This window comes from Carettochelys insculpta, chromosome 14, assembly GCF_033958435.1.
Source record: "Carettochelys insculpta isolate YL-2023 chromosome 14, ASM3395843v1, whole genome shotgun sequence".
Classification (NCBI taxonomy): Eukaryota; Metazoa; Chordata; order Testudines; family Carettochelyidae; genus Carettochelys; species Carettochelys insculpta.
Genome location: NC_134150.1, coordinates 23,470,417 through 24,047,132, shown reverse-complemented (window position 1 = coordinate 24,047,132; position 576,716 = coordinate 23,470,417). Strand labels below are relative to the sequence as shown.

General features: G+C 42.3%; 9 protein-coding genes and 1 long non-coding RNA gene across 24 annotated transcripts; 4 read left to right on the top strand and 6 right to left on the bottom strand.

The window, feature by feature from the left end:
* The first annotated feature begins 19,547 nt into the window (after window positions 1–19,547).
* SLC7A9 (solute carrier family 7 member 9) lies at window positions 19,548–41,519 on the top strand. Its single transcript, XM_075008304.1, has 12 exons — window positions 19,548–19,652; window positions 26,915–27,062; window positions 28,462–28,704; window positions 29,385–29,519; window positions 29,942–30,032; window positions 31,730–31,774; window positions 35,647–35,770; window positions 36,443–36,546; window positions 38,001–38,097; window positions 38,952–39,101; window positions 39,824–39,998; window positions 41,422–41,519. Exons 1-12 carry the CDS (start codon window positions 19,548–19,550, stop codon window positions 41,484–41,486), a joined length of 1,482 nt encoding a protein of 493 aa, XP_074864405.1. The 3' UTR covers window positions 41,487–41,519.
* Window positions 41,520–41,524: 5 nt separating this feature from the next.
* Window positions 41,525–180,814, bottom strand: TDRD12 (tudor domain containing 12). Of its 5 annotated transcripts, XR_012647420.1 has the most exons (33): window positions 180,755–180,773; window positions 179,661–179,704; window positions 175,752–175,904; window positions 174,325–174,461; window positions 169,579–169,698; window positions 166,569–166,624; window positions 164,255–164,340; window positions 163,649–163,844; window positions 160,940–161,019; window positions 151,776–151,852; window positions 150,010–150,070; window positions 148,750–148,854; window positions 140,049–140,234; window positions 125,589–125,745; window positions 117,946–118,073; window positions 102,070–102,261; window positions 100,425–100,553; window positions 95,198–95,315; window positions 92,088–92,227; window positions 91,763–91,986; window positions 84,421–84,520; window positions 83,266–83,453; window positions 80,440–80,644; window positions 79,615–79,707; window positions 78,632–78,804; window positions 70,678–70,901; window positions 69,597–69,758; window positions 61,813–61,867; window positions 53,850–53,963; window positions 53,602–53,755; window positions 53,438–53,504; window positions 42,563–45,126; window positions 41,525–42,288 (listed from the first exon to the last, which is right to left on the bottom strand). XR_012647420.1 is itself a non-coding variant. In XM_075008300.1 (32 exons), exons 2-32 carry the CDS (start codon window positions 179,682–179,684, stop codon window positions 45,038–45,040), a joined length of 3,993 nt encoding a protein of 1,330 aa, XP_074864401.1. In that variant the 5' UTR covers window positions 179,685–179,704; window positions 180,777–180,814; the 3' UTR covers window positions 44,767–45,037. The 5 variants fall into 5 exon arrangements, 4 of the variants coding, with proteins under 4 accessions (XP_074864404.1, XP_074864401.1, XP_074864400.1 ...); XM_075008300.1 differs by lacking the exons at window positions 41,525–42,288; window positions 180,755–180,773 and adding an exon at window positions 180,777–180,814 and having other exon boundaries at window positions 44,767–45,126; XM_075008299.1 differs by lacking the exon at window positions 41,525–42,288 and having other exon boundaries at window positions 44,769–45,126; window positions 70,687–70,901.
* A 9,291-nt stretch (window positions 180,815–190,105) lies between these two features.
* Window positions 190,106–194,291, bottom strand: NUDT19 (nudix hydrolase 19). Its single transcript, XM_075008615.1, has 3 exons — window positions 193,213–194,291; window positions 192,499–192,706; window positions 190,106–190,986 (listed from the first exon to the last, which is right to left on the bottom strand). The coding sequence occupies exons 1-3, from the start codon at window positions 193,927–193,929 to the stop codon at window positions 190,748–190,750; spliced, it is 1,164 nt and encodes a 387-aa protein (XP_074864716.1). The 5' UTR covers window positions 193,930–194,291; the 3' UTR covers window positions 190,106–190,747.
* Window positions 194,292–213,314: 19,023 nt separating this feature from the next.
* Window positions 213,315–216,892, bottom strand: RGS9BP (regulator of G protein signaling 9 binding protein). The gene has a single exon (XM_075008778.1). It carries the CDS (start codon window positions 216,360–216,362, stop codon window positions 215,652–215,654), a length of 711 nt encoding a protein of 236 aa, XP_074864879.1. The 5' UTR covers window positions 216,363–216,892; the 3' UTR covers window positions 213,315–215,651.
* Window positions 216,893–217,144: 252 nt separating this feature from the next.
* On the top strand, window positions 217,145–293,461 carry ANKRD27 (ankyrin repeat domain 27). 4 transcript variants are annotated; one of them, XM_075008490.1, is made up of 29 exons: window positions 217,145–217,229; window positions 223,645–223,775; window positions 229,042–229,152; window positions 232,837–232,993; window positions 234,280–234,434; window positions 234,803–234,862; window positions 234,955–235,008; window positions 235,098–235,163; window positions 235,253–235,329; window positions 236,336–236,457; window positions 237,450–237,528; window positions 239,749–239,881; window positions 247,191–247,280; window positions 248,209–248,336; window positions 248,819–248,901; window positions 249,697–249,812; window positions 251,270–251,362; window positions 251,774–251,971; window positions 252,316–252,375; window positions 252,483–252,602; window positions 257,692–257,736; window positions 273,661–273,780; window positions 275,469–275,666; window positions 282,235–282,354; window positions 282,969–283,130; window positions 285,875–285,983; window positions 287,496–287,577; window positions 288,020–288,092; window positions 292,191–293,461. In XM_075008490.1, exons 2-29 carry the CDS (start codon window positions 223,674–223,676, stop codon window positions 292,470–292,472), a joined length of 3,195 nt encoding a protein of 1,064 aa, XP_074864591.1. In that variant the 5' UTR covers window positions 217,145–217,229; window positions 223,645–223,673; the 3' UTR covers window positions 292,473–293,461. The 4 variants fall into 4 exon arrangements, with proteins under 4 accessions (XP_074864591.1, XP_074864593.1, XP_074864594.1 ...); XM_075008491.1 differs by having other exon boundaries at window positions 217,160–217,225; XM_075008492.1 differs by lacking the exon at window positions 234,803–234,862.
* Window positions 293,462–293,611: 150 nt separating this feature from the next.
* PDCD5 (programmed cell death 5) lies at window positions 293,612–307,251 on the bottom strand. 2 transcript variants are annotated; one of them, XR_012647438.1, is made up of 7 exons: window positions 307,120–307,251; window positions 305,067–305,107; window positions 304,135–304,196; window positions 302,559–302,650; window positions 301,217–301,288; window positions 299,353–299,458; window positions 293,612–298,528 (listed from the first exon to the last, which is right to left on the bottom strand). XR_012647438.1 is itself a non-coding variant. In XM_075008494.1 (6 exons), the coding sequence occupies exons 1-6, from the start codon at window positions 307,183–307,185 to the stop codon at window positions 299,408–299,410; spliced, it is 384 nt and encodes a 127-aa protein (XP_074864595.1). In that variant the 5' UTR covers window positions 307,186–307,251; the 3' UTR covers window positions 293,612–299,407. The 2 variants fall into 2 exon arrangements, 1 of the variants encoding a protein (XP_074864595.1); XM_075008494.1 differs by having other exon boundaries at window positions 293,612–299,458.
* A 192-nt stretch (window positions 307,252–307,443) lies between these two features.
* On the top strand, window positions 307,444–325,190 carry LOC142020836 (uncharacterized). 3 transcript variants are annotated; one of them, XR_012647517.1, is made up of 4 exons: window positions 307,444–307,592; window positions 314,016–314,227; window positions 315,207–315,284; window positions 325,115–325,190. It is a non-coding gene; the product is annotated as an uncharacterized LOC142020836 (long non-coding RNA). The 3 variants fall into 3 exon arrangements; XR_012647518.1 differs by lacking the exon at window positions 307,444–307,592 and adding an exon at window positions 313,512–313,622 and having other exon boundaries at window positions 314,055–314,227; XR_012647519.1 differs by lacking the exon at window positions 315,207–315,284 and having other exon boundaries at window positions 325,115–325,179.
* Window positions 325,191–326,177: 987 nt separating this feature from the next.
* LOC142020714 (neural-cadherin-like) lies at window positions 326,178–449,333 on the top strand. The gene is made up of 33 exons (XM_075008822.1): window positions 326,178–327,204; window positions 355,908–356,105; window positions 356,480–356,705; window positions 361,514–361,718; window positions 367,012–367,123; window positions 368,513–368,762; window positions 373,577–373,719; window positions 385,615–385,787; window positions 386,732–386,900; window positions 387,681–387,851; window positions 390,174–390,346; window positions 392,855–393,022; window positions 393,741–393,990; window positions 394,099–394,226; window positions 395,326–395,512; window positions 396,242–396,385; window positions 398,812–399,101; window positions 399,483–401,097; window positions 403,626–403,719; window positions 404,961–405,145; window positions 405,326–405,555; window positions 411,820–412,097; window positions 414,652–414,866; window positions 423,859–423,986; window positions 427,260–427,387; window positions 429,075–429,198; window positions 430,388–430,568; window positions 437,782–437,948; window positions 438,991–439,255; window positions 440,850–441,030; window positions 442,752–442,996; window positions 444,736–444,890; window positions 448,867–449,333. Exons 1-33 carry the CDS (start codon window positions 326,178–326,180, stop codon window positions 449,290–449,292), a joined length of 8,631 nt encoding a protein of 2,876 aa, XP_074864923.1. The 3' UTR covers window positions 449,293–449,333.
* A 6,689-nt stretch (window positions 449,334–456,022) lies between these two features.
* On the bottom strand, window positions 456,023–518,608 carry DPY19L3 (dpy-19 like C-mannosyltransferase 3). Of its 3 annotated transcripts, XM_075008838.1 has the most exons (20): window positions 518,231–518,608; window positions 516,810–516,838; window positions 515,646–515,784; window positions 512,747–512,871; window positions 498,434–498,524; window positions 496,476–496,597; window positions 495,488–495,633; window positions 494,445–494,568; window positions 493,491–493,625; window positions 488,063–488,194; window positions 484,559–484,660; window positions 483,478–483,551; window positions 483,091–483,249; window positions 481,966–482,085; window positions 478,443–478,554; window positions 477,737–477,793; window positions 470,279–470,361; window positions 462,728–462,860; window positions 460,627–460,785; window positions 456,023–459,539 (listed from the first exon to the last, which is right to left on the bottom strand). In XM_075008838.1, the coding sequence occupies exons 3-20, from the start codon at window positions 515,746–515,748 to the stop codon at window positions 459,378–459,380; spliced, it is 2,139 nt and encodes a 712-aa protein (XP_074864939.1). In that variant the 5' UTR covers window positions 515,749–515,784; window positions 516,810–516,838; window positions 518,231–518,608; the 3' UTR covers window positions 456,023–459,377. The 3 variants fall into 3 exon arrangements, with proteins under 3 accessions (XP_074864939.1, XP_074864938.1, XP_074864940.1); XM_075008837.1 differs by lacking the exon at window positions 516,810–516,838; XM_075008839.1 differs by lacking the exons at window positions 512,747–512,871; window positions 515,646–515,784; window positions 516,810–516,838; window positions 518,231–518,608 and adding an exon at window positions 502,686–502,713.
* Window positions 518,609–522,911: 4,303 nt separating this feature from the next.
* Window positions 522,912–561,475, bottom strand: ZNF507 (zinc finger protein 507). Of its 3 annotated transcripts, none has more exons than XM_075008972.1 (7): window positions 561,364–561,394; window positions 548,917–551,045; window positions 546,365–546,470; window positions 539,666–539,780; window positions 533,987–534,091; window positions 527,922–528,056; window positions 522,912–527,771 (listed from the first exon to the last, which is right to left on the bottom strand). In XM_075008972.1, the coding sequence occupies exons 2-7, from the start codon at window positions 551,038–551,040 to the stop codon at window positions 527,405–527,407; spliced, it is 2,952 nt and encodes a 983-aa protein (XP_074865073.1). In that variant the 5' UTR covers window positions 551,041–551,045; window positions 561,364–561,394; the 3' UTR covers window positions 522,912–527,404. The 3 variants fall into 3 exon arrangements, with proteins under 3 accessions (XP_074865073.1, XP_074865071.1, XP_074865072.1); XM_075008970.1 differs by lacking the exon at window positions 561,364–561,394 and adding an exon at window positions 557,499–557,577; XM_075008971.1 differs by lacking the exons at window positions 522,912–527,771; window positions 527,922–528,056; window positions 533,987–534,091 and adding an exon at window positions 535,784–536,498 and having other exon boundaries at window positions 561,364–561,475.
* Window positions 561,476–576,716: the final 15,241 nt, after the last annotated feature.

The window sequence follows — 576,716 nt, the reverse complement described above, 5'->3', positions numbered from 1 at the left end:
GGCCATGAGGGTGGCAAGCTCCTCAACTCTCCTGACTGATGTGATGGCTACTAAAAGCCAGACCTTCATCAACAGATGGAGCCTGGACCAAATCACCCAGGGTTCAAATGGTAGTTTCAGCAGGCAATTGAATACATGGATAAGGTCCCAAATAGGAACCAGAGGACATACTAATGGGAAGGTGTTTTGATGAAAAGGTGAGAAAATATTTGGTGATGGGATGGCTGAGGAAAGAGATCCCATCATCCACATGGTGGAACGCTGCCAGTGCTGTGGCATGCAGCTGGACAGTGGTGAGGGCCAGGTCGGACTCACACAGATATAACAGACAGTCAGTGAGTACAGGAAGGGGTGCAATATGAGGAGCCATAGGATGGTTAATGCCCAGCCAGTAAGATAACAGCTTCCACTTGTAGAGGTGGGATTTGCGCGTTGACTCCTCTCTGCTGTTAATGAGAACCCTCTTCACCCACTCAGAGCTTGTAATTTTGGAACCATGAAAGAGCCATGTGTGGAGATGCAGCCTGAATGGGTTGGGTGGAAAGTGTGGCAAAGTCCTGAAACAGAAGGTTGCAGCGAGGAGGAAAAGGATAAGGAGCTGCTACTGACATCTGAAACAGGTAAGGATGCCAACTTTATCTTAGCCAGACAGGGGCTATTAGGTTGAAGCAGGCTCAATTCAGTCTGACCATGACAAGAAGCTTATGAAGCAGGGGAAGGGAAGGAAACGCATAAAGGAGGGGCACATCCTACTTGATGGAGAAGGCATCTCTTGAGCAGTACTGATAATGCTGTTGATCTGGGTTGTAAACAGATCTATGCATGGCTGGTGCCTAAACTGGAACACATGGTTTAGGGGTGCCATATCAATCTGCCACTTGTGGTGGTTGATGAACGAGCAACTGAGGGCATCCGCTGTGATGTTCAGCACCCTGAAGAGATACGTGGCAATAGTGGTGATGTGATGCGGGAGACACCAAATACATAGTTTTATGGCCTCTGTGCTTAGGGACGGGAACTGAATCCTGCTCTGGTGGTTGATATAGTACATCCAGGTGGTATTGTCTGTAATAATGTTGACCAATCTGTTGGCAAGGTACCTCTGGAAATGCCTGCAAGCATAGTGGACAGCTCAAAGCTACAGGAGGTTGATGTGGAGCACCTGCTCGGTGAAGGACCATTTGCCCTGCACTGTGCCAGAACTAAGATGGGCCTCCCAGCCCACCGGGGAGGCACCCATAGTAAAGGTGACTGATGCGGGCGGCTACTGAAACTGCACCTTGGTGAGAATGCTGCCCGAACGTATCCACCACTGGAGAGAGGCAAGAACATGCAGTGGGATGGCCACAGTTTTGGACAGCAGATCCCCAGTGGAAGTATAACACATGGCTAGCCACAACTGAACTCAGTGCATATGAAATCTGGCCAGTTTGCGGGAATGGTCATGTACCCCAGCATCTTGACGCAGATATGCACTGTGATGGTGGGGACAGATGTACCACGAGGATGATATTGCACAGGGCCAGGAACCTCTGGAGGGGCAGTGTGGCCCTGACGGTGGTAGTGTTTATGTGAGGTCCAATGAACTCTAGGGATTGGTGGGGTGAAGCATGGGCTTCTAGTTCATGTGGAAGCCAAGGCTCAACAGGAGGTCCCTGGTGACTCAAACCATGCAAAAGGAACAGTCATTTATGGAGGCTCTTATCAGGCAATCATCCAGATAGGGGAAGATGATGACACTGTGTCAGCACAGGTGAGTGGCTATGACTTCCAGTGTCTTGGAAAACACCCTGGGCATGGTGGAGAGCCCAAATGGGAGAACAGGGTACTGGTAATGGTGGGACCCCACTGTGAATTGGAGGAAGTGCCTGTGCACTGGATGGATGGTGAGGTGAAAGTAGGCATCTTGCAGGTCAAGACCGGAGAGCCAATTGTTTGTGTCCAAAGCCAGGGTAATGGTCGCAAGAGTCACCATCTTGAATCATCGATAGAGAATGTATTTGTTGAGCCTCCTAAGATTGAGGATGGGCCTCCACCCCCCATTTTTCTTCCAAGTTAGGAAGTATATGGAGTAGAACCCCCTGCCCCAGAACTCTATGGGAACTGGCTCAATAGCTCCCAGGTGGAGGAGGTGCTCATGAGAAGGCTCCCTGAAGAGGAGTGGGGTGAGGGACAGGTAGGAGAAGTAAAGGTAAATGGGATAGAATATCCCCAGGCCACTAGCTCCAGTACCCACTTGTCCAAGATAATGGCAGCCCAGTGGTGGAAAAAGGGGTGGAGTCAGTGGTGGAATGGATGGTGCCCATGCTGTACAACAGCCAGAACAGAAAGATTTCCCAAACTCTCAAAACTGTTGTTTGGGTTGTTGAGGGTGGGATGCCATGAACTGTTGTTGCTGTTGCCTGTTAGGTCCCAGCAGTGACAGCCCATGTCGTTGGCATGGTTCAAGGAGTTGCTGCTCCTGGAAATGTTCCTATGGCCTTTGATAGGGAGAGTAGCAAGCTTGCTCGACTGGAGGGGTGTACATGGCCAGTGTGCACAACATGGTGTGGGAGTCCTTCATGGAATGAAGGACCTCATCAGTCTTTTCGGCGAATAAGAATTGTCTGTCAAAGGGGAGGTCATCCACCTTTTGCTGTAGGTCCTTGGGGACGCCCATGGGCTGGTGCCAGGATATGCACCTCATGACCACGGTGAATGCCATGACCATGACATCCTTCACAGACTGACAGATGATGTTGATGAGGGCTGGGCACTGTTGTTGAGGCAAGAGAGGGACCAATTCCTGCAACTTTGAATAGTTTAGGTGGTTGTAATTGGCCAACATAGCCACATAGTTCGACACCTGCAGAAGCAGCGTGCCAGACAAGTAGACTCTGTCTCATAATGTCCCACTTTTTACTGGACTTGTGCTGAGGGGTAGAATGAAAGGATTTAGTTTTGTTGCAGATGGCATCCACCACCAGTGAGTTTGGTTGCAGGTGGGTGAATAAAAACTCCGCGTCCTTGGAGGCCACAAAATACCACTTGTCAGCTCTCTTGTTAATAGGAAGGATGGATGCTTGTGTTTTCTAGGTAACATTGGTAGGGTCCATAATGGCTTTGTCCATAGGCATGGCGATCTTAGAGGAAGAAGGGGGCCTGTATGGTTTGACTGGCATTTTCTGCAGGTCTTTTTCCTGAGCCCGGGCCACCAGTCAGAAAAGCTCCTGGAATGCCTTGGCATTGTCCACAGCAGGAGGCAACACCGAGAGTACCGCATCATCTGGCAAAGATGAGGTGGCACACAGAGGGGATCTGTGCTCGCCCTCTGATAAAGAGTCCTCTGTCTCCGAGCGCGGAGATGGCATGTATGGCACCAATGTAGTTGGCTGTGTTGATGGGGATGATACCTATACACCATGGAGAGGGCATGGGAGCGGGTGACCATGCCTGTCATGATGACCACTGCGGCACCAGCTTGCAACGATGAGAGCAGTGGTGTGCAAACCATGGTGGGGATGGCTGCGGGTACGCCATGGTGGATGGCATGTCTCACCTGGTGGGATGCAAAGGACTGGAGCACTGAGATGAAAACACACTCCTGTGGTCAGAACTGCCTTTCCCTGGTGTGAGTGGGCTAGCTCTCGAGCCATGCAAGAGCCCCAGATGTTGGGATACGCAGGGGAATGTCAGTGACAGCAGGGATACCTGGTGCAGAGAGCTGAACAGTGCCAGACCCAGTGCTGTGTATGCTCTCGGTGGTGAGTTTTCGCAGTACCACTTTGATGCTGCGCCACGCTCCAGTGCCGAAGGCTTCAGCAAAGTGGCATCCTGGTTCCATTTTGTTGCTGACTCTGGCACCACACAAGAGCGGGGCGGTGCTTCAGCCCTGGGTGTGCACAGTGCCAGGTCCTGTGTCTGGTGTGAGCAGCACGGAGACTTTGAATGGTGCCACTTGTGCTCCAGGTTCAATACAGAGGACAGGGTCTTTGATGACCTCTTATGCCCTGGGATGAAGCAGCCAAAACTGGCGGTGCTGATGGCATTGGAGGCACTGAGTGTGGCTCAGTTCCGAGAGTGCTCTTTTCAGCAATGCCACCATGGACAGTGCTGGAGAAACCATGGCAGATTTTCCCACTCACGCGGCCTATGGAGATGGCACCGGAGGCCAGGAGTGTGCCACAGGAGGTCCAATGCTGCAGGAGGAGTACGGACCAATGCAAAGGGGCATGCTGAGTCTGTACCTTTGGTCTCCCTTGCCAAATCCTTCCTGGGTAGTTGCTCCAGGGCTGGAGGGACTTTTCATAAAGGTAAGTTTTGAGCCTTTTGGCTCAGTCCTTCCTAGTCCTCGCCATGAGGCTGAAGCAATGGGTGCAGGACTGGGTTAAGGAGGTAAGTGGTTGAGGATTTAAACAGAGAGAACTAAAGATGAGATGACCAAGGAGAAGTTTGATAGAGAAAGTGGTATCCCTTACCCAGCAGAAAGAAGGAACTAGATCATTGCATACTCAGAGGAGATGTTTCTGTGCTATAGGCAGAGTGAAACTCAGGAATGAAAATAATCAGATATTGTTTATGACGAGAGCCATTTTGTCAAGAACTTTGATACCCAGACTAATAAAATGTCTTACGAGTTTTAGCTTGTGCTTTAAATTTTCAGCTGTGTATACCAAGATGGTCCAAGGTAGCAGTTTCATTTCTGATACTCTGAGACTTAGATTTAGTGAAAAGACAAAGCATAATTCTTTGTTCCAGTACAGGGTCCCTCATTTTTTATTTTTTTTTGCCAACCGCAGCCAGAGAAGCAAGTCATTACTTACATCAACTATGCACGTTAATATAATTATTTAGTATTGTTTGTATTAGCATGCTTTTTTCTGAGCCCTAGTTAGGGATCTGGATCACACTGGACTATGTGAACAGTAGGTATTTTCAGATTATTGAAAAATAGAATGAAAAAGAGCATCAAATCTAATATCAGTACTATACTGGCAAAACTACCTAGGTGGAAATGGTTATTAGCATTGAAAAAGATAACTCAGTTGTTTATAGACATAGTATTTAAAAAAATCTGGGAATTTTTGACCTAATTTTCATGAATTAAAAAGCAGGAGTGATGATCAGCAATCTATTATACGTGTAGTTAAGCTACTATCTAAAAGTATGGATAATTCTGCAGGATGAAGAAGTAGACTTCTTTTCATAATCCATTATTGCAGCATCTCCAGTTTCCAGTGGTTTATAATGCATCCATAAACCTCTAACTTGAAATTTAAGCAGAAATTTGCTAAGAATGCATTTAAAATGCAGCAGACAAACATAGGTGTTCCAACATTTCCTTTAGGAGTCTTTTTTTCCACAATTCAAGAGCTTTTGCATCAAGAAGTTTTCCTGTGTATTCATTTTAAACTTTCATTTACTTTCAGCATACTGAATTCAAGGGTTATCTGAAGTAATTCCTTTCCATGCTTGAGATTTACATATTTGTAGGTGGTTATCCTGGTCTTCTAGATTTTAAACTATTTCATGGTGATAATAGTGTATATACATTTTAAACACCTTTTATGATTCCTTCCCCTCCATGATCTACTTAGTACTGTTGAAGCTTCCTTCACAGAAAAGGTTAAAAATAAACACAAGTATGAAGATTTTTTCTCTTCCTCAAGAAACGAATGAACAGTTAAAGAGAAACAGTATATCTTTCTGCTAAAAGGATAATCTTGTCCTGAGAAATAGGGAATTATGAACATAAATTTGCAACAACAATAATTTTGGCATGTGACAACAAGGCTTTTCAGAATAAAAGTTACTTATGGTAATTATACAAAGGCAGTTAAGAGTCACTTAAAAGCTTAATATTCCCATTTAGAGAGTGTCCTTCATGTAAAAACTCAGTACAATTCTCCCACCACACAATGGCTGTGTCTGCACTGCCTCTCCCTTTTCAGAAGGGGCATGTAAACGCAGCAGATCAAAAATGCTAATGAGACACTCAATGAATATTCAGCACCTCGTTTGCATAATAGCAGCCACTTGCTGTGTCAAAAGTGCTACTTTGGAAATGCAAAATAGTTAGGTAAATGGGGTTCCTTCAAAAGGAAGCCCCACTTTCAAAAGCACCCTTCTTCCTAATATTTTTCACGAAGGAACCCCATCTACATGACTATTTTGAATTTTGAAAACAGGACATTTGACACAGTGAGTGGCTGCCACTACGCAAATGAGGCGCTGAATATTCATAGCCCCTCATAAGCATTTTTGATCCGCTGCATTTACGTGTCTGTTTCAAAAGGGAGGGACAGTGTAGTAGCTGCTCATGTGTTTGGATAATCAGCACCGTATGATCCAAACCAAGATTGAAGGGGGAATAAACTGAACAGTGAAGCAATTAATAAGGGAAATAGTAGGTTCATCATTTGGCATGTTACCAACAACACTGAGTGTCCAGGGAGATTGAAGCACTTGGAAGAGGGGAAAGTGATCAAAAGTAGCCAACATGGATTCACCAGGGGCAAGTCCTGCCTGACCAATCTGATTAGCTTCTATGACAAGGTAACAAGCTCTGTGGACATGGGGAAGTCAGTGGATGTGATATTCCTTGACTTCAGCAAGGCTTTTGATATGGTCTCCCACAACATTCTTGTCCATAAGTTAAGGAAATATGGATTGGATATATGGACTATAAGATGGATAGAAAGCTGGCTTGATGGTCGGGCCCAATGGGTAGTGGTCAATGGCTCAATAGCTGGCTGGCGGTCTGTTTCAAGTGGAGTGCTGCAAGGCTCGGTTCTGGGGCTGGTGTTGTTCAACATCTTTATTAATGACCTGGATGAGGGACTGGGTTGCACCCTCAGCAAGTTTGCGGATGACACAAAACTAGGGGGAGCGGTAGATATGTTGGAAGGTAGAGAGCGAATCCAGAAGGAGCTGGATAAATTGGAGGACTGGGCCAAAAGAAATCTGATGCGGTTCAATAAGGAGAAGTGCAGAGTCCTGCACCTCGGGTGGAAGAATCCCAAACATTGTTACAGGCTGGGGACGACTGGCTCAGCAGCAGTACGATGGACAGGGACCTAGGGGTTATGGTGGATGAAAGGCTGGATATGAGTAAACAGTGTGCCCTTGTAGCCAAGAAAGCTAACGGCATACTGGGGTGCATTAGGAGGAGCATTTCAAGCAGATCTACAGAAGTAGTTATTCCTCTTTATTTGGCACTGGTGAGGCCACATCTGGAATACTGTGTCCAGTTTTGGGCCCCCCAGTATAAAAAGGATGTGAATTTGCCGGAGCAGGTTCAGCGAAGGGCAACAAAAATGATTAGGGGTCTGGAGCACAAGACCTATGAGGATAGGCTGAGGGATTTGGGCTTGTTTAGTTTACAGAAGAGAGGACTTAGTGGTGATTTAATAGCAGCCTTCAACTTCCTGAAGGGGAGCGCTAAAAAGGAGCATGAGAAACTGTTCTCAGTGGTGTCAGATGGCAGAACAAGGAGTAATGGTCAGAAGTTGAAGAGGGAAAGGTCTAGGTTAGATATTAGGAAAAACTACTTCACCAGGAGGGTGGTGAAGCATTGGAATGCGTTGCCTAGAGAGGTGGTGGATTCTCCATCCCTTGATGTTTTTAACTCCCGGCTAGACAAGGTCCTGGCTGGGATGACTTAGTGGGGGGTTGATCCTGCTTGAAGTAGGGGGCTGGACTAGATGACCTCCTGAGGTCCCTTCCAGCCCTATGATTCTGTGATTCTGAAGTGTTCCCCCACAGGCTTCTGTACTGGCCAAACTGGACAGTCTCTACGTAAAAGAATAAATGGACATAAATCAGACATCACGAATGGTAATGTACAGAAGCCTGTGGTGGAACACTTCAATCTCCCTGGACACTCAGTAGCAGATTTAAGGGTGGCAGTCCTGAAACAAAGAAATTTCAAAAATCAGATGAGGGAGAAATCTCTGAACTGCAATTTATTTGCAAATTTGACTCCATTAACCAAAGATTAAACAGAGACTGGGAGTGGATCGCACCATACAAAAGCAGCTTCTGTGCCCTGGCTGTTAATATCTCCCCATTAGACTCTCCCCTGTCTGATCTGACTTGTTTTTTTTCCTCTTTTGATACACGTACTATTGATAATGGGCCAGTTCCACCTTGCTGAATAGACCTTGTCAGTTCTGGCCCTCCCTCTTACTGGGACCCCACTTTTTAAATACCACTCTGAACCCACCCCCCACTCATGCATCTGATGAAGCAGGTCTTTGCCCACAAAAGCTTATGCTCCAAAATATCTGTTAGTCTATAAGGTGCCACAGGACTTCTTGTTCTTATAGAAAGCTTATGATTTGCTGGTTCTGTTAATTTCATTCTTACGCATCTATCTTTTTTGTATTTGAAGTTACGAGTATTGGCTTTGTATTTGTATTTCAGTGTTTGCTTCTGGGAGACCTCAACAAGTGGCTTGGCCTACCTACTGTGAAAGGACTGCTAGTTGCCTACAATGAGCCTTGGGTGGTGCCAGCCCACATTAGATGAGCTTTACTATGAGTTTTCAGACCAGTGTGGGAGCAATGGCAACCACCTGAGAAGACCTGAGTCACGCACAGACAGATAACTTGTTTATGTGACACGCTCCATCTTGGGACATGCTTTTACATGGTAGGAGTCCCTCCACATGGCTGAGTGTAGGGTGCGAGAAGACACTGTAACGGTAAAGGAGTGCAGTCCGACCCCTCTGTGAACCCTCAGGAGAATTCCAAACAGGCCAGTCTGTGCAAGGTGAAAAGCTGCAAAACAAGTAATTGCGTGCAAGACAAACAGCTGCAAAACAAAGTGCGCTTCCCAATACTTCAAGGCTATGCTGGCAGTAGGCCACAAGAAATAGTGAGAGAATGCATAGGCAATTTTAAGCAATCTTATGTACATAAGTTTAAGCTTTATTAGCTAGTGTTAGGAGGCCTGTTACAGAGCCTCTCCCCGAGCGAAGCTCCGACGCATCGGGTTTTCCCCCACTGGTGACTGCAGCGTCTCTGGACCTCCCGTCGTGGCTGTCACATGCTTTCAATAAACCAAATATAGCACTCGCCTTCTGGGTGCAGCCTCGTTTCTGGGGAACCCGAGCCTGGTTGGTTACACTGAGGATACTAAAAGGGCCCTGGGATGTTCCTCCACATCTTCCATCTGGCTTCTCACCTCAGGAAGATCTTTGTTATGAATTGAAGCTTGAAAATAAAGGACTGATGACCCATCCTACAAGTGGATATATTCCAGAGACTGAAGACAGGAGATTATTCCACCTCTGCTACAAGCCTGCACCAAGAATTTCACAATTGGTATACGTAATTTGATTTCTTCAGCAAATTTAACTCTCACCCTTTCTTCTTTCTATGAATAAACCTTTAAATTCTAAAGGATTGGATTACAGCATGTTTTTTGGGTAAGTTTTAAGTGATAATGGCAACTGGGAATGTGGCTGGTCCTTTGGGATGAAAAAACTTTTCATTTGTTGAGAGTGGTTTTCATAACCTCTCATCTATAGAGAGTGGTAGTGGTGGTGACACAGGAGAACTGGGGGTGTCTTAGAGAATTGCTTTTATGGTATCTTATTACCTACTGTGGCAAACAAAAGCACTCTCTGTGACTGGTTATAATGGAAGAACCCGAGTCTTAGGCTGTGAGTAATCCTGTCTGTAAGTAATTTGCCCTGAAGTGACATTCACAGGAGTGGTCCCAGAACATGCTGTACTAACCATGTGACAAACCAATAAAACATCTTTTTGAGGTTCAAAGGTTTTGTGTATAGCTGCTGTCTATGGTTGCATATATATTGTAAGGTATAGACTTTAAAGTTAAGCATGAAATGAAGGGCCAACTTTTATTCCAAACTATTTTAACACCTTGTTGAAAAGGTAAGATTAGGCAGCTAAGTTAAAGCGTCTTAGAAAGTTTGTTCTTATCATTGAGGAAGGCAAAACTTTATACACATTCTAAAATGTAAGAAGTTAGTATAGTTTTCAAGTTACCAGCAAGTAGGTTCTAAATTGCATGCATTATGCATTATAAAAGATTCATGCATAACAACCTCTGTGGACTCGGCTGTTAAACTCTTTACTCCACGCAATAGCATGGAGGAGGAGACGATGACACACGACTTCTGAGCCCTGGACTATACTAAGAAAGGAGGTCTATTTGGATACGTTAATTCTAGCTATGCTAATGGCATAGCTAGAATTGTGTATCTAAAATTGACTTTGTTCCTTTGTCTAGATTTTCCCTAAGGGGCAGAAAAAGAATTGAGGAGGGACTGATGCACTACACTAAACAGGTGCCAACAAGAGTGCAAGTCAAAGAGAGAGTGCAGGCACAACCCAGACAAACACTGACGCTGAAATTCTCTGATCAAAGGGCACAGGGATGCACCAACGTGTGAGGTGGAGTTCGCATAGGGACACTTCAAAGAAGAATGGGTGTTTCCAGGCTGCCTTATGAACTGAAGTGAAAGGATTGTCTCCTTGATAATCATAGCTTGTGCAATTGTACTATTTCCTCTACTATTTCTTCTTCATATATTTGTAGTGTGAGACAGAGAGGTTTTAAAGTTGTTCAAAAAGCCATTTGCTGCTTCCTTTCCACGATTTTGGACCAAGCCGCATATTGTAAGTTTCAACCACTGATCGCTATTCTTGTATTACCCAGAAAGAGAAACTCAGAAGAATTTTCCTATAAAAATTAATGCTAATAAAGCTGTAAAGCTCCATCAAAAAGGCCACTGCTCTTCCATTGGGTCAGTAATTACCCATTTATACAGGCACAACTATTCCATCTAGAAAATATACAAATGCTCATGATGCTACCGTATACCTCTGACAGCATTAATTTAAAGTGGTATAAATTTTGTAGTGACAGTCTAAGTCTAACCTAACAGGAATATGTTTGAAAGTCACTTCACTTTTTAAAAGACGGATGTGAAGAAGTGAAGAATGCTCCTTGTAAGCTGTGTGCTTGGGCAGCCACCCAGCAGAGATTCAGGTGCTGCCCAGTTGACCACCCCAGCAGAAAGCATGTGTTTTTATGGTGGCACACATGCTGACATGCCTTGGTGCACATAAAATTTATTCTAAATATAGATAGAAAAAATTAGAGGGAACTCTGAAAGTGAGCACATCAAATTTTCTCTACTTTAAAAATTTAATTTTCTTTCTACATCAAACTAATTTCAGCAGAGCCTATCTGCTGGTGTGCATTTTCAGCCTATTCACCAGCCTTCCCATGATAATTTCTTGGTGCATTCATTAAACCACCTGACATTAAATGTGGCAATTTCTGGTGCTGGTAAACTTGAGATTAATTTACCCCAAAAGTAAATATTAAATGTGTCAGGCAATATCTGAGAGAAGAAAGTTGGTTCATTAAAAGAAGTTGTTCTCATACTTTATTTTGGTGTCTGTTTGGTGTTTGTTTTGGAATTTCATACAAAGTATTTAGAACATCCTCCATTACAGTCATGAATTTCACAAGTATGAAATCCTATGGTCTGAAGAAGTGGGTCTGTCCCACGAAAGCTCACCTAATAAACTCTTTTGCTAGTCTTTAAAAGTGCTACTTGACTGCTTTTTGTTTTGAATTGCACAAGGTTTTAGTTTGAAACAAACAAGGACACATAATTTGAATTGCCAAGAAAGAGGGATTTTTTTTCTAACTTCCTGTGAGATAATCACCACAGAACTCCTTGCAGCCACTTAGAACATACACATGCAAATGGAATGTACACATGCAATTGGTTGAGCTGATTAGTTGACTTTGTTCCAGGGCTCTGAGTTGTTGACCTTGAAGATGATAAAACTTTGATTCATGACTGTTATTAGTCAATCATTAGACTCTTTATATCTCTACTGCTACTAATTTACAGGTTATATTGTGCGGCAGGTTGAGTACTCTGTTTCCTTCACAGGATGTTCTAGGGGCATACCACCTCTCAAAGCCGGACCCTTTGTGTGTGTTTCATAACATAGCAGGTAGTCTCACAGGTTGTTAATTTCAGAGCTCTTTAGGTCATGATTTATATACCGAAAACCTACTGATTGCTATACTTATCTACACCCTTCTAGTTTCCATCCTGCACACGTGACTAGATCCATTGTTTACAGTCAAGCTCTTAGGTACAATCGCATTTGCTCTGATCCAACTGACAGAGACCAAAAACTACAAGAACTTTACCAAATATTCATAAACCTGAATTACCCACCAGGAGAAGTAAAAAAACAAATTGACAGGGCCAGACGAATACCCAGAGACCAGCTACTCCAAGATCGGCCCAAAAAAGCCAAGAACAAAACACCACTGGTCATCACCTACAGCACCCAACTCAGACCACTGCAACGAATTATTAAAGACCTACAACCTATCCTTAATCAGGATGCCACACTCCAGAAGGCCCTGGGTGACATACCTGTTCTCTCCTACAGGCAACCTCCCAACCTCATGAGGATCCTCACTAACAGCCACAGTCTATACCCCAGGAATACCAGTCCTGGAACCTTTCCCTGCAACAAAGCCCGCTGCCAGCTTTGTCCACATATCTTCTCTGGAAATACCATCACTGGACCTAACCAGGTTACTCACAGAATTACGGGCACTTTCTCATGCTCCTCTACTAACATCATATATGCCATCACATGCCAACAACGCCCAGATGCTTTGTATATTGGACAGACTTCTAACTCCCTTAGACAAAGGGTCAACGTGCACAAAACAGACATCAAAACACTCCAGATCCACAAACCAGTTAGTCAACATTTTAATGGAATGGGACATTCTATTAATGACCTCAAGGTATGTGTGTTACTGAAGAAGAATTATCGCACCGTTCTGGAAAGGGAAACAGCCGAGCTGGCTTTTATATTCAAATTCAGCACATTAACACATGGTTTAAATTGTGATGGGAACTTTCTGAGTCACTATAGGGGCTCGTCTGCATACTTGGCTCAATCTAATTCTTGACCTTCCCCCCCGCAACCCCTCCACTCTGATTTGCTCACCTTGATTATCTTTTTCTGATTTGTCCTCCTTGCTTACTGTTTTTGGTTCTCTGTGCCTTAAATACTGAGTCTGTTCTGGTCTGGCTATGGTCTGAAGAAGTGGGTCTGTCCCACGAAAGCTCACCTAATAAATTATTTTGCTAGTCTTTAAAGTGCCACTTGACTGCTTTTTGTTTTGATATTGGTTTTGAGTGCCATAATTTCCTTTAATAGGTTGCCTGGTTATAAGTAAATATTGCGGGTTCAATCCACAGGTATAATTCACAGATCTGAACTTTGCTAAAAACACAGCATAACATCCTAAGGCTCTGCAATCACCTCTCTGCAGTCATGGGGAGAAAGATGTGACTGAGCAAGCTGAAACCATCAAGGAGGCAATTTTTTTTAAAGCTTCAGTTTCTAAAGCAGGCTTGAAAATGACACATTAATGTGCAGTGTGCCCTCTAATTTTTTCCATCCATTTGTGGAATAAATTTTGGTATGTGCACATGTGCACCACTAATATAGAATCACAAGGTCCCTTCCCATCAGGAGCAACCTTCAAGATAGCATCCATGTGGATGCTCCACTACCCACCGTCCTCCTGACAGAGGCTGAATTGGCCTCCAGAGGCCTGGCACAGTTGCAGATCTGACCGCTCTAGGCACACCTTTCTCATGCTCCTCTACTTACTCCTCCTCTCATGCTCAGCTCACGTGCCCTGCGGGTTACAGAACAGCTTGGTCACCTGCCTGTACATGACCCACCAGTCAGAAGCAATCAGCTCCAGGACACTCCCACATAGGACCAGTCCCTGATGATCCAGTTGTCCAGTGCCACAATATGCCAGTGATGTAGATGTACTTCTAACACTGAGAGGACAACTTCTCTAAAGGCCCTCCAGGCTGGGCAGATCCCTCAGAGGAAGACACAGTTTTGATAACAATCTAAACCTATTACAAAATGGAGGGAATGGGTGGGTGCATGTCTCCATGGAAGCATGCAGCCTATCAGTTGACAGAGATGAACCAGTTTCCTGGCTATAGAGATGGAACCATGGTGGCTTGTAGAGATGGTAAATATTTAACTAGTAAACATGATACTTACCAGTTAACTGCTCCTTGCCAGTAAACACTGTTTGTGATCAGCTGTGCCAGGCTGAAACAGTCCCAGCCACAAAGGGGCTGGTGGACCAGGCAGTGGGACCCCACAGTCAAGACAGGAGCCAGGTGGTGGGTTGTGTAGTAGGCCCTAAGTTGGAATGGTTAAAAGTGCTATTTGTTAACTGGTTAGGTGTTTTAACATTCCTAGTGGCTTATGTGATTGGAAATGCTTTAAAAGGAGACGGGTGTGCAAGTTTCTGAGATCAAGGATTGCTCTCCATCCTCTATCTCTTTTGCAAACTAGGAAATAGTTGGAATTACAACCCTCTTCTGACAAACTTGGGTGGCACCAGTTCAATGTCCACAAAGGGTAGGAGAGATTATACTTCCTGCTTTCAGAGGTCCTTGTGACAAAGGTCTGAATACACTGCCCCAGCCACACAGCCAAACACCCTGAAAGTATACATCAGTGTTGAAGGCCACATCCTCTTCACAGGAGTCAGAATGGCACAGGCGTCTCCCTGACAGATTCATCATTGATGTATACAATTAATTTACACCATTCTTGCCACATTAAAACAATTTTTAAAAGTTTTTCTCTATGAGACAGCTTGTGCTTTTAGTGTTTCAGAAGGCACAGGGTGGCAGAACCCACATTAGGAGGAAATATAACTTTTTTGGGGGGGGGCTGGGAACTTTCTACCACTATTATTATTTTAAGAATGAATTTAATCCTTGTTAAAGAGGGGATAATAGCACTGGTGATGTGTAAGCTTCCTCATACAGTTTTCCAAATAAATCTCAAGTCCTGACCTCCAACCTGTCCTGCTACTCCTCCTTTCCAGAGGCTCAAAACCTGTTGAATTTTCTAATGATTCTCTACAATTGGGTTTATCAATCTGATTTTCAGTAAGGTGGGATGTGAAATAGGGTCTCTTCAGCTGAAACCTGTGAATGGCCCATTGACCCAGACTTTCTCAGTCATATGAGTTTGATTCACTTTATCTCCATAACCTAGGTAATAATGGTGTTCAGAAAGAAGAAAAGATTTTTCTCTCACAGAGCTAAGTAAGGAAAGAGGATTTTCTAACTAACGTTCTCCAGATGAGCAACTGAAACATTCATGAGACGTAAAACCTACTAGATGGTTAGGGCTTAACAATTGAGTCCTCGGAGAAGTGGAATATTTTAAACACATCTAGAATCTGCTCAAAGGCACTTTGTGAATGCAAGTTTCAAAACGCTCAGACTAAGCATATGCATACTATGAAATTTTCTTTTGTTTTCTGGAGAACCACCAGTGGGAATCAGATAGATATACTTCAGAATATGTCTAATACACTAGACTGCAATGCTTAACTCTACATGGAAAGAAAATAAATAGAATAATACAAGATTTGGGGAGCCTCAAAGTACAATGTTCAGATGAAAAAAAGGAAGAGATTTAGCTTTCAGTCAAGATTGCAAAACCAAACAGTAAAACACTCAGACTTACAGCATTGATTAATGACCATTGCAGTTATCTACACAGGGAAATGCAACTGAATTTCAGTAACTGAAGTTCTAGTCAAAACTTGGTGGAAATGCTAGATACAACAAGTTAATCCTTATATTGCTGGAGTATTTGTTTAATTTATTAACTACTAGAAGGAAACTTTAATGAAGATCATATTCAGTCTTTCCAGAAAGTATAAACATTTCAAATGGAATTAGATGAGCATATAGTATATCTAACATGACTTCTTTGTGGTTTTCAAAAAGCTATTCGTTAGACCCACATCTAGGCCATAGAGTGGGGATCAGCAACCTTTCCAAGGCAGAGAGACGAAATTTGACATCTACGTAGTCTGAGTGCCAGTCATACTTTCTGAAGTCGTTAATAGTTGCACTTACAACAGCTTCATTAATAAATAAAGATGCAGAGCTTTACTGTTTAGGTGGTGGTTGGAAACATTAGCTGGTCTTTTGTTAATCCACAGGCAGCATGGCTGTGAGCAAGCTCTTGACTGCATGGGGCAGAAGCAGTGGGGCTGAGCTCCAGCCTTGCATGCCGATGAAACTCAGCTTGCATGTCATACATGCTGCATGTTCTAGGGGAGGGTTGCTGACCCCTGCCATATAGTGTAGATCCCAGATTGTATTTAACAGGGATTGTGAAGGGAGCTGATACAGAGTTTTGATCTTTTCTATTTTAAATCATGAGTGCAACTAAATTTTTCAGATTTATATCTTCACTCAATGTCTGTGTCTGGATCACAGTTTTATTCAGGCTGGTCTCTAGTACAATGGTTGTCCCTGGAATTTTTCCACAAATTTTATAAGCAAACAAAATTACTTTGCTGCAGGTATTTCCAGTGCTAAATAATGAGCAGAACAGTCAATGTGGTCATTCTTTATAGCTGCAAAAACAAACAATGGAAAGTTTTTAAAGGTAAGGTCAGTACTTAAAGCAATGACTGTCTAAAGACATTAAAGTCAGGACTCATAGGGAAGATTAAGTACAGGTAGCACATTGTTCCCACTGTTAAAAGAGAGTAACATGCCTGAGAGTGAGGGTAAGGTTGAAAATTTCCATTCTGAAATTCTTACAATACAAGGCCCACCTAAAGTTTCCTCCAAGTTTCAACAATTATCATATATTAAAATAGTCATTAATCCAAAGCAGAATAAACACTGTAACAAGCAGTAATAATTATAAAAATAGCATTGTCCCTACTAGAGATTGAAGCTGAAAAATTACTATTTTATGATTACACTGAGAAACAATTAAGTGTATCTTAAAAGTTTCAACATTAGCAACCTACACTGTTTAGATATGATCACATTCACCTCAAAGGAGCCTCTGCTTCTCCAGGTCCTTAGAGTCTCTGAGTTCCTTGATCTCTGCGGCCACTCATGCACTTGACAAGGAAGTAACTCTTCAATAACTGTGGAATATCATAGTAAGCATTACTGTATCCCATGCCCACAGGTGGTATTTCAGTCGTTCTCCTGATCTCCTAGCGTTAGAGTAGGAAAAAAGGGGAGCTTTACTGTAAGAAGTGCTTGTAATAAGTTGCAATTCTATAAGCAGTTGTAATTTAAGAAGGAGATCTTAACAAGATTAATCTGAAAAATATTCCAGGTGCACAGGTTAATATATTTACCGATTTTATGTATGAAGGAACAAAACTATACATGATAAACAGCTAGAGAACGGTACAGACCTAAGTCCTCTAGCCACTAGATCACATTCTCTGAACGTATACCTATGATGACCCTCACGATACTGATATTTTGGTCCAAAGTCGAAAAAAGATACAGGATGGCAACTGACATGAAACAAAAAGAAAGATGGGTATGGTTCTTGGGATACAACAGAAAGAAAATGTTTCCATTTACTCCGCAAGAGCAACCACGATAATGCTATGTGGAAAAGTTAATGTAACTATGCATTTGCATCCTTTCAAATTTGTGGTGCAAAGTGGCACATAGACTCGGAGTTTGTAAAGTAATAAATATTGTGTGTATTTAAAGGATTATTGCCAGCTGTGAGTGAAAGATTCCTTCAACCTTTAGAAAAAGCATGCTTTCTGCTTGTTACATACATATAGAAAAAAGCAGGCTTAAATATTTAGAAAAAAGAATTTAATTGGAAATACAAATGAAAGGAATTCAACCCTGCCCACTCAGCTTTCTCTGATTTAATGAAAAAAAGAAAAAAACCCTGAAAGCTTCTGCTAACACTTTGCAACCTCAAGAACACAAAATAAGGAACCGCAGAACACATTCAGCATAAAAAACAAGAAGTCACCACAGTAGTAAAAAATCACTTTCAAAATTATCTTTTTCTAAAGTGAATTAGAAACAATTTGTCACTTTCAACCATAATTAAAAAACAAAACAAAAACACAACCAACCTTATTTTACCAGAATCTCTGGTTACTCTCATTATGTAACAAAATACTTAGATGCTAGATAAAACATTAATAGAAACAAGTGTTCACAAAAATGGATGAAACCAATGACATTCTTACAAACAAATTAATTGGCCTGTTGGTTGATGTGGGATTCATATCTCAAAGCTTCTTCGCTACAAATCTGTTTAATAATTTACCTCCTATAACCTCTGTACTTAAGATTCTTCCTTCTCTGAAGAAACATCCTACACAAAGAGCTCTGCAGACGGATTTATGAGAAACATATAAAGAAATAAGGTAAGTACATATTAATCAAATATTTTTTAGAAATTATGTCAATAAAGGTCTCTCTCAGGTAGGGAATCAGGCATGGAATTGTAATAAAATCTGATGCTCCAAGTCCTGCAATCCTTATGCAGACAACATTTTCACTGAAGCCTGATTATTTCATTGGGCCAAAGACATTTGGAGCTCTTTAAACTAAAGCATCAGGCTAGCAGACAGTTTCTTAACAGACATCACTGCTATTGCTAATCACATTCAAAGGCATTGTTTTGATTTCTAACACCTTCCAATTAAAAACTTTTTTGAATCACTGAGTTGTCACTACCGGCACAGTGCTTTGAATATCTAAACTACTATAAAACTGTTAGGGGCTGTGTCTACACTACCACCTTCCTTCGAAGGAAGGATGGTAATTAGGGTGTTGGGAGTTTACTAATGAAGTGCTGCCGTGCATAGGCAGCACTTCCCTGTGGCAACTCTGAAGTTTTAAATTTCGCAGTACCAGCACACGTCTAGCCACAGTGCACCTGCCAGTACTTCGAAGTGCCGGGGCAACTTCAAAGTCCCCCTTACTCCTTGGGGGTGCACTGTAGCTAGACGCGTGCCAGGACTTTGAAGTTTAAAACTTCAGAGTTGTCATGGGCGGGGCGGGGGGGGTGTGTGTGGAATTTGCTTAATTAAGTGCGGCCTATGCACGGCAGCACTTCATTAGTAAACTCCCAACACCCTGATTACCATCCTTCCTTCGAAAGGAGGTGGTAGTGTAAACAAGCCCATGTAGTATTCTTCAACATATACAAAACATTGATGAAGAAAAGTAGGTAGTTAAACCATCATGCACTAAATGTATTAAATTACAGTATGCATAACTGCAAAATTATCATCGACATTTTGGTTTTCAGAAATATAGATTTAGTATCAGATGGGAATTTTTACTCCTCTTCTCAATTGGAACTTGCTTCACCAATTGACAATATATTATTGAACCTTCTGGGAAACAACATAATCCCATTTGTTTGCCTAATCTGAGTGTCCAATTACCATAATTCTTGAATGAATGATTGAAGATGCAAGGGAAATATACCAATGTGCACACATTTGTGCATCTACTCTTTTGAAAAATGAGTTTTTACTGTTACGAGGAAAAACAGATTAAACCTTTCTGTAAAATGTTCAGATTCATGTGTATATTCATCTGATTGTATTTAACAATAAAACAAATTTTTAGTTCTGTTTAATATCTATAGATACCTCAATATCAAATAAGCCAAATGGGTGAAGAAAACTTGAGAAAAAGAAAAGGAGAGACGAACAGGGAAAGAGATGAGCAATCCATCCAAAATAAAGAATCCAAAACTATAAATCTACAGAAAGAGGCAAGACTACTTCCTAAAATATTTACATTAAAAAGAGGGCTGTGCTTCTCTGTTTACATTTAGCATTGCTATTGGTGAGATTATGGCTGATTTCTACGTTAGTAATATTACTAATTAGTCATTAAGTAGAGCTGGTTGAGAATTTTCTAACATTTCTTGGTAGAAAATGTTGATTCATCTGAACCATAGGAATGTATAAATTTGTGATACACTTTTGCTCGTAAACTCTCTCAAACCCAGAGATCGGAGAGCTACGGTAACTGGTCTTTAGGGCACTCACCTAGGATGTGGGTGTTAAGGAAAGATTTAATACTCTCTCACCCTCGCAGGTGTGGTGTTGGGTTCGACTCTAGGATCCCACAGAATTTCAAGTTTAGAGTCCAATCCACAAGTATCCTTTATTGAGGTACAGAATTACAGCTTGAGCTGGGTGCCTCCAGAGAGGGACCCGCCTCCCAGAAATCGCTGGCAATTATACCCTTTACAGTTTTTAACACCTCCCATACCCCTGTCCAAAGTTCAATCACCTAATTTGAGTAGGGGTCTTTACTCTACCCCATTGGATGGTTCCGTTGCTAAGAGGACAGTCTGTTGCTGGGTGTTTGATCTTCTTCAGGAGGCAGTTATCTCAGCTCCTTACATTCTTCTTTTATCTCCCATTTTGCAAACTTCCAAGTAGCACGATATCGGGCAATTTTCACCAGTTCTGCAGCTGTTTTTTTCAGCATTTCTCTCAGGTCAGCTTCACCTGGGCCTAAGGCTTCAGCTACTTTAGCTACTAGTGCTAAGCTAAGAGAATAAACTCTTTAAAACATGCATATAAAATGACATACAAATGATTTTCCCATAACAGTGGGACCACATTCAAATGTCCTCTTTTTCTGATTTTGGAGTGTGGATTTGAACCTGTCTTTGATACCTCAGGTGAAAGCTATAACAATTTGACTGTATAGTAGTCCTCTATCTGACACAATGAATATTTATTGATAAGTGGAACAACTCCAGTGCAAAAGATTGGAAGGGATACACCTCAGAACAGAATGTTTAGGGCACATATCTAGGTAAAAGAGACCTTGCTCCAGATCAAATAGAGAAGGGATTTGAAACTAGATCTCCCACATCCCAGACGATAGTCCATCTTTCTTCCTCCTCATATCTAAAAACGTGTCAGTTCGTAGCTTCAGCCTGATGTGTAACAGGAAAATTTCTGAAGTCTCAAAACTTGTCGTCTCCCAAGTCTAGTCATAAATCAAGTTCAGATTGATTATAAAAATGGTGCCCATATCTAACTCCAAGGCTGTGTCTACACTAGCCAGCTATTTCGCAGTCGCAGGCACAACTTCAAGTAGCATGTCACACCTACACACGCCATGCACTACTTCGAAGTTGAAATCGCCTTTGGGCATGGAGACGTTGAAACTGCTATTCCTATGAGAAGATGGGAATAGCGCCCTACTTTGACATCTAAGCCGTGTCTACACGTGCACGCTACTTCGAAGTAGCGGCACTAACTTCGAAATAGCGCCCGTCACGGCTACACGCGTCGGGCGCTGTTTCAAAGTTAACTTCGACATTAGGCGGCGAGACGTCGAAGCCGCTAACCCCATGAGGGGATAGGAATAGCGCCCTACTTCGACGTTCAACGTCGAAGTAGGGACCGTGTAGTCGATCCGCGTCCCGCAACTTCGAAATAGCGGGGTCCGCCATGGTGGCCATCAGCTGAGGGGTTGAGAGACGCTCTATGGTCACTGTGGGCAGCAGCCCTTAGCCCAGGGCTTCTGGCTGCTGCTGCGGCAGCTGGGGATCCATGCTGCAGGCACAGGGTCTGCAACCAGTTGTCGGCTCTGTGGATCTTGTGTTGTTTAGTGCAACTGTGTCTGGGAGGGGCCCTTTAAGGGAGCGGCTTGCTGTTGAGTCTGCCCTGTGACCCTGTCTGCAGCTGTGCCTGGCACCCTTATTTCGATGTGTGCTACTTTGGTGTGTAGACGTTCCCTCGCAGCGCCTATTTCGATGTTGTGCTGCCCAACGTCGAAGTTGAACATCGACGTTGCCAGCCCTGGAGGACGTGTAGACGTTATTCATCGAAATAGCCTGTTGCTACATCGAAATAAGCTATTTCGATGTAGGCTTCACGTGTAGACGTAGCCCTAATGTCAAAGTAGGATGTGTGTAGACAATTCATGTCCCACTACTTTGAAATGGCGGCAATCAGCTGTTAGACAGAGACCTGCTGTCCAGCCCCTGTGGGGCTCTGATCTCCGAGCTCAGCAGCTGTTAAAGCCACACAAACCAGGAAAGCCCATGACAGGAAGCTGACAGTGTGCAAGCAGCAGCCATTACACATGCTCGCTCTGCACACCTCAGTGACACCCCCTGCAGCCTCCAAGCGCCATGACTAGCCAGCAGCCAGGCGAGCGGTCCCCAGGCACCCCTCTGACAACCCTCATGGCTCACAGGCCTCCAGGCAGGGGGCAGGAAGTGGGGTCCGTCATGGACCGAAGCCAAGCTCTGGGACCTGCTGGGCCTCTGGGCTGAGGAGATGATCCACGTAAGGGGGAGCAAGCGGTGCAACGCAGCTGCCTTCACCCAGCTGGCCAAGTGCCTCACCACCCAGGGTCACCCTGCCTGCACTCGATTACATCAGGAGTAAGGTCAAGGAGCTGAGGCAGGTTTACACCTGAGCACGGGACTTGACTAGCTGGTTGAGCCCACTGCTTGCCCCTATTACTGGGAGCTCAGGTCTATCCTGGGCCCCCAGGACACCACCTCCCCCCCCAGTGGTCCTTGGCACCATGGCGGAAGAGCCCCAGCAGGTCTTGGAGCAGGAACCTAGTCCTGAGGCCGGGCCCGCAGCCAGATCCAGCCCAAGGCAGAGGAGTTGAACTTGTAATTGACCTCCCCTCTTGCAGCTCCAGCTGGGCATCCGCCCCGCAGGCATCCCCCAACCACAGCGATGGACAATCAGGTACATAGCCCACAGGGCGCACACACCCTTGGGGCATGGGCACCATACATGACAGGTCCCCCCAACAATCCCAGCCAGACCATGACCTCAGGAGGGCAGCTTGGCCACCAGTGTCCATCAGCACCTGCTCCCCCGGACAGCGCTGCGCCCAGCCCCCAAGGGGAGGGGTGGAAACCACAAAGGGTCCCCCCACAGGGACACTGCACCCACAGATGGGGGATGGGAAGGGGGACCTGGTGCCCATGGAGGGAATAGCGGGTGTGGGCCACAGGACTGTGCTCTGTCCTCATGGCCTTCCTCCCATTTCCGCAGCCGCACCACAGACAGCCTCTCCACGTCTGTGTTGCTGGACAGCCCCCCCCCCCGGAGGCTTCAGACCACACCAGCCCACCAGGTCAACCACCAGTGCTGGGACTGGACCGCTCCCGCCAGAGACAGGCGTGAGTGGATGTCAACCCCCCCATCCTTACCACCCTCCGGTGCCAGGTGGAGATTGCAGAGCGATGCCTCTATTTGGAGGAGAGGGAGACTGCCTGGTGCCAGGAGGCCTGGGGGGCCTTCATGGTGACATTTAATAACATGACTGCTCCTTCCAGGAGCTGGTGGCCCAGCTGCTGCCCCCCCGCTGTCCCACCTGCCAGCTCCCCAGGACAGGAGCCCACTGGGGCCAAATGCTGGGCTGGGGATCTGCCCCGGCCATTCATTCCGGTCCTCCCAGCTCCCACCCAGCCTCACCATGGACCCCAGACAAGGCAGAGGCTGGCAACCCGGATCCGGACCCAGTGGAGGTCGCGCTGCTCCAACCTGGACATGGAATAAAGGGCCAAGAAGTGGGCCACCCAGTCCCACCCCTCCCTCCGTCCCTCTGTACATACCTAACCCCTACTGCCTCTGTACGTAGTTACTTCCCCCTCACCCCCGTACCTAGTTATCCCCCACCACATTAATAGTTTTATGCATGGTTGTTTGAAAAAATGTACTTTGATACAGTTTTCCTTGTTAAGAATATACTTACAGTTTTATTTTTCACAAACCCGCGTGTAGTGTGTGCAGATGGTAGGGGCAGTATTCAGGAGGCGTGCCAGGGATGGCGAGGGTGGCACTCACTGGGCCCGCTGATCAAAATATTCCCACAAGGCCTCCTGAACCCAGATCCCTTTCTGGTGGGCCTGGCAGCTTGGGGTGGCAGCTGGCTGGGGTAGCCTGTGCCGGCCTCGACTGCCCACCCCTGCATGAAGGCCTCGCCCTTGCTTTCCACCAGGTTGTGGAGCATGCAGCAGGTACCCACAATGTGAGAGATGTTCAGAAGGCCCATGTCCAGGTGGGTGAGGAGGCAGTGCCACCTGCCATGTGTGGTTGAGGTGGGCATTGAACAGCTCCTGGCTGGCATTGAGGTGGCTGCGGGAACTTCAAATTTTTTGGGAGTAAGGGGACTTTGAAGTTGAGCAGGTACTTCGAACTGCTCGCGGCTACAAGGCTTGCCGGCGCTTTGAAGTTTGCAACTTTGAAGTTCCCGCAGTGAGAATTAGGCTAAGGAGGTGCTGCATATGCAGTATAGCACCTCATTGCTATTCTCCACTCAGGCTTGTCCACATGTCTCCTTCGAAGGAGGGGGCTAGCGTAGACAAGCCCACTGAAGAGTAGTTTGAAGACTCTTTACAGGAATTGGATTTTCAGCACAGAATACGCTACAGTGAACTCTCTCATATCTGACAGCCCCGGGACCAGGAGTTTACTGGATACTCAAATATTCTGGACAATTGAGAGATAAACCTAGCAATGCATAATGCTAAAGAAAAACAAGATTAGATATTAAGCAACAAAAATATACAGAGTGTACTTCATTTACTAAACAGTAGTGCTGTACACTGTAAACTTATACTGTATTTGCTGTATTTATTTGAATTTACTTTCACTATACTGTACTTATAGAGAATGTAACTAAAATTTACTTATGGTTAAAATGTTATTTGAGAGTTCTGGATGACAGAATGCTGGATACGAAAGTGTTTACAGTACCAAGATATGTAACGAACCCCACAGTGGAACTGAATTTTTCACGTTCTGAATCTGTGTTCATCTGAAGGCTCTGACTTGCCAGATGCTAAGTAATTGCAACTTCCATTGTTCAGGTCACAGGAGTGAAGAGCACTCAGTTACTTTGCAAAATCAGACCTTTAAAACTGTAACAACCCTGGTACCATGCAATCCACATTCCTCAAGAAAGACTGGTGTTTGCCAAAGGTATGGCTATTAGTTTCAAATACGAGGAAAAGCAATTTGTTCTACTCTCCACTGAAGACATAACTGCAGTTAGTGAGAGTAAAGGTGAATGCGTGACACGCTGTAAGCTGGAAATTATGCAGTTAATAGGTTCAGTTTTAATGCTGCAGACAAATAAGCAATGTGTACTGTAATCATTATCCTTAAGCTAATTATACATTGTCAGAATAAGAGAGAGTGCAGAAATACTAGAATGTGAGAAAAATTCAATACTTGCTGCCAACACATCTGGTTAATGTTTGGAACACATTACAGAATCTCACAAAAGGCTTTTTACTGCAGACAAAAGTAACAACAAAATCTGTAATAGGATTTTGTTCTCACTTACTTCCATTCCCTTTGTCTTCTGCTAATGGATTGCAGAGCTTTTTTGGCCCTGAACATCATGAAACAGGAATGCTGGAACAGTGCATTCAGATTGCATGTTCCTTTATTGTCTATCAAAACTGATTACTCTGGCCAAAATCCTAATAAGTAAAAATCTTCCACGTCAATAGCATGATCAAGCTACAGAAACCAAATGGAATCCTACTCAATTATGACGGAATATATTTGAGGTCTGAAAGTAACAACTAGGGAACAAAGGGACAGGACTACCATGCACTGTGTTCTATGGACAGATCAGATTGGTAAAGAAATGTAGCGTCATTTACTGTAAATTCTGCTCATGGTCCCACATTTCCACCATAATTATCAGATGTGAAATAGTTAGAATGGTGATATAAATTATCAAATTTCCATTGGAAGGGGAACCTAGACAAGTAAAGGAAAACTATATTAGTTAATCTGTGCCTCACACCAAACAAAGCATGTTTGTCTCCGTCACTAAAACAAGCAGTAGTCATGGGGTAAGCATATTACCATATAATAGCTAATATTTCAAATATGTACCTCTAAGTTTACTTGTGCTTGTTATTCTTTTTCTGATATCAGAGGACAGTAAAGCTAGTAAATTCCACTGTTCTAAACTAGTATTTTTGTCTTCACTGGTCAGGATCCGAGCAACCTCCTTAGAATTTTAACTGTGTATGTTTCTTATTCCACAAACTAGTAAGTAATTACTCATCAACTGTGCATGATTCTGAATCTTTATGTCCCCTCAGTATGGTCCTGTTTTAGCTGTAGTGAATGTTGGCAACTATGAATGGGATTTGTGCTTTGTACAAAAAAGAGAGTATAATCTGTCTTATTAAAAACAAAAAGAATGTCAAAATATGGAAGCAGTTTCAGACCTACTCTACAAACACAAGCCTGATGAATAAATTCAAAATTATTTTACATAATAGTAATCCAGGGCCCAATAATATTTGCCAATAATTATTGAGAGCTAGTGTTGTCATTTCAATTTATTATAGCTGTTTAGAAGCGCACAACTGCTCATTGGTGTGCAGGCACACAAGGACACAATGGCTATGTCTACTCTAGCAATTTTTTCCAAAGGAACCCGTGGACCAGCTACACACGAAATGCACTATTTTGATCTGAAATTGAAAGAATACAACCCTTTTCCCGGTGTTTCTCTTGCTCTCCTGGATGAGGCAGAGTGCCTTTTTCAGAAAGAGTCTTTCAGAAATAAAATGTGTGTAGATGCCCTGGGGTCTCTTTTTTGAAAGAGCAGTCCTCATGGCAGCAGATTTTTTGATCCCTGGCTCATTCAAAAGAGTGGGGGCTGTGTGGCCACTCTCTATTGGAAGAGCAAATAAATTTTTCAATACACTTTTTTGTGTGTGGACACACTCTTTTGAAAGTTTTTTTCAGAAGAGATCTTCCAAAAGAACTTATTTTGAGGGATCTCTGTAGTGAAGATGTAGGCATTGTGTTTTTAAAAAATGTGACCACAATGCTATATTGTGGTAAATGAACCCATCTCAAAAACAGCAGATATGCAGTTATGTGCATTTCTATCATGCATGATGGCAGAAAATGTACTAATGGCTGTTCATGTTCATTTCACCGCATAACAACACAAGAAGTTAATATTGTTACCTTAATGGAATATCTCATTCATTTCAAGGTGGGCCTGCTCAGCGGGAGCTGTATGATTGTTGGAACAATTATTGGCTCGGGCATCTTTATTTCTCCAAAGTCAGTACTTGCCAATGTTGGAGCTGTGGGACCTTGTTTAATCATTTGGGCAGCCTGTGGAGTTCTTTCTACATTGGGTAAGCAAAATAAAGGAAAACTCTGGTGTTTCTTAATAGAATTCTGAGTTTCTAAATAGAAAACTAAAATAAAAATATTTGTCAAAAATATCAAACTACCCAAAAGTCCAGCGTAATGCAGGATTTAAAAAGAAGGCATTTACCCAAGGGAGTAGCTTAGAAGTAAGTTTCATGTTATAGATTCAAATTCTGAACAGGCAACAATTTAAAATGAGTTTGATATAATGTAAAGCAAGTTAGCTATGAGTCTAATGTGACAAATAAGCAAAAATTAATTAATTATACAGCTATAATGAACCAGGGTGGCAAAACCTCTCTCTTCTATACAGTCTAGAGCAAGGGTGGGGGCCACTCACTGACTCATGTGGTCCCAGGCTGAAAAAAGACACTACCTTCATTCCCCTTGCAAACTAGCCTCAGAGTCTGGGGGGACTGGGGTTAGTAGACATGGTCCCCCAAGGCTTTGGGGTGCAGCCAACACTTTAGTGTGGGAGGAGGCTGCCAGGAAACAGGGTTGGGGTCTGGGCAGGAAGGAGGGTGCAGGAGCAGGCTGGAGGTTGGGGAGTCTGGAAGGGTGGTAGGATCAGGATGAGGGCAGGAATGGGGTGCAGAAACAATCTGAGCTGGAGGGGATGCAGGAGAAGACTGGGGGTATGGGCGGGAGAGTGGTGCAGCAGCACAGTAGGGGTTTGGGTGGTAGGGGATGAGCAATGCGGGGTGTTACCTGGCACAGCTCCCCAGGCACACATGGCTACATGTCCCCTGCAGCTCCCAGGCACCTCCCCATTGCTCTGATTGGCTGCAATTCTGGCCAATCAGAGCAGTGGGGGAAAAGCCTCGAGGCAGCACTGCACTCCCATTCTCCCAGCTGGGGGAAGGGAAAGTGGTAGCAGCAGCACTTGGAGCTACTTCCCTCTGCGAGGCAGAACATGTGATCTGGATCAGGCCTGAACTTGCCAGACTCCTGTCCACAAGGCTCAGGGCTCCACATCCCTCACTGGGCCAGATGCTGAGTGGGCAGGGGGAGCCTAGAAGCAACTATGTCTGGACTACTGCATTCAGTTCTAAGCAACTTCAGAAAAACAGCAAGAGCTGTTTTCAAATTGAGTCTCCAAAAATAATCTCAAATTAGGCCCTTCTAAATGTAAGATCTAACCTGTAACTTGTTAGTTTTCAATAATTTTTCAATCTTACGGAACTGCTTTTGGCAAATTATGATTTTTTTAATGTTTTGGTCACTATTTATTAATATTAAACAAATATAATGAAGTATGGCATGTTTTATAGCCATTTCCTTAAATTTAATTATAAACATTAAGAGCTAATGAAATCAAATGTATCTTAAAGAAGTATATAAACTCAAAGCACTTTACTATAATCTGCACTTCTTTTTGTTCAGGTGCACTATGTTTTGCTGAGCTTGGCACAATGATCACAAAATCAGGGGGAGAATACTCTTACCTTATGGAAGCATTTGGTCCTATTCCAGCATATATGTTTTCCTGGACTAGTTTACTGGTCATGAAACCCAGTTCATATGCTATCATTTGTCTCAGCTTTGCAGAATATGCTTCAGCTCCTTTTTATCCAGGCTGTGATCCACCCATTGTAGTCATTAAATGTCTTGCAACAGCTGCCATTGGTAAGATTCCTATTTTTTAAACTGGACTGAGATATGAAACCCTGTAGCAGTTCATGGATTATTTTTCCAGCAAAGATATTAAGAGCCTCATCTCTTGAAACATTAAGACCTACTAAAACTGATAAAGCAAACTATTCATTGGAACAATTATTGCATTGGAAGAAAGATAACTAGATAAAATACTATAGAGTTCTTTTTGATATTTAATGTTTCTGAAAACACCAGTAGAAAGGCTGGGTTTAACTTAGAGGAGGTTTCACTTATAGGGTTAGAAGGCCTAAACAGTAAGGTTTCCTTCTTATGCAGTTAGATCATACTCAGCTATAAGGTATAGATTAGAAGTGTGTGTATTTTTTAGGAAAGAATGAAAATAAATGTTTTAAGCTCATTTTATTTGATAGAGAGGTCAAAAGTTCTCAAGTTTTTAAAGTGTTTTTAAAGACAGACTGCTGAGAAATTCCTGTTTCAGAAAATTGCTCTCATTCTTTATAACAATCCATCAAATACGGGAAACTGCAATAATTACATGAAATTTACAAACCAGTATAAGAAAAGAAAACAAGATTAATGGAGTTGGGTAACTGAATCTAAGAAAAATTATACTGTTAATGTTTCTTTAAATTGTTATATTTCTCATTTGTGGCATTTAAACTGAGAAATGCATTTTTTATTTCCCCTAGTGATTATTACCACAGTAAATGCAGTGAGTGTGAAGTTGGGGAGCTATGTTCAGAATTTTTTCACTGCTGCTAAAATGATCATTGTCATAATCATTATTGTAAGTGGAATTGTTCTCCTTGTACAAGGTAATTTAAGTTTTATAGGTTTTACATTTATGAAGATTTTAATTTACAGAGTACTTTTGAGTCTGCTACGACTTGCTACTGGACCAGCGACTGAAAAATATTGCTTGTTTGGCATGACCAGAATATTCTAATTTTAACATGTTTTTGATACCAGATCTTGTTGACTACCCATTGACTTTAATGAGAGTTGAGAGCATTCAGCCACTCAGGATCTGACTGAGTGACTGAAGAGAATGAACTGGAAAATGTTCTGGGGGGAAAAATATGTTTACAGACCAATTCAGAAAAAAATTATCTGTATTCTCTCTAATTATCAAAGTGTTATGCAAAATACAATTTGATAATGAAGTGTTGCTTTCATTCACTGGTGATTGTTTCATTTTTCCTCAGCATAGTTCAGTATCAAATTGTTTCGTTTGCAGGAAAAACAGAAAATTTTAAAAATTCTTTCAATAATGCTCAGATATCTGCTGGTTCTATCAGTCTGGCATTTTACAATGGACTCTGGGCTTATGATGGATGGTAAGTTTATTATATTATTATTATTATTATTATTATCATCATTATCATCATCATCAGTTACTCTTTGAGAGTCTAACTGATTTCCTCTCTCCTTGTAAAACTCACCTACATGTTTTATTTGGGAAAGCTGAAGTTTGACTTCTTTTAATGGAGAATAACTGTAGTGAGCATTGGAAAAAGAGTAGTACCACCTTAAAATAAAGACAAACAAAGCACTAAGTCTGCTGGGGGAGGGGAAGAACACAAGCGGGTCAATGATACTCTGCTTCCTGTGCTTAGAGGGTGAAGCTGTGTAAGACCATCAAGTTAAATCATTTCCATCCTCAAATGTAAGCAATTTGGTCTAATTCCATTTGGAAGTTTTTTTTTTTTAACCTCCTTGCTCTAGCATCACATACAAAATACTTTTCTGAAGTTGTGTGAATTTTAGTATTCAAGAAATGTCAAACTCATATGTTAGTACTTGAGACTCAATCTTCTCTTAATGCAATAAACAGTACATCCTGAGTAGCATACAGTGCAGGTTTCTATTCAATGCTTCAATCCTCTTCTGGTAGGATCATCTCTACATATTTTCATAACATTCATGGCCCTAGCCACTCTCTCTGAAGCAATTTCCAATACAAGCAGTCTATTAGTGTCAAACTGTGTGTGCGCATGTGCTCACGTGTGTCGGGGGGAATACATTTATAAACTGTGTGTGCCTGAGTCCTTGAAATGAACCAGAGAAAACACATTGGATTTTAATACACCATCTGATTCATCTTTCTTTACCATTTACTTTATATTCTGTTTCTAATACATTAAACAAAAAATGAAAACCCTCCAGTGTCCAAAATATTTCCCTATTCCCACACGTTTAGCCACTAAACTCCAAAGCCCTAGCTAAAAGTGTCTACTTTATGTTTAAAATATAGTTCAAATGCTGATGTTTACTTATAAAATTATTTCTTCACTATTTAAGAGAAAAATACAGAATAGTATTTCCCAATGCTTAATTATTTTAACCACTCAAAAAATCTACACTTCCTTAATATATTTAAACATTAAGTTTAATATTAAAAATAGGGCTATATTATCATCTCCTCTGATTCCTAGGAAGAGATTTACGCATTTCAGGCCTTGACTCTGGAAGGAAAACCATAGGCATGTGCGCATGATTCACCTTGGGCATCAGCTTGGGCTACCTCCCCTTTGGCACCACACATAAATGTAGGCTATGCTTTCCTTGACTCAGCTGTGATACTTCAATACTATTCTCACCCAACCTTGAAAAGTCTACATTGAGACCTCTACTTAGCAAGGTAATTAAGCTCATTTAATTTTTTAGCACTAGAGGAACAGACTACTCACATGCCTATCTTCCAGCACATGCATAAATACTTTAATGAATATGAACCTTAATCTTTCAAGATTCAGTTTTCCAACTCAAATGCCTGAAGTCAGATACCTACATCCGTTATTTAGCCACATATAACAGAAGCAGAGCTGGGTATAGAACCCAGATCTAATTCCATGTCATTTTCTTTGGTTGGGCTAAAGATCATACCTGGTCTCCTTTTTAATTTTGAGAGGTTGAATGGCAGCAATAGTGATGTTACAAATAAAGACCTGACTTTAGTAATTTGGCATTTCAGCATCTGATTATCCTAATATAATGTAACATTATCCTAATGTGTTTTTTTTTTTTTTTGCAGGAATCAACTCAATTACATTACAGAAGAACTTAAAAATCCACATAGGTGAGACAAAGATAAGCTTAAAAGCTAGAAAGGCCAAGTTTCTAATGCCACTATCAGATCATTAGGAGCCTTAATAGCAGCTGCATATTGTATTTTCTGGTTAAGAACTGGGCATTCAATGTTAGGTGCTTGTTCACAAAGGAATAATTTCATTAGTATTTATTCTGGGTTTTAAACTGAATACCGTGTACTTTAGAATCATCTCTAAGTAATTTTTAATTTCTATGACACTCCAATACAAGGGAAACAGAAAATGCAGGCTAATTAATTCTTTTCCACCTCCTTGCCTACTGTTACTTTTAGATGATTTAAGAGTATTTAATTTTTGAATATCATCTACATAGGTTTAAATGAGGTTTCAATCTGATTATTACAGAAGTAATAAATAGTGAGGAAAGCCCCACTACAGTATATAAAATTTCCCTATGCCAAATACAGGACACCTGGTAATACAGCTTAGACTTCAAGCAGACCTATGTTGTACAAATGTTCAAACTAACATTTCCTGAGCACTCATTACAAAGACATACTACATTATTATAATTAATAATAGGTAAAAATATTAATATATATATATTTACAAGTAAATGGTTGCTGCTCTCTAGCAGGGCCAGCCTCTCAGTCCTGCAACGTGCTCCACTGCCTTCCTAAAGACCCACATAAATGTTCGGGCTCCAGGCCCACAGGAATTTAATCTGGCCCTGACTCTGCCCCATGGGCTGCAGAGATTTCTCCTCCACAGGGAGCACATGGGGAATTCAGGCTTAAGCCCTGCCACTCCCAGATGTTGCTCAGCAGGGGAGCACTGGACAGGGAGGTTCCTGCCCTGCAGTGGTGGCCCTGAGCCTAGGGGCAGTAGCTTCTTAGTGGGGGCAGGTGATGAAGACTGCAGCTGTCAGGCCTGTTGGGGGGTCCTCCCTGGCTGTGTGGGCAGCTGCCCAGACATGAGGCATGTGGAATGCTGTCTCACAGAGAACAGGTTGGGTTTGGGGTAGGGGGTTTCTACCCCAAGCAATGGGGCACACAATAGGACTGCTGTCACAGGGAAAAGGGCTCCTTCCCAGCTACCCTATACCCAAGGACACCCTGGCTGCTCGCTCCATGCTGTAGGGTGCTGGGAACTAGCTGCCTCCCTGCTGCAGGGGAGCTCCGTGGCTGCCCTGTGCTGCTGGCAACTGTGGCTACCATCCTGCGGGGGAGCTCCCAAGCTTCAGGAGCATTTGTCGTGCAGGAACTACCACCCTCTGGGGCGGGTGCTCCCTGGCTGCTCCACGCCACAGGGAGCTGGGAATGGAGCTGCAGCCCTGCCTTGACAGAAGTCTCCTTGGCTGAAGGAACAGCAAAAAGGATTGTGGGGAACACACACAACCCCTACTCCAACATACCCTGCTTTACCCTATGGCACAGCCCCCTGCTGACTCCCTCTCCTGCTGCTGTTTGCACACCTGGCCAGTCAGTACATGCTGTATATGCTCTCCAATCTGCACATGGTACCTGCAAATGAGGCTGCGCTGACCTGATGGAAGGGTAGCTCAGCAGGGGGCGTGAACACAGGACAATTAGCCCTTTTGTTAAAAAAAAAAAAAAAAAGTCAAGATGCCTTCCCGACGTCTGAAATACAGGACTGTCCCAGCCAAAATGTGACAGATGGTCACATCATAACATTCTCTTCAACATGCATGCACAATTCCAGTTAGGAATGAGAAGTTGTGAGCTAAAGTCAATAGAAACTACCAAAAATGCAGTTCTACAGAAACATTCATCAAGCTTCCTAACCTCTTCTAGAAAGTCTTAGGAATGCACAACAGTTACATTAATGAATATAAAAACATAGTACTTCCCTACCTCTAGGACGGGGTTCTCAAAGTGTAAGTCTGGTAATCCTGACTTCTCTTCCCAGGCAATTAGCAGACAGTCAGAGTACAGAAAAAAAAAAGTTTCCCACCACAAGAAGTCACTGCTACAAGCACACACAGAAGGATGAGCAGAGTGACTCCCATAGAATTAATTCACTAAGAGAACTGGTTATCACCCAACACCAGCTTTGTGGAACAATGACTAGGTGTGCATATGGACTACTGGAGTAACTCTCCCACAGACCAGTTTTACTGATAAGGGAGAAAAATTCCTCTTCTGCGGCAAGTAGCCCCCATTATCCATATCCAGGGGCTTTAAGTGTCAGTACCAATCCACTGAAAAAACTTGTGAGAATATACTGGATTAATCTGGAATACTGAATATAGAATGTGCCTGCCAAAACATGCATTAGCTAAACTAGCAACATCCATTCTCTAATACTTATTAAACTATGTGAATTTCCAGATGATCATGTAAATTTTACTTAGAGAGCTGACTCCTCCTCAATTTCCCTTGGTCTTCACAGGTGTTTACTTTGTTACCTCCACTGAAAAATCAATGATTTTCAAGATGCTTGGCATTTTTTTGCGCTTCTCTGAAAAAGACACAGTAATAATCAGTTGATTGAATATTACCCTCCATATGCAAAGGCTCAAGCCTGGCTGAATATGTGCAAGATCCTTTTTGAGCTATGCGAGATATGCTTGGGGACTCAATCTTTTTTTTGGGGCACGGGGAAGGAGCTCTTTTGTAAAGGAAGAACTTTGAAGTTTCAAAGAGTGTCCACTTTAAACAGAGACTCTTATTTTTATGGTTCTTAGAGAGGGTCTGATCTCAGCAGTTAGGCCAAGCGAGAGAGGCAGCAGCCATGCAAACTTTGGCTTCTCTGCCAGCTCTGGGTCAGTGAAGGCACAGGGACAGCATCATAGGGGATTCCAGCTGGAGGATGTCTGAACTCACTCATGTGGTTGTGGAGCCAAGCGAGGCCAATATGAAGGATTTTACTTTTATTATTTTCTGACTGGGCTCATGGAAATGAGATTATCTCTTTATGAAAAAAGTGGCAAATACCAGTATTAGAAAACTCTGCAGTCAGCTGGGTCTTGAGGTGGAAGAGATTTATGTTCCAATATTTCAGGCCATATATCCTTCTATATCTGCTTACTGGCCTCTGCAGACACAGCAGATGATAAATTCTCATTATTATCCCTGGTTTTGCATGCATCTTCCTAAGGGTGGGGGGGGGACCCTGCTACGAGCTGCACAGCAGCATTTGTTCCTAATCATGAGGCTAAACAGAAACAAGGCTCTACGCCCAGTAGTATCACTCCACCCTTGTGGAAGGGGACTCTCCATTTCTTCTGACTCATCAGCTGCCTGCCAATCATTTGTGGAAAGAGGAGGAGCCATCAGTAAGGCTTACTTGAAGTACTGGCTGCAAAAGGAAATTCCTGTCAATATAGGATTTATAAAAACAGATTTTATCAAATGATGAGGAAAAAATGTTTGTTATTAAATGAAAATATCAACAGGGACTGAGGGATTCAGCCATTCCCCCAAAAGCTGTGAAAAAACAGTAACTATAACACATTGTTTTAGTTAGGATACATAAAGCATTGATTGGTTCCACCAAATACAGTGGGCCAGGTGCAAACAGATCCAATTTGCATGGAGTTGTGACTCACCTTTGCATTAACTCCATGAGCACATGCACTACGAACACCAAACTGGAACTGCACGTTACTCAATTTAAGATAGTGAAAAATGGAAACAGCATAAATGATGAAAAAATTAAATTTAAAAAATTCCTTCAATAGCAATAATCCATTATACCAAAAGTAAGCTTGGTACTGAATTCCTAAAAATGTGACTGCCTTGAACTGCAACCCTTCAGTTTTAACAAAATGATGCATATACAATATTTACTAGACTTTTGTTTAGAATCCTAAATTTGAAGTAGAACAGCTGCCTGGCACTTTAGAAATGTTGTTACTGTATGTTTTTACATTCCACAGAAATCTACCACTTTCTATAATCATTGGAATCCCATTGGTTTCAGTTTGCTATATTCTGATTAACATTTCCTATTTCACAATAATGACCCCAACAGAACTTCTTCAGTCCCAGGCAGTCGCCATGGTAAGCCACTTTTCATTTTGTAATTAGAAGTATGAAACGAGAGACTATTTTTGTTGCAGGGCTGAAGCCAAATACTAAAATGTCTTTAATTTCTTAGTCATCAGGAAAAAAAATGTAGTACCCTTGTCTTAAAATTCAGTATTATTATTATTTATTATTGAGTCATAGTGACACTACTATTGCTTTCCATTCTCAAGCTTCTTTCATTAGAGTGAAATAATTATTGGATATAGTTTGTATATATACACTATGTAAAATTAAATACAGATTTTTTTTAAAGGTACATTTTTAAAAGTTCATTTACTGTATATATGACTGGTATCCACACAAGTAAACACACTGTAAAGGGGCAAAATGACATAGGTTATTCAGTAGGACCAACAGCCTCACAGGGTCGGGGCTGCTCCATGTCCTGAGAACGGATGGGCTGTCAGATGGAAATGGAAGGTCTGGGACAACCTACCCTAAGCACTGCCTGGACTGCAGTGCACCCTCCACCCCAGCCCTCATAGTGCTGCACAGTGCTCCAGCAGCAATTTAAAGGCCAGGAACTCTGGCCCTTTTTGTAGCATCAGACCCTGAGGCAGTTGCCCTCTTTCCTGCCCCTCCCCCACCCTTTGGAAGGCCTGATGTTGTTTTAACTTGTCTATACTTTAATCCTCAATGTCACAGACATTTGGTGATCGAGTCCTTTATCCAGTTTCTTGGATAGTTCCTCTCTTTGTGGTCTTTTCTACAATTGGAGCAGCCAATGGGACCTGTTTTACATCTAGCAGGTAAATTTGCAACTCTAAATAGATGACTATATAATTGGATTTACAGGTAGAAAGTATAAATGCTTTTCTAAGACTAGGGTTTAATTTAAAGAGAGGATGGAATAAAATACCAGAAAACTTGGCCATCTAGTTCTTCCTTAGCAAGGACCAGTAGCTATGAAAGTTTGAAGAAAGTTAGAAAATAAGGGATTAAACATTTTCCAAACATGCCTATAAACAAGTCCAGGCTTCTTTCAACTAAATAAACCAGTCCTTTAAAAATAAGGCACATGAAATCCAAAATTAGGGAGATTATAATGAACTAGTTTTGGGTGCACAAACTTATGAGAGGTTTGCAACACCTCATGCTTCACAAGGTTTCAAAATCTCTAAAATCAGACAATCAGAACTTGGAGGTAGTGTGGGCTGTAACAGGAAAGTAAGGGAGGACAAGGCAGAGCTGGGGGGTAAAATCAAATCAGCATCTAAGTTGTCTGTATACAAATGCAAGAAGTATAGGAAAAATCAGAAGAACTTGAAATGCTAATAAACATAACATACTTGGTAACACAAAGGCTTGCTGGGATAATACACTTGACTGGAAAATTGGTAGAGAAGGGTAGAGTTTGGTCCGGAAGGACAGGCAAGGGAAAAACGGAAGAGATGTTAAAAATGTGTATGCTTGGACTGAGGTTGAGATGGACATTGTGAGACAGACTTGTTGAGAGTCTCTGGGTAATCTTAAAAGGGGTAAAGAGCAGGGGTGATGTCATGGTAGGGGTCTTCTACAGACCACCTAACAAGAAAGAGGCTTTTTAAGCAATTAACACAATCACCCAAAGTACGGAACTTGGTGGTGAGAGCACGGATTATTGAACAAGTTTCCTAACTGTAAGAGTGATTAATTACTGGAATAAATTGCCTAGAATGGTTGTAGAATCTTCATCATTGGAGGTATATAAGATAAATATTGAACAGGGATGACATATATGGTGCTTTATGCTGCCATGAGGGCAGGGAACTGGACTTGATAACCTTTTGAGGTCCCTTCTAGTTCTACTATTCAAAGATTCTATGAAATTACATGCAGGTTGAAAGGTCCAAGTGATTTTTTTTTTTTTTTTTTTTTTTTTTTTTAAGCAAGAGAAAAATGGAATGGTTTGCTCTGAATTAATGAACAAATTTCACTTCTGTGCTCCATGGGGTTAGGTACTTATTTTGAAAGCAGTTATAATTCCTCCTCCTCAACCTGTGTGACTGTTCCCTACACTCTAGAAAATATTACATTAGGCTTGATGCAATTAAGAGGCATATAGATGCTATTTATTTAGTAGCCATATAAAGCAATCTATTTTAAAATTTAAATGGTACTCTGTATAGAATATTAAGCATTCTGAATTATCTGAAAACTAGAGCCACTTGAATATGTGTGGATATCACACTAAGCAGATTAACATGTGTTTTTGTTTTGTCAGACTTGTTTACGTAGCAGGTCGTGAAGGGCACATGCTAAAGGTGATGTCTTACATTAGTGTTAAACGTTACACCCCAGCACCTGCTCTCATATTTCTTGTAAGTATGAATACCAAACATATAAAACTTTCAGCTGAAATAAATCTAAAATAAATATCCTGAACTGAAATTACCTTGGCGCTATAAAATGATACAATGGTGATCTCAACCTGCTATTCCTACATATACTTTCGTGCACATGTAGTTACATATACAGGAAAATAGCTAAAAAAACCTTTTATAAATCAAAACAACTGTGTAATACATTAAAAACAGCTCAAATGTAATATAACTAAATTCTAGATGCATATTCTTCACCTTTTAAAGTTCATGGAATTGGAACATAAAAATGCAACTCTTTGTTTTAAGGTAGAATTAAGGCACTGATCAGGAAAAATCAGCTATACAGAATAAAATAATCTTAATGATCAAACTGGCTCACTCCACGGTTTCTGTGAATACAAGACATGTAAGAATTTTTTCTCCTGAAGACTTTCACGACATATAAAATAGTGTCAAGCCACTGTCATAAATTTGAGGGATTTGTTATGTATATGTGTAGCATCAATATAAACACTTCATCATGCTTAGCAAGTAGGTTTATACAAGGAAAAAAGATATCATGTTGGCACTTATTTATGCTCATACTGAACTTCATGCATGACTAGAATGGGATTACTCATGTTCAAAATTAAGCATATACACTTATAGGACCGGACCATTCTCAGGAAAGGGTGCCAGGTATGCTGAATAGATACAGAATCTTCATCACAGAAAAAGAAATATACACTTATTGTATATCTGATCAGGTTGAATGTAAAACTGTGCCTTCCATAATGGTCAGAGTTCAATTCTTCCTTGTACACCCATTATCTTTTACCAAATCCACATTAATTCTTACTTTCTATTTTTAGGGTACCATTACTATCATTTATATCATTCCTGGAGACATTAATACGCTCATAAACTACTTTAGTTTTGCTGTCTGGATATTTTATGGCTTGACTGTATTTGCGCTGATAGTTATGAGATTTACAAGAAAAGAGCTCCAAAGACCAATAAAGGTAAGTTCAGTACTAGAACACATTTCAAAACATAATAAAAGTGAACAATCATGATCCTCCTAGTGGTAGGAAAAGTGGTTCTCCAGTACTGATATTCCTCCATCCCCATTATCACAAAGGCATGGGACTTGTCAGGGAGTTTGGAATATTGAAAAATGTACTGGAGAAGTTGATCCCCTTCCTTTGAAGATCATTTTGCCCCAGAAAACTACTACTTAGTGTGCTTCCTACTTCTGTTCCCCTGAGAATGAATAGAGAGAATAGAAGACCAGAGACATGCAGGTCTTGGCATCTTGTCCACAATGATGTGAAAGGGTGAGAGAAAAAGAAAGAAATTAAGATGCAGACAAGGAAGAAGGGTGGGAGTCTGCAACTAGAGTGACCATGATTGGTCAAAATGAATTGGGAACCTTTCTGGAGTGTTCATTCTGTTGGAGTTCAGGTTTTTGATTTCAGTGAGTTTCTTACACTTTTCATGGGGACAAATAGCATAATCAGAGTGATCTTGGTCTGTGACAAAGCCAAATAATCCTGCTGCTGTTGCTACCCTTCTCAAATACTCCAATTTTGGAACTCTCTTCTGAATATTCTGTCTAAAAATCAGAAACGAGGAGATAAAATTAACTTTTTATGTTAAACAAGATGTGTAATTAAGAGAATGCAGTATCAAAGAAAAATGTCCACGGATTTTGCTGAATGCTTGTATGCTTTGTATATTACAGCTACCTATTGTCATTCCCATCATAGTGACAATAACATCCATTGTACTAGTTTTGGCTCCAATCATCAGTGAACCTGAATGGCCATATCTCTACTGTGTTTTATTTATGGTTGGAGGATTTATATTTTACGTTCTTTTCATTCATTTTAAATTAAACTGGGGTCAAAAAATATCAAGTAAGTATACATTTTATGTGTGATTTGCAAACAAAGATTTCTATTAAATAAGGCATGCAACGGGATACCCCTAAGATGCAGCAACCACTCCCTTTATCCCCTGAGTAAAATTCTCTTTATATTCAGCCATCACATCTAATTTACACTGAGACAGAGGCATGGTCTTTTGATATAAGCATAGCAACAAATGTGAGACAATCCTGAATTCTAATCCTATCTAATCTAATTTTAGGCATATTATATATTTGCTTCATTTTCTTCATCTGTAAAAACCGAGATCACATAAGATTAGATATTTAGTTCATAAAATGCTTTGAAAAAAAGTGATACATATATCAGTGTAAAGGCTATGTGAAATAGCATAAATCACCATTGTCGATATCATTTTAACTCTTGTTTTTATTTAAGGTGAAAATTTGAGCTGTTCAATTCTCCTGGTTAATTTAGAAGTCTAAACAAGTTTAAAATGCCTTGGCCAGTAACTGAAGTGACTTTAAATACACATAGCTATTTTCTTCTGGTACTTACTTATTCTTCTATCTCCTTCATGAGCCAGTATGTTCACAACCAGTCTAACAGACAAAAATATCACCATTAAATGAAAACTAAAGTGACTGCCTTAAGGCTTATCTACAGAGTGCTAGTGTGCAGAAAGTTGAGATCTAAATCTACAGTGCACTAGTTTGCCATGCACTAATTGGACATGAGGACTTTGTTACCATGCAGTACAAGTTCCATAGTGTGCTTTGAACTACATCTATATCAAACAATGCAATAAAAAGAGGAAAATAATTTTGTTTTAGTTGTGCCCTGTTCATGAGTTGACTTAGTGTTCTTTAAAAGTAACACTCCTATATGTTTCCAGGGGGAAATAAAAGATGCAATGAGACATTACTGAAAGGAAAAGTGAGAATGATTTTAAGAGGATATAAATTGGACATTATTGGTATTTCTTAGAAAAAACCCAGCTGTCCAAAAAAACCAAAGCTTCTTCATATTGCATATGAAAGGCTGCACTGTATGGTATGATCAGCATAAAATTCTGAGCCTGACATTTCTGAATTTACACCTCAAATTAGGGATGATGGAACAATTTTTATATATGGGGTACTAAGAACCTCTAATCCAAACTGTAAACCATGTATGTGATGGAAACCACTTTACACCACTGGTGGGGGAGGAACAGCAGCATACCCATCCCCCATTTCAGCACCCATGTTCCTAATCTGCTACTAATTTACTTTTTATTCATGTGCAAGTTTTGTCTTCCTCATCTGTAGAGTGAAGAGGATAAACAGTTATGCATGTAACATTATACTCAGTGAATTAGCAACAACTTCAGTTAAAATATATGGTTAACATTGCCTAAAGCCTTTTAAAACTTGTGTTTTAAATCTCTCTAACCATAGTAATTTCTTTTCAGAGCCTATCACCATGCACCTTCAGATGCTTCTAGAAGTTGTTGAACCAGAGGATGTTTCTGAATAAAAAGATTTTATTTCCAGTTGTCTATTTTTCAGTACTATATTTGTGATGCAGCTTGAATAATTTGTTTATGGTTATTAAATTCGGACTTTTCATCCTGACATGCAGTTTTATTTTTGCAACAACGATGATTTATGAATGTTTTCAATATCTGAAGAACATATAAGAATAACAAATTTCCTGTGCATGGAATTTTATTTAGAGCTGGATAGCTTCGTTGTTTTGACTGCTAAATATGTTACAATAACTTAATATATTAGCTGACCGAACATATACAATAGAAACTGTTTTTAGCTATCACAGCTGTGAATAAAGAGAAATTCACTCACTATTAGTAGTTTGTCAGAATCAGTCATTTACTGCCCTCCTGCAGGAAGGAATTACAGCATAATTTACCAGGAAACACAGAGGCAAACTATTGTGAAAGCCCAAGTATATTTTAGGGTGACTTCAACCTCAACCTGTCAGGTTGGTCAAAATCTAGAAATTCTCAGATCAAAAGACAAAGAAATCAAAGTGATGGTTGGAAGCAAACATAATGGAAGACAAGATGAGAAAAACTATTATTAATGAGTAAATGTCCTTTGTTTATTGTTCTTCTTTCCATCCATACTGCTCTAAGTACAGAATTGTAAGTAGACAATTCAAATATATTCTCAAAGGAGGTGGGCTTTCCTAAGATGTAGCTTGGAACACTTTTCGTCTAACATTTTCTTCCATAGAGGACTCAAGGTGCATTCAGTACTTGCTGATGAAGGCATGAGGTAGGCTTGCAGGTCCTGAGGTCCCTGGACTTTTGTTCTCCCTAAGCAAGAAGTAGATAGTTGGAGTATCCTTTTGGAGAGCAAAAGGGGATTTAACTAGTCACTAGGTCAAACTCACATACATTTTCAACACACTGCAAGTAGAAGAATTTCTTTTAAACATGCAAATAAAACTTAGTAGCCGTCTTGACATCTACAGAGAAGATTATGCTTGAGGGTAGAAGAAAGGTTGAAGTAAAGGTGAAGAGGACAACTAGCTCATTTATGTAGCACACTTTCCTTGGGAAGGAATTTTGGAAGTAAATTAAACATTACCTTGTTTAGAAACACTGCAGGTAAGGAGGGGTCAAAAAGAATCCAAGTCCCCAACACAAGCGAGGTAATACTAATTAGCAGAGTAATCATGAGAATTCTCACAGTACCAGAGTTATATCTGTCAGAAGTTGAAGGGAGAACAGCAGAAATTTATAAAGATGCATAAAGGCCCTATTGAGGGATAACAGCTTTGAATTTTTAAGCCAAATGTTCTGAGAAACTTGGTGGTATATGTACTGGATCCCAAGAAAGAAAACCCTCCAAGAGCCCCTAAAACCAGAGACCACCATTCTAAGCAAACATAACTTGTTGAAAGCCACTATGATATATTCTTCAGCTAGGCTAAAGGGAAAAAAAGGAGGAAGAAAAAACACATTTCTGGAACTGTAAGTCAGGAAAGGTCACCCAGATTCTGGAGTATGTTTCTTTAGTCAAAACTTTCTCACTGTTAAACAAGATCTTAGGAAGGTCACAAAAGTCATTGCCTAGGACAGGGGTCTGCAATCTGCATCTCTGGAGCCACATGCAGCTCTTTAACGACTGTTGTGGCTCCCGGTACTATAACTGCAAAGTTTAAAAAAAAAAAAAACACCAAAACCAAAACAAACCCTCCTCATTATTTTTGATGAACAGTGAATGTCTAAAAGCCCAACAATGAACAATCATATCTACATGGCAAAGAATATGTGACCTCAAAAAGCTGGATAACTCCCCCTTTAATATGGGGGTCTCTGCCCACAAAAGCTTATGCTCCATAATAGCTATTCATCTTTAAGGCGTAACAGGACTTCTGGTTGTTTTTGAAGATACAGACTAACACAGCTACCCTTCTGATAGTTGTCTATCAGTAGCAGTTTACCAAGCTTAGCATTAATTTAAATAGTGTAAGAGGTGGGAGCTCCCACCAACTTCCCCAGACTCCTGGAGTTGTTGCATGCTGCAATCTCTGGGGTTCAAAACTGTTTGGTCTGCACAAAGCGCATGCCAAAGAGTGACTATCACTCCTCCTGCCTAAGGTGCCTGGGTGAGGGTCACCAATGAGATTGCTACTGCGTTTGCCATGAGTTCCACACCAGAACTCTAAAGAACAGGGAACAGTGGCGAAATGTGCTCATAATGGAGGTTGCTCTGCACCCACGATCAGACATAGGGCTGGGAGATCTGGCACCAAATACCTCTTCATTCACATGGAGTGCCCCAGCACTATTTTCTAGTTTGGCATGAGTCTGTGCAGGAACCATAGGAGAGGCACTGTTCTCACTTGCCAGTGCTTCAGAAGAGGAAGTAGCCAGAAGGCTAGAACTTGTCTAACCTGAGGGAGGTGCAACCCCTATTGGGGAAACCCCTCAAAATCCCCACAGAGGTGCACGTCAACTCCTATCCACGAAGGAAAAATCAAGTCCACAGCCATAATGCTCTCCTGCCCCACTAGATCACAGCCTGATGCTTCTGTTGACACCAGAAACCTCAGTAGCTAAAATTAATGCAGTTAAAGGCACTGTTCTCCCCTCCAGAGAGAAGTTTCCACCACTGGTGGCATCTAAGAACTCGCAGGTGCAGTCAAGAAGGAAGCCAGCTATGATGTCTAGTTGTTCCCTGCCTCAAAGTCTGGCGGCATCATCACGCCTGGACAAAGAGCCCAGCCACTATCTGAGCTCCCATCCTTCAGTGCCTAGAAGTTTGGCACCTCCCCGGTCTTCAGTGTCAGAGACTCTGCAGTCTAACTCTTACTGGTCCAGATGAAGCTTGAGATAGAGATCAAGGTTGAAAAGAGACTGTCTGCAACTCCAGGCACTAAGGAAAAGTCAAGGACTGCACTGCAAACCTCACAGTGGATCCAACCCATCTTAGCTTCTCTTCCTGCTGTACTTGGTCTCGTATCACATTGGAATAATGGGTATTCAGTAGGGTGAGAAGGGATATTCCACTCAGTTTTCTGCTCTTCTTCCCTTCTTCTCTTCCCCTCTTCTGTGGCCCTTCTTACAATCAGCTCCTTATTCAGGATATGCAGTTGCTTTTATCTCCAGGGAAACAACCAAAACATAGCAGCAATTTTTAATCATTGTTAGCACAAGCTAAACATGCATTAATGATCTATAAGTTTTGTAATTTATTACCAATCCACGAACAAAACCATTTGCTCCTGACACCCAGTATAGTCCTTTTGTTTGCTTTTGTCGTCTGTGCAGCATAGTGTGTAAAGTACACCATCAACAGATGACAATACTTTATGCCATGCAAGAAGAAAGTTTATTACTAAATTAAGTCAACAAAATAAGTCAGACAATATATTTTAATAAAATAAAGGGCTCTGTTCACTATTATTCGACTAAAATACTAAAGACTTTATCCTGCAGCCCTTAAACTCTTCAAGTATTTCCATGGAGTGTAGAGAAAATACTCATGTCAATGAGGATGAAAAGCAATCTTTAATAAGCCTTCTGTGCTGGGGAAAGAAAAGGATTTATCTGCTGGCTAGTCATCACTATCTGTTTCGCTATATTCTGAGGATTCTTCCATTTCTTCTGTTACCAACACAGCAGCAGTATGATGTGTTTTTGCACCTACAATAATAAAGGGAAAAAAGTAATAAATGAAATAAAAATTAGATTAAAATATACTTTAAGTCATGTGAAAAATATACTGTAGACTTGTAGCTAAAAAGACAGCATACACTGGAAAAAAAAAAAAAGATAACTGATGCATGTAAACAGTGTCCCAACAAGACAGGTACAAGTTTCCATAACTGACCTTCTTCGAGATGTGTTGTTCATGTCCATTCAACATGCAATGGTGCCAGAAGATTTTCCCGCAGCCATACCTATATGAAAGCCAGGTCGGGCACCCCCTGGAGTGGCAAGCATATGCTGTGATACATAGCGTGCCTCCGCCTTACCTCCCTCCTCAGTTCTTTCTTGCTGGAAAATGACAGAAGGGAACAGAGTGGGAGGTTGAATGTACATGAGCAACACATCTCTCAAAACCATGAGTTATCGGAACGGGTTTTTTCTTCTTTGCATGCTTGATTATGTCCATTCAATGTAGGTGACTGCAGTTTCCCCAGAGGTGGGAGGAGCTTCTTTAAGGACATGCAGACTGTAATACAGCCCTTCTGAAGCCTACGTCATCCCTCACCTGCTGCAGGACAGGGTAATGTGATATAAACATGCGAATAAAATACTATGTTGCCACCTTACAGATATCCTGGATGGGAACATTGACAAGAAAGGATGCGGAAGAGGCCTGACCCCTAGTGAAGTAGGTCCTAATGACGGCAGGTGGCTGAACTGCTAACTCGCAGCAAATGAAGATACAATCAACAATCCACCTGGAAATCTGCTGAAATGATACAGGGAAGCCCTTAACTTGCTCTGCATATGCCACAGTAAGTTGAGGTGATTTGCAAAAAACTTGGTACACTCCACATAAAAGGCAAGGGCCTTGTGAATGTTGAGGTTGTGAAGACATCTCTCCTCATTGGTTGCATGGGGTTTGAGGTAGAAAACCAGAAGGAAGATGTCTTGATTAACATGGAAAGCCAAAACCTTTTTCAGGAGGAAGGAAGGGTACAGATGAAGCTGAACCTTACCCTAAAAGAAGACCATGTAAGGGTACTCAGACATCAAAGCATGGTGCTCTGAGACATGCTTGGCCAAAATCACCACCACCAGAAAAGCAACCTTTCCCGAGAAGAGCAGGAAGCCAGCAGCTCAAAGGGATATCACGTGAGAGTCTGGAAAGGATCAGATTGAGATCTCACTGTGGGACTGGGGCCAAGACCTGCAGAAAGCTTCTCCAGGCCCTTCAGAAATCTACCTGTGACCTCAAAGGAGAGGATGGAGCAGCCCTGCACCGGTGAATGAGAAATGGCTACCAGTGCACTTGAACAGAGGCTAACACTAAGTCTTTGTGCTTGAGGTGCAACAAATTCTCCAGAATGGAAGAAAGTGGGGCCTCAATTTGGTCTATGCTCTTTTGAGAGGCCCAGATGGAAAACTGCTTTCATTTGGCAGTGTAAGTGGATCAAGTGGAAGGTTTTCTGATTTCAAGGAACACCCCCCAACCCCTAGGGAACATACTTGCTGAACATGGTTCACCCATTAAGATGTCTTCCTGTGACAGGAGAGGCTGAAGGTCCAGATGAAGCAGTTACCCCTGGTGCTGTGAGATGGACAGGCTGAAGGCCTGCATGCAGAGGGAGAGAGCAGGACAGCTGGGCCAGAAGGCTCTTTAAAGTGCTGAACCAGTGATGGCATGGTCATGCCAGTGTGATGAGGATTACCATGCCTGTCCTGTTTGACACTTTGCAGGACCTTGCAGATCAAGAGGAATGAGGGAAATAGGTAGAAGACAACTCGCACCCATGGAAAGAGAAACACATCCATTAGGGAGCCCTGTGCCCTCTCCAGCCTGGAACAGAACAGACAACATTTTGTGTTCTGTTGAGTGACAAACAGACCCCCTCAGGAAGTTTCCCTGACTCGGAAAAGCTCAGTGCACTTCCAGATGGAGAGCCCACTTGTGGTGAGAGAAGAACTCTGCTCAAGTGATCTGAAATGGCATTGCTGGTTCCTGGGAAATACTGGGCCTTCAAGGAGATGCTGTGCCTGGTGCAGAAGTCCCAGAGTTGGATCACTTCCTGGCACAGGCTCACAGAGCAGACCCCTCCCTGTCTGGTATAGAACACGGTGGCCGTGTTGTCCATTAAGACTTGGATCACCTTGCCCAAAAGGCACGGTAAGAACACGTCACATGTGATGTGAACTGCCCTGAGTGCCAGACATTTATGTGCAGCGTGGTTTCCCCCATCAGGCACTCACCCTACATCTGGAGAGTCCCAAGATGAAACCCCCAGCCTCAATCAGGGGGCCTGGGCCACGAGATCCACTGATAATGGATGGATCTGCAACTCATCCCCAGCATGGTTGGAGCACCAGCGCCAGCTTCCCACTGTGTAGCAGGGGGAACATGCCCAGAGTCTTGCAGTCCAGACCTGTTTCAGGCGGGAGGGCTCTGCTCACTGATGCTTCCCCTCCCTCTTACTGGGGGAATGCAATGCAGGAACCCCTTCACGGGAGGTCTTCCCCTATGGCTCCCATTGACCGGAATAGCAACCAATGGGAGCAACAGGGTGTGGGGGCTGGTGGGGAGCACAGAGACAAGTGCTCCCCCTTCAATATTCTACATTGAAGATAATGGGCTGCTCACTCACTTCCAGAGCTGGCACCAACACTGGCGTGGGTTGAGAACAGAGCTCCACCTCCACGAGTAGGAGTGTCAGGCAATGTTCTCGCTCCTTTTTTAGTCTGAGTCCTGAAGCTCCTGCAAATAGGGCACTTATCTGCTTGACTGCCTTCACCAAGGAGCTTAAGGCAGGAAGAATGCAGATTACCCTTGGGGACAGGTTTCCCACAATCCTCACATGCCTTAAAATCCTGAGACCATGGCAGGGGAACTCTAAATTGGAGGGGGACCTCCCCCAAGCTTACTACTCTAACAACTAACAAACAAGGGATACTGAAGTGCTTGCAAGAGGCTGAGAAGCTCCCCCAACTGTCACTTGTGGTAAGAAGGAACTTGGGTGTGGGGTTTAGCAGTGTCTTATAGATCATGCCTTGAAAGCAACATGCCAGGGGCTCCATAACGGACCCAATGGGTATTGCTAAGGAAAAATGCTGACAATAATGCACATGCACACACCTACTGGAATGCATAACAAAGAACTTTGACTTCTGTAAGCACCTATCCAGGTCTCATAGATCCAGGATGGGATGCAGGACTGCCCTTGGCCTTTATGATCAAAAAATATCAGGAATAAAAATCCTTGATCCAGTATGGAGGCAGAATGTCCTCCACTGCCCCAGCTGCAGAACCCCCAAACCTCCTGCTCAAAGAAGTGGTCAAAAGAAGGGGCCATGAAGAGGTACAGGAGGAGGGGCAGTGGGAGTAAACTGGAGCATGTAGCCATACACTACCTTACAGTGGACCCAAAACTGTGGTCCAAAGTTATTGCTGACTATGCCAGGAGAAAATGAGAAAGGTAACTGCCAAAAAAGTGGGGAAACTGGATCCAAGGAAAGATCTGATGTCATCCAAAGGCATACCCTCAAAATGACATTTTAGCTCTTCCTGATTGGGCTGAGGGAGAGGGCAGGTGGTTCAAGTGTCATTTGTACCTTTTGTGGTTCTTCTGTGATGGATCTTATCAAAGCTGGGTCTCTTGACCCTCTGCAGTTTGCAGTTTTAATTGTGTAGGCTCCAGACCTGGTACATATAGACCCAAGGTTTTTAAGAGTGGTACAAGCAATCTTTTAACTTATGCAATTTTGTATCTATCTGCTCCACAAACAGGGCCTGGCTATCAAAGAGGAGGTCCTAAATTGATTACTGCGCCTCAGTGGACAGTCCAGAGAAGAACAGCTGGGATGCTCGCCACATGGCGATGACAGATAAATGGTGTGAGCAGTAGAGTCTGCCTCGTCAGATAATACCTGGAAAATTTCTTTCACAGTGACCGTGCCCTCATCCAGGATTGCCCAGAACTCCTTAGCTGTCTGCCACATATTAAAGTCATATTGTCCCAGGAGAGCCTGGAGACTGGCTAATTCTTAGCTGTGACCTAGACAAGGAATAAATCTTACATCTGAAGAATTCCTGCCTCTTGAGTCTTTATTTTTGGAAGCACATGCAGGTTACCTCGGCATTCCAAATGGTTGACAACCTCAACCAACAAGGAATTCAGGACAGTGTAGAAATAAAGGCACGTGTGACCCTTAGATGGGACAAAATATTTCTACTCTGGATATATAAAAACGTGAGGCAGAGAAAGGGGTTCTTCCATTAGGATTTTGAGACCCATTTGTGAAGGGGAAGCAAGACCCTACCAGGCACCACGGAGGAGAGGATGTCAAATAGGAAGTCTACCTGCTTCTCCAACTCCTCCATCTTCAGGCTGAGGTTAGAAGTCCCCCCTTCAAAAATCCTGGTGTGCCTTGGCATCATACCGAGGAATGGGGTGAGGCACACTCGTGAAAGCCTCACCCAGGGATAATAAAGAGGAATGCACAGTGCCCACTCACTGCTCAGTGGTTTGACCTCCTTCATCCACACAGATGTGTGGATGTGTGTCTTCTCTCCTCAGGCTTCAGATGCTGCAGGGAAATGAGCTGCTCTCCAGCCTATTTGAATCTCCCAATGATAAATGGTCAGACTGCAAGGACTGAATGAACTGCCCAAGAGTTATCATAGGACTGCCAATGGGTCTGGAGCCACTGTATAGTCTTTGGTGCTGATGATGTAGATGCCACTGAGGACCTGAGAGAATGAGCTGCCAAGATCAAGCCTTGCTCTGTATGAGATCCATAGTTGGACCTGTTTGTGCCCATGTTAGGGCTGCCTCCCCACTTTGTTCACTGAGTTCAGAAAGTGGGGTACCACAAAACATTAAAAACACCTTTCCTGTAAGGCTCTGCTTAAAAAACTCCCCAAGTTCACATATTCCCTGACCCTAGGAGGCAGCTGCCACCACCCATGGGAAAAAAAATACCCTCTAACCCAGGAAGATACACTAGGGATGTCTCCCCATGGGGCACCCCATGCTCTGAACCTTCCCTCAAGAGAGAGTTTAGAAACAAAGAGGTGTAGTCTGATAGCTGACCCTTCAGTCTAAGGCATGAATATACACAGACCCTTCTCAGGACACAGGGATCAAATTGTTGCCTTAAAAAAGTAATTTATTCACAAAATGAGAGAAAATAATTCAAACATACCAGTTGCAGCACATAGAATTATTTCCTTTTGATTCAGCTTAGAAGTCACAGAGTACAAGGGAAAGAATCAAATCATTAAACCAGGGGTGTCCAACCTTTTTTCATCAGGGGCCACAGGGCAATTTTTTATAAGTTCCAGGGGATGAACAGAAAATAGCCCCAAATAGTTAAGTAAAAGCTGTCTGGTCACAGTAAACAGTCAGTACCCTTTGAGAGGAAACCATAAGACTGGACCAAGGTTACATTCACAGTGAACTGCAGGAGAGAAGAGGATGAGAGTTCCTGCCCATGAGATAAGGATGATAGGCCTGAGATCAAAAAAGGGAAACCAATCAGACGACAGAAGAGGCAGGACAGAGGTGGAGTTAAACCTCAACTGTGACAGTAATTAAAAATTATTTGATCCAATAAACTGCAACAGACGTGACTGATTCATCAGAGGGTCAGTTGTGTTGAATAAAAAGATACCATTTCTAGAGTCACTTAGACCATAAATGCAGATTCAAGTAAGTCCCATCTTCTATGACAGCAGAGTTATTACAATAAGGTACCAGTTACATATACGCTTTGATACAGCAGTCCTGTTGGAGAACAGGAGCAGTAAACATGTTGGATGGAGATTTCTGAACTCCTTTGCCTCAAAATTTGTGACTATGGAGAAACCTTGTGTTTGCTCTACCTAAAACTTTAACTTAACTTAAATTGAACTGTGAAAAAGGAGTGAAAGTTTTTAATATGTCACAATAATCTATGGATTGTTTTTGGCCCAAAAATTAACCTTGGAAAACAGGACATGTTTTCAGTAAACAAATGTTATGACTATATCTAAGAAAAACTGCATAAGTCCAAACAAAAATGACTCTGTAAAGGGGTGCATTCATCTCCCACAAACACTCCTTTGGCTGTGTGCATGTGCCAGCAATCACTCTTGCCTCTGCGGTGTGTCTTCAGCGACTCAGAACCTCCAGCAGTTACACACACAGTCTTTCTGTGTGATAAAAGCCAAGCAAAACCCTTTTCCAGGGCACAAGTCCAAAACGAGTCTCTCTCACTGCCCTTTGTAACCTCTGCCTCAAGTTGTCCCTGCTCCAGGAAAGAGTAGTGCCGAGAGCTCCCTTCCTGGTGACAAAGTTGTCACCCTCTCAAGTGCCTTCTGGCCACAGCTCTTTGGGTGGGCCAATCCCCTCCAGGGTGCTTCAAAATCCAGGCCATTTCCCCCTGTGGTTACTGGGAAGGGTATCTGGGCTGACCCAGAACTCCAGGTCTCAGACCAGGGACCTTATAGATAACAGCCATCAGCTTTACCTTTGTATCTAAGTTGCACTGCTGCACCAAGTCCCTGGCCTACTGCCCTATGGTCCCTTACCATCTTCATCTTTATCTCAGAGCTTGTCTCTATGGAATCCCAGCAACCAGCTCAAGGCTCTCCCCAGCTGCTGTAAACACTATCTTGTACAAGGTCCTGCAGCTCCCTCAGCCAGCTATACACCATAGATGCGCCAACTCTGCCTAGGAACTGAAATTTGCTTTGGCCCTACAGCTCTTATACTGATCCACTGGACCCTGACTGTCCCACACACCTGCTCTAGGCAGCTTGTAGGACCCTTTACCATGCACTTTTGAAGAGCAGGGGCACAAGGCCTCTAGCAAGGGGCATCAGAGGGCATAATATACCCTGTTCACAGGCTTACAGATATAAGTTAAGGTCTTTGGTGAAACTATAGTTAGAAAATAAGAAAGCAGGGGAACTAAGTTATTTATGCCAAGACTCATGGAAATGGATTTAATTGGTGCACAGAACAATGAGGATAATATATCACTGAACTTATGCTACTTTTATGGGTTCTTATAAAAGGAGAGGTGTTGCAGTGTGGAGGAAACAGAAGCATCTTTTTCACAACTCAACCCCTGACCTGACAATTTGAAACTCACCTCAGCTTTCTTAACCTTAAATCAGAAGGAGCAGACCAGGCTAAGTAACTTCTTCCCAAGAGGAAGGTCAATTGGCTCTTCTTTAGGGAACTTTATTTTCACCTCTGAATGCTGAAGGTCATAACATTTTCATGACATCAAGTTTTCAGCCCTTACTAGGGATTCATAATTGATGTACTATAGAGGCATGTAAGATATTCTTTCTTCTTCTCTTGTTGTTCTGCTTTCTCTCCTCTCTCGTATCCCACCCTCTGTCATTCTCTATGCTCTTCACAGAACCCTAAAATCAACTATTTATACTAGTCTGCTTTGACAAAAGGATCCACCCAGATCACATCCCTGACCAGAAACTGAGCCACCAGATCCTAGTAGCAGATGATTTGGTCCATTTGCCAATTAAAGTACCCATCCATATGAACTCATGGTCCAGTGTTCCTAAATCATCAACAGAAGCTGTAGATTATTGAAATGATCTTTTCTATCGTTGTCTCTCCTCCATCTTGTGTCTACGTGGTTAAAAAGAGTAAATGCCCTTCATACATAAGGACTGAAAGTGAAATTAACCCTTTCCTCCACATCAAAGAAATTAAAATAAGAGGCAGATATTTTGAGTCTAAAAGGAGAGATTTTCTTCATAATAATGAATAAGTTGTGCAGAATTGTGCCAAGTTTCAATACAGAAGCTGCTTTTAAATTCTTCATTTTCTTGAGTTTAATCAGTAAGTATTCAACTTGAATGAATGTTTTTGGCTATTCGCCAAGTAACTGAGTAAATCAAAGGTCTTTAAAGAAAATTATTTCCAACCTATTTATCACTGCTTAATGGTGGACAATGAGAGAGTTTAATTCTCTAGGCCTTTGGGATCAGTAGCTATACAACATAATCCTACTAGTCTAGATTGCTTGAGCAATGTGAGGAGGAACAAATGGGTACAAAATATATGTTTAAAAAAGTTACCCTAAAACCTGTAAACTGCAAAGGTCACAATTAACTATACATAGGGAAAAAATAACTCTGCTATCGAAGGGTTTGCTATAACTACTGATGTTTCTAGGAGTCAGAACTGCCTATTCTCACGTAAACAGCAGTATGTAAACAAATCAAACAAGAAGAATGACTTGACATAGTTTGTTAACAAATTTATCTTAGCACTGATATTTATAAATGTCTTACCAACAGGAAAGGGGCTTTTATCTTCTAAATCTTCCCAGTGTTCAAAATCAAAAGACACATTAGGATTCTGTTAACAGAAATACAACTTAACTATATATCTCAATTCATAATATTAATGCTTTATGAACAATAAATACAAATTTTAATAAATATTTATGGCTCACCTTATGCTTTAGTAGACGGTTCCAAAATTCCTTCTTTTCTTTTTCAAGGATAATCATGGGCTCTTCATTTTTAATCACACAAACAGACTTTCCTTTAAGTATGCGTGCATGCAGCTTCATGTCAGCCATATAAAATTTGTCTCCTGAAAAAGCACTGTGTGTATTTAAACAAAAATTAATTCACAGTTTTGTAAGTGACATGGAAGCTAGAAAATAATTTTATCTCTCAATGCATATTTTGAGCCTACCTGAAAACAACCTTGTCTCCGAAAAATTCACATTTATGATCACATATATTTCTTATTTTTATCTTCACAGTCACTGTATCTTCCTTTTGAAACCATTTTATTTCTGGATAGAAACTAAATTTTTAAAAAGACTACTTAAATTGAACTTATTTCAAATATGAACACATACAAAAGTTCTAGGCATACTAACAATAACTGAACTCATGATCAATGGGAGCAACACTCAGCATAACAAAAGAATAGGAAAAAGTTAACAATCCACCCAGCAAGTATAACAATTAAATATAGCCTGTCACTTAACTCAAAACCCAATTTCAAACCGCCTCCTCTAGAAAAATATGTTCACTTATAGTAAAACTGATTTTTCAAGATGATGTTTGCATGTAGATCCCACTCTGGGAACACATGTACACTTTGCAGAGGGGTCCAAAAAGTTTTATCTAGCAGTGTCCATTAAGGATCATGCATCTACCCTGCATACCCCCAGATTCCATCTACCAAGAACAAAAAGGGTTGAATGACCCCACCCTTCCCCAGTCCCTTTGATACTCAGAACCCAGATGACGTGGTCAGTTGCGCTATTTACATCCACACACAATCCTGAACAAACACAATTAGTGTAATGAAAGTAAAGTGTTTTCTTCCAAGTCTCTGGGTATATGGTTCAGGAACAGCGATTAGCCAGCAGCTTTACCTATATGGACATGGGAGCTTGGAGATCATGTGAATAAAGATTGAGAACCACCCTGACATTATGGGCATCTGCTCTTGATGCTACCACCGCTGAAAAATATTTTGTAAATACATGGACTGAAGAACATATCGCTGCTTTGCAAATTTCTATTACTGCAACATACTGCTGAAGACTACAAGATTCTGGCACCACTGCAGGTCGCCGTACCAAGACTCAGAGTGGTCAGGTGATGACACCTAAACAAGTGGAGTCAAAATATCAGGCTTACCTCCTGCAGATTCGTCGCAGGGCAGGGGCCTCAGTACATGCTAGGGAGCTCATTACTATAAGTCCCTCTGCTGCCTGGTACATCTCTGGCATTGACGAAGAACCAGCTGGCACCAGATCACCTCTGGGCAAATCCAAGAGGATAGGGATCAGTGTGTGTGATGCAGGGACATTGGGATCTTGGGCCCTGGGAGTGCCCGGTGCCTTTAGCGTGGACAGTGCTGGTGCTGACGACTTGGACATCCTGGAGGCGCACACCAAATAGTGGGAGTGTTGCCATGCCAGAGGTTTCGGGAGAGTTGAGCCCTATTTTGGCACTGAGCCCAGAGCTGAAGACAGCATGCTGTGCACTGAAGATGGGGCACAGAGCCTTGCTGCAGAGGTTGAAGTGCTGACTCCCTGAGCAGCTGCTGGAGCTGAAAGTCATGTTCCTTACAGGTCCTTGAAAAAGGGGGTCTGAATTTGGTTTCCCTTGTCAATTTATATGATACATGGCTGCAGATCTGCCCAATAACATCTATATTGATGGGCATTGTAGAACTGGGAGAGACTATCTTTATGCTGAACAGACAGCTGTCAGCTCTGAAGTGATCCACTAAGTCTGTTACCGCTCAAATAGTGTCAGACTGAAAATAAGCTATGAGAACTACCCAGTAATCACTAACTTGAAGGACATCAGATTTTAAATGGAATTCCCTGGCATACACTGTTGCAGGTTAGCCATTAATGAAGAGACAAAGTGATCTTCTAAAGGATTCCTCCCCATGCAATGAGTACTTGAGTGATATACCAATTTGATCCATGACTACCGAGATCTTGCCCTGGAGCTTGCAAATGGCATCACATACAGAAACAATATCATGTGGCCTGATAGCCAAAGAGCGAGCCTAAATGAGTTGTGAGGGCTAGTTTGAATCCCTGGTATCAAGTAAGGAGAAGGATTCCAGAGTAGTGAGAGATCAGCAAACTGAAAGCAGAGAAGACTGTTTAGCATAAGCAATTGGCACATATTGTTAGGAGTCTTTCATGGTACAGTTACCTTTTTCTGTGATCACAGGACATTAGAAATACTGCATTTTGATGTAATACTGGGGGTATCTTTCCCAGACCTGAGGAGCTGCCTTGTATGGCTCAAAAACTTGTCTACCTTACAAAGAGAAGTTGATCCAATAAAAAATGTCTTTTTTTTTTTTTTAAATATCCTGGGACTAATAATTACATTGCATAAAAAACTTACAGATCTTTTCATGGACCACGTCATCTTCAGCATCTCTTATCCTTAAAACATCTTGAAATGCTTTGGAGCAGATACCTATAATTGCAGACACTGGCCTCATCCGTAGAGAACTATGAATAGATTTCTGTGCGAAAAGACTCCTCCCGGTGTACTTCCTCTGCTATGACTGTGTGCCTAATGCCTGAGATTGTCTGTTTTGAGAGCTGAATATGCAGATACTCAAGGATTTCTCTGTACGTAGTTTGAGATCTCAAAAGAAGACGAAACTGATGGCTGGGCCTAGTAGCCAAGGATGAGGCACAGAGGACCAGCATGGTAGCAACCAGGAATGAAATCAAGAATCTTGAGATGTACTTTAAAGGTGGTACAAGATGAAAAATTACTATCACCATAGGTGAGGGTTCTGGAGATGTTTCTCTGAAGAAAATGATGAAAAGAATTCCCTCCAATGGGAGGGACCTGTCCCTGAAGAAGCAATCATTTTTCTGTGCATTACAGATTTTTCCTTTTAATAGAAGGACAAAGGGAATTTTCACCACGAGAACCATGATTTCATATTCCAACATAAAAGATGAAGAAAAAAATAAATCAAATAGGGGCAAATCCAACTTTGGGGTTACAGCAATGGGTCTCAAACTTTTGTGCTGGTAATCCCTTTCACACATCAACCCTCTGAGTGGGACCCCTCTTAAAAATACTTACTAAAATATTTAACACTATTATCAATCTGAAGGTGTAGCAGGGTTTGAGAGTGGAGGCTGCCAGCTCTTAATCCTTCATATAATAACCTCGTGACCCCCTGGAGGTCGCAAATGCCAGTTAGAGAACTCCTGGGTTACAGTGATCTCCTTGTCAGAAGTAACACTGATGGATGTCTATGTCTCTGGTGCAGACTGAGAATAGCCTGGTGCTCCAAGTGTTGCATGAGATGTCAAGGTATTTTGTGGCAGCAGCTTGTATGCTTAGTGTAGAACTAACTGATGAAAAAGTCATCACTGTCTGAGTCAGAGCAAGTATCAATATAAATGAAGCTGATGGTGCTGAGCTTCTGCGTTGCGAGACAGTCAGCAGTGCTTTACCCTTCTTTTCTTCTGTGAGAAACAGGGCTGTCTCACTGCTCTACAGTATTTTAAGTGGAGGATCCAAATCTTTATACAATTTGAGGTCTTTATGGCATGCTGGATCATAGGTGATTCATCTCCAAAGCACTGATGGTGTGCCTTAAGCCTGAAGGGATCAGTTTGTCCTGCCCTTTCTCATGCTATGCTCTTAGTTCAAGTCAGGTCTCATGAATTTTTCCATTAGGACTATCTTTAATCTAAACTTTCCTTTAGAATATATGTCTTGAAAACTTTTCAAATATACTTTAGGGAAAGCCAACGTTCAATGGTGTCTGCATCTAAAAATGACATGCCCCCCATTTCTTGTCACTGACTTTCAGGAACAGCTGGACACACACACTGAATAAGAATGACAACAGCACCCTGCAATACAACGCTCCAGAGCTTGTACAGAGGGAGGAGCTATTTTCATCGACTAATCACTAAAATGTTTCAGAGAACATGTCTACACTGTCAAGTTTTGTCACCAAGTTTTGGCGACAAAACTCCCAATGCCATACACATTGCAATGCAACAAAACTTGGGAAAAACACACCCAGTTTCACCAATAAAAAATTCTACCTCCACAAGAAACCTTTTTTCTTTCTTCCTCTATTCCCTGTCAACTATCATACAGTGGGTACTACAGGAGGCTTTTTGCACCTTTATTGAACTTCAGGATGTTTCCCACAATGCCCAGTAGCTATCCTGGGAAGCACTTTGAACACCGCTGCCTTGAGGTCAGGTAAACAGCAATCTGCCACCCCCCCGCCCTCCCCACCCTTGCAAATGCCAGGAAATTTAAAACTCCATTTCCTGCTGTGTGGCTTAGCGTAAAGTGCTCTCAGGGCATCTGCCCAAGTGGCTGGTTATCGCTCCAAACATTCTCCTGCTTGGACCACTGGGGAGTTTTTGGATCTTACCAATGTGTGCGAGAGCAGACTGGCAGACCGAGCTGTGAGTGACCTGTAGGAGCTGGAACACATATTGCCACGTTTATTGATCCTTGTGTAAGAGGAGGAATGCTTGGGACATACTGCAGAGCAGAGTGAAGATAAAGGTGCTGAGGCAGTCATACCATAAGATGAGGGAGGCAAACCATTTTTCTAGTGCTGAACCTGAGACACGCCATTTTTAAAAGGAGCTGGATGCAATCCTGGGAGATGACTGTATGTCCAGAGCCACGAATCCTGTAAGTACTTCAGAAGTCCCTGAGTCAGCAGTAAGAGGACTTAACTTGGAGGATGAAATTATAGATGACGATGGAGAGGAGTTGGACAAGGATGTGGGACTCACAACGGGGTGGCCTGGTGTGGCAAGCAGCCAGGAACTGCTCTCATGTCCCAAGATGAATGGAGAGTCTCCTCAGCAGCTTGATGGAGAGCAGGAAGCAAGGAAAGAGATGCAGGGTAAGTGGCTCTGGGAGTGCATGCTTAAACATTGTGTCCAAGCACGGTTTTGATGCACACTGAGATGCAAACTGAATCCTGCAGAGAGATGCTCAGGGAACATTGCTTGAATTACATATTGATTTTCTCTCACAGATTCCATGGCAATGCAAGTCTGTCACCCACCTCCCTGCCAAGTGGTACCATATTCTCCCATACCATTTTCCAATCAGTACTACAGGAACCAAAACAACTATAATTGGGCCACATAAAGAGCAGGGTAACACCTGCTGGCATGCAGAAGTAGAGCCTGAGGTTCCCTGCCTACTCTCATGAATGAGATACCAACAGTGATGCCAGCCTGTGGACAACCAAGGCATAATTAGAATTGCTTCCATAAAAATCTGCTGCACAAGCCAAGACTGTATGCATGCCCCCCACCCACTTTCCGATTCCCTCAAACTCACCACATTCACAGTTCCCATAGAGATGTGTGTGTCTTGCAAAGGCCAGGAAGAAAGTGGTTGCGTATGTTGAAAAATGTGCTCATGAGTGAAATGTTTCAACCTTGAGGAGGAATTTAACAAGCCCCTTTTTGTTAGATTCTATGTTGCAGAGGAGATCTTGGCAACTCAGTTAAACCTATCACAACTGTGAGGTTTTACCCTAACCCAAGTCCTCCATTACCAGCAAACATTCGTCTTAGGTGTGTGACTGTGAACAAAGGCAAATATTTTGAATGGCGTAATGACTTCATTTTCTATTCCACAACCCATACCAATCACTAATCTGCAAGTGAAGGCTGTTACATCCCTTTCTTCACGGAATGTGTTACTTTGGATGAGGAATGGGATGCAGCAGGGAAGCAACCTCATAAGAGACATTTCAGTGACCCTCATTGCCAAAGTGGTTCCTAAAAGTCTTCCTGAAGTTAATGGCAGCCTTATGGGTGCCTCTCACAGCCCTAGGTGTCTGGTTACACAAACTGTGTACCAAAGCACTCTGCCGCCTCATTGCTCCACACATGAGCAAACATTTCACCCTTATTTTCACACACACATTAATCAAACAGCATGTGGCTAAAACCATGGAGATATGATCCTCCAAAAGGTCTCATCTGCCATAGACACACCTCCATCTCCCTTTCAATCTACCAAAGGTATATTCAACCACCATGTGGCATCAGCTCAGCCTGTTTTTGAACGGCTTCTTACTGCTGGTCAGGTGCCCCATGTAAGGTTTCATGAGCCAGGGCTGAAAGAAGTAAGCTGGGGCACCCATCATCACTAAGGGTAGTTTTACATCCCCCATTGTAATCTTGTGGTCAGAAAGAAAGTAGCTGCCTGCAGTTTTCTCTATAGGCCAGTGTTCTTGAAGATATGTGCATCATGCCGCTTTCCAGACCACCACACCTTTAATTGTGAAATACCCATGGTAATCCACAAGCTGCTAAACCTCCATCAAGATGCATCCCTTCCCGTTGATTTACTCTATGGAAAAGTGGGCTGGTGCTACAACTGGAATGTGTGCACCATCAATGGCCCTACCGCAGACTCTCTGCAAAGCCAGCCACTACATCATCCACACTTCCCAGAGGCACAGTCCTCCACAAAACGTAGTATTGCTCTGTACACTTGTCGAAGTGCAGCCCCACTGGCAGACTTCCCCGCTCCTAACTAATTTGCAACAGACTGGTAGCAATTGTGAGTGACCAAATTCCACACAGCAACTGCCACATGTATTTTTACAGAGAAAGCAATTCTCAGTTTGGTGTTCTTGCGCCACAATTTGAGGCCAGCTTAGCATACAGCTCCAGGAATGCTGCTTTGAGCATCCTACAATTCCAAAGCCACTGGGCTTCATCCAACAACTACATGACAACACAACACCACCACTCAGAGCTGGTTTCCCTAGCACAAAAGCAACAGTCTACCCTGCACAGGTGCTCTGTCAGCCAAAAGCAATGTCAGGGTTGGTGTTGTACGTGTCACTCACAGAGTCATCCACCTGAGATTCTTCTTGCTCTGTCACTAACTTCAACAGTAACTCTGCTGAAATGGGTGATGTCCTCAGAACACTGAATGCAGCACAGGAGAGACATGCTGGATGCACCATGTCTCGCAGCAGATGTAGGAGTGTGCAACAAAGAGGTAGTTTTACAAACAATGTGAAAGGATCTGGGAGCTTCTAGAGGGTGGGACACAAAGCAGTGCCTGATAGGACTTATTCACATTCTCAAGACACAGCACTTTCTGTTCCACATTCTCACAGTGCGTAGTGAAAGAAGGTGTTGCTAGGCACTGTGGGATACATACTCACAGTACATTGGTCAGTCTGATGACAAGGGAGTAAAAATGCGGCCATTATCCATCGAATGAGGGAGCCTGTGTAAACACGCTTTGGTGGCTCTTTTGGTGACGTTAATTTCGTTGCAAAGTGTCACAATTATCTCAATGAAAGACACATAAGCAGCTAACTCAAATTATCTAGATTATCTACCACCTGAAAAAAAATGTCCATGTCTGAGTTTTGCATAAGTAATGGTAGAGAAAAAGGACCTCACTCTGCCTCTCACAAGCACAGCATAAGAATTTTAAAGTCTTTCTGCTGCATCCAGTCCACTTTGCACAGTAATTATACTGTACATAATTCAAGGAAGAAGGGTCTTATAAATGCTATACTCATTTATATTGCTAAAAAAATTCACTTATTTCTGAAAAATAATTCTTTAGTGAAAATGAACCAGTTAATTTCATTAGAAACTAATAATGACTGAGAAAGAATTGGGGTGACAGTTCAGGCAATTTGCAAGCAAAGAAAATCTTTAATATCCAGGTTGATAATTCAAATCCAGCCCAGACTTGCTGTGACCAAGGCTGATGTTACGAAGTGAAGTGAAATGTCTTCTGATGTAAAATGCATGTTTGTTTCAATCTCTTTCCGAGTGCAGAGATATTACATGACAAAGACCACCACATAATTGGCATCCTTATTGGCAATCTCAGAACATCAAAATCTGAATGGCCGAAGACAATGTGGTAAATTTACATTTTTAGTACTTGAGTGTTGTGGCATGCTGGTGAAGACAGGATAGAGTAACAAACCACAGTATTTTACCTGTTCTGCAGGTAAACTGAAAATTTCAATAATCAGGGTTGTCAAATACAGCACGTTTCAGGGGTATTCAAGTTCACATTAAAAATACAAGCAGCTAAAGCAAGTTACATTTTCCCTCACTTTGGAAAGTTTACATTTATACAAAGTTAAATTCCAGTACCATTTATGATGAGTCTGTGCACGTTCTTCTGCCTTTTTAAGTTCAAATACAGCATCTAAAATAAAAATAATACATTTTACACAGCATTAATTTACTTCAAAGTTATCTATATCACGTCATTTTCATTTCTGAAACCTGTTCCAAGGTGAAGTAGAGAGAATTCAATGCTGCCAAGTTAAGATGACAAAATATTTTTCCTTTAAATTGGTTACTACTTTGGGATGTTTTTAAATCACCTTACATGGAAACTATTATGAATCATTAATTTAAAAGGAAACTATTACATTGTGTATTGAATGGTACCAAAAGTGGACCATATGCTACTGGAAAAAAGGCTATGAAAGAAGAATGAGCCATGAACCTATCAAGGTTTTAAAAACAATCTATATCAATAACCAGCCCTGCAAGTAATTTAACTCTTCATATATATATATATATATATATATATATATATATATATATATATATATATATATGTGATTTAATAATTTCAGAGAAGGTCAAACATTGCTTGCAAAACAGCACAGAACAAATTCTTAATGCTAGTAACAAAGAGATGACCACTGCTAGGAAATGGCTGGTGACATAAAGCTTTGGAGCTTTCCAAATCTTTACCATAATGGTAAAATTCTGGCAAGAATCAGGACTATCCTGACCCCTATAAGAGTAACTCTAAGTAATGGGTTCAAAACACTTGATTTTGAACTGGTGGGAATGAAGTCTCTCTAGCAACCAGCCAGTTATAAATGGATCTGTTTCTCTGGAAAGGATACTAATTGAGATGATGCCTGAAGATGGGTGTAGACAGAAAATGAACTCCAAGCTTTGCTGTATTAACAGCCATTTCTCAGCACAGAAAATAGACAAAATGAGGTGTCCTAAAGAGGAATTTCAAATCTCTTATACACAAATGCTTAGTTTGCCTTTGTTATGCTGACACAATTTTATTGGTTGAAAATTTGCAAGGAGTTTCTGCTTCAGATTTTTCCCTTCTGCAAGGGGAACAGCCCCTTCCTGAAACCCCTGGTGTTGATCACAACCAAAGGACTGCTACACTGGCTTGGACTGTGAAAGCTAAGGCCTCTCTGAATCTTCAGCATATAATTTCTGTGCACCTCAAATAGCTATTCATCTACAAATGTGGATGCTCCAGTTACCAGTTTAGAATGACTGATTGCTATCCATGGGTGTAATTCTTCTTGTCACAAATCTCATCAAGAATCTGACCAGAAGAGAACCCAAGACTTCTCAGCCCAAGCAGAGACCATACCCATAGTCACCAAGCAATATGACTATTGTATGTCTCCCTTACTAAAGCAGAAAAAACAATTTTGCTGAATGTTAACAGTTGAGAAGCTGAAATTTTTGTGGTGTATCCTGCTACTTCTTTTGCTAGTAGGGTTACTACTGCACCAACCTTTGGTTCCTAAAATATATGGCACAGGCTGAACATCTCTCATCCGGCACCCTCAGGACCTGACTGGCGCCAGACAAGAGACTTTGCCGGACAATGGGAGGTCAATATTTTCTAGCATATTACTAACACTTTCACTGTTTAATGGGATCTTAGAAGATGTTTAGGGGTGAATTACAGCTAAACAACAGCACAGAATAGTGAGAGCCAGGACTGGCGATACATACACTCAAACTTTTTGGGACCATGGGCAAGTTGGCCACACCCATGATAAGTAGTCATCTACCAGTTAACTAAAGTCATGCTGGATTATGGGTTTGCTAGACGAGAGCATTCCAGATTGAAGAGGTTCAACCTGCATTCCTTTACGTTTTTACATAACATTTTAATTAATCTTTTTGGCAGAGGAGTGAGTATTGTACTTCTCTAAGATACTTCAAGAAGAAAGATAGTATGCTGTTCATCCTGGTCTAGGGACCCTTAAACTAAGAAAGTACTGAGGATTGAGAGAGTATGGCACAAAGAGCCTGAAAGGACACCTGTCTGCTTCCCCAGGCTTGTTAGCATCTGTGAAAGCACTTCATGAGAGATGTAGTATAATATGTGCTTTATGCAATACACCAGGAGTCAAACTGAACACGGGAAAAGATTTCATCTTTACCTCCCTGTAATCCAATAATTGTGCAGCTGTGAGGAATGGAGTCACGTGTACCTCCCTCTGCACTCTCACACTGCTTTCAGCTTTAATGTGTAGCCACTCAACGGAAGAGAGAAATCCTCTCTCAATTGCCAGATTCTGAGCCCCCCTTCACTTGCAGTCTCTGAGCTAAAAAGCAGTCCAGTAGCACTTTAAAGACCAACAAAATGATTTATTAGGTGGTGAGCTTTTGTGAGACAGACCCACTTCTCCAGACCATAGCCATACCAGAACAGACTTAGTATTTAAGGCACAGAGAACCAAAAACACTTATCAAGGTTGACAAATCAGAAAAATTGTAATCAAGGTGGGGCAAATCAGAAAAGAAGATGGGTGATAGGAAAGGGGGAAGTCAAGAGTCAAATAAAATAAAGTATGTAAAAGAGTCCTTCTAATGGGCCAAGTAATTGCCGTCCCGGTTCAAACCACATGTTAATGTGTCAAATTTGAATATAAAAGAAAGTTCCGCACTCTCTCTCCGTAGGCGATCCTTAAAGTTCCTTTTCAGTAAAGCACAGACTTTTAGGTCATTAACAGAGTGGCCCACTCCATTAAAGTGCTGGCTGACAAGTTTGTGAGTTAGGAGCTTTCTGATGTCTGTTTTGTGTCCATTCATTCTTTGTTGAAGAATGTCCACCATTTGCCCTATATACAAAGTATCTGAGCATACCTGTTGGCACATGAGAATGTGCCCATGGGTCTGTGAATAACCTGGTTAGGTCCAGCGATGGTATCTCCAGACAACCTCCCAACCTTATGAGAATTCTCACCAGCAACCACAGGCTATACCACAATACCACCAATCCTGGAACTTTTCCTTGCAACAAGCCCCATTGCCAACTTTGTCCACATATCTATTCTGGAGATACTATCACTGGACCTAACCAGATTATTCACAGAATCACAGACACATTCTCATGTTCCTCAACTAACATCATGTATGCCATCACGTGCCAAAAATGCCCACATACTTTGTTTATAGGGCACACAGTAAACATTCTTCAAAGAATGAATGGACACAAAACAGACACCAGAAAACTCCTAACTCACAAACCTGTCAGCCAGCACTTTAATGGAGTGGGCCATTCTGTTAATGACCTGAATGTCTGTGTTTCACTGAAAAGGAACTTTAAGGATCGCCTACGGAGAGAGAGTGCGGAACTCTCTTTTATATTCAAATTCGACACATTAACTTGTGGTTTGAACCAGGACGGCAATTACCTGGCCCATTAGAAACACTCTTTTACATACAGTCATACCCCACAATACATCCATTCAGGTTCTGTGAATTCGAATTTACGAGGAGTTTGATTTAAAACCTCTACTTCGTTTTATGAGGCATTTCCTTGAATTTACGAGGACCGATTTGAATGTTGTGCACCTCAGTGGGACACGGACGCCCTGCAATGGGAGAAAGGCTGGGGCTCCAGGCAATGGCTGCCCACAGCTCCATCCTGCTTGGCGTATCTCTCCACAGTGCCTGGCAGCAGTTTCCCAGAGCCCCTGGCCCAGCCTTTACCTGTGGCTGGTGTGGGTCTCTGCCACAGCGCGCACTGGCAGAGCCAGCAGCCACGGGCTCGCAGGCACTCCCGCGAGATGTGGCTGCTGGGCACGCAGCCCATCCTGGCCCCGCCCCTGCCGCTCACCCCCCAGGCGGCGAGGGGGCCGCCACCACCTGCCCTGCGCAGCTGTGCCTCGGGCACCACTTGCCTCCTGAGGAGTTCCTTTGCATTTAACACCTCGGCTACCGTTGGCAGCGCATCTCTACCATGCAGCCCCACACGAGTGAGGCATCGCCCCGCGCCAACGGGGGGCCCCCTGTTTCTGCCTAGCTCCCCGTGTGGCCAGTCCCTGGCACCACCCCCTCCCTGGGCAATACAGTAATCCTTCAAGGGATTTGTATTCAGTTTCTTCATAGTCCTCCATCATTTCACAGAACTGTAACAAGTCAAGCTGGCAATGCATTAAACATCTGTGAGTGGCAAATGTCTTTCTTCTATGCTGATGCTTCTGAGTCTGATGCTATTTTATGTCCTTACAGACAAATTCAATTTCTAGTGATCCTCACGTTATGGAATCTGTTGGGCAACAAGTAACAATCTGACCTTTCAAGTATCCATTGCAACTTTTATCAGCATGTTGGAACAGTGGCATGTTAGATTTTAAAGATTGCATTGGAAAGAAATGCATTTTTGGGTGTTCATTGGCTGCCAATAAATTATGCTACTTACTTATGACAAAACCAATGTGACTGGCCTGCTTTGGAATTAAAATGTACAAGTTACTCTGTTATTCGCAGTTGTATACAGTAGTTGGTGTGTGTTGCGTTGAGTTCTCCTCTCAGAGTATTCATGGTTTGATAGTTTACAGCAGTGATAAGTGTACCGTGTATAATAGCTAAGAAAGAGCTTAACGAGAGCAGGTAAGCAGCCATATTATAGAGTAATTAATGAAGGGAAAATGCCTTGTTAGGTTGTGTTATGATAACTAATGTTAACTATTGAAGTAATTGTGTTAATTTTAATGGGATTTGGTGTTGTTTTAATGTAAATGGGTGTACATTTTAGGGCTCAGGAATGCATAAAATTTTTTCCCATTGAAATTAATGGTAATTACATTTTCGACTTACAAGAATTTGCCCTAAGAGTTTTTCAGGAACAAATTACCCTTGTAAGGCGGGGGAAGACTGTACTTTGTTTTATCTGACTCTTGATTTCCCACCCCAATGCCCCTCTTCTCTTCTGATTTGCCCACCTTGATTACAATTTTTCTGATTTGTCAACCTTGATAAGTATTTTTGGTTCTCTGTGCCTCAAATATTGAGTCTGTTCTGGTATGGTTATGGTCTGGAGAAGTGGGTCTGTTCCACAAAAGCTGACCACCTAACAAATTATTTTATTAGTCCTTAAAGTGCTACTGGACTGCTTTTTTTGTTTTGATAGAATATAGACTAACACGGCTATCTCTCTGTCACTAGTCTCTGAGCTGAAACCCAGGCACAATTCTGACTACTTTGCAAAATATTAACAAATTGTAGATTAATTGCTAGACTACACTGGTGCATTATGAAATAAACTCAAGAAGCTAAATAACAAGTGTCAGTCAGGTTTATTGGTATAACCCAATAACGCAACACAGGAAGAATGTTCAATACAACAACAATGTTCAGGAAGCTGTCTGTGTTGACATTCACCTTACATGCTCCCAAATTTATACCTCATAAAGCCAATTTTTTTTTTACTCTTCCTGTTTAAAAGTCAACCATCTCAAAATAATTGCAACCAATCAGCTTTCTATTCTTGTTTTTCTGGTACTGTGTGTTCTTTTTTCTGAACACCAGCCATTTCAGGTACCAAGAGCATGAAGCAACCTCATATGGCTTATACCAGCACAGAACATCATATGTATTGATTCTGACTGTTTCCCTATCTACTTAAGCAAAATCTTTCATTGTCAAATGCCAGGTGTTATGGAATACTTACAGAAGAGGGGAAGATTATAATAAAGGCATCGGCCAATTCAAGCTATATATAATCATCATCATCATCATCAATAACCATGGACTCGGTGCCCGATATTTGTGCTTAATTCATACAAATATATTTATGATGAAGATAATGCATATTAATATGATAAGTAGATAGGAACAGATATAGATTCAGATGCAAATAAATATAAAAAGTCTGCATGTATTTATCAACAAACCTGAAGCAGGCCTTCACGAGAGTAACAGGCTTCTCAGCATGCCAGAAATACTATCAAATAGGGGAGCAGTAAGACCAATAAAGAGCACTATGAAAACAGACAGGTCAAGCAAATGTTTCCCTCAGGATGGCAAGATAAAGGAGAGAGAGTTTACATTGACATTTACACCAGTCGCTAATCAACAAACCTGACACTTTTTCAGAGGATGCTTGGTTTTGCCTTTTTGGGACCAAGAATGTAAAGTCCGTAAAACTTATCCTGAAACAGACAGTGAGGGTTTGTCCCTGATGTGGAAAGAGTCCTGCTCTAACCTCCCCCAGTGGAGCTGAAACTTTACACATATTTTGACAACTTACATGTCTCCCCAGTTCAAAGCTCTCTATGCTATAGCAAAGCGAGGGTTGCATTCTTAAAGCTGCAGAACACCTGCAGCTCAATCCCATACCCTAGCAGAGTAGGGACTGACAGCATGTGGCTGCAGGGCATACCTCACCTCCTGAGGCACCTAGAAAGCTGAATGGAGCACATCTTGAACTTGGCTCAGAGCTTGCAGGGCTTCACCAACGTCCAGGGAAGATGTGTGAGGGGCCCACAAATGGTCATCTGCCCCCCCACCCCTGGAAATCTTGGGTGGAAAAGGGGCAAGAAGCCAGGAGACAAGGACTAAGTTGTGGGGAGGGGCTCATGCCAACAGCAGTGGCATAAAGTGGAGTGACCCAGCCCTCTCTTCTACGCTGGCTCCCAGCTGCATCATTCAGGGGAGGAAGCTTTCAGGAAGGTGTGGTTCCCAGCCCCCCACTCATCCCCACCACTCACTATGTCCATGAAAGTGGAGCAACATGGCTGGGAGCCAGGGAAGCAGAGAGGGCTAGGCCCCTGTGCCATATTGCTCAGGGAAGGTGGCTTGGGGCAAGAGAGAGAATGGGGAGCATGGAAAAGCAGGAGCAGGAAAGGGCAGCAGCAGGGCTTGGAAGGCCAGGGGCAAGATGATATGAGGGCTGGGGTGGAGGAAAGGGTGTCCTGGATCCCACACCCTCCAAGGAATGGCCCTTGCCCAGGCTAGGGGTGGTGTGGTTAGGAGTCATGTGAGGGGGACCACACAGCAAGTGTCCCACTCATGTCCCTCCCCAATCATCACCACTGCTGCCAAGGGAAGGGGAAAAAGGACCCCGCTAAGACCCAAGAAGTGCTGTATCAGCGAAGCCAGAATTAGAGCCTCAATATTCCATTAATTCCTCACCTCAGGAGAGTGAGAGAGGAGCTAAGTCCTCAAAATAAAGTCTCTACCATAAAAAAATAAAATAAAAATTAAAGTTTTAAACTAAGATGACCTGGAGTCATGGAACCATTAACTTGTTCTGCCACTGGAGGCAAAAATCTGTTTTGTGGTTTTATTTTATTGATTTTTTCCCCCTGTAGGAATTTATCAGTGTTTATTACTACAACAACAGAAACAGGTGAAGACTGGTAGAAAATCTATTAATTTTTCTGGGTAAATATTGGTGGACAGAAGGATGGGAGGCAGGGGGAAAGCATTTACACAGATTAATACTTTGATTAATGGAATTCCATGCGGTTTGCTGCCGAACAAATCCAGAACTCAAAATACACCACCACCTCTGAAAGTAAAAATCCAATGCACCTCTAATCTCAAAATAAAACTTTTCATTTGAAAAGTTTATTTCTATAGCATTAGAACTATCAGACTATAAATATTTACATTGAATAATTGGGCCACACCATTTGCAATACATACACTCATCTTCATCCTTTTGTCTTGTTTTTCTAAAACTTTTGAATATTATCTTGCATTCCGAAACACTCTGATACAGACTTGAATTTTCTTCCAATTTCAGAGTGTCAGATCTTTAGCCCATTATCTGCCAGCAGCCTGAAATGTGTATGTGGTGAGTGAAAGATTCATCAGGACATTCAGATGTACATATATGCCAAAGCTTGCATGCCTACCTGTTTGTTTACTGCATGTATCTTCTAAACCAGAGGTCAGCAACCCCCCAGCACAGATGCCAAGAGTGGCACGTGAGATGATTTTCATCGGCACAGGAGGCGGGAGCTCAAGCCCGTCTCTTCTCCCCCATGCAGCCTGGAGCTTGCTCAAAGCCATGCTGCCTGTGGATTAACAAAAGACCAGCTAATGCTACCAACCACCACTGACATGTGAAGCTCTGCTTCTTAATTTATTAATGAAACTGTAATAAGTATGACTACAGTAAAATCTTTCATATCTGGCAGCCCTGGGCCTGGGAGGTTGCTGGATATGCAAATAGTCTGGATAATAGAGAGGTATGCCTAGCAATGCATACAATAAAGAAAAACAAGATTAGATATTAAGAAACAAACAAAAACGTATGCAGAGTATTTTATTTGCCAACAAGAATAGTGTTGTACACTGTAAACTTCTACTGTACTTATTTGTATTAACTCTCACTATACAGTACTTATGGTAAATGTAACTAAAATTTACTTACAGTTAAAATTCTGGTTATTTGAGAATTCTCAATAATAGAATGCCAGATATGAAAGAGTTTACTGTATTAGTGACTTTAAAAAGTATCACCAGCACTTGGACTGTAGAGGTCAAAAGGTCAAATTTTGGCACTCCGCCTTCGAAAGGTTGCTGACCCCTCTTCTAAACTAATATATTGCCTTACTTCACCAGGCTGCTTTATATTTACACACAGATTAATGTATTATTGTGATACATGTGTCTCATGCAATGTCGCATTTTCCTAATAAATCAAGTTATTTTTATACATTTCAATAACAAACATTAGGGTGAAAATCAAAAAATGCAAATAATACTTTTCATAAAACATTGGATTTATTGTTGGTAAAAAGCAGTTTAAAATGAAAATGAGGAGCTTTACATACTGCATTCCTTTTTGAGTATATCAGGGCACTAATATTTTGTAAAGAGAAATTTAATGTCATAATTTAAATATTCAGCCTTCATGTACATATTGTCTTTTTATGGAAATAGGTTCTTCCAAATTCTCACAGTTTATCAAAAAGTGGCAGAAATACTTACCACACTTACCATTTTCCAAAGTTGCTTGAGAACTATTGCAAAGGTCTATGAATTCTTTCTCCACAAAGGAGCAATGTGGACTGGCAGCATCCTGCTCCGTCACCCCACACTGTAAGCTGATGGCATCCTGCTCTGGCACATTCAGTGGGCTAGTCCCAGGGTCTGCAACCTGCAGCTCTGGAGCCACATGTGGCTCTCTGAGGACTTCTTTGCGGCTCCCGACACTATAATTGCAAAGTGAAAAAAAAGCCTCCTCAATATTTTCAAAAAACAGTCAACATCTAAAAGCCCAATAATGAACAACTCATATCTAAATAGCAAACGATATGTAATCTTTAAACATTGGATAACTCTCCCTTTAAAATGTAGCACAGTGTTTCCCAATTTTATTTGGCCACAGAAACCTTTTAAACTCAAAAGAATTTTGCGAAAGCCACAACAGTCATATATGGAGCTGAAAAAGTAGACCACAAATAAGCAAGGATAATAATAAACAAATGCTAAACAAGGTCATGAGATCAATATTTAGTTTAATCGCACATATTTAAAAACAAAAAAAATATTACACCATGTATACAAAAAATAAAGCTCAAAAACTATATAGGCAGTTTTCAACGTGAAGAATGTTTTTTCTTTCCTTGGCAAATTCTGTTTATATTTGGTTCAAATCTGGAAAGTTGGATTCACATATCTGGAGCAGCATTCAGTCCATTTGTGTATTTTATTTTTGTTGCTGTGTAATTTGAGAACCCAGTTTCGCACAAGTATGTGCTGGCAAAGGGTAACAACTGACGAATTGCACATTTTGATGAAGTTTAATATTCTTGACATAAGCTGCTCCAAAATGATCCATGCTCTTGGTGAGTGAGTATGGGGATTTATGGTGGTATACAGCAGGCGATCACACCCCTGAATAACTGCGCGCACAGTGCTGAGTAGTGACATCACTGTTCCCATTGTCTGTCTAAGCTGGCATTACACAGGGACATGAAGTGTGGCAAACACAAATGAAAATATTTTTAATAAAATTCATAAATGCTTAAAACTTTTTTTTAAATCACAGAATGTTATTGTAATGGGATTTTCACTCTGTGAAACCCTGGATTTCTGCAGAACACCACTTGGGAAACACTGATGTAGCATAAGACACGGCATCTCTGTTTTGATCCTGTTGCTAATAAAATCTTGATTTTGAAAAGGACGCTTGTGGCATACCTGCTGTGAAAGACAATGCACGCTTTAACAAAGACAACTGAAATTAAATGTGAACTAAAATTGGCATAATTAAAGTGGGATTAAAGTGGCTTCAAAGAAAAGGAAAATCGAAGATGAAAGCAGAGAATTTCAAACTGAATGGACCCAGTCTTTTGCATTTATATCAAGTTCTACTGGGCTCCCTTTATGTCTCATTTGCGATCAGAATTCACCAACAACAAAAAATACAGCCTTGAGAGGCATTTTCTCGAAAAAAAACCACTACTTTCACCAAGCAGCATCCAGCTGCAGATGTCAGAAGAAAAGCTGCAAATGAGCTGTTATGCAAATCAGAGCAAATTAAGAACACATTAACTACATCGGTGGAATCAATAGTATGACTGTGGTTAGTTTTGTGGCAGTTCAAGAGACTGTGAAATGAGGAAAGCCATTCACAGATAGCAAATGTATACGAGTGTTTGATCAAAGTATCAGGGCAGCTGTACAGTGATTTTAAAAGCAAAAACAAAATTATTCAGAATCTAGTGTCCTCAGGAGAGAGAGGAGATTTAGGAGTGAAGGTCTGGAAGACAGTGGCACGTGTGCACACACACACACACACACACACACACACACGCACGCACGCATGTGAGGAAACAGAATATGTAAGAAGTTTGTGACTGTCCTGCAGTAAACATAGTAGTAGCATCCTTCAGTCTACGTAGACTATGGATCGCACCCTTCATAGTTCCGTTTGGCATCCTCATTTGCAGCGTCAGCTGTGACTGTGAAGACACACATGAGAGTGACAGTCCTTGCTGCATCTGTTGCATATGTAATGGGTGTCTGGCAGGTCCTTGCTGTGGGCTCGCTTCTCCTTTGCTAGCTGTCTGATCCTCAACTCACCCTTCTGAAGGCCCTTGTATAGTTCCTGCCTCCATCTGCTGTGATCGTCTGCCAGCTCCTCCCAGCTGTCTGGCTTGATGTCTACTTCCCTGAGGTCTCTCTTGCAAACATATTTGTAGCGCAGCTGGGGGCATCCGGGAGGTCTTTTGCCAGAGGCTAACTCGCCATAGAGGATGTCTTTTGGGATCCTTCCATCATTCATCCTGTGGACGTGGCAAGCCAGCGGAGCCGCTGCTGCCTGAGGAGGGTGTGCACAGTTGGGATTCCAGCTTGCTCAAGGACAGCAGTGTTGGACACTCTGTCCTTCCACGATATTCCAAGGATGCACCCGAGGCAGCGCAAGTGGAAGACATTCAGCCTCTGTTCCTGGCGGGCGTACAGGATCCAAGTCTCGCTGCTGTAAAGGAGGGTGCTGAGGATGCAGGCTCTGTAGACTTGCATTTTGGTGTGAGTGTACAGCTTGTTGTTATTCCACACTCTCTCGCTGAGTCTGGACAGAGTTGTGGCTGCTTTTCCGATCCTCCTATTTAGCTCAGTCTCCAAGGACAGGGTGTCAGTGATGGTGGACTCAAGGTAAACTCGTGGACTACCTCTAACATACAGTTGTCAATGCTGATTGATGGAGAATCAGCAACGTCCTGAGCAAGTACATTTGTCTTCTTCAGGCTGATGGACAGCCCAAAGTCCTTGCATGCTTTGGAGAACCGATCCAGCAGCTTCTGAAGCTGGTCTTGTGTGTGTGACACAACAGCAGCGTCATCTGCGAACAGTATCTCTCTGATGAGGACTTCCCACACCTTAGATTTAGCCTTCAGCCTTGCAAGATTAAACAGTTTCCCATCAGATCTTGTGTGCAAAAAGATGCCCTCTGTTGAAGATCCAAAGGCATGTTTAAGGAGGAGTGCGAAGAAGATCACAAACAATGTCGGACCAAGGATGCATCCTTGTTTGACGCCGCTCCTGATGCTGAAAGCATCCGATAATGTGCCACCGTATTGGACGGTTCCTCTCATGTCTTCGTGGAAAGACTGGATCATCTTGAGTAGCCGTGGTGGACAACCTATCTTGTGGAGCAGCTTGAACAGTCCATCCCTGCTGACCAAGTCGAAGGCCTTGGTTAGGTTGATGAAGGCAATATAGAGTGGCTTCCTCTGCGCCCTGCATTTCTCCTGCAGCTGCCTCAGAGAGAAGACCATGTCGACGGTAGCTCTCTCTGCGCGGAATCCGCACTGTGATTCAGGATACACCCTCTCAGCAATCTTCTGGAGTCTGCCGAGGATGACGCGAGAGAACAGTTTACCAGTGATGCTTAGGAGGGAGACTCCATGGTAATTGTTGCAGTCGCTTCTGTCTCCTTTGTTCTTATACAAGGTTATGATGTTAGCGTCGTGCATGTCCTGTGGAACCTCTCCCTCTCTCCAGCACAGGCACAGTAGCTCATGTAGGGGTTCCAGGAGAGTGTCCATGGCACACTTGATAACCTCTGGTGGTATACCATCCTGGCCCGGGGCCTTTCCTACTGCAATGTAGTCAGTGGCTTTCTTCAGTTCATCCATAGTTGGCTCCTGATCCAGTTCATCCATTACTGGTAGGAGTTCGACGGCATCGAGGGCTGAGTCGACCACAATGTTCTCGTGTGAGTACAGCTCGGAGTAGTGCTCGACCCAGTGCTCCATCTGTTTGGCTTTGTCAGCGATGACATCACTAGATTTGGATTTCAGAGGTGCCATCTTGTTCTGGGTGGGTCCTAATGCCTTCTTGATGCTCTCGTACATTCCCCTGAGGTTACCAAAGTCAGCACTGGTTTGGATGCTGCTGCATAGCTCGAGCCAGTAGTTGTTGGCACAGCACCTGGCCGTCTGCTATACTGTTTTTCTGGCTGCTCTGAGCGCTTGCTCTGGCTCGGCGAACGTTTGTACTCCAGGAGCGCAGCGTGCTTTTTTTCGATGGCTGGAATCATCTCATCGGAGTTAGCTTCAAACCAGTCATTTGTGTTTCTAGCTCTTCTTCCAAACACTGACAAGGCCATGTTGTACATTGTATCCCTCAGATGCTGCCATCTGGATGTCACATCGGCACCCCCAGGGTTGCTGCGCAGATTCTCCTCGAGGGTCACTCTGAACTTTTCAGCTCTCTCTCTAGCTGTCTTTCTGGCATCGATGCGGGGCCTTCCAGTTGGTTTAGAGCGGTGCAACTTCTTGGGAATCACCTTGAGTTTGGAGCAAACTAACGAGTGATCTGTATCGCAGTCAGCACTATGATAGCTGCATGTCATGAGGATGTTTTTGAGCTTATCACATCTAGCGATGACCACGTCTAGTTGATGCCAGTGTTTTGAGCGTGGGTGTCTCCATGACACACTGTGCTGTGGCTTGGTTTGGAAAAATGTGTTTGTGATGCACAGATTGTGGTACGTGCAAAGTTCGAGAAGACACTGACTATTTTCATTCCCCACACTGAAGTGGCTAAGCAGAAAGGCCATGAGTCACGATCGGCTCCAACTCTCGCACTGAAGTCACCCAGAATGTACAGTTGTTCACGATCAGGTATTTGCACTATGGCAGCACTAAGCACGTCATAACACTTGTCTTTTACTTCCGGTGTGGCGTAAGTGCTCATCAGGTGGACAGGACCGGCGTGAGTTTGAAGTATGACCTGAAGGAATCTTTCTGATACACCCATGACTAATTCTACCATTTGTAGAAGGGTGTTTCTGATGGTGAAGCCAACACCATGCTCCCTGGGTTCTTCTCGGGCTTTACCCTGCCAGAAAAAGGGGTAGTCCTTTTTCTTTAGACATCCCGAATCTGTGAGATGTGTCTCTTGCAGAGCAGCAATGTCAACTTGGAGCCTCTTCAGTTCCTCATTGATGACAGCGGTCTTTCGGGTGTCGCTGATGTCCTGAAGATCTTCAGTCAGACCTGTCAGCATGGTCCGCACATTCCAGCAAGCAAGCTTAAAACTTTGATGGTTTCCTTTTCTTGTTGATTTTCTTATTGGTTTGCCTGGTGCTCAGCTTTCAGGTCACTCGTCAGGTTTGGGAACCTTAAGCCTCACACACCCAGTGAGGCAGGTAAACTGTGGCAGGACAGTACCCTATTGGCTGGGGGCTGCCCAGCTTGAGGTGGGCGGTGACTGTCCAGTGAGATGCGATGATCTCTCCCACCGTCAGAGGCAACCCCTGGCGCTCGTTCTCTACGTCAGTCAAGCAAGAGCTTATAACCGGTGCCTGTTACCTCCCGTGTTGGTTCAATGCTGTTAGCGATGCTGGAGTACCTCTCCAGGCGCGAGCTTGGGCGATTACTGGGACCCTGGGCTGCCCAGACACCAGTGTTCCCCTCTCGGCTTTACTGATATAGTCCAAAGGAGAGGATAACCTCTATGTCTGGTACCAGCTCAGCTGCAGGAGTTGCCAGGTCAATGCCAGAAGTTGACACAGAACTGCCTTAGGACTCCCCTCCGGATTTTCTGTCAGGGTTTACTCCCTTAGCCTTGCTCCTTTCCAGGATAACCCACAAGGCAGTGGGGTATGGAGAACGTGGGTATGGTCCCACTACCTCTTGCACCTCCCTGGCACCACATGTCCCCAAAGCTCCCCCGATGACCTCCTCGCCTCCCCAGCACCCTCCTCCCCACCCCTCTGCCTCTCATCAGCTACCATCACCCCCAGATCCTCCCTCCCTGTCCCTTTTTTCCCCCATCCACTCCCATGTCTCCCAACTGCACCACACTGCCCTCTATCAGTTCTCGTTGCCCCCAGGTCCCACTTCCCCTGGCCTCTCCGCACCTGGCAACACGCTGCTGCAGCCCCACATCCTCCAGGAAGACGCCGATCTTGCAGCCCAGCTGCACCCTGGGTCCCAGCCAAAGCTAACAACTCTTCATCTGACTACGGCTGTCCCTGGAGCCCCACAGATCTGGTGCAGCGCATGCATGCAGGGAGTGCAAGACTGGGCCTGGAAGCCATGCAATCTGAGCCAGCACGCCGCAAGCAACCTCCATGGGTGCTGCCATCCTCACAGCCATACCAGACACCCCCAAACCACTTGCCCACTACTGACATCCCTCGATCTTGGCCCCCCCCGGTTCCTCATGCTGCAGCGGGTCCCTTAGCTCCCTCTAAGCTCCCCCTCTAAACTCTCCACTCAAAACTCCCTCCTGTTAGCAACCACCCTCTTCACATGCTCTCTGGTCACTTGCCAGCAGGTCTTTAGAGCTCTGGCCTGCCTGAGAGAGCCCCTCCCTCTGACTACCGCTCAGCCAATCAGCACGCAGCCTGAGCACATGGCCAGCCTGAGCACATGACACATGTAAACATACAACACATTACAAACCATTGCGTGCACTCTGTTCTTAAAATAGGGGTTACAAAAAGTATGGTTTGACGTTATTTATTAAGGACCGCCTCGTATTCACATGCATTGCAGCTCTTGAATTATTGAGTGCCTTCCCGAATTAAAAAAAAAAGGCTCTTGCAATTTTTCTGGTTGTAAAACAGAGCACTCTGCAATTAAGAGAAAAGCTTTACTATTATGTAGCGGTTGAGAGTATATTGTAAGTATCTTTGAAAAACTTGCCAAGTAATATCTGACTGATATGTACTGAAAACAATTAAAGCTTCTTAATATGCACTTTTGACAGTAATTATCAAGACAAGAGTCCTGAATGTAAAGTAAATTTTCTACAGGTACTGAAGCAAACATAAAATTAAATAGTTTTTATTTTGGTGGTGGCAACTATTCTGTTCTCTATACCATAACCGTGATATCTATCATTTATATTAGTTTGTAGATGAAAGGACTTAAAGGTAGCCAACAGAGCTAGATGGAGAACGGTGAGACTGATTTGTGTAAGACTGAGATTTCAAAATATACTTTTGTTCCAATTTGGAATGTAAAATTAAAACTTCTGAGATTCTCCATGAAATACAATTACAGTTTTCCATCCACCTTTGCCAAGAGCCCTAGACTCCCAACTACTTTTCAATGAGTGTTCGGGGTCCTGCAACTCCCAAGACTTCCATTCTTTGAGCTAACCATCAGTCCACTGGGTGAATGTATGAGGAACTGGAACCCAAAAAGCACAAACTTCCAAAGACCTGTGTGGGAAAGCTGCCAAGTAACCAAGCAGATTTATGCCAGGCAGTGTTGTGTGGTTCTACAAAATTTTTACTTTTTAATTAACAGCTTTGCCTTCCACTATCTCTGCAATGGAAAAGTCTAGGTGAAGATATGAATAATTTTGTTTCTTCTCTGAAAGCAGAATGCCAGAGGCCTTTCCAACATCCAGATAATGGAGAGTGGATTCCACCTTGGAGGCATGAGGTTTTTAGAAAAAGAATACTGGCAGGTGGATTTGTTGACCCAGCTGATTAGTAGAGCACTCTCAGCTAAGTTTGTTCTTCTACCAATGATGCACATTCACATGTGCCTTGGTGAAGGTTGAAAAAAATATTCCACACGTGGATGGGAAAGACTAGAGGGAACACTGTTGCTGAGCTCTTCGATCTTTTTGCAACAAAGAAAAACCTAGGAGACATCTTTAAAGTTTTTGTTCCAGCCAAACAGAAGGCATTATTGACATTTCCTTTACAGGTTATTTGAACGTGAGTAATAATTTCTATTTTTTAATGTGATTTGGCAAAGTTGGATGTGAGTCCAGAAAAAGCTCTCAGAGAAAGTAACCATGTCATAGGTGCCAATCACATAGACACCATATCCAATTATAAGCTCAACTGCTTTATGAATGGTATACATATTGTATAAACATTCTGTTCATCATATTAAGAAACTCCTTCAAGACCAAAAACATTCATTAAAAGAAGAAAGAATTGAAATCAAAAGTGATCTCTTACAAAGTCTGCAAGGTCTTCTCTTCATGAGCTAATAATTTTGCATTTTCACATAACTTTTGGAGTTGTATAATATGTTCTGGATTGTCAGTTCCCATTCCCATAGACAAAATCTCAGATCGAATATTGTATTCATTGATAGAAGTCTTCAAACCTGAAAGCTTGGTAACCCGGACCTTATATGAAAGAAGATATATGATGTAAGTACAATTGTTTTTATAAGTAACAATCTATCTCTAGCTTTTCTATTAACTTATATACTAAAACATTAGGCATATACGTAGCTCTACTATGAATACAACCTAGTTTACTTCTAGCTAAATAGAATAATTATTTATTTGTAATGTTTTGCAGTAATTTCTTCTTCTCTACTATGACAGCGTATTGATGAACACTGTTGAGGTACCACACACTTTCAGGAATTAGTAACAGAGAGTAAGCCGTGCTAGTCTATACACTATCAAAACAAAAAGCAGTCAAGTAGCACTTTAAAGACTAGCAAAATAGTTTATTAGGTGAGCTTTCGTGGGACAGACCCACTTCTTCAGACCATAGCCAGACCAGAACAGACTCAATATTTAAGACACAGAGAACCAAAAACAGTAAGCAAGGAGGACAAATCAGAAAAAGATAATCAAGGTGAGCAAATCAGAGAGTGGAGGGGTGGGGGGGGAAGATCTGCATACTTAACTCAATCTAATTCTTGATCTAGAGCTAGAACAGTGACTGATTGTTACCCAGATCCAGGGAATTTAGCAGCCCATGGAAGTAATGTTCTATTGGCATTCATTTGGGATTACTTACGTCATTATTTGCAGCTTTGCAGCTCTATCTCAATATATTAGATATACATTCACAAATGTGTGTTCACACACACACACACACACACCTCACACCCCTTCCAATAAATATTAAAGAAAAGCATTTACTGAACATTTATTGGGAATTCAGATAAACATTCCTCAACAATACTACTAAGTACTTACCATTGGATCAACCCATACTGTATTTCCCAAGGCAAGCACTATTTTTGCTTCATGAAGTTTTCCTTGAATTTTATGATGAATATATCTAGTAACCTAAAAAAACAACTCCAATAATATTTAAAGTCAAATCAACTACAGATTTCATATCTATTTTAACCTAAGAAGATTACTAACATAATTAACAATGAAATTGGGCATTTATCAAATAGTATAAACAATTTTGGAGCAAACCATATATAAACTACGAAAGACATACATTGAAAAATTAGAAATCGCATTAATATTGTATGATTTAAGGGAGCTGGCCTAGAAATCTAGTGAATTATGTTTTACCATTTGCAATATGGAGAAAACTGAAGTACAGGTCAAGGTTATCAGAATCTGTATCTCCAGTTGCCTCCGCCAGTACCAAGGATCTGTGATGACAAGTGCTGGAAGAGGCCATTGCATAGATGGAAGACCAGTGGAAGGTCATCAAAACAAAAGGTTGTGAAAAGTATTTTGTCTGATTCTGAGAAGGGTTCTCTCAGAAGCTCTGTCCACAAAGAAACAGCATCAAGCATTTATCATGGGGGGGGCGCAATGGTAATTAATGCAGGCAAGAAAAAGCTTGTTTTTTTCCTAAAGGCACAGGAATATTAAAATCTCTCAGTAACAGAAGATCTCTTAAAATAATTAAATTTACTTACAACACTGATTCCTAAAAATTAAGGATTAACTATGCAGAATATCTACCAAAAATATCAGCTCCATTTAAGTGATTCAGAAATAAGGTTTCTGAGCTTGAGTTAAAAAGAGAAACATAGAATATTACAGAAAGATCACCTTTGGGTTCCATTCAATTTCATTATCAATGGGTTTCACTCTACTAACAATAAACTCCACAGCCTGTGGGGGCAAAATTTGAAATCTTGCAGGTAAGTGAAACAGCTGATGACCTTGAACTTGACCAATTCTGCCTTCATCTATATACTTGATACTGACATAGAGGAAATTATTTTCTTTTTGGGATATATCCAACACTTGAACCCTTAAGCGAGAAAAGAAAGATGTGAAAAACTACATTCATTTTCCAAATGAAATACAATACCAGAATTACAAAAATGAAATGATAAATACAATCTTAATCTATTGGGTTTTGCTTAATATTTAGGGTGACCATATCTCCCTGTCCCAAATTTGGGATAGGGAGGGTCGGCTCCCCCCAGCTCTACGAAGCCCCAGGGAGCTGGGAAGGAGGCGACAGCCGTTGGACCTCCCCGAGCCCTGGGGAAGCTGCAGCCAGTGGTGCTCCCTGAGCCCCAGGGAAGCAGCAGCCCCCAGAACACCCCAGAGAAGGGGCAGCCTCCAGCGCTCCCTGGGACCCCGGGGAAGCAGCAGCCGCCTAGGCTCCCCCTGCTTCCCTGAGGGTCGGAGAAGTGATCTATGTGCTCTCTGCACAGCAGATGTGCTGGTGGAGCTGCTGGCGGAAAAGGTCAGTAGGGGAAGGGCCTGAATTCGGAACAATTAATCCCTTTTAAAAAGTAAGTAAACATGCCTTTTTGGTGTCCCAAATACGGGATGGATGGTCACCTATTAATATGTATGAAAATACAATACACTCATCCCTCACTATATGAGCACAACTGGTTCCCAGCTTTCTGCTCATAGGCGAAAACTCGTAAGAGGGACACTAAATTCCCACTAAAATACATGTAAGTCTCTGATTGGTTCCTAATGCTCCTAAACTGGCGAAGGAGCGGGAGCAGGCGGCGCTGCTTTTGAAAGGTAAGTGAACCTTGAGTTGGGGAGGGTTAAAGGCTGGGGGCAGTTTGGGGCCATGAGCAGGTGGAAGGGTTAAAATCTGGTGGTGGGTTGGGTCCGTCGGGGGTGGGAGATGACAGGCAGGGGCTTTCAAACTGCCCTGGTTTGGGGCTATGGGGCCGGTGGGGGGAGGCGTGTCAGGCTGTGGGGTGTTCAGGCTGCCGTGGTACAGAGCTGTGGGGCTGACAGGGGAGTCTGGCTGTCACGGTATGGGCTGTGGGGCCAGCAGGGCAGTCTGGCTGTGGGGCTGGCGGGGGGTCAGGCTGCAGTGGGTTGGGGCTGCAGGGGGTGGGTGTCGGCCTACGGGGTGGGGTAGGAGCTGCAGGGAGGGGGTACGCTCGTATTAGCAGGGATCAGTTCACTCGTCGAGTGAGCTAACGGAAGTATGTGTCCCTCGTTTAAGCAAGTACTCATAAATAAAGTACTCTTAACCAGGGATGAGTATATAATCATATTAAATAAAAGTATGAGCTATCTAATTGATAGACACAGTGGGTAATACTTTATTGGACCAGCTTTGGAGGGTGAGACACAAGCTTCTGAGCCATACAGAGCTTTTCTTCACCTTGTTTCTAGCACTCTAGCACTGACACATTTACAACTATGCTGGATGGGACCTAAGAGGCATTGTGCAGTAAGTATACAACACAACTATTTTACACAGACTTTAGATAATCACATATATTATTGTGCTGTGTTCATCTGTATCTGTTGGGGTAGGTTCTAGAATGTTCCCCTCCCCCCACCATGCCAGCTCCAGCCCATCCCCTAGCCAGTGCTGGGCCTGGCCCAGCCACCCAACAGAGCCCCCCTGAGACAGTGCCATCTCCTCCCCCACCTAGTGCAGCCCTGGCCCACTCTTCCCCCCCACACCATGCCAGCCCCAGCCCCTTCCCCAGACTGCATGGAGTCCGGCCCAGTCCTCCAACCAAGCCCCCCGCACTGTGCCAGCTCCTCTGCCCTGGCCAGCTCACGGCACAACAGAGTCCCTGAACTGAGCCTCCTCACATTGTGCCAGCCCCAGCCCCTTCCCTGGCTGGCACAGGGCCCAAGCCAGCCCCTGCAATGGAGCTCCTGCCCAGTCCCTTAAAGGAGACCCCAAGGCATGGTGCCAGCCCCTCCCACACCCAACACAGGGCCCGGCTCAGCCCAGCTCCCCTCAACAGACTCCACATCCTGCACCATGTCAGCCCCATCCCTCCCCCTGCCAAGCCTCCAGAGGAGCCCCCCTGCACCGTGCCACTCCCTCCTACATTGACTGTATGGCCCAGACCCCCAACAGACACCCTACCTGCAACATGCCTACCCTAGCCCTGCCCTGGCCAACGTGCAGCTGGGCCCAACCCAGCCCAGCCCAGCCACAGACTCCCCTGCACCAATCCCTCCCCTGGCCAAGCCCCCCAGAAGACTCCCTCCTCAACAGCCCCAGCTCTAGGCCCAGCCTAGCCCCCACAGCAGAGTCCCCCCCCACTGTGCCAGTCCCTCCCCCAACAAGCATGGATCTGGCCCACAGCCAGCCCCTCCCCTGACCAGTGTGGGTCCCAGCACAGCCCCGCCAAAGGACCCACCCTGCACCATAACAGCCCCAGCCCCTTCCCCAGCCAGTGTGGGGCCCAGCCCGTAAAACTGATATATATTACAACAAGTTTCTGTCTACAACTTTCTTCCAGTGCAACTTCCACTTGCAAGCAGAGCTGCAACAGGTCCTCTAGTGATCTCTTGTAGTCCTTTGAATAATGAGGTTTCTTCAGAGACATACACATAATTCAATAAAACATATTTACTTTTAAAATACTCCGGGATTTTATTTTTAAAATAATTCCTTCCAAATGAATCTGAATGTCTTACCTGTGGAAAACATCTCCTTCTTGTACTCCATACAGTGCTTGTTTCTCTACCATTTCAGCTGATACTTTATTCCTGACTTTCTTAAAATATTCAATCATCTCTTCAGCAAGAGTTGCATACTGATCCTTTTGCTTATCTATTATGCGACCAAAGTAGTTTGTTGCATCCACAATATAGAGAGGCAGTATCTGACAGTGTTAAAAAATATATATATATACAAAAGAGGACAGACAACTCATGAAATTAAATTCCTTAGCTACACAGCCTTTTAAAGCTAAACTGACTGATTTCATTCCAGCACTGCTCAGTAGTACCAACACCTTACATGAAAAGGAATACCATGAACTGGGTCTCAGTCCAGTGTCTAAGGCATATTCATTTTGGACGAGATATAAAACAACAACAACAGTTCATAGTATACAAGTATCAGAGAGGTCGCTGTGTTAGTCTATATCTTTGAGAACAACAAGAATTCCTACGGCACCTTATAGACTAACAGATATTTGATGAAGCGGGTCTTCGCCCATGAAAGCTTATGTTCCAAAATATCTGTTAGTCTATAAGGTGCCATAGGACTTTTTGTAGTTCATAGCATACTCAGTATTTGTATAGAGGTCAAGAACTGAATAGCACCCATGCTTGTTGAGTTGTTAAAAAAATGAACAGGGAATCCAGATGGTCCAGCTGAATTCTAGTAGGGTTCCTCTCCCACCCAGATAACTCACTGGCAGGATTAGCAGGGCAAGGATGAACTTGTTTTGGTAAGTAAGACTTCCAAATATGACAGAAATATACTTTAAAATTATAATCAATATTTTGATAGTACTTAGAGCTGTGTAGAACTTTACATTTACAAAATGCTACGCAATAACAATAACATCATCCCTGAGAGGGAGCTAAGTACTGCACCCATTTTATAGATGGGTAAAGAAACATAGTGCAAGTGATCTGCCAACATTCACACAAGTCACCTGGATTCCTGTTCACTTCCCCCAGCTGAAGAAAGAAATTAGGGCAAAAAGGAAAGCTATAGGGGAGCAGAAGGGATTACATAAACATTCTATTGATACTGTTAATCATGTTACATAAGAATGCCAACTAGCCATCAAACCCGAGCACTGGCAGAGTTAAATAAGATAAATTCTAATTACTTACTGTGACATGTCCAGCAGTTAGTATAGTGTTATTTACCATCTTTCGGGGTAAGTCTATTTGTAAATTAACTCGATGACGATCTGGACAAATTCTCATATCCCTGCATATTTACATCATAATAAAAACAGTTTAAGAACAAGAGGGAGACACCAATTTAAGACAATACACTTAAATAATTTACACACAGTTTCAAGACAACTTAGCTCTAAATGTTTGTAAAAACGGTAACAGAGACAGAAGCTTTATAAAAACCATAAGGAACAATGAAGCAATAGCAGGCGTTCTGTCCTCCAGGCCCTGCCTACCAACTACTGGACACTCCAGAAGCTCCCTGGTGTACAGCCACTGGCATTACCCCCACCAGCAGGGAAAGTCACTTAGGTTGTTGGCCCACCTGGGGCATCCTAAGCTCGAAAGGCCCATTTCGCATGGTCCTTTAAAAAAAAAAAAAATTGTGACTGCTGCCTCTGCTGCTTGTTAACTCCAGCCTCCATCCACCCATGGGGTACAATGCAAGTACTTAGCACCAGTAAAGGCTATGGGTACCCACCCACCCACCCATTGCACTGCTTCCTGTGGGTGGAGGCTATCAGTGCTAGAATACTGAAGCCAGCAGGCTCTGGCCCCCGAGCCAAAGATGCCAGGCACCCAGACTTCTTCAGACACAGGGTCTAGCTGCCTTATGCTTGGACAGCTAACCAAATGGTCATCTTATCTGTTTCTACTCCACATCCTGAGCCACAGCTCTCCAGTCTTTCAAAAACACACACACACACACACACACACACACACCACTGCAGTCTGCAAATGCCTTCAGCTAATGGGTCACATGGCAGCCTGCACTTATATGGTATCATTCATCAGGCTCCACCTCTGCTCTCTTTATGTGTGGAAGTCCCTGGTCAGGACAGTCTGGACATAGTTGTGACCCTTCCTCACCGTGTCTCCAATGCTCTCGGCTGAATGTCCTTGTTGGCGTTCCCTTTCATGCCCCTCAGCCCACTATGTCCCTGGTCACAGACACACCAGCTGGGGCGCCTACCTGGGCCATCTGGCAACTGAGGCACTGTGGACAGCGAGAACCTGTCACTCCACATAAACATGCGCAAGTTCCAGGATGTTTGCCTCACTTGTATGGCATTTCTACCTCACCTCTGTGGCTACTACTTAGCGGTCATGACAGACACTATGGTGGCCATATATTAAATCAACTAGTGAGGATAGGGAGTGAGCTCCTCTCCACTTTGCTCTAAAGTTCTGCACCTGTGGGAATTCTGCATAGCCCACTCCATTCACTTGGAGACATCTTACAATCCAGGGGTCCAGGACCAGCTGTCGGATCATCTCTGTCATCGGTTCCTAGCCCATGAGGGATCAATTCGTACAGATGTCACCCACTCGGTTTTCCAACAGCGGGGCTTCCGCTGGCAGCACCTCTTTGTGTCATGGAGCAACTGCAAATGTCACACATTCTGCTCCTTCCAGGGCCTCAGCCCAGACTCCATAGCAGACGCATCCCTCCTCCTGTGGATCCCAGAACTTCTCTACATCTTTCTTCCGTGTCCCCTTGTGCACAAGTTGCTCTTCAAGGTCTGCACGCACAAGGCAGATGAGATCCTTACAGCCCCAACACGGGCCAACAGGCATTGGTAACCCACACTAAGGGAGCTTTCCGTGCCTCTGCCCATTTGGCTTCCCCTGGTTCTGAGTCTCATCATGCAGAGCTACGGTCATCTCTGCCATACAGATCTCTGGTTTCTACAACTCATGGTGTGGCAGCTTCATGGTTGATGCCTGCTGAGCAGGCCTGCTCAGGACCAGTACAGCAGGTCCTCTTCAGCAGCTGCAAACCATCTACATGATGCTACTATATCGCCAAGTGGATGCATTTCTCCAGTTGGTGCACCCAGCACAATCATGTGCCTCAGTCTACCTCTGTCCCACGGATGTCAGATTACCTCATATCAATGAAGCAACAAGGCCTTACTTCTTCATCCATCAAGGTGTATGTGGGAGTCATATTGGCCTTCCACACTGGGAAAAAGTGGATGTTCTGTGTTTGCACACCCCTTGGTGAGATGCTTTCTCAAGGGCATGGACCTACTTCACTTGGGACCTTACCCTGGACATAAGAACGGCCATACTGGGTCAGACCAAAGGTCCATCCAGCCCAGTATCCTGTCTGCCAAGAGTGGCCAGTGCCAGGTACCCCAGAGGAGGTGAACCAAAGACAATGATCAAGTGATTTGTGTCCCGCCATCTGTCTCCAGCCTTTGACTAAAGGCTAGGGGCACTATACTTTACCCTTGGCTAATAGCCATTTATGGACTTAACCTCCAAAAATTTATCAAGCTCTATTTTAAACTGTTAGAGTGCTGGCCTTCACAGCCTCCTCTGGCAAGGAGTTCCACAGGTTGACTGTGTGCTGTGTGAAGAAAAATGTTCTTTTATTAGTTTTGAACCTACTACCCATTAATTTCATTTGGTGTCCTCTAGTTCTTATATTATGGGAACAAGTAAATAACTTTTCTGTATTCACTTTCTCCCTACCATTCATGATTTTATATACCTCTATCATATCGCCCCTCAATCTCCTCTTTTCTAGACTGAAAAGTCTCAGTCTCTCCAGCCTCTCCTCATATGAGACCCTTTCCAAACCCTTAATCATTTTAGTTGCCCTTTTCTGAACTTTTTCTAATGCCAGTATATCTTTTTTGAGGTGAGGAGACCACATCTGCACGCAGTACTCAAGATGTGGGCGTACCATAGTTTTATAAAGGGGAAGTAAGATATTCTTTGTCTTATTTTCTATCCCTTTTTTAATTATTCTTAACATCCTATTTGCTTTACTGACTGCCACTGCACACTGCGTGGATGTTTTCAGAGAATTATCCACTATAATTCCAAGATCCCTTTCCTGATCTGTTGTAGCTAAATTTGCCCCCATCACACTGTATGTGTAATTGGGGTTATTCTTCCCAATGTGCCTTACCTTACACTTACCCACATCAAATTTCATTTGCCATTTTTCTGCCCAGTCACTCAGTTTGCTGAGATCTTTTTGAAGTTCTTCACAATCTACTTTGGTTTTGACTATCCTGAACAGCTTGGTATCATCTGCAAACTTTGCCACCTCACTGCTTACTCCTTTCTCTAGATCACTGATGAACAACTTGAACAGGATTGGTCCCAGGACTGACCCTTGGGGAACGCCACTAGTTACCCCCCTCCATTGTGAAAATTTACCATTTATTCCTACCCTTTGTTTCCTGTCTTTTAACCAGTTTCCAATCCATGAAAGGATCTTTCCTCCTATCCCATGACCACCTAATTTACATAAGAGCCTTTGGTGAGGGACCTTGTCAAAGGCTTTCTGGAAATCTAAGTATATTATGTCCACTGGATCCCCCCATCTGCAAGTTTGTTAACCCCTTCAAAGAACTCTAATAGATTAGTAAGACACGACTTCCCTCTACACAAACCATGCTGACTTCTGTCCAACAAATCATGTTCTTCTACGTGTCTGACAATTTTATTTACTATTGTTTCTACTAATTTGTCCAGTACTGACGTTAGACTTACAGGTCTGTAATTGCCAGGGTCTCCTCTAGAGCCCTTTTTAAATATTGGTGTTATATTAGCTGTCTTCCAGTCATTGGGTACTGAAGCTGATTTAAAGGATAGGTTACAAACCACCATTAATAGCTCTGCAATTTCACATTTGAGTTCTTTCAGAACCCTTGGGTGAATGCCATCTGGTCCTGGAGACTTGTTACTGTTTAGTTTATCAATTAGTTCCAAAACCTCTTCTACTGACACTTCAGTCTGGGACAGTTCCTCAGATTTGTCACCTACAAAGGACGGCTCAGATTTGGGAACCTCTGTAATATCCTCAGATGTGAAGACCGAAGCACAGAAATCATTTAGTTTCTCTGCAATGGCATCATCTTCCTTGATTGCTCCTTTTATCTCTCTGTCATCCAGGGCTCCCACTGCTTTTTTAGCAGGCTCCCTGCTTCTAATGTACTTAAAAAACATTTTACTATTGTTTTTTGAATTTATGGCTAACTGTTCCTCAAAATCTTTTCTGGCTTTTCTTATTACATTTTTACACTTAATTTGACAGTGTTTATGTTCCTTTCTATTTTCCTCACTAGGATTTGACTTCCACTTTTTAAAGGATGCCTTTTTATCTCCCACTGCGTCTTCTACATGGCTGTTAAGCCACGTTGGCTCTTTTTTAGGTCTCTTACTGTGTTTTTTAATTTGGGGTATACATTTAAGTTGGGCCTCTAATATGGTGTCCTTGAAAAGTTTGCACGCAGCCTGCAGGGATTTTACTTTAGTTACTCTACCTTTTAATTTCTGTTTAACTAACCTCCTCATTTTTGTATAATTCCCCTTTTTGAAATTAAATGCCAGAGTGTTGGACTGTTGTGGTGTTCTTCCCAACACAGGAATATTAAATGTTATTATATTATGGTCACTATTTCCAAGCAGTCCTGTAATAGTTACTTCTTGGACCAGATCCTGTGTTCCAGTCAGTACTAAATCAAGAATTGCCTCTCCCCTTGTGGGTTCCTGTACCAGCTGCTCCAAGAAGCAGTCATTTAAGGCATCGAGAAATTCAGATATCTCTGAATCCCGTCCTGAGGTGACATGTACCCAGTCAATATTGGGATAATTGAAATCCCCTATTATTACTGAATTTTTTATTTTGATAGCCTCTCTAATCTCCCTTAACATCTCAGCATCACTATCACTGTCCTGGTTAGGTGGTCGATAATATATTCCTAGTGCCATAGTCCTATTAGAGGAAGGAACTGATAATGATTCTATGGAACAATTTGGTTCATTTAGGATTTTTACTTCATTTGAGTCTATATTATCTTTTACGTATAGTACCACTCCACCACCCACACGACCCGTTCTGTCTTTCTGATATATTTTATATCCCTGTATGATTGTGTCCCACTGATTGTCCTCATTCCACCAGGTTTCTGTAATGCCTATTATGTCAATCTCCTCTTTTGATATGAGGTACTCTAGTTCACCCATCTTATTAGACAGACTTCTAGCACTTGTGTAAAAGCATTTTAAAAAACTGCCACTAGCTATATGTCTGCCCTTCGCTGATGCATTGGATTTTTTTTTTATGTGACTGTTTCTCATCTGATGTGGCCCATACTTTAGCATCTCCCATCTTCTCTTTCTGACTGAGTTCTAGGGAATCTCTATCAATGGAGTCTCATCTAAGAGAAGTCTCCGTCCGATTCACGTGCTCCCCTGCACCAATCGGCTTTCCCCCATCTCTTAGTTTAAAAACTGCTCTACAACCTTCTTAATGTTTAATGCCAGCAGTCTGGATCACCTTGTTTTGGGTGGAGCCCATCGTTCCTATATAGGCTCCCCCTACCCCAAAAGTGTCCCCAGTTCCTAATAAATCTAAACCCCTCCTCCCTGGTCCTCTGAGTGTGTACAGGCCCTCCCTTTGAACCACTAGCCACTTGCCCTCTCCTCTGCTTCTCCTGGGAAGTGCCTTTCATGGTGGCTACCACCTCTGCCAGAAGAGTATCGCAACTCAGGACTCTCATATCTGAGCCCCTGTACACAGTGTTCTATAAGAACAAGGTCCAACTTTCCCCTCACCTGGAATTCTTGCTTAAAATGATCTCCGGGTTCCGTATTAGTCAAGACATTTTCCAGCCTGTGTTCCATCTTAAACCTCATAGCTCCCAACAGGAGCAACAGCTGCACTCCCTCAATGTGAGATGGGTGCTTGCCTTCCATACTGACCAGATTAAGCCCTTTCATACAACCATGCATCTCTTTGTGGCCATTGCTGAATGCATGAAGGGACTCCCGGTGCTGTCTCAGCACATCTCCTCCTGCATTACATCTGGTATATGGGCATGTTATGACCTTGTGAAAGTCTCCCGGCCACCAGTGACAGCACACACTGCTTGAGCACAGGCATCCTCAGCTGCCTTCCTGATGCACTTGCGTCTCCAGGAGATCTGTCGTGCTGCTACATGGTCCTCTGTGCACATCTTCAGGCCTCACTATGCAACTGTGCAGCAATCTAGACGAGACACTGCCTTTGGGGCTGCTATCAGCTAAGCTGTGCTTCTGATCCCTTCTGTGGCGGTGCACAAGTATGGTGGCATAGTTGTGCATATCTGCTCCCATGCTGACACTCACACTGGCAGGGCTGACTGCAAGACTGTGTGTCTTGGCTCCAACTAGGCCTGCTTATACACTGTCATTTTCCTGGGAAGGCAGTGCTGCAGGTGCCCTGTTTCTCAGCGCAGCTGAGTCTGGAAGAGCTAGGCACTGCAGGCAGTAATCTTGCCAGAGAAGCTCTTGACTTGTGAGAGACCCAGTCTGAAGATGATGAGGTTCCCTTCCTGGAGCAACTTGAAGTCTGAGCCTTGTCCTTTGGTTCCAGTTTCTGCAAGTTCATCGCAGAGTCCTCAGTAAGGGGTTTTCCAACAAAACTATTTTAAGGCAGAGTTCTCTGTCACACCTAGCCTTGGCCTGTAGGTTGTTACAATGAGAGCACTTCTGCAATATGGGGCTCTCGCCAAGGCATCTGACACAGGAGGAACGTCCATCAGAGACAGGCATTGCATCTCTGCAAGTCTCACATTTCTGAAATCCACGAGTGCTGGGCATGGAGACCGTTTTCCTGAGGAGGAATAGACTCCAGGGAAGTAAAGGTTGAGGGTAGGAAGTCAATAAAGAAAAGCGCAATTTTTTATGAAGTTGGGGTAATGGTGGATGGTTGAAATTAGGGAAAGAACTGATGACTTTAAATGTACCATTTCTCTCATTATAGGCAAAGGAATCAGAACTGTTTGGAGCTCCTTCTGCTGCAAAGGACAATGGAGAAGGAATTGACACCATGCTCATAGTCAATAGATGCCATTGTAACCATGAGATGACTACTGCATGTGTGTGGTGTGGCTAGGCGCTGCTACGAAAAAGTCTCTGATCACCAGTGCCAAGGATGCACTGACAAATAGTTTAGAGCATTCAGGGACAGCCCTTGAAGAAGAGCCACCAGTTCTTTGCTTTTCAATCAGCTAACCTCACAGTCCCTTAACTATCAAAAGAAAACAAGCTGACAGTCAGGGAAGTAATGTTTTAATTGCCAGAGATACCCATTGTCTCATGGAGGTTTATCCCCACTTCTGGGATTAAATGTTATAGAATAATTATCACCACTCAGCAACAAAAGAACGATGACTGAAAATTAACTTGAAAACAATTCTCCGAAGGGAATTCTTATCAAATAATTGTTCAAAGTAGAAGACATTCAGCATGTTAGTATTTGTCTTACTTGCAAACACCAGATCTTTTAAGGTACTGACAAAGAGGCTCTGACAGTTTCAAATCTTCTTTTGCCTCAAGTATCCCTGCTGTGAAGTCATGCAGTTCCGGTGGAATTTCAGCTCCTGCATGTTCCAAATAACGCAGTACGCCTACTGCATGGCATCCAATTCTTTCTGTCAGCAGCAAGACAGATTTTGCCTTTGTATATACTTGTATATCTATAGAGGAACCCTTCAGCAAAAGGGAAAGAAATTTTTAAGTGACAAAATGTTCCTGTTAACAAATGAATGCTAGATAACGAAAGTAAAATGCTTATTAAAAGCCACTCAAACCTCTTCTAGTACATTCTGGAAGTTATCAGACATGCTATGTAAGCGCACACCAAAGACTTTTGGAGAAGCAGGAAAACTAAAATGAACCACACAAGTTGCATCAGTAATTCCCAAGGATGGCATACAGTCATCAGTTAAAACTGTAAATAAAAAAAAAAAAGAATTGAAATATACACATCATGTAAGTATTACAAAAAAAGGCATGTTACTTTAATTATCGTTGTCACAGCTGTTCTCTCTCTCATAATTTCTGAACCATGTTATGACTATTTTGAAATATCCAGTGGAACATCCACACACAAAAAAAGTTCTTTCAAATTAAATTGAAAGAACGCGGAGCTCCTTTCAAAAGCACTCTTCCACTCCCATTTCAGGGAGAGCGCTTTCTTTTGAAACCTTCTTTCATAAGAAAACGTGTGTGTAGCTGCTCCGCGGGCCTCTTTTTTAAAGAGGAGTCCTTGTGGTGCCTGATTTTTTTGATTCCTGGCCTGTTCTTTTGAAAGAGCAGATCACTCCTTTGATCTGCTTTGTTGCACGCAGACACAATCTTTCGAAAGATGTTCTTTTGGAAGAGATCTATCATCAGGTTGGAGGAGCACAGCAGAAGATCCAGAAAGCAGTGCCAAAGTTGCTACAGTGTATGGTGCCAATAATGCTAATGGTGGAGTGGGCAGCTGCCACTCAAATGCAGCCAGTGCCATACATGCAATGAGGTCTCTAGTGGCTTTGAAAGTACCTGGCACAGAGGGAAGATCTAAATTCTCTTCCACCACTACTGGCTGCAGAAAATCCACCTACACTGCACTCAACAGCTCTATCCAAGGTGCCAGAATCAATTGTGCTGGGTGTGAGGAGCTTGGACTGCACAGGCTTGGTATAGTGCAGGCAGACTTGGGACCTTACTAGACCTGCTGGAGGGGGAATGATCCCAGCCCTCTTCCTTTTTTGTGGTCCTGGGGAGTCAGACCAGTGCTGGGTGGATGAGCCTGTCTTACACATAGGACAGCAGCGTCAGTGGTCCCTTTGCTCATCCAGGTGTGGTGCCTAAAGCCCCTGCACCGAGACTTGCCTGATGAAGTCCTAGGGCAGTGGCTCAATTGCCAACTACATGAGGAGAAGTTGAAGCTGCTGAGCCCTCTCTCTTTTGGTTCTCAGCTTAAGTGCAGTGGGGTTATCTTGTAGATGACTTTCTCATGCGTACTATGTAGCTAATCTACACTACAAAAAGCTTGAAAGAACTATAAACATGAGGGACTAATGACTTGGAAAACAAGAGGTCAGAAGCTCCAATGATTGATGGTCGCTGGCACAAAGAAGGAACTGAGTTGGCATCAGGTAGGCAGGAGTACATATATGCCACCATGAAGGCATCACTAACAGGTGCTCCACAGCCAACAATGCATATGGTTACGGAAAATCTTCTGATGGCTGTGCGTGCATGTATTGGAATGCATATGAGCAACCATTCTTTTGAAGGCACAAAAGATAATATTCAAAGATTTAAGAAGTTCTAAATGGGCTGGAAAATTTCAAAACATTTCTCTACGATGGAGGACAAAGACAACAAGTTAATAAAAAAAGGGGATGGTTCTCTTGCATCTCCATTAAATATTCTCTTGAAATTATTTTGTGCACCTGTCAGTATGCGTTTGAGTGGCCAGAATATCAAGAAATATATCAGACATCTGCTAATGGAGAAAGACTACTGGGCTTTAGTTTCATTATCTTTGATGGGCACTGAATCCTGGTTCTCCACTCACGGAGACAGTATTGCAGAAGCACACTACTTTTCAATCTAGAGAGCTGGAAGAAATTAAGAATTTGAAGGTTGTTAATCATGAGCCTATTATCTGGATCTTGATTCTTGAATCCTGATATCCTGTGTGCTATGAGGCAAGATCCTCTCAAACTATGAGGAGTTTCCAAGTGTCTTTAATAGAAATCCCTCAACACAGACATTTTCTTGAGTGCTTTCAATAAGACAATCTAAAGAAAAGTTGCTTGAAATTCAGCTTCCTAGTGAATTACTGACAAAGGTTTAAGGGGAAATGCAAGTCACACCACAACATGTCAAATTAAGTGTAATAAGTGTAAATTATTTTTGGAGGACTTCTGATATTGAGTTTTCGTCACAAGAGCATCAGCTTGAAAGAGATCACATTCTTTTTGGAAGCCAGCAAATGCCAAACAAAAATCTCCCAAAAGAGCATTTTCTGCCTTTCAGCACTCTAGAAACATTAAGCAGAAAGAGAATAGTTTTGGAACTGTTCACTTTGATTAAAGAAGGCGGAACTATTTTCAGTGGAGATGTAGAATAGAAGAAAAACGAGGCTATCCATCCGTTTTACTGGTATAGTTTGACAAGACACTTTACCAATGAATCTCTGTCTTAATGAAACCACACAATAAATTATCTTCTAAAATGAGTATGTGAAAATACTGCTTTGAAATTCTCTCTTTTCAAAGGTATGCTTTTGAGAATGCATGGGATTCTGACTATCAATTTGCTTGATAGAAGGCTGACTTTTTCCCATAAAAATGAAGCGTGGAGATGACTACTGTAACCCACATACAATCCAGGAGATCAAAGGGCAAAATTTTGTACAAGCACTGGCAAGTAGGCTCAGCATAGACCTCAGAGTTTCGTAATACATAAAAAGCTAAGACGACTGCTCTAAAAAGCAGTGGAAAAGGATTCAACTTTAAGAAAATAAGTACATCATAAAAAGTCATGAAGCAACGAAACAAAAGGGAAGTTCCTGCTGTCTCAAACTGTGACTCTACCAAATAGCTTCCCTAGTGTAAGTCAGCTTAACTTGAAAATAAGGTTGCTTTTATCAGAATTTCCAAGCCACACCAGATTGTCAAATTCAAAGCCAAGTGCTTCCTGCAGAAAATCTGACATAACTTAGCAATGAGTAGAGTAATACACATGTAAAGTACCATTTTTTCATTTTAGTAACATAACTAAATTAAACATTTATGCTTGAGTTCTTCTATAGACTCAATAATGATGAAATGCTGCTGTCTGTGGACATTCTTCAGAAACAACGTTATAGCAATGACCTTAAAGTTTTTTAAATGACAAACGCAAAAAAGAGCGTACTCACCTAACACAATATGGGTGCCAGAACTAATTTTTTTCCCCCATTGCTCAATGGCATGTTTGAAATAAAACTCAGTGTCTTTGTGTACTTTCAAACAGTACATGGAACTGCTCTCCACTGCCTAATGATGAAATATAAGTTATGAGATTTTCCAGAACTACACAACACAAATTATATCTGATTACCAATTATTATTCTAGCAGAAACAATATTCTTATTCTACTCATACATTACTTATCTCCTTGGCTCATATTTGTAAAGAGTACCCACAAAATCTTTTATTTTGAAATAATTGTGCTGTATAAGTTTTTAAAACTTCAATCATCTAAAATGTTAAAGAAACAAGCTTTTTATTAAAATAAATTTGGTGTTTTTCTTATTTAAAGTCAATCCTCTGATAACAGAATTCTATTTAAATGTTTTTGTGAAGACGTGGGTTATCTTACCAACTAAAATGTCTAATGTTTTTGAATGCATGGGTCACTCAAAAAATAACTTTGGAAGATTTCAAATTTCTGTGGACTTAGTCCTCCATTCTGATTAGAGGTAGAAGAAAATCTATCAAATAAATTATCAAAAATATTTACAAATTACATGTACACAATTTTCTGCTACTACTATTTCAACAATTTTCTAGAGAGATGAAACACTTATAAAGTGTGTCACTTATTGAAATAAACACTGTTTAGCGGTAATTTTTACTACATATTCAGATTTTTCCTTTCACACACTATTGAATCAAAAGAAGCACGCTGCTAATATTTTTAATTACTCAAGGCACAGATGCAACATGTCAAATCATTTTTGTCTAGGCAAGCATATACACTCATAAATCAATGACTGTAATAAGGCCAACTACCTGACGCCCTATGACAGAATCAGAAAAGTTGATTTCTTTAAACATCAGGTTTTTAATAAGTGAACCAAACAATTTTTTTAAAAAGTGTCCCTTAAATTAGTATTCCTCTTCACCTGTACTACAAAAATTCTTTTCAACCTTTTTTTAAACAATATTCTACTTATTTTTTTTTCCAACTGATTTGGCATACCTGCTTAAAATACTATCAAACATAAAACTAAAACGGCAAAAACAGAATGATTAACTGAAATGTCACTTGGAAATATTCTATCTCAACTACATAAATGGTTAAAAGCTACGTTAAACTTCACAATATCATGATGACAGCTATTACGATTCAGGGGTTAAGATTCTTGAGCGAACTACTGTTGCCACACTGTTCTGCTTCAAATGAAGAAGTTATTTTCAAACTTAGTAACACTTTTGAAGTCAAGCAAGGCCACTGGTCTGCACTATCTTGGGAGATATGATTTTTAACCGATACATAAGAATTCTGATCGAGTGTCAAGATAAACCTTAAAACAAGGGTTTTAATGTTCTTGTGGAATGAGACAAATCACTGCTACTTGGCTGGAAATACAAAGTTAAAATTGTTTTACTGGAGAGCAGAAAGGAATCCTATAAATTGCTAAGTGCTCTTTTGTTTGTTATGTTTCAGACAATGACTAAAAAAGCTATGTGCATATTGTGAATGAAATTACACACACAAAATCTCACTTGGAAAACACATTTGAACTTTCCAGGTCAAACACTCAATACTGAAGATATGCGCAACTTACAATTGCCTGTGTAAGGGAACCAGGCCATGTGAGGGTATCTGGATTATTTGCAGCTTTTCCACTGGGATTTTCTGAAGCACCCATGCTAGGAGAGGAGTTGGAATACATATGGAAAAGGAGCGTCCCCTTGGATAAGAAAGGCGTCATCGAAGGAGCAAAGTTATAGGCCTGCTCTGCAACAAAACTGAGAGCATTTGGCATTTTGCGCAGCTGCAAGAAGATCAACTGTTGGAAACTCCTAATGACTGAATATATATACTCATGATCCTGAAAAAGTTCAGGCTTAATGCATCTGCTGAGGTGGTTTGCCATCTGGGTATTTATGGTGCTGTGATGTAAATATTGTGTGATACACCAGTCATTGTGAAAGTGTTCCCCTTTATCTGTTCAGATAAAGTATGCATTCTAAGTTGGTGATGGGTAAAAAATAGAAGCATGCATTGTGAATGGCTTATAGTTCTAAAATATTTATGTAAAGACAGTAGGGATTCTGCAGAGGCAAATGGCCCAGGACAGAAAGCAAGTTCAGATGTGTTCTTCAACCTCACACTGATTCTTGGGAGACTGTACAAAAGACATCATCACACAGACATTGTCAAGCTGTGCCCATCAGGGGAGTGCACATTTTATCTTGTTTGGCATTAAATTAGGCCTATGCAGGACATAGTCTTTAGGGAGCCAGGCTTGTAAATACTGTATGTGTAATCCCACATGCTTGATGACCAAAGTCTTGGAAGCCATGTGGACCAACAACTGCAGAAAAGTCCTAGCAGTTGCCCGCAGAGTGTTTAATGTTGTAGAGATCAGACTGAAGTTAGGAACTCTAGTAGAGATGGTGTCACCTCAGCAGAACTTGGGGGAACAATAATGCCTAGGGAGCCCAAATGGAACTCATGAGGAAAAACAAACTTGTTGAGTTCCCTGATCTCAAGGGTAGGCCGCAGACCTACCCTTTGCCTTTGGGACTAGTAGAAAATGGGAAAAGAATCCTTGGCCCCTGAACTGAGGATGAACTCTTTCATCCAGAACGAGGGGCTCCAGGAGAAGGTGCTGCTCATAACAGGGGTCCCAGAAGAGGGAAGAGTCAGAGGTGCAAGGAAGTGAGGGTGTGTGTGAAAAGGGGTCCCTTAAGCCTGAAGACACATATGGGGTACCATTTTACCTTCCTGGAGGATAACAAAGCACTCTTCGTGACTCAGCAAGTCCTTACATTTAAGGAGAGAGGCCCAAGAATTGTAATTGTAACAGCTGAGGATAACCATGTGGCTAGCAACTGTTAGCAGCAAGCCCCCATGTGGCTAGCAACTGTTAGCAGCAAGCCCCCATGGAGTGAACCTTTCTCCCAAATAGGTCCAGGCACTTAGTGTCCTTAGATTTTGGGGTTGGAACCTGTTGACCCTAATCCTCCTTTTCATTAACTGTGTTTACCACCAAGGAGCAAGGGGAAAGATGGGTATACAAGTACTCAAACCCCTTGACCAGCACATTCCATCCCTCGAGTGGTAGGAGGGATGGAGGTAATTGTTTGCCAAGTGGTGGGAGTAGAGGACAAGATAGTTTTGTTAAACAGAAAGGCCACACCTGATTGGTCCCCCCCGAGTTGAGGATGTCTACCGTGGAATCATCTGACTCAGTGACCCCCTCCACAGAAGGACTGAGGCTAATAGCCACCCATTGAATGAGGTCCTGGAATGTGGAAATCCATGGGTGGAGGACCCAAAATGAGGGAACCAGCCACTGCCTCATCCAGAGAGGAGCCGGAAGAAGCCATCAGGTGTGCCTCCTACACCGAAACCCCTGGCTGCTCAGGCAGTGGGGTAGGGGAAGTTTCTTCTGGAGGAGTGGAAGGATGCGAGTCCCGAGGACAGCTGATCATAGCCTCAGGGGCCAGATGGGCGGGGCTGGAGTCTAAGGATAAAAAGGAGGCATAGTGCCCTGAGCCTGGTGGTATGCCCAAGGCATCCAGAATTTCCACTTGGATGGAAGCCACTGAGGAGTGCCTATGTCCCTGTGCAAGCAGGGATCTGCTGCAACCACGCAGCTGGACATGACTGAGGACCCTGAAAGGGGATAGGCAACACAGAGTGGGATAGCTGTGGCAGGGCCGATCCAGTCAGAGCTGTTGGTGGAGAGCAGTCAGCATTGAGCCTGGAGCACGAGACCTGACAAAATCAACAGGGAGAGCAAGACTAGTGCTGAGACAAGAAGTGCTACTGAGAGCTGGACTGGTGCTGAAATGGGGACTGGCATCAAGAATACGAACAGTACTGAGATGAAACGCAGCACCAAGATGAGGACTGGTGTTGAGATAAAGACCTGTGCCAGGAACAGGACTGGTGTGTCAAACACAAGCACCAACGAGGTGAAGCCTGGCAGAAGGTGAGTTCTGAGAGCCTGATCCATCAGGAACCCAGCATGTGGAGTCAGACCAGCACGGAGAGCTGTGCTGAGGTGTGCTGAAATATATCACTGTTTATGAATGTATATTCACATTTTTATATCAATTAATAAAGTTTTTACATTCTACATATACTCTTACATGTGCCCTTTTTTTTTGTATCAACATAACTGAAATTTCCATTGGTTTGGATTACATTAGACAGGTTGGGGTGAGGGGGCTGCTAATTGCAGGGATGAAAAGTGGGGTCCAACGTAAAACATTTGCTCACCCCTTGTCTACAGAAGAGAAAGGGGAGAAGCTGATGGTAAATCTTCAACTACCTGAACGGGGGGTTCCAAAGAGGATGGAGAGAGACTGTTCTCTGTGCTAACAGATGATAGAACAAGAAACAATGGTCTCAACCTGACCCAGGATTCACAATCTCTTTGGTTTTAAACTTGTACCTTGTATAACTTTCTTAGAAACATTCACTTTAATAAATCTTTTCTTCTGCTTTGTTTACCCCAGCAGGTTGCCTGTCCACGCACCCCTGTCTTTATGTCCTTCAAGTTGTCCCTGTCCGACTCAGCTCCAACAAGTATCCTGTAGCCTACTTCTGCCACCTACACTGCTTTTCACTTGAGTAAGTTAATTTGTGTCCTCTTCCATGTTGTCTAAGAGACAGCAAAAAGTGCACTCATAGTTCTGAATTTTCTACCCAATGCCACATTCACTCCAGAAAACAAACAAATTGCAGACAAGTTATGTTAAGGATCACACTCAGCCTTGTCAGACACAAGTAATGTGGAGATGCAATATATTCAGTGCAGACACAATCTCTGAATAAATTTTCTGCCAGACAGCCTCTAGCCAATTCCTACTGAGCATGTATAAATTGCAATTTTCAAGAGATTTAACCTAGCCAAGTTTTTGTGTTGACTCTCAATGAGCTGTAAGACTTAAACATGAGCAAAGCAGAACCAAATACTTTCTTGTAATTCATTCCTGGACACATTGATATGGCTAAAAATGATGTTTGGAAAGTTTGAGCAGAAGAAATGTGAAGAGTATCATTTCTCTCCCAAAGTGAAAAACCCATTCCAAAAGCCCAAATTTGCTCAGAAGCTGAGACAATATTACTATATCTTATTGCTACTTAAAACACACTCCATATCAATACATACTTTATAGGTTAATGTTTGTAATACTTACCTTATAGACCATTTCTGTTTCATCCACGGAATCAGTGAAAATTAAGGTCTTTTGAGCTTTACTGGGAGCAAAATCCAATATTTGGACTAATGTGGAGGTTCTCTCACAGTTCAAGCAAAACTGTACCACCTTATAAAAATGATAAAGTTAAACAGAATAAAGAAGCCTCATAAAATAAAACCATCTTGCTACACATCTGTTCCTATTCTCAGTATTTTGTGAATTTAACATATTGCATGCATACTACCTAAATCAAAAGGCATAAACCAACAACAGTACAGTCTGAACCTCTCTAATCCAGAACTCTCTCATCTAACAATATCTGTAATCCAGCATGATTTTAGTTAGCCGGATGCTCGTTTATCATGGGTTTGGCCAAGATTCCTGTGGTCACAAAGTTTGTTTACAGCCACCACTCCTGGTTCTCCATGTTCTGTGCTGTTATTTGGCTCTGACTTACCTCTAAATGGCCTCCAGTAAGCAGTGGCAGTGTTGCTAATGCTGTTAGTCAGTACTGAATTCCAATAGTCCTGCAAGTTCTCTCATCTAGCACTGGTTGGGTCCTGAGGGTGCCAAACTAGAGAGGTTCAAGCTGTAGCTATGAAGCTGCACCTACCTAATCATAAATCATGTACTATAGAGTTGCTGTAAATAGTATGTAGCAATATTGCCATGATAAATACATAGTACATGGTACCACCCACCCACATATATTCAGGCTATATGCACCATTGGATAAATAGATTTATCATGCATCTTTGCTCACCATACCTGCCCTTCCATTCATCAACTGACCTTCCAAATAAATTCATTGACAATATTTTTATATAACTACTAGATACACCCAGTATTGCTCAGGTCCCTAAAATCAAATTTTGGTTTTTGGAAAATAAAATGAAAATGTACATGCTTCATTTAAATCAGTGCTCTGGAGTGGGGTAGAGACCGAGGAGTTCAGAATGCAGGCTGCCCAAGAGAGACAGAACTACTCCAGCCCTCTCTCACCACAGCAGCTTGGGTCCAGGGGAGAAGTGACTCTCCGTGACCATTGCAGCTCCACTGCACACAGCCGGAGGAAAGGTGTATATCCCCCAAATGAGGCAGGTTCAGTTTCGCCTGCCCCTTATGTTCCCCGTCCAGAAGGAGGAATGAAGCAAACTGTGCACTTTCCCCTCGCTCCCTGACAAAGGGTAACAGCCAATAATATTTCCATATGAATCAGGGGAGTGGTGATGGGGGGAAGAGCTTCAGCCCAGCCATTCCCTAAAGTGCACCCGGGAGGATGGGGCAGTCCTGAACCAGGGAGAGGGTGCCCCTAGCCAGCCCATTTCACCTGCCTGGTGATTGTTTTTCATAAAACCACGCTGGAAAGAGACAATCCCATTCGAGGCATATCCCATTTTCCTAGTACAACCAAACCCTTAGCTTGCTTTAAGTTATTATATGAGGAAGCTGTATACCAAATTTATCTTTCCTAAACGCTTCTATAGTAAAACTATAGAGTGCTTTCCTATTTTTAATCAAAAACAGATGGACAGATATACACACATTACCTACTAATGCAACGCAAACTACCACTAACTATAAAATCATCACACTATACAATTTCAACTAGAAAGAACAGCATAATTGTTTTTTTTCTTACCTGTTGCACATTTCCATATATGGAAGCTTCTTCCATAGCTGTTATCACAATATAAGGATCATTCATGAACTCTTTTGTTAAATGCTCTATGTGTTTATTCCAATGACTTCCAACCGCAACAATTTGATGTGGTGTCAATTCCCGCTCTCCAACACTAACTGTTTTCTTGTAAGATTCTAATATAGTAAATATCTATAAAATAGGGTATGAATTTCTTTTTAGAAAATTTTCTTTTGTTCCTTTCTATGATCACAAAATGTCAATGGAGATACCATTGATGAAGCAAGAAAGCAAAAGAATTGCTATTCATAAGAAAATACCAGTCCACCCACCTCTTGCCTCTTAGATACTTCCAAGGTAAGAAAAGACATTATTACAGTTTCAATACTACAGCAAGCAGCATCTTGCAGCAGAGGGGAGAGAGAATATTTAGTATGCACAAAGAAGCTGTGTCTACACGTGCACGCTACTTCGAAGTAGCAGCACTAACTTCGAAATAGCACCCGTCGCGGCTACACGCGTCGGGCACTATTTCGAAGTTAACTTCAACGTTAGGCGGCGAGACGTCGAAGTCGCTAACCTCATGAGGGGATCGGAACAGCGCCCTACTTCGACGTTCAACGTCGAAGTAGGGACCGTGTAGACGATCCGCGTCCCGCAACGTCGAAATTGTGGGGTCCTCCATGGCAGCCATCAGCTGGGGGGTTGAGAGACGCTGTCTCTCCAGCCCGTGCGGGGCTCTATGGTCACCGTGTGCAGCAGCCCTTAGCTCAGGGCTTCTGGCTGCTGCTGCTGCAGCAGGGGATTCATGCTGCATGCACAGGGTCTGCAACTCGTTGTCGGCTCTGTGTATCTTGTGCTGTTTAGTGCAAGTGTGTCTGGGAGGGGCCCTTTAAGGGAGCGGCTGGCTGTTGAGTCCGCCCTGTGACCCTGTCTGCAGCTGTGCCTGGCACCCTTATTTCGATTTGTGCTACTGTGGCATGTAGACGTTCCCTCGCTGCGCCTATTTCGATGTGGTGCTGCGCAACGTCGATGTTGAACGTCGACGTTGCCAGCCCTGGAGGACGTGTAGACGTTATTCATCGAAATAGCCTATTTCGATGTCGCCACATCGAAATAGGCTACTTTGATGTAGGCTTCACGTGTAGACGTAGCCAGAGAGTATGAAGACAAAATATTGCTAGTGAATAATTCTTCCTGCTAATAAGTCCTCTCTTTCAGCCCATGAACAGGAATAAGGTTTGTCTACACAATGCTTAAACAATATCCAAGGAATGTAAACGTTAGTGCACAAGTAGGAAGTTGTTCACTAAATGTCCCTTGTGCACTCTGCTGGCATACATTACAAGTTTCTTCATGTGCACTGATACTACATTAGCACACACGAGAGAGAACTGTTAGTGCACACTATGAGGGTCCCTATCAGATGTTGAGTGCACAACAGTAGTGAACACTAGAATTTACGCACATCCCCAGTATAGACTAACTCACTGTATACACAACCTTACAATAAATAAAGATAACACATGTTGCAAACAGTAAGCTAAGTGGAAGTCTTAACTTAGTGAGCCACCTTGATAATCTTCAGTTGGAAAAGGGTATTCTTTGATATTAAAGAACAAAGTATTACTACCACGCAAAAAACTGCGGTATCTAGTGCACATGTACTAACTATGAACTTCATAAAGCTAAGACATCTTTATAGCTGCATGACACTTTATTAACTTTTGGGTGCCGACAACCTTCTCACATACCTCAGAATACAGTTTTTAAGTCAAAGGAGAAAGAAAGCATTAGGGGCTGTCTTATCTTTGTTACATATATCCAAAAATACAACTGTACTTTCTAAAAACTCCCTATTAAACAAGGGAAAAAAAACCAGTTACAAACTTCTGTAACTGGTTTTCTTCAAGATGTGTTGTTCATGTCCAGTCCAATGTAGGTGTGTGTGCACGTGTGCTCAATTACTGGACAACTTTTCCTCTAGCCAGTAGCTGCCGGGTTGGTGTGGTGCCAATATAGCGCCCTATGTAGGCACTGCCCACCCCATCTCCTGCTCAGTTCCTTCTTGCTGGCTATTCTGACAGTGGGGAAAGGTGGAAGGGTTTTAGAATGGACATGCACAACACATCTCAAAGAACAGCAGTAACAGAAGTAACTGTCTTTTCTTTGAGTGATTGTTCATGTGCATTTCAATGTAGGTGAATGCAAACTAACGTTAAGAGGAGGGGTCGGAACCCCAGAATGACTGTAATCGAGCCCTGCCCACCACAGCATCCTCCCTAGCATACTGCGTGATTGCATGATGGGCTGAAAATGTATGTATAGAAGACCAGGTAGCAGCTCTACAGATTTCCTGAATAGGGAGATGGGCTAGGAATGCTGCTGAAGAGGCCTGTACCCTTGTAGAGTGCACCCTCATTGAGAAGGGGGAACCCCTGCTAGCTTGTAGCATTCGTTAATACTAGCCCATATCCCAGTGGAAATCCTCTGTGTCTAGACTGGGAGGCCCTTCATCCTGTTCACCACAGCCACGAAGAGCTGCTGTGACTTCCTGAAAGGCTTGGTCCTATCCATGTAAAAGGCTACAGCTCTGCGAAAGTCTAAGGTATGCAAGCTGTGCTCCCTCAGAGCAGCATGAGGTTTGGGGCAAAATACAGGTAGTGAGATATCCTGGTTGACATGGAAAGAGAAGACCACCTTTGGGAGGAAGGCTGGATGGGGTCTCAATCTAACCTTGCCCTTGTGGAACACCATATAGGTGAGACCTTTCTGGCCACAGTGGTGGCCACCAACACTGCTGTCTTCTAACTTAAAAACAGCAGGAAGCAGGGGCCCCATAAGTTTGGCCAAAATAATACTGAAGTCCCGGAGGGGCAAGGGGCCCGCACCAGTGGCCTAACCCTCTCCAAGCCCTTCATGATCTCTTGACCACAGAGTCTGAGGACACTGACAAAAGGCCTGAGCCAGGATGAAATGTGGAAATAATCACAAGGTGTACCTTAATGAAGGAAAGGGACAGCCCCATCTGACTTAAGTGCCACAGATAATCCAGAATCAAGGGGACTGTGGCCTGCAAGGGAGAAAACCCCTTCTGGGATGCCCAAACTACAAACCTTTTCCACTTTGACAGGTAAGTGGCTCTTGCGGAAGATTTTCTACTATTTAAAAGCACCTCTGTCATTGGGTCTGAGCTGGAAAGTTCCATGGCACTCAACCATGAAGCTTCCTTGGTGAAAGGACAGGAGGTTGGGGTGCTGAATCTGCCCCTCCTCCTGCAACAACAGATCCGGGCGTAATGGGAATGTTATCAGATTGCACACTGACAGGTCCAACCAAACCAAATACCAGCGCTGCCTCACCCATGCTGGAGGCACCAACATTACTGAGGCCTAGTCCGCTTGGATTTTGAGGAGGACCTTGTGGATGAGGGGAACTGGAGGGAACACAGAGAGCAGAGGGCCTGTCCAGGACACGTCAAATGCATCTGTCCAGGACCTAGGACTGTGATTTAGGTAAAAATAAAACATTTGGCATTTCAAATTCAGGTGCCTGTCAAACAGGTCCACCCAGGGATAGCTTCAGAAAATTGATTGCAGCATATCTGGGTGAATGTACCACTGAGGCGATCCGCTAAGATATTGTGGACCCGGGATAAGTAAAGGGCCTGCAGGAGAATTTCATGCTGAATGCAGAACTCGCACAGCCTGAGGGCCTCATGACATGGGGCAGAGGAGAATGCACTCCATCTGTTGATATAATACATTGCTGTCATGCTGACTGTGGTAACTGACACACCTTGCCCCTATAGCTTCTCTCAACACAACTCACACACCAATCTGATCACCCTGAGCTCTCTCATACTATATGAAGCTCGAGATCTGAGGTGTCCCAGAGAGCCTGAGTCCAGCGCTCCCCCAGATGCACCCCCCAGCCTAAATCTGATGCATCAGTTACCAGGGACAGGGAAGTCCTGACAGATACCACCACAAACACAGTCCAAACGTCCAGCCACCAATGCAGACACTGCAACACCTGCTGTAGCAACATCACTATTTGTCTATATCATCTCACACAGGGTGGTACACCAAAGTGAACCACAATTGGAGGGGATGTAGATAAAGTCTGCTGTATTACACCACAAATGTACAGACTGCCCTATGTCCCAAGAGCTTCCTGCGACATCTGGCCATTGTGGTGAGGAACTTGATCATGTTGTTTACAATGCTGACCATAGCCCAAAACCTGCTTTATGGCAGGGGGGCTGTGGTGACCTCAGAGTCCAGGAGAACCCCCCACAAACTCTGTTCTTTGAATGAGGATGCGTGTCTGTTTTGCCTCGTTTACCAGGAGGCCGAGACTGTTGAAGGGCTAGTGAATAAATCTTGTGTGTTGATGAACCTGGGCCTGTGAGCCCCCTCTTATTAACAATTGTCCAGGTGCAGAAACAACTGGACACCATGCCTGCGGAAAAAGGCTGCCACCACCCCCATGCGCTTGGTGAAAACCCTTGGAGCCATCGACAGGCCAAATGGAAGGACTGTGAACTGACATTGTCCCCCGTTCACCACAAAGCTGAAGAACCTCTTGTGGGCAGTGTAAACCACAATGTGAAAGTATGCATCCTGTAAGTCAAGAGTGGCAAATCAGTCCCCTATAACCAGCAATGGGATAGCGAGCCCCAGAGAGGCCATGAGAAACTTGACATTTCTACAAACCTGTTCAGGCTTCATTAGTCTATTATGGGCCTCATTCTCCACTTTTGATTTTGGGATTAGGAAATAATGGGAGTATAACCCCTGGCCCCTGAATTGTGGGGGAACCTCCTCTATCACACACCCCCAATCGAAAGTTAGCCGGCAAAAGACATGAAATTATTCTATATTCATCTGATACAACTGATTAGAATTCAAGGTGGTGCCTTTTAAAATTTAAGTGATATTTATCCCATGGACTCTAAACAAGAATGGCTTCTCCAAACTCAAGACAAATCACACTGAAGAAGCAACTGTGAACAAAAGGGCTGCTTCAAAAAGGAATGGAATAGCGTGGCTCTGCTAAACATTCTGAACTTGATACCCTTATAAAACCATGTTCGTAAAAAGGCTACTGCTTAGTGAAGAAAAGTCTTCATGGCATCTCGCCAGAAGTACCACACAGAGTTTAGCAACTTGGGTAAGTATCTACAACAGGATAGAATCTGGGTCCAGAAGAAGTTAGAGAGAGATGTTCAGGGCAGCATCTTATAGGGTACTCCTTAGATGAAGAACAAAAACAGACCATAAGAGGGTCCCTTCAGAGAGAGAGATGTTGAGGATGACCCTGACAGATGGAGCTACTAGGGTGTGGGAAACTTGCTCGTCGGATCAGAGTGACAAATGACACTCCAGAATGGTCTGAAATACCCAAGGACATAGGTCAGCAAATGCAGATGTACGAGCAGGAAGGTAATTAATACTGTACAAGAATAAGTTATTAGCAAGGTGGAGGGAACAAGAGATTAAACAAGAGAATGAATCTGCAACAACACCATTATGGTGAACTTGTGGCATTTTGCTACTACAGAAAAGAACCAACCCACGCAGAAGATAAAACAGGTCTGTGCTGAACCAATGAAGAATCTGAAACAGGGAAAAAGCATGTCCATGTAATTTGGTGCTTCTTTATGGAGCAGGGACAATACGAGACACTTCTCTTTCACTTGATTAACTTTGGCATTTCAACTGGTGCAGACACATTTCAATATAATTCACTATATACAGAGATGAAAGCAGCTGGTACACCCCAGTGCTGTGCTCTGGCAAGATGCTGGCCGACTGGGGAACTCAGATCCAGGGGAGAGGCAGGGTGCTCCCAGCATGACATTCTCCGGGGCAGCCCTGCGCAGCAGCAGGCAGACAGCCAAGCAAGTGAACGGGACTGGCTGGTACTGCCCTAGCCCCAAGCCCCACCACAGCCCCCGGCCCCAGCCATTTCAGAGGGTGGGGGGACAGAAGCCACACATCAGTCCTTTGTGTGTTGCTTTCTGTTTGCCATGACTAGGGAGTGAGGGAAAAGCATAGACTCTGCTGCATTCCTCTCCTCTCAGCTACCCAGGGCAGAGGCAGAGGAAGAATGTAGCAGAGTCTGCACTTTTCCCTCACTCCCTAGTCATGGCAAACAGGAAGCAACACACAAGGGACTGATGTGTGGCTGCTGCCCCCCAACCCCCAAAATGGCCCCCTTGCCCCCCCAAACTCACCCAGCTCCCTGCCTTGAATCCTGCGTCCCCAACATCTCCCTTCCCTGAGCCCCTCCTCATACCTTGCTGCCATGAGCCCTTCCTCAAACTCCCCAGACTGTGACTCCTGCACTCCCCAACACACCAACCCTCTGCCCTGAGTAACCCCCCCTCCACACACACACACACTCTACCCCACACTTAAGTTTCTTACAGGTACTGTTGTATTGGAACCCTCCCCAACCCCCGACCTCGACCAAAGGGGGATGGGTTGTGATAGACCAGTAGCTGTAAAAAAAACTAAGTTACTTTTACCTGTGACTATATGAAACACTTATACTCTTACAGTGTGGAAAATAGGTGAAATACCCCAAGTGTTACCACTCCCAGTTTCCAACAGGAACATGGTGCCTTGAGTGGAAAAGGATACGTCTAAGCAGTCAAGGTTTGTCAAAATATCTTTACTATTCTGATGAAGTCTATCCCCACCCCTTCTCTGGCATTACAGAACAGCGTAAGTCCTATAGGTCCTCTTGGGGATTTCCACCCTAGTGACACCCCAATCAGGAAATTAAAGGATGGCACACCTTTTTCCCCCACTTCTTGCTGTGGCAATATCTTTTCTGACATAAGGTATCAAATACTGGACACAGTATTCAAAGGAGGGGATGAAGAACCTACAGCTCACAGATCAGATCAAGACTCTGACTTACTTTCATCCAGCGAGCAGCAAGGCCCAGGGCTTCTCCCTGAAGCAAGGCAAACCGGCACTCACACTTCAACTCCTCAGCAAATCTCCAAGCCTCAGCGTCCTCCAGTGGGGCTTGTGCACAACTACCATTTTGCTCTTCTGCTGAGGGAAACACTCACCTTTGGCATCACCCCGCAGTATTAGGGGAAGTAAGGTGAGTCTTCTTCCCCTTTTTAGCTTCTCACTTGGGGACTGACTCACTGCTTTAGCTCCTGATTGATGTTTCTGTGGATCTGTAGCCCTCAAATGAAAAAAGGGTTCCCCACCCCTGTTCTCAGGCCACATCTGGCAGCATTACTTTTCTTGTAATACTCTTTATCCCCCACCCTATGGAGCCTAACATGTCTGGGTTTTTCCTCCCAACTGTACTCAGTTCACTGAGCTGTCCACAATGATATCCCAGTCTCTATTTCAACATTGTTAGTATAATTGTTCGCTCCTCCATGAGGATGTTGTCCTTAATTGGACTGAGTTCTATTGCCAAACAATGTATATTATTCTCCATACTCGTTTCAGATGGAGACTTTAGAAACTAAACATTTACCCCAAAACCTTTATAAGCTGCACAAAGGGAGATCCTTACAAGACTCATGGCATGCTCTCATCTCACTTGCTGCAAGAACATGCCAAAACCAGACATCTTATGACAAGCTGAGATTCGCGGGTGCCAGGTTATGAAGCGTTTATAGTCCATCTACCAGATTCTCCCCAGAACTACGATGTTTTCTGGTCTCTAGGAGCAATACTAGGACGTATGATATTATTTAAGGCCCAAACTTCAGTCATGATACCTAACTACATAAACCACAGTTGGAAGAGATGGGAGAAAGCCGATTGGTGCGGAGAAGCATGTGGATCGGATGGAGACTTCTCTTAGATGAGACTCCATTGTTAGAGAATCTCTAGAATTCAGTCAGAAAGAGAAGAAGGGAGATGATAAAGTATGGTCCAGATCAGATGAGAAAAAAATCACATATAAAAGAACCCAATATGTCAGGGAAGGGCAGGCATATGAATAGTGGTAGTTTTTTAAAGTGCTTTTACACAAATGCCAGAAAATGTGTCTAATAAGACGGGTGAATTAGAGTACCTTATATCAAAGGAGGAGATTGACATAATAGGCATCACGGAAACCTGGTGGAATAAGGACAATCAGTGGGAGACTATCATACCAGGATATAAAATATATCAGAAGGACAGAATGGGTCGAGCGGGTGGCGGAGTGGTACTGTATGTGAAAGATAATATAGAATCAAATAAAATAAAAATCCTAAATGAATCAAAATGTTCCATAGGATCACCATGGATAGCAATTCCTTCCTCTGATGGGAAAAATAGCACTAGGGATATATTATCGACCAGCTGACCAGGACAGTGATAGTTATGCTGAAATGCTAAGGGAGATTAGAGAGGCTATCAAAATAAAAAACTCAGTAATAATGGGGGATTTCAATTATCTCCATATTGACTGGGTACGTGTCACCTCAGGAAGGGATTCAGAGAGAAAATTTCTTGATGCCTTAAATGACTGCTTCTTGGAGCAGCTGGTACAGAAACCCACAAGGGGAGAGGCAATTCTTGACTTAGTACTGAGTGGAACACAGGATCTGGTGCAAGAGGTAACTATTACAGAACCGCTTGGAAATAGTGACCATAACATAACATCATTTAATATTCCTGTGTTGGGAAGAACACCGCAACAGTCCAACACTCAGGAATTTAATTTCAAAAAGGGGAATTACACAAAAATGAGGTTAGTTAAACAGAAATTAAAAGGTAGAGTAACTAGAGTAAAATCCCTGCAAGCTGCATGGAAACTTTTCAAAGACACCGTATTAGAGGTCCAACTTAAATGTATACCCCAAATTAAAAAACACACTGAGACACCTAAAAAAGAACCACCATGGCTTAACAACCATGTAAAAGAGGCAGTGAGAGATAAAAAGGCATCCTTTAAAAAGTGGAAGTCAAATCCTTGTGATCAAAATAGAAAGGAACATAAACACTGCCAAATTAAATGTCAAAATGTAATAAGAAAAGCCAAAAAAGATTTTGAGGAACAGTTAGCCATAAATTAAAAAAAAAATAGTAAAATGGTTTTTAAGTACATTAGAAGCAGGAAGCCTGCTAAAAAAGCAGTGGGGCCCCTGGATGATAGAGACATAAAAGGAGCAATCAAGGAAGATAATGCCATTGTGGAAAAACTAAATGATTTCTTTGCTTCAGTCTTCACGGCTGAGGATGTTAGAGAGATTCCCAAATCTGAGCCGCCCTTTATAGGTGACAAATCTGAGGAACCGTCCCAGATTGAAGTGTCATTAGAGGAGGTTTTGGAACTAATTGATAAGCTAAACAGTCACAAGTCTCCAGGACCAGATGGTATTCACCCAAGGGTTCTGAAAAAACTCAAATGTAAAATTGCGGCACTATTAACGGTCGTTTGTAACCTATCCTTTAAATCAGCTTCGGTAGCCAATGACTGGAAGACAGCTAATATAAACACCAATATTTAAAAAGGGCTCTAAAGGAGACCCTAGGAATTATAGACCGGTAAGTCTAACATCAGTACCAGACAAATTAGTAGAAACAATAGTAAAGAATAAAATTGTCAGACACGTAGAAGAACATGATTTGTTGAGCAAATGTCAACACGGTTTCTGTAAAGGGAAGTCACATCTTACTAATCTATTAGAGTTCTTTGAAGCGGTTAACAAACATGCGGACAGTAGACATAGCATCCAGTAGACATAGTATACTTAGATTTCCAGAAAGCCTTTGACACGGTCCCTCACCAAAGGCTCTTATGTAAATTAGGTGGTCGTGGGATGGGAGCAAAGATCCTTTCATGGATTGGAAACTGGTTAAAAGACAGGAAACAAAGGGTAGGAATAAATGGTAAATTTTCACAATGGAAGGGGGTAACTAGTGGCGTTCCCCAAGGGTCAGTCCTGGGACCAATCTTGTTCAACTTATTCACCAATGATCTAGAGAAAGGGATAAGCAGTGAGGTGGCAAAGTCTGCAGATGACACCAAACTGTTCAGGTTAGGCAAAACCAAAGCAGACTGTGAAGAACTTCAAAAAGATCTCAGCAAGTGTAAGCGTAAGGTAAGGCACATTGGGAAAAATAACCCCAATTATACATACAATAGGATGGGGGCAAATTTAGCTACAACAGATCAGGAAAGGGATCTTGGAATTTTAGTGGATAGTTCTCTGAAAACATCCACGCAGTGTGCACCGGCAGTCAGTAAAGCAAATAGGATGTTAGGAATTATTAAAAAAATGGATAGAAAATAAGACGAAGAATATCTTATTTCCCCTATATAAAACTATGGTACGCCCACATCTTGAGTACTGTGTGCAGATGTGGTCTCCTCACCTCAAAAAAAATATATTGGCATTAGAAAAGGTTCAGAAAAGGGCAACTAAAATGATTAAGGGTTTGGAATGAGTCCCATATGAGGAGATGCAAGAGAGACTGGGACTTTTCATTCTAGAAAAGAGGAGACTGAGGGGCGATATGATAGAGGTATATAAAATCATGAATGGTATGGAGAAAGTGAATACAGAAAAGTTATTTACTTGTTCCCATAATATAAGAACTAGAGGACACCAAATGAAATTAATGGGTAGTAGGTTCAAAACTAAATAAAAGAAATTTTTTCTTCACACAACGCACAGTCAACCTGTGGAACTTCTAACCAGAGGACGCTGTGAAGGCCAGGACTCTAACAGAGTTTAAAAAAGAGCTCGATAAATATTTGGAGGTTAGGTCCATAGATGGCTATTAGCAAGGGGCAAGGTATGGTGACTAGCCTTTTGTCGAAGGTGGGAGATGGATGGCAGGAGACAAATTGCTTGATCATTGTCTTTGGTTCACCTCCTCTGGGGCACCTGGCATTGGCTACCGTCAGCAGACAGGATACTGGGATAGATGGACCTTTGGTCTGACCCAGTATGGCCGTTCTTATGTTCTAAGAAAAAATATCTCAAAATTAACACAGCAACTGCACAAGGCAGACCCATGCCAGGTTTTGAAGTTCTACAGAGACTCTGCAGGTTCCCTCATAATTCTAACCTTGAATACCAGAGCAGCTTGATTGCCCCTATGCAGCTATAGCTTTCTCATGCCTAACCCTCTGCAGACATATGCTTATTCCTAACAAAGGTACTACTGCTCCAAAACATATTCAGCAGCCTAGCACTTCTGATTTGCGGAAGAAATACCAATTCAATATTGTTCCAGTTGCCTGGAACATCAGGGGAAAATAAGGATGCTATTCCTTCACTGTTTGTACAGCTGCTCAGATGCTCACAGTATCCTAGAGGGGATACAAACATAAACTGGGATGACTTGAAAGACCTGCCACCACCCACCCTCACAAAAAGGATACAGCTGTCTACAATAAATGCAGGATTGCAGCAAGTCTGGTGCACTACTCATGTGGAGAACTCCTTCAGCCACCAGAGCTAAGGCAGTGACTGTTTGAATAGAAGGTGAGAGACATATCCAACAGACAGTACTTCAGAAGATCAGAAATGTAACAGCTAGTAAATTCCAACTTGTCACATATTAAGATACCACCCAAGTAGGGTGGATAAAAAATCAATGTTTTTAATTAAAAAAAATCAAATCTGATTTTTATTTAAATCAGATTTTTATTATTTTTCATCAACAAAATACTGAATTTCTCATTTAAAAATAATAGTTATAATCAAATCTCATGACAAACTTGCTAAACATATACCGTCTCATAAAAATGAATTAATGGCTCTAGTCCATAGTTTCCCAAACTGAGGGGTGTAAAGAAATTCTGGTGTGGGCGGGCGCAAAGCAACCCAGCCTCACCCTCGGTCATTTCCCCACCCAAAGAAAAACGTGGCCTTTGCTTCCCACTCTCAGCCCCTGCCATTTTACGTGGGCAATCTGGCACACACACACTATAAAAAGCAGGAAATTGGCAAAGACCCACATGGAGCTATCAGCCTCCTGCAAAGTGGAGTGAGTGTGGGTTGGGGAGGACAGGGGAAGGAGGAGAAGGGTGGAGCTAGATGGGGGCTGAGGGTGTCTGGCTTGGGTGATAGGGATGGAGTGACTGAGGGACTGGGGGTACCTGGCTTTGGGGGAGGGGAGAGGTTTGGGCAGGGGGGGCTCACGGGGCTTGGGTGGCTAGTTTACGGGGCTTGGGTGGCTGGCCCTGGCATTGCAGGGCTTGGGCAGCTTGGGCTGGCAGACAGGCAGCAGCCCCGGCAGTGTGGGGCTCGGTCAGCTTGGATAGGCGGCTCCAGCAGCACAGGGCTCAGGTGGGCAGATAGCTGGTGCAGGCAGCTCTGGTGGCTGGCATGGGGCTCAGGCAGCTGGCCAGCTCAGGCTGCACCAGGCAGCTAGGGCTGCACCTGTAAGGGGCCTAGAAAAACTATTTGTGCTTATTTTTAATTTCAAATAACGTTTTTATGTCAAGTTTTTGTGTTTATTTTAAATTACAAATCAATTTTTTTGTTAAAAGGGGGGGTTGGATGATGGTAAGGAAGGGGAGGGGGTGTAAGGGTTTCTCAAAAATCAAAAGAGGGGGCATGATACTGAAAAGTTAGGGAACCACTGCTCTAGTCTGTCCAGACTAACTACTTGCTCTTACATCTTCAGGGTTCTGGGCTTTCAATTTCTGTTTCTCAGCAGACTAAAAAGTATCATATTGTATACAAAAAACCCCTCAGCCTGGATGGTTTTTGTTCTGTGCTTATATGGTTGTATAGTTTGGAGGAAGAGTTAATTAAGACATCGCCTTAAAAGACAGACAATATATAGGAAAGGACAGAGGCAGCTCAAAAAGGAACAGTGCAGTGGACTGGACAAAATGGAAGCTATTATTCAACATGCACACAGACTGTCACGGCTTCTCAACATAAGAGAGAATCTCTCTGGGAATGCTTTGAAGAAATTAATTCCCTGAGTAAAAAAGACAAATGTGTCAAGTGTCAATAGTGCAAGAAGGAGATGCTGGGCCTGGCTGCAAGAATGAAACATCAGAAGGAAAGCTGCTCTTTGGGAGAAAATTATTTGGATGAAGATGTGGATATGACTGAGTCGATCAGCTGGGTGGTAACCTTTTAACTCTTAGTTAGTTAACTAGATTTAGAATCGATCACTCAAGTATTCAATATGGAAACCTGCAGTAAGAGAAACCTACAGTTGCCAGGTGCCACCGAGTGTGATTTTCTTATTTTATATGACCCTTACTGTGGAACATCAGGGCCACAGACCATAATGGTAATGCCATTTTACTTCAGCATAACTCAGCTTTTCCTAAGTAACCCCCATTCTATACTCGTTTTCTCAAAAACCAACAGATATGCCAGTGAGTTCAAAGGGACTTACTGCAAAATTAAGTTCACACTCTGCTTTTTTGGTAACTTGATTTAAATCAATGATTTTTTTATTGATTTAAATAGCCTTAATATAAAGAAATCCACTCTGCACCCAAGAATTGCAAATTCTCAAATGGTATTTTAAATTATACAAACTTAAAACTCTAGAAATATTTAGAACAATTTTAATACCATGAAGAGGCATTCCCAAATTGTCTTTGACATACGGAACTCATTCAAGATACTTTGCTTGAACCTTTTTAATTCGGTCTACGTACAGAAAAAAGCCTATGTGCAGAAAAGCACTTATTTGGCTAAAATGCACTTAAAGCTATTTTCTTTCTTGAAACTCACTGCCATCTTTCTGTCACAAAAGCCTTTTACAGATATACCACCTTCCACTTCCATTAAGAACTTCTGACTAAAGTAAGCTTAGCAACAGCAGGATCTAATAGGGGAATGACCTCTTGGCCTCATAGCACTTTCTGCTAATCTGGCCTTAAAGAGAGAGTAGCATCTGGATAACTCAAACTCCACAATTTCCTCAATTCAAAGACAGAAAATGGGCTCATATTCTGCAAGCGTCTCCTTCTGGAGAATCCTGTTTTGTTAAGCAAGAACAATGTCCAATATTGCCAGTTTCACAGAAAAACTTCAAGGTTAAATCTGATGATAGGAAGTTAAAAGAAGACTCCTCTGCCTTGAAAACATTTCCGCTGTGGTAAAGGACTGGAAAAATGTGCATATTTACAAGCTAAAATGGCCTGCTTCTAGAAACAAGCCACAGCTCTTAAGTTTTGCATCATTAGGTTCACAATACATAGCTTGCGTCTACCCTTTCATCTAGACAGAAAGAAAAGGGACTCAAACTTTCTTGGAGGATACTCCAGAGAAAGAAAGTTGATAGGTACAACAAAGACATCAATTAAGTTCCTTGAAAATGGAATTCTAAAAGGGAACAGAAACCAGAGACTCTTCTATGTGTTTTTCAAAAGACAAATTTATCTACAAAGTAGTTTAGGTTCCCTAACAGATTTTTGGACTGTCTTAATTTGGCATATGCTAAAGTCTGCGTGAAGTCATTTCTGCCTTGTATGCCATGAAGACTGATGGGCCTGCCAGTCATAATCTTAATGAGACCTCAATGGAATACTGGAGAGGACTCCTTGAAGCATGGGTGAAAGTGGTCCACTTAAGAAGAGAAAATAATGCTAAATCCCATAAATAAAGTATTTTCTTTTCTACTCTTCAGAGGCAGTAGGCACCACACTGAAAAAGTATTTGAACTTTGGGGGATAATAGTACAATGCATTATGTATTATTACTATTTTTATTATAATGCAATCTAATAATGCATCTGAGAACTGTAAGGAACAGCCAGAGTAAGCTGGAAGGCAGAGAGATGTGGGGAGAAACCCCCTTCAGAGTTTGCTTTGTCTGAAAAAGAAACATATTAAAAATTGGTGGCGATTTAGCAGCAAAAGCTGCCTAGGTTTCGTTTTTTTCCTTTAAACTATATAATATGGTGGCGCGAGCAAACTTTTTATGTCGGGTCCCCCTTTCATCCCTGCAATTAGCCGTGGCACCTCCAATCTGTCTAATGTAATCTGAACTGACGAAAATTTCACTTATGTTCATGGGGCGGAGGGTGGGGAGACACCTTTCAGTGCATATAAGTATGCAGAATGTAAGAAGTTGTTAATCAGTAAATGCAAATATACACACATAAAAACAGTAACATATTTCAAATTTTTAAATGAAGCAGTGCTTTTATTTTTATATATAAACACACACTCATTATCTTGTTGTTTCAAGATCCATCCCACCCACACTCCAGCTTGGTGGGGAAAAAACAAAACAAAAAAATCCAACAGCTCCCTTCTGTTTAAAGAGCCCATTCCCCCCCCCCCCCCCCCAGCCCTCCCAGGGAAAGTTGAACAAAAGATCAACAAAATTACACTTAAAGGGGAAAAAAAACAAACCAACAAAAAAACCCCATCATGAATTGTCTAGGTGGAAGCTTATGTGCACTCAGCTGCCTGTGCGGCATGTACCTCCCAGCTTGCTCAGGCTGGGAGACTGGAAATGACTGCAGCACTCCCGGCAGGGTGGCTCCCCAGGGGGCAGAAGGGCTGGCAGCACAGGTCAGCCTAGCCCAGAGAGGCTGCAGAGGTACCCCAGTAAGAGCAGAGGAAGGAATCAAGCCCGCCCTCTGGGCAGTGCTGCAGAGCTGACAGAGACAGCGGGATGCAGCAGAGGACTCAGGATGGGGGGCAGGGGGAGCTGACTATGCTGCACCCCCCTTTTGAAATTCTGTGTCCCCCAAGGGGGTGAGCCCCCCAGTTTGTACACTCCTGTAATAGGTCTTAAGATCCAGTGGGTTTTCTAAATCACGCCACACTTGAGCCCTAAAATCATGGGCTATACATTTTCTGTTTATACAAAGTTCATATTCACATCATGTCCCCCACACACTTTACAGGTTTTTAAGTTCTATCATTGAAGTAGGATATTATCTGAAAGTATATAGTACTCACTTGATTGCTAGCTTCAGAGAACAAGTTATCAATCTCATCAAAAACAAGATGACAAAGTCTGAGAAATAATAAGCCATGGTATTCAAGCAGTCTCAAAAGGCTCTGTGGTGTAGTTACAATCACTTCACCTATATTTTAGAAGAAAAGTTAATAGCCATCTTTGATATGTAATGTTTCCTATTTTAAAAAATACTATACCATCAATTAAAGCATTATCAATTATCATAAAAATCAAACCATTTTATTTGAATTTATTAACAATTATTAATCTTTTCAAACCATTTTCATACTGCCCATGGTCTCAGCCCTTGGTTCCTGGTCTAGCAGAATAAAAATCAATGAAAAATTGTCCAGAAAGAGACAGCAAAAGATCCGGATCCCTGTTGAAGGGCAATTCTTGAGTGATGTAAAGCAACAACAGGTGGCCCTGTTCCATCCACTCCCTCTCAACAGCTCAGGTGCATGCCAGGGATGCAGTGATGGAAGAAACGAGATGGGAAGGCAGCAACTGAAGTATCTAAGAGCAGTACGCTGGGGGAAAAAAAGTTACTTACCTATACATGAGTAGTTAGTATTCTTGGAAATGTGGATGCAGACATGTATTCCACTTAGGCGTGAACCAAAGCTAGAGTGCTTTTCTTAGCAGCACCCATTAAGGCAATGCTCATGCCCTCTGGACAGAATAGCCCCTCCTATGGCTTTAACCAGGTGACAGTGTTCCGACCCTACTCATTTCCTTCCCATTAGAACCCAAGACTGGAAACTCTTAAGTGGAAGTATGAGAGGATGGGTCATAAAAACACACCTGCGCCTACCTCTCAAAACCCAGTAATATTAAGTAACTTTTTTCCTTTGAGCGGTTGCAGATGTGTAGTCCCCATAGATGGGTCAATCACAAACAATATTAATAAAATGATTTATTCAGTGATGAGCTTTCGTGGGACAGACCCACTTCATGAGATCAACCTCATCTCCAATACAGACTGACATTTATAAGTACAGACCAAAAAAAATTGCAATAAAAACTCACAAATCAAATAGGACTGAAGGAGGGAGATGTGGGGGGGGGAGGTTAAGTGTCCTGCTTGAGATAATTATGAGCATCAAAGGAAGGGAGGCAGTCCTTGTAATGTGTGAGGTAACTGATGTCTCTGCTCATACCACGCGTTAATGTGTCAAATTTGAATATGAATTCCAATTAAACTTCTCATTGTAATCTGTTTTTAAATTCTCTTTGCTCTAGGACACAAATTCTCAGGTCTTTAACAGAATGGCCCACTCCATTTGCTGGAGTATAGACTAACACAGCTACCTATCTGTTGCTATTCCACATGCAATAGTGACAGAGTGGGATTCAGAGTCTATCTGAAAAAGTGACCACAGAATTGACTTCTCCAGATGTGCATACAACCTAGATCTCAGTGATGAGAAATTTTGGCAAACATATACACAGAAGATTACGTAGCAGCCATGCAACGTCCAAAATTGAAATATAGACAAAGAAAGAGATCCAGCCTGGTGTAAATCTGTGGGCCAATAGTCTGAGCTACTTCATATGTGGGTTGGACGAATGGGGAAAGACTCCATTTTCTGAACAATCCAGCCAGTTAGTTGAAGTATTTTTATCCATCACTAACTCTTTAGACATAACCCTAATTTCCGTGCCTGTAGCAGTTAAGACCATAGCCAGAGGATCCTAGAGAGAGAGTGTCCAAGAATGCCAGGGAAGCAGGAAGACAGTTGGCAGGAGGCCAGAAGAGGCAACGGAAATAGAGTACGTGCTTTTGAATTGTGGGACGGGGGGGAGGAGAGAGCAGTGTAAACTGGAAGGGGAAGGGGTCACAGAGGGGGAGGGGAATGAAATGTTTCTCCTTCGGTGGAACAAAGGAAATCTCCTTTCTGGACTTTGGACAATTGTCACAGAAGCTGAGAGATCCTGACCTGGTCACTCTCCTCATCAGCCCTCCGCCTACTGGGGGCTACCCAATCCCTCCCAGTGCCCCTTTCCTCTCTCCATGTTTCCTCTACACAGGGGAAAAAATGTTGGATTGTGATGTCTTCTATGGCCCTCAAAGGGGAGGAGGAAAGGGGAATCCCTAACCTCCATTTGGCGGAAGAGGCTGCTCTTGGGGCCAGGGAGAGGTTTCACTGTATTGTACCCAGCCCATACAAAGATGAGAGGGAAATACATAAAACAAGCCAAAGCATCATTCAAACTGGTCACGACTGACAAAGCAAACCCTGTACAATGGAAATGTTCAGACTTAAGTACACCCTTAGTGACATAAGATTAGGGCATTCCATCGATCAGATGGTAGTTTCTCTCAGTGCTTATTTTCATGCTCTAAGTCTGCACAATTCCAGTCCCCTCAGACCCTGCTTCTTTAAATTATCTCTTACTGTTGCTCCTTCCAGACACAAATCTCAAAGCCCATTCATTCATTCATGATGGTAATGCATGACTTTCCTGTGTGGTAGGTTATCCTCATTTTTAGAGATGATGAAACTGACAGCACAGACAGTGCAGAGCTAGCCATAGAACACAGGTGTCCTCACACTTGACTTTGCATGTTCACTGCAAAACCATCTGTCCCATCTTTCTTTGAGATGTTTTGGCTTTTCTGACTTGGCTTTTTCACCCTGGTCTTCTTTTATCATCAGTGTTTTCTATCTTTATCCCTTTCTTCCCTCATTGCTAGGTGTTTCTTTTCTCAATTTTTGAACTATTAATAAAATTATAAAACAATAAAATTCATATTAAATATTGAATTCTCAATTAAAATTATTGTATTATAGTCAAACAAGACCTGAAAAAAATATTACAAAATATACCTCACACACAATCTATAACAATAAATAACTACAATTTTCTGATAGAAGTACCTTTCTTTGATGGCCCTGAAGGCTATCAGTTTTCATTTGTCTGGCCTTCAGTAGGCTTTTTTGACATGCCTGCTTCAGAAGGTCCTGACAAGCATTAGTCTTCCAGCATCAGGATGGATAAATCCAGGGCTGTGGAGTCATCTGGTGAAGATGACTGAGGTTGTGGAACAAGAAATGCTCTCTGAAGCAAAAGGTGTGCCTCTTACAGCATTGGAATTCAGCCAGGACACTATACGCTTGAGTTGCCTGTCTCACTCATAACAGTTCAGTCCAAAGCAGAATGTGAAGAATTACAAAAAGGGATTTCACAAAACTGAGTGACCAGACAACAAAATGGCAGACAAAATTCAAGGTCGATTAATCCAAAAGAAAACATTCCAAATATAATACCAACTGTATATGTAAAATCATGGTAGAGGGAAAGGGCATCTAAATCAGACAATCACTCAAGAAAGAGATATTCGAGTTATTGTAGACAGTTCTCTGAAAATATCCATTCACAGTAACAGCAGTCAAAAAAGCCAATACTGGAACTCATTAAGAAAGGGATCGATAAGGCAGAAAATATCATATTGCCTTTATATAAATCCTTGGTATGCCCACATCATAAATACTGCATATGGATGCGGTTGCTCCATCTCAAAAAGATTTATTGGAACTGGAAAAAATTCAAAAAACAGCAACAAAGTATTAAGGGTATGAAATGACTTCCATATGAGGACAGATCAGTAACAGCAGGACTCCTCAGCTTGTAAAAGAAATGACTAAAGGAGGAATCTGATGGAGCTCTATAAAATCAGGATGGGTGCGGAGAAAGTAAATAAGGAAGTGTTATTCTTCACATGACACAGGAATTAGTGGTTACAAAATGAAATTAATAGGCAGTAGGTTTGAGACAAACAAAAGCAAGTATTTTTTTCACATAACATTCAGTCAACCTTTGGAACTATTTGCTAGAGGATCTTACGAAGGCCAATACTACATAACAGGTTCAAAAACGTAGTAGATAAATTCCTGAAGGATAAGTCCATTAATGACTGACTATTAGTCAAGATGGACAGGGAGAGTTTCCCTAGCGTTTTTTTTTTTTTTGGCCAAAAACTGAGAACTGGTGATCAGGGATGATCACTTGATGATTGCCTGTTGTGTTCATTCCTTCTGAATCACCTGACATTGGCCACTGTTGGAAGAAAAGCTACTAAGCTAAGTGGATCATTGGTCAGACTCAGTATGATGATTCTTATATTCTAATTGAAGCAGATGGTGATGAACCAGACAAATCAGTGACCTCGGTCCAGAATACAATTGAAATCTTAAAAAACATGGAGTCATTCATGGATGCGAATCTGGAAACGAATACTATAACAGGCCAATAAGCACTGAGCAAATTTCTCTAGTCTTCTGATCAGTCCTGGTATCACTGACAGCCCTTCACAGAAGATTAAGATGATCTGCGAGACCAAAACCTAGAAGGCAAAGAAGCAACAACTCATCTCAAGGTGGAGTAAGAGCATCCCAAAGAGCCTACCATTCACAGAGGAACCAAACCTGCTGGGCCTACCAAATGCTGTTCCATTTGTAATCCAGTGATTTATCAAGATTTTAGAAGGCACTGTAGCCAACAGAGTCACTAACTAGCAACCCAAAGCTGTAGCAATAGCTGACACCAGAAGATGACCGATGCTGGAATCACAGTAGATACACTAAGGATCAGGAATCAGTCCTGCTGATATCAAGGTCCTGATTAGTGAAGTTGTGTCACTGAAAATGGTTTTAGTACTGAAAATGGATGTTTCAGTGTTAGTGATGGGACTAAGTTCACCTCTTTAGCAAGTCCCCCTTGAAACAACCACCCAGGTACCTGAGGACGACTGGGAGTACCATTCTAAAATAAGGATTCCTGAATCAGTGAACTGTCCAAGATGGAAAGAAAGAGTAAGTCAGCTGCTGCCTGGTGGGCCAAAAGAGACCGTCAAGTGCTGAAAGTGACATTGGTACTGGACTCACTGGCAAATCAACACACAGGACAGGAGTTGACATTGTGGTGTAGTTCTGTTTTTACCTCACTACGGAAGACTAGGCAGACAATGCTGCTCTTAGACACCAGATGAAAGATGGCACTGTCCAGCATACCATCCAGAATAAGAGTACAAGTCACTTTTGAGCCACAGAATGGGTCCAACTTGTGTTACAAGTTTTTGTCCTTGAAGAGTCAATCTGGTACCCTATCTGAGCTCCACATCAGCTATGTAGGCTGATGGGCTTGGAAATCAATGGAAGGCCCTGACTGCAAAATTGGCCACTCTATGAGATGCTATTTTAAAATGCAAGTTCTGGGTGATCCAAATCCTTTTCTTAAAGCTGCAACTGGAGAACTTTTCTTTATTAAGCCCTTCTCCTAAACATGGCCACTAACATACCGGCTCTTTGGAACACCCATCCCACACAAAAGACCGTGCTTAAACCCTGGTGAGGGCTGACCACAAAAAAAAAAAAAAGGCTACAATAAAACAAATTAATTCCTAAACTATATTCTAACCACTAACTAGAAGGATAGTGCTAACTATTTAGAGACAATCGAATTGTCCTCTCAGAAACTGAGGTAAAAATTCATTGCAGGAGGTTGGGCTGGAGCCACTCATATATATTCCTGAGAATCCAGAGCTCCTGATGGCTGATGTAATACACATCTGCAACCACTTGAAGAGGAACTATTTCTGTCACCAGTAGTAGGATAGGAGGGAGGTAAAATGATGGCTCAGGGCCACATGCCCATTCCATTCACTAAGTAGAGATGTGGATTCAACCAACATTTAAAACCAAAACACACACAGCTTCTACAAACTGTCACATTATAGAGACTTAACAACAGTCTGTGCTCAGGAGAACCTCACAGTTTGAAAAACAGGAATGAAGTAAATAGTCGTAGCTGCATAGGGTTATCTCCCACTTCCATATCTGGTTTAGTCAATCTAGTTTTTTAAAAATTAGCATATGTTGAGGGGGAAAAAACATGATTGTATTACACTAGAGCAGAGGTTCCCAACCTTTTCAGTAACACAGCACACTTCAATGAGAAAAACAATTCCACACCACACCCACTTTTTTCAGCTGAATGGATTGGTCATAAACCTCACATTTACTTATATGTACAATGGTTACAGTCTTACTAGAAAGGTTTGCAACATAGTAATGAAAACAAACTAAACAAGGATCAAATGCATTAATGTGTCAAATCCACCACAGAATACACAGCCTTAGACAGTGAACACAGAACCATTTTCCAAATCTGCTCAGTGCTGTACTAGGGATGCTGAGTAAACAAATGACCACTGAAATCAGGCTCCCCGCCCCACCAGCCCATTGCAGCCAGGATGGCCAAGCGCCAACAAGCTACCACCTGGCCTACCTCCCCTTTTCCAGATCTGGGAGTGTGGACAAGCTCCTCACAGGCCTGTTTGCACCAGCAGGCCAGCATTTCAGCTGCCTCCCAGTGCAAACAGGGTCCTGCAGAGTCGTCATTTCCCCTCACAGTGGCTCTGCCAGGCCCCGTGTATGCATTGCAGAGAGGAACTGACAAAACGCACACCAGCTGGGACCCAGCCTTGCTGTTTGAGCTCCAGCTGGTGCGCAGTCATCAATTCTTTCTGCTGTCCCCCACAGTGGCTCGAAAAAGAGCCACAGTGAGGGAAAATTGATTAAATTTCATGGCACACCAGAGTACCGCAGCACACTAGTTGAAAACTGCTGCACTAGAATCTAGAGATATGGGCTCAGATTTGCAAATAATCAGCAAACATAATTTAAATGTATTGTAAATATAACACAACAAAATTGATAGTTATACAGCCATTTATGATATAAAGAATACTCAGACTGAGCAGACAAACCTAACACCAATTGAGAAACAAGATATAAATTTGTCTCAATCACACCCTGAACTCACTCACTGGGGATTTCAGATAGCATGCATGATACATGAGAGTAGAAAGCCAAAACAGGTCATTTAAAAATATCCTTTCAATGTTTGTTTCCTGTATATTCTTCTCCATTTCAGAAAAAAAAATTCAGGTAACAACTCTTAACAAAAAGCCTCAAAATTGTAATGAAAACACCACCACAGGATAGGTAGTAAAATGGATTTAAAAGCCTAGACTTCAACAGCTACTGTTATTGGTTCAGAGTGACAATGGCCACGAGTATGTGTTTAGGAGCGCACATCTCCAACACACCTCCACTTCTCCTCCATCCACGCTGTCCCTAATGCATGGACTGCCCTATTCATATCCATGTACATACCTATTGCCATTTCCGGATGTCAAATCCTTTAAAACACACTTCCATTGTAATACTCAATGCAAATTGCCTAATAATTATGGTTGTAGTTAGGTCAGGTGGCCTGTTCATGATTCATTAAATGCTGTGAAGCCCCAGCACAAAGCCTGGTGAATATTAATTTTATTTGTGTCATCTAACACTGTGATACACATGAAGGCATGCCAAATACTTTAATAAGGTCTTAAACAGAGGTCTTTATAAGTAAGGACTTAAATACACTGGCAGAGCAGCATGAGGCAGTTTTCACTGTACCAATATTAAACTGTTCCAAGCTTCATCACTTCCATAGAATTCCAATGCTAAACGAGTTGTCAAAAATTATTTTAATTTAAAGCCAGACTTACATAAGTACAAAAACACGTTACCAATTTAAGCTAACACCTACATTTTACAGTATAAACAAGCAACAAAAAAAGTCTTACATCCTCTTCGCAGTTTCACATTTTTGGCTTCTTCTTTATTCAGGCCTAACAATATCAACAATGGATGAAGTGGCCTGGAGCATCTGCCATATTTTTCCAATAATTCAAAAACAAGTTGTGCTTTCCTCCACCCCGGACATACAATTAATGCTACTGGCTGTAAACACACAACAGAACACACATATCATTTCATGCAATTTGAAGTTTAGAATGCTAGACTATGTAAAATTAGTAATCAGTCATGTACGGCAACAATAAAACATGAAATGTGAGTGATTTTGCTTATATTGTAAATCAAGATCTCAGTACAGTAGGTTTTCTCAAATTGTTACATGCAAATAATGTAGGTCCCGGATGGATACAGGATTAGAAGAAAGTCTAATTAGAGCAGAACAGAAAGCACAATTGCATAGAATAAACAACTAGCAATAGATATGCATGATTCAGTCATGGCTACTTGGCTACTGTAGCTCAGATTTTTCAATGGGCCAAAAACCATCCATCCTTTGTACTTTCGCAAATTTCTGTGCATGCACTTTGGAAAAGCTATCACATGCAGACAATATTTAAAAACCCTTATTCTCTGTATGCATACATATGATAGTGCTTGAACTGTGTGTGCATGTATCCATGTGAATGACTTTGTGGAAGGTTGGCCCTACATAACCAATCCCTATGCAAAAAAATCTGGAACTCAGTTTTCAGTAGCTAACGAATGTGGAAAAGAACTTCCAACTGGTTTCCTTACTAAGCTCTTTTACTAACACCTACCCTTTGTTTGCCACAGATGTGCCAAGAGCTCAAGAATAGTGGTCTTGAGACAAGGGTTTTCCTCTGTTTAAAGGCCTGAGCATACAGATCCATATAATATGTCGATAAATTTGGTTAATTCAGATCCTGGCTTTAGTGTTTCAAAGGCCCAAAAAAGCACAGACTTATCAAAAGTTTGAATTCAGATGTACAAAAAAACTTAGCTCTAGAGAACTACTGTAGTAATGACTACTCAGATTCAGTGGTTCTGCATCCGTCCAGTCATACATATCTTGAACATTCAGAAAAACCTCCAGTGAAGAGTAACGGAGAGGTAGCCATGTTGGTCTATATCTTAACACCAGATTACGAAGGGAAACATCTGAACTGGATTTTATTCTCAAATTTGACACTTTGTGGCTTGGTCTTAGTAGAGACAGAAATTACCTTCCTCATTACAAAGACAGCTTCCTCATCTTTGATATTCATTGCGATTTCAGGAAGGTCATTTAACTTAACAGACTCTTGCAGTAAGTAATTTTCTCTCCTCTCCTTCCCACCCTTCAGCTCCTCTTCTGTCCTATGTAGCTGATTTGTCAGTTTTCATTTCACTGTTTTTTGTCTCTCTCTCTGCTATACAGTTGTCATGCCAATTCACTTTCAACACCATTTCCAGTACAGCACTATTTCCAGATCTGAAAAAGTGGACTTGCCCCATGAAAGCTCATCACCTAATAAATTATTTTGCTATTCCTCAAAGTGCTACATGACTGCTACTGCTACTGATATACTTCAAGATACGTTGCTTATGTCTATCCCACAATAGGTATGTGCCCGCCATATGCACTGATGCTGGAAGTTTTTCCCTCAGCCCTGGCAATCCAAGGAGTGGCTCCTCCAAGGTACAGCATAACTAGCACTGCATGCTCCCTCCACTCTCAGTTCCTTCTTGCCAGAAACTCCAAAGAGGGGGAAGGAGGGCAAGATATGGAATGGACATGAACAATATATTTCAAACACCACCAATTACAAACAGGTAAATGTCTTCTTCTTTGAGTGTTTGCTCACGCCCATTCCACAATGAATTCTATCTTCTGGACCAATACTAACATGGACTTTATGTCACCAAGTATGAGTCCCAAGTCTCACGAGGTGACTAGGAGGATCACAATACTGTTTTGGACCTGACAACTGCACCTGCTGTTGAACAACTAGTCATCATGGTAAAGGTAAATCTACCCCAATGTCTGAGGTAGACTCCCACGACTGTGATACACTTGGTGTCATGGCCAGGTCAAAGGGAAGGACTGCAAACTGATAGAGGAATGTTCCCACCATAAATTGAAGGACGTGTCTGTAGCCAGAGAAAGTCGCCATATGGAAGTAAGCATCCTTCAGGTGGCATACCAGTATCCTGGATCCAGGGCAAGGATAATCAAAGCCAGGGATACCATACAAAACTTGAACGTCTGTAGATATACATTCAGGACTCTTGGGTCCCAGATGGGCTAAAGGCCTCACTTGGCCTTCAGGATTGGGAAATATCTGGAATAGAAACCCCTGTTCTGATAATGGGGTGGAAATTCTTCCAACTCCCAACCACAACAAATCCCTAACCTGCAATACAAGAAGGCTCTTGTGAGAACAATCCCTGAAGAAAAATGGGGAGAGACAGTAGAGAGGAATTGGAGTGTATATTCCAAAGAGACAGTGCTTAGGATCCATTGTTCTGATGTGATGGAAGTCCACACCGGCAGGAAATGGGAAGGGTGGTTGCCAAATAGTGGAAACTGGATCCACCTGGATGTCTGGTATGTCACCCTTAATTTTACCCTCAAAACTGTTCCTTGCTTGGGGTGGGAGGAGCCCAACTGGGCAGGAGCCAATGACTGGCTCAAACTGCACTTGTATCCTTTATTCTTTCTGGCAGGGAGCTCTTCCTGGGATTAATTAGTCTGGCTGGTGAAGTGCAAAGGTTGAAGCATTTTCAGGTTGGTGTAAGAACATACAACATCAGAGTCGAAAGCATAGCGTGGAGTCCTTACAACCAACCATGTTACTTAGACTCTGTCCATTCAGCAGAGTACAGATGTTGAAAGGGAGGTCCCAGAGAGTGTGCTGCACCTCCAAGGACAGACCAGAGATAAATAACTAGAACATGCAAGGCATAGTGACAGCAGACTTCATCATGCAAGCAACCAAGTCCACCATATCAGAGGCAGCTTGCAAGGCTGCTCTGGCCGCTACTATTCCCTCTTTTAAGAGCACTCTGAAATCCTTCCTGGACTCATTTGGGAGCACCTCCTCAAATTTAGTCATGGCTTGCCATATGTTGAAGTCAAAGAGGCCAAAAAAGCTTGATGGTTAGCCACGCATGATTATAAACTGCTCAAGACAAACAAATCTAGTCTTTTGGAGTTTTTCTCATTGGATGCTGCACCCTGTTGCCTGCCTCCACCACAAGAGAGTTTGGTGCAGGGTGGGAGCAAAGGCAGTCATGGTTCAAAGTTGTTCTTCTCAGACCTTTTGAAGATTAACAGGAAGGAGGAGGAGATTTGCCATGGGATTGTTGTGATCTTTCAGACTCCTTCATGCAAGGGTAGGGGCTACCTGAGCCAGTGCCAGTGACTTAATACATCAAAGACATGTCCATGGTTTCCTCAGGTTTCTCTGACTGAAGCCTCAGACTAATTGCTACCTGCTTGATGAATCTTGACATCCTCCTGTGGTACAGGGTGCACGGACCTTGCAGTGGTTTCTGGCAGGGATACAATGGCGGACACCAGTGGTGCCACATCCATCTCCTCTTGTTGGGCAGACTTGTGGTGGCTGGGCTCTGTGCCTGGTCTTTCTCCAGGGTTGACTCTTTGCAAAGGTAACCTGAGGCTGATATCCATGGAGGTCAAGTAGCTGGCTAGATGGGTTGAGTGAACCCCCACTGGTTCCAAGGGAAACATGGCACTGGCCACTGCCCTTATGCCCATCCCTATGGGAGCAGCATTGCAGAGGAAGTGATGCTGCTATTGCCAGAGCTTGGCCCAGACGCAGGGAGTCTCGCTCAGTGCCATCTTCTAGCATCTTCCTTGGTATCCAGAAACCCGGTATTTGAAGGTTTCCGTGTGGTGACTAGCAGGTGGATAAAAATCAATTTCTTTACATTTTTTAAAAAAAAAAACATAATTTGAAATTAAACTGGATTTTTTATTTTAAAATCATCAATAAAATACTAAATTTGTTATTTAAAAATAAATTACAATTAAAGCTCATCACAAACATGCTACACATGCACTTGTAGTCTCATGAAAATAAATTAATGGCTCTAGGATGTCCAGCCTAGCTGCTAGCTGTTGCTTCTTGAGAGTTCCGAGCTTTCAATTCTGTTTCTCAGCAGAGTAAAAAGTAATGTGCACAGAAAGACAAGCTGGATAGGATTGGTTTTGTTCTATCATTAGGATGTGGTGGACCTTGGCCAAGCTGGGCAGAAGAATTAGTTAAGACAATGCCTTGAGGACAGAGAGACAATATATAGGGAAAGGACAGAGGAAACATAGAAAGAACAGTGGAGTGGGCTGGCAAGAAAAAGCAAACACGCTACTCAGAGAATACACAACTTCCTATATGCTCCCACACATTTACCTCAGGAAAAGTGTCATGGGTTCGGGGCACAAAAGAGACCTTATCAGAGAATATTTTGAAAAATATCGCTCACTGGGTAAAGAAAGGGAAAAGTTGTCAAGAATAAGCAGTACATGAAAATGATGCAGGACCTAGTTACAAGAATGAATCATCGTATGGAAAACTACTTATTGGGAGAAAATCACACAGCTAAAGATGTGCATATGGCTGAGAGAATCCACTCTGCAATGCATCATTCTTCAAGACTCTTCCTGTGCCTTTTAGTATAAGTGTGATCTGACAAGTTGTTAGCTCTGTTGGATGTTGCTAGAAAAAGTAGTCTCTCTTAGCTAATCCTTATGGCTTGTTTAATTAATTAACTGGGTTTAGAAGTTATCACTCAAATATACAAAACAGAAAGCTACAGTAAGAGAAATCTAGTTGCCAGCTGCTGAGTGTAAGGGCGCATGCAAAGCTGTTGTCCCACTGCCCGACGCACATAAGCTGTGCATGGGGGGAGTGCTAGTGGGATGGTACCTTGGGAGGGGATTAAGGCCACTGGGAAGGCAATGCCCACATCGGTCCCAACACAGACTTGCCCCTGAACTGAACCAATGCCTGGGACAGTGCATCCGGTACCATCAAAATCAATATATCTTGCACTGCCCAAAAGGTCTCCAGGATAGACTGATCTTCCACATGCTGAAGGTCTTCATCACTACTCAGCGTTGCAGGAACAAAATGGGAAGGTGTCAGCCACTCCACGAGTCGACCCTCACTCCCCTGAGGAGGTCAACAAACTGCCTGGTACAGGCCTGGCCCCTCCACCCTTCTTCCCTCTGCCCTGAGGGACATTGGGGAGTGCTGCTTGCTAGCACCTTGGCCTTACAAGGGAGAATAATGCTGGTCCAAGGAGGGCACCAGTGGAGCACCCCACACCGAGGCTACAGCAGTTGGGGCCAAGTCCGATCTGACCTTTGATGCCATGGCTAGTGTCAACTCCATTAGAAGTGCCTGGGCTGAATGTCTCTTTTTCCAGCCAAGGTTTATATGACTTGAAAATACAGCACTTGTCACTAATGTGCCCTTTGCCTAAACACCTCAGGCAGCTGTTATGCAGGTCACTAATTAGCACAGGACACTTGCATTCTAAACATGGGTTAAAATCTGGGCACAGGGGCATGCCCCTTCCTTAGACAAAGCCCTATCTGGGATACTAACTAGACTGAAAAACAATCTGATGAAGTTGGTCTTACCCACAAAAGTTCATTACCTAATAATTAAAATTGTTAGTTTAAGGTGCTACAGGACTGCTTGTTTCATTGCTAAACTACTGAGAGAACTTTCTACTAAAACATAGTGCTTATGCAGAAAGGAAAGAAACAATCTGGAGCGCAGCAGTTCCAATGTTCTGTCACTGGTGGCAAGAAGAAGTTGAGCCTGGGGGTAGCATGCAATGACCCTTAGACAGCACCACAAAGGTGCAACTGCAGGGGTCACCAGACCTATGCGTACCGCTAAGAGAAAGACTTCCAGCACTGGAACATAGGGTGAGCACACACCTATCGTGGGATGGATATGAGCTAGCACTTGATGAAGGTTTATCACTTTCTCATCTGCATTTTACATATAAGTTCTTCAATTGCTACGCAATGTGTATCAGCCCAAACGAGAATCCATAATAATGTCTCCACTTCTGCCACCACGAAGAATGACTGGCCCTATAATATTAATGAAGTGGTGTAACAAATATATCTTGCCTTCCCTAATCACAGTACATGTTAGAGAACAAACATTACTCTTCTAAATACTACAATGCACAACCTTTCAGTAATCATAAAAATCTTTGCTGAAGGATCCAAAAGTGCTCTAGACAAAATACCCAACAGCAAGGACTGCATTTACCTACCAATGAAATTCAGCTCCTTTACACTGAACTGTAGGAGCATTTAACAGCACATAGCAAAAACAGAACAGGGTGTGGGAGATAAGGGAAAAAAACGCAAAGAAAGAAAGCAAGAAAAAAAGCAAGCTACCTTGTGCAGTAACTGGAATTTGTCATAAGGTGTTCTCTATGGATGAACTATTTTAGGTATGTGTAAGAAATGTGCCAGGAGGAACTGAATGCTGCTGAAGGCTGGGAGGATTGTGTCTCCCAGAAATCATTTGCAAGAGAACGTAAAGGTGGTCAGAAGGAATTCAATGCTGCTGAAGGATGGGAGGAATGTCTCTCTCAGAGATCATTTGCATGAGAATGCAGAGGTGTGCATGTGTGATACCTTGCAAACAAAGACTCATGGGTAGCAATGAAGCAATGCGATTTTGCCTATTGTAAACACATTGTTGTAAAATCAAAATTTATGCTAACATTCAGTATAAAGAATTGTGAAATCTCACCAATGCTCCAAGTCATTGTGGGGGACAGGGCAGTCAACATAACTGGATAAGACATGGATTACACAGGGCTCCCTGGCTTAAAGCATTGTAAAGGAGATGACCAGCCAGCTGAAGGCCTTGGCCCTGCAGCTATAAGCCTGTTTGACTAGCCCTCCCCACCTGCTAAAAGACAGAACTGGATACTAGTGTTTTTATGAGACTCCAGTTCGGTGGATACCTAGAGCTGAAATGACAGGGTGGCAGCTGAGGCCACCAAGAGCTGAAAGCACAGGGTTTTGCCTCAGACCAGACCCCACTGCGGCGAACAGACAGTGCAACCGGTGGGTGGGCAGCCAGTTGGAGGAGCAGAGGACAGCGTGACCGGCGGGCGGCTGGTAGGAGGAGCAGCAGACAGATGGATGACGCGACTGGGACGGCTGGCAGGAGAAAGCAGAACGCCAGACCTGCGCAAAGGTGATATCATCTCAGGTTCTGTGAAGGAATGCATCAGCATGAGGTGTCAGCGCCCACATGGACTGGACCAAATTGTAAGTGGGGCATTTGAATTGGGGGGTGCGGAGAAAGTTGGGTGCGTGGATTGGCTGTTTACAGTATTGGACTGGTGACCCTGAGAGGCCAAGGACATTGCTCAATGGATTTGAGCCAGGACAGTTATTTGAGGATTAGTTATCAATTCTGGGTGTGATAATTTTCTCAAGCTTATGCTAATTGACTTTTCTACCTCTTCTATTAAAAGTTGTTTTCTACACTCAGACTCTGTGTTTGCGAGCGGGGAAGCATTGCCTCTCCGAGGCACCCAGGAGCGGGTGAATTTCCCAGGCTACTGGGTGGGAGCTCGAGCCAGTTCTGTGTGAGATGGATGAAAAGGAACTCCTAGATGTTGAACCTGGCCCTGGTTGCTGCCAATTCCTTCGGACAGAAGGGTTACATATTGTGGAAGCCATCTTGTATAAGAAGTCATTTCACATCCCTTACTTCTGTATGCTCACAAGAGCCTGTCCTTTCCTTGACCTATTTGGGAATGGCAGGGAGGATGAGCTCTATGGAATGTGTTAATGGACTGTTTGGAGTTAAGGCTCCAGCTCCCACCGTACCTGTTTCTGTTTGCTGATAATGGTTTCCCCTTGAGAAGTGATTTACGATTCTCTAATTGCCTCTGACGCTGGGCTTTGTTTGTGCAAGGGTATAAAATACTAGAGTGAGCTGCATCAAGCAGCCTTGCTGGACCTGATTCTACCAGTGTCCAGTGTGGCTCACCTGTTGCCTTATTGAATTCAATAAAGCCGAATGTTAGCTGCCTAAACACAGAGAGGTCTTTTGCTTCAACAATCTGGAGGTTCCACTGAGATCCCAACACACCACTTGCCTGGATGGAGGGACTAGCACCCCACTTCCAAGCCTCTCAAAAGCGCTCAAAAGAAGGTAAGGGGGATACCTGTTACAAAAACTCCCAGCAGGGGCTTGGGACTGGAGTGACGGCCGGCCATCAGGGTAAGGGGAAGCTACGGGTTCCACCTTTGTGGGAGCAGCTAACATTCCTTATTTGTTTGTGTCTGTCTTTGTCTATTAGGCCTGTCTTGTATGTCACAATTCCCAAAGGGCACACCGGTGTCTCTAGTGAGGCAGCCATGAGCTGGACCCTCTGTGTTTGGACGCTAAAAGCTGGTGTGGTGCAACTACTCTCTTTCGGCACACAGAACTGTGGAAAGCCTTGTAGTCTCCCTCTGTTTCTGTTCTGAAGAAAGACTAACCTTTAAAGATATCCCTAAGCCCGGACAAACTTAACTCCTGCCAGGCCGCTTCCAGGCACCAGGACTCAGACGTCCTGCCGGGCTGGAGTGGGTGCTAGAAACCCCACCGCGAGCCAGGTGGGCTTCGGTCCAGTGCCTCGCACCCCGTGAGCCAGGTGAACTCCAGTTCGGTGCCTCACAGGGAGGAGAGGGGGAGTAAAGATCTGGCGAGCCAGGTGGACTCTGGTCCAGTGCCTCGCCCTCTGTAAGCCAGGTGAACTTCGGTTCAGTGCCTTGCAGGGAGAGATCTTGCAAGCCAGGTGAACTTTGGTTCAGTGCCTTGCACCCTATGAGCCAGCTGAACTCCGGTTCGGTGCCTCACAGGGGCTATGTCCACACTAGCTAAAAACTTGGAAATGGCCATGCAAATGACCATTTCGAAGTTTACTAATGAAGCGCTGAAACACGTATTCAGCACCTCATTGGCACGCGGGCAGCCGCGGCACTTCAAAATTGACGTAGCTCGCCGCCGCGCGGCTCGTCCAGACAGGGCAGCTTTTCGAAAGGACCCTGGCTACTTCCAAGTCCCCTTATTCCTATGAGCAGATAGGAATAAGGGGACTTCGAAGTGGCCGGGGTCCTTTCAAAAAGGAGCCCCGTCTGGATGAGCCGCGTCAATTTCGAAGTGCTGCGGCTGACTGCATGCTAACGAGGCGCTGAATATGTATTTCAGCACTTCATGAGTAAACTTCGAAATGGTCATTTGCATGGCCATTTCAAAGTTTTTGGCTAGTGTAGACATGGCCAGGGAGAAAATAAATTATGGGGATAGGTCAGTCTACTGGTAAGTTTTTAGATAAATGGAATCGGTATACCAGAAATGATCCTTCAAAGCAATTTCCTCTAGAGGGTACATTTGACTTAAACAGAAAAAAAAAGTAAAAAAAGAAAAAAACAACACCCCAACCCCCAAAAAAAATTATTTATCTCCAGAGGGCATTAGAATCAAAAGGTAGCAAAAAAAATTCTCAAACACAAGTTACTGGAAGTAAGGACTATTGGAGCAGTTGCATCTGGGCTGTGAGAAACAGCTGTTTGAACAAAAGCCCAGACTATAAAACCTTGAAGAAACTGCCCAACTCTGAAAGCTGTTAGTTCAAGTTCTTTTTTTCAATTACTTAACTCTTTGTGGTACAGACTGTAGTCATGCAAGCATTTATGTTGCGATATGTGTGTCTCTGTCATGGAGTTTTGTTTAAATTAATTGTCTTGCTAACATGTGCTTGTGTCAGAATCTGACAACTTGCCCTTGCAGCAAAAAGAGCTGTTTTGGTTTTGTACTGCCAAGTGTCTGGCAATTAGAATCTGTACTAATCTGCACTCTTCATCCAGTTGTTTTGGAGTGTCTTTGCTTTTGACTGGTCTGGGGTATTTTTGTCTGTCTGGCTGGCTGGTGTATCCATAAGGGTGGGACGCCTTCCAATGTGGACACCTTCCAATGTCAGAGAACAAAAGTTGTGTAAAACCTAAATAAGATCACAGAGTTAAAATCTTCCTTCTGTTGTAAAGTTAAGTAAATTATAGAGGTAACATTAATATATAGAAATAATGGGTGAGATGTATTTGAAATCTCCTGCTAAGAGTTATGCCCAACAGGACCACAGGGATCTGCAGAGTCTGGTAACCCAAATATACAAGTTAGGAGAAGGGTTTAATACCGATCTGCCAACAGCTCTCAGCTTTATAAATCCAAGATTTACTAAAGGAAGGGGTACTCATGAATACCCAGAGCCCCTTCAGTAGCCCAAATTTGGCCAGTTCTAAAAAAATCAAATTTAAATCTCTATAATTCAGTAAAACTTGCTAAAAGAATATAAAGGGTTTCTATTGGGATTTAACTGCCCAAATGTATAAAAGGGAATGTAAGCTGTGTACAGCACTGTAAAATGAGTTAGAGTAGTGAAACACGTGTTTAAAAAAATGCACTTAACTTGAGTGACCCTGTAATAAAGTGCAATGTATATAATTGTCTTTTAATGAAGGGGAGTAATAAAAGTCAAAGGGAAAGTCAGATCCCTGTAATAACACCTTCAAATGGTAAAATCTAAACTACTAAAGTTTTCATTTTTAAGAGAGCAAGCATGTGATTAGAGGGAAAGAGTAAATCACTAACTCTGAAGAGTCTGACAAAAATTCAAAGTAGCTTGCAGAATTTAAGAAACTAAGCATATTTAAGATGTAAACTGTATTTTAAGATGTAATCGGCCACTCTCAAAAGGTAGGGGGTAGAAAATTATTCTTTTGTCTTTCAGAAACACACAAAAAAGAACCCAAAAAAACAACTGGTAGTTACCGAAGAACAACCTAAAACATCATGAATCTCCTTTCAAAATGAAAAGCATGGTTTTGTATTTTGTTTGTGCTTGTTTTATTAATAGCATTGTTAAGTTGTCTATATTGGTAAGTAAATAAAAATACACATGGGCTCACAAATTTAAAAAAATGGTCCGTATGTTGCTGCCTTATTAAATGCCTTGCAGTTACCATGTGCTGTTGCAGTTACTAAGTGTGCTGTTCATCAGGGTGCTCATGATGAAGTTACATGTGGAAACGCCTTGGCTAACTCAGCAGCTAAGGCTTCAGCCCTTTCCCTTCTTGGGCCACTTCACTATTTCCTATTTTTACAGACTCCCAGTCTGCTATTGCAACTCTTATTGACACTGCACTATTCCAAGATCAGGCCCTAAATGTGGAAAATACCACCTGGAGACTGGATGTATGCCTTTTGCATCCTGACCACCTTTGGCGCTCCCGGACGGCCGCCTGGTTGTGCCCAAGGTCCTTCTCCCTTATCTTGCTTGTGTGCACCACAGCATGGCTCATATAAGCAAAAGGGGGGATATGATTACTGATGTTCAAACAAAATTGGTTTGCTCCCAAATTCTCCCAAGTGGCAGAGGTCTACTGTCTGGCTTGCCCTGTCTGCCAAGCCCACAACGTGGGCAAACCTGTAAAGACAGTTCTGGCAACCAGATCTCTGCCTTTTAGGACCGTTCCTAAATTTACAGATGAACTCCATTCAACTACCCAGATGTAAATCTTTTGAATACGTGCTGGTTATTGTTTGTTTGTTCTCGGGATGGGTAAAAGCTCATCCGTGCAGAAAAGCTAACACCATCAGAATGGCAAAGACTTCTAAGTCATTATATCCCACCCTGGGGAATACCCCTCGTGATCTCCAGTAATAGAGGTACGCACTTCACTGGACTTAGTCCCTATGAGATTGTGTGTGGCTGGCCCATGAGACAGCTGAGCAGCCCGAAGATCGACCAGGCCAATACCACACTTATCAAAGGAAGCATAGTTAAGTACTGTCAGAAACTTATGAGGTGTGTGCAGTCCTATCATTCACAGGTCAAGGACGCTTTCCTGGAGGCCCCAACTGAACCGTGCCATAAGCTGCAACCAGGAGATTGGGTCTGTGTGAAGAGACGCCAGCGAAAGACTGCCCTGGAACCAAAGTGGAAGGGCCCCTACCAAGTCCCATACCACTCTGGAGTGCAAGGGACTGCCACCTGGATCCACACCTCCCACTGCAAACCAGTTTCAGGTCCTACAGAGGCAGGTCCTGAACAGGAACTCCGCAGACCTGGTGCCGGAAACCCAGGTCCAGAAGTAGATGGGGGATCAGCGCAGGCCTGGTACCGGCAATCCAGGCCCAGAAGCAGACAAACCTAAGGGACCAAGACTAAGGTACCAACTACGGCCCAGGAAACCTGCCAGCGATAGGTGAAGAAAGCTACGAAGTCCTGAACAGCAGCCAAAATGGGGCTGGCCAAACAAATCCTGCTGAACTTATGTTCAGTTTTGTTTTTAATACCCAGTAGCTACAGTCTATATGGCCCAAATATGTTCATGCTTTTAATGAACCAAGTTTCCCTAGAGTTTAACACCACAGATTCTTGGAGATGTGCTCATAGCCCTGTACATTCAGAAGGGGGTGTCCCAATGATTCCAGTCCCACTAAATAACACTCAGATGAATGGCATGTGGTTTGATGAACTGGGCCAGAATGACACATGGTATGATAAAGGGTTTAGTGGCCTAGGATACGTTTGTTTAGCCATAACCTCAGTTGGAGAATATTATTGGACGTGCAATGGCACAGGAGCCCAGGTGGGGAAAAGCAGGTGCAAGGTAAGCGTTGTCCAGAATGGGGGTTGGCATAAGATAAAGGCCCTGCCAACCTTGACATCTTCAGGTACTATTTGCAGTGTATGATGAAACCCCAATGCAGTAAAGCCTTAACAGCTAAGGGTGGCCATTATGTGGCCAAAGGGCATATAAAACCCTGCCCATAAATTGGAGTGGAACCTGCTATATTGGGGCAGCCTTCCCAGCCATTCAGATAGTAGACCGTCTTCCCAGTAGCAGAGTCCGAAACTATCGAGCAATAACGAATGTGGCACAGTACTGGGGAGTCACAACTCCAGGTTTGGGTGTAGCCTTTGCGATAAAGGAGATCTGGTGGCTGGAGGAAGCTTTTGAGAAAGTAGCCAACGCGACAACCAAAGCCCTCCGAACTATTGATAAGGAATTAGGGGAAGTGAGGCAAATGGTCCTCCAAAACCGAATGGCCCTAGATCACGTCCTAGCAAGTAAGAGCGGGGTTTGTGCCATGGTGGGAAAGGAATGCTGTGTGTATATTACAGACACCAGCAATGAAGTAGAGGAAGATGCCTCAGAAATTGAGAAGGCTGTGATGAGCCTTAAGCAGGAGGAAAGTTGGACCCCCCAGGGTTGGTTGGGAGGTTGGATTAGACATGTGGGAACTGGGATTTTGCAGGGAATAGCATTAGTATTGGCAATAATCCTTTGTGTTTATTTCTGTTTCTTGTGAATTAAATGTTATATTTCCTGTGCTCTAAAAGGAGCCGAACAGGTTCTTACCAGCAGGGAAGTGGAGGTAATGATTTTAAGGCATGGTGAGCAAAGGAAAGAACAAAAGGTGTATGTAAATACTTTAATGAACATGTATCCATGAAATGGCTTCTGAGTTAGCCTTTTTAAGGCTAAAAGGGGGGAGTTGTGGAAACCATATTGTATAAGAAGTCATTTCACATCCCTTACTTCTGCATGCACACAAGAGCCTGTCCTTTCCTTGACCTATTTGGGAATGGCAGGGAGGATGAGCTCTATGGAATGTGTTAATGGACTGTTTGGAGTTAAGGCTCCAGCTCTCTCCCCCCCCCCCACCTACCTATTTCTCTTTGCTGATAATGGTTTCCCCTTGAGAAGTGATTTACGATTCTCTAACTAATTGCCTCTGACGCTGGGCTTTGTTTGTGTAAGGGTATAAAATACTAGAGTGAGCTGCATCAAGCAGCCTTGCTGGACCTGGTTTTACCAGTGTCCAGTTTGGCTCACATGTTTCTTTATTGAACTCAATAAAGCTGAATGTTAGCCGCCTAAACACAGAGAAGTGTTTTGCTTCAACAATCTGCATAACCAAAGTTGCACTGAAAGCATGAGAACCTCATACAGAACACCCATAGGGACAGTACTTCAAAGACTATCCTATGGAACAGCAAGGGAAATTTACATTTTCAATATATTTTACTCAATGATCATCAGAACATCAAGGTTATCTTTTTATTTAATATGTAATGAAATTTAAAGAAATAAAAAATATATAAAAGTTATTAGACTGGAGAGGGACTCAATCGTACACACCTTTTTCACTGCTCTGCTAGATGTGGGTAGGACCATTACGTAGATGTCATCTATTTACTGAAAACTAAGAGTTTGAGGCTTATTTTAACTGCCTTTACATTACCAGTTACTCCTGAATTGCTTAGGTCTTACACTCAGAATGTAAGCATATTTTCATACAAAACTCTATTAATTCACTTACACTTTACATTAGAAAAAGTGCCACTGTATTTTAAAAAAAATTTGTTGTACTTACTCCATTCCTAGTTGGTAGTGACTTGTAACAGCTCCCGGATTGTAAAAATGTAAGAATAGGTGGAATATACAAGAGAGGATTATTTCCATGATGAGAAATGACAACTGAATCACATCCACGTGCTATTGGTGGCCAGCAGTATGATTCTGTGAGATTAGGACCTAGAAATTTATTCTGGAGAAGCGCCTGAAACAAACAGTATTATATCACCTAAGTTCTGGACATTTCAGTGATCGATTTTGAATGTATTCTTAAAAAATATGTAATGATCTGAAATAAAGAAACAAATGCAACATGTACTTTTTTGAGTCAACATATAAACATATTTAACTTTTGTGGTGAAAGCTTGTTTCACTTTATTTCATCTCCACATTTGTGTCAATAATTGCCCTCAATAATACAGCAGCAGGATCTTTCATTCACAATTTCCTAGACCACAAATACATTTACAATGGCATTTTTCTTCTATACATCAGAAGCTTTATATACAACCTAGAAGTGCTTCAACATTTCCAAAAACATTGCTTGCACTTCCTCTAAACGTTGTAATGCCTGGTAGAAGTATTACTAATTCACTTACACACCAATATTTAAATAAAATTATGCTTTCTAAATGCACATAGAAGTCTCCATGGGGCTGATTGGAAAAAAAAGAAGAGGTTATTCCCCTGGTGCAGTAACTGAGGTTCTTCAAAATGCGTCACCTATAGGTACTATACTTGTGGGCGTGGCAACACCCCCCCCCCGTATGGAAGAGCAGATATCTTTATCAGCAAGGTCCATCAGGCCACACATGCCCCACTACGAGCAGGTTTATACATAGTGCTATGCAGTCCAACTCCCCCCATTTCTTCTCTTCCCCAGAATGTACATTTTCACCTCAAAAGCAGAGAAGAGGGACCCAGCTGGTAGAACACCGATAAGGACATAGATCTTAAAATACTTCAGTAACTGCACAGGGTGAGTACCCTTCTCTTCTTCAGGTGATGACCATATGGGTGCTTCACTTGTAGGTTACTAAAAACAGTATGCCTAAATGGAAGGCTATGGCTTCAAAGCAACATTTGCTGCTGACAATAGAATAGTATACCCTAGCAGAGTGTCTATTATGGTGCCATGAATAATAGTGTAGTGATGGGCAGAAATGTCTGTTGATGCCCTTGTGGCAGCTTTACAATATTGAGAAAAGTTACAGAGGTAGATAGCAAATGTATAGAAAGTTCTAATTATAGTAGAAGGCTATCATGGAATTCATAAAACAAACCTATACTGCAGGATCCACTTGAAAAGGTGTGGCTTAAAGACTGATGTGCCTCTGAATCTTTTGGTGATTGAGAGAAATAAGTGTGATCTTCACAAAGGTTAGTCCTATCAAAGTAGAATTCTAATGCTCACCTCACACCTAAAGTGGGTAGAACTGACTCCTGATGGTGTGCAATGATTGAGATAAAAAAAAATTAGGTAAAATTTTGGATGTAGACATAATATAACTTGGTCTTTATGAAACTATGTATGGTACATATTTCATAAAGAGTGCAACTTCACTAACTCATTGGGCAGAAGTGGGGATGACATGAAATGATGTTTTCATTGATGAATGCATGTAAGAACAGGAAGCCATTGGTTCAAATGGGAAATCTAGTCAGAGAATACAGGACAAAGCTGAGGTCCCAGCCAGAGGTGGGTTTTGTATGTGTGAATTAAGATGTTGAAGGCTCTTCAGAAAATGTTTTGAGAGTCAGGGTCTGACAAGACTTTGTTTCCAGAAGGTCCTAATAAAGCTCCACCCATATGGAGTACTTAAGTAGCTATATTTAGCCATCAGAATCTTGTGGTAGAAAACTAGAGCATGGCTGATGAACACACTCTGTCCAAGTAAGTCCAACCATTTCCAGGTGTCTAGCTAGAACAGGACTGTTACCGAAGCCTCTCCCTAGTACCACCCTGACCACCAGAAAATTTGGAAATGAGCTGCAAGAAAAGAAATTCAGCATCTTTTGCTGAAATACAATATTTTCTGGCTGGAATGTTTGGCGTCCATCTCACTGACTTGCAGTCAGTACCATTCTGTTGCATGGTTGACACTCCACAAAATTACCTCTCTAGTGTCTGTCACTAAGTATGGAAATGTTATTCAATTTTTTGAAATGTACCACAGATCTCAAAGTTTTTACTCTGTCTGCTGATGTCCTCTAGGTCACAGTAATTTCATGCGGTTGAAAAGAGCCTCACAGATTGTTAGTGCAGTATGAGAAGAGGATATGTGCAGAAAATCAAGCATCTTACACTGTTGGTTCTTGACTTCCTTCAAAGGAATATGCCAGCTGTCTGCAATACTGAAAAATAACCCCTGAAAACATCGGAAGCCATTGGCAGCTGTAGAAAGTGGAGAAATGTAAATGTTGGTGGAGATTCCCGCTACTTTAAATTCCATGACTCAGCAAATCCATGACTCAGCTAAGATTCCTCCTCTTGTTCCAGCTCCTCAGTTAGTACTAGTACAAGTCTAATCTCGGGGGCGGGGGGGAGGAGACACACACCGATAGGTAAGGGAAAGGCATAGCTCTCTAGCTCTATTCCATGGGAAGTTTCCCAAATTTTGCCCTGTACAGGGTCCCAGAATGCCAATACTACCTGTGTTGAGGGAGAGTAATAGGTGGATGATTTCAGGATATCCATATCAGGATTGACTGTGTAGATGTAGACTGTGCATAGTAAAGATAAGGAAGTAGAACTTGTCTGGTAGACAAAGATCAGATGGAGCCATCCATCCCCATGAGGGAGAAAGAAGGAGCCAACCTCAGAGGAAAGAATGTCATTAGTCTGAAAAGGAGCACAGCAAGTGGGAGGAGGGTAAACCTGCAGATAGGGGATTCAGGTAGTGGGACCTGCAAGAGTTAGTGGGACCATACCCACATTCTCCATGCCCCACTGCCTTGTGGGTTATCCTGGAAAGGAGCAAGGCTAAGGGAGTACACCCTGACAGAAAATCCAGAGGGGAGTCCAAAGGCGGTTCTGTGCCAACTTCTGGCATTGACCTGGCAACTCCTGCAGCTGAGCTGGTACCAGACATAGAGGTTATCCTCTCCTTTGGACTATATCAGTAAAGCCGAGAGGGGAACACTGGTGTCTGGGCAGCCCAGGGTCCCAATAATCGCCTAAGCTCACGCCTGGAGAGGTACTCCAGCATCGCTAACAGCGCTGAACCAACACGGGAGGTAACAGGTACCGGTTATAAGCTCTTGCTCGATTGGCGTAGAGAACGAGCGCCAGGGGTTGCCTCTGACGGTGGGAGAGATCATCGCATCTCACTGGACAGTCACCGCCCGCCTCAAGCTGGGCAGCCCCCAGCCAATAGGGTACTGTCCTGCCACAGTTTACCTGCCTCACTGGGTGTGTGAGGCTTAAGGTTCCCAAACCTGACAAGTGACCTGAAAGCTGAGCACCAGGCAAACCAATAAGAAAATCAACAAGAAAAGCAAACCATCAAAGTTTTAAGCTTGCTTGCTGGAATGTGCGGACCATGCTGACAGGTCTGACTGAAGATCTTCAGGACATCAGCGACACCCGAAAGACCACTGTCCTCGATGAGGAACTGAAGAGGCTCCAAGTTGACATTGCTGCTCTGCAAGAGACATGTCTCAAAGATTCGGGATCTCTAAAGGAAAAGGACTACACCTTTTTCTGGCAGGGTAAAGCCCGAGAAGAACCCAGGGACCATGGTGTTGGCTTCACCATCAGAAACACCCTTCTACAAACGGTAGAATTAGTCATGGGTGGATCAGAAAGACTCCTTCAGGTCATACTTCAAATTCGTGCCGGTCCTGTCCACCTGATCAGCGCTTACGCCCCAACCCTGTACGCCGCACCAGAAGTAAAAGACAAGTTTTATGACGTGCTTAGTGCTGCCATAGTGCAAATACCTGCTCGCGAACAACTGTACATTCTGGGTGACTTCAATGCGAGAGTTAGAGCCGATCGTGACTCGTGGCCTTCCTGCTTAGGCCACTTTGGTGTGGGAAAAATGAATGAAAATGGTCAGTGTCTTCTCGAACTTTGCACATACCACAAACACATTTTTCCAAACCAAGCCACAGCACAGAGTGTCATGGAGACACCCACGCTCAAAACACTGGCATCAACTAGACGTGGTCATCACTAGACATGATAAGCTCAAAAACATCCTTCTGACACGCAGCTATCATAGTGCTGACTGCAATACAGATCACTCGTTAGTTTGCTCCAAACTCAAGGTGATTCCCAAGAAGCTGCACAGCTCTTAACCAACTGGAAGGCCCTGCATCGATGCCAGAAAGACGGCTAACTCAGAGAGAGCTGAAAAGTTCAGAGCGACCCTCGAGGAGAATCTGCGCAGCAACCCTGGGGGTGCCAATGTGACATCCAGATGGCAGCGTCTGAGGGATACAACGTACAACACGGCCTTGTCGGTGTTTGGAAGAAGAACTAGAAACACAAATGACTGGTTTGAAGCTAACTCCAATGAGATGATTCCAGCCATCGAAAAAAAGCGCGCTGCGCTCCTGGAGTACAAACATTCGCCGAGCCAGAATACCCTACAAGCGCTCAAAGCAGCCAGAAAAACAGTATAGCAGACGGCCAGGTGCTGTGCCAACAACTACCGGCTCGAGCTATGCAGCAGCATCCAGACCAGTAACCTCAGGAGAATGTACGAGAGCATCAAGAAGGCATTAAGACCCACCCAGAACAAGATGGCACCTCTGAAATCCAAATCTGGTGAAGTCAACACTGACAAAGCCAAACAGATGGAGTGCTGGGTCGAGCACCACTCCGAGCTGTGCTCACGCGAGAACGTTGTGGTTGACTCAGCCCTCGATGTTGTCGAACTCTTACCAGTAATGGACAAACTGGATCAGCAACCAACTATGGATGAACTGAAGAAAGCCATCGACAACATTGCAGTAGGAAAGGCCCCGGGCCAGGATGGTATACCACCAGAGGTTATCAAGTGTGCCACGGACACTCTCCTGGAACCCCTACATGAGTTACTGTGCCTGTGCTGGAGAGAGGGAGAGGTTCCACAGGACATGTGCGACGCTAACATCATAACCTTGTATAAGAACAAAGGAGACAGAAGCGACTGCAACAATTACCGTGGAATCTCCCTCCTAAGCATCACTGGTAAGCTGTTCGCTCGCGTCATCCTCGGCAGACTCCAGAAGATTGCTGAGAGGGTGTATCCTGAATCACAGTGCGGATTCTGTGCAGAGAGATCTACTGTCGACATGGTCTTCTCTCTGAGGCAGCTGCAGGAGAAATGCAGAGAGCAGAGGAAGCCACTCTATATTGCCTTCATCGACCTAACCAAGGCCTTCAACTTGGTCAGCAGGGATGGACTGTTCAAACTGCTCCACAAGATAGGATGTCCGCCACGCTTACTCAAGATGATCCAGTCTTTCCACGAAGACATGAGAGGAACCGTCCAACACAATGGCACATTATCGGATGCTTTCAGCATCAGGAGCGGCGTCAAACAAGGATGCGTCCTTGGTCCGACACTGTTCGGGATCTTCTTCGCGCTCCTCCTTAAACACGCCTTTGGATCTTCAACAGAGGGCATCTTTTTGCACACAAGATCTGATGGGAAACTGTTTAATCTTGCAAGGCTGAAAGCTAAATCTAAGGTGCGGGAAGTCCTCATCAAAGATATGCTGTTCGCAGATGACGCTGCTGTTGTGTCACACACACAAGACCAGCTTCAGAAGCTGCTGGATTGGTTCTCCAAAGCATGCAAGGACTTTGAGCTCTCCATCAGCCTAAAGAAGACAAATGTACTTGCTCAGGACGTTGCTGTTTCTCCATCAATTGGCATTGACAACTATACGTTAGAGGTCGTCCACGAGTTCGTTTACCTCGGGTCCACCATCACTGACACCCTGTCCTTGGAGACTGAGCTAAATAGGAGGATCGGAAAAGCGGCCACAACTCTGTCCAGACTCAGCAAGAGAGTGTGGAACAACAAGCTGTACACTCACACCAAAATGCAAGTCTACAGAGCCTGCATCCTCAGCACCCTCCTTTACGGCAGCGAGACTTGGACCTGTACGCCCGCCAGGAAAAAAGGCTGAACATCTTCCACTTGCGCTGCCTCAGGCGCATCCTTGGAATATTGTGGAAGGACAGAGTGTCCAACACTGCTGTCCTTGAGCAAGCTGAAATCCCAGCTATGCACACCCTCCTCAGGCAGTGGCGGCTCCGCTGGCTTGGCCACGTCCACAGGATGAATGATGGAAGGATCCCAAAAGACATCCTCTATGGAGAGTTAGCCTCTGGCAAAAGACCTCCCAGACGCCCCCAGCTGCGCTACAAAGATGTTTGCAAGAGAGACCTCAGGGAAGTAGACATCAAGCCAGACAGCTGGGAGGAGCTGGCAGACGATCGCAGCAGATGGAGACAGGAACTATACAAGGGCCTCCAGAAGGGTGAGTTAAGGATCACACAGCTAGCAAAAGAGAAGCGAGCCCACAGAAAGCACAGCAAGGACCTGCCAGACACCCATTACATATGCAACAGATGCAGCAAGGACTGTCACTCTCGTGTGGGTCTTCACAGTCACAGCCGACGCTGCAAATGAGGATGCCAAACGGAACTACGAAGGGCGCGATCCATAGTCTACGTAGACTGAAGGACACTACTACTACTACTACTACTAGGGGATTCAGGAGTGCCAGAAAAGAACAGGTCTTTAGCTGCCTGAAAGTCCTGTGGAAGGGAAAAAGCGTAACTGGTGCCAATGCATAACTTAGTGCCAAAAAAAAAGTGTTCCCCTGAAGAGACAGTAGACAGAGCAAGAGACATGGCCAGTGCTCATGGTTTTAATCGTGCCCAGTGCTGAGAAAATTGTCAATGTAGAAAAGGATGCTGGTGCCAGCACTTTTGTCAGTTCCACAGCTTCTAAAGCCAGCTTTCCTTGGCCTCCAGAGCTGAGAAAACACTGAAGCTTTTATGTCTTCTTGGCTAAGGTCTTTAGATCATTTTTTTCATTCCGGTACTGGACGTACTCAGGCACTGGATATATGTCCTGTCAGAGAATGCTGAGGTGACTGTCCTTACAGAAGATGGTGTTCTTGCAGACTGCCTCAGAGCATGAGGAAAAAGCTCATTTATTTTCAGTAGTAAAAGACAGATATCTTCATTTCCTGCGTCCCTGAAGGAAAAAAGTACAGTAGACAACCTGATAGAGCATGAGGGCCTCACAGCAAGCGAGTCAGGGCTTAGGTCTTATGCGGTTTACAGTGATTTCTCCAGGAGGAGAAATTTTAACCTAGTGTCCCAGTCTTTTCTGGCTTTGCAGTTATGCCATGACAATGGGACATTTTTGTGGGATGCGTCCCTCTTCCAGATAGTAAATACATTGTGGATGGCCATACGTTACCCAAAAAGCAGCCTCACAGGGATACACCTTTTAAATCCAGGGTATATGGACATAAGGATGAGGGAACAAAGCTTCCTGGTTTCAAATGGGAAGAAAATGGAAACCTATTCTAATAAAATAGCTATCAAGGTAAAGTTTAATAAATGTTTTTGATTGAAGAATGAACAAAGAGAAGAAATACTAAATATACTACAACAGATAAAGGACTATGTCGAGAAGTGAGCTCCATCCAATACCAAAGATGAGAGAAGTAACTGGGACCAGTGAGACCATACAGTGCTATGTTACACATATCCCACTCACAGCACAAGGCAGGGGGCGCTGTGTGTTTGCGCAGTCTGACGAGCACTGAGGACGATCTTGGCTCCCAGGCACTACCACACCTGCAAGTGAAGCACTCACAGGAACATTACTTGAAGAACCAGTCTGAAGACAGCTACCATCAATGGGATCCTTCTGAACAAATAAGCCAAAGTAAAATCAGGAAGGAGAGAATGACCTGCTTTATAGCAACAATGAAAAATTCAACCAGCTCCACATTCTTCTCATGGATATAGTTAGTTTATGATTTCATTCAACACTAAGTGTATTTAAAAGCTTTTGCCCACTTTCCAAAAGCATCAAACCGGCCGTTAACACTCCAGTCATTGTAGAATTTCTTGAGAAAATATACTAAATTATAGGACCTGAATCTTCGGGACACATCCAAAATTATCCTGAAGTAATCAATGGAAGTCATTAAATGAAGAATCTCCAAGTTAGAAGTAATTGCTAGGGTACTCAGGTAATAAAAAATTCCCTCCTCTCCCACCCTGAAGTCTGACGAAAAAAAGACTGTTACCCACACTTTCCCCAATCCCTTCCTGCTTATTGCTGGCTTTGGTCTCCAAGATGCTGTTTGCCATGAGTCTGACTCTCCATCTTAAGCACAGGAGACATGTCTACACATATCTTCCTCTATGCCTATTGGAGGAGACACATATAAGCAAATACCCTTTCCCATACACAGGTCCCCAAAAGAAGCCAGGAGGTTTTACCAGTTCATTGTCTGGACAATTCTCTGATAGTTCTTCCTAGCGCCTCTGTCAAGAAATAGAGGAAGGGGTTGGACGTTTGAAACTGAGTCTCAAAAAGGTACTATTTTTTAAAAAAATATACACAATTCCTGGTCACTCCTGTCTCTCTTTTACAATAAAATAATGGTGTCCTTTAATATTTGAAGAATGTGTTGGGGTTTGAGAAACCTGCTTTAATATATTCACTATATCAAATAAATGTTAATCCTACCTTTTTCAGATCAACCAAAAGTGGTGCTGTTTCAAGAGTTGAACATGGCTCTGTTTTGTTGCTGAGAACAACGGGAGGTTGTCCTATATTGATTTTTTTAAACACCTGAAAGTACATATACCATTTAGAAAATGCTAACAAATATATGTAATACACTTTTATTTCATATGCTACCCCACTAAAGCGGTCAAAGAATACATTTGGAGTTCAAGTGCTTCTGCACAGTCCCACCTGTACATCTTAAAAGAAATGGGACCTGCCTATTTTTTCATGTTTTGGATTTACATCTTCCGCTGAATGGCTGCATCATCCCAACTGGCTAGATGGTTCTAGATGGTTAAATGTTCTAGATGGTTTCAAAGCTGAGAGATAATAGTGGCATACATAATGAAAGTGGGAATGTGCAGAGACAATTTTTGAAAATCCAGGATTTTTTTTTTAAAATATCATTTGCCACAAACCTGCAGACCTTTTCTTAAGCATGAAGACTCCCTGATAGCATGCCTGTTTTTGTTAGATAATGAACTACAGTTGTCAACATATTAAAAATTTGGCCAAAGAGCAAAATTTTCTTGTTTGTTTTTCTAGCAAAAACATAGCTTTCTTCCTCTTATGTCAAAGAAATCTAATTTTCCGCTCCCCACTACTACTGAGATTCTGATTACTCTTAGTTACTCTTTGCAAACTTTTTCTAAATGGAGACTATATGGTAATACTTGTGTAAGCACCAATGCATTCTTTGTGGAAACATCTTAAAATAAAAATATTTAGTCATCACAAGTTGATATTCAAATAGCAAGAATTCTAAAAATTCAATACATTTTAGAATAGTTAACTAAGATTAGTTCGGAAGCCAAACTCTGTCTGAAAACAATGTATTTGGAATATATTAAAAGTGTCTGCACAGATTAATTTTTACAAATATAAAATAGAACCAAAAAGTGTATGTGAATCCCAGAAGTTCCTCTCTTAAGTCTATATGATTCCCATAAACTTAGAACAAACCTACCCAATTACAAAAGATTATCCCATTTCAGTTACATAGAAAAATATATGATCATAAGGACAACCATTAGCAATTAGGGTTCTGAAATATGATTCACATCTTGTCTAATGATAATGCTATTCTTGTATCCTACTAAACTTCTTATAAGTATTCAATGTTTTTTAAAATCAGACTCCTTTGACAATGTACAGTTACAAGACCATAAAGAGCTTACTAGTGAAGTTTGCATAAAATAAATGAAGTGTTAGAAGTACCTGCTGCTCATAAGAAATATCACTAGTTTTCAAAGGATCAGGATTCAAAAACTGCAGGAGCCTGAAAAAGTGTTCAAGTATTAAAACCGATACTTATAATACAGTGATGTTCTTTTTCAAACACTAGTGCAACCAGTTTTTAACTTCACTTAAGTGTATATGTGTACATTATTAATATGCTGTGAAATATTTCAAATGCCTAGCATGTATGCAAAGGCTTTAAATTCTCTTCAAAAAACTCCAGAAAGTCATAATAAAAGAAAAATCATTGTTACTAATAAATCTAGATGTTCTCAGTTTAACACTTGCCTTTGACCTGTAACAGTTACTCAGCTGTCAACAGCTAATTTCCCAGGATACAAAACACAAACTCCAAATAAGAAAGAAAGGAGTTTGAAATTTCAAAAAGGGAAACAACTAACCAAATCTGGCTTCAACTGCTAAACTCCTTCACTTAGCTTTCTTGTCATGCCCTTACATGTTTAAAAAGAGAAAACGGAATAAAAGTAAAAATCTACTTCACAGAACTCCCTCTAGCGTCCTCCAGAGAGAGAGACAGAAATTTTGGGAGTTAAAGTCAGGAAAACATTGGTACAAAGCACATGTAGGGCGTGTCTACTTTACCTCCCTACTTCAAAGGGAGGATGGTAAGTAGGGTGCTGGAAGTTTATTAATGAAGTGCTGTGCTGCATATGCAGCATTTCATTAAGCAAATTCCACCCTCCCCACCCGCCCCGGCAACTTCAAAGTGTTAAACTTCGACGTGCTGGCTTGCGTCTAGCTGCAGCTAACCCGCCGGTACTTCAAAGTCCCCCAAAATTTTGAGGAGTAACGGGACTTCAAAGTACCGGTGGGTTAGCCGCAGCTAGACGTGAGCCATCACTTCCAAGTTTAACACTTTGAAGATGCTGCCAGGGATGGAATTTGCTCAATTAAGTGCTGCATATGCACTGCGGCACTTCATTAATAAACTCCCAACACCCTACTTACCATCCTCCCTTTGAAGTAGGGGGGTAGTGTAGACACAGCAGTGAAGTGTGAGGAAACAGAATATGTAAAATGTTTATGAATGTCCCGCAGTAAACATGGATCACATTACAAATCATTGTGTGCGCTGATCTTAAAATAGGGGTTATAAGAAGTGTGGTTTGACATTATTTATTAAGGACCATCTTGCAGTCACATGCACTGTGGCTCTTGAACTACTGAGTTTTTTACTAAACTGGAAAAAAATGGCTTTTCTTGCTATTTTGGTTACCGACCCCTGCTCCAGCCCTTTTGGAACACTGGGCCCAAAAACATTTGCACCCTTTCTTCCCCCCCCCCCCCCCCACCACCACCCCCCACACACACACACACACACACACACCAGTAACAGTTGATGTTTGGCTAAAATGCATCCAATTAATAAGCAAGGCAAGGTTAGTTTGTCTCACTTCAAGTGCACAAAAAAGCTGTAAACCAAACTTAGATCTCATCTAGACAGGCACTTTAAAATACAAATACTCATCTTTAGTGGGACTCAATGGATGTTTAGTTAGGAATACATTTAAATAACTTGCCAAACTGGGAGTTTTCTGACTGACACACAAGTGTCTCTCTTTAAATGAAACCACTAGTTTTACTCCAAATATGAACACCAATAGTAACAAAACCCCCCAAAGCTACATACTCTTTTAATGGCCTCAACCCATTGATTGAAAACACAGGGATTTCTATTAATTTTACATATAGGAATTGAAAAAGGTAATTACATTCCAACATACCTGTTTATATGTACAGCAGGCTGTGCAGAAATATCTATATTTTCTTTAAAAGAAAAATCCACAGCGGCTCCGAAAGTCTAACAAAACAAGACAAAAAAATTGATACATTGTAATTGCCCAGAGGACAAGCATTTAAAAAAAATCATTATTCCATGTGAAAAATAGAATACACTATAAGATGTGTTTTGTTTTTCGTGCTACATTACAAGCACTTCTAGCCAGAAAAAACAAAAGCCATAATTCACTCACAATGGCCACAGGAGGACAAGACAAAGTTAATTTCACATCTTGTATAAAAAAAGAACAAAACTGAAACGAATAAAAATGCAACATAATCAGATATTTTTTGTTTCAGCATTAAGATGCAACAGATTAATAATTCACACCAACATTATCAGAACACTGACAACATTTTATGACCAGTCACAGGGAAGTAGCCAAATTAGTCTACCTTCATAAAATAAAAACAGCAGTCACATAGCACTGTAAAGACTAAGGCTACATCTACACTTACCAGAGAAGATTGACCATTCCAGATAGATCTTCCGGGGTGTCATTTTGCACTTGCACAAAATGGCGCATTCCAGGGTCAATGTTGACCCCCAGAACTCCTCCTGAGCCACATGTAGTAAGGGAGGTTGATGGGAGGAGTGCTCCCATCAACCTTCTGATGTAAAGACAGACACAGAAGTTGACAGCTGCAAAGCCGATTTTTGGTATGCAATTGGCATACTAAAAACTGCCTAACAGCCATTGAACTTCAGGGTAAGTGTAGAGGCAGCCTAACAAAATTATTTAGTAGGTGATGAGCTTTCGTGGGACAGATCCACTTCCTCAGATCTGGAATTCTGTGCTTCACTGTGCTAATGAAAATACTGAATGATTTGTATAACAGAATGCAGAGTATGCTTATAAAATTTACAGATAATCCCAAGCTTCAAGAGGCTGCAAACACTTTGGAGGACAGAATTAGAATTAAAAACAACCATGACAATTGGAGAAATCTCTGCATTCAACAAGAAGAAATTCAATAGAGAGCAAAATATTTCACTTAGGAAGGAAAAAAAAGTCACATACAAAATTATAAAATGGGGAATGACTGGTTAGGCAGTAGTACTGCTGAAAATGATTTAGGGGTTACAGTAGATAAATTGAGTATGAGTCAACAATGTGACATGGTTGTGAAAAGGCTAATATTCTGAAGACCATTAACAATTGTCTCATATGTAAGAGACATGGAGAGGCTAGGCAAAGAAGGAAAAGAGAGTGCATCCAGAGCAGCCCTCGAGAAGAATATCGGGAATGTGGACACAGAGAAAGACCTAGGTAAGAGAGTCAATGGGAAGGCTATTGTGACAGTAGAGGCAATTGAGCACATGGTTCCAGAAGACGAGAAGATCAGTAAGAAGTGGATTATGCAGGCAACACTGAAGCTGGTCCAAAAGAAGAGAGTGTTGAAGATCAGAAGGGATACTTCCACAAGGTCAGAACAGCAGTATAGAGTGAAATGCAACAACATAAGGAAAGCTGCCAGAAAGGATAAGACAAAATGTTTAGAGGAGCATTGTGAACATACAGGCCATTTCTACACATGGTACTTTTTCCAGAAGATGATCATCTTCTTCCAGAAGAGTGCATCTACACATGCAATGGCACTTTTCTGGAAGAACAGGGAAAAACAGCACAGACAGGGTCACACAGCCAGGGAGCCCTATCCCAACAGCCCCTCTCTGCAAACGCTGACGAGGCGAGCCAAGTCTGTGCCCAGCAAGCCAGACCCAGGTCTCTATCCAGCGCCCACCAACCAGCAAGCATGGACCCCAAGCAGCCGCAGGACAGCAGGCTTGTCCTCACCTGCATGCTAGCCATCCTACCGGCCACCCTCCTCAGCCTCCGATGGAGACAGAGGCCCAGCCCCGTGGGTCCCGCACCCCCCTCTAGCCAGTCCAGCGCATCTAGACTCACGCCACCAGCACAGACTGGTGGAACAGGGTCATTATGGGGGACTGAGACAACGACCACTGGCTGCAGAACCTGCGGATGAAGAAAGAGACCTTCCTCAAGATCTACAGCTTGCTTGCCCCCATGCTATGACGACAGGATACCTGGATGAGGCCAGCCCCCTCCCTAGAGAAGAGCATGGCCATCGCCATCTGGAAATTGGCCACCCTGGACAGCTACTGATCCATTGGGCAGCAGTTCAGGGTGGGCACATCCACCATCGGGGCTGTCATCCTCCAGGTAAGCCCTGTCCCAGACTCTGCTCCACCAGCGGGAGGAAGGGGACTGGCAGGCTCAGGGGATCCCAGGCGCCGATTGGGAGGGAGCAGGGATGGGGGGGGTCAGGCAGGCCTAGCCCAGAAAGGATACCACTTGGCTGCTGCTGGAGAGATGCCCCAATAGGGAGGGAGGGGATGGAAAGGGAGGGGGGCAGGGAAACCTCTGCATATGCCCACAAGTGCTCCTATTCCCCTGCAAGTCGTGAGGGCCATCAACCACGTGCTGGTGGGGCAGCTGGTGAGCATCAGGGACCTAGATGCAGTCGTTTAGGGCTTCACTGCGCTCAGGTTCCCCCAGTGCTTCGGGGCGATCAACGGGATGCATAACCCCATCAGGGCCCCTGACCACAGTGGCAGCCGATACGTCAACCACAAGGGGTACCACTCCATCATGCTCCAGGTGGTGGTGGACGCCCGTGGAAAGTTCACAGACATTTATGTTGGCTGGCCGGGCAGGGCACATGATGCGCGGATCCTGCGGAATTCTGCCCTGTTCCGCAGGATGGAGACCGGGACATATGTGCCCCGGTGGGAGCAAGCCATCAGGTACATCATGATGCCTCTTGGCCTCGTGGACAACCCAGCATACCCACTCCAGCCCTGGTTGATGAGCCCATACACAGGTCACCTCACACCCTCCCAGGAGCTGTTTAATGCCCGGGTCACATGGGCCCAGTATCCCGTTGAGTGTGTTCTCGGCTGTCTGAAGGCGCGGTTCAGGTGTCTCTTCACACGCCTTAATGTGGGGGTGGGGAACGTCCTGCAAGTCGCGACCGCCTGCTGCATGCTCCACAACCTCATCAAGGCACGTGAGAGGACCCTGCCCCAGGGCCAGATGGCGGAGCTGGCCCCCTGCTACCAGCAGCCCGCTGCAGCCCCCCAACCAGCGGCTCGACTGTAATGGACTCCGGATCTGGGAGGCACTTTGGGAGGCATTCAGCTGAGGGAACTACTAACCCCCACACCCCTCCCCAAAGGCCCCCTCTACACACAACCTCACACCCCCAGCCCCTCACCCTCACCCACAGTAATCAGGGACACAGGGGGTGCTGAATGTTAACATATATTTAACCCTGAACCATTAACAAACGTGAGCAATGTAAATAGTAAATGGTGAATAAGAAAAATAAAAAACAAAACCTGATAGGAAGTGAACTATAAACATGGGGGTAAGGGGATAGGGGCAGGAAAGTTGGGGGGCCCTAATCAAGGGATGGGGTGGAAGGCTGCGAGCCCCAGTGCCCACACGCACCCCTCCCACCCTGGGTGCATGGTCCCCTGCGGGGCCCTGATGGGGCTGGAAGCACCAGCAGGTAGGGCCAGTCAGCATCAGGCCCAGCCTCAGCAGAGGGGCTGGAGGAGGGGGAGTTGTGGCCCAGGCAAGCCTCCATGGGGCCCACTGTGGACACAAGCCATGCTGCGAGGTCCCTTAGTGCAGCATTGGGCAGGCCCAGGGGCAGTAGGGAGGCCACAGCCTCAGGGTCATGGGCTGGGGGCTCAGGAGCAGCTGAGGGGTCAGCCGGGGGGGCAGCTGGGGCAGTTGCAGGGGCCTTGGGGCAGGACAGCAGGAAGGCCTTGGGGGGAACCTCCAGGGGAACTGTGGGTAGGGAAGCTGAGGGGGGGCATTGGGGGCTGGCCCGCTAGGGCCCCGCACACGCTGCTGAGCGTCCCCACCACCTTCCCCCATGTGTCCTGCCTCTACTGCAGTTCAACCTTGTCAAGGGCCAGCCATCTTTCAGCAAGGGCGTTCTGCTGGTGGAGGACTGCCACGTAGGCCGCGACCTCCTCCTCACAGTGGCTGCATCAGGTCCAGCACACCTGTGGCCGCTGCGCAGCAGGGGCTGGTGTGGGCCCAGCTGATGGGCTGCTGGGTCCTCCTGCCTGGATGGGGCCGGCAGGCCCCGGGCTCCTCATTCAGCTGTCCCGGCCCTCGGATAGTACCGCTGTTAAGAGAGAGGGTGGGGGTAGAGGGGGATGTCAGTGCCACATCTGGGACCTGAATGGCATGGCCTCAGTCTCCACAGCTAGTTACCCCCTCCATGGGCCAGGCGTGTGCCGGGGAGGCTGCCATGCCGGCTTGCGTGCACTCACCACAGCAGCCACTGAGGCATGATGCCGGTGCCAGGGTGCTATCCACGGTGGCCCACCCTGGCAAAGGGCTTGTGGGCTGGGGTGTGTGTCTCGGCCGTGGGGGGTTTTGGATGCAGCTCTGCTGCCCGGGGAGGTGGGGGGCCTCAGCACGCTCGGGGGGGCACTCCATGTGAGAGGGAGCCGAGTGCTGCTCGCAGGCAAGGGCATACCCTGGGCCCTGACCAGTGACAGGCTTTAGGGGCTTCGGGGCCTGGGCCCAGGTGTCCCCCTCCCCTACAGTGCTTTTCCAGTGTGCACACTTACCCGAGGTGGCCTCATACATGTCAGGTGATGCCCGACTGGAGGAGGCCTGGCTGCTAGCAGTGGAGGGCACCATGATGATGATGAGGGACCCGTCTGTGGACTCCCCATCAGATGGGACATCCACAGTGGGGGGTCCCTTGTCCTCCTCCTCCTCCAGTGCAGCAGGGGGCTCAGTTGCGGCTGTCTCCACAGTGATGCGAGGTGGGGAGGCATTGTCAGCAGCCAGGAGGTCCTGCAGCTCCCGGTAGAAGGGGCAGCTGGCAGGGGCATGATCGGATCTGCGGGTGCTATCCCGGTCGCGCATGTACCCCTGCCACAGCTCCTTCACCTTGCACCTGACCTACTCCGGTGTCCGGGAGGGGTGGCCAAGGGCAGCCAGGCACTGGGAGAGGCAGGAGAATGCTGGGGCTTTCCTCCGGTGCCCACTGGTGTCCCGGAGGACCTCCTCATCATGTCAGAGCTCCAGGTGGTCCTGGAGCTCTGGCTCAGTCCAGGAGGGGGCCCTCCATTTTGGAGCGTGGTTGGGGTCCTGGCTGCCCTCCGGGTTCTTGGGGCTCCTCTGGGCAGTGCAGGGTGATGGCTGGCAGCCCTGCACATGCTGCTTATCTTACACACACAGCTTCCTGTCATGTGGTCTCCAGGTCCTTGCAGCTTTAAAGGCTGCAAGGTCCCGGGGACCATAGAGGCTCACTGGGGGTGTCTAGAGCAGCCTGCTCTACAGCAGGCTGCCACCATGGAGGACTGCTTCCTTTGGAAGCAGTCGTCCGGGAACATCTACACATGCCTTCTTCCAGAACAGTCTTCCGGAAGAAGGTCCTCTTCCTGATTCTGAAATGGAATACAGAATCTGGAAGAGGGGACACTTTCTTCTGGAAGAAGTCTGAAAGAGTGCCTTGCATGTGTAGACGCTCCTCAGATCTTCCGGAAGAAGGCACCGTTCTTTCATAAGATCTTGCCTATGTCGAAACGGCCAGAGAGAGGTATTATGGTGATTTTAAGACCAGGGAGGTGTATAAGATGATCAGGAATATTCATACGAAGTGGCAGCTGAAGAAGATGGCAACTAAAGACTAGAATGACATGGTGCTCATGAACAAGGAGAAGGTTGGGCAGTGATGGACAAGATATTGCACCAATCTATACAAAGCACAGTTGGACCTCAGTGTCTCAGACAGACAGATGGAAGAACTGAAAGAGATATCTCCTCCGAGCACAAAAAGCAAGACCAATACTTTGAAGGAGGAAGTGGAAAGAGCAGTGAAACAACTCAAGAACAACAAGAGCCCTGGAAATGATAAGATCACAGGAAAGATGATCAAATATGACAGAGAAAGTATGATTCAGGAAATACACTGACTATGTAATAGCACATGGAAAGAAGGGAAAGGACCTAAGGACGAACAAGATCCATGCTAGTGACAATACACAAGAAAGGAAGTGCACTGCAACGCAAGAACTACAGAATGACTGCCCTAATGAACCATCTAGGCAAGGTGCTGATGATGATACTGATAAAGAGACTGAGATCACAGACAGAAGAACATCTAGCGGACAAGCAAGTAGAATTCAGGAAAGAATTACTGTACAGCAGATATTGGCACTAAGATTGATAGTGAAGAAAGGTCGACAAAAAACAAGAACATCTACAATTGTTTGAACAAATTTCAGAAGACATTTGACCGTATAGCTCAGTCACTTGGGCAGTGTTGGAGTCATATGAGGTGGATAGCAGACTGATACGGTTGTTGAAGGATATCAAATGACAATGCGGAGACAGTGGTCAGAACATGAGGAGAGCTGGGAAGTTGCTTTAGAATGAGTTGAGGTATGAGATAAGGAGATCAAATATCTTTGAGTATCTTCATCACATACCTAGAGAGCGATGGATAAGATCAAGCAAGAGGTAGAATAGATGTCATTGCACAGGATGAGAATTAACAACTTGAGATTCACAAATGATATAGTTATCGAGTAAGACGAAGAGAAGCTAGCGAGAATGGTGCAGGTGCTAAACAAGGTAGGGAAGTGGTATGGACTGATTATGAACATTGATAAATGAAAAAGTGGTATTTGGAGATAAGGAAATAGGAAGGCAGATGAGTGTAGACAGGATCGAAGTACGTAAGTTCACGTATCTGGGGAGCCATGTTATGTATGATCTAGACTGTAAGAAGGAAACAGTGACAAGAGTAGTGAAAGCAAGAGCAAGTTTGAAGGTGATAGATGAGATCTGGAAAAGCAAAGCTGTTACCTTAGGAACAAAGCTGAGCGTCTTGCAACTGTGTGTTCAGCAGCACATTGTACCGATGTGAGACACAGGTGATAATGAAAGATTCGAAGAGAAGGAAGTTGGCATTCAAGAGCAATTGTTACAGAAAGATCCTGAGAATAGGCTAGATGCAGAAAGTCACTAACGAGGAGTTATATAGGAAGATACAGCCAAAAGAGAACATACTGTAGAAGGTTATACAAACAGAAGTTACAGCTATTTGGGCATACCTGAAGAATCAACAATGTGAGAAAAGTCAAGAGCCGGTACTTGCCATAACGGACTGTTTGAAAAGGAGAGGCAGATGCCACAGAGAATGGGCAGATGATATAGTAGATTGGGGCAGATCTAGTCTACAGAAACTAAGTCACTCCAAACTGGACAGGGAAAGATGGAAGCCAATAGTGAGGGAGGAATCAGACATTAATGGGTGCTGAGACCATGCTTGATGATGATGACGACGACAACAACATGTAAGACCAGCGGAGGTAACTGTCCCACTCTACTTGGCATTTTTAATAGCTCAGCTAGAGAACAGCATACAATTCTGAGTGCCACAGTTTAGGAAAGCAATGATCAAACTGGAGAAAGTCCCAATGAAAACAATTAAATGATAAAAGATTTAGAACACCTGACCTATAAAGAAACATTACAACTACAGGGCATGTTTAATCTTAAGAAAAGATGACTAAGAAGGACCTGATAACTGTATTCAGATATAACAAGCAGTCCTGTGGCAACTTTAAGACTAATATTTATTAGGTCTTGCACTTCTGAGGGTAAAACACACTTAAATCAGTTGGCTGTGCAGTGGAAAAATAGGATCCAGGGCTTATGCAGCAGGGAACTGTGGATGGGGGAGTGAGGAAGTTACCTCTCACTAGTAGAGCCAGGTAATGAAGCAATTTAACCTGGATGCATCTCATTGCCTCCTGTTCAGTTGCCCTGCCCCCCCAGTCACCACAGATAGAGACTACTCGGTTGCATTGGAGCACCCCTGTCTGCAAGGCCCCCACAGGGCTGAAGCAACCACCTGCCCACAGCACATTGGTGACTGCTCCAGCCCCTAGCAGTTAATTGTAGCCTGTTAGCCCTCATCCATTTAGGATGAGACTTACCAGTTAACCAGCTCAACATTAATATCCCTAATAGATAATGATATTCTAGTTAGTTTTTACCCTAAATAGCTGTTTTTATACAAGGTGAAATCTTCAGGTCAGAAGTGATCTGACCCTGACTGGGTCCCCAATAAAGTTCTGTATCTTTCTTCGGGTGTGTCAGGTAATTTCCAAGGCAGGCTAAAGACCAGAAAAGGAGGAACACCGGGGCCCTCTTTATATCTTTTTCCTGTGGAGACTCACGTCAGTGAACCACCTGTCCCTCTCCTTAGGCAATCAGCCATTGCTTGCTTGCTGGTCTGAACATAAAGGCTATATCTACACTAGATGCATTTGTCGACAGAGGAATCTCACCAGAACCTCTGCTGACAGATTCTTGCTATACACAACTTACTCTGTTGACAGAGAACTACCAGACTGCACTGCCCTCTGGTGACAGAAAGCGGAATGGCAGCTCTGCAAACAGCTGCCCAGCATCTGAAGTCCTCTCTGTTGACAGAAGTGTCTACACTGTACTTCTGGCAACGATACTATGTTGATAGAATGTTATGCCTCAAATTTTGAAGGGATAACTCTGTCAAGGCAAAAGCACAGTTCTGTCAAGACTCTGTTGACCGAAGGCCCTTTCTGTCGACAGAACTCTCCAGTGTAGACACAGCCAAAGAGCAAAGTTCTTCAGATATAGATTAGCACCCATTAAGATTTTGTCAGGTAAGTATTGCTATGGCGTCACAAGCCATACTCTCACAACAGGGTTAGCCACACCTCCTGTTGAGGACTTCACAGACACAATCATTTGGAACACAAATATGTAGACAATACTTAAAACTTCAACTACAAAACTAGGATATACAGATTCAGCAGGTAATATTAATAATGATATCTTACAAGACACATTTTGTCCAAAGCATCTCTGAGTCATACATATTTATATTCATAACCCATTTTCCATACAGCACGGAGTGGGGAGGAGTGTCCATCACACTAATAAAAGCAAGTATAGAGGAAATAAATGAACTTTTTATTAAGGAGCACTTCAAAACAACTCATTTTATGCAAATTTTAATTTCAAGACATGTTTGAAAGATGGTTTGCAAGACTTACAGACTCAGTTTTTCCATTAAGATCAGGTGTAGCGATTTTTTTGTATGTCTTTTCAAGAAAAGAATCAGAAGCTGCAGCACCTAGAGGAAGCATATGATTATACTCTACAATCACAATGATAGACGCAACAGTTTTAAAATATGTACTTTGTTTTTGTTATTAAAAATCACCTAATGTATATGAAATCACACCCAAGTTCCACAAAGAAATTCAAAGAAAGTTTCCTAATTGCATAAACTCTTAATCCATTTAGCTACTTTTATAAAAAATATGCATACTTCTAAAGTACATGTAGTATATGTATGGTGGTGTGTGCACTTTAAAAACCTGGGCCTTATGAGCATGTCTACACTGCAATTAAAAACTTATGGCTTTCCCATGCCAGATTTCTTGTACTCAACAAGCTCAAACTGAGGAACTCTTTAATTTCAATGCAGACACTCAGGTTTGGACTGCAGTCCCAGTTCTAAGAACCTCCCACCTTGCACAGTCCCACATCTTGGGCTCAAGACCAGGTCCAAAAATTTAAGCCCATGTTCCAAGTTTTTGTATCTGTGTGTGTAATGAATTTTGTTAGGTACATTAATATGGAGATGATATGCAACACATCACCTCCATATTGGGCACATAAAAAAATTCACCATTGATGTCAGCCAACATGGCTATTCTTATGCCTTATCTCCTGTTCACAGTTGCACTGGGGCTGAGGGGGAACTCTGAGAGTTCAATTTAGTATGTCCCTAACGGGCACACTAAATCCAACTCCAGAATATCAGTCACAGCAGTGTCCTCCTGATAGTGAAGATGTACCCTTGGTACGTGTCTCATTAATGCATATGAAGTGACAAAAATGTGTCGTATGATTGTCAATAAAACATGCTGAGAGTGGGGGAATCAGGCCAATGTTAGCTTTCCAGAAACAACAGCAATGAAAGTAACCAACGCCTGGACGGGTGTTAAGCCACCATCAACAGCCATCATCATGCAAGGAAGTTACAATTCTATGACTCACCTGCATAAGATCACACCAGAGTTATCAACCTTGCCTGGGTACTCAGCAATGCACACCACACATACTTACATATTTGGATTGGTGTTCTCCAAGAACATAAACTGAGGGCATAACACTGAATAAATGGGGGCCCATACTTCACTTTCTCTTTCCCCCACCTATGCTGCAAGCAATAAGGACGCTCAGAAGACTGAAGAAACTGTCCCAGGTTTAACAGACAAAGCTGTTAATTAAGGACTGAATATCCAGTAGGGTAAAAAATGCTCAATCTAGACATTGCCCAGTCTAAGGCCGTTTCTACAGAGGCCACTTACTTCAGAAGTGACATGCTAATACACGGAGCGAAAGATGCTCATGAGGCGCGGATGCAAATTCCCTGCACCTCATTAGCATAACGTCACGTGATTTGGAATCTGGAAGACAGTTCTTCCGGACTCCAAAACGCCGTGTAGATGTACAGCCCTGAGGGCGCTTCCGGAAGGAAGTCCTTCTTCCGGAGGCCCCTTCTTCCCAAAAATTTTTGGGAAGAAGGAGCATCCAGAAGAAGCACACCCTTCCAGAAGACCCCCTGCTCCTCAGGGACCGCACTTCTACACGGCATTTTGGAATCTGGAAGAAGGGTCTTCCGGACTCCAAGTTACGTGATGTTATGCTAATGAGGCACGGGGAATTTGCATCTATCGCTCCGTGTATTAGCATGCCACTTCCAAAGGAAGCGGCCTGTGTAGAAACGTCCTAAAAGAATTGTGAGTTCAGACAGTTTGCTTGTGTTTTATTTTATTTTGGTAACCACTCTCACTTTTTGCCTATATTTTGTAATCAATAAACTTGTTTTACTGTTCATCTTTACCAGTGAGAGTCCTTGAAGGGTAAAGTATCAGAAAGGTAGCAGTGTTAGTCTGTAGCTTCAAGAACAACAAGAAGTCTTGTGGCACCTTATAGACTAATAGATATTTTGGAGCACAAGATTTCATGGGCAAAGACCCGCTTCATCAGATGCATGAGTGGGGGGGCGATTTTCAGAGTGGTGTTTAAAGAGTGGGGTCCCAGTAAGAGGGAAGGCCAGAGCTGACAAGGTCTATACAGCAAGGCGGAAATGGCCCAGTATCAACAATACCTATCAAAAGAGGAAAAAACAAGTCACATCAGACAGGTGGATGTGAGCCTTTGCTAGAGTCTAATGGGGAGATATTAGCACCCAAAGCAGAGAAACTGCCTTGCCACAAGACTTCTTGGTGTTCTTGAAGTGTAAGTCTGCTCAGTTTACAAAGGCCACTGTATATCTATTTTCCATTTGTGAAGTTGTAAACCAATAAATAAATCTGCACGGCTCATCCTGAGCAGTTGAAGACGGTATATTTCTAAGGTACAGTGCTTGAAGCTGGGGGATTTGTCTGATGCCTTTTTCTGTGAGAGTCTTTATATAATTTAGTGGGGTTCTATATGTGATTGTGCTGAATGATAGCATTTTGAGATTGCACAATCTGGGCAGTTAAAAGGTGAAACAGCAGTCCCACATTCCCAGGCTGCACACAGGGACCCCATCATACTGCGTTTGGGTGAAAAGAGCAGCTTTTGGAACAGAAATCTTGTCGACCAGAATACAATTTATGTCAATATAGAAGAGTTAGGTCCCCATGCCCTTTTTTGAAAACTATACTGGGCTTCAGAAGCAAATAGGTATAAACTGTACTCACCTACTTCAGAACTATGTATTTTAGTCTTCATTAACACTGGCCAAAAAGCAAGTGCAGGATTCAACATGTTCTCCGGAGAAGCCTTCAAACTTAATGAGGGCCATCGCTTTTGGCTTTTTGCGGAATTAACTGTGTTTTCGCTAGTCATCACATAATGAGCGAAGTTCTTTGCCACAAGATCATCATTAACACATACCTACAAAACAACACATTTCCAAGACATCAAGGCAAAGTACAAAAAAAGTAATCAATGAAAATTCACAATGTGTATATGGAATACAGTTAAAGATTTTCATGCCACAGCATAACAACGAAAATAAGCAAGGCTCAAGGACACTGAAACATTGGGGACAGCTGTGCAGCAAGTGGCCGGAAAGAAGGAGCATTATAAAGTTAAGCACCAGGGACTTACAGTAGAAGCCCCATTAAATCTTTAAGTTTAGCTTTAACAATAACAGATCAGTTAATATTAATGTAGCTCATCCAGAATTAAAACACACGATTCTCAATAAACTGACCACGAAGTAGTGTGACCACAGACTTGTAAAATACTGTGTATGGATAGATTTGTAGGTGGTTGAGTTTGTAAGTAGAAGATAGTTTTACCTTTTCATCTTTTATTGTTATGTAAAGATAAACATCAAAATTATCCTCTTCTTTATCACATAACTTTGCCTCGATCTGGGTGGTTCCTAAGTGTAATAAAACAGAAGCTCCAAATACACTTAAAGAAAAAAATGTTTAACACCTAGCTCCCCATTACAGATTTCTTCTAATGTTTTCATTGCTTCTTTCTGCACTAGGCTAAAAGTCTTAAAGCAGTTTCGTTAAGATGTATACAATACATATATTTAAAGACAAAGAACTGCCACATTTGACTCAAAAACTGCCACTAATACATTATTTCAGCCATATTTTTGCTATATTCATACCAGTTCTGTAAACTAAAACTAATTAGAAACTGCCCATGTATCAAAATAAATATAACTAATGGATCACATTCTGTACAACAAAGTTTCTAACAGAGAAATTTTAATCCCTTGAATCAAATCTTAATGTAACCTTAAAAACTGAGTCACAGCTGACATCTCCATTATATTCACAATCACCCCACAAGGATGCTATTGGATGTAATTTACTTCCATTCAGAGCCTGAATAACTTGTGAGCTGTCACTGCCCAATACTGTATACTAAACATAACTAACCCATGATTTATACTGGTATATATCAAAATCCCCACTGGTAGGATATGGAGTGTATTCAGGTATTAATTATTATCGTTATTGCAATTTTCATGCACATCAATTGGTAGGTTTTTATTATTTCCTGTGACATACTGGAAATATACGTATGTGTCACACAATGAACACCATTTTGGATGGTAACCTTCATGGAGACCTTCTCTTTGCACTGTAACCTCCACAATGGGTCACGACACGACACTCAGGTGATGCAGAAAAGCAGTCTAATCCTGACAAGGTCAACGTGTGCTGTGATGTGGGACATCCTACCCAGAGTTTACAAGAGAACTGGTAAGGACATCAACTCTCTCAACAATCAAACCATCCGTGAGCTCAAAAAGGGCCATAGTTTCAGAAGGGACCAAACAGGCAAATTTAAAAAGCTCTCTAATAAAGAGATTGCCCACCACCAGAAAAGGCTTTATAAGGCAACATCAGCAGGGCTGCAAGGTCTAAGAACCCAGAAAAAAGCTCAAGACTCTAAGATGAGACTGAGGGACTACATTCAGGATAGTCTTAATTTTCCAGAGATCTGCAAATTATGTGCCTTGTTAAGAATAAGTGGTTTTGTTAAGAACTTGCTTTGCTGAACTTTCTTCCTTGCCTTCCTGTCATGTCTCTGTAGAGATTAACTGGGAAACCAGAGCTGCCATTGGGCTCTGGGGATGCACACTAAGTGACCAGGAGCTCAGGAGAACTGTGGCACTGGTTCTGCGGTCTAAGACAGCCTAACCATGAAGTCCTATTTTGTGAGAAGGGGTTTAAGAAGGATGCCACACGCAGGAATATGCTTGAGACACCCTATCCCACCCCGAGCTAGAACAGCAACCAATCACTAACCAGACTCAGCAGAGCTTAGAACAGGAGAGAGTGATAATTTTCAATGGGAGACCACTCCAAGAATTTCTCAGTGACTAGGGCTGCACTTTTCTGTGTTATTTATAGAGGGAATGTGGGGCCTGGAACAGAGTCTGAGTACGGGAGTGAGCTCTTGATGAGAGACTGAGGTGCAGGAGGGGGTATGGTTCTGGGCGGCAGTTTGAGTTCAAGAGGGGGGTCTGACCGAGGGGGACTTGGGGTGCAGGCTCTGGTTAGAAGGAACTTACTACGTGTGGCTCCCACCTGGTTGCCCAGCAGGACCCTTAGGCAGGCTCCCATGGCTCCACACACCACTCAGGGCAGCCACCTGCTGGAGCCAGTGTGTGTCTCTACATGGCACGCCTCTTGTAAGGGGAGCAGCAGGCCTCTACATACTGCACGTCATAGGACAACATTTGCAACTCCCACAAGCTGGTTTCCAGCTAATGGAAGCTGTGAGAGTTGTGCTGGGAGTGGGGGCAGCATGCTGTTCCGAGGTATATACGCTGGTCACAGCAACTGGCAACTTTGAGTGGTGTGTGTGTGTGGCTATGGCAGCCAGGATGCTGCCCCAGGTCCCACTAGGCTACCGTGGGCCAGATCCAAATGTTTGGTGGACAGGGTCCAGCCTATGGACCATATTTTGCCTGCCACTAGCTTAGAAGCATTCAGGGCTTGGGACTCAGGTCATTTTATAGCAGACTGGACAAAACTGTAACACTTCCTATAATAGGTTAACCAGCTGTTCATTTTGAACTCTCTTGTGTCAGTTGCACAACATGCCTGGTTGTGATTGCTTTTTGTTTTTGTTTTTTAATACCTTTTAGGAGGTTTTGGAAGTACTGAATAGCTGCACTGTCCCACCTCTTTGCAGGTCTAGAAAGATATAAACAAGATCAATTACCTCACTGAGGCACAAAACAGGAGATTTTTCACACATTGCTATTTTGTATGGTAAATACACTTGCATGAAATTATGAAAAATATTTTAACACCTAAATCAATTAGAGCGTGCTACACAGGATGACAGTTGACACGCCAATGCTAGAAAAAACAAAGAACCGATTAAATACAATAGGAATACTTTAAGATGTTTACTACCTTATGCATGAGTTCAGTCTAGTTAACCACAGCTGTGTTTTCCTTCTCTGCTTTTAAGATGAACTGCACATTACTGATTTAGACTTGCTGAACACAATTCTGATCATTGATTGTACCATCTCTTTTTTAAATCCAAAACAAAATAAGGTATTAGTAAAAGACAAAAATACTTTGGTCTATACTCTCAAAGAAAATTAATCTCTAAAAAACAGAAAGGGCAATTAACTTGTAAGAGCATATTAATTACTTTTAATAAAATAAACATTAACTATTGTTTAATAAGTCTGACAAATCCACAATTTAATGCAACCTGAATTCTTGTTAAAATACTTACAGGTCCAAAAAAAAAATAAAAAAAAACCCAAACCACACACACTAACTCCTTATTTAAGTTGTTTGAACAACTTATCTCCTCTCATTTCCTATACAGATGGCCTGTAACAATGATTATAGAACCATGATACACATATTCCCTCTTCCAAACCAACCAGAGTAACAGACTCAATCTCTCAAATCTGGTACTCTGCCATCCAGCAATAACTGTGGTCAGGCAGGATTAAGGATGTTCCAGGATGAGAGAGTACCAGGCCGAAACCCCCAGCTACCCCGCAGCAGCACAGGGCTCGCCAGAGCCCCCAACAGACCCACAGCAGCTAAAGGGCAAGGGCTGGAGCTCTACGGCAGACCTGGAAGACCCGGGCTAGCTGGACAGGCTGCAGGAGTGCTCTTTACACAGGTTGTTTAAACACACTGTTGCCAGCAGCCCACCCAGGTAAGTGGAGGAGGGACAAGGTTGTCATAAGACAGAGTCAGGCTGCTACACTCTTTGCTTACACTGCCTGAGAAGGACAGAGTAGACTGTCTCAAATATTCCCCCACCCACCCACCCACAAAGACACTGCTGGCAGGTAATAGGACTGGGGTAGGGAGGGCAGAGCCCTATGGCAGGGAATGGGGGCAGCCACCTGGGGGAAATGAGAGGACAGCTGCTGGGGAGGTTGCACTTCATATGGTAGCCCACAGGAAGCAGCAAACAAGCAAATCTCTGGAGCAAAGGGCAGCTTTACCCAGGCCAGGGGTTAGATGGGGGATCTTAGGTTTTGATAAGTCCCATGAAAGATCAGGGACAAGGGTCTGAAGGGAGCAGAGACAGGAAGAAGGGGACAAGGGAGGTGAATTGTGGAAGAGGTCTGGTAGGGCTGGATTAATTCTTCTGGAGGCCAGGCCTGTTAGATTTTGTGGGGTTCCCCTACAGTATGGGGTGAGCACAAAAATTATGGGTTCAGAATATGGGGGGGGGGCTCCAGGCTGGGACAGAAGGCTGGAGTGAGAGATGGGGTGAGGATGTTCCAGGTACGAGTGCATGCTCTGAGGTAGATCCTGGGATGAACAGTTCGGGGTGCAGCAGGAGGGGGCTTCAGGCTGGGGTCCAGGGGTTTGGAGTGTGGGAGTGGGCTCAGGCTGGCCCACTGATGGATGGGAGGCAAAGGAGGCAAGTGCCCAGGGCCCCAGGCAATTTAAAAGCATCTGGGAGCCTCAAAACCTTTTAAATGGCTTAGGTATGTGTGGCAGGTAGAACCCCTCCTTTGGGGAGGCTAACCCCCCTGCTCCATTCTTTCTGCCTGTGCCTTTCCTCAAAGACCAGAGCCACAGCCCCCCACCCTTCAAGAGGAGGTGGAAAAAGGTGAGATGATGGGAGAAATAGAGTGAACAGCAAGGTAAGGACAAGGCAGCCACTTCTATAGAGCAATAACCAATTAATTGTAGGTATATATTTTTAATTTTTACCAATTTGTTATAATACTGCAGTATATTGTTTAAATTGATTGTCAGTCAATTTAATGTTATATTGAATGTTTGTACTGCATAATACTAATGGATTGCCATTGAACTCCATTAATTCGAAGTAATTTTACTGGGGCTACGTCTACACTGCTAATCAGGGGGATGGGAGATTACTAATGAACTGCTGTGATGCGTATGCAACACTTAATTAGGCAAATTTGCCCCCGTGGCAAAATTCTGGAGAGTAAAGGCACTTCAAAGTAGCACGTGCACTCTCAAATGCTCATGACTACACAGCATGCCAGCACTTCGAAGTCTGACACTTCGAAGTTGCCACGGTGGCAAATTTGCCTAATGAAGTGCTGCATATGCATTGCAGCACTTCATTAGTAATCTCCCATCACCCTGATTACCAGGCCCCCTTCTTTGAAGGAGGGGGCAAGTGTACGCATAGCCCAGGTGTTCCATATTTCACATAGGGAAATACAGTCATTCGAGTGCTGCAGGAATGCTTGCTGTTTGTGAAGTTACAGACTAACACAGCTACCCTTTGAAACTGTACTTCGTAAGTCATTGAAGTGGCATGATCAGGCCCAAGGCCACCAGAAACTGAAGTTGGATTTTTTTTTTTTTTTGGTAAAGGGCTAGATAGGATTACTTTGAGAAAGACAGAGCTGGCTGTCAAGTGAAAAAAAATAATACCACTGCCCCATCCTCCACCCAAACAGTAAATTAATAAATAAATAAAAACTAAAAAGTGCAACCACTGCAAGTGGTACAGAAACACAGGAGATGAAGAAATCCAAAAGTAATCCAAAAGCCCCTACCAAGGAGGAAAACCTAGCCTAAAAAAGTGGTTTATAAACATAAACTGTCTTTTTTGCAATTAAGCTGAGAAGTAATTTTGTATATAGTACACTGTATTTCTCTCAAGCCATACTTACACTATTTTCGCAGTATCTTCACAGAAATCTATACACAAGGTGACTGGCTTTGTGCAGTACAATCTAAACTTTTTCGCTCTATATGGGAGTTGCATAAATTGTTCCACTGCAAGTCGAATGCTTAACAAAGAAAAAAGTTTTCAACATAATTAGGTGTAGCAACCTGATACCAAAATCTCTATTGTCTACACATGGTAGGCCACAGCAGCACTCCCATGTCCCACCCTGCCACAGCTGGCAACAGTTCTCTGGGAGCATAGTGGATTGATTTAAACCAAACCAACTCAAATCACCAATTTTAATCATGATTTAAACTGAAAACAAAAACAGGAAACCTTGATTGAAATCACCAGACTAAGCCATGTTTTGTATTTGGACTTTAGTTATTTCCAAAAGAAAGCTGAATCTAATTAGTGGGCAACCGTTAAAACATGTTTATTTGTAAGTAAACATAGCCTTTATACACTAAGCTCTTGTTTAACCGCTATTTGATCAACCATCAGGTTGAAGACCCTGTGTAACTTACAGCCAAGCAGCTCTGGTCAGTGGACACCAGGCAAGAGCAGAGAGAGCGAGCACAGGAACCTGCAGGCTGCACTCACATGCAGTAGGGAGGGATGCAGGGCTAACATTCTAAGGAGACTGCCCATGTAGGAGACAAAAAAGCAGTCCAGTAGCACTTCAAAGACTAACAAAATAATGAATTAAGTGATGAGCTTTCGTGGGACAGACCCATTTCTTCAGCTCATAGCCACCCCAGAACAGATTCAATATTTAAAGCACAGAGAACCAAAAATAGTAATCAAGGTTGACAAATCAGAAAAATTATCATCAAGGTGAGCAGAGGGGCAGAAGAAGGGCTGGGGGGGAGTCAAGAATTACAGTTGGCAATTTTCTGGCCCATTATCAGGATTCTTGTACATACTCTGCTTTATCTAATTCTTTACTCTCCCCCACACACACACTTCTTCTGCCCCTCTGCTTTCTGATTTTATGATAATTTTTCTGATTTGTCAACCTTGATTACTATTTTTGGTTCCCTGGGCCTTAAATATTGAGTCTATTCTGGTATGGCTAAGAACTGAACAAGTGGGTCTGTCCCACGAAAGCTCACCACCTAATAAATTATTTTGTTAGTCTGTAAAGTGCTACTGGACTGCTTTTTTTGTTTTGACAGTATACAATAAGGTCTCAGAGTACACAAATTCAGAGTAGGCAACCCCGCTCTTACACCTCTGACCCTGAACACCACCCCCCACGCCAGGTTTAAACCACCTGCAAGCAGCTCTGGTTCAAGGTGCCCCACGCAGCTCCAGCGCAACCCCCCTGCCAGCTCGCAATCTGGCTGTCTCCCCTCCCCCAAACCCCGCAACTCTGTGCAGCTCCAGTGTGACCCCCACCGCCCACTTACCAGCTGCCCCCCCCGCCCCACACAGCTCCAGTGCAACCCCCCCGCCAGCTCATGAGCTGCCTGCCCACACAGCTCTGGTGCAACCCCTCTGTCAGCTCACAAGCTGCCCGCCACTACCCCCCACGCAGCTCCAGTGCAACACCCCCGTCACCTCATGAGCTGCCTGCCCACACAGCTCTGGTGCAACCCCTCCACCAGCTCACAAGCTGCCCACCACTCCCCCCCGCGCAGCTCCAGTGCAACCCCCCCCCACCAGCTCATGAGTTGCGCACCCATGTGGCTCTGGTGTGACCCCCTCTGCCTGCTCAGCACCCAGGCACAGCTCTGGTTCCAGCTCAACTCGCCGCTCCCCACCCCCAGATCACCACCCCTGCTCAACTCCACCCCTCAACCCCCTGCAGCCCTAACCCATCCCAGGCTGAGACCCTCCCCGCCTGCCTCCCACAGCCCCAACCCGCCACCAGGCTTAATCCTCCCCAACCACCATCCCCAGCCTTGCATACTCTGAGACCTTACCGCATAGACTAACGTGGCTCTCTCTCTGTTACCATTAAGGAGACAGTTAATGTCAACTACAATGCAGATATTTCTTCCAAAAGATCTAGAGAGAGGATCTGCCAAGTAGGGAACAGGCAGTCAATTTTAACAACTGCCATTAACATTTGCTGAACTATCCAATCTCCAGTTTTGGGACATAGATACTGCCTCAGTGCAGCCAGCAGGCTCCTCTGCTCTCCCACCCAGCATGAGCTACTCACCCTGCCCAGAGCTACACAGCTGAGGTCATGTCGTGCAGGCAGGGATAACAGTCTTCTAATGTATATGGATGCTCCTGGAAAAAGACTGGAAACAATATTCTGCATACACTGTTTGTTTCTTAATAGCTAATCTTGTTTTTCTTTAGTGTCATGCATTGGTAGGTATTCCTCTCTATTATCCAGAATACTTAATTATTCATCAACCTCCAGGTCCCAAGGATGCTGGATATTGAAGAATTTACTAGACTGGATGTTCTTTTTTGCTAACTGGATGGATATACAACATGTATTCACATTTACTCAAGCAATTACATAGCATAACTTTAATGTACTCAGATTCTTAATTTTTACTGTATTGCACTATATTAGGCAATAGTGAATGATGTATTTCTTATTTACTATATTTTTATTTATTTTGTGTGTGTCAAGTTCTATCTGGAAGGCAATTCAATTAAAAAGTACAAAAATATTATTAATGAAATAAAATTCTCATAAATGTGCTAGATACGGAAGAAAAAATATTTACCAAAACATGTTTTGCATTTAAATCTAACTCAGTTATGTATCAAAGGAAGGAAGTACTCTCTGTAGGTTTGTAAACTGAACTGATTATTGCTAGTCACTATGTTCCTTCAAGATTTTAAATCAAAGATCTCATCCTCTCACACAACTATTATTCTGAGACTGGAAGATGAAAACAAACTCCTTATTTTTCAACTCCCAGTTGGTTACTTAACCAACTCACTGAACTGAACTAGATGAGCAAAAAAACCTATATTGTTTTAATTTAATTTAATTTTAGTTTCTAAGGCTAAAGGGAGCATGCTGCAGAGTTGTCACTCTCTTCCTTGGCAGGAGGCTTTTTCACCCAGTTTGATCCCTTTGGCACCAAAAAAGGTTCCATCCATTAATACTGGTGCATTTTCAGGCTATGTCTACATTGCACACCTCCAGCAGTGCATAGCATGTGTGTCAACTCACACTGCAATAAAAAGCAAGCTACATCCACACTCCAATCTATAGCACATACATTGGTGAAAGATTCTGGTGGGGGAAAGCCATGGAAAATGCTCTGAAACGAGGAATGGCTCTAGTCTGATAGCATGTGAAAGGTCAGCAGAGGAGAAAGACACCAGTAACTGCAAGTTGCTAATAGATTCTCTCCCTGTTTCTGAAGTCTTTCACTGCATCAGGAAAGGTTCCAGACGGATGAAAAGGGGCTGCATGCTTCCATTCTTTCATAACGTCAAGGAAAGACTCTGGCAGCTCCCTGTGCAGGGCCACCCCTAGGAAGGTACATGACCTGGGACAACCTCTCCCCACTCCACCCCGGGCTCCTTTCCCCAAGTTACAAGTAAGGGGCCCAGAACTCACTGGTAGTAGAACAGCCCAGCCCCAGCTCACTCTGCTCCCCCGACTCCCAGCTGCATTGTTCTGCTTCCGACTGCAGCTGCTGAGTGAAGGGTTGGTTCCACCCTCTCTCCCCCAGTCTCCCTCTCCAAGTGATACATCCTAGGGTACTAACAGGATGGGTCTTGGCAGTTGGGATCACTCTCCACCCTGCACATAGCAGGGAGGGAAGGAAGCAGAGTGACACGACCCCAGCTTTCTCCATTCTCTGAACCACATTGCTCTGGGAAAGGAGCTTAGTAGATGGAGCAGAACCACCTCTCACACTCACTGGAGCAGAAGCAGAGTGGTGTGGCTGGGAGCCAGTGGCATAGGTTGGGGCTGGTTTGCTCTGCTTCCCACTACTATCGGGAAGTGTGGGGGCAGGCCAAACCCTAGTTCATGGCATCGGGCGCCAGGCTCAAGGAAGGATGTTTAGGGGAAAGGTAGGGCCCCAGTCAGTGGTGAATGGGGAGAGAAGCTCCACAGGGGACACTGGCCACATGCCCCCCCTCACCCCGCCTTCTACTCTGAGTCATGCCTCCTCCACCCACTCTCTGCACCGACTGCCGTTTTCCTCTGGCAGCTGCCAGGCTCCACCTCAGGGCCACACCACTCTAGGGGAGGGGCAGGACCATCTCCTCCCTGTGCAACAGGTCCCCATTACTCTTCCAGTCCACCTTGGGCCTGGGGCAGTTGCGCCAAACCATCCTATGAAAGTTTTTCTGTGGAAGGGACAGATTCTGTCAGTGGGATGTGGCTGTGCTAAAAACAGCAGTGCAAATGTGGCAGGCATTACTTGGGTATGTGGGGAGCCCTATAGGGAACATATCCTAAGGGTTCAGGCATTTCTACGCAGCTCAGAAGGGCCTCACCATACACACTGCTATTTATACCTATGCTCTGTGGTCATGCAGAATATGGACTCTTAAGGAGTGTGCAGTGCACACATGCCCTGAGAGATATCTAGACTCTGCAGTGACCACGGTAGCACTTTATACCGCAAATAATTTTGGGGAGTTCTTAATACTAAAAATGATCCCATTATATGCCTAGCAGCATTTGCAGGACCAGACTTCAAAATTTGAACTACCATGGCTCTCTAGCTATAGTCAATTAAAAATACTGAAGAGCACTAATCTGAAAAAAGCTTCCAGCAATAATTTTGTAAATCAAAGTAATACATACTTTTTTGCTTTAACTGGAATATACTTGGCGTAATCCACAAGGAAACATTCTGCTAGGTAATAATCAGCACAGAACAGGATTGACTTAACAATTGCTCTACACCAGCATCCCAGTTCTTGACAAAAAACCACACAAACCTGGGCAAGAGGGGAAACACACATATACATCTGTGCACCAACCTAAATGTGTACAAATTACATGATTGCTTCTTGAATATAGATATACTTACAGCAAAAAGTCATTTACAAAGAGAAGAAAAGTTTTACCTCCAGCTTATACTTTTGTAGCTTATACGTAAAATACGTACGTGTTCATCCTTTAATTTAAATTGCACAAGAACATATTAAAAAGGACTGTGTGGATTTAGGGGTGTTAACCAATTAACAGATAAACGTGAGGCTTAGCAGGATGCTCACGGTTTAACTGGCCCTTGCCAATTAACTCTGTGCCAAGCTGGAGCAGCCCTAGCCATAATGGGCTGGGTGGCGTGACCTCACAGCAGTGAGAGGCCGCTGCAACCACAATGAGGCCAGGCGGCAGAACATAGGCTAAAATAATTAATTGGTTAATCTCTATTGTTTAACCGGCTCACCGTTTTAACACTCTTACCTGTAGCTACATTTTAATGAACTACTATGAAAATACAGGTTGAAACTCTCTTGTTCAGCAACATCCATTGTCTGGCAAAACCATGGATGATGTTGGACCAGACAGCCTCATCTGGCAGCTGCCTGGAGCCAGCCTGTCTGGTGGGCTAGAGCGGAGCCCCACTGGTGGCAGAGAGGCCCACCCCACCCTAGGGATCCTGGCCAGCAGCCTCTTGGCTGTAAGGACCCAGGCCAAGGTCAGGGAGCACCCTGCTGGCAGCCCTGCTGCAGAGAGTTGGCTGGTGTGGGGAGCCCCCTGGAAAATCCTGCCAGCAGCCCTATAGGCAAGAGCCAGGCCAAGGCCAGGGACCCACTTGGAGAGCCCTGTGACAGTAGGAAAACCTGCCAGCAGCGGGGAGCCCCACAGTGGCAGAGAGTGGTGCGGCATGGTGCTGCTCAGGCAGGGGTGCCCTGGGGTGGAGAGCCCCCAACCTGTTTGGGGGAGTGGCCCAGACCAGGATCAGGGAGCCCTGCTGGTAGCACTGCAGATGGGAGTCACGCTAGGGAGGCCAGCTGGGGCTGTGGATTCCCTCCAGCAGCAGGAAGCCAGTCTGGGGGCAGGGAGAAGGCAGCAACCAGGAGGGGTGACCTCCCCGATTCAGCAAATTCCCTTGTTCAGGACCATTCAGGTCCCAAGGGTGCCAGACCACAAAGGTGCAATCTGTACTTTCAGGGTAAGAAAAATTTATAAGATGTTATTCTAATGGTTAAAACTCTAATAATCCAGAATTTTCTCCTTCCCTTGCAATCTTTACGTAGCAAAGTAAACAAAAGCATTACCTGCCCTTCTTCTAATGTTAATGGCTTTACTTCCTCCACATCTCTGTTATAGAACTGATTGATTTCAGTCTGAAGTTTTTTATATTCCATTTCACTGTCTATGAAAGGCCCAGATCCTTTTATAATGACCCAAAAGCAACCTGGATCTTCAATCTAATCAAAAGGGGAAGCATAATTAAAATAACAGAAAAGATAACAAGAAAAGCAAGTAGTTTCAGGTGTTTAATGTAAAAAACACAACTAAAAGACATATTTCCAGGAACAAAAATCTGAGCAACACATACACAATTTCAAAGGTAAAATGGTCGTAATGTTCAAATCTACAGCCCCTTTTCATCTTGAGAGGCAGTGGTTGGCAGTGGTTAGCAGTGGCAGTGAGGATCTATGGGCAGTGTTTGAGTCTGCAGCTTCTCTGGTGGCTTATCTGTTCAATATTGGATTTGCACATGATTGCAATGTTGCTGGATATTCAATATTGGATTTGCACATGATTGCAATGAAAAAAGTTTAAAACATTAGTGCTTCTATTGGCTTAAAAAGTCAAGAAAACTTCAGACATTTACACTGTCTGCTATTAAAAGGTGAATGGAAAAAAATCTGGTAAAGTATTTAGTATGAAAAAAACAGTACTTATACATTTAAATAAGACATACTACACTCTTGGATTAGCAAAGTGTGGGTCACCAAAATTCAGCTATCTTGCCAGGAACAAATTTTGCTTGTCTTTCAAGAGGCGGCATTCCAGGGTTTCCAATTCGGAAACACACAGAAGATAGCAGGTGTTTCCACTGCCGGAAGTGAGCAGAAAGTTTAAAAAAGATTATTTAATATTTTAAACTAACAGAATACACAAATTGGGGTTCAAGAAAGTTTACAGACATCATATTTTGCAACAGATTCCCGGCAAATTCCATGGGATAGTAAGTATGCCTATTTTATAATGGTTGAAAAATACAGAGCTACAAAAACAAATGATTCACCCATCACGTTTCCTCATAAAACTACCCTGATGTGATCATTATGTGGCATATCTTGAAGAAGGAGTAGTTTACAGGAACCCTTTATAAGCTTCTCCAAAAGATTAGAGGTTGTGTTGGTTAATCAGGTGGATGTGAATCCCAGTGCAATGAGACCAGGACTAATGTGATCCCAGCATGCATAGACAAAGATGCTGTTTTTACCTCGGTACAGTAAACTCTTTCATAACTAGCATTCTGTCACCTGGAACTCTCAAATAACCGGCATTTTAACCACAAGTAAATTTTAGCTACATTTTCCTCAAGTACAGTATAGTGAAAGTAAATGCAAATAAATGCAGTATAAGCTTACAGTGTACAACAGGACTGTTTTTGGTAAATAAGTACTCTGCATATATTCGTTTCTTAAAATCTAATCTCGTTTTTCTTTAGTCTTATGCATTGACAGGTATACCTCTCTATTATCTAGAATATTTGAATATCCAGCAACTTCCCGGTCCTGGGGCTGACAGATATGAAAACTTACTGTATTTGGCATTCATACTCCTACTTCTGGATTACACTCTATAATTTGTTATGCAGAGACTATATATTTAATAATGGGCTCTTAGCTCTAGCAAAGAAAGGTGTAACAGATTCTAACGATTGGACATGAGTCAACAGTGTGATGAGTCAACATGAGTCAACATTGTGATGCTGTTGCAAAAAAAGCAAACATGATTTTGGGATGCATTAACGGGTCTGTTGTGAACAAGTCACAAGAAGTCATTCTTCTGCTCTACTCTGCGCTGGTTAGGCCCCCGTTGGAGTATTGTGTCTAGCTCTGGGCGCCACACTTCAAGAAAGATGTGGACAAATTGGAAAGGGTCCAGAAAAGAGCAACAAGAATGATTAAAGGTCTAGAGAACATGACCTATGAAGAAAGTCTGAAAGAATTGGGCTTCTTTAGTTTGGAAAAAAGAAGATTAAGGGGGGACATGATAGTGGTTTTCAGATATCTAAAAGGGTGTCATAAGGAGGAGAGAGAAAACTTGTTCTTCTTGGCCTCTGAGGATAGAGCAAGAAGCAATGGGCTTAAACTTCAGCAAGAAAGGTTTAGGTTGGACATTAAGAACAAGTTCCCAACTGTCAGGGTGGTCAAACACTGGAATAAATTGCCTAGGGAGGTTGTGAAATCTCTGTCTCCGGAGATATTTAAGAAAACGTTAGATAAGTGTCTATCAGGGATGGTCTAGACAGTACTTGGTTCTGCCATGAGGGCAGGGGGCTGGACATGATGACCTCTCAAGGTACCTTCCAGTCCTAGCATTCTAGGAGTCTATGACACTGAGCAACACAAATTCAGACTGGAAATAAGGTGTAAATTTTTAACAGTGAGATTAATTAACAATTCGAACAAATTACCAAAGGGCCTGGAAGACTCTCCATCACTGATAATTTTTAAATCAAGACCAAATGCTATTGTAAAAGATACATGCTCACAATTATTTTAATAGCGTACAGCCTGGACTAAACTGCTGAGAAAACAGAATTTAAGCCTATATTCTCCATTTATAAAACATTAGCTTCCTGTCTACATTTTAGAAGCCATTTTATATAATAGAAGCCATTTCATGTTTCTTATTTCTGCACTTACACAACAGCTTGGACTTTTTCTTACCTATTTGGGAATGGCAGGAAGAATGAGTTCAGTGGAATGTGTTAATGAACTGTTTGGAGTGGGAGCTCTTACTCCCTGGTACCTGTTCCTCCTTGCTGATAACAGTTTTCTCTCTGAAAATGATTAATGCTTCTCTGACTAAATGCCTCTGAAGTTGGACTTGTTTGTGTAAGGGTATAAAATACCAGATTTAGCTGAATCAAGCAGCCTTGCTGGACCTGGTTTTACTGGTGTCCAGTTTGGCTCAGCTGGTGCCTTATTGCTCAGTAAAGCTTTTTGTTAGCTGCCTAAACATAGAGAAGTCATTTGCTTCAACAACATGATTAGAATCATCTAGAGATAAGTCTGAAACACAAGGCCAGACGATAAAGCATGGGTCAAGTCCCATTTCTACTGCTTCTTGCCTCCCTCATGAGTATGAGGTGTTCTCCTTCTGGAGCTGGAAAAGCAAGCTTAACTGTTCTACTATTCTATGAAGAACTAAATTAATTTAAAGAAATGCTGTTTCCACACTAGCATTAATCTGACCTTTCAAATTCTTACTTGGCATTATGCTGCATCAGAAGGTCGACACAAGAATGTCAACCTTAGCACTCCTTAAAAAAAAAATCGACCTAATGGTATTTGCAGTGAAGACAGTCACATTGTAAAAATCAAGGTAAGTGACTTAAAATTGACTTTATGCTATAGTGTAGACAAAGCCATAGAAGCAGTGGAAGGACAATGCAGACATATGAGTCACTTCATTTTTCACACTGTAATAACAGGGCTTATTTATACCTGGCCCTGCAGATTTCCAAGACCAGCATCTGATGAAGTGAGCCTGTGCTCACGAAAGCTCATGCTCAAAACTTTTCTGTTAGTCTATAAGGTGCCACAGGACCCTTCGTTGCTGATCCAAAATTACTGTAACTAACATTTCTCTATTTGTATATTATGTATATATGTAAAAGAACCTTGTGTGTATTCAATATTACTATCTCCCTTGTTGCTTCTATAGAGATTCATATAATAAAACGAGAAAAAAAGTTAGACTATTAAAATATCAGTGCAAATGAAGACTGCTAGAGGAAATTCAGGAGCAGATAAGTATCTGAAACTACATTTAACTTTTTAAAAATATTTCAACTTGACCATATGCCTGGAAGGCTTAGCCAAAAAAGAATGAACAATACTGGATGCTCTTTTCCTGTCTATAAATGTTTCCTGTGTTCTACTATATATACAAGCTCTTCACAATACTCAGATTTCTTTTAAAACAAATCAATATACCTTCAATATCAAGACTTCAATCATTTTTATCCACTTCTGTGATGCTGAAATGAGAGGTAAAAGATAAATAAGTGTTTAACTATTAATTTTATAGAAATCTTACAAATTCCAAAGTTATAACTGCAGTGATACTATTCATATCTAAAGACCCTACAGGATTTAAAAAGGCCTACATAATTGGCTTTTTTTTTTAAATCAAAAATATTTAGCTTGACATTAGATTTGCAAACACAGCCTTTACAAACTCTCTTTTCTTAGACACTTTATTTGAAACCTAATTAAAACTAATTACCCAATACATAACTGATATCTGAAACACACAACTTATTGTGATCACGTATCTCATACCCCTATATCCAAACTGAAGAGGAAAATTCTGCTGAACCACAGGGCACCTGAAGATTAATTATCTAAGTATAGGACTAGGCAAGAAGCCACATGGGGTGAAATTCTCTCTTCACTGAAGTAAATGGCCTTTTGATCTTAATAGTACCCAAGAGTGAAATACTGACTGTATTCCTACTGCTGGTATTATGCACCAGTGTTTCCAAATTTTATTTGGCCACAAAACCCTTTCAAACACGGAACCCCTAGTAACAGTCACATATGGAGCTGCAAAAGTAGACCAGAAGGATAATAATAAACGAATGCTAAACAAGGTCATGAAATCATCATTTAGTTTTAACTGCACATTTTAAAACATAAAATCATATTAACTTGTACAAAAGTAATTGTGTACAAATTCAGTTACCAAATCACTACTTCAAGAGCCGTGATGCATGTAAATACAATACAGTCCTTAATAAATAATGCAAAACCACACTTTTTGTAACCCTCGCTTTAAGAACAGCGCACACACAATAATTTGTACCTTTGGGAAATTTAAATTACTTTCACCCCTTGATTGGAGATCATAGGGGGACAAGAGAAACACTGCACCTGGAGATAGACTCTTAAACACGAGGGAACAACGTCCGGATCAAACCTCCACACAGACACACCCCACATCCGCAGACTTAACGACTCTCAGCCCCAAAACCACCCCAGGCTAACCCTGCCCCAGCCCCAGGCCCAAACCCGCCCAAATACCTCACCCAGCATGGCAAATGGACGTACCTCTGCTTCTCCGACGCTAGAGTGCCAGGGGCCTGACGCAGGACGACGCAGGACCCATCTGACCGCCCCCTCCCTACCGGCGGCGGCCGGGTACTGACCGTCAGGTGGTCGCAGAGAAGAGGCGCGGCGGGAGTTCGGGGGGCGGGGAGGAAGCCGCGGAACTGAACACCAGTTGGGGAACACTGGATTAGGTCATCATCATGGTCCCTTTTGCCCTTGACAGTCTCTTTGCAAACTTGGACAAGTCAATCCCATTCTAACTTCCACCCACTCAAATAAGGGGAACTGTAGACACTCATTAGCACAAGGTGAGTGTGTGGTGGGGGAGAATCATGCCATAAACCTCTTTTCCTCACCTGTCCTGTCCGTAAAAAGTCATGTTTCCTCCATTTTGTAAATCATTTGGAGATCAGTGCAAATACAGATTATGAATAAATTGCAGTGAACAAGGAGATCAAACAAGTTGAAAGTGTTTGTCTTTACTTTTCATTTATACTCCAAAATTCTGTGAGGTGTTTAAATTACACACAGGATTGAAAAAAACATTTGCTCACCACTGTACTTTTTGACCCAGCTCAAAACTTGTATTATTTCAGTGAACAGTTGCTCATGGTAAATATTCAGAAGCCAGACAAAAGAGTGTAATAAATCTGCACTAATCCTGCTAGCAAATATCTAGCATTAAAGTTTTCAAAGATCTTACAAGGAACTTAACTATTGTAGTAGAGTTAGTATTTATGTTTATAAAGATGTATTTGTCACTTATTTTTTCTGTGAAAGACTTCAATTTTGAAATAACGAGCGTTAATAACATTTTCTAGAAACAAAAATTTGGACAAAAATGGTGAAATGGTCGATGCTAAGTTATATGATCCAGTGACACTCACTGATTTACAATTCTTACTTCAGTCTTAGAAAGGGAAAAAATGGTTCCCTTAGTGAAGATTCATGAATATAAAAGAATGAAAAATGTGTACAAACAAAAAATCCTCTCCTCCACTTCTCTGATAAAAATCAAACAACTGGCAGAGAGAGACGAGTTTCATCTTTGAAGGTATAGTGAAAGTTTAGAACATGCAGTAATTCTGTGCACAAAGATACATCGTCAACTTAAAAATCACAAGTGTCAGAAAACTGCTTAGGTAACAATTAAGAACACTGCAAATTACTACAGTAAAACAATTTTTCTAGTTTTTGTTCACCTGTCTGTCTTGTAACTTTTGTTATTTCTTATTTGTAATCTGTCATTTTTCTCTTTTGGTTGAGTTTTCCTTTCAATACAGCTATGAGGGAGAAAAAAAAATTAAAAACAAGAAAATATTGTTATGAGCCAAAAAAAGTGGTACAGAGTATTTAAAGGCTGGTGTGATACTGGAAGCAACTTTTAATTCTTTAAATAAACATCAAGTCAACAAAATCCTATAAATATTTTAAAGGAAGACCAGTCATGGAGAAGCAGAGAAGAAGTATAAAAAGTTGACATCTCGGAATGAAAATTAGGCCAAAAGAAGAGCTGGTAAATGGGGAGGGGGAATTGAATATAATAAAACACCCGAACCAGAAATCTAGATAGAGTGTATTTCAACAATTACAAAGGGATGCAATCTCTATGAATAGATCACCACACGAAATATGACAACCCTCTTTCATACTAATGTTCCTGTTGTGAATTCTAGTTTGTGAAGAACTGACATCCTACCATCTCTCAATTTAACTGTAAACATACAAAAGCAATGAAAAAAAACCTACATATAAACTTCTCCATATCAGAAATAAAACAGAAAGAATATGTGGTACTTTTTAACCCTTTCATTGTTATGGCCTAAAGTTGTGGAATGTATGAGGGAGTCCCACCCCTTCAGTAAAACCTCAATTTTACAGACCCCCGATTTAGCAGACTTCAGGAACAACAGACAACTCCATTGTTCCCAAAGTCCACTGGGGTCTGTAAAATAGTTAAGGGACTTACTGCTGCGGTGGCCTAGAGGAGATGCCACTGACTCCTCCTCCGGAGCCACCACTCACTCCTCTCAGCAGGTGTGGGGCATGTATGTGGGCAGATGGCACTCATGTACATGCCTCACCCTGGGTGGAAGGAGCATGTGGTAGCTTCAGTGGTGGTGGCTCCTCCAGGCCACTCAGTGGCCCCTTCAGCCATACAAGGTGAGGTGCCTCCATCTGCACAGTGGGGTCCATCCAGCTGTGCGATGAGGTCCCTCCTGCTGCATGCAGCAGGGTGCCTTCAGCTGCTCATGGTGAGGCAGTTCTAGCCACACAGCAAGCTCCAGCAGTTCTGGCTCCAGCTGCCGTGGTCTGGTGAGTCCCTGTTTTGTTTGGGTTTTTTTTTTTGGAAGGGAGGAGGGGGACTGGGGCTGGGGGAGCCTGGCAGGAGTGGTTGGGTAGTAAACCCTGCTGTTTAATGGACATTCTTGTTTAACGGACACCCTCTCCCTGCATTAGTCCATTAACTGGAGGGTTTACATGTACTGGGGAAGTGTTTGGAAGTATGACAACCTGTCCAAATCCCACATTCACCAACAATACCTGAAAACTGTGCATGGGACAGAGGGTGCAGGGATGGGATGGTGCAACTTCCCAATAAATTACATGCAGGCAACTCAATAATGGGAAAGCCAAATACTTGGCATGCCCGTTCACCATTCCCATTTCCCTAGCATGACGATCACATTCATAAGGAAAGCGTTCAACTCTCCCCTCTTCTGTGAAGGTTCACAGAGGGGAAAGGAGAAAATAAAATGGGCCCCCTAATGTTAGCAACCTCTGGGGAGAGCAGAATTTTTTAGTTAAAAAATTAAAACAATTTCCCCCCCTTCATGATCTCCTCTTCTACTTCTTTTTTGCTCTTTTTGAATTTTATCAGAGGGAGGCTGAATCTCACCCCCCCCCATGGCTTCTGTCCATTTAACAGCCCTCACTCACAATATCCCCATACACACACACACACACACACACACACACACACACACACACACACACACAAAAAGGTGCCTACGACTAACAGCCACCCTCGCACTTCTTTCAGAAGCTTCAAGAGAAGAGCATCTGTCTACCTACGCCTTGGCTTGCCACCCATACACAGCCCGAGTAGCTAGTGGAGCTAACCACACGGATCCACCGATCTACACCTGTGCAGCTCCAACCACACACACCTCTGCTGTGCCTACATATCTCTTCCATCCTCCCCCTTCCTTGTCCTACACTTGTGCAGTGAGTGAGAGCCACACATGAACACAGGGTATTTCTACTATGCTTTCCATGTGAAAAGCCCTGAGTTCCTGATCTCACACCACTACATGAACCTCAAGCACCTGTGCACTGCATCCACTCTGTCCTGGAATGGCGCCAAACTGTCCCTGTGTAGGTGTGTTGTGCATGTGCCAGATTGTAAGTGTTTCCTCCCTGGCCACTGTGCTCCTGAAGGGGGTAGAGTTCAGGCTGGTTTCCAGAAAGTTTGGTGGTGCCCAGAATCTGTACTGCTCCCTCCACATGCATAAGTTCTGGGAGGAAGTTTAGGTGTTGGGATCACCTTCTGGGAGAGAGTTTGGATGCAGGTGGTGGGCTGAAGTATAGGATTGGGGTGCAGGAGGTGGTGGAGGCCCTAGGAGGTAATGTAGGTACAAGAAGGAGAGTGAGGAGCACAAGCTCTGAGATGGAAGTCTGGGTGCAGGCTCTGTGAGGGAGATTGGGTGGCAGAAAGAGGAATAGGAGAGGGTGTAGGCTCTAGAGGGAGTGGGGTATGCAAGGGGGTACACTGAGAAGGGGTGGAAGGTGCTGCAGTTAATTGGGCTTTAATCTGTTGCAGTGACTCCTGGAGCAGCAGGCTCTCCATGTGTTCCCTGCATGTGTCCCCCAGCCTTATGTGCTGACTCCATGTGCTTTACCCCTTTTCTGCATTCTTCAGCCCAGCCTGCCATCCCTGGGAAATTTAAGATGGACCGGAGTCCCTGCCCCCACCATAGGCAGCACAACAGCATTAGAGCAGCTTCTGGCAGCTTGCTCTGCTCTGCTCTGCTGCCAGCACATCTCTGCAGGCTGGCAGAGTGTGGGGGCAGAATTTTCTCTCTGTGCTGCTCCCTTATTCTGCAGCAGGAGCAACATACAGAGACCTTGCCCAGGGGCTGCAGGGACATGCACGTTGGCAGCTGCACAGAGTGAGCAGCCAGAAGCTGCTCTAGAACCACTGCTCTGCTAGTAGCAGCACCTGGGGCCCCAGGGCCATTTTAAATTACCTGGGGATTGCATGCAGGAAAGGAGATGGGAAGAGGGTAGTAGCAGGGCCGGGATAGTGTGGCTGGAACTCTGGTGGAACTGGACCTTGGACAAGGATATTTCTTGTGCCCAGACCCCATATAAGTCACCACCTATGCATGCAGGGCACTGTTAGAGAAGATGGGGGAGGGGGAAAGCTGAGGCAGAGGGAGGGTGACCATATCTCCCTATCCCAAATATGGGACAGGGAGATATGAGGGGAAAGGGGTGGTTCCTCCCAGCTCCACTGAGGCGCAGGGAGCCGGGAACCCAGCAGCAGCTATGGGTGGGCTCCCAGCTCCCCGTGCCTCAGGGAGCCAGGAAGGAGGAAGCAGCAACCACCAGCGTTCCTCCTGGCTTCCCTGAGCCTTAGGGGGCCAAGAAGAAGCTGGCAGCCACCGGTGCTCCTGCCGGCTTCCACAAGGAACAGGGAACCAGGAAACAGGCAGCAGCCATTCTCCAGGTCCCAACCTACCTTAACTTTGCTGGGCCCCCTGCTGGCTCCTTCTTCCTGTGGCTAGAGAGCAGATGAGTATGTTCTGTCCAGCCAGCAGATGCACCTGCACACACTGGTGAGGGAAAGGGCAGCCAGGGCAGGGGAGAGGGGGCATGAATATGGGGCAATTAGCCCCTTTTAAAAACAAGTCAGGATGCCTTTTTGGCACCTGAAATATGGGGCTCACCCAATATGGGACAGATGGTCACCCTCGGCAGACGGAAAGAATGTGAAGGAGGTATAAGATACTACTACTTGTACCTTGGGACTTGGTCTGCCACAATTGGCTGTCACAATCTATTGCTATGCTTAAGAAAAATTAAAGGCAAAAATATCTTCATCTTCAGTGCTCCCTCTAATCTCTTCCATGGATTTTTTTCGGATGTGTGGAATAAATATTTTGCATACTGAGGCATATGCAAATATGCACCACCCAGAGAAACGCAAACCTAGCTGGTGACAAGTATCAGAGAGGTAGCCGTGTTAGTCTGTAGCTTTAATAACAACAAGAAGTCTTGTGGCACCTTGTAGACTAACAGGTATTTTGGAGCACAAGCTTTTGTAGGCAAAGACCCGCTTCATCAGATGCATGAGTCATGTTTTGTTTTTTGGTATAGACAACCTGGTCTGATCATTTTATTTATTTCTTCTGACTTTGAGGTGCATATAACTGAACTGCCATAAGTAAGTCAGCTTTAACTCTTCTTACCACTTGTTAGTTCTAACCATGAGTGATGTGTGCACTGATATAAACAAGTAACACAGAGCCTTTGTTCTTGAACAACACTAATTGCGTAGACTACTGGTTGTCAGCCAGTAGCTCATTCAGCAAGGATAGGAGAAACATTACACATTAAATTTCCTCTCAATTCACTAAAACATTTCTAAAATGTTATAAAAATGCTTTTTCTTACACAATAAAGGAAGGTATGGTCTTGGTTCTTTGTTAAGATAACCTGTTTATCATCCTCCTCCATTCAGGGTGATTAAATCTTTATGATGATACATTTCCTCTTCAAAACGTCTGTGTGTTTAAATGCACAGTAAACTTTAATTACATACATTAACCTTGCATAGGAGAGGAAGGGTCCCAAACATGATTATTCCTAAAGCCGGATGACCACTTATAATGTGGCCAAGTTTCCCATGGTTCCATAAAGTTTGTTTACAGCCACCAGTCCTAGCTCTCCATGGTCTGTGCTGTTATTTACTCTAAACATCTTCTAAGAGCCCAGTAAGCAGTGAAAGTAGTGGTAATGCTGCTAGACAATGATTGTTACCTCCAGTGGTACAGCAAATTCTCTTGTTTGGCATCAGTCAGGTCCTGAGGATGATGGACTAGAGAGGTTCAGCTTGCAGTAACTGAAGTAAATGGAAGTGGTGAAGAGCTCGTGTTGAAGCTGACCAATTGTATATTTTTTGTAAATTCTTTGATCTTCCTAGCGCTCACCTAATTCCCTTCAAATGCATCTGAACTGCCATTTGTATATCATTCTGAATGTGAAATCCCAGCTCAATTCCTCACTGGTTTTTCCCTCTTACAGTTCAAATATAACCCTTTTTGCTTACTTTTAATGCCCTTTATAGCTAACCTACTCCTGTCATCTTTTTACATCAAGCCCCTAACCCTCCCTAACTGCATCACTTGTGTGGATGTACACTACTGTGGCCCTGCTCGTAGTAGATCTAGCATGCCTGTTTTATTTTCCCATTTCTGACACCCCAATAATGCCATGACAGCTCTTGCCTTAACAAAATATCCCCAAGGAGGAGATTATCACAAAGTATCCTGCCTATCAGGCACACCCAACCAGCCTCTGCTGAGATACCTTCCCATAGGAGTGGAAGATACTGGGAAATACTAAGCTTCCTCAGTCCTGTCCTTCTGCACGACAGTCACTCCAGTCCTTCCAGCTATAACAGAATACCACTCCTCCCACAGCTTCTTTACAGGGAGATCATCCTCAGCAAGGGCATCTCTCACTCCGTCTGTCCTTCTTGCTCCTTTGAGTGCAGCTCTCCAAAATGGATGTATCCACTAAGCTCCTCCACTGTTCTCTAGCCTTGAGCTTTGAATCTCCAGCTTTGACTTGCTGCTCTCTGGCCTTCTCCCAGAAATAAATAATGGCTTCATTCTAGGACCTGGATTCTTTGTCCCCTTGGTCTCTGGCAACTCCCACTTCCTTTTTCCCCGACACAATCCTCATCCACAAGTTCTCCCTTCCCAGGGCCCAAGCAGCAATCTCTTAAACCCAAGTGAGACCCATCTCAAGACTCATTGGTCCCCAGCCCTTCTTCCTCTTACAGAATATCCTCGGTCTGCTTCTTTCATGCCAACGTATGTACATAGATTTCTGACCCCAAACTAGGCCATAAAGCCATTAGCCTGAACTTAAATTCACTTTTACTACAATGCCTCTGACAAACTGCCAGGCAATGCCAGTTAGATAGATGGACATCAGCTGTATACTTTTACTTGTAGTCTGTGTGTAACACAACCAACTAATAAAAATTAACGTATTACAGCATTTTGGTATTTACTGGGTATAATTTCAAAGCAGCTACAGAAAAAACAGCTCAGAGTACACTGCCTGAAAATTTAGATATGAAGACATTTGCCATTTTGAGCAGCTAAACAAAAGTACTTATTTAGAAAACAAGCTCCAGCTGGTTATGTTACCAAATATGCAAACAGAGCAGAAGCATGTTGTACTTCTCATTCTCGTAGACGTGCAGTGGTTGAGCTGAAATAACATGAGACATTACCCACCAAATCTCCCAAGCACCACTTTTTCCTCTTGTCTTCTTGGGTAAGCTGAACATTTTCTTTTTTTTTTTTTGGGTCAATATATGCTGTTTTGCAGAAACCAAAACAATTCAGAGTGGTACTGATTTTGATTAAGTTTGACAGTTAGGTCACTGAGACCACCTGAGGAAGTGAAAAAACAGATCAACAGAGCCAGGCGTGTGCCACAAAGCCTCTTACTACAGGACAAGCCCAAGAGAGAAACCAACAGAACACCACTAGCCATCACCTACAGTCCTCAGCTAAAACCTCTACAGCGCATCATCAGGGATTTACAACCCATCCTGGACAATGAGCCCCCACTTTCACAGGCCTTAGGAGGCAGACCAGTCCTTGCCCACAGACAACCAGCCAACCTGAAGGAAATCCTAACCCTCAACTATACACCACACCACAGTCACTCCAACTCAGGGACCCATCCATGCAACAAACCTCTGCCAGCTCTGCCCACATATCTACACCAGCAACACCATTACAGGACCTAACCAGATCACCCACACCATCATGGGTTCATTCAGCTGCACATCTACCAATATAATTTATGTCATCACGTGCCAGCAATGCTCCTCTGCTATATACATCGGACAAACTGGACAGTCTCTACGTAAAAGAATAAAACGCACACAAATCAGACATCAGAAATGGCAATATACAAAAACCTGTAGGAGAGCACTTCAGTCTCCCGGGCCACACAGTAGCAGACTTAAAGGTAGCTATCCTACAGCAAAAAAATTTCAGGACCAGACTCCAAAAAGAAATTGCTGAGCTGCAATTCATCTGCAAATTCGACACCCTCAGCTCAGGCTTAAACAAAGACTGTGAATGGCTGGCTAAATACAAAAGTAGCTTCCCCTCCCTTGGTGTTCACACCTCCAGATCAACTGCTGGTAGTAAGCCCCACCCTTCCTGACTGAGCTAACCTTGTCATCCCCAGCCTTGCTCTGGCTTATTTATACCTGGCCCTGCAGATTTCCAAGACCAGCATCTGATGAAGTGAGTCTGTGCTCACGAAAGCTCATGCTCAAAACTTTTCTGTTAGTCTATAAGGTGCCACAGGACCCTTCGTTGCTGTTACAGATCCAGACCAACACGGCTACCCCTCTGATACTTGAGACCAAAGGTAGATTCCCCTATGATTCTCAATTTCAAAACATGAGTTTTATCTGAAAACAGATGTTTAAAAAATTCAGTTTGTGAAATTGTTCAACAAATTTTGGTGATGATCCATTGCAAAACAAAACTAAAATTAAAGACCTGAACACTCATGAAATGGAACTGTTATCTGGAGATCTCTATTATCTACTCCCTAATTATCCTCTCTGCTCCCTTCTTTGTTCAACATGGGGCACATATATGTAGCTCTCTTATGTAGATTTATGAGCAGATATCAACAACAGTTTTGGAGTTATATGAGCTGTATTGCCACACTGAGACAAAAGACAGCAAGACTATTTTACCATGTATTGTCAAGGAGCAAACGTGGGATGTTTGAGCTAAGACAGGAATGTTTTCAAGGCCCAACATATTACTCTTCAGTTGTTCATACCAATCATATGTACAGTACTTAACTTGTGTATTCTTGGAACTATACAGTGAACAGTTTTTCATTATTTAAGTTTTTGAAATCTTTCATTGAAAATAAATATGGTACTAAATAAAGAGAATGACTGATGTCAAACCAACACTTTTACAGTTCTTAATTTGAAAATAAATTTTGAATGAAATAAAACTCGAGTACACTGTAATAATACAAAAATCTACTGAAAATAAAATTTATTAAAAACAAATTAATATTGACAAATAAGCTAACTTAATGAACAGACCCTGAGATTCCCAAATATGAGCATAGGAAATGCATTAATCATACAAAGGAAAACTCCTTCAGTGACATTTATAGATTTACTAACATATTAGTGTGATCTAAAGGATCTCTTCGAGAAGCAGACAAGAAGAACTAGCTAAATTCTGAGCATGACAATATTTCAGTACTCAGTGAGAAAAGGGAACTAAATTGTTCAAGGTACATGAGTTATAGATTATTCCATTTTCATTACATTTATGGTCAGATGCCATTAACATATAATGGCTCTTTGCTGAGTAGCATGTTTTAAGTTTGCAGTTTAATTCAAGATATCAGTGAGTGTGTCCTCATCACAATTAGCAAATGTATTCAAAGTATTAACGATATACCAAGTCTGAATCCTCCTCTTGCCCATATACCCTGAGAGGACAACATAAAGGAGCTTGTTCTATTGATGCAAATGATGTGCTTGTTCTTTGGTAAATGAAGACTTTAGCCTCTAGGGCTAACCACTTAACAATTGTCACAAAGGACTAACTACACTGAAACAAAAATAGATAAAACATTTGACACATACTGAATTTTAAAGAGATGGAATATTATAGTCTGCTATTACAATCTACGTTACTTCCCACTATATTAGAATCTATCTTGAGTGGAGTGATGTGTTTATATTTTGGTTTGATATTAATATAGACAGTAATACTGTTAAGGTTTTGTATTACTATTCTATGAAGCCTACTGTCTTCTTTCATTAGCTCTTCAACCTTCTTATCTGTTGACAAAACAAGATTCTTTTCTCCTGTATAATCTGGGTCTTCTGGATACAGCTCATCCCCTGAAAAAACATTAAGTTTTGATTAAGTAATTTTATTTTTCATTGATCTAGCAATTTTTAGGACACAAGCTACTTTGATAACAGCATATGAAAATGTGCAGGAATGGAGTTCAGAGTACAATCAGCTTTAAGAAAAAACTGCCTCCAGTCTGTCCCACATTTAAAGAGATGAAATTCCATAATAGCCACTGGCGATATAACATGGCAGATTACAGATATTGCAATAAATCTTTAATCTTATGGAACGTTCACTTCAAAAGGCAGCTTTTCCAGATAACTAAAATATATTTATTTTTTCGTTATATACAAGTATATATCCAATAATCTCATGTGCACTTATTAATATGGCCCCAGTGCATCCTTTACACAATAAATTAGATATTATCAATGGACAAATAAAGGCAGAGATTAAGTGACTTTCCATATTCACATAGGAAGTTGCTGCAGACTAGACCAGATAAGATCACCCAGTTCTGTTTGAAACCCGATCTTGGTGGAAGAATCTTGTTCAGCCTTTTAAGAGCAAGTGAAATATGATGAAAATATAGAAAGGAAATACAGAGGCAGAAGAGAAACCAATTGTTTTAAGAAAATTAGAGAGATGTCCATAAAACAAAAAAACAAACGAAATAAATAAAAAAAAATGTAAGATACAATTTGTATCCTTTAAAAAAAAAAATACCACAAGAGGAAAGAAGATAAAAACTAAAATATGTAAACCATCTGGTACAACAAAAAACAAAGATATTAAAAAGATGAAGTAGCTAATAATCACACAGGGTATTGCAGTCTTTGGGACTCTTGCTTAGCGTGGAATGCAAGGATCAGATCCATTGCCCAAATTAAGGCAGTAGGATAGGGCTCTAACTCATCCTGCTGACAATATTTTGTTTGTTTTAATTTTTGTCATATCCTTCAGCTTAAAAGGTCTGATATAAATTAAAATATTAGTAACCCACACAATATCCTATATGACAGTTTTTATATCTGTTGACAATTTGATCAAATGTAGAAATTATCATGCTGACCATGGTTTGTCTAGGCTGGTACCCTGCCCAAGGCTATGTCCAAACTGCAGGATTCTGTCCTGAACCTGGAGATCTCCCAACACAAGTCTGATGCTTTGGGAGCGTTTTCATGACATCCTGGTCATCCTCATTCCATGAGAAAAAAAGGATGTCTTGGCAGAGGGGGGTTTCCTGGCATATGGCATGTGGATGGGCCAAATGTCAGGAAAGCCTCTCCCAACAGAAGTCAGCAGGAGATTCACAAACGTGTTGCACAATTTGCACGTCTTTTGCTGACAGTTCTCGACAATCTAGATACAGCCTAAGAGTGGCCAGCATCAGCTACGTTAGAGGAAGAAAACCTGCCAATAGGCAATTATGGAAGAATCTACTTTCAAGGAAACTTTTTCTGCATCCCTGGTATTCGGTTGGCCCCAAAGCCTGAAAGTTATCTTTTCCAATTCTCTTTTATGGTAACAATAGCTTGCAGTCTTGGTTAATTTACCTGGTAAAAGATTAATAGAGCCATCCACAGCAACCAAAGTAACAGGCATCCAACGTTCACATCCTTCTAAAGCACGGTCAGAAGCAAACCTATGCAGATCACAAAGTGAAGAAAAGTTGCACAGCCTACATAATTCATAGAACTGAGGTGGAGCAAACCATATTTCTTGAGATTTAAAGAGTTCAATAGCTTCGGGAGGGGTTGACCACTGTAAATGGAAGACAAGCATGAATAAGTTTTTCTTCTTGATCTTTTCTGGTGAAATTCTATCAATTACTTAAGCCTTACTGAAATTTTTACTTGTGTGAACCCTGTGATGGATAGCAACTTATTTGAACAACAACAATGAAGCACTAACAGATGATTAGAGTCATGAATATGCAGTGAACTAGATGCAAGTCACTTTTTGATGGTCTTCTGAGGTTGATGTGTTTATCCTCTGGAAGTCTAAAATCTACTAGTCCCATGCCATGTGGGTTAATCATCTAACATGCAATCACCAACCACCTCTTGTTCAAAATATGCAATATAAAAGGGAAACTATAACGTGTCACCAGGTGTCTGCAAACAGGGCTGCACAAGGGCGCAGGTTAGGAGGATGTCTGTAAGGCGGGCAACGAGTGTTGCATAGGCCTTGCCCCTCCTGGGCCCTCCCTAAGGTTTCCATGGGGCATAAGAGAAGATACAAGGCTGGCTGTGGTGTTGAAACCTCACCTGGAGACCCGATACCTCCTGCTCGTCCTGCGACGTGTGAGGAGGCCGGTCCTCCAGACAGCACAAGTAGAAGGCGGTGTCGTAGCGCCGGCGGCCACCCCGGCCAGCCGTGGGCACCGGGGTCAGCCAGTTGCCCCACTCCTGCAAGGCCCAAATGTTGGGGACACAGCGCAGGTAGCGGCAGAGCTGCAGGAAGCAGGTCGGGTCCTGCTGCACCCTTCGACGCCACTCGGCGAGCTCCGGGCCAGGCGGCAGGTGGTGCTGAGGCAGCAAGCGGGCCGGGCCAGTGGCGGCAGGCGGGCCGGGCCCCGACACCAGCAGCAGGACGCCCGCCTCTTCGAAAGTCTCCCGGATGGCGCAGATGCGGAAGGCCACGTCCCCCGGCAGCGGCGAGCCCAGGCCAGCCCGGTCGGTGGCGAAGAGCGGAGCTCGGTTTCCGCCCGCCGGCGACGGCCGCACGGAGCCCAGCCCGCAGCGGGGCAAGGCGGGCAGCAGCCCCAGCCAGTCAGCGGAGAAGTCGGCCGCCTCCAGCAGGCCTCCCGGGAAGACATGGGCGCTGGGCAGGAAGCCGCTGCGAGGGCTCCGCTGCAGCAGCAGCGTCTCGTAGTCAAAGGTACCCAGCGAGGACCGCAGCGGCCGAGCCGGCGCCCCACTCCCCCTTTTGGCCGCCAACAGCAACGTAGCCGCCTCTCGCCAGTGCCGCAGCTGTGGGTTCATACTGTCCTGGGGCACAGGAAGCGCGAGCCGGGGCTCCCGCCGCTCTTTCGTGTACCACGAACGCCGTCTCCATCGCCCCCAAGGCCTGGGGAGGAGGCGCTGCACCTGAGAGGCTTAAGCAGGCTGCTTAATGGGCCGTGAATAGGCTCGGTAACAAGGCCCTAGCGAGGAACTGTGAAATCCCAACACATGGGAATATAATCCCCAGAGAGAAACCCCATTAACCCTATTAGAAACCGGCCATGAGGAACCTGATGCTGCTAACATTTAGGCAGTCAAGTAGATTCCTTAGAGTTCAGACACTTGGGAAAACACAATGGGGCATGAGAGTCCATGTCAGTGCATTTATGGTTAGTGCTTCATTTAATTAAATGGAAAAAAAATAAATCTACAGATGTCCTGAGATTTTAAACCATACTGGTTATAGTAAGAAAACCAATGATTTAATAGAAAATCTAGTCCAATAACAAGCAGTTGTGGAAGACCTTGAGCTCTGAGTGGCCCTATTTCTTCTGAATTACTATTTGCTCCTGTACTCTATCTCCAGTAGCTGGAAGTCAGGTTTCACAGGTTTCTCCACTATGTCACAGTGAAACATAAACAATGCAGAGGAATCACACGTACCACGAAAATACAGGTATTTTGAGGGTGAAACTGCATATGTTAAGAAAAAGTGAAAAACACTTACAGGCTTGCAGAGTGGATTTAGAGTGGTGGGATGTAATTGCCCAGTTTGGAACATTGTCAATGTTAATACCATGTTGCCTACATTTAAAAAAAAAAGAAGAAGAAGAAAGAAAAGAAAAACAAGTGGGATCTTTAATGAGCAGAAATTATCTTGGGTGAGGTTTTATATTTCATCTGAAGGCGACATGCAAAATGCTACAATGGGTCAGCAACCCCTGGCATGGGTACCATGAGTGGCACGCAAGCTGATTTTTATCCGAACTCAGGGCAGGAGCTCAGCCTGGCCCTTCATCCCTCGTGCAGCCAGGAGCTTGCTCAAAGCCATGCTGCCTGTGGATTAACAAAAGACCAGCTAATGGTGTTCTTTGACATGCAGGCCACCTTTTCATCAAGCCAAGAACAGATTCTGGGGAAAAGACTTTGGGGTTAGTATGCCTGTTTGGCCAGGCGCCCACTGGTGGAGGTAGAGGAAGAGCTGAAACTGGTGTTGATGGCATGCAATTTTCCTCATATAAGCAAGTGCTCCCCCAGAGAACTGATGGTCAGGATGGGAAAGAAGTTCAGGAGAACTGGTAGTATTTTAAAGAAGCCTTTTTGAAGGCACAGGAACAAACCATCCTGATTCACAGTAAGGAAAGCAAATATGTTAGGCAACTAGCTTGGCTAACCAAGGAAATCCTTGATGAGCTTAAACTCAAAAAGCATGCTGAAACTTGGACAGATGATTAAGGAGCAGTATAAATATACTGCTGGAGAATGCGGGAGAGTAATCAGGAAGGCAAAAGCACAACTGGAACTGCAGCTAGCCAGGGATGTGAAGGGTAACAAAATGTTAACATGTTTTTACAGACGTTAACAATAAGAGGGTGATCGGGGGGAGTGTGGGGCCATTATTGGATAAGGAAGGTAGCCTGGTGCCAGATGATGTGGGAAAACCTGAAGTACTCAATGCCTTTTTTTGCCTCTGTCTTTATAGACAAGGTCAGCTCCCAGACTACTACATTGGGCAATGCAGTATGTGAAGAAGCTGGGCAGGCCTCAGTAGGGAAAGAACAGAGTAAGTTAGATGTACACAAATCCACAGGTCCAAATTTAATGCATCAAAGGGTACTGAGGGAATTGGCAAATGTCATTGCAGAGTCTTCGGCCATTATCTTTGAAAACTCATAGCCATTGGGGGAGGCCTCAGATGATTGGAAAAGGGTAAATATAAATACCCATTTTTAAAAAAGGAAAGAAAAACAATCCAAGGAACCACAGACAGGTCAGCCATACCTCAGTCCCCAGAAAAAGTCATGGAGGGGATCCTCAAAGAATCTATTCTGAAGCACTTGGAAGAGGGAAAGTGATCAAGAGTAGTTAACATGGATTCACCAAGAGCAAGTCATGCCTGACCAATCTCATTAGCTTCTATGATGAGGTAACAAGCTCTATAGACATGGAGAAGTCAATGGATGTGATATACCTTGACTTTAGCAAAGCTTTTTATGGTTTCCCATAATACTCTTCCCATAAGTTAAAGAAGTATGGATTGGATAAATGGACTGTAAGGTAGGTAGAAAGCTGGCTAGATTTCTAGCCCAGTGGGTAGTGATCAATGGCTCAATGTCTGGTTGGTGGTCAGTTTTAAGTGGAATGCTGCAGGTGCCAGTTCTAGGGCCGGTATTGTTCAACACTGTTATTAATGAGCTGGAGGAGGGGATGGATTGCACCCTCAGCAAATTTGTGGATGCACTAAGATAGGGGGACATGTAGATACATTGAAGGGTAAGGGTAGGGTCCAGAGTGACCTAGATAAACTGGAGGATTGGGACAAAAGTAATCTAATGAGGCTCAACAAGGACAAGTGCAGAATCCTGCACTTGGGACAGACGAATCCCAAGCATTGTTATGAGCTGGGGACTGACTGGTTAAATAGCAGTACAGCAGAAAAGGATCTGGGGATTACAGTAGATTAGAGGCCGGTTATGAGACAACAGTGTGCCCTTGAGGCCACGAAGGCTAATGGTATATTGCGGTGCATTAGGAGAAGCATTTCCAGCAGATGTAGGGAAGTTATTATCCCCTCTGTTCGGCACTGGTCAGGCCACATCTGGAGTATTGTGTCCAGTTCTGGGCACCCCGGTATAAAAAGGATGTGGATGCATTGAAGCAGGTCTAGCGGAGGGCACCGGAAATGATTGGAGGATGGGGCACATGACCGATGAGGAGAGGCTGAGGGACCTGGACTTATTTAGTTTTCAGAAGAGACGAGTGAGGGGTGATTTGACAGCTGCCTTCAACTTCCTGAAGATGAGCTCTAAAGAGGAAGGAGAGAGGCTGTTCTCGTAGTGCTGGATGGCAGAACAAAGAGTGATGGTCTAAAGTTACGGAGGGGGAGATGTTGGTTGGATATTAGGAAAAACTATTTCACCAGAAGAGTGGTGAAGCACTGGAAAGTGTTATATAGCAAGGCGATGGAGTATCCATCCCTAAACGTTTTTAAGTCATGGCTTGATTAAGTCCTGGCTGGGATGATTTAGTGGGGGTTGACCCTGCTTTAGGCAGGGGGCTGGACTCAGTGACTTCCTGAGTTCCCTTCCAGCCCTAAGATTCTCTGATTCTGAGTGGAGTACTATCAGGGTGAAGAAAACAATACCTCCTCGCCTTCTGCCAGTGAACTCAGTGGGCTAACTCTCTTTGGCCTTGTCTATACTTGCCCCCAACTTCAAAGGGGGCATGTTAATCAGGGCCATGGGAGGTTACTGATGAAGTGCTGCAGTGAAGTAAAGGGAGGAGTAAAGGGATTTCAAAGTAGCACTGGCACTGTAAAGTGACTGTGGCTACATGCATGCCGGCACTTGGAAGTTTAAAGCTTCAAAGTTGCTGCGGGGGGAAAATTAGCCTAATGAAGTGTTGCGTATTCACCGCAGCGCTTCATTAGTAACCTCCTGTGGCCCTGATTAATGTGCCCCCTTTGAAGTTGGAGGCAAGTGTAGACCCAGCCTTTGTCTTCCGTCTGCTTTTGTTTCATTAGCCTCATGTAGGCTGCGTCTACACTTAGAGAAAACTTTGAAATGGCCATGATAATGACCATGTCGAAGGATACTAATGAGGCATTGTAATGCATATTCAGCACCTCATTAGCATGCTGCCAGCCGCACTCAGCAGATAGGAATAAGGGGATTTCGAAGTTGGTGGGGCCTTTTTGAAAAGGACCCCCATCTGGATGAGCTGTGCAGGAGTGAAAAGTGGCAATTTTGAAGCGGCATGTTAATGGGACACTGAATATGTATTTCAGTGCCTCATTAGTATCCTTCAAAATGGCTATCAGCATGGCTATTTCAAAGTTTTGTCTAAGTGCGGACACGGCCATCTTGTAGCATTGAAGCCAAGATCTTAGCTGGATTAAAAGACTTTAGTAATAAACTTTTCTATTATTTGTGAGAACATCCTAAGTTTGTTATACAGACTTTATAATCTTATTCTTGAAGGTATAAGCCAACCACTGAGTAACCTGTATGGACTTAGAAAGAATATTTTCCCTGTGGTTCTGTTATGTTTGTTTTTGGTTCTCTCCCCCAACCCCCAATATTAAAGGGGCATTATTTTGAAATCTAGTCAGTTACAAAAAGTTTCAGATTTTATCCTGTCATAGCATTCTCCTTTCAGTTTTATGATCTTAGAATCACTTATTTTCCTTTTTAAACATGTGTTTCTTTCCCATTTTTTTTGTGAAAGACCCCCCAAAACACAGGAAACAGTGAAAGTGGACTATACCAGTGGTTGTCAAACTGTGGATTGGGACCCCAAAGTGGGTCACAACCCCTTTTTAATAGGCTTGTGTTAGACTTGCTGGAGCCAAAGCCTGAGCCCTTTGCCCATGGCTGAAGCCCAAGCCCCACCAGCCAGGGCTAAGGTATTCCACTCATTTTAGTTACACACAACTGACATTGTGGCCTCACAATGGTAGGCTAGAATAAAAAGGGCAGATAAATGAGATCCTTAAGTTGCCTGTCCTGCTAAACAAATATCTGACACTGTCCATAATTTTATGACTGTATGACCCTGAAATTAAGTCTCTATAACAGGATGTGATTTTGATCTCTTTTATTAATTTGTAGAGACGTTGCCAGGTATGGAGGAATTGAATGGGTAAGTGAATATGAGATCCCTGAGACAGGATGAGGGTATGTTCATAAGTGCTGGAACTAGGGATGCTGGCAATGCTATCGTATCCCCGGCTTGACGTGGTTTCTGTTATGTACAAGATTTATAGTATGGTTAGATGGCTCTCAGGATCTCCATTCTAAAAATTGTTCCATCGTCCATGCATTTATTTTAAAACAAGGAAGGCAGATTTGAATTTGATTCTGAGATTGACAAGAAGCCAGCAAATGTGAGAGAAAACATGGTTTTGTGTATGTGAATGAGGACACAATCACAATACAAGTTTTGCACCTTATGTTTGAATTTTCTGCAGAGCACAGAAGAGAAGGCTTTGCAGATTTTTAGCTAGTTTTTCATAGATACACTTTTTATGACAAGCAGAGCTCTTTTTTAATACCAGAAAATATAGGCATGATACATTTTGCAAGATGGCATAATCATATCACAAGCTCTTTTAAACAATTATTTCACTTCAGGAAATCTTTTAACCTCTTTTAAGGTAACTGCGTGTTTGAAATAAGAAAGTGATCTGGATTTCCCAATTTAATTTCTGGAACTGTAAGTGGTCAGGTTGGGGAGAGGAAAATGGTCACAGAAGTGGGAACGGGTGCCAGCTTATACTCGCAGTTGGGGATGCATGCCTGTTTGTGAGTCTTCCAACCTATGAATTCTCTTTTTCTGGCCTTTCTTTGCTAGTTCTTTAAATTCCTGTGCATGCTACTGGTGAAACCTAGTTTACTCTCTTCCTAGGTGAGCTTGTTGCAGTGTCTGCACTGTTTTTACTATTTGTATGCTAATATCTGTACTGTATTGTTTAGTCTATTCCCCCAAATTTGGGCTATTGCTGATCTTATACTTCATACATCTTTTACTTTTATAACAGACTTTGTATTTGTGGATAATTTCAGCACTATACCCAGCTGTACAGACTTTTTTCTTAACCCACGTGTTATACATTTTTAACACTAGCTGTAATAATTTTTTTAAATCTTTCCTCATAGAATTGTTGTGTGTGCTGACATGGGAGGTATTCTAAATCCCACAGCATGCCAATGTGCACAAAACAAGAATTTAGACTCAGTTCTGCATCAGAGGGCACAGCAACAATTCAGGGGTGAGGTGCGGCAAGCTGCAGTTGGGTCCAACAGACACAGCTGGGCCACGAGTTCACCTTGATGATAAGGTGGCAGACTGCACAGCACAGAAGGTCAGCGGTCTGATTATACTAAAACTGGGACAAAACACCAGCTTCCATATAATCAGACAAGGCACAAAGCCACCCCCTACTCCCAAATATACAAATGCAAAAACAGGACATCTGGTAGTCCTGTCCCCTTTATTTGTATTCCCTTATCAATTATTAGCGTTCTAGGTAGCGGGAAAATGAGAGAAATCCCTATTTTTTATTGTGACTGGAAAATGTTTGATTTTGAAATCAGAGTTCAGATGACATTCTTTGTCTTTTGTACTCTGATTAAAGTTACCAATTTTTCTTTTGATAGTAAATCTTATTAGAGAATATGCTTCATCTTAAGAGCTGGTTTTAAATGGTGAAATATTAATAATAAGTGAGGTCTTCCTAGACTTAATGTGCAGTGAGTGTAGATTCTGCTGATCAAAGATTCAGATTCAATTATGCTATATCATTCCAGTGTAAAAGCATCTTAAGCAGTGAGGACTCATGTATAGATAATGAACAACATCATTTCTAAATCTCCAATATACATGCCATCGTATTTCTTATAGGCAGCTGTCTTGTTCTGGCAAAAATTCAACATCAGTTTCTGGAACAGGTGGTCATTATTTCATAAAGCATTCCCTGGGGGAATCCTGATAATGGAAAACAGTGTGGATCATATTCTCATCTATAAACTATGGTTTTAACTTGCTCCACCAGCAATAATCTCTTTTTAACTCAGTACAATCTAAAGACCAAATCTTCCTAGTGTTACTCAAATAAGTAACTCCATTGAAAACATTGGGTCCAGTCCATCAGTATAATACAGCCCTATATGCTGGTCCCACTGATGCAAAGAAGTCATAAACTTGGCAAATTCAACCCTTAGAAATTTTCCAAGTATAAGTTATGTCCTTGTGATAATTATAGAGCTGGAGAAACAACTCTGCACAATACTGCTTGCAGTCAGTCCCCTGCACAAGTGGTATGAAGGGATCATTGTCAGAGAAAAGTGCATGGCACTGCCCATGTCTATTCCCAGTCACAGCAACGGTCCTTTGGTGTCACAGCTAGCCAGTTAGGGGACATTAAGGCCACTCTAACTTACCCCAGGGACCAAGCTGACTCCGGACAGTCCCACAATAGAAGAAGCATAAAGCCATGTTCACTTTACTCCCAAGATCCTATTCTGATTGAATCCCAAGCTTAGCTGAAGATGAGAACCAATGGCTTCAGTGGGACTGCTTATTTGAGTCTGGCAAACACAATTTGGGCTTAAATGTGGCATTTTTGTTAACTACTTTGTTCAGAAAGTAGACAGACACTTCACTATACCAAACTAACTTTAATGAAATGTGGCCTCTTGTTCATGTAACTCAGCCAAGTAAATCATGTCAAAAGCAAATATTTTTCACAAATATATTGCAATAATTAAATGTATTTGTAATTTATACAAAAATACTTAAATCTTCATTTGCATAAGAAGTTGTGATAATTAAGCACAACTGTTCTGCAGTTCAGGTCCTGTCATGAATGAAGTAGATGGCATAAACTGGAATTTATGAAACCATACATTACAGATTAAGTAGATCCAGATCACACAATATTCTCAACTGCTTTTGGAAATTTAATTTTAAATTTCTCAAGCCAGAGAGAGTCCAGCATTTCTAGCAGATTACCCAGTCTCAGAGATCTCACTGTCTTAAAGTTTTTCCTGTTATTTAACCTATTTTTCCTTTTTCAAATTTCATCACAATAAGTCCTTGATATAAAAAAGTCTTCAGTTTGGTGTCTATTATCAACCCCTCTCTTCTCACATAAATCAGACAGAACTTTATCCCTCTTGGTTTTGTGCATCTGACAAGATCAGAGCATGAGATGTTATGAATTTTCTGTAATTTACTAAAAAACATAGTAAAGGCTATGATTTAGTCACAGAGTTCACAAAAGACATGGAATCCATTACTTCCAGAGATCTCTGTGACTTAAGCCTCAACAGCAGGGAGCTACAGGGTCCCAATGCCTACCACAGTGAAAGGGAACTGTGAGGTACCCAATCACCTGAGACAGTGGGGACCTGAAGCCCCTAAGCCATTGCAAGCATCGAGGGAATCCCCACCACTATGAGGGCGGGGGCATCCCTACATCCTACTTACCTACAGGTTGAATTGTGCTAGCACTCTCTTGTCCAGCAACATCTGTGGTCTGGCATGATTTTAGTTAGCTGGATGTTCATTTATCATGGGTGTGGCCAAGTTTCCCATGGTCCCATAAAGTTTATTTACAGCCATCTGTACTGGCTTTCAGTGTTCTGTGCTGTTATTTAGCTCTAAATGTCTTCTAAGAGCCCAGTAAGCAGTGGAATTGTTGCTAATGTTGCTGGACAAGATTGATCCCCTGTGGTTTGGCAAATTCTCTCATTCAGCACCCGTCAGGTCCAGAGGGTTCTGGGCTAGAGAGTTTCAACCTGTACTGGGGTTGAGTAGGGGGATGCTTATAGCCCCCAGTCACCAGGAAGGGACCAGAGGCCTCCCACAGCTCTCCATTGCTGTGGTAGCAGGGGGATCCCAAAAGCTCCAATGGGTGTTACAGGGACTCTGCAGCTCTGAGCACTAGGTGGAGGGGGACCCTGGAGCTTCACCCCCGAACTCCCAGCTGCCACCATCCTTTCCATTTTATCATCAATATTTTTAGTAAAAATGAGTGACAGGTCACACAGACTTTTGTGACTTTTTTGTTGCCTGTGACCTGTCTGCAACTTTTACTAGAAAAATCTTAGCCTTAAACTTAGTTACTACAGCTAGCAATCATCACTAGAGATCAACTTTTCTTCATCAGACAATGCTGGTTCCTTGCAACTGAAAACTTTTTCAGAAAAAGGTCAATTCCAATTAATTTCTCCTTTCAAAAATGTTTGCAAATAATTAAAACATTCTGAATTGTCAGAACTCTTCAATTTGACATTTTTGAAATGGAAAATTTTGGTGTCATTAGAAACTTTTTAAACTTAAGCCTCAACAGCAGGGAGCTACAGGGTCCCAATGGCTACCACAGTGAAAGGAAACTGTGAAGTAAGTAAAAGTTGAAACAATATTTTTAAATAATTAAACCATAGTATTTCAATTAATGACTTTTTTGGACTTTTGGTTCATGTAAATTTTAGCAATTTTTTAAACTTCATCCTAATCCATAACTAGAAAAAATGCTGAAATCTTGAAAATGATCACCATTTTCCATACAGCTCTAGCACCAGCTTACTTAATCAGAATTATGCATAAACATTACATTAACGAAGAGATCTTCTACTTCAGACTGTGATGCTGTACAATCTTGTAACCTAAATAAGATCATTTGAGATCAGTAACTGGATAGCAAGCCTCAAAAAAATAGATGGCACCCACCCCTCTAGTGATTAATAAAATAATCTGTTTTTAGGAGATGCAGTATGTCGAAGCCATATCACATAGTATTGCCTAATTCCTAGCTGCTGGGGACCTTCCCAAGGTATCTCTGCTAATATTTGCCTCATATTTACTGCTCATGTTCCAGTTCCACAGTGTGTAATGGATAAACTGCTTGCTGCTTTCAAGATCAGTGATGCAAATAACCTCAGCTGTCTGGTTAACTATTTCATTGCTGATAATTTTAGCAGAAAAGTGCATATGTTACAATCCATAACTGCCTCCATTATAGATGGCAACAGATCAAACTGCCTCTGTATATCTGCTGCCACCCAGCCAACTTCTCATATGCGGTAATGCATGTTCAATACAAAATTGTGCAGCACATCTGGAGGCAGCATAAAATTACACCAGGTGAAACATCACAACAATTCAGTTCTGATTGGGAATCTTCCCTCTGATTATGGCTCAGGAATGTAGAATCTATATCATCAGTTTATTTCAAGTTCAATTATTGCCTATCAGACTGATGAAGAATACTCGGCCCTCTTGGCTAAGATCATATTTAGTTCGTGGCAAAGAAGAGATTGAGGCTGTGTCTACAGTTACGTTGAAGGTTGATGGCAGTTATACAATTTTTGGTATGCCAGTTGCGTACCAAAATCAACTTTGCAGCTGTCGACTTCTGTGCCTGTCTTCATGGCTGAAGGTCGATGAGAATCCTCCGCCCATCGACGTTCCTTACTACCATGCAGGAGGAGTTCTGGGGTCGATGTTGACCCTGGAATGTGCCGTTTCACACGTGCATGAAACAAGACCCTGGAAGATTGACCTGGAGCAGTCGCTCTTTTCTGGTAAATGTAGATGTAGTGTAAGGGATATAGAAAAGACTGTACAACTGGCGCTCTGTCTTTTTTAGCACTGGATCATTAACTCACCCACCCTCTTCATCTTATATGCCAGCTCTTGCTTTTTCCTGCTACACCCCTTTCTACTCCATTGGTGTGCAAGTTATATTACTGTTGCACACTCACTACATGTACACTACAAACCAGATTTGGAATTAACACCTCCTTTTCATCACCACTTAATTTGTCTCAAAAACTTCTAAATTACTTTCATACAATTACAGTAGAGCCTTTGAGGTGTACGTAACAAATGCTTTGCTGTATACCAGGGTGGGGAAACATTTTTGGGCTAGGGACACTGATCTGTAGACAAATCAGTCGGGGGGGCACACAAGTAAGAAGCCAAAAACAAAGATAGCAACAAGAAACCCTTACTGATGTAGTCCCTGACTGGGAGGGGTAGTGGGGGGTGGGAGGGGCTTTGGGGTTTGGGTCGAATAGGGAAGGGAGGGTGCAGGAGCAGGCTGGGGGTGGGCGATCTAGGCAGAAGTGGGGTGCAGCAAATGGGCTGAGAGTGTGGGTTCTGGGTGAGAGGGTGTGGAGGGTTTGGGGTATGGGGCCTGGGAGGGAGGGGGCAGGAGCAGTGTGGGGTGAAGTGTTTAGGTGGGAGGGGGTGCAGGAAGGGTGTAGGAGAGGAGGTCTGGAAGAGAGAGAAGCACAGGAGTGATTGAGAGGTGTGATGGGGTATGGGCGATGTGGGGTGCACTTACCTGCTCACTCCAAGATGCACATGGCTCTGTGCCCCCTCCTTGGCCAGAATTCCAGCCAATCAGAGCAGCATTATGAAGCTTCCAGGCAGTGCTGCAAAGACCACTGCCACTCTCCCTCACCTTCCCCCAGCTGGGCGAACAGCAGCAAGCGGCACTGGAGTCTGGAGCCACTTCCTGCCCCCTAGCCAAGCCCGTGGTCTGGATCAAGCCCCAGCTTGCCTGATCCAGCCCATGAAGCTTGGGGCACCACACCCATCATTCCCCATGGGAGGGTGAGGGAACCCCCAAGCCTCATGGTCCAGAGTCAGACAAGCAGCAGTCTGGATCTGAACTGAGGGCTGGGGGATCCCCAGGCCTGCTTATAACTGTGCTGTGTAACTGCACTGGCCTACCCCACTAATATAGTTTTTGCTTATGTTGAGCGCCAAAAGAAGTTTTTCTGTCAACATAGTTATACTTCTTCCCTAAATGAAAGTAGCTATGCGTTCTGAAGCACTTTTCTGTCAGCATAGCTATCCACGTGGGCTTCTTGCTAGGTAGTATGTGTTTTTTCCACATTTCTGACGGACATAGCTATGCCCACAAAAGTTTGTAGGTGAGACCTAGCCTAGTTCTGAGTTTGCTCGGCATTGTTCTGCTATGTTACAGGAGATCTTTCCATACTTTGTATTCTAAGTTTAGTGTACAGCTGCGATTTTTGTAGTGCTAGCTCTAGCTGTATTTATGTTTTCCTTAATTTAATTATTTTGCATTTAATAAGTGGTTTTCATAATGTCTGCTTAATCTGATCATTAGCTTTATGTATAAAAACTCTTCACTACCTTTGCGTCTACACTAGCAAGTACATTGGGAAAATCCGGCCCTGTTTTGAAAGAGCCTGCAGAGCATCTACACACAACATGTAAGGGAAATCGAAAGAATGGAGTGCTGCTTTCGAAAACACTCCACCAGTCCCCTAAGAGGAAAAGCGCCCTCTTTTGAAAGAATCATTCTAAAGAAAACGTGTGTAGATGCTCCACAGGCTGCAGAGGAGTCATCCATGGTGCTGACCAGCTGGGGCGTGGAGACGCCCTGGTCAGCAGCAGCGGGGCTCTATGATCTCTGCGTCCTGCTACCTTTAAAGTTGCACAGACCCAGAAACCCTATGGCAGGAAGCTGAGAGCATGCTGGCAGCAAAGACACAGGCTCAGCTGCTGCACGCCCTCATGGCCACCCCTGTACTGTGACAGCCAAGAATGGCCTGCAGCCAGCCACCACAGGAGCCCCAGGGCCCCCCCCGTCACAGCCCTCACACAGCATTCAGGAACCTGGCCAGCCATTAAAAAAAAGGACGCCCTCCTGGACCAAGCCAGAGCTCAGGGACCTCCTCGGCCTGTGGAAGGCTGGGTGGCAAGTGGCAGAAAGCAGCTGCCTTTGCCCGCCTTGAAACTGGACTGGCCACCCAGAGACACCCTGCCTGCACACAGGAGCAAGTGTGGACCACAGTAAAGGAGCTCTGGCAGGGCCATGCCTGGACCTGGGAAGAAGCCAGTCGGTCAGGGGTAGGTCCTGCAACCTGCCCCAACTACCGGGAGCTCCTGGGCCCTGGGACACCTCACCACCACCTGCAGTCCTGGACACTGCAGAGAACAAGCCGCACCTCAAGGCAGCCCCACGCCATTGGGCACTGAGCCAGAGCCACACTCTGAGGACTCCAGTGATGGAGAGCTGGTCATCGATCCGCTGTTGCAGTCATTGAGCCGGATAACGGCCAGCAGGGCATTGCCAGACATCAGCAAGGGACCTTCTGGGGCACACACCCTGGCTTGTGGGGTGAGGGCACCACAGCTGCCTGTGGGCCACCCATATGCCCAGTGGACCTGGGCCGGACGCATCCCAGCTGGCTGTCTGCTGTAACAGCTGCCCACAACACTTAACACCCACCCCCATGGACAGTGCTGCGAGCCACACGTGTGGGGAAGGGGTGTTTGGGGCTGGACTATTGCTGGGGCCTACCGCACATGGGTGGAGACCCTCTCAGTGCTCACAATACCCCCAGTCAACCTGCTGTTGGACAGAGGTGGCGATCTGGTGTCCACAGGGCATTGGGGGGTGCAGCTGCACCACAAGAGGGCTGGGAGAGCTCTGACCCACCTGTGGTCCCAGAAAGCTCACTGGAGGCAGAAGAGAGCGCCCAGTCGCCCTCACACCCGCACCACAATGGGCCTGTGGAAGGAGGACATGGCGCAGTTTGTTCATGATGACACTATCTGTCACCAGGTGCAGGTGGCCGAGTGGGGCCTCTGCCTGGAGGAGGTGACTGGGCTGGCGGAGAGTGCCCTGGGAGGACCTCAGGGACCTAATCACAGTCCTGCAAGAGTACTTGGCCCACCTGTTTCACCCCTACTATCCCCCCGCCATCCTCACATCTACCCCCATCCCCTCTCCCAGCTGCTCCTCACCACCCCGGCTGAGTCCAACCCCACCAAAGCCCTCCCATGGCTGTTCCTCCTTGTGCTTCCCACCTCATCCCAGCCCTGCTGGGGACTCCGAACCAGGGTGGGAGGGGCTAACAGGGCTTGCGGCTGTCCATTCCTGCCCTGGACTAGTGCCCCTCTCCCCCTCAGGTTGAGCTCTCCCCCAGGGTTAAGCTGCCCCCCTCCCTTCTCTAGTTCGAGTTCCCCCCCAGGTTGAACTTCTCCCTCTTCCCCAGCCCCATGATGTATATAGTTGTTTTCCACCATCCTGTGTTGATGGTGAGGGGTCGGTGTGTGGAGGGGACGGTGTGGGGGTGGATAACCAGGGGGGCATGCCTGGGGTGACTGTGGGTAGGAGTCACAGGGGCCCATGAGCAAAGCTCTCACAGAGCGCCTCCCTAATGCAGACCCCAGCTTGGTGGGCCTGGAAACTCAGGGAAGCAGCCAGCTCTTTGTAGCTGGAGCCAGCTCAGCCTCCCAGTCATGGACAAATGTCTTGCCCTCACCCTTCGCGATATTGTGGAGGTGCAGCAACTGCCCGCCACCTGGGGGACAGTCTGCGGCCCGACCTCCAGGTGTGTGAGGGGGCATCTGAACTGGCCCTTCGGGCTCCCAAAGACTTGCTCAACCATGTTGTTGGCCTGGTTCATCCAGGTGTTAAAAGGCTCCAGGGGAGGGTCAGGGTGGCCAGTATAAGGCTGCAATAGCCAGGACTGCAGGGGGTAGGCAGCATCCGCCACCATGCAGAGAGGCATGGTGGCATCCCTGACTGGGAGATTCCATTGGGAGATGTACGGACTGGTAGGAGCCAGAGTTCCGGAACACATGGGTGTCGTCTGTCTGGCCCATCCAGCCCATGTAGATATCCATGAACTGGTCCTTCGAGTCCACCAGCGCCTGGAGCCCTACCGAATGGTCGCCTTTGTGGTTTATATAGCAACCAGCATTGTGTTCGAGGGTGCGGATGGGGATATGGGTCCCATCCAGGGTGCCAAAGGAGCTCAGGTATCTGACTGGAGCAAATCCTGCAACAGCCACCTCCAGATACCCCATGCGGATGATCCTGTGGAGCAGCATGGCATTGGTGGTGTGGATGACCTGCATAGGAGGAAGAGCATGTGCTCTCGTGAGGGTGTGATGGGGTGTGCCCATCCCCCGCCCGTCCCCCCATTCCTCCTCTCAAGTCCTTCCCCCATGCCCCCTACTGCCAAGGATCCCCTGGCCCAGGAGCTCCTCCACCCTCCCTGTGGCAGATGTGTGACCTGGGCATGCATTACCTCCATGAGGATAGCCCTGATGGTGGCCTTGCCCACCCCAAACTGATGCCCCACAGACTGGTAGCTGTCCCGGGTGGCCAGCTTCCACATGGCAACAGTGACCCACTTCTCGAGGAGGAGGGTGGGCCACATAAGGGTGTCCTGATCTCTGAGGGTGGGGGCAAGCCAATGGCGAGCTCCATGAAGGTCTGCTTGTTCATCCTGAAATTCTGGAGCCATCTGGCATTGTCCCACTCCCCCATCACCAGCTGCTTCCACAAGTTTGAGCTGCTGGGACAGCTCCAGAGTCACCATGGCACTGGGGGGAGGGTGAGCACCAGAGGATCTGGTGGGGGTGGTTTGCCCCCAGTAGGAGATGGAGGGCATCACAGCAGGCCTTTGTGCATGCAGGGTGGGGGTGTTTGGGAGGGGCCCTTTAAAGGAGCCTCTGCTGTGGCTCCAACTGGGCTTGTCAGCCATGCAACTCCATCTGTGGCATTTCCTGCTCCATTCTTTCAAAAGAGCGCCTGTAGCTGTGTGGATGCTCTCTTTTGAAAAAGCGTAGCAGTCTTATGAAAGAGCAGATCCAAGGCTCAATCTGCCTTTCATGAGTAGATGCGTGCTTTCAGAAGACAATCTTCCAGGGGCTATCTTCCAGAAGCTCATCTTTCAAAAGAGTGCCATAGTGTAGACAGCTTATGTGTTTCTTTACCACATCATTGACAGAATATTTCATTATCATGCATTGACATATATCCCCTCAACAAATACGTCACAGATGAAAACCTACGGAACTCAGAGCTGTCACACCAGAAATGGTTTTGGCAGGCAAAGGTGATATAACTTTGATGATCAGATCATTACATTTAATATTAAACACAAGTCAGGCAAGACACCGTTTTTACAGTCTTGAGGAACCATCAGCAACAGACAGAAAAATCCATTTGAAATAAATTCTTTCAAAGAAACTCAGCACAGTGACAAGTATTTACCTTACCTTCTCACAGGTGTAATGTGCAGGAGTGCTGGTAAGATACCTAACATGTGCCTAATTTTAAGATCTGCTTTAATCAGCTGCAATATAATTTAGTACACATACCATATGAATAGCTTCCATATAGGTAAAGTGAGAGGTGTAAGAAAAGACTTGGAACAGAATCTGTTTTCACAATTTACTATGCATTTATTCTGAATCTTAAATTTTTGTTTGAGTAAAATAGTGTGAAATATCTACAAATAAATCTGGCTTTTATTTGTGTTGTGTGAACTAACTGAATCCAGTCTAAGAGCTTTTAAACTTGCAATTTTTAGAATTATTGGAATACCCACTGCACTCCCCTAATTTTTAAGATAATTTAAAAGGAGTGCACTTATGTGTGTTTTGTTTGTTTTATTGTTTTGCTTCTGATTTGAACCGCTTACATTGCAGAGGGTTTTAGCCACAACTAAATTTCAGAGCCAAATTGCAAACTATGTTAAGTATAATACAAACGTAACTGAGGTACCTCCGTATATTTTGCTCAGTGCTGATTTGTGCCCACCCCCAAAAAGGCTCCTTCAGCAAGTCAAGCAAACTTATCCAGCTGATAGAGCTAAAAATAGGGACATAAACTCTCTGGGCCTATTTCTCCTTTAATTTATGCCAGTTTTACTCTCCTGTCACTTCACTGACCTCAATGGATTCACTTCTGATTTACAGTATTGCAAGACAAGGATCAGACCCTTTACATCCGATAGTATAGTCCTTGATTTGAGGAAGAGGCAAGAGCCGAGATATATACAATTCATAAATGCAAAATTAAGGCTGCTGATAAACTATATTTTAACACATCCTCTTCCCTAATTGAATATTTTAAACTGAAAATGCAAATTGTCAAATAATGCAGCCTCCACCCCCCAAAAATGAAAACAAATTAGAAAAAGGCAAGAACAACCAAAGCCTTAATTCACATAGAACTGAACCAAGCCAAATGCACTAAGAACAGTCCACATTATTTTTTGTCAATCTGTCATTGCCCCATTTATTTTCTCAATGAAACATACCTACATTTTACAAGATATTTAACAGAGTCATGTGTATGTCTATATAATATACGAGATAGTTTAATCTAACTCAAAGTAATAAATGGATTCAGACAATGTTCTTATATCAGTGTTGCATTTTATATGCCACATCTTGGACTGGAGAACGATACAAATCCTGTTTTTGGATATCTAGGGTTCAGTACTGGCATAATTCCAAGACTCCTTGAGAAGATTTTTTTATTTGTTCCATAGATTATATACTGAATCCGTGCCCAATCTTTTGATCGAGCAGAATAAAAAAATAGCTTGAGAATTCAGCAATTTCATTCCTCTCTTTTCAGAAAGCTGCCAAATATATTTTGAACTATCCTTTAACTTTGGTCAAATGTGGACTGATTACCAAGTGATTTATCAAAAGTAACACATTCTGAAATGCAGCATTTTAAGGTTTTAAATTGCAATCACTTTCCTTATAGAGTTAATTTGTATTTTTCCTTTTAGTACTGTCAGAGGAAATACTTTATCTTCACGTTTATAATGATATAAAAACATAAGCTTCTATGACAGCCAAGTATGATGGCTGTCAAGAATTATAAAATTAAATACATACTGTATTTGCCAACATAGCCTGTTTACTCCCAACCTGCACAGAAGAAGGAGCTGTCTGTAAGATGCCTTGTTATTCAAGTACGTTAGATATAACAAACCATTTCTTCACTAAACTGTCTTTACTGTATGCTTACAACAGCAAATGACTGCTCACATGTAGACCTAATATTCTGACCAGACTCAGCCTGCATTAAAAGACTAACATAATCATATTGAGTGAATGCATTTAGACAACTATAATCCAGTGGTCTTTCTTAAAGACTTTTTATATAATGAAAATCTGTGAAGAATTAATACGTTGAGCTGGAGCTTCACACCCATTTAAACATTTCTGTATAAATAATCATTCCTCAGTATAATTTGTTTTTAAGCTGTAATCAGTTTTTCAGGTTATAAATAATGGGAACTTGTGTTCTATTTTTAAATCCAGAAGTTCCTCTGACATAATGCAATTTGTCCAATATTTTTACTTTGAATAATAATTTCATTCATATTAGAAAATATTTTACATAGTTCTATGATTTAATGTTGAGACTTTAATCTTACCTCATATTTATGATGTCATGAGGTTCAAACTGTCATTTTCTAACATGAGCATAACCAATTAGTTACAGTCCAGTGTTCAGGTAGTTTATGATTGAGGTCCAGATCCTGCAGACATTCTCCATGCATAAAGTTAGGTCTGTGTGTGTGATCCCACAATTAATCCTGTCAAGTTTAAACAACAACATTTTACAGGAACAGGTGAAATACCACTGTTAGTATGAGAGGCGAGGAGTGCCACATGTTGTGGTCCTTTAACAGACCAAACCTTCTATTGTAGTCATTGGGACCTTTGCTTGATTCAAGCCCCAGAATTTAGGACCCAGACATTAGGGATGGAAAACATTTATTATATCACCTAGACACAGACTCATGTGGTATATAAAATCCCAACTTCCATTAAAAAAAATCCATGAAACTAGAGTGGACAAAAAGTGTTAATACTGCAGGAAACAATACTGCACTGGTGCAGTCACTAGGGCCCAGATCCACAAAGGTATTTAGGATCCTAATTTTGGAGCCTAAATACCTTTGTGGATCTCTACTCTAGTCCTCAACCATGTCAGTGCAGCACTGTCTTCTGTAGTACATAATATGCTGGTACTTTGTCCACTCCTGTTTTATATGTCTGAAACAATGGGCTTTCTATTACAGAAGGTCCACTAAACTTAGAATTTAAAGTTCTTTCCTGTACTCAGAAGGTACTTGTTTTTTAATTCAGTCAGAATGTAGAGTTACGGTGTTTGTATCTGAGAGTTTGGGGCAACAGATGATTTAGAATGAAAAAGAATCATTTCTTTTATTGAGCTAACTGAGCTATTAAATCTCAGACTTCTTTTAGGGATTTTGTTTTCATTTAATTTACTGCTGCAAGTGAACCAGTTAGTTAATAGAACATACTTTATTTTAAATGGAAGAAATAGAGACAGTAACAAGTTTTACTGTAAGTATAGAAATCTCAATCCACCATGCACAGGTTGGAATGAGGCAAGTTCATTCAACTGGAAGATTTTAATATTTCACAGGTTCATACTAGAATGGATATGCAGTATGGGTAAAACAGGTATTTTGAAGCAAAACCCAATAGTCTGAAAAGAATGCACACCGCTTAATTTTTTACTGAACACAATTAACGTTAGTGGTGCCTGATGAGCATCATAGCAAAATACTTTTTTTGTCACACACTGAACATATTCTGAAGTTTTAGTTTAGTGATCTGTATTATTTACAAATATTCTTCCTAACCTTTTCCAACTGCAGTTACATATGTTTCACTGTTGCAATGAACTTTGTAAACTGAACAGAATTTTCAGTCTTTTGACTTGGAACCAAAAGGATTAATTTGTTTCACATGAAACCAAATTTAATTAATTTAATTCAGCATTTTTAAAAGGTATTAGATTGATAAATACATTGTGTTTGCTAGTTAATTTCTTTCAGGTATGTCTTACTGGAATGTTATAACATTCTCCCCATATTCTTTGTAAAGTTTCTATTTATACAGTAATAAGATATTCTAACATGAGAAAAATGCTTTCTAAAAGTGCAACACATTTCCTTTCGTGGTGAACAGTTCTTGCTCACATATAAGTCAAAGATAAAATGTTGGATTATTTGATGATACTAGGATCTGCAGACTTACAAAAAGGGTTTTTGTTTATTACGATTTAGATTTTATGCATCTAAGCTTCCCTGAACTATGACACATTGCCAATACAGTGGTACTGGGTATTTTTAGGAGATTAATAGAAGGGTATTAGCCAATTAGGCAGTGCCAAGACTGTCACATTTCTATTTATCTTTTCACATTACATACCTTAATGTAAGATCTGTTGACAATACTGTTGTTGACACATGAACAAGTTAATGATGTTTAAATCTGCTGTTTGTACTGAGAGAGGAAAGTTTAATTTTTTTGAATGATAGTGTCCAGTCCTTCAGCAGCTTACTCGTGGGAGTAATAATACTGAAGTAAGAGGAGCTACTTATATGAATAAGGGCTACTCACATAATGATTTGAAAAGCTCAGTTCCCATTCGTCTTGCATAAATTACAGGATTTACAACTCATTAACCCAAGGCTCATTTTTTAAAATGTCAAATGTTTATTGTTAAATTACTTATACAAAACTAACTGAAGACAGACTGTATGGGCAGTTCAGGGACTTCAAGAGACAATTAAGTTTGCGGATATCATCGTTTATTATCCAGATACCAAAACTGCATTTCTTGGACATCCGAAACTCCCACCAAAGTCAGAATGCAATAGGAGTGAAAGGTGTGTGAGGAAAACAGCATAAGGTCCTTACTCTGATTCAGTTCCTTGCAAACTACATGATGTATGAGTGCAAACCCTGAATTTGAATATCTAGTGGCTGGTTGTAGCAATCCCAAATGTTGGGATTTTCCTACACCTTTTTCTTTTCTTTTTAGAAACGTGCATGTCCCTCATGGTTTTGAAGGAGACTTTCAGTTATCAATTAATGCACAACCATCTCAGTCAGTCTTCTGGTAGACAAACTGGAACAATAACACCAAAAACACAAATGTTCTCTCTTCAAAATAATCTGTTTGTGACCACTAAGCAATCAAGATTAATATTCATAAACAAGTCCAATTCTGCATTTCATTTGGACTAATCTGGCAATGATAGGATTGAGTCCTGCAGTTCTGGCATCCTCCGGATTCTTGCAGGTATGTGTATAGATCTCATTAACAGTAATGGGAGCCGCACATGTTTGACTCCCAACCCATCCACGTGAGATTAGACTTCTGCCTGCAGAAACTAAGGCAGAGAAGCCAGAACATCAGTTTTCACTTTACATGCTTACTTTGCCATAACCTGTTTTAAAAATTGCCACAACTTGTTTTAAAAATTGCTACTTCTAATTTAGCATAAATGTACAATGTTAACTTTATAGTTGATGCGGAGTTCAAGCACTTTAATGGAAAGAAGAATTTGGAAAAATAGCATAAATTGGCTTTTCTGCTGGGGAAAAATAAAAGATATATAAAAGGAAGAGATGGGACCTGTCAGTCTCTCTCCACAGAAGTTGTTCTACAAAAGATACTCATATCTTTTTGCAGATTTGAATTGCCTTTAGCGTTTATTAATGCGTGCCATGCCAAAAGGTGCAATTAAGGTCAGTACAAACAGTGCAAGTCTGCAGATAGTATTTGGTATCAAACATTGATTGCACACTCTTATAGGTTTAGACCCTAAGGATTAAGATAAGATAGACATTGTTTACATCTTCCTACTGGGGTTTTCTTGTTTTGCTTCTGAGCAGAGTATCCTGTGTTTATGGGACAACGCACACATGTCCATTAATTTTAAACACAAATACCCACCTTATCTCCCCAAATCCTGTGAAATTCTCAACTACTTTGTAAATGTGGACCAGCAACGAACATCTGAGCCTATTAAAGATTAATAATTTGGGGCTACTGAAAATAGTCATCTATTAATAGCAGACAAATCCCTGCTATAGCTTGCAGTAATAATACCCTGATATCTGGCACACAGTTAACCATTACAAGACCAGCAACAACTCACTCTGTATCACAGGCTGATCTGTACCTTTTCCCCTCCTTTGGAGCTACCAACAAACCAAAGCCACACACATCAGGACCTTCAGTGCATGATAAGACTGTATGCCACGTAAATATGTGTTTCTATATGCAAGGTGTTAACTGTCAGCCCTTCCAAGCAGCCTTTCTTAGAACCAACCATGCAGCATGAAATTCTTGTGAGAAGGATTAAGGAAGGAGTCGATGTGGTTTGCAGGAGCACGCAGCCCGCCTATGAGAGTTTCACCACGCACACGGCCAAGACAATAGCAATAATGAGCACCGCAGAGAAAATAATCCCAGCTAGAACTTTGCTGATATCGCAGAAGGATTTGTTTTCCACGGAGATCATGCCAATGGAAGAGGCGCCCACGCTAATGGTGGATTTGAGTTCAGCCCCAGGGTCCTGCTTAGCTTCTACTGTCCACTGGGGGACATTCACCTTCATCTCCATCTCGTACATCATCTCCCCGACTTGGTTGATCTCGTTCTCCAGGTCTTTCAAATCCACCACATCGATGTTGTTATCAGCCTCGTATTTCATGTTCTGGACGCTCATGGCCCTGGCGGCCACCCCAGAGGTTCCCCCGCTCATGCCCGTCTGAATCAGGTGCTTTTTGGGCACGTTAAGGGGGAACTCCTGCCCCAGCTCCAGGGCTCTCCGCATGTCAATCTCCAGGATCTCCATGCAAGTGGAGAATATCACCCAGAGCCGCTCGAATTCAGCCTTGTCCTCCTTGCTCACCGCCTTGTCCTTCAGCACCGCGGTGAGCTTGTTCCTGTTGGCTACCGCCAGCTCCTGGGCTTTCTGCCGAGTCTTCTTCAGCTCCTCCCGCAAGTTCTGAGAGTCCGAGGTGCCCCCGATGGTCAGCACCATGTGGCGGTAGCAAGCGGTCACCCTGCTGAGCGCATCCAGCAGCGCTTTGCACTCCTCCTTCACCATGGCTCTGCCAGCAGAATCGCGCCCCAGCCAGCGGGCTCCAACAGACGGGCTGCTCGCCGGGTGAGCGTGTTCCCCCCCCCCACCCCCGGCTGCTCACTTCGGATTACCCTCTATCGCGTCTTGGGAGCCGCCAGCGCCAGATGTCGCCCCCAGCACGCATGGTGACAGCCAACCTCGGACCCTGCGTGCAGATACCCAGCTCGAGTCCCTTCCGACAGTTCACACGGCTCCCAGGGGTCCCGCGATCCAGGCGCACGGGAGGGGCGTTTGGGAAGCGAGTGACATCGCTTTGCCTACAGTATCTTCTCCGGCACGCGAGGGAGGGTGTTCCCGCTCCCTGCTGCGGGCACACCGAGATGGAGAACAGCGGCGGTCCGCACCCCAGCACCAGACAATCCGCTACACGTTGCTTTTAAATGCACCAATCCGGATCGCCAGGCAGAAATAAAAGCCGGCGCTACGCAGCAAGGAGCCGTTAATCCAGGCAGTGGTAGCCCGAGGCCGGTCTACAGCACCGACGAGCGCTCCTGCCTAAGCCCAGCGCAGCGCCTGTGCTATCGACACTACATACGGCACAGCTGGAGCACCGGGGAGTCACGTGGCGCCGAGCAGGAAGTAGCCGCGCGGGGTCTCTTTCCAGCGAGAGCGGCCGCCGAGCGCTCTGAGGCTCCGCCCACACCGGCTGCTGATTGAGTGGTCGCTGTCTCAGTCGCGGGAGCTCATTGGCTTGGCGTGACTGGGCTGCTGCGCTCCTGTGCACGGCCCGCCTCGGAGCTCGGTAGGGCTTGGTTGCGGTGCACAGCCGCTGGGGGGGACCGGGCTGTAGTGGCTCTCTGGGGAGGAAGTGAAACTATGTTGCTGGTGTGAGTAAGTACGTTTTCTGGTACCCCCCTCCCCACCCCCGGCTCTCAATCAGGTGCCGCAGCTGCGGGGACTTGCTTGTCCCCGGAGGGAGTGCATGATGTTGGGCGAGTGCGGCCCCGTCTCCTGGCCTGACTGACCGAGCGGCTGCCTCTAGCAGGGGGTGGCGCTTCGGGGGCTGCAGCGGCCCCTGTGGTGGCCCCCCCCCGCTCACCCTAAAATGAGGCTGACTGAAAACAGGGTGCGCCGCTGTCTCTCTGCCTGGCCAGGCCTGTGAACGCCCTTCCCCTCTCTTCTGCCGCCCCAGCTTCAAGGATGGGGCGTGAGACGCTCTCATAGTCCCAGGTCTCTGCTCTGGCAGTGGTGTCGCTTCTCTGAGGGAGTTAAGTTACAGCCGAACGCAGGCGTGTGGGGCTTGTACACAGAGCTTCGCTTGGCTTCCTTGTGCTACGCTTCAGGGGAGACAGCACTGCAAAGAATGTGCGTGTGTCTTTTCAGAGCTACAAGAGGGGTAGCAGAATTTGTCTGTATCTTCAAAAACAAGAAGTCCTGTGACACCTGCTAGGCTAACAGTCTGTGAGTCTAGCAGGTGCCACGGGACTTCTTATTGTTTTCAAAGCATGACCATGTTTCAGAAGGGGGAGCGTGCAACTGCAGCTTCCCTACTCACGATGGAGTAGTTGTAACTGTTTCTCCAGTGTACCGTTTATTTTCTTAAATGCTGACACAGTAAGTTTGTTGATATTCTGCACAAACTGAGTTTACTCAGGAAGTCTCTGTTCAGATAGTCTCCTGGGGAGGGAACAGGGCTTCAAAAGATTTTTCAGGTAATTGGAAAAAGTACGTTGTTAATAGGATTAAAGGGCAGGCAGCATAAATATGGGGTTTAGGGGGTTGAGTTAAACCCAGGGGTATTATTTTTCTTTTTATGGTCACACTAACTTTTGCAAACTGCCTCCCATGCCCGATACTGATCTGTCAATCTAGATTAATTTAGTATATGTACAGAAGCTGAATCAGACTTCCTGATAAATAATATCAACACATTTGCTGCCTTCCGTGTTTGATACACGTATCTGAGGGGTAGCCATGTTTGTCTTCAACAACAAGCAGTCCTGTAGCACCTTAGCCTGTAAGGTGCCACAGAACTGCTTGTTGTTGGGTACAGTAACGACACTAAAAGTTATGGTTCTCTGAGATCACTAAAGAAAAGTGAGTTCTTTTTGTAGCATATGTAGCTGTTAAGCCAAGAGTATCCACTTGCATTTGGGCTTTTTATAATTAGATATGCAAATTCATAGTAAGTTAATATGACAGACTGGAATGTTTGTTGTAAACTGGTGAAATGTGAATTGAACTGGTTTTTTTTTTTTTGCAAATATATAGTAGTAATGCTAATTTAATAGCATTTATGACAAGTGAATGTTGTGCTGACTGTATTTTCAGAATTTCCTGATAGCTCCCAGAAACATTTCAATGGTGGTAATGAGTAATGACTTACTCTGCTTTACAGAAATGTGTGGTATATTGCAATGTACAGCACACTTTTTTCCAAAGAGGGAGTCCAGAAAATTTACTTACCATTCTCCACACCTGTTGTGCAACATCCCACATTCTATGCTTCTGTCATCCTAGATTAACACTGTTTCCAAATCGGTAGTCAGTGTTAATCTAAAGGATGATTGGAGCATTGAATATGGGATCTGGCGTGGGAATGAAAAGAGAGGACACAAACTTGAGCTGTATGTAAGCAAAGCTTGGTAGTTGCATAATAGTTCTCATCAGATGGAAAAAGGATAAGCCCTAGCTATGGCTTACTTTTTCTTTACCTCTAGAGCAACAGCAGGGAGAGCACTGAGAGAACTTCTCTGTGCTCTGTTCCATGGCCCTGGCCTACCTGCAGTAATGGGAGAAGCAATTTCAGGGAAAATCCTGGGGACTTGGTGGAAGATGCTCAGTGCAGGCAAACTCTTCAGAGTTTAGCTGCTGAACTCTGATGTCTCTGAGCATGTATGAACTGAAACTAGTCAGGCTATGAGCCACTAGTGGTTTTTGGAGGGGTGGAGGTTGGAAGAGACCAGCAAAAGTCACATCCTTGATTATCAGAATGGATGAATCTCCTACCCTAGTTTTCAGGTCTGTGGTCTGAATCCTAGAGCTGACAGAGGATTTTCATGAAGCAGCCGTAGGACTTTAGGGAAAAGATGAGTTTTTTTTTTTTTGTTTTTTTTTTGTTTTTTAATCTAATTTTTAGGAGCAGATAACTATTTTAGTAACAGAGGAAGCTGTGCTAGTCTATACACTATCAAAACAAAAAGCAATCAAGTGGCACTTTAAAGACTAGCAAAACAGTTTATTAGGTGAGCTTTTGTGGGACAGACCCACTTGTTCAGACCATAGCCAGACCAGAACAGACTCAATATTTGAGGCACAGAGAACCAAAAAAGTAAGCAAGGAGGACAAATCAGAAAAAGATAATCAAGGTGAGCAAATCAGAGTGGAGGGGTGGGGGGGGGGCGGTCAAGAATTAGATTGAGCCAAGTATGCAGACGAGCCCCATAGTGACTCAGTTCCTGTCCTGGTTTAAACCACGTGTTAATGTGCCGAATTCGAATATAAAAGCCAGCTCGGTTTATAGGGGCTCGTCTGCATACTTGGCTCAATCTAATTCTTGACCTCCCCCTGCCACCCCTCCACTCTGATTTGCTCACCTTGATTATTTTTTTCTGACTTGTCCTCCTTGCTTACTGGTTTTGGTTCTCTGTGCCTTAAATATTGAGTCTGCTATGGTCTGAAGAAGTGGGTCTGTCCCACAAAAGCTCACCTAATAAACTATTTTGCTAGTCTTTAAAGTGCTACTTGACTGCTTTTTGTGTTTGTTTTAGCTGAAGCTTTTTGAAGGCGTTCAGCTTAAGGCAGATACCAAGCATGAATGATCAGCCATTGGCAAAGTTATGAGCAAGTGAAAACCGTGTATTGCAACACAGTGTCAGGCAGCCTTAGATATAGGCTGCCCTACAAGTTCTGATTAGGGGATCTGTCTGGTACTTCATCATAAGGTTGCATCTAATACATAATGTAGCTGCCTCTTTGCTGCTAGCTACTCTTATCTGTTTTAAAAACTCACATCTTGCTGTCCCTATACTTCCTAGACCCAAGGATGCCTCAAAGAAAGTGGTATTGCCCTTCTGCCAATATGGTATACAAACAAGAAATGAAGTTGAGGGTGGGCAGCGGGGTGATAATTCCCTGCTCAATAGTATGAGCAGTATGAAAGGACAGAGCATATAGTATTAAAACTGCATGTCAGGAAGACATTGTTTAATGAGGGAGAAAAATGGTGAATACATTTGAATGAATTATGCTGTCCCTGAAAGAGTACTGGAGCAGTATGTGGCCTTTGTATTCTGTACATAGAGGCTGTTCTAATTTTTTCTTTACCATTTATTGTCATACATTGAATGGAAAAATGTGCCATTTTGGCTTATGGTCTACACAGTACTGTACTAAGTTTTTCATGATTATGTGCAACATTTTTTTTTTACTAGATTTAGGGGAAAAAAAGACCCCATAATAGGTAGTAAATAGACAAGACTTACAGACTCCAGCAAGAGATACTCCATACACATCAACTGTCTCTTCACCAAAGAGCTTATATTACAACTTGAATGTAACTGTTGTGTTAGACACTGACAGTTTGTGAAACGTAAAAGCTCTGACCATAACTTATATTTTAACAAGGAGCATGTTTTCCTCTATGGCCTTGTGAAGAGAAACTGAGCTGGGTCAACGTTTAAAAAAATTTCTTACAGATTTGATACATGGGCAGAACTCTTCAAACTACTTTGATGTCTGTCTGGTGCATGTACATGCATTGCACTTTGACTTGCATCTTCTGGGGAAAAGTGAGTGAATTGCACTCATTCATTTCCTTAAAAAGATGTAGGTCCCCTCAAAGTCTGGAGCAGCACAGCTGTCTTCCAGCTTTGAGGTCCCAAGCTTCCATAAAAAAGACATGAAAATAAAACATGGCACCCAACAAAAAAAACTTAAGTTGAATACTTTATTTGACAAGTGCTTTTCTAGCCTTTTTTCCATGAAAATGCGCTAGATACTAAAGGATGTAGATTAAAAACAAGTTTCAAAACTTACCAAATGGCACAAAATTAAGTGCCTAAATTTTAGGCCCCTTTGAGCTTGATGTCAAGGCCAAATGGCCTTCCTGGTTCTCCTATTAGCCCTGGAAAAAATACACTAATGTTGGGAGAGCCCCTTTAAAACAGAAATCTCCTTTAAATGTAGTATGTAGTGCTGAGTTCCTCTGTTGGGTGAACTTAGTCATAAGTCTAGCCTTTTTTAGCTTGGAATTCACATTACAAACATTGGTCCCCTTCTGTATATTGTAGAATAACTTTTATCAATGCTCAACTAAAAACTTCGGGACATTAAAGTTTCTTATTTTACAGTAATTGTTCTCTGTAAGAGAAATGAATATCTATTTCCCCTCTAATACATTAGGAATTTGTCCTAGACACTTGTAACATTTATTTTACCTCTACCGTAGAATTTCTCTTGGGAATTAGAATCTAGGAAACTGAGTCAGAATAGGATTTTTAGTGTCATCGGAATCAAAGAATATTATTTCGTGCATTACTTTATAGTAGAGATTTATTTTTACCAAAAGCACACTATTTCTGGACTTATTCCATCAGATCTGTGCTTAGAGATGAACTGAATATTTTGAAACCTGTTTAGGATTAGTTCACAAATGTATTAATGATGGATGAGGTAAAATGTTTTTAGACTCTAGCTCCAATACTTCCACTTGGAATCCAATGGGATTACTTCTGAAGGTAAGAGATTCTTTGCAGTATGTGTGGTAGAATAGGACACTTAGGGCGTGTCTACAATAACACTCTACTTTGAAGGGAGCATGGTCAGTAGGGTGTTGAGAGATTAGTAATGAAGTGCTGTGGTGCACATGCAGCACTTCATTAAGCTAATTCTCCCTCACAGCAGCTTTGAAGTGCCAGCTCATGTGTAGCTGTGGCTAACCTGTCAGTACTTCGAGGTGCACCTCAGGAGTAAAGGGAATTTGAAGTTGCCCAGGCACTTTGAAGTACTGATACTTCAAAGTTACCACAGGGGAGAATTAGCTTATGCTAGGAACTAACTTGAAAGTTAGGCACTACTTTGAAGTAGATACCAGAGTCTCTGCACATACTTTCCCTTACTTTGGAGTTAACTCCAAAGTCCTTGCTCGATTCTCGGGAATGGAGTAGTGCCCTACTTTGCAGTTAACTTTGAAGTAGTGTGTGTGTGTGTTGCTTACTTCCAAGGTCTCTGTGTAGTGTAGACACAGCCTTAGTTGTAATTGTTAGTGGTGGCTATTTCAGAACACAGCTAGCCTATATACATGTGAAGGATGGGCTTGAAAGTAGAAGTTAGTTTTGACTAATTTTTCTAAAAGAGGACCTTGACCAGTCTGAACTGTTGCACATACCCTGATACAGTTTAGGGGAAAAACAAGCTGTCTGGTATCAAAAAGCTGGAGAAACACTGACACATATGACTATGTAGAACTTTTTGGTATTCCTCTTCTGAAAATTTTGATTGGCTCATAAAAGATACATGGATATACACACAGGTGACCTGAGTGTTCTATATACAAATACCAGTACAAATTGCACAACAGTATTACCATTACACTATCCTTAGCTATCAAACAGGAAGTGTCACTTAAGGAGGGAAAAAAGTAAGTGTTTTTGTAAAATAAACAAGAATGTCACCATTGAATAATGAGGCAGATTATAATGTAGGTACAAAGAATAATGCTAGAAGTCGTTGCATTATCTTTGTAGGGTTTGTTTTGGTACACAAATTGTGATTGCAGTAATGGATGTTTCAAAGGCTAATGTTCTTTGTTTTCTGGCCAGCATATTGCTGTAGTTCTCTGTAGTACTGCTTGAAATTAAGATTGGGTTGTTTGAAACCATCTATTTTTAGTTATAGCAGTATTCAGGCCCCAAGTGGGTGTTGTGCAGATTTTATTAGAAGAGATGGCCCCTGTTCCAAAAGCATACAGGCTAATTTAGCACATCAGTGAGTAACAATTGGAAGAGCTGCTGCAGGGCTGGGGCCAGGGAGGATAAGGATGATGGCAACAGTAATAGGAAATAGTTGGCTATGAAGACTAGATATGCATGCAGTTCCATGGTTCTATATTAATCACTTTATGTTGGAGTTCTCGCCGCATATTCTGTCTTGATGTGAGACAGAACGTAACTTACACTTCTAAAACATGAAAGAAAGTATGCAAAAGAATTCTCTGCTGTATTCTTAAATGTTGCTGCTTCTGAAAGTGGGAAACTAAACAATAGAAAAGCTGGTTGTTCTGTAATAACACTGTGATCTCTTCTAGAAAAGACCTTTGGAGTCTCTGACGTCCATATGGCTATGTATGATGAAGATCTCTTGAAAAATCCTTTTTATGTGGCTATTCAGAAAAGTCGTCCTGACCTTTGTAGGAAAGCTGCTGAATTCCATGGTATTGTAAGTAGAGATACTTGTGTTTAAATTGTATATGTACAGTAGCACTAAAACCTCAATCTCGCTAAATGCAAACCAAAAACTAGATGAAATATGAGTGGCATGAAGTATCTTAAATTGTTTTTAATATATACATGAAAGAATGCATGGGGTAATAGATGGAATGTGTGGTGGGGCTTTCACCCTCTAACAACGATAGTTCATAGGCAGACAAATTTTTTTTAAATTGGGTTTGACATTCTTCTGTTCACAAACATACTGAACTCCCTGGCTTGTAAGGAAAGAGAATGATGTCCTTTGACCAACAAGCTACTTTATTTTTGAGACCTGAAGTAATGGGTATCATGTGACTACTTGTATTCAGGTTTATAGACACCATGTGGATGTTGAATGAGGTTTCCACTTTAAATATTTTTGTCTGGTGTGTGGTGTTTTTTTTTTTTTTTTCACCCTTTATTCAGTGCAAGAGTTTGATCCAAAGCTCACTGAAATAAGTGGGAAGGCTTTCCTTGACTTCACTAGGATTTTAGTCAGGGATCAAGTGCCTGGATGTTGAGCTTTCATGTGCCTTCAGAATGGAATATGGTGACGCTGTTGCTGTCATTGCTGAATTCTTCTTGCTGAGCCTCAGGTTTTTTCACTGGTAGATCCTTTTAATTCTTCAATTTGTGTGTGTTGGGGGCGGGGAGTGTTCTACAGTGCAGCTCATTGTGAAAGATCAGCAGCTCTCATTGTGATTTGGTAGTTTTCTTAAATGAAGTTCTAGAGGAAGTCAGTGTGGGTTTTTTAAAGTGAACAAGTGTGGTGGATCAGCCAACCAATTTCAAAATGTGTAGAAAGGCTGTCTCAATGTGATGGCTCTTATTGGAGATTTTTTTCTGTCCTTGCTCATCTGAATAATTTCTGTACCTGGTACAGCCAATCATAACTAGGACTTTGACAGACTAGTAACTGAAGTCTTTTGCGGTGTGTGTGGTTTTTTTTTTTTTTTTTTTTTTAAATATTGTAGATAACTATCCCTGAGTTGTTTCTGGCATTAAAACATCAACTAGTAATAGGTCAGTTTATTCCTACTTTTCAAGTGTTAGAGATCCAAAACTCCTAATTTAAAAAATATCTATCTAACTCCTTTATCAGGTACCTTAAACCTTGTATTTATTTTTTTTTTGAAGTGCCTAGCTATAGAATGGTTTTGCTCAGTAACTTCTATATGGCCTTATCAGTGTTAGGGTTTGTCCCAGTAACATCCTGTTATTGCTTACACTATGGTGGAGTTCCAGTGATGAGTGCTAAGTAACTGAACGCCTGTAGTTGTGTGCTAAATGCTTTGCAGTTTATACCTTAAAGCAGATTTGGACAAGAGCCCTAAATTTGAGGGATTGGGGGGGTGGGGGGGCACTAATTAGTGGTTCCTAGCATTCTGTGCTACTTCTCAACACTGTTGCCACTTAAGCTATTGGAAGTTATTAGGGGAAGCATCCTAGCATGAAAACAGCTTAGCCATCTGTAAGACCAGGGAGAGGAGGCTGGCCGAGGGGTGGGGGAAAGACTGCTACTGTGGGGCTTACTTCTGTTCTACCATCTGGTCATAATTCCAGGCAGTGTTCCTCTGGGCAGCATCTGCTGGCTCCCTTGGCACCTTTGAGGAACAGTGGGTTCTGTCCAGGGCTCTCTGCTTGGTGTCCCCCCTCCAGCTTCCTTATTTTAGTCCTTTTGACCCTTCCCCACGCCCATTCCTGTTTTCTTTAGTTGTTCCCCCATATTCATTTGGGAACCATGCTATTTTAATGGCTCCCCCCACTTAAGGGGACCTTTTTGGTTAGCCTGCCCACTCCCTCTGTTATCCCAGTAGGATGAACACAGCTTGGCAGTGTTTGCACTACATTTCTCCTTTCAAAAGAGGAATGCAAATGAGGGAAAGCAAAAATGCAAATAAAGCGCTGATTTACAGATCTTGTGCTTTGTTTGGAGAATCTCTTCTGATTGCATTTTCAGAAGAGATTTAAAAAAAAAAAGTGTTTGAAAGTACCCACATACTCCCCAGGAATAAGGGCTCTTTCAAAAACTTTTTTTCCTTTTAAAAAAACCACTGTATGTGTAGTTCTTTTGTAAAACCAATAAAAAGATTCTGCAAACAAATTTGAGATTTCCCTCATTTGTGTTTTCTCTTTTGAAAGAGGAATGTAGTGTAGACGCAGCCCTTGTGATTAGCCCTTGATTGTAGAGAACAATCTGGTCAACTTTTTTCAAATGGTCTTGGCTTTTTATTTTTTAGTTACTTAGCCTTATTTTGAAGGTGTGCTCTAATTCCAAAGCATATGGAAGTCTTTATTTTTTTAAATTTAAATATGTAAATTTATTCTTAGGCTGTTGGATCATCTGTTATGACAAGGGGGGGAAAATGGGTCAGAGGCCATCATAAAAACTTAGAGCTTTTATTCCACCTTAGGAGGAAGGAAAAAATGCATTAAGAGGGAGAAGTGTCCAATCACTTCTGCAGAGGGCAGTGCTCAACCTGCAGAAACTGAATTGTCTGAAGTCAGTGACTTGCAGCATTTGGTGTACGTAGAGCAAGAAAGCATGAATATTAGAGTTGCCACCTGAATGGGATTTGAGGAAAAACACCGAGTGAGAAAATACAGTTGTAGTTCTCAACTTTTTTCTTGTGGGGAAGGGGGCAGAACTCTGATTCCCCCCCCCCCCCCCCCATCAGTTCCAATTGTAGGCTTAATTTAATCTTGGCTACGTACATGAGTGGGGCTGCACAGTGTCCAGTTTTCTGTAACTAGTTTAGGAAGAAGGTGCACAGTGGTGTTGGAACAAACTTCCCGTGTAAAATGTTTGTTTTGCACTGTGTGCCTGCTTAACAATAAGGTCCTGTAAACTGCTCCATTTAATCTTTTAATTGTTGGTGTCAAAAAATGAAAAGATTCTTTAAAGTTTACAGTTCTCAAGTAGTAAAATCTTCTGCTTGCTAAGGAATAAGTAAGAGGCAATAGGGTATACGTTTTTTTAATAGGTATTGAAAGGATGGAGAAAAAGGGTCTCTAAACAATGTCCGATCAAAGTGCTTTGTGTCTGAAACTGCAGTGCTGCTGTTAGGAATGTGAATGTGTGCAGAACTGAACTGCTGTCAAGATTCCTGGTACCTTCTCTGGTTTACTAATCTCATATCTGAACTCCTTGTGGGGGTGATTCTGCTGCTTCTAGTGACAAATTTTTATACCTCCAGAATATAAATACTTGTTTCTATGGGGAGTGTTGACATTTCCAGAGGCAGGGCACTTGGTGTGGTTTTTTGTGTGGTGGTGTGTGTTTTTTTTTTTTGTTTGTTTTTTTTTTCTCTTTCTCCCCAGAAGCATTTCTACTCTTGAAATATCTTTAAATACTGAAAAGGTTTTATTTAGGAGAAGTTGTAAACTTTTGCGCTGCTCCAGAGAACAAGAGGAATAGACAGCATGTGTACTGTGCCATTATGGATCTATATTAACAGTTTTAGGTTGATTTCTTGATGGAAGAATAGGTCTCAAAATATTCACCAGGTAACTTAGTGGTAGCCAAGCTAATTTGTATATATGAGGTGATACAGCATTTGCCCTGGTTCCTTTTTATTCCTTTGTTCTCCCTACCACCCAATGGTTTTGACTTTTTGTAGTGAGCATTTAGATGACAGTGACTTGGGAATGCAAGAGAATGGTACTGCTACCTCTTTATAATAATGATTAGACCAATATTTCTCTCTGGTGTATAACATGTTAGCATGTTGCCAGTTTATTGATGTGCTGATTTAAATGTAGAAACTGGTATGATTCCAGTATTTAACTTGTCCCTCCAGTGTGTCATGGGTGGCTTTTTTTAAATGCACAGCTGATACAGATGAGTGAAATGCTGTAGAAAGGTGCTCTTAAACTTGTGAAAGGCTTTGCTCAAAGAGCTGTGCAGGCTAGTTCTTGGAGGCAGTCACTCCATTGCCAATTTTTCTCTGAATATCTGTTCAGCTCTTAATTCTGCAGTTCAGAATCCTATTTTGCTACTTCTGCTTTAAAGCTTGGCAGATTGAAGTATTTTGTTGAAATATGGGGTGTAGCTTTTTTCCTGCCCTGAGTGAATTGGCTTCTCTCTGTGATTGACTCATCTGACTCAGTGTGACAAAACAAATTTGGAGGTGAGGCTATATGACTTTCACTATTGAGGTGATGGGGAGGGAAAGTGCCTGGAAGGGGGAAACAGCATATAGAATTTTGTAGGAAGAGTTCTAAGTTTTAAATGCTGTTACTACTCAAATGGTCTCAAATGGAACAATTTTATGTAGCTGACAATATAAAATTCTCCATAGTTTTTTAGAAGGATGATAGAGCAGAGGTCCTCTCCCCCATAACAACCTCTAATGGTGTTCATGGCTAATGTAAAGAAACAAGTATATCCAAGATAAGTGGTGTTAATGACACTAAGAATATGCTTAGCTTTTTGGCGCTCAGAACAGTTCTGAGAAGTTTGGTATACATATCTCTTTTAAAATGGTGGCTGAAGTAAATCTTGCTTTAGAAGGCTAGCCATGTTAGTAGCTTCACAAATAACAAGTAGTCCTGCAGCACCTTGGAGAGTTACAAATTTATTAGGCCATGAAAGCTCATGGGTAAAACGCACTTCCTCAGATGAGGAAGGCCATAAAAGCTCATGGCCAAAGAAATTTGTTGGTCTCCTAAGGTGCCACAAGACCACTTGGTGGCTTGTGACCGCTTTAACGGCTCTATTTAATTTTTAACGGGAGGAGGCCCCACTGTAGGGTTTTTCTTTTCTGGTAATCTTTCATTTGGTCTAAGAAAACGCCTCAATGAAGGACATAAGCAGCTTACTCTCAGGGTTTTTAATTTTAATGTAACAATCAGAATAGGTGTATCTGTATCTATATGACTAGACATCTTGCTAGAGAGGTTGCTTTTTTGCATAAAGTTCTATCTGCCTTTACTTTTGTTTCAATGTGCTTGCACTCTCCATGGCTTCCTATATTTAGGAAATGATCAGAGTAGAGATTCTCTTGCAGCTAATTAGAAAACCATCTTTTTTTTTAGAACTTCTGATTGCCTGGGTACTGAGCAGAAACCGTTGGTTATGGGCAAAAGTGAATGATAGACATGCAGTGTCAAATGATGTTACAAGTCTGACATGAAGAATTGCCTGAGGAGCACTGAGTTTTGACTTGGAAGCTGTTGTACACTGTAATTCCTCCTAAAAAGGCATCTGACTGACTGATTTATTCTTTCTCCAGATATTAGTACCACGCAAAGGGAGCCTTTCAAGCAGCAGTCTCTCTACTTGCCAGTTTGATTCCTATGTTTTAAAACCGGTGGAAGAAAAATTTCAGACCTTAAATGGAAAGGTATTCCCTTGTTAATGTGTATGTGGTGGATGGGCCCTACCTGAGAAAATCAGATGAGTGTAAAAGGGGAAGAAACCAAATCTCAGATAATGCCATGGCAGGCAATAATTGACAGTGCTATCTAATGAGTAGAGCATACAACTAGACATCCTGGTCACGATTATGCCACTGGAACTGTAACACCAAACCCATTTTACAGAGTGGGGGGGAAATATAGCTTCAGTAAAATCACTGCATTTGTGAAAAGTACTTTATGTTCATAGAGCTAATTATAAGACATTCAGATTGTCTGTCTATTCTGTGCATGAGAACATTGAGTTCTGTGTTTGTACTGTCTATACTTTTACAGACAGTAAAGGGAAAGTTCCTCCAGAAGAGGATGCCACAGTCATAGGCTACATCTTCACTGTGAGATAAATAGCTTAAAATCCAATATTAGCCTGATCTTACGAAGTGCCTGTCCTCACTGTAAATTCATTTGGCTTGGCAGCTTCTTTTTCAGCTGCTTTAAATTTTATCCAGACCCCCACAACCCCTCCCTTCTATTTCTTCCCTCCCCCCCCCCCCCCAGATGTGCCATGCAGTTGAACTTTCTCACACTCAGTCATGTCATGTGGCTTGATACCCAAACCAGTAAAAGGACATGCTGTGCAAGGTGTCAGGCAGCTTGCATGTGGTGAGGGTTCTCTAGCCAGCCAGGGGAAGTCTCCCTGGGCTGTTGTGATTTTTGGGCAACAAGAAAAGACTTTGTCATTAGAGTGATTATCCTATCAGAGGAAATTCTTGTATGACCTTTATCAAAAGGCCAAGGGGCTGGCTATAGTCAGGGGTCTTCTAGCCACTCAGGGAAGTCTCCCTCAGTGGTCACAATTTTCAGGGGTGGCTGTTGGGGGCGGGGGGGAATCTTTTAGCCTCCCCAAGCTGTAATTGTTTAGTGATTCATCACCGTTTCAAAGCAGGGCCTGTGTCTAACTTTAAGAAAAAAAGTCATCTTTGCCAGGAGGTCTAAATCCAGATGCAGTTGGTGGGCCTGCTCCAGAGTGTTGGCCAGCATCCTGAGAGCAGATGAAGCACTGCTGGACTTCCTCCATGCTGTAATGGTGGGTGGCTGCTTTCCACCTGGGTGGTGGCTATCCAGCATAGGCTTGGACATTACAGCACTTCACCGTGGGATCTTCAAGCAGGAAAGTCTGCACCTTTCACCCAGTCCAGGAGGGACTGTCTCTTGGTACCCTGAGCTGGCTCTTGGGCCTTTGAAACAAAACTGATCTGAGGACCCACTTTGCCCGGAGGTCTGAATCCAGATCCAAGCTTGCAAAGAGCCAGTGCTTTGGCATCTTGCTTTGAAAGCCTGTCAGTGGGGAAACCCAAAATTTCTTTTCTGACCGTTCCTAAATGCTTTACTACCACTCCCCTCAATTATAAAAAGCACATCTTGTACAGGCAAACCAGACCTCACCTGGAAAAAGGGATGTTTGGGTAATGTGGCATGGGAATAAGGGAAGCTGGGACAATGTTGTTGGATACCCACATCCACTTGCAGGGCATTTTTTTATCCCTGTGCTACACCAATGAAAATAACCAGAATGCTACAGGGCTCAGGGAACTGTGGGATTGGTTCCCACAATACACTGCTGCAGCAGTCAATTTAAGCTACTTTTGTGTGGCAGCAATAAGTCAACTTGTAGGGAGCATGTGAGAATGTGAGGATGATCAATCAAATTGATTTTGATAAATTCAATTTTTAGCTTATAGTGTTGATGCAGCCTTACACTTTTCTTAAGTAGTAGTTTTCTGTCACCTGGAACTCTGTTCACACTCAAACTTTCTTGTAACTTAATGTTAAAGTTAAAATGTATTAAACTGGATACTCAGGCTAATTGCTGTAGCTGAAGAATTCTGCTGTTTTATTTTTCCAGTGTAGTTTGAAATAAAATTGTTTAAATGGGTATCTTTGTCCACAAAAAGCTTAAGTTTGCCTAGAGTATTTCAAAAGTTCGTTTTAAATACTAAGCATGAATGTGGTAAAGCTTCACTATTTAAGAAGTGACTTCTGGGTGCCCCAACTAAAGTGGTTTTTCCAAAGGTGCACAAAGTGCCAGAAGATGGATACTTGTCACTTTCTGCAAATTGAACCCTTAAGGTTTGTTAAGTTGAATCACTAAAAATTTGGGTCCTTCCACATCTATGAATCTTCTCCACATATGCCTACATTTTCCTTCCACAAATGATGCAGTGGAAAGCAAAGCCATGTGGGGCACGAGATTATCCAGGGTTACTAATGGAGGCTTAAAACAAAAACCCTCAGTCCCTGCAGCATTAACTTGGTGAAATAAGGAGAACGTAGTTATAGCTACACTACATGATAAAATTGAATTTGACATTTTAAAAAAAAAAAAATCGAGCTATCTTCACTGTAAATATCCTTAGCTCAATATTTTTTAAGGGTTCATTAAGGTTGATACCATAACAGCATCAAAAGTGTCTGAGTGTAGCATCAAGTTTGAATTAAAAAGTTCAAATGAAGGCTGGTGTTGAAGTGTCATGTCTATTAATAGACTTTAGTGGTCACTAGAGGTGTCCTGTGTTTATCTCACAATGCCCCACAGTCCTCCGCTCTGGCCACTTCCATCTCTGCTACTCTCCAGGTGCACAGGAATGGGGTAACATGAAGCCTGCAAATCTGAATTTAGCAGCAGGAAGCCCATGGCTGTGGGGTCATGCTTGTGTGAGGCAGAAAACATTTTTTCTTTTGCTATAAGCATTGTGAGCACATCTACCCTTGCAAAATACCCTGGCAACATAGTTCATCCTTCTGTCCCTACCTCTGCAAGCTGAGCACTTGCATTTGTTTTTCAGCGCTGGCACCAGCCTCTGCCCCACTGCACCATGTGGCAGCTAGGCTGTTGGCAGGGGGATTGTGCTTGTATGATAGGCTGAGAAACTTCTTTTCTGCAGTTTACACTTGTGCAGAGCCCCTCTCCTCCCCCACAGGCACCATGCAGTCAGTCTTCCCTACACCCAGCCACATCACAGAGCTAGCCCTCAACCCAAGAAAAGGATGTGCCCACTGAGTGCAGATCATACTGCCAAGCAGCACCATGTCCTCACTTGCACACAGGGAGGGCTCTAAAGGCAGGAAACAGGCTTTCTGGGGGCTTGTTGCTGATGGGGAGGGGGGACCGTACAACTGGCTCTCCACACCTCCCATAGCAATGGGGGGGCCTAACCCCACACAGCAACACATACCCACGACCACTTGGGGTGCTTTTTTCCATCCCCCGCATATGCTGCACCAGCAAAAATACCCAGAGTGCTCCAGGGATGAGGGAGCTGAGAGGTAGGGTTCCACAATGAACTACTGCAGCAGTTGATGTTTGGTGGTCATTGTTGCCACACTCAAGTTGACTTTTTGGGGATGTGAGGTTACTCTAATTTGGAGTTATAAAAACCAAGAGTTAGAAAATTGATGTTACTAAATTCAAACTGCTTGTACTGTTGACACAGCCTATGAAAGATCTCTTCTTCACATCATCCCCCCTTCCAAAAAAACAAAACAATCCCCTCCCCCAACACTCTTTTGTCTAACAAGTACGCCCTTCTCTTAGTATGGAGAACTATGTATTGCAATTGTCAGCTTTTTATTTTTCTGTTTAATGACTTCTGTCTCATTTTTAATTTCAGGAAATCTTTATCCAGGGAAACTTGATTATTTCAGGAACTGGTTTTAATAATCATCTCTCAGTGCCTGTTCTCTTTGAGGAAACATTCTACAACGAAAAAGAAGAAAGTTTTAGTATATGGTGTATAGCTCATCCCCTGGAAGAATCTGAAATCTTAGGTGTGTACATATGTTCCAGGAAAATATGAACGGTTGATCTGCTTTGGTATGTAACAAGGAAACAGTGTTTGTTTGTTTTTTTGAAGTAGGGCTCAGTATAATTTTAGGTTTGCCTGACAAAGCAATGGTTAGACTCAGAATATTTTAATTGATATACTGTTACTAATCTGGTAACTAGGAAAGAGGCAAAATTTAAAAAAATCACGTAGCATAAAACTTAGTCTCAATCTGAAATATTGACAAGTCAGCTTGGTGAAATGCCTGTTCTTAATACAATGTGGAATAAGAATTTCAGCTAGGTTACTGTCTGACAGCTTATTGTCTCGACTGTGTTTAAAACTAGTACTTTCATCCCATTATTAATGGTATTTCCCCTTTCAACTGAGAGTAGGGTAAAATATTTGACATGGTCAGTTGCTATCTATAGCTGTTTTTGTAGCAGCTTTTCTTTTTCATGATGTCTGTTTTTAGTATTTGAATATTTTAATTCTTACCTTTGAAACTGGCTGCGTTTGACATGGATGCAAGTTAGAACACTTTGCTGCTCTGGAATTGATACTGCAGGAAAGGTTAGGGATTGCCAGAGTAACTGCTTTAAAGCAGTGTATGTAGTCCCTTTGTAGTTACTCATCAAAGGTAAAATAACAAAAAAAGTGAAAATGAAGCTTCCAAAAACAAATGCTGTCCCCCAGAAGGCTAAACAGCCTTACAATAGCACTATCTGTGTCTGGGAAACTGTACAAATGAAACTGACATTAGGGGGTGTAGACTAATAACTGGGAAGAAAGTGTGAACTGCATTTGAACAAAATATTCTTTTAAATGAATCTTAGTCCTATATTGAATCAAACTATGGCCCTTAATCTGGCTTTGAAAATGCCCCTTTATTAAGGGGGGAGGGATAGCTCAGTGGCTTGAGCATTGGCCTACTAAACTGAGGGTTGTGAGTTCAATCTTTGAGGAGGCCATTTTAGGATCTGGGGAAGATACAACCCAAGAAGGCAGGGGACTGGACACCATGACCATCTGAGGCCCCCTCCAGCTCTTTGAGATGTGTGTTCTATGTATCTCATCAAGGGAGTGCTAGTGGGTTTTTTGTCCACTTATTTCTTACACCTTCAGAAGGCCACTGAAAGACTGCAAGGTTAAGGTCTGCTTTGGGAAGAATGAGAGCTGAGCTTGCCTTGGCAGCAGGTGATTCAGTTGTCCAGACAAAATGAGAGCCCACTCTGCAATGTAGATGGGGAAAACCTGGATGCTTTGATACACTCTAAACTTTCATTACAGAAGAATCTACAACCCCATCAAATTCTTACACCCTGAAAAATATTGAGGATGTGAAGGAATTTTTGGGAAGACATTCTGGAAGATTTGACAAACACATTGCATCTTTCCATAGGACTTTTAAAGAACATGAAAGAAAAAGTCTACGCCACTACATAGTCAGTATCTCACTTCTGACATTTGATGATTTGGGCCTCATGTATACATTTAAATCATTGCTTAATTTTATTAAAGATTTTTCACTACACAATTTCTATATAGAATTGTGAAAATATGGGGTATTTAGTGGTAAAGGATTATAGTAATTTGCTTTTTAAGTTGTGGTGGGGAGGGGGAAGTCATATCCTGCATGTGTCTGCACTTCAGGAAGCCCCACAAATTGAGTAGGACTTCTTGCCTGGGTACAATAAACAACTTGTTTGAGTTCTAGAATTACATTGCTCACATTTAAGTAACATATAGCAGCTTTTTAAAATCCCATGTCTTGTGTTTTTGTTTTGTTTTTGTTTTTTTCCCCCACCCCCAGGATTCTGTTAATGCACTTTACACTAAATGCCTCCAACATTTATTGAGGGATTCTCACTTGGTAAGCATTACTTCAATAAATCTGTGTTGTGAAAATAGCTCTCTGCTTAGAAAATGTATTTAACTCAGTGCATAAATTCCCTGATCTTTTAGCGGATGCTTGCAAAGCAGGAATCTCACATGAATCTGATGAAGCAAGCAGTTGAAGTAAGTCTGAGATTGGACAGAAACCTAAATTGTTTTTTTTTCTTTTTTGAATCCCCTTCCTTCCTAAACTGTGCTATTTTGTTCCCCAGATGTATGTACATCATGATATTTATGATCTGATCTTCAAATATGTGGGAACTATTGAGGCAAGCGAGGTAAGGAATTTTGTAAAGATAATATATGTGAGCCTGCTGACAAACTTTTGTGCAACTTCTAAATGTATTGTGCTAATCACTGTTTTTAGGATGCAGCCTTTAATAAAATCACAAGAAGTCTCCAAGATCTCCAGCAAAAAGATATTGGAGTTAAGCCTGAATTCAGGTAACAGTTGCATGGTGAACTTCATGAAGAATGGATTAAAGCAGTATGGATTGACTTTAAATCAAGGCAATTTAAATATGATTTTTTTTAAATCACCAAAAAAAAAAATCACTGAATTAAATTGTTACCAAAAAAGCTAAACTGCCTGCACTTAGAGTGCATGTAACTTTGAAGTAAGCCATGCTGAACTCAGTGGCCCTTCTTCAGGGGGGAAAAATAAGGGGGCTTCCCTTGGAAAAACTGAGTTACGCTGAAGTAAAATAGGGAATAGATTTGACACTTTGTCTGTGGCCATGATGCCCCAAAGTAAGGGGCATGCCTTATGTATTACAAAACAAGAAAACACTCATTGGCAACTGGCAAGTTCAAATTTATCTTCCTGCAGCTTTGTCTTGTATGCCTGAGTGGTGGATTCTAAACCTGGTTAACTAATTGAACAAGCCACAAGGATTAGCTACATGGGAGCCCATTCTGCAAAGTACATGTGGGGAAAGAACCTGGATGCTAAACCTTTTTACCTAGCAATACCCAACACAAACAGCTTGGGAATTTAATTGTCAAATCACACTGATACTAAAAGTCAGAGAGAGTCTAAGTAATTCAATTTACAATGCATCATTCTTCAAGTTACTAACCAGTTAGGTTACTCAGCCATACCCACATCACTTTTTCCTCTCCCCTGCTCCATCTCAGGTCCCACTTTCCCCATTCTCCTGTCCTATGTGGCCTACCCTTCCTGCTCTTTCACCTGTCCCCAGTGTGTGTCTCATGCTGTTGAACAGCTGATGACCTTTGAAGGGGAGATGTTGGAGGTGGTAGGCAGAGGAGCTGATTTGCAAGGGGCTAATAAAAAAATCGATCTCTAAGGTGCTACAGGAATACATGTTTTTCATGGGCTTGAATTTATTGCCTAAAAATCAAATATGTAATTGCACAATTGTGCTTAATTCATGCATCTCAAATCTGGGTTGTATACTAAGGCTTTTCTTTAACAACTACTTTATAGCTTTAATATTCCACGTGCAAAGAGAGAATTGGGTCAGCTGAATAAATGCACTTCCCCTCAGCAGAAGCTGATGTGTCTTCGAAAAGTTGTGCAAGTTATTATGCAGTCTCCTAGCCAAAGAGGTTAGTATTCAAACAATGAACTGGTTACTAATGATATGTGCACTTCACTTTTAATCTTTAAAATGCTTTATATGCACTAACTTTTTATTTGCATTATTTTTATATATGGAAGAATTCATGTGCAGACAGACCCCTAATAAGTGCAACTGGCAAAACAGATGCATCCTGTCAGATGTTTTGAGTGGGAGAAGAAATGTTTGACTTACATTAATATCTCAACAGAAGACCATACAATACTGACGCACACTTCTCAGTACACCATAATATTGAAAATACATTGACCACCAACAAATTGGTTGAGACCTCCTTTATAAAACTTAAGGCATGAGAGAAGGGCAGTGCGGGGAGGGAAAAAAGATAAAACTACAGAAAAATATTTGAAGATAGATGTTTGTCCCCACTATTGCATGACATCTGTTACACCATTGAAGATGTAAAATTGAGTTCCCGCTAATGAAACATGACCCTTGAAGTCGGATACCGAGTTTTATATAGTCGCACCAAATTGAGTAATGGGACTGAAGTAAGAAATTTCTCCTCAAGTCAACAGGGAGCAGTAACTCTCCCTAGTCCATGCCTCCCCAGGATAGTTATTCATTATTTGAAATTGTACAGGAAGGGTTGCTGGCTGTGAGGCTGGCCTTTGTAGTGCTAGGTATGATTTTTTTTTTTTTTTCTGGGGGTGAGTATATATTTAAAAGCCAGAGTCCTAGAAACTCCTCTGTTTCCTGTGATAGACATGGAGTTCAGCAGAAGTAACTCCAGGGTGCTTTTGCATTTCTAGAATAGGCTGGCCTACTTCAGTTGCCTGGGAGGTTCATGGCCTGTTGGATAGGTCTGGGCCCTGTTCAGAGTATTGGTGAAATAAGCAACTTTTCTATGTTCTATCTGCAATAAGTTTCAGAAAACTTAAAAGCTAAGACTGAATGTGGATTTTAAGCTGGATTTTTGTGGCTTAATATTTTCTTATGATAAACTCTTATTTCCTTCAGTTAACATGGATACCATGTGTGCAGATGATCTTCTCTCTGTTTTGCTGTATTTGCTTGTAAAAACAGAGATTCCAAATTGGTATGTAACTGTTTCTTTTTACTATGCAAACTTATCTGTAATTTGAACATTTTTACATTAAAAAGTACAGTGCTTCTAGAAGAAGCTAGCTCAGTAAGACAGGCTCTCTTATAGAACTGTTTTTATTTAGTTATTTTTTATTTAAAAAATCATAGGTTTGGGATCTTTAACACTTGCTTGTCTCCAGTCCCTCTTGGGTAACATCTGTAAACTTTGCTTCCATTCCCTCCCTTTTTTTAAATAGCTCTTCCATCACATGTGAAATGTCTTGGTGGTGTAGCAGTGTTAGTCTCTGTCTATACTAGGAGAGAATCGAATTTATAATATTGGTTTTTATAAATTTGACTTTTGACTACCCTCAACTCCCCACATGCACCTCAAAGTTAACTTATTGCAGCCACACTCGATTGGTAAACATAGACTGTTGCAGTAGTGCATTATGGGAACCTATCCCACAATTCCCTCGTCCCTGTAGCATTCTGGATATGCTCACTGCTCTGACATCTTCCCATGCCGTATTTTCTTCATTCCCCTCCTGTGTTTAAACAAGTGTCCTTTTTCTTGTTGGAAAGAAGGAAAGGTAGGGCATCCACAGAGATGGCAAAGTTAAATCTTTTTTCCTGTAACTGACTTCAGCTGGCCATACACTGACCCCCACCCCCCCACCTTGAAAATAACATAGGAACAGACTGTGTTGTCAAAGTTAGAAGAAAAAGGATAGAAAAGTCTAGGAAATAAGACCTTTGTGTTCTCTCTTCACTACAGACATTGCCAACACAGAGGAAGGCAGTGAAATTTCATACACTGAACTTAAAACAAACAGGAATCTCAACTGACCCTCCGCCCTGTTTTTGGAGGCGAGTGGGGGAGCAGTCAAAGCATGAAGAAAGATGGGAAATATTAGGGAAAAGATTTCATAATAGAGAAGTATCAAGTGGCAGGTGTCTACAATAGGCAGCAATTCCCCAAAAATATTTTTGTCCAGCGGGGCCTGAGGTCTGCAGCTGCAGAGCCAGTTGAGATGTTGTGGCTTCTCTCCCCCTCCCCACACTCAACTATCTTAGTTGCCAGGGGATGCTTACCCCCCAACCAGCAGCAAGCCCTGCCCCCCCCGCCCCCCCCCCCAGATCTTTTGTTCCCTTGGAGCCTTAACAGTGCGCAAGACATGGTGCTGCCTGGTGGGATGATCAGCACTGAACAGCAGGCACATAATTTTATTGGGTTGGGGGGCTAGCCATGTGATGTGGCTGAGGGCAGGGGACAAACCCTGACAGTGTGGCACCTGGGGGGGAAGGAGGAAAGCTTGTGTATAAATGAACTGCTGAGAAGTTTTGTTGGCCTCTTACGTAAGCACAACCTCCACAACAGCTTGTTGCCATGTGGTATGGCTGGGCAGCAGTTGGGACTGGGCAGCACAGGCAAAAAAAGCCAAGTGTAGAGACAGAACCAAGAACTTCGTGCCAGGGCTTTTTGTAATGGGTAGATATGCTCACAAAGCAATTTGCAAAGAAAGGCAGATGTTTCTCAACTCTCCTACAAACGTGAGCCCACAGCCATAGGCTTTCTGGTTGCAATTTGAAACCTATTTCATGATGAAGGTCCTGACTTCAGGTATCTCAAAGTAACTAGAAACCAATCCTCAATTTTCATCTTAGCTCCTGGGGAACTTAACATTCAAAGGCACGGAAGGCCTGGAGATAAATCCATATCTCAAGGGATAATGTAACTAGAATGTTGCTAAAATTAGTGTGTGTTTTACTGCAAATATCTCACTATTGATATCTAACCCAGTATCCATCAAAATATAAATCGTAGGTTTGGAAGTACTTAAGATGTGACAGTTGCATTAGCATTGTAATCCTAGATGTGGCTTTTAACCAATTTGTGTTTTCTTTGTAAAAGGGCATTTGAAATTAATGAAGTGCTGATCTTTTTAACGGATCATAGAATCTTGTACAAACTCATAATCCAGGAAAGTTTTATCCATGCTAAATGCGCACAGACTTTGTGTAACTCCCACCCTCTTTCTCCAGGGCTCAAACAGCTCAAGAGTGTGTAATTATTGCTGCTAGCTCCTTGTTGTGATAGACTGTGAACTGTCTTGTAGTTCTATCCACTTCTTTCCTGACTGAGGTAGCAATATATAAAATAAGCCCCTTTGCATGCACTGTTATGAATCCTTAAAGATAAGTGTTGGGTTTTTTCTTCCTTTTTCTTTAGGATGGCAAATTTGAGTTACATCAAAAACTTCAGGTTTTGCAGTTCAGCAAAAGACGAATTGGGATACTGCCTGACCTCTGTTGAAGCTGCTATAGAATATATCCGACAAGGAAACCTCTCTGACAGACCAACAGTAAGACAATTTTTATGACCATGTTTAGCACCTCACAAGTATTAACTGCTACTTCAAATACCTTTTTAGGAGTAGGGAGGTATTCTTCTTCTTCTCTTAACCACAAAGGTGGGGAGGGAGAAGCTGAATGACCTTTGCTTCCACATTAGGAAGCAGTGTCAGCCAGTTATTGGACCTTGGGATTCCTGGGCCTCAAGTCTTGCTCTGAATCTGCGTGTGCTGGTGTAATGGAATATAATTCAGTAGAAAGGATTCCATCTTCCAAGCCACTTGTGATCAGTCTATCCATGAACTATGGCCACAGACTAAAAGACGATCCAGCAGGCTGCTTAGGAGGCAGAGGTCCCATCCTCTTTTGTGGGGAGGGGAAATCTCAAAGCCAAGAGTCTATTTTCAACCTGCACAGCCTGGAGGGAGGCAAAAGATCCCACCCCATTTCTTTGATGTGAGTAGTGAGCTGGTGCCCTAGCTAATGATTTTTCTCAGGTGGAATGAGGGAAATGTGAATTTTCTTGGTGAACACACTTGTTGCTTTATTTACCATCCCCAGCTGCTGACAAACCACATCAGGACATGTAGCAATTTAAAGATGTTATCTAATCTGCAATTCTCAACCAAGCATGCGATGTGGATCATAGGATTTCCATAGTTGGAGGATAAATTAATAATTGATCTTCATTCCCTGTCTTTATTAACACATTCCTATCCAGAGGGTTTAGGAAGTGAATGGCATTCTGTGGCTGGAAACAGTTGGATGCTGTGACATGAGGCACAAAGGATTTGTACTGCATAATCAAATCTAACTAAAGGCAAATAGTTATCTGCACAACTGGAAGACCTTGGTTGAAATTATCAAACCTACACAGGTCATATGGCCTGAAGCATACAACATAATGAATTACTGTGCTGATTGTACTGCACTTTTAAAAAAAAAACAAAAAAAAACAAAAAACAAACTGTATTCCTAAAAGTTACTAGGGAAACAAGGGTTTAGTAACTTTTTAAAATGCTAGAACATTTATCTGAAGTCTGATTGTCTAAGATATCATTCTGACTTTAACCTCCATACAGTATTGTAGCACTGTCATGTTTTCTCTTGGAATGTTGTGCAGCCATTTTCTTTAATGTTTATTTAAAAATCCATGGCTAAAACCTACAGAGTAGCAGCGGGGGAATAAAACAGCAGTGGGGAAGGCTGCACCATAGATCAAAATAGAATTATTCAGCAAGGTGTGACCACATAGTGCAACTTCTAAATGTATTCCATTTATACTTTGCTAATTGTGGACACCTGCTTTGGATTTCTGTCTTGTGAAGCTGATGACATTAACAAATGATTTATGCAATGCAAATAACGAACTTTGTGGCACCAGCATGATAGCCCAGTGGTAACACAAAGCTCTGCTGGACAGCAGGGTTGGAAGCTCAGATTTGCTCTTGTGTTTCTGACCTAGCGGGGGCCAGGAATGCTACAGATACAGTGAATTAATTTCATGGTGGGTGAGTGTGCTTTCTGTCAATCAGCTTCAGTCCCTGAAGGCCAATCAGAAATAGAACTGATGTGACTTTAAAAGCTGCCATGGTCAAAGGAGAGCTGCTGTGGCTTATTTAGGGTGAGGACTCAGCCTCTTATATGTGAAGAACAGACTAGGTCCTCAGTCTACATAATGCTTGTTTCTTGTGCCAAAGGAGATACTAAAAATCCTCAGATTTTAAAAAGCTGTACTGTAATCTGCTTACTCTGTTTTGTAATCTGTCTTGGTTGTTAAGCTCTCAAAACATTCTAGAGTTTCTGCTCTTGCAAAAATAGGTGTTCCCGGTGTGACCTGGAAACCAAAGGATGCAAACATGGGGACCAGAGAATTCGAGAAGCCTGTCTAGCTGTCCACCTGCATAGTACTGGAATCTGGATCACTATAGGCTTATTAATAGCTCAGTGTGAAATATTTGGGGTGGGACAATTCCAGGGCACAGTCTTAAAGCAAAACCTTACAGTCACTTCAAAATTTTATTTAAAGAAATAATTTTATAATAATGTGCTCTCTTTGTGGTGGTCTTGCCACAGATTAGTGGCACTTGAACTAATTGTATAGTTAAAAAAGAACATGAGATTTTGTATTTATCTCTTGCTATGTTGCTATATTGAATCCTGCTGAGAAAATGTAATAAAGTGTTAATGTTTAAAGACAATTTGCAATTGTTCCTTTTTAATTTCAGCCATTTTGCAGCTATGACAAAATGTTTGTAAATTTCAGTAACATATGAATAGAAATAGTTCCAGCTCATTCTCAATCCATAAATACTTTTTAAATTATTTAATGTTGAAAATCCAGTAAAAATCTGTTTGGACAGTGGTCTCATTTGGGTGGTGGGGGGAGACTTTTTTATTGAAAAATAAAGTTGCTCACTTTAAAAAGGGACTTAAAAAAAAAAAAACCAACAAAATTGCCTTCCTCTAAGCCTGGTCCCATCTCTTCAGACGTGTAAAAAATTGCTGTATTCATAATGGCGGCTCTCACTATGTATTAAAGGTTGTCCCAATCTTCTGACAGTGCTGCAAATCTTAGATGTCTGTTCTGACTATGACTCTAATTAATAGAACTCTGGAAGAATCAAAATAGGAGAATCTGACAGCTGAGCAGCACCTCCAAGTATCTCCCTCATACCAGCTTGCCACATTTGAAATTTGAAACCAGTGCGCAAAGCAGTGATTCCAGCCTGTGGGTTTCATAAGCCTTTCAAATGTTTGAGGACAGTACAGACTTCTAATGTGCTTGTGGGTTCTAGTTCTTCTCTCTTCCTCTGGGCTTCATTCCTACAACCATTTTCATCGCTACCTAGCTGGTGAATGATCCTGTATTGACCCAGGGCCACCCACAAGCATGGGAACACCCCAGAGTGTTTCAGGCATCTAAGAAATCTTTGTGTTCCTCTGCCCTTTAATTTTCCTTCCAATTCAGTGTCCTTGTAGGAGAAGCCTGCAGAAGGAATGCCCTTCCTTCCACTGTCAGCAAAGGAGATAGAAATCTGGGACTTCATTGTGGCCCTATAATTAATGCTGTTCCTAAGGATGCATAACCAGGGAGTCATATAGTGCTCCTTCAGCAGCTGCATCACTGTGACTGGGGATGGCTGGCAAGACTACTTCCTTCCAATATGAGAACGATGGATCCTGCCATTGGCAGGCTTCCTACAAGGGATGGGAGAATGAAACTGGGCCCACCTCCCCCAAATTTTCTCCCCCTCTGTTGGGTGCAGGGACAGTATGAATCTTCTGGATTAGGCCCCTATAAAAATGGATCTGAGAACAGGAACTGCTGCTGTTGATTACACTGTGAGCCATGAGCAGTAAGGCATGGAGGCAGGAATTAATGCAAGTTACCCAGCAGCTCCTGAACAGGAAATAGCACAACTCTGAGTGGAGGTGGAAGGACAGTGTATACAGGAGGAAAAAGGGGTGAAAACTAAGGGTATTAGTGTAATCTCTACCACTCTCAGTAGCTGAACAACTTTGAGCATTGATTCCAAATCTTCTGTGTAGCTTTGTTCCTGCAAAGAAGGAATCAGTTGGCCTTCAGTTTTCTGGCTGGAGCCACTAGTCCCTAAGCTCCTGAAACTTGGCATTCACTTTCCATAGAATCCTGAGGCATTCATTCCATTCCAGTACTAGTGAGGGCAGGAGTCACAGGGTAAGGAAAGATGCCGGCTTTCCAGTTTTGTTGTGACCACTCCTCATGCTGCTTGCAGTGGGGACAGATGGCTTCGGAAGAAACTGCTAGCAGTCAGCCTTAGCCCTCTTCTCCACCAGTCCTTGCAGCACTCAATTGTGGGCAAAACACATGAAGGGATCTTCCTAGCCAAGTCAATAGTAGGTAGCAGCACTGGCCTGTTGGCAGCATACGTCTCTTTTCTTCCAAGTCCTTAAACTCAGAGGCAAAGGGGAGAAAAGGAGACAAAATGGCAACACAGCTGAGAGAGGAATTGAAAAGATGTCTGGCTTCTGGAGGGGCTTATTGTGTGGGGGATTAAAATGGGTAGGGAGTGGAGGGGCATGCAAGGTTTTTAGGGGGCACTCTTCAAATTTATGCCTCTGGATAGCTGGACATAAGTATTGCTGCTCCCGGGTGACTGAGGCACAATAATGAAGGACTTTAATTTAGTGGGTCAGAATGTAGCAACAAGTTCTAGCTGAGATTCTGCAATCCAATGTCTACCTGTTTTGGGAGAATGGACGGTTTGGGAGTAGAAGGGGGAAATAGAGAAGACTTTCACACTGAGGTATAAAGAGTACATGTGCTCAACCATCCAAGAGTTCTGCACATCCTCAGAAGGGCTAAAATGGCAGTCTTTAAGAAAATTCCTGTTAACTAGTGGTCTACATCAGCACTGATGAAGTAGTGGTTTTTTCTGTTCTGGACTTAGTTACTGTGTGAGTAGGGTTACCGGGTTTCCTCTGTCCAAAAAAAGAGGACACCCAAAGGGATTTGTATCAGTATCTACCAATGTGCATTTTATCCATGTACTGTATATACTATAACACATGAATACAATGTGAGCTGATATGTATAACTCAGATACACTCCCTTTCAGGGGTGTTGTCTTTTCTGAAAGTTGAAATATGGTAATCCTCTGTAGGAGGATTACAGCCTCTCCTGTGCTGCAGATAAGGGATTATACCATGCGTAAGAGTTGTGTATTTTCTGGGAATGCAATCCATTTTGGCATCCTGCAACACAAGTGATACTTTGGTAATTATCTGGTGTGGTCTAACCAAAACAATCAATCCCAGAGACCATGCCCTACTCACCAAAAACAAAGAAGAAAATGAAACCCATGTTCTCACTCACTGAACAGTGGAACATTGCAGCTAAATTAGAACATGTGAATTATCTTAATTATCTTGTTTTGAGGAATGGTCCATACCCAATGCTTCAACATGCTAGACAGTAATTATTCCTTTTTATTCCCATGTGGGAGTATGTGCAAATTATGTAACAATATCTACCAGGGCAAAATCTTGCCTGATATTTCATGTGTGACAGGTTTGTGCTCTGAATGAGGACAATTGCCTTCATTTGTGAAGGGGAAATAGTATTTAACTCATGCCTTGGATTTCTTTTGTTCATTAATTCCATAGATTGTGACTATGCACAGTATTAAACTGTCTCTGACCAGTGCACTACACACTCAGGTTGGTATTTGCAATCTTGGTGCCTCCAGTTAGGCACAGAAATCCACATTTTGACATCTACCTGTCAACATCACCAAAACCTCTGAAAAACCTGCCTGTCTATTTAGGTACCAGAACTTTAGGCATTTGGGTTAAAAATGAAGTGTCTGTCCTGATACCTTTTCTGTGTAACTAAAACATGAAGAAAATCATTTTAGAGGATATCTGTTTTCTCTAGTCTCACATCAAAGAGCAGAGTTCATAAATTTCCTTTATATTGATTTTTGTTCTTTATAGGCCAGTCATATAGTCTAAAATTACATACAGGGGCTACCAGTGATCAAAATCAAGCAAGTTCTCAGAATAGTTAGTGTTTTAAAATCTTGGGGGAGGTGAGGAAGAAAATAATCAGTATTAAAGATTGCATACACATGGGAAAGAACAACTCATATACATCTGAGGAGAGCACAGCTCAGGTGAGGTTTATGAAAAATAATGCATTACTTTGTAAGTGTCCATCCTAAAACTTTTCTACATCAAACATTTTAGCTACTGAAAGAAAGAAACTTATAACCAAATATCCAGAAGCAAATATCTGAAACAGCATATACTTCTATTCCAAGAGATTTTTTTAAATTTATAAAGATTTTTATAAATGGTTTTGGGAAGCTTTCTCCTTATGACCATCAGTTGTGTTAACATTAAAATATCAGAGATCCAATGTTCCTGAAAAGCTGCTGGACTCCATATTACAGAACCACCAGGGGACCTGAGTGATCTTGGCTGTGTCTACACTAGCCCCAAACTTCGAAATGGCCACGCAAATGGCCATTTCGAAGTTTACTAATGAAGCGCTGAAATGCATATTCAGCGCTTCATTAGCATGCGGGTGGCCGTGGCACTTCAAAATTGACACGGCTCGTCCCGATGGGGCTCCTTTTCGAAAGAACCCCGCCTTCTTCGAAGTCCCCTTATTCCCATCTGCTCATGGGAATAAGGGGACTTCGAAGTAGCTGGGGTCCTTTCGAAAAGGAGCCCCGTCGGGATGAGCTGCGCGGTGGCGAGCCGCATCAATTTCGAAGTGCTGTGGCCACCCGCATGCTAATGAAGCGCTGAATATGCATTTCAGCGTTTCATTAGCAAACTTCAAAATGGCCATTTGCGTGGCCATTTCGAAGTTTGGGGCTAGTGTAGACGTAGCTCTTGTGTTTGTTTGCTCTGTATTGATTTTACTGGTGCTTCAGTTTGACATGCTGCCTTGTTACCTTCACACACAGGCACTGGCTGAATATTTGTTACATGCAAATACAGTAATTATTATTTTGAGATTTAATCTCAATTGCTGAAGAATGGGTCATTGTCAAATCCATTTCTTCTCAACTATTAACAAAGGAGCTAACTTAGCAAATGGTGTGCCCATGCTTGGCAGAGAAGCCTTCAGCTGAAGCTAGCTTGATTCTGAGGGACTTTCTCTTTTGGTACTGCACTTAGACTCTGCTACGTGGTTGGCAACAGATAGTCACATAGCTTCTGCCTATAAACAGGCCCATCCAGATACTATTTCTGTCTTGCTCTTTGGCACACTCTCTTGTATGAATCAGAACCACAGGACTGAAGGGACCTTGAGGTTATCTGGTCCAGCCCCCTTCAGTCATGGCAGGACTAGATCCATCCCTGATGGCTGTTTTTCTAACCTGCTCTTAAACATATGTAATGAATGAGATTCTATAACTTCCCTAAGCAATATATTTCAGTGGTTAACCACTTTGATAGTTAGGAAGTTTTTCCTAATGGCCAACCCAAACCTCCCTGTCAACTGGGCCCCTTCAAAAGCTGGTTTTACTTTTGTTTTCCTTCTACAAAAACTTACTTTGTTAATGAAACTCAGATGTCTTAGAACTAAAATGTCTAAGGTGTGCTCTGGGATTCTGTGAGCTAACATCCATTTAGCTGATAGGGAATGCTCTTGCATAGTCACTAATACAGAATTTTAAATATTAAATCAAACTTTTAGGCTTTGAACTGGAACATATTCTAAGAGCTGGTAAATATAGGTATTGAATATTTAAAAATAACTTTTTTAATATTTCTTTTTACTAATATATGGAATATTGATTGACATGCCTTGTTTACTTTCAGGAACCTGAGAGGTTTGGTGACAAGTTCTTGAGACAAAGAATGAATTTGCTGACCCAGATGTCCACAACCCCAATAGACTGCTTGTTCAAGGTGAAAAATCTGCATTGCAGAACAATAATCTCTTAGTCACAGCTTTCTAGGCTATAACCAATGTGTTTTTTTTTTTTGTGACGGTACTTGCCGATACTGAGTACTGGTACCTCAGCAGCCTTGGCTTGGGGTGGGAGATGGGGAGTCAGCTGAGTACCAGCTCCTCTTTTTTTTTTCTTTTTAATAAACCATACATCTTTTAATGATTTTTCATACTATTTGTACTTCAGAGTGCCAAGAAAGCAATATGTTAGACTATAAAGAGGTGCTTGGGTAATCAGTGCATTGTAGTTCCGTGCCAGAGCTCAGGTAAATTGTCAATGTGTTCTTACAGATGGTAGTGCAAAAGCAAATGGAGATGGAAGAGTACTGCTGTAATAGTGAATGGCCCATTAAAACAGAGATGTATTGCCAAGGACTCTTGGTCTCTAGAGAGTTTGGAACCTACCATCAAAAAGTTTTGCTGAAAAAAAAAATAGTGCAGTCACCTCCCATCTTCTACATATTTTGTTAATTTCAAAATGTAATTCCAAAAGAAGAAATGCACATGTGGTGAAAATATAAAACTGAACTACTAATTATACGTACTTTTGGCTATGGCTATTGACTGCTGATAATTTTACTGCACGAAGGGCAGTCATTGATTTAACTGAGTCTGGAAGAAAGCTGTGAATTTCATTTTAAAAAAATTGAGTGTAGAACAAATTAAGAGCAGCTCTAAGGATTGCTAATACTGAACTCATTGGGGTTGTGTGCAGCAACCCTATCCAGACTTTCACCAGTGTTCCTAGTGCTTCATTCATAATTGGTTGCTTTGTTTTTGTGCTTTGATGGATGAAGTAGGTTTTTTGCTTGGGTTTTTTTGTTCTGTTCCTTTTTGAAAGCTTCATGTCAATACCTCACTCTTTTTCCCCTTGGCTTTTTGTAGTACATTGCTTCTGGCAACCAAGAGGAAGTAGACCGATTACTAAGTCAAGGTGACAGTGATAAAGACACTGTACAGAAAATGTGCCATCCACTCTGTTTCTGTGACAATTGTGAGAAGCTAGTTTCTGGGTAAGGATTTTTCATCTCCATATGAAAAGCTTTCTAAAGGTCTGTGGTCCAAGATTTCCTTTCCAGTATGAAATACTGTGCCTAGTACAAACATTCTTCTGGGTGGAGAGGATATTGGCTACATTTTAGGATTGTGAGGATGTATCTCATTTGATAGGGGCAGAAGAAATTGCAGATTTCTCAGAATTATGCATGTAGATTTGAACAGAAAAGTATTGAAAATCAAGAGGTCAGTTACCTAGAGAGTGGTGGTAGAGTGACACTTTTCTCTCTGAATTTGGATTTTGCAGGCAAAAGAATGCATATCGAGATCTTTTTCTTTTGGTTTAGTTTAAAAAAAATCATGTAGAATAATCTGTTAATGGGAAATGATAGAGGATAAATAGATTTGAAAACTATGTAATGTGTGTAAGTGTGAAAATCTTTCTCTAATACCTGGAATACAGCTAACTTATGTTCTTGATAACTACCTTATTCTCTAGGAAGATGAATGATCCTTCTATTGTCACGCCATTTTCTAGAGATGACAGGGGATACACACCACTTCATATAGCTGCTATTTGTGGTGAGTATTTCTGTCTTTCCAGTACTTTGTAGTACTTACCTTCTGTTTACTCGTCATAAGTCCTTAAAAGAGTAGATAGATTAGCTTATATCCTATGATGAGTAGCACTTGAACTGCAGTTTACTTGTGGGCTGGACAAACAGAAACCTTGGCCCAGAATGAAATGATTATGTTTTCTACATCAGCCCAGGTGCTCTAGTCTGCATTTTCCTTTTGGTCTCTTATTTGTTTTTGCCTTCATGGCTGCCGTGGGGGCATTGCTTTCATCCGGATGGGTAGATTCAGAGGAATCCTCAGAAGGGAGATACCCTGTTACCAACTGACAGGATATGTGGCAAATCTTACATCTATCCTGTGATGTAGTGTATGTGGCATGATATACACTATCCCTCCCCACTCTTCCAATGTGGTTCATGGTCCTAACCTCAGACTTGTATGCAGATACAATTAACAATCTACTCTGGAGGGTTTTTATCTGTTCTTCTTGCCTTTATTACCTTGGAATATGCACCGTGCAAGTCAAAAGGCAGAACGCTTCATGACATCCGTTTACTGTTCCCCTCAAGATACAAGTGCAATTTATTTACAGATAGAGGCCTCCTGTCTGAGCAGTGTCCTTGAATAATCTGTAGTAAATTGAGTGTTCGTTATCAAGAGTAAGTACAAAGAAAGTGGGTATTCAGAGTGCACAAGAATGATGAGTATCAAAGTTTGAAGTTCATATTGTAGTTTGAAAAGTAACACTTCCTGTGAGATATTTACTTCTCAGCTTCAATGACCGCGTATTTTCCACAGGGCAAGCATCATTAATTGACCTGTTAGTTTCCAAAGGAGCTGTAGTCAGTGCTACAGATTACCATGGTTCAACACCTCTTCACCTTGCCTGTCAGAAGGGATATCAGAACGTTACAGTAAGCACTGAAAGCCTTAACCAATGAATTTTTAAACCCATGCATAAGTTGGGGAAAAAAAAGAAAATCGAACTATTGCTGTTCTATGGATAACATTGCTTAGGGATGCAAAAACCGTCATTGTAACTGGGTGCTATCACAGTTCAATGCCTTTAAGCATTTTAATTAAAAGCTAAACTTCAGGTTTATTATCCAGATGCTAAAATTTTCTGTGAGATATAAGATCTCATGTTAGGAATAAATTTATGTTGCCTCCTTCCTCTTGGTTAAAGTGTTCTTTTTTAAAAATTCTATTTAATGTTTTCTTGGTTAGTTTGAAAACTAGATGTTGTGAGGCTTGTCAAATGTTGTTGTATGTTTTTCTGTGTTCCCATAACTCAAAATAGTCACCTTAGGTGCAGTTATGTTTTGTAAGCTCATAGTAGAGAGTGGAATTTGTATGCCTTTGCTGATTTCTGAATTGCCTAGTTGTTAGTCATTATGCATCCATACTATTTTTCAACTTTTTTTTTAATTCATGGCTAATGTTTAACACAGACTGATAGGGTTGTGGAATCTCTACTCTAGATTGATGCAAAAGAACTATTATTATGATGCCCTTTGCCAGCAGCCACCCAGCTCCAAAAGCAATAGTGTGAAAGTAATGGTGCTGTGGCATGGTATGCTGTTGCCAGCCTTACTTCTGTTGGATATGTGTGCTGCCTTCAGAGCAGGCAGCTTCTGCTCTCCATCTGCCCATCTTTGAAGGCAAGACAGAAGCAAGGATGGCAATACAGTGACATGCACCTCCCCCCGCAATCCTCTTTTGAGTCAGGGCCCCCAGTTTTAGAAATGCTGTTCTACCTCACACCTCCTTCCCCCATGAAATCTGTATGGTAGAGGGTAAAGCACACAAAACACCAGATTTCATGCACAGTCCGTGAAGCATTTTTCATGGCCTCAAATTTTGTAGAGCCCTAAACATGATCAGTGAGTTAATACAACAATTTAAACATTGTTTTGATGTGAGACTAATCATACAGCTCAGCCAGTTTTTGCATAATTGAATTTTTTTAACAAGTTTTATATAATAGTACACAGAGGTTCCAAACGAAAAATCCATAGAGAGGGATGAAAGGATGCACTTAATTAAATCCACTGTGCCTTTTCCTTTACAGGGCTCTTAGAGCAGTGAGTGAATATCCAAATTATCTGTGCTACACTACCTAGTTACAGTGGATGATTTCAAGTCAGTTTGCAGATACATATGACAAGAACCTTTTCTTCTGTTCAGGGACTGGGACAATATAATTTCATGAAGCCAAGGACACCCGTTTTTACTTACTGGTTTAAAGCAGAATTATAGTTCTGTCCAAAAGCAATTCATCATCCTAGAAAACCAAAGGTGTCACAGCAGTAACAATTGTTTGCCTGTTTATTTTCTGTCACTGAGCTGTTTGCTTTCTTTTCCTTTTAAGCTTCTCTTGTTGCACTATAAGGCAAGTACAGCTGTTCAAGACAATAATGGCAATACTCCACTTCATTTAGCCTGCACTTATGGTCATGAGGATGTAAGTAATTGTTGTGTAACAAACTACAAGGGCATCCTAATAGGATTACTGCATGCAATGAGGTTGTGAAGCCAGTTTCTGCTAAAATTAGTTTTTAAAAAATAAATAAAGCACAGATTTGGAGAACGACTTTTTAATTCATATAATAAATTGGGACCTTATTGTTTTGTAGTATTTTTTAATGCAGATATCAATTTACACTGGTGTTGGTGCTAGAAGGCCTAGTTGTTTGGGTCCCTTGCATTCACTCATTATTTGCTGTGGCATTTTTAAAAGTGATAACTCAAAAACTGCCTCAGAGAGTAGATGTTGAGAGCTGCAGTAAAACCAGCATTACTGTTCAAATTGCACACCTTATGTGGATTGGGGTTAAGTGACATAATTTATTGGTGGCTTTTCTTTTATCTCCAGTGTGTCAAAGCTTTAGTCTACTATGATGTACACTCTTGTAGACTAGATACTGGTAACGAAAAAGGGGATACTCCCCTCCATATAGCTGCTCGCTGGGGCTATCAAGGGATAATAGAAGTGCTGCTGCAGAATGGAGCTAACCCAGATATTCAAAACCGGATGAAAGAGACTGCCCTGCAGTGTGCATTAAACTCCAAGGTATTCTTCCCAATATGCCAGAAGGGAGGTTTTTAAAATGCATTTCCACCATGATTTAGCTGTATTTGAAGCTCAGATGATAGTGGGATATGTGGTCCAGTACTCTTACAAATAAAAATAATTTCCATTCACTTTTAAGAAAGAAAGCTCATATTTTATGTCTTAAAATGCATGGCGGTGCTATTTTTTTAATATATCATGTAAACACTGCGAATTGGTGCTTTAACCTGTTACGTCATATGCTATTTTGCTGATATTAAATGGCTGGCTAATTTGTGTTTCCATCAGTAAATTCCTCTTGATATGGAGTTAAATTGTATCTCTCCATTATTTTTTTTCCTCAGATTTTATCATTGATGGAATCAAACTACCTGACATTTGAAAGAGGACAGAGTGCTTCTGAGGTAATAGTGTGAGTTGCTAATCTTGGGCATAGATTTTAGCTATTTAACAGGAGGCTGTTAACCCTCTTATTTTGTTTTTTGTTTTGTTTTTGCTGACCTGGTCAAAGTCTCCAGTTAGGTCTCCTCAGCGTTCAGCAGACACCTTCAGCAGAGGGTCATCTGTCTCCAGCTTGTCATCAGTGTCAGCAGATAATAGACAAGAGGACATTAAGAACAATTACAAAGAGGTAAGAGCAGTAAAAGCTTGGTATTTAGCCATGCAAAGGTAGCCTTGAGTCCTCTTGAAGTACTCCCCCAGATGTGGCTCTCTGGGATAGCTAATTAATACGAAGCAGTGCACACAAAATAGTCCGGTTCTGATAGTAAACTCAGGGAGAGCTCTAGTGAAGGTCAGTGCAAGCTTGTTCCCCTCAGCCAAAGGGAGGAATCTGCATTTGGGTCATATTTAAACACCTTATGACTTTCCTGCACTTAGAAGGATTCCATGGAAAGAAACCTCATCCACTGTACTTTACTATCACTTCACTAAGCATAAGCACAGATGGTTCCATGAACAATGAAATCTTTCAGCACTGTTACGCTACATAGGAAGCTCCTCTGTACAGGAGCACTGAGTGGAGCTATACCAATCGAATTGGAATAATGTGCATAACAGGTTACTGCTCTGTGGATGAATCAGAAGTGTGCCAAGTAAAGATGCATTCTCCAAGTACAGGGAAAGCTGCTTTAGATGCCTGGCACTATATATATCTGGGTGTGGAGGAGGCATACTTCCAGTATTAGGGCAGATGGTGCAACGCTTCTGTTCTGAGGTATTTGCTGTCACTTCGGTATCTCAGCATCTATATTTGCTTGATTCTTAGCAAGTGTTAATGATGGAACTGTATTCTTAAAAAATAGGTTACCTGGCAGCTGTTAATATTACATTGTGGTTCGCCAAGAGTCCTGTGTGCTCATGAGTTCCTAGGGAAATTCATTCTGTCATTTTGTTTATAAAGTTTAGAATCTGAATCAAATAACATTGCATGGTATATTTTAGAAGAGGTGTTAGCAGCCTTTCCGAGGCAGAGTACCAAAATTTGACCTTTTGACCTCTGTATGGTATGAGTGCCAGTGACACTTTTTAATGTCACTAATCATCCTACTTATAATTGCTTCATTAGTATATAAATTAAGATGCAGAGCTTTAGCATTTAGGTGATGGTTGGTAGCGTTAGCTTGTCTTTTGTTAATCCATAGGCGATGCAGCTTTCAGCAACCTTCCAGCTGTATGGGGGAGGAGGGGTAGGGCTGAGCTCCCACCTTGAGTGCAGGTGAAAATCTGCTCCTATGCCACTCTTGGCACCTGTGCGTAGGATTACTGGCCCCTCTTTAAGAATTAACAATAAAAAGAGACTATTCTATGCAGGGCTTTGACAAGAAGCATGACAGGGTGTAAAGTACTAGCTTTTGTAATAAACTGTGGGAAATCAGTTTTCAGACCAATATAAGGAATATATCTCATCTGCTGCCTGGCCTGAACATCACTTGTCCAGTTACAATGTATCCAAAATGCAGCTGATGAAATCTTACTGGGTCACTTCTCCTTGAATATCCACACTCTCCTCCTTCCACTTTCCACCTCAAATCAGTACTTCTGATCTCTTCCCAAGCCCCATGCAGTACCATCTTTAGCTCTCAGATTTCATTTCTTCTTCCTCTTCCTACTCCTCTGTTCCTGTCATGGCACCCACTTCAGTATCTTTGTGTCCCCTGCCCTACTACCTCGTTTAGAATTCCCTTTCTTTCCTTTTATATATATATATATATATATAAAAAAGACACATTCCTCCTCTCTTCCTAAGATACTAAAAATCTCTTCTTAAAACACTGCTTTGTATATTGGACAGACTTCTAACTCCCTTAGACAAAGGGTCAACGGGCACAAAACAGACATCAAAACACTCCAGATCCACAAACCAGTTAGCCAACATTTTAATGGAATGGGACATTCTGTCAATGACCTAAAGGTATGTGTGTTACTGAAGAGGAATTATTGCACCGTTTTGGAAAGAGAACTGGCCGAGCTGGCTTCTATATTCAAATTCGGCACATTAACACATGGTTTAAATCGTGATGGGAACTTTCTGAGTCACCAAAGGGGCTTGTCTGCATACTTGGCTCAATCTAATTCTTGACCTTCCCCCCCACCCCTCCACTCTCTGATTTGCTCACCTTGATTATCTTTTTCTGATTTGTCCTCCTTGCTTACTGTTTTTGGTTCTCTGTGCCTTAAATATTGAGTCTGTTCTGGTCTGGCTATGGTCTGAAGAAGTGGGTCTGTCCCACGAAAGCTTACCTAATAAATTATTTTGCTAGTCTTTAAAGTGCTACTTGACTGCTTTTTGTTTTGATAGTGTATAGACTAGCACGGCTTACTCTCTGTCACTTATTCTAGGTGACTCTTAGCTAACTATTCCAATACCATGAGGTAGCATAAGCAGAAAATGTTAACTCACACTGTGGCATTATCACTCTCTTCTTGCATACTGTGTATATTTGTGTATACGCTTTGTGTGTATGTGTGTGTGTAATTTACACTGTAAGATCCTTGCAGTAGGTCCATGTGTGTTTCTATAAAACCAAGCCCAGTAATATAGGTTCATAAAAAACGTACAACATACAAAAATCTCACCCAATAAACAGATTGCGGATTTGTTTTTTCTGGAAGGGCAAATTTATCACACTCCAAAGGCTGAGTTTGTAGTTCAAACCAGGAGAAAGATTACTAGCAGTTTATACCTTAGTCTGTTGAGGTTAATGGCCTTTTTGTAATCCAACTTTAGTTCATTACCGTTAGCCAAGTTTCACATGGGCTCACTGCTGTTACTCCCACTAGGAAGACTAGAGTCTAATTCTCCATGTAGGGAACTGCTTCTGGAGTTAATAGGAGGCTGGCAGGATTGTCTGTAGACAGTAGGAGTTAGACCATAGGCTAAAGGATCAATTCAATCTTTACCCATCCACATTTGCTTGCTGTTAAATAACTATTTGCCCACACCATTCAGTGCAAGGAGAGACTTTTTTGCTGTTCTGCACAAATGACTTGCCCATCACTTACTGACCCCATAGTAAAGAACCACTAATGAGAGATGAGCAAATAATTTTGGAAATTTCTTGCTTGAGGATGCTGCAATATCTGCCTCACCCTCTGGCAGTGGAACAAAATAGGGAGCAAGTGGCTGAAGTGAAGCAGACTTTGTCAGGTGAAATTCTACATCTTGTGAATTTCTATGCAAAAGGAAAGATAAGTTCTTCCACTGAGGAGAGAAGAATCTGGGGGCCAGACCTTTTTTATAGCCATTAGTAAATCATGCATAAGGTACATAACAAATGGCAATGTTTCCCTGGGTTGGTTGCTGATAAACTCCTGTGCATTCTTGGATGCCTAAGGGTGGGGGTATTTTAAGAGAGAGATGACCAGAGAGCTGTGTATACCTGCTATCCAGTTCTGTTACTGTAAGGCTGATGGCTGTAAGATCAGATGCTGACAGTAGACATGACCTTGTTTTGATCTCTCTGGCAGAATTGGACACAAGTTCAAAGTAACAGTATGCAAAGTAATCTGTGCAAGTCCCTGTTCAAATCCTTCTCCAGCTTGGGTAGGTGCTGCATTTCTGCAAGCCTCGCATATCCCTGCTGATTGTGACCGCAAGACTGTCATAAATATCTCTTGACCATTGAGAATTTACAGCCTCAGGTGACACCATCCCACACATACCATCCTTGGCATCTGGGGAGTGAAGACAAAGCATAGCTTTCGAACTCAGGAGTGGGGTGGAACAGAAGGGCCTTTTGTATACTACGGAAAGTCTCTTAGGCCAGTGGTTCTCAACCAGGGGCACATGTACCCCTGGGATTACTCAAAGATCTTCCAGGGAGTTCTCAGCTCCTCTAGATCACTGTGTTTCAAACTGGGGGATGCAGTCCCCAGGGTGGTCATAGGATAGGTTGGTTGTGGTGGTGGTGGTGAGTCAGGGGGCAGGGGGGACAGTCACAAGTGCAAGGCCAGTGTCAGGAGGTGGCAAACAGAGCAATTGCACATGGTCTCGCACCATAGGGGTGCCTTGCAAAGTTAAGTTAAATGCTTCAGCCCTGGGTGGCAGGTCCTGGGCTTCAGAAAAGTTTCACAACTGAAGAACAGGCTCAAGCGTCAAACTGAAATTTAAGTACAATATGTATATTCCAGATGACTTATTATATAATTATATGGTAAAAATAAGAAATTGAGCATTTTTTCAGCAGTAGTGTGCTGTGACACTTTTTTGTATTTTTATAAGTAAGTAATTTTTAAGTGAGGTGAAACTGGGGGTACTCTAGACAAATCACTTATGTACTTCTATCTGGGAAAAGAATGTCTGTCTTTTGAATGCTCAGATGCTACTCATGATGTATAAGGTAGAAATTTTTAGATAGAAACAAAAATGTTAATCTAGTCATTGTTTAGGAACGTATTCAACTGTCGCAGCATCTTATGCTGAAACATCTTTTTATACATGAGTATAACTTGTGATAGCATAGTCCTATGAATATTTGTTAAAATGCTGATATCCAGGGCCATGAAAGAGCATTTAATATGCTTTTGCACGTTTAGCGAAAAACTGACCGTTGTATACGTTTTCAGTAATGTGATAGTATGGCTTAATTATTTTAAAAAGACAAACTGGATATTTAGACTACATATAGATTTTGGGACCAATCTGACAATGTTCATTTTAACATTGAAGTAGAGCAGAATTTACCACTTTTACAAACCGCTAGCATGCAGCTGTATAAGTGCAAAATTGGAAATCACCTTTCGACTAAAACGACTTACTTAAAAAAAAAGAGGGGCCTTTTCTGGCATCAACTACCAGCCTACCAAGAGCCTAAAATGGTAGCATCATGCATGGGCTACATGCCTTTAGTAGTATTCTTTCATTTATGTTGATGGATCCTGAATAAAGGCACACACATAACTGCTGTTGAAATTGAAAAATGTATTTTTATATTAGTTAACATGAGTTTATTTACATATGCACCATAAGGTACATAATGTTTGTCCTCTGCTTCACAATTAAAAAATTTTCAAATAGTTATAGGCCTTAGATAGCTTTTGTATATCATAAGTTATTAATGTTTTCCTTTAAAGCTTTATCAACATATCTGAAATGGACCAGCTCTAATCCTACAGCATCAGATTAAGGGGATAATAAAGGACACTGAATTTTCCAAGTACAATTTAATACCAATATTACCAAAACAACTAAAATTCTCTTTTTTTGATTTTATATATAGATAGAAAAACTCTTAAGAGCGGTTGCTGATGGAGATCTGGAAATGGTAAGTTCTTAGAATGACTTGGTGCAGAGTACTGAATTCCCAGCTAAGCTACTGAAGGAGAATGGAGGGAGAATGCACCTTTGATTTAATTTTTCAGAAATGAAATCAAGCACCAATTAACTTATGCTGCTATGGATATTCATTTCACTTTCATGAAGTACTTGGCTAACTATTTTAAAATCAGTAATTTGAATTTACTGCATGCGTGTGGAGAATAATTTGCATCTGAGCAAATATAAAACATTGTCTGCTAAAGGAGAAAACTATGGGTTTAATTATGTTTAAACATGCTCCTCTTTACTTATTGATTTGAAATACATTAATCCTATTCTTTTATTTGGGGCCCTTGTGATTTTAGAAATAAAACAAACTCCAAGTTGACGTATTCCATGATTTCTTCATCTAGAACAGAGTTCCTCATGTGTGCCTAGTAGAACTCTAGCCCAAAGCAAGGATTGTTCATAGTGTCTTCCTGCTCAGATGGGCCTATTTTCAGGGCACTATATAAATGCATTATAGAAACTGCTTTGATTCAATTATTTTCTGGCATCAAACTATCATCTAGGTAGAGCCCTCCATATTTCAGAATTGCTTATCACTGGTGCAAATGGGACACAAGTGAATCCAAGAAAAACAGGGCCTGATCCTTCTTTTGCTTGTGCTGCTTTTGCTCTGGTGAATCTATCTGGACTTCATTCGAGTTTCTTCAGACTTGTTCCCAGTATCAGTGAGAGAAGAAATGTTAAAGTCACTGTTTTTATCTTACTATCAAAACAAAAAGCAGTCAAGTAGCACTTTAAAGACTAGCAAAATGGTTTATTAGGTGAGCTTCCGTGGGACAGACCCACTTCTTCAGACCATAGCCAGACCAGAACAGACTCAGTATTTAAGGCACAGAGAACCAACAACAGTAAGCAAGGAGGACAAATCAGAAAAAGATAATCAAGGTGAGCAAATCAGAGAGTGGAGGGGTGGGGGGGAAGGTCAAGAATTAGATTGAGCCAAGTATGCAGACAAGCCCCTTTGGTGACTCAGAAAGTTCCCATCACGATTTAAACCATGTGTTAATGTGCCGAATTTGAATATAAAAGCCAGCTCGGCTGTTTCCCTTTCCAAAACGGTGCGATAATTCCTTTTCGGTAACACACATCCCTTTAGGTCATTGACAGAATGCCCCATTCCATTAAAATGTTGACTATCTGGTTTGTGGATTTGGAGTGTTTTGATGTCTGTTTTGTGCCCATTGACCCTTTGTCTAAGTGAGTTAGAAGTCTGTGCAATATATAAAGCATCTGGGCATTTTTGGCACATGATGGCATATATGATGTTAGTAGAGAAGCATGAGAAAGTGCCTGTGATTCTGTGAGTAACCTGGTTAGATCCAGTGATGGTATTTCCAGAGAAGATATGTGGACAAAGTTGGCAGCAGGCCTTGTTGCAGGGAAAGGTTCCAGGACTGGTATTCCTGGGGTATGGACTGTGGCTGTTAGTGAGGATCCTCATAAGGTTGGGAGGTTGTCTGTAGGAGAGAACAGGCATCTCACCCAGGGCCTTCTGGAGTGTGGCATCCTGATTAAGGATAGGTTGTAGGTCTTTAATAATTCGTTGCAGTGGTCTGAGTTGAGGGCTGTAGGTGATGACCAGTGGTGTTCTGTTCTTGGCTTTTTTTGGGCCGATCTTGGAGTAGCTGGTCTCTGGGTATTTGTCTGGCCCTGTCGATTTGTTTTTTCACTTCTCCTGGTGGGTAATTCAGATTTATGAATGTTTGGTAAAGTTGTTGTAGTTTTTGGTCTCTGTCAGTTGGATCAGAGCAAATGCGATTGTACCTAAGAGCTTGACTGTAAACAATGGATCTAGTCACGTGTGCAGGATGTAAACTAGAAGGGTGTAGATAAGTATAGCAATCAGTAGGTTTTCGGTACAGTGTGGTACTGATCAGGCCATCCTTGATTAGTACTGTAGTGTCCAGGAAATGTATCTCTTGCATGTTGTAATCGAGGCATAAGTTGATGGTGGGGTGTAGATTGTTAAAGTCTCTGTGGAATTCCTCTAGAGCCTCTGTACCATGGGTCCAAATCATAAAGATGTCATCAATGTATCTTAAGTAGAGGAGTGGTAATAGGGGACGAAAGCTGAGGAATCATTGTTCCAGGTCAGCCATAAATATATTAGCATATTGTGGGGCCATGCGGGTGCCCATAGCAGTTCCACTAATCTGGAGGTATAAATTGTTCCCAAAACGGAAATGATTGTGTGTGAGAACAAACTTACAGAGGTGAGACACCAGATTGGCTGTGGTGGCATCAGGGATGGTATTCTAGATTGCTTGTAATCTGTCTTTATGTGGAATATTAGTGTACAGAGCCTCTACATCCCTTGTGGCAAGGATGGCGTTATCAGGAACTTTTCCGATGTTTTGTAATTTCCTCAGGAAATCGGTGGCATCTTGGATATAGGTGGGAGCATTGGTGTCATAGGGTTTGAGGAGGGAGTCCATGTAACTGGATAGTTTGGTGGTAAGGGTGCCAATACCTGAAATTCCAAAGGAAATTACAACAACTACTGAAGGAACTCCCTGCTGCTACTTGGGACCTCATTAACTCAGACACACCATCTGAGCCACAGCCTGGATTATTCTGTTTACTTCCCAAAATCCACAAACCTGGAAACCCTGGACGCCCTATCATTTCAGGTATTGGCACCCTTACCACTGCTTCCCTTTCCAGAACGGTGCGATAATTCTTCTTCAGTAACACACATATCTTTAGGTCATTGACAGAAAGCCCCATTCCATTAAAATGTAGACTAACTGGTTTGTGGATCTGGAGTGTTTTGATGTCTGTTTTGTGCCCATTGACCGTTACTGGACCTAACTAGGTTACTCACAGAGTCACAGGCACTTTCTCATGCTCCTCTACTAACATCATATATGCCATCATGTGCCAAAAATGCCCAGATGCTTTGTATATTGGACAGACTTCTAACTCCCTTAGACAAAGGGTCAATGGGCACAAAACAGACATCAAAACACTCCAGATCCACAAACCAGTTAGTCAACATTTTAATGGAATGGGGCATTCTGTCAATGACCTAAAGGGACGTGTGTTACTGAAAAGGAATTATCGCACCGTTTTGGAAAGGGAAACAGCCGAGCTGGCTTTTATATTCAAATTCGGCACATTAACACATGGTTTAAATCGTGATGGGAACTTTCTGAGTCACTATAGGGGCTTGTCTGCATACTTGGCTCAATCTAATTCTTGACCTTCCCCCCGACCCCTCCATTCTCTGATTTGCTCACCTTGATTACCTTTTTCTGATTTGTCCTCCTTGCTTACTGTTTTTGGTTCTCTGTGCCTTAAATATTGAGTCTGTTCTGGTCTGGCTATGGTCTGAAGAAGTGGGTCTGTCCCACGGAAGCTCACCTAATAAACCATTTTGCTAGTCTTTAAAGTGCTACTTGGCTGCTTTTTGTTTTGATAGTGTATAGACTAGCACCGCTTCCTCTCTGTTTTTGTCTTACTGTTTTCCTTCTTTTGGGTTTTCTGAATCCTTGTTCATTTTGTTGCTGTGTCTCTAAGAATAAAGCATATGGAGATCTTTTGGGGTGCCACATTATTAGAATACTGTGGGCTTTTCTGTTTTATTCCCTCTTGTGCCTTTTTTTTCATTCTGAGTAATGTATACACTGCAATCTCTTGTGAATTAAAGTAATGCTTCAAAAGTGTGCATATAACTCCCATTTGCATGTGCAGGGAGCTCAGACTTCAGTTTTCCCTTCATTTATTTAAAGCTGTTATGAAAGTTTGAAGTAGTCAAATGATTCCTAAACTCTAAGTTACCAGCACCATTAGCAGAGACCGATAAAAGCTCCAAATCAGTCTAACCAGAGAGTTTCACCTTGGTGATTTTAAACTCTCCCTGTTCACACCGTATGGCTATGTCTACACGAAAGGGTTTTTCTGGCAAAACTAGACTCTTTTTTTTTTTGAAAAACCCACAAGGCGTCTACACTCAAATTGTGCTTTGTCGCTGGTCTGTCGATAAAACTTGGCACATCCATCAACAGTGTTATACCTTTCCCCATTCAGGTGTACCGCCTCTCTCAACAGTGTTCTGTCAAGAAAACAGCCGTGTAGGTGCTCTGGGGCCCTTTCGTCAACAGACTGGGCTTCCAGCTCACCAGGCAGCCCTGTTTGCAGAGCTGGTCAGCTGCTCTATCAAGAGAAGTCCCAGCAGTCTAGCTGCTCTTTGTTGACAGAGCAGATTGCTTTTTTGATCTGCTTTTATGTGTAGATGCAATCTATCAACATAGGTTTTGCCATGAAATCCCTTCTGATAGTCGCTTCTGTCAATAGATGCTTCTTGTGTAGATGTAGCCTATGAACAGTATGTATATAACATTTGTATACATGCACGTACTGTAGGACTGAAGTATGACTTTTCTTATTTAGTATTTGTGGCAAAAGCAGAGACAATGAATGAAAAGTTAAATTGGCTTTTGTATGTCATCAGCAAGTACAGAATAAAATGGACTTAAATAGTGTGAAATTTGGGTATATTTTGACTTTTATACTTCATTGCCTATAAAGAGCTGACAACTACAGCGACATGAATGCTTTATATCCTGTAATTTGCATTACTTACTATCTGTCTCGATACACTTGAAATACCAATTTCCTTCTTCATGGTACTTTTGAAGACATATTACTGAAAAATACCAGCTGATTATTTAAAAAAAAAAACACAACCCCTTAGGGCTCTAAGTATACATGAGTTTTCCTTGTAATTTTTTGAATAATCATCATAAAACGGAAGATTGTGGAAACCCTGTAGCAGAGTATAAGATATTCTGGGAAGTGAATCTGTCTAAAACTTCCATAGGGTAATACGTTTCAGGATTGACAGATATGTTAATATGGCATCATACAGTCATGTGTCTGAATAAAAAAATACGGATAATTTAAGTTGGTTCTTTTGTGTCTTCTGTACCCGTCAGATTGTAGGTATAAGTTTACCTACTAGCTGATTAAGAAAAGGAAAGAACCGTCAGTAATACTATGTACTCGTTAGTTAAGTAAACAAATGAACCCACATTTACTCACAGAGACATCTAACTTTGTTGATAATTTCAAGGTCACCCAGCAAGTTGCGGTCAGAAGTAAAATTAGAACAAATGCTAGCAATCAGCTAACTTATGTCCAGTCCTTATGGCCTCCTAGGGTTAGACCTTTTAATTTTGTGATCCTTTTGTGGGGAAGGTTAGCTCAGTGGTTTGGCCTGCTAAATCCAGGTTTGTGAATTCAGTTCTTGAGGGGTCCATTTAGAGATCTGTGGCAAAATAAATTAAAAAAAAAAAAAGTCTGTCAAGGATGGTGACTATAGACTGCTGTGAGGGCAGGGGACTGGAATCAATGTCCCTTCCAGTCCTATGAAATAGGTATATCTCCACATATATTTTAATTTTGTTTCCTAATCTGTATAGTGGGATAATAATACCAACTTGGCTGTGGCTGTGGACACTTCATATTCTGTTTATTTTTGGATTCAAATTTTCTAAATATTGTTGACCCATATTACAGATGGCTAACATGAGATGAGAGAGTCTAGGGCCCACATTTCTAAAAACAGTTTTTAATTTTAGATGCCTAACTTCAGCCATTGTGGCTGTGTCTACACTAGCATGGGTTAGCATGCCTCTTTCAAAAGAGGCATGCAAATAAAAGAAATTGAAAATGCAAATGAGGTTCAGATTTACATATCTGACACCTCATTTGCATCTTCTTTCTAAAGAGTTTCTTTTGAAACAAGAAAAGCAGTGTAGAAGTGGCTCTTTCAAAAGTAATCCCCATCTTCAAAAGAACCCTTCTTCCTACTTTTTTTTTTAAGGAAGAAGGGTTCTTTCGAAGATGGGGATTACTTTCGAAAGCTGCATCTACTGTGCTTTTCTTCTTTTGAAAGAAGAATATGGAAATGAGGTACCAGAGATGTAAATCTGCACTTCATTTCCATTTTCAATTTCCTTCATTTGCATGCCTCTTTCCAAAGAGGAATGCTAGTGTAGATGCAGCCTGTGAGTCTGATTTTTTTTCACCCAAAGGTATGTAGTGTCTGCAGTTCCACTGAGGACAGCTAGAGTTATGATTACTAAGAGCTCCTGAAAATCAGGCCCCGAGTGTCTCAAGTTGGGCATTCAATGTGTAATAAGAAGAGGCTGTTACTGAATATGCAGAGTAAATGTGTAGCCAAGAAGGTACTTATGACAGTTTTGGGGCCTTGTCTGTATTGCTTCTGAATTGTAGATGGATTTTACGAGATTGTATCATGAAATTACTGTGCCATGTAATGCTTATGTGTATGTGGGTCCACTCTGAGGGTGTTCTATACACCTTGACCCTGCTGCGGTTGATCCTCCTGAGTTTGATTTAGCACTAAATTGAATTTATAGGGTGTCCTCATGAGCCACAGTACTCCTGCCACCCATTAGGAATAAAGGAAGTTGACAGGAGCCCGGGCTCCAACTGCTCTCCCTTAGTGGAGACAGCACAGAAACCCAGATTGAGATACGCTGACTTAAGCTACATAAGTAACATAGCTGGAATTGTGCATCTTAAGTCGACATTACCCTGCAGTTGTAGACCTGCCCTAAGTTTGCAAGATTTTGTTATGTCTCTCTGCCAGTCTAGAGACAATGGAGAATGATCAGCACCCAGAGGTTTTCTATTTAAGGTAAAATACCTTGGAACAGAGAGCTTGCTCTTCCTGAGAAGAGATCCTTTCTCTTATGATCTGATGGGAGAGCGGTGTTGTGTGTAATGGAAGGTTACCAGGAGGAGAACAAAAGGAACAGGTGACCCTAGCAGGAATCTTATGAAAGGAGTGTGGGAGAGCCATTTCACAGCAGATCATGGTTTCCCAAACTGGGGAGTGTGCCCCCCAGGGGTGTGTGAAGAAATTCCAGGGGCGGGGGTGAGGCAACCCAGGCCGCCCATCATTCCAACCCACCCTTTGCTTCTGGCTTCCAGTGCCTGCCATTTTATGTGGGTGACCCAGCACAGCCGCTATAAAAAGCAGGCAGCTGGTGAAGGCCCACGCGCAAAGGTAAGTGAGTGCGGGTTTGCCGGGGGAGGAGGACAGGGTTAGATGAGGGACTGGGGGTGCCTGGCTCAAGTAAGGGGGATGGGGATTAGGGTAAGAGTGGCGGATCTGGTTTTGCAGAAGGGGAGAGGCTCGGGCGGGCGCCTCTCAGGGCTTGCGGGACTCAGGTGGCCAGCTGGCTTGCAGGATTTGCGGGGCTTGGACAGCTGGCCCCAGCATTGCAGGGCTCAGGCAGCTCGGGCTGGCTGGCAGGCAGGCAGCTGACCCCAGCAGTGCAGGGCTCAGGCTGCAGGCAGGCGCTGACCCCAGCGGTGCGGGGCACAGGCGGGTGGCTCTGGCAGCGCAGGTCTGAGGCACCTGGGTGGCTGGCGTGGGCTGGTCTGGTGACTGACACAGGGCTCAGGCAGCTGGCCAGCTGGGGCTGGACATGCACCCAGAAGAGGCTAAGAAAAACTATTTGTGCTTATTTTTCATTTTAAATAACATTTTTATATCAAGTTTTTGTGTTTATTTTAAATTATGAATTGATTTTTTTGTTAAAAGGAGGGTTGGATGGTGGTAAAGAAGAGGTGCGGGGGGCGTGAGGGTTTCTCAGAAATCAAAAGTGGGGGTATGATGCCGAAAAGTTTGGGAACCACTGCAGTAGATGGAGTAGTGATGCTGCTGCAGAGGCAGAGTAGGCAAGGGGGCAGTGGACTCCGCCTGCTTGCTTGACAGGACACAAATGATGCCCCATGGACACCAAAGGAAAGGGTAAGCTGGTGAGGGACACTGTGTTTAAGATGCTTTATTATGTTGTATGATTTCTCTTCTCCTGTGCTGTGACTCAATATAAAGTTCATAAAAATGTTTGACTGTGTGTGCTAAGTGCTTCACAGTTTCCTGAGGGAGTTAGAGTAAAGCAGATGGTTTAGCCCTGTTGTCTATACATCAGAAATCTGAGCCCTGGGTCTTATTGGTGTTCAGACACTGATAGGTTGTGTGGTCTTGGGAAACTCAAGTGAGTTGCCTGATCCAGTGTCTCATGCATAAAATAGGGGTAGTTACCTTCCAAATGGCTAAGGTGGTATTATAAGAATAAAGTAAACATGCACGATTTCATGTTAATTTTCACACGTGATTTTTTTACGGGCTTTGCCAAAGTCTAAAGCATATGAGTAAAATATTTAAGACAACTTAACAAATTACTGAATTTTCAGCTGGAAAGACTGAGTACCAACATCAGTGAACCAGCATGGGAGAAATGCCATCTGTGCATTCTGATGACGAATCTCTGGAGCTTATAACTTATGGTTTCCCTCACTACAGTTGCTGAATGGGACTGCTGTGTGTCCCCTTGTAAAACTCTTCATTATGAACGAAGTTGTCTGACTGGCTGGCACAGGTTCCAGGTTAGAAAACATGATTATTTTAAACCCCTGTCTTGTTCTTGACAATCTAAAGCCTGTTTCCATAGGAATAGAAGGAGCAGTAGAGTCATTAGCACTTCGTAGGTTTCTGCTGTGACTGCTAGTTGAGCTTTGCGAGAGCAAAATTTTAAATAAATCCTGTGGAGCCTAAAATATTTTAAAAATTCTTATGCTGTGGTAGTGCAAGAAGCAGGGAAACAGTTCTTTGCCTCCATCACAGCATCTGCGAAAGCATAGATAGCAGATTTGTTCAAGTTGAAGATAGATTGGTTACTCCACAGTGTCTTTGCCCAAGGTCTGGTGCTTTGCAAGAAAACCATTTTTTTTTTCGTGGAAATAAGAGTAATTTGATTTTTGGCTATCTGTTCAGTGGTCAGTCTTTTTGCAGGGGGGAGGGGTGTTGTTGGGGGAGAGCCCACACAGAAAAGGCTTAGCTTTATTTCTAATGCTTTCTGAGGTCCTAGAGTAGCTGGGTAGAGCTTTCTGTGACAGCCTGTCCTTTTGATTGAATATCAGATATTTATGTCCTTACTGGAGGGTGAGGGCCAGTGGGGAAGTGCCGTTCCCTGTGGAGACTGCTGAGAGTTGGAGTAGAGCAGTGTTTCCCAAATGGTGTTCTGTGGAACACCAGGGTTCCACAAAGTGAAAATAAGGGTTCTATGAGAAAATTCCTCTACGGCTCCCTGCCCTGCCGCTGCTGAAACAGTAGAACTACACTTAATTAGTTTTATGTCTGGCGAGGCGGTGGGAGGGATCCAGGCATTAAACCAACTGAAGTTAGTTCCATTAGTTCAGCGGCAGCTGGGCAGGGAGCTACAGAGAGCCCTTCATTCACCCCTGTACCCAAGTGGCCACACCCCTCAGGTGTAGAGAGAACACTGGGCCCTTTGAGGGTATTTGTCTGCTATCAGTTGCCCTAAATGGCAACTTGGACTAAGTCCTAGATCCTCAGGTGTCTTCAACCAATTAGTTTTATGGGGACCATAATAGCTTCTCACTATCAGCACCAGAGGATTACAATATTTTCTCTCTGATATGGACCCTGTTACAGAACAGAATAGTTCAGTATGGAACAGTGCAGTAGAAGCTGGTGCAAAATGCAGCTACCTGCTTTATTAAATGGATGTCTCCTTGAGAAACGGCAGTAGGGGACCTGTACTGGTGTTTACGGATTTCCACGTGGACTGTAAGATGTTGGTTTTATAGCAACTTAGGGACTGTCCAGTCAACAGATCACCTTAAAGAAAATTTCTGAAGTAAATTTACAATATTTCTGATACTTAAAATGTCATCGTCGTCATCATCATCAACAACCATGGGATCAGCACCTGTTGGTACTTAAAATCTGGCTGATATTTTACAGAAGCAGTAACACATTTTATCTTCTGTCTTGTCCAGTGCATGTAAGTTACCACACGTGCTGCTTGCTTATTATATGGGTAATTATCTAGGGGATGAGGACGTTGGCATGTTTATGCATATAGGACTAGCTCTTTCCTTAGACAAATAGGATATGAAATCAGTGGGAGTGCAATCTGATTCAGACCCAGTTATAGTAAAGTCAATTGTTGCTTTGAAGCTTAGAATATGTAATTACTCTTGACATTAAATTGTAGTATTTCTTGTCATTGCCTGCTCTTTTGTGTCTGAGCAGAATGTATTTTATAGTATACATAAGAAAGAGAATCTCTGCAACAGAATAAATAAATTCTATGGAACTCTGGGGAGCTAATAGTCTTGCAAAACAGCACTCTTGTCCAAGAGTGCTGTACTTAATTGTTTTTTCTAGATTGCATCTTTCAGAAATGTAAAGAAGCTGAGAAGTGACATACAATAATTAGCAAGATCAGATTATAACAGGTTCATGAGATACTTAATGTGTGTGTGTCTATTTAAAAGTGCATTTAACCTTTTGACAAAAATCCTTGGTTAATCCATTGTAACTGGAAACTGATGTGCTTGGGTAGCATGCTTCTAGTTTTAGTGAGACATAAATTCAGATCTCTGCATTAGCACTTTGAAAGCTCCAATGTGGGGTTTATATATGTGATGGGGTGCTTGTATTGTTCTGTGACTGTATAGAGTTGGAGAGGTAAGGCCTGCAATGTGAGGACCGTGCAGATTCAGATTTTCTGGGATATTGAGAATTGTCTTTGGACATGTACAGATACATTGGGCAGTAAAACCTCACTAATCTGCTCTTCTGAAGATACATATGACCCAGGAGAAATTCTCAGCTTTTGCCATTTACTCCAGTTTAGAGAGCTGACATCTGAGTTGTGAAGAGCAGAGTAAAGGTGCAGTCATACTCTGCAGGGGACATTTGGAAGGACAACATATCCCTTTTCTGTCTCTATCTCCCTGAAACTGTTTCTCTCAGTGCTCCTTACAGCTGCTTCTGCCAGGGTCGGGTGCAAGGCAGGCGGCTCGCTGAACCACCATGGGGATGACACAGAGACCTTGATGACATCTGCAGGATTGAATTGAGTGAGTGAAAGGAGAGAAGCCTATAGAGAAACTGCCTCTCTACCTTCCTTTTCAGCACCAGCTCGGAGAACCAGTGGCTGTGCACTCCTGCTGCATCAAGCCCAGCTATGGACTCCAGTAAAGATGCTCCTGTTTCTGTCTTCAGTTGGTGGGAGGTATCCCCCCTGCATCTTATGTTACTGCTCACTGGAAGGTACATGGCAGGTCTGTGAGAGACTCTCTCCCTCAGCAGTAAGGCAGTAACCTTCATGTTCATGTGTACCTGAAGGGGGTTTCAGCATTGGAGCAGTACACAGGCATTTGCTGTCTTGTAAATCCTGCTGCCTGAGAGGGGAGGAGCAAGATGGCATGTTTTGAAGCCTTGTTCTCTGCATGCTATTGTAATCTTGCAGCTACTAGATGGGTTCCTCTCCATTCCTGTGGGCAGCCCCTGAAGAGCTCATAATCCTTATACAGTCATACCCTGAGATATGCCCATTCGGGCTACGAGACTTCACATTTATGAGCAGCTTGGTTTAAAACCACAACTTCACCTTACGAGGCATTTCTTCGAATTTATGAGTGCCTCAGTGGGACGCGGACACCCTGTGGTGGGAGAAGGGCCGCGGCTCCAGGCAAGGCTGCCTGCAGCCTTTACCTGTGGCTGGTCTGGGTCTCCACCTTGGTGCTGCAGCAGTGGCACACCCCGCTCCAGCCAGCGGCCGCGGGCTCCCAAGCACTCCTGGGAGACATGGCTGCTGGGCACGCAGCCCATCCCGGCCCCGCCCCTGCTGCTCACCCCCTGGGTGGCTAGGGGGCTGCTGCCGCCCACCCTGCACAGATGTGCCTCAGGTGCCACTTGCCGCCTGCCTGCGGTTTCCCAGAGCCCCCAGCCCAGCCTACCTGTGGCTGGTCTGCGTCTCCGACTCCACGCTGCAGCGGCGTGCCCCAGCCCAGTTGGCAGCAGTGGGCTCCCAGGTGCTCCTGGGAGACATGGCTGCTGGGCACGCAGCCCATCCCGGCCCCGCCCCTGCCGCTCACTCCCCACGTGACTAGAGGGCTGCTGCCGCCTGCCCTGCACAGCTGTGCCTCGGCCGCTGCCAGTGGGGCCTCTCTGTCACGCAGCCCCGCACGAGTCCCCAGCCCTGCACGTAGCTACCCGGCTTTGCGCCCCCCTCCCAGGCACTCTTTGATTTCCATTTCCCTGTCCCTGCACCTGGGATAGCCCCCAGGCTCTGCTCCCCAAGTTGCACTACAAGGAGGACTTTTCGGAGTTTTGCAGTTGTATACATAGTTGGTGTCTGTTGCATTGAGTTCTCCTCTCAGAGTACTCATGGTTTGATAGTTGATAGCAGTGATAATCTCATGCATCATGTCCCCTAAAATGAAGAAAGTGCAAAAAAAAAACCAAGTAATGAGCTAGAAAAGCCAAAAAAGGACAGAAAAACCATACCTCTAATTGTAAAATAGGATGTGAAAAAGCGTATCCATGAAGGACAGCGTAACAAAGATGTGATGCAGGCACTCCATTTATCTTTGTCTACTGTGCGTACTATCTACATGCAAAAGGAAAAAATATTGAAAGCTGCTGAGACTGCTGTTGGTGGTGCAAGTTTAACAACGTTGTCTTTGAGTAGGCACCCCATTTTGCAGAAACTTGAGACACTTTTGTTGCAATAGATAGAGAATTCAGTGAAACGCCACATGACTCTTAGCTTTCTTCTCATAAGAGAAAAAGCACTATCATTGTTTGAGCAATTAAAGGCACAGGCAATTGAGGAGGGTGATGAGATGGCCAAGGATTTGAACTTTAAAGGCAGTAATGGATGGTTCAGCCATTTCAGGAAGAGGGGACTCTTGCATAGCCTCAAGGTTACAGGTGAGGCAGCATCCACCGATTTTGCAGCAGGCAGTGCTTTTCCTGAAAAGCTGACAAAAATTATCCAAGAAGGCAGCTACGTTAACAAGCAGATTTTCAACATGGACGCGACTGGCTTGTTTTGGAAGTGAATGATGTCTCATACCTACAGCTCCAGAGACAAAAAGCAAGCCAAAGGACATAAAGCCTCTAAAGACAGGATAATATTGTTGCTTGGTGCCAACACTGAGGGCAACGTAAAGGTCAAACCTTTGCTCGTACACCATTTGGAAAATCTGTGGGCTTTGAAAGGTATCAATAAGATAAGCCTACCAGTGATTTGGCGTTCAAATAGAAGTGAATGGGTGACCAACAAGTGTTTCTAGACTACTGCAGAGTTACTTTTGTCCTTTTGTTGAAAAATATTGCAAAGACAATAACCTAGACGACAAAGCACTTTTAATTGTTGACAATGCTCTAGGCCATCCAGCAACAATTCTTGATTACGGTAGCGATGTTCAGGTTGTATTTTTACCTCCAAACACATCTTTGAAATAGGCGATGGACCAAGGTGTCATTGCTACATTTAAGACGTATTATATGCAGCTTGTGATGAAGTATCTCGTTGATGGTTTGGACAAGAGTGACACGGTGATGGTCAGGGAATTATGGAAAAATTACAACATAAAAATGGCCATTGAAAACATAGCAACTGCTTGGGACAAAGTGACAGTGAACACTACGAATGCAGTTTGGAAAAAACTTCTTCCTGTGGCTGTGCATGGTTTTCAAGGTTTTGAATCCGTGAACAAGATGATCTATGATGACATTGTACAGCTGGCAGCGAAAGCAGGTTTTGATGAGGTCGACATTGAAGATGTGCAAGAGGTATTGGAATCCCACTCTGAAGACCTGATGGATGATGAGCTAATTCAATGAGAAGAAGAACGTTTGAAGGAGGAGGCTGAATGTTTGAAAGAAGGGAAATTCAGCAAAGAGGAAGAACCAGTAAAAGAATTTGGCACAAAACAGTTACGCAATTTGTTCTATTGATAGTGCTTGTGCTTTGTTGGACGAAAACTAGAGCAATTTGGAAAGAGCTCGGAAAGCTAAAATTCTCAGGAGAGAATTGATTGAATGTTACAAACAACTGTATGATAGAAAGGTGCGAGAAGGCAAGCAGACAAGTATTTTATCATTTTTTCTTCCAGCCACCCCTGCTACTGCTGGTACTTTTGCCACTTCTGAGCCTCAACCATCAACCTCTGGCATCTCTCGTTCTCCCATTGCAATGGAAGAGGAAGAGGAAGACGATGACATTGACGATCCAGAAATTATGGAGTGTGAAGAACTCAGCCACTCTTCATCCTCCTCACCTTTGCCTTCGTTTTCTACTCCATTCACACCAGTGCCACCATCACCAACCCACGAACAACAGTGACTCTCCTCGCAGTCCCCCTCACCTCATCTTATTGCCTTTCCACATGATGTCAACTTGTTCCCTGAGTGTGATATCATTTGCTTTGTTTTCATTGATTTCTTTTGTCTTTACTGTTCTGTTCTTTTTTTGCATTCAAGGTTGAATTACATAAACATTGAGTATCATACGTACGTTTTGTTTGTGAGCGTAGTCTTAAGTGTACAGTGTGTAATAGGTATGAAAGCAGGTTAACAGCCATATTATAGAGTAATTAATGAAGGGAAAGTGCCTTGTTAGGTTGTGTTATGATAACTAATGTTAACTATTGAAGTAATTGTGTTCATTTTAATAGGATTTGGTGGTGTTTTAGCAAAAATGGGTGTACATTTTGGGGCTCAGGAATGCATAAAATTTTTTCCCATTGAAATTTATGGTAATTATGTTTTCGACAGGAATTCACCCTAAGAGGAGTTTTTCAGGAGTGAATTACCCTCGTAAGGCGGGGGAAGACTGTACCCTGAATCAGCTGGAGGGGAATCACACCAGTCCCCTTACCTTTCTTTCAGGCTGTTCTTGAGTGCTTGGGTGAGACCAAGAATAACAAGATACTCTGCCCACTTTGACCCAGTCCTGACATCTGGAGAGTGGTTAATTTGTTTGGCACTACTGTGAGACTAGGAAGACTGGATTTAATTCGCTCCTTGGCCATAGACTAGCTTTCTGGTCTTGAGCAAGTGACTTAATCTCTTAGTACTTCAGTCCCCCATCTGTAAATGGGGCTAATAGCATTGCCCTTCCTCTCAGGTGTTGTAAGGATAAATATGTTAAAAGGCTGTGAGGAACTCAGACACTACAATAATAGGTGCCATAGAAGTATCTGAATACAATTATGTGTACTCTACAAATGTCATTGGTCCACAATGGGTTAATGAGATTCTCTGTAAACAACCAAAAAATAAATACTTCATAGTGCTTTTGTTACTTACAACCACATGTGACATTAACGTTCAGTGAAGATTAACTATGTCTGAAGAGGTGGGTCTGTCCCATAAAAGCTCACCTAATAAATTATTTTGTTAGTCTTGAAAGTGCTACTTGAATGCTTTTTTGTTTTGAAACTATGTGCAATATTATTGTGTAGAGTGTGTTCAGTGGAAATGTCTCTTACAAATGAAGGGATCATATTACTTAGACAAAAACTTGGGCTGCTCTTACAGGTTCATGAAATGCATCAGGTCATGAGAAGTTACAGCGCTGAGGGGAATATTTATCACACCTGAACAGTTTGTATGTTGGTTAAATGTCATCATCCTTGGCACTTTAATACTTTTAAAAGCAAATACTGAACAAAGAATCACATTGACATGAACTAGCACAAACCTTGGTCTAATCTTCAGCAATCCAAGCTAAAAGGATTTGAAAGGGTTTCAACAGAGGTGAAGGCTCAAGTCTTGATTAGGCAGTAGGAAGTCATTTATAATTTACTTCATTGTTATCTGGTGAACTGCTGCTGGCTGCCTCGTCAACTGTAATGTTAATTTTTAAAATTTGGCCTGCACAGAGGTAGCTTGTTCACGCTCTCCAATTTATTCACTGTTTGTGAAATAACGTTTGTCATTATAAGGAGATAGTCCTACTTTACATTGCCCAAAATTTCTTTCCTTTTGTTCCAGGTTCGCTATCTTTTGGAATGGATAGAGGAAGAGGAAGAAGTCGAGGAAGCAACTGGTACAGTGAAGCCAGAGCTCTGTCACCCTTTATGCCAGTGCTCAAAATGTGAGCCAGCACAAAAGGTTGGAATTTTTCTGTTCTACAGGCAGAATAACTTTTGCATTTCTATAGTTAGGTTTTCTTTAGCCCAGGGAAATAATGTTCCTATTCTCCTGCACAGCGGCATCTCTGCTCACAAGAGGCTTGTGATTAAATGTGCACAGCCCTTAATAGAGGTTATCACCTTATGAGATGAATTTGTACTTGATAATCAGGCTGTGGAAAGGATTGGGACAGAGGAGTTTACTTTATTTTGTATCTGATCTTTCACACAAAAACTGTATCTAAAACATCAGAGCCAAATAAAATTATGAAGAACACATATTTTGGGTCTTCTTTGTGGAAATAAGAACTGGTCGTAGTCTAAAGAAAATAGAATGCTGATTATTTGTATCTGAGAAGGAAAATGGTTTATTGTGACTGAGTATTGGAGTCTCTTGCTTACTGAAACAAGGGCTTTGAGACAATTTAGTTCAACTAATTAGTAACAGTGGAATGACTACCTGGCTCTTGAATAAAAACACATTTGTTAAGCAGCCTTGCAAGTAGCCTGCACACGCGTGTGCACACGACTATGTACAGGAGTTAAGAAAAGAATGTCAAAGGTTTACTACCGTTGTCCTAGAAGACTGGTGTATGAATGCAGATCAATACAGTTTAGCAGAGCTGCAGAATTCAATTTCCTCAAAATGTGTGGTTTCCAAAAGACCATAGCAATTGTTAGTATTCCTTCTATTGGTGCAATGGATTGTTTCCACAGAACTGGAATTAATTGTAGCTGTAGTCTTCAAAAACAGGACATCATAGCAGGGAATTAGATTAAGCCTACAGCCACGCTACTGTGGAAGATCGACCCTCCTAGGGTCGACCTTCCAAAGTTTCATTTCATGCGTGTGTAAAACAGCATTTTCTGGGGTCAAAGTTGACCCTGGAATGCCTTGCAAGCGATGAGGATTAAAGAAGGTTGACAGGAGAAACACTCCCTTTGACCTTCCGTGTAGACAGACATTGAAGTCAACCACCAATAAGTTGATTTTAGTTTTGCAGTTGGCGTAGCTGAAATTGTGTATCGGCTGTTGATTTGTATGTCTAGTGCCGACATAGCCTAAGTAATATCTGTCTCTAACAATGCAGACTGTGTTCACTTCTGTAGTAAGTGTGTAAAACAAATGTGATGTATAACCTTAACTCCTACCAGTCATACCAGACTGTGTCCCACTAGAGATAACGAATGCAAGTGTGGATCTCTTAGATCCCATGTCAAACTCAACAGTTCTCAGTTCCTGCTAATAAAAAAAATAAATAAATAAATCTTTTTCTGAAATTTCTCTGTAGTAGCCCTATCTTGTTTAAGAAAGGGAAAAATAAGACAATTATGCACCACAAGTGCTCAGAGCCAGTTCTAGGAGTTGGGGAGCAGGATGGTAATTCCCGAGGTGCCAGATATTCAGGTGCCATTTGGTTTTTTTGCTCCCATCCTATTGGCTGACTGGGGACAGGGGATTTGCTTGATTAGATTTCAATTCCTGTGCCATGCAGTTGCTTGTCTTCACCAGGTATTTCACTGAAGGCCTAACATGAGACTGTCTGTGAGAGTTTGTATTGTCCATCTGCCTTTTTCATGTTTACTTTTGAGTTATTTAACTGATCTTTAGTCAGTAGAAAGTGTTTGTGATCAGTTTTCTGTGTTTTTTTTTCCTTTTCCCAACAGAAGCTTGCAAGAATCCCTGCTAATGGACTTGGAGTAAATGTTACAAACCAGGATGGCTTTACACCACTTCATGTGGCGGCAATGCATGGGCATTCTGAATTAGTCTGCCTTTTATTGAAACATGGTGCTAATATCAGTGCAAAGAATGCTAACCAGGCAGTACCTCTTCATCTGGCATGTCAGCAAGGTCACTTTCAAGTAAGTGGTTCTCATCACAGATATAAGCATCACATCTAGATTTTATTAGGGCATGGGAGAGGGGTACTTGAGTAAGTGTCTGTTCATGGATGGAGGAGTTAGAAAAGGGATGAAAAGGGACAATACATAAATTCCAGTCCCTTCTCTTCATTCCAGAAAGTGAGATGGATGGTTCATGGTGGTAGGGCCCAGAGTATAACAGGTACTTCTTAGAGTTGTTCCTAGTACTGCTTTATGTTGAAGAAGCAGACTGGGCACAGTGGGACTTGGTCTGCTTGGAAAGGGACAAAGCCTCCTTCAGTAGCCTCAGAATGGACTGGGCAGAGCTAGCCCATGGGGTGAGTAAACTGGGGCAGAGGGGTCTGCCACTTGTGTTAGAGAGGGGACACAGAATGAATATTCTCTGTAGTTCTACTGAGGAGGAATAGTCCCAGATAATCAAATCTGAAGAAGCAGGTCTTATCTATGAAAGCTAATAAACGAATTTAAACAAAAAAGCAGTCAAGTAGCACTTTAAAGACTAACAAAATAATTTATTAGGTGAGCTTTCATGGGACAGACCCATTTCTTCAGACCATAGCCATACCAGAACAGACTCAATATTTAAGGCACAGAGAATGAAAAATAGTAATCAAGGTTGACAAATCAGAAACAAATTATCAAGGTGAGCAAATCAGAGAGTAGAGGGGCAGAAGGGGGAGGGGGGAGTCAAGAATTAGATTAAGCCAAGTATGCAAAAGAGCCCCTATAATGACCTAAAAAACTCCCATCCTGGTTCAAACCACATGTTAATGTGTCGAATTTGAATATAAAAGAGAGTTCAGCTGCCTCTCTTTCCAAAGTGTTTTGAAAATTCCTCTTCAGTAAGACTCAGACTTTTAAGTCATTAACAGAATGGCCCACTCTGTTAATATGCTGGCTGACAGGTTTGTGGACCAGGAGTGTTTTTGTCTCTTTTGTGCCCATTAACTCTTTGTCTAAGAGAGTTTGAAGTCTGTCCAATATACAAAGCATCTGGGCATTGTTGGCACATGATGGCATATATGATGTTAGTTGAGGAACATCAGAATGTGCCTGTGATTCTGTGAATAACCTGGACCTAACAGGACACTGCAGCATCCAGCAGTTCTTCCTAACAGGTCCAGGTTATTCACAGAATCATGGGCACATTCTCATGTTCCTCAACTAACATCATATATGCCACACACACATACAGCTATCAGAACATGTGTATAATTTCAAAACAGTTGAAGTCTGCCATATGGGCGTATATGTGTCCATCTTGTTCTCTTAGGGTGTGTCTGTGTACAGCACAAATACAGAAATGTCAGAGACAGTAAACTCTTTCATGTCCAGCAACCCTGGGTCTGGGAGGTTGCCCGCTATTCAAATATTCTGGATAAGAGAGAGGTAGCAATGCATAACACTAAAGAAAAACAAGATTAGATATTAAGAAACAAAAACGTATGCATAGTACTTTATTTACCAACAAGAGTAGTATTGTACACTATAAGCGTATACTATATTTGCTGTATTTGTTTGTATTTACTTTCACTATACTGTACTTATGGGAAAATGTAATTAAAGTTAACTTATGGTGAAAATACTGGTTATTTGAGAGTCCTGGATGATAGAATGCCAGATATGAAAGAATTTGCTGTATTCCAAGAGATTCTGGGATCTGAATGAGAGAGACATGGATGATTCTCTTTAAGTCACTAGGGCTGTGTCTACACGTGCCCCAAACTTCGAAATGGCCATGCAAATGGCCATTTCGAAGTTTACTAATGAAGCGCTGACATGCATATTCAGCGCTTCATTAGCATGCGGGCGGCAGCGGCGCTTCGAAATTGACGAGCCTTGCCGCCGCGCGGCGCGTCCAGACGGGGCTCCTTTTCGAAAGGACGCCACCTTCTTCGAAGTCCCCTTATTCCCATGAGCTCACGGGAATAAGGGGACTTCGAAGTAGGTGGCGTGCTTTCGAAAAGGAGCCCCGTCTGGACGCGCCGCGCAGCGGCAAGGCTCGTCAATTTCGAAGCGCCGCTGCCGCCCGCATGCTAATGAAGCGCTGAATATGCATGTCAGCGCTTCATTAGTAAACTTCGAAATGGCCATTTGCATGGCCATTTCGAAGTTTGGGGCACGTGTAGACGTAGCCTAGGACCCCAGTCTTTTATTTCCATTGGAGATAGTGGGAGTTCTGCTGTGGACTTCAGTTGGACACATGATCAGGTCCAAGAGTCTTTATATATCAGTTGGCAGCAATCAACATCATGAACTGAAAATTAGACCTCCTGTAGTGAAGGAAGCAGCCCTTTAGCCTGTTGAACCGATCTGCCATATACATTCCTTCAGTCCCCAAACTATGCTGACATTGAATCCTTACAACTCACGTTGTATACAGAGAGAAATAACTTTACATTTAAGTGAGATACATTGGGGTGCATTAAAAATTATCTGAGCCTCAGCAATTTAAAGTTCTCTATATAGGCAGCTGGACACTTCTCATTGCAAGGTTGTCTTTCCCCCAAATTAACTCATTCAAGAGAGCTTTTAGATTGAAAAGATTTCAGTTTTGTGGTTACTTTAGCCTCCCAAGCTCAGACACCTTTCTGATACCCATACTGTGGAGTAGACTTTTAGTGTGGTTTCCATGTACACTTTTGAGGCTGAAGTTGATTTAAGCAGATTTTAAAGCAGGGGTGGCTAACCTTTTTTCATTGGGAGTGGGGGGCCCATGGCAATTCTTTTTACATGTCCTGGGGAACAAACACAAAATAGACCCAAACCCAGCTCCCCACCCCAACTTAACCCGTCAGCCCCAAACCCAGGATTAACCTACCTGAGACATCAGCTCCATGCCCTGCCGCTGCTGCCCCCCGCTGCTCTGCCACTGCCGCCGCTGCCTCCTCAGTGTGGCTGCACAGCTTGCCCCAGCTCTCCTACTCCCCTACCCCACATGCAATGAAGTTGGCTCCCTGCCCTGCCAGGCTGAAATAATGGAACTCACTTTAATTGGGTTAATGGCCGGATCCCTTCTGCTAGCTGTTAAACCAATTAAATTGAGTTCCATTACTTCAGTGTAGCAGGGCAGACAGCCAGAGGAGTCAGTGGTGGCAGCGCCCAGAGTGGCAAATGGCTCCGTAAAGAGCCTTATGTGGCTCTGGAGCCTCTGGTTGCCGACCCTGCACACTACAGCTGGCTATGAAAATGGCACAGCTGATGGCTTCACAGGCCAGATGATAAGGCTCTGCAGGCCCAGTTGTCCACCCACGTTTTAAAGTCCTTTGAGCAGGGATGATGTCTTTGCATATCTTAGCATAGTCACCTAGCACAGCAGGAATCCAGTCCTGTTGGTGGAGAGAAAGGGAGAGGGCTTGGCCCTCTAGCAATATTACCAATGACATTCTCAGCCCAGAGTGAATATTTGTGATATCACTTACTAGAATAGATTTGTTTTGTTCTGGAATAGATGACCTTGACCCTGGTCTGTATCCCACTGAATTGTCACTGCTTACAGTGTTTCTCCTATGCTTTTTTTTATTATAATTGGTATGGACGTGTCAAGAATGACAAATTGAGCTTCAGAGTAATAGTTATAGTCTTCATAAAAGTAATAGTTAATACAGAATTTCATCTGTACCAGTCTCTCCAACGTGTGCTTAAAACAATAAACAAAAAAAAAACACTTAGTGTCAAACATGAGTACATCAAAACATTTTTAAGGTGAAAGAGTTCTTTTCATATCAGAACAAAACAAAACACTTCCATGGTGGTGGTCAGAACTTTGTTACCAAACAAGCAAAGCAGTTTTAGATGCGTCAGGTGGCGCTGCCAGCTAATATTTTACTTTCCAAAAGAAATGAGTGATTTTGGAAAGTAGACGAGGATTGCTAAGTCTGCTGCAGAGCAAAAATGAAATAAAGGTTTCTGTGTCTCTTAAAAAAAAACAAACAAAAAAACCTCTTGTCCACAGAAAACTCCCCTGAGAAAGAGAGCAATCCTCCCATGCTGCAGTAACCATTCCCTCAGTACTGAACTTGTTTATATATGGGCTTTTTCCTTCTTAATGGCCTGAAATTACTGTATAATGTAAATGCTGGCTCAGATGAAACCATTTAACATCAGACATGTTATAATAAATGTCTGGTGCAACCTGCTTTTCATAGGTATTTTTATTTATTTTAGACCTATTTCAACTCATGTTTAAAAGCTTCTGCTTTATGTTTAGATTTAAAAAGAAACAAACTTACTACCTATTGGCTAGCAGTAGAATTTCTGCTAACAGATCTCATGAAATTAGCCATGCTCAGAATGGAAGGGATACTATTTTAAATGGAAATTTTTTTCCCGCTCCATTTCATTGCCTGGCTTAGGCTCCTTTATGGCTGTATGCGTATACATTGGGTCATTTTTTTAATTTGTGGTGTGTTCCATTCTTCTCCTCCAAAGACACAAAATCAGTGAGTTCCTTTAACATGCATTTGCTGCTTTATTTGTAGATGGAATGTGGGCAGCATTGAACACACTTGAGTTTAGTTTTAACATAATATTGATCTAAGCATTGAAACTTCCTTCTCCCCATCAGAAAACTGTAGTCAGGTGGATCTTTTCCATCCAGTGGCATGTCGGTCTCCTGGGCTTTTAGAAGGGTTTCATCAGTTCCCTCTGCTGTTTACACACATAGCAAGAGCAGGGAGATGTCACTTCACAGAATCACAGAATCATAGGGCTGGAAGGGACCTCAGGAGGTCATGTAGTCCAGCCCCCTGCTTCAAGCAGGATCTACCCCTACTGAGTCATCCCAGCCAGGACCTTGTCCAGCTGGGACTTAAAAACCTCAAGGGATGGAGAATCCACCACCTCTAGGCAACGCATTCCAATGCTTCACCACCCGCCTGGTGAAGTAGTTTTTCCTAATATCTAACCTACACCTCTCCCTCTTCAACTTCTGACCATTACTCCTTGTTCTGCCATCTGACACCACTGAGAACAGCTTCTCACCCTCCTTTTTAGAACTCCCCTTCAGGAAGTTGAAGGCTGCTATTGAATCACCTCTAAGTCTTCTCTTCTGTAAACTAAACAAGCCCAAATCCCTCAGCCTATCCTCATAGGTCTTGTGCTCCAGACCTTGAAGCTCTGAGAGTTGTGATCAGTTCCCTGTTCAGCTTCAGGGTGATATGGGGATGTGGGAAGTACTGAAGGAGAAAAATAAGCTAGTTGAGGTGGGGGTGGGGAGGTGAGCGGGAGTGGATAAAGAGACTGATGTGAAGTAGACGATAAATGGAAGGGGGAAAATACTGGATGTGACAAAGCAGGTGGAAAAGAAAGAAACGGAGAAGGGGGTGAGAAATCAGAGAGAAATGGAAGACAAATTGAAAAGGTGGAGTGTGGAGAGGAGGCAAAGGCAGAACAGTGAAATTAAAATGGAGAGAACTTTAGAGAGAGAATACTAAATAAAATGTAAATAAGAAAAGTGGGAAAAGATGTCCATAACTTCTAAGTCAGGTTAGTTTTCTAGTGTTAACCCGTATAGTTCTCTGCCAATTATCCTTTCACTTCCAAATCTGCTGAGATAAGGATGCCAAGAGAACATTGCTGTGGAGCAATTGTGGTGTGTGCGTGTGTGTAATACACATGTCCCATAATGAGGCTATTTATGGTACTGACTATAGTGCTCTGCTGGGGAAAGTTTCAAATTAACTTTTTTTAACCTCTAAAGGCATACAAGTTGAAAAGAAAATAGGTAAAAAACTGTGCCTGATGGTCAGCAGGTGACCGGAAGAGAAACATCCTTTTGCTGCTTGTCAACCATAATGATTTCTGTGTCATCCAGTTACCAAGCAAAGCATCCAGATATCAGACTGAGAATAAAATATTTTAATTGTTTGCATTTTCTTTGATTGTTAAATTTGTATCGGCTTCTTTCAGGATTTCCGCCAGCCTGTTTATTTTAAAGGAAAGTAAATTGCATGCAGCATTCCTAGATTAGGTGGTTAAAATAACTAAACGTTCTTATCATGACCCATGGGAATTTGTCCAGAAATGTTCTGCTTTTTCCATCTATACGTGTTAATTCTCTGTAAACGTAACTTCCAAAAGTTGATTGGTAAATTTTGGTTCCTACATTTCTGACAGCCCCACTTTTATCAAGCCTGGTTTCCAAAAGAGCTGGACACCCAAAATCACTAGTCCCTTTTGAAAATGTATGCCCAAATAAGCCTGATTGGCACAGGTAATAAATCAGCCTTTAGAGTCTCTGTATAAGATGTTCCTTGCTGGCATTAAACCAAGTGGCAAAATACAGGAACACAGAGGGAGGGATACATAAGGTTCAAGAACTGTTCCTAGTTTGAACCAGTTTTCTCTGCATCAGTAGGACTCTCTTAAATTAAACCACTGGTGCTGAGTATCTGAAACACTTCAGCTGCAATTTATAGTTTCAGAAAATGTATTCCACTACAAGTGTCATTAATGGTGATGGAGTAACTGCAATGTTATTTTAACTCTATGATTCTGGTAACTTAACATTTTTTAAACTGGAACTTTAATCTCTCTCATCCAATAGGTAGTAAAGTGTCTAGTGGATTGCAATGCTAAACAAAATAAAAAAGATGTACATGGAAATACTCCCTTAATTTATGCATGCTTGAATGGCCAACATGAGATTGTTGCCTTGTTGTTAGAGGTAAGACTTTTTCACAGAAAAGGTTACATCCAAAATACTTTCTTTTGTGATATTTAAGATGGAACCTTGAATATTACATTTACCGAATACAAACCATTGGTCTTAATACAAGTAATGCACTTCTCCTTTGAAACTGCTTCAAAGCAAATTGAAAGCAGATCTGCATTGCTCCATATAACTCCATAACTTAAGGTGTTTTGCTTAGATAAATACTTCTGTAATGTAGTATATTATTTAACAGGTGTCTAGCTTTTCTGATCATGGTGTATATCATCAGATCACCAGATAACTGGTAACAAAGGCTCATAATACACCTAAAAGTATTTGCTTAAAAATTTCTCAGTCCTCACAATATGAGCTGATATGTAGCAGATACACATAAAATGAGATGAGTTGATTAAAGAAATTAAGAGGGAATTGAGGGAATTATTACTATTGAATTTATTTTGGAAATTGACACTTTCCATGTATAACTGTAAAGTTTCAAATTGGCTGTTTTGGTATAGAAATCCGTGTGCTTTTTAAAAAGAGACAGAGGATGGTAGTGTGCTGCCTCTAGATGATGCTATTTTTTCCTTATAACGTTTAATTTAAATTTTTATTTTTCCTTCCAGCATGGGGCCTCCGTTAACCTTTCAAACAGCAAGGGAAATACAGCACTGCATGAGGCTGTGATAGGAAAACATGACATTGTGGTAGAACTGTTACTTCAGAATGGTGCTTCAAACTATGTTAGGAACAAAATGCAGTGTACACCTCTGGACTGTGCTGAGCTGGTAGGTGAAGAAAGTCCACTTCTATTATTAGTTGTTCCAGTTTAGCTTGTTCTAAACTCCAGTGCTAATCTCCTAGGAAGAAAATGGAATCATATAGGTTTGTCACATAATAATTTCCAGCCAAACGTAAGCCAGGATTGTCAGGTATGTTGTTAATTTAAAATGATAGGAGGGGTTAGAAATCCTGATGTCCAAAAAAGCTGTAATGCTCATGGATGTCTCTTTTTTTTTTTTTTTTTAACATCTTACAATCTCATTTTTCTCCTTCCCTGTCAGTTTTGTTTTTACCACAAATCTGTTGAGAATTTCCAGCTGAACAAAATTTCTGTTAGAACAGCCACATTTGAGTTCTGAAGTATCAGTTCAGCTGTGTTTCCAGAGGACTGGTAATGGCCTCATTTTGGTTCTTTTAATTCCATGTACCTGCAGCAGAATTGTCAGGGTAAAATAGCATGTACCACAAAGAACTGCATTGCAAACGTATTGGTAAAAGCAAACTAGAATTAGGGTATCCATCCCTGTTAGCTCTTAAAGAGCAACTGCCATTGATTCCCTAATGAAATCCACATACAGCAAAACATGCCATCAGGGAGGGAAAATACAAAACAAAACATGCTTGAGCAAAAGAGGATGGACACTTTAGGTATATGCATACCAAGTAATTCTCTGACTTAAATTATCTCTGGATGAACTTCATGGCTGAGTGAGTCACAACAGTCTGAAGGATCATATTATTGAATACTAGAATTCTTTAGCCTCCCTTTAGGAGAAGCCTTGCTTGGTTTATTTCTCAATTGAGCATATACTAAAAAGAAGAAGAAAATAGTCTGGAAGCAGCATAAACACAGACAGATGTAAACTTTAGATGATAATTCAGGCTTGGAATAGCAGAAGGGGAGGAAAGAAGTCCATTGAGGGAAGCTGGATGCTTTCTGCTACAGATGATAGTGAGGCAGATTGTTCAAAGGAATACAGCTCTTCAGAGTGTTTTTTTTCTCCTGTCATATATTTCCATAATCCATTGTCAGGGAGAACGATTATCAGAGGGGTAGCCATGTTAGTTTTTATCTGCAAAACCAACAGGAAATCCTGTGGCACCTGCTAGATTAATAGATTTATTTGAGCATATTTGTGGGCAAAACCTACTTCATCAGATGCATGTAGGGACAACAATGTTTTATACTCCCTCTTGAGTACATACCCCTAGCTTGGCTTCCTTCTCTTCACTGTTACCCAGTCACTTGGATCTCTAGATTTCTGTGCCCTGTGTTAGTGTCGGTAAATACAATAGGCCTAATTGTATTGGGCACCTGCAACAGTCTTTCCTGTGGGAGCCTATGACCAGTGGCCAGTTAAAGTGATCCCAAAACGACTTCTTCAGAACAAATGTATTTTTTATTTACCAAAAGCACACGCAAAAATAAAAGGGTTAAAAAACTAAAAGTCTGTATGCATCTGTTCTCACCTAAACTCTATCCTTTCCTTACCAATTCTGGGAAGCCCTGCTTAGCTTGACTGTGTGTGTTCTGGGAACAGCAAAGTTCTGCTGAAGCTTCTCTCTCTTGTCCCTGAGCCACCTGCTGCCCTGCCCCTATTGCCTCTCTAGGGCTACAGCCCCACAGTCCAGTTATTTTGAGATAACAGCCATTTAAAAATAACTTTGCTGTCTTCTACACTATGCACGTGCTATTTCAAAATAAATTCAAAATAGGAGGTGTGTTATTTTGAAATTTGGTAAACTTCACTGCAGGCAGAATAGTGCCTATTTCAAAATAACTATTTGAAATAGGTGCTTTTAAGACTTGGGGTAGTACATATTTTGAAATAAGCTAGTCTGTTTTAACAGCGTCTATTTCAAAATAGGCGATGTGTGTGCAGACTGTTTTTGTGAGTAGCAACCTTATTTCGAAATAGCTATTCCGGAATAGGTGATTTCGAAATAAGGCTGCTGTGTAGCCGTAGCCTATGTGAGGGCTTTAATGGTTTAGTGTCTCTTTGATCTTAGGTTCTGGCCTCGGGGGAGGTGCTGAAGGCTCTGTTACTTCCAATGGACCAGAGCACTCTGGGAATTTACTAGGCTGTTCCTCTAATTATTGCTTAGGTAATGCTTTAGAAACTGGGAGAATATTGGAATTTTCTAATTGACTGTGAGTGATGGGAATCCCACTTAAATAATGTTCAGTTAAATGTGCAGCTCTAACTTCTCCACTGAGAAATAGGAATAAATGCTCCAAAATATTAAATTAAATGGGATTATTGCAATGTGATGGTCACTCTGCTTTCAGCTTTGTGCTGTATAAGATCCCCTTAGGCAAGTGGTATAGCCCTAAAGGGCACTGCTGCCTGGCTCTTATTACTTCTATTATTTATTCCTAAATTAGATGAACCCATAAATTACCCAGTTTAAAGCAGCAGTCTGTAGAATTGGTAACTTTCATATTTTCCAAATTTGAAATATCTTAATGGGAGGACACTTATGGGTAACACCAACTGTTAGCTCTCCAGTTTGGAATAAAAGAGATTGTGGGACACTGGGTGAATTTCTCCTTCTATTTAAACCTGATATTAAAATATTCATGTAAATGTAGGTTTGCATTCATAAAGGTGCATATCATGCTGTTCATTGGTAGTCATTTTATCTGAAAATGATAAACCAGCACTTATTTCAATTGACTGTTGGAACCCTAATGTGTATTGATGTTTTCTTTGTTTTAATAATGGTGAAAACTGAAACTCTTGTTAAGAATTCAAATATCATGAAGTTGTTACAAACTGCACCAAGCAATGCATCAACATCAGCAGAGGGAGAAGAAACAGACTATCAGCATGTTACTGTCAAGATCAGGAAAAAAGGTATGCATCACAAGTTTACTAGTACAAATAGAAGAGATTTGGGGATGAATTTGTGTTAGATCAGATATTCTTTATGATTTATTTCATACATACTGTAACTTTAAGGAAGAATCAGCTGTGTCACATACTGTTTATTACATACAACACCTCAGCTTACTACAACTAAAAAGATTGGAGGAGGGAAAGTAATTTGGCTGTTAAGTTTACCTTGTGCATTTGATGTTACTTATGTAACTTTCATAGTCTTTTCTGGGGAGTGAGTTTCTTTCACATGCACTAACACTGAAGAGACATTTAACAGGTGGGAAAATGTGTCAGTAGAAGCACCACAACTGTTAAATGTCTCTTCTGTTTTAGTGGGTGCTTAAAACAATGTTGGGAGCTAACTAGAATCTATGGTACATAATGCCCTTGCTTACCTGTCTTGGGAACTTTGTTTTCGTGACAGTGGTCACCAGCCCAAGAGCACATTTTTGAAGGTAGAATGTGTTACTAAGAGCAGCCTCTTAACATGCCATGAGTTCAACTGCGTTACACCAATGCTTTACTTAACAGTGGGATTTCAGATCAGGCAGTAGGTCTGATGACGACAATAATTAAATGAAGCTGAGTCACTACTTAAAAACTTTGGCCAACCTGCAAACTTAGGTGAGCTCTTACAAATGATTATAGCCATTTTATGACATCTTTTTATTAAGGAAGATGGTAGATATTTGCTACGTCTACACTTAGAGAAAACTTCGAAATGATGGCCATCCTAATGGCCATTTCAAAGAATACTTATGAGGTCCTGAAATGCATAAGGGGATTTCGAAGCTGGTGGGGTCCTTTCGAAAAGGACCCTCGTCTGGACAAGCTGCACGGGAGCAAAAAGTGGCAATTTCAAAGTGCTGCAGCCCACAGTATGCTAATGAGGTGCTGAATATGCATTTTAACGTCTCATTAGTATTCTTCCAAATGGCCATTAGCATGGCCATTTCAAAGTTTTCTCTAAGTGCAGACATGACCATTTTGTACCTTAACACAAGAGAGAATTGTCCTGATGTGAGAGATAGAAATGCTACTTTCAGGAATTATGATGAAAATTTCATAGAACAGCAAGAAGGCCATGACACAATAAATCAGAATAGCACATGTGGCATTTTGGAATTTTGTGGCAGTTCTTCATCAGCTGAGTCAAACTTGGAACATTTGAACTGAAGTCCTTGAATTCCAGAACTGTTTTCACATAGTTTAACAAAATGCTCTTATGAGGCTGGGACGGTCATGCTTATCTGATCAGGGCAATGTTTTTTATTTTTGCAACTTAAAATGGCTTACAGTGTCCAGTAAGAAGAAAATGTGACTTGTGCAGATGATTTCTAGTATACTTTTTAATGTGATTTTAAAAATTAAGTTAAGCAGATATCACTTTTTCATTCAAAGTTGTTCTCACTTGATTCTAAAATATGAGTTGAAATTCAATTTCTCACCTCCCTTCTCTCCCCCCCGCCTTTTTTTTTGAACTGGTAGTAAATGTTAAACTTCCTGAGACAGCAGATGATCCTATCAGCCGACGACTTGAACTCGTACAATCAATCAACAGATTTAACAAGTAAGCATAGAAACCTCCTTGGAAATACCACTGACATTATTTCCCAACAAATAAAAAACATAACTTTTTAAATAAAGAACAAGCATATTGCATACTCCAGATAAAATCAGCTTTGGCTGGCTTATTCAAAGTAGCGTAAAGGATAATACAACACATTCCTCATTAATTTTAATGTTTAGCAAAATCATCTAAACTGCTCTGAAAATGTCCTCCAAGCAGTGTTTCACTGAGATATTTGAAAACTGTTGTTTTTAATGTACCGAATATGGATTTTTTGTGTGTTTTTTAATATGAACACAGTTCAGATACCAGATCTTTGTACGTTATTGAAATGTTGCCATCTTGTGGCTGATGACACTACAAGATGATGTTGCAGAGAGACTGCAACTAAAGGTATGTTGCTCTGTAGTTAGTTCTAATGCTTTCAAATATATATTTTTAGATCAAAGTATTTACGGAGAACAATAACAAGAGATAAAAGTGTCCCTAATTTTGATGACGAATTATTGCATCAGGTAGGAGAAATGTTTGAATTCTTTGTAATGCACTTTTATTTGCTTCTACACTTATGAAGTCCTCATGCCAGTCCTTAAATTTCTTCCTGTTTAGTCCCCGGCTGCAGGATCCATCTGTCTGTTGTCCATGTCATGCCCAGAGCAATCTGGGATATACACCAAGCTTTAGAGGGCCAGGGCATTTGACGAAAGAGCTGTAGTCAAATGGAAATTCAATTGACATTATTGGGTTTTTTAGGGATTTTTTTTTAAGTAGATTGATTGAGAATCCTGGAAAGGATTGTCGAGGTGGTGTCTTTGGTGTTGGGAGCAAGATGGCTCTTATAAGCACTAAGGTGCCCATTGTTAGGGAGGGACTGTTTCCAAATAATTAAGGCAGCAAACTGGGTGTTGGAACTCCTGCCTTGCATTCCCAGCTCTGCCACGGATTTCTTTTGTGCCTTTGGGCAAGGCTGAAGCCATCCACCTTTGTTTCCCCACCTGTAAAATGGAAGAATACTTTTCTGCTTCAGAAGTTCTGAGGTGTTGTAAAGCACATTGAGATACTCAGATGAAGATGCTCAATATGTTATTGCTCCTAACTAATACTAACTATTATAAGTCAACAACTTAATAGTGAGATTTTGGATTTTTTGGTTGTGCATCAGACAGTAGGTCATACCAAGACGTGTTGTATATTGTTTTCTACATTTGCCACATTGGTCTGTTAAAGCATTATTATTTTAGTACAACTTTGAAGTCTAAATTATTAGAGTAGTTAAAATTTTGGAGATGCCCATTCTGAAACTTTTGGAAGGTTTCGGTAATCAGGACTATTTTTAGTTATTCTTACTTATTGAACATATATAATTCATTTGCCTGGACTTTCCTGTGTGATTTTAATTACTTTAACTGTAAAGTAACCAGGGTGTGAAAAACAGTAACATAACCAAGATGGGAAAGAGCAGGCCTAAGAAGGGGTAATTAAAATAGTTAAAGATGCAGTGACTAAAAGGGAGAGTTTTCCAAGTGATTGTTCATGTGCATTCCAATGTAGGTGTGTGTGTAGGTGTGTGCTCAGTTGCCAGAAATTTCTTCCCCTAGCTGGTAGCTGTGTGGTCAGAGCAGTGCCACCTGGAGTAGTGCTGGTATAGTGCCCAGTATAGGCACTGCTCACCCACCCCTGCTAAGTTCCTTCTTGCTGTGGTGTTGGTTGTTGGAACTCCTCAATGCTAGTGCAAACAATCCTCTTAGTTACCTGATAGCTCTTAGATCTGTATCTGTAAATAGTTCTAATTAAGCGTTAAGAGTTCAAATAGTTCTGTTGCTATTGGTTAGTGTTGATCATCTAGCCCCAAGTAGGGAGGTTGTTCTCCTTCCTTAAGGCCTGGGCACTGGGACATGCCGAGGTTGCCAGGCTTAAGTCTGCATCGAGTGTGGGAAGTGCATGCCAAAAATTGATCCTCATTCACTCAGCTTGGACTGTCTGGGCAAGAGTGACCAGAAAGACCGCTGACTGATGTGTGAAACCTTCAAGCCAAAGACCTTGAAAGATAGGGCTCAACACTTTAAAGTCCTGTTGATAGAGGCAGCCCTTCAGCCTGAGAAACCCCTTCCACAGGGCCAAGCACATCTATCTTGGTGCAGAGTGCACCGGAATTGAGCTTGGCAATGACACTGACAAAAGAGAAGGGAACCTGGCACCATAGTGAAGGGTTGGTAGCTCAACCTTTTTGAAGACAATTAGTCTCAATCCCTGGTGCCTCACAAGAATAAAAGGCACAATGGAGCCATTCTCCTGCAGCTTCCAAGTGCAGGGAAAATTACAAGGTGGCATTCTTCATAAACCATGAGTGCTCCATTCATCTGGACGTACTGCAATCAAGTTTCCAGGTTTGGAGATATCCTCAGGTGGATCTGTTTGCCATGCACCTCAATTCAAAGTGTCAAACATTTTGTTCTTCCCAGAACTGGAGTGCCCCTGTGTTTCCTCTGGTTCCCCTTGTCCACAAGGTCCTCCTCATAATTTGAGCAGACCAAGCGTCAGTAATCTTGGTGGTTCCAGCATGGGCAGGCAGCACGGGTACTCTGTTTTGTTGGACCTGTCAGTGTGCAATCTGATAACACTCCCATTACTCTTGGACCTGTTGATGCAGGAGGAGGGGTAGATTCAGCACCCCAGCCTCTTGTCCCTTCATCTCACAGAAAGGAAGCTTCAGGTTTGTGTGCCGTAGGACTTCCTGCTCAGACTTGGTGAGAAAGGTACTTTTAAATAGTAGGAGATTTTCTGCGAGGACCCCTTATTTGGCAAAGTAGAAAAAGTTTGTGGCTTGGGTGTCCCAGAAGGGATTATCTCCCTTGCAGGCCACAGTTCTTTCAATTCTGGATTATTTACGGCACCAAAGACAGTTGGGCAGTCCCTGTCCTCTATTGAAGTGCACTTGGCAGTTATTTCCACCTTTCATCCTGGTCCAGGTGTTTCACTGGTGTTCTCTCATCCTGTGGTTAAGAGATTTGTGAAGGGCTTGGAAAGGGTTAGGTCACTGGTGCAGGCTCCCTTACTCTCCTGGGACCTTAGTTTAGTTTTGGCCAACCTTATGGGGCGGACTTTGTAATCTATTGCTCCTTGCTGTTTCTAAGATACCAAACAGCCTCTTTAGTGGCCATCACATTGGCCAGGAGGGTGTGTGAGTTAAGAGCCCTCTCAGTGGACCCACCATATATGGTGTTCCACAAGGACAAGGGTAGACTGAGACCCCATCTGGCTTTCTTGCTGAAGGTGGTATCCTCTTTCCATGTCAATCAGGATATTTCACTACCTGTTTTTTACCCTAAGCCTCATGCTGAGCCCCGAGGGAGCAGAATTTACATACCCTAGATGTCCATAGATCTTGGCCTCTTACATGGACAGGACCAAGCCATTCAGGAAGTCACAACAGCTCTTTGTTGCTGTGGTCAACAGGATGAAGGGCCTCCCATTTTAGTCCCAGAAGATTTCCTCCTCAGCAGTGGCTTGTAGTAAGGAATGCTACAAGCAAGCAAGGGTTCCTCCTCTGATCGATCAGGGCTTACTCTACAAGGGCACAGGACTCTTCAGAAGCATTCCTAGCCCATGTCCCTATTCAGGAAATCTGTAGGGCAGCCACCCGGTTTTCCATTCACACATAATCAGCCCATTGCACAATTATGCAGAATGCTAGGGAGGATGCTGCAGTGGGCAGGGCTTGAATATCATCATTTTGGGTCTCCGACCCCACCTCCTAATGTCAGCTTGCATTCACCTATATTGAAATGCACATGAAAAATTACTTGAAGAAGAAAAGACAGTTGCTTACCTCTGTAAGCGGTGTTCTTCAAGATGTGTTGTCCATGTCCATTCCAAAACACTCTCGTCTTTCCCCACTGTCAGAGTAGCCGACAAGAAGGAACTGAGCAGGGAGCAGGGAGGGTGGTGCCTGTATTGGTCACTCTATTGGTGAACTCCAGGGGGCGCCACTTTGACCCAATGGCTACCAGCTGGGGAAAAATTTTTCCGGCAACTGAACATGCACGTGCACACCTACACTGGAATGAACATAAACAACACACCTCCAGAAACACCAGTTATAGAGGTAAGTAAATGACTTGTCTTGAGAACAACTTCAGTGAGACTATGGCAGACAAGGACCCTGCCTCCAGTCCAGTTACCTTCTGAGGTCTCAACTGAGAGTAGTGACAATTTGGGTGATCCCTGTTGTCCTGGAGGGTAGAAAGGATGGTTGTTTCAAGTACATAAGCCCTTGATTTAGAGGTGTGTTTTGGTCAAGTGGACAGAGCACTAAAACTGAGACAACTTGAGTTTTATTCCCAGATCTGCTGCTGACACTTCGTATCACTTAGGCAAAATATTTAACATCTCTGTACTTGTTTCCTCATATGAAAAATGGACATAATAATTTTTTTTGTAAAGTATTTGAAATCCTTGGTTATATGCCCTAATTATTTTTTGATAATACTGTATAGTAAAAGTAGACCTTGGAATGACTCTGTAGGCTTATATTTAAGTTGTAGTCTTTTGGCTTTTTATAGGCAGAGAAATATAAAGTGCCTTTAACATATTCCATTTCTTTCTCATCACAGTTAGCTATTATGAGATTTGATAAGACCAAGTTAAAACCTACAGACCAGATGTTGGGGCAGAGCAAAGCTAAGATGATGGATGCAGAAAGCAGAGATGAATCTGAGAAACATGATGATGTGATAGGTGCTCCTCTGAGACGAAAACTAATGCACCGAAGACACACAGTTAGTGTGGCACTTTCAGCAGAGAATGTCAGTGACGGAAGTGATTTATCCAACACAAGAGATCCAAGTATTTCACTGTCAAAAGACTGCTCTGATGACTTGCTATCAAAACACTAACAAAGAAGTGTGGATTTGCTGCCACAAACTAAAGAATGAGGTGGTGCCAGTTTCAAGATCCTCCTGCTGGACCTTAAAGATTTAAATGAAGCTTAGAAACTGTGCTTTTAAAAATGGATCACAAAAATGATGACTCATTAGCAAAATCAGACTGTTCGTGTATCGCTTGCACTTTTGAAGACTGAATGTTCTTCGTTTATGATGAAGACCCTACCCAGCCAATTTGTGACTGATTTCAGAAAATTGAGACATATTGAGATGTTAAAAGTATTCAGAAAGAAAAAGTGACTGTTTCACATTCCACTATGAAAGCACTTAAAAAATTAGTTATATCAGTGGTATTTTCCAGCCATACACACCTGTTTTTTTAAATGGCTTGAATTTTTTTGTTTTGTTTTGTTTTTTGGTTACATAATATTTATTGCCAGAAAGAATTCAAAAGTCTTTATTTTTATTATAATGCTACATACTCCTATAATGTTTAATATAATTTTAGAAATAAATGTAATGTCTGTATGTCGCAACTAGCAGTGCAAACAATCCATAAAATCTACACATGACGTAAATACTTTTAAATGAGATGAACATGAAGAGCAGTATCCTGCAGCCCCTATGCAGACAAAGCAGAGATTTGCCTGCATGAGGTCTGGAGGGGATCATGTACTACTGAGAATGGACTAAAGTAAAATGCTCTCAACACAGAATTACTTTGGACTTATGAACATTAAGATACTCATTTCTGTACAGAAAGAAGAATGCTTAACATAAAAAGGTGGCTTTTTCCCTAGAGCAAATCAGACCAAATTACACACATTCACACTTCTGCCTATGGCCAGAGCCTACAGCTACTAGGTAAGTGATCTGGCAGGAAAAGTGTTTGCAGAAACTGGCTGCATGTTACCTATTTTTAAAGATGATCATTTTAAAGGATGTGCATAGGTAACTACATGGAAATTTAGATTTGAAACTTGTTTCTTAACATGTTTTCAGTTCAAAATTTGTTCTTAAGTGTGAATTAAAAAGAGAAATGTCAGTATCACAAATCAGGGTTTTTAATGTGATTGTTTTGGTTTATTCTTGGTCACATCCAGTTAACATTTGCTTTCCTTTATAAAATGGCAGTATAGACAGTTCTAAGGTTGTTTTTTTTTTGATAATATGCTTAGGGCACTATGAAACTGGAGGATTTCCCATATGATTGTTTTCAAATGGATTTTGAATGAGAGAAAAGGTGCAGCCTGTGCATATCACTGAAAAAAAAAACCTCTCAGATAAAGATTGCCAGCATATTTTTCTAACATATTTGGGTTCATTTACTTTTTCAATGTGCCTTGGATTTGTGCCAAATGATGATGGAAAAGAAAAACAGTAAAAATCATTTTTCTTGAAAATGTTTCTAACTGATTATTTATTTAAAAATGGACTCCTTTTGGCACTTTGTTCTCACTTTTGTTCTTGTGACAATGTTTGATTATTTTACTCAGAGCCTAAGGATGATTTAATTAATCTCTTGTAATATTTACATTAATTTTGGGTGGCCCCTTTTCTTTTCCCATTTCCCACACTTTCATATTACCACTAAGCAAATTAACACAGTTCCTCCCTGCTTCGGCTTTGCTTTTTAAACTAATGTAAAAGCCTGAATATAAAGGAAAAAGTTAGATCTAAAGGTGATATTCCTGTTTCTAGAAGTATTCTATGTCTTCCCCACTCCCCCTAACTTGAGAAAAAGTATGATCTTTTGTGCTTAAATTATAGGAGTAGCAGGAGACATGGATTGTGCTTTTTGGTACATATAACCAAATGTGGCATAAGGCAAATCCCATATTGTTATATAAAATGGGATAAATTACTTACTTACTGTAGAGTTGTTTCATGGTCAAATTTTGTTTATAAAGTGTGTGGACACTGTAGGTGGAAGGCACAAGATTATATTTGTAAATGTAAGATTAAAATAGGGGTACAGTAAACCCCTGAGATATGTGCAACCAAGTTGTGCATGTCTCAGGTTAACGTGACTGGCACCTGCCAGGAGCAGGGAAACCACTCCTCTTGGGGGCAGCAGTGACTGGGCTGCTACCCATGACAGGAGAGGTTTCCCCGCTCCTGTCAGGGGCAGCAGCCGAGAGTCAGGCTCTCAGCTGCTGCTCCTGACAGGAGCAGGGACATTGATGTGGGCACCAGCAGAAGGGAGCTGGGAGCCAGGCTGATGACTGGTTCCAGGCTCCCCTCCACTCTCTGGTGCACTCATCAGTTTCATGGCTCCCCCGTGTTCTGTGGGAAATCTGATTTAGCCAGGGGTTGTGAGAATGCAACCCCCACGTAAGTCGGGGGTCTACTGTAAATTTCTTTAAAGGGGCAGCTCAAGTACATTTTACTGTTGATTTGTGGGAATTAACTTCAGTATTACAGTCTAACTTCCAGCATTCACTTAAATAAAAGATTGCCTATCGGATTGCTTCAGTAAGAAATAAAGATGGATAATGAGTCAGTTAGAGGTATATGGAACTGAGAAGGTATATGGAAGTAAGAATTCAATGCAGCACATTCTGACAGTCCAGCTGCATTTCATTAGGTATTTATTATAAACCTGTTTTGTGGACTAGTCTTTGCAACAAGATTTGTCATGCTGTTTATTCAGTAATCTCTTCTTTGGGAAATACACATCTAATCCTGCTCTTTTAGTCTTTTGCTACATCTACACTAGAGAGTTTTGTCGACAAAACTCATGGAGCATCCACACACAGAAAAGCCATGTAGATGGTCTGGGGGCCCTTGTCAACAGAGTGGGTCAAAAGATTGATCCACTTTTATGTGTAGACACAATCTATAGACAGAAGTTTTGTTGGAACATCTCTTCTGACAGTAACTTCTGTAGACAGCTTTATCTAGTGTAGCTGTAGCCCTGAGAGGAAAAACTAGAGCTAAATATAAGTGGATCTGAAATTAACTAATTAAAGCTTTTTAATTTTGCTAGTAGCAAAATAGATGTAACTCCTGATAAATTTCTGTACCATATTTATTACAAAGTATGTCCTACTTCAAATCTATTTCTATGCAGCTGATAAAAGTGTTTGTTTTTGTGTTTGTATTTGAAGCAATACCGTTTGTAGTAAGTTTCAGCTAGGATACACATTAATCTAGTTTCAATTACACATGAATAGTAGAGGTGTATTTTTTTGGCTCAAGTTATGTCTGTCACTACCTTTTTCATTTGCAGGACATTGCTCACCTCTTCAGCCCTTTCGGGATACTATTGTGATTGCTCCCTTAAAGTGTCTCTCAAATTTTACCAGTCGTAACTCTCACATATAGAAGTGAATGTATCTCAGAGACTTCCAAAGTAAACAGTCCTGAGCATGGGTAACATTGGATAGATTGGTTCAAAACTACTGCAGTATTTCAGTTATCAAAACGAGGCACTAAAATGATGTGGCACATTGCGCAGTTCTAGTCAAACATCAAAAACTTTGTTCAATCACAAATCTGTTGAGGTGAAATTTTCTAGAAACCAGAAAGATACCTATCCTAAATTCCATGTAATCCATCCCTTGCTATAGAGCAATACATACTGCAAATGAAAGTTCCTGCCACCTCAGCCATCCGCCAAATGGCTCTATGGCTATGTCTATACTAGCCCAACACTTTGAAATGGCCATTTTGAAGATTACTAATGAAATGCTGAAATACATATTCAGCGCCTCATTAACATGGTCATCTTCAGAGTGAAGGAATTGCTCAGGTGGGAGGGGATTTCGAAGTTCCAGGGGTCCTTTCGAAAAGGACCCCCAGCTGGACGAGCTGCACAGCAGCGAAGCGTGGCAATTTTGAAGTGCTGTGACCGCCCACATGCTAATGAGGTGCTGAATATGTATTTAGTGCTTCATAAGTAATCTTCGAAATGGCCATTTGCATGGCCATTTCAACATTTTGGGCTAGTGTAGACATGGCCTATAAAACAATGGATTTGAGATATAACCTGTGATCAAACTTCTCTTGCTCTGAAACAGCTGGTGTGAATTCTAAAGTCAGACTGCTCTACTTCAGGGAGGAGACCTCCCACCTGAGCAATTCCTTCACTCTGAAGATGACCATCGCTATTATGATCATATATGACAGACAAAGGGTGAGCAAGTTCCAGGACATTTTATTTTTTTAATAAAACCCATCTACTTTTTTCAGCTGAAATGGACAGGTCTGAAATATGTTAACTTTGCTCTTTGATAAGTGTCAAACATCTAGTGAAACAGTTATCTCTCTCAATTTATAACCCAGCATGAGATCATATGACGCTGCAGTACCAAAATAACTTGGTGTTTAGTGTAGATGCTGATGATGTTTTAACTTCAGATGACTCAGCAAAAGAGAAGCACAGACAGGGATTTGATCAGAAAAGGTGTAAGTAGCTCAAATAACACAGATTGCTTCTGCTAAAAGAATAGGAATCAAAATATATTTTACAAGTGTTATCACAGGAATTGCACTTCTGTGATGACGCCTTATGCAATGACCAGTTTGTCTAGCAACAAAAGTTATTCTATAAGATTAATAAGGTAAAAAGGGGGAATTAACTGATGTTGATGAAGCTATCAAAGGCCTACATCAACTGTAAGATGCAGGCTATATTAAATTGTTTCAGCAGATTTGTTTTAAAAAAAACTTGTCACATCCACATCAGGAATGAGTGCATATATATTTGTTGAAACTAGACGTCATCTAATACTTACAATAGACCTTATTCATGTAAAGGACCCTACAGTTGCTATTCTAAAAGTTATGTTATCACCACAGCTGTCTGTAAAGAAACATGGTAGTTTTTTTCCAGTGACCAAGCTGTGCTTCAGTTTAAACCACAGCTCAGACCAGTTTAAGGATGGACCATGGGCAGTTTGGACATAACACTTACTAGAGTGTTGTAGTCAAACTGGGATTTTGTTGACAAAACTCAGAGCAGCTACAATGAATTCCATCAGCAAACTGTTGACAAAAAAGCGTGAACGTGCTCCGGGGCTGCCCTGTTCTGTTCAGCGCTCCCAGCAGGAACAGCGCTGGAGCACCAAGGCTCTGCTCTGCCGCCTGGAGCTCCAATGAAGAGCAGGGTTGAAGCACCAAGCTTGCCCTGCTCTGTCCCCCTGGTGCTCCAGCAGGTAGCAGAATCAGAGCACTGGGGCTTGCCCTTCACCACCCAAGTTCTCCCAGCAGGGGGGCCAGGTCAGGGCATGGGGGCTTGCAAATCCCCAACTCTTTCCTTTCAAGAACACGGGGGTGGGCTGAGCAGGGCAAACCCCAGTGCTCTGATCCCACTGGGAGTTCCATATGAAGCTGCAGGGGCACTGCAACCCTGCTTGAGTGCCAGGCAGTAGAAGCCCTGTTGCTCCAAACCTTGCTCCCTGCTGGGAGCATCAAGTAGCAAAGCAGGTCAAGCCCCCACCCCTGCTTCTTTGGTCTAGCTTGGAGCACTGAGCTGAAAGGGGCAAGTTCCTAAACTCTGGTGGGAGCAGAGGAATAGCTGGGGGCAGCTGGGCTGTGGTACAACCCACTGTTGCAAGCTAAAGCCCCGCTAATGCAAGAGATTCAGGCTAGTGGCTTTTTATGTCTTTGACTTATTTACAATGAAAAAAAGTGAACATTGGTACTGCAAAACCAGTCAGTTCTCCTAAAAGGCATCTTTTTAAACAGAGGCTTTTTATTAAATTGCTCGCAAAACTAAAAGTGTTTTTTTTTTTTAACATGAACAGTTGCATGGGGCTATCGCTTTTGTATAACTAAGCACTGTAGCCTGCAGCTCTGTACCATTTGAAGTTGGTAATGTAGACTGCCAGTTAAAAATAGTGACCAATGTTAGTCATACTGATCAGTCTTTACAACACACTCACTGCTGTTCATTTTTTTAAACAAAATTTTAATCAGTTCCAAATCATTACAGTTGGAATATTTTATGCTGCTCCTCTTCAATAACCCAGCAGAAAACAGCTCTTCTCTCAGTGCCATGTTGCTTCTTTTTCCTTTGGGTCTTATCACACAATAAGTTACAGTATTTGTACCACATTTTCACACTGCATTTTTAATTAAGACAAAAGATCAGTTTTACTTTATGCATGCAAGTCTTACGGACTTTGGATACATTATCTTTCCTTATTTGACAAAAATAACCTCCAACCATTTAATAAGAATGTGAGTTACCAATTATCTGTACAGAGCTTTATTAGTTATTCAACTACGTTTCAACCACCACTGAATAGCCACAGTACTCAACTTTTTAATCTCATTCTGCAGAGACAACTTGACAGTTTCCAGAAGAAACAGTCGAGTTTAGCCAAGTGTATAACTTCATCTAGCAAACTATTTGGTAAACTGTCTTCTCAAAGAACCATCTCTATTCCCACCAATTGGTTCATCAGCTGTTCTGCAGACTCCAACAAAAGATTCCCCCAGCCACAGCCTGCGACCACTGAGGTTTTGGATAGCCCCCCTAACCCCAACATACACACTAGAAGATAAAGTAGCTGATTAAAAAATAAGATGACATTGAGTGGACGTGCTTTCAGCTCCCAGAAGCTCTGGCTGTTGGCAACCGAAGATATTCTTGCTGCCCCCCCATCCCACTTCCAAACTCTATACAGTAGCAGCAACTTATGGAGTGGCAGGTGCTGATAGCATAGCTTACATGCAAGTGGGACAAAGGAAAGTTCATGCTAAGGAAGTGGTGGGAAAATCCATACCACACAGGCATCTTTAATACTTCAAAAAGTTAAGCTATAAACGCCCCCACCTTTTTTTTTTAAATACAGAACACACGTCTTTATTTTTTTTCACCTTTATCAAAAATGTATGCGGAAAGCAAATACATGTAAATGTTTTGTCAGAATGTTCATTTTACCTATACAGTATGTTGTCTTTACTTCTTTCCAGACAATTTAGCATTACAGTAGCATTTAATCATCCTCATCCTCTTCATCTGAATCCAGTACTTTTCTTCTGTTAAACTAGAAGCAAACATTCAACGATTCAAGACTCAAGTTAAATCACTAATGACAAAGTTCTCAATGCTTGTCTAAGTTAGTCCACATGGGTGCTGTGGACATGAAATCTAGAGTCCTTCCCCTCCCAGCATGGCAACATGGAGAAAAGGAAGTAGTAACTTACAGAACTGTAGCTACTTCAGCCCCTTGCTTCCTGTAAAAATATTTGTAACCAGTGGACCTATGTGATTTGCAGGCCCTACAACTCCAGCTGCCAAATACTCCCCCTGAAACTCAGCACTAAGTTAGGGGGCTGCAGTCCCCAGTGAAGTATTTCTATGGTGTAAAATTTCCCATGCTATACAACTATTATGGCTCTGCTGGGTTTTGGCCTTGCTACACATTTAGAACAAAGAATCTTTATCTAGGTGTTAAAATAGCCTATCAACTTCCCAGAGCCTCTTATTACAGGAGAAGTAAGGGTGATACTCTGTATCTACAATCATGTAGACAATAAGAAAAATAGCTAGCACTAAAGTGTTTTCCATCTTACGTGGCCAAAAGCTACTTCTATAATTGAGTACTCAGTTGGTTAATTTAGTGCGACTCAAGAGTGGATAAAAAATCTGATATAAATCATAGTTAAAAACTAGTACAATTTAAATTTGAAATTAACCCACATTAAAAAGCTAAAAAACTTACTATAACCTATTGATCATTACGAAAGTAATTCAGAGCAATACATGTTTGCTACCAAAGATTTAAAGAAAGCTAATCACCTGAACTGGTTAAAGTCACTGGCTAAGCACATGGAACCAGAATTAAAAATCTGGAATCAACTTTTAAAAGCAGTTACACCTCTTAAAGTGCAGAGAAAATATTTCAGTTAATTCCACTAGTTCAATTCAATGACAAGCTAATTCAATGTTAAACCAATCAGGAGATGAAGAGAATATGAATAATAAAAGTGAGGTAGGAAATCTACCAGTTCTAAAATCTTGAAGCATAATGGCCAGATATAAACACTTCATTTAAAGAATCTCTTAAATGCAACACACATTAACAAAAACGTTTAAAAAAATGTATGTATCCAGCCCATTTAAGGTAGTTTTATTTAACTTTAAAAACCCTGATTTTTGTGCAATTAATTCAATTCCAGTTTCCATCCAAATGAAACCTGACAAATAAATGAAAAAACAAACAAACAAAAAAAATTAAGAATCTACTAATAGCCATAGTAGGTCAGACCAAAGGCCCATCTACTCTATTATCTTTTCTTCTGACAGTGCCCAATGCTAGGTGCCCCAGAGGGGAAGAATAAAACATGCAATCATCAAGGACTTGTTTACAATTGCCTCCGACTTCGAAGGGGGTATGTTAATCAGAGCAACAGGCGATTACTAATGAATAGACAGGCTACAGTGAATACACAGCACTTCATTAGGCTAATTCTCCCAAGCAGCAATTTTGAAGCATCAAACTTCTAAGTGTTGGCATTCATGCAGCCGCAGGCACTTCAAAGTGCCCGCGCTACTTCAAAGTCCCTTTACTCCCCAAAATTTTAGGTTTCACAAGCTTGACTGCAGCACTTTATTAACGATCTGCTATTGCCCTCATTAACATGTCCCCTTCAAAGCTGGGGCCAAGTGTAGATCCAGCCCAACTGTATTTTTAATCAGTTCCACAGATGAAACATAGTGCATCCTCCTGAATAGCATTAAATGTTCAACTATTGTCAAGCCCAAACCTTCTACTTTTCTGCATTGTCTGAAACAAGCCCACCTTTACGGTTGTTTTCTTTTCTGTTTGCTGGCTCACTTTTTCAAGTATTTCTATCAACCCTTGTTCTGATACCTAAAAAGGCAGAATAAGAATAAAAAAGTCACACACAATTCATTTGGAGAATTGACTCTAGTGCAGCTGTACTCTTGCATCCCTTCCCCATTTGTTTACTTGCAAATATGTTCAAGTGACTATTGAGACTATACATACTGCTTTGTGGTTCACCTGCCAAGACATTGATTACCGTGAATATATTGCTGCCACTAGAAGATATTCCTGTAAGAAGTTACAATATGGCTCACAGACAATGGCATTTCCATACCAGTGACAGATATTTTAAGAGTTACTTATGAACAGTAACTTGTCCTCAGACCATATTGCCTCAAGTAGTCCTGCTGCAAGGAGTCATGGGCCTGGGCAATTCTCAATTAAGGGCAATTCCCTCAAGTCCTGTGTTTCATTTACAAAAAGCATAAATATCCTGTGTCCTCTTATCTCCAGAAGCCTTGATTAAAGCTGATTTTTAGAGTTGGGAGAGGCTTCTCTTAGAAGTCAGGCTGAAAAACACTGCTCTCCTAAAATCAGCATTTGGTCTTGTTGCACTATTGAAAGAATTGGAATGAGTGAACTGAATTTCAAATAACCCTAACCATCCTGGATAACTTCACACTGTTGATTCTTGGGGCCATTGGCCGCCTAAAGGAGAGAACGCTGATGGTGAAACAAGAATATCAGCTTAGTTCATAATATGACCAGCTACATGATTCTATTCACTTAGACTTATAGCCAATCTTTGACCTTTAGATTTGGGTACACTTGCAGTACTTTGCCAATAGTTCTTAACGTAGGGTATGCTTATGGTAATTTGGAAAGGTTGCAACACTGATTAAAGTGGAAATGCAATATAATGTTATCACATTTGGGGTAAAGCTTAAAGTAGCCCATCTTTGTAGAAACTGCTAATGTGGGATATCTGCTAGTACCTATAACTCTGAAACACACTAGCTGATCCAGTAGCCTCTGTGGAGGCAGTGTCACAAAGAAGAGTGACTTCTTTCTGTTTCAAGACAGTGTTCCTGGTCACCGTCACACATGTCTACTCCAAAAAACACTTCAGTTTGACAGCTAAATCCCATATTTTAAAGTAGGCATTTACACACATGCACGCACACAGCTTATGGGTCTGAGAATCATTTTATGCATGCTGTAACTCACATCTTAACATACAATACAAAATTTTGCACATTTCAGTATAATTGTTTGTAATTTGTTTCACCAAGAACATTTGGTTTGAAAGTGACCAGATTAAAAAAGAGCTAGAGAAATATAAAATTGAGCTTACCTTTCCACCTAGCTGTCCAAATCTTGCCATCTGTATAAGGTAATTCTCTACAGCTTTTGCCTTTTCTGGCTTCACAAGTGCTAAATTACTTACTGCAGTAAAAATAGGTAATGTTAATTTTTATGCTTTACCACCTTCGCTGAATGAGGTACTTTACAATTCATTCCTAAAGTCATGATAGGGTATGAAGGAACATGAATTCGAGGGAAGAGTTTTAATTCACACAACTGTAAAACTCTACAAATCTCTTCCTTCTAAGGCTTTATTAGGGGGTTCAGCTCTCCTATAACCTAAAACAAGACAACTCTAGGTACTTACTGGTTTCTCCCTGCTACAAAATTTAATACTACATATCACTATAGTAAAGCCACATTCCTCTACCAAGCACCGCCTTAATTTGCATATCTAAAATCTCAAAATCAGGTTATGGGAAACTGGCAGAAAAACAATACCTTTCACTCATAGGTACAGATTTAAATCTATATTAGATGTGACCAAACTATTACCACTATACAGATGTTCTTTGGCATACAAATGAGTTAGTACTCACGCTCAGCTCGTCTATACTACACATGTTGACATAAGGCAGCTTATGATGATCTAATTATGTCAAAGTCTACAGCCTTCCCCTGCCCATGGAAGTGCTCTGCTACACTGACATAACTGCACCTCCAAAAGAGGCATAAGACTTACGTTGGTGTAGTTAGGGTGACAGAATGTCCCTTATATCAGCTATCTTCTCAATATCATGTTAAGAAAACTAGGGCAGCTACAGTCCAGCTCTCCTGCTGCAAGTCAGGGTGACTTGGGTCTCTGCTTCCAGGTACTGTGAGAAGCCCAAGTGGCACCTGCTGGGAGCTGGACAGCCTTGTCCTTTGTAGGGAAAGAACTGTGAATGGAGCCCCCTGGGGCAGCCAAGCTCTTGGCAGGGAGCTGCCAGTGAAGCTAAGACCCCAAGAACTCAGCTGCCATACTCCACCTTTGCGGTCAGTGGAAATGCTCCTGTTGAGGATGTGCAGCACTCACCCAAGAAAGCTAGTGTTAACGTGCATCACTGTAATAACTACTTTGGTGGCTAGAAGTTAACCTCATATAGATCAACTGGGTTTGTAGTTGAGACACCCTCAGTTTCCTAACCAATATGTATCTGTATTGTAAAAACTCAGCATGACTCTCTCATTTTTGCATGCAGTTTTGCCGGAGACCTGATTTATTCTCTAATTCCTAGATCCAAGGGCCTCTAAATTATGGTTAAGATACACAAATAGGGCAGCACAGAGATGTTGACACATGTTTACTATGCTTTTTTGTATTTTCTCCCCATAAACAGAGAAATTCAGTCTAAGGTTATCAACATGGCACCTTCACAAGTACCAGATTTGTTAATATCTGCTCCTAATACAATAAGCTACCACATCTGAGGATTTGCTTTTCAGGATGTGCAAATCCATGATCAAGTTTAAAGAAAATTACTTATTTGATATTCAGAGCTTTAGTCTTATTTTTTGCATCAGCATCTATGCATTTTATTTTTTCTTCTGTATATAATGTAATGACAAAATACAGGGATACTTACATCTGGCACGAGCTGCTTGATCCAGAACCTGAGCTAAAATACTATTTCTCATCTCTGCCTCCCTGTAATGAAAAATCAGTTATACAGCAGAACTAAGTTTTCACGCATTAGACATAGCATCTTGTAAAATGATCGAGTCTGCTGGATACTTTGTATTATCAGAACAAAAGCCAAACAAATTTTTAAGGACTAAAAGTCATTTCATTCAAGCAGACACGTGTTATGATTAACACATACAAATAAAGAAAATAGGGTTTATCTGATGTGTAAGACAAAACAACTAAAGATTTGAGCCAGACCCCTCCAACAGGTGCAGATACTAAACAATTTAGGGCCCAATTCCAAGCACCTCAGGCTGCTTCTACACTCTCACTCTCCCACCAGAGGTGCCATGGTAATGAGGCATTTGAAACAGGCTAATAAGGTGCTAATGTGCATATTCAGCACCTCATTAGCATAATGGCAGCCACACAAATTGTGAAGTACAGACTTCAAATCGCAGATTGACAGTGTAGATGGGGTCAGCTTTGAAATAAGCCCCCCACTTTGACATTCCCTTATGACAATCTAGTTTTCTAGAAGTAAGGGAATGTCGATGTGTGGCACTTATTTCAAAGCTTCCCCCATCCATACTGTCAATCTGCAATTTGAAGCCTGCACTTTGAAATTCGTGCAGCTGCTATTATGTTAATGAGGTGCTGAATATGCATGTTAGTGCCTCATGAGCCTGCTTTGAGTTGCCTCATTACCAAGTTTCGCTTAAGCAAGGAGTCAAAGGTAACTTATTAGCAATCGACTTACTGGCTGTTCTATAACAAAATAACCCAGCTTAGTATTTCAAGAAACCATAACCATTCATTGTTTTGCATTTCTGTAGTTTGTTTTTAGATTATGAACATGCTAACTACAGTTTACAGCTCACTTCATCATACCTCTGTTTGGCTTCCTGTTGTGCTGGATCACCAGAAGGGTCCTGAAAGGTAATAATTACATAAAATGCTTTAATAATCCTTTTAGAAAACACTCAGTGCAGGATGTCAAATCTTCGTAGTTGCTTGAATTTAAAAGAAGATCAAAAAGTCAAATTATTGTCCTGCTTATGGTTAACAAAAGCAAAATAGGTGAGAGAATATCTTTTATTGGATCCATTTCTGTTGGTGAGAGAAACAAGCTTTTAAGATACACAAAGCTCTTTCCCAGGCCTGTGATATTTTGAGTACCTTTCCCAGACCTGAGAAGAGCTCTGCGTCGTTCAAAAGCTTGTCCCTCTCACCAACAGAAGTTGGTGCAATAAAATATATTACCTCACTCACCTTGTCCTTCTAATATCCTGGTACAGATATGCCTACAAAAACACTGCATGACCACCATTTAGACACCGAGAATGGAAAAAGTGTCTGCCATAAAAAGATGAGTGAGCCACGATTGTTTATCCTGCATATCTGCAACTGGTTGTCACCTCACCATGGTAGAGAAAACTGGGACACTGATCTGTAACTAGGTTTGCCTCAGTAAAGGCAGTTGTTGCACGTTTGGGGCATAAAGCTAGTTCTCTGACCCCTGAAGATAGAAGGGCAAGCTTTACAATACCACACTGGCCACAGCCATCACACTGCCTAAATTATGCTTGCTAGTAAGTTCAAAACTTTCAACCTAAGAACAGACTAGAAGCAGCAGCAACTTGGTAAATGGACTAGAAAGGGCTTTGAAAGTGTTGCTTTCTTAAAAACAAAAAGAACCTATTTCCTCTCTTACTTAACTTTGTTTGCAAATTTTCAAAACAAAATTAGGTAAACCATATAGGAACCTTACTCTATTTTAACAATATTTTATACAAATTGTATTCTCATTTTATTAATTACTCACAGAAAAATTATAAAATACAGATTTACCAGGAATGGAAGAAGAGCTCCATCCCTAATCACTTACTATCATACATGTGATTAAAGTACTAGGCAGATTTCCCTTTGTTTGGCATGTTGTACATGAATAGTTTCTTTGGCCATCCCATCACTTGATCAGTAATTTATAGCCCCTCGCCAAATATTTCACCAATGCAAAGATATGGAATTAATTTTTATAACCATTTCTTAAAACCCATCTAGCAATACAGGTTTGCTTTCCTTTATTTTTGTACTTCATGAGACATTTCCGAAAAAAACAATTGCTGGCCTTTCAGAAACCACTGGGGAACCCCACAGCACGTCTGTTGGTGATGAGAGAAGAGAGGTACTGCTTGGGCACTGGGTGGAGAACCAAGGGGACAAAAGGTGACAGGGTGGGGGAACTGCCCATTGGAGGAGCTCCTGAAGAGGGGAATGAGGGTGCCAGTATTTGTTAGAAGTGATGAGGGGTGGGACAGAGAACTGAAGAGGCCTGTCAGGCACAATGGGAGCAGGGGAAGGTGGTAAAGGGCTGTCTGGTACCTGGGGAGACAGATACGGTGAGGTGGGAGTGCTTTGGGCCCAGGGCACATGGGACTAGCTGTCTGGGCTGAGGGACAAGGGACTATCTTCACTGTTTGAAAACAAGCCAGGCTTTATTTTAAAGGGCCTGGTAGGGAAACACCAGGTCCCACAGCCTACCCAGTGTCTCTCCCACGCACCCATTGCCACTGCCCTCCTGTATGTGATGCGATTACCGTGAAGCCAGTTTCATGTTTTAAACGGTTGAGGGAGCCCCCTTCAACAAAGGGCGGCTGGTGAGCGCGGCCTGGGCACTGGAAGCGGGCGGAAGGAGGCATGGAGGCAAGGGGGTCTGCGGGAAGCTGCGAGGCCCGCGTAGGAAGACTGTCATGGAGGGGGAGAGGCGACACTGGGTAGAGAACCAAGGCGCCTGAGGGGAACCTCCAGGGGTGCCGGGACCGGGGCGGCCGAGAAGAGCCTGGGGAGGGCTGTCGGGCCGGGAGACTGAAGGGTGGGCCGGGCAGGAACTGTAGGCGGCTGACCCGGGGTGGGGTGTTCACGAGCGATGCCAGACCCTTACCCCGTGCTTAGCCTGCAGCTCCGCTAGCCGCTGCTTGCGGAGCGCTTCCAGCTCCTCGTCCGCCATGGCTGCGGGTGGGCCGGGAGCGGGGCTGAGCGCGAGAAAACTGCCAGGGCCGCTCGCCGCACTGTGCGCACGCGCCCCGGGCCCAGCCCCCGCCAATCCATCGCCGAGAGCCCTGACAGGCTGCCCGCCGATGGGCTGAGGCGATTGGGCGGGAGACGGGCGCTGCGGGGAGGCGCGCGCGCCGGACCTGGCGGGGCGCTCGCCCAGCTGCTGGCACCGCGCAGGGGTTCACGGCACCACAAACCCCCGCAGACACTGCACGGGGCCCGCCGGGGTGGCGAGTGGCTCCGCCGTAGCTGGTCTGTCAGTGCCGCGTTGGGGCCAGTTGCACTAGCGGGCCACGTGCATCTGTTTCTCTGGCCAGGACCGATCCACCCGGCTGCGACTTGCTGTACCCGGCGGCTTCGGTACGTCTGCGCTACAGGCGGCGGCGTCTCTCCTCCGGTGTCCGCGAGACGAGTGGCGCCCCTCGCAGTAGTGCGTGGGAGACCCAGTGGGGTGACGTTACCCTGTAGTTTATAACAGGCCCACTCACTTGGGAGGAGGGGCAGTTGCCCCGGGGCCCCCGTGCCAAAGGGGCTCGGAGCTCAGGGCCCCGTGGGAGGATGGCGGGAGCGCAGCTCTCTGCGACCGTGGGTGTCCCAGCACCGTGCTCCAGGCAGTGCTGCGCCCCGGCTTCTGCCTTGGCCCCGCCCCTTCTGGGGCACAGAGTCGGGGTAACATCAGTTACTGCCTCCCTCGGAGTTTTCTACTCGTAGCAGATTTCAACACACCAGCGGATCATAAACTGCGATCTGTGGCGATTTGCTGCTGGTGCACCTTGAGCGTGTCCATCAGAGGCTACGGCCCGTAGCTGTTAGCTCCATATTAAATCTTCATTGTAAATGCCGTTAGATTGAATTAGAGAGCCCTATTACCGATAACAAAATCTCAATATTACCGGATGGCTGTCAGAGGTTAAAGCGGCTCCCTCCCACCGGGCCCCAGGCCCCCCAGAGACTGTTGGCCCTGCTGAGTTTCTAAGGCTATGTCACCTTATAGACTAACAGATATTTTGGAGCATAAGCTTTTTGCCCATGAAAGCTTATGCTCCAAAATATCTGTTAGTCTATAAGGTGCCACAAGACTTCTTGTTGTTCTCGAAGCTACAGACTAACATGGCCACCTCTCTGATACTTAAGGCTGTGTCTACACTAGAACAGTCTGTCGAGAGGTCTTCTCTGTCGACAGACGTGTGTAGATCGTCATGCCTCAAATTTTTGAGGGTAAAAACTGTTGAGAGAAATCTGGAGTTCTGTCGAGACTGTCCAGGCCCCTTCTGTCGACAAAACTATAGTGTAGACACAGCCTAAGAGTAAAGCTTCAAAGTGACAGTCAGTCTCCACCCTCAGAGCTGTCCTCTGTGAGCAGCAGCTTGCTCAGCTGTTAGCTTTCCTTGTTTTGATAGCTGTGTTTCTGTGTCCCCCACAAGCCATGGGCCCCATTGCCTGCCTTAGATTCCCACACCTCTTCAGAAATGTTCTGCAGCCTCACTTCCCCAACTGTGGATCACTGGCTGAGACAGGAATCTCTGCCACGCATGTCCTTTCTTGATATACACCTCCCAGTTATGCGTGCCATAGGACGTGATCCATAACCGATTATGCCCATTCTGGCTATGCAACTCCATGTCCATCTATGGACTGTTGCAGATACTATTGCAGATTGAGGGGAGACATGATAGCAGTTTTCAGGTATCTAAAAGGGTGTCATAAGGAGGAGGGAGAAAACTTGTTCTTCTTGGCCTCTGAGGATAGAACAAGAGGCAATGTGCTTCAACTGCAGTGAGGGAGGTTTAGGTTGAACATTAGGAAAAAGTTTCTAACTGTCAGGGTAGTCAAACAGTGGAATAAATCGCCAAGGGAGGTTGTGGAATCTCCATCGCTGGAGATATTTAAGAACAGGTTAGATAGATGCCTATCAGGGATGGTTTAGACAGTACTTGGTCCTGCCATTGGGGCAGGGGCTGGGCTGGACTCGATGGCCTCTCGAGGTCCCTTCCAGTCCTCGTATTCTATGATTCTGTGATTCTGTATTTCAGTACCCACCAAAGGAGGAGGAAAAGCAAGTAGCTATGCTTTCACAGCACCTCAGCTATTACCCTCCCTCTAAATCTAAAAGGGCATGGAAAGCCCTCACCAGAACTGGTGTAAGGTGGTGCTTACGGCTTATACCAATTCAGAGTGGACATTTGGACTAAGTCCACCCAGTGGTGCTTAATCAGTGTTACACAAGTGATGACATATGATTGATAGAGATCTCTAATCTGGCAAGGACATAGAAACTAATTTGGGAGTTCATGTGGCCCAAATGCCAACCACTAGATCCCACCTCATCTCACATGCAACTTACCAAACAGGAAGCTCTTTGGGGACTGAAAGTGCCACAAGTTTAAAAAAAAATTAATATTTCTATAGAAATTTAGGGGGTAATAATATAACCAAAATCAATCATAAAAGATGTCAAATTGTTTCCTTTTTGGTGCTTTGAATTAAAAATTCTTGCAGTGGGTGGGAGAGCAATTAGTGGAGAATTTTTTTTTTTGCTTCACTTCTCTATAATTGTTACAGAAGAAGGGGCAATTGAGTAGCTTACTATGGCTAGCTGCAAAAGAGGCAAGAGTGAAAGGGAAAAAAAGCTTTGGTTTTCTTTTAGTGGAGCTAGAGTCACTCACTTTCACATTCCTGACTTGTACAGACCTGATGTCCTGTGTCCGTCTTGAAAGTTGGGGTATACTGCTGGTTTCCTATTGGGCCTGCTCTCCCTTTTTTAAAGATAGTGTTATCAGGAGTAGTAACAGAGAGTAAGCCGTGCTACTCTATACACTATCAAAACAAAAAGCAGTCAAGTAGCACTTTAAAGACTAGCAAAGTAGTTTATTAGGTGAGCTTTCGTGGGACAGACCCACTTCTTCAGACCATAGCCAGGTCTGGTCTGGCTATGGTCTGAAGAAGTGGGTCTGTCCCACAAAAGCTCACCTAATAAACTATTTTGCTAGTCTTTAAAGTGCTACTTGACTGCTTTTTGTTTTGTTATCAGGAGTGTACGCTTTGGCTGATGCTTTTGAGGAAGCTTTATTATTATCATGTTAACAGCAGATGGAGCCCTAGCTCTACCAAAGCTCTTTTATTGATCATTAAAATACAAAGCACCAAACACAATAATTGTTGTTTTTTTGCTGTGCAGTATGTCCTCACAGATGAAGCTTTAATCTGTATTGTACATCTCTGTTGCTGTAAATTCATGCTCCATTATACCACCATATGCTTTGATTCACTCAGAGAAAGCTGCGGCAATCCTAACATTTTGTTTTAGCTTTTTAGCTGTTAATGCTGCATGTTTGATTGCATATTATTTTCTCACACACTGAAAGGTTATGTCTTAATAAGTTACTCTAAACATGTTTATTAGCAGTGAGTCTGCAGCTGATGAGTTCTTATGCCATGAGAAGGTATCATTGCAATCACTGATAATTCCACTATGGCTATGTCTACACTAGCCCCAAACTTCGAAATGGCCATGTAAATGGCCATTTCGAAGTTTACTAATGAAGCGCTGAAATACATATTCAGCGCCTCATTAGCATGCGGGCGGCCGCGGCACTTTGAAGTAGGCAGGGTCCTTTCGAAAAGGAGCCCCGTCGGGATGAGCCGTGCAGCGGCAAGCTGCGTCAATTTCGAAGTGCCGCGGCCGCCCGCATGCTAATGAGGCGCTGAATATGTATTTCAGCGCTTCATTAGTAAACTTCGAAATGGCCATTTACATGGCCATTTCAAAGTTTGGGGCTAGTGTAGACATGGCTTATGAGTTTCAAAGACAGAAGGAGAGTTTGGCCCCTAAAAAAAATCTAGAGGCATGTAGCACAATGTTTTTTTATCTCATTGTTTTCTAGTCAGCTGTCTATTTGGTTTTTTCATGTATTTGTATGCAGTAAGTATTGATGCAAGATGGACTATTTTATATAAAGTACAGAAGCAGGTTTGTCAGAATGAGTCACAGATCAAATGAACTTCTCCGTGATATCTGAATATTGTAACAGAGGAGTTAAATTATTGTTAAATAAAATTAGTTATTTAATCTTTTTTTACATACAGTATTGGGTCCAGAGACTCTTAAGTACCATTTTTGTAGATGAACAAAAGTTCAGTATTCCTGCTTTTCAAACTTCTCAGAAGCCTGCTTCTAAATCTTTCAATCCATTTTATGATTATAGATGCGGTTCATTGACAGCCAGGATCAAACCTGGGATTGCTAAAGCTTAATGCATGACTCTCAAGGCATGACCTAAAAGACACATCTCTCTTAGCCAAGGTTGTGGCAGACTCTTCAGCCTTTAGCTGGCCTAGGTGCCAGTAGCGTGGAACAGAGTGCCACACCAAGCAGGCATAGGTTACACGCTATAAATGTGATGATCCATTTGTACTTTTTCTTTGAGTTCACAGAAATAAATCCAATTTGGTAAATACATATAGATTCCTAAGGACCTTCAACATTTAAGAGTTTAAAGTGTTTACAAACTCTCAAATATTTTATATTACTAATGTTTACATATTATTTAGGTCTAATCTGTTCAAATATTCCTAGTTACTTTTGAACACAAGGAATTCTGTTATGTTTTAAGAAACTTGGCAATAGGCCCAGAGAAGCCTGAAATTCTTACTTATAGTTTGTCAATGTAACTGCCTTTTTTTAAATCAGTGTCTATGTATTTACTGTTCTTGAAATTCTGATTACCCCAGAATTTAATGCTGAAAGTCTTCTAGGGGAATCTTATTACTTAATTAATGATGAAAGGTTGTTGCTACTGTTACTAAAATAACATATTTCACAGATTTTTTAAAATATTCAGTTAACAATATTGGAGAATTGCCACATTGGAATATTGTACTCTTTATAATTGTGATTGTCAAGCTGAGGAAGATGATCAATATCAATATAGTTGGCTACCTACTAAATATGTACTATCAATCCAGTATCATGACAGAAGAGTATTTTGAAGATGTGTCTAACTTCAGGAAGTAATATTTGATTAGCAAAATGTTCCTTTCGAAGGACTGTAAGATTTAATTTCAAACAGTAGGTGTCTCACAAAGACTTTTTTCCTTCTTTTTCTTAGTGGTTAAATAATATGAGAAATACTGTATTAAGCATTCACATGACCCTTATTACAGTATCCTTATTACTTTATTATTGTTTATCAATAAAGTATTACTTTATTCTGTAACAATAGCCAAAAACCTTCAGCAGCACTGCTGCTTTTGTGTTTTGGCCTGTTACAGCTGTATTTAGTAGTTTATTGCTGTGGCACAGAGAAGAATTCCTTATCTCCTAATGAGATGCTGCCACTCACATGGCTACGTCTACACGAGCCCCAAACTTCGAAATGGCCACGCAAATGGCCATTTCGAAGTTTACTAATGAAGCACTGAAATGCATATTCGGCGCTTCATTAGCATGCGGGCGGCTGCGGCACTTCAAAATTGAGCTGATGGGAATAAGGGGACTTTGAAGTAGGCGGGGTCCTTTCGAAAAGGAGCCCCATCAGGACGAGATGCGTGGTGGCAAGGCACGTCAATTTTAAAGTGCTGCGGCCGCCTGCCTGCTAATGAAGCGCTGAATATGCATTTCAGCGCTTCATTTGTAAACTTCGAAATGGCCATTTGCGTGGCCATTTCGAAGTTTGGGGCTCGTGTAGACACGGCCACATATGACCCAAAATAATTGTTTTCTAAAAACAATATTTACAGAAGGCCTCAATAGTTCAGCCATAAAATTGAGTTCCTGAATTAAAGGAGATGATTATAGAGCGGGGATTCTTAAACTTCATTGAACCACAACCCCCTTCTGACAACAAAAATTACGATATGACCCCAGAATGGAGGGCTGAAGCATGACTACCTGAGCTACATTGTTCTGGGTATGACGGGGAGGAGGTGGCAAAGCCCAAGGACTTCCGCAACAAGCAGGTGGGGGAAAAGGAGCCTGTAACCTTAGCCCCCCCACTGAGGACTGAAGCAATTGGGCTTCAGCTTTCATCCTAGGTGTCAGAGCTTGGACTTGGCCCTGGGCCTCAGAAACTCTAAGCCCTGGTAACCCCATTAAAATGGGGTCCTGACCCACAGCTTGAGAAACACTGTAGTATATATGATCCACTACATTGTTATATATAGTAATTTGAGTTCTTTTGGTGTTCTCTTTACAGTTATATTTATACAGCTATATCTCAGCTGAACAAAATTCTTCAAAATGGAATTTAGCATACAATTTCTGAGCTCAAGAACAAAGTTGCTAAATATGCAGCTGTTATAAATAGCTAACTTTATGAGTTCCTTACTCAGGCAAAACTTTCATTGAAGTCAATGGGAATTTGACTGAATAACACTGTAGGATTTGGCCTGGTATGTGTGAGTATTTCAAATTCTAAGGGCTTTAAAAATGGACGTTATCTAAGTTATGATATGAATATGTGTTTGTGTTACTCACAAGCTGCTTTGATTTAAAACATGCAAGTGATCTAATTCCTGTAAACCTGTCATTTTTGAACTGTTTATATGGGATTTAGTCTTTATAATTCACTAAACCTAGATATATGCAAAGATAATTGTTATGTCATTCAATATGACACACATGCTTATTTAGATATAACATACAAAGCACCTTCCCAAACAAGCACACACACCAATGTTCTGTACTGTGACATTGTTCATAGTTATTTAAACAACAATTAACTTCAAGAGAGTTGAAATATATTTGTACTAATTAGTGTTTTGTTTCCTTCTCTGGAAATTTAGGAAATTGGAAGCAAATAATGCCTTACATCTGTTTGGTAGAAATTTTGAACAGGTCTTTTTCTTATGGAAGCATACAGTACAGGATGTCCCAACCATCTGACCCGTTCAGCAGAAATGTTGTCCTGAAGAATTATCTGTGTCCAGTGGCACAGCAACAGGGCAATGGAGACTCCATTCTAATACCTTCTCTGTATTTTATGCAGATTATTGAGGTAAGAGCGAAACACTAGTCCTACGTGTTCACACCAAACTTTTTTCCATTTTAGATTTCAATCCAATAAACTACTTGAGTCACATTAGTAATTGTATTCCTTTAACCATATGTATGGAAGCTTAAAAGAAGAGCCACGTAAAAGTTCTTGATGTGGAATAATTCATCATGTGATGCTCATACATGGTATAGATTTCTACTCATCTGTTAGGGCAGTGATTCTTAATGTATATTCCGTTATGCGCAATTCTCTGTGTTATGTTGGCTGCATCTGCACAATAGATGTATTAGCTATGTAGCCCTGAGGATGTCATGTGGACCACAGTTGTGTGCTGACTGGGGCACAAGCAGGTGGAAAAAGAGGACTTGTTATGACCTTGTCAGTGAGGTAACAAACATGTCTGGGAGAGCTGAGACTGAGCAATTCCTGGTTCTGCACTACAGAAATGATGTGAACTCACTAGAGAGAGTCTAGCGGGATGACTTATCAAGAGAGACTGAGGGGTTTGTGCCTGTTTAATCTACAGAAGAGAAGGGCATGGGACAGTTGATAATATCTTTCAATTACCTGAAGAGGGGTTCCAAAGTAGGTGGAGAGAGGCTGATCTCTGTGGTGACAGATGATAGAATAAGGAGCAATGATCTCAAGTTGCAGTGGGGGAGATCTAGGATGGATATCAGGAAAAACTGTTTCACTGGGAGAATGGTGACGCTCTGGAATGGGCTACCTAGGGAGGTGGTAGAATATTCTTCCCTAAGAGGTCTTTAAGTCCCAGCATGACAAAGCCCTGGCTGGGTGATTTATTTGTGATTGGCCCTGCTTTCTGCAGGGGGCTGGACTCAATGAGCTTGGGAGGTCTCTTCCAACCCTATGATTCTACCTTTAAGTCCATTACTGACTGTCCAGGGAGGTTAGTGTTCCTCTGGTTTATATATGTTGACTTCCTTGATGATTGGTGTCCATTTTTCCTTTGGTACAGAGACTAATTTGGCCAACATACATGGCTGAGCGGCACTGCAGGCACATGATGGCATATATCACGTTACTACCTGTGCAGGTGAATGAGCCTCTGATTGTGTGACTTGTGTGGTGAGGTTCTGTGATGCTGTTGCTTTTATAGGTATGTGGACATAGTGGCAATAGAATTTATTGCAGAGATAGGTTTCTGTGACTGCTGGTGAGTATTTGCTTCAGGTTAGGAGACTATCTATGTTTGTGTTATTCATTGTTTAACACTTTTTCATAGATAAAGTATCTCTAGTGATCCTGGCTCTTATCACTGCTTCTTAAACAGATATTGATTTTGACTTGGACCAGGACAACACATAACCACTTAAGGAGACCTGTTAAAACACTCCTAGGCATAGATAACTGGGACCTTGGGAAGGGCTTTAGGAATTTGTAATAATAAATAAAAGAAGCAGTGAGTTAGGAATAGGAGCTCATTTATCTAACTTTATTGAAAGGCATTTATTATGGGACAAAACTACTCATTTCAATGATATTCAACAATTGTTATATTTTAACTCCAGCCCCCACAAGTAAAAACATTTGCCTATGTCCTTGTAGTAAGAATTTGTGTGCTGTATCTTTTAGATCAATACTATTACGATTTGCTTTGGTTGCTTTGTGTTCTATAGGTTTTAAGGCCTGCAGAGAGCACTGCATGACAGAGCACACAAGAGAGGGATGGGCAATAATTTTTGCAGTGGGACCACTCTATGAATTTTGGTACTGGTTGCGGGCTGGCTCTGGGTCCTCCAGAAGAGGCGGTGCTTCGGCAGGAAGGATTGGGGCTGTGGGGTTACAGAGAGGCAAAGAATGTGTATGAGTGTGAAAGAGAAATACTTTTTGGCCGTGTCTACACTAGCCCCAAACTTCGAAATGGCCATGTAAATGGCCATTTCGCAGTTTACTAATGAAGCGCTGAAATACATATCAGCACCTCCTTAGCATGTGGGCGGCTGCGGCACTTTGAAATTGATGCGGCTCACCGCCACGCGGCTCGTTCAGACGGGGCTCCTTTTCGAAAGGACCCCGCCTCCTTCAATGTCCCCTTATTCCCATCTGCTCATAGGAATAAGGGGACTTCGAAATTGACACGGCTCGCCGCCGCGTGGCTCATCCCAACGGGGCTCCTTTTCGAAAGGACCCCGCCTACTTCGAAGTGCCACGGCCGCCTGCATGCTAATGAGGCGCTGAATATGTATTTCAGCGCTTCATTAGTAAACTTCGGAATGGCCATGTACATGGCCATTTCGAAGTTTGGGGCTAGTGTAGACATAGCCTTTGTGTGACAGACAGACTTTTTGACATATATTGAGTGTTTGTTGCAGTGTATATGTAACAGTGACTCTGCATGTGTGGCACAGACTGGGTATTTGTGACAGTGATACAGAATGCATGCTGGCTGCTGCTGGGTAAGTGTCTGAGAGAAGCCACCCTCAGTCTTGTTAAGGGAAATCTGTCCTGCTGTATTGTCCTGCTGTATTGTCTCCCTCCTGCCCTACTCTGCACTCCTGAGTTTGTCACTTACCATCGATGCTTCAGACTGGAGCAGTTCCACTGTGTGTCTCCCTCTCCCCGTTCCTTGCTCTGTAAGGATGGGGTACAGAGACACGGGAACACCGTGACTTCAGCACTATCCCTTCCACCACCTGTCCTTCTACACAGCAAGCAGGAGATTTGTAGGAACAGCCTGGCTGCAAATGAAACAAGGTTGGAGGGGAAGGGCAGCTAAATACGTGCTGATTGCTGTATGTATGCATGCTCTGCTAATCAACTGGGCAGGCTAGATCTGGCCCCCAGGAGTGATTTTTATTTAGTTATTTATTTTCCAATGCTGATATAGAATTTCATCTATTCCTTCCTGCAATGGAAGGAATTATTCTTACCCACGGTGTAAAAGAAAATTGTCTAATAATCTGTGGTTCAAATAAAGCTACTATCTACAGAACAGTGAATAGGTCTATGTTCTTAGCCTTCTCTTACTGCATTGCCAGCTTCTCTTGATTTCTCTACTACTATTGCCCGCAAACGTTATAATGAAAAGACAGAAATTCTCTTTCCAATTTCTTTTTTCTCTGCATTAAGTACAGACAGTTTTTCAGGGCACTGCTGTGGCTCTGGCTTTATCATTCTCATAAGAATGAAAAGAGGCTAGATACTGATCTCCACTATCTTTCTTGTGCTGGGTTGAGTCAAGATCATTCAACTACCCTCTGCACTCCAGCTGAAGAGGTCATGCACAGACCATGGAAAATAATCTCTTATTAGTCCTCCGAATGTCCAGTTCCTTGTTTTGACTTACATGTGATGTTCCAAGACAAAACAAAATGGCTACGTCTACACTACAGAGACCTGTTGACAGAAGTTTCTGTCAGAAGAGATCTTCCACCAAAACTGCTGGCAGATCACATCCACACACAAAAGTGGCTTGAAAGAGCAATCTGCTCCATCAACAGAGCAACCAGACTGCCTGACTGTTTCTCTACAGAATGGCCAGCCAAAGCTCAGCAAACAGGACTGGTGAATCAGAAGACCTGTCTGTCGACAGAGGGCCCTCTGGAGTGCCTACAGGGCTTTTTGGTCAACAGAAACTGTCCACAAAGGTGTTATTTCTCATAATGGAGAGGCAGAACGCTGTTGGCAGAAGTGCAGACTTTTGTTGACAAAACACGTTTTGTGCATAGATATTCTGCAAATTTTGTCGACAAAACTCTCTAGTATAGGTGTAGCTAATGTGATCCTCTTCCCATCCTTATGGTGCCAGGAAATACATTAGATGCCAAAGTCTGCTGCCGTTACTTGAGAACCTCTTCTGGTGAAGTCACCAGAGCCTAGCTCCTCAAAGGTATTTAAGGCATTAAGGTATTTATTTCCACTGAAATAATCTAAATACTTTTGAGGATCTGGGGTCTGGGAGTCTTGTTTGAGCAATGTGTGCAGAATTTAGCTCTTTTCTCAGAGGATTCTTAAGTTATCTACTATTGTTATGCTTATAAGAAGCACACAGGTTCTTTATGGGGGAAAAAGGCAATACACCACATTTATTAAAAATACAGTGGAAAAGCAGCTAGCATATGCGCTCTGTCTCTCTCTCTCTCTCTCTCCCTCCCCCTCTTTCTTTCTCTCTCCTGCCAGTTGATGTTTATAGTTACTGGTCTCTCGCTTGCCTTAGCTTGGTGGCCATGCAGGAAAAGTAAAACGGGAATGGGGTTCTAGCTCAGTGTAGACCAAGGCTCCAGTGTTCAGTGGCAGAATGGAACCCTTATGGGAAAGCAGTCCTTCTTTTATAATGGTTCATCGTCATGCTGTTTTTCTGATGGATGTTTGTTATCTCAGGTTGTCCATCTTGCTCCTTGTTTTTCCATGCTAAGCTGGTTCCGTGTCTTTTCTGTCAGGGTCCTGAGTTGTCAGTCTGCCCTCTTTTGATATGCAGTCATCTCTGTGCCTTCTTCTTCACTGCTGGGTCCTCCTTCTAGCATGTGATCTTGCTATGGCCTTCACACTTATCTCTCATGCACGCCTCACTGTCACACATGTAACAAGGGTTAGCCAAACAAAATTTCAAAAGAGCAGATCATTACATTCTTTTACTACACAATATTACAGTAGATACTTCTGGACTAAGAACATAATGATGACCATAAGAATGTAAGTCTGTTTCTGCCTTGAAATGGTTTGGCAGAATATACAATGTAAAACATATTAAGACTTAGTACATCTATATATAATGCCTTTTTTTGTCAAAAGATGCCAGTATTCAGCCAGCTTTCCTCCCCTCCCACCAGCCAATTCCATGACTGGGTCTGCTGAGGTGCCAATACTCAGTACTGGCAACTACTGGCACAAAAGACTCAGTACTAGCAACTACTGGCACAAAAGAGCACTCTCTGTGTGTGTACGCGCATGTGTGTGTAAAATCACTAAAATAGGTATTTTTCTGCAACACTATCACTTTGTCCTTTATTTTGAGCTATGTCACATGACTTTGAAGGGACGTGCGTAGTCCATCTAAGCAACACTGCTCTGGTTTCTCATGTACAAAAAATTATATAAATGGAGTTGTCTTGATTTCATTTCAGAAAACACATCTCACTGCATCTCAATTTAAACCAATTAATATCATTTAATTCCTTTTTAGGACGCTTGTTCTCTTTCTTCTTTGTCTCCATTAACCCAGTTAATCTCATCATCCTTTCTTCTTCACAATAAACACTTTTTAGTAGAATCAGAGATTGTTCATTGCATTTTTGTCATGTAAATGCATCCTGTCTGCGTTTTAGTCATGGCATTTCATCAGCAAGCATCACTATGGGAAATCAGTGAATATATCTAACAAGGTTACAGTACTCTCATTGTGAGAAAATATCTTCAGCTTTGGCTAAGAAGCTCAAATGGAATTGATGATATCCTTCAGAAGCAGTAAAGGAGATGCAGGCCTATCAATGCTAGTAGTTGCAGTATGACAGCTATGCACTTCTCAATATGTTGCCCAGCATGTGCTCAAGCAAATCTTGATCATGCAATATTTTTCTAGATACAAGAGAGACATGATGTTTCTGGTAATTTATTATTAATAAATCAGTTTGGAATCCATAGGGACAAGAAGGCAAAAACAAATTAAAAGCAAACTTCTGTCATCTTACAAGCTACCTCTGCAAGATCTTTTTTCCTAAAGGATGAACTCCAGCTGTAATGAATGGCAAGTGGTGACTTCTACAGATGTGCAAGAAATATTATCAGAATAGTAAAATAGGGTTGTTCTTATTGCGTTTCCTCAAAAATATTCTTGCCTTCCTAAGCATCCTGACGTGTCAAAGTATAATAACATTGATGTACTGTAAAATAGTTAAGTTTGCAATGTCAGTTTACCATGTTTGTCAGTGTTAATACAGGAATGATAGTGAAATGTTTCAAAAGACCAAAAATACGTATAATATAATATAATGTAATATAACGTGAGTTGGTAGGTACTGATATAAATACTTCTTAGGGGTGCCTTTTTTTTTAAAAGGTCAAATATGGTAACCCTAATCACAAAGAAAGGAGCAACAGTTCTAGAACAGTCTGTTTAGTGGGCTGTCCTGGAGCAAGAGACTCTGGGAACCCCTTAATACTAAAACACTCCACCTGGCAGGCTACCCTGCAGCCTGGAAGCTTTGGCATTTCAACTGCTCACCACATGAGCTGCTGAGGAGTGAATGGGTGAGATGGACAGAATTTAGGATCCTGAATCATGCTTGAGTTCCAGGGAAACTTCATGGGCAACACAACAGATATCAGAACTACTAGTCTCCTCTAAATACAATATACCTGATTTTGATCTCGCACCATTTTAACACCTTTTCAACTTTGTTGTCCCAATGGATTTATTTCTCATTAACACAGATGTATGATTAAGATCTGTACGAAGTATAATAATTTATTCAGACTATTCTGCTCTTTATATTCATTCTTAATACTACTTTCTAAGACTTATATACAAACCATATGAAATGCTGTGTTTTTCCAGCCACCCATAATGAACTTCAGTAAAATTGTTATGAAGAGATCTTAAAACTTTCGGCTGAAAGTGTTCAGGTCTTAGCAAAGACTTGGTGGCAAATGACTTTTTTAAATGATTTTCGCTGCTGTGTTCCAGGGAAAAAATGTGACATGTACCAGGATTAGACAATAGCAGCTGTACTTCTGAATAATTATAGTTAATCTTTGCCTGTTTAATTTTGCAGACCTATCACTTGTACTCTGCATTTGAGCAAATGGAGCTACAAATGTTACAGACAATAACAATGTACTAAATATCTGAAACAGTATCATAGATAATAGGGTGAGAAAGAGGGTACCTCAGTGCATGCAGCAGTGCAGTTTAACATAGTAGTATGATTAGCACCTGCCTGTGCATCAGATTGTGCCCCACCATCCCAAGAGGGAAATGTACTGGCTGCAGCATATCAGAGGCACAGGGAGAAAGCAGTTTTCTGCTGCCCGGTAAGTAATATGTGATTAATTTTTTAGTTAATTTTTTCTTAATATTGTAAGTCATTCATGAAGAATAAAGATCCAATAACTTTAAGGTGCAAATCATTCATAACAAGCTATGACTTTTTCATGATAAGCATCTGGAAATCTCAGCAACCAATGATGAAAAAAGTTATAGAAATATGTTTTAAAAAAATTCAAAAGACACAGCATTGTCTGGTACCCAAAATACACTTACAATTTTAGCTTCAGCAACAATGAAACTGGTATGCCCAGCCCTGTCTCTATTTTATCCAATCGTACTGTCAACATTAACAAATGTTATATGTAGAACGAGAAGAGGTTTGGGGGAAGGAAGCAGAGAATCTCATAACCACTTGGGGAATTAAGATCACCAAAAGTTCTCTGCTTTGCTGTAGGCATCGTCAAAGCGTTGTTGAGCATCTTCTCCCAAGTAGCTTCATTCCCTTCCCCTTGCCCCACCCTAGCCCATCCATTCACTTTCTAGAGGGCTTTTGTTTAGTTTTCATTTTAAATTTTTCATGGCAGCAAAACGTTTTCTTGTATATACTGACTTGCATCAATCAATATCTGTATCTTCAAAAATAAGGTCACCAATACAGCGCACTGCACTGAGCACTGAAGAATTGCATGTACATAAAATTAAGGACCACATTTTCAAAAGTGATTTTTTTTTTATTTTGTGTGTATATTTAGATATTTAAGGCACACTTTTCAGAGATGGATGGCTTCCACAGATGCACTGTAACGCTGATAATTATGTCCTAAGTGTCTATAGTTTGGTACCACATATTCTCACTTTGAAAATTGCCTGTAGGAATGGTTTATTCAGTGTTTCTCTTTAGAGGATATGCTTTGATGTTATATATGACAATTTGAGAAATCTATGTGTAGTTCATTAATTTTTTTCTCTAAGTTTTTGCTGTATGTTTTATTCTTGCTTGGTTATTTCTGTGCTAAGGAAAAGGGGTTGCCTGTTGCCTAGGTGTATGGTATCTATTATGGTGATCAACCTTTGAAAGGGAAAAACCAAGTTCTGAAGGGCCTAACTTTATGACATGGATAGAACCCTCTCCACTAGCTAAAGGTAGGAGACACCCTTAGTAAGGGAGGGCTAACGTGCAGTTTTGTTTAAATCTGGGCACTACATAGGGAAAAGGGGCCAAGTGAAGGAGAAACTGACTGACTGAGCCCTACAGCCCAAATGATCCAGGCTGTAAATCAAATCCTTGGAGAAAGGATGCCTTGAAGAGAGAGACTGAGGCACTCCGTGAACTTCAGCTCCAGGAGTACAAGTGTTTCAGAAAGATTGTTTGAAATACTTCCTACCTACTGAGGGAGAGACCAGCTTTGCAGAAGTTCCACAGTAGCCAGCTGGAAAGCAGCTGTGAGGAGCCAACAGATTCATGACAGGTCTCTTAGAGCTGAAGAATATGCCTTTTACATTTTAGAGAATTTTGTAATGATAAAACAGTTCACACATCAAGCTGTTCTTTCACCACTTTCAGAGTACTGGGCCCTTTTGAAATAAATTTTAATTTTCTGGTTCCATTTTCTACTTTATTTTTTTTTACTTTTTTGTGTCAGATTTATAATAAATATATAAATAGGTTTTGAATATATTCAGCATGGCAACCGAATCTTGGCAGCTTCAGCACATTTTATATCTTTGAGTTATGTAGGGGTTGGGTAAAAAGGACTGGAGTTTTTCAGACGCCCTATGGGACTAAATTTTTGGTAACTTTAATCTTAAACTTGGTTTTAATAAAGATATGTATGGCATTTCATAAATATGTAAACACTTTAAAGATTACTACAAATCTCAAATGCTATTTTTAATGAGATGTTTGGAGAAAACAACACAATATATTCATCTGTAAATTGTCTCTATGGTGAGAACTCAAACATTATAGTATCTCAGCTTACTTTATCCTTCAGGATGGTCTTTGTTTTTTCATGATTTGAAGAGGTGAGGAATTTAACAAATGGATCTCTGGCATGATTTGCATTTTTAAATGTCCTGTATACAGCGGTGCAGCTTTATGAGGTAGTTACTGAGTCCCTTAGCACTTTCCTGCTGTATGATTTATAGTGCCGTTAGATTACCCCTGGAGGTAGTTTAGTGCAAATTTTAATGCTAAAAGAAACTAAAGTCTGATAGAAATGTGGGAAATATCACATTATACACCACTTAGCAAAAATGAATATTTATATTAATTAGGCAACTTTTTCATCGAGTCAAGCATGCAAACTCACTGATGCGCTGTTAGTCTTGTACTAAAAGACTGAAAACTGCCTGTACAAATACATGTAAGTTGAGAGTCAGAGTTATGTTGTATGACTGTGATAGTCAGATCAATCAGAAAAGCTTTTTGGGCTCAGTGCTTAACATTATTTAGTCTGTTTCCAGGCTGGCAAGCATAGAGAGTTTGGAAAACCAAAGAGCAAAGACAGTTTGTTGGACTGGTGGGATCTTTTCTCTGATGCCTGCTTGACATCAGAAAAATGACCACTGACAATGCATGCAACTGAAAGTGGTGTAGCTGCAAGTGTAAACAAAGAGAAATGGAATTCAGCATCATTTGTGTACACTTTGTTCTTGATTTACATTTGAACTAGACCCGGTTGATCATCAGTTCAGCTGTACTGATGTGATTTCCTAGTACAGACCAAGCGGCAGGTGCTAAGGCAGTCAGCCTCTAAAGAGCAGAGCTCCGATATGTGTGCTAGCCACAGAGAGCTGGCTCAGAGGCAATCCATTCAACTTCTAAATTGAAGAGCACTTATACCAAAAAGGCTAACCCTTTCCCAATGCTATTTCATGGGAATTTCTTTTTAGGTGTGTGTGTGTCTATATGATTCAAAGATGTCTCTGCTGCCTTAAACATTCTGTCAAGGGATCTTGCTCATGATGTGACTTGGCAGGCATATTCACATGGTTCTGAAAGGAGTCCCAGGTCCTCGTCCCACAGCGGGGATAGAGAGATGACCTGTGGATCTCTGTGCAGATTCTCCCTAGACAGATCCTTCTCTCCACCCATGTTCTAACGCTTAGTTTTCTGAGTCCTGTCCTCAGAAGGGCAGCTGGCAGACTCCTGCTGCTCCAAACTGCCTTTGTTTTGTGGAAGAGTTCTTTCCTGACTATAGGAAGATCATCATGCTGAGTGGCTTTAGTATTGGAGCTATGCTTAATGGGGGACTTTGCCAGCCAATGTTCCCTCTCCCTAGCTCTTGATGTTGGTGAGATGTGAAAAAAAGTGAGACTGTTGAGCTGTATGTAATATGGAGAGCTTCCAGGCTTAAACAGTTCTGGCTGGACTGGAGCCCTCCCCCCCTTGTGGCAGGCCAAGGGCCAGGGCTTTTGTTGTGGCTGGGTCATCCCTGCCTGCAGCACAGCATGGCCAGAGCATCCTCAGTCAGAGCATGCTGAGAGCAGAGGCACTCCAGTCCAGCAAGACCAGCCCCTGTGTATGGCTGTCCCTGGGGTGGGGGGCAGCTGGAATGGGAGAAAGGGCAGTTGGAGTGGGCCTCCAGCCATTCCTGCTCTGTGCCTGGAACACCCCTAGCTATGGCAGACTGGTGGGGCTGAAGTAACAACAGCCTGCCTGCAGTGAGGTACTGCTCCAGCCCCTACTGATTAACTGTAACAGGTAAAACTCATCTGATTTAGGGTGAGGTTTGCCAGTTAAACATTAACATCCCTGGATGGCTTTTTTTTTTCTTTAATCTTCAAAAATTAGGTGGGTTTCAGGGTGAAATTGATCTGAGTTGAACTCTTCTTTTAAATTCTGTCTGAATATGTTAATAGAAATGCATTTCTGTTTGTCACAGTGACTGTAATATGATCCTTTACCTAACAGATCTGTTTTCCTTTGCACGCAGTGGTAGGCACCAACCTAAATAACAACTGGGTCTTTACATTGCTGACGTTGCAGCATGAGGACGAATACAGAACAAAGAAAGGACTGGATTTTATTCCTTTTTCTGCATCAGTAAGATGATTGTTCATTAAATCAAAGTTTGTTATAACCAAGTTTGTTTACAAACCAATTGAATGCAAGGTGGGGTTGCAGATTTATGGGAGAACAGTGGTATGGTATTGTATAGTATAAGGGCAAATTTTTACCATACGAGTTCAAACTATAGGGCAAAGTCTGAGTCTAAAACAATGGATCTCAAACTTTTTGTACGTGACCCCTTTCACATAACAAACCTCTGTGTGCCACCCATCCTTATAATTTAAAAACTTTTTACATTATTTCACATGCTACATGTATAACCCTCTTTAAAACGAATTCTTCAATGCTTTTCAATAGTCTAAAACAATTTTATAAACGTTAAAAAGACAAGTTATTTTAATAGTTGGCACCTCCCTCAGTACTAAAGACACTTGTCAATGTCACTTTTCACAGCCGATTTCGCACCCCCTTGCTGCTCCCTTACCACCCTTATTTCTGCTGTTCCGTGTTGCTGCCTGCAGAGCTGGGTTGCTGGAGAGCGGCGTACGACAGGCAGGCAGGCATCCAGCTGTGATCTTTAGGCTGGGAGGGGTGGCAGTGCGGGGATAAGGTAAATGGTGAGGTGGGTGCACGCTCTGGAAGCAGTGGGGAGGAGCCCACCTCTCAGGACTCTAATAGCTTACACTTGAGCGGAACTTTTGTAGGTTGGCCGTGTCACTAGCGCAGTGAGCGGCGCGAGCCTGGGCGGGAGTGCGAGGCAGACTCCTGCAGGGCGTCTGGTGAGGGAGCGTCTGGAGCCACAGCCTGCGCAAGAAGGGGGCTGGGCTACCAAGTCTCCGGGGACTCTCCGACACTAAGCCCCCTCGCTCTCCGCCCCTCCCAAGGCACCCAGCGAAGCGCGCCTCGGCACTAAGCAGCCGGCAGCAGAGCCAGCTCGCTGTGCAGAGCCCCAAGCAGGCGGGACCCCCAGCGGCCCGGTCGGCGGCATGGGCTACCTGGCCCGGCTGCAGCTCCCCAGCTGGCTGCTCGTGGTCTGGGCTCTGACCGCTTCCGACGCCGCCCCGCGGCGGAAACCTTCCTTCCGCGGCCACGTCCCAGAGAACTGTCCGGGGGGCACGCGGGTGAGCGGGCTGAGCATCCCGCTGAGCCGGCTGGGCCCGGAGCCCTGGTGCGCCAAGGTGCAGGGGCGCCGCTGGCACCTACAGCTGCTGGGCGAGGACCACGCGCACTTCCAGGTGTCGCTGCAGGCGCGCTCCGGCCAGGTGTGGCTGCGCACCAGCCGCCCGCTGGACCGCGAGGCGCGGGCGCTCTACGCGCTCCGCCTGGGCTTGTGCTGCAAGCACTGCCCGCGAGGCGGCGTCGCGCCCGCTGAGCTCGCCACGCTCACCGTGCTGGTGGTGGACGCCAACGACAACGCGCCGCGCTGGGCCGCCCCCTGGCCGCCGGGCGCCCTCACCCGGCTCCACGTGGAGGAGACGCTGGGGTTGCGCTCCCCGGTGTGGCAGCTGCGCGCCGAGGACGCGGACGCGGGCGCCAACGCGGAGGTGCGCTACTTCGCCCGGCCGGGCAGCGCGCACTTCTTCGTGGTGCCGCGCAGCGGCCGTGTGTTGCTGGTGCGCTCCCTGCTCCACGTGCGGGCGCCCATCCTCCTGCGCCTCTTCGCCCGCGACCGCGGGCAGCCGCCCCTGCTCAGCGCCCCGCTGGACATCGAGGTGCTGCCGCAGGTCATGTCGCTCCCGCCGCCGCCGCCGCCCCCGCGCCGCCGCCGGAGCCTCCTGCAGTCCGGCTCGCCTCTGGCGCTCTCTGTGCTCGAGGACGCCCGGCCCGGGACGCTGCTGACCACGCTGGCTTCGGCCGGGTTCGCCTCAGCCTGGTTCGAGCTGGTGTCTCCGCCCGCGGAGGAGTCCCTGCTGCGAGTGGACAGAGAGAGCGGGGACGTGGCGCTCGCCAGGAGCCTGGACAGGGAAGCGTCCGCCACCTGGGAGTTCACAGTCCGCGTCCAGGAGAGGCAAGGTACCGCCCGCAGGGTCCGCCACCCCCACCGGGCGCTGTAGAAGTGTATGGGCTGGCACGTGCGGGCGTAGTGAACATGAGTTCATGTTGAGTGTGCACACACACCCCTGCGTGGATGTGCACAGGCCGACAAGCAGCATGCACACATGAGCAGGCACCCCGTCTTCAGGGGCACCTAAATGTATGCAGAGAAGTGTGCATCAGTGCATAGCAATGTGTATAGCCATTACCATACACAGGCACGAGTACCGATACATAAATGGAATGGACATGCAAACATGCGTGTTTACATGATTGTGTAGCTATCTTACAAATAGGTGCAAGCACCCACGTGTCTGCCTTTGTCAAAGTAAAATAAAAAAGTTGGTAGTATAACAGTTTCTTTTATATATCTTGCTACTTGATCTTGCATGAATTTTACTAAGGTAGAAGGTGAAAATTATCTGGGACACAAATTTAAACCTATGTGATGACCTTGATTTGGCAAGGGAAATTAGAGATTTGCTTGCATTTGGCTTCTAAGAAGTTTCAAAATAAGGATGATGTTGAAGATGGAACTGTCCTGTAGCACAAGGTGTTTTTACAGTGTGTCATTCTAGAAAATAATATAAGTTGTAGTGATTAATAATGTTAAAACTCTTGAGGTAACTGGAGGAGTGATAGCCTTAATTTACAGGCTTACCCTTCTGTACTTCACAGTATAATGTAAAAAAGCTGAAAGGATACCACAATGACTTACTATTTAAAAAGAATTAGAAATGTTTAGAAACTTCAGTGGTATCAGTGTGCATAATGCTAAATATAGAGGTGATCACAAAAATATTATGGAATTAAGTAATGTAAACTGTGTATACATGTTAAATAAAGTGTATTAGGTATATTGAGTTATTTTTACACAAAAGTAAAAAATTTTCAGTGGCCCTGATCTGCATGTACTTAACTTAAAACACATGAGTAGTTCTGTTGGGGTAAATAGGATTTGGCACCCAGCATGCTTCAAGTTAAGCATATACCTGGTTGTAAGGTTGAAACATGGCTCATATAACATATGCCTGATTTTTATGTGGTGATTTTGATGGTTCATGGATTCTTAGGCAGTTTATACTATCACCAGAAACTCTCAAAATAAATCTTATTCTTGTAAAAATATGTGTAATAATTTATACTATTTTATTCATCTTTCACCAATTTTCTCCATAATTTAAATTGCTATTGCAAATTTGAAATAATGAGTAGCAAAGTTCTTTCTTTACTTGTTTTCTCATTTGAAGCTGTGAAAGTGTAACTAAGCAGTTTTCTAATTCAGAATATGGTACCTACTCCTGGATATCTAGTAAGTGGGCTACATTTTTCATCCTTTTCACACAGTTTGGGTATTTAGGAAATAACTTTCAACTTTCTGAGGGAAGCTGTAGGTAGTGTGTTTTCTTTATTAATAAGTGATTTTAATGTAAACATTTACAGATGCTCCACAGTGGCCAGACAGTAACAGAGACAGTAACAGTGTAGCCAGACAGTTCCTCTAGCCAAAGAATAGGTGTAGCAAAGATAGGAGTAGTTGGAAACACTCCCTTATTTTTTATTAGGGGACCTGCAGGTTGGTTAGTTGGTAGGAGTGAGAAGGTATTTTGTTCTCTAGTTCTGGTACTTACTTGCTGATAGTGCTAATACGTGTTCTAAATAATAGTAGTAGTTTTGATTCCATGCACACTTCTCCTGTGGGAAGTGCACTGAGATTACAAACTCATTTCAAAAGGGTTACTAAATAACTATTAGAATATATTTCTTTTTCTCTCTCTGCTTCTGCTGAGCCTGTCACTGTAGTTTGTGGGCACTGCCTGTATTGTTTTGACTGTTGATCAGCGTGTTGGGTTGTTTGACCCACTAATCTAGAGGTGAAAGACTAAATTCCAAAGTAGGAGCTTTGTCTATATTCTGTCTTCATTACCCTATCCTTAGCAAAGCTTTATGCTGTACAGCCTCTCATTAACCAGAGGTAGTGACAGAAGCTATTAGGTCAGAGTGAACTGGGATTTTCACCCACTTTGTCATGTGGCCCAATCTCCTCTCTTTGTTATCACAGTTCTATCAGCATCAAACAAATGCTGTTGGTGAAGTGGTAGCTAACCTTGTCCTGATGACTAAAAGCCTTATGTCAGTGATGGTTTTTAATCTTATCTGGTCTGAGTAGACAGCAGTCTGAAATTGCTCTGGATTAAAAGTCTCTTGCATGATAGAATGACTTACTATATACCAGGTGATTTTCATTAACTCCCTTGAAATGTCTAAACAAACAACTCTTCTAGCTTTCTTTTTTGTATCTATGCTGTACTTTTAACAGCCTTATATGATTTCCAGTTGCAGCATAGTACCAGTAATAGACCTGAGGTGACAATAGTTAATGGTGTGCAGTGGAGAAAGTGTTGCTTTTATGCAACTGATTTCAAGCTTCTATGCTTTTATGCCACAGCCTAAGTTTAAAGGTAGAGTTTCCTTTAAATAGCAGTTTCTTTTGGTCAGGCATAGATTAATACTGAACTGACAATTTCAAGGCTGGCAAATTGGACAAATACTCCATTTATTATTTCATGGTGCCCCAAAATTGTTCTAGATGCTTCATAGAAGGTATAAAAGCAACTATTTCTCTCTTAAAGAGCTTTTAGTCAAAGCCTTGGACATGACAGAAGGAGGAAGGTAAACAGGAAGGAAAGGATGGGACAAGGAAAGAGATCCCACAGGCAATCAATTTTTAAAAAAATGCACATATGAGGATGCTTTTGTGTTATAATGAATTTTAAATAAGGAGCATGAGGATGATTATTGATAAAGAACATTGATACCCTTCTCATAGGTTTGGCAGCAGTGATTTTTCAGGAGTAAAATATATGGAAAGGGGGGTGTATTTTACTGCAAATGGAAACATTATTTAGGGTTGTTTCTCCAAATTTTTTGCTCACAGCTTTGTTTTGCTCACAGCTTTGTTTCAGATGTTGACCAATGCTCAGGTGGTATAAAGTTGCTTGAATTCCTATAGTTTACTTTTCATTTCCACCTTCTAATTGCTGTGGCCTGGCAGACTTAAGATTTTGAAACTAACCAAAAATTAATTCTGGCATTAGTCTCCTTCACAGCCAAGCAGCAATGTCAAGGGTAAGACTCTGATGTTTTAGAAATGTAAATGTGCCTTTTTTATATTTCTTTGTTCTGTTTTTTTTTAAACACTTTGTTTGTAGTCTACAGCCAATAATGGTAAAACGCAGTAAGATCAGATTGTTCCCAAGTGTGTGGATAATTATATATACAGAATACATTGCAAGGGTTCCAACTAAAAACAGAGAAAATGAAGGAGAGTCTGCATTGTAGCTAATGCTTTGGTGTTTAGGTACTTCACTAAATAGGGCATGGTAAATCACATTAACTATTTAAATATGAGTAGATGACCGAGTAAGGATCTAAGAATATTGCTCTGAATTATACAGCTGTTGACAGTTTTCAAAATCCCATTGAAATTTCATTTATTTGATTTTTTACATATTACTATATGTTACCTTGAAAAAGTAGTACAAGAAGTAATTTTAAATATTAAATGCAGGCACTGCACATAGTTCTGAGTTTCAATTTAATTTATTTTCCAAAAGGCGCTAGTTTACATTTTTAAAATGTTCTATTTTATAGTGCTCTAGTACATTACTACGACGTGAGTTGGTAGATTCTGATACAGATACACTCCTGCTCAGGGGTGTCCTCTTTTTTTGAAAGCTCAAATATGATAACACTACCTGGGGCCCATTGATTTAAAAGTTGGTATGGCCTGGCCCTTTAAATTGCTGCTGGAGCTCCTTGCAGTGTGGCATGGGTGGCAGTGAGGGCTGGGTGAGGGACTGGCTTGCAAATGGGGGTGGGAGGAGGAGACAAAGAGGGTAGCTGATCTCGGGCCCAGAGCTCTGGCTACTTTGGCAGCAGTGGTGGCCAGAGCTCCTGGCCCCTCTGAAGTGCCGCAGCAGTGCTGCTATTCTGCTGTGTGTGGCTGTGAGGGAGTGGGGGGTTGGATGACATAGAGGGCTGAATGCTGTAGACCCTGCCCCTTGTGGGGCTCAGAGCCGGGCTGCCTTCCCACCCACCTTGCCTCAGGGCCTGTGGAGTCTGTAGGCCCCGCTGACTGGGGGAGGCATGGCTCATTCTGTGTGGTGCTGAGGGCTGGCTGCTCCTAGCTCCACCCATTCTGCCCAAGGCCTCACCCTTCCATGAGAGGGGCTCTGTGAATTGAGGTATCTCCCCACCACATTGCCCATGGCCTGGCAAAGTCTGTCACTAACCCTGATTCTATCTAATTTCTGCTGTCAACCTGTATCACCCATTATAGAACTAATTGATGAAAAGCTGGTGCATAAAGGCTTGTCTACGCTTGCCTTTGGCTTCAAAGGGGACACGTTAATCAGGGCAATGAGAGATTACTAATAAAGTGCTACGGTGAATATACAGCACTTCATTAGGCTAATTCTCCCTTGTGGCAACTTTGAAGTGTCAAACTTCAAAGTGCCAGCATGTGTGTAGCCACAGGCACTTCGACGTGCCGGCGCTACTTCAAAGTGCCTTTACTCCTCAAAATTTTGGGAAGTAAAGGGACTTCGAAGTAGCGTGGGCACTTCAAAGTGCCCACAGCTGCATGCATGCTGGCACTTCGAAGTTGCCGCAGAGGAGAATTAGCCTAATGAAGTGCTGCATATTCACTGTAGCACTTAATTAGTAATTTCCCATCGCCCTGATTAACATGTCCCCTTTGAAGTTGGGGGGAAGTGTAGATCCAGCCAAAGGGAAGTAAACTGCTGGTTTGAGATGCGACTGGTTCTAAAGTGGATCTCCTCTCATGGCATTTTGGTAACTCAGAAACTTAGATTTCATATAATCTGCATCTTCTTTTCCACTCCACTTTTTGTTTCTCTTATGTGACTGGAAGTATGTGTGGACACATACTTAACTATTTTTTAAAACACATTTATCCTGTGTACCTTTTTCTTTAGATTAGGGGATTGAAGTGTTATTTCCTATGTTATATGACTAGTCCAGTTTTCTAATGTGGACAACTTAATTAGGGCAGCTAATTCTTTTAGGATGCTCAGAAATGCACTTGTGCACTGATATCAGGTATTTGGGAGCCTAAACACCACAGACATCTAGTGCAAATCTATCAGGATTACTGCCTGTGTTGCTCCTTCTCCCTAAAGGGAAGAAGGATGCAGACGTAGCAAGCCTTGGCTGTGGACTAAACGAAGTCCCATTCCCAAAGTAATCTTCTTGCTGAGGAGTGCCAAAGTCAAGTACAACACATGGCTGCACTATCTGATATCAGTTTTTGTCAGAAACCTCAGTTCTCATTCATCTCTTTTTCAGGTGACACATCAGTCCTTTGGTGACTCTCCCTAATAAAGGAGAACAATGAGCAATTCTTGATTACCCTAAGGCTTTAAAATATCCCACCGCACAATAATGGGAAAATCCAGACATGTCTGTGTTGCTGCAGGGAGTCTCTCGTGTGGTGTGAGTTCTGCTCTACAGGGAAATGTTTCCAGAATCTCCACTTTGGGCGCTGTCCTCTTGCATAACTTTGCTCCACAGACTTCCTGTGTGCTGTAATGAAGGAAGGTTTGAGAACAGATGAAAATCAGGTTGGAGTAACAAGGTTGAGGATAGACAAGAGATGGTGTAGCTCAGTCACTTCTGGGGTCAAATAGACATTGTCCTTCACTTGCTTAGTCCCTCCCAAATGCATTATACCTGGCTCTTTCTAACTCAGTCAAAACAATAAATGCACCATTTGGTACATGCAGTTCGATGTTTAAGTCGATCTTGTGGTCTCAAGTGTATTTAACAACATCATCTGGTCCAAATCTTTGTCGATTTCTTCATTTTATGTAAGACAGAACGCTGTTGTGCAAGAGTTCACAATAAGGAGGGACCAATTGGAGTACTCTCTGTTTCTCTCTAGTCTTGTGTTAATCCTTCTCTGCCCATCTGTTAGCTCCATTTTGGTATGAGTAAAGATTCACATAACTAGACACAAAGTTGCCCACGTTTTAAACTTGGTGTGTAGTTTTACCATTAGTATTTTCTGTATCTTTTGGCCACATATCATATACATAGATTTTTTTCCTTGTTTCTTATTTGTATTAATATTTGATGAGTTTATTTCATTACTTTCTGATGCCTACATATAGTTAATACTCACATCTTTATTGCATAGTGGTTAAGTCATTGTATTTGATTAATACTATTAAACATATTTATCCACGGGACGAAGTTAGAAGGTTTTAGACTGCTAGGCACATTAATATTTTAGTGTAGTTCTAACATTTACTAGAAGAAAGTGTCAGATTCCATTAAATGTTTGGGTGAAATGCTTGAAAGATCCTGGCTCTGTAATCCTCTGTCATCTCAAGCTTCTATGACCTTACTTCATCCCCGGCCATTAGCTGTGTAATCTCCTCTTGTTCACTTTTTTTCTTATCAGAGGATTTACTTAGGGTGATGTTTGGCTGGTTCTCAAAGTACTTAACATCACACTGTTACATTTAATGTGTATTTGTATTCTTTAAACCAATACATAATGTGGCAAGATTACCAGTTTTATAGTATGCCTATTTTAAGCATAAAAAAGTTCTAATTAAAGAAGTCTAAGGATCATCTGTTTTAATTTTATCCAAGGCTATAGTCATTTACTAGCTGTATTGATTCTCTGAGGATCATCCCTAAGAATTAAGATCAGTAGCTTCTGATTGATGTTTTGTCTTTTTAGAGTCACTTTACTAGCTGTCTTAAAAGAAAATAAAGCTAGGTTAAAATTGGAATTGTGAAGTATTACTTAGCTATGAAACTGTAATTGTTTTTATGATCATTTTCATGCTATTATATTTAAAGAAAAATGTACATTTTCTGTGTACATGTCTTTACTGGAGGAGTTATTTATGATTCTGGAATGTTACTCGTTTGTAAACAGCATGGAAAGGAATTTAATATAGGAAACTTTTAAAACACCATCGATATGTTTAGCAGACAGGATTTCTAGTGCAATCTTTTCTTTGTGAAACTACTGGGACTTGAGCACCAAAGCTCTTTAGATCTACTGGCTGTTCTTCATCGCAGAGACTTAGGCTGGGTCTACACTTGCCCCCAGCTTCGAAGGGGTCATGGTAATCAGGGCCATTGGAGATTACTAATGAAGTGCTGCAGAGAATACGCAGCACTTCATTAGGCTAATATTCGTTGCCGTGGGGGGGAATTAGTCTAATGATGTGCTGTGTATTCACCGCAGCCCTTCATTCGTAATCTCCCGTGGCACTGATTACAATGCCCCCTTCCAAGTTGGGGGCAAGTGTAGACGAGCCCTTAATATCTACAAAGACATCAGTCTTTTTAAAGCTCTAACTGAATTTCCACACAAATTTGCTAATCTGATGGAAGAGGTAAATTGTAGAACATATGAGTGGGATTTTTTATTATAGCTGATTTATAACGTCACACTAGAGTTCTGACTAATATATCAAATATGTTGCACTTCAGTTGATTATTAAAAATAGTTTGAATTTTGTTTTTACTGATTTCATTTCCCACAAGTTTATTTAGCCTCTTACAAGCACAAATCTATCCTCTAAAAATTAAGCGGAACTGTTTCAAATACTTTGATGTATTTGGGGCATTCTAGGTTTCAGAATAAAATAAAAGAAACTTTTGAAATTTTTCTCCCACAGTCTATCAACATTTTCACTTGATACCAGTCTGTTAATTCAGTTTTTGTTAATTTCAAGACAAGTCTTTTAAGATTGTTTTTGTGATTGCATCATTTTTGTTCGCTTGTGTCACTGAATAATGTATTTCAAGCATCAACCCAATCAAATTTTTTTCTGAGTTCTTGTTTATAAGAAAAAAACCCAAAAGCAACCATCATAATGAAATTTTATTCTACAAAATTAGGATCAGTCTGCAAAGTTTTGTGGACATGCTTAATTTTAATTATGTAAATAGTCCAGTGGACTTCAGTGGGAATTGAACAGGGTAGGATTTGTTTCAGGAAGCTGCTGCATTTTAAAGATAGTCCATATTCTTTATCTTCTCTTCTTGCCTTCTACTTTATAAAGAGGGTTGCCAGGGTACAGCCCTTCTAAAAAAATAGTTACATTAGCTGCTGGTCTTACCTTCTCTACTTCACCCAGTGTGCTGCAGAACCATTTAATAATCCCGGATCAGTCACTACCTTCTTATATCATTAACATTTTCCTGTGAGCTGGACAGTGGATAATGGGCAATCTTAAAGTAATGAGGTAGGATTGAAAAGCCTCTGCCAAGCTCATAAGTCGTGCCCCATTTTAAAATAATTTATTTTTAATTTTGTAAGTAACATTTAAGGTCAACTACCAAGTTTACAATGCATGTGAGAAATTACAGGCATTTCATAATGAAATACAGTTTATGCAACTGTATTACATCAGTCAGATTTTTATGTAGCAAACTTGAAAATAGCAAAACAAAAAGCAGTCAAGTAACACTTTAAAGACTAGCAAAATAGTTTATTAGGTGAGCTTTCGTGGGATAGACCCACTTCTTCAGACCAGGGTCTGGCTATGGTCTGAAGAAGTGGGTCTATCCCACGAAAGCTCACCTAATAAACTATTTTGCTAGTCTTTAAAGTGCTACTTGACTGCTTTTTGTTTTGGTAGTGTATAGACTAGCACGGCTTCCTCTCTGTTACTATTGAAAATAGCAGTGTCAGGTCTCTTTCTGGTGATCCTTCTTTGAGTGCTGGTCCCTATAACTATGTCTACACTAGAGGTCTATTTTGGAAAAAAATCAATTTTTTCCATTCGATTCCTTTCAAAAGATCGTCTTTTGAAGGAGATCGTCCACATACAATCAACTTTTTTGAAAGACGGTTCAGCTCTCTCGAAAGGGAGCATCCACACATGCACATGTGTTCTTTCAAAAGAGCTGAGTAGGAAACGGCATGGACAGGGTCATGTGGCTGACAAGCCCTTACGAGGGTTGCAGCCAGATGTTCCCTTAAGGGCCTCTTCCAAATTCGCATGCCTTGCAGTTGCTCAGGCTCGCAGAGGTTTCACAAACCCCACAGAGCCTCTGCACAGACCTCACAGTGCTTGGCAGCCTCTCCCTGATGGATCCTCAGCAACAGCTCCTTCTGTTGGAGCTGCATATCCTCCATGCCTTGGTTGGCCACCTGTGCATGCTGGTCACTACTGCCCTCCAACTCCTTCTGTGGTCAACCCCCAATTCCAGGGGCCTGGAGCTGCTTGACCTGGGATGATTCTGGCGTTCTCCCTAAGCGCCCCATGCATCTGGAGCCACCAAAGCAGCTGCATCTGGTGGGAGTGGCTGGTGCTGGGGGACTGGGATGATGCTCGCTGGCTGCAGAATTTCCAAATGAGCAAGCAGACTTTCCCAGAGCTCAGTGAAAACCCTGAGTTGCCCCAACAGCTCTGTCCATGCCTCCCTCTGTCAGGTGCATTGGCCATGGTCCTGCTGGAGGTGCTACTGAGCAATGTCCATGAGCCAGCGGGGTGCTTCTGCGGCATCAGCCTGTTGTCTTGCCTTCCTACCACGAGCTCCTCTTCCGGGTTATTGCGGGTGGTGACCATTTACCCTCCTTCCTCTTCCTGATCGTGGAGCAACATGGTGTTGGGGATCTCCTGGCCCTCCTCTAGAGCATCTGTAAGGATAGATAGGAAGACAGTCAGGCTGTGGTTGGTGGCTGGAGGGCCCCTACACCCTTCCTGTGGATAATGCACTTTCACTCTTGTGGAAGAGTCTTACGCTTGTTAATTCATGAAGTAGCAGTAGGAGCAGATTCTTAAGAGGATGTAAATATTATATTCTTCCAGCAGCGTAATGGTGGCTTGATAATAGTATTAAGAACTGTGGTAAGAATACAGTATTGAATGGAGGAAATCTCCCTCTAATCTTTGTTACAGTCAGAAGTAAAGTTCAAGCTTGGAGGTTTAGTTAACCTTTCTGTTGGATTTAATCTACATCCAGAAAAACGGACAGCCCTGTGTGCTGTGTTTCCAGGTGCCTGTTTTTTTTCAAGAGAGCAGCTGGGCAGTCTGGCTGCTCTGTTGACAGAGCAGAGCACTCTTTCGATCCACTTCTAATGTATGGCCACACTCTGCTGATGGAAGCTTTGTCGGGAAATCTCTTCCAACAGTGACTTCTGTTGACAGAGCACTGTAGTGTAACCTAGCCTAACTGAATTGGGGTTAACAGTAACAACATGTTTAAAACATCACTCAGATTATATTTTATTTCAATTAAGAATGGCTTAAATAGTTGAGCTGACACTAAAATCCCACTAAATAAGCTTTAAATCAGTTATTCATGTTTCAGTGAGAGAGAGTGGATACAAGGAAGATAAATTTGCCGTTGTTTAGATAAGACAATGAAGGATTGCAACAAATGTTGAATTGTGCTGGCTTGTTTAAAATATAGCAGGCAATGAAACACACTTGTTTTTGAAGACTTAGTCCTTTACAGATATATACTATGTTAACATTATGCCTATGTCTACATGGGCTGCCTCTGTCAACAGAAGTCACTGTTGACAGAGAAACCTTGGCAGTATCTCTGTCAACAGATTGCATCTCCACGCAAAAGCTGATCAAAAAGCAATCTGCTCTGTCAACAGAAAGCAGCCACTGCCCTGCCCTCTCCCGACAGAACATCTGCCTGCAAGCTCTGCAAGCAGAGCTGCTCAGGGAACCCGAAGTCCTCTGTGTTGGCAGAACTGTCTACATGGGCACTCTTTTGACAAAACGCTGTTGACAGAGGTGCTGTTCCTGATTAGAAACAGGAATAATGCTGCCAGCTGAACAGATGAGTTTTGTTGACAAGCTCTCGACAGAGCACTTTAGCTGTGTAGACGCGCCGAAAGTTTTGTCGTCAAAAGATCTGTTCTGTTGACAGAAGATGCTCAGGTAGATGTGGCCTATTTGAATTATTCTAAGAATCTGTCAAGTATAACTTGAAGGTTTAAGGATAAACTGTTTTCTGATCTATCACTTTGTGATGGAGTGGGGGGAGTGCATGAGAGACTCAGGCTGGATGTATGTGAGACAGGCAGAGCAGCTCCCAGGGGCTGAGAATGACCCATGGGGCTGTAACCTAAGATGGCAGGTAACACATCTGACCTGAACAAAGAGCAGGGAGGAGCCAAGCTGGGTTTTGATTCGGAGGCAGCACTTGGAAGCTGCGGGGGAGAGGGAGTTGGAAGGCAGCCAGCCTGGTGAGGGGGGAAGTTATACCCCAGAGGGGCACCTCTTAGGCTCCTCTCCCCAGGATGGGTTGGAATGACTGTCTCTGCCTGGTGTACTGACACCTCTGTGCTGAGCTGTGCCTCTGTTAACTAATAAACTTCCTGTTCTACCTGCTGAGTGAGAGTCATTCCTGCCTGCGGATGGGGTGCAGTGCTTGGGGACCCCAGAACCCTATCACACACTCCAACTCTTGTCTGTTGTTTCTGCACACACAAGGAAGCCTAATTAGGACAGGGGGTGTTGTATGAACATTGGAAGAAATTAATAAGGTTGAAAAGGTTCAATATGTGGTTCAGGGAAGAAAAAATTAGATTAGCAAATCCTATTTTTGCATCCAGTTTGGCAAGGAAATATAATGAAAATATCTGAATATATTTGCTCAACAATAGAAATAATTTTGGAGGTTCTGCAGAAGAGTGTTGCAGGATAATTTTTCATCTCAGACTTCTAATTTTACAAGTTTGAGACCAGTTGGAAGTCTGGCTCTTCATGTCCGCTAAACTTTAGATATCCATGCAATGCAAATGGAGAAAAAATTGAAAAGTACAATTCTGTGTAATATATGTAGGAAAACAAATGCAACATTGGAAGAAGTTTAATTTTCATTCCCAATGTTTGTTTGTAATAACATAGATTAAATCTAATGTAAGTGACAAACCCGTTTTATTATTTGGCCCCATGGGTGCATTAGTGCTTGCTGAAACACCCACTGGAATATACAGCTTTTCCAGGGCACTGTAATCAAGATTGACAGCTGCTGCAGTGATGTGTGCCAAAACCAAATGTAGTTATTTTTCACTTTTTCTCTCATAAACAATTTACCCCTAGAATGAACCACCTTAATGATAAATTGTCTGAAAAACTTTTGCTAACACTTGTAATTCTTGGTTGAAGGATAACCAATCTGGTGGTGTATAGCTATGTCCGAAGGATGGCGCGGTAGCTAGACTACTAGCCTAGGACATTGGAGGTATAGGTTCAGTTCTCTTTTTTACATGCTTCCAGTGTAACTTTTGGGTACTACCCTTATATTCTTTGAGCCTCGAGTTTCCATCTGTAACAGCAGTAATAGTACTGCCCTGCCTCACAGACAATTTTTCAGACAGACCCACTTCCCACGAAAACTCATCCCTAATAAATTATTTTGTTAGTCTTTAAAGTGCTACATGTCTGCTTTTTTGTTTTGATAGAATACAGACTAACATGGCTATCACTCTGTCACTATTCATTCACTCAAACAACCCTTGTTAATGTAATAGTTTAGTTTTGGTGATAGTATAAATGCATGTAAAAATTAAAAAAAATCTTGAAAAACAAATGTCCCTCAGGAATAAAATTGGATTTATGGCAAAACACTTTTAAATACAATTTCAGGATAGTGCATTATAAAAATGGAAATAGCTACTGGTGCTTGCTTAACTGGTATACATTATCTCTCAACAATAACAACGAACTTGGCCAATAGTTCACCATTTACTTAGAGACATGATTTGTTATTTTAACATGCCTGCTGTGAGCATTAATATACACTTTTTCATTTAATGTCTAGGCCTGCTTGATTTTGCTGCCTGTCAGTCTCGACAGATGCATGCCACACTGGGGTGTCCTTAATAGAATGATTATCTTTCCATCTCTTTTATTTGGTTATTATTTATATTAAAATGCATCCTGTCATGATCATTCAGCTTCTATAAATTTTTTATGTTTAGCTTCTGGTTTGTTTTAAGTTCTTTAACTTTTACTTTAAAAGCTAGTTGAGAGTAAGGAACAGAGAGACATGCGAGACTGACTTCGTTTTATCTAGAAAATGTTAAGGTGCATTAGAAGACAATATAGGCTGTCAACATTTTGATTCCATCAATTATCTTTTTAGAAGGCTTATGTTCTATGAATGAGCAAAATACTGTGCTTAAGAATAAAGTCCATCATATGTCTCATGATTTCCCAGAACTGACGAAGAAGAAATTTTTGTGTGATTGTTCTGCTTTTTAGAAAAGTAAATGTTCAGTGTGGGTGTAATCATCAGTAACTTTATCTCTGTAGTACTATTAAAATGGGAACAGAGATTTCCCTTATTGAGGCTATGTCTGCACTAGAGTGATCTGTCAAAAGAAGTTATTGTCAGAAGATATCTTCCAGCAAAATTTCTGTTGACAGATTGTGGCCAGACACAAAAGCAGATCGAAAGAGCAGTGCACTCTGTCGCCAGCGTGCGGCTGGACTGCCCAGCTGCTCTCTCAACAGGATGACTGTCCAGAACCCGCAGATGGGGTCACAGGCCAGTAAGTCCATCCGGGAGCTGTGGCAAGGCGCATCCTTAAAGGCTTCTCTTTCCCTGCCATTCATGTTCCCTGCCCATGCTGAGGATTGCCTACTTTGTCAAGGGATGGCACAGCTGGCTACAACAGGGCACGCACACTTGCTAAGAGAAACACTGCATTTTCTAACTAGCCATGGTGTCAGAGCAGCCCCCAGGCTTGTGCTGGCCTCATTCAGAGGTGCTTCTGCGAACCTGCTCACAGCCGTCCTCTTCCTGCTCTCCAGGGAGAATGACCTGGACACCACCATGAAGGAGCATGCCCTTGCTCTTCCACAAGCCCACGTGCACTTGCCCTTCTGGGTGACCAGGTGGGTCTGGAGGCACAGTGCTAGTGCTGATTGGTCATGGGGCAGTGGGACATCCAGCAGTGGTTCCAGAACTTCCGAATGCAGAAGGACACCTTCCTGGAGCTCTGTGCCTGGCTCGCTCCCCACCCTCCAGAGACAGGACACCTGGCTGGGGTCCACTGTCCCATTAGAGAAGTAGGTTGCCATTGCCCTCTGGAAGCTCGCCAACCCGGACAGCTACCACTCCATCAGGAACCAGTTCGGCATGGGGAAGTTCACCATCCGGGCCATCCTCATGTAGGTAAGGCAATCTCAGGCTGCAGGGCCTGCACGGTGAGGAGGCGGGCAGGTTAACTTGCCCAAGGGGGACCCTTGGGAAATGGGGTCAGGGTACAAGAGGCTTGTGGGAGAACTGTGCCACCCCACCCTCACACAGAGCTTCTGCCTGTGGGTGACCTCACACAAGGCTCCCAGAGAGCTTGGGGGAGGGAACAGGGGAGCTCCTCTGGGCCCAGGGTCTCCCTCCCTTGGTCCCTTATGCGTGTTTGGTCTCCTCCCCATACAAGTTGTGATGGCCATCAACACCATCCTACTGTAGAGAGTCATCCGTCTCACAGACGTGGAATCAGTTGTGGCTGGATTCACCACCCTGGGGTTCCCCAACTTCTTTGGTGTGATCAATGGGACCCACATCCACACTCGTGCCCGGACCACAGCGTTAGCAGCTTTATCAAAAGAAAAGGATATTATTCCATCACACTACAGGCCCTGGTCGACCACCAGGGACAGTTCCTCTACATGTACGTGGGGTGGTTGGGCCGGGCACACAATCTGTGGGTGTTCTGCAACTCTGTCCTGTGCTGGAGAATGGAGGCGGGCACCTTCCTCTCCCACTAGGAGCTGGCAGCTGGGGAGTTGAAACTGCCACTCTGCATTGTGGGGGACACCTCCCACCCTGGGCAGCTGGATCCAAGTCAAGAACTGTTGAATGTCCAGCTCATGGGACATGGATTCAGGCTGAATGTGCCTTTGGCCACCTGAAGGCATGCTTCAGGTGCCTCCTTGCACGGCTGGATGTAGGGGAGCAGAACATCCCCTAAATTGTGGTGGCACACTTTCTTCCAGGGTGTGGGGGGGCAAATGCTGATCATGGCTGTGCACATCGAGGTGAAGCTCTGGTCTGCCAAGCCCATTGAGACAGGCTGCGGATCTGGGAGCCCCTAAGGGAGACCTTCTTCTGTGGCCCCCTATGGCCCTCCCCAGGGCACCCCTACTGGGGGCTTAGGGCCTGCAGCCCTACCCCATCCCCATCACAGTCCCTCCCATCACCTCCTCACCCCTCCCCAATAAAGAGGGATGCTGGAGTGGTAAACAAGTTATTTACGTAAATGTGTAAAATAAACATCATAAAACACTATGTTCAGAGTGCGTTAATCTTTATTAGAGTGGGTGAGGGCTTGGGAAGGGGAGTGGGGGGGGCTGTGACCCCACAGGGATGCAAGACCCTGAGTGGTGTAGGCCTCGGGATCCCCTCCTGCTGTAGGTTTGGGCTCCCTGTCAGGGCAGGGTTCGGGCTGGGAGCACAGGAAGGTATGGAGGCAGTGGGGCTCTGGCAGGGTCTGGGTTGGTGTGGGAACTTGGGGGGGCTCGGGAGGAGGGGCATGGCTGTAGCCATTGCCCACTGGAACAGATCCAGGATGGCTGTTGGGAGCAGCGGTGTTTAGGAGAGCATGACCAGCAGTCATGGGTGTCTGGGCCAACAGGTCCAGCCATTTGGCGGTGACAGTGTCAAAGTGGGACATCAATTGGTCCCAGGCCTGCAATCACCATTCTTGGTCCTGGGCCTGCCATGCCACGTCATCCTGCAGCCGCCACTCGAGGTCAGTCATCCTCCAGAGGGGGGCAGTGTGGGTCCTCTGGAGGTCTTCTTTTGCGTGGCCATGGGCCTGCCCTCTTGGCAGGGGGGTTGCTGGCTAGCTCTGGCGATGCCTTGGGGCTGGCTGGCTGGCCCTGATGGTGAGGTGGGGCTGGCTCAGCCCTCCCTCAGTGTGGATTAAGCTGTAAGGAAGACAAGGTGGGAATATGGTGAGTCATACATGCAACATATCTTCTAAGGCCTTGTCCCCCACCTTGAGCAACAGCCAACACCCCCCCGGGCCACAGAACGAGGCTGTCCCATGAACACTGGCATGTGTGGCCTGTACAGTGGGTCCTGCTGCAGGGGACTGCGCAGTGCCTCTGGGACCAGATGGATCACAGCAGCCCCTGTCCCCCGCTCAATGGGCTAGCGGACAAGGGGGTGTGTCCGGCCACAGTGGGGTCCCCTCATGGGTGGTGGGTGATCTGGGTGCAGCCTGGCTCTCCCTGGCACCCCCACACACGTGTGCGGCTCGCAGCTCTGGCCGCAGGAGCAGGTGCTGACTCTGACCTGCGGGCATGCCTGTGTGCTGGGAGCTGCACTCCTCGGTGTGCCTGGGGTCAGACTGACACCCATGTGACTTACCCGCTTCCAGCTGTGGCAGGAGCTGGCAGCCCCCTGTGTGCCCCTCTGGCTGTGGCAGAGGATGGGTCTCAGGGTGCTGCTCCTTCTCAGGCTCCTGCTGTGTGTGATGCGGGGGGGTTCCTCTGCGGTGCCCACAGTGGCTGTTGAGGTGGGAAGTTGCCTTTGGCCCTCCAGGAGGTGGTGGAACTCCCTGTTGTAGGGGCAGGTGGCTGGTTCTGCCTCTGATCTGCTCCATGTATTGTGGGCCAGGTATACTCCTGGCACAGCTCCTCCACCAGGGGGTCATGGGGAGGCTGGGTTTTGGCCACCTGTGCAGGCTGTGTCGTCAGGAGTAGCTATGAGGGTGTGGGGAAGTGGAGGACGTGCACCTACCGCCACCACGTTCCTAGCTTCCAGTCACAGGATTTCTGGGGCTCTCTGTGGCTTTAAGAATGGCCAGAGGCAAGTCACAGGGTTTCTGGGGCTCCCTGCTTGCTGTGGACAGGGCCTCCACTGGGGCAGCAGGCCAGTGCCATGGAGGACTTTTCTATAAACAGAAGGCCCCCTGGAACATCCACACTGGGTTTCTGTTGACAGAGATCTGTCGAGAGAGGCATTCTGCCTCATTGGGGCGGACAGCAAAATGCTGTCGACAGAAGGGCCACGTTCTGTCCATTTATTAATGACAGAACACCTTTGCAATGTGGACGCTCCCCAGGGTTTGTCGACAAAACGCCAGTTTTGTTAACAAAACTCCTCTAGTATAAACATAACCTTAGTTCCCATAATCTTTTTAAAATAAATTGAAATGACCTAAAAATGCCAAGAACCACCCAACTTTTCACCCATTATTTTATAATCATAATAATACAATATCTCTTCTCTCAGTAAAATCAAGGAGTATAGAGTATCTGTCCATAATTGTGGAGACATGCTCACTCAAGTGTATGTTCTGTATTGACAGATTTTTTTTATCAGAAGTATTGGCATTGTCAGCTTTATCAATTATATTGATGCAGAGAAGCCTACATTTTTAGTGAATAAGAGTATTTTTGTTTTCAAGCCAAATCTTACAGAAGTAGCCATTGGATTTTTGAGAACGATGATAAAGTCAGACAGTTCTAGTGAAATCAGAAGTCTGAAAATATGTTGAATTTCACAGTTTGACGGCATCTTTCATTATTTGACATGTGAAATGAGACAAGCCAGCCGTGTTCTATCGTATCTAAAATCACAACTCAGCCTGTTTCATCACAGCTGATTTCTTAGTTTGATTTGTCCTTTGTCACACTTAGAATGTACAGTTAAGTGGGATTTTTAACATATTGCCCCAAACCACTCTTTTTTTCCTTCGTCTAACTAATACAAGTTGAACCTCTCTTGTCCGGCACTCTCGGGATCTGACCATTGCTGGACAAGAGAATTTGTTGGACCCTAAGAGGTCATTATTGTCTAGCACATTACCAGCACTTTCACTGCTTATTGAGCTCTCAGAAGACATGTAGGGGTAAATAACAGCTAAATAACAGCACAGAACACTAAGAGCCAGGATGGGTGGATGTAAACAAACATTGTGGGACCATGGGAAACTTGGTCAAATGCTGGATTACGGATTTGCCAGATGAGGGTGTTCTGGATTAGAGAGGTTCAACCTGTTCATACATTATGGGGTGGTTGGATTTACAAATGCAGCATCAAATACGTTAGTGTATATGTCATTATTCTGAATTATTTCCATTTTCCCAACACACTTAAAAATAGCAATGTACGAACAGAGTAGTTTTTTGGAAGACTGGACAGTCAGCAGGCTTTTTAATGTTTAAACATTATTTACATGTTACATAATGCAACAGACGTGCGCTGGCCATCAAATTTTGTTTTCATGCATTTTGTGTAACTGTTAATGTCGTGTACAAGTTTATCATATTGTATACATTGTCTGCAAGATGTTTAACATCAGATTGGCTCTAGCCCTAGTGTGGCTGTAAGAATAGGAGGGGGAAAGTATGAGAAGATGGGTGAGGGGGGCAAGTGCAAGTTTTTTGCTCAGCTTGAGGCAAGAGCTGGGGCCTATAACAAACCAAAGGGTAAAGTGAGAGATCTGGAAAGAGCAAAACCATTGTATTATCTGCCTACAATATGCAAAAATGGCTGGTGATTTTGCCTGCTCTAGTTTTTGGGTGCCCAACTTGAGATCCCTAGAGCATGTTTGCCAAACTGTGAGTTGGGATCCCTGTTTTAGTGGGGTCGCCGGGGCCAACTGCTGGGGCCTGGGCTCAAAGCTGACGCCTGAGCCCCACTGTCTGAGGCTGAAGCCCCCAGGTTCAATTTTAGCGGTGCCTTTTTTCCAATAAAAAAGGTACTGGAACTCTCCCCCTCCCCATCAGGCTTAACTCACCCCACCCGTGGCAACCTCTGCCCCCAGGCTTAAACCCATCCCCATGGCTCCCAGTCTTGGTGCTGCTGGGCCTCCCCAGCTGGCTCTGCTGGGGTTCCTCAGCAAGGGCCTGGGCCGCTAGCAGAGTTTTGCGCTCTGCCAGCTCCCAGCCATGGTGCTGCCCGGGGTTCCCCGGCTGGGGCCAGCAGCGGAACTTCAAGCCCCAACGTTTCCTGGTCCCAGCACAGCTGGGGTTCCCTGGCCAGGGCCAGGGCTTCCGGAGAAGCTTCACGTCCCTCCGGCTTCCAGCCCTGGCTCTGCCCCAGACTGCCCCCAGGCTTACCCCTGCACCCGCTTCCCAAGGCCCCAAATCACCCCCAGTGCTCCTCAGAGAAGTCATACTTTATTTGTTATTTAAAGAGCATTTTTGCTACAAAAGATGAGAATCTGACTCTTTGTATGTAATATATTTTCAGAGAACACAAATTTGTCTAAGGCAGTACATTGCATCATTAACCACAGCATTAATTCGAAGTAGATAGGAAACAGCATAAAACTCCTTCCTGTAGTAATTGGAGTTTTGAGCTGAAGACTTAGGCATGAAAAAAGAGTGATCATAGGTGTCAGTGATGGGGGTGTCCACACTGGATCAGGGAGGTTCATAATCTATTTTGAAGATTGGGGCTGAACTTCAGTATTGAAACTTTTGTCAGCAATATCACGTTTAGATAGTAAGAGCTCCTGGTGGTGGGAAAGAAAGGGGGAAAGGAGGCTTCGGTGTGAGTATTTTCCTAATAATAGAGGGTTTTTGAATCTGAGGCAGAGAGATTCTCAAGGGTAGACTGAACTGCCCTGAACTGTCCTATGAATGGTCTAATCTAAGAAGAAAGCCTAGACTGGGTTTTGCCACTTTGTTCATTTATTAATATCGTTAACTCCCTAAAGCAGGGGGGTTCTGATCTTTCCCAGGGCTTATGGACACTCTTCAAATGCAGATGGGAAAGTCACCTATTTACAGTAACCTAATTTAAAAATTAAAATGAAGAAAAATATATGTAAAGTGAAGAACTTTTTCTGGTCTAAAAAAAATTTTTAGAACAGTTATGTCATTTTGGCTAAGAAGTGTTAAAATGAGGTTGTTTTTTAAATAAGTATTTTTTTTTAAATATAGACTCCATTATAATGTTGTTACCAACACACCTCTGAGCAGTGATGTTACTTTGTTTTTGGTTTGATTAATATTGAGATAATTTCTATTGTGTCAATATTTTGTATTATACTGCAAAAATTGTTTTGGGTAAAATTCAGACCTCTTCAGATTGCTTGCAGAGGACCTCTGTTGCGGGATGAATTTCACCAGTTGAGCACAGTTTGCATATGCATGTTTGCTCACATGTATAAGTAACTATTACAGAGGTCAGCAGCGCCCAGCATGTGTCCCAGCATGTGCGCGTGTGAGCCGATTTTCATTGGCATGTGAGGCAGGAGCACAGTCCCACATGTCATCCTCAATGGAGCCAGGAGTTTTCTGGAAGCCATGTGTCCTGTGGATTAACAAAAGACCAGCTAATGCTACCATTCAGCACCTAAACAGTCAAGATATGCATCTTAATTTACTTATTAATAAAGCTGTTGTAAGTAGCACTATTGGTGACTTGAAAAAGTATCGCTGGCACTCATACTGTACATAGACGTCAAAAGGTCACATTTCACTACTCTGCCTCAAAAAGGTGTTTGATCCCTGAACTATTATAAGGCTCTAGTCTAGGAAATCAGATAGGTTTAGTAATGCACTTACTTTATTCATGAGAACAAATGGTCTTGAATGAATTTTTATGAATGATTTTGTGTAAACTGTAAGAAATCTAGCACATGTAAATTTGCTGCTCTTGCTTGCTCGCTCGCTCTGTCTCTCACACACACACACACACACACACACACACTATTGAAAAAAAACAATTCACATGAAATTTCCTTCTACCATCCTTAAGTAGAGGTCATTTTTGTAAATGGTGTATTCTCAAGCACTGGGTAAGAAACTGAATGTTTGTTTTTGTTTTTTTTTTTTTCCATTTTGTTTAATATCCAGTAAAGGCCTGCCAGCTACAGCATAAGTTGTGATTTTCATGAAGATAAACATGTGCAAGTTAAAATTAAGGCATTTGTCTTGTATTTTAAGACATATCCAAGTTAGGACAATTATAAGGAATAAAATTAAAATAGTTGTAAAAAAAACTGTAGTCACTAAAATATATGTGCAGACATGCTTTTTACAGTCCGTTCATGCAGATATACGTGAAAATTTCTTAATGCGTTGTCTTGCCACGCTTACATGCATTAAACATTATTGTTCACATCAGTCTTTTCATCAATTTCACTATCCTCTAGCAAGTCCTTGTCTGATTATGCTTCACTGGATAATGTGAAATTGTTTCTACAATGTCAGGTTGTATTTGTAGGTCTCAGGGCTGAAAAGTGCAGTCCTACGCAGTAGCTGCTTCAGTTCTAGCTCCAATGGATGATGCATGTATAACCCACATACCTCCTGGGTATGGTATACTGTTCTATCTAGTACCACTGAGATCACTGAGAGATTTAATGCAGGGGTTGGCAACCTTTCTGAGGCAGAGTGCTGAAATTTGACCTTTTGACTTCATGTATGGTCGGCATGCCTGTGATACTTTTTAAAGTCCCCAATAGTCCTACTTACAACAGCTTCATTAATAAAGAAATTAAGAAGCAGAGCTTTACTGTTTAGGTGGTGGTTGGTAGGATTAGCTGGCCTTTTGTTAATCCACAGGCGACGTTGCTTTCAGCAAGCTCCCAGCTACATGAGGGGAGGAGGGCCAGGGCTGAGCTTCTGTCTCACATGCTGATGAAAATCGGCTCACTTGCCACTGTTGGCATCTGTACTGGGTGTTGCTGACCCCTGGATTAGTGACTCTGCTCTACAGCCTTAGCTAAGAGCCACGTGGCTTTTAGCTCATGTGGTAGAGGCTCATGCGTTTTGCTTCAGTGGTCCCAATTTTGATCCCACTTGCTGACCACCGGGGTTGTCGGTGTTGCGCATGATCAAGGCAAAACTTCTGTGGTGGTAGTATTCTCATTATCTTAATTGAGATGAATGTGCTTGTCAGACAAAGTCAAATCATGTCAAACTATGAGCGCATATTTGGTACTTTTCCATGCTGAAACTGGGTGTGCTTGGTTGAGACAGAAAGATTAAATTAATCAAAGGGGCTTATACAGCTGATACATTGGTGAAGAGAGACATTTATGTCAGTGCAAGGACATGTGTTTTTTGATTTGTCTGCATTATGGTTTATATTGATTATCTCATCAATGTTCCTGAGGTATTCTAATGCTTCAAAGTTTGCCAAGATATCATTGAAAGCTTTGATCTTGTGAAGATGTTAAATGGCATTATAGCCTCTGAGCTATTAAAAACACAATATTGGAGGAAAATTTCCCAGGCTTTCTAGTTTCTGATTGGTAGGGTTTGTGTGTGCTGATATCAGTGCTGATCTAGATATCCATGGCTTCCTTTGATGCTGGAATATATTTATCTGCAGAAAATACATACCAAGTACACTCATCCCTCATTAAACGAGTACTTTAGTAACGAGTACTTGCTTAAATGAAGGACACATTTACTTACCTTTGTTCACCCCACTAATACAAGTCCTACCCCTGCCCCGCAGCTCCAACCTGCTTCAGCCTGACCCCCAACTCCCCCCCCATCCCCAACCTGTGGCAGCCTGATCCCCTGCTCTGCCGGCCCTGTGGCAGCCTAACCTCCCCCTCCCCCACAGCAGCCTGACCCCCCCTCTGCCCTCATGCCCCCCTCATGCCCTCTGCCAGCCCCGTGGTGGCCTGACCCTGTACTTAAGCCCCCCACCACCCCCAAAACAGCCTGACCCCCCTGCTCTGCGTGCCCTGCGGCAGCCTGATCCCTGTGCCAGCCCCACGGCCCCAACCCATGGCAGCCTTAAACGCCCCACCGGCTCCGCAGACTGGCCCCGCGACAGCCTGACCCCCACCTCTCCTCCTCGCCAGCTCGATAGATCTAACCCACTGCAGCCTGACCCCAGCCCCCCGCCAGACCACACACCCAACCTTCAGCAGCCTGAACCCCCCACCCGCCCCACGGACCCAACCAGCCTCCAGGTTTTAACCCTCCCTCTCACTCATGACCCCAAACTGCCCCCAGCCTTTAACCTTTTCCAACCCCCCAGCCCAAGGTTCACTTACCTTTCAGAAGCAGTGTCACCTGCTGCCACTCCTTCACCGAGCTCTAGGAACCAATCAGAGACTTTTATATGTATTTTAATGAGAATTTAGTGTCCCTCTTATGAGTTTTCACCTACAAGCACAAAGTTAGGAACCAACTGTACTCGTATAGCGAGGGATGAGTGTATGTTCTCCTCTCATTTCTGCTCCAGAATCTGAAGAAGTGGGTCTTTCCCACGAATGCTCATTACCTAAACAATAATACTTCTAAAATGCTTTGTTATACCAAATACTACACATGTATATTTGAAGAGCTAATAATCAGCGACTGATAGATTGGAGAGGAGTTTGTACCTCAATTTTGTTTCTTACTGTCTGGTGAAGAGAGTTGGCATTTTTCAGTTTTGACTTGACAGGCACATGTGTAAAGAACCAGAAATCCAGCTGCAGTGAGAGCTTGGAATATATACAGTTAATAAATCACAATAGAGCATTGTTTTCCAGAGCGAGACTGCTGATAAACCAATAACCTGTATTTCCTGAGCAGGGTTAAAAAGGTAGCAAACAAATCTAAACTAGGTCTTGCCATTGCAGATCCAGATGTTCGAAAGGTTGTAATCCAGCCTCTAATTTAGTGACTGCTATTTTGAGCCTGCATTCTGGCTGAGAAAAGTAAGCTGCACTGGGAGTGTTACAAACTTGTGAGAGCTTACAGGAAGTGGAAAGACTTGTGACGGGAAAGTGATTCCAGTTGCCTGGCTGAGGTCTGATGTTGGATCTTCCCAAACATGGATGATACTTATTCTCCTTGGGTATCTTTTTGGCGAGGGTTTTTGAGCTGTGCTAGCACGTGTTAATCCTGTTTTTATCACCCTTACCTAGGACTGTTCATCCAATGAATCCCCCCGAAACTTGCAAGCTCCCATTAAGCCTTTGTCATAGTTGAACACAAACTTCATCTGCCCCTTTCTTTCCAAGATCTCTCTGACCGGCTGCCCTGGAAGTTTTGGACACTATCACTGTGTGCAACAGCTTCTCAAGTATCCTCTGCTTTGAAACCCATCCGTTCCATGTAGCCACTTGAACATGGGAAATGCGATTTCGCTCTTATTTCCCTTTTATTTCCTCAGTTCTGAACACTATCCCATGCATTCCTTCTGGGTACTTCTTGTGGTATGTGCTTCAACACTGGCTCCAAGCCAAAAGAGGAAGGAACCATGACCCTGTGCATGGAATTCTCCTCCGCTAGGGTCAGGAATCTAGCCAAGCTTCCATCTAGGGTTGTTATGGTTAAACTATGATATTCTCACCTCAACTTGAATTTCACATTTTGTGCGCATGCTTAACTGACTTAATTTGAGGTATATTTTGTATAGTTGGCAGCTCTTGATCCATATGTAATTTAGTATAAATTTCACATATGATGATTGGGATAATTTATTTTTCAGCTAAAATGTGAATATAGGTGCTTAATATAGACAATAACAGAGACAAATTGTTTCACGTCAGGAATCTGAACCCTTCTGTCATGTGCCTTTGTGAATACAGAAGATGAAAATAAAGAACTGTGCACAGAATTACCTGGTTTTCTTTGGTTCAATTTCCATTGCTCTTTGGAAAGAAGAGGCTTTGTCTTCACAAAATAAAAAACCAGTCGTGTAACACTTTAAAGATTAACAAAATAATTTATTAGGTGATGAGCTTTCTTGGGACAGACCCATTTCTTCAGATCTGGAAATTCTGATGAAAGTAAACTGGCACAATGAATGTTTAACAGAAGGATAGAAAAAATTGAAAGTAACAAATCAGCAAAGTAGTTCAGAAGGAGTGGGGGGAAAGAAAATTACTTATTGCAAGTGTCTGTTTAAATGACTTGCTTGGGTTCACTATGAATATCAAAAATGGGGAAACTGTCCTTGTAATATGTAAGGTCATTGTTATCTCTGTTTAGACCCAATGTCCTCAGTTACATTTGTAAATGGAGTCACAGGTTTGACTGAGAGTAGAACTAGTCCCGCTGTGTTCTGTGAAACCCAGCAACAGGACACTTATTTTTATATGGAGGGAGTTCTCTTGGAAAGGACAGAAAGTACTCTGAGGTCATGGAGGGTTAAGACTCTGGAAGCCATTACTAAGAAACTTAAATTTGGCTGTGTTAATCACAGCACCAAGGAATTTCTTTCCTATAATCTACTTACTGGTTGTTTATAGATTGCAGATTATGGTAGGGTGTGCTAAATATGCCACTTGCCATCAAACAGACTTTAATTATGAAAAGCTCTGCAAAATGTGCAGCAGGCTTTAATATATGATGTGCAAGATGTTTTAGTACTTCTGAGTAAAAGAAGCTATATCAATAAAATGTGTAATTCAGACAAAGGTCATTTATTTTTGAGTCACAAACTCTGTACTTTTTGAAGCAGGATGTAACATTGCAGCTGACAGAGAGTGGGGCAGATAGTGAAAGCTGTTGTCCTAAGTGAAATAGCAGAGGTTGCTGGGGTGGTATTCTAACTCAGCGAGATAGCTCTGTTAAGATTACAGAATTTGGCTAAACTTTAGAACTCTAAATACTTAGTTTAGATTTGATAGGTGGTTATTTTAAATTTTCTAATTGTAATGCTTTTAAAGGTGCCTCTAATTATTTACAGCGATGTTGACCCATTTCTTGCAAAACTCAATATAAAAATACAGAAAAATATTCTGAAATTACTAGATAAAAAATTAATAGATCATTTTAGATGTATGTTGTGGTCTGCTTTGGGGTCATGTCTTGCTCTGCATATAGGAATATAACTTTTACCTTGAGGTATAGCCTGTCATTACCAGGAGGTGGGCACATGTACTGTGGGAGAAAATGGCCCAGCTGATTTTCCTTTTATTTGCACTAGTGGAGCCCTAATAACTGTAGTGGATTTAGTCCAGATTTGTGAAAGGAAGTTTTTTGATATTAAATTTGTTTCCACTTTTATTAGCTGTGCTACTGTTCATCTTTACTGTGTTAAATGTCAGAGTTACATGTGCTTAGAGATCAACATGAAATGATTGCAGTAGCCACAGCTTTCCTAAGCAGTCATTTGCATATCTGTAAAATAACTTGGATTCCTTGCTGGGTTATTTATGAAACATATGGTAGTAATTTGTAGCAATCCGAGTAATTGGCATTTAATTTAATAACAATACCCCTCTACATATTACCGTAGTGTTCAGACAGCATACATTTCCTCCTGCATTTCTTCACTGGAGTTTTCTGTTAAACACTTGGCCCCAAACCACAGTCAAAGGAAATCCATTGACTTTGGGGGTAGAGGTAGAAGGAGGGTTGATTGGCCCCAAAGCTGTGCTGTTTACTAGCATCTGACAATTCAGAAAATAAATTAAAGGGTATGGAACTAGATTGAAAACTTAAAATTAATCTCTTGCAAAACAGCTCAAGAGCAGTTTTATTAGTTTAGTTAAAGGTAATGCTCTTCTTGATAAAGGTATGTGACTGTAAAATACTACTACTTGTTATTGAGACGAGCAGGGTTTGAGGAACGTACTTGCCTTGGACAGCAGGAATAATTTCTAGGCATGTTCTGTCAGCTTCTACAGAAAATGAGATTTTACTAAAGATATCAAAACAAAAAAGCCGTCAAGTAGCACTTTAAAGACTAACAAAATTTATTAATGTATTAATATTTTGTTAGTCTTTAAAGTGCTACTTGACTGCTTTTCTGTTTTGATGGTCTATAGACTAGCACGGCTCCCTCTCTGCTATTATTAAAGATATGTGTTTATAACCATCCCAGTCATGAAGATAGCCTTCCAAACATAAACAGAGAGTGAACTGATGCAGTGAGCATTGATATCCCAATGAGTGTGTCGGTTGAAAAAGTATGTCATAGAGTTTAATGCCAGAAGGGACCACTGCATAGTGGTGATCAGGCAGAGGTGGATGAGGTACTGGCCCCTGCTGTTGTGGTGGCCGCCAGTCTTAGGAGCAGGAAGTCATAGGAGATGTGCTACTTTCTTCATTCCTGAGATCAGGATGCCTTGGATGGGAGTGGGGCAGTCATACTAGATAAGGATTGTTTGTGTGTATAGGTTCCCACTGATGCTACTGTTTCACATCAGCAGAGAGCCATTTATCCATTCCATCACTGGGCTCTCTTTGGACGGGTTGCAGAGGTTCCCCAGTACAAAGCTCTCTGCTGAAGAATGGTGGGGCCTGACAAACACAGCATTTTATATCAGGTTGCAGAAGCATTTTACTCTTCCTCTTCAACTGTATCCACCATGGGACCTGGGGCAAGGTGCAGCGGAGGCCAGGCTCCACACCCTGGAAGGGATAGGGTCCAAGTCAGAAGGAGTGGGGCCTAGCACAGTTAGCCCTTAGCGCTATTCAGATCATGGCACTGGGTACCCCTCCTCCCACTGCCTTCAGAGCCTCGCAGAATGTCTGGAACTCTGGGCCCCTTTGAAATGGTGGGCCCTGGGGAAATTGCTTGCCTCCCCACCCTTGTCAGGCAGGCCTGACTGGAGCCATCTGTTTCGCTGGATGGTGTGATCCAGGGACCTCCCCTTCTCTCCCATTTGTTAGAACGGCAGGCATAGGGATAACTGCTGACAGCCTTCAGGCTGGTTGAGATCACCTTGCTCCTTAGGCCACTGCTCCATCTTTGGCTGGGTTAAGGTTTTTCCATGGACGAGGGAATTGTAATGTGTATATAAGTTCGGTAAGTATTTTTCTATATGGAGTTGGTGCTGTTGGTAACAATAATAAGGTAACTTTTTTTTAGGAACAGAAGTATTTGTAAGTTACAAGAATGTATGGATTTATTTATCAGTTTATCAGTAACTAGCAGAGGAGCTATTCTGTGCTTTTTTTTGAGTTGGAATTGTAGTGCCTCCCATTAGTTCAGTGTTGAAAAGAATTTTTCAGAAAAAGTTTTTTCCCGTTTTGTCATTTCTAAGCTTTCCTTTTGAGCCTTTACCCCCAAGTTCAAGCACTGCAGAGTTAAGAACAGCTTCTTATATCAGAAAATATTCTCCCTTTTTGTCACTTTTTTTCAACAGTGAGTGCTGGTCTGATTTCACTATTTCAAGAGCACTTCACTGGCTGGGCAGATGGTGATAGAGGGATAGCTAGTGCACAACCACATGTTACTATCTATTTTCTCTTTATGGATTCTTGGAGGTTCCATTTTTATTTTTGAAGCAATCAATTTTATTGTCAAAAGTAAAAATCCGATGAGTCTTTCACTGATGTTGAAAACTGGTAAAATTAATAAGTACAATAGAGCTGATCAAAAATGCAGAGACTTTTTGTAGAAATTTCAAATTTTTTGAACATTTCCAGTCACTCTGCAAACAAAAATGTTTACAAACTTTTTCGTAGAAAGGTCTTGAAAAATCAAAATTGACTAGTTCTGACCATATTGACAGTGTATAATGAACCAGATCCTGCATTTGATAGCATCTGTATTAACAGTTGTGTCCTGATGGAGCTCCATTGAAGTCAGTGGCTCTCCTCACATTTAAAGGAGTCAGTCTGCATGCTGTCAATTGCAGATTGGGACCTACAAAAGTAATACTTTTTCTATTAAAATGGATCATAGGAATGATCTTTAGAAAAATACTGTATCACAGCTATTTTCAGTGCTTATAGTTAGCATGCTAAGTATTCCTTTGTTTTTCTGTTAACCATCAGGAAAAGAATGGTACTTGATGCATTTAGAACTTACTGTGGCTGATGTGAATGATAATGCACCCGAATGGGCTATGGATCCTTTTCCATTCTTGTCTGTGGTATCTCCTAAAGCTGCAGCAGGTACTAAAGTGTATCAGCTTCTTGCTGTGGACAGAGATGAAGGGGTCCATGGAGCTGTAGAATACTTTCTCTTGGAAGGTAAGTTACACGTATATGTACTTATGTGCACGTACACACACACACAATACTCCCATGGCTTCTTCCCCTCCATCCCTAGACAGAATTCATCCACTGGATCTCTTGTAGCACAAGTTTAGCTTGGAGTGGGTGTGCAGACTGACTGGTAATCTCTCATCGTCTGGAAGGGCTCTCAGGCAATAGTTTCAACTGGCCAACTCCACCAAAAGGCTGTGGCAGCCCTGCCCATCCTCAACAATGAATTGGTTTCTTTTGTGGGTAGCCAGGGATTTTTTTTCCCCCACATGGAAATTTCCAGTGTGAATTATTCTCCCAATTTTACTTCAGTGAAAAAATGTCTTGACTACAGTTCCTGGGTTTATATTTCTACTTAGGTGGAGAAGACAGATTTGAGGTTGAGAAGGACAGTGGCTGGATTAAAACAACAGGTTTGCCACTCGTGAAGGACAGGGAATACCTACTGACTGTTTTAGCAGCAGATAAACTTGGTAATAAAGGATCTCCTGCTTCTGTTTCTGTGATTGCGGGGCTTCGACCACCACAGTTTACCAACATATCGTATATTGTTTATGTCCCTGAAAACACCCTTCAGGAAAAATCGTAAGTACCTGTTAATAGTCATATTAGTACAAGTTAATATCAGCATTTAACATTCATATCATGTCCCATATTTGGGACAGGGAGATATGGGGAGAGGGGCTGCACCTCCCAGCACCACCAAGCCCTGGGGAGCTGGGAAGAAGGCAGCAGCCACCAGCCCTCCCTTGGAGCCTCAGGGTAGCAGTAGTCACTGGCCCACCCTGGGAGCCCTCGGGAAGCCACAGCCCCCAGAACTCCCCTGCAAAGCCGCAGCTGCTAGTCCTCCCCCAGAGCCTTGGGGAAGTGGAAGTTATTGGCTCTTCCCAGGAGCCCCGGGGAGGTGGCAGGGACAAGGCAGCCATCCGTGCTACCCAGCTTCCCTGAGGCTGGGGAAGTGACTCCCACCAGCAGCTGTGTCTGCTCAGCTGCTGACAGAAAAGGTCAGCGGGGGGGAGGGCCTAAATAGGGAACAGTTAGTCCCTTTAAAAAAAATAAGTTGGGACGCCTTTTTGAGTTCCCAAATGTGGGACCATCCCATCTAATATGGAATGGGTGTTCACCCTACCCGGAAGCCTTCATATTATTTGACCTTTGCAGACAGATATGATGACTGACAGTTAGATATCCTGGAGAAAGGAGTGTCTCAGATAAAAGTCTGATTGATTTATTAGAATAAGGTTCTGATGAAGCCACGTTAGGATGTGATCAGTTTTGTTCTTATTGGAACTCGTCAGACGTGCATAAACTGCTGTCTATCGCATGATTCAAACCTGAGACAACCTTCATCATAGTCAAAGACGATACCATATCTCCACGGGTTCACAGCATCAGTTGTGGGAAAGGAGTATATGTAGATCAGTTGGATTGATCGCTTTCCAAGATAATTGGACCAACAACTGTTGGCTACGTGTGCTCCACTCACAAGCGAGTGAACTGTAAGCACGCCCCAATCGGGGTTGAATGTATTTATTAGAATAAGGTTCCAATGAAACCATGTTAGCGTGTGACCAGTTTTGTTCTTATTGGAACTCATCAGAGGTGCATAAACTGCTGTCTATAGTGTGATTCGAACCTGAGACACCTTCATCATAGTCAAAGATGATACCATATCTCCACGGGTTCACCTCAGCTGGGGTGTGCTAACAGTTCACTCCCTTGTGAACAGAGCACGTGGCCAACAGTTGTTGGTCCAGTTATCTGGGAAAGCGATCAATCCAACTGATTTGATTGATTTAATTCATAGCCATCATTTTATGTGGAAAAGTAGTGGTGAAAAATGAGATGGTTAATTTTTTAAAAGATAGGACAAACAGATTTTGCCTATTTGAAGAAATGACCTCGCAGACAAATGGGAAGTAACGAACAAGAAGGGAAAATATCCTTCATGTATTCTTCTTGGTAAGGAACTGGGTCAATGTTTGGAAAAGTGACAAGTTTCTCATTTGAAAACCGGAAAAAGCAAAAGGCTAAGAATGCTGCTTTCATTACTGGGGAAAAAATGAAGATACCAAAAGATTAGTCATTTAATTTCCCATTGTTTTGGTTTATCATGCTAGTTTACATATAACCATAAATTCTGACACAGTAATTTTGTGCAAGATAAAACAAAACCTTTTACTGAACTAGCAAACTCATTTTAATGCACTGGGTCAAATTCTGCCTTCACCTATGCAACCTCACTTACTTGCTCTAATTTGTACTGCAAAAGTTTCCTTCTATAGCTAAACTATTAGGCCATTTGAGCTGAAAGCTCATGGTCTGTATATTAGTATGTTTGTTAATCCACTCATATTTCATATTATCCATGATATTTTGTCAGCTTTTTCAGTGCTAGTGTATCTATACTCTTACTGTATATAGCAGTTTAGCATGTATGAGATCAGATGATAATGTGCTTTTGCTTTAAAAATGTGATGAATATATATCCTCTTTTGGTCCCTTCATTTTAAAAATTGTGAAATCCCACCAGGGGTTTAATATCTGCCATCTTGGAGTTAGCCAAGGGCTAAATCTTGAAAAAATAAGATTCTTTGTAACTACTTTTTATCAGTAGTTAAAAATAATTTGGCCACGTAAGGTTGATGACCATAGTCAGCCAGTTTAAGTTCCCCATCAATAGCCCAAGAGAATGAAATATTAATCTTGAATTTAATCTGATTATAATATGAAATCAAAGGCCATAAATAATGCCACCTATTAGAAGCAGATTATTATTCTACAGTAACAGGAAAAGATTATTGCAGACCCATGCAGTACTAATATTAATCAGATCCGTTAATGAATGGTTTATCACAGTGGGGTCCTGGTCATGATTAGGACTGCTAGGTTCTATGTTAATACAAATAATAAATAAAATAAGCAAGATATACCTATTACAACCTTTGGCATACTTCAGCATTTCAACCCTAGTATCAGATTTCTGAACAAAGTCATTGCCATCAGTATGAAAGTATTCAAGAAGAAAGTACTCCTATAAGTTGAGCTGTACCAATCTTTCTGTGCTATGAATGGTACAAAAATCCAAACCAGAGAGCACTGTATCAATTTTGCACACAGATAATGCTTATGAAACTCACAAGGCCTCATTTCTGAATACCTGTATCTTAAAGGAGCAGAAAACACTATGTCTATGTTACACGGACAAAAATGGCAAATACACAAATAACTGGGCACATATATAAAAGCATTAAAGCTGTTGCATGATGTAACAGGAACATTGAAAATAGGAGGGTATGCCTTGGCATTTAAAATAATTTGTCCCAATTTAAGAGTGCAATTTCACTTTGTATCGGATTGGAACTAAACTAACATTTTTTCAGCATATTTTCTGCATGATTTATTGAAAAATATGATGTTTGTATTCTCCATTTCATGTAAATCAAGAGCCTGATCCTGTTCTTCCTTGAAGCTTGGGGGATCTTCTTTCACAAAGCTCTTAGCGCTTTTCAGGATCAGGCAGCAAATGGCTGAGGGATGTACTTTCTATTTGAAATGCTCAGAATGTTTCTTATGTGATTTTTCTTACTTTAAATTTGTATTAAATTCCTACAAAGTTAAAGATGGCCACAAATCTTAACATAATCAGCAACAACAACATGCACCAACAAAAAAGATTAAATTGAGAATAAAAAAATTGGAAAATGTTGTAAGACAACATTACTCAGTTTTGAAGATCAAGAGGTTTCCCAGTTCTGGGAAGTTATTTTAAAGTATTTGCATGTTGAAGGTTCTCTGCATCTAAATATATTAGACCCTGTTATAAAAATTAAATGGGCCACTTGTAGCTCACTGTGATTGAGTGGAGTAGTGTAGTACTTTGACTCACTTCCTTTCCTAGTGAAGTCAGTAAATGACCCTAATTGATTTTTTTTTTTTTTTTTGGAAACAGGATTATCCCATACTAGATGTAAAGAATCTCACTTTTATCTTTTAAGGCTATTCACATGACTTTAGATATTAAATATACTGTATTACTGACCTGTTTTTTTCTTTTGTAGCTAGCTCTTCAAAAATTAAAATCTTCTGATCAGAACAGGAAATGAACTGTTTCCTTATTAGGCTAAATCCTTGGTTGTTGATTTAACTCTATTTCCCTACCTGAAAAGCATAGCAATATGTTGGCAAGAAGGCAGACTAAGCATATTCAGTTAAACTAAAATACAATCCTCCTTTTCTAGCCTTGCTGGGGCTATGTCTGCACTACAGAGATCCTTCAAAAGAAGATCTTCTGGAAGATATCTTATGAAAAAACTCATTTTGAAAGACTGCATCCACACAAAAAAGTGGATCGAAAGATTGAGCTGCTCTTTTGGTAGAGGATATTCACATAGCCTGTGCTCTCTTGAAAGAACAGGTCAGGGATTGAAAAATTCAGCACCATGAGGACTCCTCTTTTGAAAGAGGGGCCCCGCCGAGCATCTACACATGCTTTCTTTCAAAACAAGCTTTCGAAAGAAAGCATTCTTCCTGAAATGGGAGTGGAAGAGTGGTTTTTGACCGTTTCTACACAGGCCACTTCCTTCAGAAGTGGCACGCTAATACATGGAGCGAAAGGTGCTAATGAGGTGCGGATGCAAATTCCCAGTGCCTCATTAGCATAATGTCACATGATTTGGAGTCTGGAATACCGCTCTTCTGGGCTCCAAAATGCCGTGCACAAGCGCGGCTCCGCAGGGCCTTCCAGAGGCCCCTTAAGAAGGAGCCTCCAGAACAAGGGCTTCCTTCCGGAAGGGCCCCTGGTGCCACGCTTCCACGCAGCGTTTGAGTCCAGAAGAACGGTCTTCCTCACTCCAAATCATGTGACATTATGCTAATGAGGTGCTGGGAATTTGCATCCGCACCTCATTAGCATCTTTCTCTCCGTGTATTAGCATGCCACTTACGAAGGAAGTGGTCTGTGTAGAAATGACCTTTGTGTGTAGATGCTCTGTGGGATCTTTTGAACAAGCCCCCTTCTTTCAAAAACTCTTTCGGAAGAATTTGCTAGTGTAGACGCAGCCTGGATTTTTAATCCTTAGTATATCCTATTTCCAGGGTTTCCAGCATTTACCTGTTTTGCTTCTGAGGAACATTTTATAAAAATAACATCCAGTCCTGTTGTCTTTAGCCACAATCTTCATATACTTCTGTGAGTTTTGCTTGGATCAAGCATTCAGGACTGGTTTGCAGTTTATTGCATTTTTGTCATATTCGGCTATTTCAGAATTTTAATACTCAACATTGCAATATTCAGAAAACAAATACAAGAGGTTTGTTTTTGTGAATAAGAACCTCAGAGAGTAAAACAGGAATTTTACACTGATGTCTTTTTTCTTTGCCTTTTTATCCAGGTTTCTTACAGTCTCTGCTTTGTCACATCAGAACAAATCTCTGAGCTACGATTTGCTAAGTAATCCTGGTGGCCTGTTCAGAATCCATAAGGCAACAGGAGAGATCAGCTTGACTCGGAGTGTGGATTATGAAAGTGACCAACACCAATACTTACTTCTGGTCAAAGCCACGGAAAGTCCACAACAGTTGAGCAGTGTAGTTGAGGTGACAACATTCTTCTGCTTTGATCAGCCTAGACCTGATTTTCTGCAATTTATCCGGGTTCTTAAAGTTTTAATTTTCACTCCCTCCTTTCTGCCTCACATTCTGTCCTGCTGTACACCTAAGCTGCGTCTACATGTAAGCGCCCTTTCGCATGGGCAAAAATCAAAGTTCATTTTTTGAAAAAGAGGTGATTGAAAGACAGCACCCGCCGCCATTTTTCAGATCGGCGTTCCGATCCGCTCTTTTGAAGTGCCATCCTGGTCTTTCGAAAGAGAGCGTCTACATGGCTCCAAGCTCTCTTCCGAAGGAAGGGAGGCAGGAAACGCCACGGACGGGGTCCCATGGCCGACAAGCCCTTCTGGGGCAGCAGCCAGCCACCTCCTTTAAAGGCCCCCCCGCCGCCCTCCCCTTCGCAGGAGCTGAGTGCTGCCCAGCCTGCTCCTGCCCGGCAGAGCCCACTCACTTGTGCTCATGGAAGTCCAGCGACAGCTCTTGCTGGTGGACGGCGTCGTTATGGATGCCCTGCTGGTAGTGCCGTGCACCCTCGCCGCAGCTGCACCTGAGCTTGTCGGGTGGCTGCAAGGTCCCCCCAGGGCTGTGGGGCTTTTCCCCCCGGTCCACCGCCGGGTGCCCCCCGGGTGTCCTGACGCCTCTGGACCCAACCCAGCAGCACCAACTGGTGGGAGCGTGTGGTGCTACGGGAGTGGGGCGAGGAAAGGTGGCTGCAGAACTTCCGCATGTCGAGGCAGACCTTCGATGAGATCTGCCACTGGCTCGCCCCCACGCTCCTACACCAGGACACATCCATGCAGCCAGCCCTCACCCTGCAGAAACAGGTTGCTTTCGCCATCTGGAAGCTGGCCACCCTGGACTCCTACCGCTCTGTGGGACAGCAGTTCGGGGTGGGCAAGGCCACCGTCGGGGCTGTCCTTATGGAGGTAAGGAGGGACTGGGGGGTTTGGGGGGGGGGGGGGGCTGGGGCAAGGGGAAACCTCCCCTGCAAGGGGCCGGATGGGAGGGGGGCGGGAGCTGCACGGGCCAGGGGCTGGATGGGAAGGGGGCAGGATGGGCCCAAGGTGGGGGGGGCAACGGCTGCCATACCCGCACTAGAGCATGTGTCCTGCTTCCCCCTCTTCAGGTTGTCTGGGCCATCAGCGCCATGTTGCTGCATAGGGTCGTCTGCCTGGGGGATGTGGACAACACCGTTGCCGGCTTCTAGGACGTGGGATTCCTGAACTGCGTCAGTGCTTTGGATGGCATGCACGTTCCCATCTGCGCCCTGCCACACAGTGCCAGCCAGTATGTGAACAGGAAGGGCTACCATTCGGTGGTGCTCCAGGCCCTGGTGGACACGAGGGGACGGTTCATGGACCTCTACATGGGCTGGGCTGGCTGCACCCATGATGCCCGGGTGTTCCGGAACTCCGGCCTCTGTTGCCGCATGGGGGCTGGCACATTTGTCCCCCAGAAGGAGATCCCAGTGGTGGGGGACGTCACCATGCTGCTCTGCATGGTGGCAGATGCGGCATACCCCCTGCAGCTGTGGCTCATGAGGCACTAAGCGGGACACCTCGACCCCACCCGGGAGGCGTTCAATGAGCACCTCAACCATGCCTGCAACGTGGTGGAGTGGGCCTTCGGGCGCCTAAAGGGGCGATGGAGGTGTCTCCTCACATGCCTCGAGGTCGGGGTCCCCAGTGCGTCCCAGGTGGTAGGCGCCTGTTGTGTCCTCCACAACATCGTGGAGGGAAAGAGGGACGCCTGTGTCCCTGGGGGGGGCCCTCTGGATGGCACTCTCTACATGCAGCCGAGCACTGCCCCCATTCGCCAGGCCCAACAGGACGGACACTGCATCTGGGAGGCCCTCAGGCAGGGTTTTGCCAGAGGCCTTCTCTGACCCGCACGCATGCCCACATCCCACGCACATCCGTCACCCACCCTCCCTGCTACCCCCACCCCCACCAGAACTGCACCTGCACACCCACCATCCACCAAGGAGCACAGCATGGGGTAGTGAACAATAAACAAACTTTATTTAAAAAAAAAAATGTTTTGTGGCTATTTACATATGGGGGAACCTAACTTGGAGAGGGGAGGGGGGCAAGTAACCTGGAGCAGGGAGGGGGGGCACTCATTCTGGGGCAGGTGTGCTGGGCTGCGAGCCCTGTTGGCTCCTGGAGCCCCTACTTCCCTGGATGCGGGGTACCTCGGGGTGGGGGGGAAAGTGTGGGTACCACCAGCAGGTACTGGCGGCGGGTGAGCCTGGCGGCAGCAGGGGCAGAACAGCAGGGGCAGGCTTGGGGCGGCAGCGGGGGTGGGCTCAGGGGCAGGAGTCGTCTGAGGGGCCAGGAGCCGGGCCACAGTGGCAGTGTGGTCCTGGACGGCCTGGCCGATGCCCTGGAGCATGTCCAGCATCCTATCCCAGGCCGCCCTCCACCACTCCATGTCGGCCTGGGCTAGGTGCAGGTGCTCCTTGGCCACCTCGGCCTGCCGCTGGGTGGCTGGGTCCTCCTTGGGTCTCTGGGGGGCCCTCCGGCCATGGCCCTGACGGCGCCCTGCCTGGGGTGGCATCTGGACAGGAGCTGCTAGTGGGTTCTCCGGCACGAGGGACAATGCAGGGCTGTCCTGGCCCCCGGATGGTGTGGCTGTGTGGAGAGGAGGGGAGCATGTCAGTAGTGTGCCCCAAACAGATGGGACTCGGCTGTGGTGTACCTGCCCGAGCCAACCCCATGGGGCTCCCACCCCTGCCCCCACAAGGAACACTGACCCCCCTATATAAAACTATGGTACACCCACATCTTGAGTACTGCGTGCAGATGTGGTCTCCTCACCTCAAAAAAGATATACTGGCATTAGAAAAAGTTCAGAAAAGGGCAACTAAAATGATTAAGGGTTTGGAAAGGGTCCCATATGAGGAGAGGCTGGAGAGACTGAGATTTTTCAGTCTAGAAAAGAGGAGATTGAGGGGCGATATGATAGAGGTATATAAAATCATGAATGGTGTGGAGAAAGTGAATACAGAAAAGTTATTTACTTGTTCCCATAATATAAGAACTAGAGGACACCAAATGAAATTAATGGGTAGGAGGTTCAAAACTAATAGAAGAAATTTTTTCTTCACACAGCACACAGTCAACCTGTGGAACTCCTTACCAGAGGACACTGTGAAGGCCAGGACTCTAACAGAGTTTAAAAAAGAGCTCGATAAATATTTGGAGGTTAGGTCCATAGATGGCTATTAGAGGCTATTAGATGGCTATTAGCAAGGCGTAAGGTATGGTGACTAGCCTTTTGTCGAAGGCGGGAGATGGATGGCAGGAGACAAATCGCTTGATCATTGTCTTTGGTTCACCTCCTCTGGGGCACCTGGCATTGGCTACTGTCAGCAGACAGGATACTGGGCTGGATGGACCCTTGGTCTGACCCAGTATGGCCGTTCTTATGTCTGGAGATGCCCGTGCCTCGGTTGCCTGGCTGGAGGAGCGGGAGGGGATCAGGATCGTCTGCTCCCCCTCCTTACTTGACCAGTCCGTGGTCCCCAATTGGGGCTGCTGCTCCACCTTGGGCGGCTGCAGCTCCTCCCCAGAGGTGTCAAGGAAGGCAGTGGGGGGACGACATTCTCCTGGGGCTCCAGGATACTATGGAGCTCCTGGTAGAAGGGGCAGGTCGCTGGACCTGCCCCGGAGCGTCCGGCCTGGTCCATGGCCCGGGCATACCCCTGACGGAGCTCCTTAACTTTGGAGCATACCTGCTCCGAGGTACACTCCAGGGGGCCCTGGGCCTGAAGGCCTGTGGCCAGGCGGGCAAAGGCTGTGGCATTCTGTCGCTTCCCGCCCCCCCATGTGCCGGAGGACCTCCTTGTCCTGCCAGAGGCCGAGGAGGTCACGCAGCTCCCGCTCCGTCCAGGAGGGGGCTCATTTTTTTCCTTCCCCTGGGAGCCCTGGGAGGCTGTGGAGGGCTTGGGGGGGGGGGGGGGGGCGCGTGGGGCTCGCGGGGGGGCTGGCTGCTGGCCATGATGGTGCTCGAGCGTGTGGCTGGAGCACGTGTACAACCTGCTCCGAGCACACTCTCAGCTTCCTGCCACGGGTTTCCTGTGTGCGTGGGGCTTTAAGGCAGCTGAAAGCAGGGACCATAGAGTCCCGCTGCTGCCGGCCGGAGAGGCCCTGCGCTCCAGCTGATCGGCGCCATGGCGGACCTGTCTTTCGAAAGAGTGGGCTGTGGAGCGTCTACACGTGTACTCTTTCGATTTATTATTTTGAAAAGGAGAGATCTTCCTGATACAGGATCAGGGTTCGGCTTTCGATTTCGGAGCCCCATTCTTTGGATTTTCTTTTGAAAGACGGGTTTGTACGTGTAGACGCTCCACCCGCTCTTTCGAAAAAGGGCCTCTTTTTTTGAAGGTTTTTGCATGTGTAGATGCAGCTCTAGTCTTTGTGTTGTGCCCTTGTTTTTGTTTGAGGGATAATGCAGCTCCCTGAGAGCCGATTAATGTTGCACCCGAAAAGATCCATACATATAAGATACTTTCTCCCTCTTCAGTGGCTCAGTTTGATGCCTCTGCACAATTCCTAACCTTTGCCTGCTCAGATGGGAGGACAATGAGGTGGTTTTGTGAATACATAGGGTCTAATTCTAATTTTCCTTACAATCTCTTTACACTGGTATAGCCTCATTGGCTTCTGTGAAGTTCTGCTTTGCCCTAAGTGAGAGGAGAGTTAAACCTATAATATTTGTCTTAAGGGAGTGAGAACATTTTGTAATACCAATAGGAGTCAGAAATCAGCCTCTACTTCATATTTTTACCTCCTGATTTATACCAGTGTCATTGAGTTAAAAATCTGGTCTTAGCAAACTTACACTATAAGAAGTATAATATGCTTGGCAGAAGGATTAGTGTCGTCATTATTTACAGTGGTAGAAACAGTAAAAACATATTGCAAGACACAGCAGTGAAAAAGAATGCTAAGAAAATGGAGAATCCATTTGCCCTGCAATTTAACAGGAAACTAACAGTCAGTGTCCATGAGGGAAAAATGGGGGGAAAAAAAAAAACAGGAGAAGAATGTTTGGATATGACAGCTTCCACTACTCAAGAATTTCTGTCTAATATAAAAATGGTTCTCAGCAGGAAATGAACAGTCTAACAAAATGGCTTTTCCTGTGGGTTATAGCTCCTGAAATCCTCTAAGATGATTATTTTTGAAAAGTCCTTGCTTCAAATATATCTATACCAGTCAAGACATTGCTTTGATCCACTTTGATACTACTTAATGCTCTCATCTCTTCCATTCAGGTTTTGGTTGTAATCACAGATGAGAATGATTGTGCCCCAGAATTCCAGCAGTTAATCTATAGCCAAGACAATGTTCCTGAATCAGTTCCCATGACAACTGTGCTTCTGCAAGGTTAGTATTTTTACAACTGTTCACTACAGTCAGTAGGAGAATTGTTCTCTGCTGCTAATTAGAATTTTCACTCTGAAGCGCAAGATGCCAGTTACAGTGAGGGACCCACAACAGCTTTGAGGAGGTACTTGGTACCTTGCAGTATGGGTTCATGAGCATAAACTGCTCTACTCTGTGCACAGCTGAAAGGAACTGGGGAGCAGTGTGAGGAAGGAAAAAAAAGATTTTCCATAGGATTATGAAATGGCAGTACAGATGCTGTGAATGCTATTACAGCCTCAAGGTTGCAGTAGCCCAGCAGCTGCTGTGCCCCTCTTTCTAAAGGATGGAGAGGAGTTGTGGGCCCATTAGCCCAGCTCCTGTCAGGCTTTGAAATCACCTTGTGCACTAGGCTAACGGGAATCCTCATGGAATGCAGCTCCTTGGGGCGCAGAGCCTCTGTGTGCTGTCCACATACTGCATCATCCCATCCCATTACACTGAACTACCCCAGCTTTGCTGCCTTCAGGGGTTTTTGTGTGTGTGCTTGTGAATGAGGGGAGCAAAATTTTGACCCTTCTGAATTTATAATTAAATAATGCAGCTTTCAATTATGCAGGTCTGTGTAGTTCATGAAATGGTGAAAAAATCCAATATTTATAGAAATATGGAAAGAGTCTGTAAGAAAAGCAGATGCATGTCACAGTGAACAATTGCAAACATATTACATGCTATTCCTTCAGTTAATTTTTCCTATGGTTTGCAAAAATATACATAAATCTTAAAATAGCAAATTATTAGATTATTGAAAACCGATCTCTTGAATAAGGAATTAAATTTTATAACAGAGTAATATCTTCTTTTAGATTGTGCATTTAAGAACATGCTTAAGTTTCTGCATAAGTAGTCTAACTGAACTCTGTCAACCATTTTTATGTATGAAGTAAATCATATGTTTGCAGCCTAAGCCTGCTGCAAAAATAGTAGAAATACAGATATGGCAGATGTGAAATTTAGTTCAGCAGTGGTGCAAAACAAGTGGGCATGAGCACATAAGTACATACAAGGGGAGAAGATTTCTGATAGTAGAGGGTGCTTTCATGGACAAAGATATAAGGTTGGGTGGAAGTAGCCGAACAACTGAATGGCTTAATTTGATGGATTACTACTTGATATAAATACCAAGAATTGAAGTGAAAGATGTGTTTTTTTACAGCTAGTTTTCAAACCATAGTTAATTGTTATAAAATATGCTGTAACCTGTACTCAAGTACCATGTGTTAAAATTAATGTTATTACTGTTACTTTGATGCCATTCAGTAATTCTTCTATTAATTTTTTATCATTTTAATATCTATACCTTAGTATAGACCTTAATCTAGGAAATGTCTTTTTCTTCTGTTTTAATAGTGACAGCCAATGACTGTGATTCAGAAGAAAATGGTGAAATAGTCTATTATGCTTTGAGTCCAGATTTTAGCATTTCTTCAAATGGTGCTGTCTTTCCATCAACACAGCTGGACTATGAGCAGCCCAACCATCTTTATGAATTTATAATTATGGCTGTGGATAAAGGAGAAGATCCAAAGACTGGGACAGCAACTGTTAGAATCCATGTTTCAAATGTGAATGATGAAGCACCCGAGTTTTCTCAGACAATGTAAATATATAAGATGTTCTTAAAACTTTGAAAATATAGCTCTTATCTTTTTACTGTTGCCTTTTGTCTTGACATCCAGAAGTTAACAGTAACTTTCACATGCTCAGAAGGTCAGGTGTTCTCCTGTTTTAAACCGTATAGCTTCATTGAAATGAGTGGAATTAATGCTGATGTATATTACTCAAGGATGTGGCCCAGAAATTTCTTACTCCCAGTAAAATGAGTCCTTATGTTTGGTTACTGTCTATGGAATTTAGAACTGATTTCAAGAGACTGTGGGAAAAATTCTTTACTAATAGTTCAAGTTAGTCTTGAACCTTCTTGTGGTTCTTTCACCATGTATGTTCTGCCATCATAGAGTTCGCTAGTTTGGTTTATATTGGATTTGCTCACTTAAAATCATGTAAACTATACTCATCTTCCTGTATCATCTCTGAATTTGTTCCAGTAAATCTAAGCCAGTGTAACATATCACACATAAAGGGTCCAGAAGAGAGACATTCTCTTCAGGAGTCCTGGGCTTGGGTTGGATCCAAAACTAGATTTCTTTCTTTCTGGCTATAACCTAAGATATCAGAAATCTCAAGATAAGCTACTGACAAAACTTCTATTGATATTAACAGGAACAACCACAGGTCATTAACTGTAATGCAGAAAGTTCAAGTTTGTAAATTTTACCAAAAAATGTTATGTTTCCTAGAATATCTTACTGGGAAGTTTTGGTATGGTCTTTGTAGTTTTGAAGTGATTTTTGTAGAAATGCAGGAATGTAAATACTATCCAGCTTATATCTTGAACAAAGTGACTGCGAAGTACCTCAGTTTCCAGTTGCTCACTGGATCTAAGTCAATGGAAGCAAACAATATTATGTTGGTATAGGCCCCAGCCACTTCTGTACTTTACATGTTAGGTAACCTACAGTTGTCACATAGATCATGACAGTGTGAGAGAACAAACCAGCTAGAAGTGAGAACTCCCATTACAGGAAAGGAGTTGGAGGCTCTTCATATGCCTTCTCCCCACTTCCTGCCCTGCACAAGTGATGGCCAGAATCATAAGGGTAGCACAGTGCTCACTCCCCATTGAAGCTTGTGTAAGTAGTCATCTTCTTAAAGGTGTAGGGTGAGTCAGAGCTGGCTGTGAGGGTTGGAGCTGCTGCTTCAGAATGAGTAGTCTAGGAAATGCCAGTAAAAAAATCAGCCAGAAATGTTGGCAGTCCATGCAGCAACTCCAGATGAGACTTTGGAGATAGTGTGGCAAAATTATGACAGTTTTACTGAATTGTTAAAGCAAAATGCTTAGTAGATGACACAGTTCTAACTGATTACTGCAACATGGAAGAAGTCATAATATCAATGTTAATAATAAATAAGTGGAATGCAGTTAATCTCACCCAGCCCCATTTCCCATCAACACAGGGAATATTTTCCAGGCTTTAATAGCACATTTATCTTCAAACCTTGTGTCTTAAACGTGTCTGAACTGTGTCAAAAGTACTAGATGCTTACATGAAAGTTACAGGCTCTGCAGTGGAATTTCCAGTTTACCACTGTCAAATTTTGACTTTCATGCATCAGCTTAAAAGTAGAAGTTGCTCAGAGGAATGATCAGGAAAGGATTCTGATGGTGCCACACTTGTGGTTTGTCTAAAAACAACATCAAAGCTTCTTGACAAACTTTATAATATCTAAAGGTAATATGTGTATTCAAAATTTCCTACCTTCCTTCTTTCTAGTGAAGCAACAGCTGAGGGGGAATTAAGCTTCCACAGATAGTTTTAGTGTGAGAAGAACAGGCTTTTGCAACACAAAAGTCATGGTGTACTGCATGTCCAAATAGGCCTAATCCAGAATCTAATGATTGTTAACTTCAGAACATGTCCCTGCCCTAGCTGTTTTAAAATATTCCGGGCTGTTAAATGGATATTGCCAAGTCTGACAGGAACACTATTCCATTATTTTCTCATTTCTTGTATCTTTTTGCAAAGTCTGCAGAATTATTTGATGTTATGTATTTTATGTATGCTTTAAAACACACACACTTCATAGTAGTACTCAGTTTTGTTAGAAAATGAGTGCCAGCACTCATGGGCTGCGTCTACACGTGCACACTACTTCGAAGTAGCGGCAGTAACTTCGAAATAGCGCCCGTCACGTCTACACGTGTTGGGCGCTATTTCGAAGTTGAAATCGACGTTAGGCGGCGAGACGTCGAAGTCGCTAACCCCATGAGGGGATGGGAATAGCGCCCTACTTCGACGTTCAACATCGAAGTAGGGACGTGTAGACGATCCGCGTCCCGCAACATCGAAATAGCGGGGTCCTCCATGGCGGCCATCAGCTGGGGGGTTGAGAGATACTCTCTCTCCAGCCCTTGCGGGGCTCTGTGGTCACCGTGGGCAGCAGCCCTTAGCCCAGGGCTTCTGGCTGCTGCTGCTGCAGCTGGGGGTCCGTGCTGCATATACAGGGTCTGCAACTAGTTGTTGGCTCTGTGTATCTTGCACTGTTTAATGAAAGTGTGTCTGGGAGGGGCCCTTTAAGGGAGCGACTTGCTGTTGAGTCCGCCCCGTGACCCTGTCTGCAGCTGTGCCTGGCTCCCTTATTTCGATGTGTGCTACTTTGCCGTGTAGACGTTCCCTCGCTGTGCCTATTTCGATGTTGGGCTGAGCAACGTCGAAGTTGAACATCGACGTTGCCAGCCCTGGAGGACGTGTAGACGTTATTCATCGAAATAGCCTATTTCGATGTCGCAACATCGAAATAAGCTATTTCGAAGTTGGGTGCACGTGTAGACGTAGCCATGATGTTGTGAATGGCTCTTTATCAAATGAGAGTATATTTGTATGAAGAAAAACAGGAATCCAGTTTTGTTTACCAGAGGTTATTATAAAAAGTAAGCATTGTATAATTATAAAAAATGCTTTCATAGAGGGTTTTATTTGTTTTTACATCTGCCATCTGTATGCCATTGCACACATTTGGAGATTAACGTAAAGCCAAATTCTGCCCTCACATGAATGCATGCAATTTTTATTTAACTCAGTGGATTGAACTGATGCAAATGAGAACAGAAGTTGACCCAATGTTTCATGATCATTTCAAAGGCCCAAACCTGGCGTGATGAGTAGTTGCAGGTGTTGCTCAGTATCTGAAAGGTTAAGGTCACAAATTCTTCTTTCTAAAAAACTGTTCCTTATCGTTTTCCATGTAAAAGCTTTCATTCTGGTTTATTTGGCCCTGCTGATGCCTCCCTGAATCTAAGGATGAGCTTCAAGAAATTCTTATCTGAAATTTGCTCTGTTACATATTTTATCATGATCATTTATTGCTTAGTTCTTCTAAAGACATTAATCTGCAGTTTATTTTATGCTCAATCATGGACCAAGGCAGAGCTACAAATCAAGATGATGATGATGTTGTCTTTTACGTGTGTTGTTTAAATAGATTAACAATCCAGTATATACTCATAATTGTTAGCCCAGAGCTCTCTTTCTGTACAATTATCCTGTTCCTCATTTATGAGTTGCTGTAGGCTACAACTCTGTTTCATTTTGTCAGTTTTCTCCTTTGTCAGCACCTTTCTTGATGATTTGAACTCTTTTGCCCCTTTATTTAATGCTTAAAGTTGTCAGAGTTATAGCTAATTTGGTTTTCCAGTGCAGAGCTAAGACAGTGCCCCTGGGGTTTTGAATAACTGAGCAAAACCGGAATAATTTGTTTCCTTACTATATTGCATATTAAATGGTAAAGCTCTCCACAACGCTATACTGTTGCATCAGTGAATGCACAAAAGTCAGCAAATGTAAAACATTTTGTCTTGGTTTCAGTCTCTTTGTCTAGGAATATACCGCCCTCCTTGCCATGGTGTCTGAGTGTGGTTGATTTCATCTTACAAGTCTGGCCATGTTGGGACTGATTCTGGTCTCAGTGAATTGAGTGAAGTTACTCTGAGTTTACAGGACTGTGCTTTTCATTGTCATATTTGGGGAGGGGTGTTATTTGGAGTATTTTGAACAAAAAAACAGGTGTACTCTAAATCAGGCGTGTCCAACCCACGGTCTGCGGGCCGCATGCGGCCCCGAATAGCTAGTAATGCAGCCCCACAAGATCGTAAACTTTTAACATTATTATGTGATTTATATACATTAACTATATTATATATTTTATATGCGGCCCAAGACAATTCCTCTTCACTCAGTGTGGCCCAGGCAAGCCAAAAGGTCGGACACCCATGCTCTAAATCAAGTGAGAGCTCCAATGAGGGGAAAAACTGGCAATAATTTCACCTGAAAAATGAACTACAATGTGAATGAGGAGAACGTAGACAAATACTTAGATACCACCTGATTCAGTTCCCTCTGTTAACATCTTGAGCTTCTGAAGAACTATTTGAGATAAGTCATATCTCACCAGGTTTTGGTTGTGGTGTTGGAGTCGTAAGCTATGATGGTGACCCATGTATACTGTGTGGTACAGTATATCCTGACGTATGTCCAGTTTCCATTTGTGTGTGTAGAGAAAATGGTGAAACCCACATTTCACCTAAATGCTTGCCTTTTCCTAGAATTTTGCAAGGCAAATCTACTAAAGGGAAAAGCAGAGTCTGCTAATGATTTGATGTCCATCTTTAATGATTTTAATAAGGGTAGAATATCTCATCAGCTTCACTACATGATTCATTAAAATACAAATGTCTGCATCACATTTAAACAGTGAACAAATACAGCTCTGAAACATACATTAAATTGTACATACATATTTTATTGGACTTTTTCATCATATGCTGTAATTTTTCAATACAGTTGTTTTTAACAGTTACAGGAGTTTTGTTTCTGAAGATGCAGGCCCAAATACATTGATTGCTACAGTCAATGCTATAGATCCTGATGGTGATGGCCTGACTTATGACATTGTAGCAGGGAATCATAAAGGAAATTTTATTATTGACCCTCAGAAAGGTAAGGATAAATTTGCCATTACTATTCTACCATATTGAAAATTTTCAGTTTATTTACATACATTGGCACGCTAATTTCAGTCTTTAAGAATTAGCAACTGTAAAAATTATTTAGTGGGATAGCTTGGTTTCTCTGAGTTCCTACAATACCAGTAAGAGTATGCAGTAATAAATAATATAATTATTCTGCTGTACAATCTGTCTTTCTTTAACTTGGGTTTAATGTGTATCATTTTTCTAACAACTTTTATAACATCCTTGGCTATTTGTTCTCTGCGTTGAATGATTAAATCTGTCAACACAGAGAGGATGATTACCCAATGAGCAAACATGCTGTGTCTGGGATTCCATAGTTGCCAAAGCATTCAGCCAAGGAACTGTTAAACATGCCACTAAGAAATAAATTACTTAGGCTGCTAAATGTAACTTCCGAAAACGGATGTGGGATTGAATTGTCATGAAAAGCTTTGTTTGTGCATTGTTTTGGTCTGATATTGACTATATGAGTGGCTGTTTTCTTCGTTGGTGATGTTCTTATCAAAAAGACAAAATGATGTGAAAAACGTAACCAGTACACTATGATGTACAAAGATATTCTACTATCCTGTCTCATTTAGCATATGCTGGCAAAAATGCATATGGTTTATGTTAAGACTTCATGGTACAGTCCTGAAGTAGGCAAAAATCTCATTAATGTCTTGGAATGGGCCAAATGAAGGACTGAGTAAATCCTCCCTATACTGATGCTATCCATTTATTTAGAGCTTGATTGTGTCCTGAGAAGAAAAGGGCACAAGGAGACTTCCTCCTGATAAGGGGCTGGGCACCCAGTGAGAAACCAGGCACAGGGCGGCAGTCCTTCTGCTCCTGTGGGTGAAATTCACCTCTGTGAAGAGAGATAGCGTAAGTCTTATGTGTTTTTTATTCACAAAAGACAAAGCTCCATACAGGTTAAATTGAAGAACTTTATTAAATCTTGTGCACTGCCCTGTCCATGTAGCTGCATTGCTTTTAGCCCCACTCCTCACCTTCTCTGTTTTTCCTGTTGTTCTCTGGATAAAAGTAACTCTAGGAAACACGGTCCCTTTGACTTCATTTCCACCAAAGTCATCATACATTTTCCCTGTTTTGTAAGGATTTTAATATAAACATTAAAAACACAGTGGCCGTTTCTACACAGGCCACTTTCTTTGAAAGTGGCATGGTAATACACAGCCTGAAATATGCTAATGAGGTGTGGATGCAAATTTCCCTGCCTCATTAGCATATGGTCACGTGATTTGGAGTCCGGAAGACCGTTCTTCCGGACTTCAAAATGCCGTTTAGAAGCGCGGCCCCTGGTGGGTCTTCTGGAAGGAAGTCCTTCTTCCGGAGGCCCCTTCTTCCCAAAAATTTTCAGGAAGAAGGGGACTCCAGAATTAGGACTTCCTTCCGGAAGCTCCCCTGGGGCTGCGCTTCTACATGGCGTTTTGGAGTCCAGAAGAACGGTCTTCCGGATGCCAAATCGCATGTCTGTATGCTAATGAGGCATGGGGAATTTGCATCTGCACCTCATTAGCGTATTTCAGGCTGTGTATTACCATGACACTTTCGAAGAAAGTGGCCTGTGTAGAAATGGCCAGTTAGTCCTCACAACCCCAGCTATGTTCCTTCAGACAGAGGTTGCTAACACATACCTGAGTAGTAGTCTTGTCTTTACCACAGACCTAGATTCTTTCAGATAGTTTGGTCTCCTCACATGACCATACTGGGAGTGACCTATCTCTGTTTCCTTGTTACCTGTCTTCCAGGTCTAGCCAACTATGTGTCTATGCAATCTCCTCCTTTCCAGTGTGCTTTGCTTCCTATGTAACAGAGAGAAAGCCGTGCTAGTCTATAGAGTTTGTGTGTTGCTGAAGAGAAATTTTCACAACACCCTTCAAAGAGAGTCTGCTGGACTCTCTTTGATATTCAAATTCGACACATTAACGTGATTTTGAACCAAGATTGGAATTTTCTAGGTCACTATAGGGGCTTGCTTGCATACTTGGCTTAATCTAATTCTTGACTTCCCCCCACCTCCCTTCTGCCCCTCTACTCTCTGATTTGCTCACCTTGATAATTTTTTTCTGATTCGTCCACCTTGATTACTGTTTTTGGTCCTCTGACCCTTAAATATTGAGTCTGTTTTGGTATGGCTATGGTTTGAAGAAGTGGGTCTGTCCCATGAAAGCTAACCACCTAATAAATTAATTTGTTAGTCTTTAAGTGCTACTTGACTGCTTTTTTGTTTTGCTTCCTATGATTTTCTCTCCCTCTGTTCTGTGATAAGCACTGTATCTCTTTAGGGTTTCTTGGGCTGCTGGCTTTTAAGTACTTTCTGTTCCTTCGAACAGAGAGATTCCAGAGTCAGAAGGGATCATTGTGATCATATAACACAGGCCATCGGACTCCTTCAAAGTACTTCCTGCATTTTTTTAGAAAAACATCCAGTCTTGATTTAAAAAGTGAGAGTGGTGGAGAATCCACCACAACCTGTGAGAACAACAAGAAGTCTTGTGGCACCATATAGACTAACAGATATTTTGGAGCATAAGCTTTTGTGGGCAAAGACCTGTCTTTGCCCATGAAAGCTTATGCTCCAAAATATCTGTTAGTCTATAAGGTGCCACAAGACTTCTTGTTGTTCTCAAAGCTACAGACTAACATGGCTACCTCTCTGATACTCACAATCTGTGACAAATTTTTCCATTGATTGTTTTCATCGTAATGAAAGTATGCCTTCTTTCCAGTCTGAATTTGTCTAGCTTCAACTTCTGGTCACTGGATTGTGTTTTTTACCTTTCTCTGCAAGATTGAAGAGCCCATTGTTAAGTGTTTGTTTCCTATGTAGGCATTTATGGGCCTCTTAGCTTTCTTTTTGTTAAGCTAAAAGCTTAAACTCCTTGAGTCTGTCACTTTTCCCTCTTCTGAAGTCACCTCCTATGATGTGAAAGCTATTGCACCACTCCTTCTGCTGTCTCTCTAATAGCTAGATCTCCACAGTCATGCGTGGAGGTTAGCTGTCCTGTTGTACTCTGTTACCTGCTTTTTGTTTCCTACCACTGATTTCTTCTCAGTGTTCTTGCTACACTTCACGCTGCAACAGGTTTGCCTTCGTTGGTGCCAGGGTTTTGTCCTTTTCCTCATCAGGGCCTGTGCTGGAATATTTTGGCAACCCTGTGTGAGGTAATCTTGTGTGCCAGAATACTGAAGGCCTGAACCGCAAGACACAGTCTTGTGTAACAGTCTCTTAGCTCTTTTCACAGCTGATTCCACCTTGGTTGGAGAGGAATGCATCAGCTCTCATTTGCTTGCAAATTTCTTGAAATTTTCTTTGGCAAATTGGAGTCTGTTGTCAGAGGATACAGTGTCTGGAATGCTATAGCTCCCAAAGTGGGTCTTCCGTTTGCCAGTCACTGCCTATTGTTTGGTATCAGGGAGTGCACTGACCTCCTAAAAATTTGCATAAATAATCTATTGTAATCAAGCATTGCTTTTCACTGTAGGTGAATAAGTCAGCTCTCCCGCTTTCCCATGATTGCATGGACAGCTCTCATATGACCCGCAGGCGTCACACCATATTGTCACAGAGCGTAGTTGTGTATTTACTCCTAGCCAGTAAACACGTTCTTGGATCTGCTTAAGACAGTCATTAATGCCCATATGTGAGGCATGTAGATTCTTCAAGACATCCTTGTATAATGAGGCAGGGACGACAGCTCTCTGCCTTCAAAATAGAATTCTGTCCTGCATAGTTCTCTTATCTTTAATCTGAAAATGCGGGTCTGCTCCTACTTGTGCTTGGCTTTTGTCATCTGGCCTCCCTGTTAGTATCGCTGTCTTGATTGCCAGTGGTTGGATGTCCTTCTCTGTAGCCTCTTTGATTTCCATCAGCTTTGCTGTCGAAACTGGGGAGCTAGTGCAGCATGTTAATGGATTTAGTGTTGTAATTTCCCTCCCCCAAGTCACTGATGCTATCTATCCGCTAACACCTAGTCCCAGGGTCAGCAACCTGCAGCTCCAGACCTGAATACATCTCTTTGAGGAGCCACTTGAGGTTCTGAGCGCTGCTGCCATTGACTCCACCTGCAGCCCTTGAGGCTGCGCAGTCAGCTGTGGCGGGGAAGGAAGCCGGTAGGGCTCCCCATGGGCAAAAGTTGGCCTGCAGGAGAGCTGGGGGGAGGGGTGGCCGAGCCTACCCCTGCCAGAGCTGTGCAGCCGCACAGAGAAGGAGGCAGCGGGGGGAGCAGCATGTGGAGTTCGTCAACTGAGGCAGAAAATCCCTGGAGATGGGGGTGGGTGGAATGGGGACAAAGAGGCTAAACCTGGGGTTGGGGGGGTGAGTTTGCAAGATGGGGTGTAAAGCTTGGGGACGGGGGGGCAGATGTGGGGGTTGAGGGGGGTAAAGCCTGCAGCTGGCGCTAACTTAACTTTCTAACCACTACAAATCATTGTGTGCATGTTGTTCTTAAAATAGGGGTGACAAAAAGTATGGCTTGACATTATTTATTAAGGACCGTCTCGTATTCACCTGCATTGTGCCTCTTGAAGTATTGATTTTGTAACTGAATTTGAAAAACTGGCTCTCCTTGCTATTTTGGTTGCAAACCCCTGACCTAATCACTTTGGACAATATCTGATCTCTTTGGTAGTGCTGAAGTTGCATCAACATGGGCTGAAATCTTCCTGGAGCACTAAGGAAGGGGCTTTGCTCAGGTTGTCTCTAGGGGAGTGGGATTTAATTGCATTATTACTGAGTTGTCATAGATGTACTGATGGAATTGCTGTACCTCAAATACAACAGCCAGATGTTCTTTTTCCAGTTGGACATATCCATGTTCAGTCTGACTGGGTTTTATTGGCATAAGCTACTGGCTGGTCCTGCAAAGGAAAAAAACCAAAAACCAAAAAACAAAACCACATAGTCACACTTTTCTGAGATGCATCTCTTCTGGACAGGGGCATCTGTTACTATTTGTTTCAGCATGTCAAGTGTTTACTATTTAGTACCCACGAAGTCTCAATCAACGTGCTGCATTGCGAACTGATAGATGGGTGGTTCTACTGCAATCAGGTAAAGATAGAACTTGGACAGAAAATTTATCGTTCCTATAAAGTGCTGTACTTCTTTTCTGTCCTTGGGAGATGTCATGTCTCTGGCTGCCTTAATCTTGGTGGATTCTGCTGTTAGTTCCTTTACTGAAAGCAGATTTTCAGTTTGTTGTCTCACACTGAGTGACATTTTCTTCTGGGTTGAGTCTTATTTTCTTGTCCCTGCATCAGTGTAGAAAAGCTTGCAGTTTCCTTCTATGTTTTAATTTAGTTTCTTATTATTGCTCCCTTTGCCTTCATCAAAGATATTTTCTGCAAATATTTTCATCTCCGTTACTGTGTCTAGCACACAGCTGAAACTTCTCAAAAACACCTCTGCTATTAAGCTTATGTGCATTGGTGCACAAACCCATCTGTGCCTGCCAAGCTGTGTTGGAAGGGTTATCGAGCAGTCTGGACTTTTTATCTGTGCTTATATGCCACAACTACAAAGATCACAGATCTTAAAGATTCTGGCTTTGGAGAGCTCTAGGGGGATACCATCCTTTGTTGGCAGTGGCATCTTTTCAGAGCCTCGTCTATGTTGATGTATAATTAGCCTCATAGCTTCTCTGTCACCACTGTGGTTTTTTCCCCGGACTATATTGGCCTGTGTAGAAGCTGATATACCCCCACTCTGCAGATTTTTGAGCTCCTTGTGTACTGCCTTATGTAATGCCATTGGAACCAGAAGCACAGCAGAGGGCTGCCCAGTGACCCAGAAGCCCTGTCTGTCGTCCCAGGGCCCCCCAGAGTACCAACACGGCTTTTTTTTGTCAACATATTCTGTCAAGAAACGCATTTTGCCTCATGGAGGAGAGGCAGAAGGCTGTTGCTGGTAGTGCAAAGTTGTTTTGCCAGTATGTCGCCAGAATACATTTTTAGTTTGGATGCTCTGCGGGTTGTGTTGACAAAACTGGGGTTTTGTGTAGACATAGGCTGTGAGACTATAAATGATTTGAAATTAGCTGCTGGAAGTGGACCACATCCTCCCTGTCTGAATTGACCTTGTCAACTCTAGACTTTCTCTTTATTGGGTCCTGCTCCTTTTCATGAGCCTGGATAATTAGACCTGCCTCTGGAATCTCCACTACATTGCATCTGATGAAGTGGGTCTTTGGCCACGAAAGCTTATGCTCCAAAATATCTGGTAGTCTAGAAGGTGCCATAGGACTTCTCGTTTTTGTGGATACAGACTAACATGGCTACCCCCGATACTTATTTGGAATTGAAGTCTGCTAGCATTTTCATTATTGACCTTAGACAGTAGTACAAAACTGGAATAAGTGAGAATAGATTTTATTGACTGACGTGTGTTTCCCCTGATTAATGCAGAGCAAAATCAGGCCTTTAGTTTCACCTCTGCTGAAGTTGAAAATCTGTCTGTGTTTGGGGCAATTGTAAATCTCTCAGAAAAACAGGCTCTGTGTTCAATCTCATTGTGCAAATGCTCAATTTGGTATTAAATTTTGGATTTAGGGAACGTAGACACTATGTGCTGATGTACCTCTTCCTGTCAGAGCATGTTGTCAGTGAGCATGTTATATGGTTTTTACAGGACACACAGTAATGTACATCTCAGAGCACAAAAAAGGCCTCTTCCTTCTTGTTTTTGTTAAGCTAAAAGTACACTACAATTTGCAACCATCCCACATAGACTGACTATATCACAGGGGGTTGGGTAAAATCCTGTAAGCTCTTTCTCATGAGAAGTCTCACTTAATTCAGTAGGTTAACTTGTATGAGTAAACCACATGCATGTGGAAGGGTTTACAGGATTAGGCCCTCATTCTGCAATAGTATTTTATTTCACCCTTTAGTATTATCACTTACTTTTAAAATCCCAAACAAGGAATAACAATGGCCACCTCATTTTAAATAAAAAGCACACATTGAGAGCTGGCTTGTCGATTTTAAATTAATGGGATTGGTTTGATTTTTACCCAGTGAGAAAACAAAAATTGATATTTTGAGTCAGAAAGAGAAAACCAAACTCAGACCTCCGTGTCACCAGTTTAAATCTGGAGTTTAAATCCATTAACTTGAGTGAAGCTATTCTACATTCAGCTGCTGCCAGAATGAGACCCCGCATCTCTGCAAATTGGCAGCTGAGCACAAGGAAGTGAGCTGTCATAGACCCTTCTGTTCATTTCACTGTCACAGGGTTTCACTTAGCATGAAAGTTTAATTTCAATGCAAATGGTGTTTTTGTAATATTAATGTTACAGTTCTGAACATATTTCAAACTTAACAGAAATGTTCCAAAAAGATATGACATGTAATGTGCTGCAGGAAACTGCAGTGTAAATCTGGGGATTAAACCTGAACGTGCTGGTATTCTGTAACCCATCCTAACTTCAGATGGAAGTAGCAGGCTCTTATGGACACAATGTAAAGCTGTTTAGGTTCAGAGGCACGTAGTGGGATTTTCAAACGCTCCTATCTCCCTTGATTCCAGTTAGTCAGGCACCTCTGTGTTTCTGAAAATCTTAGTATATGATTATCTGCTTCTTTGTATTCCTAAATAGGTTCAAAAATCTGCCCTCAGGCTCACTAAATACATGTATGAGAATATATAATGAATGCTTCTGGATTACTTTTTTGTTTTTATTATTTATGTGGCTGTGGAACTTAATCTAGGTGTGGCAGCTTGATTCAGTACTATGTTTGGTTATGCTTAGTTTGATGAAATCAAAGCGATGTGTGCACTAGCCTTCAGTGAATTAATTTAAGAGATAACGTCAAAGAAATAGTCATACCCTCTTTTCACAGAGGCGCCCAGGTGAAGCTGAGCTATGTGTCAAAAGTAAATGCTGCAGCAAAGACAAGACATTTGCAAGCAAAGTGAGTGACACTGATCTGGTCACAATTTCTATTATGCCAGATAAACAGTAAACATGATTGATAGATGTTGGTGCAAAAGAGTGGCAGCTGCTCACCAGATGTTTGAGATTGCTTTAGTCTAATGTGCCTATTTAATGGACCCTTCTTATCTCTTACTTTGGCAGTCTCTGCCTACCAGGTGATGCAACTGGGGGGATGTAGGGGAGAGCCAGCCATTTTGATGTATTTTATTTAACGTAAATAAATATTTTAATATAAATATTTTATAGACACAAAACTGCCTTAATTGAAATAAACCCATAGGGAAATAAGCAGCGTTATGGTATATAAATTAGCATACATGCTATTTTACACATAGTAATAAGTTGTATTATTCATGATGAACAAATCCTGCCCCAGCCTCCACAGCTGCAGTGCTACCCCAGAAGCCGTGCTTTCCATTAGCACATCTATGTGCCAGAGTATAGGGGGCAGGTCCTCTGGGCCTCCCTGCCTTGTTTGTGCGTGATGCAAAAGGCCCCACAGAGGCTATTGCGGACATTCACTGGAGTAGCCATCGTGGAGTGGTTCCACCTATGTTCTGTTGCCTCTCAGGGTCAGGGTTCCTTCCCCCAATGTACATGTTCCCAGTGCCTGGCCTAACTACTGGGGATGGCTGTTGGTTTAGGATTTGCCCTAAGGTACTATTATTACCTGCTTTGAAAAACAAAGGCAGACCTACCTTGTGGGTATTTGCAGGAAGCCTTAGATCCAGGGTAGGATAGTCTATTATTAATTGGGGAATTTGTATTTGAAAGCTGGCTCAGACGTCTGTGTTTCACTGGCAGAAATAATGTTACCCTAAGGGGAAAAAAAAAAGTCTGTCCCTTTTACCAGAGTTAGAAGACTTGCAATTACAGCTTAAAGATAGGCCTCAGAAGATCAATTGCAGAATACCACTTGTCATCACCTATAGCCCCCAACTCAAACCCCTGCAACGCATCATTAAAAACCTACAACCTATTTTGGATCATGATGCTACACTCCAGAAAGCCCTAGGTGACAGGCCTGTCCTCTAGACAACCTCCTAACGTAAGAAAGATTCTCACTAGCAATCACAGGCTATACCACAGTAATGCTAATCCTGGAACTTTTCCTTGCAACAAAGCCCCCTGCCAACTTTGTCCACAAATTTATACGGGAGATACCATCACTGGACCTAACTGTGTTATTTACGAGAGCTAAGGCACATTCTCGAGCACTTCAAACAACATTATATATGCCTTTAGGTGCCAGCAATGCCATGCCACTATGTACATTGGACAGACTGGGCAAAACCTTTACCAAAGAATAAATGGACACAGAGCAGACATCAGGAATCTCTATACGCAGAAGCCAGTCAGTGAACGCTTCAGTGGAGTGGGCCATTCTTGTCGCGCTACCGGAGGTACCCTCCCTGCCGCGTGATGCGGAGGGTGAGCCGGTCGCAGGGATCCTCGGTTTCTCGGTGCAAAGGGGACCCAATCACCCGCCCGAGCAGGAGAGGTGCACGGCTCATCAATGGGGGCAATGCAAGCGCACAAGGCCCCGCTTAAAGTCACCCAGGGGGAAGGAGCTCGCGGAGGGAGAAAGAGAGGGAGAGCGAGAGCCAGAGATTGCTGAACAAACAGTAATGCTATCTTTATTAAATTTGCAACTATCTATTACCAACAACTAACGTTCTATACTATACTATACCATATTAATTATACTATACCACTGTACTAGGCTATAATATATACAAATATGCATTGATTAAGGAAAAAGGTAACTGGGAACGGGTGTTCAGATTCCCAGGCTACCAGTGGATAGGCGGAGGCGCTACTCGCCACCTTTATCCCTGGGGCCGGGTTGCTAATCCGGCCCCTGGCTGGTGCCCAGTATTCCGTCCAACACCAGCCCTGCAATCCCGGGTGTCCTTTACGGCTTGCTCCCCGGGTCACAGAGAGAGCTTGAGAATGGAACAACGAAGTTAGGGTAAGGCAATCAATATTTTACTTACACATTACACTCCTATCTAAGCATTAAATTAATTATATTAATTAACTATCTTGTTACTAGCAATCCTAACTAACAACTAATACTAACAATACTATCTAATAATCAAACATGTTTGGTATGTACGTTAGTATTTACATTGGTAATACAAGAAAAACCCAGCCTGGGCCTTTAGGCCCGGCCTATACACAGTTAAATTAAAAGTGACATGTCCGGTAGTCTTTATTTAAAGTTGATGGTCAAGTCCAGTAGTCAATTTAAAGTAAATGGTCTAGTCCGGTGTTTGGAATAATTAGTGAAGAAGTGGCCGGTGGTCAGACAGGTTAGTTAGAATGGTGGAGGTGGTGTTACTACTGAAGAGATGGTCCAGGTGGGTATAGCAGGCGAAGGCGTCAGAGCTACAAGATGGCGGAGGCTATGGGAGTGCTGGTGCTGCTTGGTGGCAGACCCTGGGCTTTGCAGCCAGGTACGCAGTACCCACCACTAGGGCGGGGCCAGTTCGCCACCTGGCCGCTCCACCACAGGGTCCGCTTGCTGCTCCCTCGACGCAGACGCTGCGCTGTCCCTGAGGCTGCGGGTGGCGATGGTACTGTGGCAGCTGGTGGGCGCCACCGGCGTTCCCTCAGGAGCTCTTCACAAAGCCTTCTGCTCTATGAGCTGGCCTAAGGGTCAGTGGACGTTGCCGTAGCAACCGACGCTCCCTTATGCGGCAGCAGCTGTTTTGACAGCTAGCTCCCAGGGCCACAGAATGGTAGGTGGCCCCTGAATTTATAGAACAGTCTTATGAATATGTATGACATGATTATCATATGAGAATTCTGTACCTGTGGTTCTCAACCAGGTCCTCCGGGCTGTGGAAGTTACTAGAAACTCCCACCTGCGCCCAATCAGAGGCCTGGTTTTTGAACCTACCATCATGAATAATTCATGAATTCAGGTTACCGGGGAAACCAACTGACACAGAGTGACCGTTGCAGGGGGCTGCTAAATGGCAGCCTATGTGAATTTAGATTTTTCATGTGCCTGCATTGATGTTTAATGGCCAAAGGCTTGCCTCCCCTGAGCCATGGGGGCGATAATGCCTAAGGGATAGATGGAAAAATCACTGACAATTCTGTTAAAGACCTGAGAATTAGTGTCCTAGAACAAAGAGAATTTTAAGATAGATTACAGCAAGAAATTTCTGAATTGGAATTCATATTCAGATTCTACACATTAACACGTGGTATGAACAGACACACCAATTACCTCACCTATTACAAGGACTGCTTCCCTTCCTTTGATGCTTGTAAATTTCTCAGGCAGGGCACTTAACATCCCCCCACCCCATCCCCCTCCTTCAGTCCTACGTACTTGATCTGTCAGTTTTTATTGCAATTTTTTTTGGTCCTCTGTATGTATAAATGTCAGGCTGTATTGGAAATGAGATTTATCTGATGAAGTGGGTCTGTCCCACGAAAGGTCATCACCGAATATATCATTTTGTTAGTCTTTAAAGTGCTACCTTTTTGTTGTTTTGTTTTGTTGCAGTACAGACTAACATGGCTACCTCTCTGTTACTATACAGCTTAAAGTTTAAAATTACGGTTTTGAAAATGATTTAGATGAACCAGTATAACACGTCAGCCCCACCTCCACCTCTGGTAGTCCTAAGCCACATATTGCAGTGGGAGTCTTTCTGTTGATGTTAATGGATTTGGATGAAGCTCCTCACATGTATGATATTAAATTAGGGTAAGAATGTGCACAGGTCATTGCACTTGTTTAACTAAACTGGTTTAAAATAACCCCTTTATTTTAATTTGTGCAATCTTGTGTGTAAACCAGGCATAAGTGGCGGTGGTTGGTGCTACAGGAGGAGGAATAATAATGATCAGAAAGGTGAAAAAAAGTAAAAAAAAATGTATTATCTCTGATCTTCCAGGATTAATTCGACTTTGTTCAAGGCCACTTCCTAAGCTTCAGGGGACAGAATACATACTTAATGTCACAGCTGCTGATGATAATGCTTCTGGTGGGCCTCATTCTCTCACTAGTACAGCACTGGTCATTGTGAGAATTGATGATATCAACAATAACAAGCCTATATTTCAGAAGGTAAATACATTAGGTCGTGTGTTATTTCAAATGATGAGGTTTAATGAGTAAGAGCTGAGTGGGTTCAATGTGTCATGTGAAAAGTTGCAGGCACAGTTCCTAACAAAACAAATAAGGTTCCCCATGTCAAATTAATAGTTGTTATATACCACAAGCCTTATTTCTAGTTGAAATAGATAATATCACAATCAGAGTGAATTTACTATAATAATAAAATATGCTTCTGTAAAGCATGCAGACTTCCTTAATTGGCTGAGAATTTGGATCTCGATTTATCTTGGAGACAGATTGAAAAGATTTTTATCTTGTGCTCTATAATTGAGTATACATGTGTTGTCTATCATTACATCCTTTAATATCTCTATTAAATAATTAATATAAAGAATTTAATGTAGATATTTTGCTCTATGAGAGATTGCAGTATAAATTAGAGTTGCTTTTTCAGCAATGCTGATTAGCTTAAAAATTTTCTTTGCTAAAATATTATGAGCTTGGTAGTTTGCAGAGATACATGGGTAAACATCACTGCATATTTTTCGTTGTCATCTACCGTTCCTGTGGTCATTAAAGATCAGACACAGATATTCTTCACCCATTTTTGGCAAAGCAATCTTGTATGAAAAGCTTTTTAAAAAGTGATGCTGCATTGTATTAAAGTCGCAGCATGGAGTACATTCTATACAAAGTGTTAATTATCAGAAGAAAAAACTTAAAATTAGAGGCATATATGAGAGCAGCAACTTTGTCTAAATGTTTTGCTTGCTTCCAAGAAATATGGCCAGTAAGCATCTTCATACATCTTAAAAATCACAAAGTAAAATGTGAAGTTGCAGATTTTTTAAGATATATTCAGGAATAGTAAATATGAATATTTCAGAATGTTTGAATAATTTCTTTGTTGTTTAAATAAAATGGGATGTAACATGTTTAAGTATTTTCCCTAGTGTCAGTATTATCGAGAACATGCTTCTGTGTTGGAGAACCAGCCTTCAGGAACATTTGTACTGCAGGTTGAGGCAACTGATGCTGATGAAGGAGCCAATGGTAGAGTGAAATATGGCATGATGCATAGAGATGGTGCCTTGCCAGCATTTAGTATTCATCCTGACACAGGTAAAACAAATCTTGGAACCTTTTGGCCTATAAGCTGATCATATTTACATTTGTGTAAATCAAGAGGAACTCTTTGGAAGTCAGTGTATTTATAATACTGGTATATTACTGGTTTAAGTAGCAAAAGACTCATATCTTGTGATATCAAAATAAAATAGTAGTATTGCGTGAAAAAATCTACCGCTACTTTTACTTCCATAACAATTCTGAGCTTTAACTAGGATTTATGTTTTCTTCAAAGTATAGAAGTACTTCTGTGTGATGTTTATATTTAATTCATAGATTAAAAATATGCATTATATGAAGATCAGATTATAAAATATGAATGACACCTGAAGGACAGTTTCAAATGTCTCTTGCAAAGAGTAAAGAAATTCTAGAAGGAGAAACCGCAAAACTTTTCAGGGTTTTGTAACAGAAAACATACTTTGCAAATTCACATTTTCTAGCATGCAAATCTAGTTTGGGATTCCAGTTGTGCAAAACATATAAAACGTGTCAGATTCTGCAGCTACTTAACAACTGAATTTCTTTTGAACAACCTAGATAAATGACCAGTGCTTCTGAAATTCTTAAGACTTTCCAGGATTGAGGTCTATAACACAATGTGCAATTTACACTGTTTACATCAGTGATGAATTTTTAGCCCATTACATTGTAGCTTAGAATGTTCTTTTCTGCCACTTGACAGTCAAAAAGAAAAAAGAACTCTAAATGCCTTCAAAAATAAAGTGTGTTTAATGAAATACATAGTTTTAAAACTCTTTAATCTGTTTTCAGGGGTCTTGACAACTGTTCAGAGATTTGATCGAGAAAGCCAAAGGGAATATCCTATTACGGTGACTGCGACAGACCAGGCTGCAGAACCCCTCATTGGGATCTGTCAGATAAATGTTGTCATCCTGGACCAAAATGACAATGATCCCAAATTTGAAAACACCCGCTATGAATGTAATTGAGAGTCATTGGATAGAGTTTCAGTACCTGAGTGTGAGCTTACCTGATGTCTAAGATTTTTGGTTTGGTTTCCTTGCTCTCCTCAAGACCTAATCAGCAAAATTACTGTGCAACTACAGTCAGATTATCAAAATATAAAACAGTGTACATGATGGTATTAGGCAAAATTGTGACTCATTGTCCCTCTTTAGTATTAGTATGTGACAAGCTCCTGCAAAAGCATACACACATCATAACTTTATTCAGCTATAGATGTCTATAGATTATTCAGTTCTGTCAAGTTAATAATATGTGTGTTTCAAGATCAGCCCTTACTATTACTTCATGTTGTTTTCCAATTAATATGTTTTGGTTGCATGCTTCCTGTTTAACATTTGAGTTTCATCCATTTAAGTTTCCTTTGGGTTTGTTAGTTTTGTTCATGATTCTAAATTTATTATTAAAGACAATAACAGGTTTTGGGAAGAATGCATTTTGCAGCTTATTAGTCATTAACAGTATCATCAATTTTGGTTTAAAGTTGTGCGCAAAAGCATTTTCTGTAGCTTTCTAAAAAATGTATATTCTTTTTAAGGTAGGATTTGTACTGTAGATCGGTATGAGAATTTACAAAACATAAAATAAAAATCTGTGTAATTATGCATGCATGCATAATGGTCAGCCCATAAAGGAGATTCTATGGACCTATGGAGAAGTGCTAGAAGTACTGCTTATATTTTAGTCTAGTGAATCAATCATAATGTTGTGATATATTGAACAAATATATATGTTAAAATAATCTAAATCCGTAATTTATCCATATCATAATGCTTCAGTCAATCAGATTTAAGCATTGTCTAATTATCAGATATTAAATACAAAGCAGAGATATTTGGAGTTATCTGATCGTGTGCTGAGCACTGCACATTTTTCAGAGTTTGATTTTACCCACAGTGCTTTATTATTGGTATCTTTTCACACCAGCATATGTAACTCTCATTAAGATTAATGAGAGTAATATGGTATTTTCCTGAAAGACTGGAGTCCAGTTTATGCTGGAAAATAAAGACACAATTGTTATGTCTACACTAGCCCCCGCCTTTTGGAAGGGGGATGCTAATGAGACACTTCAGAAGATGCTAATGAGGCACTGCATGATGCCAGCTGCAGCGATTCAAAAGTGCTGCTTTCAAATTGCGCACAGCCTGTGTAGACAGGGGCCCTTCGGAAGGACCCCTCAGTCTTTGAAAGCCCCTTATTCCTATTTGGTTTTAGGAATAAGGGGCTTTCGAAGACTGGGGGGGTCCTTTCAAAAGGCCTCTATCTACACAGGGGGCATGCGATTCGAAAGGGGCGCTTTTGAATCACCGCAGCTAGTATTATGCTGATGAGGTGCTGCATATTCAGGGAAGCACCTCATTAGCATCTGCCAAAGTGTCTCATTAGCATCCCCCTTTTGAAAGGCGGGAGCTAGTGTAGACGTAGCCAAAAGGTTTCAGGTTCATCTCTGGATTTTCATGGATTTTAAGTTTGGCAGATCCTCTTTATTTCACAGGATTTCATGCCCTTTTGTGTTAATTGTCTTCCTGCCTGATTTACAATTCCAATCAAGTTTTATTTGCAAATTTAGGAGGCCACTTTTGAAAATTTAGTCCGGAGTGTTTGTCTGGTTTCATACAGTCAATTAAAATACTATTTAACTGTATCATTCATTCATACATAGTACCTATTCAATCAATAAAACAAGTTTAGGAAGGCATTAAAGAAAATTGAATATCTCAGAAGAATAGTGTTCCATCCATATTTGGTAGCACAAGTTAAAATGTGATCCTCTATCTCTCTATGTGAGAAGACAAGGGGGCTCCAGTGCCATATATTTTTAAAATTATTAAATGAAAACAAACCAAATTATCGAAGTTGATAATTGGGAGAGACAACAGTTAAGTAGTTAACTAACTATTCCACTGAGTCTAGTCTCATGAATAGCAGTCATCAATAATTCATATTTTGGTTTGGTATTCTCTTAATTAGTTGTAAGAGAAAAAAATAATTAAGGATTCCATGTAGTTATGTGTTTCTCTCGATTTTCAATTTTGATAATTTGATTTTTTTAGTAATTTTGAAATAAAGGTAGTTGGTGCTTGGGAACCCCTGTGCTTCTCCAAAATGAATAGCAGCTCCTTAGGACACCCAATTTGATTCTTATGGTATAGCTACAGTGTGGATAAAGTGTAACTCTCATTGTTTTTCCTTAAGTATTTCTAATATTTTTAAGGAAATGCTCATATTGCTCCAGTGCATTAAATGTCAGTTTGAAATCTGCATTCCTTTTGCCAGATTTTCTAAGAGAAGACACAAAAATTGGGACTAGTTTTCTTCGTGTTGCAGCCCATGATGATGATTATGGTTCAAACGCTGTGATAACATTCTCCCTAGCAAATAAAGAACCAGCATATTTCCAAGTGAATCCTACCACAGGCTGGATATACGTCAACCAACCCTTATCTCAGGTACAACATGCACTTTCCTTGGAGCCTGGCTAGTTCTGTAGAATCTTGGGAATTGGCAGCATCCAGGCCATGTCCCCTCCTCTACCTGACCCTCCCAGTTTAGAGAACAGTAACAATAAAATTGTATCTGCCTTCTGTATGGAGCTACAAATTTAGGGTACAGCCATCTGTGCCTTTCTTCTTCCTCACACATGCATGTTTGCTACTGTGAACCCTCTGTGAGGAGCCTTATACAATTCTGGGGTTCATACTCAGCTGCCCGTCATGGATATTCCATCCACAGATGAAGGTACTGTGAGCAAACTTCAAACTTGGATGCCTAAAATTTGGGGCTTTCATCCATGTTTAAGCACCTAAACAAAACAGTCTTAAAGTGGGTTTAGATGCCTAGATTTAGGTGCCCATGTTTAAAAATACTGGCTGTTTCTTTTAAATTTGTGAGAATGACCCAGTAAACCTGAATTATTACTTTCTTCTTGTTTCTGAGTGTCCTACAAGTCTCAGTAGCAGATCTGCATCGGAAGATCTTTTAGGATAAGAACTTCTGAAGTGTGTCAAGCAATTAGCTGTGACAAACAGCAGAACTTTCCCCTTCCCATGCATCTGGGTCCAATGTCTGAGTGGGAGCTTCCTTTACACCACTTTGAAATGCACATTAAAGAAGAACGTTTGCTTGATAAAGTTTAAACTTCTGTGGGAAAAGAAATGACTTGTATTTTGAATGTCTCAAATTGTACAGCACCGCATGGAATGACATGGTTGAGCTTTTTCTAATGTACAGTGGGGGATTATTATATTAATGAAATCATTGCTGCCCATTGGACACTACTTTCTTGATAGGGAACAGTTAAGATATGTGAATGTGCTAACAGTATCTTTATTCAGTATGCACTGTGTGGGCCAAATTATCCGTCTTTTGGGGCAGTCATGCCCTGAGCAGTGGAGAGGAGGTGAAGCACCCAAGTAGCATTTCTGATCTAGTGGGAGGCCCACACACAGGAGGGACAAAGGTGGCAACTGCCTGGGGGCCTGACCATTCAAAAGGGCCCAGGGCTTCCAGCTTCTGCCACTGTTACTGTGGCCGTAGTCATGGCTAGAGCCCTGAGCCCTTTAAATCTCCACCAGAGTGCTGGGCGGGGACGACACGAGAGGGCAGTGAATGGCTAGCGAAGAGAGACTTGTCTCCAGCCCTGCCTCTTCCACCTAAAGCCACGTGCCTTCTGGGAGTGTGAAACTGGTCCCACTCCCACCTGGCCCAGTTCTGTTAGCACCCCCTGTCTGACGCATATTGGCAGTTCAGTGCCTTCATTCTAACATCACCTCATGTACAGTTTCTCCTTCTGGAGCCATGACAGCTTCTAGCTGGGCTAATGGGCCCTCTTGCCTTCCCAAATTAGGGCTGTCCCCAGAATTGGTGAGCTGGGGTGGAGAATGTCTCTCCAGTGCTGGAACGCTGACCTATGCTAAGGTCAGCCACAATTTGTCCCTAGATATTCTGACTGTCTGTCTGTTCATTCACATGTGCACAGCGAGATGTCAGTTATGTCCTACCTCGTCGTAAATAGCAGTAGGACAATAGGACTCCTGCCTCAAATCAATTTTATTTTTTAAAATGAGTGCCAGTCCAGCAGTCTGACATCTTTAGTAGTGTCTATAACTAACTAACTAACTCAGTGCAATAAAGTTGACAGCTTGTGCAGACCCTTGGACATGGTGCGTGTAGGGGGCTCAACTCCATTCTCCCAGAAGGGGCAGTGCCAAGGCCAGCTGTCCCTCAATGCTGCCCGGAGCCTGGAGCACCCTCCAGCCCTTAATACTGTGCAGTGTGATGCTCTGGCACAGCAATTTAAGGGGTCCAAGGCTCTGGCAGCCACCACCACCGCTACAATGGCAGCAGTGGCCTCTGGGCCTGGATCCTTTTGAATCACCAGGCATGGGGCGGTTACCCCCTTTGCCTTCCTGCATCCCATCAACAGGCCTGCCTCACTGCAACGTCTGGTATGTTAACTTATAGGCGTGCAAAACTGTGGAGAGCGGCTTTGAAAATATTCACATACGCATAAATTGTGTGTACGTGTGTGTGTGTACAGGGAGGGCGGCCTAGCTCCATGCTCCAGAAGGGGCAGGGCCAAAGATGAAAAGGTAGTCAGCCCTGGTTTCCCCACATTCCCACAGAGCCATACATGGGGCTCTGTGGCAATGTGGGGCAACTACCCCCTTTCCTTCCACACCTTGTGTATGAAAGTATATACCCAGCATGTGCAGATTTATGCAAGTACACACATGCTACAGTGCATTAACTATACAGATAATGTGTACATACCATGTACTTCTGTGGTGTTTTTTGCAAGGAAAAAAATCTTTTAAAAATGCACATTGTTTAAAAAGTCTTATACAAACTAAGCTTTTTAAGTTTGACTTACATTTCTGAAGAGGAAATTAGTGACAAACTCAACGCCTGATCAGAAAACTCGCTCACGAAATGATGTAATTTTTTTTTTAACTTAGACGTCATTAATAACTCAAGAGATTATTGCCACAGATGGAGGAAGCAGGAGTAGTAAGGTTGAACTAGCTGTAACAATTACTAGTGCAAACAATCAGCCCCCACAGTGGGAAAGAGACCTCTATGAAGTTGTCATATCGGAGAATACCACACGAGATACAGCCATTGTGGTAGGTTATTTTTTGTAGATTGTGCAATACCTAGCAATGCATCTTTGATTTAAAATTGTTAATTGTTTTTACATTCCTAAAAAATGAAATGTCCACTGGTCTGCTGTCATTTTCCTTTCTGAGAAGGTTTAAAATAACGGGCCAATCTTTGCTTTCATTTATATCTGTACAACCTCCACTTGACTTTATTAGATTTGGACAGTTGTGACAACAGAACTTAGCTTAGTATTTGTAAATAAAAACATCTATTTAAGTGTTTCTTGAAATACAAGATTCTGTCTCATCAGGACTTTCTTAATGGCTTAATTAAAGGGCCTACAATATAAATTCCTATATTGACAGACTCATTCTCTTTGGTTGCACAGAACCAGAAGCTTAACACAACAATGTAAAATAATTGTAAAATACCCTATATATAGTAAATTACAAGATGTCTCAATTTTATAGGGATGCTCCTGGTGTTCAGGGCTCCGATTACCCCCACAGCCACTACCCTGCCCTGATTTTTCAGACTTGTTATCTGGTCTATCTCATAATCTGTGATTAGCGTTAATCTTTGATTGACCCTCACCTGACTGATAATGCAGAGGTACTTTTAATAAGAGTACATTTTTACAAAGTTTTGAAGAATTTTGCGGGAGGGTGCGCATAAATAACGTGTATTAAACAAATCTCTGTCTCTACAAAACTGATTATTTGAATATTTTCAACTGTACAGACAATTAAAGCAACTTCTCCCCTGGGTGACCCTCGTGTGACCTATAATCTAGAGGACGGACTTGTTCCAGAGACCAACATGCCAGTTCGTTTCTATCTGACTCCAAACAGAGAGGATGGTTCTGTTTCAGTCCTAGTGGCTGAGCCATTAGATTATGAAACAACAAAGAGCTTTGTGCTGAAGGTTCGGGCACAGAATGTTGCTGCAGTGCCTCTGGCAGCATTCACTACTGTCCGTGTTAATATAACGGGTGTGTAACGTGGTAATAATAGCACCTATTAAAAGACTTATTAAATCTTTTCTGATTCTCAGTTTCATTTTATTGTATATAACAAGCTCTTCTTTTTGAATATTTTAGATGTCAATGACAATGTCCCTTTCTTCACGTCATCAATATATGAAGTGTCAATAACAGAGGGGGCTGATATTGGGACATTTATTCTTCAAGTCTCTGCCACCGACCTAGACTTGGGTCAGAATGGCAAGGTAAGCAAAGAATTGAAGAGTCATAGATTATACAACAGCTCTCAGAACACCTTTTACCTTCCTAATAGGGATTAAGAAAGCTGTCGATGGCAAAGGTTTTCAGAAGTCCCTAATAACGTTGGGCCTGCTTGATTTCTACATGCCCCACGTGAGATTCCTGAAAGATGCCTGATTTTTTTCAGAAAATTCTGACCATTTGCTCTGTGAAAGTCAGGCACCTCTATAGTGTCTCAAATTGAGCATCCAAGAAAAAAAGCATCCAAAAATCAGTGGGCACTTCCGAAAATCTTGCCTTGTCTGTACAGACAGATGTTATTCTTGGATGCACATCAGTCAGGAAGACTCACCCATACATAAAATGCATATCAGAATTTGGCTCATAATTTTTAGTATATTCTTAGTTCAAATTCACACTTGTTTGTGTTACAGTAGCATGTAGAGGCTCCAGCTGTGACTGGGGCTCATTGTATTAAGCAATTTATAGTTCTGTGCAGGTTGCTCCTGTCTTCTCCAGTACCCTCAGGACTTGACCAGTGCCAAACCAGAAAATTTGCTGAACCATGGGAGATCAATATTGTCTAGCAGCATTACTGACACTTCCATTGCTTACTGGGCTCTTAGAAGACATTTAGGAGTAAATCAGAGCTAAATAATGGCACAGAACACAGAGAACCAGGACTGGTGGCTGTAAACAAATTTTGTGGGACCATGGGAAACTTGGCCACACCCATGTTAAGTGGACATCTAGACAACTAAAATCATACCAGCTGTGGATGTTGCTGGATCGACGAGTTGCCATACCTGAGAGGTTCAGCCTGTAGTAAGAGGCAATGCCTGCGTCCAGTCTAGATAGATAAAGGGTGGAAGAAAATACGTAGGATTATCTCCGATTTATTTATAGTCACAAGGAAGTTAAGTGACTTGCTTATGATTACACAGGGAGTTTGTCGCACTATTGCAGATTATGCCCATATCTCTTGAGTCCTGGCCCAGTGCTTTATCTACAAGACCTTTTGTTCTTTCTTGAATAATTTGTTCACATCTGAGCTGTCCAGAAGAATGGAAGTATGGCATAATCATCTTATTTTTGACCTTTCAGATTACTTACTTTCTGTTACATGACCGTAATGGGGACTATGCGTGTTTTCACTTGGACTCACAGACAGGATCCATATACAGTACCTCAGTATTTGATAGAGAGAAAAAAGGGTCCTATCTCTTGGAAGTAAAATCAATTGATGGTTCTGAATCTGCTCGTCCTGGAAAACATGGACAGCCAAACTCTGGTAAGAAATGTACCAGTGTATCAAGTGTGATTTTTAGCTCTCTGCCTGAAAAAGAAAACCATTCAGTCGAATTTTAATTGGTTTTTTTTATTCAACCTCACTTGCAAAAGAGGATTTTTTTTTTCTTTTTTTGCCTTTTCTTTCTGGGTCAGTTGTTCAGAACTCAAGGAAATATTTAATGTGATGACCAGGCAAATTTGCAGTTCTGAAATTAAAAGAAAATTGTCACCTCATAGTTGAGTTGGTGGATTTTAGAGAGTAGTTTCTAACTACCAATACAATAGGATGCAAGCCTAGTTTGAATAATACACAGTCTTCTCAAAGAATTGCATATCGTATTGCACTCAGTTTGGGACACTAATGAAATGCTGAACAGAAAAGCTCGAGGCTTTAAAAGAAATCACATTGGCTGTATTTAACCAAAGAGTTAAAACTGAGCTTTTGTGGCTTCAGGACAAAAAATTGTGACTTAAAACTGTACAATTGCCATATTGGGTATCAATTATTCACATGTTATCTGCTTAAACAAATTGGATGTGACATTCATTTGATACCCAAGTGCTTTTGAGTAATGTTGGTATATAAATTGTCCACAACCCTAAGGGTTTGTTTCTGTATTGTCTGCATATTCGTCTTCATTTAACGTACAGCTAGACAGTTTAAGGAATTGTAGCTGACAGAAGTGGCAGAGCTGAGTATTTTAATCTCTTGTTTCTTCTCTCTCTCTAGACACAGCCTACGTGCGCATTCTTATCAGTGATGTGAATGATAACAAGCCTGTCTTCACTCAGAGTGTCTGTGAAGTTAATGTGGATGAAGACCAGGATGTGGGTTCTACTGTCATTACAGTCAGTGCTAATGATGAAGATGAAGGTAAAGTACTGGAATTCCCCATAGCTGTGTCTAAAATATTAATGAGTTAATTTCAGCACACTAAGACATATTTAGTGGTGTTAGGAGGGAAAATGTCTTTGTCTTTACATTTTAAAGCTTTTCCATGTCTAAATTGACAGGGCATGAATATTACTTCATAATGGGGTTGCGAGGCATAAAGCCAAAGAATTCTATTCTGAGAGGCAATATGTTAATGTGGGATGGTGGTGAATAAGTTCTGTGCCAGCACATACAAATTTAGTTTAGATTATTTGAGGGAAAGGCAGTGATAAAAAATATTTCCCGTTTTACTAGAATAAGTCAGATTGAATCTCAGTGAAACTGATTTATCCTCTTTGGCCACATCTACACTAGCAAGTCCTTTCAGAAAATCAGGCCCTCTTCCGAAAAAACAAGCAGAACTTCCACACACACATTCCTTTTGAAAAAACATGGCGCTTTTTCCGGAGGTCCTCTTCCTCTCCCAAATGAGGAAGAGCGCCTTTTTCTGAAAGATTCTTTTGGAAAAAAGCATGCATAGATGCTCTGGGGGCACTTTGTTCAAAAGAGTGGTCCTTATGGTGCTGCATTTTTCAATCCCTGGCCTGCTCTTTCGAAAGAGCAGGGAGCTGCATGGATGCCATCTTTCCAAGGAGCAGATTGTTCTTTGGTCAACTTTTTTGTGTCTTGACATGCTCTTTTGAAAGAAGAACTTACAGAAGAGATCTTCCGGAAGATCATCTTTCAAAAGATCACTGTAGTATAGACACAGCCTTTGAATATGTCTACACAGCAGCATTATTTCAAAATAAGGTATTCCAGAAGAGTTGTTCCAGAATAGCTTATTTTGAAATAACACAGCTACACACAAAATGCATTTCAAGATAGCACTTAGCTATTTTGAAATACAGAGTCTACACACATAGGCCCTATTTTGAAACAGAGACATTGGATGCATTGTGGCTTATTTTGAAATAAGCGCTATTCCTTGTAGAGGCTATGTGTACACTACATGAAGAATGCAAATATGGCTGATCAGAAATGCAAATGAGATGCGTGCTAATTTACATATCATGCACCTTATTTGCATAAGGGCAACCACTTGCTGTTCCAGAAGTACTGTTTTCGGGGAAGGGGGAGGACAAGCAGTGTAGACAGGGTTCATTCGAAAACAAACCCTCCTCCTGAAAGCACCCTTCTTCCTGAAAAATATGAGGAAAATCCCCATGGAACCCCATGTTAAACACTTCCAGCATGACTGTAAATTGTTGATAACTATTCTCTGGGAATGGTTATTCAACCAATTATGCACCACTTTGTAGTAGCCCAGTCTAGGTTGTATTTACCTTGTTGATTTAAAGAGAAAGTCATGCAAGATGATGTCAAATACTTTACTAAAATCTATGTATACCATATCTACCACCTCCCTTTTATCCACAAGGCTTGTTATCCCATGAAAGAAAGCTGTCAGGTTGGTTTGACATGATTTGTTCTTTAAAAATCCATGCAGATTGTTACTTATCACTTTATTGTCTTCCAGGTGATTGATGAAGTCCTTAATTATTTGCTCCATTATCCTTCCTGGGTTTTCCTTATTTCCCTTTTTATAGATGGGCACTATATTTGTCCTTTTCCAGTCTTCTGGACTCAATCCCATTTTCCATGACTTTGTAAAGATGTCTCAGATACCTTCTCACTCAGCTCTTGGAGTATTCTAGGATGTATTTCATCAGGTCCTAGTGACTTGAAGACATCCAACATGGCTAAATAATTTTTTAACTTGTTCTTTTCCTTTTTTTAATTTCTGAACCTACTTCATTTTCTCCATCATTTATTATGCTAAGTGTCCAGTCACCACCAACAATCACAGTTGTCCCTTCTGCCCTTAAAGTCTGTGGAATTTTGAACTGTGAACCTGAGTTTGGAATAAGAACTCTTTCATGAGATGTTTCTACAATTTTATGATGCTAACTTATTGATATAAGCAGGTTACCATTTATTGTAGTTGTCACGAGTTGTGCGCTTGGTCAGTTATTTTGGCCTTCCTATTCCCAACAGGAGGGGCTCCTAAGTGAGAGCAAAATTAAGTCCACCGTCATTAGTTCAAGAAACATTTTGTTAGCTTATAGATACTATAGTTATTGGAAATAGAAGAATGGCTGCAAATATTTTACTTGGCTATGCACCACCTCATTACAGAATTATATACTGATGCTCCTATAATAGTTAAGCCGTAGAAACTTTTGACAATGAGATATGTCTTTCTGAATGGATTTTCATCAGCATAGAAATGATTGGTGTGATTTGATATAGAACATGATTAATAATGCTCACACTTCTACTAGTAGAAGAGGTACAGAGTAAATGTATGTTTCAATGCACTCAAACTATACTTATCTTATTTAATATTCCTTGGGGATTGATAGGAGCAAATGCAAAATTAAGGTACCAGATCACAGCTGGAAACACTGATGGAGTACTTGACATTGAACCAGAAACAGGAGCCATCTTTATTACTCAGCCACTGGATTATGAAGATGTGAAAATGTATGAACTTCACTTGTTGGCCTCTGATGGTAAATGGGAAGATTATGCAATTACCATAATCAATGTTGTGAATAAAAATGACGAGGCTCCTGTTTTCTCTATGAATGAATACTATGGAAGTGTGATTGAAGAAGTGGACGTGGATGTGTTACCCATCTTCATACTTCAGGTACCATGGAGTTCCAAATGTTAGTGATATTTCAATAGAAGAATATGGGTTACTCTAGTATTGTTACTGTAATGTCAGTGAAATCCAGTTTTGTGAAGAAAATGTATTTCATCACTGAGAAACATGCAGGTTTTTTTTTGAAGAAAAGTATTTTGACACTAACATTTAACAAGGTGGGCTGGTCTAGCATTGGAATCTACCAGCTTTTTATATTCTGTAGCTCAATTATTGCTATACAATTAAGGAAGGAAACCATAGATAATTTTACTGCTATAGTGGGAAGCGTGTCTATATGGTAAGATGTAGTAGCCAATGGCATATAAATCGGGAATTACATATTCTGTCATTAACATGATGTATGTGTTTGCAAAACCTTGGTAGGTTGTAGCAAATGATCCTGATAGCAGCATGGACGAAGGCGATTTGAGATATTCTCTTCATGGACATGGTGCAATGGATGTCTTCACAATAGATGAGACCACAGGCAGCATTTACTCACGGAAGATGCTCGATCGAGAAGAGAGAGCACTTTGGAGATTTGTTGTGTTGGCTACTGATGAGGGCGGAGAAGGGCTTACTGGATTTGCAGATGTGATTATTAACGTGTGGGATATAAATGACAATGCCCCCATGTTTACCTGCATGCCTGATGACTGCAGTGGGAGTGTCTTTGAAAATTCTCCTGCAGACACTTTGGTCATGGAAATGACAGCTGTGGATTTAGATGATCTAAACGTAGGTCTTAATGCAATTTTGACATACAGGATAATTGACAATGTAGTCACTGAGTATGATAGAGACATATTTTATATCAATCCTAATACTGGCACAATACATGTAGCGGGGGGAATGCTGGATAGAGAGAAGAGTGATAAATATTTCCTTACTGTTGAGGCAAGTGATGGTGGTGGATTGACAGGCACTGGTACTGCCACTGTCTGGATTGCAGATGTCAATGATCATATACCTGAATTTACTCGGGAAGTGTGGCAGGCAGTGATTCCTGAAGACTGTGCAATCAACTCAGAAGTTCTGGAAGTGTCAGCTACAGATGCAGACACTGGGGAAAATGCTCACTTAAGATTTAGCATTACTGGGGGAGATCCAGAGCAGAAGTTTTACATTGAAAGTAACAAAGAAGGTCAGTGTGCAACTATCCGATTGAAAAGGAAACTGGATTATGAGAAACCGCATGAACGGTGGTTTAACCTCACAATTAAAGTGGAAGATCTTGATTTTTCAAGTGTTGCAACCTGCTTGATTGAAGTTGAAGATTGTAATGACAACGGTCCAGTTTTCAATTCTCAGTTTATCCAAACAAACCCTTTCTTTGAGAACATAGCTGTGGGTACTACAGTCACCACCGTCAGAGCCACTGATGAGGATTCTGGTTTGAATGGGGACATTATCTATTTTATTAAATCAGATTCAGATCCTATCAGGCAGTTTGCAGTTGACCCAGATGGTCATGTGACTGTTGCAAGTATACTGGATCGTGAAGTCATTCAGCAATATAACTTAATCATACAGGCTTCAGATCAAGGTACTCCTGCCCAGTCTGGAAGTGTTACAGTCCTTATTAACTTGCTAGATATTAATGACAATGAGCCAACGTTTGAGGCATTATATATGCCTGTGGTTTGGGAAAATGTCTTGGGACCTCAGGTGGTGTATATGAACCATACATCAAAGCTGCTGCATGCTGTAGATCCAGACAGTGTTGAAAATGGGCCACCATTTACATTTTTGCTGCCACCTGATTATCACAATTCTTTAGATTTTTCTCTTACTGACCACAGAAATAACACAGCTACTATTACAGCACTGAGGTCCTTTGACAGAGAAGAGCAGAAGGTGTTCCATGTGCCAATAATTATAAGAGACAGTGGGAATCCATCTCTGAGTGCTACAAACACCTTGACCATAACAATTGGTGATGAAAATGATAACAGCCATGAAGCTGGCCATAAGGAAATCTTTGTCTATACCCACAGAGGTAGGTATTATACAGAGAGTACTCCAAATGCACAGCAAATGTAAAATTTTACATGCTATTAATATATTTTCTTTAGGTTTCTATTGTCATTGAATCTTATATGTTGTGTATATTTATACATTAAGCATTCAGTGCTGAAAACAGATATTTACAGTCAGATTTTGCATGCCTGTATGGGCCCACACTGGAATATCTGTTTGCAAGATCAAGGTCATAATGGGGAAAGCATAATCTAGTGTGAAAGAGTTATATATTATGTAACTGTCTATCTTTTGTTTTTAAACATTATGTATTTGTCTACACCAAACCAATAGTTTATAATGACCAGAAAAGTGCTTTTACTCATTTTGGAGGAGGGGGGATTTTTTTTTCCCCATTGACCAGGGACTGATCCTGGAAAAAATTTTTAACGAGTGACTGAAAATAGGGTTTTAGAATGAAAATGCTAGGAAGTGATTTTCGCTATTGCTATGGATTTCAGCATTTTCCTTGTTATTATGTGATAAAAATATGATTTTAATATACAACTATATTTTGTTGCTTTGGCTTTAATATAGTGAAGAATAGAAAATAGATAAATCCCATAAAATAAAGATGTGAAAATCCCATGATATCTCCATGTGCATAATTAATTGCTTGTCTTGTCCAGGATGGATTGTCATCCTAAAAGCATTGGAAATGAGGCACAATTTAACTGGCTATCTATGTTAGAGTTACAGTGCCAGCATGCCTGTTGAGTATTTGTAGCAGGAGGTCCAATATATAAAGAAAACCATTTTACATTGAATTAAGTATGCTCAGAGAGCGCTGTACTCTGGTTCTCTTGTGCTACAGAATACATACTAGGGTGGCTGGCATGGCTTTATATGCAGATGTTGCTGCTGATGCAGTGCAAATTGGCTTCCCCAGACTGGAGCATCTGGGTCTCTGGCCTCTGCTTTAGTAACATTTTGTCTCAAACATCAGTTTATATAGATTTATGATCTTATTTATTTTGACTGATTATTTACAGGGGTTTTTTCCTCCTTCTCACAGTGTCTGTGATCTTTGCCCAGCTTTCCAGGACACTTCGAGGAGAGCTCACACTATAGGCTTTTAATGAGCTTTGGATCATTACCTTCACCATAATCAAACAGGAATGTAAACATGATAAATGCAAAACAAAAAAAGCACCTTCAAGACAAACATTATAAAGTGATGAACTTTCGTGGGACAGACCCACTTCTTCAGATCCGGAGAATCCTGATAGCTGCTAGCTGAGGGGGAGAGAATTGTCCAATACATCACACGATCCATCATTTATAGTCAAGCTCTAAGATACAGTCGCATCTGCTCCAATCCTACTGACAGAGATCAGAAACCTCAAGATCTCTACCAAGCATTTGTAAAACTTAATTACCTACTGGAAGAAGTAAAGAAACAGATTGACAGGGCCAGACAAATACCCAAAAACCAGCTACTTCTACATGGGCCCAAGAAAGTTAATAACAGAACACCACTTATCACTCATAGCCCCCAACTCAAACCCCTTCAGCACATTATTGACCATCTGCAGCCTATACTGGCACATGGTGCTGCACTTGCACAGGCCCTAGGTGACAGGCCTGTTATTTCCTACACACAGCCGCCCAACCTCAGGAAAATTCTCAGTAGTAACCACACCACACACAGAAATACTAATCCAGGAAACCTTCCTTGCAACAAACCCTGTTGCCAGCTTTGTCCGAATATTTACAATGGAGACACCATCACCAGGCCTAACCATGTCAGTTACAGGATCACGGTCATATTCCTGCACTTCCTCTAATGTGATATATGCCAGCAATGCCCCTCTGCCAGGTATATTGGATAAAATGGACAATCACTTTGCAAAAAAATGAATGGACATAAATCAGACATTAGGAATCTGAATACACATAAATTGATAGGTCTGCATTTCAATTTAATGGTACACAGCATTCAACACTTACTGGTTTCCTTCCTAAAACAACAAGCTTTTAACATTAGATTATAAAGAGAGACATCTGAATTGGAATTTATTTTCAAGTTTCATATCTGTCAATGTGGACTCAACAAAGATACCAATTATCTCATGCATTAGAAGGACAATTTCCCCACCTTTGATACTTAAAGTGACTGCAGCCATCCCACTTAACTTAATAGATACTTGTAGAGGATTTTTTCTCCTCCCTTCTCCCCATTTCTTTCTGCCATGTTTAGCTGATCCATCAAATTTTTTTCTTTTCTTTTTATTTCTGTACTTTTGTCTTTAAATTCTCTCCCTCTCAGTTATTAGGATTCTCCAGATCTGAAGAAGTGGGTCGGTCCCATGAAGGCTTACTACCTAATAAATAATACTGTTAGTCTTCAAGGTGCTACAGGGCTGCTTTTTGTTTTGTTTTGTGAAGATACAGACTAACATGGCGACCTCTCTGAGACTGTAATAAACGCAGTAATGAATGCAGTGGAATAAAAAGACTTTGAAAAACAAAAATTAAATGCAGATTTGTTATAATTTATCTCAACAGGGAAATGGTCAACAACAGTGCTTGGGAAAGTGTTTGTACCAGATCAAGATGACTGGGACAATAAAACATTTCTCTCTGAAGGAAGGATGCTCAAGTGAGAATTATATTTGTGTCAAAATGAGTAATATTTCATATTTATGCTTCTGTTATTATTTTCTTCACTATGAGATTTCTCTGTGTATGTTGTGTGTGTAAAATCCAAGTTTATCTCATGCCACAGGCAATGTACCTGCTGAATATTCTTTTTCCTTTAGATAATTAGTTTCAAGGAATTGGTGTACAGATCTCACATAATAGAAGTCCATTGATTTTCAAGAAGAGCTTTCCTTTGATTTCCATAGGCATTAAGGATGTGATTTGTATTAAACCCAAGTTAAAAATAGGTTCCACATTTATTGCAAGTCCCCCAATGTTACAGTCAATTTGTTTTTGATCATGTAAAGACATCTAGTATGAGCACAAAGTAGAATAAAGCAGGTAAAAATCATTTGAATGATCTCCTCCTACACGTAACTTCACCCCTAACTTTTTGTAGTTGTTTTTGTTCATGCTGGTGTTGAACTGGGCCCCTATGCCACACCAGTTCATCTGCCCACATCACAAAATGTGGGGTGCCATATGAAGAAATATGGTTGTGTAATGTAAAGCTTCATCTCAAAATAAAAACAAATAAGCCTTGTTTTGTCTAGAAAAGATGTTAAAGCCTTAGCAAGCCTGGAGTTGCCACTAGAGCTTCTGCCTATCAGCAGCCATTGCGGAACACTAAGTCATAAGTAGTAGTTATTATGTGGTAGTTATCTGGCCATAGTATACCTCAATAGCCACTCAAAACTGCCCCCTTCATTATAGCTTATGGGTGTGGTACAAGAGATCTCTCTTGGAAGGTCTCAGGCACCAGTATGGGATTAGACAGTTTTCTGTCTCCTCTTATCATTCCTCCCTACTCATCACTGGGACCTGTGGAAGAGGGTATTCCTGAGGTTGAATCACAGGGCTATACTAATTCTTGTAGAATGCATGCTCTGGGGCAGGAATGGGAAGCCCATGGGTTTGGGAATTTAAGAAAAGCTATTCATTTTCCTGAACAGTCCCCAAGCGCCTCTACAACTCTCTAGTGCAGAGCTTGGTCTCTGGTACCCATCAGATAGGTCAGCTGACCATGAAGTATCCATAGCAACTCTCTAGGGCTTCTGTATCCTATGAAGTCACATTGTGTTGCTCAGTCAAGCCCTCATGTAGTAGAATGTATGCTGAAAAAGACCAAATCAGTGATGAGTAGGGGATGTTTCTGGGTTGACTAATAAGACTTTTCATAGTTTGGGGCTTTATTTCTAGGCATTTCAGATTAAATCAAAGAACTGGCTCACTGGTAATGGTGGATAATGCTCCTCAGGGGACATACAACTTAAGAATCAGAGTGGCAGATGGAGTCTGGCCAGATGTAATATCTACAGTACGGATCCATGTCAAAGAGCTGGAAAGTGAAGCCATACGCCATTCAGCCACTGTACGTCTGGCAGGTCAGTTTTATCTGCTGTTGGAACTTGGTTTCTGCTGTGTTTGAAAAGCTGTTACTTAGATGTGAGTATATGACTTGAAAAATGTTTCTAGTGCTTGTGGGTTGGGGTGAGTTGAGAGAGAAACCAGAGCTCTGCAGGTATTTCATTTTGGTGTATTGTACTTATGAATCCCCAACTCAGATGTCACAGCGGAGGAGTTTATAAGGAAAGATGATCATGGGAATAGCAGACAGGACAAATTTAAGGACTTACTGGCAGAAATCTTCTCAGCTCGTCTTAGTGATATCACTATTTTCAGCGTGATGAATGTTGATGGAAGACAGACAAGCTTGAGATTTGCAGTTCATGGTGACTCTTCATATTACAGACCAGAGAAATTGCATGGTGAAATGGCAGCATTTAAAAACAAGGTATGTGCCCAGTTTTAATTCAGTGAACTCAACATGAAGGAGGTGTGTATATGTATACACTAACTGTCCTAGCCTTATATATACTGACACAACCACACTATGGAAGAGTATACCAGGCCCACTTGTTGTTCAGTTTTGTCTTCACTTGAAATGTTATGTATCAGAGGGGCAGCCGTGTGAGTCTGGATCTGCAAAAGCAATGAGGGGTCATGTGGCGACTTATAGACTAACAAATATATGAGCATAAGCTCAACTTGAAATGTTATACACATTTTTATCATAATTTTGATTTTCTTCATCTCATAAATCCCTTTTATACAGTGTTCCACTTCAGCTCACTTTTGAGCTGAGTCAAGAAAAGGCAGCCTTCTCTTCCAATTCATAGCATTTTGGTCAGTTTAGTGTGATTTTTGCATGTGCGTATAAAAACTTTGTTATTACTGTTTCACATGTTCTTTGTAGTATTTCCCAGAGGCCAACTAAAATATTTAAAAATGTTAATATTTAAAATGGGTACATGGGATGAATGATGCAGTTACATCCCTGTCAGTCTGACGTCAATCTGAGGCAAAATAGTGGAGCAACCGATACGGAACTTGATTTATCAAGAGTTACAAGGAAGATTGAAAAACTTAAGTCAATCAAGATGGGTTTGTGGAAAATACCTCCTGTCTAGCTAATTTGATATTTTTGTGAGATTGCAAGTTGGGTTGATGATTATAGTTCGTGTAATATACTTAGGCTTTTGTAAGGCATTTGATGTTTCCTCTTGACATATTGATTAGAAAAGTACAATGATATAAAATTAAAATGGAACATATTAAAACGATTAAAGTGGGTAACTGATAGGTCTCAAAATGTAATTGTAAATGGGGACTTATCACTGAATGGGTGTGGGGACTCACGGGCCCCATGCTACTTAACATTGTTCTCAATTATCTGGAAGAAAACATAAAATCATCACTGATAAAGTTTGAGGAAGTGGTAAATAATGAAGAAGATGGTCACTAATTCTGAGCTGCCATCTTAGATGGCTTGGGAATGTGGGTGTAAGCAAGCAATATGTGTTTTAATATGGATAAATAGTACACCTAGGAAGAGAGGTTGTAGGCCATACGTGCAAGATGTCACAGAGGCAGTGTTCTTGGAAAAGATTGGGGGATCATCATGAATAATCACCTGAACGTGAGCTGTAGTTGTAATGCTATGGTCAAAAGAGCTAATGCAGTTGTTGCATGCATAAATAGTGGGCGTTGACAAGTAGAAGAAGAGAAGTTATTTTATCTCAGAATATGGCACCACAGCTGACTTTTTTTCCAGTTTTGGCGTTCATAGTTCCAGAAGGGTGTTGATAAATTAGAAAGAGTTCACAGAAGGCTATAAGAAGGAAAAAGGATTATAAACCTGCTTTATACAGACACATTCATGGAGCTCAATCTATTTAGTTTAACAAAGAAAGTTAAAGGATATTGTGATCAGAATCTATAAATACCTACATGGGGAACAAATATTTGATTATGAGCTCTTCAATCTAGCAGAGAAGGGTATAACACAATGCAGTGGCTAGAAGTCAAAGCTAGATACATTCAAACTGGAAATAAGGTGTAGTTTTTAAACAGTAATGGTTATTGGAAGGCCATGTCTGTATGGCCGTTTAGAACAGTGCTGCTGCTGGTAGCGCTATGCTTATGACAAGTCACGAAATTGCAAATGGAGGACCATTTGCAAAGTTGCACAGCTAATTAGCATACCTGCTTGAAAGTTTGTTATCGGCATGGCACATGCCAGCAGTATAGAGGCAATGTGGACGTGCCTCTGCTGGCTAAGCCCCTGTCTGTCTCCAGTCCATTATTCCTGAATGGTCCTCCATTTGCAATTTCGTGACCTGCCATTAGCATAACACTGCAGGCAGCAGTGCTGTGCTCGACAGCTGTGTAGACATGGCCTAACTGTTTGCTAGGGGTTGTGGTGGTTTCTCCCTCACTGGCAATTTTAAAATGAAAATATTTTTTTCCCCTACAAGATCTGCTCTGGAATTATTTGGGGAAGTAAATTCTATGGCAGGGGTGAGCAGCCTTTCCAAGGCAGAGCGCTGAAATTTGACCTTTTGACCTCTATGTACAGTCCAAGTCCCGGTGATACTTTTTAAAGTCACTAATAGTCCTACTTACAACAGCTTCATTAATAAATAAATTATGACGCAGAGCTTTAGCACTGAGGCGGTGGTTGGTAGCTTTAGCTGGTCTTTTGTTAACTCACAGGTGGCCTGGCTTTGAGGAAGCTCATGGCTGCATGGAGGAGGAGAGGCAGGGCTGAGCTCCCACCTCACCTGCTGATAGAAACCGGTTCATGTATCACTCTTGGCATGCGTTCTGGGGGTTGCTGACCCCGTTCTATGGCCTGCGTTGTAGAGTGGGGTCAGGTGACATAATATAGGGGTCCCGTCTGGCCTTGGTGACTAAGAAGCCACCGTGTGCCAGCTGCTGAACAAGCACATAGTAAATAACAGTCCCTGCTGCAAAGAGTATATGATGTAAAAGACAAGGTACAAGAGGGAAGAGGAGACAAATGGGGAAGGCAGGAGAGCTGGAGATACGAGGGGATATCAATGATAACAGGTTCTGTGTCCTTCTTAGCCAGTCAGGAGCGGTAATCATAACTTTCCATCTGCCCAACTTTTATCAGACTGCGAAGTATGTAATTTTATTGTCTGCTAAACAATAATATAGAGTATTAAAATCCTCCAAATGGTCAAGGTCACTGAATCAGAAAGGCAGATACTATTCTTGCAAAATAACTGCTGTTTCTTTTGCATATTTATAGAGCAATTACAATGATAATGTGGAAAGTTACAGTGATTTCAAATAAACCCTGCTTCATAATACGTAGTGGGATGATTCATCATAGTGATAACAAGAGGATAATTTTTGCTTCACATCTTTTACTGAGGAAATGGCATTTCTATTAATTATTTATCACCTTTCACAGTTTAATGAATAGCTCTAATGACTAATCACCAATTTTCTATACTTACAGAACCAAAACATAAATATCAAATTCCTCTGTTATCTTTTGTAGATATGTTTCTGTTAATTATAAACATAGAAAATGTGTAGTTAGCACTAGAATACTTCATTAAAATTGTAAATAAATAAATAAATGATGAAACGTATTTATTTGTTACACTCCTTTGGATATAGCTTTATGATAACTGTTCTTGGCGTACCACCGGAGACATCCATGCGAGTAGTTGAGAGGAACCATGGCTGTCCATAGGTTTTTGTAAAACCATCTAAATCTTTTTAATACAGAATTTCCACTAACAGCACTACATGTAGACAACATGGCCCGTAACTACATTGACAGGATACATCATCTTACTGTGTGGTGTAATTCAAACTCTTTTCAATATGTGTCATGATATTTGAGTCCATATTGAAAATTAGTCATAGTAGTCGACAAAAGAGTTGTAGATTGAAATGAAGGCACTAGTAAACAGAAAGAAAAGAAAGAGAATGGAAGGTTTTATTTATTTTAAAAGTGTTAAACTTTTTCATATATTGTACCACTATAAGTAATAGTTTATTAAATATAAAATTAGAAGGCCCAAAGTCTGAGCTCATGCTAGTTTTACATCAGCAAACTCCATTAATTTCATGGAGTTACTTCTGATTTTCATGCTTGTGAGAGGTAGAATGAAGCCCTTAGTGTCAAGGTTCTGACATGCTAGTCCAAATCTCGAAGCTTTTCATGCACTGGTGGAAAGGACGAAACTTCTAATTCAGTAACAAAAGGCTGCCTCTGGTCAGTGCATGGAGTTAAAATGCTGCCCCTCATGCCTGAGACAAACTCCCTGTAAACATAAAGAAAACTAACTTATTGTCTTTCAAAACCCTCCAGTCACTGTTGCTGACTATATTGTCTCTTTGTTTCCTTTTGCTCCCCTATTTAGTTGTATGCATCCGTTATTGCTGAAGAGGGCCTGGGGTTTTTGTTTTGTTCTGTGCCTATCACAATGAAGTTCTGGTTTATGACTGAGGCTCTTTGGTGCTACAATAATTGACTTACTTGACTTAAACACTTGTACTCTGAGTGGAGAGTAGGTCATTTATAAGTCTGCCTCTGGACAAAACTTCTAGCTGATTCTAGGAGTACCTCAGTTGTTGTCCTTCAGTCTCAGTAGATCTTCTCCTTGTCTGAGATCTTCCTCTTTTGTGTTTTCTTTCGGGGTTCCATTTGAGAGTTTGAAAGACTATGCTAGATGATGGCTTTCTGAGAGTGTGCCCTAGCCATCTCTACTTTCTTCTCTTCATTTGAATGTCAAGTGGTTCTTGTCCTGCCCTGTTCCAAAGCTCCTCATTTATGTCAAAGTCTTGCAATAATACAATTGAATAATTGGTTTGATTTATTGACTTGGAGATAACATTGTCCAATGCATAGCAAACTGGATAAGATCCAGAGGTCTACCATTATCAGCAGTGTGAGCTCAGGCAGGTCTCTTCATGGCTCTGTACCTTTGATTGCCACCAACCATTTGCCTGTCTTGTCAATTTAAACCATTAGTTTTTTAGGACACAGCCTGTGTTGTGTAGTGTTTGATACTCTAGGGTCCCAATCTCAGTTTTGGCCTCTACATGATGCCTCTCTGTGAAGAAGTCTTTTGGTACTGAGTTACAGGTTTTGACTTCCCACAAGTGCGTGAAAAGCTTAAGGATTTGGACCACAGCATTATACCCTTGACACTAAGGGCTTCATTCTATCTTTGCAGTGATGTAAATCTGGAGTAACTAAATGAAGTTGAGTAATCCAAACAGAAGTGAGGAGAACCAGGAGGCCATGGCCACGTGTCCCCCTCCAGTCTGGGGAAGGGATATGACAACCTCCCTGTATGCCAGGACCCACCTCTCCCAGCCTTTGCCTGTCCCCTACCCACATTTGCTCCACCTTCTACCCACTGCTTTCGTGCCCTGCCTCTACCCGTAACCTAGGCAGCTCAGGAGGACTAGCAGAGCTGGGGGGACTGGCATTGCCAGCAGGGATCAGTCCCTCCTGCCACCTAGTCACCTGAAATGGTGGAGAAGGTGCAGCCAGTCAGCCCCAGCTCATGCAGCTCTCTAACCTTGGAACTCCACTTCCTGCCAGGGAACGTGGGGGCAGTCCCGCCCTCTCACCCTCAGAGCAGTGCAGTTAGAGAGCTGCATGAGCTGGGGCTGCTCGCTCTGTGTTGCATCGTTCCTGAATCTAAACAATAAATACCTAAATGACAAATGAGATCCCGTGCAGAGCAATCCCACAATACTTTGCACAGCGTGAAGATTGCTGCATCTTCTGGCAGAGCTGATGGGAGGTAAATGTGGATGTGGTGGTGGTGTGCCAAGCAAGTCAGCACACAGCTAGGATGCACGACCAAAACTTACCAGTGTAGCAAGCCATGTTCACTCCCCCCGGGGTACTGAGCAATCCTGAATGCACCTCAGGTGTGCACACGCCCAGTCAGGCCATGCTTTTGGATTGGGGGAGTGAAGTATGACTTATAGTAAGAGGAATTAACAGTATCAGTAGAAAATTGAACTTGGAATTTTCCTGGCTCTTTGTGGGTGTGCAAAAGTGGAAAGGGGCGCCATTAGGCAGATTCAAAGCCCTTGCACTCTGGCCTCAGGCCTCTGCCAGTCTAGCACTCCTTCTTATGCCTTAGAAATATCATTAAGAGTTGAGAATGGCTACTGCGTTGGCTGTCAGGGATAACAGTTATAGTAAAAGCTTTGTTAGCCGGTACTTTAATATCTGGGAAGCTCTATCAAGCAGTGTCTTCCGTAGACAGCAATACAATTCCCCCTTCAGTTAGCCAGAAAAATTCTGGAAGTTATTTTCCAGCATTTGTGGAAGTCACGTTTGTTGGCCCTGAGGCAGTAGGGAAATTACAGTTTTGTATATGGTAATAGTGTTAAAAGGCATAGTGTTCAGTAAGGTTATTTCATTTCTTAAACATTTCTGCACTGGATGGGAAAGCTTGAGTAACTGGCAACCCTGAGTAACAAAGCTTGTACTGCATTGAATTCTAGGAAATATTGCTTCTGTAAACTTTCACACACACTGAATATATAACATAATTTCCTTTCAGTCACTCACAAAGCCTAGGCTGTTAATAACCAATTTCGTGAAATTAAAGTATTCCATAAAGTTTGAGTGCATGAATTTTCAGAACTGAAGGATCGGATGAAATCAGGACAGACTGGTTATTTGTTGTTCTGTGTTTCCTCTTAGATCCAATCAGCTTTAAAAGTGAACATTTCACAGATTGATGGAGATGAATGTGGGAGAACAGACTGTCATGGTGGCAGTGGCTGTACAACCTACTTTACAGAGGGTGACATCCCAACAGTGGTGGATGCTGGGAACGTTTCACTTGTCTCCATAACAATCACTATCAGTGCAGTTTGCACCTGCTCAGCTAGAGACCGAGTTCATCAGTCTTGTGCCTCTTACCCCCACAACCCTTGTCTCAATGGTGGGACATGTATTGACACTCTTAATGGCTACAGGTGAAGAAACTTATATTGCAGAATTTTACTATCTCTTTTATTTTTTTAAATGTCAGATATAACTAATAAGATACAGAACTAGGAAAGTGACAGATGCATCTTCAGATCTTTATTAAACGGTACACTTCAAATTGAAGAGAATCCAGAAAAGTGATACATGTTTAGAGGGCTGTAAATTTCATAATAAAAGTAGTTCTTTATTAAGGGTGCGATCTTGGAGTCATTGGACGTATTGAATCTGCAGTCTTAGAGTCATTGAAAGTATTGTTTGTATAAGGACTGTCAAGGTAAGGCCCTAAATGAAAAAATACAAATATGCTTGTGATATTAATTCATCTCTCTGGACTATTCTTCACAATTTGGTATAATCTTGTCAGTGCTGTTCCGAAGATTTCAGCTTCCCCACCTCTGTCACTTTTTGGTTTCAATATTTAATTCACAATTAATATTTTAAAATTCCCATCAGATTCTTCTCAGATTTCTTGTGTGGCTAAGGTCACTACGCAAACGGTAAATGTTTTGTTGAAAAGCTTTTCAAAAAGTATCAGTGACAGAGGGTATTGGTTATGGGACACAGACCTTTTAAGTTTTAGATCACTGAGGCTGTATCTACACTATGAGATAAATTTGAATTTATTAATATCAAGTTTGTAATTGTGGAATTTGTAAGTTCCATTTTGACCATCCTCACCTCCCCACGTGCACCTCACAAAGTTGACTTTATTGCTGCCACGCTCAATTGCCAAACATGGACTGTTGCAGTAGTGCATGGTGGGAACTTATCCCACAGTTTGCTCATCCATTTAGCATCCTGGGTGTGCTCACTGATCTTTGACATCATCTTCGCACATTGCATTTTACTCAGTCCTCTCCCATGGTAAGCAAACATCCATTTTTCTGGTTGGAAGGAAGGAAAAGTAGGGTATCCACAGATATGGCAAAAAAGCTAACAGAAGTTTCTTCCTTCTGTAGCTGAATTCTCAACTGGCCGTCCACTGGGTGTCCCCCCTTCCATTATTGCATCCAATTGCTGACAATATTACAGGGACCTGTACTGTATTCTCAAAGTTTGAAGAAAGAGGATAGAAAAGTTTAGGAGAAAAGATTTTTGACTTTTCTCTTCGCTACACAGTCATTGCCAACTTGGGTGATGGCAGTGAAATATTGTACACTGAACTTATAATGGAAACAGGAATCTCAACCAGCCCCCTCCTGTGTTTCTGAGGGAGTCAAAGCATGAAGGGAGAAAGGAAATGTTAGCAAAAAGATTTTATAACAGAAATATCAGAACAGCAGGTGTCAGCAATGAACAGCAAGCTCCCGAAAATATTTTTGGCTTTGAGGTGGGTGCTGTGGTCTGTGGCTGCAGAGCCAGTTGGAATGTTGAAGTCGCTGAAGTAGTACATCCTACTGTCTTAGTCGCTGGGGCTGCAAGCACCACTAGCTAGGGGTGTAGGGGCAGCAGTTTCAGTGGAGGAGCAGTTGAAGTGGTCCCCCTAACTATCTTAGGCACCGGGGGAGACGCCTCCCTGCCAGCAGCAGCAAGTCGCCAAGTACTTAGCCGCTAGGGTAGACTTCCTCCTGCCAGTGGCTGCAAGCCCCAGTGGTCCCATGCTATGGGTGTGGGCGGTTCATTGTGGGGGGCAGTTGAAGTGATTCCCCCCCCAACTATCTTAGCCACCCAGGGAGACTTTCCCCTGGAGGTAGCAAGCTCTGAATATCTTTCGTTGCTGCAGGAGACTTCCTGGCCCCATGGCTACAAGCCTCCAGAATTGTTTCCCGCCCTTGTAGCCGTAAACGTGCACAAGCCAGGACATGGAGCTGCCTGGCAGCATGGTTAGCACCAAACAACAGGCACGTCCTTTTATTGGGTTGGGGCCTACCCAAGTGATGTGGCTGAGTGTGGGAAACACCCCGACTATGTGGCACCTGTGGGGGAAGACGGGGGTTTGCACACAAATGTAAACCACTGAGAAGTTTCTCAGCTTCTCAGCAGGGGCTATTTATAATGGGTAGATGCATGCACAACGCTAATTGCAAAGAAAGAAAGACATCTCTCAGGCTCTCATGTAAACATCAGCCCACAGCCACAGGCTTGCTGCTCCTGCTTTTGAAATTCACAGTCTTCCTGTTACCTAATTCTGGCACACCTGGAGAGCAGCTGCCAGAGTGGAGCACTGAGGGGCATTGTGGGTTACTTATGGGATACCTCTGGAGGCTAATGAATTTGATTTTAAGATGTGGAGCTTCCATACTCGCCTTTAATTGAACTTCTGAATTTGAGCTTGATGCTACACCCATCAGGTAACGGCGATATTGTGATATCGATATTAGTGCTTGCAAAACCGAGGTAATGGTATTTACAGTGAAGACAGTTACATGGGAATATCAAGCAAACGGCCTGAAATTTGAATTTATCCCATAGTGGAGATGCAGCCTGATTCACATTTAGTCCAGCTTGGTAGATTAACTGAAGGAGAGTGTTTTGACTATAGTATTTTTATCTGTTCATTTATTTATTTTCCTTTACCCTTCCTCTGATTTGCTCTTTCAGATGTCATTGTTCCACTTCATTTCATGGACCTGACTGCCAGCAAACTAAGCACAGTTTCCATGGAAATGGATATGCATGGTTTCGCCCCATCAGACCTTGTTTTGAGAGCTTACTATCCCTTGAGTTTATTACTGAGTTTCCAGATGGTCTTTTACTATACAATGGTCCTTTATCAGATCCGGACCCTGGGAGTACAGAGAATTTCATGGCAATAGGTACTTATACTCTGTCCATTGCACATAACTAAATGCTTTTTAGGGCTTTGAAGTAAGGATTGTCTGGGAATTGATGTTCCATGGATAATATAGTAATTCTAGTGTAAACTCTCAGTTCAGTTTGATGGATGTCTATCAGGGATGGTTTAGACCAGGCGTGTCCAACCCGTGGGCCGCATGCGGCCCCAGACAGCTAGTAATGTGGCCCCACAAGATCGTAAACTTTTAACATTATTATGTGATTTATATACATTAACTATATTATATATTTTATATGCAGCCCAAGACAATTCCTCTTCATTCAATGCGGCCCAGGCAAGCCAAAAGGTTGGACACCCATGGTTTAGACAGTACTTGGTCCTGCCATTGGGGCAGGGGGCTGGACTCGATGGCCTCTCGAGGTCCCTTCCAGTCCTAGTGTTCTATGATTCTATGATGATTGATATAAAGTTTGTCTCTGTTATACTTATAAGAAGTACACGGGATCTTTTTAGAGGGACAAGGCAAGAACGCTGCGTTTATTGAGAATACAGCACCATCTTATTATATGCATGTAATATATATATAGTTTACTCAGGGGCATACACACACATGCACATGTCCATCTTGTGGTTGCGTATAGTTACCAAAGGTTGCTCACTCTAACCCATTGGCCAGATGGATTAGAGGTGTGTACAGCCAGGTTCTGTTGATCCGGATCAATGCTCTGATGTTGACAAGACAAGAAGAGGAACCCAGCTCTGTAGTGGTGCACATGTCTTTTATAGCTTTTAGTCCACAGTTCTGCTTCTGTCCCACTGCCCCAGGCACTATGAGTCACCAGTCAATGGCAGTTGGGTTTGATTTTTTTTTCCCACTGCCTAGGTTTCTGTGTGACTCATCACCTACAGATGGGACTTAATCTTCCTCTCTGGGTGGGTCACTGCTGTAGCGTCCGGTTCTTATTGTTCTTCAGCCTTCAAGTCTTCGTTGTCCAGACAAGCTGGCTCCAGAGAGTAACTCTGTAAGCATCCACATTCACACTTCCAGGTGGCTCTCACACACACCCATTCTCACAGACAGCACAAATGTTCTTCTTCGAGTGGTCCCCGTGGGTGCTCCACAATAGGTGTCGGGCTCGCCCGGTGCCGCAGATCGGAATTCTTCTAGCAGTTTCTATTGGATCGCGCATGCACCGACACGTGCCGCTCCCTTGCGCGCCCCCAGCCATGTGCACAATCCAGTCCCCGCCAGTTCTTTCTCAACAGCCATCGGCTGCAGACGGAATCCGCTCCGGCTAAAGCCAGAGACAGATAAGATAGTTGGTTTTATGTGTAGTTCGTTTGTTTTTGTCACTATCAAAAAAAAAAAAAGAGAGAAGAGAAAGAAAGAGAATATTAGACAGCAGAAAGAAGAGGAACGAAGGAGAGAGGGGTGGACAAGAAGGATAGTTAAGCCGTCCGTTGCCCTGCAGGCTGGTGAATGTTACTTTGGGTTAGAAAGCACTGATTAGTGGCTAAGTACCCTATTAACAGTAAAGACTCACTGCGATGGCCTCCTCGGGGTTTAAGAAGTGTGAGTCATGCCACAAGGCTGTGCTGGCCTCCGATGGGCATAGTGAATGCATTTGCTGCCTGGGAGAGTCACACGTTACCCAGAAGTGTTCCCACTGCGCTAAGCTTACAGCCAGGGCCAGGAAAGACGGAGAGATGAGGCTCAAAATGATCTTGTTTGATAAGGCTCTCCAGCCGGAACCGCCGGAGAAGCCTCACGCAGAAGAGCCCTCTGGGTTGCATAAAAGGAAGGCAGCCTCTTTGACCCCTTTGGTGCAGAGGAGGAGGAAACTCTCCCCGGCTCGATCCTTGCCGGCGGGCCCAGCTGGCAGGACGAGCGGAATGCAAAGCCCCCAGCCACAAGCTCATGAAAGCGGCAGCGCAGCAGCGCACGTGGCAGAGACTGAGCCTCCGATTACACAACAGGCGGCACGGAAGGCACCGCTAGCGCCAGCGAGTCAAGCGCCGGAATCGGCGGCGCCGACGGCGCAGGGGCACCCGGCACGGAGCCTATCGGTGCCGGAGGAAGCTACCTGCGCGGCACCGCCGCTGACTGCTGAGTGCGGCGCCGACAACGGGGCTGAGATCCCCGGCACGGGAAGGGGCGGCGCCCACCCCGCAGGGGAGGGGCAAGGCAAAAACAAAAACTCGGCCCCTCAGTCCATCTCCAGGCAGGGCCGCACTACCCTTATCTCCTAGTCCACCCCCCGAGAAACACACGCCGCACCGATGGGCTGTAACTCCACCGGCTTATTTAGGGCCTCCCTCTCCGTTCCTCCAACCAATTTCGCCATGGCTGGGGCCACCTTCCCCATTTCTGGGCATGGATCCCCTTGAGTACTATCACAAACCAGCTTCACCACTATCTATGTCGTGGCGGAGGTCCCGCTGTCCCAGACATCGTGGGTACCCTCGCCGATCGTGGTCCAGGTCTCCATCACCGGGCCCTTGCCCATGCTGCTATGGTCATCCTCATCATGCTGAACACAGACACCGCAGGTCTAGATCCAAGGGCAGGTCCTCCCCTGCTACTCATCAATACTCCCATGTACACTCTTGCTCTGGGACGGGAACACAGTTGTCTCACGGGGAATTAGGTCCAGAATCCCGAGACTTCCCTTCACAGTCCTCCAGGGAGCAAGTATATCACCGAACTCGGGAGCCAGAGGATTTGAGGGAGGTGTACCCCAGTGGTTCCTCCTCATCCTCCCCAGATGAGGCCATGGCCCCCGGGGATGTATCCCCCCATCCCCCGGATGACCTTAAACAATTCCAGGAGCTGTTCAAAAGAGTAGCTTTCGCACAGGACATTCAAATAGCAGAGGTGCAGGAGAAGCATCATAAACTCCTGAAAAATTTGAGACCCCCGGCTTTATCTAAAATCGCTATCCCGCTGGACGAAGCCATTATGGAGTCAGCCACTAACATATGGCAGACCCCAGCCTCTATTCCGCCTACAAACAAGAGAGCGGATAAGAAGTACTTCGTCCCAGCCAAGGGCATGGAGTTCCTCTTTAGTCACCCGCAGCCCAATTCTTTGGTGGTCGAATCGTCCCAGCAGAGGTCGAAGACGTCTCAGTACAAGTCGGGGAGGTGGGGTTGGATAAAGATGCTAAGAAGCTAGAGCTGTTTGGCAGGAAGGTATATTCCTCCTCTACCCTATTATTGAGAGTGGCAAATTACGTGGCACATCTATCAAACCACAACTTTGACAATTACTCTAGACTCACTCCCCTTATGGATTCACTCCCGGAGAACAAGAAGCCGGTGTTAAAAGCGATTGTCCAAGAGGGCTATGCGGCGTCACGGACGGGAGTCCAGATTGCCCTGGACGTGGTGGAAACAGCGGCACGTTCAACAGCTGCAGCAGTGGTAATGCATAGGGAATCCTGGCTTCAGACGTCTGGTATCCCCAGGGACCTGCAGGCGAAGATCGTGGATCTTCCCTTTGATAATCAAAAGCTGTTTGTGGACTCAGCCAACTTGGTCTCCACTCCAGCAAAGACTTGAGGGCCACACTTAGGACCTTGGGTATTTATACTCCCCCATACAAGAAGAAGAAATTTTATCCTCAGCAAAGACGCTACGCTTACCAACCACAGCGTGCTCAATATCAGTGAGGCTACGACCAGGGACGCCATCACTAGCAGCAGCAATACAGGACTCCCAGGTGACGTTCTCAACAAAGCCGTACACCCTCGGCGCAAGCCCAGAGACAGCAAGTTTGACGGGTATGTTGGGGGCTGCACTATGAACACCATTGCTCAATGCCACTCTCATCTCATGTTCCATCATCGCCTCAAACCGTTCCACTCCCAATGGCAAAAGATCACCATAGACAAATGGGTGCTAGAAATTATAGCCACGGGTTACACGATCCCTTTCCAGTCACGCTACTTCCTAACAGAGAAGAAAACAGGAGGCTGGAGGCCGATCTTGGATCTATGGGGCCTCAACCGTTACTTGCGCAAGCAATGCTTTCGGATGATCACAGTTGCCTCCATACTGACGACACTGGACGATGGAGACTGGTTTGCAGCTGTCGACTTACAAGATGCTTACTTTCATATAACAATCCACCCGGCACACAGACGCTTCCTCTGCTTCATGGTCAGCAGGGAACATTTCCAGTACAGGGTTCTTCCGTTAGGCCTATCCTCGGTACCCAGAGCCTTTACCAAAACCCTGGCAGTGGTATCAGCCTACCTGCACGGACAGGGGGTGTTTATTTTCCCAATTCTGGACGACTGTCTGCTGAAAGGGGCCTCAAAGGCAGAGGTCTTAGGCATGATACGTGTCACCGCGAACACGTTTACTTCGCTAGGCCTAGTTATCAACCTCGCAAAGTCAAAGACTGAACCCACACAAGATATAGAGTTCATAGGGGCACGCGTAAACTCTATCACAGCAAGAGTATACCTGCCCGATGCCCGCTTCCGCGGCATCAACTCCCTGGTGCAAGTCATGACGTACAGCCCCACGGTGCCGGTCCTAGCGTGCCTGCAGCTGTTGGGGCACATGGTGGCAGCGACGTTTGTGGTACAGAATGCCAGGTTACACATGTGAAGCCTGCAGCATTGGCTGGCGAGTGTTTACAAACCGGCATCCCACACTGTCCACAAGGTAGTGTCGCCCACGACGGAGGTGCGCAGATCCCTAGCGTGGTGGGAAAATCCCAAGAATCTGCTAGTGGGGGTGCCTTTTCACCAACCACCAATTTCTATCTTTCTTACTACTGACACCTCCCACATAGGATGGGGAGCACACATGGGCAGCGAGGTGACGCAAGGGCTATGGTCCTCTGCGGAACAGACACTGCACATAAACATACTGGAGCTCAGAGCAGTGTTCAAGGCATGCAGACATTTTTGAGATTACCTGCATGGCAAAGTAGTCAGGATCAATACCTACAATACCTCCACTATGTTCTACATCAATCGACAAGGAGGGGCATGATCCCGTGCATTATGTGCGGAAGCAGTCCAATTGTGGAACTGGTGCATTGCCAACAACATAATGTTGAAAGCCTCGTACTTGCTGGGCGCGCACAACGTGAAGGTGGATCCCCTGAGCAGATGCTTCGCACTCACGCACGAATGGCAGATCTGCTCCGACCTGCTACGGTGCATATTTCGTACATGGGGGTTTCCCCAAGTCGATTGGTTTGCCACCCAGTACAACAAGAAGTGTCCCCAGTACTGCTTCAGAGCAGGAATAGGGCGGGGGTCCCTGGGGGACGCATTCATGATTTCATGGAAGGGCCCTCTACTCTACGTGTTTCCCCCCACAGCGCTTATCCACAAGGTTCTGCAGAAAGCCAGAAGGGAGAGAGCTCGCATGATACTCATAGTCCCAACTTGGGACCGGCAACAATGGTTTCCCTTGCTTTTGCGCATGTCGGATCATCCACCGCTTCCCCTACCGGTGGTGCCGGACTTACTCACGCAGGCTCTGGGGTCCATGGTGCACCCGCACCCTCAGGGTCTGCGCCTACAAGCATGGTTAATCCATGGCTCAGCGCCTTAGAGAGCACGTGTACGGAGGTAGTACAACAAGTCCTGGAGTGTAGCCGAAGGACCTCCACCAGGGAGGACTTATGAACAGAAATGGACTCGATTTACAGCCTGGTGTTCCGCCAAGCAGTTAGCTCCCCTTGACGTTCCTATAACCGTAATACTAGAATACCTATTGGGCCTCAAATGAGACGGGCTTTCTCTATCCTCGCTAAAGGTCCACCTCGCTGCTATATCAGCTTTTCGGCATACAGAGGAAGGGCCCACTGTATTCGCCCACCCTATTGTCACAAGGTTCTTGAAGGGGATGGTAAACCTTTACCCCCCTCGAAAACCGCTTCCGCCGTCGTGGAATTTGGACTTGGTGCTCAGCACGCTGTCGGGACCACCCTTCGAACCATTAGCCATGGTACCCCTCCGACTCCTTACGATGAAAACAACCTTCCTCCTTGCGATTACGTCAGCCCACAGGGTGAGTGAGCTCGCAGCAGTGATGGCAACACCGCCCTACACAGTATTCTCAAAGGAGGTGGTAACCTTACGGTTACACCCAGCCTTCGTTCCAAAAGTTTCCTCGGAGTTCCATCTTAACGAACTAATAGTTTTACCCTCGTTTACCCGAAGCCTCACAGCTCCAGCAAGGAGGTGTGCCCACATCTCGTAGACGTGAGAAGTGCGTTGGCCTTTTACATAGACAGAACTAAGTCCTTCCGGAAAATGGACAGGCTCCTATTGTCTCTTGCTCCCATGTCAAAAGGGGAAGGCCTCTCTTCACAGAGAATCTCAAAGCACATTGTGTCCTGTATAAAAATGTGCTGTGAGCTTCAAAAGACCCCTTTGCTGGCCCCGCCCAAGGCTCACTCCACCAGGGCGGTGGCGGCGTCAACAGCCTTCTTCAAGGGCATCGCATTAAAAGACATCTGTAGAGCGGCGACCTGGTCATCCTACGACACCTACGCCAAGCATTATGCCCTACATTGGGTATTCGAGGAGGATGCCCGTCTGTCGACAGCAGTCCTCTCAGGGGCAAGCTGCACATGAATCGATTACCCACCTCCTTACTTAGGTTACTGCTGGGTAGTCACCTATTGTGGAGCACCCACGGGGACCACTCAAAGAAGAAAGTGAAGTTACTCACCTGTAGTAACGATGGTTCTTCGAGATGTGTCCCCGTGGGTGCTCCACCACCCGCCCATCCTTCCCGCTTCGGATCTCTGTCTGGTGTTTTTCAGGAGCGTCCGAGGCGGTTGGTCAAGGAACTGGTGGGGACCGGATCGCGCACTTGGGGGGGGGGCGCACAAGGGAGCGGCGTGCGTCGGCGCATGCGCGATCCAATAGAAACTGCTAGAAGAATTCCAATCTGCGGTGCCGGGCGAGCCTGACACCTATTGTGGAGCACCCACGGGGACACATCTCGAAGAACCATCGTTACTACAGGTGAGTAACTTCTCTTTACAGGCTCAAACAAGAGTAAAATGGAGTTTTAAGTACAAAGTGGAATCCGATACGGAGTGTCGTATGAATATAAAATAACCAATATAAAGGATAATATGAAGGTAGAAAGTGGTGTATAAAATAACAAATCTGAAGAGTAATACAGAAGTCTGTGTCCTATTAAAAAGATAGAGTGATACCAAGATACATAAGAATGCAAAGTTCTATTAAAATATACTTAGCCATTTGTGGGGGCTACATCTCTTGAATGCAAGACTCAAGAAAAATTAGGGAAAAAGTTTCCTGATATATACTTCAGTGGTACATTTTTCTTTAACATTGTATTTTTATAATTTACGCTTATGGTTCTGAGCTTGTCCTAAAGCTAAAGAAATCAAAGTGAAACAGAACAGACAGATTTATTAAAAAAAAAAAAAAAAAAAAAAAAAAAAATTCCACAAGAAAATATCTAGAGCTTTAACAGGGTTCACGTACTTTGGAGACAGGTAGTACATGATTAATGCAGCCTCAGTTGCATGTCATTTTCTGTGGCTTGGTGAAGACAGAAATCTACTTAAAATTCTTTCAGTCTTGAGGCATTTTTGAAACATGTTTTCTTTAACAGACTATGACTTGATGGATGAATCCACCCCTAAAGCTGCAGTGATTTAAACATGAGTTTGTTTTTTTAATTGCTGCTCAATTATTTTCAATGAGTTACTGTAAGAAGATGTGTGCAGAACTGTGCATATTTGAGATTTGTCCTAAATACTGGGATATTAATCTATTATGAGAAATAATTGTAAATGACCCTGATTTTTACTTTGCTGTTGAATTTGTATTTACTTATGAATTTGGACAGGAATTAGTACATTGCTGGGTAAAATACAGCCTGCAAGCCAGATCCAGCCTGCCAAGCCTCCAGTTCCAGCCTGTGGATGCAGTGGGGAGCCTCAGGCAGGCTCCCTGCCTGCCCCCTACCCCCTGCACACTGCTCATCTTACAGCAGTTGTGAGCCAGGGGAAGAAGGTTCACATTTTGCCCCCACCCTCAGCACAATCGCATTGGCTACTTTCTGGCTAATGGGAGATTCCAGTTTGAAGCACGGGAAGCACCCTTCTCACTCCCCTTGCTCTCCTGCCTATTCAGAAAGCACGTGGCCCCTGCCTAAGAAGCCTGCCTCTGGGACCTCTCTCCTCCCATCCTTTCCGCAGCCAGTGTTGCACCCTACTGCACATAACCCAGACTCTCAGCCCCACCCACATACTCCTTCCCAGACCACGCACTCCAGTCCCGTGTGCCAGGTCACAACTGCCTTCTGCCCTAGGACGTAGCCCAACTTCCTGCACCCCACTCTCCTGCCCTAGGTCACAACCCCTCTTTCACCCAAACTCCCTCCCAGACCCCACATCCCCCTTGCACCTCAGTTGCTTTCCCCATGCTCCTTTCTGCACTCAAGTTTCATCCCAGACTTCACACCACCTCCATTAATATCAAGGAAGGGTGAGGCCCTTGACTGCTTCCCACATTCTTGGAGTGGCCCCTTATCAAACTCATTGTCCACCTCTGGGTTAGTATACAGGAAGCCCTAAATGCATGCCTGTAATTAGTATTAATTTTTACTTTAGAACTTAATATGGTATTCATGGCTTAGTAAGCAGTATGTTTCAGTGTTTAGTTTAGGAGCCTGGTCATGGAAAAAATGTTTAGCGCAGTACATTCTCTTTGTACAGTTCATGCAGCATATTCCATGTATAATTAATTGGCAAAGGGTCAGCATAGTCATTAAAACAATTACAAATAACAAGGCCAACTAGCTGTAACATCTCCTCCATAACAGTGGCTGGAGAATTTAACCCCAGAACTCCTTCACTAAGCCCAATAACTTGCAATTGACAATAACTGTTAAACTAATCAAGTAAATACATATACCAAAGTAATAAAGAGGGGAAAACACATTTACCACTGCACTTTAAAAAATGTAACTTTTAAATTTTTCTTTTTGGCCTTCAGAACTTTCCAACGGCTCTCCTGTGCTGAAAGTAAACCATGGTGCAGGCACTGAGATGCTGCGTTTCCCCAGTCACCTGAATTTGACAGACAAGAGATGGCATCAGCTTGAAGTCAGAACTAAGGGTCAGGTCCGTTACTTGTTTTCCTCTTTATGATTTTGTTTCTTTCAGTTAGCTCTTGCGTACACAGAATCAGAAGAGACTAAGAATGGGGTCTAGACACTTGTTCATTCCGTACATTCCTGTGGACCTGATGCCCAATGTGAATACTGAGGGGACAGTGCTGTGAATCTCATCGTCTATCCTACAGCTCAGCATCTCCCACAGTTCTGTTACATGTGGGCCAATGGTTTTCAAACTGTGGGTCATGATCCTATTTTCACTGGGTTGCCAGAGCCAGCATTAGACTCGCTGGGACTAGGGGCTGAAGCTGAAGCCTGAGCTCTGCCCTTACCAGGGGTGGTGGGGCTAAGGCTGTGGCCCCCTCTCCCTGCAACTGGAGTAGCAGGACTTGAGCTGCAGCCTCCTCTCCTCTACTTGGGGCAGCAGGCCATGGGCTCTGTGGCATCCTCTCCATGGGGGTTGCATAGTAACTTCATTGTCGGAAGGTCTCACGGTGCACTGATGTTTGAGAATGCCTGATACGGGCAGTTTTCATCCTGTCTGCAGTTTTCAGAAGCATTTCAAAACTGTGGCATAGCCCGGGCTAGCCACAGTCCCTTCTCCAGCTCGATGGTTCTGCCAGATCTGCCTCTGCAGCAGCAGTCACGGAACAGTTCACTTGTACTTTATCTGGAGTGTTTTGAGAGCGGATCTAGCAAGCCGCCTTTCTCCCTCTCTGTCCTGGATTGGATAGTGAGCAGTGGGTTGGTTTCAGGTACCTGAAACCAGGGTTCCCCCTATTTTTTTCTATCCATGGGCAGAATAAATTTTGTTATGTGCAATAAGGTATGTGCAGATGTTGTGCACCACCAATGAAACATATTTTGCCAGTTGCAGCTGGGTGGCACTTGAATCTCTCCTGGAGAACACTGATGTGTGGATGTGCACCACCAATAGAAACACATGCTGCCAGCTCTGGGCAGCCCGGGGTGCTCTGCTAATCAGCTGGGTAACAGCTGAATTTGTCCTGGGTGGCCGATCAAGTGGTCAGTTTACAGGGAACACTGCCTGGCATCTCCTTTCCAGACTGCTTCCCTCCCCAAGGCATGGTGCAGCTGTTGTGTAAACTGTGAGCTAAATCAGAATGGCGTCCTATTTCTAAGTCAGCTTTCATAGGCCCTTTGGAGGGCAAATTGTGCCCTGCATGTTCTCTGCCCGCTGCCACTTGCACTGACAGTGCACAAGGTTCAAGTTGGACAGGAATGTTGGCTCCTTCTGGCTCAAGAAGCCAAGACTCCAGTACAGAAAAGTACAATCTGGAGATGAGGAACAGAGCAAGGAGACTCCAAAGACAAAAAAGAAGGATTTTATCCAAGAAGCCCAAGGGATAATCCTGGGGAAAAGCAAGAATAGGGGGCGTGAGGGAGCCCATAAGGGCTGTAAGTTCCCTGGAGAGAGAAGCAGGGCTCATACACAGGTTTCTTCTCTGTTTTCTTGAATCAGGGAACTCTGGCAATTGAGTCTAATCCTCTGTGGAGGAGCAATGGGGCCCCAAGGGGAGGGCACTGAGGGAGACATATGCAGAGAGCTCAAGGTACTTCATAATGCAATTTCCTAATGTCCTAGCCACAGCTGCATTATAATACCTGCAAATAAGACTGAAAAATCCACAATGAGTAAGAGAGCTTTTCTCGTCTGCCTGTAACACAAACTCCTTATCTGCTGAGGAACGGGAGATTTCAGATTCAAGCTTGGAACAGGATATGGAGAAAATCCCCACCCCCCCGCCAAATTGTTCGAAACCACGTGCAGAAATGTTGCATCCACAATCTGGATCCAGATCCGACCTGAGCAGGCAGTATAGGACAAGCCTAAAGACAAATACCTATCTTCTAAATCATTCCTGCCTTTTCCAAGTGATCCAGAAAGTAAGGCGAGGGGAAACAAAAGTGAGAATTTTGGCTCTGCGGTGGCCAGAGTGACTGTGGTTCTCCAAGAACCACCCTTGCAGTTCCTAGCAAGACTAGACGTTCTTAACCAGGACCATCCTCCATCCAGACCCAGTCTTTCTATATGTGATAGTCTGGCTATTTAGAGGGAAGCATTAGCTGCAGTATGACTGTTTTCCAAAGTGACTGGAACTCCTCTCCAGGAGGGAGTCAGCTGGCTGCATGTAGATCAAGCTATGCCATTTGCCCAGCTAGCTGTGTGTTGTCCAGCTGGAAGCCGTTGAGCTAGATCCGGCCTGCAGGATGATTCTGTCTGGCTCCCCTGGAGGACACGCTGCACAGTGTGACGTGACACACCCCATATAAGCGATGTCCTGCTGCAGGGAGGAAGCCATTTTGGACCATATCAGGCAGGAGTGGCCAACTTGAGGCTGAGAAGTAGCCAGGATTTACCAGTGTACATAGTAAAAGAGCTACAGTAATATTCCAGCAACACCATTAGCTCCCTCTCCTGTTCCCATCACTTCTGCCCCGTAGCAGCCCCACCGATCAGCCCATCCCTCTCTCTCCCTGCACCTCCTGCACTCAGCTGTTTCATGGTGTGCGGGAGACTCCTGGCGGGAGGTGAGGCGTGAGGGCACAATATGCTTGGAGGAGGGGCTGGGAAGAGGCAGAGGCTTTGGGGGAAATGGGTTAATTGGGGGCAGTGCCTGTGGCACAGCAAGGAGTTGAGCATTGGCCCCTCAGGGTACATCCCCAAAGTCAGCACCTGTGCAAGGAGCTGCATATTAACTTCTGAAGAGCTGCTTGTGGCTCCAGACCCACAGGCTGGCCACCCCGGACTTGTGAATTGTGGCATGCCTTGCAAAAATGGTCGTGATTTGGAACTGTTCAGCCTCAAAGGCCTACTACTCCATCTGGAGTAGGGTTACCTCATTGTGTCCAAAACAACAAAACCCCGCAAGGATCCTGGTATCGCAGTTATCCCATCCATATCCAGATTCTGAGGGAGGGTGGAATTGTGTGAGATGCTGCTGGCAGAAGGGTTATCATCATCCACCGAGACATTTACCGATCTGGTATATTTGCACAGTTTAGGATCAGATTATTTTAAAAAAAAAATGACAGAGTTAGTATGAGCCCCTGGTATGGCTCAGTGACCCACTGGTAGGGTGAATATGGGTCCTGTAAAACTCTGTCTTCCAGCATCCAGTTGCCCAGACCTGATGTTTGTATAGTATAAGGGAGAGGGAATTGACTAAAAAACACGAGTACAACACTTGAAGCAGTTTAGTGAAGGTGAGTGTAATTATTTTTTGGTCTGATGGGACCCTTCTATGTTTTGGTGCAGGATGTTCGATTCATTCTGGATCATTGCAGTACAGCTGTTGCGTCAGAGATACAGGGACTAGGTAAATGGCTCTCAGTTGAAGACCGCACAAACTGTGAGGTCACTGGGACTCTACCACAAAGAGGAAGGTAACAGTACACTTCTGGAGATTAACTGAAAAATAATTTAATATCTTTGAGCATCTAAATTATCAAGATGCAAGCAGGACATCTGTGCGTTTCTACAGTGCCTTCTATGCAAGGATCTCAAAGTACAATACAAATATTAAGGAACTAACCTATCTCAGAGGTTGAGTTACATGTAAGGTCATAGATCTAGTCTGTAGTAGATCCAGGAAAAGTAGCCACATGTCTGGTCCTTAGTATGTTGCCTTTCCCACAGGTTTATTCTGCCACACCTGGCAGACACTCCTGAATTAAGCAATATTGGACCTACTCCTGCAAAACTTCCTTGACTAATTTGTTCCATGGAAACAGAGAAGGGTTGGACTACAACTAGATTAGATTTTATTTTCTCAATCCAGTAAATGTTGTAAATGCTCAATTAAAACTAGTAACAAACATACATGTATATGGGCAAATTTAGCTGTCTGTTCCACAAGTGCAAACCTGGAGCCTTATACTTCTGTTATTTTTGTGACTTCAGTAGGGTAACTTCAATGGTACCAGTCTATATAACAGAGAATAATTAGTGTAGTTCATCAGATTTACTGCCGTTGTGTCCTCATGGGTCTTTGGCTCTGTTGATGATAGCCAGAAGGCTCCTTCATGTGTGTTCAATTATATGGGACCAATAACTTCAGCAGACCCTGTGAGGTTCCCCAAAGACCACAAACCAAATAAGGATCAAAGACTGCCAGCCACGGTTTATTGTCAAGCAAGGTACAAATAACAGTTGTCAAGTATAGTATACTGTATTGTTACACTGTACAGATGTACCTGCAGAAATGGACTGATGCAGTCAGTGGGAATTCCACTGCCCCCTCCGTCAGACCGAGGGCCCCCAAGACACCACATTATATGCAGGTACAAATAAAGGGCACCTCACTGCTGAAGTATCAGGTTACCAGCCTTTGATGCTACTTATTTACCACACAGCACTCTATACATTGTGGTTTGATGAGATCATCTCTTATCCATCCTGCTGTCATTTTAGATCCCTTCCTGAACCTAGGTCTGTATCTATGAGGAGTAGGTACCAAGGTCTTTTTTCATGAGCTGGTGGTACCTTGTAATTTCAACTTATGAACTGTACCAGTTATTGTTCTGCACCTGGACCAATTACGAATTAGTGTCCTGTACTCTGAGCCTTGTCTGTGCCAACTTTTGTTAGCAGAGGCGTGCATCTTGCTCACAGCTTAGCTTTGTTTTGAGCCATGTTTTGTCCATTGTTAGCTAGGCCTCAAACCAGGCCTGTGGTGTATGGGCTTAGGCCTTCATTTTACAACAATTAGTAATCCTGAAGTCTGATTTCCAGAGTGCAGCATCCACATTTCTTGCATATTCACATGTATATTTAGAATGGGATTTTTCAGAAGAGCTCAGTATCTTAAAACTCCCACAATTTCAGTAACATTCCATCTGGAATTCTTAAGGGCAAATTCTCTGCAAGGTGGCTCATTGTTTTCAGTGGAATTATACCAGCAGAGAATTTGCTTCTTACTTTTTCCTATTCTTTTAGAAAATTGCCATTCCTCGGTATAGTCTTTGGAAATGCAGAGGTGGTGCTATTTATATCCCTTATATTCCGGTGTGTGTATTTGAAGGTAACATTCTCATTCATATTCATTTTTATTATGCATCTCACTTTTCAAAGGTATTTGGATGTGACCCAGGTTCTTCAGTTGGGTGGTGTAAAAGAATCAATTCCCTATTCATACCCTCAGTTACAGCACAAGCATTTTACTGGCTGCTTGCGCAATTTCATCTTGGATACTCAGGTAAGAGAGTTTGTCATAATGTTTGCATTCACAATGATATATCCTTTTTGGAGCTAGACGTCCACCCTTCCAGTGGTGATTAGTAATGGACTGATCTCATGAGGATTTAGCAGCTTCCCGCAGGACTGGCCCTGCAGAACAATTATTTTCATTGAGTTGCCTACATGGTTTTTATCCTTTTTTGAGTAATTTTATATGTTCAGTAGCAAAAATATCCATGTATAAGGTATGTCATGTACACGGAATAGCAAATAGAGAATGGATGTTACGGTCATAGGCTGATGATGAGTCATTTCAAATAATGCTATGTCTTGGGAAAGTAATTGCCATTAGGAAGCTTGAGGGGGCTGTAACTTCCACAAATTGCCATAAAGGTGATCGTTTTGCTTACCAGTGCTATCAAGATGTAGAAGATTTGTTACCATATAGAAAGCAATAGAACGTACCATTTGTGGTTTTCATGACACTTGGCATTTCTGAGCCTCTGCTGCAGGGCAGCCATCTTGCCAAAATGTGAAGTCATTTGCGTTTCTCTGGCAATGAGGGAGACCGCTGGAAAACAGCAAAAACCAGCGTCCGGCATGTTATAAGCTGGGTTGAAAAGTTAGAAAGAACATCAGAAACATGTGTGCAGCTCTTACCAAAGTAAATCACCACTGGTTTTGGTTGTTTTTTTAAATTAAATGTCAGATTCACCCCAGCTGATGTCAGGCACAACAGTATTGGCTTTTTTCACATGGACAATATGATAAACATAAAAAAACCTCTCTTTTACCTGGAAGCTGATGCTTCTAGAGCCAGAAACTGTGCTGTTGTTTCTCTTCTTCTACTGTTTATCCATCTGTCCTGTTAGGTCACTTTCCCTAATTTCCTCACCCTCATTCAATGAATTGCTGAATCTTAATGAAATAATGTATTGACCTATGCCAGCTTTGTTTTACTTTCACTGTGCATTGCTTGAGCATATTCAAATGCAAAGTCTGACCTTTGATGTTCAATATTTAGAAGTCAAACATTTATGAAACATGTTGAAAACTAGTGCCTATTAAAACAAAACATGGTGTCAGCTTTCTGAAACAGAGAGATTGGATAAGGATGTACAGACAGTGCATTAGGTATTGGTCTATGGGCTAAAGTTTAATTGCTTGTTCAAACAAAGTCCCAATTTTCCATGATTTTTCTCTTCAAGGTATATGACCTTGGATCTCCTGCAGAGTCCCTCAATAGCTCCCCGGGCTGCACGTTGACAGACGGCAGCTGTGAGAGCATGGGCTCTTCTTCCTGTGGCATTCATGGGCGATGTCTTGGCGAGTGGGCCTCATTTAGCTGTCAGTGTTTGCCAGGTTACCATGGCTACAGATGTGATAAAGGTGAAGTCTTTTTTTTTCCCCCCCTCTGGCATGTTATGGATGGCTGTGAGGGTGCAATTGACAGAACAGCATGCTTAAAATTTACAGTTAATGACATTTCTGATATAGCTTTGAACATATTGATTACCCAGGAGCATGTTCTCATTTTTTGGTTGGGCATTTTTTGTTAATCCCACCCTTCATGTTAATTTTCTTTGTGAAATCTGTCATCCTCGTCACCACATCGTCCCTTATACACTGACAATGTCTATGCACTTGCTGAGTAATTGGAGTGGGACAGAATTAGAATTGCTCCACTGAGTGTCATAAAGAGAAGTTACTCACCTGTGGTAATGATGGTTCTTTGAGATGTATCCCCATGGGTGCTCCACAATAGGTGTTGGGCTCGCCCGGCGCCGCACATTGGAAATCTTCCAGCAGTTTCCCCTGGATTGCGCATGTGCTGGCACGTGCCACTCCCCTGCGTGCCCCTGGCCACGTGCGCAATCCGGTCCCCGCCAGTTCCTTGACCAACTGCCTCGAATGCTCCTGAAAAAACTCTAGACAGAGATCCGAAGTGGGGAGGATGGGCGGGTGGTGGAGCACCCACGGGGACACATCTCGAAGAACCATCTTTACTACAGGTGAGTAACTTCTCTTTCTTCTTCAAGTGGTCCCCGTGGGTGCTCCACAATAGGTGACTACCCAGCAGTAACCCAAGTAAGGGGGTGGGTAATCGGTTTATGTGCAGCTTGCCCCGAGAGGACTGCTGTCGACAGATGGGTATCCTCTTCGAATACCCGATGTAGGGCATAATGCTTGGCGAAGGTGTCGTAGGATGACCAGGTCGCCGCTCTACAGATGTCTTTTAACACGATGCCCTTGAAGAAGGCTGTTGACGCCGCCACCGCCCTGGTGGAGTGAGCCTTGGGCGGGGCCAGCAAAGGAGTTTTTCGAAGCTCGTAGCACATTTTTATACAGGACACAATGTGCTTTGAGATTCTCTGTGAAGAGAGGCCTTCTCCTTTTGACCTGGGAGCGAGAGAGACTAGAAGCCTGTCTGTTTTCCGGAAGGACTTAGTTCTGTCTATGTAGAAGGCCAACGCCCTCCTCACATCTAGGAGATGCGGGCATGCCTCCTTGCTGGAGCTGTGAGGCTTCAGGTAAAACGAGGGTAAAACTATTGGTTCGTTAAGATGGAACTCCGAAGAAACTTTGGGAAGAAAGGCTGGGTGCAGCTTTAAGGTTACCGCCTCCTTTGAGAATACTGTGCAGGGCGGCGTTGCCATCACTGCTGCGAGCTCACTCACCCTGTGGGCTGACGTGATCGCAAGGAGGAAGGTTGTTTTTATCGTAAGGAGGCGTAGGGGAACTGTGGCTAATGGTTCAAAAGGTGGACCCGCTAGCGTGCTGAGCACCAAGTCCAAATTCCACGATGGTGGAAGCGGTTTCCGAGGGGGGTACAGGTTTACCAGCCCCTTTAAGAACCTGGTAACAATAGGATGGGCGAATACAGTGGGCCTTTCCTCTGTATGCCGAAAAGCTGATATAGCGGCGAGGTGGACCTTTGGCGAGGATAGGGAAAGCCCGCCTCTCTTGAGGTCCAATAAGTATTCTAGTATTACAGGTATAGGAGCGTCAAGGGGAGCTAACTGCTTGGCGGAACACCAGGCTGTAAATCGAGTCCATTTCTGCTTGTAAGTCCTCCTGGTGGAGGCCCTTCGGCTACATTCCAGCACTTGTTGTACTCCCTCCGTACACGTGCTCTCTAAGGAGCTGAGCCATGGATTAGCCATGCTTGTAGATGCAGACCCTGAGGGTGCGCGTGCACTATGGACCCCTGAGCCTGCGTGAGTAATTCCGGTGCCACGGGTAGAGGGAGCGGTGGGCGGTTTGACATGCGCAGAAGCAAGGGAAACCACTGCTGCCGATCCCACGTTGGGACTATGAGTATCATGCGAGCTCTCTCCCTTCTGGCTTTCTGCAAGACCTTGTGGATAAGCGCTGTGTGGGGAGATGCGTAAAGTAGGGGGCCCCTCCATGAAATCATGAATGCGTCCCCCAGGGACCCCTGCCCCACTCCTGCCCTGGAGCAGTACTGGGGACACTTCTTGTTGTGCTGGGTGGCAAACAGATCGATCTGGGGAAACCCCCATGTACAAAAAATGCGCCGTAGCAGGTCGGAGCGGATCTGCCATTCGTGCGTGAGTGTGAAGCGCCTGCTCGGCTGATCTGCTTTCACGTTGTGAGCGCCCGGCAAGTATGAGGCTTTCAACGTTATGTTGTTGGCAATGCACCAGTTCCACAATCAGACTGCTTCCACACATAGGGCACGGGATCGTGCCCCTCCTTGTTGATTGATGTAAAACATAGTGGAGGTATTGTCGGTATTGATCCCAACTACTTTGCCATGTAGGTAATCTCGAAAATGTTTGCAGGCGTTGAACACTGCTCTGAGCTCCAGTTTGTTTATGTGCAGTGTCTGTTCCGCAGGGGACCATAGCCGTTGCGTCACCTTGTCGCTGATGTGCGCTCCCCATCCTATGTGGGAGGCGTCGGTAGTAAGAAAAATAGAAATTTGTGGTTGGTGAAAGGGCACCGCTACTAGCAGATTCTTGGGGTCTTCCCACCATGCCAGGGATCTGCGCACCTCTGTCGTGGGCGACACCACCCTGTGGACAGTGTGGGATGCCGGTTTGTAAACGCTTGCCAGCCAATGCTGCAGGGTTCGCATGTGCAATCTGGCATTCTGTACCACAAACGTCGCTGCCGCCATGTGGCCCAGCAGCTGTAAGCATGTTAAGACCGGCACCGTAGGGCTGTATGTGATGACCTGCACCAGCGAACTGATGGTGCGGAAGCGGGTGTTGGGTAGGTACACCCTTGCTGTGATAGAGTTTATGCGTGCCCCTATGAACTCTATATCTTGTGTGGGTTCGGTCTTTGACTTTGCGAGGTTGATGACTAGGCCCACCGAAGAAAACGTGTTCGTGGTGACGCGTATCATGCGTAAGACCTCTGCCTTAAGGCCCCTTTCAGCAGGCGGTCGTCCAGAATTGGGAAAATAAACACCCCCTGTCTGTGCAGGTAGGCTGACACCACTGCCAGGGTTTTGGTAAAGGCTCTGGGGGCCGAGGAGAGGCCGAACGGAAGAACCCTGTACTGGAAGTGTTCCTTGCTGACCATGAAGCGGAGGAAGCGTCTGTGTGCCGGGTGGATTGTTATATGAAAGTAAGCATCTTGTAAGTCGAGGGCTGCAAACCAATCTCCATCGTCCAGTGCCGTGAGTATCGAGGCAACTGTGATCATCCGAAAATGTTGCTTGCACAAGTAGCGGTTGAGGCCCCGAAGATCTAAGATGGGCCTCCAGCCTCCTGTTTCCTTCTCTGTTAGGAAGTAGCGTGAATAAAAACCTTTCCCCTGGAATTTTTCCAGCACTCTTTCCACCACCCCTATGAACATAAGGTGATCCATCTCCTGCTTAAGCCTCGCCTCATGGGCAGCGTCCTGGAGGTGAGGCCTGGAAGGAGGCTTCGTCAGTGGGAGCAACTGGAAGGGGATCGCGTAACCCGTGGCTATGATCTCCAGCACCCATTTGTCTGTGGTGATCTTTTGCCATTGGGAGTGGAACGGTCTGAGGCGATGATGGAACATGAGATGAGAGTGGCATTGAGCGATGGTATTGATAGTGCAGCCCCCGACATACCCGTCAAACTTGTTGCCTTTGGGCCTGTCCCGAGGGCGTATGGCTTTGTTGAGAACGTCGCCTGGGAGTTCTGTACTGTTGCTGCTGTTGATGGCGCCCTTGGTCGTAGCCCCGTTGATATTGAGCACGCTGTGGTTGGTACGGGTAGCATCTTTGCTGAGGATAAAATTTTTTCTTCCTGTATGGAGGAGTATAAATGCCCAAGGTTTTAAGTGTAGCTCTCAAGTCCTTACTGGAGTGGAGGACCAAGTTGGTTGAGTCTGCAAACAGCTTTTGTGTATCAAAGGGAAGATCCACGATCTTCGCCTGTAGGTCCCTCGGGATACCCGATGTCTGGAGCCAGGATTCTCTATGCATGACCACTGCTTTAGCCGTTGAACGTGCCGCCGTGTCCGCCACGTCCAGGGCAATATGGACTCCCGTCCGCAATGCTGCGTAGCCCTCTTGTACAATTGCCTTTAACACCGGCTTTTTGTCTTCCAGAAGTGAATTCATGAGGGGAGTAAGCCTAGAGTAATTATCAAAATTATGGTTTGCTAGGTGTGCCGCATAATTTGCCATTCTCAATAGCAGGGTAGAAGAGGAATATACCTTCCTGCCAAACAGCTCTAGCTTCTTAGCATCTTTGTCCGATCCCCCCGATTTGTACTGAGAAGCCTTTGACCTCTGCTGGGATGATTCGACCAGCAAAGAATTTGGTTGCAGGTGACTGAAGAGGAACTCCATGCCCTTTGCCGGGACGAAGTACTTCTTATCCGCTCCCTTGTTCATAGGTGGAACAGAGGCCGGAGTCTGCCATATGTTAGTGGCTGACTCCATAATGGCTTCGTCCAGCGGAATAGCAATTTTGGATGAAGCCGGGGGTCTCAGATTTTTCAGGAGTTTGTGATATTTCTCCTGCACCTCTGCCGTTTGAATGTCTTGCGTGAAAGCCATCCTTCTAAACAGCTCCTGAAACTGTTTAAGGTCATCTGGGGGAGAGACATCCCCGGGGCCATGGCCTCATCTGGGGAGGATGAGGAGGAACCACTAGGGTAAACCTCCCTCGAAACCTCGGGCTCCTGCGGTCGATGATACACTTGCTTGCTGGAGGATTGTGAAGGAAAGTCTCGGGGTTCTAAAATTAACTCCCCTTGAGACAACTGTGTTTCCGTCCCCGATCGGGAGTGTCCATGGGGGTATTGAGCGGCCGGGGGGGGACCTGCCCCTGGGTGTAGGCCTGCGGTGTCTGTGTCCAGCATGATAAGGACGACCATGGCAGCACGGGCAAGGGTCCGGGGATGGAGACCTAGACCACTCGCGGGGTGTGTATCCCCGATGTCTGGGAGAGCGAGACCTCCGCAATGACACAGATAGAGGTGAAACTGGTTTGTGATAGTACTCCAGGGGATCCAATCCCAGAAAAGGTGAAGATGGCCCAAGCCATGGTGACATTGGTTGGAGGAATGGAGAAGGAGGTTCTGGATAGGCCGGTGGAGACCCAGGCCTTCGGTGCAGCGTGTGTATGACAGGGGGAGGGCTTGGTGCTAACAGCAGCGCAGCCCTGTCCGGAGATGGGCTGCGGTGCCGGGCTTTTGATTTTGCCTTGCCCCTCCCCTGCGGGGCTGGCACCGCCCCCTCCCGTGCCGGGGATCTCGGCCCCGCTGTTGGCGCCGTGCTTGGCACAATCAGCTGCGGTGCCATGCAGGTATCTTCCTCTGGTGCCTTCAGGCTCCGTGTCTGGCGCCCCTGCACTGTTGGTGCCACGGGGGCCGGTGTCACCTGTGGCGGTGCCGCTGGGTCCGGCGCTTGCCTCGCTGACGTTCTAGGCGCCGCGTGTGCCGGCTGTTGTGTAACTGGAGGCTCAGCCTCTGCCACGTGCGCTGCCGCACTGCCGCTTGCCTGAGTATGTGGCTGGGGGCTGTGTGCTTCGCTCGTCCTGCTCGCTGAAACTGCCGGCAAGGATCGAGCTGGGGAGAGTTTCCTCTGTTTCTGCACCAAGGGGGTCAGAGAAGCTGCCTTCCTCTTATGCAACCCAGAGGGCCCTTCTGGGTGAGGCTTCTCCGGCAAGTCCGGCTGGAGAGCCTTGTCAAACAAGAGCATTTTAAGCCTCATTTCTCTGTCTTTCCTGGCCCTGGCTGTGAGCTTAGCACAGTGAGAACACTTCTGGGTAACGTGTGATTCCCCCAGGCAGCGGATGCGTTCACTATGTCCATTGGAGGCTGGCATAGCTTCACGGCATGACTCACACTTTTTAAAACCTGAAGAGGCCATCGCGGTGAGTCCTTTGCTGTTAATAGGGTACTTAGCACTTAATCCGTGCCTTTTTACCCAAATCGTGATCACCAGCCTGCGGGGCAGCGGGCGACCTAACTGGCCTTCACGTCCGCTCTTCTCTTCTTTGCTCCTCTCTTTTTTTTTTTGGTAACCGAAAAAAACAACAATTTACACGTAGAAAACACTATCTAATCTGACTCTGGCCTTAGCCTGAGCAGATTCCGTCTGCAGCCGATGGCGGTTGAGAAGGAACTGGCGGGGACCGGATCGCGCACACGGCCGGGGGCGCACAGGGGAGCGGCGCACGCCGGCGCATGCGCGATCCAGGAGAAACTGCTAGAAGATTTCCGATCTGCGGCGCCGGACGAGCCCGACACCTATTGTGGAGCACCCACGGGGACCACTCGAAGAAGAAGCTTTATACCACTGACATTGAAAGGATGTTATTTTCTAGGGCCAAGAGGTCTGTAATTTTGGTGCAGGAGGATCTGAGTTCCATCCCTGCTGCCTCCACATGGCGAAGGTGTTCAGCAAAGTGACCACTGTAAAGTCTCAGTTGGCCACAGATTTGTTACATTAATTTAAATTTGTCCTCAGCTTCTTCCCATTGTGTGGGTCAGGACTGGGGGACACAGGAGAGACTGTGTTTGATCTGCATCCTGAAGCAGGAGTTCAAAAGGCCATTCAGTCAATTGCAGCTCTAGAAGAAGAGTTAATTGAGCAAAACTAAAAGCCATTTCTGTTTTGCTGAGAAAATGAGGTTTTTTCTGCCTAATTTCCTCCTTATTGTTTTGTAGTTCACCGTCTTCCTAAGAAAAGGAAGAGCTGTAAACGTGCTTTAAAAAGATTTCAAATAGTCATTTGTCATTACAAGCTGATGTACTGGTCTGTGGTCAGGGAAAAGAGGAGTGCTGGGAAGGCAGTGTACTCCATCACATGAGCAGGGATCCCTATGCAGAAGACATGCTCTATGCTGGTGGAAGGAGCAGTGTTACTTGTTTGCTAGTAACAGCCTCTGAGTATTTTAAACAGCACCATTAACAGGGTCCCGATGGAGATGCACGTAGCCCTACTCAGTGGAGGAATCTACCATGTCTTTGAAAATGAAGGCAGGAGAGGAGTTTCTGGGATTGCAGTGGCAGAATCCTAAGGGACTTCCCCAGAAGGGCATATTATGTCAGCCCTAGTTTACACTCAGTTGATGAAATTCTTTGTTTTACTCACATTGCTTTCTTCCTGCATTGGGTCATTTTTACAAGTTTTTCACTTCAGTTGCCAAAGAATTCTCCTTTGGGGAAAGGAGCCACATTCGGTATCTGCTTCCTGTGGCTGTGCCTACCCGCAGGATGCTGTTAGAGGTGACAGTCAGGACGCGACAGCCCAACGGTGTCATCATGAGCTTGGCTTCCCGAGCCAAGGATGAGTACATCACCCTGCAGGTTAGTGAGTCATCTTGGACAACCACAGCATAGAGTGTGTTCCATTCAAGCTCACATGTAGTGCAGAGAAAGGTGGATAAGAAAGCACTTTTGAAAGTAAAATTAAATTAGTCCCTGAAAATCAGTGTAAATAAATAATTAAATGGAGGTACACATCTCATAGAACTGGAAGGGACCTCAGGAGGTCATCGAGTCCAGTTCCCTGCCCTTTTGGCAGGGCCAAGCACCGTGCTCTTTTTTTTTTTTAAATCTATTTATTCCTGCTAATAAAGTGGACCTAATTCTCTACTACTTAACCTGAATGTACACCCATGTCATTGCATTAGCTATAGTGGAGGCTCTTCAGTGTCGGTGTGACTACACTTGCATTCTTCTTTTGAAAGAGGTATGCAAATGAGGGAACTCGAAAATGCAATTGAGGTATCAATTTGCATATTTGGCACCTTATTTTGCATATTCTAATTTCGAAAGCTCTTCTTTCGAAAGAAGAAAGCCAGTGTAGACGCTGCTCTTTCGTAAGTAAACCCCATTTTCGATTTCCCTCATCTTCATACCTCTTTCGAAAGAGGAACGCAACTGTAGACACACCCTGTAAGACAGGACCAAAGGGATGACCAGACAGGATCAGAATATTGGTCCATCTAGTCCAGTGGCCAGCCTGAGCATTGTCTGCCAGGACTGCTGGTGTGTACATGTCCCACCACTCCTTCAGTGAAACTATGCAATTCAGTTTCCACTCTTCCTTGATGACGTTGACAGGAAAGAGGCCAGAAGTAGTTATTGTGATCCCAGCACTGAGAGTGCCAGATTCATGTCACACTGGGTAACTCACAACCATCAATGGTAATGTATTGGTCACTCGTGAAGTAAGTTGGTTTGACTGGCAACATAGATGTGACAGAACCACATTCCTATCTCTCTGAGCCAACCCCTTGTGTTGGTCTAAATTTTAGTATGTGTTTTTGTCAAGATTGTTAAAAAGTTTGGATGAAATAACTGATTGTGATTGTTTTTTCCTAATACTCTGTTAATAATCCACAAGGTCGTGCAGGGATTCTTAACAGTCTCATATAACCTGGGTGATGGAGACTTTGCTGTTACCCTTCCCTCCTATAACATTGCGAATGGGGAGTGGCATCATATCACCTTGGAGAGGATTGAAAATGAGTTTAGCCTTCGCCTTTACGAAGGAGGTGGGAAGAGAGAAATCCTGAGAGCAGCAGGACTATGCAAAGAGATTGTGATTGATCCCAGTAGCTTGGTACTTGGAAACACTTACCCTGTCAATCGGAATCAGAGTTTTCAAGGTAAGGAACTATTGGTTTAACTGGGGGGATAGTAATGTAGAAGGGCTGTTAAGTGAAGTCCACTCTCTCTGCGCAAAGTGTGAGTTAAACAGGTTTTTTGGTGTGGCAGCTCTGGGGGGATTTGTCGAGTAAGTCACAATCCACCACTTATTTAGGGGAAAAGTATAGGAAAGTCCCATCCACAACTTATACTTCAACCACTGGGGTAAAATGGGCAGTAACCCCTCCAGACAACCTATATAGCAACAGGTTCTGTGTGTAGTTGAAATCCGCTGGTTGCATCCCTCTCCTGTCACACTGCAAATTCTCCCCATGGATATGCAAGCCTGGATTTGCCTGGTGCATCCATTTTGCATCTGCCAACTGCAACAAAGCAGAACCATAGCAGTTCCCTGCATTTGGAGCACCTGCTACCCTTACGCTGCTGGGTGATTCACCTTCTTGTGATAAGTATTGTTCATTGCATAGCACATTGCAAAACAGATCTCCTTAACTTAAACCCTGTTAGGAAAATTGTACTGGGATAATAATGAGCTTTCGACTGTAAGCTTAGGTAATGGGTAGCATGAAAACTCATTACCTAATAAATAAATGCGTTAGCCTTTAAGGTGCTACAGAACTGCTTGTTTTGTGAAGCTACAGACTAACACAGCTACCCCTCTGAGACAGGAAATATGGATTTTGGATTACTGAGGCGCATGGTCTCCCGGTTGAAAGATTATAACGGAATCAACTGCAATTTCTGCAGGGCAGGATAAAATGTTTGTTTGACTAGATTTGAGGTTTTAAATACGTATCATCAATGGAAAGTAAAAGATCTTAGCATGTTGTCAGTTGAAAAGCAAACTCATAAAAACAGGCAATGCAAAATTAAGGTTCCAAAAACAAAAAGGGAAATGTGGAGCTAAGGGTACCTCAGCCAGCCTTTACTGTCTCTTCATATCTCCACTTGCCCTCCATGCACATGTGGTACTGTACTGTCTCTTCAATATTGGCACACAAGCCAGATATCTCACTACACTGCACAGACAAATGTGTAATCTGTGCAGCATTCCCCTCCCCCATCTGCTGAATCCATGACCACACATTGGCCATCCCTTAATCCTCATGAGACAAGACAGTAACATCCCCAGGAAGAGGGAGAAATGCTCTGATGCGTGAAACTCAGGACTGGGAATCCCAGAAACTGGCTCCTACGTTCTGTTTACAAATACAGTCATTATTGTAATTTTTTATTGATGGTGAATCTGCAGCCACCCCAGTAATTATCGGTCTCTTCGTCCTTGTATGAAAGAGAACCTTCATAAAGTGTAGTTCATTTTCAGGCCATGCCACTCCTTCCCGTCACTCCAGTGCTTACCCCTCTGCTGCAGCTATTTGAACCCTCTGCAGTTCGGATGTGGGGTTCTGGCCCATATCTAATGGGCAGGATCAAAACCTGAGCTCTCACTCCCCTAAAGTTTGGGGAAATAACTTTTTTGCCTTGACACATCTCAAAATACTTGCTCAGTCTGACAGCATTGACAGATGTTTTAAACCCTTCTTTTTGCTGAACAGCATTCAAAACCCGAGTCCTTTCTGTTTTATGCCTTAGGATGTATGAAGGATGTCAGATTTAATAACTACAGGCTGCCTCTGGATACTCACTCTAAGGAGGTTGTGTCAGTATTAAGTACCCAAGGAGTGAAAGAAGGCTGCTTTTCAGAGGCTTGTCGGAACAGCCCCTGTAGCCAGCCACTTATTTGTATTGACTTGTGGATGATGCATGAATGCAGGTAATTGGGGGAAGCCAGCACACACAAAGTACGAGTGAAACATGGGAAGGATGGATGCTGAAGGGTGTAAGTTGAAATAAGCCCTCTGCATAGTACCATCCAGTTAAACTACACTGAAATACAGGGCCAAGTTCCAGACTTGTTTATGATGTGGCAACCCCATTAGCATCAGCAGTGTTTATTGATGTATATCAGAGCACAGTCCCTTCCAACCAGATGCTCAGCTGGTGTAAAATGGTGTTATCTCCATTGACTGCAATTAAGGTAAGCTGATTAACACCAGCTGAACATGGGGCTTTCTGCTCTATTAAAGCTGCTCATGGGGTATAAAACATACAGAACAATTTGACCCACTTTCTGAAAACTGAAATTAGGAAGTAGTACAGATTGATGGATGGATTGTGCTAATAGAAAACAGACAGCTTTGAAGATAGCCTGGATAGTGATATTGTTTTGTTACGTGTCATGTGGCATTTGAACAGCATAAAATGTGAAGCAAAAATCAGAGGATATATTCTACATAGTGAATGCTGTATCTTGTCATACTAAGAACCTTGAAGGCATGCCACATGGAACATTCACTACTATGGAATAATCAAAATTTTGACAATGATTGAAGTGACTTTTTAAAAAACACAAAACCCTGCTTTTCAAATCAAGATAGTCATCTTCAGATCATATTTTACTGCAAAATGTAAAAGGATTTTATCCACCTTCAAAGTTAACTCCTTATAAGTTTAATAACTTAAACCAAACAAACAATGACATCTGAAGCTAGCTCAAAAGTGTATTTTCAGACTAGGAGAAAACTGAGAATATTACAGTTCTTGTGTTTAGGCTGGCAGTCTATACGACAAGGTACAGCTGGATGCAGTTTCAAAGAACTACCATGTTCCTAAAAGTATGGTTTGAGGTGGAAACATCAGTCCATTTTTCATTCTAAGGATGGCTTCACTGTAAAATTAACTTGAGTTATCTTCACTGAGTTAGCAACTCCTGAGCTAGCTTAGCTCGAATGAGAGTGGCCATGCTGTGAAACAGCAAAGTGATTATGTTAGCAGTTGATGAGTTGTGGTGACTGGAGCTGTAGCATGTACTCGCTCGTGTGCCAGCTGACTCCAGATAAAAGCACCACTACTTCCAAATAATGTTTTGTTTTGTTTTTTAATTTTCTTTGTTATAAAACTGGAGTTAACTCTGAAGTAAAAGACAACTCCTTTAGCGTCCTCCTGTACTAACACTGTTCTAATAGGGAGAATTGTAGATATGGTTTTTGTCACAGATGCTTTTAACTTTTAGCAGCATGAAGATTCACTGATGGGGAGCGGGGAGAATACAGGAGGGGTTAATGCCATCTTATAGACCTGTAACTCCTGCACTTGACCAAACACTTGTTCTTGCAGGCAGCCTCACTGGAGCCAGTGGGTCTACTAGCACGCCCAAGTCCATTCACACAAGTAAGGGGCTGGAGGACTGGGCCATTATTTTTGACTTTGTTTCACAGAAGAGAAGAACTCTTAGCCCCATGCCTGAATTCACTGAGACCATTCATGTGGGGGAACACTGCCAGAGTAGGAATTAAGGTAGCCTTTGTATAAGACAACTCAGAAGACTGTATTCAGACATACAGTGTGTCCCCTGACTGGTAGAGGATTTTCAGTGCTTTCATGTCTGTTGTTATCAAGGAGTTCTGTTGTTTTAATTTGCTTTTGTCTTTCCAGTTGTCCTCCAGGACACATGATCATGGAGAATGCCACAGGCAGACACTGTATCTACACCATATGTGCTAAAAGACCCTGTAACTTTGGCACATGTGTCTCCCAGTCTTCAACCAAGTTCCGATGTCATTGCCCTGCTGGCTACACAGGCCACTACTGTGAAATCACACTGGCAGTCTTTCACAAGGATGCGGGCTTGAGCTTCAGTTCCATGTTTGCCATCTGTATTTCCTTTTTGGCACTTTTAGGTAGTTATGGCAATTATATCTTATACTACCTTTGGTGACTAAATTTGTCCATCCTCTGCTCTTCTGGACATTCATCATGTTGTCTTTCTGTGGAAAAACTTGCTTCCTGTGGAGACTGGACTCTGCCTTCACTGTTTTGTTCTCTTCTCTATTCCATCCTCTTTTCATCCCCTTCTTCAAAAGTTACATTGATGATTGTACTGATTCACCTGACGAAAGCCCTTGCAGTTTCCAGATTTTTTTTTTTTGTGGATTTCATTTCCAAAAAGCTTTCAGAAGGTATTAGTAGAGACAAATTTAGTCAATAGCTAGAAAAAAGATTGCTAGGAGAAAGCCATTATTTAAAATACAGCTATACATGGAACAGATTACTTCTGCCCATGAGAAATAAATTGTCACTGAGTGCAGACTTTGGACACTGGAAGCAGAGTAGGAGCATGTTTATTTTAAATATCTGGCCAATTGTAAGTTATCATAGTGTAAATAAATCAGAAGCTGCGGGTTTTTGAAAGAATTTGTTATATTTGAGTATCTCAGTCAGATTCCATTAAAACTTGACAGGATTTTTTAATAGAGTAAGAGCAGAAAGAGTATCCCATTCTGGTGCACTGTGGAATGAGAATTTAAACACAGACTTCTCAAAATATCTTATGACCAATTTGTAAGTAATGCTCACTCTCACAGCAAATACACTTTAAATTTGTATGTAGTAATGGCCCCATCTTATTCTTACTGAAATTGCTTTGGAGTCTTGCCTTTGACTCCAATGGGATCAGGACGGGGCCTTCCAAGAGGATTTTATTGTGTGTTTTTTGCAGTAGAAATGGTACACACTGTATACAAGTTTGCATTTTCGTAATGATAATAAACATTTTCAGAATAGCACAAGTTTTTACAATTCTCAGCATGCGAATTGCAGCTAAACACAATTTTTCTAATTATGTAGACTTGCAGATGTTAAAGCATAAAGATGTGCCTGAATTAATTTTTCTAATAAAGTGTGTGATACACAATCCTCTTCCCTTTGTCTCATGTCATCTCATGCTTCATTTCTGTTCTTGTTCACAGACCTGTATCTGTTCCTCAGAACTCATCATCATCAGTTTTTGTGCTACATACACCTTTATATGCATTTTCTGTTAAGCATCAAGTCTGTCCAAGTCAGTACGGTAAACAGATATTTTGGTCTCAAATAACCAATTCTGCATGTCAAGCAGTTCTTCAGTTGGTACTAACTTTGTAATAAAGGAAGCTCTGAAGGCCTCCTTTCTCCCTTTGCTATTGCTTGTAAATACATTTACCATTAATGGAAGTAATTCTCAAAGCACAAGGACAGCTGACCTCTACAGCTGCAGATGATTTTACGGGGTTGCCTTTTAAAGGGCCTGAACCCACTCTTTACACTGGCTTTAAACCAATGAATCCACTTTGGCCAAATCCTTTAAGGTACAATTTAGTCATTTAAGTTCAGTTGTAATGCCATTTAAATACCTTTGAGGATCTGGGCCACTGTTTTCAATGAAGTTATGTCTGGTGTAAATGATGAGAGTGCAGACCTGGGTACTGTGTATAAAGGCTGAAGCCATTCTGCGTATTTCCCTTCTCACTTCAGTCTGGCAGTGCAATATCCAGTGATACACAATTATTGTCTCGACCACACTGCAGTGTTCTTTAAGTAGCATTGTTCTGTTTCATTTCTGAACGATCACTCTCTGCTTCACTCCCATGTATGCGTGCAGTTCTGTTCAGTGGTGCCTTCCTATGGACTCGCTGGAAGAGTCACAAAGCTCGGAATGGAGGAGTGCACCATGTCTCTGACACTCCTAATGACTTGGAGGACATCAGAGAAAATATCCTCAACTATAATGAAGAAGGGGGTGGGGAGCAGGATCAAGTAAGGATCACTTCTTTAATATGATATAAGCAGGCTAGTGGTTATCAGTCTAATGAAACACAGAGGAATCAGTTGTGCCCCCTAATCCTTGGTTTTGTTGCTTATCTTACTGCAAGTGACTGTTGAACTTATTTATTAGGTTGCATGAGGGTTTTTTTTTTAAATACAAATGGTCTTTAAACATAAAGGTCTACACAAATTTAATTTGCCTTAAAGTAGAAGTACCTATGTGAGTGATTATAAATGCTTGGAGGATGAGTTTAGCAGTTAAAGATTTTATGGTTGATCTTTTTCTGGTTTCTTGCTCTAGAGGCTCTTCTGTTGTCAGTGGCAATTGCTGTGGTGATAAGGTTTTAGAAAACCCTAACATGAAATCACCCTTATGGACCATCACTTTTAATGACACTTCTTATGCAGTTTGTTATCAGAACATGACTTATTACACCTTAAAATCACTCAGTTTTTATTAATTAAGGTGCTATCTTTGTTTTAGCTAAAGCCTTTTAGCTCTTGGAAGAAAATACCAGGGCCTTTTCTTTTGCCCTCTCCTGAGGGAAGAGAAGGAAATCTCATGCTATAAAATTGGTGTTGCACTTTAAATGCAACAAATACCCATGAAACAGCTAATTCTCACACTTCCATGTATCCTGTACATGGATTACCAGAATTTTGGCTTATATTGCCATCCAGAAAAAATGTCACAGATAATTACAGATTTGTTAATTTTTAAAAGTCCAGATAATTTTGTTGAGCAATTAATACTTATGTGATATCAGAATCAATAAGAGACTGTTTAAAAACCACCTAGAGGTTGCAACAGTATTTCTGAGCTTGTGGTTGCCCTTCTGTGAGTGCTGCAGAGCAAAGAAAATGTAACTTGAAAATAGCATTAAAATCTGAATACTTAAACTTTCAACTAAATAAGCAAGGAGTTTTTATACAGAAAATTTTATATTAAACATTTATGAGAGCCAGATGAAAAATAATTTTTCACTTGTAAAATGTCGAATTAACTGTGAACACATTTTAAATGCCTAGGCGGATATTTTTCAAGTGGCATTTGGAGTTGCATTCGCAGATCCTGTTAGTTTCAATAAGCTTCTGTCCTGTGCTTTACTTGAACGTTTGCCACACAGGGGCCATATGCCGAGAAAATAGTGGGTTTTAGAACAGGTCTACTGGAGTTTCTCCAAGAAGAATTAAAGCATATTCTTTCATAGAGCAGCAAAATCAAATACACTAACAAATGGCCTCTAATCAAGGGTGATCGTGAAGCGTGGAGGCAGACGGTGGAAATAAAGTTGCCTTGTTGAAATGTTTACAGCAGGCCATTTCCAAATTACTCACCTTTTTTAATCAGTGGAAACCTTACCCAGAATCTTCATAAATGTCTATGATTTGGCATGCCTGATTCTTTGTCTGGAATTTCAAACCTGAGTATGCCTTGGCTTCAGAGGAATTAAATGGATGTAGTTTGATGTTATCTTAAAAATTAACTTAAGGGTGTATGTACACAAAAGACACCACATACGAATTTCACATTTGTCAGCCGCAGGCAGGACTGGAGAAACAAAAGGGTATCAATGCTGAGCTTCTATATGTGAAAGGGAGGGAATGTGCCTTAGAGGATATGGAGATTACAGCAAACAGTAAGCCAGTAGTGCCTGGCTGTGTAAAACATTTAACACTGTTTAGCATTGAGTTGTAGATAACACTGGCTGGGCAGCAAGGGGAAAGGATAATCTTTGGATTGTAAATTGCCTGCTAATTATGCATATATATGGCATCTATCATTTTATTTTAAGAAACAGAAAATACAGTGAAAACATGCTTTTAATATGACCTAATTCCTGCTCCTTAACGCTGCTCAGGCACACTTCACCTAATGTTGGAAGGGCCAAAATCAGATTTCTATTTTGAGAGTTTTGGCTGAGTTAAGAGATTCCCAATTAGGTCAGATGGTACTTAGTGACAGTTTACACTTTAGTACTTTTTATCCTGGGGAGACCATAGTCAGCAAGCCATCTATATGTTACATTGCCCATCTCAAACTACAGCTATGTCTCTGGAATGGAAATAAGGCATAGGCACACTGAACGCTAGTCTACACTAGACACGCTATCTGCACAAGTGCAGCTGCACCAGGGTAGCACAGTCAATGGGATGCAAACGCTCCCATTAGTGTATTAAATGTATGTCCACAAGAGACAATAGCATCTCCCACCACCATAGCTCTCATGCCAACATAGTGATATCCACAGTGGTACTTGTCACTTGGGGAGGGTGTAGTAACAGAGAGGAAGCCGTGCTAGTCTATACACTATCAAAACAAAAAGCAGTCAAGTAGCACTTTAAAGACTAGCAAAATGGTTTATTAGGTGATGTGTGTGTGGTTTAGTCACAAGCCAGTGTGACATAAATAATTACATTGACATTGGCGGTAGGACATACAAGCTCCTAAAATGAAGCTACTTGATTATTTTAGCATGATTTCATTGATAAAAAGTAGTATTTTACAACATAGAGATTGACAGCTCCCTTTGATGGGCTCTAGCTTTAGATGAAAAGCAGGAACCATTCAAAGGATTGTTATTTGGCCACATGACAGGTTCTGCATAACATGGGGACTTTAAATGTATCCTCAGGGTTCAGGCGAGTGCATAGAAAGACTACCTCTTGCACTGAAAAGATAACCCATGTAACCGAGGTTTTGTCTGTTTTCTGAAACTGGCCCCAATTAGTGTCTACTGTATTGGTGGTTTTAGTGATGCAGTTGAGCACTGAGAAGAAATTTCAAACAGCTGTGAGACAGTGGTAGCACATCAAGCACTATCATGCTGGTCAGCTTTAGAAACAAAAGATTCCAGTAACCTGCCCCACACATTCCTGCTCCTTCCAAGGGTGCTAACTAGCTCCATGGTGCAAATAAATGTAAGAGAAATCCACAAGGGGTGTGTATCAGACCTGAGTTCAGAGCCAGGCCATCCAGCCATGAATGCATCCCCTTTCTTGGGGACATGGCCAGTTGTCACACTCAGCCTTGTGGCTGGGTTCAGCCAAACAATAGCCAAATCTGAATTAGAAAAACAAACATTTTACTCATTGGCTATGTCTAGGTGACGGATTTGTCAGCAGAAATTTTGCGTCAAAAACCTCTGTCGGCATATTGTGTTCAGACCCAGGGCAGCTTGAAAGAGCAACCCTGTCTGTTGACAGAGAGTGGCCAGACTGTCCGGATACTTCATTGGAAAAATAGCCACCCAGAATCACAGCAGACAGGGTTATGCAGCATCCCAGAGGCCTTTTCTGTTGACAGAAGTCCCCCCTGGAATGTCCACACCTATATTTTATCGACAGATTTCTGTCAACAATGGCGTTCTTCCTTGTGGCAAGCAGGGTATAGCTATCAACAGAAGCACTGTGTTCTGTCAACAGAACATATTTAGTAATCTGGATGCGCCATAGGTTTTGTCAACAAAATGGCTGCTTTTTTGACAAAGCCCTTGAATCTAGACATAGCCACCTTTATTTAGTTTCCAGTAGAAAAAAACTAAACTTGACTGTGAACAGGCTGCCTATGATTCAGCACTATTGGTAATAATGGCAAGACAGCAGGCTGTCAAAACTAAAGGCTTGTTCCCTTCCACAGAGCATTTTTTACCCTGCTCAATACTATAGAAAAATATTTATTTTTGGCAGAAAAACAAATATATCTGTTACAACTGCATTGAGGAAAATTTGCTCACTGACACCCGTAAAGCAGTCTTTGGCATTTCTGTAGATCTCCTCCAGTTAAATTAACAGGCCGATGAAGTGAACGCTGGATTGTCTTCATGCCCTAGTGTGATATTCAGCTCAAGTTCTAAGACTGTGTGAATATTTTCTTTCCATGATGACAAGATGGTTAGTCCAGTAAAACATAAAAAGTTGACGGCTACAGTGAATGTTCATTTAACAGGATGATTTCTTTCTCCAGGATGCTTACAACATGGCAGAACTCCAGATGTCTCTTCAAACTAGCCTAGCCTATCCTCTTTCTTTCTGTAAGAGGAAAGGGAAACTGTCAGAGCTGACCTATCCCTTGAATGGCAGTGCGGCACCTAGCCCAAAGAAGCAGCTGAAAACATGCGTAGTGAGCAGGCGCTCCTCCTTTACTAGTGAAGACTTTGGTCGTTATCTGTCTGATGTTGTTAGGGATGCTGACCAGAAGCCCCAGGCCTTGCCCTGTGATTCCCTACAGGTATATCACACAGAGGGAGAGGGCTCAGTAGCAAGCAGTCTCAGTTCCCTGGATTCCTTTGGAGTGGATGAGGAGATGGTATATGATGACATGAAAGACTGGGGACCAAAGTTTGGCAAACTAAATGAACTGTATTCACACAGGAACACAGAGCACATGTAGATTCCTGTGTTTTACTTTGCTTGATTTTGTTTTGTTTTGTTTTGTATGTAGAAGATAACATTCCAAAAAACTAGGGAATTAAAATTCCAGACCTGTTGACCTCTTTCCTGCTTGTCCAACAACCACATGGAAAAAATAAATAACTTGGAAGATCTTTTAAAAAGTTGTAATTGGCATATGATGCTGAGAATTAAACATTTCCTCTGCTATTATTTCCAGGGCTTTGTGTTCTCACAAGGTAACTGCTAGAACAAAAACAAGCCAATATTAGACATATTGCATTCACTTGATGTGCTTATAGGAGTTTTGTCAATTGTTTGGAAAGCCTGTTCTTTGTTCAACTCCTGATTTCAAATATACAATTGTACAATATACAACACTAATGTTCCAAAACTAAACTGAGTAGCACAATACCAGAATGCAAAATGCTAGCAGACAATCTATCACAGCAAATAATAATATAGCACTCAGAATCAGGGATTCCGAGAAAATCATAATCTGCAGGGGACTAAAACCCACAATCACAGAAAGCAGAATAGGTGGAATCCATCACTCAAGAGAGATGACTTTATGATATATTAAGAAGTGATAAAGCCTTCTGAAATCACTCTTTGCCTCAGTAGCATGTTGAATGAGATTTCTGGCAAAATAATTAATATTGGAAACTGACACAGCTCTGTATGATACATTTCAATCTTTCCTTGAGTCTGCATTTGTATTTATAAACTGATAGGAATGAAAGCAAAGTCATGTTTAACTTACTACAGTAACAGCACAGCTATGAATATTTTATTTCTTAGCCAGTGAGCACGTGCACAAATTCGTGTGCCGCTGATATGCACGCTTTTTGTAGTAAATGAAGCAAAAAACAGTAAGATACAAAGTTATGAGGAAAACAAGAAGAGATGAATAAGTAAGCTGTTGAAAATGGAGAAACGATAGCTCACTTAGAAAGGGGGGGAAGAAGCGACATTAAATAGGATATGGGCATTAATATCAGGTTCTTGAAGCATTATGAAGATGCCAAATAAATTTTTAAGAAGCATTTAACGTTCTTTTGAAAATGGACATTAGGCTCCTAAGTAATTTTGAAAATCTGGCCTTTATGATCTTAAGTCAGCTTTTAGGCTCCTCAAGCTGCTTAAGGCCCTGATTTTTAAAGGTACCTCACTCTGATACAATCAATGGGGGTTTGCTCCAAACTCAAGCTGAGACCCAAGAAGCTGTACCGCTCTAAACCTGCTGGAAGGCCCCGCATTGACGCCAGAAAGACGGCAAACTCGGAGAAAGCTGTAAAGTTCAGAGAGACCCTCCAGGAAAATCTGCGCAGCGGCCCTTGGGGCGTTGATGCGACATCCAAATGGCAACATCTGAGGGATACAGTTTACAACACGGCCTTGTCGGTGTTTGGAAGAAGAGCTAGAAACACGAAGGACTGGTTTGAAGCTAACTCTGATGAGATGATTCCAGTCATTGAAAAGAAGCACGCTGCACTCCTGGAGTACAAACGCTCACCGAGCCAGAGTACCCAGCAAGCACTTAGAGAGGCCAGAAGAACAGTACAGCAGACAGCAAGGCGCTGTGCCAACAACCACTGGCTCCAGCTATGCAGCAGCATCCAGACCTGTGCCGACTTTGGTAATCTCAGAGGAATGTACGAGGGTATGAAGAAGGCATTAGGACCCACCCAGAACAAGATGGCACCTCTGAAATCCAAATCTGGTGAAGTCATCGCTGACAAAGCCAAACAGATGGAGCGCTGGGTCGAGCACTACTCCGAGCTGTACTCACGCGAGAATGTTGTGGTTGACGCAGCCCTCGATGCCGTCGAACTACCAGTAATGGATGAACTGGATCAAGAACCGACTGTGGATGAACTGAAGAGAGCCATCGGCAGCATTGCAGCAGGAAAGGCCCCTGGTCAGGATGGTATACCACCAGAGGTAATCAAATGTGCCGCAGACACACTCCTGGAACCCCTGCATGAGCTACTGTGCCTGTGCTGGAAAGAGGGTGAGGTTCCACAGGATATGTGTGACGCTAACATTGTAACGTTGTATAAGAACAAAGGAGACAGAAGCGACTGCAACAACTACCGTGGAATCTCCCTCCTAAGCGTCACTGGTAAACTGTTCGCTCGCGTCATCCTTGGCAGACTCCAGAAGATTGTTGAGAGGGTGTACCCCGAATCGCAGTGCGGATTCCGCGCAGAGAGGTCTACCGTTTGACATGGTCTTCTCTCTAAGGCAGCTGCAGGAGAAGTGCAGGGAGCAGAGAAAGCCACTCTACATAGCCTTCATCGACCTGACCAAGGCTTTTGACTTGGTCAACAGGGATGGTCTGTTCAAGCTGCTCCACAAGATAGGCTGTCCTCCACGGTTACTCAAGATGATCCAGTCATTCCACGAAGACATGAGAAGAACCATCCAATATGACGGCGCATTATCGGATGCTTTCAGAATCAGGAGCGGCGTCAAACAAGGATGCATGCTTGCTCCGACATTGTTCGGGATCTTCGCACTCCTCCTGAAGCATGCCTTTGGATCTTCAACAGAGGGCATCTTGCTGCACACAAGATCTGATGGGAAACTGTTTAACCTTGCAAGGCTGAAAGCTAAGACTAAGGTGCGGGAAGCCCTCATCAGAGACATGCTGTTCGCAGACGATGCTGCTGTAGTGTCTCACACAGAAGACCAGCTTCAAAAACTGCTGGATCGGTTCTCCAAAGCGTGCAAGGACTTTGGGCTTACCATCAGCCTAAAGAAGACGAATGTACTCGGTCAGGATGTTGCTGAATCCCCATCAATCAGCATTGACAACTATACGTTAGAGGTTGTCCATGAGTTCGTTTACCTCGGGTCCACCATCACTGACACCCTGTCATTGGACACTGAGCTAAATAGGAGGATCAGAAAAGCGGCCACAACTCTGTCCAGACTCAGCAAGAGAGTGTGGAATAACAACAAGCTGTACACTCACACCAAAATGCAAGTCTACAGAGCCTGCATCCTCAGCACCCTCCTTTATGGCAGTGAGACTTGGACCCTGTATGCCCGCCAGGAAAAGAGGCTGAACGTCTTCCACTTACGCTGCCTCAGGCGCATCCTTGGAATATCATGGAAGGACAGAGTTACCAACACAGCTGTCCTCGAGCAAGCTGGAATCCCAACCATGCACACCCTCCTCAGGCAGCGTCGGCTCCGCTGGCTTGGCCACGTCCACAGGATGAACGATGGAAGGATTCCAAAAGACATCCTGTATGGTGAGCTAGCCTCTGGCAAAAGACCCCCCGGACGCCCCCAGTTGCGTTACAAAGATGTCTGCAAGAGAGACCTCAGAGAGGTAGACATCGAGCTGGACAACTGGGAAGAACTAGCAGACGACCGCAGAAGATGGAGGCAGTGGTTGCACAAGGGCCTTCAGAAGGGCGAGTTGAAGATCAGACAGCTAGCAGAGGAGAAGCGAGCACACAGAAAGCACAATAAGGACTTGCCAGACACCCACTACATCTGCAAGAGGTGTAGCAAGGACTGTCACTCTCGTGTGGGTCTTTATAGTCACAATAGACGCTGTAAATGAAGTCTTCAATTGAAACTTTTAAGGGCGCGATCCATAGTCTATGCAGACTGAAGGATGCCTACTACTACAAAAAAAAGCTGCTTAAGGCCCTGATTTTTAAAGGCACCTCACTCTGATACAATCAATGGGGGTAGGATGTCTAAACACCTTTATCTTTAAAAGCGTAGGCCAAAGTGACTTAAAAATTGTATTATAGGGTTTATGAAGTGTCCTTGGCCACCCTTGCCTTTATGAAAAATGAGCAAAATAACTCAGTTGCCCACTTCACTGTGATATGTATTATTCAATCCCTTTCTATTGACCTGTTGAAATGAATTTGAAAGTAGCTAACATTTAGGGCAAAATTAGCGCCCCCCACCCCCAAAGTTGAATGATCAGAGTGGTGGAAGTCCAAAAAGTGTAAGATGAGAAGCCTACAATGGCTCCCCCTCCATCCCAAATTCACTGTTATCACCCAAGATCAAGGAACATGATTCAACTCTACACATCTTTTGAATATATGATAGTGGGAAGGAAAAGCATGTAGCTTGGGTTACAGAATATGTTGCATTACACTACATTGCATTTTTGCTATCCACGTCAGCAGCCAGTTTTGGGGCACTTAACATTATTCTGACTTCTTGCTGCAACAAGCCAATAAATCCCCTTTAAGCCAAGAATCACCATGTTCCAACTGAATATGGGTCACTCACGAGCTGGCATGCTTTATTGAGTGTCACATACCTCCCTGTTAAAGTTATAAACATATATGCAATATCTTGTCCTGACAGACCTGCTGTTCACTTGTGACACTCCCTGGAGAATTTTGCACCCAGAAATCAGCTAACGGATTACATTCCCCAGTAATGCACCTGGAAAAGATAACCTACAAATATTTTGTCACTCACAGTGCTTTTTATTTTCAGACTACTTAGTCCAAATATAATTTTTACTGATATACACCTAAATATTTTAATTAACTGTTTCAGAAAACTGTGTGAAAGAAATGTCAATTTAAATAACTATGTTGCAATTGTAAACAAGTTGAGTATGTTGGAGTCTATGTATTTCATGACTGTAGCTGTCAGAAACAGGCTGTACAAACGGCAGTGGATATTCACTAAAACCTTTTCCCCGGCTAAGAGCAATAAATACCCTATTCGTGTTTACTACTGGCACTGCCTCCAAATTCCTTTATTCTATCACTATGATGTTCTATTATTTTGGTTGTGTTTTCAGTCTAATGTAGCCTGTAAGCTCCTTGTGGCAAGGACTGTTGTCATTGTAGTTGCCTACAAAATGGCATATGCACTGAAGGCACTGTATTAATAATAAATATTCCCTATACAATATGGCTTAGTTATATATATATATATATATATATATATATATATATATATATATATATTCTAGAAAAATCTTCCACTGTTATCAGTACATTTATTTCAGGATTGAGCTCATAATAATTCACTATGTGAGCCAATATTACTCATTCTCTGTAGCAGAAATTAGTTTTTTGCTTGATAAGCAAAAATGAGGCACAGAGTAGGTACACACAGATTTTAGTGGTGATGCATATATAGGCCTACTGAATTATCTTAAATAAAGATAACAATTGCAGTAAGTGTGGCTTTGGGTAGCCTGTTGTTTCTCTTACAAGATATTGATTTCTTTCTGATAATTGTGCTTTAAACATGAGTCAACATGCGTACCGTAAAACCCGACTGGCAAATTCTACTTGCTTACCACCCTTCAACTGCAGCTTCAATTGCAAGTCCTCTCTCTCTCTTACATCTAAAACAGTCTCAGCACCTCAAGTGTATACAGACTACTACAAAAGTCAGATAATATGAAAACCAGTCACTGATGTAACTGCTCAATTCATATAACAAATATCTTTTGTGGCCATAATGACATAATTGTTTGCAGGTGCCATCCCTATATTTAAAAAATCCACTTTTCCTTTGCCTAGAATTACTAATAATTCATTTAAATTTATCTGCCTTTATTAGTATGCTGGTGTTTAATTGCAATGAATGCATATCACAGTTTCTTCCCCTTTCTTGCCCACAAACATTTCTCTATTTCTTAAAAAAAAAAAAAATTATTGCAGCGAAGCACTGACATCTATCAAGAACAGGGACAGCTGGCTTGACTACAACAAGCCCTGCAACCAGAAAAGAGAACAAAATTTAAATAAAAAAAATCAGTAGGTCCCTAGGTAGTTGGATTTTCAGTAAGCTGGTACTTTTACTAATCTCCTTACAGGTTCTTTACGGACTCTAACATGTAGTAAGACCATTTTATTTTCTATAAAATATTAGTATATGGCTGAAATTTAAATAGTCTTGTGGATATTAGTATTTAATCTGTCTGCCTGGCAGATAAATTAATCTTCATGGTTTTTCTTTTGAAATTAAATGCAAGTATAACACATAGTTAAGTCACTGAAAAGCTAACTGTCATTACCTTAAAAACAAGAAGTCCTGTGGTGCCTTATAGATTAACAGACATCTGAAGAAGCAGGTCTTTGCCCACGAAAGCTTAAGCTCCAAAATATCTTTTAGTCTATTAAGTGCCACAGGATTTCTTGTTTATTTTTGAAGATACAGACTAGCTTGGCTACCTCAATGATACTTGTCATTAGCTTTGTAACACTGGGACAGAGTAAGGAAAACAAAGCAGCAACACAGGCACCATTTGAACTCAAATACGGCGTCTGCCATATGCAATTATTTACTGTTGTCCTTCCTCAAGGACTACTTGTGTCATTCTACTGTATGAAATTACCAAAGCTTAAGAAATGAACAAAAAAAACAACAGCTGATCCCTGTGGATCCCAAATTATAGTTACCACTATCTAAGTAACTTCATAAGACAGCCTGCGGACCGCACTTAAGCTAAGTGCAGTGTGATGGCAAAAATCCCTACCACTGAATCATTAACATGGACATTCAGTAAAAGTGACTCATATGTTATCAAACCATAAAGGTGTTTTAGGAAAATATCAATTCCACGTGTTACATAGCAAGCTTAAGATAAGTTCACAACTTTTTTTGGTGAGACCTAGCTTACATCAAAGAACACAGGAGAGTTAAATAAAGGGCAGGTCCCAAAGCAGCAGCCACACCCATCCCCCATAAAAACAGTAAGTGACTCTCTGATAGGATTTTAAAAGGACACAACTTTATTTAATGGACGATATTCATAACAGCTCAATACAACATATTATAAAACAACAGTACATGAGATCTCACCAACAGGCTATTCAAATCAGAAAGGGCAATGTATTTTTAAACCCCATAGGCTTTTGTCACTAAACAAAATATCCCTTGCTATCTCACATTACAGCATTGTGATCTAAAGTTTCCTCTGCACTCACAGTTTTTCCCATAATGCATAATTTGTATCTATTCAAAAGTCCTTACTATGGCACTAAGAATATGCAACATATCCAAGGAGTCACTGCATTAGTAATTTGTGGATTGCTCTAAACACACAACAGTTTTCCAGCAAATGGAGGTGCAGCTGATTTAGCACAAATAAAGATAAATGCCACAACAGCCATTTTGTGAAGATGTGTGGGGTGAAGCATTACAAATCTGAGGCAGAAATTGTTCTCAAAAAGGAATCCAGATTTTTAATGCATGAACATATAGCAAACCACTAAAGATGGAGGATATCAGTATCACAAATACATAAAACACCAGACTTGGAGTAGGAAAGCCCCAGGGATTGTTGTGGCCTAATTCTGGACTAGGGAATTTAGCCTTTTTCCCATGATCAAACTCTGCTAATTGGCTAGCTGTTTGCCTGCCTGATCACCAATGAACTGTACAATCTGGGATCACCCTTTCCCAGCATGCTCTCTCCTACTAGTTAGTCATTTAAAATTTAGGAAGTTGCAATGCTAAGGTGGTTATGTTGGTGCATAGCACTACTAGCTACATCTCCTTTCCTTCCAGTTGGTAAGTGTTTTGCTCCTTTTCTGTTTTCACCTGGCTTTCACTTACTTTCTGTTCTAAGGAGAAAGCACAAATATAGTATCACTTAGCAATTTAAGTATGCCTGTCCAGGTAGAATTAGTTCTTTTCAATGCCTAGAAAAGTTGGAATGTTTAGAATGACGTGTCTTTCAAACCCTTTAGATCTTAACAACTACTGATTTTAGGGGCTCAACATTTGAAGTGTTAGCTGTAAAATATTTATCATGATGCCTCTGGAGAATTTTGTATTATAAAAACAATACTGCCCTATAATTGAGTCTTGATAACAAGAACCATGTTTCTCATAAGCTGCAAAGAACATAGGTATCTTGGACTGTTACTTGTAATTTTTTTCTCTTTTGGCACTTTGTTTCTGCAAAAGGTTTCAGCTCTGTTTTGGCAACATTAAATACAATCTTTGTTAAAATTATACCAAACAGTAAATTATTTCAAATAATTTTTAAAAAAAGACTACCATTCTCAATTAGTACTATACCTATGCAAACAAGACTCTCAAAATCAGAAGACTGATCTATTTTGTACTATTAAAATGGAATTAGAGCAAAATAACTGTACCTTTAAAAGAAGACCAATCTGCATTTTAAAATAAAACAACATAGTCTAAACATCCTATACCTTACATGTGCTTGTTTTCAATTATTGTAAGGCACTCATTGGGGAATTTACTGACCAATACAGTCAGCAAGAACAGGCATGCATCATCACAGGTTTAAATCAAGATTTAATACTGATTGAAATATTGTATTATGTTAAACTGCAGTGGTCTCCAACCTCACTAAGAAATACAGGACAGAAATTATCCTGAAGTTTCAGTTACTTTTTTTTAAACAACCTTGCTACTGTCACAGTTTGTTTTAGATACAGTTTGATTAAAGCACACTTTCCTTTTGTGTTAGCATGAAAGTTGAGAAGGACACTGAATACTCTTCAATGAGTATTTACTGAATATAAAATTGTTTGAACATCTGATCTCTATCCTGCAGTAGTTAATCTTAGTACAACTGCACATGGAAAACATTTAAATAATTTGGAATTGGAACACAGCTCAGTTGTGAAAGGTAATCTGATTACACATCTTGATTAGATTAAATGTGGAGTATGCTATCAGTAGCACTTTTAAGATTCCCATCCTTAGAAATTAATTGCAACAGTAATGTCAATAAATGAATTATTTGAGCAGGCCACATATACTCCTATTCATATTTAAATATTAATTCACCACTGACTTTGAGGCACTTGATCATCACCTGTTTGGCTTTTTACAAGAAACAAATAAGAACAGTAGGTGCCTGGTTAAGGTGGGAGAGCACTGTTAGGCTTTCAAGCAGACCTACTCTCTATTTAGTATAAAAATAATAAGTTATCACTAAAGTACAGTAACAGTATCTTCTTTTGTACAAGGTATTTAAAAATGCCATACAATTAACAAAGTGCTAGTCTGGAAAAATACAAAAAACTACAAAGAAAATACAAAATTCATAAAAGTTTTAAAATAGAACATTATCTTCAAAATCAGTCCAAAATAAATGATAGAAGGGTAGGAAGAAAGGAAAGAGTAACTTTTTTTAAAAAGCTTATGGGCACTTCAACTACCAAAAAGCAAAGAACTCCATTGTGCGCATACAATTTTGCTGCCATGTTTACAGCAAAAATCTCCCTTCATACCCATTGCAATGCTCAATTTGTATATTCTACTCTTTTTGTATTCATGTGGGATTAACCGGGGAAAAGCAGAACACTGCAAATGAGGATCCCAAAGTATTTTGTATTTCATTTTTTATACTTGTTCTGAGCATTTTAAATTGTTTTCAATAGAGGATACCAAAGTGCTACATACATCAAACATGCTCCAACCTTAAAGGCTGAAAAGAAATACATAAAGATCTAACATGTTAAAATGGCATAAAAACAGCAACATCTGTATAATTAAAAATGCTTGACAATTTGGAGCCTACTTTAGTCTCCAACACACTTTCACAATCAAAAGCTTTGACCCTGCCATCAGATCCTATGCACCTAAGGGTCCATAGAGTCCCACTGAAGACAAAGCAGGCTCTGCTTTGGTAGAGAGGTTTGTCAGGAACAATCAGTTTATAGGATTGAAACCAGATTTTTACTCTTTTTTTTTTTTTTTTTAAATTCTTAAGACTACAGCTAACACAAGTTTGATGATGGAGCAGCAAGGCCTACATCAGCTAACTTCTATCATGTTTGTGGCACAGTAAAATATCCAAACCCTTGAGCAGAAATGGATAGATTACCCATTCTGCATTTTTAATGCAGTCTGCCTACTCCACACATTTTTCAGTCAGCTAAATATGGAAAATTCCCTGTAAATGTCAGGAATGATATAAAAGATTAAACTGTCTAAAACTGTCTCAAGAATCACAGTAATTAAATGAGAAACACTTAATGTAAAATGCCTGAAAAAGTAACATTTTTTTTGTAAATCTCTTCCATATTTCCCAATGTGGTACTAGCAATAAAAGACTGAATTTAAAGCCACTGTTAGCAATATACACTATTTATATTTAGCAAGCTTGTAAACATGGAACGTTTTGTTCTGAAACACTCTAGTGAAGTACATGGAATAGGAAGCTAAGTTTCTTTTAATTTCCTCACAGAAGCGAGGATACATTGAAGGTTTCAGATCTGGTTCATTCTCTCCTTGACCATCCATGATCTGTAAGAAAGTGAACAGATTGTGAATACCCTGAACCACCACTCAGTTATGTGCCATAACAAGACACTCTAGGAAGTAAAAAAGCAAGGATATGCACAAACAGTCTAAATCCGAAGAAGTGGGTCTGTCCCACGAAAACTCATCACCTCATAAATTATATTGTTAGTCTTTGAAGTGCAACAGCACTGCACTTTTGTTTTGTCAAAGGGTCAATGTGAATCCCCTGGGAAGACAGGACCATACTAAAGTGCTGTGTTACAGTACCTCCTCTGGCTGCACTATGCTTAAAAGGCTAAATTTGAACCCTGATTTGGATGTGGCACAGAGTCCATGCAGTTTTGCTGGTACAGTACAAACTTGATTACCTGGCATTCCTGAGGAACAGGGATTAGTGGATTATCAAATTTTACGGTTACTTGTTTGTTGGTCCCTGCTGCTGCCGGCAGAGCAGCCAGTTCTGGACAGGATGCTGGCCCCTGCAGGGAAGCGTGCCACTTCAGGGCATCCAGCCCTACTCGGGATGCTGGCCCCACTGCTGCTTGTGGGGCAGCCAGCCCCCCTGCTGCCAGCAGGGAAGCCGATCCTGCTGCCATCAGCCAAACGTCCCCAAGGGCTGCAGTGCCAGATAACAGAACTTGCCAGTTATCCAAGTGCCAGGTAACATGGCTTTTACTTGTTCTGTGCAGGCTGTTTGGGGCCTATCAACTCCAAGTAAGGGGTGAGCATTCCCTGGGCACTGCCATGTTCCCTCCCTCTTGGAGGAAATTAGTGTCCATACCTCTACCCTCCCATGCTCCTGATTATATACAGGAGCACTATGAATGTGCAATGGTCACCTGAGGTCCATCAAGTGGTGATTCTTCCCCTTCTTACCCACGGCCCACCTACTATCAGTTAAAGCAGCTAGACTCCTTTTAGCCTGAACTCCTAGATGAAAAATTGCTCCACTGGGCCTTAGCTCCCACCCACACTGCAAAATGGAAAAAGATATATTAGCAGCTTTAAATCCTAACATTAATTGCTAGTCTCCTAGAACAAACTTAAAAAAAACCAATTTTTTCCATCATGAACCTTGTAGTATACGTACGTGACCATTAGCTATATCAAGCAAATCTCGTAAACGACAGCCTCTACTATGCCGTGTTCCATAACATATGCTGTCCTCCAATATCACATAGTTTGTTCCAAAGGATTTCAGTATGCTGTAAACATCTTCAGGAGATCTCTTTGCATATATCTGATAAACCTACAAAAACAGGAAAATGAGTTGTAAAACAAAAACAGATTTGTTATCACTGCATAATTGTTAGTTCTATTTAATTATCTTGAACCAGACAAAAAAAATTAGATATTTATCTTAAAAATACAACCTTCAAGATGTGACTCAACTACTTTCCAAATGTAAGGCAATAATCATCTTTGGTTACTGTATAGCCATTGGCTGTCCTGTTATATGGTTTCCAAAAGATACTCATTTTAGCTAAAGGTTTTCCCATTTCACACAACACTTTAACATCTGAACACTTTAAATGTAAAATCAACAGCGATAGCTGTATTCCGTGTATGTATGTATTCCGAAATTCCCACATATTCCGAAATGTAACTCTGTGTCTAGGAAATGTGAGGTACACCAAAATAATAACTCTGCACCTAGAAAATGGACACGGTATTTCAAAATACAGGGCGTGCTATTTCAGCATCCTGCTACCCCTCATTGCCAGAGAAGTAAGGGATGCCTCGAAATAGACCAGTACTTTGAAACTTGGTGCTGTGTAGACAGCACTAAATCCTGAAATAGCCTATTTTGAAATTGACGTAGTATGCAATTTGCTTATTTTATTCTGAGGTAAGTGCATAGCGTAAACATAGCTTAACAGACTTCATGAGTTCTGAATGCCGTCTTGTGGGATCTGTTTATGGCGGAGCTGCTGGTGGCTTTTTTGTTTGTTTGGTTTGGTTTTTGTAGGTATTTAATGGTAAAAAGGTGCTTCGGTGTCTGAGTGTCATTTTTATTGCAATAGACTGAAACATTTAAAATTGTCCAGTTTTATACTTACCTTTCTAAGACTATGTCTATACTTGCCCTCTTCTTCAAAGGGAGCATGGTAATCAGGGTGATGGGAGATTACTAATGAAGTGCTGTGATGCATATGCAGAACTTCATTAGGCAAATTCTCCCCCACGGCAACTTAAGTGTCAAACTTCAAAGTGCCCACATGCAGTGTAGCTGTGGGCACTTCAAAGTAGCACGGGCACTTTGAAGTGCCTGTGGCTACATGGAACGCCAGCACTTTGAAGTTTGACACTTAAGTTGCCGTGGGGGAGAATTTGCCTAATGAAGTTCTGCATATGCATCACAGCGCTTCATTAGTAATCTCCCATCACCCTGATTACCATGCCCCCTTCAAAGAAGGGGGCAAGTGTAGAGGTAGCCTAAGTATTTTGAAGTATCTTCTGTAGTTCTAGCCAATACTTACACTTTTACAGTAGGTTATACAGCACATTTATGGTTTGTTATCCACAAATGTATAATCTAGAATACTATCCTACAAGAGAGATTTTCATGGTTACTACTTGTATACCAAGTAAAGAGCCAGAGTGACCTAAAAGGGCTGTAATAGCCAGCCAGGGGGAGAATTCTCCCAATGTAGCTGGTAGCTGTTCCTCAAATGAGATAAGACTGCAGCACAAAGCACTTCGGAGATTCTGGGCCATGCTGTTGTTCATAGGAGAACCTAAATTACATGGGATGGTGCAAGCATGACTGGAAAGCATGTTAGCTCTCTTTCCTCGTGGACTGAAAGTTTGTTTCTGAGCTCTCAGTAAGAGCATCAAAATCTGGCCCTAAATTAGCAGACATGCAAACCATTGAAAGCTTTAGAGATTGTGCCTCTTCTGTGAGCTGCACCAGGAAATCAGGTTAAGGTAGTGAAAAAAATTATTTCAGTCACAATGCCCCATTAGACTGTACATGCTTGTATGGGACAGACCCAACTCACAGTAGTGGAAATTAACAATAATATATGGAAATATTCACATCTCATAGAATGAGAAGGGACATCAAGAGGTCATCAAGTCCAGCCTCCTGCCCTCCCAGCAGGACCAAGCACCATCCCTGACTTATATTTTTTTCATCTATTTGCCCCAGAACCCTAAATTAGATGAAAGTAAGATCAGAATGTTCTTACTTGTTTTGTTCTCTCCCTGAGAGTCTTGTCTTCATAATGTGGATGATTAGTTAAGATCCTTCCAGTGCACAGTTTGACTCCTGCTAATAGCTGCATGCTCCCAGCAATTGCTGCATTCTTAGGAGTGTTTGACCTAAACAAGTGTTCAGAACATTGAGGAAATCTTTCTGATAGCACTTTGCATCATTACAGTTGTAGATCAGACAAAATGTTTCCCTCATCCCCTAATCTCGCCTTTCAAGTAGCAAAATGTTCTAGAAAATGTGACTGTTTCCTGAAGTTACAGAATGTGATGGAAAGGATTTGAAATGAGTCCCCTAAATAAGTCCCCTACGTCACCATAAATAAATCTGTTTGTTTGCTAAATGGGTAAACTGCACGAATAAGCACGTGCTTGCAAAATTTTACAGACACAATTATAGAGGCCTCCTGAAAACCCTAAATAATTTGAGAGAGAGAGAAATAGCTGCCGAGAGCTAGGCTTTTGGTTAAAGCCTGCTACAGACTGAACCTCTCTAGTCTGGTGCTCTTGGGATCTGACCAGCGATGGACAAGAGCATTTTCCAGACCATGGGGGGGGGGTCAATACTGTCTAGCAGCATTCCCAATACTCCATTGCTTACTGAGTGCTTAGAAGACATTTAGGGTAAATTACAGCTAAATAACAGCACAGAACACTTAGAAGCAGGAGTAGTGACTATAAACAAACTTTATGGGACATTTGGAAACCTGGTGACACCCATGATAAGATACCTAAAGTCAGGCTGGATTACATATGCTGCCAGATGAGAGAGCTCAAACTGTAGTTTCAACTAGATGTCTAAAATATTCACAAGCTGTGTAAGCTAGAGTCTTTTTTTTTTTTTTAAGTTTGCACAACCTATGAATATTTTAGACATCTACTTGTCATGTGTTTCAAGCAGTTTATTGGAAAGATATAGTAATTTTTACCTTGCAATTTTGATCAAAGGTTTACTCTCCACTTATACTGATAAAATCTGTCTGACAGCATGGATCAATCACAATGCAATTATTAGCTATCCCTACATTCATTTTGAATGAAAGTTTCCTAAAGTTAAACTAGATAATCTATACTACTCACCTATCTACCATGAAAGAGAGAGAACTACAGTGTAAGGTTCTGCAAAAATTAACCAGTCACAAAAACACCACACAAAATTTCCTGACAAAATAATGAATTATTATGTGTACCATGTTAGCGGCTAGCAGCCACAATCAACAATCACAACACCACTGTACAGGTGCTATATACACACAATATAACAATGGTCCCTGACCCAGAGTTTACTGTCTAAATACACAATGAGATAGAAAGGGTAGATATAACAAATAGATAAGGCAGAGCACACAGCAGCAATAAGACTTTAAGACTAGTATAGTAAAATATGGTTACAGTACACCAGCTGTGTAGCTTCTGTCCAGTTTTCTAGGCACCATGACTGAAGCAGCTTACAAAATGAGATTAGAAGAATAAACTAAAATGGAATTATTTGAGGAATAAATATCGGGAGACAGACACACACACACAATCACAATGTGACAATCAAGGAATTTCCAGATGACCTGATACAGTAATACACCTTTTTCATATGCCAGTAGAGGTACCTGCCAGTATTTAATGGTGGATCTTAGAGGTCTTGTGAAATAGTGGCTGTAAAATACCTCCCCCCCGCCCCCCTGGAACTGCATGATCAAGTCTGACAATGTTAAGAGGCAAGCATTACATTTGCTACAGCCCTCCAGGAGAGAATACTTAGAAATGAATTAATATTTATTATACGCCTTTCCTGAAACTTCTTGCAGTTCCATGTCAATCTAGTTCAAAAATGGCCCAATTTTTAATATGCCAATTTAATTTTACTGAAAAATCACTTATTGATTTTACAAAATCAGTTTTATTTGAAATTCAGAAAATAATTTATTTTGCTTTAATATTGCACAAAAAAACATTCAAAGCCATGACTGTCATGAATAGATGTTCCATCAAAAAAGACATTCCTTTCTCTTGGAATGTAATATTTTGTGCATATGATAGTGTTCACCACTAGCTATCAGCAGTGACTGAACTCTGAACCAGAATCAAAGCACAGGACTCCACCATTCAAGACAGAATAATTCCTTCATGTGATCATAGTACTGTGCTTTGAGCCAATGGATTAGCTCCAAAAGTCAGGACATGACACATGAAGCAAATAGGTAGAGCATGATTTGCAATGTTTCATGTATGCATCCTTCACTAATACTGCTACCTGACTCAGCCAATAACAGCTGTGGTCTGTATATAAAGCAATTAGTATGCTTCAAATGACTGACACTTCTCTATTACAGAAAAATGAAGCAATTTTTACAAATGTCGGAACAAATGATGTATAAAATGAAAGGATAATTTGGTTTTATAGCTTTCTGCTGAACTCTGTACAGAGCTGCCCAATCTGCAAACAATTTATTCTCTAAGAAATATCACTAAATAGTGACAAGGACTTACAGGTCAAACTGATTTACATTATATAATTTAAATGACATTCCAAGCAAACTCGATGTCATTTTTGAACAAATAATCTCACTTATTTTCAAAGCTCTAAACTTCAACAAGTTAGTTACTGCTGAACTAATAGGTAAACTGAGCACCTATAATATAATATGTGAACCCTTAAGAGTTTACAGAATTATGTAAATATGACAGAATAACTCATTAAAAATAAAAGGGTTTTATAGGAATTATAGATCTGAGATTAATTGGCATAAACTTTAGAAAGTTGTAGCAAATCTGTTTTGGGTAAACTGCTACGAAAACTCAACATGTATTTTAAGGAGATCCTACTGAAATAGCAAACATTGCAGTAATACGTTTATCAATAAAAATAGTAACTTTAGAGCTGAAAACTGACACTGTGAAGTTCAAGGTTATAAAAACTGACAAATCTCAAGTTATCCTTTTCCTAGTTGGGTGTCCAGGTATGAAGAAAGAAGAAATCTCTTCAAAACCTAAAAAAGAATGTGTTTTCTGAAAAGGGCTTCCTAAACACCGCACCCTAGAACAGATTCACCCTGAAAAGAAAATGCAATTTTTTTCACAGAGTACTTCATTAAAATATTCTGGGATTAGCTGAAATGGATATGCAGTAAAACATATTCAAGGAAACTCCGTCAAGGCCAATCAAGCCTCTTGACTGGAAAAATTACAACTGGCAAGAGGGAAGAAATATGTACACAGAAAATAACAAGCATTTTTTTCACCCCAGCCTTGATTTTTCTGCACTCACGCAACTGAAAGCACCTGTAAAGTGGGTGTGCACCCATTTTAGGTAGTAAACACAAATTGCTTTGCTATCAAAGTTTGTGGCTCACAATATGATGGTAATAAAGTAAAAACACCAAAACTAGTTATCATCACTACGTAAAGCCTGGCATATACAATAGCTTCCAGTATGCACTCTGAGTTCTGGAACTAGACAGAGTGGTATTATGTCAGTAATGGCACTGTAAGGTAGAAATCCTATTGTTAGCTTGAAGATGGAAAACTATCTCTACCTCACTTTGTTGGCTGTAATAAAACAATTCTTTCTTCTCTGGCACAGGGTGTTTGTGTTTGAGTTTCTATCTGGTTTCAACCTGCATTTTCATTATCACTTGGCCCAGATGCACATAAAATCCAGCCAACCTTTGCAAAAAGGTTTGAACTTCAGTACTCTTTTCAACACATCTGGCCTTTGATTAGGTTTGTGACAAATTTTTGCATGGTGGTTGCAAAGATTCCAGAACTGTACACAGAATCTCCTTTGAAGGCAGAAAACATTACTCCTAGATCAGTTGCCAGGGGCTAAAAGAATAGGGGAGCACACTCTGCTCTTCCCGCCCCCCCCACATCTTAGAAATGTTTATGAAGAGAAGAGTGAGGGGCAATTTGATAGTAACCTTTAATTTCCTAAAGGGGGAGCTCTAAAGAGGAGGGAGAGAGGCTGTCCTCAGTAGTGACGGATGGCAAAAAAAAAAAAAAAAAAGAGGAATGGTTTCAAGTTACAGAGGGGGAAGTGTAGGTTGGATATTAGGAAAACTATTTCACCAGGAGAGTGGTGAAGCATTAAAATGCATTACATAGAGTGGTGGTGGAATCTCCATCCCTAAGGGTTTTTACGTCCTAGCTTGACAGAGTGCTGGCTGGAATAATTTAGTTAGGGTTCAAAAACAACAAGAAGTCCTGTGGCACCTTACAGACTAACAGATATTAGTTAGGATTGTTCCTGCTGTAGGCAGGAGGCTGGACTCAATGACCTCCTGGGGTCCCTTCCAGCCCTAAGATTCTATGGTTCGCTGCTGTCTTAAGGAGAGAGACCAAATCCAATAATTCAACATACCTTCTATGTGGGAACATACAGCTTTAAGAATTACCTTTAATTGCACCCTCTCTTTTTTTAACACTCCCAAAATACAAAAATGAATGTAAAGAGAGCAGAAGTGTATCAGAGGATGTATAAAATCACAACCCAAAGGATACAATATTCTTCAGGAGTGGTCAATAACATGGCAAAAGATTGTCAAGATACAAAATAGTACCGATTGTGAAGAGTGTAACAGTTTTTATAAGGGGGTAAATATGTGGAAATATGTATTTGGACATTTTATAAACCAGACTAATGTCTTCTGTCAGTTGTGTGTATTTGGACTGCCACACTTATGCTCTATTTGGATCTGTCAGACTCAAAGGCCTTTTTGATGTGGAATGTTTTAGAAAATGGAACAGAGACACCCTAATTCAATAATATGAGACAAACTGAAGTTCAGTCGCACCCATTTTTAATGAATGAATTAATAATTCTTGATACCAAGTGTTTATAATGCAAACTCTGGCAGACATTCATCTACAGCAAAATTGCTAAGTGGTAGTACAATACAAGGTTTTAATTCCACAACTTCATTCTAAATTAAGAAACTATCAGTCTAACCTTCAGGTATATGTCAAACTTGTTTTGGACTGTAGAGAGTGCATAAAGAAAAATTATCAGAGGGGTAGCCATGTTAGTCTGGATCTGCAAAAGCAACGAGGGGTCCTGTGGCAACTTATAGACTAACAGAAATGTACGAGCATAAGCTTTCATGGGCAAAGATCCACTTTGTCAGATGCTGGTAGTGGAAATTTGCAGAGGCAGGTATAAATAGGCAGGCCAGAGCAAGGCTGGAGATAACGAGGTTAACTCAGTCAGGGAGGGTGAGGCCTACTACCAACAGTTGATCTGGAGGTGTGAATGCCAAGAAAGGAGAAACTACTTTTGTATTTAGCTAGCCATTCACGGTCTTTGTTTAAGCCTGAGCTGAGGGTGTCAAATTTGCAGATGAAATGTAGCTCATCGATTTCTCTTTGGAGTCTGGTTTTAAAATTTTTTTTGCTGTAGGATAGCTACTTTTTAAATCTGTTACTGTGTGTCCTGGGAGACTGAAGTGCTCTATACACCACACCACAGCAACTCTAACTCAGGAACCTATCCATGCAACAAACCTCGGTGCTAGCTCTGCCTACATATCTACACTGGCAACACCATCACAGGACCTGACCAGGTCAGTCACATCACAGGTTCATTCAGCTGCATATCTACCAATGTAATATATGCCATCATGTGCCAGCAGTGCTCCTCTGCTATATGCATTGGACAAACTGGACACTTCCCTACGGAAAAGAATAAATGCACACAAGTCGGATATCAGAAATGGCAATGTACAAAAGCCTGTAGGAGAGCACTTCAGTCTCCCAGGAATGAAAGCCACGTATATTTTGTGTATAAATCTACGTCCAACTTTTCTTTACTCAGGAGACCTGAACTATTAAATATTTACCATATTTGAATAAATAAGTGGACTTAAATGGCACTGGCTGATAAATATTAGTCATGAAGTGTTGTCAACGTGGCTACAAAAATGCTAAATGATGGAGACAGAATTGTTTTGCTTTCAGACTAGCACTCTGAAATTAGTAATATATACACTTGTGAATTATAACATTGATTTTCATAGGATATAGAATGGGAAAAATACAGCATTATGGTTCATAAGATTATTGCTAGGGTGTGAAAAAGTTTAGTTGCTGTTTTAAACTTCTGAGTGACTATTTTCATAAGAACACGTAGTACACATGGAGCTTCTAAGGTTGTCAACATTCCAGGACCATCTTAGAGTCTCTAAGAATAAAGATTAATTTTGAAGACTTTTTGTGATGAAACCTCCAGGAATACATCCAACAAAAATTGGCAACCCTCATACCACCTGTGACTAACCACAGTTAGCAGCAAATTTTATAAGAAAAATTATAATGCAGTTCTACAGTAAGGTAGTCGAAATATAGAAGGGATACAAAGCAGCAGGTTCAGACTTTATTTTCAAAATATCTCCTCAATAATACAACTTGTTAAAAATAACATCTCAAATGGCTGTCAGAATTCCAAATAAATTATAAGTCCAGGGATGACAAACACCAGGACTCTGGTATACCCTGCTGAACTCCCAGCCCGAATAGGTTCAAGATTAATATAAATATTTTGCACACTTACTGCAAATCAAATTTTGGGCTAAATTCTAACTTCAGTGCAGCTGTGTAGTATTAATTTGGCTGAGAGTTCTGCGTGCAGTATTGAGCCTACTGTTTGCACCACAATCACCATGCCCATATGCCAGCAAGTGCACTACAGATATACACATAGATTGAATTATTTTAAAATATGGACAAGAGATTAGCACATGTAAGGCTTGTCTACACTACCACCCTCCTTCAAAGGAAGGATGGTAAGTAGGGTGTTGGGAGTTTACTAATGAACTGCTGCGCTGCATACACAGCACATCATTAAGCAAATTCACCCCCACGGCAACTTTGAAGTTTTAAAATTTTGAGGAGTAAAGGGACTTCGAAGTTGCGCTGGCACTTCAAAGTACCATCGGGTGAGTTGTGGCTAGCCGTGAGCTGGTATTTCAAAGTTTAAAACTTCATTAGTAAACTCCCAGCACCCTACTTACCATCCTTCCTTTGAAGGAGGGTGGTAGTGTAGACAAGCCTGTATACTCCCTGAGAACAGATTTTCACAAGTAAATGCCTCTTATTTTTTAATGCTATCTAAAAAATAAATAAAAAGAAAAGACTGAACAAAGTGAAGCAGCAATGCAGACAAAGCGAGAGGTAAGGTCTCATGAAGACTGATTTGATTTCAAGATTGTTTTTTGACCATCACCTTCTCCCAAATGAAGACTGCCTCATCTTTTCAACCCAGGGAATGATCTATGCTTATCCACCCATAGAAGTGAATGGAGACAACTTGTTTCCAGAAACCTTGCTGCCAAACACTGGTAAACTGCTGTACCAGGGCACAGCAGGCTGACAAGATTTGCAACTTGCTATTTTCCAGTCACTGATGTTCTACTCCTAGGTATTTGACTCTGCCTTAGTCATCCACACAGGTCACTATAGTTCACTAACAGGACAGCACTACACATAAGAACAATGGATTATTATGAACAGCATTTAACTTAAATAAAATAAAATCCTCTTACTTAATCCAGTTCATCAGCTCCACTGTGTCTGGATCATAGAATTCCCTCAGTTCTGATAGCTCATCCATCATTCCTGGACAAAACTAAAATTACAAACAAAACAACCTGAAGACAAAGTGAACAACTCAAGTTTTGCATACTGGAAGCGAGCTCAATTACTAGGTAAGTGGAAATGGCTGTCCTAAAGTATTGCTCTTGCCCATGTCACAGATGAGCGAAAGTTGGGTTATCAAATAAAATAGGGGACACCCCTGAGAGGGTGTGTATCTGTATCAGTATCTACCAACTCACACTGCATTAGTGTGTGTGTCTTTTTTTGAAAAGTCAAATACGGTAACCCTAGCTAAAGGGCTTTAGTGTGTCTACCCCACTACTGGCCCTCATATTATTGACAGTGTAGGGCATGTTGAGGTCTCCACCTGATGCTAGATAATCACATAAGAGCAGGATGATCAAGGTGACTTTTTTAATTTAGGCAGACAACTGCTTAGCTTTATTTCAAAAGCTGTGTCTATGCCACAAAGTTTTGTCTACAGAAGAGGCCTTCTGTCAACAAAACTAGGGAGTGTCCATGCTACAAATGCGTTCTGTCTAGAATCTGTCAACAGAACACAACCTTTTTCCCAGCAGAGTTATGTCTTGAAAATTTGAGGCGTAGCACCTCTCTACACAGAAAACTAGAATTTGCCAGATGATGGGCAGTCAATATTTTCTAGCATCTTACCAATACTTGCATTGTTTACTGGGCTCTTGGAAGACATTTGGGGTAAATTACAATTAAGTAACAGCATGGAACACTGAGATCCAGGGATGGTGGCTGTAAGCAAAGTTTACAGGACCACAGGAACCTCTGCCACACCATGATAAATTGTCGTCCATCTAAGATCATACCAGATTACAGAGTTTGTTGGATGAGAGTTCTGGATTAGAGAGGTTCAACCTGTGCTAGACTCCAGAGCAAGAAAAGGAGCTGAATGAACAATGTTGAGCACTGTCAAAGTAGCAGGCAAACATAAAGATTACGGGTCTCTAGCCCCACTGTAAACAAAATGAAACACTAAAGTCACCATGGTTATCAGTGTCCTATTCTACAGTGTTTCACTAGCCCATACCAACCTACCCATCCATCCTCCCGCCATCCGTTTTTACCTCAGGACTCCTCATCTCCTCAACATTTTCATGCACCCCACATTTCTCCCATGAACTATACTGCTCAATCCAACATATTCTGTGAGGAATAGGGGATTCGAGTTTATATGATGGAGAGACGAGGGTGTCACAGAGAGTCTTAGTCTCTGGGTTTCACAAAGACTACCCACTACAGTAGAAGACCTGTTTGTTTTGGTTTTGCTCAAGTCTATTAGGCAGAAGTTTTAACTAAACTAAAATAAGATGTTCTTACATCAGTCAAGTATCCAAGGGTATGTAAAGAATTTACATTCTAAACAGATGTCAGTGCATACCTCTGAAAGGGAAACAACTGCCTGAGAGAGAGAACACTAAGAAAAGGAACACATTTTCCATTACCATCATGTCCAAAGGTTAATTTTGACTGGTGTTGTCTAGCATATTATACTGTCTATAATATTTTTTGCAGATGACTGTAGATTATTTAAGGATGTCATCTCCAGAGAAGACTTGAGGAAATTCAGAAGGAATTTTTAACCTAGGTGAATGGACATCTGCATCATAAATTAAATTCAATGCTGATAAATACAAAGCAATGTACTTTAGAAGAAAAATTGGATCCAGTTGTACACCTTACAGGAATCTACACTTCCTCAGGAAAACAAGGAGGGTGTCAATATGGCAGTTCAATGAAGACTTCAGCTCAATGTGCAGCTGCAGTCAAAAAAAAGTTAAAATATACAGAAAATAGGATTGCAAAAGAGAGAACTATTTACAATATATAAAAATCAATTGTTTGCCCTCATTCAGAACAATTTGTGTCACATGGATCACTCCACCTCAAAAAGGATACTGAAAAATTGGAGAGGGATCAGACAAGAGCATTGAGAATCATCAAAGGCCCTGGAAAACTCATTTGAACAGAACAGAGAAATGTAAACTGGGAGCTTTCATGAAAGGAATAATTTATTCATTGCCCATAATGTTACTGAAGCCTAGAGCAGAGCTGGGGAATTTTTTTTTTTTTTTCAATCAGGGGCCATTAACCCCCTGAAAAAAATCAGCTGCAGGGAGGGGGCCCCACAGGCCAATGCCATAGCATGGACAGCACATGGCGCTTTCCTGATTGCCCGTGCAATAGAAGCCACAAGGACAAGCAGTAAGCCAGAGAGCTGAAAAAAATTAGGAAGAAGGGCGCTTTCGGACGTGGGGCTTCCTCTCGAAGGCACTCAATCTACACATCTGCTTTGCATTTTGAAACCAACTCTTCTGGAAAGGCAAGTGTGGCATTATGCAAATGAGGCACTGAATATGTAAATTGGGGCCTCATTTGCATTTTCAATCTGCTACATTTGTATGCCCCCTTTGAAAGGGAGGGGCCAGTGTAAACATAGCCAGAATGATGTTCGGGTTATTTGGAACAGTGTTACACTGCTGACTCATATTCGAGTGGTCCACTATGACCTCCCACATCCCTTTCAATCAGTCATTTCCCATTCTGTAAGTGTGCAACTGATTACTCCTATCTTCCATTGAATTTGTCTTTATTGAATTTCATCCTGTTTGCCCACATCATTTAAAATTTTAATCCTCCAAAGCACTTGCAAGCCCTCCCATCCACAGACATTATAAAAGTACTTGCTATGCTGTCATTTAAATCACTGATGGAGGTACTGAACAGAACTGGACCCAGAACAGATATGTGTGGGACTCCACTCATTATGCCCTTCCATCATGATTGTGAACCACTGATAACTATTATGTGGAAATGGCTTTCCAACAAGTTATACAATTTACAGTATTCCAACAACTTATAGTAGCTCCATCTAGGTTGGACTTCTCTAGCTTGGTTATAAGAAAGTAGTGTGAGACAATATCAAAATACCCCATTTACCTCTGTCCCCTTATCCACAAGGTTTGCTTCATGTCAAAGGAACCTATTTAGCTGGTTTGAAATAATTTGTTCTTGAAAAATCCATGCTATTACTTATTACCTCATTATCTTCTACTTATTTGCAAACTGATTGCTTAATTATTTGCTCCATTATCTTTCCAGGTACAGAAGTTAAACAGACTGGTTTATAATTCTCTGGGTTGTCCTTTATATCTCCCTTTTTACAGTTGGGTACTATATTTGCCCTTTTCCAGTCTTCTGGTATCTTTCCTGTCTTCCATCACATTTCAAAGATAATTGCTAACAGCTCATATCTCCTCAGTCAACTCATTTAGAATCTTGGATGCATTTCATCAAGCTCTGGTGACTTAAAGACAGCTAATGTGTCCAAATAATTTTTAACTTGCTCTTTTCCAATTTTAGCCTCTGAATCTAGCCCATTTTCACTTTCATTCACAGTGTTAGATGTCCAATTGTCACCAACCTTCATGGTGAAAATCCAAACAAAGTCATTTCCACATTTTCTGTTAAATCCCACCCAACCTCCCTTAGCCCCCATTGAGTAACAGGCCTATGCTGTCCTAGGTCTTCATCCTCAACATCATCATCAACAACAACAACAACCATGGGCTCAGCGGCCGTTGGTGTCCGATACCTCCCTCACTATTTCCTTCCATCTTGCCCTGTCCAGGGCAGAGTGGCTTAGTTTCTGTAGACTCATTCTTCACCAATCTACTATATCATCTACCCATTCTCTGTGAGACCTTCCTCTCCTATTCAAACCATCCATTATGCCAAATACCAGAGTCTTAATTCTTTCTGTAGGTATTCTGATTCATTCTATGCCTTGGCCATTCCAATTCTGTCATCTTTTGTAATTGACCTAATTTGCACTTTTTGTAGAATTTTTATTTTTTAGCTCATTCAATATCTTCTGGTAAAGACAACATGTCTCCTGCCATGCTTCCTATTTTTCCTATGCAGTAGAACAGTTTGTTCTTGTGCCCTTAATAACACATCTTTGAAAAACTGCCAACTGTTCTCAACTATTTTTCCACTTCCACTTTCTTCCCATGGGATCTTAACTCCCAGTTCCCTGAAGTTTACTCAATCTGCCTTAACATCCACTGCTTTTATTTGCTCCCTCCTACCATTGCTTAGAATCATAAACTCTACCATTTCATGAATGTTTTCACCCAAGCTGCTTTCAAATTGCAATTTCTCAACCAATTCCTCCCTATTTGTCAAAATCAAATCTCCCCTCATAGCTTTCCCCACCTTGTGAAATAAGTGTCTTCATTACCTTCAAATCACTTGTATTGGTTAATGATGCCAGTGTTTGACACCTCTAAGAATATCATGCCACTTATTTATGTGAACAAATTTAAGCAGCTACATTTTGGCTGCATTATGTAATGGGGTGGAGAGAACTGCTAAGTTATTCGTACAGTTTCTGTTTGCCTAAGGATGAAAACAACAGGATGTTAAATATCACCATTGGGGGAAATCATAAATGAAAACAAAGTTGTCCTTTATTCATGTTTCCATACCATCTCAAACTTACAGACTATACAGTTAAAGGTGGCTGGCTCTGGCAAAGATAATTTGTTCCCTCACCTAACATATTTTTCAAGATGTAGACTTACTTAAAACACAAGGTCAGAATTACCTGACATAAGGGGAATTCTGCACTTAATTAGCTTTGTGGCCTTAACAAGTCTGAACAGTTTGCTTAGGAAAACTGACTTATACAACCACAATTTGATCATGTCCCATTTTTAAGTTGTAGAGAATTCTTATAAAGACTTAAAGAACATAGATAATGACTAACATCTTTATTAAAAATCTTTAAACCTCAACACTGAAACAATGAAGCACTGGACAAATATGGAATGGAATTAGTGCAATCAACGTTAGTTGGTGTATATCTTGCATGTTGAATAGTAACAGAGAGGGAGCTGTGCTAGTCTATATTCTTTTTCCTGCTTTTTTGTTTTGATAGTATATAAGGTATATCTGCTCTTATATAGGAAAATCTTCTAGCACTTAAATTGAGTTTTAGAGAAAGCTGTAGTTTGCAGTACACTAATTCAGAAAATTCACGTGAACTGAAATGTAGCTGTCTTGTAGGTTTCATGATATGTTACGTATCTAATCTAAAAGCTGGCTAGCATTGCAGCCACAGCTGTAGCCGAATAAATAATCTTTCAGGCAAAGTATTTGGGATTGTGGCAAGCACATATCTTAAAAGAAGCTTTCATTAGTTTATTCAGGATTAGGTTAAAAAATCCCATAAAAACGCTGGTTTAAGGAAAGGGGCTAATGCATATTTCCTCTCATAACTATAATATCATGAGGCTATGCTAAATGAGTTTGCTTACAACTACTTCAAAAGAACCAGATGTGATGGCCAGTTCAACTTTATTTTTACATATAATAATATGGAAGTTGTTCATACAGTCTGTGAATATGTGGTTCGTGAAAGGAATAAATATTTAGTGCAAAAGGAGATATTGTATGTCTTTATATCCAACAGAATTAACTTATGCCTTCAGCTTTGTTGCAAAAGTTGGAATAGATGTATTTAGAAACTTTCTCCCTCAGTGGCAAAAGAATGATCCTGGATTTCAGTAGAGAGAATAATTGCTTTCTCTGGCCATAGTCTGAGGACTGGTTCACTGACAACATTCTAATCTATTTATTTGTTGAAGTTTTCTTTCTTGAAGAGTGAGTAACAATAGTTAAGATTTTGAGCAACATACATTTTTAAACTTATTAAATTGTTTGAATCCTAGCTAACAAAGAATTCAGCCTCCTTTTCAAAAAGTCCTTACTTAAGGTCCTGATCTTCACTCACATTTAAGTATTCAGAACCTTTCAGGATTAAGCTCATATTAATTAGCCCAGATATGAAGAAAAAGCAAGTGATTTAGATACTGGGTTCTTCAGGTAGCTTGAATATATCTAGGAGACTGAGACACAAAACATAAAATTCCAGGAGTCCTCTGACTTCAGTGGATTTTGGATAGGATCCTACATGTTTCTGTGACATTTCAAAAATGGATATTGGCTTTTCAAGTATCTCAACTTGGGAAGAGTAGGATTAAATCTGTTAAATGCATTGTCTGAGATAGCATTCTACAAAAAAAAGTTTTCCATCTCCAGCATGCATAGAAAGGAAGGCATCTCATCCATTCTGTGGGATGTGGAGATATGCTATGTGTCCTAAACTGGCATACCAGAAGAAAAAAATACCCCTAAAAAGCTGCAAAAAACCAAAAAGCTTCTGGTGAAATGGGAAAGAACCATGAATTAGTGGGACACTGTGACCCAGATGATATTAACAGTTTGATTTACTATTTTGACTCTGAACAGTGTTTTACTTTTCACCTTTAAAACAATAAAAATGTACCAAGGAGACACATCTGAGCTTCAGGATTTTCTGTACTGTTGGTTGATGCTTCCTTGATTATTACAAAGAAGATTGTCTTCATTTTTTTTTTTTTTTTTAAGTCTGATAACATGCTTCACCTTGAGCTTCTTTGAAGCTAATGATTTCAAGGGAAACATCTTGTCTCCCATTGGGTGTAACAGAAATTATTTCTGCATGAAAGTGGCACCTGATTTTTGTTTTTGTTTTTGTTTCTATAAATATAGATAAAAAGAAAGGCCTGCCCAGTTGTCCGTGTTCCATTAAGTTAATGAGCTAAATCTCAGTGATATGACAGGCTGATCAGACTAATAATCTAAATCATATATGCTATTATTATGGATTTTACCCTGGTGTTGCATAAATATATTGTTTCTTCTATTTACATATAAAAGCTTGAGTCTTGTTATCATTTGCTCCTGACACAGGGTGGATGATAACACAAATCTTGGACTGGTTTAATAATTCTGTAGGCTTATATCAAAGATTACATAAGATGAAGCACAGCAGTAGAGTAGAAGATAATGATTTCTGCTCCTAAAATGGATCATTACACCAGTTAACAATCTGTATCTTCACTGCAACTTACCCATAAGTATTTAAAATTAGAAGAGAGATGAACTAACATTTTCAGAATACAAGCATGAAAATCATTTCTAACTGATAAATTGCACACGCGACTACCATAATTACACAGACATTTGTGGTATCCTACAACGCAAGTGATCAGTTAGATGCAAGTGTTCATTTGAGTCAATGCATATACAATTTAAAAATGGAATCAATACTTTTATACATGCAATTATACAGTTTTCTTAAAATTCAGCCATAAATCCCATGCCATTTGCTAAAGCCCCTCCTCCTATTATTTATTTTCAAATACACAGTTTTGGGGCTGTGTGAAAAACAGGGATATGTTTTAACAACAGGAGTTCATTCAAAACAAAAGTGATTGTTTTTACCCATGGGGAAAAATATTAAAATATTTAGAGGAAAATGTTCTTACCTTATAGGAAAGGTATAGCAATGTGATTATTGGTATAAAATACCTAGTGACACATACCTAAGACAAAACCCCAAAACAAACACTAATTAGTTTCTATGGTACAATTTAAAGTGTTTGATATAAATGAACACTTATTTTTGTTGATGTACTGGCCATGCAGTAAAACATGCAGAGCCATAAGGATTTACCTCTACAGATCACATTTCAATATCAGGCCTATTTGGCCTCAGCTAAAGACCAATAGTTACAAAAATCATTCTGTACAGATCATGGAATACAAGCCATCACAAAATTTTACGTTATCTTAATGCACTGTAATCTCTTATTAAGTGCAAAAAACCTACCATGTGGTATAATAAAAAATGTTAAGTCTTTGTTCAAACTACTGATTAACTTAAAAAAATTCTATGACTTTTAGTTAAGATGTTAGCCTTCACAGCTTCTTCTCTATTGCCACCTAGTGCACTCACATGGTACTGCCTAAAATAGGAAGCCCCAGGAAAATACTACTTTAAATTTAAAAATCATATTTATTTGCATACACATATTAGAATTAACTAATGTTCTTAAATGTTTCCATATACTGAATATAAGACCTAAAACACTTCATTCATTTCACATCTACCTTTAAAAGGCTGAAGCTTCTTATGTCTAATTGTAGGAAATACAGAATTTCAAGAATTGCAATAAGAAATATAGCTCTAACCCTCTGTGGCGTGTAGAGATGAACAGATTTCAGGATAAATCCCCAAACTTCAGTACTGCACAAACCAAAAGAAGCAAACACACACACATGGGATATCCAAAGATACTTCATTCTGTAAGATAAGCAAATATGCATTAATCACATGGGGCTATGGTGAATTGTACTGTTACAAGTAGGTCTGAAAGAATTTTTCATAGGTAAATGTTGGTGAAAGTGTATTGGAACATATCATAGCAGAAGTAGCTAACTAAAAGATCAAATGGCTAACCTAGTGAGGAGGGCTTTAAACTAGCTTCAGCAGGGGAGCCAAGCCCACAGGTAAGTGGAGAACATGGAAACCTGGGTGATGGGTCAGAAATGGGAGGCAGTCTGGGCAACAATGTCAGAGTAAAAAGAGGGTCAGGACAAAACAGGGAGGCAAGATCAAATCAATATCTTAGATGCCTGTATACAAATGCAAAAAGTATGGGTAATAAGCAGGAAGAACTGGAAGTGCTAGTAAATAAATATAACTATGACATCGTTGGCATCACAGAAACTTGGTGGGATAATACACATGATTGGAATGTTACTGAAGGGTACAGCCTGCTTAGGAAGGATAGACAGGGAAGAAAGCGGGGATGTGTTGCCTTATATATTAAAAATGTATACACTTGGACTGAGGTGGAGATGGGTGTAGGAGATGGACGTGTTGAGAGTCTCTGGGTTAGACTAAGAGGGGGTAAAAAACAAGAGTGATGTCCTGATAGGTGTCTACTACAGGCCGCCTAGCCAGGTGGAAGAGGTGGATGAGACTTTTTTCAAACAACTAACAAAGTCAACCAGGGCCCCAGATTTGGTGGTGATGGGGGACTTCAGCTATCCAGATATATGTTGGGAAACTAATACAGCAGGGCACAGACTATCCAGTAAATTCTTGGATTGTATTGGAGACAATTGTTTATTCCAAAAGGTTGAAAAAGCTACCAGGGGGAAGCTGTTTGAGATTTGATTTTAACAAATAGGGAGGAATTGGTAGAGAACTTGAAGGTGGAAGGCAGCTTAGGTGAAAGTGATCACAAAATCACAGAGTTCACAATCCTAAGGAAGGGCAGAACAGAAAACAGCAAAATAGAGATAATGGATTTCAGGAGGGCAGATTTTGGTAAACTCAGAGAGCTGGTAGGTGAGGTCCCATGGGAAGCAAAGCTGAAGGGAAAAACAGCTGAGGAGAGTTGGCAGCTTTTCAAAGGGACATTATTAAGGGCCCAAAAGCAAGCTATCCCGCTGTGTAGGAAAGATAGAAAATATGGAAAAAGACCGCCTTGGCTTAACCACGAGATCTTGCACGATCTCAAAATAAAAAAGGAATTGTACAAAAAATTGAAACAGAAAAATTACAAAGGATGAATATAGGCAAACAACACAAGAATGCAGGAGAAAGATTAGAAAGGCTAAGGCACAAAATGAGCTCAAACTAGCTACAGGCATAAAGGGAAACAAGAAGGCTTTTTATAAATATATTAGAAACAAGAGGAAGACCAGGGACAGGGTAGGGCCATTGCTCAGTGAGGAGGGAGAAACAGTAACAGGGAACTTGGAAATGGCAGAGATGCTCAATGACTTCTTTGTTTCGGTCTTCACCGAGAAGTCTGATGAAAGAGTGCCCAACATAGTGAATGCTAGTGGGAAAGGGGTAGGGTTAGAAGTTGAAATAAAAAAAAGAACAAGTTAAAAATCACTTAGGAAAATTAGATGTCTGCAAGTCACCAGGGCCTGATGAAATGCACCCTAGAATACTCAAGGAGCTGATAGAGGAGGTATCTGAGCCTTTATCTATCATCTTTGGAAAATCATGGGAGACAGGAGAGATTCCAGAAGACTGGAAAAGGGCAAATATAGTATAAAAAGGGAAATAAGAATAACCAGGAAACTACAGGCCAGTCAGCTTAACTTCAGTGCCAGGAAAGATAATGGAGCAGGTAATTAAAGAAATCATCTGCAAGCACTTGGAAGGTGGTAAGGTAATAGGAAACAGCCAGCATGGGTTTGTAAAGAATAAATCTTGTCAAACTAATCTGATAGCTTTCTTTGATAGGATAACGAGCCTTGTGGATAGGGGAGAAGCGGTAGATGTGGTCTACCTAGACTTTAGTAAAGCATTTGATACGTACAGTCTCTCATGATATTCTTATAAAAAAAACTAGGCAAATACAGTTTAGATGAGGCTACTATAAGGTGGGTCCATAACTGGTTGGATAACCGTACCCAGAGAGTAGTTCTTAATGGTTCTCAATCCTGCTGGAAAATTATAAAAAGTGGGGTTCTGCAGGGGTCTGTGTTAGGACCAGGTCTGTTCAATGTCTTCATCAACAATTTAGATATTGGCACAGAAAGTACGCTTATTAAGTTTGCAGATGATACCAAGTTGGGAGGGGTTGCGACTACTTTGGAGAATAGGGTCATAATTCAAAATGATCTGGATAAATTGGAGAAATGGTCTGAGGTAAACAGGATGAAGTTTAATAAGGACAAATGCAAAGTGCTCCACTTAGGAAGGAACAATCAGTTTCACACATACAGAATGGGGAGAGATTGTCTAGGAATGACTGCAGCAGAAAGGGATCTAGGGATTATAGTGGACCACAAGCTAAATACGAGTCAACAGTGTGATGCTGTTGCAAAAAAAGCAAACATGATTCTGGGATGCATTGACAGATGTGCTGTGAACAAGACATGAGAAGTCGTTCTTCCGCTCTACTCTGTGCTGGTTAGGCCTCAGCTGGAGTATCGTGTCCAGCTCTGGGCACCGCACTTCAAAAAAGATGTGGAGAAACTAGAGAGGGTCCAGAAAAGAGCGACAAGAATGATTAAAGGTCTAGAGAATGTGACCTATGAAAAAAGGTTGAAAGAATTGGACTTGTTTAGTTTGGAAAAGAGAAGATTGAGGGGAGACATGATCGGTTTTCAGGTATCTAAAAGGGAGTCATAAGGAGGAAGGAGAAAACTTGTTCTTCTTGGCCTCTGAGGATAGAACAAGAGGCAATGAACTTAAACTGCAGCAAGGGAGGTTTAGGTTGGACATTAGGAAAAAGTTCCTAACTGTCAGGGCGGTCAAACAGTGGAATAAAGTGCCAAGGGAGGTTGTGGAATCTCCATCGCTGGAGATATTTAAGAACAGGTTAGATAGACATCTATCAGGGATGGTTTAGATAGTACTTGGTCCTGCCATTGGGGCAGGGGGCTGGACTCGATGGCCTCTTGAGGTCCCTTCCAGTCCTTGTGTTCTATGATTCTATGAAATGTGACAACTTGTCATAAAGGCTTGAGGCGAAATACTTTGTGGCCAAATTGTGTTTTCTCTGTGGTCTGACTTTTGAAAAAAGATCCTGTTGGGAAGGGTTAATTGCACCAGAAACCAGGCAGGAAGGTGGGGAAAGCAGATGTTGCATGGAGTTGTTACTAGTGTGCTTAGATATTACGGATTCAACAGAAACATTTTTGCAGAAGCTATGGTTTGTTTTTTTGTTTTTTTTAATAATACCTCATTGTGCTTAAAGCCAGGCATCCAAACAGAATTGTGTGCATTAAATTGTAGGCAGCTCCAGGCTTCAGTATCGTGCAAATTTCCATTTTATCCTTGGATTGGATATCAGCTGAACAACTGAATGAACAAGAAAACAAAAAAATCAATGCTGTGCTAAACTGGACAATGCATTATTTTAAAATTGCACATTTGCACGCAGTTTAAAATTATTTTAACCTGTTAATGCCATGGAGACTCAAGTGCCTGATGTTAGTACCAATTGAATTTTCATTCTTAAAATAGTATTTAAATGTTTTGTTTGCACATTATGGTGATTATTACAGTAGACTATATAATACAATGTCAAGTTTTTCTGTTTTGATCTAGGTGGTGGGATCATGGGTTCAACTGAACTTAAACATAAATAAAAATGTTAGTGTATTTATTCACAATACCCTAAAATGCAAATCATGAAAATATAAAACCACAGTCATATAAAAAAAATGATGATCGCTAATATAAAATTTACAATTTAGTTGGGCTGCTTTGGTGTGTGACAAAAGATGTGCTCCAGAATCTCCGCTATACCCAAGCATGACAGCACTGCAGAAGAATAACTGCATCTTCCTTATTCTGGGGCCAGTTCTACACTGGTCCTGGAACAGGCTAGAATAGCAGTGGGGTAGACCGCAAACAAGAACCTGCTGGAATGCAGCAGTGCTCCAGCCATGTCCCTCCTACCTGCTGTGCCAGGGACACGGTAAATTGACACAGACTATACTACGTCAACTGGATACTTCTCCATGCTGGCGCAATCCTCAAGTGGAGGGAACTGGCAGTTCTCCAGCTACTTTGCAAAGAGGGAGTGGAATGAATTAGTAGTAGTATTAAATTATTTTTGTGATGTTAAAATAGTTTGGGACTCTATAAAAGCTGATTATATCTAAATGATTATTTTTTTTCTTTTACATTTTGAAATTTGGACAAAAGGTGATTTACGTCATCTTAGGTTGTAAAAATACCCTTCACTGTCTGTCCTGTGCTTTTGGTAAAGTGTACTGTATACTGCTGTTCCCACCTATGTCAGCTATTTAGCCTACTGAGGAAAAATTCATGAAAATACAGTTTTGAAACATACAGTACCTGAGATTCTGAAAAGCAATAACAGCAGCTGCTATTGCCATAAGGAAGAGGACAAATAGGTAGGCATAAAAAAGTAAAGTATCTGAGAGTCTTGCAAAAGTGTTGAATGGCAGCAGACCAAATGCTTCTTCACAGAGGTATAGGTTAGCATCAAAATCTCTAAAGAAAAGAATAAAATTGGTCATTTTATACACTTCATAACTGGTTGCCACATGGAAGGTTCACTATTTTCTTACTGAGGAAATCATGAAACTACTTATATAGATGAATAAATTTACCTCTTGTTCATATGATGCACTTATTATTTGCAACCAAGATTTGCAAGTCTAATTTTGATAAAAAGCTGATATAATGAAATAAAACTGAAATTTTCAAATGACAGCCTACCTTGTTGCTCCAAATCCAAATTTTGCTCTCAGGAACTTAAATATATGTTCATCGGACTCAACATTAAGAATTTTCTATTGGGGAAGAAAATAAAGTTACATTTTTCTGCAAGAAATTAGAATAACATTTCTCTTAAATTTTATATATAAAAATTCAGACACACATTTTGAAACAATTCAGAATTGTTCAGCTGTAGCCTTAAAGTGCAGTTTTACTGACAAACTTTATAAAAATGACATTGTGACATTTAATGTTTGCTTTTTGAAACTTTTTGTATCATGTTCTGTCTCCCAGTTACTCTTCTATCTCTGTCTTGAGAGGTCTCAGTCTTATAGCATGAGTCAATGAGAGATGGATTTTTCATTTTTGTTTTCAATCATTTTCACTAATATCAAAGGACAAATTATGCTGTCAAGCAGGTTTATTTAATATCACTGACTTTTCTTATGTCCTGCCATAAATTGTCTTGTGGAGTTCTACTGCCTTCAATCCCACTTGCAGAGTAGATTAAAACCAAGTAGACAAACGGTCAATACATAAGGACTAGAATCCAGGTCATACTTCTACCTCTGCATTGTGCTAACAGAAGAATGGGCCAAAGTTTTTTTTCTTACTTTTAAAATGTATAAATTCATCTCTGTGTACACATGGAACAGATACAAGAAGGAAGATGTCTTTTCATATCGTTACTTTTTGAATTATATAGTAGAATTGCACTTTAACTTTTTAAATGGATTTGAGTCTAACAGAAATGAATGAAAAGATCTGCAAGTTAATCAAGAATATCTTACATTTCTGTAGAGCAATACTAGCCTTATTCTTCCCATGGAAGTATCAATAAAATCATGCATATAAATGCATGTGTAAGCCATTGCAGAAATGGGGTAATCAGAGGTTCCAGAAAAAAGGAGGTATGAAGATTCTCGGACAAAAAAAGATTGGAACCTCAATCTCTTCAGCTCCTAAAATAGTTATTTTAAATGTGGTAAAATCTCATGACTTACTACACTAAGTTGCTTACAATGTGTACATTTATCAAATTTCTAACTTTTCATGTGTAGAAAACTTCATATTTACATACCTTAATAAACTTATTAACTAGAAGTGTCAAACATAACACCATGAGTACATGGAAGAAAAGTTTCCCAAATCTATTAAGCAAGCTTCCCATTTTCAAGGTTTTCTAGAAATTAAATAGATTATATTTTAGTCTTTTAAAACAAAATATTTAGTATTTTTATATAGCTGACACAAGAGGTAAAATAAGCTGCTTGAAATAACTTGATAACCATCCAACCTGAAAAAATACTCACCATCAGCCACATACCATACCACAGAAACACTAACCCAGAAACCTGTCCCTGCAACAAACCCCATTGCCAACTCTGTCCACATATCTCTACAAGCAATGCCATCACTGGACCTAACCACATCAGCTACACAATCAGGGGCTCACACACCTATCAATGTGATATATGCCATTATGTGCCAGGAATGCCCCTCTGCCATGTACATTGGAAAATTGGACACTTCCTGCACTAAAGGATGAAAGGGCATAAATCTGACATCATGAATTAAAATATACATAAACCTACAGGGGAACAGTTTAGCCTCCATGGACCTTTAACAATGGATTTAAAAGTAGCCATTTTCTACAAAAGAATTTTGTCACAAGATTACAGAGGGAGACATCTGAACTGGAATTTATTTGCAAATTTTGACATTTAAATTAGGCCTTAACAGAGATCTCAACGATCATATCTATTACAAAGGTAATTTCCCCATCTTTGATATTCGCAGAAACAGCACACATCTTACTTAACTTGATTTGCTTCATTTACTAGTCCTACTAGTGACAGGTAATCCCCCTTTTTTCCTCCTTCCTTCACCACCCCATTGCTCTAACTATATGAACCCTGGAATCTAATTGTCATAGAATCATAGAACACTAGAACTGGAAGGGACTTTGAGAGGTCCTCAAGTCCAGTTCCCTGCCTCTCAGCAGGACCAAGCACTGCCTAGACCATCCCCCACTAGGTGCCTATCTAACCTGCTCTTAAATATATTCAGTGATGGAGATTCCACAACCTCCTAGGTAATGTATTCCAGTGTTTCATTACCCTGACAGAAGTTTTTCTTAATGTCTAATCTAAACCTCCCTTGCTGCTTTTGAAGCCAGTTGCTCTTTGTCCTATCCTCTGAGGCCAAGGAGAACAACTTTTCTCCCTCTTCCCTTGTAACCATCTTTAAGGTACTTGAAAACAGCTATCGTGTCCCCTCTAAGTCTTCTTTTTTCTAAAGTAAACAATCCCAGTTCTTTCAGTCTTCCCTCATAGCTCATGTTCTCTTGAACTTTAATCATTCTTGTTGCTCTTCTATGGACCTTCTCCAATTCTCCACATCTTTCTTGAAATGTGGTGGCCAGAACTGGACACAGTACTCCACCTGAGGTCAAATCAGTGCTGAATAGAGTGCAAGAATGACTTCTCACGTCTTGCTCATAACACGCCTGTTAATGCATCCCAGAATCTTGTTTGCTTTTTTGTTCCAACAGCATCACACTGTTAACCCATATTTGCTAGTGGTCTGCTATGACTCCGAAATCCCTTTCTGCAGTACTCCTTCCTAAATAGTTGTTTCCCATTCTATATGTATGTAGCTGATTGTTCCTACCTAAGTGGAGAATTTTGCTTTTGTCCTTATTAAACTTTAACCTACTTACCTCAGATCCTTTCTCCAGTTTGTCCAGATCATTTTGAATTATGATCCTATCTTTCAGAGCAGTTGCAACCCCTCCCAGCTTTGGTATCATCTGCAAACTTAGTAAGCGTACTCTCTATGCCACTATCTGAATCATTGAAGAAGATATTGAACAGTATTTGTCCCAAAACAGATCCCTGCGGAACCCCACTTGTTATGCCCTTCCAGCATGACGGCAAACCATTAATATCTACTCTCTGAGAACAGTTATCCAGCCAGTTATGCAGCCTTCTTATAGTGTCCCCACCTAAGTTGTATTTGCTTAGTTTCTTCATAAGAAGATCATGCAAGACTATGTCAAATGCCCTACTAAAGTCTAGGTATACCACATCCACTCCTTTTGCCCTTCTCCACAAGACTTATCTTGTCAAAAAAAGCTATCGGATTGGTCTGGCATGATTTGTTCTTTACAAATTCATGCTGGCTGTTACCTATCACCTTATTTTCTTCCAGATGTTTGCAGATGAATTCCTTAATTATTTGCTCCATTATCTTTGCCAGCACAGAAGTTAAACTGAAGGGTCTGTAGTTTCCTGGGTTGTTCTTTTTTCCCTATTTATAGATGGGCACTACATTTGCCCTTTTCCAGTCTTCTGGAATCTCTCCTGACTTCCAGGATTTTTCAAAGCTGATAGCTAAAGGCTCAGAAACCTCCTCTATCAGCTCCTTAAGTATTCTAGGATGCCTTTCATCAGGCCCTGGAGATTGTAGACATCCAATTTTTCTGAATAATTTTTAACTTTATTTTGTCACCTTTCCATTAGCATTCACCAGGTTAGGCACATCTGCATTGGTCTTCTTGGTGAAGACCAAAACAAAGAAGCCATTAAGCACCTCTGCCATTTCCAAGTTTCCTGATATTGTTTCTCCCTCCTCACCAATTGTCTACTCCAATCATCTGAAGAAGTGTGTCTTACCCATTAAAGCTCATTTCCTATTTTTATTTTTTTTTTGTCTTTAAGGTGCTACAGGACTGTTTGTTATTGGTGAAGCTTCTAACTAACACAACTACCCCCCTGTGACTATGACTGCCTTCGCTTATTATGAGCAAGCAATTAATTGCAGTCACACATCTAGAATTTTGTGAATTTCTATGCAGGAGGACAGGGACCAAAGGTGTACTCATAGCAGCAAAAAGCTCCTTTAATCTCACCACCTGGCTGAGGTTCCGATGTAAAGTAGATTCTCAAGTAGATTCTCAGGATCCTCTCTGAGAGAGCCTCTTTATGCCTGACTGGATTCCCAGCACATTCTTAGAGGTGTAGACTGATGTTTTTACCTCAACCACCATGTGTTTTCCAGGTTTCTGTGAAATCAGTACTTTCTTAGTGTACTAAAGGGGCAAAGGGCATACTCTTAACTTAGCATGAGCATCAGCTACAAGGTCTTCTGGGTAATCTCCAGATTTAACAATGCTCCTGGTCATTAGAGGAATGAAGGGGGCAGTCAGGGACTCCAATGATTCACGTGGCAGGGAGACAACCCCTCATTCTTGTAGCACCCCATAAGCCTTCTACAATGGCAGGGGATAAGGCCTTCTTACAATGGTAGGGGACCTAAATGGAAAAAAGAGGAGGAGCTGGTAAAAACCCTCCAACTAATTACAGAATAAAGAAGGATAGTCTGCTGTGTAGTCTCAGACATCTAATGATAATGTTGTGGCCTGATTAAACCCATCACAAATAGCTCCTGTCTTTCTTCTGGTACAGTTAGACAAAAGTGTTTAGAAAAGAGAAACATTTCTCTAAATACTATTTTTAAATCTGCCATACTGCTTGTTTACAATTAACAACAGAAATAAAAGCGGGGGGTGTTGAGCACATACCTGAAGTGTTTTTGCTAGTAAAACTGACACATTAAAACTTATAAGCAGGGATCCCAGAATCATAGTATTAAAGAATTGTAGAACACAGACCAGAAGTATGCTTGTCAACTGTATAATATAGAGCCTTGTAACCTGCAAAGAAAAAAGTGTTACGAATGCCAGAATATTTTAAAAATTCTTGCTTTTTCCCTGAACAAAAGTGACTATTTTATTCATGGTCTCTTTCACTTATGTCAATCACTTCTAATGTTAAATGTGGTACAGGCTGAATCTCTCTGATCTGGTGCCCTCTGGTCCCGCAACATTCATGATCCAGCACAATTTTAGTTAGTGGGATGTCCACTTATCATGGCTATGGCCAATTTTCTTGTGGTCCCATAGTTTGTTTACAGTCACTAGTCCTGGTTCTCTGTTTTCTGTGCTGTTATTTAGCTCTAATTTACCCCTAAATGTCTTCTAAGAGCCCAGTAAGCAGTGGAAGTGTTGGCAATGCTGCTAGACAATATTGACCTCCCATGGTTCAGCAAATTCTCTGGTCCAGCATCAGACAGGTCTGGAGGGTGATGGACTAGAGAGTTTCAACCTATACTGTGAAAGATTCAGAACATCATATTGAGTGACACTACCCTATCTTTGTAAAAAATTCACACATGAAAATCAATAATCAGATTAATAGTATTTCATGCTTTTGCTATGATACGACAGTGACCTAGGCATGTGAATGTTACAACTAGGAAATGGTTTAAGCATGTTGGGGAAGCACCTTTCTGTTCCAGCATTTGGAATCACAAACACTTATTGTAGTTGCACATGAAGCAACTAAATTCTGCTGACCTTTTTATGAAACTACAATAGATAAGGATGCTCAACTGGATATTCATGTTAAAAACCAATTGATTTTGCTGATGTATGATACTGCGTAGTTCTTTTCATTAGCACTTTGCATCTAGTCGGTTGAGAGTTCAAGGCTGTATTACAGCAATCAGTATCAAATACATAAGATCCAATTTTAAGTCAATAGCTGTGTCTACACGTGCACGCTACTTCGAAGTAGCGGCACTAACTTCAAAATAGCGCCCGTCGCGGCTACATGCGTCGGGCGCTATTTCGAAGTTAACTTCGATGTTAGGCGGTGAGACGTCGAAGTCGCTAACCTCATGAGGGGGTCGGAATAGCGCCCTACTTCGACGTTCAACGTCGAAGTAGGGACCGTGTAGACAATCCGCGTCCCGCAACGTTGAAATTGCCGGGTCCTCCATGGCGGCCATCAGCTGGGGGGTTGAGAGATGCTCTCTCTCCAGCCCCTGCGGGGCTCTATGGTCACCGTGGGCAGCAGCCCTTAGCCCAGGGCTTCTGGCTGCTGCTGCCACAGCTGGGGATCCATGCTGCATGCACAGGGTCTGCAACCAGTTGTCGGCTCTGTGGATCTTGTGTTGTTTAGTGCAACTGTGTCTGGGAGGGGCCCTTTGAGGGAGCGGCTTGCTGTTGAGTCCGCCCTGTGACCCTGTCTGCAGCTGTGCCTGGCACCCTTATTTCGATGTGTGCTACTTTGGCGTGTAGACGTACCCTCGCAGCGCCTATTTCGATGTGGTGCCGCGCAACGTCGAAGTTGAACATCGACGTTGCCAGCCTTGGAGGACGTGTAGACGTTATTCATCGAAATAGCCTATTTCGATGTCGCTACATCGAAATAAGCTATTTCGATGTTGGCTTCACGTGTAGACGTAGCCAAAATGAAACAATATTCTGTGGCGAAGACACTTTAAAATATCTTACAACTATTTAGGATAAAATCAACTGCCAAACCTTGTAGTGGCTGCTGAGGTACATCAGTGGCTATCCTGAGTTTATGCCTACAGATGTATATAAGAAACTTTTTGTGACGTTTTGGAATATTTAGAAAGAAAATTGTGAATAATTTTAGTTTTTAATCCCTGTTGATTTTAAGCATAAGTTAATACAATTGTTTTACAATTTAAGTCAACAGCAGGGAGAGGGATTGCTCCATGGTTTGAACATTGGCTTTATAAACTTAGTGTTGTGAGCTCAGCCCTTGAGGGGGCCTTTCAAGGGCCTGGAGCAGGTTAGATTTAAAAAAAAAAAAAAGCTGTCAAGGATGGTAATAGGGCTGCTGTGGGCAGTAGTCTGGACTCAATGACCTCTTGAGCTCCCTTCCAACTCTTTGAGATATGTATGCATCATCTTGATTTAAGGTGCTCCATAGTGAACTATTATTCAATTTACACAGGCATATTATTCATAAATTTATACATTACCCATTCTTTAAGCATCGTCTGCTGGATTATCTTACTCTTAATGTAGCAATACTTAGAACACACATTGAGAGAATCTCCATGGAACCAGTTAGCTTGTGATCTTGAAACTCGGGGAAAAAGGTCTTTTTTCCTAGCTAAACTATCAGGCTGTCTAGACTATGTGGTTTTGCTGGCAGAAGTTTGTGTCAGAAGATAACTTGCAAGAAAACTTCCGTCAGCAGATCATGGCCAGACCGCAGAGCAAAGCAAAAGAGCGACCCACTCTGTCGACAGAGAGCGTCCAGACTGCCCAGTCTTTATATCAGCAAAACGGCCACCTGAAACCACAGCAGACAGGGTAGCATAGCATCCTGGAGACCTTTTCTGTCAACAGAAGGACCCCAGAATGTTCAGACCCAAGTTTTTTCAACAGATCTCTGTCGACAGCGGCATTCTTCCTCATTGCAAGTGGGGTATGGCTGTCAACAAAAGTGCTGCGTTCCGTTGACGTATGGTCAATAGAATGTGCTTGGCAATCTGGATGCTCCATGGGTTTTGCTGTCAAAACAGCCATTTTGTTGACAAAACCCTGTGGTCTAGAATTATCCTGAGAGAATTCCAGTTTTTATCCTCCTTATCACAACCTTTTTGTCAGTTCAGTTCAGAACCACAGTGATGGCTACTGTTCTTTGGTAAACTTGAATGTTTCAAGAGTATTATTTGTCTTGCTTGTTATTGTAACAGCCATCTGTCCCATTCTATTCCTCCTTTTGATGTATGGTGCAATGCCTATAGCTGTCTTTCAAATTATGATGTAAGGTTGTCGAACAGCCTTCACACAGTCTTAACCACTTGGCTGGGTAAAGTAATAGAATCTTCACAGTTTTTCTAACAAAATCAGCATGATGACAGATGCTTGCAGAATCACTATGTAAAATTTCCTGTTGTCAATTTTCTGAGGCTTTGGTGGTGGTAGTGGTCCTGTAATATTTAAATTAGTTTCTGCTCTGAATGGTGGGCTTTTTGTCTCAAACGTTTTAAAAATGTAAAAATGACGTTTGTTGTCTCAATTAAAGGGAAGAATTACTTAGCAGAAGAATTACTAGACTCCATTACCACTGTATATTTCTTATTCTTATTAGATGAAGTTTAAATTTATTAGATAAAGTTACAATTAGTATACAATTACATTGGGAACCAGAAATAATGAGAAAAGCATTTATTACCTGAATTATTGTATTTGATTGTACACACTGTGAGAATGACAGTGAGTAAATCTTATAAAACCACACATTTGGCAGGTGATTTTATTAACTTTTCATGTATTCAAAGGCATGAATTATTAAGGATGCATATTCTCAACAAACCATACTTAAATATGCACTGGGAGTTACTGTCTACCACTGCAAATTCAGATACAGTCTATGCTAAAAATATTCTAATTTTTTTTAACCGTACAAAAAATGCAGAACATAAGGAGTTCTCTGTGTTTTTTTCAAAATCAGCAAAAAATTGGCCCCAAATTAAAATGTCTATGAATTAGCTATTCTTGATATGTTTTCTTATTTTTTTTCCGCCTTTCTGGAATTCCAACTTTTTAAAACAATAAATATTCATTGAAACATGCTGTTCAATTATTGTTTCATTTATTGCCTCAAATTTAGGAATTTTTAGCTGAATGTACTATTCAAAGACTTTATGCATTTACTTTTGTATTTTACCAGATCTAATTAAAGTCCTGATCCTACAAAGATTTAGGGAAGACCTTAACTTTTTCTCCAATACCCCTGATGGTTGCAAGCATATACCTGCGTGGAGTCAAATGTAGGACTGGGGTCTTGATTGTAATTATAACTTCTATGACAGCAGACAATTTTATAATCAAGTTTGGCTATAATCATGTTTGAAAATAATCCCAAAACATTTTCATTACCTAGTTGAGGACAGGGCTTCACTATTACAAACTCAGGAGTTGCACAAAATGGGGAAAAAGCCAGACAAAAATTCCAACTGAAAAATCTTATACAGTTACCAAAACAGGTGTGTTCAAATTAGGCAGTTCTACCCCCAAGTTGTATGATAGGAAATAACTGATTGTTGTCACCATGAGGAGTCCTGTGGCACCTTAAAGACTAACAAATTTATTAGGGTATAAGATTTCATGGGCTGGAGCCCACCTTCATCATGCATCTGATGAAAAATTACACTTTAATAAATTTCTTAGTCTTTAAGGTGCTGGCGGACTCTTTATTGTTTTTGATTAAACAGACTAACACGGCTATCCCTTTTTGTAGTGAGCTAGCCACTCAGTCAGATAGCATGATGTTCACATATGAATTCCAACTCTACAATTTCATGACATTTTTCTGTTTTTGAAGGCTGAGAGAGGCTCACATGCACTCTGACTGAATTGACCTTGATAGCGCTAGTTCTCCACAGTTAAGTAATACACCCGTCTTTTGCCCATGTGTACACTTGCCAAACTTCATGCATCGTATAAGTGAGTTCCGGCCCATGAAAACACATACTCAAACTTGTTAAGCTGTATCTACACTACAGAGTTCTCTCAAGAGAAGTCACTGTCAACAGATATTTCCCAACACAACCTCTGTCTACAGAACACGTTCACACATAATACAGGCTCCCACTGTCAATGCCTCACTTGACAGAGAGCAGCAAGACTGCCCAGCCCTCCGTCAACAGAACAGCCAACTGAAAGCTCTGCAAACAGGTGAGCCTGGTGAACTGGAAGTCCTCTCTGATGACAGAGGGCCCACTGGAGCATCTATATTATTTTTTTGTCAACAGAATCTGTCATATGATCAAGACAGAACTCTGCTGGGAAACCGACAGATTCTCGACAGAGTGCATTTGTAGTACAGATGCTCCCTAGTTTTGTCGAAAGAAGGCCTCTTCTGTCAACAGAACTCTGTTGTGTAAATCCACATTTAGCCTTTAAGGGTGCCACAGGACTCTTCATTGTATTTTGCTGAAACAGACTAACATGGCTACCCCTCTGAAACTGAGTGGTTATTTAAGAGTACATCACAGAAGCACACGGCATACTATTTGCTCATTTCAAATATAGAACACTGTGCAAAAGAACTTGACAAAGCTATGTTAGTATTAGACTTAAGAAAAAAAAGTCTGGTCACTGCCTTAAATAAAATTACCTTTTTTGTGGGAAGCATGTCAAGACAGTCCAGTATGAATAATACTAATGCTTGTATCAGCATCATAAACTGATTGAATTGCCACGTCAGGCTAAAGAGAGAGGTCGATATAAACACTGCCAGAAGTGTCAGTTTCTGGAAAGAGAAAGTTCTTATATAACTTACATAGCTCCAGCACTGAGTGTATTTTGGGGTGTGGGGTTGCAGAGCTCCCTCAAGGGTTAAATTAAAAGAGTACTTATCTACTGAAACAGCTTAACTTCTAACTTTGGATTGCAGTGGGAAAGCTAATATTTAAAGTTTCAAGTACCCCAATTTACACACATTCATTTTGCAGGTGCAAAATTGCAGTTGCAAATTTTACAGTTGTAATTGCACCTGGAAAAATGGCTAGGTCTCAGCTTGTTTGAAAACTCATTCCATAGGCTCAAGTGAGGTTGTCTTCTGTTCAGATTTGGTTGACAACATAACAACTTAAGTAATGACTCAAACTGACAATTGTATAAACTGCTACAACTCAGTTACTGCTAAATTTTTTTCATGTAAAATAAATTAAAATAGTGGGAGATAAACTTTAATCTATGGGCTTTGCAAGCTTTTACCCTCTTTGGAGGACACTCTTATGACATCACAAATATAAAAAATTCACCTTGTGCTCTCTACAGTTTCCCACGCAGTAGGAAAGTCGTCTTTATAAAAACATTTCTGTTGTAGCTTTTTCAACTCTGAGAGCATTTCAGTTTTTGTACCATTTCATAGTTCAATTATTTAAATTAATTGTAAGCGCCACTATTTTCCCGTACCATATGACTTGTACATTTCCATCACTATAAATATTTAATAAAAGTGCTTTTGTCCTGATTTAGAGTTAAATACCTGAAGCACACACTTCAGTAACTCTCCTGACATTTCAGATACTCATTTTGCTGTTTCAAATATGTTAGAGATACTTACTTCACGAAGAGGTCGTAAATGAGGTCTGAACAGGTATGTGATTGCTGCTATTTGAACTGCAAAGAATGGCAGAGCCCAGTTCTCTCTCAATGGAATGGTGAATTCTACTCTTGTGGTATCTATTCTGCACAAAACAAAGGCAGATATTTGTAAATTGAAACCAAAAGCCAGTATCCTCTAAAGAAGATTTCAATTAAAATTGAAACGATATTTGGGAAACTTCCAGCAGATTATTTTGATCTTATCTAGACTCCTGCAAACTGTTTCTCATCTAGCTGGCTGGTAAGTCCCAGTATCATTCCTAGCCCTGAAAACATACAGAGAGGAGCATCAGGAGATCAGTTATTTCCTTTTTGTGACCAAAATTTCTTCCTCTTGAATATTTAATTCCTACTTTTTACTCTTACTGTGGAGCCAAGACTTCCCTTAGGGACCAGAGTTATTGTGATCTAAAGCCGCGGTGTCCAATATACTCCCCATTCACCATGTGGCAAACGGGGCAGCAGGATGTGGTGAAAGCAGCTCAGGAGAGCCACACATATGGGGCGCCCATCCTGTCACTCCGTGGACATGTCCCACCACTTGGTGGGACAAAAATGTGACAGCAGAGGCAACTCTGAGCTGCGGTAACTCCAGCCACAGGCCTGTGACTTCAGCAACAGGCTGGGGCAGCTCAACTCATTCATCAGTTCAGCTCCAGCTGAGCTGGGGGTGGGAGGTGGTGACAATCCATTCAATTTCTTTTGGATACCACAGATTTAAACAAAAGCATTGGCCCTATCCAGGTCAATGACAACGTATTTCTCCTCAGCCCGGTTTTCAGGAGGCATTGCCAAACAGGTAACTGTAATCTTCCTCACTATAATTCAAATGTCTTGTATTAATGGCATGACTGAATCCCATTGAACTGGACCATAAGAGACTTCTCGCCTTTCCCGAAACAGAAAGTGTTATTGTAAAATGACAAGGGCTGTTTAATATACATTTTAAGCTTGTGCCAGAAACTATAATTTCAGAAGTGTCACATGTTACTTCATACTCACCTGTTTGTAAAATACCAGAAAGCTGCTAACAAACCTGAAAGCCATGTTCCACTAAGAAGCCAGCTGGTCACATATAAAGCAATGACATAAAGTGCCTGAAGTCCAAATAAAGTGTAGATATAAAAATAAATAGGCTCTAAATATTTCTGTAAAACAGAGGAATATTGAAGTTAAATTATTTCCAGTATTTTGTCAAAATAAAGTGAATTTAAAGGTAATGTCTCAATACTTATGCAAAATGACAATACAAATAATCAATGTAAAAAGGTATAAAATCCCAATACATTTATCACTATGACCCATTCTTTCAAAATTCTATGAAGTCCCTAAATATAGGTTTATTTATATTAATAATATGACTGTTGATAAAACATTTTCAAAGCCACCTCTTTGAAGTCCCATCTTACACTTTCATGGTCTCTACCTCTAAATACTCTGTCCATTCAGATGGAGGGACCTAATCTGCAACAGCTACAGGATATTCACATCCCTTTACCCACAAGAGTGAGGAGAACTGCTAACAAGTGAGAATGTAACAGGAAGACTACATTTGTGCTGTTTGTGAACTGAGGCAAGCTAGGAAAGTTCCTCCATAGTCCTGGCATAGTACAAAGCAGCAGCATCACTTGGCCAAACCTATTCCAATAGTTAGCCAAGCACATATGTGTACACACAGTGAGACACTGTTTAAAGATTTAAAATGACTATAAAGGATATTTTTCCTTTGGCAGCTGCAAATCCATAAGGTAGCCACAAGTGGGTGCTTCCAACCACTTCTCAAACCTTTCAAATTTGGTTGGTTTAGTATAATGTTCATATGTATTTGAATTGAAAATGAAGGGTTTTTGTTTTTATAGATTTAAAAAACAAACTGCGTGAATATATTTATCCTCAGAAATTAATCAGAATGAGGTTTGTCATTTACTGGGATGCTGTCATGAAGCATTCATATGTAGTTATTTACTTAAAGCCATAAAGAAATACCTACCTGAATGGGAAGAATCCTGTACAGAATGCTGAGAAACACTTCTTGATAAACATTCATTCTTTGAAGTATGTTAATTGTCCTCAGAGATTCAGTTTTATTGTCATATATTAAGCCATGTAAACCTAAATGTTAAAAAAAATTAAAACAGAAGAAGCATCTCCCATTCCCTCCCCTGCACTTCATTTATACAGGTTGACCTCTTTTTAGCCCAGCACTCTCTCATCCATCAACATCTGTGGTGCAGCATGATTTTAGTTAGCCAGATACTCACTTATCACGGGTATGGCCAAGTTTCTTGTGTTCTCATAAAGGTTGTTTACAACCACCAGCCCTGGCTCTCAGTGTTCTGTGTTGTTATTTAGCTGTAATTTCCTCCCAAATGTCTTCTAAAAGCCCAGTAATCAGTGGAAATGGTGGTAATGCTGCTAGACAATATTGACCTCCTGTGCTCTCGAAATTTCTTTTGTTCGGCACCAGTCAGGTCTCCAAAGTGCTGGACTAGAGAGGTTCAAACTTACAGTGAAAAGTTTACAAGTGTATTTTAAGATCTTACATAGAAGAGTTGCAAAGCTTTATATCGAGGAATCAAAATATGTTTTTTATATCTGGTTCAGTTAGTATAATCTTAATTTTTTATTAATTTCCTCACTGTGATAGCAGTGTAGACATACATAAAGACTCATGGAATGAAAACTGCTGTCCCAGGTCAGATGACTTGGTCTCTCAGGACTTGGGCTGGAGGGCTAAAAATTGCAATGAAAACATAAAGGCTTAGACTGGAGCCCAGGGCTTTGAGAACCATCCCCCCCGCCCACACACACACCCACCAAGGTAGTATATTCGAACTCAGGCTCCAGCCCAAGACTCAAGGTCTACTCTATTATTCTCAGATCTCTGATCCTAAGTCTACTAACTTAGTAGCATGGTTTCCTTTTTCATTCGCAGTACTCTTAGAATGGTGATCACTTGACTGCTACACCGTGAATACAATTCTGTATAATTAGTAATGTGTGACAGCATGTAATATTATGCCTATATGCAAACTTTCTAGTACCTAAAAGATTGTTATAAGGAGAAGGGAGAGAAATTATTCTCCATAATATCTGATGATACAACACGAAGCAATGGGCTTAAATTGTGTCATGAGATGTTTTAAGTTGGACATTTTTTATGTGCAGGTTAGACAAATACCTGCAAGGAGTGGTCTAGATGGTGCTTGGTCCTGCCATGAGTGAAGGAGACTGGAGTTGATGACCAATAACTAATCTGTTATGCCATGGAAATTGCAATAAATTATATTTGATGCACTAAGCTTGGGATAATAATACTGGGATCATGAGCCCACTGCTTTAAAGCTAGCTGAAACTGGCTTTGATGAAACTGTTACCAACCATGTAGGGTACCATAAGGAAAGTGAGCAGGGAATCAAAATCCAGTGATTTAAAAAGACTAGTCACCATCACAAATAACCCTATAGGCATTATAATAGATATTATTATTTATCTGTTTTCCAATTATACGTAGAGTTTTCAAACAGGCATTAGGGCCCCACTGTGCTATGCACTGTATAAATATATTGCAAAAAATCGTCCCGTCTGCAAAACAATAAATGACCCAACGAGTGCATACAAAATAAAAGTGGTGGGGAGACAGTGTACTGCTGAGACTATACTGCAGTAAGCAGTTACAGCATAACAAATGCCTAGCCATTGTTGAGTAAAACAACAAGGTAAAACTCTAAACAGGTCTGGAAATTGTTACATTAAGGACTGATCTCACTTTCTCTTAGAAAGAGCTTATATTTTTCACTATCAAAGCTATTTTTGATTTGTGGAGGAATACAACAAATTTGTCTCTAGCATGATTATTACAGCACCTTTCCTAAACGTTATGTTCACGTTATTAAAAACAGCATCTCATCAAAGTAAAATAAAATTTACTTTACAAGTTACAAATACCTTGTTGGATGGATGTAGCCTGCAGCATCTCCTTGTAGTAGGAGTAATATAATCCACATTCAGTCCTGAATGAAATTTCCCGTTCCACTTCCTGCAAATCAATTAGAAATCCTGATACTTGAGACACACCAAAGCTTAGTGTTTCCATCTCAGTACTGGGTGAACATGACTGCCCTCAGCATGGTCTGTGCCTGATCTTGTAATGTCCTCTTCCTATTCATCTCAGATTTTGACCCATCAAAGCCCACGAAAAAACTACTCACAACTTAGAATTGTAAAAATGGGCCATTTGGTAAAGGGGCATGCTTTGAGAGTTTATGTCCAAAATAATGGTTTTATAAAAAGAAAAAATTTGTAACTGTAATTTGAATAGGAAAGTTCGTATTTATTTCTTTTATGATTCAAATTTTTGAGGGGTAAAGGGACTTTGATGTAGTGTGGGCACTTCAAAGTACCCACAGGTGACTCATGGCCTACACGCAAGCCAGCACTTCGAAGTTTCACACTTTGAAGTTTCCACGGGAGAGATTTTGACTAATGAAGTGCTGCATATGCACCGCAGCACTCCATTAGTAATCTCCCGACACCCTAATTACCATGCCTGCTTCAAAGTTTGGGGCTAGTCTAGACACAGCCGTTATCTTTTCTTCCAGCTAAGACACACATAAAGAGATCCATGCCTTTGCCACCATAAGGCTAGATTAATCAAACATGATCTACCAGGTGCTATATCTTAACTTCCCTCATAGATATCAGTTAATGTGGAATGCAGCTGTCCACTTGTTAATGTGTGTTTCTTGCAGAGAGATAGCTGTTCAACACTTTATACCTAACTTTGTAGATTAAAAGCAACACTAGCCTCCTATTTGTTTGCACATTCCAAATTAAGCTGTTACTTTAAAACTATAAAGCCTTAAATTGTTTGAATTCTGAATACCTCAAAAGCTGGCATTCAAACTTACAAAGCTTTAGTTTAGAGGGGTTTTTAGAGGGAGGGCCTCTACTTGATAATTCACTTCCTTCCATTACTTCATGAATTGGGTCTGCTTAATGAGTTTTATACACATGCTCAGAGCCTTGGAGGAGCACACTCTGACAAATTAAAATATAGAAAACAAAACATCATGAGAGGAAATAATTTAGGTTTTTTTATATTTTAATCTTACAAATAATAGTGACCTTTATTGCACAAATTAAACTTTCACTTTTTTTTTAAATTTTGCATAGTTTACAAAACTAGAAAATTTATCTCTACATTTGAGGGCCCAATGTCATTGCTTATTCCACATACAGCAATCTCAATATCAAGAAACCACAATAAGATTCATAAACATAATCCTATTAATTCATCTACCTGAACAAAATCCCATTGCTGAAATAAATAAATGGCCTTGCTTTTATGGTTGCCATTCTTCTTAATATAATATTGTATAGCACCCTAAGACTTGTGTCTCCTTCACACAGTCTCATCTCTTAGGCTACGTCTACACTTAGTAAAAACTTCGAAATGGCCATGCTAATGGCGAGATCGAAGAATATAATGAGGTGCTGAAATGCATATTCAGCACCTCATTAGCACTCCAGTGGCTGCAGCACTTCAAAATTGCTGCTTTTCGCTGCAGACCGGCTCGTCTACACAGGGGTCCTTTTCAAAAGGACCCCACCAATTTCGAAATCCCCTTATTCCTATGAGCTCATAGGAATAAGGGGATTTCGAAATTGGTGGGGTCCTTTTGAAAAGGATCCCCATGTAGATGAGCTGGGAGGCAGGGAAAAGTGGCAATTTTGAAGTGCCGTGGCCGCCGGCATGCTAATGAGGCACTGAATATGCATTTCAGTGCCCCATTAGTATTCTCTGATCTGGCCATTAGCATGGCCATTTCGAAATTTTTACTAAGTGTAGACATGGCCTTAATGTTGGACCAGAATCAATGCTGGTTCAGTGCTAATATAAAACTAGACAAAGACCACTTCCTCTTCCCCAATGTAGAAATAAACCATTATAAGCTCTGACATGAAACAAACTAACATATAGAACTACATTTGAATCACCATAGTCCACAATAAAATGCTCCAGCTGCTTTACAGTATACTAAAAACAGTACATCAGTGGACTACACTGACTTTGTGCCTTTTAGTATTTAATATCATACTATGCAAAATTAATAGCACTGAATCAAATCATAGGATAGAGTAGCCATGATTTCTAGTTTTAAATTCCCACCGCTAAAAAATACTCTCAAACAGAAGCAAGATTTTTTTGAGTGTTAAAAATTCCTTGTATTTTAACACTTGAAATGTATTGGGGTGGGTAACAGGAGGTATGGAAGTAATCACAGAGGGGATCTAATTAGCAAAAATGCATTCAAACATGATTAATATGTAAGCCTGGCACCAGCTGTCTTCAACCAAATGCTATTTATATTTTATGACAAAATACTTAGTGAGTTTTACATCTGTTTCATGCTAAGATAACATCTGCTTTACTCATTCACAACACTTTTCCAGTTTGATGGCAATTTATACTTTTTCTTAGCGTGCCGTGTCAATAAAAAATATACTGTTGTGGATAAACATTTTGTTTTACTATTGTACGTTCAACTTGTGCACTGTTTCTCACAGAATCCACGCTGTTCTTAGCAAAAATGTTTTCTAAGAGCTCCAAGACATATATTTAGAAGACATTCATGAAAGTAAGTTTACACATGAAAAGATTTTTTTAAGGATTGAGTCTATAGGTACACTACGTCTAAAGTCAACATAAATTATGTTTTTGAAGGGTTTGAATTAGCCACTCCCCTCCAGCAATATATCATATGCCAACTTAGTGCTGTTCACTCTGCCGCTTATGTTGGTAGGGAAGATTCTCCCATGAACATAGCTTCTGTTATGTTGTGGGGACTGAAATAATTAAACCAAATGGACAGCTCTCTTTTGTCACTTTAAAGCAGCTTTGTGGAGAATTTACAGCTGTGCCACTGTAAGCTCTCTACCGTAGCCTTAGCAGCAGAATTTTCCATTGCAGTTTATGATGCAATGTATCAGTCATGCTTATCATTATGATTTAACAAGGCCAAAGCAGTTTGTGTACTTGAAATACATTATTTTATTGTTAAGCTTTAAATTTTAATACAGATCAGTAATATTAGCAAATCATTTCAACTACACAAGTAGAAACTGAATACAGATATCTGCTATCAATGTACCAGGCTGTGAATCATGCCCTTAGCAAACATACTTAATGACATGACATGGTCTTTTGGCTGGTTAACCTTCTGTCCATCTGTCAGAATGGCATGGATCCTGCTCAAATGTTGATTAGACTTATGATACGGGATATGGGTGCCAAGCAACAGTCATAGCTGGCCGAACACTGGAAGTGACACTTCTTCAATATTTTCCTCCTTAAGTATTGATCAAGCTTCTAGTTTTTTTTTGTTTTTTCCCTCTAATGGACCGCACCTTTTCACTTGGGCTGCTAATGAACTGAATACTAGACGCCTCCTTCTTTGTTCCACTTGAGATGTAGTATGTGAAACGAGAAGACATAATCTAACTAGCTAGAACAAGGGAGAACTTCAGAAATCAAATACTGCCTATGGGAAAGACTTTGTGTTCAGTTATTATTTTAGTCATATCCTCACTGGGGCGGATTCAGTGGCAAACTGAATAACACTAGATTAATACCAATGTGTAAAGAGAATCCAGTCTTACCTATGTGTTCTAATTTTCTGACATTCATACTATAGCTCATGTCATTAAAAAATGTATCCTCATAATGAGTTCATTTGCTGTTGCAGAAATGACACATGGGAAGATACACACCCACACACAAAATGCTCCTTAGAATTCCTTCATGACATTGACACAATAACATTGGGGTGGATCCTGATCTCATCTTTCAGCAGCATCAACTGCAAGTAACTCCACTGAGGTCAAGAGGAGATTGAAGCCCAGTGTTTTTCTTCAATGTCATCTCATGAAGATAACTGACTGTAGGCTCCTATGAGCATTGTTAAAATTGTATGCAAACATTATCCTTCATTGTGTTGGACAAGGTCATTCTGTGACTTTTCTCTCCTGTCATTTGACTTATTGCATACATCAATCCTTGGATATTTGCTTTTTAATATTTTTGTGACAAGAGGTACCAGACTGACTTTCCTTTATTCCAATGTCCATGGCCAAATTAGATTAAACAGAGATCAGTGTGTATATTTATTTAAGTCATCAACAAGGTTCTCATTCTTACCGCAGCAAGTGCAGTCACTAGCCTCTTGAAGGAAGGCCATCTGCAAACAAGTACTTTGTGGCACAGTTCTTATGCAGTAAAGTTGTTCTTGTTGTTACAGCATATTGAAAATTGGGTTTCAAGATGGGCCTTCCACAGTAGAACTGATATCACATTTCTAGAGCAAGGCCATAAGTAGCAGTAAGTTCATAAATGTCAAATTCAATTATCTTTACTTTTTGTTATGAGACTCAATTTACTTTTGTGTTATGGGACACAACTGTTTAAAATACCTGCGACTCACTTTCAGTTCCAGAAGCTGATCAAACTTGGTGGACTTTCTGCACAGTCCTCTAACCAAGCAGTTGGAATATCCACAAATCAATGCACCACGGTGGAACACTATTCAGAACCAAATTTCCATTTACTAAACTTAAGTGGTATATATGCAAACCTAAGTGATCCACATTCTCTGGTCCACCTAATTCAAAAGCAAACTAGGGCCAAAGGTGTTCACTACAGCATTGTCCTTTTGGGAGTCGGGGTAGGGGAGCAGGGAGGAGGGGGCAGGAAGGGAAATACTTTCTAGCGTAAGATCATAGAGAAGTAGGAGTGATTAAGTCTCCACTATGTCCAGGTCTTCACAATTACAGCCCTAACAAATCCTGCATCAATTATGTAAATTTATACTGTCCTTGAAAGCTTTAACTTGATTTGGGCTTGGTCCATGCAGCTGAGACTCCGGGGTCCATCACAGACTCCCTGATAGCCCCACCTCACCACTGCATCTGAGCATAAATCTGCCACAGCAAAGTGAAGAAGCAAGATCTGTTAAATAAAAAGTCTTTCTGAGTAATCATCCTTCTAATATACATGAAAATGTTGTAATATTGTCCTTGTTAGCAGAGAATGAACAGACGGCACACTTAAATATTTCACACACACACAAAAAAAAGACCTTTCACAGTGCCCAACAAAGTATCCCATTATGTAGTGATCTCACATCTCACTGTTAAACTCTATTTAAAACATCAGGAAACTTTTTTTAAAAGCAAAAACTGTGGTAACTGATTAGTGCATCCAAGAATTGCAATTTATGTATTGAAGTAAAGAGCTTATTGTAATGATGTTTACAACATTAATTTTATTTTTCCTAAGAGTTCACTCTGATTTAAAGGCTGAGCCAATGCCCACTAAAATATGGGCCCTGGATCAGCACCTTTCAGATCATGTGCAACATACCTCAAGGTTACGGGTTGGCAAACTTTATCTATTAAGGAACTACAAAGATGTCATTCGTAGAAAAAGATTTCTGCTATTCAGACTATATTTTTCATTAGCTCAATTTAATTTTTTTAACTTTATATACCTCAAAACCATACATTATTTCATAATATCTGGGGTTACCTATCATTTAACCAACCTCATCAAAATTTAGTGATTTTTAGTTCTCTTTAAATTGCCACCTGCAGTGTAATTAAGGTGATTAACTAATGTAATTAATTACAGTATAAGCTCAGAGTTATGAACACCTTAGTTGCAAACTAACCAGTAAGTCAACCACACAACTCATTTGAAACTGAAAACATATAATCAGGCACCTGCAAAGACAACACCCCCAAACAACCCGTCCAAAGAAAAAGAAAACAACCCACTACAGTACTTTGTTAAATCAAAATTACTAAAATAAAGTGAAAGCAACATTTTTCTTCAGCATAGTAAAGTTTCAAAGCTGTGTTAAGTGAATATTCAGTTGCAAACTTTTGAAAGAATTACCATAATAATTTGTTCAGAGTTACAAGCAACTCAGTTATGAACAACTCCTTTCCTGATGTATTTATAACACTAAGGTTCTCGTGTATTTTTTAAATTCCCTCTAATTTCAGTCTCCTCCTTCTGACCTTGAGATGCTAAGCCCTGTACATGGTATACACTATGGGTTCCTCTACACTACCATCTTCCTTTGAAGGAAGGATGGTAATTAGGGTCTTGGGAGTTTACTAATGAAGTGCTGCCGTGCATAGGCAGCACTTTGTTAAGCAAATTCCCCACCCTCCCCCCACCCCCGCAGCAACTTCGAAGTTTCAAACTTCAAAGTCCTGGCATGCGTCTAGCTGCGGCGCACCCACAGGTATTTCGAAGTTGCCCCAGAACTTCAAAGTACTGGTGGGTGTGCCGCAGCTAGACGTGTGCTCGTACTTCAAAGTTTAAGCACTTCATTAGTAAACGCCCAACACCCTGATTACCATCCTTCCTTCAAAGGAAGGTGGTAGTGTAGACACAGCCTATGTGTAGTTTCACCAGTGACAAGGAGGGAGGAACTGTCAGTCTTTAAGTCTTTTGAAAGGCAATGATTTGTTTGAAGGGTCTGTGTATATGCAAGTCTAAGACTGAAAGGTCAGCTATCAGATTTCAGCTTAATATCTTTCTTTTTGATTTCAAGACCTTGCCTAAGGTAGATTTAAGAGCTTGGGGTTACTCCACAGGGAGACATCCCAAGTGCGTCTTCCTGAGTTTTAAATGAGGGTTTTCTCACTTGGGTGGTGGTACCTCCCAGGCTTAGGGAATCCGTGAACTTGGGAAGCTTTTAAGCAGAAGCCTGTAGAGGTAAGGTCCTTTTAAGGTCCCTTGCAGGCCCCTACCTTGTGCACTTGGCGTTTTAGAGAGGGGATCAGCTATGACAGCATAGGTAGCTCTCCACGTGATATGCTGGTTTTTGTGAACCCCATTTTTAGATGCCCATCCCTCCCCATGCATTGTATAAGAAGCTTGGCCACCTAACTCAGAGCTGTGAATTCCACAAAGCAGCAGGGTATCTTAGTCTACTGTGTGAATCCCACTCACTGTGTCTTTATGGAATTCTCATAAGTACAGCAAAAGCTTGATTATCGGGCATCCCTGGGGAACAGGGATTGCCAGGTAATCAAATTTGTCATTTAATTGAGTGGGACCAGCTCACTTGGGGGCATGCACTGTTTAAAAAGACTGAGGGGGCCACCCTGCTGCTGCCAACCCTGGCTGGGTCTATATCACTGCAGCCATCTCTGGCCAGGAAGCCAGCCCCATTCAGCTGGTCCTGGCTGGGGAAGGGAGAGAGGTGGCTCTGCAACAGCTAGTCCCAGCAGGCAGCCAGCCCTGGGGCAGCTGCCCCAACAGCCAGTTAATAGAATGTGCCAGTTATCAGAATTCCGGATAACATAGCTGTTACTGTATTTATCATTATCAAATGTAAAAAAACGAAAAAAGTTATCCTTTTCTTTTTACAACTTATTCAGTCAAAGCCATTTGAAACAGATTGTATTATAGCTTTAAATAAATGTTTGACTACATCCTTAACAAATGAACTCTTACAGTAGGCAGCTGAAGAGGGGGTGGCCCCCAGACAGCCTGCAGGGCACAGGAGGGGGCATTAGAGGCTGGGGGCAGCCCTTGGAGCTTGGTCCTACCTGGACAGCCTGAAGGCCATGGAGGAGCTGCTGAAGTGGGTGGGACAGCTGGAGAGAGAGCTGCCCCCAGAGCCTGGCCCCCATGGTCAGCCTACAGACCATGGTGGGCAGCTGGAGGGGGGCATCCCACTGAAGCTTGACCCCCAGATGGCCTGTAGACTGCAATGGTGTTAGGTAGAGGGGGCAACTCGGAGAAGGGCCTGCAGACTGTCGGATGGCTGGTGGAGGCGGGTGGGGGTAGCTCCCCAGAGCCTGGCTCACACCAAAAAGGACTGCAGACCATGGGGCACTGGCTAGAGGGGAGTCAGCCAGTGGATGGCAGGGGGTCAGCTGGAGATAGGGCAGCCATCTGTAGCTGGGCTCCCCACCCCAGACAGCCTGCTGCCTATGAGGGGTCAGTTGGAGGGGGACCAGCCCCCCAGAGCCTGGCCCCCCTCAGACCAACAGCAGGCCAGGCGACAGCTAGAGGGGGCAACCTCAGGAGTCTGACCTCTCCCCAGATAGCCTACAGGCCATGGAGGTGCCATTAAAGGGTGAAGCCACTCCGGAAGCCTGTCTCCCCACCCAGATGGGCCATAGAAGCCTGGGAGAAGCTACAAGAACCTGCCTTCACCACAGCCTGCAGGCCAAAAGGAAGTCAAATGGGGACTAATGGAGGCTGGGGGCAGTCCCCACAGCCTTGCTCCCACTTTAGCCACCTACTAGCCTTAGGAGGTGGGTCTTCTGGAAGGAGGGGCAGCATTTTTTAAAAATACTATCATTGCATATATGTTTTTTATTTATTTTCAAAAAATTTCTTCAGTAAAGTCCCAGCAATGCCAGGTACATCTGTTAGTACTAAATAATTTTACATCAACAGACATTTGCCTCTAAGTCCGCATGATCAAATAGGTATAAACATAATCAGGTAAATGCTTACAACAAGTATATTTTTTCAAATGCTTGTCTGCCTATTCAAGTCCAAGCTTTACATTTTTGTTCACAAAGTTAATCTGAAGCCCACTGAAAATATGATGCTTAACATCTACGAAATGGGAAAGTTATCTTCCGAGAACCAATCCAACATGAGCATACACACAGAGTACACTCCAATAAGTAGAATGTATCACTGAAAAAATGTGAAGTTTATTTTACAATGTAGGTACATTACAATTTTAACTTCATTAAAATAAGAAAAAATAGAATAAAGTGTGCATTTTGTCCACATTTGAGCAACGTAACTGTGATGATAAACATGTTTGGCACTGGTGCCATCTTGTGTTAAGTTTTAACATATTTGCCAACTATTAAATTTTTCAGCGGTAAATAGCAAACATTTCATTTTTTCCAGTTATGTATGTGGGTTTGTAGACATATCTTAAAAAAGCAAAGATTGTCAAAAGTGAGCATCATGTTTCTCAACAGTATGTATCAAACGTTTGTAGCTGTGTACTCAAAGGAAGACGAGGCCGCCAGAAAAAATGTTATTCACAAAATCTAGCAATAACTATTTCAGAAACTTTTAACTACTGCTTTTAGTTCTTGTATGAAAATGTTTTTGGATATGCAAAAGGGTGCATATTATAAAAATATAAAAAAGCACTCTAATATCACTTTAAAGACTAACAAAATAATTCATTAGGTGATGAGCTTTCATGGGACATGTAGTTGATGGATCTCCATTCCATTCCCTTCTTGAAACTTTCATGGGACAGACCCACTTCTTCTGATGTGGCAAATTCTGATAAAAAGATGTTAATGTACAGGTGGTCCCCAATTTACAAACACATTGACTTACGACCAACCTCCACATCAAAACCCCCGTGTGCCCCAAGTCACCTCCCGCAGCGGGGGGGCTCCAGTTGCATGCCTGTGGCTCCCCTCCAACTTCCCCGGACTTGGCTCCAATCCCTGTGCCCCAACACTCCCTGCACATCTGGGCCTTGACCCCCCCCACCTGTGGCCCTAGCACCCATGGACCTGGACCCAACCTCTGTATGGCCCCAGATCACCCTCCCATGTGGCTGGCTCAGCATGTGCAGGGCTCCAACCTGACCCCTGCTCAAGCACCCTGCCCCGGTGCACCCCCGTTCAACCCCGCCCCCCCCGCCCCCCGGGCTCAACCTCCCTACAGCGCCAGCTCACTCTCCATGCATGGGGCTCCAACTTCAACCCATGCCTGGGGCTCTGGCTCCCAGGCCACTGCAGGGCTCCAACTCCCCTCCACTCAACCATGCTGCTCCTCTCGTTCAACCCCTCCCTCCCATGGCCCCAGCTCATACCCCACCCCACTACGCCTGAGGCTTTGGCTGTCAGCTGCCAGCTTGAGCAGGGGCTCTATCCCCACTGCCAGCTCAACCCATCGCCACCCCAGTTCACCCCTGTTCAATCCCCCCTCTGCCTGGGTCAACCACACCTGTCCCCAGCTGACTTTTCCCCCCCACCCCCACCCCTGGACACGCACTGGGCTGTCAGCCGCCAGCACACACAGGGCTTTAGCTGTCAACTGCTGCAGGCACATGAGGCTCTACCCTCACCCAGTTAACCCCCCCATCCCGGTTCACCCCCTTCAACTCCCCCAATCCCCCATGGCCCCAGCTCACACTCCTAGCACCTGGGGCACCGACTTCAACCTATGCCCATGATTCCCAACCCCCAGTGTGCACGGCTCCAGCTCCAACCCCCATGCCCACCACCCCTGGCTCCAACCTCCTGGCAGGGCTCAACCCCCACCTCCGACCTCCTGCTGCTTGGGTCCAACCCCCTGCAAGCCCTAGCTCAACTGCACCTATCAGCGTACCTTGAATTTTACCTTGAATCAGCTGATAGGAAGATGGGAATTTGAAATCTGTAGGGTCTTTTCAAAATGGACCCCTGTGTCACTGAGCTGCGCATGAGCAAAATGCGGCACTTTCGAAGTGCCGCAGCCGCAGCACGCTACTAAGGTACTGAATATTCATTTCAGTGCCTCATTAGTATTCTTCGATTTGGCCATTAGCATGGTCATTTTGAAATTTTGGCCAAGTGTGGCCACAGCCAATATGTGTCTGTGTCACTTGTGCATGTAAAATTAGAAATATGAAGTGTGAATCTGTTTATAAATCTAGATTGTGCTCATGGAGGGCCATTAGTGATACTCTAGAAACATAATGGCTCAATACTCTAACCAACGACCTGTGAACAGGCTTCTTTTTTTCCTTCTAAGGCTGGATTGTGGTTGGTCCTGCCAGGACACCTGAAGCTGGAACCTATTTTGGCTCTTGTACTTTTCTCCTCAAGGTGAGAAAAGTCTGAGCTGAACATAAAGAATCCCCACGTTTGGCAAAGGGGAGATAAAGTCCAAAACCAAACAATAGCAGCAGCTGCTAGATCCCACTTATCACCCAAGATGCCTGCTGGGCACACTTAAGACAGAACAGGGAGAGGATTGGGCCTTGTTTGTAGAAAAAAAGGTTAGAACTACTATTAGGGTAAAAATCTACCTGTAACAACTTCTCTTTGGCTACGTCTACACGTGCCCCAAACTTCGAAATGGCCACGCAAATGGCCATTTCGAAGTTTACTAATGAAGCGCTGAAATGCATATTCAGCGCTCCATTAGCATGCGGGCGGCAGCGGCGCTTCGAAATTGACACAGCTTGCCGCCGCGCGTCTCGTCCAGATGGGGCTCCTTTTCGAAATAAGGGGACTTCGAAGTAGGCGGGGTCCTTTCGAAAAGGAGCCCCGTCTGGATGAGACGCGCGGTGGCAAGCTGCGTCAATTTCGAAGCGCCGCTGCCGCCCACATGCTAATGAAGCGCTGAATATGCATTTCAGCGCTTCATTAGTAAACTTCGAAATGGCCATTTGCGTGGCCATTTCAAAGTTAGGGGCACATGTAGACCCGGCCTTTGTGTATTAGGCTTAAGTGGTATATTTTGTTTATTTTGGCTTGGCACCTCATTTTGATCTGTTGCTTTCACTTCCAATCACTTAAAACCAACTTTTTATACTTAATAAAACACTTTTGTTTATTATCACCAGTGTAAATAATTGTTACAGGAGGTGGGAGAGAAGGGAGCATTGATGAAGATGGCAAACATACTTCTAGCGATGTAAAACTTTTATCTAGACTATGATAGATTTACCTGGGGCTTTCATCCTCTTTGGGGCTGTTTTCCTGGTGCTGACAAATCCCTGTAGCTGAGCCCTCCTAGAGCTGAACTGGTTCAGTGTCTGTATTGCTCTGCTGGGAGGGCTGTAACCCCAACTCTGTGCCTTTCCCAGAGGAGACCAGAGCTTCTGGCCCAGTGGGGTGCACCACAGGACAAGTAGGCCAGCTCAGTGGTAGGATCAGCATACTGGGTAACAGACCCAGGAGGATCTCTGTGATACAACTTGTCACACACAATGCATAAGAGCATATTACTCAGTAAATACTCAAAATGTATACCTAATTTGTTAGGAGAAAAAAAAAGGTATATATGTACACATCAGTGAGGATTAAGTGTTTTCATGATAAAATAATTCACTTAAATAAATTCAATATTTTCTTTGATTCAGATGTCAGCATAACAATTATTCTCTTCTGCACAATACTGGTGGAAAAATCTGCCATTACTCATTCTTAGAAAGGGAAAATCTCTACATGCAGTGGCTGCAGCTACACTATCCCTCCTTTGCAGAAGGGGCATGTAAATACAGGCATTTGAAAATGCAAATGAGGCATGGATTTAAATATCTTGTGCCTCCTTTGCATACACCCATGGGATCTTGGTTCCAAAAGGGGCTGCTTTCGAATCACAATCAGACATGTAGCCGGTGTTCCTTCAAAAGGAAACCCCCCTTTCGAAAGTACCCTTTTTCCCCCCTCCCAAGAAAATGGGAAGAAGGGTGCTTTCAAAAGCAGGGCTTCCTTTCGAAGGAACACCAGATACACATCTGTTTGTGATTCAAAAGCAGCCCCTTTCGGAACTGAGATCCTGTGGAAGTATGCAAATGAGGTGCAAGATACTTAAATCCATGCCTCATTAGCATTTTCAAATGCCTGTATTTACATGCCCCTTCCAAAAGTGTAGCTGAGGCCAGTAGCGCCCACCAACACGAGTCTGTCTGAGGCCATGCAACTATTCTACATAAAGCTGAGTTTGGGGAAGTAAATCTTTTTTCATTTTGAAAGAGGATTTGGCCAAGGACCAGGATTTTCACCTGAGTGGAGACTCTGTGCTAAGTCATCTTTGCTAGATTTAATCTTTTACCATCTGTGGCATATCACAGAGTACATATGGCAAAAGCCTGATGCTAATGAATACCAAGGGAGCATAAGCCTGCCCACAGCTACAAGATCCCCTTGCAGGGGGATCCACTACAGCAACACAATCCCTAAATAAATTTGGGGGACAACTAAAAAGAAAGCAGGGATGGGTGTAGGGGTCACATAACAGCCTGATGGAGGGCAAACATTATGGGTGTTGGATAAATGCCTTTTTGTTCCCCCTTAGGCTCACAGAGGATGCAGCCCTGCAGGCTGGATAAGCAGCTGGGGCTCATTAGGAGGCAGCCAGCCACAGAACCTATCAAGCACCTGGGACCAGTTAAGGCCTCCAGCCTCCCTATAAAAGGTTCCCCACAGGAAACAGAGGAAAGGAGTGGAGAAGTACGCAAGGAGGAGAAGCTAGAGGTGAGTGCAAAGTAGAACAATACAATGAGGTATAAGTGGGAAGGTACCAGAGGGAAGGGGTGGGTGATGTGCCCCAGGGGTGGGGAAGGAGCAAAAGCCTCACCAGCTCCCTCCTCCTTAGGGTCCCTGAGCCAGGGGCTAGAGCAGTAGGTGGACCTGGACTCCCCCACCCATCCTTTGAAGGGCTACCTGGCTGGAGAAACCAGAGCAGCCCAAGGCCTGTGGAGGGGACCTACTCCACCCCCTGCCTAGGACTAGCTAGTGATGAAACTGGCTCAGTAAATGGGAGCTGGGGGTGACTATTTATCTCATCACCATTTGAGGTACTGTAATAAGAAACAAACATAACACAGTAACTGGTCTAAACTGAAGTACCCTGCTCAAACCATTAGTGTGTAATTCATAGTTCTCTCAGTGACCACCTTGTCCCATGCCCCAATTTACTGTTCTGTGAAATGGCGATAATCCCATTTCTTTTACAGGTCTGTCACTGACGCTAAAAAGTGCGTTAATATTTTCAGATAAAGTATGCTGTAGTGAGACTAAATATTACCTATGGAGACTTGTGTTACTGATTATCTATGCCCTTAATGGATCAGAAGGATCCTTCTATAGATATAACTGTCTTCAGACAGAAGACCTGCTTACAGAGATGCATGCAAGGATTTTGGACAGATCTTTTTTCTTAAAATATGTTTTAAAAAGTTGTCTTTTAGGCTATCATTTGTAGGCAAGATTTTGAGCTACTATTATGAGGAACACAGTGTTTATGTAAACATGTTTAGAGCCTAATTAGGAAGAAGGTACTTATGGAAGTGACAGGTGATCACTGTGAGGCAGTAGGGGAAAGAAATCAAAAGGGGAAATGTGCAATTTGAGTATGAATGACAAGGCTAATAGTCTTGTTTACTTTTTTTAAAAAGAAAGCGTCCTACCACAAGTATTCATGTGGCAAACAGTACCCTAGGCAAGCACATATGCAACCATTAATTTCATTACCTTAATGTTTGAAAACCACAGGTCATTTTCATGTAGAGTAGCAAGATAAACAGAAGTAAGGAGTCCAAGAGAGATGGCAACAGTTCCACCAACTATAAGTGAAAGTCTCTTCCATAGCTTTCCACCTGTGTAAATATATTAAAAAACACTTTCACTCTGGCATTGTGATGCTTGCCATTCTAACTTATGTATTTTAAATGGTTCAGATCAAACATTAGTGTGGTATGACATTTGTACATAACTGGAGCTTTTTTCCTCTGACTGCTTAATGGAAACTGTACTTGACTTTTGGTGTAGCAAACCTTGAATATTTAGTTACATAAAGAATGTGAAAGCCTCTGTTTTTTAAGGGAAAAATGTAAAGTTGCAGTTTGAAAATCCACCCATGACCTCATTTAGATGTAGATAAATACTACAGCTGACTTTAGAAATCTAAATTGCAAAGAGCCCAGAATACACTTCAGGGCACTGTTTTTAATGAACGAACTACTGCATGACAACACACAAAGCAAGACAAATTTTTTTTTAAACTTCTGAATTTGGTTGCTATATATAACTTTTAAAAGCATTTCAGGTCTAAAACTTCCACACTGAAGCCAAGCACTGGTCAAAGCAATATCTCATGCTTTGAATAGCAGAAGACCACCTGCTGACAGCAGAACATTATCAACTTCATTTATAAAAGCAACCTGTTTACTACTCAAGTGAACTTTTTATTGTAAAAAAAAACTTCTGCTTTTTTGTAAGGTGGATTTTGAATCTAATGTGTGGCTGTCTGTTGCACTAGGCAAAACCAGATGAGATATAAGCAAGAGTGACTGAATGGAGCTGAAGATAATCCACCAGAGCCATATTTTGCCTATTTATATCTGTTTGCATATATTGGATAACTTGGCTGCCAAGCTACTGTAAATGTGCTTGAAAAAGTGGGCCTGTCTGCATTTGTACCTACAACATCTGAACATGAAGACTGAAAAACTGATCTTAATGAAAGTAAAAAGAGATGGTGTGAACTTGCAAGCATTTGCACAAAAGTGTTTCCCTTTCTCCTTCCTTTTAGTCACATAAAACAGACTTACAATATGAATCCAACTTACATTTATGGAAATCAAAGCGGGTTCAGTTCAAGCTCTTACAGCAGGGCTGGGTCTATGCTAGCACCACTTTTGAAAGGGAGATGCTAATGAGACCCTGCAATGACTGACTGCAGTGCCTCATTAGCATAATGGCAGCCATGGCACTTCAGAAGTGCCCATGAAATAAGGACCTCTCAAAAAGGACCCTGTGTAGATGAGCCACGCAGAATCAAAAGCTGCACTTCTGAAGTGCTGTGGCTGCCATTATGCTAATGAGGCACTGAGTAGTCATTGCAATGCTTCATTAGCATACCCCTTTCAAAAGTGGGGTGCTAATATAGATCCAGACCACATGTAACTTGTCTTAAGTCATGCAGATATGACCCCCCCCCCCCCCAATCTGAGGTCTTCAAATCTCCTGATGTTAAAGAATCACAGCTTAGATCATCTGTATGAGCCTCCTATGCTGAAAGCATACATTTTTCCAGGTTTAACTGATCTGAAGGTTTGTCTCTTCAGCGGTATGCCTCGCTTCAGCAAAGACTGCTAGACTGTGTCTACACTTGCATTCCTCTTTTAAGAGGCATGCAAAGGAAGGGAAATTGAAAATGCAAATGAGGTGCAGACTTACATATTGAATGCCTCATTTGCATATACCTTCTAAAGAAAAGCAGTGTAGACACAGCTCTTTTGAAAGTAAACCCCATCTTCGAAAACCTTTCTTCCCATAGAAAAAAGGGCTCTTTCAAAGATGGGGCGGTGGGGGTTTACTTTCAAAAGAACCATGGCTACACAGCTTTTCTACTTTTGAAGGAAGAATATGGAAATGATGCACCAGATATGTAAATCTGTACTTCCTCTGTTTTCAATTTCCCTATTTGCATGCCTCTTTCAAAAGAGGCATGAATGTAGATGCAGCCCTAGTGATGATGAACTGCAGTAAACATGTGCACACTATGATATTAGCAAAACTTTCATGTCTAACATAAGTTGAAGACAAGTAAAAGATTACTTCACTAGAATCTACAGCATCACTTTCTCCCTCTGACTACAGTATCCTTAATCATACATTTGAATCTCCCTAATCTCTGTGTCAACCTAGGAAAACATGTGGTTCAGGCTCCTACATAGCTAGAGCACCATAATTCTAGTAAAAACTAAGTTTAAATAGTGCAACAAAACAAAGTATCATACATATATGCCACAGACACACTTGTTTTGCAGACTAAACTGGAGTTTTGGTGACAACTTGCAGAGCATTAACAAACTACAAAAAAGCAGTGTAGATGCTCTGGGGGGCCCTTCTGTCAATAGAGCAGATCAAAAGATCAATGTGCTTTTTATGTGTACATCCAATCTGTTGCCAGCAGCTTTACTAGCAGAAGAGATGTTCCAATAACTGCTATAGACAAAGCTTTGAGTATAGATGTAGCCATACCATCTTCTGTCTAGCACAAATTTAACTTATAAACATCAGACATGGCAGAGTACTATACATTTAGTGGTCTTCTGCTTAATTATCTACAATAAAAACAAAATAGTTTAAATACAGTGCATTAAGGCTCTCATACATGTACAGCACTCTATAATGGTTTGTACATACAAAAGCTTAGCATTTCTTTGTTTACCCTTTATATCATGGCAAATACCTATGGTCCAAAAATTCCATGAACCAGCATAGCCTATTTCCCCAGGGTGCCAGAACAGAGATTCAAATATAATAATATTTGGCTATTCTTGGACAGCTTTCATCTAGGAATAGGGATAGATAGCAGAAACTGACATCACTGAGACCCACAATGCTGCACTTCTTAATTACCCACCAGACAGAACTTTTCCTTCAGGCTTCACATTTTTCTCCTGTGACAGATGGTCTTCAGTAAGTTCTGTGACTTTTATTCCCTTTCTATATCTGATGGTTGTCATGCTGTCAATAACTCATATTATTCTTCAGTCTCACTTCTAAAAACACATACATAGCAATATGTAAGTCCTTGACAAAAAAATCAAATATGACAAATGCATTGAGGCCTAAAAAGTCATAACTATGTAATACAAAATATTTTACCAAAACAAGGATGTCATTCTCTAACTCGGACATCAAAAAGAGCAATGAAAAGACTGGCACAACTTCTGCAGAGACTGATGCTCATTCATAAATTTACACATGGTAGACAAGATTTTCAAAAGTGGCTATCTATTTTCAGTGACCAACTTGAGACCCACTAAAATGGGATTAGTTTTCAAAAAGTACTCAACACAAGCCCCATTGAAATCAACCCTTTTTTTTTTTTAAAGGTGTCTCTAGATGGGCACTCAAAATCACTAGAAATTCTTGGCTTCTGATTACTCTAAAAATGAAATCAATAGGACTACTTGCAATATGTAAAGCTAAGCACTTCCATAAATCTTTGCAGGATGAAGGCAATGAAAAAGTGATTGTATCAAAAAGCTTGGGATGGAAAACATTTTAAAAAATACAACTAGTTTACAGGTACAGCTGAAAAAATTCCACAACTTTTGTAATATTAGAGCTTTCAATAACAAACTAGAGGTGGGGTGAAGGTGGGAAGAAACTATAAGGTCCACTAGTCTGATTTGAAAATTGGTATATTGCAAGCACAACGTGTGTGTGTGTGTGTGGTCAAACTTGGTGATCACCTAAGTTGCCAGGCTTGAAGGAGTGCCAATTAGATGGAAATTAACTTTGTTTTGTTTAAAAGTATCTTGATGTGTTATCTGTTTTTGCTTTCTTAATGAAAAAAGTCCTGAACATGTGGAGAACTTACAAAATTGAAAAACTTTTTTTAAAAATCCTAGAATTATGGCAGCAGGGGGATTACATCCAAACAAATGAGGAACACTAGAACCAAATACTCAAACATGTGGCTGTTTTACCAAGAATTCTTGGTCAGCATAATGGGGCATTCTGTAGGACAAACAAAAAATTATACAGTGCAGGCAATGGAAACTTATTAAAGACCTACCTCTGTTTGACCCAGTCGTGAAGTAGCATCTGCACAAACAGTAACAAAGAAAGCTGTGCTAGTCTACATACTATCAAAACAAAAAACGCAGTCAAGTAGCACTTCAAAGACTAACAAAATAATGTATTAGGTGATAAGCTTTTATGGGACAGACCCACTTCTTCAGCTCATAGCTATATCAGAACAGACTCAATATTTAAGGCACAGAGAACCAAAAATAGTAATCAAGGTTGACAGATCAGAAAAAAATTATCAAGGTGAGCAAATCAGAGAGCAGGGGGCAGCAGTCAAACAGATTAAGCCAAGTATGCAAAAGAGCCCCTATAATGACCCAGAAGAGTCCCATCCTGGTTCAACCCACATGTTAATGTATCTAATTTGACTATAAGAGTTCAGCAGCCTCTCTCAAGCCTGTTGTGAAAAATTCCTCTTCAGTAAGGCACAAATTTTTAAGTCATTAACAGAATGGCCCACTGTTAATGACTTAAAAATTTGTGCCTTACTGAAGAGGAATTTTTCACAACAGGCTTGAGAGAGGCTGCTGAACTCTTATAGTCAAATTAGATACATTAACATGTGGGTTGAACCAGGATGGGACTCTTCTGGGTCACTAAGCCAAGTATGCAACAGAGCCCCTATAATCTATTTCTTGACACACACACACCCCCGCCCCCGATTTGCTCACCTTGATTTTTTTTTTTCTCATTGTCAACCTTGATTACTATTTTTGGTTCTCTGTGCCTTAACTATTGAGTCTGTTCTGGTATGGCTATGGTCTGAAAAAATGAGTCTGTCCCCTGAAAGCTCATAACCTAATACATTATTTTGTTAGTCTTTAAAGTGCTACTAGACTTTTTTTTTTTTTTTTGGGTTTGAGTGTACAAAATCGGTGACCCTGCATGAGACTGCAGCAGAGCGGGTGGGATGGAGAGTGGGCAGTGGAGCGAGGTGCGAGGCTGGAAGAGGAAGGATGAAGAGGCAGGGGGAGGAAGTAATGGGAGGGGCAGTTGAAAAAAGAGGGAAGAGGCTGGGGCGGGAAAGGGAGGACGCAGGCAGGGAGCGGTGGAGGAGAGGCAGGTGCGGACAGTGGTGGGAACGGAGGCAACGGCCATGGGGGGGCCAGTCGGAGAGGGGGAAGGAAGCGGGGGGCGGCGATGGAAGAGGGCGGGGTGGGACGATAGGTGGAAGCGCCGGTAAGGGAAGCAATGGAGGAGCGAGCCAGGTGCCCTTGGGAGCTGCTCAGGGCCTACGGGAGTAGTGGCTCGGCTCGGCTCAGCTCTACAGAGCGGCCTGGGCGGGCTCCGCAGGCGCAACTCTCGCAGCCCCGTTCTGCGGCCTGCTCCGCCGCGGCCTGGCCTGACGCAGGCGCCTCTCCGCCTCCCACGCTCCCCCCTCCCCTCCCCTCCCGCCCGGGCCCATACCTGCGGCGGAGTGGGAGCTCGGGATCCGGGTGTCGCTGTCGCTGGGCCGCGGCTCGTTTCACCCAGCAGCTGCCTTCACCCCCCGGCGGGGAGGGGCTGGACGCGGTGTCTTTTGTTCCTCTTCGCGAATGCGGCGCCGCGAGCGGGTTAGGGGGCTGCGGGGAGCGCGGGCGGCGGGGCTGGTTGCCTGGGACACGCGTTGGGGTAGGAGGGGGGTGGAGCGGAGCTGGCAATGGCAAAGGGTAAGAAGCTGCCTGGGGGGAGCAGGGGGCGTGTCCCCCGAGCGAGCCAGGGGCAAGGGGCAGTAGCTGCGGTGCTTCTCAGAGGGAGGTAAATTGATGTAATAGGGGGCAGTGACTGAGTAACATGGGCAGCTCAACGTGGAATTGTATTGGGATAACCGTCTCATGCTTTGCGAGGGCAGCTGCTCCACTTCTGCTAGTCACAGGAAAGGAGCGTGTCCTGCTTCATCAACTGGTCCTACCAGTGACAGCGAATCCTCCTCCCACCCCCACACTAAGCCCTGGGTTCAGTCCTCTGCTGCAATCGTCTGAGGAAGTGGGTCTTACCTACCAAAGCTCACGACCTAATACAGTGGTTAACGTTTAAGGTGCTACAGGACTGCTTGTTGTTTGTATTGGGGTTGGAAGTGAAGAGAGTCACTGGGGTGGGGTAGGATGCTGGTCTGTCCTTTGAGTGTAGGTGGCTAGATTGGTAGGCTGTGGGAAGGGCAGGTAGCTTTTGAGCAGATCTGAATAACGAAGGTTGAACTATTTCGTATTAAAGTACTGAAGGGCAGGAGCTGAGATCCTCAATAGATTAAAATGGCTTATAGGCTGCACTAACCTAGCTGATTCCAGTGGAATGGGAGGCTAAGTTACTCTCCAATTGTTTGTGTTTCCAACTTAAAATTTATTTAGTGTGATCATCTGCAGGTAAAGTAAAAGTGATGCTTAAAAGATTAACTGCAGGAAAACCAATGTTTTATCTGCAGGCATTCTACATAAGTGGCAAAGTAAGCTATGTCAGGCTTCCTTATCTGTTACTTAAATCTTGATCTCATAACGCAGCTCTTTTCTAGAAGCAAATAATAATTCAATGTCATGGTTAGGGCCTAATTGTATTTTTGTGAACATCAGCTGTGTGGCATTCCTGATTGTTCCAGAGTATGCATGGCAGCTTCCATACTGTTGCGTAAAGTTTACTTGGGAGCTGGGCTCACAGCATCCAGTTTATTTTAGTTAGCACCTGGACTCTGAGGTGAAGCAGTTGTGCTTTATCTTCAGAACTACCCAAACTATTGTTCAGTAGTTGTACTATACAAAATACTGTTTTGAGAAATAATATTCTGGAAAGCAGTGATAACCCTTATTGTAAAGTAATTAAAGAGTAGTACACTAGAGATTCTAGTATTCTCAAGCTTGAGTGATCAAAAATCAGGAGAGGTTTGGTTTGGTTTGGTTTTTAAGGCTGTGCTGCATTTATTGTTGGTCCTCTTTTGGACTCCCTCTGCCCATCCTCAAGTGTATGTGACAATTAGTGTTAGCCATTTTCTCACATTTATTGGGAATGGTGATTTTTTTTTTTTTTTTTTTTTTGACCACTGCTGAAGGAGGTCACACCTCCACATCTGCTTGCCTCCCCGCCCCCCAGCAATTATGTTGGCTCTAATCCCAGTAGTGCAGTGGCCCTGGCCCCAGTCTCTTCTCAGGCTGGAATACTGCAGGGACAGAGGGAGGATCAGAGGTGGCAGCCTTTCCTCTTTGCTCACAGGAGGGAAGGACAGAGTGGGTATTTATACTTTTGAAAATAAGTACAAGCTTTCAAAAATTCTAATGTGTAAATTTTTTTTGTTTTACTTCTTGTATATTGCACTCAGTATGGGGAATGGAATGAAACTAGTCAATTCCATAGGTCATCTTAATAATAGGTCGTCTTAATTTTCTAGTTGATTTCACTCTGATTCTCCTGTATTAACAAAAATAACAATTGAGACAATCTCATGATTTCTATAACAATCTTGGGGCTGTGCATCATGATTATTGAAAACTAGAGTTTAACAATCTTGAATTGTTTGGGAGGGGAGGCAAAACATAGGATTTGGACCTAAACTAAGTTGACAGTGAAAAAGGGCAGCTCCACATGCTACCTATTCTCCTGTCTAGAACCCTGGTTCAGTACCTACTTTACAGATTATGAAACCTTCACTGTTTCTTCCTCATTCAGTGCACAGGATTAATGGGTCTGTCTTAATCAGCTATTCAGTAGTTTATCATTTTTTGTTCAGTGTGTGAACCCAGGCTTTATTTACTGCACATAACTGAAACCCTGCCACAAAGCTGAAGTTAATTTCTCCATAGTTTGTGCTTTCTGATACTGAGTGCTTCACAAACATTAATAAATTTATATACTCATGTGGTGGAGGGGCTGTGTTCCCCATGTGTGTAAAATGGGGATAGAGGCACAAAGAAGTTAAGTTTCTACTAATCTGAGACACTGGTTGTTTGTGCTTAGCATTCAATAGCAGTTCATATGTTCAACCAAAGCTCTCATTGACTGACTTCAGTTGCAGCTGAGAATGCTAATGTCTCTGGGAACCAAGACACTAGGTCTCCATTTGGGTACCTGGAAACTAAGGAACACAGTAATTGCCTTTGGAAACTTTTTTTTTTTTAAGTCACTTGCCTAGAGTCATAGGGACTCAATGGCAATGGAGGAGAGATCCAGTGTAGATCTGGCCTAAAATGTGGATGAACTGGAGAGAGTGCAGAGGACAGCAACAAAAATAGTGAAAGGTTTTTAAAAACCAGATCTATGAGAAGAGGTTTAAAAAAACTGGGCATGTTTGTTTAGTCTTGAGGAAAAAGACCTGAGAACAGACTTCAGTGTGTTCAGAGCTATTATGAAGAGAATTGTGATCAGTTGTTCTGCCTTCAATAGCCATGGAGGACTAGAATTTGGTGCAAAGGAGACTTAGAAGATTTTTCCTAATAGCTAACTCTAAGGATAGTTAAATACTGGGATAGATTAGCAAGGGGGACCCTTGCTACTGGAGCCTTTAAAGAACCACTTAAGGTATATCTAGGCTACGCAGAAGATTGACCTGGTCAGGGTTGATCTTCCAGAACTTGATTTCATGTGCCTGGTAGCAGTCAACTCCTGCACTCTTCAATATTGTGAGGAGAAACTCTCCCCAGGGGCTTCCTCTGTGTAGCCAGGTAAGTCCAATTATAGATAAGGCAATTCCATCTACACAGCTGCTGTAGCTAGAATTGTTTACCTACAGTCCACTTATCTGCCTAATGTAGACTCAACCTCAGACTAACCTCTATCAAAGATGGTGTGGATATACTGCCTCAGTGTGTGTCTGCAGTAATTTAAAGGTAGCTGTTTGTAAGCACATCCAGAGATTCTCCTTTTGAGGAGAATGCTGAATGATTTCTAGAAGCACAGTTTCCACTAATGTGCCTGATCAGTTAATGCAGTGCAAAACCATAGGGCCCCAACTGTGAACAATATAAAATTGCATAATGGCAAAAGATAATACCCTTACAAAATCATTTGAGCATCTAAAGATATGCACTAGTTCTAGTTACTCTGAAAGATTTTGACTATTGGTTATAAGCCATCACTGTGGAATACTAGAATGTTTTGGGTACAGTAACTCCCTAGATATGTGCAAATTGACAGCACATATCTCAGGTTAACGTGATTTTGAGTGGTGGCGGGGCGGGGGGGGGGCTGGTGCCTGACTCCTAGCTGCCAGGCAACAGCTCCCCACCACTTAGAGGAGTGGAAAACTGACCAGCTGCTGCGCTGATCCGCTTTCATTGGGTGGCACATGAGAGCCTGACTTGTCTGCCTTCACTGAGGGGAGCAGGGAAACTGACCAGCACAGCAGCACTGGTCAATTTTTCCTTCTCCTGTGAGCAGGGGGCAGCCCAGAGCCAGGCTCTCAGCTGCTCCCCACTCACAGGAGACTGATCAGTGCTGTTACACTGGTCAGTTTCTCAGTCCCTGGGAGCAGCAGGGAGCTGGGAACCAGGTGCCAGCCTAGCGCCCAGCTCCCTTCTGCTGACAGGAGCTGGGAAACTGACTGGCACATCATTGGTCAGTTTCCTGACTCCCACCAGTGGAGGAGAGCCAGGAACCAGACTGCCATCTGCTTCAGTAGTTACTTTCCCTTGCTAAATATGTGTCTTAGGCTATGACTACACAAAAGGCTTTTCCCAGCAAACCTGGTCTTTCAACGGGGCGGGGGGGGGGAAGAGGAGAGGAGGAGGGGGGAAAGGACTATCTATACAACAGCCCCATATCCTCTGGCAGCATTATCTCTCTCCCCATTCAGGTATAATGCCTCTCTTGATAGTGTTCTGTTGACAAAACAGCCATGTAGATAATCTGGGGCCCTTTTATCGACAGGGCTTCTTGTTCACCAGGCAGCCCTGTGTGCAGGGCTTCTAGTCAGTCATTCTGTTGAGAGAGAGCCAGGCAGTCTGGTTGCTCTCTGTTGGCAGAGCAGATTGCTCTTTCGATCTGCTTTTATGTGTGGACGCAATCTGTTGACAGAAATTTTGCTGGGAAATCCCTTCCAACATTGACTTCTGTTGACAGAGGCTTCTCGTGCAGACGTAGCCTTATAGCATACAAATAAAAGCAGAATACTAAGAAATGTTTAACAAAAGTTTATTACCAAAATACAATATTAAAATCAATACATGACAAACTCCTGTAAAGCAAAATAAATTATTCTAACTTACAGTATTTCAGAAGGTAGTTAAAGTAGTAATAGACTTGCTTTAGTTCCAAACAGACAACCTGTTCCATCAGGAACGCAATCCTAAAGAGCGCTTAAGGCATGCAGTTTAATGTGCTGGGTAATATTATAAAATGCAATTCATCCTACTTGAATTAGGCTCAGTATATCAAAAGTAACTGCAGTCTTTACATGTCAGTCTTCTAAAACTTTTTTTTTTAATATTTTGGCTACAAAAAGCAGCGCCATAGTGTTATACCATTTCTTAAAAAAATAGTCATGTCCATGAATATCAAACACAAATTTCTATTAAATATATTTTATTCTGAGCACCCACTGTATCTTTTTTTTTTTTTTTTTTTTTTTTTAATTTTAATGATTAAATAAGTGCTTGGGAGTACAGTACAGTAACTCTGGCTGAATCCACTCTCTTTCTAGGCCCCAAGTACATAGTAGAAACCTACAATGGAAGATTATAGATCCCCAGCTAATTCATGAGTACAGTAGACCCCTGACTTATACCTAGGTTGTGTTCCTGGGCAACCATGTGTAAGTCAAATTTCGTGTAAGTTGGGACGGGGTAGGGGAGAGGCCCTGCACCTTCAGGTCCTCCAGTCCTGGCTCCTACCTGCTCCCATGAGCAGCAGGGAGCCCAGAGCCAGGCACAGCAGCGCTGGTCAGTTTCCTGACTCCTGCAAGTGGAGAGGAGCTGGGAGCCAGGCTGGTGCCTGGTTCCTGGCTCCCTGCCACTCACAATTGTGACCCGTGTTATTGCAAATGTATGTCAATCATGTAAGTTGGGGTGAGGGGCGTCTACTGCAGAAAATGGGAATTTACTGCTTAACAGAATTGAAGGCATCTGTAACAAAGGCCATAAGTTATAGTCCACATTGACTGACTTAAAATCTACTTAGAGCAGAGCTGAAATAAAAAGCAAATAGCACTGCAAGCCTGATGATTTGCTAGGTCTGTGTGCTAGCAGCTTCCTAAAATATGTGTGTAAATTCACAAAGGAACGAGAAGATTGAAATGCTGTAACCCTGAAAAGTGCTGTTAAACCCCAAACATGCAAATAAACTAACCACACAATGTTTTCCAAATCTGATCAGAACCCTTGCTTTCAGGAACTGATTTTGTAATCTATTCTACATTCAGAGCTGTTTAAGGGGAAATTTTTGAATGTGAATCAATAGCAGCATGCGGACAGTGAATAAGGTATGTTTGCCTGTGAATATTATTCTTTGAAGACTAGAAAGTTTTATTTCATAGTAATTTTTTAGATGGACCTCCTAACAAACTCCCACTTTCTACTGCTTTAGAACAACACATGGTTAACCAAAGATTACTCTAAAAAATAAGGAGATGGTAAAGAACACACTGTAAATAGCTGTTTAGTAGTCTCGCTGCATTATTTTATAACACTGCTCCCACAAAAAACATTACTGGAAAAAGTTTCCTGTTTCCATAAAGCTAGGTTCTCTGCCATCTTTCTTCTAGCTCATGTCTCCAAGTTCTTCACGTATCTTCATTAGTGTAACAACTTTAGAATGCATGATCCATTATGGGGAAAAAATTAGGTCACAAAGAAGGTTTCTAGGAGTATAAAATTCAAATTATGGATCTCTGATGGTTTTATATTTACTAGATTTTTGAATAACTAATACATGGAGTAAATACAGGAGCTGGAATGTGTGAATGTGTTCTGTGATCTCAAATAGTGAAAATATGTGCCCAATTTCCTGTTTGTGTTTTTTTTTTTCCCAAACACATAAGAATTCTGTATTAAGGATATGATATTAGTGTCAACACTGGTCACTAAGACTGTCTCCACAGCACCCTAAACTCAAAATAAGATATGCAATTTGTACTATGCAAATTGCATATCTATTTTGAGTTTTTTCAAAATATGCTATTTTGTGTTGAAATAATGTGCTATTTCAAAACATCCCTTATTCCTCCTGCAATGAGGAATACAGGGACGCTGAAATAGTGTGCCTGTTTCAGAAATTTCAAAATAATGGGCATATTTCAAAGACGCAGAGTAGCTATTTTGGGATACTGAGGTATCTTGAAACAGCTCTGTGATGCAGACATAGCCTAATTAAATATTTCCACCTCTGACTTAAGCTGTTCATTATTCTGTTTTTGAAGGGTCAAATTAGTCCTGTATGACTATGAAAGATTTCCTTCTCATTGGCCCTTTTTATATTCTGTTTTTAGGAAAAATGTAAAACATACACAAGTCACTTTCCATTTTATTAAAAACATTTGGAGGGTACTATGTTTAGTTCATGGATAGGTCAAACCTATTAGTCTAATGAACTGTGTGATCTCTACAAATTTGTAGAATAACATTTGTACATCTAACCTAATTTGTAACAAAGTTAATAGGATTATTTAAAAAGATAGAAAAAGTTAGAAATGTTTAACAAAACCCACTTTAGAAGATTTACCAGTACAGCTTGAAATACAGCTCTACTCTTTATCCAGCCTTTATACCCAGGATTGCTTCTGAAAATTGAAGTTGTATATAAAAAGCTACCCTCTTACTTTTTTTTTTTTTTTCCCCCCCGTTTGACCAGCTTTACTGTCTACAGGAAAACTTGGAAAAACAACATAGAAATAGCACCATGAAGACGCTACACTACTCATATGCCAGCCTCTACATAACTGTAGCTTATTTCTGCCAAAAATATATAAATAGGAATAAATACAAAAATTTTCTGCATCACTCTTTAAAACAAGTCTAAATAATGTATTGTCCATTTATAACAAATGAGCAACTAACTCAGGCATCACTGAACTGAGATGCTAAGAACTGGGCATGCTTTCATGCAATTGCAGTTTTGAAGCTACCTTTTACTTGAATGTTTCAAATTTCACCAAAATGCTTTAGTCTGGCTGCTGAAGGGGTCCTTTTCAACTGTGCGTGCGCGCTCGCGCGCTCTCTCTCTCTCTCTCTCCCTCACGGGGGACATGCCTTTTTTTTGTAGCAAGCATATACTGAACAATTTCTGGGGCCAACTTTACGTGTGATCTGGGCAGACTTCTTTGGCAATTAGCCTGCATATTGAAATTTCCATTGATCCATAGTCTGATGTGGGTCATTGAAACTACATAAAATCAGTGTTACAATTTTAGAAGCAAAATGGTTTCAAAAAGGCAGCAATTTCTAAGTGTTGCTTTAAAATCACACAGCAATTATGAAGTTCCCTTTGTGAATCGATATTGCATGCATGTATAAAACTTTTCTCTACTGTATGTATTGTTCCTTCTTCTTTTGGTGCAATGGAGGAAAGGTTGTTTCCGTAAAGGTCTGTGTGTTTTTTTTTTTTTTTTTTTTTTTTGCTAAATCATCTTATTGGGAAATTTGAAGTATTTTATGACAGAACTTTTTGAGTGAATTGTTTCATCCTGTGTTCAAAAGACTTTTCTAGGTGTTTCGGTACCTTGTGCGATTTTTCAAAAGTGGCTATGCGCCCACTGATTTTTGAAAGTCCCATTAAATTCCTATCTACAGCTTGGGGCCTAAACATCTTGAAAAATCTGTCCTTTTGTCAGTTACATTTCTGGTGACTGCCTGTTCCCACCCCAAGATTATGGCACTCAATGTACTCACATGGGAAAAAGAAATCACCAGTTAAAAATGCCAACTTATTTCATGATCTACTTGGTTTTAGAAGTTTGGCTCAGTATTTTAAAGAAACATGTTAAAGTCATGTGTAAACATGACTCATTAGCAGGTCTAAAATATCCTGAACTTATTTAAGATCTGGCTAAATAATTAGCAAGATACCTACTTCACTCAGCTGCCTTGAATCCAAACCACCTATTAGTGACACAAGGAGTACCATCCAGTACTGCTTATTCAGAAAGGAATAGGTTAGCCAGGAAAAGAGAGGCCTTAAAAATATATCGGAAGACCCCCTTCCCCACTGAAAATCTATCCCTAAGAATTAAGCAATATGTTTTAGGAGAGCATTAATTCCTAAGCTGTATCTGGCCGACTCACTTGCAGTGAATGAAAACAGTATTTGCCTGAAATGAGGGACACACTAAATACTTCTGACAAAAAAAAAAACTTTTTGAATTGAGCTAATATGTTTCGCTCCTGAGTCTGAATTTCTTATTGTGTCAATGCACTTGCATTAACACTAGGCATTGAGAAATCCAGACTTTTGGCATCACAGGGAAGAGTAAAAAGTTAGGTGGACCATTCCACAATTTCCCCAAAATGCAGTATTTAACATTTTTAGTTAACTAAATAATAATCTGTAATAGCAATAAATACTCAGCTTGGGAAATCCAATAAATTTTACTTGCATTTCTTCCCTTGAGCAAGTATCTCAGGCAACATTAGCAAAGACAGAGGAAACCCACTTTTAGGTAATCCTGCTTCTTTTAGCCGATAGTTGGATCTAGCTGGTATTCTGAGTTGCACTGTGGTCCTTATTTAGAATGATGTTAATTATTTCACCCTCATGTTCTTTCATATGTTCCAATAGATTTTCTTTGTTGGTGGATTCAAACCCACAAATACAACAGCAGAAGAGTAGAACACAGTATTCTGTACTAAGATGAGGTTGACTGGAGTTCTTTTCTAAATTGCATGAGGTATTAATTGTTGGATTAAGTTTTTGGTTTTCATTAGAACCTGAAATTTCATTAGTAGTCTGATTAATGGACTCCGGAAATGATACCAGGTCCTCTGAACTCTCTAGAACAGGTACTGAACTTTCATCAGTGCTCTCTAGCAGTGGCTTTCCAGGTAGCTGCTCTTGAAACCTAAAAAATAAGTTTTTAAAATGAGTACTTTTGGTTTTTTTTTTTTTTTAAGTTTAAATTTACAGATATTTCTTCTTGGGTCATAGTTGGTGCTTTCAGAAAGTCTAGATCAAGGATTCTAGCTTACAAGGAAGTGTAATGCATACACACCTGCCGCTTTGTGAAATTGCATCATTAATAGCCTTGTTCACTTGTTCATAATTATAATTTTGGTCACTTGCATGTTTCCACATATGGGACTTCAGGGAAGGAGGGTGGCTGCATACATACCCACAAAGAGAACATCTGAAAAACAATGAGCATAACAGAAGGTGTTGAACTGAATTCCAATACCTTTTTTTTTTTTAATAGGCCAAATGAGATATTACAGCTGAAAATTAATTCCCCTTCTCCAGTAAAATCTGGTTTAAATTTTTCCACACTGCAGCAAATGGAGTATATATCATAATTTAATGCAACTAAAAATAAAGCTTGCTAATGTGTCCTTGATTAAACTTTGGAACATCTTGATATGTAAAACATTTCAACTAAACAATTTAAAAAGCAAATCAAAACATAGAATGGCACTCAGTTTGGCTATTAGAATACTAAAAATACATTAGTGCTTATCACTTCAACTTACTTTCATTCTCTAACTGAAATTCAGCATGAAATTAGGCAAGAAATGTACATTAGTCTTATGATATTTTGAAGGAAAATGCAAAACAAGATCTGTATTTATTTAGGATCTAGCCAAATAATTAGCAAGATACCTACTTCCTTCAAGAAGAAGTCTTGTGGCACCTTTATAGACTAACAGATATGTTGGAGCATAAGCTTTCGTGGGCAGACACCTGCTTCATCAGATGTGTGAGTCAGGGAGGGTGGTTTTGGAGGGGTATTTAAAGAATGGGGTCCCAGTAAAAGGGAGGGCCAGAGCTGACAAGGTCTATTCAGCAAGGTGATAAAATCGAAAGCTTATGTTCCAAAATACGTTAGTCTATAAGGTGCCCCAAGATGACTTCTTCTCGAAGCTACAGACTAACACAGCTACCTCTCTCTGGTACTTCCTTCAAGTCACTCAGCTTCTGCTGCCTAGAGTCAACACCCTTTATTAGCAACACAAGGAATACCATCTAGTACAGCTTTCTTTTTTTTCCTAATCAAATAACTAGAAAAAGCTCTTAGTTTGCTACTGAGCATATAACATTCATCCATTAAATTTCACTTGTGTTCCTATTTGACACTGCAGGCATTTTTATACCCATCCCTGAATATATTTTGTAAGAGCAAAATTAAGGAAACCTGGGAATTTGTAACAAAAGTTACAGTATTTCTTTTTCTAACTTTGTTATCCTATTACTGTAAAGGTTTGGGGACTGTCCACCCACATTGAACAGAAAATTATGTACAGTAGAACCCTGATTCACAAGGAAGTTGAATTCTTGGATTTTCAGGTTACTCAGGGAGTTACCTTTGGAGTAGCAGGGAGCCGGGAACCAGGCTTCCGCCTAGTTCCCACCTGCTTGTGGGACCCTGGAAACTGACCAGCAACATGCTAGTCAGCTTCCTGGGTCCCGCCAGTGGAGGGGAGCCAGGCTATTGCCTGGTTCCCAGATCCCTGCCACGCTCGGGGATTGGGAAACTGCTCCTGTCAGGGGTAGCAGCGAAGAGTCAGGCCACCACCTCTGACAGGAGCATTTTCCTGCTCCAATCAGGGGCAGCAGTGGTGTTAACCTGAGACAGGTGTGTATCTCAGGGGTTTACTGCAGTGTGGGATTCAGCTGCATAATTCAAATATCTTTGAGAAGGTTTTGCAGAATGAAATCCTAAGTGTTTTTAGATACAATCATAAAGAATCCTATTCAATTTGTATAGAAATGTATTGGCTTAATACTAATTAAATATAATGGGACATTCAAAAATGAGGAATAGAGAGTTTTGTGGTTGAAGTAATTTTAAGGCATGTTGGCCAATACATTACCTACATAAGAGACAATGAAGGATGTGTAATTATGGGGGGCATGCATCACTAGCAAGCTGTGAAGCGTAAGGGCTTAGTGTATCAATAAGTACAACAGACACTATACTGAATTTGATTTTAATCAAAAACTGGCAGTTTCATCTTCTGTTGAAATCTCAAACTTGAGTAGTTGTACTCTAATACCCTAAGAATCTACTTCAGTCATATTCCCCTGCCCCCCACACCCCACTTCATCAACAGCCAGATTTTTCTGTCCAACTGTCCCAATGACATCTTACATTGTATGGTGGATTTGTTAAAATGGCTACCACCCATTGGAAAAACTTTAATTTTTCAAAGAAAATGTATTTGCCTGATACTGCCTCCCATAAAAATCAATGGGAATTTGGCACTGATGTTAAATGGCAGCAGTATCAATTGCAAGTGTAGCAGTCTGTATGTGGGATGGTTGCAGTTTCCACTAGCCAAATGACAAAAACAAAAAGGGAAACTCTACGTGCTGCTGCTCCCCAGAACACTGTGCTACAACCATAATCTTAAAGCATACATAAGGCACCGGATCCAGACACAGTGATGGTGAGGGTGGGAGGGGACAAAAGAGACGGATGCCCTGGGGCTTGGCAATTCAAAAGGGCTCCTAGCTGCCAGTACCACAAGAACGGCAATGGTCAGAATCCAGTTCCCTTGAAATCACTGCTGCAGAAGCATGCAGTGAGCTCTGGGTGGCTCTAAGGCTGGCAGTTCCCTGCCCTACCCCTTCCAAGAGCTTGGAGCCCTCTACCCACCTTGACCAGGGGCCTGGGAAGTCCATCTGCTCCCCCTGACTGGGCCTATCATGAGGTCACCCTTTGTCGCATCACTCTGTCATGTATCGGGAAATACACAATTCTATGCATGCAAGTAAGAGGGGATGCAGGGTTGTTTCACATTTAATTGGGCTTTTCAAATTAATGGAGGTCTCAGAGTGAATGTTACTAGCCAAATCAGATTGTTACATCACTATCCTGACATTTTAACAAATAAAAACAAATGCACACCTTTAAAATTCCAAAGCTGAGCCAAAAACACACTCCATACCACATGCATTACAAGAGTCTTTAATTATATGTTTGCACCTATAGCCATGTTGACACAGGATATTATAAACCCAAGGTGGATCAGGTAATATCTTTGATCAGACAAACTCCTGTTTCATGAAGGAGAAGCTTTCCAGCTATAAGGAGCTCTTCTTCATGTCTGGGAAAGATACTTGGTGTCACAGCTAAATACAGTGGGGAAACTTTTTTATGATTTAGCATAAGTAGTTAATATATTGTAAGAGAGTATTCAAGGTCAATAGGCCACCTTGAATGGTCTCTTACAGTGTGTTAACTACTTGTGTTGAATAATCTCTTCCACCTTGTATTTAGCTATGACATTGAGGCCATGTCTACTACTTCACTACTCTGCAATGTTCTGGTTCAGGGAATGGGGGGGGGAGGGGGAATGCTCCCTGGCTCCTCCCCTACCTGCATGCACAGCAAGTTGTGGTGCCATAAAGCACCAATGTAAATGGGCTCCCAGCAATGCTACACTCCTCATTTAGGTGGCTTACACATAGCACTGGGATTCCTCTCTCCCAGCACTAGCGGTGTGGCCATACTTTCACTTTAACGCACTGCACTTCAATGTTTTTAGTGTAGACTTTTTTTGCCTGAGTATCTTTCCAAGAGCTGGAGAAGAGCTCGGGGGGGGGGGGGGGAGTGCTTCTCCACCAATAGAAGTTTGACCAATAGAAGGCACTGCTGGACCCATCTTGTGTCTCTAATTATATGCCTATGTACTATTTTATTGCAGAACCCTTACCTTATTCAGAATGCACATCTGATAGTACAAAAGGGGTTCTCAACCTATTTACCATTGTGGACACATGTAGCCCGTGGGACACAGGTTGAGAACCACTTGTACAAAATAACTTGACAGTTCAAGACTTTATTTTTTGAAGTCTTATAGTTCAAAGAGCAGACTCCTATCTCTGCCACTAAGCATCAGATTTTTGCTTTAAAATTATATATAACACCATGGGATTAATGCTATCAGGTGCTCAGTATCTTCGGCTATCATTCATTTCAAATCAAAGCTGAGGGTGCTCAGCCACTTCCCAGGGTGCACGCTGTACTACTCATCCATGACGACATTCAGTAACATGATCCCACATAAAATACACACAGTATAATGAAAGGAAAGAAATGGATGTAAAACAAGCTTGCTGATCTTGGCCAATGTTTTACAGACTATTTTCATAATTCCACTTTTAGTAAAAGACAATTGGATAAAGGAAGGAAGCTTAATTTTTGCAGTTTGTATTCATCTTGTGGTTCTACATAAAACATAGCTGATAGAAACTAGGTCATTCTGCAGTTTTGTCTTGTACCTGGAGATAAGTTCCTTTATTTCTATAACATAAATCATCACACAGAATTGGGTTTGCCAATTTTTGTTGGATGTGTACCTGCAAATTTCATGACATAAGTCTTAATTAGAGATAAACCTCTAATTCCTAGAGACTCCAGGCAAATCTAGAGGCTTGGCAATCCTATAGTGAATTCAGTTTAATTTGCCCTACTGAGTTATTCTGTGCTGAATTATTAAACTTCACTGTACAAGAATATCCCAAATTGACAGTGCAGAAATTCTCACAACCTATGAGAAATAGTAAGAGAGGTAGCCATGTTAGTCTGTATTCTAACAAAACAAACCAGCAGTCATGTAGCATTTTAAAGACTAACACAATAATTTATTTGGTGATGAGCTTTTGTGGGACAGACCCACTTCTTCAGATCAATAGCACTTCCAGCACTGAGGTTCAAAAAAATTAAATAAAAACTGACCAATCAGATACGTGGAACTGAAGGGGGGAGGTCTGTGGGAGGGAATATACTGAGTGTCTTGCCTGAGATCTTTATGAATACCAAAGGAAGGAAAACAGTCCTTGTAATGAAAACAAAAAAGCAGTCCAGTGGCACTTTAAAGACTAACAAAATAATGCACGAGATTCCAAGGACTGTCTCCTTTTCTTTGGTATTTGTGATCTCGGGCAAGACACTTAGTATTTTCCACCCAGTTATCCCCACCTTCAGTTCCAGATATCTGACTGGTCAGTTGTTTGGGTTTTTTTTTTTTTTTTTTTGTGTTTTCCTTTGGGCCTCTGTGCTATATAACTGTGTGCTTCATCTGAAGAAGTGGGTCTGTCCCACAAAAGCTCATCACCTAAGAAATTATTTTATTAGTCTTTAAAGTGCTACATGACTGCTAACCTATGACAAAGTGAATCACCTGGGACATGAGAAGTCAGAAGTATCAAAGTTTTCAGTAGAACTAGGTGACACCACAATGCTTACCTCCAGAGCGACTGGATAGATGCAGAATGCATGACATCTAGTGTCACTATAAAGCACTTTGGAAAAGTGCATAGTGGGGAGATTCAGGGTATGTCTACACTGCCCACATTTTGGTGGAGTGCAGCTGCTGTGACAGGGGCAGTGTATTCACTCTTTATTTCCATGGAAGTGCTCTCTGCATGATTTGAAAAAAAACTCACCCCTAATGAGGGGTGGTAGTTTTATCGCCGGGAGCAAAGCGCTGTCTATATTGACAATTTTAGCACTAAAACTTTTATGGCTCAGTGGAGGTTTCTTTCACAACCCTGAACTAAAGTTTTAGTACTGAAAGTGGTAGTGTAGACACACACACTTTACATTTTGAAGCTGTGAGGAAGTTAATTTTTTTTTTTTTTAATCCCAATGGCCCTGGTTGTGTGTCCAGTTCTGCAGTATGAGTACCTTAGTTACTCTGCATTTTTGCTTTTGTCCTAGGTTTCCAACTCCTTGTTCCAAGTTAGCACTAGGTAGCCATGCTGAAATATTAGACTTCTGTTTATACTAACTTTTTTTCCTCAGCATGTAGGAATAGACGACTAATGATACTTAACAAATATAAGTGACTAGTGAGACTCATGTTCTTTAGGATAATATGATGCAACTCCAGGTTCTGTCTAACATGGAGACACTAAACACCAAATTAACTAATACTTTTTGCTTTTGTATGAGTGTTAATCAACTGACAATAGAGAATAGGAAGAAAAAAACTGCTCTACTACCTATGCAACCTAGTCTTTAGACTACAGAGAAAGCAATGAATCTAAACTCCACTTTATTTTATAAGGTAACAATCACACTATCATAGCTTTTGCCAACTCATAACTCTTACATACTTGTACTGTTCCATTAGCTGCACTGCCTGGTGCTCCTGTGGGTGGCGCCTCATATGACATTTCAAACTATTCATATTTGTTGTAGCGAAGTCACATACTCGACATCTGAAGAAATAACAACAAGTGAGTAATCCCAAAACCCGATAGTTGACCAGCACTATATCCATCCCAAGAGTAAGTGCCAGGATACGTTTTGTCAAGTCAAAAGCAATACAAAAGATATGTCATGTTCATGAGCTGATCTCTGCCTCAAGAGTACAAATTCTCCTCATCCCCTATGTTAAGGCATGTACACTTTCCCATGTAACTTACATCTTATAGTTTGAAATATGTTAAAAAAATAAGAACTGGAAATAAGATAAACAGTGGCAATTAGGAAAAAAGTGACACACAGCATTGCTTAAATATTAGTTTTATTGAATAACTTAGAAATCAAAATCTCTCTATGAAAACAAACATCCTAGACACCTCAGACTCAAATCTGTGGCCACTGCAGTGTACATAATTAAAATACTGCAAGAAAAAACAACCAGATCACTGTAGAGAGATGATAGCATCTCTTACTAAAGCTATGTTAACCCTAAATTACATTGTTTGTTTGTTTTTGTAAGTTACTATAATTTAAAATATTGAGCATTACAACAAGCATTAACACTTTGACATAGTATATAACAGAAACCCAGAGGGGCAAAGGGAACAGTGGTTAGCCAACTTCTAAAGATGAATTAGTTCCATACAAATGTAGCACTTTTAAAAATATATAATGTAGTACACGTTCAGTGGCCACCATTCAAAGCAGAAGGAATTTAAATCTTGCCACCAGGCAATGGTCTCTAATTTGTCCCTTAAGAGACAATCCTGCCAAGTAAAAACTGAGAATTTGCATTCATCACCATTAACTTGGTTTAAAATTTTAAAAGGACATAATGCCTATGCTATTTCAGACCAAAGGTCCATCTAGCCTAGTATCCCCTCTTCCAACAGTGGTCAATGCCAAGTGCTCCAGAGGGTATAAACAAAATAGGTAATCATTAAATGATCCATCCTCTGTCATCCACTCCAAGCTTCTGCCAAACAGAAGCAAGGGAAACCATCCCTACTTATCCTGGCTAAAAGCCACAGGTGGCCCTATTGTCCATGAGCTTATCCAGGTGTGGTGGTATTGTCGTGTTTTTGGTTAAACTGTTAGGCTGTGGCCACACTTGGCCAAAATTTCAAAATGGCCATGGAAAGGGCCAAATTGGAGAATAACTAATGAGGCTCATTAGCATGCTGCCGGCCACAGGAGTTCAAAAATGCTGCATTTCACTCGCAAGCGGCTCAGCTACACGAGGTCCTTTTTGGAAGGACCCCGCATATTTCAAAATCCTTTTATTCAGCAGTTGCCACAGTTCACTGTTCCTGGCCAATAGGAGCTGTGGAAAGTAATGGAGTAGGTTACCATTTCCGAGAAGTGAAATCTTGGACAGATGACTAGGAAAGTGTATAAATATTCTGCTCAAACATGCAGGGGTGTAATCACAAAGGTCAAAGCGCAATTGAAGTTGCAGCTAGGAAAGAATGTGAAAGGCAACAAAGGTTTCTACAGGTCTGTTAGCAATAAGACGGTGGTCAGGGCAGGTGTAGGGCCATTATTCAATAGGGAAAGTAACCTAATGACAGATGATGCAGAAAACGCTGGAAAACTTAATGCTTTTTTTTTTTTTTTGCCTCTGTCATAGACAAACTCCACTCCCAGACTGCTGTACTGGGCAGCACAGTACATGTAGGAGGTACGCAGCCCTCAGAGGGGAAAGAACAGGTTAAGAACTAGTCAGAAAAGCTGGATGTACACAACTCCATGGGACCAGATGTAATGCATCTGAGGGAGCTGGCTGATGTGATGCAGAGATGTTGGTCATTATTTCTGAAAACAACTGGCAACTGAGGGAGAACCCAGATGATTGGAGGCAGGGTGGAAGGCAAATGTAGTGCCCACCTTTTTAAAAAATGGAAGGAGGAGACTCTAAGGAACTACAGACCTGTTAGTGTCTAAGTTCCTGGAAAAATCATGGAGGGGATCCTCAAGGAATCTATTTTGAAGCACTTGAGAGGAAAGTGATCAGGATTAGTCAACATGGATTCACCAAAGGCAAATCATGACTGACCAACTCAATTGCCTTCTATGAAGAAGTTAACTGGCTCTGTGGCTATGGGGAAGACAGTGGATGTGATATACCTGGACTTTAGCTAAGCTTTTAATAGTCTCTCACAATATTCTTTCGAACAAGTTTAAGTATGGATTGGATAAATGGACCGTAAGCTGGATAGAAACCTGGTTAGATCGTCAGTCTCAACAGGCTGTGACCAATGATTTGATTTCTGGTTGGTCATCAGTATCAAGTAGAGTCCTCCAGGGGTTGGTCCTGGGATAGTTTTGTTCAACATCTTCATTAATGACCAGCACGAGGGAATGGAGTTCACCGTCTGCAAGTTCACGGATGACACTAAGCTAGGTGGAGAGGTAGATATGCTGGAGAGGAGGGATAAGGTCCAGAGTGAATTTTATTCCTATATTGTTTCATAATCAGGGTGACAGCTATCCATTAAAGCTATTTTGGTGCATGCGCGCACATTTCTGTTGCACCCTTCAACTTGAAGTGCTTTGCAAAAAGTACATGTACATCAATGTGCAGCCAACTCTTGGATCAATAGTGGAACAAAACACATGGCAAACAATGAAGGGAAGACATTTTGGACAAAAGCACCAGAACAAGGGAAAAGTGCCACAGAATCTTTTAATATGAACAGATGAGATTTCAGTTCCTGATTTTCAAGATTTCCACAACGCAAACTTCATGACAGTTTGTTAACCCATCATGTAAGATTTAAGAGCAAAGGCTTAAACGGCTCAAGTTTGTGCTCAACATTCCAGTCTAGATATTCTAGATATTAATGCCTAGATTTTAAAAAAAACTCCTTCTTAATTAACACTCCTATATAGCCTTACCCAATCTTGTCTTGCTTAATAAGTATTGAAGTAGCTTACAATGATGTGCACAGAGCTGACCCACTGGAATAGCAAAATAGTTATGGGTAAACAAGAAAAGTGGAGGCTAAACAATAATTTTCAGAGACAAAGCATTTGATTACCCTGTATGCTACGCCATAAATATTCACTTTTTAATACCTCCCCACAGAATGACATGAAATGTTATGTTCTCAATCTAATACCGAGGATCTTAAACTGTGGTTCAGAGAGCATTTGCTAGGATCTGGTGAGAGCTGACTGATCTCACTGTGCTGAGTCGTCTTGTTTCTAGTTTCTATATTGCACTGAAGACAGTTAAAACCCCTCTTAATGGCATGTCCACGTAAGCTATCACTGTTATCTGTTGTGGGAATACCAGCTGAATGTGAGTGGCTGGAGAGATGTCCATTAGCTATCACAATGTGATCCATGCTGTGGAAAAGTTTGAGAACAGCTAGTCTATCTGATTTGAGACTAGTCCAATCAATATGTTTGTTTGAAAGTTTTATATTGACAAAGCAAAATTCAAAGGTTACCAGATGAAATAGGAATAATCTTATCCAGCATGGCTAATTATCAGAAGCTGGTAGAGCTACACTCCACTAAGTGTGCAAATTATTAAACATTAGTAGCTATAATATGGCTGCATGTCACAGGCTGCCATAAAGTTTGCTACTAGGGCCGCATCTACACGTGCACGCTACTTCGAAGTAGCGGCGCCAACTTCGAAATAGCGCCCGTCACGGCTACACGTGTTGGGCGCTATTTCGAAGTTGAAATCGACATAAGGCGGCGAGACGTCGAAGTCGCTAACACCATGAGGGGATGGGAATAGCACCCTACTTCGAGGTTGAATGTCGAAGTAGGGCACGTGTAGACGATCTGCATCCTGCAACATCGAAATAGTGGGGTCTGCCATGGCGGCCATCAGCTGAGGGGTTGAGAGACGTTCTCTCTCCAGCCCCTGCGGGGCTCTATGGTCATCGTGTGCAGCAGCCCTTAGCCCAGTGCTTCTGGCTGCTGCTGCGGCAGCTGGGGATCCATGCTGCAGGCACAGGGTCTGCAACCAGTTATCGGCTCTGTGGATCTTGTGTTGTTTAGTGCAACTGTGTTTGGGAGGGGCCCTTTAAGGGAGTGGCTTGCTGTTGAGTCCGCCCTGTGACCCTGTCTGCAGCTGTTCCTGGCACCCTTATTTCGATGTGTGCTACTTTGGCATGTAGACATTCCCTCGCAGCGCCTATTTCGATGTGGTGCTGCCCAACGTCGACGTTGCCAGCCCTGGAGGACGTGTAGACGCTATTCATCGAAATAGACTATTTTGATGTCGCTACATCAAAAGCTATATCAATAAGCTATTTCGATGTAGCATGCACATGTAGATGTAGCCTAGGTGTCCTACCTATGGGTTTCAGATGGCAGAAAGACAAGCCACTATGGGATTAATTCAGACAGACATGGGATATAGAAAGTAGGGCGGGGGGGGGCGGAGATTTGGAGGAAAGGAAGGGTGGGAGGTTGAGGGAAACATTACTGGGGTGGTGAGGAAAAGTGGGGAGATTTAATGGTCTGTTTTTCTGGGTCAGAGAGAGGAATTGGGGGAGCATGTCTTTCAGTGTGTGGGAAGACGACCGAGTGCACACAGGATGTTGGGAAGTGAAAAAACTGAGCTAAAAGATGGACAGGAAGTGTTCCTGATTCTGGCTAGAGGAGTTTACAGAAAGATGGGGAAATGTTTGTTTGACACAACAGCATATGTATTTTATTTATTTACACACCATGGGTTGGGGAAGGACATTAAACTGAACAAAGACCAAGGAACCTATAAACAGAGCTCTGAACTGAAAGGTAAGGCAGAAATGAACCTATGTGGACAGAGGGAATCTAGATGACAGGTGATGTGAACAAAGGTGGGTATGAATAATAAGGAAAGCAGTTGTGTACACAGGAGGATAAGAGCTAAACTGGAGAGAGAAGTCTAGGCCTGGGATAACAGCGAAGTCTTAAACTACATGTAAACTACAAAACTGCATTCTACAATGCAGATAAACACCAGATTACAAAGGGAGACATCTGAATTGGAGTTATTCTCAAGTTTGATACTTTTCACCTTGGACTCAAAGGCCGTTTCTACACAGGCCACTTCCTTTGTGCTAATCCACAGAGCAAAATATGCTAATGAGGCGTGGATGCAAATTCCCCGTGCCTCATTAGCATAATGTCACGTGATTTGGAGTGCGGAAGACCGTTCTTTCGGACTCCAAAATGCCGTGTAGAAGCATGGCCCTGGTGGAGCTTCTGGAAGGATGTGCTTCTTCCAGAGGCCCCTTCTTCCCAAAATTTTTCAGTAACATTTTCATCTCCCCCACCAAACTGTCTGTTGTTTGTTTTGCTTCACAGTCAGGAAACACAGCTGACATGTATAACTGAAAATACATACTGTAACACCATCGCAAGAAACTTACTGGATTTTAACCATGTATTTTGAGTGAGCCAGCAGCTCCATTTTTAATGGAGTAATTTAATTTACTTCTTAGTAAAACTTTAAAGGATATTACATGTTTTCTACAATGATGCCCTTAACTTTCTTTAAAAGAAACACATCAGCAATGTAAACTTTTTAATTATAGTTCTAAAGCCCAGCAATAGTGAACAACAATTAAGACACTCACCTGTATGGTTTATCAGAGTTATGAATCCGTCTGTGATTTCGTACCCCAACATATGTTGTGCTTGTGTAGTCACATATATCACATGTATAGAGTTTCTGGACTGAAGTCATATTCCCTGTATGCAATACATTTTAATTGTTTTAGAAACATGATTTTCTAATAGAAGAAGCTGTTTTGGCACTGAATAATGTTACGAAACATGAATTATCAACATTTTGCAGTGATATTTCAATAATGAAGCAAACTAGAAATGGACAGCTCTACATAATAAATATAAATTTAGTTTACCAGTGTTCTTCTCCATGTTCCCTGCTATTTAATAAAGCTATTAAGCTTTTATGAAGTGTATTCTCTCTCACAATCCAGCCTCTCCCCTTCTCTGGTTCCTGCAGTCAGGAGATAATCCCAAATTTCTAATGTTATGAAGTGATGCTACAGAACTGCTGGGCTCAGCATTTTCACTGCACTGCAGAATCAAATCAAAGCAACAGATTGGCACTAACAAAGAAGAAAAAAATTAACAGAACAAAAAATCAAAAGCTTGCTGAAGGAGGTCTGGCTAAGAGATCCATTTGTACTCCATCATTTTAGAAGAGTTTGAGACTCTTTAGATTTAGGATATATGAGAAACCACTACTGAGAGAATCTAGATTTTTGTAAGAACTGAAAATAAGTGTATACAGAAGAAAAAAAAATTGTTTTCAGTATGACTACTTAAGGATTTCCTTTCTGGGACTGACCTTTCAGCAAATCTAAGACATTTAAAATGTGCTTTTCTTGCAAATATTGGGAAGTAGTCCAGACTAATCAGCAAGTTTCTGGCGCTTTGTTACAATCCTTCCATTCTCATACCAAACTCTTATTAGTAGATTTTATTTAGTAATACCTGTGTTAGAGACATACATTTAGCCTTGAAAGAGCCAAGGTATAGATCACTGGATAACTTTCCAAGTGGAACAGAGAGGAATCCCTGAACCACCTATATGAAAGGAAAGTTGATGTGAATGAGACTGAAGGACAAGTTTGTCCTTTGCTGGAAGCAATAATAAGGCTCAAATCTTGTCAGAACAGAGATTTCAAAAGCTTTTTGCTCACATGATTGTGATCAGGAAGCAAATCTCTTCCTTCCTCACCTACCCAGCAACGAGTTAGATACAATCAGGTTGAATGAATAGGAGGGAGAGCTAACGCCATTGCTCACAGATTCTAGATAGGGAAGAAAGGTTTATCGGTTGGCTTGGATAAATATGCTGCCATAAGGAACCCTGACACCAGTAGGCAATACAAAAGACACTTACATGAGCCTATGAAAACAAAAAAGCAGTCCAGTAGCACTTTAAAGACTAACAAAATAACTTATTAGGTGATGAGCTTTCATGGGACAGACCCACTTCTTCAGCTCATAGCCATGCCAGAACAGACTCAATATTTAAGGCACAGAGAACCAAAAATAGTAATCAAGGTTGATTAAATCAGAAATATTATCAAGGTAAGCAAAGCAGAGAGCAGAGGGGCAGAAAGAGGTGGGAAAGTCAAGAATTAGATAAACCAAAGTCTGTAAAAGAGCCCCTATAATGAGCTAGAAAATTGTCATCCTGGCTCAAACCACATTTTGATGTACCGAATTTGAATATAAAAGAGTTCAGCAGCCTCTCGATAATTTTTCTGATTTGTCAACCTTGATTACCATTTTTAGTTCTCTGTGCCTTAAATATTAAGTCTGTTCTGGTGTGGCTATGAGCTGAAGAAGTGGGTCTGTCCCACAAAAGCTCATCACTTAAATTATTTTGTTAGTCTTTAAAGTGCTACTGGACTGCTTTTTTGTTTTCATAGTATATAGACTAGCACGGCTATCTCTCTGTTACTATTTTACATGAGCCTGTGTTTTATACTGCATCTTATGTTTTAGCTTTAAATGACAGTGGGAAGTCTTAGAATCAGGATCAGTCCAGCTTTTGAAGAAATCCAGAAAAAAAACTGTCTGGTTTCCCACGTTATCCTTCTATTTTTTTAAAGGAGAGTTTTTTGTCCTTGTGAAGGCTTAAGAGCATAAAATGCCTGTGTGAGGTTGGGAGTCTTAAGATTTGCCATTCAAAAGTCAGGCTGTCAGGCTCAAGTATTCTGAAATAGGACATAGAAATCAGTCCTAGGATAAGAGATTCTTCATGGAAAGATGCTGTGATCTTAGCAATGTCTTCTGTTCCATTCATGTACAATGGTGGTCTTGCCAATTTGGCTGGGGGAGGAGGGGGGAAGATGAAGAACCCTGATCAATGCTTCCTCACTAATTTCTTGAATTACTCCCCTTAGCTGAGGTATGGGAAATGGGCGTGAAGACTAGCAGAAGGGGAGCAACTGAAACTATTAGATTTATTTTAATAATTTCTCGAGTGGACAGGATAATACAATTTGCTGAGTCCCAAAAGCTGAACAGGTTGAACCAGTTTTTGTGGACAAGACTCCAGAAGCATTTTCTTTTGTGTGGGAGAAGGGAGATGAGTGGATGCAGGAGTGTCAAGAAACAGCTCAGACTGAGCTCCCCTTCTCTGGCATGGTTAAGGGATGGAAACATTCATGGAAGAAACCTTGGAAGAATAAAGGAAGTTTGAATGAAACTCTTAAGATTTAAAATCTCCAAAGATCCAGTTGCCAATTATCATTTGATTATAACCACTGCTAAAATTAATATCTGATAGTTTACAAATACAACTTGAACCTCTCTAGTCTGGGACTCTCTGATCTTGCATGATTTTAGTTAGCCAGATGTCTTGATCTCCTGTGGTTCAGCAAATTCTCTGGTTCAGCACCACTCGGGTCCAGAGGATGTTGAACTACAGAGGTTCAACCTGTACTGTTTAAGAATTTTTACATATTCTTTTAATTTGTAAGATAAAAGCTCTGGTCCTGTTACAACTAGATCTGTTTCAGATAGTAAAAACTGACGGAGTAGGGGGTTTAAATGTTTGCAGAGCATTCTACATAAAGAGTGTGCCAGAGCATGGGTAAAAGTGGAGTTGCAGGGTATATACACCCTGCAGCTAACAAGTTTAAAAACAGGGAACCAAAATTAGTGCCAACAGGGAAGCAACATTTTTTCAAGATTTAACACAGCAAAGCTATGATTTTCTAAATGTAATTAAAGAAACTCTTACTTTACATTTAATGGCATGATGTGCAAGTGCACAAACTTGTTCTGTTTGATTCTTTAGGGCATAGAGCCTCTTATAATTAAACATATCAAACCCACTTCCTGTATGTTTCCTTTCAGTTTGTCCCATAGTTAGACAAACAATGCTTTTGAAGTATTTTTTTTTTAATTTAAGGTTTTGCAAACCAGCACCCCGTCCCACCCAGATCCCCATCCCCAGACAGTTCCTGCAACCCTCTCCCACCCCGACCCCACCTCCAGACTGCTCCTGCACCCTTACCGTGGAGAACCTGCCCGCAGTCTGATTCTGCACACATTCTTGCTCAGACCTCCACCGTCAGCCTGATCTTACGCCCACTCCCACCACAGATCTGCCACCAGCCTGCTCCTGCATCCTACCACTGTTTCAGACCCAGCCCGCTCCTGTACCTCCTCTAACTCAGACTCCCACCCTCAGTCTGTTCCTACACTCACCCCGACTTGCTCCTGTACCCCACTCCTGCTCAGATCCCCCACTCCCAATGCATTCTTCCACCCCACTTCTGCCCAGATCCTCCATAGCCAGCCCACTTCCTGGCAGCTCCCTCCAAGACTGGACCCTTCATTTTAGCCCCACCCCAGAGCCTGGGGCCACAAATCTACCAGCCCTGGCTCCCCTAGGATCTGGGGCTAGTGTGTGAGGGGAATGAAGGAAGTTGTGCTTTTCTTATTGTTGGTGTTTTTTGCTGCTTAGTTATGTGACCCCCCCCGCCCACTTCTGTGTGTCAGTGGCTCCCAACCAAAAATAAGGTTCCCCGCTTGCTCTATATGCTTAACTTTGCTCCATCCCTAAACTGAAACACATGATGGAAAACTGCTCTATGTTCCAAGATACCCACAAGATAAAGTGACATGGAATGATACTGGGTCTACATTCTTTGATTCAGGCTTCAACTCATGAAAGCAAGGTATACCAGAACTTTCCCACAATGTACTCTCAGCTGTACAAAAAAACCACCTTCCATGAAGTCAGGGGGGCAGCCCTATTATGTTTGTATAAAGCACTTTTACATTCATTCATACAGGTGGATATATATTTGTATGTTCTGGAGATTAGCCAGCTTTTGGTCCAACACAAGATAGCAGCAAGGTCCAGATCCTCCAGCACAGCAAAAACTATGAATGGCTTCTGCCTCTGCACTTCCACTTCAGTGAACTTTCTACGACAGCGTTCACAGGCTAGGCTCCGCTAGTGGGAATGAATTTCAGTCTGAATTTATTTTCTAATAGGTATTAGTTATTGTTTTGTTAAATAAATTGATTATAGTTAGAAATGGCTAACCACCAGTCAACACACAATTAGGAGCAATTACTTGTACTAATCAGTAGTTTAGATTTAATTCAGTTTAGTTATGATCCATACTATGTCCAGGGCTGTAATTAAATTGCCAATCTGGAATTATTCCCCCCCTGCATCCCTTTATGGGAGGTTTGGGAAGGAATCTATGTAGTGTGGGGGTGGCAGGGGGAGGAGATAATGATGGTTATTCTGCCAACAGAAACAGGTGCTTCTATAATACAACTTATTACTACAGTCTGTCATTATTAGGGAGTTACAATCTAAACACACTAGTAGTTTTTTCTCTCATGCTTGGGGTTTTCAACAGGAACACCTTAAATGGGGTCTGATCTTCTGAAGTCGATACTCAACACCAACCAGAAATCAAGGCCCCTTCAGGTTTCTCAAATTAGGCACTCAAACATTGAGGCATCCAAAATCATTAGTCCTGTTTTTGTTTTTTTAAATCTTGGATTAAACAACTGCAAACATTGATAATGGCAATAGTCACAGCTGTGCAAACCACCACCAAAGCAAAAGCAGGAATGCTCAAGCTGTAGCCACACTAATCCCTCCTGCCAGGGTGGCTATGGTAATATGGCACTTCAGAATATGCTAATGAGGCATGCCATGAATATGCAGTTTCTCATTAGCATAATAGCAGCCACGCATGCTTCGAAACTGCCAATTTCAAAATGCCACTGCCTGTGTAGCAGGGGGCCTTCTGAAAGGAACCCCTGATTTTGAAAGCCACTTCTTCCAAAAAACAGATGGGAGGAAGGGGCTTTCAAAATCGGGGCCATTTTGAAAGGCCCCCGGCTACACAGGTGGTGGCATTTCGAAACATGTGCGGCTGTCATTATGCTAATGAGAAATGCATATTCATGAGTGCCTCTAGCATATTCAACGGCCACATTACCATAGCCACTCCAGAAGGAGGGGCTAGTGTGGCCACAGCTTTATTTTCCATCACTTCACCAAAAACTGCCATACTGTTTCTTCGGAAGAATGGCGACTGTGCTTGAAGAGTGCTTTTTCCTCCCACGAAGCAGTTCTTCCTGCATACTCATGCCCCACCAAGAAACATACAAACAAACCCAACCAACAATATCACAGCCTTTAGAAAACTCATTCAACATTCTCTTAAACTTGGTTCTGAAAAGGTAAAAAAACCCTGAAGCTCCATCTCCTGGAAATGTTATATATTCTTAAATCCTCACTGGTTTCAAGAAGGGTATAAAAGTAGCTAACAGGGATAATTTTATTCAGAGCTGGTGATATATATATTGTGTTTTCTTATGTTAAGAGTCGGCATGGTCTCGTAACGTGACTGGGAGCCAGGAGCTATAGTTCTAACTATACTTCTGATATTTACCACATGACTTTGGGCAAATTACTAACACTCCACTTTTGCTCACATTGAACAGTATCATTCTCCATGAGTAGTCCCACTGATTTCCTTGGTATTACTTTTGTCCTTACTGAACATGAGTAAGGGTGACAAAACTGGGCCCTTTAGCCACTTTGTTATATGTATTACAGCAGCAGCTGGATGTCCTAACTGAGATCTGGATCCCATTGTGCTAAGTGTGTGTGTGTGTACACACACACTCTCTCTCTCTCTAGGAGACTGTTCCTGCTCCAAAGAGCTTACAAGCTAAGTAAAAAAGACCAACTAAGAGTGGTAGAGGAAACAAAATGCATTATGTATTTATTCCCCCTCATGTCAAATGGGAGATATATTTTACCTACCATACTTAAATATTATGATAAATACCTGCACAATGAAAATACAATAAAATAATAATTCAATAATGTGTTCATGTGAGTGTGCTTATCTGATTTTCCATAACTCTTGAGTTATTTAAAACTTAGCTTAAAATACCCTGTTCACACACTCTTCAATTTTAAAAATATTTCATAAAATTCAAAGGACAATAGTCCATAAAAGACTATGCCCACAGCAACTGATATTTTTAAAAATAAGTGGTCTGAGCTGTCCCAGGACAGACAGACAGACACAAGATTTTAACTGGTAGAAGACACTGCTTGTTAAATGGTGACAGGGCATGTTAAAAACATGCAATTTTCACAAGCCTTGTCTTTTGAAAGCCCTACAAACATTTAGGCTGAGAGTAAGCACAGCAATGTTCTGCCTAAGTGGAAATTTGGAGAAACTCAAGCTCATAAATACAACACACCAGTAACGCATGTTAAAATGTATATACAGTACCTTCTCTTTCACCTGCCTCACTGGAAACTGTTAGCTTGTGAGATGTTGCTGTTGAGAGGAGATCCTGAAGACTATGTTGCTCTCTCTCATGATTGCGCAGCTGACTCTGTTTAAAAAGAAACAAAAATAAACTTTCCCTAAAGCATTTTAAGTATAAACTCTATACAGACACATTAGTCAATTCATGTTGCACTAACGTGCAAAAATTATATTTACATTTATACATCAACTCATACGTATTTGCAGAATGTCTGTTAACTGTATTACATACAAATGGTACTAAGGTGACAATGAAAAATGCTTTTGACTGTTTTAAAGAATATACATTAGGGTCGTGTCTACACTAACCCCCTTTTTCGAAGGGGACATGGAAATGACATGGACCGGGGAATATCAATGCATAATATGTGCCCAACTTCAAAATTCCCTTTCTCCCAATTCATTTTGGGAGTAAGGAAATTTCAAAATTAGGCACGTATTTCAAAGTATCCACATCTGGACTGCCTGTCAGCGCTTCAAAGTTAGTACCTTCGAAATCTGTGTGGCTGTCATTATGCTAATGAGGTGTTGCATATGCATGGCAGTGCCTCACTGATATTCCCCAGTCTGTGTCATTTCAAGGGAACTAGTGTAAACACGGCCTAGGTATTTGAAAAGAAGCAACAAGTTTTTTAAAAAGCAAAATTGATCATTAGGAAAAAAAGTGGCTGGTTGAAGTAATGTCCTATTCTTCTAAATGCAAAATAATTTTAAGATTAAACTTTGACTGACTTACTTATATGCTGCAACACTTTAAAATAATGAAATTCTAATCAGAGGTAATTCATCCTAACAAAGTAAGGGGAATGGAGATAGGAGGGAAATAAGGAGAAAAGAGGACTGGGGTAGCTGGGACTGGTAATAGGAACAATCAAAGGTTCAAATGTGGACCAGGTAAGTAGTGCCTATGTTTTCTGGTAATTATCCAGTGGCTAAATGAAGGATCTCATTCCAGTTTCTGCTGGCCAGGAGAAAAAAATTCTCAATTTTGGAAGTAATGTACTTTAATCTAAATGTCATCCTTCAGATTTGGTCCCCTGTATAACATCTACGAGACAACAACAGAATGAAATATTGAGAAATTTTCACCTCTCCACAGATTTTTCTGGGCTAATGTTTCTAGCATGATCTCTGGTCTTGTATTCACTTTCAATTATAGCTCATGCTTCAGTCCCCTCTAAAAGTCTGCTCTCTTATATTACCTAGATGATCCCCTCCTAATACTTTCACTCAAGGATAAAAAGTGGGATTCCACAGGGATCAGTTTTGGGACCAATTCTGTCTGGTATATTCATCAACAATTCAGATAATTACATACAGCACGCATATAAAGTTTACAGGTGATACCAAGCTATGAGGCATTGACAGTGCTTTGGAAGACAGTATTACAATTCAAAATGATCTGGACAAACTGGAGAAATGGTCTGAGGTAAACAGGATGAAATTCAATAAGGACAAATGCAACATCCTTCACTTAGGAAAGAACAATGTTTCACATATATAAAATGGGAAGTGACTGTCTAGGAAGGAGTACTGCAGAAAGGGATCTGGGATCCTAGTGGACCACAAGCTAAATATGAGCCAAGTGTAAAACAGTTGTAAAAAAACAAACAAACAAACCAAACAAACATCATTCTGGGATGCATTAACAGGAATGTTTGTAAGCAAGACATGAGAAGTAATTCTTTTACTCTGCTCTGCACAGATTAAGCCTCAACTGGAACATTGTGTCCAGTTCCAGGCACTACATTTCTGGAAAGATGTGAAGATACTGGAGAAGGTCCAGCGAAGAGCAACAAAAATGATTAATGATCTATAAAACATGACCTATGAGGGAAGATGGGAAAAAACTGGGTTTGTTTAGTTTGGAGCAGAAAAAGCAGACAACTTTCAAGTACCTACAATGGTTCCAAGGAGGAAGGAGAAAAAGTATTCTCCTTAGCCTCTAATGACAGGACAAGAAGCAATGATTTAAACTGCATCATGGGAGGTTTAAGTTGGATATTGGGACTTTCCTGTCAGCATGATTACACACTGGAATAAAGTGCCTAGGGAGGTCATGGAATCTCCATCGTTGGAGGTATTTAAGTTATATAGACATCTGTCAGGGATGATCTAGATGGTGCTTGGGCCTGCTATGAATGCAGGAGACTGGGCTTGATCTCCTGAAGTCTCTTCCTGCTCTAGTATTCTGTGATTCCTTCCTGCTATTGTTACAGGTTGTAAGGCCAGCAGCAGAGCATTAACAGGTCAATATGATGACTCAGTATTTTTCACAAAGAAACAAGGGACACTTAAGAGAATAGGTAACTTGAAGCTGCAAGGCACATTGCAATAATACAGCAGTACTAGAGTCATTGTAATAGTTTCCATTTGTAACGACACTGCAGCCCAAAGGCTATAGTTTGATTCCTAGGGCTAAATTTAGTTTAGTTAAAAAAGTGGTAAAATAGTTAATTAGCAGCAAACAGTTAAACTGCTATTCTAGAAAGATGCAAAGGAAATAACTTCACCTTATAATGAAAGGATTCTTCACATTGCTTGCACTGATACATTCTGGTTTTGCAGTGGTTGATCATGTGGCTTTCTAAATCTTTACTGTTGTCAGCTATATGCTCACAGATAGGACACTGATATGGTTGCCTTTGACGATGAACTCTCAAGTGTTGTTTTATGTAGCCCTTATTGCCACTGCTATAATGGCAAAGGCGACAGCGGTATGGTCGATCTACATTAGGTATGTACTCTACTAGACTATTTCCAGGCATGTTCACATCATTCACAGTTTGGCATTGTGCATTGTCCTGTAATTCTTTCAAAATATCATCATCAGAAGCATTCTGATCTGTCCTCTCTCTCAATTTTTCAATTACTGTGAGCAGTGACATACTAATGCCCATTTTAATTGGTGCTTCTGATAGTTCTGGTTTGTCCTTTTGTAGCTCCATTATTGCACAGTCACTTTGGTTTAAGCTAGTTAATCCTTCTGGAGGGCTTTTAAGTGATGATACCATTTTAGAATGGGCTGCACAAGTGCTATCCGTCTGTCTTTGTCCTGCATCAGTATCTAAAGTGTTTATAGCAGTAAAGGTTCTAAAGCTGGATCTTGTTAGTTCTGCAGCTCTGATAGGCATTGTAACAAGAGCTTCTGCAGCTAATGAGTGCAATCTAAGAGACTCCGAATTTGTTCTTCTTCGCACAGGAGGGGCATTTTCATCAGCTGCAATGCCTTTATTAGAGATTAAATCATTATCTTTCTTCTCACTATTACTCCATCCTATTACCACTTCTTCAATTTCATCTGAGTGATAAACTTCACCAGACCCTTCACAAATATCCTGGGACTCCTCTGAGATTAATTTTTTCTCAGCTTCAATGTCAGTATTCATTAAAAAAGGTTTCTGTAAAACAGTTTCTTCAGCACTTGGCAAGCGCTCTACTATTACATTAACATGACCTTTTTTATTTGGGCTACAGTTAATGATTTTATGTGCTGATGAAAGTAGGCTATCAGTTATCAAATTATCTTGCTCTGTATCCGATATGCTTTCCTCTAGCAGTTCTCCAGTAGGAGAAAGGGCTCTTGATTGACTTAGGACCTCTTCCTCTTTTACGTCTGCTACCACTGGTGGAGATTTACATGACACTTGCTCAGAGCTACAAATCTGGAGTTGAAGAGATTGGTCACTGTGGATATCCAGTTCATTATTTTCTAGAGAGAGAACAATTGTATCCCCACTATGTGGTGCATGAGTTACAGTTGCATCTGACAAGCTAGCAGGCTCATTTTCTTCAAATATAGGATAGGAACAATCAACCTCACCTGCATGCTTCCATGCATGTGTTTTCAACATTCTTTGCTGACCGCAAGTATAACTACAAATTAAGCACCGGTACATACCATACTGCTCATAAGTATACCATTTTCTCCTACCCATTTCAGCCTCGGGACTAGACTGAATTATATCTTTACAGTCCAGATTTGCTGCCCGTTCATTACCTACTTTAACAATTCCTTCCACTGCCCCTTGCAAAGATGAAGTTGAAAGAGTTACACATTGTTGCACTTTTGACTGGATGGGGTTTTTGCCACCATTTTCATGATGAATTCTAACATGAACTTCAAGTTCTTCTTGACTTTTAGAAGCAAAATGGCATTCTGAGCACATTAATATCACTTCATTCTGTTGACCATGCTGTTTTATATGTTCTTGTAGTATAAAAAGAGATGGTGACAGAAATTTACATAGGTTACACTGGTAGCATATAACCTTTCTTTTTCTTTGTGGCAGACAATTGGTTACATAATCTGCTTGTGGCTCACCAGTCTTTTTAATGCCAATAACAGGCAACATCATTGTTTTAGCTGGGCTCTCATAAAGATCTTGTGTCTCAAAAGATGGTGTTGAAGCATTAGGATGGGAACGTTTTTTGCCTATTAAAAGGCATCTCTGTGACTTCTCACTTTCTACTATCCTGCTTAATTTTTGGATAACATGGATTAGAGGATCCGTTTTACATTTTTCATGATCTTCGCTGCTGTCCAGTGTTGAGTCAATTACTGTTTCGGAAATCAGTACAGCTTCCGGTTCCCCAATATTTGGCACCAGTACTGCAATACTGCTTCCCTCTTCCATAATATCTGAAAAAGTATTATGAAATGAAACATGAGCTTACTTAACAAGAACACAAATATATATATATACACACACTACTGCTAAATACTCGCATTTCCTAATTCTACTAAAAATGGTAGCCTAAATTCATTAACATTTTAGTCTTCCAGTTTTAGACTAAAAAAAAAATTTTAAGTCTGGAAACATTCACACGCCCTTTTGTATACCATGTTACTTCTTGACAGAGCACCTTTTCATGTCTCTTCATCTGTGTGCCTCAAACTAGCAATGTATGAAGCAGCAGAGTAAGCTGATGACTTTCATGAGTAAGCTGGTTTGTAGTGTTGTGGATATTCTCTTTCCCCAACATGGTCACCAACACCTGAATACAAAAAACCCTATCTAAAGATACTGACTATAAATAAATCCATCACATGTAAATCAAAATAGTATGTATCAATATGGCATGAAGAACTACTCTTAAATACATACTAAGTGTATTAATTACAGTTTCTACTCATCAGACGAAGTTTTCAGAAGTGAATATAGATTTGTAACAAAATACCTCAGAATACAGCTAAAATTTTGGCATGAAATCCTCCTACAAGCATTATTTGCATTAATCATTTTGCTATGACTTTATTCATTAAGACTGTACAAATTAAAAAAAAACAAAAGAAAACACATCTCAGCCCCAAACCAACTTTCTAAGACAGCAAGGCAATATTTACCAAACTATAAAGCTGTATCGGTAGTGAGCATTTCTGAACAATCACTGTGTTTCAAGAATTGTGTAGTTCTGGAAGCTGCAGGCAATAACTGTTTCCCTTTTTACTTCCTTAAAAAACATTAACCATAAACCACAGACCATAATGTGGTATGGCCAGAGGTTAAATTTGTGGCCATATTTTAGCACGAACAAGATTTGAGATTGTGAATTGGGAAGAAGAAATGTGAATTTTACGCAGCATTATGTTTCCAATATATTACACCTAAGCCATGTCTACACTAGCCCCAAACTTCGAAATGGCCATGTAAATGGCATTTTGAAGTTTACTAATGAAGCACTGAAATACATATTCAGCGCCTCATTAGCCTGTGGGTGGCTGCAGCACTTCAAAATTGACGTGGCTCGCCCCGATAGGGCTCCTTTTCGAAAGGACCCCACCTACTTCGAAGTCCCCTTATTCCCATCTGCTCATAGGAAAAAGGGGACTTCGAAGTAGGCGGGGTCTTTTCGAAAAGGAGCCCTGTAGGGACGAGCCACACAGCGGCGAGCCACGTCAATTTTGAAGTGCCGTGGCTACCTGCATGCTAATGAGGTGCTGAATATTGTATTTCAGTGCTTCATTAGTAAACTTCGAAATGGCCATTTACATGGCCATTTCGAAGTTTGGGGCTAGTGTAGACACGGCCCTAATGTGGAGTTCTTTTCTGAAAAGTAACTAAAAGGCATTTGAGTTCCACAGTAAATATGTTCAATTTAAAATTAGAAATGTGTTTCTGTTAACCAGTAGTCTTCCAAACTCAGCCTGTGTTCTTTTATTTTCATTATTTTCCTCTCTGTAATGGAAAGCTCTTTAGGATAAATTAAACCTTCATTTACATCTGTGGAATTCCAGTATTTTGAAAGTAATTTTCTTCAGTTCACACCTTTGATGTAAAAGGAGAAATAGACTGGCTTTAATAGGAGTAAAAATAATATATGCTTGATTTTCTCACTATAGATGGTAGCCATGATTCCAATTGCAGACAAGGAGCTGGCAATATGCTGCCATTTTTGCACAGCAACTTGTTAGAGCAGGACCATACTACAAGTAAATTGAAGTGTCTCTTAAATTAAAGCATCCAATTGTTTAGGGCTAGAACTTGTCAAACAAGTTATTCATGTAGAAATAGTATTTTTAGTCATTTGCAAAAACTGGATTGAGCTTTTTAGTTTAAGAACAGAACAAATAACACTCAGTATTAAAACATTACACTGGTATTTATAGCTACTGAAAGATGCTCTTGGCTCATGAGAGTCAGTAATAACTGGATTCTGTGCTGAATTAAAATGGGGCTGTAGAAACTCACTGGTATGAATCAGAGAACTTTTAAACTCATATAGGAGAATGGTACAAAGGTGAAGATTTTTTGTAATAAAAATTGGCTTCTATTCACATGTAGGGCATAGGAAACATAACTTCAATATAATTGAGGCTATGTCTACACTACATGATAAGGTCGATTCTCACTGTCTTCACTGTGAATGCTATGAGGTCAATTTTAGGGAATGCTAAGGTTGATTTTATTACACCAACTATGCAAGTTGGCGTAGTGCCAAGTTTGAATTTAAAAGGTCATATTAATGCTAATGTGGAAATGGCATTTATTTAAATTGACTTTATAGGCCTCCAGAAGTGTTTCATATGTATTCCACAATGCCCCACGGTTGTCTGTCTGCTCTGGCCACTTCCATCTCCACTGCTCTCCAGGTACACAGGAAGTCAGTAACAGGAAGCCCACAAATTTGAATTCGGCACCTGGGCCCATTTTGAATTAATTCTTTTGATCACCATGGTGATAGCATCTAGCCATGGAAAAATAGCCCCCGCAGGGGATGATGGCTTCTTCCCTACACAGGATATAGCAGGAGAAGCAGAGAGTTTTTTTTTTTTCCAGCAATGGTGCCAGTCCCCACACCACCATAACACGTGGGGGCTGGGCTGTGGGCATCATGCTTGTATGAGAGGCTGAGAAACTTCTTTTCTGCAGTTCACATTTGTACACAGGGTAGCCTTCCCCACCTCCACGAGTGCCATGCAGTCAGGGTTCTATCCCCAACCCAACCACATCACATGGCTAGCCCCCAACCCAATAAAACCACATGCCTGTGGTGCAGTATCGACTATGCTTCAAGAGAGCACCATCTCCTGGCTTCTGCATGGTGAAGGCTCTAAAGGTGGGAAAGATTTTCAGGGGCTGGCTATTGCCAGGGGGAAGTCTGGTGCCTGCACCATGCTAGTAGGAACCATTCTGTGGCTGGATGGCCCCTCATAAGCAACACAAGCTGAGCACCTTGGTCTTTGCTATGTTTTCGGTGGGGCAGCATGTTCCGGGAGCTGACAGAAAGCCATTGAAGAGACCATGTCAACTGGTCCTTCAGCTACAATCTTCATCCATCCTTGTATGTGGGGGGGCCAGCCCCCCCAGTCAATGATATTTGGGGCTGGGCCTCAACCCCACCAGAGAGAGCCCCTGAAGAGACCATGTCAACTGGTCCCTCAGCTACAATCCACACCCATTCGTGTATATGGGGAGTGGCCCCCATCAATGACATTTGAGGATTCAGAAAGTTGGCTTCATTTCAAGAAAGCACTTTTTGTTTTCAGTGAACTCAACTGTTTCCATTATTATTTGCAGTTCAACCAGTGAGTCTACAGCATGTGATTTTAAGTCGGATTAACAGTTAGTCCATAGCTTTCTTTCAACCAGTAACTCGGGAAACCAAGCTGTGTTTTAAATGAGTACCCTTGCTTTTCCTCAAATGATGATGGAAGAAGGATATCACAAGCAGTAATCTGTTCCCATAGTATTTTCAGAGATGATGTTTCATCTGCTTTTCATAAAATCTTTGTTAATTCAGTTATAAAAGCAAGAGATTTCAGTTAAATTTGGCAATCTTTGTCTATTTTAGCAAATTCCTTATCAAATGGCTTCCTTCAGACAGGTCATACCATACTGTGGTTTCAAGTGGGGAAAAGTAACTGAGGGACAAGTTGACATGGCATAGCCACCTGGGTGATCCCAGAGCGCACACACTTTGTGACTCCTTACTTGTCTATTTTTCCAGAAGGAAAAAAGGAAATTTGCTTTCCACATGAGGGGAATTTGGGCAATGCAATGTGGGACAATTACATCACATACCCACAACCACTTGTGGGGCATTTTTTTTCCCATACTGCACCAGCAAAAATAACCCAAAATGTTATAAGACTGAAGCAACTGTGGAATAGGTTCCCACAATGCACTGCTGCAACAGTCGATCTTTGGCGGTTTAGTGTGGCAGCAGTAACTCAACTTTGTGGGGAGGTGCGGATACTCAAACTCGAATGTATAAAACCCAGTGTTACAACATCAAATTTAAGAAAACAGAATTTCTCGTAGTGGTGATGGAGCATGAGAGACAAGTTGCATTCCAGTTCTTCTGATGTAACTCAAAGCACACAAAAGTTCTGCTGTAGGCATGCCTCAGTAAATTAAGAAAAATACACGGTCAGCTCTTCACATGTCAAGGGGGCGATAGGTGACATTAAGGGGGAGAGGGCACGGGAACCACTGGGTGATATGCTGATAAATATCACTGAAGTCTAGTAGTAACACTGACTACAAATTGATAATATTAATTGAAATAAGATTAGTTTGAAATTGAGCCTTTAAAAATTATTCTTGCCCAACACACGGGAGAAGTAGGTTCCTTTCACAAGCATTTCTCTGGTGTCGGGGAATGAACTCAAATATTGTGGGTGTGTTTTTTTTTTTTTTTTTTTTTTAAACAATTATTGTAGCCAATGCTATGGGCCACTTGCACATTCCTTTCCTTCATCTTACATGAACCTTCTTCGGAAAAGTTGTCATCGTTAGAAAATATGGTCTTTATTGGAAAGTTAAGACTAGTTTTGTTCTGATATTTTCCCTGATGCTTTCTATTGGGCATACATATATTTGGGGCCTTACCAAATTCACGGTCCATTTCAGTTAATTTCATCATCATACAATTTTTAAGATGATAAATTTGCTGATTTCATGTATTTAAATCTAAAATTTCATGGTGTTGTAACTGTAGGGATCCTGACCCAAAAAGGAGTTGTGGGGGGAAGGGGCAGTCACAAGGTAATTGTATGGGGGTTATGGCATTGCTACCCTTACTTCTGTGCAGCTGCTGGCAGCAACACTGCCTTCAGAGCTGGGCAGCGGAAGAGTGGTAGCTGCTGGTCAGGAAATAAGCTCTGAAGGCACAGCTATGGCCAGCAGCAATACTGAGTAACAGCCTGCAAGTATGGGCCCATAAACTGTCTACACAGCCAAGTTATCTCCAAATAAGATGTTAATTTTGAAATAATTTTAGCACTGTCTGCCTGACACATGCTATTTCAAAATAAATTTGAAATAATGGGTGCATTATTTCGACTGCAGTAAACCTCATTCCCTGAGGAATAACACCTATTTTGAAATATACCATAATGAGTTCCAATGGCACTATTCTGAAATGCCATTATGGACTAGAAATGCTATTTCAAAATGAATTTTGTGTTTAGCTCTGTTATTTCAAAATAAGATATTTCAAAATATCCATATCAAAATATCTTATTTTGAAATAGGGCTGTCATGCAGATGCAGCTTTAGAGAGTGGCCACCATCTCTGGATGCCAAGCACTACACAAGAAAGGATGATATGGGCATGGTATTGCCACTTTTACTTCCGGACTACTGTTGGTGGGGTGCTACTTTCAGAGCTGGGCACCCAGCCACCATTACAACCACTGCACTGCAGTTGCCCAGCTCTGAAATAAGCACATAAGTAAAGGTAGCAATACTGCAATCCCCTAAAATAACCTTGTGATTCTTCCCCTCCGACCATCTCCCTTTTGGGTCAGGACCTGCAATTTAAGAAATGCTGATCTCACCCCTGAAATCTATATAGTATAGGGTAGCGTTTCTTAAACTATGTTCCACAGCACACTGGTGTTTCATGAACAACATGCGGGTGTGTTGTGAGTGTCTGATGCTTTTTTGATATCATACACAGATGGTATATATTTTCTGTTGTTAAAACCAGACACAATGTTACTACTTCTTTGCTATGATACCTGATTAAATTACTTCATTTTGCTTTTCCTGAATATGTTGCCGCTTTTTTTTTTAAGTCTGACAACAATTGTGTTTTGAAGAAAATTTTCAAAGGTGTTCTGCAATAAACATAGTATTGTTTGGTGTTCCGTGGTCTCAGAAAGTTTAAGGAACACTAATATAGGGTAAAAAGCACACAAAAGGCCAGATTTCATGGGAGGACACCAGATTTCACAGCCAATGATATATTTTACATGGGTGTCAATTTGGTACGGCCCTATATATATTTCTTGCTTTGTAATGTGTTTCAGAGCACTCACAGATTTTTTTGTTCTTTCCAAAAGGGAAATACATACAATACTCTGCATTGAGGTCAATGGTAGTTACTTGTTACTGCCAATTTACTGTTTTTAAGGTCCATAGCAACACTTCTTTATTTACAAGATTTCACATATTCATTTTTAAGGATCTGTTTAAATCCAATGAAAAGTCTCCTCCATGGTAAATCTTGGAATCTACTATCACACCACAGTTCCCTCCTCCCCTTGCTTCAGTACAGAAAAAAGTCCATTCCACTGAATAAATTAAAACAAGTAAGAACTTCACAGCTTGGACTTCTTTCAAATGATATCAGTGCAACTACTTACAGGATTAAAAGTATTTATGGGGTGTATACAGAACCAGAAGCTTTGTTGGGTTTACGTACATATTTGTTTTGCAAGTTTCTACAGAAAAATAAACAAAAGAGAACTTATTTTAACAGAGTTACCATAGTACATTACCAGTTGAAGAAAAATAATGAGCAGGTTGTGGGTATGTCCCTGACAAATGCTACAATTTTTTGAATATTTCATAATTAACATGCATAATAATGTCAGAATTAACACCAGTCCCCACAGAAATGCTGGTCAGAGATATTTTCCCTTCAGATTACAATGTATTTAACACTGACATCAAATTAGTTTATTTAAAATGCAGTTATTGTTTTTCTATTGTAAACATAAAGTTGAAATGGTTCAGGGGAGGAGGTGAAGAGTTTCCGATCTTCTGCATAAACAACGTTTCAAAAATAAGTTTGTCTTTAAAACATTTTATTTAAATGACATTTTTAAAGATTTAAGTTCTTATTTATTAGAAGCACATATGCCAAATTCAAGCCACATCAGCGCTTATAGGATGATAATATATCAAATATAATCAAAGTAAAGAAATGTGCAGTGCTAATTCCATTCACCTGTTATATACTTCAAGTAATTAAACTGAAAAATGAAATAAATATTCAGGATATAACCTAAAATGTGCATTATTAGGACAAACTACAATGATCTTTTCTATTTAATTATTGACACTATGTCTGAAAAATATTTAAGAACCAAAGCCACTCAGAAGTGGTTAAATCCATTTTTAAAAGATACAAATGTTATCTTAAAAACCCAGACTCATTAGATTCTTTAGTAATTACAAAAATAATTCAAGGCTGTGAGCCTTCAATCAGATCTATGCAGGTAAATTCTGTGCAGAGCCCCGCTGAAATGTCAGATCTGTAACATAGGGCTGAAACGTCTTATGTGTCTTACAAAACTTCTATATAGGACAGAAGAATATCACGTGGGCAGGTTATGTAATTCAAGATCAGTATCTTCTTAACAGAAATCAATGTGACAACATATCTCTAGTGAATTTCAGCTACTGTTAAACTGAAAAAATGTGAATTACTTCATCATGAAAGAGTAAGTATGCTTTGCCTTCTGTTCTTTCATTTTTGATAGTTTAGGTGTAGCCACAGAATTAATCTAGACATAAATACACCCTTTTCACATACAGTTTGGAAACAACAGAAATGGCTACTACGTTAACAGAGTAATAAGAATAATAAAGCTGATAGACTGACTTGCCCTCCATTGTTTAAATTTTTAGATTAGATATTTTAAATAATATTTATAATCTAAGTAAAGTAACTTCAACAGGATTTTTAGCAGAATATAATTCTTAGACGTTTATCTCATAGATTTTTAACAGGTGCCACAACTGTTAAGGTAGAACAGGGGTCAGCAACCTTTCTGAGGCACAGAGCTGAAATTTGACCTTTTGATCTCTATGTACAGTCCGACTGCCAGTGATGCTTCTTAAGGTCACTAATAGTTCTACTTACAATAGCTTCATCAGTAAATAAATCAAGATATGTGGGTGGGGGTAGCTGATTTTTTTGTTAATCCACAGGTGGCACGGAATTGAGTAAGCTCCTGTCTGCGTGGGGGAGAAGGGGCAGGGCTGAGTTCCTGCCTTGCATGCTGATGAAAATTGGCTCATGTGCCACTGTTGGGACCTGTGCCGTGGCTTACTGACCCCTGGGGTGAAATAAGCAACTGCTATCCATGGAAAGTGTACGATCTCTTTAAGACTCAAACATACTCTTAAGGATGATGTCAACTTGTGGGGGGGGGGAAAAAAAAAAAAGGAAAAGTCAATTTCTAAGTTGAATAGTAACAGAGAGGAAGCAGAGCTAGTCTATACACTATCAAAACAAGATTGTTACTATTCAACATGCAAGGCACTACATTTAGCCGTTTGGAATGGAGATCCATCAATTTCTAAGTGTGTGAGTTAAAAGCAGTTTTCAGTACTATGCCTTCCTTTAGGTACTCCAGCTAATTTCTGTGGATTTACCATTTGTTTATTTCCTACTAGAAAAAGTATTTGGTTACTTTTGTATGATAGAAGTATAGAAACAGAGGGAAAATTCTATACAGTAGAAATAATTTTATGCAAAATCAGTCAAACTAAAAAAGTTTTTTTCTAATCTTCAGACTATAATAATCTTTAATATCTGCACCAAAAATGAAAAAAGCAAACCTCAGCGCTGATTTGTATTTTTACAGCTAAAGTTACTGTTGCTTACTAGACTTCCAAGCTGTGTCTACAAAGAAACTTTTGTGCTATATTCTGTTTTTCATTGGAGTGATCCTGAAGAGACACCATTTTTATTTCTAAAGATTGCAAAATAAGCGAAAACTCTAAAGCATCAATTGCATTTAGACAAAAGAGAAAGTTCCCATCTTGTATTCAGAACTCTCAGTATGGACCTATGCTATTCATGTAGCCCAGTCAAAGTTAAGGATCCACCTATGCTGCCAATTTGAAGGATCTAGACCCATGTGAAACTTCTCTAGACTGAAGTAGTAGAACACACCTTAGTGCAGTGTGTATTTCAAAGGCATAACTAATATTTTCCTTTCAAATACCCTCAGTTCTAGGATAGGCCAACTTCTGCTTTACACAATAATTTAAAGCAAAAAAAAAAAAAAAATCCCTACTGCCCTTGCCTCTTTTCTGAGTATCCATCCTTTGCCTGGAGTGGACTTTTCAAATAACAGAAAGTGTCCTGTTTTCTGCAGAGCAGATGCTGTAGCTTAAAAGGAGCCCTCAGTCAGTCCCTCCCCTACCTTGGCAGATGGTTGGTTCATTACCCTCCCACAAAAGCTGCAGTACCCTGCCCACTCAGGTTCCAGCTCCCAGCTGTGGGTGAGGGGGTCACACTAAGAGGCACTAACTGATGCCTGTCCTTACACATGGGCTTGCACTAGCTAGCTTGTCCCCCTGACAAAGAATGACAGAGCTCCCCCAACGCCACTGAGTAACCCTGTCATGGGCACCCTCTTCAGCTCTCCTCCCCTGGCTTTTCTGGGAATCTTAAATATGGTACCCCTACTTGAGGCTTCTCCTATCAATCCCTCTCTGAGGGGGAGTGGAAGGAGATACAGTCAAGCAGCAATTCGGTTTTCTTATTCCTGTATTTCAAAATAGCCATCTGGGACGAAAATTAATCGGATTTGGTCCATTCAGATTTTTGCTAACTGCACAGTGGTTGCAGCATCTGGTTGCATCCCCTCGCCCCCGGGAAGGAGCTGCGGGAACGACCCGAGGCTTGTTTAAACCACGCTCAGGGTGGCAGATGATGGTGAGGTAAGCAGTGGTGAGGGCACATTTCCCCCTGCTGGAGACTTCCAAAACTCCCCATTTCGATCATGATGTTTCAACCTTCCTCTCGCACAATCGCGCCTCATGCAACCTCCTCTCCGGCTTACTCAATGTCCCCCCCGCCCCCACTCTCCCGCGGCACAAGCAGCCGTCCAGGGCAGAACACGTCGTTCAGGCGCAGAGGTGGGTGAGAGATCCACCGAGAGGAAGGGGCGAGGCAAGCGCTGGGCATAGCGCGCAGCCAGGGTGTGACCGCAGACCCCACTACGGGGCGCGGGCACCAAGCCCCCGGGGGCCGGTGCTGAGCCCAGTCAGATCGCAGGGGGAAAAGCGGTTTCCCGACGGCCGAAGGAGCGGGTGGCCTGGGCAGAGGCCGCGGGCGGAGGAGTCGGGGAAGCGGGGGAGGTCAAGGCATAGCGGGCAGCCCAAGTCTGAGCCGGGCGGAGGGGCGCAGGGTGTGCACATGGTCTCCGCTTCCTGCCGCGCCACCGCCGCAGCCTGCGTCCCGCCCACGCCCCGCTGGTTACACTGTACCTGCCGGGCCCCCCGCGGGACAGGCCGCTCCCCGCCACCTCGCCTCGCTTCGCTCGCCCCCACGTTGTTGGGGATTTTTTTGCCTCCCTAGGAACACTGCTTCAAAATGGCGGTGATGGAGATGGGATCACGTGGCTGTTGGGCCAGATCAGGTGATGCAAGTGAAAGTTCCCTGTCCGCTCTCCCTCTTTCCTGTTACCATAGAGACGAGGGCGGGCCCTGGGGCGACGGACAGCTCAGAAACCCTGCGGGCGGAAGGCGGCTGTGCCGTGTCACTTGGGAGCCCCATAGTCTGGGGGCAGGCTCAACACTGTCCCCTCGCCGCAAGGGCATTCACCGTCCGCACGTACCCCTGGCCCCGTGTGCACACACATGCATCTCCACACCCACCTCTCACCCCACCCCGTCCACACACATTCACCATCTGCACCCCCCCCCCTTTGCCCCGTGCACTGACTGCATGTTCGTTTGCCTGCCCACTGACAGCCATTGCTGTCTTCTCTTTCTTGACTTCTCTCCCAGGCAATATTAGACTCCGGCATGGAAATTCCATATGCATCTGCAGACTGTCTCCGCCGAGTTCCTATTTAAAGCTCTTTGAATGAGTTGTGCCAGCTATTTCCCTCCCTGCTCGCGTGGAGCACAGCACGGTGGACAGTCCTCTGTCCTGTGGCCAAACTTCCCAAAGCACCGTTTATAGCACCACTGCCTGAGCCATCTGCTGATAATGGTGGTCTTGTTTCAGTTTCATTCTCCTGCTCTAGGAAGAGGTAGACTCCTACTGATGCTCACCTGAGCCTGCATTTCTTAAAGATTCTTCTCCAGCCTGCGATCATCTCCTGTCATACATTCCAACAAGCATCTAGTAGAATCCTTTCTTCTCCCATAAAGGACAATCAGTGGATTCTTTCTTGCTCCAATTAGGATCCTCTTCAGTCTCAGGTCCACCTCCCATAACATCTCAGCTCCCAGCAGATAGCATACCCTTCTGTTTTTCCAGATGAGCTCTGGTGACAGTTCTTGGCAGAGAGTCACCAGTCTTGTAGACCTGCTTCTTTCTGGTATTGGTATGTTTCTCCAGCCTTTCTCCTTTTTTGATCTGAAAGGCAATCCTCTAGTCTCTTGGGGCTCTGAATTCTGGCTATATCCACTCATTCGTTTGCTCTTCTTGTAGAGTTAACTGATCTGCTCTTGCCGTTCCACCATCCGTTGTTGCTTGTGTAGCCATACACCTGAGTGTGGTGTACCATCCCATTGGGTGGCACTGACACCAATAATTAATTAATATTGAGTCTCCACTACAGCCTTAGCTACAAACCAGCTGTTTTTTGGCTTATGTTTTCAGAGGTCCCAGGTTCAATTTCCCCGGTGGGTATTACATTTGTTATACTACCTTCTTCATTTTCCAACTCAGCACTCCTGTTCCTAAGGTCTGTTTCTCCTGCACTAGCCAGTCTTTTCCTCTGCCTGTTTCTCATATTCATGTGCTTCCACACACAGCAGTCCTGCTTGTATCTGGAAATCTTGATATTTCCCCTTCAATCTCCTCTTGCCTTTCCTCCATCACCTGAGTCTCTTTGGAACTCAACCCTAGTTTCTACCCACACCCCCAACCCTCAGATATTGTCTTCCACCAATTCTAGCAAGCAACACATTATATAAAGCTCTTTTTCGGTACCCACTCCAGGATAATGTACATCCTGCAACTTCCACATCTGTACACCTTCATTGTCTCATCCATTCCTTAGGTCACTACCAATGCTACCTCTGTATCTGTCATATCATCCTTCCCAGCTAAACTCCTGTCCAGGAAAATAAAAATAATAATTAAAAAACCCAAACCAGAACTAGCACTCCTTCCTTCAAACTCCCATTTTCAGCTCTCTTCTCTAGCTCCTGATCATCAGGGTGAAAGTAATTTAAATGTCTTACAGGTACTGTTGTATTGCGCCCCCCACCCGCGGCGTTACTCAGGGCAGGGAGTTGATGGATGCGATATTACTGTACCTGTAAGAAATTTAAGTGTGGGATAGAGTGTGGATGTAGGATTCAAGCTTGGGTGTGTGAGGAGGCACTCAGGGCACAAGGCTGAGGGTATTTAGGGGGTGCAGGAATCAGGGCAAGGGGACAGAAGGATGGGGGGCTCAGGGCAGAAGTGTGAGCTAAATGCTCTCTCTTATTTGTTCCATCCATATGCAGTGCAGAATAAATTTTGTGTGCACTTAGGCATGTGTGGATGTGCATCACCAATAGAAAAACTTGCTGCTGGACGTGGGTGCTGTGGGCACTCTCCTCAGGCCCGTACACAGGAGGGATACAAAGAGTGTGAATGCACCCACCTTGGCATGGGCAGTGGGTATAGGAGGCAGTGGGAGGCAATGCCTCCCCTGGGTCTTCACACTCTGCCTTTCCCCCCTCTTCCTATCCTCATTCTGACCATTCCTGAAGGCTCACACAACAGGTTATTGCAGCTTGCAGACTCATGACTCTTCCCCTGAAAGTGGCCCTGTCAGACTTATCAGCATAACATAAAAATTGTGAAATAAACATTAGGTGGTAATTAAAGAATTTTACAGGTATGTGCCAACTATGACAAAAACAGTTGTGCATTACAATGTCTACAGGACTTTAGTTTAAAATGTCTTTAAATATTTCATTAGTTTGTGGCTGTAGCTTATAAAACCACATCTCTAAAAAAAAGCCTTTCATAGATATTTAGATGCACAATCCGAGTATTCAGCTTTAGCCTTAACTGCTTGGATCTCAGATAGTTTTTTTTTTTTTTTAAATAAATTCTTCAAAAGACCACCCTGATTTAAAGCCCGTGGCCATGTAACATACCCCAGCACCAGGGTTATCCCTCCACCCCGTACACACTGTTCCCTAACCCCGCACTCCTAACCCTGTTCCCTACCTCCTGTACCACCCCACCCCAATGTCTGCCCTGAGCCACTCATAAACCGTGATAACTTGTTCTCAGACTTTTACATTGTTGTACTGAACAGTACTGCATGGGATCTTTTTGGGGGAAAAGACAAAACACCAATTTATTGGTAATACACATATAGCAATCAACACTTACTATATGCGTATGTATACTACAGACACACACACACACACACTCTCTCTCTCTCTCTCTCTCTCTCCTGTCTTGTTGCTGTTACCAGTAGTTGCTCTCCCTAACTGCACTGGTCAGGTGAGTTAGACGGGGGAGGGGTGGAGTCAGGCTTCTGCTGATCCAGATTGGTGCTCCAGTGCTGACAAGTTGAATCCCGTGTCCCTGCGCAAGATGCCTTCCATTTATAGCATAGTTTCCCAAAGTGGGGGAAGTGAAGAAGTTCCGGGGGGGGGGGTGCGAGGTGACCCAGCCCCCTCTTCCTTCCTCGCACCCAAAGAAAAAGCTGGCCTTTGCTTCCAGCTCTCAGCCCCTGCCATTTTATGCTATAAAAAGCAGGAAGCCGGTGAGGACCCACATGGAACTAGCTGCCTCTTGCAAAGGGGAGTGAGTGTGGGTTGAGGAGGGGTAGGGGAGGAAGAGAAGGATGGGGTTAGATGGGGGCTGGGGGTGCCTTGCTTGAAGAAGGGAGATGTCGTGAGCCTCCCACACTTCTTCCCATAATTTTTGGAGTATTGCTAACTGATTCGTAGATTGGTTTAGCGTCTTAAAGTTAAGCTATGTGTGGATAATATGCTTTATGGTGTGTTGGATTGAGTTTTTAGAAAGGATAATAACAGATTTTCTTCCACACCTATGGACTGTTTACAATATATATCTAGTTTTTTTGTCCCTACTGGTGATGCACATCCACACACTACCTCAGTATGGGTGTTGCACATGAGAAATTTTAACCCACCCAAAAGAAAATTCAACCTATCCAAAGATGAAAGAGGGAACCCTGCTCCCCTGCCCTGCACAACATCAGGAGACTCAAGGCACATGTGGGGGGCTGGGGGCAGCTAGGAGAGCCCTGGGTGCATGGTAGCCAGGGCTAAGGCACACAGGGCAAGTAGGCGGAGGGGAGAGGGGTAGAGTAGCAGAGACCCCATTGCACATAGGCATTGTCTCCAGCAGCAAGGATGATGGGTGAGAGGGGTGGGGCCAGATTGTCAGGAGGGTCAGGGAAGCTGAGCCAGCTGGAGAGCTGGGGGTGAGGAGAGAAGGGTAGGGCTGGCTGTGGGGAGGAGGATGGTCCACATTTACGAAAAAGCACGCACGTGCGTGCGTGCGCACACACACACACACAGAGAAATGCCTGTGTACAAACCTGCTACTAATCAGCTGGGCGACATTTGACTCTGTCTTGGTTTGGCCCCCAAAGTGCTCAGCTTACAGGAAACACTGGCTGTGGCGCGGGGTGTGTTTCTGCAGGAATCTGGACAGGAGGGTGGGGGACCTTGGGGCAGAAAGCTGAGGTTTGAGAATGGAGTGTGGAGGGGGGGAAGGGCACCATTTATGGAGGGCAAGGGGGCACACAAAAGAAACCCACCCCACCCCCATTCCTACGTATGCTGCTCACTTCTTCGCTTTCCCCTTCCATCTCTGTCAGGGAGCAAGATGAAAGCATGGGTCACTCCCTCCGCTGGGCAGCTGGCAGGGAGAGGAATGCAGGGACACCATGTACTTTCTTCTCACTCCCTAAGAGTGATGGAAGGGGAACATGAAAGTTCAGCCCTTGCCCCCCTAAATAATGCCGTGAGTGACACTCAGGGCAAGGGAGGTCCCAGACTGGTGTATGTGGGGTGGGGGAGGGTGCCCCCAGCAGCCCCTTTCACCTGTCTGCTGTTTAGAGGAGTGGACTGCAGGAGAGCCAAGGGAGCCTGGCTAGAAGTGCTCCAAGTGTCCCAGCCGACTCTCACTGGAGCAGTGCACCGCTTACATTCACCTCTGCCAGTACTGCTCCTGCTGTGCCAGAAGTAGCCTTTGATCACTGCAGAACCCTGATAGCAGGTGGGACCTTCCTGATTAGGGGGGCCTATCAGGGCAGTGAAGCAGCCATGTGCTAGCATAGGCTAGCAAACAGAGCTGAAAGTGGAAGTTCTCTTGGAGGATGTAAACTTCTGTTCCTTAGGGGCCAATGAACCAGTTCTTGTGTTTTTATGGGGTTTTTCCCCCATTCTAGTTTGCAGGGGCTGGTACGGGTAGTGTTTTGTGAGAGAAGCAGAGTAGCAGAGCCACATCCAAAACCACGAGAACTCACTACCCTTAAGGTAGGGGTGCCCAAAGTGGGGGGCATGCCCCCTTGGAGGGTGTGAAATCTTGTAAAGGCAGTGAATCACGATCAGCTGCTGGGTTTCAGGCTCATTCATCTCATTAGAAATGTTGAACTATGTTACTGTTTTTATGTATTCACATTTATGTACTGATTAATAAAGTTTTTGCATTCTACATATTTTCTTACAGATGCCAGAAGGATATTTTTTATATGAACATAATCAAAATTCCATCAGACTGGATTACATTAAACAGATTTGGGGAGCCCTGCCAATTGTAGGGATGAAAAGTGGGGCCCAACTTAAAAAGTTTGCTCACCCCTGCCTTAAGGAACAGGGATTTGCCTTTTCCAGCAGAACTCCCACTAAAACTCGCCTGTCATCGCTCCATGTTTCCTCCACATATCAGCAAACCGTAGTTGCCCAGTAATGTCACATGTTCACCTTAAAGACTAACAAAATGATTTATTATGTAGTTGGTGGATCTCCATTCCAAACGGCTAAATGTAGTATCTTGCATGTTGGATAAAAACAGAGAGGTAGCCTTGTTAGTCTGTACTCCAACAAAACAAAGCAGCAGAAATGTAGCACTTTAAAGACTAACCAAATGATTTATTCTGCAATGAGCTTTGCTGGGACAGACCCACTTTTTCAGATCAATTTAATTTAAAGTGCTATATTTCTGCTGCTTTGTTTTGTTGCAGGACAGACTAACAGGACTACCTCTCTGTTACTATGCTCACCTTGTAATGCCACAGCTCTGAGTACCTCTGATTGTATTGTGAGTCTTATGGGCTACGTCTACACTTAACAAAAAACTTTGAAATGGCCATGGTAATGGTCAAATCGAACAATACTAATGAGGTGCTGAAATGAATATTCAGTGCCTCATTAGCATGCCACCAGCCATGGCAGTTCGAAAGTGCAGCGTTTCGCTCACACGCTGCTTGTCTACACGGGGGTCCTTTCTGAAAGGACCCTGCAAACATCGAAATCCCCTTATACCTAGCAGCTGATCCAGGAGATAAGGCTGAACAAAAATATCCGATATCATGTTTCATTTGTTGAGCTCTTTTAGGAAGGAACCCCTTCATTGGTTCTTTTTATGTCTCTCCTGGTCTGTTAGTCTCATATTGCAACTATGAATACTAAACAATCAGAAAATAAAAATTAAGATTCTCATTTAATCATCTGAATCCAAGGAGATAAAGCTTAACAAAAATATCAGATATCGTGGCCGTGTCTACATTTATCAGCTGATAGGAATAAGGGGATTTTGATGTTTGCAGGGTTCTTTTGAAAAGGAACACCCTGTAGACGAGACATGTGAGAGCGAAACACGGCATTTTCAAAGTGCAGCAGCTGGCAGCCTGCTAGTGAGGCGCTGAATATTCATTTCAGCGCCTTATTAGTATTCTTTGATTTGGCCGTTAGCCTAGCCATTTTGAATTTTTTCATAAGAGTAGACATGGCCATGATAGCTGATATTTTTGTTAAGCTTCATCTCCTGGATTCAGGTGATTAAATGAGAATCTTAATTTTTATTTTCTGAAAGTTTAGTATTCATAGTTGTAATATGAGACTGACAGACTACGAGAGACATACAAAGAACCAAAGAAGGGGTTCCTTCCTAAAAGAGCTCAACAAATGAAACGTTAAAAAAAATTATTAATGAACAGAAATATGGGGCCTAATATTGAAACGGTATGGAAAGTAGTCAGCAAAACAAAGTTCTTGATACTGAAAGGGAATCTGTCAATAGTTGTGTATTAGAATTCAGGTTACACTCCCCATCAGTACTTGGCCCAAGCTGGGATAGGTGAAGAGCAAACCAGCAGACCAAGTTTGTAGATAAATCCTGACCATGTGCCACCTGGGACACATTGCACATACATGAAGAAGTAGAGACAGTATAAACCTGAATTTTTAAAATTAAAATATATGTAAAAGAACGCTCTTTAAGTAATGTATGCTAAAATGTTTACTTTTAAAATATTTAGAATATATAAAGGGTTTTCTGCTCTCTTGCATATATTTAGAAAGGATATGTGGGTAGGTTCAAAAACAGCACCACCAAATGTGCTGGTGCCTGTCCTCCTTCCCTCTCCCTTTCTCTCTGTGCACGCTCCATCCTGGTGTCTCTTCAGCTTCCCTCACTATTTTGCTACTGCAGTTTCTGGCAAATATTGTATCGCTGCGCCTGGACCAGGAAATACATCACAAGAAAGGGTACAACTGACTATATGCAAATTGTCAAATGCACAGAATAGCAAATTGAAAACCAGAATTTTGTTTTTAATATGACAATAATAATAATAATAATATAATATGGGATAATAATGCTTGGTATAAGATCAAAATATGATTTTTGACTTGGGGATGATGAAGAGCTCCTGAAATTCTGTTTAGCTATGGCTGTGTCTACACTTGCATTCCTCTTTCAAAAGAGGCATACAAATGAGGGAAATTGAACATGCACATTAGGTGCAGATTTACATATCTGACACCTCATTTCAAAATTCTTTAAAAAGAGCTTCTTTCAAAAGAAGAAAAGCAATATAGATGTGGCTCTTTCAAAAGTAAACCCCATTTTTGAAATAACCCTTCTTCCTATGAAAAGGGAAGAAGGGTTTTTTAGAAGATGGGATTTACTTTCAAAAGAGCCATGTCTATACTGTTGTTTCTCTTTTGAAAGAAGCTCTTTAGAAAGAATATGCAAATGAGGTGCCAGATTTGTAAATCTTCACCTCATTTCCATTTTCAATTTCCCTCAGTTGCATGACTTTTTCAAAAGAGGAATGCAAGTGTGGACACAGCCTATATGTTTGAGAACTTTTAGCCCTATGCAACTTTCACCTTCCATGTAAGTGTCTTTGTCTTTTTTTCTTACTTATAATTATTTGTCATGTTTTAATTAATTGGTCAACTAAAAGGGATTCACTTCTGTAGATAGAAAACTTTCTCATTCCTTTATCTAGTCTCTGTACAATGGCACCTGATACAGTGTATCTGGATGAAAGATACTAAGAAGATAACTGGATAACATTCTCCTCACACTACTTTACTCTCCTTTGAGGTAATTAAAAACTTCATTAAATTAAATATTTCTTATACACTGGAGGTGTCATTATACCATATACTGCACAATGAGATTGGTTAATTTACAATTCTACATTGCATAGGAGGGCTTCTATCCTATATTATGTTTCTAGTTTCCACAATTGTATTATAACTATTTCCAAGCCGGAGGAGATCTGACAAATATCTAAACATGCTAGAAATAAGGCACAGTGTATTGAGAATAATGTTTGTAATTTTGTAATAAAAAAATTGCCTTATAATAAGTATGAATACATACAAAATGTAAGGCTGTGGCTGCACTTGGCCAAAACTTCGAAATGGCGATGCTAATGGCAAATCAGAGGATACTAATGAGGCACTGAAATGGACATTCAGCACCTCATTAGCATGCTGCCTGCTGTGGCACTTTGAAAGTGGTGTGTTTCGCTCACGCATGACCCAGCTACACGGGTGTCCTTTTTGAAAGGACCCCGCAAATTTTGAAATTCCCTTATTCCTATCAGCTGATAGGAATAAGGGGATTTCGAAGACTGCGGGATCCTTTCAAAAAGGACCCTCATGTAGACAAGCTGTGTGTGAGTGAAATGCGGCACTTTCGAAGTGCTGCATCTGGCAGCATGCTAATGAGATGCTGAATATTCATTTCAGCACCTCAGTAGTATTCTTCGACTTGACCACTTGCATGACCATTTCGAAGTTTTTCCTAACTGCAGATGTTGCCTGAGAGAGATGAACTTTGTGGTGAGCGTGATAAGCTCGGTTAGTATAAGTAACGCGTACTCCAGAAACTCCAAATAAAATTGGAGGTGATCGTTCAGAAAGGATGCTTGATTGATGAATTAAGTACAAATCAGGTTTTAACCTAAGTGAGTTTTTTGTATAAGCTTTTGAATAATAGACATACATGTACAGAAACTTGTCTATAAGGAATCTACTTCTTTGTGACTTCAGGTTCCAAACATTTTTCAATTACAAAGATGGATGATAAAGTTTAATTTTATTAATGTGAAGAGAAGTCATGAGTTATATGGTTGTCAATAAGACATTTACTGTAGCCCATGACTTTTCTGCACTTTGGAATCTGACTGTTTCAGAACCCATCAAAATACTTAAGGATATTAACTCTATTACCATATAATCTGGGTTCTCAGAATTGCAAATTAATAATTAATTCATAATACAGAGAAATATTGTCTCACTGAGGAAGCTTGGATGCTGTTCTCATTTAAGCTTGACATCAAACCAACATTCCTAAGGAGAAGAAGTATCATAAAGATGCTCTTAACCCCCCGGTCTTGAATGGTTTGTAAGGAACATATCCACTCTCTGGAAATGGTTTTCCAGTGCCCTTGTTTTGAGCATGTGTGGGGGAGTGTTGTTGTTTATTTTGTGACAATGAACAAGAAAATTGATTGCTGAGCATGTCCTGTAGTATCCTAACAAATAGGATTTTCTAATACATTTCAGTCAAGCTTTGACCTTGGCATGCTACAGTGCTGAGAATGTTTTAGCTTGGGTGATGGGTATAGTGTCTTGTATATCTTCCTTAGATATTGCAGAGAATTCTCAGTAATACTTGCCATAGAACTGTGGCAATGGAAGAGATCTTGTGAGTTCATCTTGTGTTATCCTTTGCACTCATGCAAGGACTTAGTATTACCTATACCAGGGGGTCAGCAACCTGCAGTTCTGGAGCCACACATAGATCTCTAAGGAGCCACTTGCACCTCTGAGTGCCGAGCCGCTTACTCCTTTTGTGGCTCTGGAGACTGCTGCCACTTACACAAAAAAAACTCAGTTCAGTTGCCCTCCATTAAACCAACTGTTGTTTAAGTGGCGGCAGCCTCCAGAGAAGCTGAGCAGTCAGCTGTGGCAGAGACACCTGGAGAAGAAAGCCACAGAAGGGCAGGGAGCCCTGGAAGAGAAAGGTGGGAGGGGAGGGGCAGCCGAGCATCGTGTAAATTGCATAGCTGATTTTGAGCTAACTGCAAGATGTAGACTTAGCCTTAGAGAAGAGCTATTACGTGCAACACAATAGGGGTATGCTAAATATGCTAAATAATGATCTAAATAAATTGGGAGCTCCTGCTTTCTAATAGTATAAGGACAAGGGCATTTTTATGGTGGTACATGCTGGGTACTGCACCAGTGTTCCTCCCACAGCTGGGTCTGTTGAAGGGGGTCTGTGCCCCAGTTGGCTCCCAGACATGGGGCTGTGGGATCCCCCTATCCCCCTGCTGGGGCTGCTAGCTGGGCTCCATGACCCACTGGCTCCCAGATGCAGGGCTGCAAGGTCCCCTGAGCTCCCGGCTGGGGTTCCCACAGCAGGGGCTGCTGGCTGGACTTTGAACTCCCAGCCATGGTGCTCCTAGAGCCCCTGCAGATCCCACAGCAGTGCAGGGCTGGGAGCCAGACCTCCACCAGCCTTCCAACAGCATGAGGCTGGACCTGGAGCCCCTGCTCCAGAGCTGCAGCCAGAGCCCCCAGTCTCTGCATCACCGCCACCAGAATCAGAGTCTCCTGCCCTGCCATCAGCCTCAGATGAGGAACCCTGGAGGGGTGCGTGGTGGGGAACCGTATCAGCTCCTCTTTTTTTGCCGGAAAAAAAAAACACTGATAAGAACAATGAAACATTAAATGAAATTTAAATGGCTCATATTTAAAACTGGTAAAGGAAGCACTTTTTTAACAGTGCATAAATAGCTTCTGGAATTCATTTGTGTGATGTATCCTTGAAGTTAAGAGCTCAGTGGAATTTTAAAAATGGACTAAATCTTTATAATAAGAACATCCACAACTATTTAAGATGGGATACAATTTTTTTTAAAGTTAGATAGACAGATAGACTATTTCAAGCATTAACCCAAACACCAACTGAGGTAAGTTAGGAAGACTATTCTATGAGTTGGTGACTCTGTAACATTCCCCTATGAGTATTATTTTACAGTTTGTGGAGGAGATTACAAGCGAGGCACTAAAAATTGGCATTTGGTCCTGGCACAACCTGAATACTGGACTAGGTGGGCCAGTGGTTTGATACAGCACAGTATTTCTTATATTTCTATTTTATATTCCTAAGTGTTGGTCACATTTTTGTGAAGACACCTGGACACCTTTGAGCTTGGAAATGGAGATATTAAAATTGAATGGAATTGAGTTTACATTATTTAAATAGATTATGCAGATTTACTCAGACATTTCTTAATATTCAGCCTTTCCAATCCCAAATTAGTGATATTTCAGTTGCAACAATGACATCTAGGGGCTGATTTTTATTATTTTAAGATTTAGATATGTATCTCCCATTTTTGGAGCAGGTAAACACTAATATGTTGACTAAATCAAAAATACAATATATACTAAAGATCTGATTTGTGGTGAAAGTTATAAATTAGAGAATAGCCGTGGCATTTTACTTTTTTTCTGTTTTGTTTTCTTTTACTTTTATCTTCTGGCATTTAACAATGTTATTATTTTTAAAATTGCAAAACAATGAATCGTTTTGTTTCTGTACACAATGTTCCCCCTATTAACAAAAGATTAAGCCCCACCCCATAAATTTTCTATCCTTTTCTTTGACTTTTCTGAATTTTGTCTGACATGATGGTAAAACACAAAGGATCAGATTTTCATATGACCTTATTTTGGCTTTGAAGATCACAGCCAAAGTACCACTTGATAGATGTTATTGTTGCATGTACAAACCTCGCATTTGTACTGGAGATGGGACTAAACCAAAATCCTAGATTCAAGCACAGATTCAAATTTAAACACTGTCTTTCAGGACCATCTCTAATTTTTCTACAAATGCATTTTTGTGGATTGAAACAATTATATGGACAAAAGATACATTCTTTGGCCATGGTTACACTGACCCTAACTGTCGGCAGCAATATGCAAATGGGTTGTCTCAAAAATACAAATGGCCACTGGAAAAAATCCGGCATAAGAGGCTGGTGATAAAGAGGGGGTTTTGTTGGCAGAACCACATTTACATTGCTTTTTTTCTGCTGGCAGCAGCCTCTGACGGTGAGCAAATATGCAAATAAACATCTATTTGCATTTTCAAGACCACCTATTTGCATATTGCTACTGGCAGTTTGGGTCAGTATAACCATAGCCATAGGGTTTGTCTACACAGCAAAGTCATTTCAAAATAAAAAATAAAAAGTCATTTCAAAATTTCACAATGCAACTGCTATTTCGAAATAATTTTGAGATAGCAGTTGGCTTATTTGGAAATAGGTAAACCTCATTCCATGAGGAATAGTGCCTATCTCAAAATAGCTATTTCAAAAGAAGGACTGTTAAGACAGGGAATAGAGCCTATTTTGAAACAAGTAGGCTACATCTACACTAGCCAAAAACTTCGAAATTGCCATGCAAATGGCCATTTTGAAGTTTACTAATGAAGTGCTGAAATACATATTCAGTGCCTCATTAGCATGCGGTTGGCCGCAGCACTTTGAAATTGATGTGGCTCACCGCTGCACGGCTCGTCCAGATGGGGCTCCTTTTCGAAAGGACCCCGGCTACTTCGAAGTCCCCTTATTCCTATCTGCTCATAGGAATAAGGGGACTTCGAAGTAGCCGGGGTCCTTTTGAAAAGGAGCCCCATCTGGACGAGCCACGCGGTGGCAAGCTGCGTCAATTTTGAAGTGCTGCGGCCACCTGCATGCTAATGAGGTGCCGAATAAGTATTTCAGTGCTTCATTAGTAAACTTCGAAATGGCCATTTGCATGGCCATTTCGAAGTTTCTCGCTAGTGTAGACATGGCCATATAGTGCGTTCAGTGGCTCTATTTGAAAATAAGCTCTATTGTATGTAGATGCTGTGCTATTTTGAAATGCATTTTATGTGTAGCAGCATTATTTTGAAATAAGCTATTCTGGAATAATGCTGCTGTGTAGACATACTCATAGAAACGTAAAATAATAGAACTGGAAGGGACCTTGAGAGGTCATCAAGTCCAGTTCCCTGCTCTTAAATATCTCCAATGTGAGGGAGATTCCACACCCACCTGAGGCAATTCCTGACACGAAGCTATTCCTAATGTCCAACCTAGACTTCCGTTGCTGGAATTTAAGCCTGTTGCTTCTTGTCCTATCATCAGAGATCAAGGAGAACAATTGTTCTCCTTCCTCCTTGTAACACCCTTTGACATACTTGAAATCTGCTATCATGTCCTCTCTCAGTCTTCTCTTTTCCAAACTAAACAAACCCAGTTCTTTCAGTCTTCCCTCAGAGGTCATGCGTTCTAGACATTTAAACATTTTTGTTGCTCTCCTCTGGACCCTCTCCAATTTCTCCACATCTTACTTGATGTGAAATATTACAGTATTAGAGGTGACTTTAGAAAATTTGTCACAGTCTGCATTCTTGCTTTTCCTCTCTTGTATAATATCTGACTACAAGTTACATGCTTTGGAACTGATCATTACATAAAATGTAGTCTGTTTTTTCTTTTCTTTCAGTTTCTTTCCTCATATTTACATCTCAGACTTCTGCACTTATCAGCTGTTTTGTTAGATTTTATTCATTTGTCATTCAATAACAACATAATGTATTGTCTTTAAAGTGCTGACTTTCCAATGAGGCTGAAAAAGAAGAGGGAATGATTAGAAACCCTTTTGAGTAAAAGATAGGGAAGGGCTCAGTTGTTGCTCTGATTGTTGTTCTTAATATTTTGGCATCTCATGCTGAGCTGTGAACAGAGATATTATGATTGAGTTTCCAGGCCACAAAAAGACAACTTGAGGAGCGTAATTTATTGTACTTCTGAGAAGAAAGAGAAACCCAGCACGACTGAGAAAAGAAAAGTTATCCTTAAGATGCAGAGGACCACAAAACTTTAAAAACTAGTATATTTCAGTTAGAGGAGGCTGATTTTGAAAGAGACAGTATAACATGAAAAAACTCCTGCAATGAGATTTCAAGTGAAGTGCTAAAAGCTGGAAACTGAATAGGAATGAGAAAGAAGTTACCTTCTCAGTTATTGTCTTACTCAAAAACCAGAGGAGAGAAACCGGAGGAAGTGAGCTGAAAACATTGTGGCCATATCTACCCTGGCACAAAACTTCAAAATGTCCATGCACATGGCCAAATTGAAGATTACTAAGGAGGTGCTGAAATGAATATTCAGTGCCTCATTAGCATGTTCAGCACCTCATTAGCATGTTCAGCACCTCATTATAAGGGGATTTCGAAGTTGGCGGGGTCGTTTCGAAAAGTACCCCTGCCTGGACAAGCCATGTAGGAGCAAAATGCAGCAATTTCGAAGAGCTGCGGCTGGCGGCATGCTAATGAGGCACTGAATATGCATTTCAGCGCCTGCTTAGTAATCTTCTAGTGGTCCATTTGCGTGGCCATTTCGAAGTTTTGTGCCAGTGTAGACATAGCCCGTGGGATTTGTAGACAGAAACAGCTTTCTGCCAAGAATGCAGGTCAAGCCACTCAGGCCTGCTATAACAAGAAAGCAAACCCTAAAGCCCTAGCTGGCAAAAAACAACAACAACAACAACAGCAACAACTTTTACTGATATAACTTATCTAGATCCTTCAGGAAAATAAGATATGTCAGCAAAAAAACTATGAGGATAGTATGGTTGCCTGAGGATTTTTTTGCTGGTATTAAATGTCAACAAAGAAATCACTAACTGACATTGCTGTACCTGCAAAAGTTTCTAGTGTAGCCTGGTCTGTGAATCATAGTTTTGATTCAGAGGACTGGAGAACTTGATGCCTGAGTATACATGGGAGATCTGCATGAAGTGACTGTGGAGCAGAAATGACTCTCTGGGCCAGAGGTCAGCCCAGGAATGAGTTTGGAGGTAAGGTAGAGAAACAAGAGGAAAGAGAGAACTACTTGTAGTTCTGCAGGACATAAGTAACCTTTCTGCTTTTAAATACATATTTCTGTACATGTAAAAATAAAATGGTAGATTATATATTTCTGGTGTCCTGTGTGCAGACCAAGATAACTTTTCAGATGCCCTTAAATGAAACTATTAAGAGCCATTGTGACTTTGAGTGCTGCTTCTTACGTTACAGTTCATTTGAA

Excerpts from the sequence above, each read along its gene's own strand:
- RGS9BP (XM_075008778.1), bottom strand. The coding sequence starts at position 216,362 with ATGGTGAAGGAGGAGTGCAAAGCGCTGCTGGATGCGCTCAGCAGGGTG.
- SLC7A9 (XM_075008304.1), top strand. The coding sequence starts at position 19,548 with ATGGGTGAAGAAAACTTGAGAAAAAGAAAAGGAGAGACGAACAGGGAA. Across the intron at positions 29,520-29,941 it reads CCTTGTACAAGGTAATTTAA|AAAATTTTAAAAATTCTTTC; the intron begins GTTTTATAGGTT and ends CAGGAAAAACAG. Across the intron at positions 39,102-39,823 it reads AGCTCCAAAGACCAATAAAG|CTACCTATTGTCATTCCCAT; the intron begins GTAAGTTCAGTA and ends TGTATATTACAG.
- NUDT19 (XM_075008615.1), bottom strand. The coding sequence starts at position 193,929 with ATGAACCCACAGCTGCGGCACTGGCGAGAGGCGGCTACGTTGCTGTTG. Across the intron at positions 192,707-193,212 it reads AGGAGGTATCGGGTCTCCAG|TGGTCAACCCCTCCCGAAGC; the intron begins GTGAGGTTTCAA and ends TTCCATTTACAG. Across the intron at positions 190,987-192,498 it reads CTCTATTAATCTTTTACCAG|GGGATGAGCTGTATCCAGAA; the intron begins GTAAATTAACCA and ends ATGTTTTTTCAG.
- LOC142020714 (XM_075008822.1), top strand. The coding sequence starts at position 326,178 with ATGGGCTACCTGGCCCGGCTGCAGCTCCCCAGCTGGCTGCTCGTGGTC. Across the intron at positions 386,901-387,680 it reads TAGTATTCATCCTGACACAG|GGGTCTTGACAACTGTTCAG; the intron begins GTAAAACAAATC and ends ATCTGTTTTCAG. Across the intron at positions 423,987-427,259 it reads AAGTCAGAACTAAGGGTCAG|GATGTTCGATTCATTCTGGA; the intron begins GTCCGTTACTTG and ends GTTTTGGTGCAG.
- ANKRD27 (XM_075008490.1), top strand. The coding sequence starts at position 223,674 with ATGGCTATGTATGATGAAGATCTCTTGAAAAATCCTTTTTATGTGGCT. Across the intron at positions 229,153-232,836 it reads TTCAGACCTTAAATGGAAAG|GAAATCTTTATCCAGGGAAA; the intron begins GTATTCCCTTGT and ends TTTTAATTTCAG. Across the intron at positions 249,813-251,269 it reads AGGGATATCAGAACGTTACA|CTTCTCTTGTTGCACTATAA; the intron begins GTAAGCACTGAA and ends TTTCCTTTTAAG.
- ZNF507 (XM_075008972.1), bottom strand. The coding sequence starts at position 551,040 with ATGGAAGAGGGAAGCAGTATTGCAGTACTGGTGCCAAATATTGGGGAA. Across the intron at positions 534,092-539,665 it reads AACTCTGATAAACCATACAG|ATGTCGAGTATGTGACTTCG; the intron begins GTGAGTGTCTTA and ends TTATTTCTTCAG. Across the intron at positions 528,057-533,986 it reads CAGCTAATGGAACAGTACAA|ATGTTCTCTTTGTGGGTATG; the intron begins GTATGTAAGAGT and ends ATTGTTTTTCAG.
- TDRD12 (XM_075008299.1), bottom strand. Across the intron at positions 92,228-95,197 it reads TGGCACCCATATTGTGTTAG|TTTTAACTGATGACTGTATG; the intron begins GTGAGTACGCTC and ends TTTTATTTACAG. Across the intron at positions 69,759-70,686 it reads TCAAGCAACTTTGGAAAATG|GCAGCATGGCTTTGAGCAAG; the intron begins GTAAGTGTGGTA and ends GTTAATCCACAG.
- DPY19L3 (XM_075008838.1), bottom strand. The coding sequence starts at position 515,748 with ATGACAACCATCAGATATAGAAAGGGAATAAAAGTCACAGAACTTACT. Across the intron at positions 495,634-496,475 it reads ACAGGATTCTTCCCATTCAG|AAATATTTAGAGCCTATTTA; the intron begins GTAGGTATTTCT and ends TCTGTTTTACAG. Across the intron at positions 478,555-481,965 it reads CTGGCTTTAAGCACAATGAG|AATGAAGTATCTTTGGATAT; the intron begins GTATTATTAAAA and ends CTTATCTTACAG.
- PDCD5 (XM_075008494.1), bottom strand. The coding sequence starts at position 307,185 with ATGGCGGACGAGGAGCTGGAAGCGCTCCGCAAGCAGCGGCTAGCGGAG. Across the intron at positions 305,108-307,119 it reads AGCTGCAGGCTAAGCACGGG|GACCCTTCTGGTGATCCAGC; the intron begins GTAAGGGTCTGG and ends ATTACCTTTCAG. Across the intron at positions 299,459-301,216 it reads AAAAGAAAACAACCGTAAAG|TTTAACAGAAGAAAAGTACT; the intron begins GTGGGCTTGTTT and ends GTTTGCTTCTAG.